This window comes from Ixodes scapularis, unplaced genomic scaffold (assembly GCF_016920785.2).
Source record: "Ixodes scapularis isolate PalLabHiFi unplaced genomic scaffold, ASM1692078v2 PGA_scaffold8__174_contigs__length_109621045, whole genome shotgun sequence".
NCBI lineage: Eukaryota > Metazoa > Arthropoda > Arachnida > Ixodida > Ixodidae > Ixodes > Ixodes scapularis.
The window spans coordinates 468,290-1,045,005 of record NW_024609883.1 but is presented as its reverse complement, the minus strand read 5'-3'; the positions used below and the strand labels follow the sequence as shown (position 1 = coordinate 1,045,005).

The window sequence follows — 576,716 nt, the reverse complement described above, 5'->3', positions numbered from 1 at the left end:
ACTGTCGCAACGAAGCGACGTGAACGGGTGGGTTGGGTCGGTGAGCACGCGCCTCAGAGACACACGGGCGACGAAATGTTGCTACAGCTTGCATTTCGCGTAACGAGTGACGATGAAACGTGAGTGTCGACGAAACGTGTCTACAAAACCTCTCTCAACGAAAAGGTGTTCATGAAACGCGTTTTTACAAAACGCCGCAGACTGTCGCAACGAAGCGACGTGAACGGTTGGGTTGGGTCGGTGAGCACGCGCCTCAGAGACACACGCGCGACGAAATGTCGCTACAGCTTGCATTTCGCGTAACGAGTGACGATGAAACCCGAGTGTCGACGAAACGTGTCTACAAAACCTCTCTCAACGAAAAGGTGTTCATGAAACGCGTTTTTACAAAACGCCGCAGACTGTCACCACGAAGCGACGTGAACGGGTGGGTTGGGTCGGTGAGCACGCGCCTCAGAGACACACGCGCGACGAAATGTCGCTACAGCTTGCATTTCGCGTAACGAGTGACGATGAAACCTGAGTGTCGACGAAACGTGTCTACAAAACCTCTCTCAACGAAAAGGTGTTCATGAAACGCGTTTTTACAAAACGCCGCAGACTGTCACCACGAAGCGACGTGAACGGGTGGGTTGGGTCGGTGAGCACGCGCCTCAGAGACACACGCGCGACGAAATGTCGCTACAGCTTGCATTTCGCGTAACGAGTGACGATGAAACCTGAGTGTCGACGAAACGTGTCTACAAAACCTCTCTCAACGAAAAGGTGTTCATGAAACGCGTTTTTACAAAACGCCGCAGACTGTCACCACGAAGCGACGTGAACGGGTGGGTTGGGTCGGTGAGCACGCGCCTCAGACACACATGGGCGACGAAATGCCGCTACAGCTTGCATTTCGCGTAACGAGTGGCGATGAAACGTGAGTGTCGACGAAACGTGTCTACAAAACCTCTCTCAACGAAAAGGTGTTCATGAAACGCGTTTTTACAAAACGCCGCAGACTGTCGCAACGAAGCGACGTGAACGGGTGGGTTGGGTCGGTGAGCACGCGCCTCAGAGACACACGCGCGACGAAATGTCGCTACAGCTTGCATTTCGCGTAACGAGTGACGATGAAACCTGAGTGTCGACGAAACGTGTCTACAAAACCTCTCTCAACGAAAAGGTGTTCATGAAACGCGTTTTTACAAAACGCCGCAGACTGTCGCAACGAAGCGACGTGAACGGGTGGGTTGGGTCGGTGAGCACGCGCCTCAGAGACACACGCGCGACGAAATGTCGCTACAGCTTGCATTTCGCGTAACGAGTGACGATGAAACCTGAGTGTCGACGAAACGTGTCTACAAAACCTCTCTCAACGAAAAGGTGTTCATGAAACGCGTTTTTACAAAACGCCGCAGACTGTCACCACGAAGCGACGTGAACGGGTGGGTTGGGTCGGTGAGCACGCGCCTCAGAGACACACGCGCGACGAAATGTCGCTACAGCTTGCATTTCGCGTAACGAGTGACGATGAAACCTGAGTGTCGACGAAACGTGTCTACAAAACCTCTCTCAACGAAAAGGTGTTCATGAAACGCGTTTTTACAAAACGCCGCAGACTGTCGCAACGAAGCGACGTGAACGGGTGGGTTGGGTCGGTGAGCACGCGCCTCAGAGACACACGCGCGACGAAATGACGCTTCAGCTTGCATTTCGCGTAACGAGTGGCGATGAAACCTGAGTGTCGACGAAACGTGTCTACAAAACCTCTCTCAACGAAAAGGTGTTCATGAAACGCGTTTTTACAAAACGCCGCAGACTGTCACCACGAAGCGACGTGAACGGGTGGGTTGGGTCGGTGAGCACGCGCCTCAGAGACACACGCGCGACGAAATGTCGCTACAGCTTGCATTTCGCGTAACGAGTGACGATGAAACCTGAGTGTCGACGAAACGTGTCTACAAAACCTCTCTCAACGAAAAGGTGTTCATGAAACGCGTTTTTACAAAACGCCGCAGACTGTCGCAACGAAGCGACGTGAACGGGTGGGTTGGGTCGGTGAGCACGCGCCTCAGAGACACACGCGCGACGAAATGTCGCTACAGCTTGCATTTCGCGTAACGAGTGACGATGAAACCTGAGTGTCGACGAAACGTGTCTACAAAACCTCTCTCAACGAAAAGGTGTTCATGAAACGCGTTTTTACAAAACGCCGCAGACTGTCGCAACGAAGCGACGTGAACGGGTGGGTTGGGTCGGTGAGCACGCGCCTCAGAGACACACGCGCGACGAAATGTCGCTACAGCTTGCATTTCGCGTAACGAGTGACGATGAAACCTGAGTGTCGACGAAACGTGTCTACAAAACCTCTCTCAACGAAAAGGTGTTCATGAAACGCGTTTTTACAAAACGCCGCAGACTGTCACCACGAAGCGACGTGAACGGGTGGGTTGGGTCGGTGAGCACGCGCCTCAGACACACATGGGCGACGAAATGCCGCTACAGCTTGCATTTCGCGTAACGAGTGGCGATGAAACGTGAGTGTCGACGAAACGTGTCTACAAAACCTCTCTCAACGAAAAGGTGTTCATGAAACGCGTTTTTACAAAACGCCGCAGACTGTCGCAACGAAGCGACGTGAACGGGTGGGTTGGGTCGGTGAGCACGCGCCTCAGAGACACACGCGCGACGAAATGTCGCTACAGCTTGCATTTCGCGTAACGAGTGACGATGAAACCTGAGTGTCGACGAAACGTGTCTACAAAACCTCTCTCAACGAAAAGGTGTTCATGAAACGCGTTTTTACAAAACGCCGCAGACTGTCGCAACGAAGCGACGTGAACGGGTGGGTTGGGTCGGTGAGCACGCGCCTCAGAGACACACGCGCGACGAAATGTCGCTACAGCTTGCATTTCGCGTAACGAGTGACGATGAAACCTGAGTGTCGACGAAACGTGTCTACAAAACCTCTCTCAACGAAAAGGTGTTCATGAAACGCGTTTTTACAAAACGCCGCAGACTGTCACCACGAAGCGACGTGAACGGGTGGGTTGGGTCGGTGAGCACGCGCCTCAGAGACACACGCGCGACGAAATGTCGCTACAGCTTGCATTTCGCGTAACGAGTGACGATGAAACCTGAGTGTCGACGAAACGTGTCTACAAAACCTCTCTCAACGAAAAGGTGTTCATGAAACGCGTTTTTACAAAACGCCGCAGACTGTCGCAACGAAGCGACGTGAACGGGTGGGTTGGGTCGGTGAGCACGCGCCTCAGAGACACACGCGCGACGAAATGACGCTTCAGCTTGCATTTCGCGTAACGAGTGGCGATGAAACCTGAGTGTCGACGAAACGTGTCTACAAAACCTCTCTCAACGAAAAGGTGTTCATGAAACGCGTTTTTACAAAACGCCGCAGACTGTCACCACGAAGCGACGTGAACGGGTGGGTTGGGTCGGTGAGCACGCGCCTCAGAGACACACGCGCGACGAAATGTCGCTACAGCTTGCATTTCGCGTAACGAGTGACGATGAAACCTGAGTGTCGACGAAACGTGTCTACAAAACCTCTCTCAACGAAAAGGTGTTCATGAAACGCGTTTTTACAAAACGCCGCAGACTGTCGCAACGAAGCGACGTGAACGGGTGGGTTGGGTCGGTGAGCACGCGCCTCAGAGACACACGCGCGACGAAATGTCGCTACAGCTTGCATTTCGCGTAACGAGTGACGATGAAACCTGAGTGTCGACGAAACGTGTCTACAAAACCTCTCTCAACGAAAAGGTGTTCATGAAACGCGTTTTTACAAAACGCCGCAGACTGTCGCAACGAAGCGACGTGAACGGGTGGGTTGGGTCGGTGAGCACGCGCCTCAGAGACACACGCGCGACGAAATGTCGCTACAGCTTGCATTTCGCGTAACGAGTGACGATGAAACCTGAGTGTCGACGAAACGTGTCTACAAAACCTCTCTCAACGAAAAGGTGTTCATGAAACGCGTTTTTACAAAACGCCGCAGACTGTCGCAACGAAGCGACGTGAACGGGTGGGTTGGGTCGGTGAGCACGCGCCTCAGACACACATGGGCGACGAAATGTCGCTACAGCTTGCATTTCGCGTAAGGAGTGGCGATGAAACGTGAGTGTCGACGAAACGTGTCTACAAAACCTCTCTCAACGAAAAGGTGTTCATGAAACGCGTTTTTACAAAACGCCGCAGACTGTCGCAACGAAGCGACGTGAACGGGTGGGTTGGGTCGGTGAGCACGCGCCTCAGAGACACACGCGCGACGAAATGACGCTTCAGCTTGCATTTCGCGTAACGAGTGACGATGAAACCTGAGTGTCGACGAAACGTGTCTACAAAACCTCTCTCAACGAAAAGGTGTTCATGAAACGCGTTTTTACAAAACGCCGCAGACTGTCGCAACGAAGCGACGTGAACGGGTGGGTTGGGTCGGTGAGCACGCGCCTCAGAGACACACGCGCGACGAAATGACGCTTCAGCTTGCATTTCGCGTAACGAGTGACGATGAAACCTGAGTGTCGACGAAACGTGTCTACAAAACCTCTCTCAACGAAAAGGTGTTCATGAAACGCGTTTTTACAAAACGCCGCAGACTGTCGCAACGAAGCGACGTGAACGGGTGGGTTGGGTCGGTGAGCACGCGCCTCAGACACACATGGGCGACGAAATGTCGCTACAGCTTGCATTTCGCGTAAGGAGTGGCGATGAAACGTGAGTGTCGACGAAACGTGTCTACAAAACCTCTCTCAACGAAAAGGTGTTCATGAAACGCGTTTTTACAAAACGCCGCAGACTGTCGCAACGAAGCGACGTGAACGGGTGGGTTGGGTCGGTGAGCACGCGCCTCAGAGACACACGCGCGACGAAATGACGCTTCAGCTTGCATTTCGCGTAACGAGTGACGATGAAACCTGAGTGTCGACGAAACGTGTCTACAAAACCTCTCTCAACGAAAAGGTGTTCATGAAACGCGTTTTTACAAAACGCCGCAGACTGTCGCAACGAAGCGACGTGAACGGGTGGGTTGGGTCGGTGAGCACGCGCCTCAGAGACACACGCGCGACGAAATGACGCTTCAGCTTGCATTTCGCGTAACGAGTGACGATGAAACCTGAGTGTCGACGAAACGTGTCTACAAAACCTCTCTCAACGAAAAGGTGTTCATGAAACGCGTTTTTACAAAACGCCGCAGACTGTCACCACGAAGCGACGTGAACGGGTGGGTTGGGTCGGTGAGCACGCGCCTCAGAGACACACGCGCGACGAAATGTCGCTACAGCTTGCATTTCGCGTAACGAGTGACGATGAAACCTGAGTGTCGACGAAACGTGTCTACAAAACCTCTCTCAACGAAAAGGTGTTCATGAAACGCGTTTTTACAAAACGCCGCAGACTGTCGCAACGAAGCGACGTGAACGGGTGGGTTGGGTCGGTGAGCACGCGCCTCAGACACACATGGGCGACGAAATGTCGCTACAGCTTGCATTTCGCGTAAGGAGTGGCGATGAAACGTGAGTGTCGACGAAACGTGTCTACAAAACCTCTCTCAACGAAAAGGTGTTCATGAAACGCGTTTTTACAAAACGCCGCAGACTGTCGCAACGAAGCGACGTGAACGGGTGGGTTGGGTCGGTGAGCACGCGCCTCAGACACACATGGGCGACGAAATGTCGCTACAGCTTGCATTTCGCGTAAGGAGTGGCGATGAAACGTGAGTGTCGACGAAACGTGTCTACAAAACCTCTCTCAACGAAAAGGTGTTCATGAAACGCGTTTTTACAAAACGCCGCAGACTGTCGCAACGAAGCGACGTGAACGGGTGGGTTGGGTCGGTGAGCACGCGCCTCAGACACACATGGGCGACGAAATGTCGCTACAGCTTGCATTTCGCGTAACGAGTGGCGATGAAACGTGAGTGTCGACGAAACGTGTCTACAAAACCTCTCTCAACGAAAAGGTGTTCATGAAACGCGTTTTTACAAAACGCCGCAGACTGACGCAAAGAAGCGACGTGAACGGGTGGGTTGGGTCGGTGAGCACGCGCCTCAGACACACATGGGCGACGAAATGTCGCTACAGCTTGCATTTCGCGTAACGAGTGACGATGAAACCTGAGTGTCGACGAAACGTGTCTACAAAACCTCTCTCAACGAAAAGGTGTTCATGAAACGCGTTTTTACAAAACGCCGCAGACTGTCGCAACGAAGCGACGTGAACGGGTGGGTTGGGTCGGTGAGCACGCGCCTCAGAGACACACGCGCGACGAAATGTCGCTACAGCTTGCATTTCGCGTAACGAGTGACGATGAAACCTGAGTGTCGACGAAACGTGTCTACAAAACCTCTCTCAACGAAAAGGTGTTCATGAAACGCGTTTTTACAAAACGCCGCAGACTGTCGCAACGAAGCGACGTGAACGGGTGGGTTGGGTCGGTGAGCACGCGCCTCAGAGACACACGCGTGACGAAATGTCGCTACAGCTTGCATTTCGCGTAACGAGTGACGATGAAACCTGAGTGTCGACGAAACGTGTCTACAAAACCTCTCTCAACGAAAAGGTGTTCATGAAACGCGTTTTTACAAAACGCCGCAGACTGTCGCAACGAAGCGACGTGAACGGGTGGGTTGGGTCGGTGAGCACGCGCCTCAGACACACATGGGCGACGAAATGTCGCTACAGCTTGCATTTCGCATAACGAGTGTCGATGAAACGTGAGTCTCGACGAAACGTGTCTACACAACCTCTCTCAACGAAAAGGTGTTCATGAAACGCGTTTTTACAAAACGCCGCAGACTGTCGCAACGAAGCGACGTGAACGGGTGGGTTGGGTCGGTGAGCACGCGCCTCAGAGACACACGGGCGACGAAATGTTGCTACAGCTTGCATTTCGCGTAACGAGTGACGATGAAACGTGAGTGTCGACGAAACGTGTCTACAAAACCTCTCTCAACGAAAAGGTGTTCATGAAACGCGTTTTTACAAAACGCCGCAGACTGTCGCAACGAAGCGACGTGAACGGTTGGGTTGGGTCGGTGAGCACGCGCCTCAGAGACACACGCGCGACGAAATGTCGCTACAGCTTGCATTTCGCGTAACGAGTGACGATGAAACCTGAGTGTCGACGAAACGTGTCTACAAAACCTCTCTCAACGAAAAGGTGTTCATGAAACGCGTTTTTACAAAACGCCGCAGACTGTCACCACGAAGCGACGTGAACGGGTGGGTTGGGTCGGTGAGCACGCGCCTCAGAGACACACGCGCGACGAAATGTCGCTACAGCTTGCATTTCGCGTAACGAGTGACGATGAAACCTGAGTGTCGACGAAACGTGTCTACAAAACCTCTCTCAACGAAAAGGTGTTCATGAAACGCGTTTTTACAAAACGCCGCAGACTGTCGCAACGAAGCGACGTGAACGGGTGGGTTGGGTCGGTGAGCACGCGCCTCAGACACACATGGGCGACGAAATGTCGCTACAGCTTGCATTTCGCGTAAGGAGTGGCGATGAAACGTGAGTGTCGACGAAACGTGTCTACAAAACCTCTCTCAACGAAAAGGTGTTCATGAAACGCGTTTTTACAAAACGCCGCAGACTGTCGCAACGAAGCGACGTGAACGGGTGGGTTGGGTCGGTGAGCACGCGCCTCAGACACACATGGGCGACGAAATGTCGCTACAGCTTGCATTTCGCGTAACGAGTGGCGATGAAACGTGAGTGTCGACGAAACGTGTCTACAAAACCTCTCTCAACGAAAAGGTGTTCATGAAACGCGTTTTTACAAAACGCCGCAGACTGTCGCAACGAAGCGACGTGAACGGGTGGGTTGGGTCGGTGAGCACGCGCCTCAGACACACATGGGCGACGAAATGTCGCTACAGCTTGCATTTCGCGTAACGAGTGACGATGAAACCTGAGTGTCGACGAAACGTGTCTACAAAACCTCTCTCAACGAAAAGGTGTTCATGAAACGCGTTTTTACAAAACGCCGCAGACTGTCGCAACGAAGCGACGTGAACGGGTGGGTTGGGTCGGTGAGCACGCGCCTCAGAGACACACGCGCGACGAAATGTCGCTACAGCTTGCATTTCGCGTAACGAGTGACGATGAAACCTGAGTGTCGACGAAACGTGTCTACAAAACCTCTCTCAACGAAAAGGTGTTCATGAAACGCGTTTTTACAAAACGCCGCAGACTGTCGCAACGAAGCGACGTGAACGGGTGGGTTGGGTCGGTGAGCACGCGCCTCAGAGACACACGCGTGACGAAATGTCGCTACAGCTTGCATTTCGCGTAACGAGTGACGATGAAACCTGAGTGTCGACGAAACGTGTCTACAAAACCTCTCTCAACGAAAAGGTGTTCATGAAACGCGTTTTTACAAAACGCCGCAGACTGTCGCAACGAAGCGACGTGAACGGGTGGGTTGGGTCGGTGAGCACGCGCCTCAGACACACATGGGCGACGAAATGTCGCTACAGCTTGCATTTCGCGTAACGAGTGGCGATGAAACGTGAGTGTCGACGAAACGTGTCTACAAAACCTCTCTCAACGAAAAGGTGTTCATGAAACGCGTTTTTACAAAACGCCGCAGACTGTCGCAACGAAGCGACGTGAACGGGTGGGTTGGGTCGGTGAGCACGCGCCTCAGACACACATGGGCGACGAAATGTCGCTACAGCTTGCATTTCGCGTAACGAGTGACGATGAAACCTGAGTGTCGACGAAACGTGTCTACAAAACCTCTCTCAACGAAAAGGTGTTCATGAAACGCGTTTTTACAAAACGCCGCAGACTGTCACCACGAAGCGACGTGAACGGGTGGGTTGGGTCGGTGAGCACGCGCCTCAGAGACACACGCGCGACGAAATGTCGCTACAGCTTGCATTTCGCGTAACGAGTGACGATGAAACCTGAGTGTCGACGAAACGTGTCTACAAAACCTCTCTCAACGAAAAGGTGTTCATGAAACGCGTTTTTACAAAACGCCGCAGACTGTCACCACGAAGCGACGTGAACGGGTGGGTTGGGTCGGTGAGCACGCGCCTCAGAGACACACGCGCGACGAAATGTCGCTACAGCTTGCATTTCGCGTAACGAGTGACGATGAAACCTGAGTGTCGACGAAACGTGTCTACAAAACCTCTCTCAACGAAAAGGTGTTCATGAAACGCGTTTTTACAAAACGCCGCAGACTGTCGCAACGAAGCGACGTGAACGGGTGGGTTGGGTCGGTGAGCACGCGCCTCAGACACACATGGGCGACGAAATGTCGCTACAGCTTGCATTTCGCGTAACGAGTGGCGATGAAACGTGAGTGTCGACGAAACGTGTCTACAAAACCTCTCTCAACGAAAAGGTGTTCATGAAACGCGTTTTTACAAAACGCCGCAGACTGTCGCAACGAAGCGACGTGAACGGGTGGGTTGGGTCGGTGAGCACGCGCCTCAGACACACATGGGCGACGAAATGTCGCTACAGCTTGCATTTCGCGTAACGAGTGACGATGAAACGTGAGTGTCGACGAAACGTGTCTACAAAACCTCTCTCAACGAAAAGGTGTTCATGAAACGCGTTTTTACAAAACGCCGCAGACTGTCGCAACGAAGCGACGTGAACGGGTGGGTTGGGTCGGTGAGCACGCGCCTCAGAGACACACGCGCGACGAAATGACGCTACAGCTTGCATTTCGCGTAACGAGTGACGATGAAACCTGAGTGTCGACGAAACGTGTCTACAAAACCTCTCTCAACGAAAAGGTGTTCATGAAACGCGTTTTTACAAAACGCCGCAGACTGTCACCACGAAGCGACGTGAACGGGTGGGTTGGGTCGGTGAGCACGCGCCTCAGAGACACACGCGCGACGAAATGTCGCTACAGCTTGCATTTCGCGTAACGAGTGACGATGAAACCTGAGTGTCGACGAAACGTGTCTACAAAACCTCTCTCAACGAAAAGGTGTTCATGAAACGCGTTTTTACAAAACGCCGCAGACTGTCACCACGAAGCGACGTGAACGGGTGGGTTGGGTCGGTGAGCACGCGCCTCAGAGACACACGCGCGACGAAATGTCGCTACAGCTTGCATTTCGCGTAACGAGTGACGATGAAACCTGAGTGTCGACGAAACGTGTCTACAAAACCTCTCTCAACGAAAAGGTGTTCATGAAACGCGTTTTTACAAAACGCCGCAGACTGTCACCACGAAGCGACGCGAACGGGTGGGTTGGGTCGGTGAGCACGCGCCTCAGAGACACACGCGCGACGAAATGTCGCTACAGCTTGCATTTCGCATAACGAGGGTCGATGAAACGTGAGTGCCGACGAAACCTGTCTACAAAACCTCTCTCAACGAAAAGGCGTTCATGAAACGCGTTTTTACAAAACGCCGCAGACTGTCGCCACGAAGCGATGTGAACGGGTGGGTTGGGTCGGTGGGCACGCGCCTCAGAGACACACGCGCGACGAAATGTCGCTACAGCTTGCATTTCGCATAACGAGTGCCGATGAAACGTGATTTTCGACGAAACGTGTCTACAAAACCTCTATCAACGAAAAGGTGTCCATGAAACACGTTTTAACAAAACGCCGCAGACTGTCGCCACGAAGCGCCGTGAACGGGTGGGTTGGATCGGTGAGCACGCGCCTCAGAGACACACGTGCGACGAAATGTCGCTACAGCTTGCATTTCGCATAACGAGGGTCGATGAAACGTGATTTTCGACGAAACGTGTATACAAAACCTCTCTCAACGAAAAGGTGTTCATGAAACACGTTTTAACAAAACGCCGCAGACTGTCGCCACGAAGCGCCGTGAACGGGTGTGTTGGATCGGTGAGCACGCGCCTCAGAGACACACGTGCGACGAAATGTCGCTACAGCTTGCATTTCGCATAACGAGTGCCGATGAAACGTGATTTTCGACGAAACGTGTCTACAAAACCTCTATCAACGAAAAGGTGTTCATGAAACACGTTTTAACAAAACGCCGCAGGCTGTCGCCACGAAGCGCCGTGAACGGGTGGGTTGGATCGGTGAGCACGCGCCTCAGAGACACACGTGCGACGAAATGTCGCTACAGCTTGCATTTCGCATAACGAGTGCCGATGAAACGTGATTTTCGACGAAACGTGTCTACAAAACCTCTATCAACGAAAAGGTGTTCATGAAACACGTTTTAACAAAACGCCGCAGACTGTCGCCACGAAGCGCCGTGAACGGGTGGGTTGGATCGGTGAGCACGCGCCTCAGAGACACACGTGCGACGAAATGTCGCTACAGCTTGCATTTCGCATAACGAGGGTCGATGAAACGTGATTTTCGACGAAACGTGTATACAAAACCTCTCTCAACGACAAGGTGTTCATGAAACACGTTTTAACAAAACGCCGCAGACTGTCGCCACGAAGCGCCGTGAACGGGTGGGTTGGATCGGTGAGCACGCGCCTCAGAGACACACGTGCGACGAAATGTCGCTACAGCTTGCATTTCGCATAACGAGGGTCGATGAAACGTGATTTTCGACGAAACGTGTCTACAAAACCTCTATCAACGAAAAGGTGTTCATGAAACACGTTTTAACAAAACGCCGCAGACTGTCGCCACGAAGCGCCGTGAACGGGTGGGTTGGATCGGTGAGCACGCGCCTCAGAGACACACGTGCGACGAAATGTCGCTACAGCTTGCATTTCGCATAACGAGTGCCGATGAAACGTGATTTTCGACGAAACGTGTCTACAAAACCTCTATCAACGAAAAGGTGTTCATGAAACACGTTTTAACAAAACGCCGCAGACTGTCGCCACGAAGCGCCGTGAACGGGTGGGTTGGATCGGTGAGCACGCGCCTCAGAGACACACGTGCGACGAAATGTCGCTACAGCTTGTATTTCGCATAACGAGGGTCGATGAAACGTGATTTTCGACGAAACGTGTATACAAAACCTCTCTCAACGAAAAGGTGTTCATGAAACACGTTTTAACAAAACGCCGCAGACTGTCGCCACGAAGCGCCGTGAACGGGTGGGTTGGATCGGTGAGCACGCGCCTCAGAGACACACGTGCGACGAAATGACGCTACAGCTTGCATTTCGCATAACGAGTGCCGATGAAACGTGATTTTCGACGAAACGTGTCTACAAAACCTTTATCAACGAAAAGGTGTTCATGAAACACGTTTTAACAAAACGCCGCAGACTGTCGCCACGAAGCGCCGTGAACGGGTGGGTTGGATCGGTGAGCACGCGCCTCAGAGACACACGTGCGACGAAATGTCGCTACAGCTTGCATTTCGCATAACCAGGGTCGATGAAACGTGATTTTCGACGAAACGTGTATACAAAACCTCTCTCAACGAAAAGGTGTTCATGAAACACGTTTTAACAAAACGCCGCAGACTGTCGCCACGAAGCGCCGTGAACGGGTGGGTTGGATCGGTGAGCACGCGCCTCAGAGACACACGTGCGACGAAATGTCGCTACAGCTTGCATTTCGCATAACGAGTGCCGATGAAACGTGATTTTCGACGAAACGTGTCTACAAAACCTCTATCAACGAAAAGGTGTTCATGAAACACGTTTTAACAAAACGCCGCAGACTGTCGCCACGAAGCGCCGTGAACGGGTGGGTTGGATCGGTGAGCACGCGCCTCAGAGACTCACGTGCGACGAAATGTCGCTACAGCTTGCATTTCGCATAACGAGTGCCGATGAAACGTGATTTTCGACGAAACGTGTCTACAAAACCTCTATCAACGAAAAGGTGTTCATGAAACACGTTTTAACAAAACGCCGCAGACTGTCGCCACGAAGCGCCGTGAACGGGTGGGTTGGATCGGTGAGCACGCGCCTCAGAGACACACGTGCGACGAAATGTCGCTACAGCTTGCATTTCGCATAACGAGTGCCGATGAAACGTGATTTTCGACGAAACGTGTCTACAAAACCTCTATCAACGAAAAGGTGTTCATGAAACACGTTTTAACAAAACGCCGCAGACTGTCGCCACGAAGCGCCGTGAACGGGTGGGTTGGATCGGTGAGCACGCGCCTCAGAGACACACGTGCGACGAAATGTCGCTACAGCTTGCATTTCGCATAACGAGGGTCGATGAAACGTGATTTTCGACGAAACGTGTATACAAAACCTCTCTCAACGAAAAGGTGTTTATGAAACACGTTTTAACAAAACGCCGCAGACTGTCGCCACGAAGCGCCGTGAACGGGTGGGTTGGATCGGTGAGCACGCGCCTCAGAGACACACGTGCGACGAAATGTCGCTACAGCTTGCATTTCGCATAACGAGTGCCGATGAAACGTGATTTTCGACCAAACGTGTCTACAAAACCTCTATCAACGAAAAGGTGTTCATGAAACACGTTTTAACAAAACGCCGCAGACTGTCGCCACGAAGCGCCGTGAACGGGTGGGTTGGATCGGTGAGCACGCGCCTCAGAGACACACGTGCGACGAAATGTTGCTACAGCTTGCATTTCGCATAACGAGGGTCGATGAAACGTGAGTTTCGACGAAACGTGTATACAAAACCTCTCTCAACGAAAAGGTGTTCATGAAACGCGTTTTTACAAAACGCCGCAGACTGTCGCCACGAAGCGACGTGAACGGGTGGTTTGGATCGGTGAGCACGCGCCTCAGAGACACACGCGCGGCGAAATGCCGCTACAGCTTGCATTTCGCAATACGAGTGTCGATGAAACGTGAGTTTCGACGAAACGTGTCTACAAAACCTCTATGAACGAAAAGGTGTTCATGAAACACGTTTTAACAAAACGCCGCAGACTGTCGCAACGAAGCGACGTGATGAGGAAATTAGCGCAAATACAAGGAAGGAAGAACGTTGGGTCAGGAAAGAGCGCTACTTACAACTGGCTTTAATTATAAGGTGAAAAAAGAAAAAAGAAAAAGAAAACAAACCCGGAGAGGGGAACAAAGTACTGACAAAAAAGAAGTGATACAGAGAGCGAAAATAATTAAGGTGAAAATACAAATTAAAATAATAAAATAATAAAATAGAATAAAATAAAATAAAGGCAGATCTGCAGAATCGCATCGGCAAATGCGCAGGCAGCAGCACTAGCAGCACACACACGAGAAACCGGCAAACCCTTTGCGAGCATGAAGAGGCGAACTGTTGCCGGTGACCATCCCGCAGATCTATTGGTCACACATGAGTCACTTGCAGTAGCCGCACACACACACACACGGGACACCGGCAAATTCTTCCAGCATGAAGTGGCGACACTGTTGCCGGTACCCTCTTTCCTGTCCCAACGTTCTTCCTTCCTTGTATTTGCGCTAATTTCCTCATTATGTTTAGCCAACTAGCCCACCAGATGATTTTAATGAAGCGACGTGAACGGGTGGGTTGGGTCGGTGAGCACGCGCCTCAGAGACACACGCGCGACGAAATGTCGCTACAGCCTGCATTTCGCATAACGAGTGTCGATGAAACGTGAGTGTCGACGAAACGTGTATACAAAACCTCTCTCAACGAAAGGTGTTCATGAAACGCGTTTTTACAAAACGCCGCAGACTGTCGCCACGAAGCGACGTGAACGGGTGGTTTGGATCGGTGAGCACGCGCCTCAGAGACACACGTGCGACGAAATGTCGCTACAGCTTGCATTTCGCATAACGAGTGTCGATGAAACGTGAGTGTCGACGAAACGTGTATACAAAACCTCTCTCAACGAAAGGTGTTCATGAAACGCGTTTTTACAAAACGCCGCAGACTGTCGCCACGAAGCGACGTGAACGGGTGGGTTGGGTCGGTGAGCACGCGCCTCAAAGACACACGCGCGACGAAATGTCGCTAGAGATTGCATTTCGAGTAACGAGTGACGATGAAGCGTGAGTGCCGACTAAGCGTGTCGACAAAACCTCTATCAACAAAAAGGTGTTCATGAAACGCGTTTTTAGAAAACGCCGCAGACTGTCGCCACGAAGCGACGTGAACGGGTGGGTTGGGTCGGTGAGCACGCGCGTCAGAGACACACGCGCGACGAAATGTCGCTACAGCTTGCATTTCGCGTAACGAGTGACGATGAAACGTGAGTGTCGACGAAACGTGTCAACAAAAACTCTCTCAACGAAAAGGTGTTCATGAAACGCGTTTTTAGAAAACGCCGCAGACTGTCGCCACGAAGCGACGTGAACGGGTGGGTTGGGTCGGTGAGCACGCGCCTCAGAGACACACGCGCGACGAAATGTCGCTACAGCTTGCATTTCGCGTAACGAGTGACGATGAAACGTGAGTGTCGACGAAACGTGTCTACAAAAACTCTCTCAACGAAAAGGTGTTCATGAAACGCGTTTTTAGAAAACGCCGCAGACTGTCGCCACGAAGCGACGTGAACGGGTGGGTTGGGTCGGTGAGCACGCGCCTCAGAGACACACGCGCGACGAAATGTCGCTACAGCTTGCATTTCGCGTAACGAGTGACGATGAAACGTGAGTGCCGACGAAACGTGTCTACAAAACCTCTCTTAACGAAAAGGTGTTCATGAAACGCGTTTTTACAAAACGCCGCAGACTGTCGCCACGAAGCGACGTGAACGGGTGGGTTGGGTCGGTGAGCACGCGCCTCAGAGACACACGCGCGACGAAATGTCGCTACCGCTTGCATTTCGCGTAACGAGTGACGATGAAACGTGAGTGCCGACGAAACGTGTCTACAAAACCTCTCTCAACGAAAAGGTGTTCATGAAACGAGTTTTTACAAAACGCCGCAGACTGTCGCCACGAAGCGATGTGAACGGGTGGGTTGGGTCGGTGAGCACGCGCCTCAGAGACACACGCGCGACGAAATGTCGCTACAGCTTGCATTTCGCGTAACGAGTGACGATGAAACGTGAGTGCCGACGAAACGTGTCTACAAAACCTCTCTCAACGAAAAGGTGTTCATGAAACGAGTTTTTACAAAACGCCGCAGACTGTCGCCACGAAGCGACGTGAACGGGTGGGTTGGGTCGGTGAGCACGCGCCTCACAGACACACGCGCGACGAAATGTCGCTACAGCTTGCATTTCGCGTAACGAGTGACGATGAAACGTGAGTGCCGACGAAACGTGTCTACAAAACCTCTCTCAACGAAAAGGTGTTCATGAAACGAGTTTTTACAAAACGCCGCAGACTGTCGCCACGAAGCGATGTGAAGGGGTGGGTTGGGTCGGTGAGCACGCGCCTCAGAGACACACGGGCGACGAAATGTCGCTACAGCTTGCATTTCGCGTAACGAGTGACGATGAAACGTGAGTGTCGACGAAACGTGTCTACAAAACCACTATCAACGAAAAGGTGTTCATGAAACGAGTTTTTACAAAACGCCGCAGACTGTCGCCAGGAAGCGAAGTGAACGGGTGGTTTTTAAATCAGTATTCTACCTGTAGTGATCACATGATTGTAGACAGCTAATTGCAGGCGACTGTCAATAGATTTCGGGGAAATTATTCTCCCGGCTACTAGGAACTAGACACTGCCTAATTCTAGACGTAATCCGTAACGTAACGGTCAATTGCTGCAGAGGATTCGGTTGCAGCGCACTAGCGATGAAAATACCGGACTTGGAACATGTAATCCGAGTTATATGTCGTCACGGGCAGTGCAGAACAACCACACGAACGCAAACGCGAAAAGAAATGGGACTGTGAAGATTTAACACGATGTGGCAGAAGTAACTTGCCAAACCGAACACTAAACGCATCGCATGATTTCCTTGGGCTTTTTTTGAAGAAATGGCTTGTCGCCGATGTACGTAGGACTTTTCAAACACTGGAAGCCTTGGTACACTCGAATACGTTGTCACGGATGAAATCTCCGGCAGCCTCGCTGGTCGCAGCACAGCACACAAGCAACTAGGCCAGGAATCAGACATTCCCAGATCGGAAAGAGCTACTACGTCATCGTGCCATTACCCGTGACCAGACAGTGGACTGAAGGGAGAAACAAAAATGATTGCGTCTCCACGTGGTGAATGATGTTGATTGGGGCGAAGCTCTGGTGGTGCTTGTCTGTGTAGACGCTGAGCCGCAGCATGCCGAGCCTTTCGTTCGTTTTCATCCCTGTCAGAAAGAGAATGTGTGGTATGGAACGTGGTTATATACGCATTTGAGCATTTGACTGCAGCGCCCTTTCGTCTATAAACGTTGAGCCAATGCATGCAAAGTTTAACACTATTATATACGCATTTGACCGCAGCGCCCTCTCCTGTATAGACGTTGAGCGGATATATGGAACGTTGCATCCATGAAATCCCCAGCTCTTGAGTTACTACCACATCTTAAAGCCCCCTACTCGTCCCGCAGTCGTGGCCGAGTAGTTCAGGCGATGGACTAGAAATCCATTGGGGTCGCCCTGCACAGGTTCGAATCCTGTCGACTGCGCAAACATTTCTTTTTTTTTCATATTTGTTTTGTCCTACACGAGCAGCTAACGAGCACAATCACGAGCACGAACTCCAGCAAGATCGATGTGAGCAAGGACGCCGGACGGACAAGGCTAGACCCTAAAAAGCCTCCAGTTTATTGGTCCGGCGACTGTGCAGCTTCTTCCACACTTGCAGCCTAGGGAGAGAAAGAAAAGAGAGGAGTATACTAAAATAGCAGCTCCTGCAAGGCCAAAAGAAGCTGCCCTCGCAAAGGCTTATCTTCAGGGACAACTCAACAATTAACACAACGAGAGGATTTGTCCCTTATATCCTCTTGAAAGTTTGACCCCAAGTTAATAGTGCAGGGCAGTCGTTCTCAGCCAATGATGCTTCGCGGATCCCTTGTTGATAGACGGTGATGATGGAGGAACTGCAGTAATGTTTGGAGGTGGGCTAGTCGGTGATGCATTGTAAACATAGAAATAAAACAGCGTAAACGAACACAAGGACATTGACGGAGGACCCCGTTCGTGGTGAGGTGAAGGAAAATGTATAGGTTAACTATGATAATGATTTAATAATTGGAAATAACTAAACGATAGTGTGAAGTAGACTGCTCTGATTGACATACGCACTCAAAAACTCACTCGGAAATTGAAAAGTTTCTGCTCAATCTGAAAAAGTACTGCCGGGCTTGGCGAATGAGGCAGGGCTTCGCGGACCCCCATTGGAGAACCACTGGGGGATGCTACCCGTGTCCTTGTCCTTCAGCCAGGTGCCGTGCTCTGCCTTATCTCTAGCTTCGAAACTGTAGTCACGTGATCTAACCCGGAGGCCCGATTGTCCTAAAACAAGCATAGCGTAAACTCTACTGTCAATACCGAGTGAACAGAACAGCTCCATACTTCCTAAGAAACTGCCCAACCCGAGATTGACCCCCAAGGGGGAATCCAAGTACAAGCTGATCGGGGCGCGTGGCTAGCGTAGGGGTGCACTGATACACATAGAGGTTTTTAAGGGAAAGAAGGATGCTCAATTCCGGTGCACAAGTACACTGGCTGGGCAACGGAGGGTGCATCTTTGAGGAGAAGGGTGCATGTGCGCCTGATACACCCGACTACACCCGTTTTTTCTTAGGGTGTGTGCACTTCGCATGTCGTATATTCCTGTTTCCCGACGACCGTTTTGGGGACAGCCACGCTAGTCTGGCCTGTCGCGTCCCACCAACAGCACTTCGTTCAGTGTCAAATATTTTTACCTTACAATAAGCAGAAATAAACGCTACGGCACGTATGGGTCGGCTCTGTCGCATCGCTACCCTTCTTGCCACCTTTCGCACCACTGCAGGAGCCATTTTTGTGTTGTGCGAACGTCTTGGACGCGTACTTTTTCATTCCAAAGGTTCCCAGGAGATATGCCCTTTCAGGAATTACCTAAAAATCTAAAAAAAAACACGGAAGGCCAGCTATGTTTATAAGAGCTAGAAGTATATGCTGCCGACTACATCCGCAAACGACGGGGAAACTGAGAATCGAGACTGTCCTTTCATGACGTTGTGGTGCGTCTCGCGCGAGCAGCCAATGGTGTGTTGCAGCGGCGATTAGCTCCGATCTATTTTTTTGTGACGTTTAATATCTATTTTGGGTCAGACGGTCGTGGTATTCGGACTTAAGAGGCACAAACACGTCAAAATCAACCAACACTCATTTGCTTTCGAATAGCTCTACCGTTTCTTTTATGAACCACAAGAAGGCCTCTGAAAAAACGGCGCCGTGTCGCCGGTGAACCGAGCAAACCAATGGTTGCACGTGCGTCCGTACAGGGGGAGTGCCATGATCGAAAAATAGCGACGCGTCGCTTGCACCAAATAGCAGACGATAGGAGTGCCTGCGGCATGATCAAAAGATGAAGGTAAGTATCCGGCGCCTGACCCTGCGTCGTCATCTAGCAGACAATATAATCAGGAAACGGAAGCCGCTAAAAGGGTAAGAGACGAGGCGCGCGGCAGTCGGTCACCTCATGCAGCTCATCCTGTAATCTGCAACGCTTATGGCGCCAGTGGGAAAGGAAAGGTTAGAGAGCAGCTGTCTTCGGAGCCCCGCGACTGCATGAGTGACTCGGACAGGCTTCCTCTCAGACGACTCCTTCGGCGCCGAGGTCGCGCGATCCCGGAAGCCATGCGTTTCGAGAGCGCCATCTTATCCGGCTTTTCTGCCGCGTCCCTGAGGACATTGGCAGCGAAGCTTTGGCTTGACTCTATTCCGCGTTTACAACCACCTGGTGGAAATCATTTGTACATGCAAGCAGCGTAGAACTGGCCACAACACATCCTGACTTTGGTGTCAGATATTCGGTGGGAACAAAGGCCCTTTTTATATTCGTTGAGATTTCGAGATACGCAGAGATTCACGATTTCACTTTTGTGATCCGCTTTTCGGCATTCTCCTCGGTTAATACAACCAGGTGATTATCTGCGGAGCGAGGGCAAGAGGTTCAATCTTGCCACAACCTCCAGTTCTTAAGCTGTCAGTAACTAGAATAAAATTAAATAGCGAAACAAAACAAACATTTCCATTGTCGCTTTCGTGTAGAGATTTTAAAAACGGACTTGAGTCTGAAAGAAATCCCGATTGTCGTAGACGAAACAAGTCATTCCCCGCCCACAGCAGCAACACGACTCGTGCGGGTGGGAGGCGTTTACACAAACCTGCAGCGAGAAACGAGAGGCTCGAATTCTAATCCAACGCGGAGTAAGTAGAAGAGAATTATAGCGGGAGGCCAAACACGCAAACTTCTGCCGATGTAGTTTGAACTGTCAAATTTTAGTCCCTGAAGCTTACAGAAGACCCGTGACGAAAACACGACCTTTCGTAAGGCGCTGTAAGAATTATTTAGGAAAATTACGATGCAAAACACGCTTACAGTGATTACAAAAAAAAAAAAAAAATCGTCCGAAGTACGAAGTTTTGAACTTATATTTTTGACAACTAGTAATAAAATGTTATCTGCGTAGTATGCAGCAACCGATAAGAATAATAGATTTAAATGACGTGTCGTTTTTATAGCCTCAAAGGTTTATTTGTATCGTGGTTTGGAGGATTTACACTTCTTTCTCTGACGGCGTGATTTTTATAAACAATTTCAAACTCTTTTAATCCACACATTTTAAATAATTTAATTTCTCCGAAGTCTACATTTTATAAAGTAAGCCTAGAGAAAGCATTAAAACGCTTAGCGCACCTTTGTTCAAGTCTCGGTCAGAACGATTCTGTGTTCTATCGTCATAGCATAAATTAAGTATCCGAAAGAAGAAATGAAAGCGTAAACATTTTGGCACTTCATAATACTTCAGTCAAGAGAAAATAACTACACCCCCTCCGTTGAGGAAAAGTCAATCGCCGAAGTAGTAAAAGCGTAGGCCAAGAAACTGATAAGGGGAGTTAAAATGAAGGAAAGCAAAGATCTGAAACAAATAGTCTGCTTTCATAGACCGCGGCATAGTCCAGAAGAGGATAGGAAAAGGGGAGGACTAGGACGAAAAGAGAGATTCGAAGAGCTTTACCGCTTTGCAATTTAGGATCGTCAAACGTCGATATTCCATCGCAGCTCGGGAACTGCTCAAGACAACAGCTCGAGGATGAGCTACAGGAGATCTACTTCTCCTAAAATGGGGGTACCAGGACAAATGTTACAGTCACATCACATGGGAGAACACGGGACAGATTAAGGCAACGCGCTGCAGAATGAGCAGAATATACGAGCTGTAACGTTTTACGAATGATTCGATATTTGCCGGTCAAAAAAGGGATTCTGATATGCTTAGAAGTATCACAAACATTTGAAGGTCAAAGAATTCAAATTCAGACAGAGAAGGCACGTTTCCTGCGAAATATGTGCAATAAGAAGGCTGTGGTTTTTTTTAAACACAGTCACGCATTAGCGCCTGAGTGCGTTGCCTTTATTGCGTACAACACAATAAGAGTTTGGTTGAAAACCATTGTATGGCAGAAAAAAAAAGTGTAACTTTGCTATTGGCGCATCCGGCTTACGATTGGCAAGTGACATTCTGTGTAAACATGGCAACGCCAGTCGAAAACGTAGCTATACTTCGTTTCAGCTTCGGTCCAGACGCAGCCAAAGCTACAAGCGCGAGCTCCGGGCTTTCAGCATCCCTGCCCAGCACGCGCGCTCGTGTAGTGCAAGCACTGTTCTGGGCCACATGCTCGCACCTGTAGCATCGGCTGCGTCTGGACCGAAGCTGGAACGAAGTATACGATGGTGCTTCGTCATGACTGGTTTTGCGACTTGCACCATACCTCGAGGTGCGCTCTGCTATGCACGATTGCGAACATGGCGTCTGGCCGCCGCCACGTTCCTGCTCACGTGAGCAAGCACTTGCAACTTCAAGCCTACCGAAGCTACGTTCACTCGCACGCTGCACGTGCTTGCACGTAGGGGGAACCAGTCGGGATGCCATGGTTGCAAACATCTATTAGCGGCGAGATCTTTCGGTGGCGCCGTCGTTCAGTTACCTTTCGTGACGTCATTACCTTGTGAACAACAAGTTCGATGGTGTTTGTAATGGGCACGGTGGGAGTCTGAAATCAAAGCGCTGTCAAGGCAACACTGCCAACACTTTCAAAATTTAAGTTCTTATATCCCTCTTATTTCCGTCGATGAGAAATCCTTTGCTGACGTCAGAGTCAGCATTCGGGCAATTGTGGTGGGCCCACCACAGCGACGCTTTCGATCGTTTACGTCGCCAGTAGAGGGTATTCACTGGACCCCGTATTTTAAGGCGATGTTTAGAGCGCATGCTCAGAACGAGCTCCCATTAATAGGCTGCTAAGACCCGCAATCTCGATAGTGCGGAATGCACGCTGGAAAAGCACTGCGGAAGCTCGTTTGTCAGCACGCGGCATCAGTTGACGAGCAAAGAGCTATGGCCGCCAGTGAATATTCCTTGTATAGGGCGACTCGAGTTATCGAGAGTGTCGCTGTTATCGGCCTTCCATGATTGGACGAATGCGGACTGTGGCGTCAGTAAAGGATTCCAAATTGACGAAAATAACAGGAATGGAAGAACTTGAATTTCGTCGGTGTTGGCAGTGTTGGTTTCAGAGCGCAATGATTTCAAGTTTCTACCATGCTCGTTACAAACACCATCGAACTTGTTGCTTCCAAGGTAAGGACGTTACCAGACAGATGCACAAGAGGGCGCCACCAAAACAGTTTGCCGGGTATAGTCACTTATAAGGGGAAAATCCTTCGAGTGTTCATCAGGCGCTCTTTGTCCTTCGCGATGCTTTGGCTGCGCGTGCACGCTCTACGCTTAAGACACGCATCCTTGAAGTTAGGGAACGTGCGCTGGAGCTAGAACAAGAGAAACTCTGCAGCCGTTGCAATAATGTCAGAAAGATTGGAATGTCGCGATTATCGGGTACTCTGAAACAAATATGGTTCCCAAAAAGGGCAAACTGGTGATCGACTACGGATAAAATGCACATTCGCGTGCCGTGTTCCCCGCCTGCACTTGTTTACCTTCCTTTTGCAGTCAGACTAGGCAGCTTGTCCCCACTGGAAAGGCACGCATAAATATTTTGTATGCTATGCACTATGCTACACAGGCAAAAGGCCGTAACCAGATACTGGCCCTGCAGACGACCGCAACCACGTCGTGAGTCGCTTCTTTAACAATGGGCCTTTTCGTATCGGAGGCGCGGGTGGAAGGTGGAGGGTAGTTGCCTCGAAATGCTTCGCGCATACTCTAGCTTCATTTCTTCGCGTGTTAGCACTTCAGCCTTGAGAATTTTCGGAGGGATTATTTTCGAATTTTGGTCGCTTTTTGCCTCTGCGGTGTTACATTATAGCCGAGGCAAAGCGAGTTTAGATTTCGAAAGGAGACGTAAAAATTGAGAAAAAGTGTATTTTAATGCTATTTAAGCGGGTGCAGTCAATATGCCAGTTTTAGAAGAAAGCGGAGAGTTTCACTTGTTTTTATCTTTTGCATGCCAGTGCGGAAATTAGCGAGATGTATCGTGCATTTGTTGTGGCCTAATGAGGTACGTCATGATTCTGCTCGCACGATTCATCGTGTTCCCTCTGCCTAGCTCAAACTTCGAGAAGAATGTGAGCAACAGCTGGTAAATAACGTAGTGCTGAGTGTCAAGCACCCGAGGCCAGCAAACAGACTGCGCACGATGTTCGGCTGGAGTGAAAACGTGTTCCAATGAAACTCGTTCCGCGTTCGGCTGAGTGCTAAGTAAGGCCGCACCACACGACACACTCAGTCACGGTGAACCGGTCTCACAGCGAATGATGGAGCTCAGAATATATTTGAACCAAGAAATACGCAGGGACGAAGCACCACTTGTTCTCTACTCATCCTCCCGGCCCACATCGCAATGTACGATAAACTTTGCCGTTCGCTGGGATCTTGGTATTCTTCGCCATGGTTGCTTGTCTCCGTCAACTTTAGGAAAGTGAATCGATAAGCATTTTTAGAGTGTATGAAAGAAAGGCCAGCTCGTATAAAGTGCTGACTTCCCCGATCAAAACCACGTTCTGGAAGCGGGTTTCGATGAAGCGGGCGAATTTCGTTTAGCTTCGTCAGGCTTGCGAGTGGATGTATCTTAGTAAAATGGGGCGCTGTTTGAACATCCGTTTAAAGGAGCACCATAGGATATTGAAGAGGTTCGCGCACTCTCATCTCGCGATGCATTTTCCCGACTGTAAGTGCGAGCCAAGATTGAGTGACACCGAAGTTTTGTTCAAACACAGGGACCAAGTGTCTAGAAAAACACTAGAGGCATACGAAATAAAATTTAAAAAAAGGCGGGAGCCTCCTGTGTCAGCCAACCGCCTCTGAAACTGCTGGATAGCTAGGTGGCGTTTTTGGATTTGGGCTCGCATCGCATCACTTTTTATCGCGTTTAGCACGTGTCGTCACGCTGCTATAAATTGCCTAGTGATACGCAGATGGGGTGTGTACTACAAAAGATGAATTGTCGTTTTGAAATGTTTTCCTATTAAAATATTATAGTTTATATTCAGCTGTTGTCTCTTGCGTTTCTTCTGCGTCCTCGTTTGTTTTTCGCGCTGTTTTCTACGACGTGAACTACGTGACTGGAGACGCGTGTAGGAGAAAATGGTGAGTGCTCCTCTGAATCGCCGACAGGCTCGCTGTCGCAGAATGGAGTAATCTGTCACTGCCAATGAAGTTGTACCGTGTGTGGGAGCGGATAAGGAATGCTATACTGCGGCGGGAACATTCAGCCTGCTCTCGCAGAGAAGCCGGGGTCAGATGACGAGACAAGGGACTCGCTTTGTGCGCGTCTCTGTTGCGCTCCAAGTGGAATTTCTGGGCCGGCACACAATGCGTGCGCCTAGGCGGGCTGGCCCGCAGCGCCGTGCGCTCGAATGAACCCTCCGACACAAAGCCCTGAAGTCCTCGACACGCTCGATTTTACATCGGAGACCCCAGAGCTGCTGATTTACGTTCGAGTGCTGCTTCCCGTAAGCTTGGCCGTTCATCGTCATTTGTATGCAGTGGTCTGACGATGTGCTAGCTTAGGCATCCTTCGGAAGAGGACGTGAAAGTTCTTTGGAACGCGGTCGGCGCTGGAGCAGTGCACGTCTCGCTACACCTGGTTGTGGCTGTGGAGGTCGCAATTTTACGTGCAAAGGAAGCTTCATCGTGCGTTTTCAATAAGAGGATATTCGCTCCATTCACGCTGGAAGAAGGAAAAAAAACAACAACTTTACTTTTAATGCTTCATGACATGATTGTTCCAGCAGGGCGGGACTGAATTTTGTGCACTCCTTATTATCTTTGAGCCAGTAGTTATTGCACTATGTATTTCATGAATAAAATTGTATATTAAAATATTCACCGTACTCGATGACAGGTTTAGAATGCAGTACACGCTGCGCTTACATTAAACGCCTCCGACCTTAAGAAACTATCGAGTCTTCTGGTCTGCGACATTCATACGAGAAGAAAAGGAGCGCGCTCACCAATAATTTAGCAAAAAGACTACCTGGCTCCAAGGTTTGATTGAACAAAATTTGGTTAATATATTGGACGAAAATCACTCTTCCGTTACGCCTTCCTGCATTGTTGCACTATTTAATCGTGTTCACCTGCCTTACCACGCGTTCCCTCCCGATGACAACGCACATGAAGGGCGCAGCGGTTTACGAATTAGCAGCATTAATGAATTTCCTAACTAAGTAGCAGATGCCGTCATGTGAGACACTTTTGTGATGGCGGTGACACCCGTACTCGTCATGCGCAGCATACGTCTTTGATGTTGCTGATCGGAGTACTTTTCAAACTGCCTTACATAAACCTACCTCGAAGAGGAGCATTGCCACACCAGGAACTTGCGCGAAATGGAGGAGAAGCGAGCAATGCGGGACTAAGCTTGGCTGCTTCACTAATCTTAGCCGGTGGAGTTACCGCACACATCGACCACTTTCACCGCAAGATTCTCACGTCGCGTCACAAAAAATACCGTTAACAATCACAGATGCAAATACATCTTTATCCTGGTTAAGGCGAGTGTGTTGGGATTATGAATACTTAAAATAGAAAGAATGAAAACACGGAGGACTCTCGCAGACAGCCACATTCTTTCATTTAGGAACGACGAATGTAGTTCCATTCGTCGTTGCTATTTCAAAGATGGTGGTTGTTTGTGAAAGTCCTGCGCGTTTTGATTCTTGATCTTTTAAGTACTACAACTTTGCGTCCCAAAACCGGGTCAATAAAAACAGAAACAAAAATGCTAAAAACAGCGTTGCAAATTGCCTTGTTGCTGGGAGCAAGCGGACATGTTGATGTGTTTCTAATTGATTCACAGCTTAACAATTATTTCTGGTTTTTTTTTTAATTTTTATTTTAGGAACTAAGTTCTTAAGTACTGACAAAATATTTTAGCAAACACAGTTTCACTGATTCTCCGTGGGACCTCTGTTGAGTGGCCAACTAAAATGTTAATATGCAGATTTGAATTTATCACAGATTATCAATATATATACGTATACATTGTACCGGATTTTATACCAAATAATTTAGTCTTGTAGCAGAGATAATTTTCCAAAACTACAACACCATTCTAAGCTTTAGCATAGTTCTGGTTTTAGAATAAAGAATACATTCGTATAACTTTTTTCTTTCAGTTACGACTTTTGTAGTGGAAGTATCTTTCATAGTGAAAAGTCTTCGTTCTCTCTCAGAGCCTCGAAACCACATGAACACGCTAAATAGGTTCTTCAATAATAGGAGCTAGAGGTGATTTCTAGAGTATTTTTTGCCGTGAATTTGAATATCAGGTCCTTTCTCCCCGAAGATGCAACTAACCGCGCGCAAACACGAATACCTTGTGACCAGTGGTTACGTCATACGGAGCCCTTTCGGCCGTCAAGCGCGTGTCGTTCGTGCACACAGCGCGTGCAATGGCAAGCTTGCCCGATTCACTCCCTCGCGCTGACACCAGTCGGGTCGTCTTTTGCTGACCTTTCTCGAAAACAGCAAGAGTGCGCGCACATAGCTTTGATAGGTGCTGAAAAGAGCGGGGATTCCGAAAGACCGGCATAAGGCGTCAGGCTCCGGGAAGGAGGGGCTTCAACGGGACTTTAAACATTATTTTCTGCAGCATACGCGCAACGATTTAGAAAATAACCTCGATATTTGCGATGCACAACCAAATATCTATATTTTTTTTCTTTTTTAAGTGCAGAATCGCTTCAGTTTCTCTTTACGTCAAACGACCCCAAACTGGACATGTGTCACCGAAACTTTTTTTTTTACGATATAAACGTTTTCTCTTATATGACCGGTTAATTCTCAACATGTTTTGTCTTAGATACTTTAATTTGAATTTCCATAGCATGTCATTTATTTTTTATTTATTTATTTAATTGCCTCTAAAGACACACAGGGGATATTAGATAGCAGGGGTACATGGAATGTCATCATAGTCGTACAATGTTGTAATTGTATAAAAATATAAAACCAAATATTATAACGCTAACAGAGCTCGATAACGCGTAACATGGTGCATGGCCACGCGTAGCGGCATGTAATAATGTTTAAGTTATTAAAACTAATATTGAAGAAACGTACAGGTGATACCAAAAACAGGGTACAGAGAAAACCTCATACAAAAGACCTATTCAGCTAGGATGAAATTAACAAGTGGAAATATAAAAGCACCAAACGTACACGTGCTACTTCCAAAAGGAAAACAAACTAGATGTCATGATAAAGAGCCACGTAACAATGAGACACACGGGTCATGGTTTGTCGTCTGCGATTTTGCAGGTCATGACGAGGAAAGATACGGGGGGGGGGGGGGCGGATCGATGTCATTTTTGGGAAATTCAGTTGATGAGGGAAAGAGCTTATGGCAATACGATAGCCTAGCAAGATATCTTCTCTGCTGAAGTGTGTGTAAGCAAATTGAGGCTTTAAGTTGTGTGACGCCTACAGGTGTGTATTGTTTGAGTATAAATCGAGTTGCCTTGTTTTGAAGAGATTCTAGCCTGTCATCTAATCAATTTTGATGCGGGTTTCGAATTATAGATGCATACTCGATCATCGGCCTAATCAGGGCAGTTTATGTTAGTAGTTTAGCTTTTCTTGGTGCCATGTACTAGAAATGTCTTCTCATAAATCCTAAACGTCGACTTGCTCTTTTAAGAATCTAGTAGATATGATTATTTTATGAAAGTTTAGCTGGCTTAGTTGGTGGAAGTTGAACATGGCATAGGTGTAAGAGCTCGCAACAACGATGGTAGAGGAGCTACCAAAGAACCGCTGTAGCAAAAAGCCTGCCAAACCATTTGTGTCTTGTCAATCAAGTGTTGTATATAGGATACCCCACTCTCGTGGCAAGGTCTATATTGGACAAACCTGTAGATGCTTAAACGACTGGCTCAGGGAGAATGACTATTCCCTGAGAGCTACGGTCGGCGACCATTTATCGGTGCTCTGCTAGGCTTGCAAGTGCAAACCTGCCTTCGATGAGACCGCTTTCTAAAAAGAGCTGTTCAACAGTTTCAGTGCTTTCCGTAAATAACTTGGGAGTTGGCGTCTCGACCTTTCTGAAGAACAAAAAATTGCTTCTGCCTGCATGTCCTAGTTTTTACTTTAAAAAAAATGACAAAGATTGAGTTTTTCGGCACCTCTCAACTCCTTCAGCATGTTCCGAGTCACTTGCGCTGTGACGTCGATGGGGGTCGCGCGGGGTTCCGTTGAAGCTCTCTCTGGGGCCATCAGTGAGCAGCAAAAACTCACGTGTCCGCGATCACGTGCTCACGTGTTTTCGCAGTGCGATCAATAGAGCGGAAGGAGGAAAGTGCCAACCAACCGGGTCCTTTTTCTGCCCCCGTCCCCCTCTGGCTTACGACGGCTGTTCGCAGTAGCAAGTAGAGCTCACGGTTTTCTTGACCTCGGATATGTGGCGCCATTAAAACATCGTATATTAAAATTTTGGTCGATGATGCCAGGTTTTTGACGCATTTATATTTATGCTGGAACGACAATATTTATGAAAAAAATTACTTTTTTTCGAGCAGGTATTTGAACAACTTGCTATCTTTTTACAAATCCCCTTTGGACATTACGCCACGTAGTTCGGATGGCCTCCGCTCGCGGCTGCAGGTCGGGAAATAACCTAATTTTCGGCTCGCTATTACGCGGCAGAACCGCAACATTTCGATGCAAGTGGGTGTGTTTGCTGTTCTTTGTGACAAGATTAACAATGCCAAAAGTAGAAAATGCAAATTCTTTCAACGTTAAAATCGTTGCACAGCTCCTTTAAGAAAGCTCCAGGATAAAGTGACGAAGGAAGTAATAGAGGCCTTCTACATTGTTAACTCGGGAGCGCAATGTGTGAGCAAGCCATCGGTGGCGCTATCGGTACAAAAACATTTTTTTTTTACTATGAATAGGGAATAGCGATGTGCTGATAAATGAAGACCTGCATGACGAGAGAGTTTGGGTGGCGTATGTGTGGCTGAGCGTGCCTTTTATGTTTTCCTGGTTTCTGTTTTCACTAATAAACACTTAGTTGCCAGTCAGTCCTCGTCCTGTGTTGTGTGTTCTTTTTCTTGGTGTTCGTTCTTACGCGCTGTTAGACGTATACCACGTTCAGCTTCCACAGATATATTTATTAATTTGTGTGTGATTGTGAACTATTGCTTTTTATGCTTCTCTTCCAAAAAATACCAGTGCTGAACAGTCGTGTCTGCTAAAGAAAGGCACGAAATTTTAGACAAATAACAACGATAAATCAGACACATCATTATCTTGATTTCTCGTCCCAAGATTGAGGAAAGTACAGGCGTCTGCTTCCACGTTGATCACTTGGACTTGTTCTACGCACAGCATTCAACAAGCTACCTCGATTACAAAATGGTTTCGATAGAAAACTTTTTCCTACGTGGAACACATGCTTACTTTAAGGGGTTTAATTTCGCTCATTTTGAGAGCGAAAGTTGGCACAGAATGAGCTAATATATCGCTCCGTTTTACACGGGCACTATTCCAGGTCTGGCAGAAAAGTAAGGAATATCTAATTTTTACCATGAATTTTAATAATATCTTTTTTTTTTTTAAATCCAGGCAATATCCTTTCATGTAGTTCCCTTGCGCAGCTAGACAACGACCGAGCTGCTGGTTCCATTGTTCGTAGCAGTGCTGGAAGGCTGGAAGTCAATGGCTGGAATGCCTTTCAACTCGTCGGTCAGGCTCTCTTGAATACCTTTCAAAGCACAAAAATGGCGCCCTTTATGTGATATTTGAGCCGGGACAATAAAAAGAAGTTACAAGGACTGAGATCCATCGAATTAGGGGGAAGGGTGGTTCGTAAATCACACGAATGCCTTTTTCTGATAGAACTTAATCGATGGAGATTGCCGCGTGACACGAGGCGTTGTCGCGGTGCAGCATCGAGATCTGTACAGTGCCTGTTGGCCCAGGTACCAGCCTCTTCCTAAGCCTTTTAAATACTTTAACATAAAAAAGTTTGATTCCCACTTTGCCCTGGAGTCACGAATTCATTGTAGACAAGGCGACTGTCAAAAAAAAGAAGAAAAATGAGTGTCGATTTTATTTTCCATTCGATAACACAACGTCGCTCAAACTTTTGCCTGCCCATTCTCGTAACGCACCTGACACACGCAACTAGAGACGCTCTCGAAACTTGCGTAGCAACTGTACCAAGTTGAAAGTTATATTACGGAAGAGCTAGGTTAACCTGACTTCCAACTGATGGGGAAAGCATTAACATTGTCGGTTAGTGCATAGTGTTGCCAGTCTCATGAGTAACCTGGTAGGGTGTGCCGACCAAGCAGTGTCCATCGTCACTGACCTCGTCGTCTCTGCGCCTTTGCTGAGGCCATGTATGGAAATCAGGCGCACCGAACACGTCAGGAACACAGAGAGAATAAAACACTAGGCACTAAATGACAATGCTCATGCTTTGTCGCATACGGGAAACATCCTAGCATCGCAAATGTTTTTCGACACTCGGTGTTTCTAGACGCCAATGTTCGCGGAGTCTTTCATCGCATAGATCCAAGGAATACTTCAGCGTAATTTGAAGTATACCCGTCTTGGACAGAAATAGGCTGAATATTATCCGCAATAGCCGTAAATAAAAATCTCACAGTTTGTATGAGGTACCACGAATAAATTAACGAATAAATAAAGCAATTTTGTTACAAAATATTACTTTAATTACTCGTAACTTTCTTTTAAAAAGTATGAACAAAATATAAGAATTCGAGCACTATGAGCAGGCCAATGAGCCGCATAAAGATGGCAAGTTCAACAAATAGAGAGCACCGTGAAGAGAAAAATAACCGAAAAGGAAACACGATTTATGTTTGCTTGTACAACTGGACACGAGAACCATAGACAAACGTGCGATGAGCATGCAAACATCCGAACAACAAAGATCAAAAAGAGAACGCCGGGTAGGCGTCGTCACGTTCACCTCCCGGTGGAGGTACACGCTGCTACTGAGCATGCGCACCGCTAGCTTTGTCTGCAGATTTCCAGAGGTCATTTCCTGCCGCCGTAAGCTAGCGGAATGGCGGGTGTGGTTGCAGCTTTCGCTGCCTTGTCAGCTTCCCTGTAAGCGGAGTGGACCTACCTTCTTTCTCTTCAGTACAATATTTTGTTCTACAAGGACTAGCATAATGCGCGCCGATGAAAAATGGAAAGTTGTGTTGCAGAATATTTTTGAAAACATCAAACTTGATTTTGTAGTTTTCTTGATAAATGTGCGGGCTAGCGTGAAAGTAACTTTTAACGCAACGAGTAAAGTAATCCGTTAATTTTCAGCGAAAGTGATTTCTAACGGTAATGTATTACATTTGAGGATCAGTAATTCCTAATTTTATTTCATCACATTTCTCAAGTAACGGCCACAAAATGCCTTGGGCAAGCTGAACGAAGATTCCACGAAACAACACAATTCTCCCATCTAGAGAGCGGTGTGACTAACGGGGCTCTTGTGAGTGGTGTAATACTTGTTCAGCTGGACCATCGTAAACAATAGACCCTAATTCAGTTCAAGTCCGTGGTATTGTAAATATACTGTCAGAACTTGAACTTTACGGCCTCGGTTTCCGAACGCAATCACTACAACCTACGCCCGTACTTTTGAGGCGCCTCAAACAACTCGGAATTCGCAAATAATCCCAGTGGTGGCGTCACCGGTAGAGACCGTAAGAAGGCACCCCGGAACATCTGGTCGCTAATGGAATGTAAAGCATTAAAGCATTGAGCGCGTCAAATTCGAGTTCGAAGGGGCTCTTGACCAGTATGAGCATTTCACTGCCGCGTTCACATGATGCAAGGAGACGTCCCAGCTTGTACTGCGGTCTCCCGGCTGCGCCCCACGGCGACCGACTGTCCCCGGGAGACGCGTCTGATCGCGGTCGAGAGGCTCCCGACCGTGTGCACTCGATCGAAAGCGGAAGGGCTGCGTTCGCAGTCGGGCGTGTCAAGCCTGCTCGAGCCGAGGCACAGGGGTCTTCCGTGCCCATCCGGGTCACGAGGGCACACACACGCAGGAGAAAACACATCGGGTCCTTGGCTAACAGACACACTTTGAAAACCCTGGAGTACAGAGAAACGCCCCTTTCAAGCTCCCTAGCTTGGGAGCGGCACATTTTACGATAAAGACACGGTCTTAGAGCTTCCCACATTGAAAGATAACCTAAAACTCTTCGAGTGTTCTTATGTCACAATATTAAGACTACTTAAGCCTCAAAAGTCTCACCTCCTGCTGCAGTTCAACTTTAATGAGCCAGGTGACTTCTATTTTTTATAAATAGGTTGCTTCAAGTCACCAGGCTCGATCTAAAATGGACCTTAAAAATCGACGCCTGCGCGTAGCAATCTAACTTTTCGTCAAAGGTGTATTTCACAGGTCGGTTTTTTCTTGTAAAATTATAAAGCGTAGTTTTTTTTTCCTGTAGAAAATAAGGCAGTGAAACTTCCCAGGGTCTACGGCGGGCAGCGACGGAGACGACAGGGGTCCAGTAGCAGGGTGTGTTCGGCGATCGTATTGATAGATGGCGCTACCTCCTTATTAGGACGGATGTCCACTACCGTTGTTTATTAAAATGAACATAATCTTTTTGCAATGTACCTTCGGTTAAAAAATAAATGCGAACAACTAAAGCAAAACTTAAGAAAAAACGCGTCTGCATAACGGCGACGCTTTTGCTGCCAACGGATTTCGTCTGCGTGTAGTCTGCTTTCTTTCGCTTGTAGGCTGCACCTTCGCACGCTGCTCCCGACGCCATCTATGTGTACGAAAGCCAAACAGACCCCGCTACTGAACCCCTGTCGTCTGCGTCGCTGCCCGCCGTAGACCCCGGCAAGTTTCTTGGCCTTATTTCTTACCGAAAGAAAACTACGCTTTCTAATTTTACAAGAAAAAAACCGACCTATGAAATAGGCCTTTGACGAAAAGTTTAGATTGCTACGTGCAGGCGTCGATTTTTACGGTCGATTTTAGATCGAGCCTGGTGGCTTGGACCACCCTATATATGAGAAAGGTGGCGACAGCTGCTCCCCTGCCTTTTGGCGCCCACACTTTTCTCTTTATTTTGTGGTTTTTACCGCTCAAGGGTCGACTGTAGCGCCGCCTGGTTCGCTGCGAGAGAGCGGGCGTCAATCTTCAAGGAATGTCTTCGCCTTTTCGTATAGAGGCTTTATTTTCATTGACTCCAGCGCGCCCCCTTCAGGTCGTGAATGGTGCGAAGTGTGTGCGTGGAACATCGGCCGGATTCTGATCAACACAGAGGAGACGAACGATGATCCAACTTTGCCATGGATTCGTCTCATCCTGTCGAAGCAATAAAATGCTTAGATGGGCCAGTTGGTACATCGTGGGAAAATAAGCGCCAAAAAAACACGGACAAAGAGTAGATTGACAACGACACAGGGCGCTCTGTCGAAGCACCCGAATTGTTCTCAGACGTCAACTCAATGTCGTTCAAAAGGCGAATGGTACTGCTGCTGTGTTTTAACGAAAACATTCTGCCCGGCACCTTCCTCAACGTATCTGTGCACCTCGCGTATTTATCTCTCTTTCTGAAACGACAAAGCTCGCACGTGCTGGCTTACGGGGACAGCACGCTGCGTTCTGGATTCGTAAACAACAGAACGCTACTTATGTCCCCAACTGCGGACCACTCGCGTGTGTTTTCCGTGGAATCTTTTCGTTGTCGAAAAGAGTCGACGGCGGGCTCGCCATCGAGAACTCTAGGGAGGTTAGAGTGCATGCGAGACGGTGGAAGTTTGTCTGCCCTGCCCCAGTCTCTGAGTAATGTGACCATGCATGGTCAATTGAGGACTGGGGTCAGTTGTCGGTATTTGTCTGCATTCATCTCAGATGCGTGGAGTATTTCAGTGGTAAACTTTTGTCCTCAAGAACTACTGCGTAAACGACAGCTTCCACTTAGTCGAACCTGTTGGACTGCCCGTTACACTCCGTTTCACCTTGAGTTGAGAGCCGACGTTGCGAGCTCATCGAACGAATCAGACAAAGCCAAAAGCGGATCATTATAATTTTAGTCATGTTTCTGTACTTGTTATGTTGTCCTTGAACCAATCAAAGAAGAAAGGGCTTAGCGACTTGTGATTTTTACGCTGCACGATTGGTCCCATCAGCCGGTAGCCTTGGTTGCGTCAGGATTTTCGCTAAAACAAAGTATTCCATGTCGAACGTCCCTGACATTGCGGTCGACCCTTTCCAATTTCTAAAAAAAAATTTCATGGCCTTTGCCGCAACGTCAATAGCCATGCTCTAAAATAGTTTCGTCGAAAAAAATTTTTTTTTTTTATGACGTGAGCTCGGTTTTAACTCTTAAAAACAGCGTGAAACTAGGCATCACTCAAAAACTCATGAAAAATCAGCTCCAAGCGGAGCACCTTTTGTACCGGCGTGGGTTTCTGGAAAATTTGGCCTAGAACGTTCCGCGCGTTGAACATTCTTAAGTCGGTGAGACAAAAAAGTTCTCGAACTTGCGAGAATGACAGTAGAAATAATAAATAGAAGACGCGTCGCTCCTAGGAATCGAACCCTGGCTCTTCGCGTGGGAGGCGAGGACGATAACCGTCAGGCCACGGCCGCGCTGCCTCCTTGGCCAGCTGCGCGTGCGGCAGGATTCGCTGCGAGAACTAAGCGAGGGTGCGCCACTGCGCAGCGCGTGAATCCCACGTGACACCTGGAATGTGAGAATGTTTTCTTTTTTTTTTTTACGTCGCCCGCGCCATAGCGTTACGGAGTGATCGCTCGGTGTCGCACGCGGCGCAGTGGTTCCTTAATGTTCTGTCAACGGTGGCACAACATGCCAGGCCGAAAAAGGCACAGTTTTCATCCATATCCGAGAGAAAAAGGACTGGAAAAATAGAGATGAGGTTAAAAGGGGGAAAATAAGTGTGTTCTCGAGGTACTTGGCGCGTACGTTTTCGACGAATTACGTTATATTTTGTAATATGCTTTGCTTTTCTTTGCTAGTGTACCTGTTTCGTCCTCCGTGCAGATTTTACTGATGATGTGATAAAGTGCAAATGGTTAGGAAAAGAAAAAAGGGGACAGGACACAGCTCTGTCCTGTCCGCTCGTTCTCTTCCTAATTATTTGCGCTTTTTCACATTAGTTTAACCAACTAGCCAGGCTTGTACAAGATACTCACCAAAAGTATTTAAGCTAAGTTACTGAGTACCACGAAAAATAGTGACCGAGTAGAGTACTAAATACTCAAATTTGTAAAGTAATTGAGTAAAGTACAAAATACTTCAAAAGGTCACTCGTTACTTTCAAGATACTCTCAAGTTACAATTTTCACTGCAATTCATTGTCAAGCAGAACCAAAGTCAGAAAGGAATTCACGTTTTTTTTTTGTTTTGTTTTTTTTACGTTGTAGGGACGTGGAGATCCGAAGTTTGACTTTCCAGGAATTTGCAGGGGCTTTCAGAATGGAAAACTCGAAATGCTGCTACGCTCGCAACATTCGTTCTAACACCGTCGCTCATTGCTGTTTTATTTTTTTTATTTTTTATTTTTTTCTGAGGGGGGGGGGGAGGGGGGGGAGGGGGTGCTGAGTGCAGGTGCACTTGAGCCCGAGCGGGGGCCCTGGCCCCCGGAGCATCGAGTTGCGCTTGCTACACTCGCTCGAGTCACGGTAATCCAAATGTTTCCTTCAGTTGAAGCGTTCATTGTAGGCGCGGCGCTCGGCTCGCGAGGTCACCTATTGTCTTGATTATTGTCTTTTTTCGAGCCTATCATCTTGATTATATCTGCCTCGTGTGATGTGCTGTTGAGCTCGGCTTGGGGAATACCTGTGCCATCAAACAGCGCCAACCAACCAATTGTGGAGCAGACCGTCCCCGAAAAAAGTGCGTCTATAGACCTTTCCATCGCTTATCACCAGGGTGAAGAATGCAGAGTCACTGAGCTGTGGACGCCGGCGCATCATCTTATATACCGCATAGCAGAGCAACTGCGCATGCTCAGAAGGCGTTCCACAGCGCAGCAAACAAAGATGGCAGCGCGCAGGCGATTGGTGCAAATGTTTGTTAACGTAAGGTGCTAATAACCAGGGTGTTCTTAAAAATGCTGTTCAAGTTTTAGTGACTGTTGTATCTTATACAATAAGCACAAAAGTTCTTGATTTGTTACACTGAATACCTGGATCATCTTGTATTTTTCCTTTTACGCATTCAATGTCGTATTTGTAAAACAAGAAATAGCAAATTAATCAGTTGAAACGCGCTCACGGAGAGGTACAGAATGGAGGCGCACTCAAATAAGCAAAATGCATCAAATACAACTATTTTTCCCCTGTGGGGACCACCGTAGGGACGTTTGCACACCCGGGTAGAGTCAAAGAGGGACTTTTTGGCGCGGACGTAGGGGCTTTTCGGTTCGGCCATCCGACAACACTGCCGTGGTGGGCGCCGCGGCCCGGCGGTCATTCGTGCTACCCAAAGCAATGCTGCGTGCGCCGCGAGCGATGGGCCGCCGGATTGGAGCCGTGTAGTCGCGTCTTACGAGTCTCGTGTGCGAGGGGAGCCTTGTGAAACGAACGAGCGGTGTATGCGACTGCGTACGGATGCAAAGGCATTTCTGAAGCTGGAGGGCTTTCTTTTATATGCTTTCACTCCATAACATAGAAAAATAAACTCCGGTTTACTGTGGACCGTTACCAGACACTTGTAGAACCCACCCTCTCCGACACAAGTGCGCTCCCTCTGGCTTGTAGCCTTGCACACATCTTATGCTTTCACCCGCATGCCCTTCTGCTTCGGAATTCTCTTAGGCTTCGCTACGAACAAATCGTAAGAAAATGTGCTTTGACGGTTTGCCCTGTTAGAAGACGCGACGCGCCTCCGCTCGGCTCGAGGCTGCGACACTTGCTTCTCCGTGTCACCTCTTTCAGCAGAAGCACTGTCTTACCTGGCACAAATTGTATCGGAAATAGCAGGGCGCTATCCAAAATGTCTGGAGTTCAATATTTTCCAAGCTTCCCGCCTCGTCAAACGTGAAAACCGCGCAAAAAATACAACAAAGGACAAGTGAAACAAGCGCACGGACAAAGCGCTGACTGTCAACTAAAATTTAATTTCAGGCGAACCAGAAAAAAAAGCACAGTAAATAACCAATAAAGACACAAAAAATTATACAACCCAACCGACAGGATTTCTACAACGTCATCACCCTTACACGTGCCTGCCATTCTCCATGATAAAAAGGACCTCATCATCCCCCAAGTGCACCGACGGTGCGCTCACACATTCCCCTTTCCCTTTAGATAAAATGAAAAATTTCTCTTCAATCTCTCTGGCGGTCTTACTTTTATTACGCGCCAAGATCGTCAAGCCATGAAAACAGGTACGCAGTCGCACCTACTGCAATGTACCGCTAAGTGGCCAGCGGGGGAGGAACGGAGAGAGAGGGAATGCTCCCTCGCCCTCAAGCTCACGCACCCCGTTTGTCCAATGTACACCCTACCACATGTGAACGGGATCTGATACACAACCCCTAGTGCGCATTGTACAAAAGGAGTGCGGTGGTCGACATCACATTGCAAGTCACTGTTCCTCCCTCGGTTGACAGCAGTGCACAGTCGTGACAGCCTCTGGGGTGCTGAAAGCACCCCAGAAGCAGTCACGACTGTGCACCCGCACCACAGAAGCTGTCACTTGGACAAACGGGGTGCGTGAACTTGAGGGCAAGCGAGCATTCCCTCTCTCTCCGTTCCTCCCCCGCTGGCCACTTAGCGGTATACATTGCAGTAGGTGCGACTGCGTACCTGTATTTCATGACTTGACGATCTTGGCGCGTAATAAAAGTAAGAGCGCCAGGGAGATTGAAGAGAAATTTTTCATTTTATCTAAAGAGGAAGGGAAATGTGTGAGCGCACCGTCGGTGCACTTGGGGGATGATGAGGTCCTTTTTATCGGGGAGAATGGCAGGCACGTGTGAGGGTGATGACGTGGTAGAAATCCTGTCGGTTGGGTTGTACAATTTTGTGTGTCTTTATTGGTTCTTTCCTATGCTCTCTGTTTATTTTTCTGGTTCGCCTGAAAATTAAATTTTAGTTGACAGTCAGCGCTTTTTCCGTGCACTCCTTTCACTTGTCTTTTGTTCAATTTTTCGCGCTGTTTTCACGTTTGACGATGTTCAACCAACTAGCCCAACTTACCGCCTTGTTGATCTTCCCGCCTCTGAAGAAAATAAAAAAAAAAAATAGAAAGTAACTTAAAAGTAATACTAAAATGAGTACAAGTTACTTGAAAAAAATATTTAAGAGTACCAAATACTGACGTTCGAAAGTATTTGCAAGATACCAAGTTACTCACAAAAGTATTTAAGATACAGTAACTTGAGCAGAGTATTTAAGTTACGTACAAGTCTGCAACCTAGCCGGCCAGTTCATTTCATCATAGATTTTACTGGCGGGAGTCGGCGCCAACGATGATCTGATAATCAGCCTTTGCGTTTACCTTTCATCTGATTTCTTTTCTCCGTGCAATCTATCGCGCTGCGAAGTTGAAAAAATAAGCCGTTTTTTAGCAGTCCAAAATGAAAGGAGGATTTTCTCTCTGTTTTACAAATCGGGTCCCGAAGACCCCATGTTCGAGCGAGTCTTGCCCTTCTCGTGATACTGTAGCTGCGGCGCGGTGTTGTGATCGAGAAGAAAAAAGAAAAAGCATATACTATATCCGGAAATTGTGCGGGATATATTAGACTTTCGCTTACATGTAGACGCTTTTGGAAGTACTTTCGTTCGTGCACTAAAACGTGTGATGCTAATCGTTTATGCTCGATATCACGATTATTATTTCCTCGAGATGTCTTATCGACAGTAGAGAAAAATGCCTTGTAACGTTCTAAATGCTGGTCTTGATCGTGGGGTTTGTTGTGTGTTATTGACACTAATTCTAACTGGACCAGAAAGGTGCTGTCTACACTCGGGGATCATATATGTATATAAAAAACCTCGCCTCTCCTCCCGTGTTAATTATATTGTCATTACGGTTATCACATAACGTTCATATAAGTCCAATATCACACATGACTGTCATTGAAGCGCTAGTTGTTGATTAAATGATTTTCAGATTAATTGCACGATCTTAACGAAATTACTCTGTGATGAACATTAATTGAAACAACGATTTCAACAAGAAGCTTGTCTGTTTCGTTTTTTTTAATTTTTATTGCGTTTTTTTTTTCGCTTAATGCGTTTAAATTCGTCCTATAAAGTGGGTGCTCTTGATAAGGCCATTGTTTTTTTTACATTAACTGGGCGAAGAATTATAGCCATTCACACTTCATATCCCGGGCGCATTCACCTCACTATAATTACTAAAATTGTGACTATTGTGTTGTTGATGATTTTAATAGACATGGCGAAGTCCAGGATGTGTTGCGAAGCAGACGGATGCAGGACTGCCATTGTTATTTGAGAGACGCAAGAATTGGGTGTAAGGCGAAGTGAGTTTATCTCAACCGAAGAAAATAAACTACAATGGTGCCATCGGTTGTTCTCCTACGAAAAGGAATGAGGAATTTAGCTGACCCTTTTAAGGAAATTCGTGTATCGCTACGTTGCGGAGCCGGTGCTCAAGCACGTAACTCAGGAACACTTTAGAGAACGTCGTTTATGGTGGCTTCGGGCAGCCTGCGGCGTGCGCATGCGATCGCGAGAGCCCCCCGAGTCAGTGGGTCACGATCACCGGGTCGCGGCACTACACAGCAGAAACCACCGTCAAACCAGGTTCCTACTTCTGCCCCAGTCTCGGGTTAAATGCATCATTGTAGTGTTTCACCAGCTCGCCTGCTCATTGACTGACTGTCCAGGAAGTTTAAAAGAAAAGATATGAAAAATTTGAACATGACTGACCTAAATATTTACATCTTCACTGTGCCTTGGCGAAAAATATAAGGACACCACAGCTGGCAAAATTGAAGCCTGGGATGGAGACCTGCCCGACGCAGAAACAGATCCTTGACGACAAAAGCAAAAAAAAAAAAGAAGTCTCATAAAAAGAAAGGAAAAGAAAAACCCTAAATGATACAATTGAGACAGGGGGCTGAACGAAGTCCCATTCAGCTCTTAGAAGTGGCGTCGGCGTCAGGGTAGTTCTTGGTTTGGGCCGTCTAGAATCCCTCCTCTAGAACAGGACTGAGTAGCGCTTTCTCTGCGACAGTATACTCGAGGCGACAAGGGAGACTCAGAGCTCCAAAACAAATTTGCGGCGGATTTCGTAAACCGGTAGCACGTGTATCCAAATATTGCGGCATGTGTCCTCTCTAAACTTCCGCAGCGTTGCTTTGCGTTCTTCCAGAAGTTCAATCATAGGACGAAACCTCATTGGGGGTTTATTCTGAAAGGGGGCCTTTCGTTGAAGCTGTGGAGCTAAAAGGAACCGCCGGCGCCGCGTGAAGATTTCTCGATGGGATACTGGCGTCCAAAGAACGAAAGGATCTACAACCGCAGACAATTAGTGGACTTGATTATCCCTTCCAACAGGTTTTTATTCCCAGTACTGTGCGCGCCTGAGGAGCAGCGAATCTTGGGCTGCTAGAATGATGGGAGCATACTGTGTGTGTGGAAATGCAACATCAAACATGAGAGCAAAGTCCGTTATTTATTTCTTAGGTTCCTCGTGCAGTTGGCATGTAGCACCACCTTTTTACGTCTATTCTATCATTCTTAAAGCTGAAAACATAAACACTCCTGCTTCGAATGGAGTTCAAGTTCCTATTGTTATATTACTGCTTCGCTGACTCGCGTGCCGCCTTATTTTTGTTTATAATAGGCTTGTATGCATTTATTCTCCAAAATATTAAAAAAAAAATATTTTGAACGATAGAACTAAATGGTTCGTGGTCGAAAAATGTCTAAAAACGTGGATTCATACGTGTTCAATAATTATTAAAGTGGCTCGTGGATAGAATCGCCGTATTTTCTACGCTTCTGGGCTGCGTTCTAAATACGCGAGTAAAGTTTCGAAATAATAATCTTTATCTTGGGGTACCCAGAAATAACCACATTGGTCTTCTTATTGGTGCACCAATAGGTGAAATAAAATTAAAAAAAAAGTGAAATAAAAATAAGTGAAATAAAATTTAAAAAAAACGGTCGCAAATTAATTATTTTAGAGAAAGGGAAGATCCGGATGGTTCGATAGAGTTAAAGAAAAAAAGGTCGGCGACCGAGCGCGCCCCATTTCAGAGGAGAATAAATCCAATAAATGGAGGAAAAGCTCGCCCCGTAGTGCCCGAGGCTCCTGGACTCAGTACCAGCCTGTTCCTTTTCATCGCTATGATCATTGCGCCGGCACGCGTTCGTCTGTAACTATTACGTGATGCACGTCAAAGACCCAGACCAGCAGTTGCAGTAGACTGGTAGCATTTCTCGTGTAGGAGCGTCACCCTGTGTACTCTATACCTCAAACGCATGGCGGCGTCTAAACGCAAATCTCGCATTTTCATTATTTCGAAGTAAGAAGGGGGGAGCCTTTGTGGTGTTTCGCATATCTCGTAGCTTGGTTGTTGCGCGTTGATTTTGAATCAAGGCTGCTCGACGTAGTCTTGGTTTGTATCTGAAAGGAGTGTAGACCGAGCATCTCTGAGGAACGTGCGCGATGCTGCTTGGAACGACGAAGCTCCATGAGTCACGCGGTTGTTTTGGAGCGGACGGAAGAGGACAGCGCTGCGCTCGTCCGTGGGAGATAACGGGTCCAACACTGACGACGCCAGATGACCTTGCGTCCTGGGTGGTGCCGCCGAGGTCAGCACGAGTCGTGCCAAAGGCCGTTCGACCACTGCGTGTAGCGCACGCTGGCATACCGGCCTGTTGGGAAGACGCCCAACTCGCTGCCAGGTTGCTAGCGAGCAAGCTTTCGACAGCTTGTACCGCTTGTCGAGCTTTCGAAAGAATTCCACTGCCCCTTACGAACGCCTTCGTGACCATAAGGAGTCACAAGCGTGTTCCAAACTTGTCCGTCACATTCAAAGCAAGTGAGTCATCCAGCGCTAAGGAGATGCGTTTAAAAGAACGGAAATGTTTTTTTAAAAAATTGGAATTTCTTGTTGCAGCGTGTTTTATCATCTTTAAATTTGTGTATTTTATTTCAAAAAATAAGCGGCCGAATGTGACCGCGAAATTAGTCAAGTTAACGTTTGAAGACATCCTGTCGACCCAGAAAAGCATAAGCGGGAGCCATGTTCTCGTGCGCGGTTCTTCAAATCGTGACTTCGCCTGCCATCGCAACTATTTTAGGATGTGGGTCTCGTCATCTCCTTTCTACCTCAGTATTTTGTAGCTTCAAACTTGAACAAAAAAGGGGCAGGATTTGGTTTTTTGCAGCCAAGGCGTGCTGCATCTATGGTAATATTTCAACCCGTTTTTTACTCTTGTTGCAATTTTCAGGCATCTTCACAGTTTGGACCGAAAAAAATTTCTTTTATATTTTTCCATGACAACCAACTACGGCATGCATAAGCTTCAGGGTACGTGGAATGCAATTGTCTAGCTTTAGTTGCAATGCATATTTTTATATATTAGAAAACCTAAACCCCATAGCCCTTTTAAAAAGACGTTCTAGCGATTTTTAAGTATTTAGAAACAAAAGAGTGATTGTGCACATTATTTTCGTCGTTTATTGAACTGAGTGGTTTAAAACGAGAAAATTCGCCTATTCTGCTGGGCTCCCTTAAGTGTATAGAATTGCAGATGATCCACCTGCACACAAAAACATCTTTTTTTTTTTTTACCTTCATCGCATTTAGTACATCTAAACGATGTATAGAAAAATCGACAACAAGTTTAGGAATATAATATCGAGGACCGTAAACTGTGAAAATGTAATTCAGTTATCGCAAATATAAAATAATGCCTGGAACGCGGCATCTAAAGCGCTTTCGATGCGAATACTCTGGCAACATTGATACCAACGACTCTCTTCATAGCAAAACCCAAACCGCGGCCGCGCAAAAAGCGCGCTGCTTCAGGGCATGAAACGCTAATCGCGCTAAGAAACACAGAACAAGACGGTGATTCCGAGGACGTCAGCAAATCTGAGTCCTAATGACGTTGCTGTGAAACACTGAAACGTGTTTAGCGATCCAGGGGAGATTCCGTAGTAGCAAAAAATGCCGATGCCGCCGTGTGTATAATTGTGGCGGAAAATCGCTCATGGGAAACGATTGAAATAGGCTAGGCAAAGTGCCAGATTTGCCTACACTGGTGTTTCCAATAGGCATCCTGTGTTTACTTCTCGGCGTTGCCGGTCTCGATACAGGCGGCCGGTGTGTCGGTGTACTTCACGTAATTGGAGTGCTTAAGTTACCCGAAAAACCCGAAAGGGTCAGTCATGGGGCCCTGGTAGATTTTCCCCTTTAAAGTTTTCAACCAGCCGCACCAAATCTTAAACGTTTGGTTGTTTTTCGAGCTACCCAAACTTAACATACTTTCGGAATATTCAGACCCTACTCCTCCCTGCATGATATTATAACTAAATAAAAAAATACCTTTTGAAGAAATGTCAAGAATAATATAAGTCAAAACCAACATTTAGGTTTTCCCGTGTTGTATCAATTGAGGGTGTCAGAAGTTGCAATGACACATGGTGTATGACTTGAGCATTGATCAGGCACTCTAAAAACAGATCATTTTGCGTTTTATTTGTTTTTTTTCCGGCATGAGCTACACCAGCATTCATTTTACATAATTAAACTACTTCAAAGCTTAGGGAGGAGGTTGTGCTGCCCCCATATTACATTTGATGTCACGTGTTTAGAGTGACAAGTAGAGCCTCTTAGCCTCTCAGAACAAAAATGCCCTGACTTGGTGAAAAAAAAAAAAAGATATCTAAATTGCGTTACTAGTTCGGATGTCTCATAGTACGTTGATCCAACTCTTAGTAAAATCAGTGACTGCCAATAATTTAGCCGGATTCTCTGGATTTTTTCTAAATCCAGAAAACTATATCTATGCGTGAATATTTAAAACGTCATCGTTGTATCTGATATTCAATACACTTTCGTGCAATGAACAAATTCCCAAGAACCTGCATGCATTTTCTTTTTATAGTTTTCAAGATGGATCACGGAAACATTTACTCCGGGGGTATAGATTAGAAAAAAAGCTTAAGGTAATGGAAGCTATCAAAAGTTGAAAACACAGCAATACAAAATAACTTGTCTTGTTCGTCTTCCTAGAAGGACGACGATGCTTCCATAAGTGACCCTTCTATGATCAGGCTAGTGTGAAGTATTCAAGGTGAAATTCGGCGAAGGTCGTGAACTTAAACTTTGTGAGAGCAAATTTGCGTCGAGGACTACGTATAAAAAGCTTCCAATACAAAGCTTGCCTAGGTCCGGTGCCCCTGTACATAGGTGACACGATACAATAAGAAAATAAGCTATTATTACAAAAATAAAAGAAGTGCACTTTGTTTTTTAGATGAACATTGAATCTTAATGGTGGTTAAAGTGGAAGTTGATAAGCAGTTTGGGCAAGTTATGAACACGAATTGTTGCTGTTAAAATATCATTATTGGGTATAATAAAGGAAAGAGAGAAACAGGGACGCTATCGCTGCTCTCCTTGTCAGCTGTAGGCTCAGGCCCTCGCTGTGTAACGCGGCCTCCCTTCGTTCCGTCGTCGGGTTCGTGAACAGCACTAGTCCGGGGATCTTCTGACAGTCCCACACGAGGTAATACGCAGAGGCCAGTTCGCACCCGCAGTGCTTGCGTGCGCGAGACGGGTGGGACGGCGGGTACCACGCGTTGAATCTGTCCGGCGTAGGCAGTACGACCGTCTGCAGTCTTCGTATCAGGTGGTTTTCACTCGAGAAATTCTTCTGCGGCAGAGGGAACCTCCACCTGGCTGGCTATTTGAATGGCGTTCAATCGTTCTTACTGTGATGCCTCGTCGTCAACGCCGTCGCCGCGGGAGGGGGGGGGGGGGCCGGCTGGGAAGGAAACCTCGGGTCGTGGCGTGAGCCGCCTCCTTTCTCCTCTGTCCCGCGTGGCCCGGCGTTGTTCACATGACATGCAGCAACTCTAGTGGGTGCTTTCAAGTCAGTTCTGTCGCTATGGGTTCGATGAGCCCGCCGCAAAAATTTGGGCACGCTGCTTGCAAGTCTGGAAGCCCGGTCGCCCTCGGGCTGCTAGCGATAGCCAGAGCTATGGCAACCTCCTCCGCGCGGGCCGCCAACTCCATCCTTTTCAGCGACGTTACGCTGATCACCTTCTCGCCGTCCGATGACACCAGGGCCACTGCGCTGATTTCGTCCTCTCCCCGGGCCGCGTCCACGTATACGGTACCGCTTTTGGAATCTCAGGTGCGCCCCGGGGCCTCGGATCTTGCCCTTCTCCTGCTCCCGTCTCCCTCCGAATGCATGTGTTTCGGTCTGACATAGCTCCTAACTCTGACTTCTCGAGGGAGATGCTCGGATGGAGGCTCATAACAGCCTCCCGCTTCCCCAGCAGCCACCTGCCGTTGACTGTTTGGTCCACCCGTTTGAGCTGCGCGGCCAACTCTGCGTCTCCCTGTTCCGCCAAAGTGTGTACACGAAAACTCCCTGAGCCGCTCGGTGTGTGCACTCTCGGGTACGCGGAGTGGCCACTTGAAGGCCTTCTTGATCACGGCTTCCCGAGTTCGGTCTTCGTGAGGCGGAAGTACCCTCCCCCCACGTACGGAATTAATGGATTCAAGTGCATAATTAGTACGGAAATGGGGAACGAGCCAGCATTCCTGGCGTCAGATTCCCCTTTCGTCAAGTCTAAAAGACGAGACGAAAGAGACAATCATAAGTACAAACATAATAAACCGTAGTCATAGACACTGCCAACTTTAATGATATGGTGTCTAGAAGACAATGGTTCTGTATGAGTGTCGTGCACAACTGTTTTGAAGAAACACGGTACTTGTTTTTTTTAAGTCATTAGCTTGCTATATTATTTTTAGTTGTAGACCAAAAAAAGGGTGATATATTTGACCCTTAATATTTGTAGGCGAAGTAGAAGTGCAATGGGACCGATGATGCCAACAATGTTTGCCAGTTTATAACTAAGTATTCTACATTATATTCTATTGCATTTTATCCGAAAAAACATATGGCACCTAGACTTTCGTGCTGGTTTCTTATTCAAATCTGGCTGCTACCAATGTTTATTGTACATTTTTTTTACACTATGCTTATTTACGGTTTTAAATACAAACGTTTTCACTTGGCAAATGTTATTTTCAGATAACTTTTCCTTTCTATAAAATTAATTTGTTCGAGAGCATTTGCGTTAGCTCTACGTTTATTAATATGTGTCGCAGATAGAAAGATACTAGTGTCCTCAGTACACATGATAACACGTGATTCTTGGTTAGTGTTGACGATATCATTAGTATAAACATTAAATACCAGGGGGCCAAGTGTGCTGCCTTGAGGTGCACAAGACGTCAAGAATAGAAAATAAGAGGCACAGTCATTCAAAGAGACATCGTGCTTGCGGTGTTCTGGATACGAATGAATAAGTGATAATGAAGTTCCCCGCACACCATAACATGCGAATATATCAAGGAGCGTAGTGTGCTTAACACTGTCGAATGCTTTACTGAAGTAAATGAGAAGTCCTAGCTTCAACTGTCTCTCTTCTATATTAGGTAATATAACTTACGTTTTGCAATAACAGAGTACCCTTGGTTGACTTTGCATTGCGAAATCCAAATAAAAGGCAGTACTGAATGCCTTATAAAAAAAAAAGAAAATGTGAACGTCGTAAAATGAATTTGTCTAGTCCAGTTGAAAACATGGTCAAGATAGAAATAACTTGTAAATGCATTTCTATCGCCTCCGTTGTACAAAACAGAGAAGTTCGCAAGTTTAAACTTATTTGGAAATATGCCACAATTGGCAAAGCTAAGTTAGGCTTATATAGTCAGAATGGGGATATACAATCCCATGTGAATTTAACGGTTGTTTTTTACCGTATTTTCCGGACTATACTCCGCACCCGGTGTGTAGACCGCAGGGGGAAATTTGGGGTCAAAAATAAAAGATTTCGCTTAGATAGTCCGCACCCAGTGCATAGCCCGCACCTGGTGCATAGTCCGCACCTGGTGCTTAGTCGACACGAAAATCTTCTCATAGACGGCACACGTTTACAAATGTCTGCTTTTTAGCTCAAAATAAAGCCTATAATGTGCATAAATCATCATTAACATACACTTTCGTGCACAAAATTCGTCACGTCTCGTCATAATAAACAATCTTGAAAACATAATTCCTGTATAGTCCGCACGCGTAGAAAGTCCGCACGCGTAGATAGTCCGCACGCGTAGATAGTCCGCACAGCCAGAAATTTCAACTTTTAAACATGTATAGTCCGCGGACTTAGCCCGGAAAATACGGTACATGCAATCTAGGTCTCGTTTTTTTGCTAGTATTAAATTCTACAAATAGACTATATCTTCCGGTATCATCCGTAAATGCAAGAAAAACAGTTTTATCTTCCCGATTCAAGGGAGACGAGGTAGCACACCAACCGTGGGCGCTGGAAAACAAGTTAATGAAAAAGCGCTTAATGTGACAATGTGATAATATTTATTGGCAACTCAGATAGACCGAAGCTCCATACCAAAGTCCTGCAGCATAAAAGAAAAAAAAAGCGTAAGTGAGTATTGTCGCTTTCCGGCAGAAGCCACGAAGGAACGACCAGCACGAAGTTCTCTGCAGAGCCAAAAAGCCCTCCTTTATTATTTTTCAATCCTTTCATATCTGTCTGCTGAGACAGCATGACGCACTGTATGCTGGCGCGTAGCGAACGATATAAGATTACGCTGCATCTCTTTTTTTTTCACAATAGCAAAACAGAACTTCCAATCAGAACTCCAGATTGTACAAAAGAAAACGAAATAAGAAAGCAAGAAGCGCTTACACAATCTTGTGCGCAACAAAGACGAGGACAAAAGCAGAGGACACAACAAGGCGCAACTTTCAACTGAATTTTATTGAAAACGTGTTCCGGTATATATAGTCTCAACCATCGTTACAATGACAACAAAAAGACAAAAGTAAAGGAAAAAACACCATGACAGAGCATAGCTGGGAAACAACACTATCTCGTTCTCAGAAAAAACAATTCCCTCTCCGATAATGCAATCGACGGCATAGCAACGCACGTGTCTCCTAAATAATCAATGTGCTCGGCTTCTATGATTTCGCGTGTTACCGCTGACTTGCATTTCCCAATTTTTACGCATTCATCCAACAGTGGGGTATGTCCTGCAATGCAAGTCAAGTCAAGAAAGCCACCGTTCTTTTTTTGCACGTTGTTATTGTGCTCGCGAAGCCGATCATTTAGGCAGCGCCCCGTCTGCCTAAATGATCGCATATGTCCCATATTTTTTTTACCTACTCATCAATACCCAATCTTTTAGGTTTCCTAATTGTTCACCCATACCGCGTGATGACGACGGGAGAGTAATAGGACTCTCTTGGCGTTACAGGTGCGGAAACCAAAGCACTTGACTGAACCGTGTTCGATACCATCTCGTCCCCCCCTCTATTCATGCTGGCTGGGAAATCGTAGCTTCCTCCGGTTTCTTGTTGTCGCGGCAGAAACCGCAAACTCGTCCTGTTCCGCACTAGGGTTACCCCGGATGATGTTTGTACCTCGTGGGATCTCTGCCTCCTCCTGGAGCCGCGACCTTCGCATTCGCCTTCATGTCCGTCACCCATACCCGATCGCCGATGTGAAGAGTTCGCAACGCTTTCGCTCCGTGTCGCTTGTTAAACCCTTGACGCTGCTTATCTCTTGCGCTGTAGTCTCTTCGGATCAACTCCGCTTGACTCAGGTTTGTTGGATGCAGTTGTTTTCGGGTACCATGGGCAGTCTCGTTCGAAGCCTTCGACCCATTAGTATCTCAGCGGGACCCTTCTCAGTTATACCAGGAGTCGACCTGTAAGCCAACAACGCAAGGTTAGTGTCAGACGACATTTGTATCAATCTTTTGACTGTTTGGATCATTCGTTCTGCCTCTCCATTGGCCTGTGGGTATCGTGGGCTTGTTGTTCGGTGGCAAAAGCCGTACGTTTCCGCAAACCTCCCGAACTCCGACGACACACACTGCGGTCCGTTATCGGAACTTACCGTTGCCGTGATTCCATGACGCGCAAAAAATACGCTTCAAATGCTCGATCACCGCTGCTGTCGTAGTTGATGAAAGAGCTGAAACCTCGGGATATCTGGAGAGATAATCCACCACCACCAAGAAGTCCGCCCCTTTGATCTGACAAAGATCGGTTCCCAGCTTCTGCCACGGAAAGTCTGGGGTAGATGAAGGCATCATTAGCTCCGAGCTTTGGTTACTGAATTGAGTACAGCTGCAACGGAAAAAGAGTAGCACAAGATGACCGGAGCGGCAAAACCGCGACACGCGGCGCTATTGATCCCGAGCTCGCCGATAGTGAGAGTGCAAGTCATGTTGCATTTTTCAATGTGGGGGTGGCCGGCGGAAAGTTGAGGGATAAGATAGCTTTTAAAATGCAGGCTTTAAAATAAGCTGCTTTCTGCCGGCCGCCCCCGCGTTGAGACATGGAACGTGACTGTCACTCTCGCTATCGGCGTACTCGGGAACAAGAGCGCCGCATGTCGCGATTTTGCCGCTCCGGTCATCGGTCGCTTGTGCTACTCTTTTTCCGTTGCAGCTGTACATACTTCAGAGTTACGCACCGTAATGAAAATTTGCTTGCTCAAGCTTGGCCATCAAACGCACTCTCGAGCACGTGCCCGGTATCTGTTGACGCCTTGGTGGCCTTCGTGCAACCGAGACAACACTTCCGACCGTAGTTTTTGTGGCACAATTATCCGGCTACCGTTTAGCAAAAATCCATTCGCTTCCGTTATCAAAGCTCTGTCCTGCCAGTATGGTTGAAGAAACCAAAGCAGTGCCGAGTTTCTCGGCCAGCCCTGTCGACATAGGCGTGTTAAAGAATCACAAACCTCGCCCATCCTTTGATACTCTTTTACTTTTCTCAAGAAGTTCTCTCCTCCCTCTAGGCCCATCAAGCAACCTTGCGTATAGCTTGAGACTGCCGCCACTGAAAGAACGCTGTTTCTATCTGTCTCGGCGAGCGGGGCACGGGACAAAGTATCTGCAGTGGCAATCGGCTTGCCAGGAACGTATACGACATTAAACCTGTACCGCAAGAGTCTCAATCGAAACCTTTGTGTCCGAGGTGGTAAAATGTCAACCGGCGTTTGCCCCAGCAGCGCCACGAGAAGTTTATGATCGGTCTCGAATACTGCGTCAAGCCCTCTTAGGTATTCGTCAAACCGTTCTGCTGCCCACGTTAAGGCCAGTCTCTTTTTCAATTTGCGCATAGCGCGTTTCTGCAGGCGTCAGTGACCGAGAAGCAAACGCCACCGGCCGGCGTTCACCAGTTGTTTGTTCTTGTAGAAGGACAACTCCGAGACCAAAAGATGAAGCGTCTGCCGAGACTATTGCCCGTGAGCTTGAGTTGTACAATCGGCACGGAATGAAACCCGAACGCCGGAACGCGTGGCCATCGAGACAGGCTGCTCCACCTGGTGGGCCCCTGAGTACTCATGAAAATGCGCCCGGAATTCGAGGGTGCGGGTCCTGCTAAAATGTGCTCGACCTTCGCGCGGCGCGTCTGGGACTTCCGCGTTTCGCCGGTGGCGCGCTGTGAGCGCCATCACTCAGGGTGTTTTCGTGTCGCCGCACTGTCGCCCCATGTCGCCCGTTCGACACTGGGCTCTTTGCGATAGGTCCTGCCCAGACAGGGTGGTGAATTTATTCCGCTCCGGAATGGATACGCCTGGCATATCGGTGGTTACCGAAGAGAGCGTCAACAAGCAATTCCTCGCTTTTTAAGAATCGACTGATAACCTCGCACGAAAACATGCGCATTGCTCATAAAAACCGAGGCATCGGCGTCAGTCTGTTGAAGTATTTTTTTTTTATAAAGAGTATGGTTATGCGAACAAACGAATTTTATTTCGAGTTTATGACGTTTCACTATTTCTCAGAAACCGCGCGTGGCACGATGTTCCGGTGACACGTCATCAAGCACTACGGGTCTTCCTTGCACGAAATGTTTCACCTTTCATTTCGCCCTTGCGATACACAAAGCGATAATGAGTGGCAGCTCTGAAGAGATATCGCTGGGAAATCAATACACAAAGCGAGTGACAGTGCTTTTTGTATCGGATGTGACGGCGCTTACAGCGCACCACCGGCGAAACGCGGAACTCCTAGACGCGCCGCGCGAGGGTCGAGCTCACCTTCGTAGGACCCGCACCCTCGCACCCCGGTGCATTTTCATTAGTTCTCAGGGGCCCTCTAGGTGGAGCAGCCTGTATCAACGGCCACGCATTCCGGCGTTCGGGTTTCATTCCGTGCCGATTGTACTTGGCCATGCATTTAGCGGAGCAGACAATATCTTTAACGCTAGCCAGCGCTATTTCTTGCGCCGGGCCCCATGTCCACACCGTGTTTTTCTGGAGTAACTCCCGTAGCGGAGCTGTTTTTGCTGACAGGTGGGGTAGAAAGCGACTTAAGAGATTGGCCATTCCGAGAAATCTTCTGACTTCAGATACATTGGTCGGAGACTTTAAATCTTTGATGGCTCTAACTTTATTTGCGTCGGGTTTTATGCCTTCTCCGCTTATGCTGTAGCCCGAAAACGTGACTTCTCTGACGTTGAACACAGACTTCTCTTTGTTCAGCGTAACATTGGACTCCACGAGCCTGTCCAAAACTTTCCTTAGTTTTTCATCGTGTTCCGCCTGATCCTTTCCGTACACCAAAATGTCGTCCATTAGATTGGCCACACTAGGAAGGCCTTCTGAAATTTCCGACATCTGTTTTTGAAAATATTCTGGAGCTGACGGTATTCCAAAGGCAAGCCTTGTGAAACAGTGTCTTCCAAATGGCGTGATAAACGTTGTCAGTTCTTGGATTGCTTCCGATAGCTTAATCTGGTGAAAACCCTAGTTTGCATTCAGCTTTGAAAAAAGCTGATGCGTCGCCAAGCAGGCCGATCTTTTGTTCGACTGTTCGCAGAACATACCGTTCCCGACGGACAATTTTAGTTAATTGCGTCATATCCACGCAAATACAAACCGCGCCTGACGGTTTTAGGACTGGCACGATTCCTGCGCACCAGTCTGTAAGTCCTTCCACCTTACGTATTACGCCTAGCTCTTCCATTTTGGCTATTTCGCTTTTTACAGCTTTCATCATAGGAATGGGAACCCTTCGTGCTGCATTAACAGCGAAAGGTGCGGCGTGCGGGGTGAACTGGATGGTGTATTCCCCTTGAAGCGTACCTAAGCTGTTAAACAGCTGCGGGTACAAAATGTCATAGCGCTTGTTTTTGCCGATGCTATCTAGAAATCTAATGACCCCCAAGGACATAATTGCCGGTAGGCTTAGCAACACTTCACGCAAAGGGCTCATGACATACACTGTTTGACAAGGTACCTTATCTTTCCATTGTGTTTCCGTCGTATCTTTTGCCAAGACCGTCAATCTTTTCTCTTTTACACCCACCGAAATTTCTTCGACTCGATCCAGCTTAAGCGGGATGCCTGGAAACGTACATGGGACAACAGACTCTTCGGCACCCGAGTCTACTTTCGCAAAGACGGGAACACCGTTAACGGTTATCTGCACATACCGTGCTTTCGCGGCCGATGTATCTGCGGGTTGTTTACACAGGTATACAGGTTTTTCTTTAAGGGCAACCCCTCGTACCTTTTGCGGTTTACCCCGCTCGGGTTCTGCAAACCTTGCTGAAATGGCCTCGGTTGCTGCAGCTGAAGCACTTGGCCGCTCTCGCTGGACAGGCTGACCGTGGGTGCTGGTTCCCTCCACAGGACGAACAGGACCCCTCCTGATTAGACGCCAGTTTTTCGCTTCCTTGACGCCACGGTGTTCCACTGTAGCGTCTTACTGCATCGACGTTCACGTCCTCGGATGTTACAGGCGATTCCTTTGGACGCAGTTCTCGTTGCTGCTGTCGTACCGTCTTTTTCAACCTTGCTTTCGTCAACGCAGAAGCAAGCGCAAGCTACGAGTCCGTCTGAAGCGTTTCCGGCAGCTTTCCGTCCCGCATGCCGACGGCCAGTCGATCACGCAGCATTCATCGTTTGAAATCCCCAAAATCACAGCGATCTGCTAGGGTGTGAAGAGCTGTCACGTACTGGTCGAAGGTCTAGTCTGGATTCTGCACACGCCGATGAAAGCAGGCACTCTCGTAGACGACGTTTCTTTCTTTCATGAAGTGCTCATTAAACGTCTTTTTGACATTCTCGTTGTATTTCGAGTCTTCCTCGCTCAGGCAGAAAGTTACAAACTTTTGCCGTCAATGCCTTCCTAGGGTATAGAGGAGGGTTCTGACCTGAGCCTCGCTGCTTCTTTCGTTGAGACCGCTTGCGAACCGCTAGTCTTCGAACTCTTGAATCCACACTGGCCATTCTGACGCTTTGTCAAAGTCTAGTTTAGGTGGTGGTTGCAGTCCCAGTCCCCCTTGTGCTGGCACCGGTGTCCCCATGGCTTGCTCTTCGAGCATATTCCTAGTCAGACGGACCCCACTCCTAACAGCATGTCGCGTTTCGGCAGAAGCCACGAAGGCGCGACCAACACAAAGTTCTGTACAGAGCCAAAAGGCCCTCGTTTATGCTTTTCAATCCTTTTATATCTGCCTGCCCAGGCAGCATGACGCAGCGATACGCTGGCGCGTAGCCAGCGATATAAGATATCGCTTCAAGGATGCTATGGTGGCTTTACAAAGTTAAGAAAAGAGGACACTATGGTTAGGATGGGGCTTGTGAGTGGGGTTGAGGTGATAACGTCGTAGGGTTTTTGTTATGAATTATATATACATATAAAATGGTGCTATAGCTGTATTTGTGAGATTATTTCAGCAAACAAAAGATATATAAATATTTTTAAGGATCTTTAGATGCCATTGTGGCTCCGCATCCATTTCCGGCCTCCATCGAGTACGGAAGTGTAATGACAAGCTCCGTCGGAGCACCAACAATAGCCATGATCGACGAAGGTATCCTTGTTTCTGCTGTATCGACTGAACACAAGACAATTGTGCCTACACTGAAGGGTGGGTACATTGTGACAAATTCCGTTTTCTTTTTACACTGCGATGTACGAAAGCGCCATCATCCTATTCAAGCTTTCAGGCAAGAGCTCGAACAACTGCAGGTCCGTACAGAATTGGCGTCAGCGGCCGTAAACCAATGGAATCACGTTTGGATGCTGCGGTTCCACTCACTGGCCACGAAATTTCGTGTGTTGGCATCCAGCAAACTACAAGTGAAAGGGGCATTGACTCGTGTTTGACCCTGCCAACGGGGATGTCAAGTTCAAGCAACACAGGGATCGTACAACTTCCAAAACTCCCAGGTGCCTAGGGAGCTCGAGCGCTTTGGCATATTTTAGACATTTGCGGAAATCACTTTCGTAAAAAAGGCTTCGCAGCAGCCGAGACAAACACGGGGAGTGTTCAAATTTCACTCAAGGATGGCACCACCGTTGTCGATATCTCGCTCGAGGTTCGCATAGAAGGATGCGAGGTCGTGGTCCTGGTGCCATATAGGGCCCCTTTGTTTATTTATTTATTTAATTTCATACTCTCGTGGCCCGGAGGCCCTACAGAAAGGAGCGGATGGAATGAATAAAATTGTTGGCAAACTTCTTGAAATAGGTGGCGCAATGGAAGGACGAGATGGAGGCAGGTGGTCCAATCGTTAGATGTTCTTGGAGTAAAATAGTCAAAATAGATATTCGTGTGACATGTAGATGTGCCAACCTTACACTGGTGATCGTTCCGAGGTGACACATATGATAAACGAAAAAGCATCAATAGGGAGTGGCGCGTCACGAAATGCACGGAATGCAATCGATATGGGCAGGAAGGTGCAGACTGTTTCCGGTGCAATGCACCTATTGTTCAATGCCCGAAAAACTACGTAGCCAGCTACCAACAGATGTACATTATAAAAACAATGACAGAAGGGGCCGAAACACTGCTCCCAACAGCCAATAAACCAAGTGGTGACACCCTCCTAGCGCAACTGAACAACAAAGTGGTGAGGCTGAACCTAATTATCCATAAAAAAAGCACGACTGGAGAGGGACAGTGAGGCACAACATGTCAAGCTCTCACCTCTTACAGCGGAAGAGATGGGTGAAGCGGCGGCGAACAATGCTTTAGACTAGCAGGCTCTAAGCCGTGAGCCCAGTGAGATCTTATACAATCTTGTGCGCAACAAAGACGAGAACAAAAGCAGAAAAGAGGACACAACAAGGCGCAACTCTGAACTGAATTTTATTGAAAACGTGTTCCGGTATATATAGTCTCAACCATCGTTACAATGACAACAAAAAGACAAAAGTAAAGAAAAAACACCATGACAGAGCATAGCTGGGAAACAACACTATCTCGTTCTCAGAGAAAACAATTCCCTCTCCGATAATGCAATCGACGGCATAGTAACACACGTGTCTCCTAAATAATCAATGTGCTCGGCTTCTATGATTTCGCGTGTTACCGCTGACTGGCATTTCCCAATTTTTACGCATTCATCCAACAGTGGGGTATAACCACATGTCCTGCAATGCAAGTCAAGAAAGCCACCGTTCTTTTTTTGCACGTTGTTAATTGTGCTCACGAAGCCGATCATTTAGGCAGCGCCCCGTCTGCCCGACGTAGTGCCTGCCACAGGACAACGGAATGCGATAAACCACGCCATCTGTACAGTCGACAAATTTCGTTCTGTGCTTCTTTTCACATCCGTGTTGGGCACGCACGCCAGGCTTTGATAGTTTGCACCGGTCCATGAGCTTATTGGGCGCAGAAAACACTACCTTTACATTTGATCGCATTGCTACTTTCTTTAAAATCTGCCGGAACACGTTTTCCATAAAATTCCGTTGAAAGTTCCGCCTTCTTGTGTCCTCTTCTCTGCTTTTGTCCTCGTCTTTGTTGCGCACAACATTGTATAAGATGTCAAACCAACTCGCCCAAACAACCACTCTCCCAGTGGGATGAAAGGCGTGGACACTGAAACCACACAAACCGGGAAACAAATGGACCAAGTACCGCACCAGGCCTCGCTTGGTACAATAGGTGGGACAGGTTGCTGTGGCACATCGTGGGATCGAAGAAAAGCCGCGTCATAGCCAAAATTTCGAATCCCTGTTGATGACCGTAAATTCAAACGCTCACTGTTTGTGGCAATCATGGGACGATGTCTATCTAGCTGATGATGGTTTAGCAGAGTGGGGTCTTTTATTGTGCGTGTGATTGGAAGAAAAAAAAAACTTAACGGAAACCACGTTTAAACTTATCGAACCTATCTGATGCGCTACTTCAATCTGAGAGTTTTGAATAGAAAAATACAATATTAACTACCAAGTCTACTAAATGGCACAAAGAAGGATAGACAATTTAGCCGTTCAGGAAGAGTAAATGATTTTTGAAAAAAGCCATCAGTGATGTTCTGAATAATGTTTCATAGCCATTCCGTACCTTGTTTTTTTGCGTTTTGTTTTTATTGTTCGATTTATATAGATGCGGAATTATGCCACTCCTCTCTGTAATGCCTTCGGGCGCTGAGAGTATAATAAATAAAATGAAATGAAATGAAATTATAAAACCATCCCGCAGGCTTGAATACCTCCTTCGAGCAGATAAAAAGTATACGTCACCCATGCCGTTGGCATGTCAGTGGGATTTTCGCTTGTTTCTTGCAAAAATATTGATCGCTTTCATCTGAATATTATCGCGGATGACAAATGGTGTCTTAATATTTGTGATTTTACAATACAAAATTATTTGTAGAGGGTACCCTGTGTTTACCCACCAAACCGGGTTAATGAACGACAAGCCTTTTTTTGTACTCATACATTCTGTAGGATTCTGGAAAACAGGGTTTGCTTAATTTTGCATGAACTAGATTTTCGCGAATGTTTTGCGGTCTTCTTAAGCTACTTTTGGCGCGTCAGTCCTTGCTCAACCAGGTGCCAAAATTCTTTTTAATTCTGCTAGACTTCTTACTAACTTTCCAGGATCGTACTTAATTCTTTTTTTTTTATTTCAGTCTGTTCAGACAATACATTTTGTCGTCAGTACCAAAGCAAAAGACCAGAAGGTCTGACGAGGCCTTGGTACCGCTACATAAATGAAATATTAAAAAGACAATGACACTCGTCGAAAGCAGAGCACACTAAAACAAGAAGCGCTCTTAAATAAGATGCAATGAATAATAAAATATACATATCAATGACATTTCGATAGTACACATTTTTTGATACTATAAAACTACACTATTATACCATAACACAAAAAAGCCTACAAAAGAAAAAAACAACGGCAAGAACAACTCCTTTATAAACGCACTGTGTTTTAATTAATGCCAAAAAAGAAACAAAAAATGTGCATACTTATTTATAAAAAAAACTTTACAAATTTAATTACTTTTCTCTGTAGGTTATTCTCTAAAAAAGACTTAAAAGGAAAAAAATAACGTCCTTTTTTTTGGTAGACTTATTAAAAAAAGAGTTCGCTGTGCCTAGCGTTATGTCAGGACAGACCGCTGAAACGCGTTACGCTAACCCACCACCACCTCTCTTTCTCGCCCGTGAAGGCTGAAAAGCAATAACATTTCTTCTAGAAGCTGTTCTTGTGGATGTCGTATTGGCGTCTGCGCCGAATTATTATTAGTTGCACAAATGCCTTTTAGTAAGAGATAGAGCCCATGAATTTCGAAACGGTGTTTTCCCGTTGACAGACTCCAGAGTAGGAGATTGGACACTTGGAACCTTAATAAGAGGTGAGGTGGTCACCGGTCGAATGATTATCTTCAATGTGCAGGCTATATAAGGCTCTGGAGCAGTTAACGGAATTGTGATTCTGGTGTTGACTGCTTCAGGGTGTTTTGTGTTTGCGTTCTTTTCTAATGTGTATTTGTGGTATGTGTATGCACCACGGGACACTCTTTCTTAACAAAATCCTAAATATATATATTATAAAGCAAAAAATTCGAGTGTCTTTTTTTTAACGTTGATCTGCGGTTCTGACAAAAAGAGTTCAACAAAATTTATGTAAGGAGGAATTTAAAAAAAGAAAATATAAGCGGCCAATTTTAACTACGAGTCAAGTAAGTTGTCAAAATAAACTCTAAAAACCTCAAAAATGTTTTTGTTTAATTCAATACGATTCCAGAACATTATTTTCAGAAATTAAAAAAAAATACGACTTCGGATTTTTGTAAGGGAAGAAAGATTGCTTTCATTTTTGTAAGAGTGTTGCAGCAACTGCTGATGTTTTCTTCAAATTGATATGTTGTTATATGTAAGTGTAAGGTTTACAACACTTGTCGATCTATTTTTTGTAGCCTCCTTGGAGAGTACGGCTTTTCGGTATGTTTCGCGGGCCTTTTTATTGCATAATTAACTAAATCGGCACCATAGTCACGATTTTTAAACGCCTCTTTTAGTTTGTCTGCATTCTTATCTAAATCGTTATCGTTCAAGCAGATTCGGTGGCATCAAAGGGCTTGACTGTGGAGATCGTTGTCACCCCCAGACGCCCTTGGTTTGCACCGAGCTTCCCCGCAGGGGTCGCCGCGTCTTGGTTTTAGCAGGCAATCTTTCGTGTTTTTATTACGCTTCTTTTAATGCGACGCGAGTTTATGTAAGACGGAATTTTCCAGTGCTTTCCCACCTTTGGTATTCAAAACTAAATGTTTTTTTTTTCCCCAGATCGTCGTGCATACTGAATTTGTGCGTGCCGTAATGGCCCATCGTTGTGCGGAGACGGTCGGCCTAGGCGCTGCACCGTATTCTCGTGACTGTCGCGGAGCGCCAGCTGTCGACAGCACATGGAACTAGCCAATGCCGTTGTCCGGCGATTACCGGGTCTCGGCGGCGCCGGTATCGTCAGTCGTCAAGACATTCAAAATAACACAGCTCGTGAATTTTTTTTGTTTTTTTTGTTCCGGTACGTTTTAGCAACTTAGATGCACAACACTGGATCATTTATAGCGCGTATCTCTAACGGAATAGCTCGCTACCGAACCGAGAGTGGTCGCGCATCCACCTCTAAAAATACGGTAAACCCAGGAGAACCGTAAGTATTTCTTTCCCGCTGTCATGGGAGCCGGAAGTGGCGCGGGCACCCTGTATAAAAACTCTGTGATACGCATAATTATACTTTGTGACGTGCCAGGGGTTGCATTTTTTATCCTGCCTTTTAGAAAGGCAAACGGAAAGTCATAATAAACGCCTTAGGCTAAGAAAATGAAATTCCATTTTATCCAATAAAAAAATATAGGTATAGAAAAGGATTGCAATGTGCCAGACTGTATTTGCTTAGCAAGGTAAGGTGCCTCGAATAAATATTAGCACGCAATAATATTGTCAGTTAAGTAAAAATAAACATCTGGGGGAAAACTCAGGTAGGAACAATCTGATTGGCACTGGGCTGTAGAGATCCTCTTCGTATATTGGTTTTCCTGCCCAGCATACAAAATACATCCCCACTAAAAAAGACCAGAATACTAAATCGGGACTTCAGTCTGGAACCTAAAATCAGTAAGCATGATACTAGCGTGAAAATGAAGTTAACTATGAGCGACTTCACGAAGCAAATTTCAAAAGATATATCGGGTTTTTCTAAAGCCATAACTTTATGGGCGACACTTGACAGAGAGTTTGCCTTCGTCGCTTATTGTGCCGCGTGAGCGAAAAAAGAAATCTTTCTTCTCTTCATTTCTTTTAACGCCTTAGACTGTAGTGCAGAAAAAGGAAAATCTTGTGGTCGAAGGACTCAGAAAGGAATGTCTCAACTGCCACCAGCTCGCCTCCACACTTACAATCTGTTCACTTTCCTCTCTCCGCACTTTCCGCGAGGAAAGTCAAGTCGGGACTCCGTCCGGCGTGCCGCGCGAAGCGAGGCAGGCGAAGAGGGCAGCCCCTGGCGCCGCACCCAGAACTGCACAACGAAGGCATCGTGTCGTCTGCTTGAAAGACTTCTTTACAAACATTATTCGCCTTCCTGGAAATTCCGCTGTAGCAGTGGCCAGTTGCAACGCGTACTTTTGGATGGTGTTAGAAACTTCCACCACGTTTACCAACTTCGCGTATGACTGGTGGCAGATGCGCGTCGCGAACCACGACGGCTATGCGGATTAACCACGTCGCACCTCCGCTATCAGATACGTGAAGACACCATTCCTCGCTCATTGAGTGAGCGTGCTACAAGTATCGTTTTTGTTTCTTCGCACGCTGTGGGCGAAAAATTCCATTTTTGTTTTTGTGTTCGTACTTACACAAGCATAAGATACGATACTTTGATGCGCCTGACGATCTATACCTCGAAAGTGACGGTCTCAAAACTCGGCATAATTTGTAGCTCTCAATTTGCAGAGCAGTCCCTCATCGTTCTGCTTCCGTTAAGATATTTCCTATCCGTCGGCAGTCATTCCAGTCGTCGTTCTTGGCGATTCCATGTGTTCGAGTCTGCCAAGTTTAAAACCAAACAGATAACATTGTGAGCATATTCGGCTCTGGCGCGGCTGTCATCAAGGTTTGTGGCGGGAACCGGCCACAGAACAGGCGACACAATTCTCTGTCATTAACACGATTCTGTTGTCTCTATTAGTCGATGAGCGGATTGAAAAATACTGCGTCATTTAATACTGAGATGGAGGACGCGCTTAAGAGTGTTTCTCAACGCAAGGCAATTATTTCTTCTCCCGCTGCAAGAAGTTACAAAGCGACAGTAGCTTCCAGGCGAACCTTTGCTTGGTGCCCAGGCGCGATATTCTGTTCCGTTAAGATATTTCTTAGGCGATGATAAACGAATTAATGAATGCCTATGGCTGAATCCCTGAAATTTGCGTGACGTAAGCAGCTCTTCGCAGCCGAGTCTGCAGACCTTCCCTAAAGGAATGGCCAACTTAAGAATAAGCGAATATTTACGCTTTCTCGAAATTTTGCCACCAGCCAGATAACCTGCGCTTGGCCACTTCCACGTTCCCAGAGTGTATCTTCCCTCGCCGTTATTAAACCCCCTGCTTTTGCTAAGTCTGTTTCGCCTTCCGTAACTAAGTGCAGGTTGAAACTCCATACCAATGGAGCTTCGACTATTCAGACGACGCCGGCGTACTCCGGGAAGAAAATCGGTGCGCGGACACTTTTGGAATTCAGACTCGGCTGAATGCGAGCCGCTCACGGGGCAGTGTGCGGCATTGAGGTTATGTAGGAAAAGCACGGACGACGTGATACAGCAATCGCTTTCGCCCGCTTTGTTGACGGGGTTCCTGTGACCCCGCCGGGGAGCTTTACTTAACGTGCCCATTATCTCACTTAGGTTCGAGGCCGAACGCCATCGAGAAAGTGCCGAGAACGTGGCCTCTAGAGCTCGAGGAACGCGGCAAAAGCGGGACACCCGCGAAGCTTCTGAACATGGGAGCGTTTTCTCGTGTGTGCTATCGCCTTCTTACCTTCGCCTCGGCGTGACTCTGGCGTGTACGCAGAGTCACGCCAGATATAAAAGACCCAATGTTAGCGCGTGGGCGAGGCGGGGAGGAAGTGGCCGAGTGGGCTAACGCGTCTCAGCTCGGAGCGTGGAGCGAAAGCTAGCGCTGGGAACCTCCTGGGTTCGATTTTCCACCGCCCTCGCCAGTTTCGATCTGGATGAGTTTCGTACCGGCACGCGTTCGTGTGATCACTACTGCGTGATGCACGTTAAAAACCCCAGGTTAGCGGTTCTACCGCACTAGCTAAATTTCTCATCTACAGCTAAGAGACCGATTACCCGTTCAGGCGCATCTCCCATCAAGGCTGTATAAACATACAAAGCAAACCATTTTTTTTTTTTTTTTTTTGCGTGTGCGAGACGGTGGCGGGGGCGGTTCCATTCTGCCTTGAGGGGAGCACACTCACTCACTCGGAGCCCAATCGAGCACGAACATACTCAAGTTGTTAGTTTCGGATTAGCGGAAAAGCGCGCTTCATCGACGCCACGAGTACATATGTGGTCACGTAGGCTCGAAGTAAGCACAGTCATCTCCGCTTTTTTAACGATTGTTTCGGGAGGAAAATGTCAGAACAGACATTGCCACATGCATATATCTTAAAGTTATACCTGATTCCTACGCTCTAAGAAAAAAAGGGTCTATAGTTCTTTGTTAAGGGAGGAACGACGTTGTCACCCATGTTCCTTTAGAACGGGCAAAGTCTTTGTCCATTTTTTTTTTCATTATTATTTTCTATCTCAGGGTTTTCAGGATGTTGATTCATGATACAATGTAACATTGTTTTTTCTGCGCCCTGCAAACTGGCTAAGATTTGTCCGATGATGACTAGAAAAAAGAAAGTTCTGTGCTCCAAGAAGCATGCAAGCCAATATACTGACTGTGTTACTAACGTCGTTTATGAAATACCGCTTAGTTGCGGGAAAGTTTATATAGGACAAACAGGACGCTGTTTCAATGAGAGGGCAAGAGAGCACAAACTATCTGTACGCAAATATTCGGGGGTCATCTGTCGGAGCATTGCAAGCGTTGTTGTTGCGAGACGATTTTGGAGTCAACAATGTTCTTGAAAAAAAGCGAAAGAAAAAACAGAGCGGGAGATTATAGAGGCTTTCTTTATTAAAAAGAAGAATGACAAGTGCATCAGTGCGCCATCTGTTAGCCTACTAGATAAAGAAGTGACATATCTCGACTGGGTGTTTGTAAGGTGTTTTATTGGCTGTTGGCGTTGTTTGAAATGAAAACGGTGGATGGGTTGCCTATAAAAGCGATGAACGGTCTTGCAATAAAATCAGTTGAGAGTAGCGCCTTGTCCCTATGGTTTGTGTTATTTTCTATTGTCCCTGTCTGTTTGCGCTTTTAAACCTTATACCTACCATGGACCAACTAGCCCAAACCAAAGTTTTAATGACCAGCTCGCCTGCACTCTATAACTGCTTGGAAATGTTGCTCCTAAGAGCAGGGGAGCAAAGTTTCTTCCTCATCTGCAGCTCTTAAGGTAGCCCCGGATTGAGTGAATCGAGCTCAAAAAGGCTTAACGAGGACGCTACGAATCTATTGTCCGTCTCTACACAGAACGCTGCCGCGATTCAACCGGAAGTCATGGCTTTCTAACGGGCAAATATCTGGGGCAACTGGCGGCCCCCCAGTGCCGGCAGCCGAAGCGTGCCTGCAAGCAGCTATCGCGAGAAAAGCAACCAGCCACTTTGCAGCCACCTAAACAAGCTCTCGGGTCCAGAAAAACAGGAAATAAAAGCGTAACACGAGCTTTTCATGAAATGCACTCATATGCCGAAACACTCCGGAAGAAGAGGGAACGAGGGCGCACGGCGGCTTGGGAACGCCCAGCTCTGGTTGGAATGATTCGTGGGGAGAGCTAAGGCTGCCTTTGTCTGCACTTGTGGAAGGCGTTGGAACGCGAGAGCGAGACACCGTCGTGTCGCGTTCTGTCGCGTCCCAGAAGTGCAGTCGAAACAGAGGCCGCTTATGCCTCCACTGCACTGGTCGAACAGGCGCCTGGCATTAAGAAGGGGCAAAACAGAAATATATCAAAATACAAAATACTTTGACAATCATAAATACGAGTACGCGATGTTGAAAGAGGTATTTAAATACCAAGTGCAAAGGCAATCGAAGGTATTTCTTCATTTCCAATTACTTTTGCAAATACATTGAATTCCCATTGTTTTCCCGAGCACGTCCCCAGCCTGACTTGCCAAGTTCAAATATGTTTTCCCCCCTTGTTTGCACCTAAGAATTGCTATTGTCAGGCGCACAATGTAAATTCGCACATATGTCGAGGGAAGTGACGTACATGGGCAAAATAAGCACCGTTAGCAGCGGCCCGGATAAAAACAATAATTAACCAAACCTAAAAAAATAAAAATACAATGATTCCCCGGCGGTTTGTCTTTTTCACTTTTGCCGCACTGTAATTACTGATGCGTATTTAAAGCAAATTATAATACAGCGCATAGCAAAATATGAAACATATCGAATTCAGCAAACTAACGGAAAGGAGAGTCGTTATATACTTTGCAGTTATCCGGTTGCGAATGGGGCTCAAAATCTAACCTATAATGCAACTATATACATTTAAAAGATAAAACCTAAATCTTTTAAAATAATACAGCAGCACGAATGAAAGGACGGGGAGCGTGAGCTACCCGTTGGGCTTCTTACGTATGCAGAGCTTTGCCTTATCTTTTGTTTCGAACGAAATTAAAGAGTTAAATTGAACTGAATGTACGAAATTCGAGTGACAATATGTTCGAGCTGGTTCATGCCATAAATGGAACAGCGCGCAAAACAACGATGACGGGAGGGAAGAGTTACAAGCCGTTACATAGAAGGAGTGCTATTTTATTTCGTTGACTTTTGTTTTTCACTGCTCGCCCTGTGTTCTTCTTCTCTCCCATTTTCGTTGTTTTGCGCGCTGTTTCATTTGTTGTTTACAGATGCACAGTGCTCCTCGAACGTAACGCCGCCACGGCATTTCCCGTTTTTGACAGTCCCTACGGCGGCCGATTGAACTCTCTGAAAAGTGTTGAATTCCCGATTTCTATCCCATCCTGAGAGAGTATCCCGAAAGTTTTGGTGACATATTTAACAGTAAGCAGCCGACGTGAGCTCAATGTGTGGGAACCCAGTGGCGGCGCCAAGTTTCGGGGCATTTTAGATTTTGCGTACTACAACATATGATAGCATAAGCTCTCGAACGGATCACTCTCAGCGAGTGCATAAACATAGAGGACATACAAGCGTCAATTCGATCTCACGCCCGACTCATCTGTTTCTTTATTGGACATAATGTACAGCATAAAAATGCAATGTTAATATCCACACAAGCCTCCCGAGCAGCACGTTGGCTAACTAAAAGTCATTCATCTTTTTAAGCGACTCACACAAGTGAACCCAATACGGCGCAGTGTCGGGAGGCCTGCAGTAAACGAGCCGGATCTATCGCATCAATAAAATGAATATGTGCCGGTTTAATGTACAGGTCTGCGTAACGCAGTTCCATTCAGCTTGTCTATGAGCTAAAGGCCAAGAACCATAGATAAATCAAAGGAGACCATGTTCGCCTCCTCGGCTGAAAGCAGGGTCCATATCACAAGAGCGAATGACATTTTAGCGAACGGCGACATTTGAGCGAATGCTCGTTTTAGCGAATAACGGGGGCGCGCGTTAACCCATCCGTCGCGCTGCGCTTTACGCCGCTTCGCGGCGACAGTCTGCGGCAACTCATTACAAAAATATGAACTCACTTGGCCCACCCGAAAACGCCGCTTCGCGGCGTCCGACTATTCGCTAAAGTGTCGTTCGATGAAACGTGGGCGTTCGCTAAAACGTCATTCGATCAAGTGAGTGCCTCCCCTGAAAGCAAAGGTTTCGTGATTATGTCCAAGTTTTTCTTTCACCGTGTTCTGTAGTTAACCACAAAAAAGACCGCGTCCCAAAAATAATTTAAAATGTGCTCGATTGTGTGTGGCGTTTTACACAGGAGACAATCGTCGAGGGAAAAATATTATATTTTCCTACAACCATTGTTTGGAGAGGTACACAATATCACTTTGTGATTAAAAGACAAATAACAACAAAAAGTGGGAAAAACCATTTTTTTTTTTTTTTTGACGCGATACAGCACATTTTTTTCCGGAAAAGACTGTTCGCGACGCCGGTGCAAGGGAAAATAATTTCAACTAAATCCCGTGACACCTTCTTTCGGTTTTCACGCTGCCCAGGTATTTCATAAAAAAATCGTGCTTGTAAAAATAAAGCAGCATTCTTCGCTTCTTTCAAAAACCAAACCAGACTAAGAGGTTCACTGCAATCACTGGTAGCTAAGAAGGCGTGTAGGGTGTTCGCCAGACATATTTGAATAACAGTGCGCAGAAATGGCTGGTTCTGATCGCGAAGAATGCCTAACAAGGAAATGTTGGAGTCCCAGTCCACCGGACTCCACGCGTCGGAAGACGTTCTCTCTTTGCATCCTCTCCCCCAGCTGAGTTTCCAGATAAAAGTAACAAAAACTATATGAAACGTTTAAATGCTTATACCTTGACACGCCGGAGCCTGCAGGATGTACACATTGCTTCGCAGCGAGGAAGATGTTGCACAGCGTGGCATGGGTGAAAATAGAGAAATAACGTATAGCCCACGTAGTTGCCTCTAAATGTTAATTTCCCCAAAACTTCGATTCAATACGGTGTTCTCTTCTTGTAACGTTGTAACGGCACCCCGAGATAAGTGTTCCGAGTGCCTCTCCAGCGGATGCTTCCAAAAGACAGGTCTCCTTTTGCATCCATCGGCTGGACAAGCACCCCGAATCCTCGACGTGCCGTCACAACATTACGGGAATAGCGCACCACATTGGACCAAATGTTTTGAGAAATTTAGATCAAAAGCAAATACGTAGGCTAATAGTGATTTAAACGTTTCCACCCGAGCCACGGTGTGAAACCCCCCAATCACTAACTTCGAAGTCTGCGCTTCCGCCTTTTATACTTGTCTTATGAAAGGGCTTCTTGATGAGCACCTTAGCAATACCGTATTTACTCGCAGAATAAACGCACTTTTTTCCCGAAAAATCGATGCAAAGTTGGGGGGGGGGGGGGGGCGTTCATTACGCGAAGTAAAATTTTTGCGTCCGTATTTACTCGCATAATGAACGAACATTTTATCGTGAAAAATCGAAGTAACTTCTTCTCTCTTTGGGCGCGGCGCCTGATCCGGTAACCAAACTAAGCTGTGCAAAGAAAAAAAATCTCTTTTTTGCTTTTAGTTCCCTGGGTTCTTTTTTTTTTTTGCCGCCTTTCGCAAGTTGTTTTGTTTGCTTAGGCGCTGCTTAGGCGAGGGCTCTCCGCTTATCTTTCGTATCTCCTTGCGCGCGGCGCGCGACGCACGACCCCCGTAGCCAAACTGCGCTGTGCAAAAAAAAAAAAAAAGAAGAAAAAGCTCCTTTTTTTTCTTTTGTTTTTTTCTGAGTTCCGTGGGTTGTTTTTGTTGTTGTTTTTTCTTTTGCCGCTTTTCGCGAGCTGTTACGTTTGCTTAGAGGGCGCGCGGCGCGCGACCCTCCGTAACCAAAGTTGGCTATGCAAAAAAATAAAAAAATAAAAAAAGAGCTCCTCTTTGTTTTTGTTTTCTCTTTGTTCCGTGTTTTTTTTTTTGCCGCCTTTCGCAAGCTGTTTCGTTCGCTTAGAGCGCTTCTCTTTGTTACCTCCTTGCGCGCGGCAGCGTGCGAACCCAAAAGTCCAGACTGCGCTGTGCAAAAAGAAAAAAAAAGCTCCTCTCCATGTTTTTTTTCTTGCTTCCGTTGGATCTTTTCGAATTTTTTAACGCCTTTTGTAAGGCGTTTTGTTCGCCCACGCCGCCCATGCATTCGCGACCTCGCTGCACCAGGATAGAAAAGTGCGTTCATTTCGCGCGCGTGGGGGGAGGGGGTAAAAATTTTGACGTCCGAGTTGGGGGGGGGGGGGGGGGGCGTTTATTACGCGAGTGAAAAAAAGTCGAAATTTTGAGAGCCGACTTGGGGGGTGCTGTTATTACGAGAGTGCGTTCATTGTGCGAGTAAATACGGTAACTAATAATCCCAGTATGCAGATTTTTGCAGTAAAGTCATTCATTCCAAGGCAATTTGAACGGCCAGGGGGATGAGTCTTTTAGTAAAGAGTTAACACTTATGCGGTAACTACCAGTGAAAGCCGATAAAACACGCCACTCCAATGCGGTTCTCAGAAGCACCATTGGCTTCCCAACAAAGCACGTCGTGCAATGGCGCGAAGAACACCACATGTTTTGTTTCCCGCAGTCCCCGTACAGCTCCAATGATCGTCATGAATTGACCTCCGTTAATGGGGTATCCACACGAGGGAAAAATCCGCTCCTTTCATCCGCGGAACACGCATCACGTGAGACATACGTCATCCCTTTTTGACGCCTCGCGGCGCCGTTCTCCCGTTCCCCTCCGTGGCGGAGGCGCGGAGGCTTCGTGCAGTAAGTAAGAAAGCTCCGCAGGTGCACGGGGCGGAGCCGGGGACGGAGTTTCCCGGGTTGTTGACGTCAGGACATCCGTCCGCGGAGTTCTCCTTCGTGTGGATACCCCTTAAGAAGCACTCACTCAGCTTGAGACGATGCTTTACGGGCAGAGGAATCCCTTTTCGAACATCATGATTGCAGTAAAAGCCGCAACTAGCGGCATGTGTTGAGTACGGCTAGCTACGCTTTGGTGAGCTTGAAAATTCCTAGCCATCACCCGAGCGCGCAAATTAGAGGACAGTTTCTTCTGCAACCATTTTATATGTAAACAGTAATTTAAAGGATCGCATCGTTGTTAGATTTTGCCTACCAACACCCCTTCCCGACTCCTTAATGCTAAAATTTCAAACTGAAAATATACGTACTTTCTATCAATCTGAAGCTTAATCAGTCCTGCTATGAAAGCTCAATCGCCCCCGGAGACGGAAAAACATGACATCGCAAACGAGTCACATTGGCCACTGTAACATATGAGGTTCAGATCTGCGTTCCAACATATATCTATCCGCATCCGCAGGTCGATTGCTTGCACCGTAATGAGTCAAGCTGTATTAAACTATTTACTGTAAGACAGTGTGTCACCCTGAGGCAGTTTACGTCTTCTCATCTTGTTGATACGGCTCTGATACGCGAAACAAACCCCACATCAGCGACAATTCATGTTCGTTCCCAGAGCAGAACACTGCAAGACAGTCATTTATTTATTTATTTATTTACACATACTGCAACCTCTGTGAAGTCATTGCAGGAGTGGAAAATACAGAAAGAAATTAACATTCAAACAATACACCATGCCCTTGAAGATAACAGAAACGAAAACGATGACGTCATGCCTCACTGAATAGGCAGAACCGCGCTAATAAAATCACCATAGGGAAGATTTCCCCATCAAGATTATTCCAAATTATGTGGAAAAAACAAATATTTAAAGCAGTTACTACGAGACTGAAAAGAAACATTATTTATTGAATGAGATCGTCTGGTGCGTGAGCAAGTAGAGAATGAAATATATTTACATCGCTTTATTCCACAGTCCCCATTGAAAATTCTGTGCAACTGTTTAATTCTATCAACTGTTGGCCTTCTAGACAAAGACCCCAGAGACGAAACAGCCGAGGAGGGCGAGAAACTACGGTCATACTCATTCAAAATAAACCTTATAGCCTCGGCCTGGATAGATTCAATGAGATTAATGTCTTTCTTAAAATAAGGATCCCCAACAACTGATACATACTCCAAGAGGGGCCTAACAAGGGTCTTATAAGCACAGAGTTTAACTTCTTTAGCATAGCATTTAAGAGTACGTTTAAAATAACCTAATTTTTTAAGGGCGCGAGAACAAATAAAATTGACGTGATTGTCCCATTTCAGGTTGGGTGTGAAGAAAACACCTAAATATTTCAACTCCGAAACTTCATTGAAAATGACATCAGCGGTGCCATAGCTAAAAACTAAAGGGGTCCTATTATTCTTAAATCTCATAAACACAGTCTTATCAAAGGTAATATCCATTTGCCATTTCTCGCTCCAATTAAAAAAAACGGATAAAGGGTTTGTTAAGTAACGGTTGATCATTAGGAGACGAAATGTCATTGTACAGAATGCAGTCATCTGCATAAAGACGAATTTTAACGATGGTCACGCGAAAATGCGATGGTCACGCGAAAATGCAAAACCACGTTGATCGTTAGTTGGCAATCGGCATCGAGAAATAGAGAAAAAACGCAGCGGAGACGACACCTAGGCAGCTTGCAGCAAAACCTCCCTGTCTAGAGTGCAGTTTCCGCGGTGTCCGTAACGTCAGGACGTCTTTGTTCAGTGGGGTTACGGCCAAGCGGCCATCTTAGCCGAGTGTTCGTAGCGCTGGTGGCACAGCTCCGAAACTTCGCTGTTTCTAACGGGGTCGTTTTCTCGTTTTAGAGAATTAGCGGTAAAAACGTCAATGCAAACGAGATGATACGCGTGTTTGGACAGGGGGAGAGAGTTACTGGTGGCCTTCGCTGCCACTGATGCTCAGTTAGCTCAACAACGTTTAATAAACAACGCGCGAAAACAATGCCCGAAAAAAAAAAACCGAAAAAAGATAAGGCGGAAGAGCGAAACCTTTTCTCGTCTGCCCGTAGGACAATTAAGTCACGTTTCTCCCTTTTTGATTTTGTACGCTTGGGGGTGCGACAGTAGATTGGAGCAAAACGGACAGTTCATATCTTTAATTAAAAAAAAAAAAAAAAAAACTTTCTTTAGAGAAGGTGAACAAGAGGGACAAAGGATAAACACAAATTTCCAAAAAGAGCTAGGTGACTGGTGCGCAACCCAAACTAAAATCTGCCTGGTCCTGCTATCCAGCCAGGGACCTGTCCATTTCCAGTGGAGCCTCTACCAACTGAGCTAACCAGGAGTTAGACGTCAGTAGAGCAACCCGGTTTTATCAGCTGCCACCAGTCTAACACCAACAAGGGTGAAAGGCCTGCATTTTAGGATTATGGTGATAATGTTCCATTGTTCACTCCACATCCATAGGATCGATCTCCACTGCGCATATGATATGTGTATTCTGCATGTTCCCATCGGTTAATCATGTTCTACTGGTCAAATATTATTTTGCCTTTACAAGTGTATTAGATTCTATTAGGATCGTCCTGTGCCTCAACTGAGCAACCCCATTCTCCTCAGTGACTTTTTCAACCATGCACTACTAACTATGTAACTTGTATTTTTCCTTATAACGACCCTACTAATGTTTCCAATAGACACTGGTAATATTTCAAAATAAATAAATAAACAAATAAATAAATAAATGCAATAATGCAAAGGTGCAAGTGAGCTGGACAAGAATGACGATAATAATTCCTGAACAAGAAGAGCGAGGACAGCAAAGGACAAGCACAAATCTCCAAGCACAAATAGATAAGTGGTGCGCGACCGAAAAAAAATTCGGTCGCGCTCCACTCACTTGGTCGGATAGGGAGAGCTGTGTTTGTCCTTCGACCCCCTTGTTCCTTTTCTCCATTAATTGCTATCGTCATTCTTGTCTAGGTCACTTGCACATTTGCGTTAATTGCATTATCATGCAACCTTTTTCCACCCTTTTACTTAGAGTGCAGTCATACGTAAAAATAATTATTTTCACGTATGACTGCATACATAGCACGCACCACAAATTCTGCGCTCCCTGGTTTAACGAAATTATCGATCTGAGTTTATTTTGGTTCTTTCTATGGATAAAAAAAAAGTATCTGCAAAGCTACCAGCAATGAGGTAAAGAAGCAAAGCGAGGTAGACGGAACAAAAAAAGTAGTTTTTTTTTTCTTAGTGAAGGCCACAACGGCTTTTGCGGAAAGCAGCCCCTAAGACCTGAACTGCTACGACAAGAACCGCGGAAGTAAGCGGCGCAAGGCGCCGTTCCCATCGTTTTCTTTTATTTTTTTTTATTTTTAAACTTGGTTTTATTCGGAAGTAGAGAGAATGCCAAACTTTATTGTCTAAAAGGAAGCGGGAGATTTCGAGTTGCGTAGATTTGGCGGAAGTAGCGTCAGGAAGCCTCGGCGCATTCCGGAAGTCAAGACGTGTGGCTGCCGCTAAAATGAAGTTGCGTAAGATGGTTCGTCAAGCGGCGAGTAGACCGAGCTTCGGGCTCCTCGTGAACCATATGGCCGGCAGCAACGCTAACGGGAGGAAACGGATGGGCATATTGATAGACAATGAGTGACGGCACTATACTGCGTTCTTGTGCAACTCCAAAACATTGCCAGATGGAATGCTTTTTCTTTTTCACGAAGTACAAAGACCACAAATTATTCGCATATATAAGGTGCAATTGATGGGCAGAGACCCTCATAGTTGACGTCGCAAAGAGCGCTGTAGCAGAGAGCACTGCACACTTTGGCCTTGCTACTCTTCTGTCAAAGACATATACCAAAGTTTTATCCTCTACATAAAATATAAATGAAGAAGACGTTCTGATACAGGTAAGAATTCGTATCATCTGTTGCTATCAATACATCGAGCAGTAAAGTAGGTTTAGTGCGATTCCTTGAAAAATATTTTAAGAACCGGAAGATTTAAATCAAGGTCCTGCCGTTGCCAAAAATTAAAATTTACCCGGCATACATTAAAGAAAAAAAAGAAACAGTGATTTTTTTTAGCGTACAAGTCGCTGAGACTTATATCGAGGCTTACCATCACCTACCGAGGCCCGAACATTGTTGTTTAATTTCAGACGCGAGCAAAACGGAAAGCCTTAATTGAAAAAGCTCGTAAGAACCGAATTTGTACCTCTGACCTATGCCCCTCAGGCCGGTCTCCGGTCTGCGTAAATGACCATCCATTCCCGGTAGTCAAGGAACTGCTCGGTTGGATTATCGCTCGAAAGAATAAAAAAAAACACTTAAAATTCACTTGGTCGAGAAACGGCAAAGTCTTCGCCAGGAAAACAGACATCGCGTGTACAGCGTATTACTCACACTGAGAACTTAGATAAGATTGAACAGATGATGACTCAAACATCCTCTTGGACGCACTGAACAAATATGACTGATAACCCGCTACCACCATCTAACGTAAGTGATCTCTATCGACCTAAGAAAAAGGAGACATATATTTTAAATTTGAATACTGCCGCGCGCCAAGTAGGCAGCATTGCGTCCAGCATGGTCGTTACCTTCCGACCATGTACCAGCTGGAAAGGGGTGAATCCAGTGGTCTCCTGAACCGCCGTATTGTAGGCAAACGTGACGTAGGGCAACACCTCGTCCCACGTCTTGTGCTCTACGTCGACGTACATAGAGATCATATCGGCGATTGTCTTGTTGAGTCGCTCGGTCAGCCCGTTGGTCTGCGGGTGGTATGCAGTGGTTCGACGATGGCCGGTGCCACTGAGACGAAGAATCTCTTGCGTCAGCTGGGCCATGAACGAAGATCCGCGATCTGTAATCAGAACTTCGGGAGCGCCGTGCCGGAGGACGATGGACTCGATGAAAAACTTGGCGACTTCCACAGCAGTCCCTGAAGGAAGAGCTTTCGTTTCGGCGTACCGCGTGAGATAATCTGTGGCGACGATGATCCAGCGGTTCCCCGACGTCGAAGGCGGAAAAGGACCAAGTAGATCCATTCCGATCTGCTGGAAGGGTGTAGTTGGAGGAGAAATGGGCTGCAGAAGTCCGGCCGGCCTCGTCGGTTGTTTCTTGCGTCGCTGGCACTCGTGGCATGATCGTGTGTATAGGTGGACGGTCTTGGGGAGCTTCGGCCAGTAATACTTTTCACGAATACGGGCCAGTGTCCGGCTGTAACCAAGGTGTCCGGATGTCGGGTCGTCGTGGCAGGCTTGGAAGATCTCTTCTCGAAGGTCACCAGGGATTACCAGCAACCACGGTGTGTTGTTGTCGCCGAAGTTCTCTTTGTAGAGTACACCTTGTCGGATGGCGAAGGTCGGCAGTACTCGTGAGAAGACACGTGGCACGGTACTCCTGCCCCCTTCCAGGTGCTCGATTAATGCGCGCAGCTCAGGATCGTCCCGTTGACGTCGTGCCATATCGTCGGTGTTCACTGCTCCTAGGAAGCACTCGTCGTCATTGTCGTCGCTGCAGCCGGAAGGGGTTTCGACGGGGGCTTTGGACAGGCAGTCGGCGTCGCTGTGCTTGCGGCCTGACTTATAGACCACTGTCATGTTGAACTCTTGTAGTCGAAGACTCCATCGAGCGAGGCGTCCTGACGGGTCCTTCAGGTTCGCAAGCCAGCAGAGCGAGTGGTGGTCCGTGACTACACGGAACGGGCTCCCGTACAAGTACGGACGAAACTTCGTTATTGCCCAGACGACCGCAAGGCATTCTTTCTCAGTCGTGGAGTAATTTTTCTCCGCCTTGGACAATGTCCGACTTGCGTAGGCGATGACTCGCTCGATGCCTTCTTGCACTTGGACTAGTACTGCGCCCAGTCCCGCGTTACTTGCGTCCGTGTGAATTTCTGTTTCCGCATCCTGGTCGAAATGTCCAAGCACAGGAGGAGTCTGGAGTCGTTGTTTCAGTTCGTCGAATGCCTGCTGTTGCTCCTCGGCCCATTCGAACTTCTCGGCGTCCTTCGTGAGATTCGTAAGTGGTGCGGAAATCCTTGCGTAATCCCGAACGAAGCGTCGATAATAGGCACAAAGTCCAAGGAATCTTCGCACGGCCTTCTTATCTGTCGGCGCTGGAAATGCCGCGACGGCGCGAGTCTTCTCGGGGTCTGGGCGGACGCCTTCGTTACTAACCACGTGGCCAAGGAACTTCAGTTCGTCATAGGCGAACCGGCACTTTGACGGCTTGAGTGTGAGTCCGGCGGTCTGAATGGCTTGAAGAACAGCTCGGAGTCGTCTCAAGTGCTCGTCGAAGTCAGCTGAAAATACTACGACGTCGTCAAGGTAGACGAGACAACTCTGCCACTTCAGCCCTGCCAGTACGGTGTCCATGACACGCTGGAAAGTTGCTGGCGCCGTGCATAGTCCGAAGTGGTGCGCGAAGAAGTCCAGCGGGCAATTCAACCGGAGGCTCCTGCCAGCGTAGCACCACCCGAAGAGCCCGCCCTGACCTACGCCGCAGTGGCCCGACGGCCACCGCCTCCTCCTCCAGCCTATGTTGCGCCGCCCCGACGTCGTTCTCCTGCGCTGCAGCACGACCGCCGCCGCGACGACCAGGTTCAGTACGCCGGCCAAGAGCCCCGCGCACCTCGGAAGACCGACGTGTGGCGAACACCCGACCGACGTCCTTTGTGTTTCCACTGCGGGGAAGCGAACCACACCTACCGCCAATGCCCATACCGGCGACTCGGACTGCGGGGGTTCCACCCAAATGACCCACGCCCCCGTTACGGTGAACGCCCTCGGGAGATCGACGAGTACCTTCGACGACCTCAGTCCCCCGAGCCTGCCTCCCGCCGAGAGTTCCGGTCGCCATCGCCACGACGTCCGGCTTCGCCGATGCACCGACCCCGACGTGAAAGCCAATCACCCCTCGCTCCTCGCCGGGGAAACTAGGCGCGGCAATACACAGTCCGCTGGCAACAAAAACGATGACTTCCGGGCATTTCTTTTTTTTTTTTTTTCTTTTTTGGCTTTCTTTTGACGTTGTGATGCTCTCTGAGACGACGTATCAGCGGGACAATTAAGTTACTAAAATGCCTGGTTACTATACCCGGCACGTGAGTTGCACTGCGAAGAAAGGGCGTGTATATTCTTGTTGATAAAGACTACTTTTTATTTAGACATATTTCGGGATTTCACCAAAATAAAATACGATTTGAAAACTGTCACTTGCGATTGAAATGTGTTTGCTGTACCGCCCGCCCGCAGGATTAGTGTCTACCTTCATGCGTTTCTGGAAGAGTGCTTGTGTTGGGTAAATGGATAACAGCCTCAACCTGAGCTTTGGTGGCGATATCAATATGAACCTGTTAGACCCAACATCACAGTGGGAACTGATAAGACTATTAAAATCAAATTTTTGCATTAAAACCATCACTATACCTACCCGAATTCAGAATCGTTCTGCAGCGCTGCTTGACGTTTTCATTACAATCAAAGATGCTCGAAAACTGCTCTTTGGTGTTACAGGTGCTGGCATCAGTGACCAAGTGTTCATCTTTCTAACAACGTATTAGGATGCAATCACACAATCATGTAAACAAATGCACTCTGTTGAAAATCAAGACATCAATGCATTTCCGCTTACGTTAGAAACAATTTACAACGTCCTCTCTCAAGACAGCTGGCAGATAGTATATGGCAAAGCTCATCCCTCCGAAGCCTAGGACATATTTTTGTCTTCATATAAATCAGCTCATATAAAGTGCTTTCATTGCAAAACAAAGAAATAAAAAGGCGAAATAAGCTTGGATAACAAATAAGTTTTTAAAATTTTTAAAACAAAAAAAAATGCTTTCTTCAAACGATTCTTAGACACAAGAAGCTAAGGTGATCTTCATGAATTTAAAGTGTTTGGAAATAATGTAACCAGTTTCCTTCGACACGCTAAAAGGACCTATCTTCGAGACATTTTCAACGCTGAGATAGTAAAACAATAAGACGTTATTTGGCAAAGACAAAATACAGTACTTGTTCGTTGGCAGCAGCATACCCAATGTGTCCAAGAGCTTATACTAAATGGTCTGCCAACATAAGCAACGCAACAAGATGACTTTTTGAATGACCTTTTTAATTGTGTAACTGTCGAACAGCACACATAAGTTACACAGTCTTGAATATATAAAATAGAGAAACCTTGAAAGCGCGTTTCTAGTCCCTTCTAATGCTGAATAAATTAATCATATATTTATATCCTTCCGAAACAGTAAATGTTGTGATGCCGATAACCCACAAATTTGCCCAGTTAAACACGTCTTGGATAGAATTTGTCCTCCTCTCGAGCATGTGTTTAATATTTCGCTTATACTTGGCGTATATCCCAAACGTATGCAGTCAGCTAAAGTCAGCATTTTATTTAAAAGAGGTGACAAAAATAACTTACCGAACTACAAACTGATATTAGTTCGTCCAGTTTTCTCAGAGTGCCTAAAGAAATCAATGATCGAATGACTTCATTTTGTGAAGAGCATAGCGGAATAACGGAGTCCCAGTTCGACTTTAGGAAGGGTCGCTCAAAGGAGGCAGAACTTCTGGCGTAAAAATAATTTATTATCTATGGGATTGAACAAAAATTACTAACACTAGGAGTCTTTGTAGACTCTTCAAAGACATTCGAAAGAATGACACAGACAGCGCTCTGTCTGTGTCCTTCTTTACCCTGTCCGTCGTTTTTTGCGCTGTTTTAACCTTCTAAGCATGTCTTACCAACTCGCCCCGGCTTCAACTTTAGCAGCATTCGAAAGAATAAACGATGATCGACGCCCTCATAAATAAACGATGAATCTATGGTTTTCGCGAGATGCTTATCTTTTTTTGAGATTTACCAAAAGGAATTATCAGCCTCACGGCCAGAGAGTTGCAATAAAGAATAAAATGTCAGCTATCAAGCCAATTAATTCTGGGGTACCCGCAAGTAGCATAATTAGACAGTTATTTAACATTTATAATAACCACATAATAAACCAGGAAAATAATACCCAATTTCTTATTCACGCTTACGAAACTACCTTATTTTCTAATTCTAACAATGCTAACCAAAATTAGATCATGCGGATAATGTGGTAAGTAAAGTAGAAAAATGGAGCGTTTTCAATTCCCAAACCACCAACATATTAAAAAAAAAGGTAGCGACTTTCAGGCCTAAAATCAGAAAGTAAATATAGAAACAACCTTATGATTGGAACCTCTTGTGCCTTCAGCAAAAAGCTAAGAGTTTTTTTTTTTTTTTTCTGAAAAACACTCAGTTTGCAATAAGCATACTGAGATGGTTGCAAATATACTTGTCCGCGTTGTAGTTGTTCTTACAAGTCGATCTTGTTTCTGCCAACTAATACAAAATTGCTTTTTTACAACTTACTTTTTTTTCGAACCTCAACTACTGACACTTAGTTTGGGGGAACACAAGCATGTCCAACGTTTCTAAACTATTCTTACTACAGAAAAAGACCGTTCGCGCTATATCTGTTTCAGCCTGCGATGCTAATACAGAACCACTTTTCAACAGTCTTATTATCTCCGCTCTTCAGTTGTTATGCAATGACTCACTGCTCAAGAGATAGTAGGTAAGAAAAAAACAAAATAATATTTTTTTTAACACGTATCAAAATTAATAAGAAACAAAAGCAGCTCCAACACACGCCACAATGAAATATGAAACATGCCTTTTGCCCACAAACTACGGAATTCACTCGCTTTTCTTCACGTCTCCTTTTTATTCAATTCATATATTGATTAGGCAGCAAACATATTTTCGTTCGTTACTCCATTCATCTTAGAAGATCCTGTTTTTTTACGTGTATTATTAGTTCAATGTATTTTAGCTGCTGTATAAATTGTGAATTTTTCTTCATTTGACATTGATTAGCACAGCGGTTGCTGATCTGAAGGGGGCACAGACATAGTCAAGCCGCACTCCAGCGTATTAGGGACGGAGCTCCTTAGGGCCTGGCCTTGTCGGTCCGGCGTCTGTGCTCACATCGATTTCTATCCTATCCGTCTTCTTTAAAAAAAAAATGTTTGCGCAGTCGACAGGATTTGAACCTGTGCGGGGAGACCCCAATGGCATTTCTAGGCTATCGCCTTAACCACTCGGCCACGACTGCGGGACGAGTAGGGGGCTCTGAGGTGTGGTAGTAACTCAAGAGCTGGGGATGTCATGGATGAAACGTTGCATGTAGCCGCTCAACGTCTATACAGGAGAGGGTGCTGAGGTCAAATGCGTATATAAGCGCGTTAAACTTTGCATGCATTGGCTCAACGTTTATAGACGAGATGGCGCTGCGGTCAAATGTTTGAATGCGTATAAAACCACGTTCCATACCACACATTTCATACCAACGCAACCCGGAACTCAGCACTACCTACGAGCAATAAAACAAAATCTGCACCATCAGCACTACCTATGAACAAAATCAGTATCATCAGCAACAGCAGAGCTTCGCCCCATTCAACATCATTCCCCACGTGGAGATGCGGTCATTATTTTTTTTTTGTTTGCGCTCCCCACATTATCATTGCACCATGTGGTGTCGAATAAATTTGGTTTTATTCGATTGGATCGAAAAATTTAATAATCTAGTTTACGTACTAGCCCATGAAGTTATATGCGCAGTTTAGGACTCACCTGTTCTTAGGAAATTTCAGTAGATTATTTACTCATCCAGTAATGCTACCCGATTATCTGCCGGCAGCTTCGCACCTACATGGCACAGTTATCCGACATTTTTATCGGTGCGCAAAAAACGATCTGCAACCACACCCTAAGGAATCCATGGAAAAGCAGAAAGACCTGCTCCTCTGTTTTCCTACTGTGGATGTGTCGGCGATTTCCGACGGGAGTACCGGGTGTCTGTCAGTCCCCCTTAACGCACGGATAACGTCAGCGCTCCTTGTTTTCCGCAGCCCTTTTTTCTTTCTTGACCGGCACAGGCTCTTGTTTCTCTCAATAGGAGTCGGAAATAAACTACGGCGGTCGGTGGCTTCTATGACGTTTTCTCTGCAACGTGTTAAGTTATGGCGTCTTATCTTCGTTTTGGTAGCGCCGTGTCTACGCGTATTTTGTAAATAAGCGAGCGTTCCTGCGACCAGAGTGATGATCCCGTGCTGTACAGAGCGCGACACTGTTAGCGCGAACAAGCGATCGCTGGTTTTTCGAGTGTTTCTCTTTGAAACCAAAGGATGTCATCCAAGTTATTATTGGTATGGAAAGAGCTCATTAAGTTCTATAATGTAAGCGATAACATTTCGTGCTCGCTAATACTATTTAGGAATAAAATGCGAAAATGCGCCGACGTCGTGTTCGCGCTAACAGTGTCGCGATGTGTACGTGCCTGAATGCGCAATAATATGTTGCGTGTTTATTAATGACACGGAGCAGAAATTCGGTATCATGATGAACTAACTACCTAGCGATATTTAGATGCTATTTTTTGAAGTAAAAAGCAGCCAATATTAGTAGAAGTAAAAACAAAATATGTCGTCGGTTGCTTACACAGCAGGAGTCTAGTTTGCCAAAAAATGGCGAAATTGTTCCCTAGCGTAGATGAGGAATTTATCCAGTGCAGCACCTCTGCTAGCCCGGGGTTTTTAACCTGCCCCACGTAGTACTATCGCAATTGTAACTCGAGGCTCGGGGAGAAATAAAGGATACAAAAATGGGGAAATAGACGAAAACAATCGGCGGCACCTGGAAGCAAGCAAGACACTTTTCACAGCTTGGCAATCCAACTTTTTCTCTCTGGCCTTACTTGGTGCCAGAGTGCTCTTCTTTCGAGGTTCTCTGGGTTTTCTTTGACATAGTTTACGAAGTGCGAGAATTGGGCCCAAGATGCCACGGATGAACTGAAGAACCAGCATCGAAGCCTACGATAATCCCGGGAGTAAGGGAACAAACCTTCAAACGCAGCTAGGTGACTGGTGCGCGACCGAAAAAATCCGCCTGCTCCTGGTCTCGAACCAGGGACCTCCCTATTTCCAGTGAAGCGCTCTACCAACTGAGCTAACCGGGAGTTAGACGTCAGTAGGGCAAACTAGTCGCGCACCAGTCCCATAGCTGTGTTTGGAGATTTGTGCTTGTCCTTTGTCCTCCTCGTTCCTCTTCTCCACGGAGATTTATCGTCATTCTTGTCCAGCTCGCTCGCACCTTCGAATTAAATGCCTTTTCATTGAAGCCTGAGTTCGGCACTTCTTTGGCGACCTCTGGAGAAATTCGGCTGTACTTGGTTTCTTCCGGCTTTTAAAAGACATAAATTTTTACACGAGGCAAAAAAAAAAAAAGAAACAGAAACGAGCATCGATTCAAGAATGTATGCTACATTGCGGTTAAATCTCGGTTAAATGGTGGTTGATATCGCAACTGGTCATTTAGTGGGGATCCGACGGTGTTTAAAATAAAGTGAAGTGAAAGCAAAATGATCGTTCAGATGGTGATCCTATTTTCATTTTACGAGACACCATTGTTTTCTTCCCGTGTAGAACGCTTTAGCAGTCTACGTGAGTGCCATGAAAGCCGATTATTAAGAAGTTTATTTTCCATTTCGATACATCAATGGAGACAAGTAGGGAAAAAAGCTGCGAGAACAGCTGGACGCATCCCCTTCCTCCCTTCTACTGGAATATACAGAGGTGAAAACAAAGCAACAGCGAACAACACTGAGAAAACCGACATAACAAAGTAAAATACAAAAATCAAACAGGTCTCATAAATCGATTCATTTGTTTTCGCCCCACATTAGTTCAGTTCGTAATTCCTGACTTGCGATAAAAATAATATCAATATTATTTTTTATTAGGGTGTTCAACGTAGTAGTAATGTGTATTTGAGTGATTGCATTGAATAGTTTCCATAACACAGTGTCACAGTCCAATGTTCCGCCGACCGAGCTGGGTAGGAAGCCGCATGTACTTTTAGCTCTGCAAGGTTCACTAAACTACCCCATTTCTTTTATTTTCTAACTTAAAACTGATCACGATTCTATACTTGTAGATGTTGTAAAAAGAAAGTATACTCTTTTTTAGTATCCGACTTTGGGTGCTAGAGTCGTAAAATCATTCTCAATGAGACGCACATGTTTTCTATTTATATTTTTCCGATAGGAGTTTTTTTAATTTGTGCTGGTGGTTGCGCCCTAAACTAGATCACAATAATTAAGGCGAGATAGAAATAAAGTCTGGTATAAAACAAGCTCAACATTTCTTGAACGATTACGAGAGGCTAGTCAAATGTGCTTTAACAATTGAGTGTGTAAATCCTTTACATAATTTTCCCAATGTAAGTACTGGTAGAAAATTACATTTAAACTCTTAAGATTGTCTACAATATCTATATAGTTTGCATTTAGGACAAAAATCTTAGTTGTAGAAACATTGCTGTTTCTAGGCCGAAATATGACTGCCTTCGTCTTACTCGCGTTAATGTTTAGCGCGTTATCCAAGGACAATGTTTGCAACACTGCTAGGGTCACGTTTGCTCAGCTGATCAGCTCGTGGCCAGTCTCGCCAGAAAAGAAAAGGCTTGTGTCCTCAGCCTATATCACGAATTCAGTCAGTGGATTTATGTTCACAACATCGTTAATTTTATATTTTCAGGATTAACGGCCCTAAGATGCTTCCTTGTGGTACACCGGATAGAATTGTCTTTGTTGAAGACGCGAAACCGTTCAGATGAACAAACTGTTTACGATGACCTAAATATGATTTAAACAACACAAATGGCTTTACCTCGAATTTCGTAAATATAAAGCTCTTTCTAGCAGTTTAATAATTTATAATAAGGTTAAAATATATAATATAACTGAACCGTATAAGATTAACCTTATAAGGTTAAATTATTCTGTAAGACATTTTCCTTTTAATATTCCCCGTGTAGGTTTTTGTGAGGTGGAAGCATCAAGATTGAAATGAAACTGCGTTACGCCTTTGGTGGCATAGTACAAACATGTGTTCTTTTTGCACATTTTAGACATCAAGCATGTAGATCAACATGAGCGATTAATCGATTGATTAGTTGACTGAATGGTAGCCAGATTAATCGGGTTAAATGTTTAATGGACGTCGAGCACTGCCGACGATACTGAGAAAAAAAAACAAAAAAAAAACAGGGAGGATCAAGAGCTATACTTTGGTGCGTGGAACATGTGTAACATGTTCTTAAATACCTAAACATTTGCTTTTTTAAATACACTTTGATAACTCTCATCAACCTTTTTTTTAAAATATGATATTTCATTCCGAAGCTGTTTTAAAACACTGTTCTTGAATTAGCAAGTTGGGTAACGTCACGAATATATTCCTAGTGCAAGAAACAATTACCGGTTATATTTAAAGAACGCCACTATTGATTAAACGTTCTCAGAAACAGCTGGGGACCGATCTTGATTGTACTTAAGCATATGTCTGGCGTTTGTTAAGTGGTTCATGGAGTTGGAAACAGCCGCAAATGTAGCACATTAAAGATTCAAAATCCGTCCAATTGTACGCATAGTGGCATGATCATGTAAGAAATTGTATACTATGACCCTCGTTATTATGTGAATAGATGCTACTTGTGATCTACCGGAGCACGCAAAAACAAAAACTAGGAGTGCGATAACTTAACGTAAAAAATAGGTGAAAAAAAAAGAAGGAAAGAGGGTGCAAAAGCGAGCACTTCACTGACCAGCAAGTAGTTCACTGGCAGGCTAATTGCAATGCCCTCTCGGGGAAGTTTTCCCAAGCCAGTCGATTGCCGAACCCCAAGAGTAGCTCTCATTAGAATAGAGCTTCTTTTAAATTGGGGCCCAAGTACACTTCCAGCTTCCTGGGATGAAGCGCTGCGTGCGTAGTCTTGTAAGGTAGCTGACAACAATAAGGGCGGACTGCCTCGACACACGAGGCTTCTCCGATAATACACAGAGAGCAATGCATGCCTAAAACTAGCGAGGCTCTTCCAAGTCTCACGCGGCCATTCTTAAGGCCGCGACCCAGCGTGTTTCGGGGCCAGTCAGACGAAAGGGACGTGTGCAAACAGGGGCCGACACTGTCCACGGCCTCTATTGCGGAAGACGGGTCTTACGGCCGCCGAGGAGTTCCGCTGGTCGCTCCGCCGACCGGCTCTATTTCGGGCTTGGAAGCGCGCTCAACGTCCTCCCGACTTTCATGCGACTCTTCCTGCATAGGTCAAGAGGCACTCTCACCCGTTCTCTATTCGCGAGTCTTGTCGCCGGTCGTTACACTGTCCGAGTCTTACCATATCTGGCTCTCTGATGATATGCGCAGAGACGCTGTGCCGTGTTTAACGCTCTCTCATTCGGTTCAACATAAACGTTTACGTCCTCAGTAATACCGCCCTAGATAAAAAAAAAACAAAAAACATGCAAATAACTGGCGCGTTCTGAGTTCAACCACGATGGAATTCTATTGCAATGATTTTCAGCAATTTTAAAACAGGAAATACAGTCCAAGTCGTTTGTATAATTTTCAGATATTAAATACAAGGGACACGAGAAAGAGCGCTAAATGACAACTGGCGTCTAATACTCTCAAAAGAGAAGGACAAGACGAATGTTCCTGATGTTATGAAAACACGAGAGGAAAAGAAGAGAAATCCCTGAAAAGTTGTTATGCGTACCGAGGTCACTTAGTTTTAGGTAACGCATTATCAAAAATAAACAAAGAATAATAGAAATATACTCTTTGAAAACATATATTTACATATTTTTGAAGTCGTCGCCAGGGGGAAACATTTCAACACATATAAGGAATAGCAAGCTCTCCGCAATGTTTAGCGGCACAAGAACCCTTAAATGCTTCAGGGCTAAGAGGACTCGCGAGCTGTACCAGGCACAAATCATTTTGGCCTGTGGCCTGTGTCAGCGCTCCGTCAGATGCCACGATAGACAAATAACTTTATTACCTCACGCCTCGTTGAACTCTGACCTGCTATGACTCCTAGTTCATACTCTTCCAAACCTCATATTTGTTCAATTGCGTCAGCAAATCTGTTTTACGTGCTTTCGTGGCTTTCCTTTTTAATATTTCGTTTTCCCTTTTTTATTTTTGGTAAGGATTTCTTAAAACTAAGTACCCTTAATACTTATAACATATGCTTTTGAGGGGTTTATCTTTTTTTTCTCTTTTGTTTTTTGATAACATCCGTATACTTTCCTTACCTTCTTTTTCGGGAATATTAAACGTCATCTGACAGTTACCGCCCTTTCCTGTCTCCCTCATATTTTCTGCCTCGTCTTTTTGCGCTTTAATATTTCAATGTGTACTACCAACCTGCTCGTCAGAGGATCTTAAAACTGAAATTATGGTGGTCTAGAAGTGTGATGATCGCGCTTGCGAAAGTCACTCAGTGATTTAGCGGGGCCGATAGCCATCGATAAGTGGATAGCGGCGCCATCTATCACTTCAGGGAATAGAAAGTGAAAGAAGTACATCCAGAGGCTTCACAAGCCCAACATAGCTTCACTTTAGCCTGTCTGCCTTGCACAGAGTTCAATGTTCTGTGCCCAATTTCGTTATGGCTAACAAGGAAATATTCACTGAGCGACACTTCATGATTTCGATCACCGGCGAAGACATGATCTACTTCTTTAGTGTTCCCACAGCGGTGCAGTGCATTTGTGGCGCTGCTGCGGGCCTATCGATGCTAACGCTGCGTGCGGAACAGCCTTGCTGGTGGTAGCTAATCATGTCGTATTACACCTGAGACTGCGGTGGAAGAAATCGGAAGAACTTTCAGTAGAAGAAACAGACACAGAGAACGTCTTCCGCCACAGTCTCAGGTGTAATACGACATGATTAGCTACCACCAGCTCGCCTGCACACTCACCTTGACACGTTCCTTCTGTTCCTTCTACTGAAAGTTCTTCCGATTTCTTTCGCCGCAGTCTCAGGTGGAACAGCCTTGTTATTTTCTCCCGCTGAACGAAGCGAGCGATTGTCACGCCGGACCTTCTAGCCCATCATAACTGAGACCCCACGGCGGCCATTTTGTTGAAGCTTAGAAGGTGGTCCCTAGAGCCACTAAATGAGGTACGCTTAGAGTTTCGGCAGTCTGTTTCCCGATATTGTTGTGGGCGCCGCCATCTTGGTGCCTGGAAGAGCAGACACTACTGCCGTTCGTCATGATTCAAAGGTGCAACATCCTCAGCATTAGATTCGGTCTTAGGAAGCTCATTGCTTTGCTCTGTCGCGAACTGTTGAAAGATTTGTGCAGGACGGAAAAGAGTTTCCTGCGATTTCAAATAAGGCTTCAGGTAACTGGCAACCTCGTTTTTAAGCCACAAGATGGGTAAGTGTCGCTACTCTAAGGCGCAGCTTATCTAGAGGCTCTAGTAGTCCCCTGCGTTCACCGCGCGTTCTCGCGAGCCTCAAGTAGCGCCACCGCTGCCCAGTCTGGTCCGCTAGACCAGCCAGCTTATCTATAGGAGGATTCCAGGCTGGGCGGCCATTATTCTCCGATACGGGCTTCTGATCCGCGGTCCAGTAATTTCTACATGGGTTTGTACAAAACATTAGTTTATCAGAAAAACATTTTGCGACTTGACTCCCTAAGTTTTTGTGACTTAAAAAAAAAGAACTAATATTTCGGCGGAAACGTTCAGCAGGCCGTGTCTTTCAAGACGTCTATTTAAACATATCTCCTATAAAGGTAGCGACGAGTCGCGATTTATTTGTCTGATCGGTGCGATAACTATTAAAAAAAAAGCGACTGTATGTTACAGAATATTGTTTTAATAAACAAACTTTTCAGGCTCAAACTAGCTGGTGATAATTGAATGTAATGTAAGAAAAAACAATTTCGATGTTCGAGATCCCGGAGATCAAATGAAGACGGTTTAAGTGTGTTCGCTCAAATACAAAACAGTCTCAACTTCTCTTTAAAAGCCATTGAAAACCCCAAGATCGATATTTCTTTTCTACCGTCTCAATCGCTAATGTCTACGGGACTTGGGGTTTCAAATCGAAGCAGACAGCAACCAGCCTACTTTTCCACTCTTCTTGTGTATTCCTAGGGGAAAACGTATGTGATATTTTTCTCTTCGCCAGGGAATAATAGAAATCAGCGTAGTTCCTTTACTCCTAACGGGTTCTATGTAGCTTTATTCACATAAGAAATGTATAATTGATTTAGTCCATGAGGTATTTTTTATTACTGAGCGATGTGTTTGGTTAGCAAAAAAGGAGGCCCAGGTGTATGTTGTACCGCATGATACATCAATGGAAGCCATCATTTTAACCAAAACGAACCATAAAAGACTCTAAATTACTGATTTATGTAGAATATTTATGCACAGGCTTTTACTAATTCAGTACGAGTTCTTCGTTCCATAAATACCTGCTTCGTTCTTGTTGTCTGTCTTGATTTTTCTAAATTGCCTTATATTAGCATCCTTTTGGTGTTTCTTCAAACAGATTCGCTCAGTGTGATTCCTAGCATTGACAATATGCGTAAATACGTGCCCTAGATTAGCAGTTTGCAAGATCAACACGTATTATACACGTGCATTGGGCTATTTTAGCGCAGTCTTTGACGTTATGAAGTCTAAAAAAAAACTCTAACTGACGCATATGTTTGTACATCCGATTGTTACACGCTTCAAGCTGTTTAGTATGTCACAACACTAAGCTATATTTGGTCTTACAATGGAGCGCGAAAAGAAAACACATTTGATTTTGTCCATTAGAATGTATTACCGGAAGTCAAATTTAGACTGGCTGGTCTCTGCTTCAAAATGCAACAGCACACTAGCGCCACCTGAACCTTTAGAGTTTATTGTTAATTATGGCTCTGCTAACTGCTAATCAGGCCTCTCAGCAGGTGATAATCAGTGGCGGAGAGGCCTAGACTTTAAGGCCTCTCTGCCACTGATTTCTTCTGTAGTAGGCTGAATCGGGAGCCCGTCGGTGTCGCCACTGGCGGCCATTGCTTGACACCAGGCAATACACACAAGTCTATGGGAGAAACGCACAAAAGTAAGAATATTGAAGCATGTACGTGGTGCTCGGAGGCGAGCATTTTATGGTGTGCTTCTATCCTTATGTCGGGTTTTTGGAGATCGAATCGCTCTTTGTCAATTGTTCGAACGCCGATTAAAAGCAAATCAAACGTACCGGAGCACCTACGTATGAGCCTGCAAGCTTGCTCTCGTAGTGGAGTAAACAAGGGAACTCGCCGTCGATGAGACCGTCCTCGAGGAAACCCAGACGTTGATGAATGACAAAGAAGTTCCACCTCGACAACGACTTTCCGGGAGTGAGCGAATTACGCGTAGCAAAGCCTTTGAGCTTGTCGTCTGCTAAACCCAACTCAACAAAACCGCCAACGACTCCGCGGTAACTCTAGGTGACTTTCAACATTGTAAAACCCGAGTGTTGTCCCCTTTTTTCTTCTCCTCTTGTCCTACGTCTCGGGTTTTACAATTTTGAAAGTCCACCAGTTCGCTTGCATCTTCTCTGTAATTTCTAGGTAACTCGCGCCTCACCGAGCTTCGCTACATTTTTCGCTTAGCGGAGTCACTCTCGATCGACCAAAAATTATTCATTAACAAGAACTGCGAGGGCTGCCAGCTTTAATGTTTGTACGCAAGTTATTTGATGGGCTTACTGAAAAGCAGCCAAAAAGTTTCAGTGCCGACACAACCTTAGAAACGAGAGAAATGGCACTTTTTCTCGTTCTTCCCATAGAGCCGCATGCATCGGCTGGTGTCAATCAATGGCCGCCGGTGGCGACACTCAGCCCCCAGCTGCCGAGGCCGCGGTCCGCGATCCAGCCTACTACAATAGAGATCAGTGCTGTCCGCTCTCTCTACGACGCCATGCTGTGGACCCTGAATAGTGCCACTGTATATGGCAGCTTTGCTGAGAGAATGGCGCTACGCTTGTCCCTGCGCCGCCTCTCACAGCGATTGATCACACGCGGTACCATAGGAACGAGCTGAGCAGGCTCGGTTCACATAGCAACCGAGTGACTACTCGTGACACGACCTCGCAAGAGCCGTGATGTCACCGGTAAGATGGCAGCAACGTTATTAGATTAGCTCAGTTACGGAACTGCTCATAGACGCCGCATGTACGAACAGTACCCCTCCTCACTCACCGCGACTCGCCCAGCGTCGCTCGACGCGCCGCCAAACGGCTGCTTTGGTAAATGAATCGGAAGACGTAGGTTTCAACCGTTTCAACGTTACTAGAAACGTAAAAACCACAGGAAAAAAATTCTTTTTGTAGTAACTTTTATTGGAGTTTCGTACAAAATGAAGGGCGCGTGATGTTTTCTAAAATCTTTAGTTTGATAGGTTTTGCGGCACAATAATATATTGTTCATACAACCATGCCTCAGCGGTAATTTCAGGTAGCGCGTCCCGACCAGGGTGTAAGATAGACAGGTGGGGAAACGAGAGCCAAATGAGCGACCGGATTAAGTCCCCCTCGGTTTTCTCTTTTTCTGTGGCGCCATCTATGTGGAGCACCGCGAACTCTCACTCCGGGTGGGCGATCGGTGGCGACCGGCTAAACTGACGGAGATGGTTTCTCGGGGATTTTCAATGGAGGACTGTCGTGCTCTTGGTTTATTTTGCGCACTTTCCCAAAAAGTTCCATGCAAATCCGATTTCGATTTTTTTTTCTTCTCGCCGCAGCGCCATCTGTCGCAAATCGGCGGTACCCGCAAGCAGACGAGTACACAATCCGGTCACGGCGCTGCAGTAGGCTTCTATAGGCCGTTTCCCCACCTGTCTATCTTACACCCTGGTCACGACCTAGGCTCTTCTTAACCTTGGGGGGTTAATTCGCGGCGCTTCCGTTGGGGAGACGGGGTGGCATCCCTGTAACCCTTTCCACTGTATCTGTTTCGGCTCCGAAATGGCCGATTGAAGCCAAAATAGATGTTAGGTGCGGTTCCTCGAGTGACCGCTGCGGGGTAAATGGCGGCGTTGTGATCGCCATTTGGCGCTTCAGCTGGGCTTTCGGAACGCATAGTTATGAAACAAAAATAGAGATGGCGCTTCGAACGACGCTTGGCGGATTAAAGTGAGTGAGGGGGGGTACCCCCCTCCGCGGGAGTTCCACAACTGAGGTGATCTAATATCGTTGGATGGCAGCACCCAGAGCTGGTGGATGGGAGTTTGTTCGGTGCACGGAGTCGTGATGTGCCGCAGCTCGCCGACGACCAACGACAGCCTAGATGGTATCAGCGATAGTTTGAATAGCACAGACTGGACTGAGGTCTTGAACAGAGCTGATGCGAATCAAGCTCATGAGATATTTCTTCGAATTTTCAAAGATGTTTATGATAAACACTTCCCTCATTTAAGCACTTCAAGAAAGCCCGAAAACCATGGTTAACATCACAATTAATTGCAAAGATTTAAATAAAAAGCCAAATATACCGATCTTTTATCAAAAGTAAAGACCCGGAGAAACTTAATATTTTAAAGGCATACAGAAATACTTCGAACAAAGAATTCAAGAAAGGAAAAATCATCTACAATCAAAATTTGTTTAATACGGTATCCCAGCGGGCATTGATGTCATTTGGAGAAAGCTGAACACTGTTTTGAATTGCAACGTAACTCAAAGTAGCATCGAATCAATGATCCATAATGAGGTTGAACTCACTCATCGTTCTCTTGCTAATGTGTTCAATGATTTTTTTTATCAATTTAGGAGGGAATCCAAACATGGCCGATGCTTGTTCTTATGTGAATCGAAACGTGGTTGAAACGATCTATTTAAACTCGGTAACTGAAGGAGAGGTGGCCTCAGTATCCGGTACCGTCAACATTAGTCATAGCTGCGACGCCGATGGTATATAGATACGTCCAGCTCTGCGCGTTCCAGACGTTATCGGTCGCTATCTGGCATATCTACTTTATCTTTGTTTCAAAACCGCCACATTTGCCCCAAAAATGCAGATAGCTAAGGTCATGAGAAAGGGGATAGAAATGATGTAAACAACTACAGGAATGTGTCACTTCTCCCAGTCTTCTCGAAAGGTTTAGAACAAATAATACATAATCGTCTTACTCTTTTCATGGAAAAGCATAAGATCATTACGAAATCCCAGTTCTGGTTTAGAAAGAAACTTTCTACGGAACTAGCTACACTGGAACAGAAAGAATATATCTTACGCGGCATAGAAGATAGGAATGTAGTACTAGGCATCTACGCAGACTTTACAAAAGCATTTCATTATATTACCCACGAGTTACTCATTCGAAAGCTTGAGATTTATGGTAGTAGAGGACATGCTGCCCTCCTCATTAAGTCATACTGAGAGAGTCGCCAACAGTTCATGGATATTAGCCGTCACTTGTCCGATACGAAGTAAATTAAATCTTCAGTACCACAAGGCAGTATACTGGGGCCACTACTGTTTAATATATACATCAATGATATCGTTGACATGGCAAAAAAACGTGAAGTTTATCATTTACGTTGATGATACCAGCGTATTTTTTCAGCTAAAAATTGCAATGAAATTTTTTGTGTTACTTATAAAACCATAAAAAGTCTAGCGACCTGGGCAAGTTCGAATAATCTTGTCATATATAAGAAAAAAAAAGGCGACCTTTGGCAGCTACAGAAATAGAAATATCATCCTGACAAGCGACGTTTTCTTAGACCCCTTTCCAATCGAAATAGTAAATACAATTAAAATTTTGGGGGTAATTTTCTCAAAGCACATGTCTTGGACCGAACGTGCTGACTATTTAATTTCTAAACTTGCCAAAATAACTGGTATGTTGCATTCACATCGTCATATTCTTCCTATTAGAGTTAAGCTGATTGTATATAACTCATCTTTTTATCTCACCTAAACTACTGTCATCTAGTCTGGGTTACCACCACAAAAACTAGTGTGCAAAAACAATTTTTACTGCAGAAAAGAGTGCTAAGAATCATATGCAACGTGCCATATAATTTTCGCACAACGAAACTTTTCTTGGGCTGGGTGTTCTGAATGTATTTGAGTGCTATAATTTTAGACTGTGTGTAAAATATAAACAGGAATATCGAGATATAAACAGATTTTTGATACGCTTAGCATCTCTCAGAAACAAACCTATAACATATTGCACTCGCCATTCCGATTTCTGGGTAGTAGATGAATCTCGTACTGACTATGGTTTACAGATGATTAAAAAAACACTGCCGACGTTTCTGAACAAAATGAACCGGTCTCATTTAGAAATAGAACCCCGTAGCATATATGATATTAGAAAATATTTTCTATCAAAGTAATTATGTGATTACACTGATCCCCACGTAGGTGTTTCTTCTTTGCTCTTCGTGTTTATTGTTTTTTTACTTTATATAATTTCTTGCTTATGCTTTTGCAACCGCTGTGAACTTGTGAAGGGGCTGAGGACAAGTCAAGCTCCTTGGACAACTTTTTTCCTCAGCTCCCACCATATTTATATGGTAAATAAAGCTATTATTATTATTTCCGGCTTCTTCGTGCTCTCTGACGTAGGTATAACGTAAAGATCTGAAAGAATTATACTTTATAGTTTATACCCTTTCTGTGCAAGATCGCTCGGGATATCAGCACCTGTGCAACAAAATCAGTCATATCGCGGTAGCGGTGCTAGGATTCCCGAATGTGTTCGGAAATCGATAAGATTTTTAGCTTGCAATTTTCGCATACTCTTGTCATTGTTTCAACGATGGAGTGTCTGAGAATCGATGCGAAATCTATGCGTCGCATGTGGGGCCTCGGGGAAGTTGTTTTAGCCCCAGATAACTGCATAATCACAGAAACTTTTAGCGAGGAAGCTCCTGCGATGTTTACGTTTTGTACTATACCTTGTCTCATCCTACGATGGACTAAAGGCCAATGCCACGGGCTGCCATGTCCAATCACGTTCCACTCTATACAATGACGCGCTTAACATAGATTAGGGGTGGACGAAAAATGCTCGAATTCAAAAGCGCCGCATCAGTTCTATAGCTTCGACGCTGCAAAGAGCCTATATATCGTGGCTTTCTTTGCGATGTAAAACTGTTGAGTCACTCAGTGCTCTTCGATTCGAACCACTGTCCACCCGTCCTCTTAACAGTGATCCGAGACGCGGGCACCGATACGTGCATCGAAACGAAATACCGCACAATTTCTAAATGGCTCGTGATTGGATCTGGCGGTCCGTAGCTTTTGCCTTTAGTCCATCGTAGCGTGAGACGAAGTTATAATCAACGATTTTACGATATAGATTTTAGAAAACAATTTTGCACTTTTTGAGCTTCCTTTGAAAATTTGAAGTTTTGAGGATCGAAACGATAGGTATATACGTTGCGTGCAGGGCCTAGGTGAAGTTGTTTGAGGCGTGGGTTAACGAATAGTCACAGCAAATTTTAGCGAGGAAGCTCCTTCGATTTTAACCCTCTACACTAATAATCGACAATTTTACGAATTGGCAGTTCTGAAGATTTTGATGTAACATACGTGCGTTGGAATCGCTTGCATTTGATCGCAGTGTTTTTTGGTTTCTTTTTTTCAAGTGACAAGCTGGCGTTTGCTCAAGCAAGAAGTATGAAATGTCCTGATGTATAACAAGGCATAAATACGCACTATTAAACTTCGATGCTGAGAGGTGTGTTCGTCTTTGTAATTAACAAGTTGCAGACATAATTATTTCTTACGAGTGTAATGTTTACTTTCTGTAGCTGGGCTCCTTTTGTGATCCTTAATGTCAATGTGCTACGATGTTATTATCATGTGTACATGGTCCTAAATATCCTCTTTGGAATGCCTACAAAGGCCAAAATGACGCTAGCCGACCCCAACTCACGCATTGGACACGGGAACTGCGTCCCTCGGAGGTGTGCGCTCGTCAAAAATTATTTCATCGACGAATATTTGAATTCGAGTTCGTGGCCAATGAGTGCCTTGACAGAAGTTATCACTACTTGCGAATACCAAGCATCTATGGCGTGTTTAAATAGCACGGTGGAAGCTTAGGGTTAATGCACCGGTGCCGTAGCATAGCACGACCGCGTGATTTCACAGTTCGATTTCGAGTTGCGGATTACAGCTAAGGGAGAAGTTAAAAAATCATTTCATGGCCACTTTTACGCGGATATGTGTGGTGCACCAGATAAAAATATAGACCTTTTGAATGCCGGTAAACTTCCGGACGACCACTTGGCTTGTCGGCAAGAGCACGTCATATCTGGCGTCCCTTTCTTTTGATGGCGTTAACAATCCTCTGGAGACCACCATGCTGCCCTTCGTGGTTCAACCCCGTCGGCTGTTCATCGCCCAAACGAAAACGAGACCGTCGTCGACGTCGCTCCTCGCCAGTCTGTAAGAAAGTCTCAGCTTGAAGGGATGATTGGGACTTGAAGAAACATAATAATAATGATAACAGTTTATTTCCATTACACCTAATGGTGGAGCCAAAAAAAAAAGCCGCGCTACGCGGCTTGACGAGTTCTCATGATGCTAAGCATACATTCGCTTACTATGGGGCAGTCGAGCAGCAGTCATGTCCCGAGGCAATCGTCCTGTCGTGCCGGCGTAATTGAATTTTGTTCCATCGGAGCGAAGTCCGAATGTACAAGGACGGTACGTAGGTTCCACGACGCGGCCGCCAGCCCGGCGGCGCGGAAAACCACTCGCCTTGTCCGTGCACATACGATAACTAGTAGCTGTCGTCACCCGACAGTCCCCGGCCTGCAAATCGCTTCACTTCCCAGAAGAAACAGGCACCGTTCCTCCAAAGGCCCGTGCCGTACCGCTAGGTTAACGCCTCCTGTACTAAGATGCCTGTCATGTGGCTCGCTCTCCCATTACAGCCGGTCTGCGATCGTTTTGTAGCCAAACGCCACGAGGTGGCGCTCGCCTCCGACACCATTTTTGTTTTTGGCTAGGCACGAGCCTGGTTCTGAAGAACCCGATTGAAAGAGAACATCTACAACAACATCATCATCATCACCAACCTCTCGCGCTGGGCGCTCGGCCGTCTCGGCGCAACTGGCGCGGCCGGCCGCTCGCAACTGAGCGCTAATTTTAGTTAGTTTAATATGAATTTTAGTTTTAGTGTTTGGCTTACGGTTTAGCATTCTATTGAAGAGAAAGGCCAAATTATTCTATATGGTCCTAGTCTATAATACCAAAGGAAGACGAAGACGAACGTGTAAATATACCAAAGAGTTGTAGTCAACGCTGCGTAAGTGTGTCTTTCTTTTCTGTGCGTGGACTTGAGTAACTGTTTTGCGGATGCGCCGTTCCCCATGTACAGCGCAACGTCACTTATCCACTTATAGCCTATCCGCTGCAGAGGGAAGCCGATGCAACCGGCACTCTTTCCGCTTCTGATGCACGGGATGACACCGCCCTATTCGATTAGAACAATTATTAGCACACCTTTACTGGTATCACAATAGCAGATGTCAAAGTTCCCGTGCTATCGCGGCCGCGAGCGATAGTGTTAAAGCCGATAGTGTAAAAAAGACCTCGGTGTTTCAAAAGTAGCGCAAGGTGCGTCGGTTCATGAGGCACGTGCAACGTGCAGCCCTCGGGAAGATCATGGCGGAACAGCGCAGCACTGAGCTAGATTTCAGGCGCCATGAATTTCCCAGAAGTCGCGCGCGGCACTTGCCTGGAGCATTTCCACAACACTGAATGGCGCCACTTTTCCCAGGATAGAGGGGCTTTATGGCAAATTCCACAGGTCGTTTTGGAGCGCGCCGGGATCGACTTTTCTGGAGCAAGCCTATTTCACCGGGCGATCGGAATCGAGACGGACGTGTTCAACTGGTCGTTTTGGGATTAGCTCCCGCTCCAGATCTCAATCTGGATCCGAGAAAAGTCGCTCCCCCGATTTCGGCGGATTGAACCTGAAGCCAGCGGGGCCAGCCCTCGGCGTACACACCTGACTTCCTTTCTCGTGGGGCATCTCGCCCGATCTCGCCTCGGAAGAATTGGTAATGGCCGCTTGCTTACCTTTTGGCTCGACAGCCGGTTCGTTTTCCAGGAAGGAGAAGAGAAGGTTTTGGCCGCGCTACGGGCATTCCGGCAATCTTTGCTAGACGGTCCTGAGCCATCCCTGCCGCTCGTGCGTCGAACACGTGTTAGCACCGCGATTGCGAAAACGTCTTCGAAATGACCGCAGCGGCCGCGGAAAGGGGATTCCCGGGCAGTTGAATGACGGGAAGGCATCCGCCGATCCCGGAGCAGTGGTCATGTTCAAGTGGGGATCCATCGGCGGCGCGACCCCGTTCGGATCGTGTGCTCCATTCTTGATCTGGTCAACTCCAAAACGCCCCTGGAATTTGCCATTAGACGCCTTTCGAAATTGTGCCCTCAGTTGGCAGCTATGGAATGCCAGCATCATAGGATTATTACAATGAACACAAGAGGCTCAGGTGGCTCTAGTGTGCTGCTGCATTTTGAAGCAGACAGCAAGCAGTCTAAATTTGACTTCCGGTTCCTATGGGAAAACTCATGTGCGTTTTCTCTTCGCGCTCGATTATAAGAGCACATATCGCTTATGGCGAACTCCACTGGTCGTTTTGGAGCGCATCGGGAATGACTTTTCCGGAGCGAGCCTATTTCACTTGGCGATCGGAATCGAGACCGACGTGTTTCACAGGTCGTTTTGGATTAGCTCCAGCTCCAGATCTCGATCTGGACCGGTGAAAAGTCGCTCCGACGATTTCGGGGGATTCAACCGAAAGCCAGCTGGGCCAGCCCTTGGCACACACACGTGACTTCCTTTCTCGTGGGGCATCTCGCCTGATCTCGCCCATCTCGCCTCAAAAGAAGAAGCAGCACGTCGCGGGCTGGGCTCCTAGATTGTCTCGACATCAGAGGAATTCGTAATGGCCGCTTGCTTACTCCTTGGCTCGACAGCCGGTTCGTTTTCGAGGAAGGAGAAGAGAAGGTATTTGCCGCGCTACGGGCATTCGGGCTATCTTTGCTATAGAAGCGCCTGAGCCATTCCTGCTGCTCGTGCGTCGTACACGTGTTATTGTCTCGATCGCGAAAACGTCTTCGAAACGACCGCGGCGGCCGCGGAACGGGGATTTCCGGGCAGTGGAATGACGGGAAGGCATCCGCCGATCCCGGAGCAGTGGTCATGTTTCCATGGTGATCCGTAGGCGGCGCGACCCGTTCGGATCGTGTGCTCCTGTCCGCATCTGGCTAACTGATCCCGGCGCGCTCCAAAACACCCACCGGAATTCGCCATTAGTGTTGTGACAGAATAAAATTTTTTTGGAACTTTTTACAATCGGATGCTTAAAAACATGTCACAGAGGTTTTCTTTAGAATTCATGCGGTCGAACATTGCTCTAAATTAGCCCAATACACGTGCGTAAAGCCTGGTTCAGACAGTTGCGTTTGACTGCGCTTGTCTGCGTTGCGGCTGCGAGGAACCAGGACATTCCTGATGCTTATATCGCGTGCCAAGATGATTCCATGAGTTGCATTCCACGCTTCATACAAAGCACAGATGTGCCGGTGCCTCGCTTTCGGTTCTCGCCGCAACGCAGTCAAACGCACTCAAACGCAAGTGTCTGAACCGGCCTCAATACGTGTTTACGTTGCCGACTGCTCTTATAGGGTACGTATTTACGTATACAGTCAATGCTGTGAATAACACAGAGTGAATCAGCTTGACAAATCCCCAATAGGATGCTAATATATGCCAAATCAAACAATCTAAACAGAAGACAAGAACGAAGCATGCAGTTATGGAACGAAGAACACGTACTGTGTTAGTAGCAAACTGCATGAATAATCAAAATAAAGCGGTAACCGAGTAATTTTTTTTCTTCTTTTTGCTTGAATTGATAACTTGTATTGAGATATTATTCTGCACAACATAGACCTGGGCCTCAATTTTTGCTAACTTAAACATCGATCAGTAATTGAAAAAAAAAATAACTAAAAAAATTACACTTTTCTAATGTAAATAAAGCTACATAGAACCCATTACAAGTAAAGAAACTACGCTGATTTCTATTATTCCCTGGAGGAGAGAAAAATATATACGTTTTCCCCTAGGAATACACAATATGACTTGTACGAAGAACATTGTCGAAGAATTATCTGATAATCCCTTAATACTCTAAATCTTGCCTTTCTCAGCACGCGGTTGTTTTACTGAGACAACACTCTAGAGCAGTCGTGGCTCATTTTGCTTGATGCTACCTCAGAGCTTCCGCTGTTGCCAGCCAAATCGCCTTGTGTTTTGCGGGTGCAATCTGAGCAGTTCGGCTCTGATTAAATATTAATTACTTCTGCAGTGGAGAATTAAAAATTCGGATATATTGCGGAATATATTCCTAATGGAAATGACGGTTAAGTTAGTTCTTTTCTGAAGCACAACATTTTACCGGGCAATCCCTTCACAGGGATTGTGCGGTGGTATCCGGACGTTACCAAGATTTTGCGCTGGACTCGTACACGCAGGGCAGTCACTCCCCTGCAGTGACTGCCCAGCGTCCTACATTGGTGAAACTGGACGGAGGAGAGAGGCCAGACTCAAAGAACACCAACGTAACGTCACGTACGCATCCCGCGCGACGCGACTGAAGACTGAACTGGTGGACCATTTGTAGACAATGGGGCATCATTTTGACTTTCCGGCCGTGGCGACCTTGGCGAGGGAGGACCTGTGGGGGCCCCGAAAGCTCCTAGAGAATCGTGGTTTGTTCGCTGGGACACATCTGTGCGTGACAAAAACCGCGGCCCTCTCCACGAAGCTTATACGGAGATTCCTGATAAATAGCGTTGACTTGAGGTTGAACCTTGTATTTGGTTTGCAACTACTTAAGATGCCTCCCGCATGTGAGGCGAAACGTGTAATGAAATTGTTTTTTCTGTTGTGTAGAGTCGGTGCTCTTCTCTTAATTACTCGTAGAGATAGCCTAAGCATGGTCATATGTAATATTTATTAGATTGAAGCCGGCCACAATATTCGTTAAATCAATTATGAACATTACTGCGAAACTTCAAGCCAAACTTCGCAAGTATGCGTGGCTGGTCGTATCGTGGCGTCACATGAGGCAAAGCATTGTCGGAGTCGGGGGCGTTGACTTATTCACGGTTTTGACCAACATGGTTTAATGGTGATACCAAGGTCATCGCTGAAAAGTAGAGGTTCCCTCAATACCGTAAATCTTGACTTTCTTAGAACGAAATTATTTTACACACTAAACATTTTCACGCCCTATTGGTGTAAATGGCATGGGTCACAACTCACCCCCTTATTGGTGTACAAAAACGCCCTAGAAAAATGGTGTTATTTCTCACACCCTCAAAAACCGGTGTAATCCCTTACACCCTACACAGAAAGGAGTGATTCTGCTCTACACCTATTTATTAGGGTGTGATGGCAGCAGTACACCCTACCAAAAACGTGTACTGCAGCTAGAGGAGCATGGTGGGTAAACCCCGAGACTAGTGACAAAAAAATTGGGAAAACACAATACTGCCTCAAAATGCCTTGAGACGTGTTGTGTTGTCCCGATTTTTTGTCCTAGTCTTGGGTTTTTTTCACCATGATCCTTCACCAGCTCGCCTGCGCAGTAACTCTCACTTCATTCAGCTACAAGAAGTTATACTAAATGTGTAACACAGCACTTCATCAAAAAGTATTTACGGAGAAATGATTGCTAACAAATTGAAACATGTGGAACACTTTATTTTTTGAATCCAGAAAAAACGTGCATGGACCTCATCTTCTTCTTTCGCGAATTCGCGAGAAACCCATGTCAAACCTCAAATGCTGGCATTTGTGACCTAGTGTTAAGTTTTTGTGACAAAGCTACAAAATTCTTAGAGGCTTAAAATAAATGCACTCAAACTTTAAATAAGGCTTTCCTTCGCCTAAACCTACTTTAAAGCTTTCTAGCTCTGCTGACGTAGGCAAAACTCGACAGGCTGGCAGAGACGGAACGACCGGGAGTTGATTGAGGCGTAAACAGTAAAATGGTCTATTGAGACGGAAGCAGGACTACTACCAGAAGCATGCTTGCAGAGTACTTACAAATAAAACACCGATCTCATGTAATCCGTGATAGTTGCATAATCCGGTTCGGGCACCACAGAAAAATTCGCAAACACAACGTCCAGGATGAAGGCGGTTGCTCACATTCAACGGAACTCTCGCCGTCGCCGATGAGCAGCTCTCTGTCGTGATAGATGCACAATCCGACTAGGGCAGCACAAAACTACGCAAACACAATGTCGAGGATGAAGGCGGTCGATCACAATCAGCGGAAGTCTCACGAGCGCCGACGAGCAGTTAGTTCTTTGTTGAAACGCGTCCAACAAACACAGCACAATAATTCTATGGACTCCGACGAAATTCACAAATATTACCAAAAAATTAGTATGAACGTATTCCGGCCGTTCAAGACGAAAAACCACGGCTGCGACTGCAACGCACGAAAAACAGAAGAACACTGACGCCTGACGGAAGCTTTTTAGAAACCGGACCTACGTGGCCCCTACACTCACCGTAATTTGGAATACGGCAAAGACTTCGGCCCCAGTGAGCCCATCAGCGCGTCGGAGCGAGTCACGTGACATATTATAGTCCAAGCGTCCCTGTCCCACGGAGAACGGTCACGTGTTACACACCAACCCTCTGATTTGCTAGAAGCGGCCTTCGCACTCGCTCACAGCCACACGAAGACACAAAAGAAGGTGTGGAGGCTTATCAGAAGACGAGGTCAAAGAGGGGTGGACAAAGCAGCTAATCTCCCTCTGCGGCTTTGTATAAGCCACCTGGGCTGCCCAAGGAGGGTCGCAAAATGGGACACGTCAGGACTTGCTTCACGCAGTGGCGTGCGTGCTCTGATGCCGACCGCGAAATCACGAAATAAATAACACAAAACAAATTCGAACGCATGAAACAAGAGATGCAATTTCACCCGTACGAAAAAAGAAAAAAAAAAGGAAAAAAAAGCGTCGGGAGGCTAGATATTTTGGTGTCAACTAAGGATCGCGTACTATAGCCGGGGTGTCATAAATTCGGCACTTTCGATTGTCTTGCGGAATTGTTTCGTTAGAACTACACACAAAAATAAAATCTCAGTGAAGGTGCTATAAGTAGTGCGAGGGCCAGTCAGGTGAGTTTGTAATACACGAAATGAGGGCGCCACGGCCCATAGTTTGTTCAGTGGTTCAGCGCAGGAGGTCTTTCTCTGGTTAAAAGTAAGCAGATTCCGTTTTGCTTCATCTTGTTTTTCTTTTCTTTTTTAACGTCGGATTTTAGGCGGTTAAGAAATAGACATACCTCGCCGGCATAGGCCATTCATGCGGGAATCTTGACGCTCAACCAAAAACGGCATCGCCTACAGTATGTCAGGATGGCGTCGCCGCGACCCATCCTTTTTTTCACAGATATTGGCTGGACCAAAATGGTAACGGCGCAATTTTTCATATTTGATCCTATATCGGCGCAATGCTGTGTGCTGTTTGGGTTGTATATTGACACGTCTTCGTTCATCTTTTGCGAGTGGAGATGTTTTGTTTTTAAGTCGAAGTTGAACTGATGAAACTGACGCACACGCGACACGTAATTTTCGGCTCCTCTCGGACGAAGAGTTCGATCGGAGTTGCAAAAACTATACTCCATCACTTCCTAACCATACGCGACTTCGTGTAGCGATTAATTATACTGGATGTTTATACCGCCGTACATCAGCAACAGTTTCAGCAAAGCAATAAGCATTAACGGATATGAAATCATGGGTGTATTAGACTGGCATCACCATAACGCCCCTTTCACACCGTGTTAATACAGGGCGTATAATTCGCCCATACACCCTTTTTACACGATTTCAGACGCCATCGCAATAAGCGAGGTCGTAAAAAGGGTGTGGAAGGGATGAAAAACATCAGCACACCCTTTTTACACCCACCGATATTCAAATATCGTGTAAATGAAGTGTAAGAAGGGTGTTTTTCCTAACTTACACCCTTTTTACACGATTATGGGTGTTATAATGTTTAGTGTGTACTGAAACAGCAGTCAATAGCTGATGTGGCTCTCCTCGCCTGATGTCATATCGCAGCTTACGCGGTTGCCAACAAAAACGCTGCGTGTTTTCCCGGAGCAGTTTGAACAGTTAGGCTTTGTTTTAAAATGGTTTACTTGTGCGGCGGAGGAGAAAAATTGGGATATTCTGCGGATGACATCCTAAAAGCAATAACAATATAATCACATTCCTTTCTGAAAGACAAACGTTTTCCGGACAATCTTTTCAAGCTCGTTTACTCTGACCATTGGAATCACAAACACGTTGAATTAAATATAAATTGATACTACTGTCGCAGAAGGCGGCGATAAAAGCCTTCCGGACGGAATTTTCTACGTCATATATTTCCACTCTATTGTGCTCTTTATGTGACTATTTCGAGCTCTAAGCTGGTATGGACTCTGCCTATATTATATTGTAACGCTTCGCTTTTATTTGTCAGAGGCTGTCTAAAGATGGACGATTCTTGAATATGAATACATTTGCTCTATCCATACATTTATTGCGATTGCGGATCACAAAAATATAGATGACTACGGAATAACACCGTAGGACACCTACAAGCGCAATTGTCATACTAAACAATATATACTATTCTAGTATTGTAATACGTATATTGGCGACGTAAGCGATCGATATCGTCGCTGTTGCCAGACTGCCACAATTGGCCAAATGCTGATTTTCACGTCATCGAAGGATTTCTAATTGATATAAATAAGACTAATGTAAGGAATTCAATATTGACGGTCTTTGCAGCATTCCTTGTAGAGCTCAATTATTTCCAGCTTCCACCATGCTAATTACCCACACCATCGAACTTGATGTTCGCAAGGTAATGACGTAACAAGAGAGAGCCATTGGAGGGCGCCATTAAAACATATTGCAGCCAATAACGCACACAACAGCGCACACCAGGGTACATAAGAATAAAAAAAACAAAAACGGCGCCGTGTTCTTTTTGGCTTGTCTTGTGTGCGCATGTTCTCACCGTTTTAGACATTTTCAACCAATATGGCACAAGAATTAACGTATTTTAGCAGGCATTAAAAAAAAAGTAACATGAATCTAGCGTTATCTGCGCAAATTCATGGTGACCGCTATGGAGGCCCTGCGATTAGACTGGACAATCAGGCTCAAAAGCGAAAAACAAACGAATACTTGAAGGGATAAAACGTCGAGGACGGAAACAGGACTTCAAGTCCTGTTTCCGTCTTCGACGTTTGATCCTTTCAAGTATTCCTCTCTATTCACCAACGCGCTCGTTTTCAATTCTCAGGAAGAAGAAACCGTCAAACTTGATTCTGACGATTTCTCTCTAGCAGCGCCGAGGGATGTCTGCTTCCTCCTGAGGAGCCTTATTCACTTTCGCTCTTGTGCGCCTGTGCGCACGCAGGTGTAATGGGGTGTCATTATAGTTCGGCGTCAGTCAACGTGTCCGTCCCAAGTGCAATCCAGCGTTCCTCTCTGGGTAAGAAAGAGAGGCCGGTTACGACGGAGTCTCAATCGCTTTGTCCACCGGTGCACAGCGACGAGGACGTCGTCCCATCGGCGAGCGCTCTAGGAGCTGCAACGGGAGGGAAAAAGCGCCCGCAGCAGCGCGAGCCGAGCCCGACTGGCTTACAGCTCCTTTCGCTGTCTCGCTTATCGGAAACGACATCGTCGACGACCAGCCGAGCACGCAGCCGCATCCAGTCCTTGTTCCTGCTGGCCGCTGGTGCGAGATCGGCCGAAGGAATTATTCATGCCGCGTCGCGCGCCGGGACGCCACTGGAATCGAAGCGGCGCCGGTCGCTTCCATTTCAGCTCCATCATGTCTGCACGATCGAGTGAAACGCTGTGACGGTCGCTTCCAGCCAACCATCCGGGCACACGGCCATGCCCTGGGTGTCTTATGTGGCGGTGCCCATAAGACACCCGTATCGTACACATATTAGAACCCGTCGAAACTCGAGGATTTACCCTTGATCGGGATATCTAGGTTAGAAATAATAATGGAGTTGTGTGTATGTTTAGTTTAACGGAATGTTGGTCAGCCCCAGTGAACGCCTGGTTTCTCCGTTGTAGATGATAGATAAAGCCAGTGCAGCTGCACTGCTAGCCTGGGTACTTTGACGTGCACCACGCAGTAGTGATACAGGACCGCACGTCGGTACGACGCTCATCCGGATTGAAATGGGGAGAGGAATTCTGCAGCGCGAGCTTTTGTTCCAAGTGTCCGAGATGCGGTGGGCTTACACACTCAGGCACAGACGAATCAAATGACTCTGTCAGCTATTAGCAGGAGCGCGTGACTTGAAACAGAGACATATTTGCGCGAGAGCGGGTGGAGAAGAAACCCTAGATCAGGCAACGCGCTCGTGCCAATACCACTCACATCGTTGTTAGATATCTCAAATGGAGTATAGACCGCCCCAAAATCTAAAATTGATTGTGTGTATGCTTAAACAGCCTAGAACTTTGTCTGCCTCTACGGGCGACGAGTCTCCCAGCTGTAGATGAGCAATTTAGCCAGTGCAGTGCAACCGCTAGCCTGGGTACTTTGACGTGCACCACGCAGTAGTGATACTGGACCGCACGTCGGTACGACGCTCATCCGGATTGAAATGGGGAGAGGAATTCTGCAGCGCGAGCTCTTGTTCCAAGTGTTCGAGATGCGGTGGGCTTACACACTCAGCCACAGACGAATCAAATGACTCTGTCAGCTATTAGCAGGAGCGCGTGACTTGAAACAGAGACATATTTGCGCGAGAGCGGGTGGAGAAGAAACCCTAGATCAGGCAACGCGCTCCTGCCAATACCACTCACATCGTTGTGAGATATCTCAAACGGAGTATAGACCGCCCCAAAATCTAAAATTGGGTTGTGTGTATGCTTAAACAGCCAAGAACTTGGTCTGCCTCTACGGGCGACGAGTCTCCCAGCTGTAGATGAGCAACTTAGCCGGTGCAGTGCAACCGCTAGCCTGGGTACTTTGACGTGCACCACGCAGTAGTGATACAGGACCGCACGCCGGTACGATGCTCATCCAGATCGAAACGGGCAGGGGTGGGGATTGATCCCGGGATCCTGGGTTCTGCAGCGCGACCTTTCGCTCCACGTGCTCCGGGCTGGTGCGCGCTAGACCACTCGGCCACCGATGCCCCCTTCCAATATGTACAAGTCCTCAACCCAGCGTGCGATCTTCTGAGCGCGGCACGAGCGCGTTCGTTGCTTCGGAAAGCGATCAAATTACGCGCCATATGCGCTGACACAAAAACTGGAACCGGCCAGGAGCCATTTTTTTAAAAGGTCTATTGTCCGGAAGGCTTAAAATGAGGCTAGGACGCGGACCTAAATACTCCCAAGGAAAGAAATTGTAATTTTCATCGAATGACACAAAGCGATTGGTGATTCAGATCGCGATCCGGAGCTTCCTCAAATGGAGCGCGCTGACTTTCCGGTCAGATAATATCACTCGATGGAAATCATATTCACTTTGCCGTGCGTTGGAAGTAGTTGCGTTTGCATCAACCCCGTAGCACACGGACTGAAAGCTCGCGCCGAACACGTCCGGAAGCTAAATCACAAGCTTCGTCGTTTTTTTTTTTTTTTTGTTGGCAGCCTTGAAATTATATTTATACACCTTTTCCAGAAGGGCGCAGCCATCTTGGATGTCGTCACATTTGGTATGCAATAAAACATCGTTTTGATCTCTCCACTTCATTGGAAGGTTTTTTTGTCTAGTTCCGAATACTGCCACCTCAATGGGCTTTATTGCGGGAGTGAGGAAAACGAACACGTTTAAGTACAAAATAATTATATAAGCGGAACAAGATACAGACAAAATCACCCTAGAATTGGCAGATGTAAAAGGACTGTCGTATATTAATGAATAGTAATTGTGGGAATCGATGAAACAAACGCATCATGGAGGAACATACGAATTGACCCGTCGATTTTATTCAAAAGTATTATTGTGCGAGGGAATTTTTTTTTTAAACAGTTGATGTGCGGCTGAAATGGAATAATGTTGAAGGATGTGAATGTTTTGTGCGTGTGCTAAGGGAGAAATAAGTTTACATAGTAAGTTTAATGCCAAATCCTCGTTTTAGCCGCACAATAGTACGCCTGAAGAAAAGGAAATCTAGCCGATGACATGGAGGTTGACGGCGACAAATTTCGATCATACCTTCTAAAAATAACGCGGGCGACTTTAGCGTTGATAGAAATAGGCAGATTAATATCTCCTTTTTAATAAGGACACCAGACTACGTAACGGTTAAGAGTTGAGCTTGTTGGTACATACTTGTAGTTATATCAGCTTGAACTTTAGATTGTGTTCTAGATATTTCTAAAGTTCAAGCTGATATAACTACCAGACTACGGATGCGTACTCTTAGATAGGCCTAATAAAGGTTTCATAAGCTAGTAACTTAACTTGTTTCGTCGAAAATTTTTGCGTTCGTTTATCATATCCCAATATTTTAAGGGAACAAGAAGAGGTACAATTAACGTGCTTGTCCCACTTAAGGTTAGGTGTATATATATTTCCCTGATATTCGAACTCCTGAACTTCGTTTGAAATTACCTCCTTGGACCTGTAGCGAAAGATTAAAGGTGATATTTTTATTGATAAACATTAAACACAGTCTTTTAAAAGTTGATATCCATTTGCCACCTCTTGCTCGAGCTAAAACAGAGCATGAAAGACTCGTTAAGCGACTCCTGATCATTTACAGTATCAATATCGTAATAGAGGACACTATCGTAATAGAGGACACTTTGTTGTTTCTGAATCAAACGTTCCAGAAGCACTGTGGGATCTTTTTCAGTTGTCTGGGTACAATTCTTTTTGGTTCTCTCGGCAGTATTCCACTGGAGGGGGGCTCGTAGTTTACGTAAAAAGGGAATGGCTCGTTTCGAGACAGGAAGTGGCTTTCAATTACGTAGAATGTATTTTTTTAAAAATTGAGAACTCCTGTCACTCCCTTTCTCTCTTTGCCTGTTATAGGCCCCCGTCCAAGAGCGTCAGGCAATTTTTTCAGGAACTCTCAGAGATCCTAGCCGCGAGTTACAGTCAGGGGTTACTTTTCATCGTAGGGGATATCAACATAGATTTGCTGAAAAATGACAAGTCTGAGGTTTTTGACTACCTTAATACACTTGCTAGTGCGGGTATTGAAAGTACTATTAGTTCACCAACGAGGGAGGAATTTATGGCTGGAAGGCTGGTATCTTCGTGTATCGACCATATTCTGGTTAGGACTCTAGACACAACTGTGAGGTCGGCAGTAATTCTGCAAAAGCTGGCTGACCACTTTTTTGTTGGATGCCAAATGGTTTGGCAGCGCACGTCGGGATGTACCAACATCAGTCAACAAACTTTAGAAATTTTCGATAGACAAACTATGGACTCACTGGCGTCGTCTTATGATTGGAGCTCGTTTCTCAAAACAGTGTCGTATTCTGATGTTTACCATAAATTTGTTGCTCTCCACGACTCTTTCAAGTCAAAGGCACGGCGAAACATTGTAGTGAAAAAACGTAAGCCAGATTGCGTTTGGTTAAGCGCAGATATTTTGTCTGCAATCGCGAAGAAAGATAAGTTATGGGCGCGTTGTAGACGATCACCTGCAAATGTTCAACTGCGTGGAGTCTTTCGTGCAACCAGAAACAAGGTTAATGCCCTTGTTCGCTCTGCTAAAAGGATCTACTTCCAAAAAGAATTTTCGAAAAATCGTTTTAATATCGCGAGAACCTGGTCCCTTGCAAACGGTCTTCGAGGGTGCCTCCGTCAGCGCTCCCTTGATTACGTCATAGTTAAGAACTTTGGTGCAGATACTAAGGGGACGGTGGAAAAATTTAACACCTTTTTTGCTGCGTCATCCAAGCAAACACTCAGTGGGAGCATGCCGGAATTAACCTTGAAGGGTCAGAATTGTGCGTCCGCTTTTCTCTATGAGATTGATGAAGAGGGTTTGCGTTCTGCCGTGTTCAGTATGAAGTGGACCAGATCACCAGGCGCTGACGGAATTACCGTTGGGTTTCTACAAAGGAACTTTGATTCGTTAAAACATGTGCTGCTTTATATGCTCAACGGTTTCATTCAAACAGGTTCGATTCCCGAAGCGTTGAAATTGGCTATTGTTAGACCGATTTTCAAGGGGGGTCAATCAAAAGCAATAGAAAACTACCGCCCCATATCCATTTTGCCTGTTCTAGAACTCTTGTTGGAAAAGCATCTGTTTGTGGCAGACATGTACAAATTACTCAAAAAAGGTAGTTAAGTTAAGTTACTGAGTATCGACGCCAAAAGTAGTTGGAGTAGAGTAGAAATTACGCATTTGTAATAGTAATTGAGTAAACTACTAACTACTGCGAAAAAGTAGCGAGTTACTTTTAAGTTACTTTTGAAGTTACTTTTTATATTTTTGTGGCAGTAAAAGGAACAGCAGTTTTGATCAGTGAAAAACCCTGCGAGACTGAAATAAATGCAGTCCTTTTATGACTTCCAAAATAGTTTATTCGCTCGCAAAAGCAATTGTCTTTTAAAGTTATTATCGGAGGGTTTTCCCTTTTTCCTTCTAATGACGTCCTCAGTCAAGCTAAACAGACGTTCAACCGTGGCGCTGGATGCAAAGGCAGCGTTCAATTTCAGAAGCAGGCTGTGCAGGCTTGGGTAAGCGAGTGTCGGCTTATTTGGTGTCCATGAGGAAACATGTGAGGCTTGCCTCGGCTAGAGGGTCCTTTATAACAAACTCTCCTCCTCCTTCCTTTTTTTTTATTCGGCAAGTTGAGACTCTTATGACTGGGCCTTCTTTATTCTCACGACGTTCGGAGAGTTGGCCGAGCAAGTGCACCTGACCGTCAAGAGATCAAGTCTCGCGCCACGACGATGGGATCATCCGAATGACTACGTGGCTGAGTTTACATGAATGCGATCGTAGCGAATCGAATCGAGATTAACCGCCTATGATTGGGTAGACGAGGAAGGGAAAGGAGGATCGCGGGCGCGTGACTGGTCACATCTCGATTCGATGCGCCATGGTCGCATCCATGGAAACGTAGCCCGTGTCTCGTTGCAATGTTAATGCTACGCCACTGAGAAAAAAAAATGCTTTTCGCCGCTGACGTTAGGTTCAACAAAAGGATCTCCCAAGGGGTGACAAGTACAACCTTTTCAACAAAAAGGAGGTCTCCCTGGCGTGGAAGGTCGGAAGGACGTGAAGGATTACGTGAACAAGCGGGAAGCGGGAACCTGCTCCCATGAACGGATTATCCGTGTCTGCGTTTGTGCGCGGGGAAGTCCGGCTTCGGAAGGGAGCATGCGCTAACGGCGAGGCGACCATGAGAACAGGCGCCCAGCTGCGAGGTCATTCTAGTGGCGCCCACCGTGGAGCCTACCACTTGAGTCAGAACTCACTAAAGGCACCCAACATGAAAACAACAACCCTCGGAGTGTCCCCGTCTTTCACGGTTGCAGCTGGAGGCGCAGCGCCTGCGTGGACTACCGGATTAGGTCAATACCCGACCAAGATTTGTTAAGCATCTCTGCCGGCGTTCGTGCACGTCGGTGTTATGTTTTGGCTGCTCGTCACCACCTTGGCCCCAGGATGCCTGTGATGCAGTTTCTACAGCTGCCGAGAATAAGTGCGTGGGAACGGAATGTGTGGGGGCCCCTGTTCGGGAATACCACTTAATCTGCCAGCGTCTTATTTATTTCTGCGCTCAAACTTTTGTTATGAGAAAAATAGGTTTGGACTTCAAAAGTAGTTAGTAATTTGAGTAGAAGTTACCTGAAAAACGTAGTTAAATTAAACTACTAATTACCCAAATAAAGTTGTAACTGAAAGTTACCAAGTTACTCGGAAAAGTAGTTAAACTACAGTAGTTTGGGTAGAGTAGTTGAACTACGTCCAAGTCTGGTTTGTGGTAATGAATAGTTTTCTGGACCACCACCCCATAATGTCAGCCTCGCAGTACGGTTTCGTGCCTGGAAAGGGCACGCAATTGTTACTAGATGACGTCGCCGATTTTTTGAACTCCGCGTTTGATTACAATATGTTTTCCTGTGCGCTGTTCCTAGACGTTGCAAAAGCCTTCGACACCGTCAACCATGATATATTGTTGCGTAAATTGTTTAAGATCGGGTTTCGCGGGCCTTTTTTTGCAATTCTGGCAAATAAATTATCAAATCGATCACAACAAGTTCAAGTGGGCAATGAAACGAGCTCCGTTTATTATCTACGAGCGGGGGTTCCTCAAGGCTCTGTGTTATCCCCGCTGCTGTTTAATATTTATGTCAACGACCTTATCTCTGTCATTTCGGGTTGTACATGTTATCAATATGCCGACGACACTCTGCTGATTTCCAGACATGTGAATTTCGACAGTGCATGTAGTAATTTGCAAACTAATGCCAGTAGAGTGGTGGACTGGTACGCCTCCAATCTTTTAAAAGTCAATCCAGTCAAAACTCAGTTAGTCTGTTTCCGCAATCCGCTAAAACATGGTTTCATAGAGAAGCCTTTCTACTTACGCGGGGTCGACGGCGTATCTGGCAGTGGTGTTCCTGTTCGATGGGTAGGCAGCACAAAGTACATGGGTATTATTTTTAAAAGCGACATGTCCTGGAACAAGCAGTTAGCCTACATATGTCGTGTCTTACGGAACGTAGCTTGTTTGTTATACAATGTTCCTTTCCACGTTAGAAAAATCCTCGTCCATGCCCTGGCGTACAGTGTGGTAAGGTACGGTGTGACAGTGTTCGCGCACAGTGCAGGGTTCTGGCACGAGAAGGTAAACAGTGTTTTGAAGTGTCTTTTAAAAAATGTCGCGTACAATTCAAGGTATTCAAACAGCACGAATCTCTTCGCCGATCTAGAGATGCCAAATTGTTTTTTCTCTGTACCAACAAACAGTAGTTCTTCGGTATTTTTGGACAGACAGCTACAAGATCCCACATGTGTCGTCTCGTATTCTTAGACAGTCGATTAGATTTGAGAAACCTCGCTGTTTCACGAGATACGGAATGAAAACGCGAGACTACTACGTTCCCGACACCTTCAATCGGCTACCCGATTGTGTATTTTGCTTAGATTCCAAGACGAAAGTTAAGACATGGCTCCGCGCTTATATGTCGGACGCAGTGTAAACGGTCTTAAATTTACGTTTTCTTTTTACTTTTTGTTTTTTTTTGCTTTGTTCTTTTTTTTTCTCTTTTTTTTGGGGGGGGGGGGAGGGGGATAACCAGGCAGGCTTTAGATCAGCCTTTAGTGCAGCTGAGTTGAGTTGGCGTGTGTGTGTCTGTTTAGTACCTTTTGTTGATTATATTTCCAGCTCTTTTGTGTTCGCTCGCACTTGGTGACTTGCAGGGCCCCGTCGCACAAGCCATCATAGGCTTTGACGGGCCCGTAAAAATATTTGTACCTCAGCGTTGACAATAAAATTATTATTATTATTATTATTATTATCATCGGCACAAAGACGAATTTTAGAGGGGGGGGGGGGGGATGCAACAATTTTAAGGTTAAAGGAATTTGCATCTCGTAATTTTTACGTTGTTTATCGTGTCCCGGAGGATAGAGAAAACATTTCCTTCCTTCAAAAATGGCGCGATTCTGCTGCATAATCGCAGAGCAAAAGTCGAGTTTTTCTTCCACCTGCAGCCGCAAGTTACAGCCGAAGGAACTACGGCGAAAAGATAACGTGATCTCGGTCGGCTCTAAGCTGCAGCATTAACGCCCGCTAGTGTCAGCAGAAAGAGGGAGAGGAAGCGTCCTCCGAGGGAGCACACGGTAAGCTACACGGCACTCCAAATGACGTCACTAGAAGTGCGACCAGGTGTGACCCTGAAGACTGGAGTGAGTTGAAGGGTGCCCGAAATGCCATTTTTTTTTACACAACAACTAGCACATGCAGGCAAAATCTGTTCTCTGTTCCTTATTTTAGAAGGATCAGAGGGTAACTTCCACAAATGTTTGACCGAAGTGCGGAAATGATTGCACCCCCCTCCCCTTTAACGGTTACGCTCTCTACAACATCATTAATATAGACAAGAAATAAAAGAGGCCCTAAATCAGATCGCCGTGCAACTCCTGAACTAACCATGGCGCCGGAAGAGGTAACTCTCCCAACAGAAACAAACTCTCTTCAGTCCTTTGAATGGGGCTCCTTATCGAGACTGCTCGCGACAAGCAGGGTCTATTCAAATGAGCATAATCTTTTTCTAATGCACCTTTGGTTTAGAAATTTATGCAAACAATAAAATGAAAACTAAAAAAGATATTTAAAACAATACGCGGTTCCATAACGACGGCGCTCTTACTACCGACGGATTTCTTCTGCGCGTGGTCTGCTTTCTTCCGCTAATCGGCTACACCTTCCGACATTGCTCCCGACGCCACCTATCAATACGTGCGCATAACGCGCCCCGCTACTCGACTTGGTCGTCTGACCCTGGCAAGTTTCTCGGTCATATGTTTTCCGAATAAGGAGCTCCGCTTTGAATTTTTTTTTAAATTCAGCCGACCAGTGCAATACAGCTTTGACGAAAAGTTCAGATTACTTTGTGCAGGGGCCGATTTTTAGAGCCCAATTTAGATAGAGCGCGTTTATTTGGAGCACTCTATATATTTCTTGTTTGCATTATTAGTTCGTGATTTATGCTAAACATGCCAAGTTATAGTGGACGTTTTCTCAGAAGTGTTCGCCACATCTATCGACTCATATGAGAGTGATCATGGTGGTTGTACTAGTAATCTTCCGTGCATAACAACCATTCACGCTCAAACACTCCCCCAACACAAAACACGTCCCCGACAAACTCCTAGTAATATAAAAACGTCAACCCTGCCCTAAGTCTCAATACATGCTGCATAAAAAAGAACACCCCTTTGCATCTCGTGCACAGGAGTGTATATTTTTTTTTTTCATTTCCTCTCATCTGGCAAACAATATTTAGGACAAGCTGGAACATGTGTAAATGACCACTTAAGAGAGCGCAGCAATAGCATGAAAAAAGGCGAATTCTGGTCATCTAGGCATGCATTGCCGGGCTTGCGGGTACTCAAGAGACCTAGAAAACTGCACCATTATCAGCAGTTATCAGCAAGAACTCTCAACAGCTCACGCGAGAAATTCTTGAGGCTGAAAACATTGAGGAGCTGTTCAAAACATATGTTAGCAACCCTTTTTTATTGTTATGAAATATCTATTTAAGCTCTCAACAAAGATAAATTAACGAAGTGCGGTTGACGTGCAAAGCTATCGAAGACGACGAAAAAAAACTGAGGTGATTGTCGGCGCTGAGTGAGTGATTCATCTTACTTGTGTGCGTGTTTGAGTAGAAATACTTCCAGTGTGCTGTAGATAGCGACAAGATTGAGGAGCCAACGAACCGAATCTTCCATCTTAAGATGCTAATGATATTCTTTAAGGCTGCGGTCCCACGGCAGCCATCTTGAACAAGGCGTTAGTTCAACCAATAGATGGCGACACGCACCCGTGGGGTGGCCGAAACATTGGTTCACAGTGGCTCGAGCACCATCACGTTCCCCTCGTGGCCTTGCTCGCGCCGCTGCCAGCTGTGCTCAGCTAGCTCAAGTAGCGTAGCCCAGCAAACGGATGTATGCGAGAATGTCAGGCTGGGTATAAATTGTTCTCTGATATAGGGAGATGCGGTTCGGCGGGTGTAACGGGCTTTCGCATTAAATCTTACCAAGAAGGAATCAAATGTTGATTGACGTGTCAATATTCTATCAATAAATATTTCCTCTGCAGGAATGCACGCTCAGTAGACTCAATCTTCCAAGACGCCAGTGGAAGCGGACGTCAACTAAACTGCTTCGGGATTTACGGTACTTACCTCACCATTTTAATGACGACTAAAATAACGTCACGAAGCACGTTTCACGGGGTCCGGAAGATGTTGTAAAGGTTGTTACGATATAGTTCCCAGAAACTTTCTGGAAAGACTCGAAGTCTTCGTTGAGTCCAACGCCATCATGAACAGTAACTGAAAACGATCCACTATTCCGTCGGTAGGTGGCGAAACGTATCCGCATCTGCGGAGTCATGGTCGATGCGTACTCTAAGTGGCTGGAAGTTTACACGGTGCCTGCCACGACGTCCAAACACGTCATTGACGTTCTACGGTCTCTTTTACCCACTTTTGCCCTACCGAAAATACTTTTCTCTAATAACGCGCCAAATCTTGCTTCAAATAAAATAAACAAGTTTTTGAAGAAAAAAAAAAAACGGCACCAGGCATCACATTAGTGCACCATACCATATCCTGCAACTAACGGGCAAGCAGAACAGATCGTGTGCGAAACGAAAAAAAGCCCTTTTGAAGTTTACGGAAGAAGCAGTTCAGTGAAGAATCGCCAGGTTCTTGTTCCAGCAGCACGCCACGGTCTCATATTACACGGTAAAAACACCCACCGAAGCAATATTCGGCGGACGAAGAGCCACACCCCTTGATCTGATGATCCTACGAACGAAGATCGAGAGACTCCCGGATCGGGAGTAATGGCAGTTTATTCGGTCGGACAACTCGTCTACGTGAGGAATTTCAGCGGCAGTCGGGCATTCCATGTAAAACTTGAGTAGAAAAGGCTCTATATTAGTTGACCAGAAGGTGTCATCCCTCTGAATACGTTGGATATCAATGCCCTTCAGTGTAAATATAACTAAAGCACAAAACTCTCTTTGTGTATTGTGTAACTGCCTTTGTATTTGGTAGTAGAAGCTATGGTGGTGATTTGGACCTTTCACACCAGGCTCCTTTTTCTTATTTTTCGCCTCATACTCCTTTGCGGTTTAAGTATGCTTCAAGAATCTTTTGGAACGGGGACACTTTACGTCAACGAGGCCATTTGTTTCAAGTAGTCAATCAGGGAATGCTGCTAGAAATCCGTCCCTCATATTAACGAATAAGCCGCGCTTCTGCACAGTGCAGTTTTCCTGTCCCACGTACAGTTGTAAAGCAGCATCCTCATTGATTCTACCATATTCTGTTACGGGTGAAGAAAGTCTTTGGGTACACGATACTTGAAACAAGTCAGGCACTGAACGTTATGTTTCGACATCCACTAATGTCGTCGTCCTTATATAGAGCCTCATCATTTAATCATTACCTCGTCACCTCATATTGCTCTTCATCAACAGTAAGTACAATAGGCTACCGCCAAATTAAAATCCAAGAATTGAAAAATTGAGTCGTACAGTCCTTCAACAAACTTATTATTTATATAATGTTATTACGTTACATTACCTCGAGACGATCGACGACCATCGTCGATCTTCAAATACTTATACCTGTATATAAATTAGACGTACAAGGGGGGGGGGGGGGGGGGGGTCGGTGGCCGAGTGCATGATCTAGCGCACACATGCTCGGACCACTGCAGAACCCTCCCCGCCCCTGCCCGTTTCGATCTGGAAGAGCATCGTACCAGCGTGCGGTCGTGTATCCCTACTGCGTGGTGCACGTCAAAGACCCCAGGTTTTCGGTTGCACGGCACTGGCTAAATTGCTCATATGCAGCTGAGACACTAACGCCCAATGAGGCGGACTAACTTCCGGCTGTATAAACATACACACAACAATTTGCAATTAGACGCATAAACACAAAGAACACAGCGTGCCGCCTCTTTTCTTTGGATGCCTTTTTTAAACCAGCGAAAGCTCGCGCGTTCTCTCTTTTGAGATGGTTAGAACGGTCGCACATAAACCCGCGTTTCTCCTACCCAGCCGCTTCCTCCTCTCATTATGTGTAGTTGGTTATAACTAAATAAGCTATAATAATGGCGTATTGTTCATATTTATTTTCAGTTTCAGTCAGGGAAAAGGAGTTTCGCGGGAACTAGAGCCAATAAATGAGCTGCGTTTAGAGTATCAGCACTCTCTTCCCCGACAGTGTTGTGAAGGCCGCCATTATGGGTCTTGTGCAGAGCAAACGCAACGGCCGATCGTCATGATTCAAAAGTGCGACTTCCTCAGCATTAGATCCGGTGTCAGGAAGCTGATGCAATATTGCTTTGCTCTGTCGCGGACTGTTTAAACATTTGTGGAGGACGGAAAAGCGTTTTTGTGATTTTAGATAAAGCTTCAGATAACAGGCAACCATGATTTTAAGTCACAATATGCCCAAGTGTCGTTACTCTGAAACGTAGCTTATTTAATGACACTATTCATGCCCTTGTTCAAGGAGCTTGTAATACATGAAGGCGCCATGACGTAAGCCCCGTGGGTTCCACAAACCACTACCTTTTGACGCCTGCTTCTTCCTCATTGTTCCCGCTAGTGCCACTAAATTAGCTACGCTTCAGAGTAGCGACACTTGGCCATATTGTGACTTAAAATCACGGTTGCCAGTTATCTGAAGCTTTATCTAAAATCACAGAAAACGCTTTTGCGTCCTCCACAAATATTTAAACACTCCGCGACAGAGCAAAGCAATATTGCATCAGCTTCCTGACACCGGATCTAATACTGAGGAAGTCGCACTTTGAATCATGACGATCGGCAGTTGCGTTTGCTCTGCACAAGACCCAAAATGGCTGCGCCCAAAACAATGTTGGGGAACGGAGTTCTGATACTCTAAGCGCAGCTCATTTAGTGACTCTAGGCATGAAGTGAACTCGGGTGTATTCTTTTCCTCTTCGTCTTTATTGTTTATTGATTTCAATCATATCGAATAATGAACACATTATATCACGCTACGCTTGTCTAATTATTTGTTTTAGATTTATGAACCTGACCCAGTACGTAAACCATTCATTTATCGATAGTAAATCTTGCAATATATTTTTTAAATGTGAAGGTAAAAAGACACGGAGATTGATGATGATACAGACGCCAACGCCGCCCTCGGAAATTTTTTGAACATTAGAAATCAGCAGTTTGTCTGCCATCCGCCAGGTAGCGCAACAAAACACCCAAACAGTTTTTAATTGTTTTTAAAATTAGCTAAGCTCTACACCTATTAAAAAACCAAAGCAAGATCATTGTGAACATTTAGTACATCGGAATGTGTATCTATTCCAAACAATAAATATTATTAGATGCCAGTAAATCTGTTTGATGTCTAAAAAAGATATGCGTCAAAAACAGGTAAGTTTGAAGGGCTCCTGGAGCGTTATGACTTTGAAAGTGAAAAAAAGCCATCGTCCACCTCTTGGGCAACCACTGTAGCTCTAAATGTTATAAAAGATTTTATCATAGTTTAATTATTTCCTAAGTGGCATTTGAAGTACCATGACTCGAAGCACAAAAAAGTGCTACGTTTGATATAAAATATCTAAACAAAAAAATTTTACACAACATTAAATTTTTTTTTGCGTATTACCAATTATAAGCACTACATCTGTAGCTAATTTCAGTGTCCTAACGGTTGTCATTAAAAACATATTTGTGCTGAAATATGTCAATTTTAGGACAATATTTGGAGGGATGAAAAAAACAAAGTACTGCAAACACCAAAAAAGTGTATCGTCACATTCTGCTCCGACATCATCTTAACAAAACTGCTATATTGGAACCGTGTTATCTTTAATGGATCGTTCGTAAAACATGAACTAGCGGAGCAAGTGAGGGTCCGCGCCATCATATTCGCAACGCTACAAATGCGCATGAGCAGTATAAACCAATACACACATAATATCAAATGAAAGAGGATTGCATTGCCTTTCGAATGACATCAATCCTACAAAACAGGATTTAAAAGGAGATGAGTAATGACCTGCCAAAAAGTACCTAAATTGCCAGATTCAGTGGGACCGTGGCCTTAAAGGGGTCATGAAACGATTTTCCTGCTTCTGCGTCCTTAGCTTTAATCCTCAACTCAAATGCGAATTCTGAAATCACGTGGTCGTAAAATTCCTTCGGCACCGGTGCGATGACTCCTACCTTCCACCGTGCTTTTTATGCACACCATAGAACTTGTCATTCCCCAGTGACGATAAGATCCGTCAGGGCACTCATTGGCTACGAACGCGAATCCAAATATTCGTCGACGGATTGATTGTTGACGAGCGCATACTTCCGAGTAACGCAGTTCTTGTGTCCAATGCTTGAGCTGGGCTCTGCTAACGTCAGTTTGGCGCCGGTGACGCGCTTTTGGAACCGCGGGTGTATTATAGTGAAAAGGCGGAGAGCTTTCGAAGGCAAGAAGGTGCAAAATAGTCCGCTCTGTTTTCAAATGTTCGTACCGAAAAGCTGGCATTTGACTTTCTCGCCTCTTTCTTTTGGCCAACTAAACGATATGCGATTAGTAAAGTCAAAATTTAAAATCATCCATCCCAACCCGAAATTCGTTTCATGGCTCCTTTAAGGAGGAACATTACCCAGCTATTATGCCTGTATTGTTTCAAAAAAAGGGGAACAAACTAACGGCGTGTAGCAAAGAAGACGCTCGTCCGCCTCCGGCTCCACATTTTTACAATCTGCCGACACCCCGAGCAACACCTCCATCGCGGGCAGCACGACCGAAAATTGCCGACAACTGCCTCTGCTGCCACTACGCATGCGCGTTGGCAACCCCGGAAAATGCCCCATGCCTCGAACGTTCCAAGCGCAGCTGAAGCTTATGCAAGCCTCCTTTCGAATTTGCTCTAGTTTCACAAGCTTGATATAACTTGCACGAGCATTGTCGAACAGAAAAAAATATAGAAGGCATCTCTAACACGGCGGAATTTGACGGAATATAGTATCAAATAATGGGACGGCGAGGCCAAATGAGTCACAACGTCGAACCCTTCGGACACTGCTTATTACGATGTGTAGAAAGGATATACAAGAACGGGGAAAGTTTAGTCGTAGTCTCCTTTTTTTGCCTTTCGGAGCTTCTTCTACGCATCATTACAAAGCAAGAGGCCTGAAGGGACCAATTTGTACGCTGCGCACAGAAGACAAGAACGACAAGAGCGTGCGGGGGGACCAGCGAGGAGCTCGAGAGACGGAACAATCGGCTGGACACAATAACCGCTCCTTCACACTGGAAGCGTATCCGCGTTCGCAAAGCGGCTGCGAACGCGGTTGTATAAAGAACCAGTACAATTTCACGCGCATCTGATGATGTCAGTTGCGCGTGAAATTGTACTGGACCTTTATACCCGTTGGTCGTGCTTTATACAACCGCGTTCTCAACCGCTTTGCGAAGGCGGATCCGCTTCCAGTTTAATGCGCCATAAGCTCTCTGTGATCGCAGCTGCCGTTCATGGATTCCGCACATCTAGTGTAAATATTGTAAAATATTGTAGATAGAATATTAAAGAGTTACGTACCTACAAATTGGTGACCTCGACGATTTCCCAAGATGGCCTTCCAGTCGACATCTTCAGTTGCGCCGCCAGTCACAACGCCTCCGCCAACCATCACCATTACGGTTACTTATGCTGCCGTCACAACTACAAGTTGCCTTCCTCTCTCTGGGTACTCTAATCAAGTATCCACTCTGCCTTCTATCCTGTACGATTGGTTTGAACGCTCTCATACATTCTTATTTCAAAGCCTTCCACATCCCAAAGAGTTTAAGAAATAATTTGTTTCACAAGTCCAGCGACGCCTCAGGATGGCGCATTTACGCAATCCGAATACGCTTCTAGCGAGCTAAAAGGATTGGTCGGCTGGGAAGTCACTGCGAAGCACTTGGGAGTTTCTTCCATTTAATTATAAGGGGGGGTGAGAGACGCGAGTGTCCTCAAACTCTGCACAGCATACAGTGAACCTAACCCCAAAACAATAAAACTACATATAAAGGAGGGCGGCAAGCCTCTTTGGGATCTTCGTAGAATGGCAACCTCGGAAAACCAAACAAATTCTATTGAAATTTGACGCATGTGCGGTCAACACCGCAGAGAATTATTATTCTGCCCTTCCATTCACGTTATAATTAAAGATCCTGTAAGCTCTGCGGACTGTTGTAATGTTAATATTTTGAAGACGGTCTTGAAGCCACTTGTGTTTACACACGCCTCAGAGAGTCCGGATTTTTATACTTCGTTTCATTCTATCTGCGAGCGAAGCCAAAGCTAGAAGCGCGAGACCAGCGCTTTTTGCGTTTCTGCCCAGCTCGCGCGCTCGAGCAAAGCCTGAAGGCACGGAGGTTTCGTGCTGGCGCTTCCAGCTTTGCCTTCGCTCGCACATAAGGTGAAGCGAAGTATAGTGTTGACACAGCGTGATCATTGTGCCCTAGATTAATCGAGGAAGAAGTTAACAAAGCTTACTCGAGACCCAGGCCAATAGAGTTTTAGAATAGGGCGCCCCAACGGCTTGGGGTCCGCCTAAGAAAATGGGGGGACCCTGACGCAACGCGTGGTTTGCGTCCACGGCTAATAGAATGGGGGTTTCGCAACGCAGCGCAGGGCGCTTTCGTTTCCCGCTTGCAGCGCCAATGAGGCTGACGAGTTTAATAATCAAAAAAGGAAAATATATGAAAAAATTAAAACATGTGCGCTTTGCAAGTACTTTTTATTTACAAATAGTGGTTAAGGTAAATCCCAACCAAGCCGGCTTAAACAAGATACGATCTAAACATCAATATAAAAGTTGTCGTCAGTATTCAGCCAAAACAATCCAATCCGTAGCGTTTTAATTAGCCGCTCGTTTTCGGATTTTTTGGTCGCTTGTGTGCACTTTGATCGCATGTCGCTGAAATCAAGGCCTACAACTATGTCGTAACTGAGACGAACGCGAGCGAGCATACTCTGCAAGCGGCTGCTCGCAGAGTATGCTACAGAGCGTAGCTGGAGCGACTCTGAAGTTTTGAAATACTTGTTTTCATGCTGCGGGTATCCTGCCACGAACGAAATCCACACGGAGCCACGGAGTAGCAATACGTTGCCATGCCAACGGTTACCGCGTCTCTTTAGGCGTAGGAACGGGCAGAATCAGAGACAATATTTAATATGGGGCGAGCCCACCGCTCGTTTTTTGTGACTTGAGCGAGACAGAGCAAAGCGAAAGGCGGTTGCATCATTCATTGGCAATGAAATTGGTTAATACTGTAGCAACCATGGTGAGTTTGCTCCGAAGCGAGCGGAAAAGGCACCGCTATATATGTTTGCCGACGCAACCCGGCCCCTAGCAATGGGGGACCCGACGCTATTTCTCGCATTCTGCGTTGGAGCCGAGCGCCAACCCAAAACCCCAAACGCAGTTTGGGTTCTGCGCATGCGCAGTGGTGAGGCCCTATTTCTTTGGGGCCCCCCAAGATTTGGGGGCCCCTATAGACGCTTTGCACACGCGCCAGATTACAGCCGCCATAGCTGACCTTCTCTTGCCTTACCGATATGCCGATCCACTGAAGCAGGCGCTGACGGGCCTACACAAACGCCAAGGCTACGGAGAAGGACACAGTGCAAACTAAAATGGCAATAACCTGTCTTGCTGTGGTAATCATGAAGTGAAGGGAATAAGATGAAACAAAAACGGAAGGTCAGTTATGGCGGCGCCCATGCACAGCTGCTGCAAAGCGTCTATACTAAAACTTTCTAATAACCCTAGTGCCCGGCGCCTTCGGTTCGGTCGGAGAGTGTCACGTGATGCGCCGCTCGCGCGTTTCTGGCCGCCGGTGCCACCGGCAAAGGCTCGCCGGCGATTGACCACGTGATTCCGTCATTGGATTTGTGACTGGCTCGTGCCCCGCGCCGGCCTCTCTCCCCTGCCGGTCGCACGGGACGCCGGGCAAATCAAATGTGGGTCGCCTAGATCGGCGGCGAACAGCCCGTGGCCCGAGCCCGAGGGCCCGAGCTGCGCGGGCAGCCGGGAGCAACCAGTTGGTTCGGGAAAAATTCTGCGCCATCTATGAGAAAAAGGCTGAAAATAAATCCCGCGCGAATCCCCCTCAATGTTTCCTGAAAATCCGACGCAGCTTTTACTAATCTCATGTGCTGTGAAACGCCACTTATGCAGAACTCTGCTGTCTGAGCGTCCTCCGAGTACCCATGCCGTGCGTTCAGCTTGCCTGACTAGGGCCCAGGCGAGTGAGTCGCAGGAGTGGGCAAAATGGCTTCAATTCAGACAGATACGCCGACATAAGAAGAGCAATATACGGGCGCGTGATATTTTTTTATACAGGTTGTCTCTTTTTTTTTTTAGTCTTTACAGATTTCTATTGCAAAAAGCCGTGAAAGCTGCCCTAATGCTTCCTTTGATGGGGAGTTATACGGCCAGGGGGCGTAACATAGGGGGATAATCATTGCGATAAGTCGGCTAATACACCCTTTCCGAAATACAGTGCCATCTGGGCCCGTTTTCTCGAACGCGAACCGTGGTTTAAAGTTAACTTTTTTCCCTAGGAGGGGGAATTCCAGGTCACGTGACTGGGAGAGCAGGGGCGCCGAGGGAGGAGCAGTACCTAGAAGCAAAATGGCCGCGGCGTCACTTCCCTAGTAAAAAAAATCATTTGTATGAGAAATTTCTTGTGTCCAATAAACACATATGAATCATACAATATATATAAGAACATACAAGAACATATAAGAACCGTATAAGAATTATATGAGAACTATATAAGAATTATATAAGATATATAAGAACCCCATAAGAAACTTATAAGAAAGCTCCTACTAGTTTCTCATATGGTGCTTGTGTGTTCTCATATATCTTATATAGTTCTTATATAGTTCTTATATGGTTCTTATACGGTTCTTATACGGTTCTTATACGTTCTTATATGTTCTTATACATCTTGTATGATTCGTATGTGTTTATTGGACACAAGAAATTTCTCATACAAATAAGAATTTTCAGTAGGGTTAATGAGGGCTAATAGTTCTGCTTGGTTCTGCTAAACATTCATTTCGATCTGGCTGTTATATTAATGACTCACCATCAACCTATTAGCACGTCAAGCAAAGCGATAGTTCAGAGGGACTACTAAACTAACCGACGGCAGCAGTCCGCGAACGCGTCACTCTTCAGCAGTCCGGGGTCCAAGACATATGACGGTACATAAGCCTTGCAAGTGTTTTTATGGTGAGTAAAAAAATATGTTTTGCGAACGAGTGTTGGTACACATTTATACTAAGACGTTTAATTTTTTACACTATGCACGCTAACTCGTGAGCAGCGATTACTTTGCGGAGAAAGGGGGTTATCCTCAATAAAGTCTTCGTTCCGGGTGAACAGCTGAAACATTGTACTGTTTTTTTGTTTTTTTTTGTTCACAGTAGGCCGACAGTATGCCGACAGCATGGAGGTTTCTACATATCCCCGGTGGCCAACAATTCAACCGTGACGAGAAGCTTAGCTTCTCGTCACCGGTGAATCGGTTGGGCAAACGGAAGAGAGGGCAAGCAGTTGAGATCAGCAGGAATCGCAGAAACGCGCGTCGCAAGGAACGAAAACGAGACTACAGCACCAGCGTTGCCAGACTGGAAGAAACACGGGAAAGTTATGCGTTGTTTATGGCGAAACATATTGAAGGAAACGTTTCTTACATTTTCGAATATTCGTCGTCAAACTCTGGCATAGTAGCTAAAATTTCTTCGTACCATCGGAAGCAAATGAATTGGTCTTCAAGTACAATATTACTATATTTTGACTTAAAATACCATATTAGATCGATGACAACCAGCGGAAAAAGAGGATAAACAAAATGACAGGCTTGTTTCACCGATAGATGGCGCATCTTATTGCCCAATCAAAAATAATTATTGTTGTTCTATGTCCAGCTGTTTATTACACTACCTAGGTACTTTTCCCTTCCTAGGCACCGTGGTTTACCAAAATGGGTTTAACATCGCTTCGAGAAAACCGGCCCTGGTGGCCGAAAAGGCCATTTAACTGTTGTTGTACTAATTGCGACAATGAACATGTAGCCTGCAGTATCTTATCGGGCAAGGTCACTTTCGCAAGTCCATGGCAAACGAGAAGGTGCCCTTCGCTGTTCTTTTTGCATCTCTGTCGATGGCCACAAAGATACAACCAGTAAGAAGGAAAGAGCAGCCCGCACAGAAGCCTCGATAAACTTCTATACATCAAGGGGCTTTCAAGTGGATTCTGGGTTAATGACAGATTGATTGGGCCCGAGTTATAGAAATGAACGTTTACGCAGCTCTTGCATTGAATTCTCACTTCACATCGTGGTAACGTCTCGAATGTACCGGCGTCGAATCATCGACGCAGAGGCATTTTTAATTTCTTCCTTCATCAGTAAACAGAAGGCCGCCATTAGTAAGACCTATATGCCATTTTTCGGGCGATGATAGCGATCAAAGTGGCCTGACTGAATTTCAGAAAGTGTTTATTAACTAAAATTCGAGATTTAAGCTATTTTTTAATTATTGGCGATAAAGATATGGTTAAAATTATAAACTTGCTGAGCGTATTTGAACAAGGATAAACATATAGAGAAAAATTTGCGGCACGGGGCTCATTGGTGCCAAAACGTTGGTCTCTTGGCATTTCACCGCCAGCCTTCTTCGTGTTGCACAAACATGAGCGTTTCCACGTGTTCGAAATATTTTGGAAAAATATAACTGATGTAGTTATTCCCCATGATGGTCAAAATGTATCTAATTGGATCCGTTCGTATTTTTATTTATTAAAAGGTAATGAACGAAATATAGTCGGTTATTCGACTTCGTATGACGTTTACCCCCCTATATTATGTCAAAGTGGCCGCATGACTCGCCTACACAAGTTGAATTAGTAAAGCTTTCGCTCCTTTTATAAAACATATCTGTGAAGTCCACGAAAACAGTATCTAAGGTACGCCAACGTGTGCAAAATTAAGAAACTAACCGAGACGATTGACACTAAAGTTCCGTCTGACGACGCGTAGCAAAGAAACAGCCGGGTTAAGACAAACCAAAATTTTGAATGAACATAAATGTCCACTTGAGTAAACACCCTTCCAACAACTAAAGAGAATGCAGGGAAGAGGTGTCTGCGTATCATTTACTTGCTTTAGAGAGTTTTCGATAGATATTTCCCCTCCCCACCGATACCTTCGATAACGATATCCAAAAATAGAGAGTTTTAGTAGATCGTACCGTTACCTCCGATAGCCCCGATAACGATACTATGCATACGCAAGGGAGGCGGTGGCGGAGTATCGGGCATCGTTATCGGACTCATGGGAACGATCTACGATTCCTTTCCGATAACACCGACAGCTGCGTTGGTGTTCCCTCTGCGATCTGAACAAGAACGGCATGGATGTCTCAAAATATGCTAATTAAACGCAAGCCTCACGCCAGTCGGCTCCAAACCTGTTCCGGCTGCGAAGGTCTCTGCCGCTGGATCCGGACAGGAGCTTTTCCGAACCGAAACGCCTTGTTTTTGATCGTAGACATTTTTACTTCGACACCTCTCAGAAGGAACCTCCTCGGGAAGCTGCATGGGCGTCCTTCGCGAAAACACCCGGCGACGTCATCAATCGCATCATTGCTCTCAGTCACCCCAGCCGCAGCTGATGAATTGATAAGAAAACAAAAACTTTATCTCTCGAGCAGAATTCGAACCATCGATATGGTGACTGCTCCTTACGAAAATTTCTCACATAAAATTGAGTTACGCACGAAATAAGAAAAATAAGCAACATAATACAGTATTTGCCAATCGTCAACAGTGACCGGGAAGATTTATTAACGTGCCAGGCATATTTTCTTTCCTTCAATTTTTTTTGGCTTTGGTTCCTGAGGCAAATTAGTTAAGAACCATTTGAAATGTTAGGCTACTGCTATTAGCAAACAAAAAGCTGCTTGAAAAAAAAGGCTGACGTTTTACATTTAGATATTTTCTTGCGGTACGCCATTTTTTGAATGTATTGAAGGACAACATTGCTTCGAATAAAAAGGTGTTTGACGAAACTGATTGTACTTATGCATTTAATCTTTATAACTTTAGAAGGTAAATGTAACCATATCTTAATATGTGTACATTGCATCTAAGCCTGTCAGAAAAAAAAGAAAGAGAAAAAAAAATTGTGGCAAACCGTTATTCAAGGATCGTTAACTATATCCTATTTGACACATATCACATTCCTCGTAGAGGGCCCATGTCCACGGTTTCCCCATAGTGTTACTTTGTATTTGAAAGACCTGAACTTTATATTTTTCCTCGAACTGACTGGTCGGTAGATTTGAAAATGTTTCGGACGACTCAAGGTTTTCCCAATTTCAATTGAACCAATGCTTCAAAGCGCCCGAGATAAGCCCACTTTGAGATAATTTATTTTCCGAAAGGAATCATTTTTTAGTATTTGGCAGAGCATCAGAGGAAAGACTATGGACCTGAATATTATAGTTTTTGAGCAACTGAAAATCGCTTGCTTTGAGAAAGTTGCCGAATGAGTGCAGGGTAGTCAAGTATCAAAAGGTGTGCGAATGTGTAATAACGACCGAATCCTACCCAATTTCAGACCTTTTTTCCTCAAAAACGACTGAATTTGAAGTACATGCCATAGTAGCAGGACGTGCTCGAGGAGATATATACATACGCATCTTTGACTTATTAACTTTTCCCGGTCCATTGTTTTATATTTACCCTAATTTACCTATACATCACAAGTAGGGCGCGCAGACACAGCAGCTGTGGGATGATATAAATAAAAGATCTAATTTTATGACGAAAAAGGTGACACGCAAAAAAAAAAAATAGAGCTCAGTACCATAAAAAAAACGTATTATTTCCAAGAACAATCAAGGCTAGACACAAGAACGCTAGATGAAAGGAGAATGCACTTAAAGATGACGCAATAAAAGTCAAACTTAAACGCAAGAACTTAAAAAAAGTAATTGTTGAATCCAAGTAAATTAAAGAATACAAAATACAATATGAAAATAAGAAATTGGCCCGACGTCCGTCGACATTTCAAGAGTGGCACTGTCTTCTTCATGACGGGGATTTATTTTTTTAATTTGTTATTCTATTTTCATTTGACAATTTATGTTTTTAACTTATGGCATTGAACTTTGACTTTTATTCCGTCATTTCAAAGTTCACTCTCCACGCATCTAGCGTTCTTGTGTCTAGTCTTGATTGGTTTTCTAAACTAATGCTTTTCTTTTTCGCACTTTAGTCTTTTTTTTTGTGTGTGAATTTTCGCCATTAAGGGACTCCTGAAAAGTAAGACGCGAATGTTTCGGTAGTCAGCTATTTTCCACTTGTTTGCTCTGTGGGCATTTGGGGTGCTTGTAGGAGAGGTGGATCGGCTTCGCCGTCACGCTGAGGTGAAAGAGCGAATGAACATTCCGTGATATCATTGACTTAGCGCGCACAGTTATAAAGAAATCTCTCGCTGCCAATATTGCCAACCAGGATGTGAAAGAAAAAAGAAACAGCTATTTTATTTTCAGGGGATTTTAATTTAGATTTTTGTTTTATCATCCCAGTGTCTATATATTCATGTATATATATTTGAGGGTTATATGTTGAAGAACAGCGATAACTGCTACAAATTTGACGTGAAAAGAACAGAGCCGCGCGGGCTCTTTCTCGTCTTCTGCGACAATGTCTGTCGTTGTTGTCTTCATAACAAAATATATATATAGATATATATTGTGGTGAAGGTTTGAAAATGCTTCCATTGGTATATAGGCAAAAGGAGGGTGCGCACAGCAGCCGTAGGATTATAGAAATAAAAATCTTAATGGCAAAAGACGTCGTACATAAAAATGGAGTTAAGTGCCAAATAAAACAGAAAAACGTCGTATTAGTTGAAAAGAATAATCAACGCTAGGCGCAAGAACGCTAGTTACGTGGGGAAAAGAACTTGAAAAAGGGCGGAATAAAAGTCAAAGTTAAACAGAAGAACTCACAAAACATAATGGTTAAATGGAAAAAAAGAACAAAGAATTCAGAATAATAAATAAATGAAAATGAGAAAGGGGCCTGACGTCAGTCCGTCAGGTTCTTTCTTATTTTTTTATTATTATATTATATATATATATTGTGAGGGAGCTCTATGAAAGCACCCCCTTCATCTTCATTATGATCATCCTCATTATGCCCGTTGGAGTGTAGCTCGAGTGCACCCGAGCGGACAGTGGGAGGCCCAGAGTTCAAATCCAAGCACGGACGCCCGGGCTCGAAGCGATCAGAGAAAGAGAAGAATTGAGAATGGCAGTGATGATGATCGTAATGAAGGGCTGTTGTCCTTTGGCGTTCTCATCATATATATATAGATATATATATACGGATGCAGTAGGGTAAGTATAAAACAATGGACCGGGAAACGTTCACAAGTCAAAGAAGCGTACTGTCGGAGTTACTAATGCGAAGTTATTGTGTGTGTGTGTGTTTACATATTACCGGGATGTGCTGGAGGGCTGTATATTTAAATTTTGATCTTACTTGGAAAGTGTATTGTCCTTCACATATATAAAAAAACGAATGCGTAAAACTAATTACATCATCCCCTTTTTGAAACGATGCTTCTCGGTATGCGTCTCTTTTCTAGTATTCGCCAGGATGAACTCCATTGAAAATATTACCAATCGCGTTTTTGTACCACAAGCTTTGCGCCTGTTGCTTTAATGGCGACTTTAATGCTCCAATTGTTTTCGGCTATGCTGAGAAAGTTCGTAATTTGAGCCATATATTTACTTACATTTGGAAACAAAAGATTAGCAAAACATTATAGTTGATTTCAAGGTTAACCTCTATAATATCATTGAATTGACCCTATAATATTGTTCAAGTAGCCGCAACAGTATTTGTTTCTGTCTCTATAAATCACCCGTATATTCTGCATTAGTGTAGCTTGCACGGTTAAACAAGATATATAAATAGTAAAAACACACCCGGTATAAAAGAAAGGGATACAATATATAAAAGAAATCAATATATTGTATCCCTTGCGGAGTACGTAGTGTAAATGTATCACAAACGATATCTCCTTATAATGCACAAGACAGACAGTGGATATAATATCAGCGCGTAGAAAAGAATGCGTCTGAAATACATGGGCCGACAGCTTATTTATGAATTCAACCACTGACAATTGGTTACGTTTATGTTCCAGAGCTAGACGCATCCACGGACAAGTTACGCTTGGAGGTACCCAACCCGACCCAACCATATCGCCCGACAATTCAACCGCAGGAACTATAGAAGTGCTCGCGATTACGTGTTCGAACTTGTTTAGAGGTTCCAGTGTACATTGTTTGATTGCAATATCGCCATGACCTCGTAAGGGAGATGATGAAGTTATGTTAAAGGAGCAAGACACTCAATATGTGGATATTGTTTTTGTTTCTCATGTTATTATTCTTTTCACGCGGAACGCACTTCCCATAGACGGGAATTTTCACACTGAGTGTGCCAAGTGAAAGGGGCCACCTAGGAACGAAGAAGTCAACTAGGCGCGCCTGTGTCCAATTTCTGGTCATGGTTCGTTTCCGCAGTCAGCGCACTCTATGGCGTTCAAAATGAACTATTTATAGTTAGTATTGCTAGCTTCGTTCGACCTATAATCAACGCAAAGACGATGGAAATAAGCACCTTCCTGACTTGAAGCAATCCTAGCGGCGGAATAGCGCGCAGATCGTCTTGGGTACCATTTGGCCACCAGTTTCATGTTTTAGGTGGAAAACCTAACTTAACGACATTCAGTCCCGTCCAAAATTAGTGGTGCCCTTTTTTGAGTATGCTACTTTTCTGAAAATCCTAATGATGCAGTTGTTGGTTCCAGATAGGGATCAAATGCTGGGGCACGTTTCATTCGGGCTCCCGATGTGCCTGAGTTTGTGCACCCGTAAACACAGGGGCACAGTGGCATATGGAAGACGCATCCTGTTCTCCCTTTTTTCAGAGATAGCTTTATGAGTGACACCTCGCAGAGATTAATCGTCGTCACTCATCGTCGCCGAATGCACGAAAAATGAAAAAAAAAAAAAACGCTTCTCGTCTCCCCTCTTTTCGCGAGGAAAGACTCCGTCAGCTGTGCCACGCGAAGCGAGCGAAAACGAGGGAAGACGAGAGCATGGCGTCGCGCCGAGAATTGCGCCACGAAGGGCAAATCGTCGCGTTGTCTGCTCGAAGGACTTTACCACATTATTCGCATTATTCTAAATCCTATTTTGGCAGTGTTGCTACGCGTAATGTCGGATGATTTTTCGAAACTTGCACCGCGCTTCCCCGCTTCGCGGATCCCCGGTTGCAGTGGTCAGTGGCATCCGCGACGCGAACCACGACGGCTACGAGAATGAGCCATGTCGCAGCTCCGCCCTCAGGTAGGTGACGGCACCATTCCTGGCTCATTGAGCGAGGGTGCTGCACCTATAGCTTCCGTTCCTTCGCACATTGGGGGCGAAACATTGGATGTTTCATTATCCCCGAAAGGAACGGGTCATGATCGCAGAAAGGTAAAGGACGCGGTAGTCCTACTCCTCGCTAAACCTAGGAAGGCCCTTACGGCCGCTGGGTGTCCGTGTTGCAACCAGGGAAGTAACGAGCACTGACTGTATTTGCGTGAAATGCTCAGACGCACGACGTCGTCAAACGGCGATCTTAACCGAAACCGAGGTGCTTCACTGCATGGTTAAACCAGGTCGCCTGACACTATGGTCGCAGTATTGCTTGCAAGGATTTGGCAAGTGCTATATTCAGTAACTAACACTAAAACGGCCAGAAATTACCTTCTTACACCGCGTCAGATGCATACGCTTAAGCAAACGGACCTTTGCTTATCACATAGAACAAAGCCCTCACACACAATTAGAAAAAAGGGTCAGTATAGTCCTCCCTAAAGGTAGGAACGCTCTTGACACATATGTTCCTTCAGAAAGAGAGAAACTTTCTTCCCTAAAGCAGGGGAGCAAAAGTTCCTCCGTCACCTGCATCTCATCATGGCGGCCACGAATCGAGCAAATCGAGCTCAATAAGGCTTAACGAGAACACTAAGTCTTTTGTACGGAGCGGGAAGAGCAGCAAATAAAAACGTAACACGAGATTTCCTCGAACTGTATTTATTTCCGAAGCCTCCTTCTCCCTGCAGGTAAAGAAACTTACGTTTAGAAAACATGCAGTCACTCAGTCTTCTCATCGTCAGCATCGCGATGTTAAACGGAGACAACTGGCACCCAGTTCGCGCACTTTGTCTTACCTTTGCTATTCCTCGAGCCACAATTCCTTCGTCAGCCGTTGCGTCAACAGCACATCACTTAGGAGTGGAAAACCATTCGCCCGCAAAACCAAAAGCCGCTCTCAAAAAAAGCAAACCTGAAGCAGTCGCTGTCTCATTTCAGCACGGTAGCACGAAATCATGGCGTAGCCGCGTAGCTTAAAAGGAGGTTAAATCGCTTGCCACCAGGTAGCAGGGTCATGCAGAGTAATCGCAAGTAGCTAGGCTAGGTGGCGCTAGGTACCGCCCAATTAATGTTCTACAAAAATATTTCTATTTTCTCACGCCACCTTCCTCATCGGGATCCTGGGAACCCCTATTATACACACATGTAGTCACATTACGCATACTACAAGCATCAGCTGAAGATACATTTAGCGCATACACATGCATCGCACATACAAACATCTATACAACAGCACACTAACACAATCACTGCTTCCGAGGAAAAAAAATTGGTTTGCTCTGTATGTTTATACAGCCTCTATTACGCTACGATGGGTAACCGGTCTCTTAGCTGTAGATGAGAAAATTAGCCAGCGCAATACAACCTGGGATTTTTAACGTGCATCACGCAGCAGTGTTTACGCGAACACGTGCCGGTACGACACTCATCCAGGTCGAAACGGGCGGGGACGGTGGGGAATCGAACCCAGGAGGTTCCCAGCGTAAGCATTAGCTCCTCGCTACGAGCTGAGACGTGCTAGCCCACTGGGCCACTTACACCCCACTGCTTCCGAGGTCTGCGTTTCCGTCTTTTATACTGGTCGTTTTGAACGTACGGAATTTCTCGGTGACTCCATAAACAATAAAAAAAAATATTCCCAGCATGTTGATCTTTTTCCAGCAATGTCATACCTCTGAAAGTATTTTGATGGCTCAGGGAATGAATCTCTTATTAAAACGAAAACGCTCGATCATGCCATAATTTTTTGAAAGACAATAAATCGAGCCACTCCAATGCGGTTCCAAGCCATTAGTTTGTTTCCCCGCACGGCACTTCGTAGCCAGTATTTCTGTTGTAGAGTTTGTTTTTCTATTTCTGTTGTTCGCGCAAGACTGCAATTGCCGTCTTGAATTAATCTCTGTAGAGCGAATATTCACTCAGCTGGGAGCGATGCTTCACGGGCAGAGAAATCGCGTTTCGATCAACTTGAATGCAATCAAAGCTGCAACTTGCGGCAGGCGTTAAGTGTACGGAGCTACGCCGCGGCGAGCTCGAAAACGTCTATCGCTCATCCCAGCGCGCCACTTGGAGGGCAGTTTCTCCAGTAACCGTAGTATATTTAAACAACAAAATAAAGGGTAGCTTTTTTTTTCGATTTTACCTGTTCTTTTTTTTTATGCTAAAATTCTACTGTAAATATACGTAGTTTCCGTCATAATTTCGTAGTGTTAGTCTTTTCTCCAGAGCGCAAGCGCCCTCGGGGACCGATAGTCACATTGGCCACTGTACGATAGGAGCTTACCGTCCAGACCAGCGTTCCAACATGACTATCCGCACGTCGATCGATTGCACCTAATCCCTCAAGTGGTCGTACTGCTCATTCACACTGGAAGTGGATCTGCGTTCGCAAAGCGGTCGCACTCGATGACATCAAGTGCGCGTGCAATTGTACTGGATCTTTATACAACCGCGTTCGCTACCGCTTTGCGAACGCGGATCCGCGTCTAGTGTGAACGAGTGGTTAAACTATTTAATGTAAAGCGGAATGTCAACCTGCGACACCCCGCCCCCTCCGATCACGGCCTGACCGACAGTTTGCGTCATCTCATCCTGTCGTTACACCACTGATACGTGAACACACGGTCACATTGGCGATAATTCCAGTCTTCTGTTCCCTACGCACAACACTGCCATCACGATGTTGCTGTTATGTTGCTGACACGCACAAATACAGCACCACGTTGAACACCGCTTAGCACTCGGCACGGAAAAACAGTACCGAACTCAGCACGGAAAGCACCCAGGCAGCCGGCAGGAAAACCTGCCTGCCTTGGACACAGTTCCTGCGATTTCCATAACGTCGAAAACGTCGACACAGTTCCGCGTGGTTTCACTACTGTAGTTCTACGGAAACCCTTTCTAGCCTCTGTAGTAGTTCCGCGTGGGTCCCGCAAACCGGAGACGGATATCTTACCCAGTATATGTAGCGTTCTGGCACTGCTTCGGAACTTGGCTGTTTCTAGTGGTTTCGTTTGCTCGTTTGATAAAATTAGTGGTAAAAACGTCAATGCAAACGAAATATTCTGCACGTTTGGACTGGAAGACGGAATTACAAGCGGCCTTCGGCCGCCTGTAATTCTGTCAACGACATTTATTGAACAACGTGCGCGACGTGCTCGAAAAACGAAACCGAAAGAAGATGAGTCGAGAGGGCAAAAGCTTTCTCCCGCCTGCCGGGAGAAGGAGGAATAACGTCTCGTTCCTCTCTTCTTCCGTTGCCCGCTTAGGGGCGCGTCAGTAAAAGGGAGGAAGACGCGCCGTTGCTACCTTTTTCCTCCATTTTTTTTAGAGTGGAGTTGGTCATTTCTTCGAGCTCTGCCCGCCTCAGAGAGTTCTTTCGCAGCATCCAATTTTCGTGTGACCCTCTCTCGAAGCATACACTTTAGTGTGCGCACTCACATCCCAATATTTCGTGACTCTCAAGATGAAAAAGAACGTGGATTTCCCTGAACATCCGTTAATCCGTATGTACATCTCCTGTGAGTCTGGCGCGGCCGAAACATACTGGCGTCTCTGATCTTGCCGATCGAGGTTCGTGATGATAACACAAAGCCAGTATAAAGTGGGCAAGACAGAACCGTTTTCAGTAAGAACCTGCCCCCAAAAATATATCAGAGACAAAATACGAATCATAGTTAATGCCGCTGTTATTAATGTGACCTAGTTCCGCACTTCTATCGAATACACGTAGCAAGCATGTCTGCTCTGTGTTTATTGAATGCAGCTCAATAAGCAGATCGCTCAGAAGTGATCACACCTCGAGACAGATACATTTTATTGTATAGGGCTATACATCGGTACGCAATAGAAAAATAATTGCGATAAAAAAAGTACGAGCAGAGAGGTCGCCACGAGACATGAATGCTGTCTAAATTCTTTCTTACAAAACGAAAACTGTATCCTGATAACGCCATCCAAAAACATGCGCACAGGGAGTAAACCCCGATAACAGCTTGGTTGATAATGTTTGGTGGGAACAATATAAGACAATCGAAACAAATATATTCCGCCCATCTGTGTGCTCGCGCTGTCCGAAAATGTACCCGTATCGGTCATTCGTGAGCCGTGGGAAGCAGAGCTTGGATTCGGGCTCCCCGCTCTGGCCCACATCGTGAAATCTTTGGCGGGCCTGGTACGATATGCGAAAGGCTGATAATGCGCGATAAGGACATCAGCCGCGTGGGAGCAAAAACGTTCTGAGCAAACAAATGTTTGCCCGGCCTCGTCGTGCAGCGAGGTGCACTCGGTGATCGGTCGATGGCAACGATGCTCCAAGGTGTCTTCTGTTCCTCGTTCCGGTGGCAGGAGTTCATCGAAGGACTCCCGAAGAAAGGTCGCGAGTAAGCAGTGCGTCGTTAACGAGCCTAACGATGCAGACAATAGCTTCAAACTGCGGGGGTACAGATGGACTTATGCGGATGTCGTCTGCTTCTAGCACAGGAGTGGCGGTGACGTCAGAACGACGCCGTGCTCTGATTGGCTTTATTTAAAAGGATAGGGGGTATGCGTCAAAGCGGCTGGAGGTGTACCCTCTTTTTCTGCAATCCACCAATACGATTGGACATTTCTAGCAACCAAGATGGAGGCTAGAAAGAGTGGACGAACACAAGACGTCTCAAACAGAGCTACAAAAGTCTCAAACACAGCTACAAAGACAGCTACAAAGGACACTTGTTCGATGGCCGTCATCTCCAGACCGCGCTCCAATCGCGCACGGCCTGAAGATTGGCTACAACTCACACCCGACTACAAAAAATAGTCATAAGGTTCACAGGAAACACAAAGACCACGTTTTCAGTGCAAATCCACATTGGCCGGGGTCACTTCCAACCACCGACAAAACCTCCTAACACGCTTCCAAAAAAAAAAAAACGTTTCGCTACAGTTTATACATGACAACAAGAGATGGTGTAGGGTTCACATGAAACGAAAATTCCACGCCGTCATAACTTATAACATCGCATAGCGGAAAGCGAAACATTTTTTTTTTTTGGAAGCGTGTTAGGGAGGTTTCGTTCGGTGGTTGGAAGTGACCCCGGCCATTGTGTATTTGCACTGAGAACGTGGTCTTTGTGTTTATAGTGAACCTTATGCCAACCTTCTGAACGTGCCCGATTTAGGGCGGTCTGGAGATGACGGGTATAGAAGAAGTGTTTTTTGTAGCTGTGTTTGTAGCTGTGTTTTAGACTTTTGTAGCTGTGTTTGAGACGTCCTGTACCCTCTTTGTAGCCTCCGTCTTGGGTTTTAGAAATGTTTAACTTTAAGCAGCTCGCCTGGCTTACTGCCTTATCTTCAGCCGAAAAGAGCTGGGCCTTCGGACATCATCGCAACCCCTGCAAAGAAGCAGATCAACTTGCGTTCCGCATTTGTTTATGTAACGAATAGAGTATGTCGTATAAATCGCTAATTCTAATTCACGTGTTGCGAGACTGCGCGACTGTTAATGCCTTCGGCGGCTGAAAACTGCATTGCGTATCACTGGCGATATTCATCGCGTGTTTTTGAACCTGCTTTCACGGTTTTATCTATAAACCACCAAGCGCTGTGAATATGTTATCTTCTCGAGGAACATGGGGAGTGAATCTCCCGTCACAGTGTCTTTTCTAGCCGGTAGGTGTCGTCGATTTCGCTGTAGTCGCCAATAGCCCCGAGCTTCGAAGTTTCAGCGAGTAACGTAACCACCCGTAAGTCCAAACACAAAATAAATCTCCCTTTCACGAATGGTGGTGCCTTCGCGTTTATCCCGATGTAGGCATTGATTGCGGTGATTAGTTTTTAATTTTTACGGTACAAAACTGTTACGTATATAGAGCCTATAAAACACGTGACGAGAGACGATCGAGCTATATCTTTAGCTCCAATTTGTTTTTAAAGGTGTGCGAATGTACATACCCAAAAGCATCACGACCTTATATATGAGCACTAAACACCTTATTAACAAAACATTTCGCTCGAAAAAATTATGTATTGGCAGGTGCTGACTTAACTGTGAAATACGCCTAGTTAATGAGGCTCGCGACCGAAATTTGTCAAGTGAAGAATACTGTTCGTAATAAAAGTGTTCTCGCGTGTTCAGTGTACATGAGTAGGCTTATGTATGAGTACCGTCACGGTCAATGTTATTAAATAAAAATTGACGCGAGCCATTTTATTCCATAAATTGTGATGGTTGGGTCCCTGCTCGAAGCTTCGTGAATTCTGCACGAAGCTCTCAAGATGCCACTCTAAGTTGGACCGAAGCCGACGCTTCGATGCCATAGAGGCAATGATGCTGCGCAAGTGCTCCTCTTTATCGAGTTACGCAAATAAAGACCTGGGAGTGGCTCCTAGCAAACGCAGAAAGACTTTGGTCGCTCTTTGGTTCGGAAAATCGGATCAGAGAGCATAGTGAAAGAAGTGTACGGCAACATAAGCGAGTTTTACCCAAAAGCCATAAGCGAGTTTTACCTACCCAAAAGCTGCGCGCACGCAAAAAAAGGGCGTTGTCACGACAGCCCACGCCGCCTTTTGGGTTGGCACGTAGCGACGACGCTCTTCCGTTGCGCACGAGAAGCCTTTGGGTACGCTATTCGAAAAGTCGTTATTGACCCTTGCCCCTCGTATGGACGCGTTCTTGCTTCCTGCAGGGCCGTTGTACCCTGTCACCAATGTCTCGGTTGCGAGGCCTTCAAACAGGGCCTTTTATAAGCTGCTAAAATAAGCATTGTTAGTTATAACTCACAATGTTCACGGACAGGGAACGGATTGCTGGAGCATCGTACCGGCGTGCGATTGTGTATCACTGCTGTGCAGTGCACGTTAACGTTCCCTGTCTAGCGGTTGTACTTCACTGGCTAAATTGCTCATCTAAAGCGAGTGACTCGTCGGAACCTTGAAATGAGTGACCAGCCACACGCTGTCCAAATGTCCACACAACCCCCAATTATTTTAACGGACTGCTTGGTTCCTTTTTTCTTCCTCCTTGTTCGGCAAAAGTACTCACGTTAAGACAACTTAGCGAACTTTTGTTATTCTCGGGTGCTGTTATGGCGAGTACCAGCGCTTTGCTGCCGCATATTATTCCCCCGATCTACGAGGTTTGAATGTATGAGCCACAAAATAAGTTAAGCAAACTCGCCAAACTGCCGCAAACATAATATCGCATAAATATCGACACTTAGAAGAGTACATTTTGTGAGAAGCGGCCAAGCGTGTTCTTTCCTTTCAAAAGAAATGATACTATATATTAAAGTAGAATATGTGCGTATCGTAAAAAAAAACAAAAAAAAAAACAAAAACAGCTTTTTACCAGAGGTGAACGAGAACAGACAGGTTCTTACTGCCTTCGTTTCTGTTTGTGCAAATATTGTTTTTATATGTGTATACTGAAGCATTCAGAAAGTCTCGGTCTGTTCAGTTTGGGTTGATTTTGTTCGTAATATCAAGGCCACTCTCAAAATGTCTCTAGTCAAAGAGAACCTTAGAAGATTAGGGCTTCTTTTGCGCCTCCTTTTGCTCGGGATTTGTTTTTCTTCTCGCTCCAATCTCATTGCCTATGGAGTGCTGCCACGATGTTCGGCACCCGCCACAGCCTGGATTCCAGGTGTCAAAGAGGAACGCAATTGCGGATCCAAAGCCTTTCGCCACCAACTGCTCTTTGGCGGAGAATGCACCAAATTTTACTCTCACACTAGCGGGGAAGCAGCCTTGAAGACTGCCGGGTCTATGGCGGGACATGCATTTTGATTTGCGTTTGCGAAATTTAGATTTATGACCAGCTGACAGCTTCATGAACCTTAGGAAATTGTTTGTGCCAGAGAAATTTGTGTGAATGCTTTAGTTCTATAATGAGAGCGCAGTTGATAAACGGTATTGTTCAAGCAGACGACACGACGAACAAGGACGCGAGCGCTTTCGAGAAATTCGGGAGATGCAAGCTTCTGCGCTGAATCCGTCGCACCCGTCCTGTCGCCTGGAAGAGCGACGTTCGCTTTTTCCAAATAATAGGGACTGTAAGCAAATCATTACCGTGTTCCGCGTACCGCACCATCGCAGCCTTTGAAGCATGCTGTCGCCTGTCGTCTTAAAGCATAAAATGCTTTGTAAAGCAACCCCCACCCCCTTGAAAAAATAAATATATATATATATATAATGCCAGTTCCTCCGTCCATCGTGTATTTTTTTGTTTTTTTATGCCGCCTCGTTTAGCGGGGAAATTACTTTCCCGTGAGCCACACACGAATTTAGCTTCCCCGCTAAATATAGCAGGAAATTTTACGTGACGTCACGTGCCGTCACGGGACCTACAGATTAATACAGTTTTGAAGCCAAATTTATCGAAACGATTAATGTCACATGAACTATACACCCATTCAATGTCCCCGCTAAATATGACGAAAAAAATTGAGTTCTGATGAGCTAAAGTCCGTCGATAATCGCTTTGCTAAGTAACAAAAGCAACTGATCTGCCGATCAGATTTCCATTGGTCCGTGCCCGCGTTCCGTTTCTGGTAAGGAAGAACACGGAGGATTTGACTCGACCTCCGCCTCGAGTGACCCTTTTGTACCTCGGAGTATGAAAACCTACCCGCGCCCAGCGTTTTGCTATTTGGATCGTCGGGTGACATGACACGCCGCAATAACTCGGAAGGTTCAGAACACAGCCCTGGTTTGCGAGTTCGGAAGAACATGGCGGACAGGGGCGCGATAGCAGACGGCAGAAGCAAAGGGAGGTGGGCCGCGGGGAAGTGGTCGCTACTTCAGGTATCGTTATCTACGGACGTTATCATGATAAATGCACCAATGCAGTTTCCCCGCGAATTTTCTCGGAAAAGCTGATGTCACCTGACCTATACGCCAATTCAGTTTCCGTGCTAAATTTGGGGGGAAAATTGATGTCACATGACCTGCACACCAATTGAGTTACCCGTTAAATGTGACGGGAAAAGTGATGTCACGTGACCTATACACCCATTCAATTTTCCGCTAAATTTGGCGGGAAAATCGATGTCACGTAATATTTACACCAATTCAGTTTGCCCGCTAAATTTGGCGGCTAACTTGATGTCACGTAACCAATACGCCAATTCAGTTTCCCTGTTAAATTTGGGGGGAAAATTGATGTCACCTGACCTGTACACCATTTCAGTTACCCGTTAAATGTGACGGGAAAAGTGATGTCACGTGACCTATACACCCATTCAATTTTCCGCTAAATTTGGCGGGAAAATCGATGTCACGTAATATTTACACCAATTCAGTTTGCCCGCTAAATTTGGTGGCTAACTTGATGTCACGTGACCAATACGCCAATTCAGTTTCCCGGTTAAATTTGGGGGGAAAATTGATGTCACGTGACCTGTACACCACTTCAGTTACCCGTTAAATGTGACGGGAAAAGTGATGTCACGTGACCTATACACCCATTCAATTTTCCGCTAAATTTGGCGGGAAAATCGATGTCGCGTAATATACACACCAATTCAGTTTGCCCGCTAAATTTGGCGGCTAACTTGATGTCACGTAACCAATACGCCAATTCAGTTTCCCTGTTAAATTTGGGGGAAAATTGATGTCACCTGACCTGTACACCATTTCAGTTACCCGTTAAATGTGACGGGAAAAGTGATGTCACGTGACCTATACACCCATTCAATTTTCCGCTAAATTTGGCGGGAAAATCGATGTCGCGTAATATATACACCAATTCAGTTTGCCCGCTAAATTTGGCGGCTAACTTGATGTCACGTAACCAATACGCCAATTCAGTTTCCCTGTTAAATTTGGGGGGAAAATTGATGTCACCTGACCTGTACACCATTTCAGTTACCCGTTAAATGTGACGGGAAAAGTGATGTCACGTGACCTATACACCCATTCAATTTTCCGCTAAATTTGGCGGGAAAATCGATGTCGCGTAATATATACACCAATTCAGTTTGCCCGCTAAATTTGGCGGCTAACTTGATGTCACGTAACCAATACGCCAATTCAGTTTCCCTGTTAAATTTGGGGGGAAAATTGATGTCACCTGACCTGTACACCATTTCAGTTACCCGTTAAATGTGACGGGAAAAGTGATGTCACGTGACCTATACACCCATTCAATTTTCCGCTAAATTTGGCGGGAAAATTGATGTCGCGTAATATATACACCAATTCAGTTTGCCCGCTAAATTTGGCGGCTAACTTGATGTCACGTAACCAATACGCCAATTCAGTTTCCCTGTTAAATTTGGGGGGAAAATTGATGTCACCTGACCTGTACACCATTTCAGTTACCCGTTAAATGTGACGGGAAAAGTGATGTCACGTGACCTATACACCCATTCAATTTTCCGCTAAATTTGGCGGGAAAATCGATGTCGCGTAATATATACACCAATTCAGTTTGCCCGCTAAATTTGGCGGCTAACTTGATGTCACGTAACCAATACGCCAATTCAGTTTCCCTGTTAAATTTGGGGGGAAAATTGATGTCACCTGACCTGTACACCATTTCAGTTACCCGTTAAATGTGACGGGAAAAGTGATGTCACGTGACCTATACACCCATTCAATTTTCCGCTAAATTTGGCGGGAAAATCGATGTCACGTAATATTTACACCAATTCAGTTTGCCCGCTAAATTTGGTGGCTAACTTGATGTCACGTGACCAATACGCCAATTCAGTTTCCCTGTTAAATTTGTCGGAAATTAATGTCACGTAAACTGACGTCCCGTGAACTATACACCGATACAGTTTCCCCTCTAAAATTAGCGGTAAAATTGAAAATTCAAAGTCCTATATTGCACTTTATGCATGTTCATACTTTGAAGGTAAAAGGTGGTTTTCTTTCCCTCAGTTCATAGAGGATTGTAGGATGTTTGTGGATCATAAAGATTCTTCATACTCACAATAAGTAATCCCTGAAAAATACAGGTCGAAGGTTCTATGGCTCAAGGGAGAGCTTAAAGGGCCCCCGAAAAGAAAAAAAAAGCTGTTGTTTTCCCTAAACATTCTGGTGGCACGCGCGTTTTGAAAAAAAAATATATATATATTTTACGCAAAAAAAAAAAGAAATTATTTCAGATCAATATTGACGGCGCTAAACGCGATTTTCTCGGCCGTCACTCCCTTTCCATTTTTCTTTTTCTCTCGGCTATTCGGGGGCATAAAGGAGAAACGGATCGGCTTCGCCTTCACGTTGACGTGGAAAGAGCGAATGATCATTCCGGGACGTCATGCACTATCCGTGCATAATTTCTAAGAAATCTCTCGCCATGAATATTGCTCTAAAATATATTATTTTTACGTAAAATTTCTTTCTTCACACGCCCGTCTCAACCAGATTGATTTTAATGGAACCTTCTTCAAACCTTTTCAAACATTCTTCGAACCTTCGTATGCAAACCTTCTTCAAATTGAACGCAACTACACTAGGACACAAGGGGATTCTAACTCCTTAATAGTTCTCGTATTTCTTTCTGATTTTCTTGCAAATGAAGCATATGATTGCCATGTTGTAGAAGGTACGTCGGGTGATCGGCTCGCAGTTTACGATTTCGCGAGCCATTTGCATCCCACACCACCTCCTTGAAACATAAGTTACGTTTATAACTTTTCAAACGAGGATGACGTGCCCATTATCGACGATCTTGAAATCTATCTAGATTTATTTTCGACTCTATGCCAGGGGATCCGAAAATGAATATAGTTCAACTCTGCGAATTGTTTTCTGACAAAGTAAAGCAGTGTTTAAAGAGGTTTGTTCCGCTCATAGCAAAAAAAGCGAGACAGCGCAACCCTCGGATTAATCGAGACGTACTGCGCCTTCAGAAAAATATTAGACGGCTCAAAAAAAAAGAAAAGGAAATGGTCTGGCTTGTCAGAGTTGCGTGATACAACTTGTCAAATGATAAGGAACGCAAAAGACACGTTCTAAAACGTAACGCTACACAATTTTTTGAAAACTGATCCGTCGAGATTTTGGAGATTCATTGCTCTAGTTAAGAAGTCCATTCAATCACTCGTTGTTTCTGATATTTCAACGACTATTTTACGTCCGTGTTCTCAGTTGATTATGCATATCACCAGAAGTATCAGCGAGCCTATAAATGATATTATCTTATCTCGTGAGGGAATTTCCGAATTTTTCTTAATTTTAGTGCGAAGGATTCCCCTGGTGCGCGCAACATTCCAAACGCTTTTTTGATATGCTGAATGGTGCTCCCCTTATTTACTTTTGCTGTTTAACAAATCTTTTTCTAATTCAAGTGTTCCCTCGAGTTGGGAATGTGGAAGGGTTGTTTCATAAGTCGGAAACGGAGAGATCTGCCTCGAACTTCCGCCCTATTTCATTGTTAAGCCCCTGCTCCGAACTCTTGGAGCCTATTATCTGTAAACACATTGCGGATCTCCTTGAGACTTTTTTTAAGCCGAATCAGCACGGTTGCCCGGCGGGGATTATCAACAACAACGCAACTTGTTGAGACCATTCATTACTTTTCGCGATCACTTAATGATAGACATCAGGGCCCGTTTGCTCGAAGCACTAACCGCGGCTAAAGTTAGCCGCAGTACCTAGGAGGGGGATTTTGACATCACGTGACTAGCTCGGTAGGGATGCGGGGAAACGAGGCGTTGCCCCAGTGAGTGAGCGCCGCTCGCTTTGGAACTAATATGTCGTTGTGGTTGCAATATCGGGCGCGTTAGTCAGCAACGAATGGTGCAGGAGGCTTTCGCTTTGCCTTACCTCACTTAAACCGCAAAGCATGGGGAATGACATCGCTGCATTTTTTAGATAATGTTTCGATTCTGGGCATTTCTAAGCCTAAATGAACGCGATAATTGTCTGCATGACAACGTCTTTGGAAAGCGGATTGTTGACAGCACACAAAAGCAGACAGCGTCCCGACAGACGTTTCTCTAAATTATCCAAGCATCGCGAGGAGAACGCTGGAAGTGTAATTCTACGGTCCACGCGCGCTGGCCTTCCTCTTATAAAAGATTTGAAGTAAAAAATCATAATAAGGCTTTAACGAACGCGCGTGCAAGGCAAAATTTGTCTTATACTTTTTGCTTTAGAATGGTTACTACTGCTGACGCCAGCACGTGCGACGCGTGCAACTAAAGTCGTAGCATGTACCTCGGTGCCAGGATAATTTAGAGAAAAGGTCTGTTGGGACGCCGTCTGCTTTTGTGTGCTATCAACAATCCGCTTTCCAAAGACGTTGCTATGCCGACAATTATCGCGTTAATTTAGGCTTAGGAGTGCCCACAATCGAAACACTATCTGAAAAATGCGGCGATTTCATTGCCCATGCTTTGCGGTTTAAGTGACGTAAAGCAAAGCGAAAGCGTCCTGGACCATTCGTTGCTGACTAACGCGCCCGATATTGCAACCATAACGACATATTAGTTCCAAAGCGAGCGGAGCTCGCTCACTGGGGCACCGCCATGTTTCCCCGCATCCCTACCGAGCCAGTCATGTGATCTCGAAATCCCCCTCCTAGGTACTGCGGCTAACTTTAGCCGCGGTTAGTGCTTCGAGCAAACGGGCCCAGGTGGCCGTTATATTTTTAGACTTCGCAAAAGCGTTCGACAAAGTTCCTCACCGTAAGCTTCCAGCTAAACTATCTTCAATTTTTTCTAAATGAAAAGTTAATGTTATGGCTTGGAGAACACCTTAGCAACAGACGTCAATATGTTGATGTAAAGGGCTGCAAGTCATCCCAGTCCGATGTATAATCGGGAATTCCCCAATGATCGTTCCTTTGCTTTTTTCCATTTCTATCAACGACATTGCGTATAATATACCTGTGACTAGACGCCTTTTTGCTGATGATATAATCATATACACCGAAGTAAGGACGATCGCGGATCAAGAACAACTCAGTGGTGGTTTAAATAAAGTGGTGCGAGGAGTGGGAAATGTCCTTAAACTTCAATAAATGTGCATATATGCATATAACGCGGAAAAAAACAACTTCCCTTTTTAACTACAATGTGCGCGATCACCCCCTTTCACTTATTACGTCCTATAAATACCTTGGAGTCATTATCCCGAACGATCTACGATGGAACTCCCATATCACGCATCTCGCACGCCTTGCATCAAACTCTGCTACTTAAGAAGGAACCTGAAATCTGCATCATCCGCCGTTAAATTAGCAGCGTATAAAACATTTGTTAGATCAGTTCTTGAGTACGCTGATGTAGCATGGGACCCATATGCAGCATCTAACATTAATTCAATTGAAGAAGTGCAAAAAAAAGTTTGCGCTTTATTTACAATAAGTACTCTCGTACTGACTCCGTAACAGAACTATATGCAATCTCTGGCCTTCAGCCCTTGGAAATCCGTCGCATACTTAACAGGCTAAAATGTTTGTATATATTATCCCATGACCGCTTTAATCTAGAGACGAATAGCTACATTTGCCGCCGCCCTCCTCCACACAACCACTCTAGGACGCGGAACGTTATGGCCCTTGTTGAACATACTTGTAGAGTAGACACGTTTAATTTTTCTTTGTTTCCAAGGACAATGCATAACTGGAATTCTGTGCCTAATTATGTTATTACACAAACCGAATATGCCTTATTTGTACGAGAGCTTTATCGTCATTTTTCTTGAATTTTTCCGCTTTGTACTCCGTGGACTCTGCCGTGCAAACCTGATATGTATTGTGATGCTAAATTTCATTTTCTATGTAGACCTGTACGTGTTGACATTTTGAATGTTGTAATATGCATAGTGCTGACCCTGTAAATGTTTAAGTTGATTTTTCTCTCCAATCGGGGATGTAGTATCAATAAATAAATAAACAAAAATCATTTCATTTTTATTTTTAAGAGCCCTTTAAGAGAAGATGTTCCGCGCCTTGCAGGGTTAGTCTCGCACTAGCGCTCTCTACTGCTGTTTCCCCGACATCGACGCCTGCGACGATAGTTGTCTCTCCTTTGTTCTGGCACAAGTTCGCCTTAATACACGAGCAGTTATTAAGGAGAAAGCCTTGCTCGTCCGATTGAGTGAAAAAAGCGGCCATGTATAGCCATAGAAAGACGACTGAGCGGCACGCGCCTCTCAATCTTATGTGCTCAAGGACGAGCTGTCCTTGGCGTCTTCCTTGCGGTCGTCCTAGAGGTTGTCCTAGGCCTCTGGAACGACCTTACTTGTCCCATTAGGCGAAAAAGCGGCGTCGTTGTGCCCGAAAGCCTGCCATAGAACTACGCCCTCAAGCAGGCGCCGCTCACGCTCACGTTCACGCCCAAGTGAGGGAGCGTGATGCCACCGCCAGAGCGCCTTGCGCGAAAAGTGCGCCTTGGGCTTCATCTGCGCTCGTTCTGTACTCCCTGTGATGGACTCTGAGGCGACCACGTCTACATCTACGCCCTCGACATCGATAGTAGTGTCTACATCTAAGGCGGCTTCCGAAGGCAAGCGTGGCCGCCCAACCTCTAAACATCGCCCTCAACATCGCCCTCAACGTCGTCCCGGACGTCGTTCTCAAGGCGTCGTTCTCGACATCGTCCTAAGAAGTCGTCCTTAAGGTGGTCCTAGAGGTCGTCCTCCATCTCGTCCTTCCATTCTAAACCGGAGACACGACAAAATAAAAAAAAAAAACGGACAAAACAACAAGTCTCAATTTGTTGAGACTTGTTGTTTTGTTCGTTTTATTTTTTTAATTTTTTTTTTAGTGTCTCGGGTTTACGATGGAAGTTATTCATCAGCTCGCCTGTGCTTTTACCCTTTCTACCTCGTTCTGGACGTCGTTTTCTAGGATGCCATCCTCGACGTCGTCATCGACGTCGTCCTATAAGTCGTCCTAACCTTTAGTACGTGTAGAAACAGTAGTCGAAAATTTCTCCCATTGGATTATACTGTTTTATCCTTCCTACACGCAAGCAGTCGTGAGTGTCCTCCGGTAACTATTTTTTCGTTATCCACTGTCTCCTCGCCGGTCATTCGTGACAATATCTGGCAGCCTCTCGTTTAAGAGTTGTATGGGTAGAGCGCTCTATAAATCTGGCGTCCGGTTGGTGAGGAAGCTCAGAGCTAGCGTGCGATTGAGGAAGGTGAAAATTTCCACTACCACCTGTTATAGTTTGGCGATCCTTATGCGAAAGCTTCCGGCTTGAACTTCTTTGTATTTTAACCTTAAGTATCCGCTTCCAGTGGCCAGTGGCGTACGAGCGCCAATCAAATATGTATTCCTGCAGCGCACGACTTCCTTGGCTTGTCACTGTTGACGTTTACGAGTTCGGAAACCAGAGATTGCTAAGCGTGACCTAAAGGCTTCCTTCGGGACTTGTCCCGCTCAAGTCCTCCCGACCCCGTACATTCGGAGGCGTGACTCCTCCCCCCAAGAGACACCTCGGCCCGCGCGGTGGCGCCGCGCATGCTCGCCAAGAATCGCAGCGTGGTGAGTCGCCCTTTTCCGTGCGTGCACCTGCAGCCCCCTCTCCTCGAAGAGGGGGCTTTCTCGGCAATGGCGGAGGGCGGCTAACAGTAAACGAAACAACTATTTAATGAAAACACACACCTTGATCCTTCAAAATTGGACGTTTGAGTGATTTATACAGCGTAAGGTTGGTCTGCCAGTAGGGGCGACACTGGTTTACACTGTAGATGAGCAATTTAGCCAGTGCGGTACAACCGCTAGCCTAGGGTCTTTAACGTGCACCACGCAGTAGTGATACACGACCGCACGCCGGTACGATGCTCATCCAGATCGAAACGGGCAGGGGTGGGGCTCGAACCCAGGATCCCTGGGTTCTGCAGCGCGAGCTTTCGCTCCACGCGCGTCGAGCTGGGTGTGCGCTTCAGCCCACTCGGCCACCGATCCCCCCACCTTGATCCTTACAACTTAAAACGGTCAGTCGTAACGCGTTGACGACAGCGGGGGGTTAAAGTCATAACCCCGCCAACCACCAAGCAGCTTCGCTTTTGCTGGAACAACTGTCATCACGTCTTACGTCAATTGCTTACAGTTCCCGTGTTGCATCGCGCTTTACGATGGCTGATCTTCGAGCGCTCTCTCGATTCGGTCCTTGGGAACAAAAATTATAGCCATCCGTTCAAAATACAAGCCTGCGACTCTCCCTAGCAGATAAATTAAATCAAGTTTAACTAATTTTTGAACGTGGGAGGAATATCTTAAGTATTGATTCGGTGTCTCTTTAAGAGGGGTGTTGAACACTTTTGTTACTCTCGCCACCGGTAAAATTAAAGCAGACGGGCGCTAATTTTTATTAAAAAAACGTTGCAGATGTGTTCATTCCATTAAATGCGCTTAAATGCGGCAGCTTTACAGGAGCATCGTTAGTCAAAACAATAAGGAAAGGAGATGGTACAGTTATGAAATGGCTGTAATATGCCGTACATACGTCAGGAACGGTGTCTATGACGACCTCTACGACGACGCGTAGAACCACCTTAAGGGCGACGTATAAAACGACGTCGAGGACGACGTTCTAGGGGACGTCGTCGAAAATGACGACGTCGAAAACAAGATCTAAGACGGCGACTAGGACTTTCTCTAGGACGACATCGAGGAAGACGTCAAGGACATCGGGTCGCGTCTGCTTACGCCACCGGCGCTTACGCGAACGGAGCTTACGCAACCGGCGCTTGCGAGCTTACCTGATCGGAGGTTACGCGACCGGAGGTTACGCTTCAGCCACTAGCGCTTCAGCCACGGGCGTCATGTGACATTGATTACGCGACCTTAAGCCTGGCTGGGCGTATAAAGCTACCGCTTTAAATTGTGAAACAAACCGAAGATTAGGGCACCACCCATCTCAGCCTGTCTTCTGAGTCAGGTGCGGAGGGATCTGACTGGAAATACAACTTTGTGTCTTCGGTGCCCCGAGACCTGCGAAATTATCGATTTTCAAGTCCCGGCTTCAATAGAGGGCAGCACCCGCCTAGCATCGTGAAAGGTTACGATTAATAAATACAAAATACCTCGACGGAAACATTTCCGAAAGATGCCGCCACGAAAACTTCGTACCGTTACTCCAATGACGGCTGCTGTATGTTGGCAAAATGTTTTCAAGCATGGCACGGTTTTTAACGCTACCCCCCACAGACACACACAATTTTGTCCACCCGGCCACCCGTGCATTTCCTGCTAGATTTAGCGGGGAAATTGATTTTACGTGAGCAACAAACGAATTTAGTTTCCCCGCTAAATTTAACGGGAAATTTGATCTCACGCCGCGCGACGTCACGCGACGCCAGTGACGTCACGCGAAGTGACGTCATTGGGCATACAGACCGATCCATTTTCTTAGGTAAATTTAGCGGACACACTCACGTCCCATGACCTATACACCAATTCAATCTCCTCGCTAAATTTGGCGGGAAAATTGATGTCACGCAACCTGACGTCAAGTCAACTGTATACCAACATAGTTTCCCTGCCAAATGTAGCGGTAAAATTTAATATTCGAAGTGTATAATGCATTTTATGCATACCAAAGCTTTAAAAATAAAGGTCTGCGATTTTTTCTTTTTTTTACGATTACAAAACGGAGTTGCAGTTTTTCGGACAAAGGTAGAATGCTTTCTCTCACGTGAGCCAATAAAATATAGAAAAAATACGAGTGTCGACAACGTTAAAATTGTTACACTGCACGTTCAATCGGTCATAATAAACCTTTCTGCGGAGTAAGCCGGGTATTGCAAGGTTTGCGATTATATTTTATTTTAGGTTTAACATCTTAACCTATTTTGCTACGACCAAAGCTATGCATGCGGCAACATGCCTTGCAAAAGACTGTGAACGCGTATCTTTACGATCTGCTTTCCTTGTGTGATTGCATCGGCAAATAAATAAGTCGGAATTTGGACACCTGTTTTTCTTTTTTGTTTTGTTTGTTTGTTTTTGTGTTTCAGACAAATTTCATACTGGTTATCCTCCAGGCTGGAAAAATGTTTTATATATATATATATATATTTTTTTTCATACCCATACTAATGATGGGCATTGCCAGCGTGGTGCGCTTTGCAGGGAGAGATTTATGAAAGTAGACTCGAGCAACGCTGCACACAATTCAAAATCTCAAGCTTGGAAATAAAAAAAAAAATGTCATAAAATTGTGATCATCCCTGCATCGGGGATGTGTAGTGACATCGTAATATTTGGAAAAAAAGAAATCTTTTACGACAGAAAGTGACCAAGAGCGAAGAGGTTAGGTCCTTTTAGAGAGCTTTCCTATGCGGGCGCCGACATCGACATCGTGCATAAGGCAAAACTCTGTTTTGCTCTCGCCACACAAGGGGGAAAAGCTAACTTTTAATATCGACTCTCTAGCATACTTGTTTTGTTTTTTCCTATATTTTATTCTGTCCCGCATACTGGATTCGTTAGGTACGTGACGAGAGAGGTGGGTAAACGAAAAAAGTCTATCGTCGAATGCATTATTTAATTCTCGCGTCTGCCTAAAAAAACAAAAAAAAAACATACGAACCCTAGGTGTTTCTGGCCGGGCTCTCGGCCAGAGACACCGAGGGCAGACATTTTTCTGCCTCGATACTTTCGTATGGAATGAATGATATCTTGGACACTCTCAGAGTGCTGTCATAAAAAACTGAAAGGGAGACATGGTGTGAATTACGGCACCCTCGTAACCGGCGTCACCAGCGACGGTCCCATGCGGCCGAACGCGCATTCTTTCGACGAGCACATTGCTCAAAGGGAAGTCCTATTTGGAGGCGCATCGAGTCTCGCGAGCATCGCTAGCGGCAGCAGAGGAGCCGTGCATACCAAACTCGCGGTACCCGACCGAGGGAGACCGGACAGCCTTGGGCGATGCTCTAGATTGCCGCGTCGGCGATGCGTCGCCGAGGGCAGCGCAAGGGCGCCATGCCGGACCAGCCGCCGCCAACAGAATCCACTGAGCCACTCGGACGAGGCGCAGTCAAACGGGATCACGGGAAGGCGAAAAGTCGGGCTCCAATGCAGACTGCCTGTTGACTTTTCCAAGTGGCAGCTTTTCAGAGTTACTACGATTCGGCGAAAAATTATTTTGTCTTAGTCATACGAATTATGTAGGGAAGCACAGACTGGGCCGTGTGTCTGCGCAAGCCTTGTTTACTCGTAATATTTTCTTAGCTCGAGAGTCACGTAATATTTCGCTAAGCGTAGCGCACTTACGTTCCGTTAATACAGTTGAATGAGCGGGAAGCGTTTTCTCGATAAATGTTTATATAACAAACTGAAGAATAAATGAGAGTTGGATTATAAACCGATTTATTTTCGATCTCATAGTAGCAGGACGTTTTGTACTTTTTGCAAACGCAAAAGTTTAACACTTTTGTGCTTTTTTGCTATCTTTTTAAACATATTTTGTTGATAGCCCTAAACATATTCGGGCTAGAAGGGAGGTCCCTAGATTCGTGCTTGTGTGCAGATGAAGGGCGGCAGATAGGAACAGACGGCGCTTGTCGCTTCATCATGGGGTTCAGGCTGTCCTAATCAATATTTTGGGTTTCGGTGATTCTGCCGAAGGAATTCTTAGACAGGGATACACTAACGCAAAATAACAGGTAACCGAATAGACCCAATTTAAATGAGTTCAGGCCGCTCGAACAGAAGGCCGCAGTGCGAAATTTATTTCCACCGTCGCCTACAGGACACAAATTGAGCACGTATGTTGCGGGCGGATGGGCTTCATGGACGAGAGAAACAGCTGCGTCCAATATGGGTACTAGATAACAGAAAGTATAAAACAGAGAGAGGACGAAACACAGACGAGAGAGGACAAACACAGACGAGAGAGGACAAACACAGACGAGTACAAAGAATGTACTCGTCTGTGTTTCGTCCTCTCTCTGTTTTATACTTTCTGTTATCTAGTACATCGTACCAACACGCTCGTTAGGAATATAATATCCAATATGGGCATCGCGCTGGTCTGATCTTTGCGTCCACTCCTGGCCTTGTTACTCGGGAGGTTTTACCTAACGCAGACTACTTCGAAAACGAAAGGTTTCATGACATCCACAAAAAGAGTTACCTCAAATCTAGCCTCATGGCGCAATCGTAAACGTTCTCGAGAGCTGTCGGATTTTAATGTCACGTCCTTGTTTAAAACTAAGTAGACCCTCGTAACGACCGAAGGCGATTGCATAAGGCGGACGAGCGCGATTTTTTTGTTTGTATCTCCATATTACCTTTGTGATGGATTTCTAGTTCCTCGCGTGTCAGACGCTCGAAGAGATGTATGAGCCGGCGGCCCCCTTCGCGTCTTCGATGGTGCCCTCACACGAGAGCATCGCGGTTCGGCCGGCGTGGCCGCCAAGGATTTCTTGAGCAACGTTGAACTTGCCTCAACCGTACGAGGAATAATCTCCCTTTTAGTCGCTCAGCGTACTCTTCCTGAACAAATCTGCGACGGTGTTCGTGCGTTTGTGCACTGGCCTTTACAGTCGCACGGTTGTACTGTGTTTGTCTCAGAGTGCTTCCAATGAGACGCGGGTACTGCCTAGGTCAATCATTCTCATGTTTACTAAATTTGTTCGCAGCACAAACGTATTCAGCGTTTCCCCTCCCCCAGGTCACGTGACCCTCCCCCCCCTGAGGTCACGTGACCCCTCCCCCCCTGAGGACACGTGACCCCCTCCCTTCCCCCGTAGTCAGGTGACCCCCCGCTGGACGAGATTGAAGAATGAGGGGAGGAGGAGGAGAAGGACGAGGGATTTACCCTCCCCTCAGCACCCTTCCCTCCTCCTCCTCAAGAGCTGCGCTCTAATTCGGCGTTACAGGCAGTTGTAAAATGCTTTTTTTTTTCGATGACAACCGCTTCGCTTATTGAGGTGGTGAACCGTACACTGTAGAAGCTAAATTCAAAATAGACGCACATTTATACTTCCCCTTGAAACTAAAGTATGGATATAGTAGTATTAAAATAAAATGTGAGGTGACCAGTGTCAGTTGAAGTAACTCGACCTTGGGAAAGTAGCGCCAAGGTTTAGACAGCCGGCATTTTGGTCCTTATGACGAGCTGTTTTATCTCAACCTCGCCAATCGAGCTGAGTCGATTTAAAAGCAGAGGCCGTTTCATTGAAGCATTTTTTTTTAACACACCAACATCCTGCTTTCTGTTAACTCGAATACTCTATCGACGTACCAGTAAGGTTCTTTTTGAGTGGGGAGAGGCGCCAGACGTCGAAAGTCGCCCTCCCTATTGCAACTGGTGACTTCGATGGCGAAGAAGGGAAAACGACGACGACTGGAGGAAATAACTTGCCGTAGTAAAAAATCCTTTTCTATGAGAACTTTCTTTTGACCAAAAACCACATATGAATAATACAATATATATAAGAACATATGAAAAGCTTATATGAAACTTCTCACAAGTTCCTTATATGTTCTTATATATCTTATAATTATTATATAGTTCTTAGATGGTTCTTATATGGTTCTTATATATCTTGTATGATTCATATGCGTTTATTCGACACACAAATTTATCATTCAAATGAGATTTTTTAATAGGGCATCTACATTTGTTACCAGTCGGCCGAACGACAATTGTCCACGACCGTCAACAGGACCTCTCCCACCCGTCTCCAGGGCTCTTCCCAACGGGCCGCAGAGTCTACCTGAAGGGGCGCGTTCGCGCTTGCCTTCTCGCCGGACCCAGCAGCAAGCCACCCTCCAGAAACCTCCCTCTCTCTTAGCGAGGGGCCTCTCGGAAACTACAGATGCCAATTCAAAGAAACATCTCACAAAACAAAAGACACACCGATCCTTACAGCACCTGTATTTTTCTACTGATCTACAGCACCGTGACTTAGTTTGTAATCTTTTTACACTTGCTTTTTCTCTCGGTGTCCACAAAACAGGAGCACAGATGTGCACTGTGACAGTGCACATCTGTGCTCCTGTTTTTGGGCACCGGCGCTTAGCGGCACTACATACTAATTTTTGTGCCATGAAATATCCACGGAGCAAGATATAATTCCCAGATATTAATACAGAAATGTCAGGTTGATATGTTGATTGTAAATAGCGTGCCAAATTTAAGGCGCCCAGATTGGGATGAACGTTTTTCGTCCAATGATACCTCGCCGCATTAGGCATGGCTGGTTTAGGCGTGCCTAATGCGGTTCCAGGTTTTTAAGTGACCAAGGTGGCACTTCCATTGGCAAGATATATATTTTTTTACTAATAGCTCATCGAGGTCATTGATGTTTGTATGTTAGTAACTGTATGTGTCCTGCAAGCAGTCGGGCAGACAGTAGCGCTCTCTCCCTGGTGATTTTAATAACAGTAATTCAGGTCCAATTTCCGGAAGTAGGCCTGAAACTGAGAAATAAAAAAACGCGTTCCTTTTGCATAAAGCAAATCATTTTGTTGATCTCAGCGAAAATATATGTACGACAGAAGGTGTATTTATAACTTTGGCAAAGTAGAAATGAGCGATAGCACTCTTTACGGGAAACAAGGCTCAAATACTGGCATTTAATAAAGCGTATGTCTATAATATTGGAGCAACGTGCTCAAGAAATGTTCCGCATGTAAATGCAAACAAAAAATAAAAGATTGTGCCAACACACGTATATCGGTGATCTGAAGTGAGAGTAGTAAGATATATTACGCAGATTTTTGCCATTGAGCTGGCAGGTTGAGAAAAACACCTGCCATTCTTTGTACCTAGAGGGCTGTTATAATCCATCGCAGAAACAAAAGTGACATTGAGAAGAGCGGGAGCAAGAGGTTTCTGGGGATAAACGAATCCAAGAGAATCTAGCGGAAACGCTTTCTTGAAGCACTCTCAGTTTCTCGAAATATGCTCGAGCCCACCAGAAAACAAAGTGTATCAAAACAGTTTTGCACCAGTGAGCGAAGCGTCAAAACCAACAGTCGATGCAAACAAATGTGGTGAACGTACAGCCCGAGCCGTTCAACCTTTCGCTCTCCTCGTAAAGGGGTATTCACACGAGGGAGAAATCCCGGGGATTTCTCCCCGGCACGCGCGCATCACGAGATGAAAACGCGAGGCTTTTGCACATCGCAAAGCCTGACGTTTTCGTCGTTGGATGCCCGTGCCGGGGAGAAATCCCCGGGATTTCTCCCTCGTGTGAATACCCCTTAAAGCTCTCTGTCTGTTTTACATTCTCGTGGCTTGAAGGGAGCCGAAGAAAACAAAAAAAGAAGACCAGGCGTGACAAGAGCCATTGTTCACCGTGTACACACTGTGGTAGATCAAGCGTCTGTGCGTATAAGACTAGCGCACATATTTACCTCGCCAGAAAGCTTTGTTCGCCCTCGTTTGCTCGTCGTCGCAATCTGGCTCTGTCCAAGGATCCCACGCTTCACCATTGTTCGCTGACTTCACGGGCGAGCGTCGGACCGCTCTGCCGGCGCTTCTCGCTGACGGATGGCTCTTTGTGGCGCAACAAACATCGGCGGCAAAGACGCGCGTGCCTCGCGCGCACGCATCGAGGCCGCCTTTGACCTTGCCGAGCTGTCTGTCAGCCGGAGGACGCGATCCAGGATATACGCTATCAGAAACAACAGCGGGGATTTACACCATCTCTAATCTTGGCAAAGAAAGCATCTTTCCTGAATCGCTAAGCTCTTGAAGCACAAAGTTGGGGCCGTAGTTTCGGGGGGAGCGTGCTGATTGGACTCTCGCGAAAATGACGTCGCACGCGACGAGGTGTCGATCCCCCAAACTTACTCAGTGCTCAGATTCCAGCGAAATTGTGAAACACAATGTCTCAGCGAGCTTCATTAGAGCGCCCGTGATCAACACCGTGGGGCCAGCCGATTGAACGGTGAAAGCAATTGTAAAGGCACCAAGTCCGCGAGTCACAAACCAGCTACAAAGTTTCTTGGGCCTGCTAATTGCTACAGAACATGATTACCAAATTTGTCAAAAGTCCCGGAGCCGTTACATTGATACTGTAAACAAGAGCCCGCTCTAAGTAGTCAGAAGGTCGAGAAGGCGCGCTCAAATGAAGCAAGGAGCTGGTGTCTTCTGCTGGTTTCCTTGTATATTAGGACCCCTAGAAGCACCTCGTGTTGAGCTGCGACGCGTCATCATATGGAATTGGAGCTGTACTGGCGCACAGGAATTCCATGCGCAAAGAGAAGCCCATTGCGTTCGCATCGCGTCGTTTGATGCCACCAGAACGGGAATATAGCTCCTAGACATAGAGGCTCTTGCACTCATGTTCGGAATAACAAAATTTCACCAATACCTTCGAGGTAGACATTTTGAGGCAGTCACTGACCACAAGCAACTGCTGGAACTTTTAGGAGTTAACGAAACTGAGCATCTACGAGAGTTAAGAAGCCACTGTCGCGCTATGAGCTATAGCGAACCAGGGTTGAAGGTGTCTTATGTATCAGGGTGTGGGGAATCATGGGAATAAAGACGACGACGACGGGCTCGAGCAGTCCGTGCCATGTGCACATCACTTGGCGTTCGGTTTCTTAATTATGATATTTCTTGAAAATGTCACAGGCACTTTGGCATATAGCTCAAAATAAATCGTTTCTCATAAAACTACTGACGAGTTAAGAATGATTTGCACTTCTTTACGTATTTGTTTATCTTTTGAGCTTTTGCACACGCGCGTCACCGGTGAATTTTTCAAAAAAAAAAAAAAACAGCCGCCAACTAAAGGAGGAACATAAAAACGTAGGACCATAGCCTCCTCTATACGGAGAAAGCCTGGCGCGTCGCGAGAAAAGGCGGCCGCCGTAAATGGGAAAGGAGGGGCGGAGAAACGGGAGCGGAGAGAACCTTGCCTGCTAGCGCCACAAAAGAGCGAGCGGCCAAACGCAGAAACAATGAAAGGGTAAAAGCACAGGCGAGCTGGTGAAGAACTTCCATCGTAAACCGGAGACACGGAAAAATAAAAAAACGGACAAAACAACAACAAGTTGTTGTTTTGTCCGTTTTTTTTATTTTTCCGTGTCTCCGGTTTACGATGGCAGAAACAATCTTTTTTTTTTCTCTCTCTCTCTTTTCTTGTCGCTATCGTGGAGAGGAGAAACTCAACGTCCACCCTTTCCCGTTTCTCCCTGCGCCCGTTCGAACCGCCGCGCCCGTTTCTCCCGGAGTACGAAAACGACGGTGACGAAAACACAAAAACAAGCGTGGTTCGGGGAGCGGCCGCTCATGACCCAAGCGCTCGCTGTCTAGGTCTGCCCTTTCTGCTCTGCGCTACCGTATTGGTCACCGTTCGGCGCGCTCCTCCTCTCCTTTTTCCTGCGGCCGCGCGCCCTATAGCTCCGTCGTCGATGTGCCAGGCTTTCTCCGTATAGAGGAGGCTATGGTAGGACCCTCAAGCACATCCGGGTACTATGTCAAATTGCTCAAAATAACTGTTTTTTAGACATACCGGTTTCGAACTAAAAAAAGATCGTTCTTTTTTTTTTTTTTTTAATTTGCGCACACGCATTGAAACCGAAATATTTTTTAAATGGACCGAGTTTGGGGCTCGTGACGAAATACAAAATTTGGGGCCCTCGACTGCAAGTTGCATTTATGGCGGATCCTCGGAAATTACCCATCGTTCAGAAAATTTTTTTTGAAGCGGTCATGGTTTGGCTGTCTTTAGGCATTCGCTTGTCATATGAAATTTAGGCACCGCGCCACGTCTGGGCTCATTTTAAAGAAACGAAGCTCTTAACTGTCGACGAAATATGAAAGGCAAACCCGGTGGCTACAAGCCAGTTTTTGTTGAAAAACAGCGCGACTGAGACGAGGACAAAAAGTCGAAGAGAGTACAAGACAGGCACTGTCTATCAACTGGTCTGTTAATAGAACATAAGGAAGAAAGACAATGAAATGAAAAACAAGGAGTCAAATGGATGCGCGCTTGCTGGGCGCCTCGTGGACTATGTCACCTCTTTCTTTTTTCATCTGGTTGTAGAACTTATTTTTTTCTTTCTTTCCTCAGGAGCTCTCCTTACTATAAATCCGGAAAGTTCACCTTTGTGGGGGGATCGGTGGCCGAGTGGTCTAGCGCACACCAGCTCGGAGCACGTGGAGCGAAAGCTTGCGCTGCAGATCCCGGGGATCCTGGGCTCAATCCCCACCCCTGCCCGTTTCGATCTGGATAAGCATCGTACCGGCGTGCGGTCGTGTATCACTACTGCGTGGTGCACGTTAAAGACCCCAGGCTAGCAGTTGTACTGCACTGGTTAAATTGCTTATCTACAGTGGGTAACAATGTCGCCATGTTCTGGCAGACTAAACTCCTGCTGTATAAACAACTAACGACTAATTTGTTTTTCACCTTGGCAGGGGCCAGAGTGACACAAGGTTGGCTCACACACCAACTGTTATTCTTCGTGATGTTGTACGCTTCAACCATCTCTCGACATGTTTGGTCGCGGTGTTAATGAACTTGTGGCAATCGTTCAAGAGTGCATTTTGAAGTATAACGACGAAACCAAGTTCAGAACGCGGAATCACTGTTGAATATTCCCTTGAACTATTGTCTTAGTATTTAAAATCTACTTTTATTGTGTGGTGGGGAAAAGTGTTCGTTACAAAGTCAGGTTCTTGTATAGGGTCCAGAGTAGGCGCCTGTACTAAGCGATATTGCCGCGCGCGTAGCTGGCCTAGCATGGAAGGAGAGCGCGATGACCCAACGGTTATCGCGCTCTCCTTCCACGCAGAAAGCCAGGGTTCGATTCCTTGCCGCGGGTACGCATATTTGTTGACCGTAATGTGATGTTCTGGTGAATTCGGGAACAGTGCTTCTAATTCGAGGTTGGAATGCTCTACACAGGAAAACTTCTACGCTGATTGTTCCAGAAGCCCACTTGTGTATAAAAGGGGCTCCGCGTGGCACGCTGGAGTCAGTTGCGCCCCTGCGTACGATCCTGTTGTTACGCCGTCATCGACGCCCGCGAGGCTCTGTTGCTATCTTCTGTTTCCTTCTGTTTTGGGCACAAGTTCTCCCCAATAAACGTTTAATTTCTTCAGTGATTATCGCCTCATCAATTGTCATTCGTGACATTAGTTTCCTCGGAAAGGTAGGGAGAGCTTTAGTTCAAAAATTGGAAAATCACACCATTTAGATTTTTAGGTATGTTGATGATTTCTTGGTCTTTGTGAAAGAGTCCGATTTCGGAAAAAAAAAAACAAAAAAACACTACATTACGCACTAAAGGCACTCCCTCAGCTTGGTCAAGGCCTTAGGTTCACTTATGAGGCACTAAAAAAGGGTAAAATTCAGTTTTCAGATCTCTTTGTTGAATTTAAAGAACATATTTGCTGGTTATACCATCCTAGAGCATCAAAGATTTTGATAAAGTACCAGTCAGCACATTCGGAGCTCCTAAAAAGTGGCATAGTGTATTCCTGTTTGATATCCGCTTCAACAAAAGCGTGCGTTCGCACACTTCCCAGATTCCAAAGAGTACGGATTCAGTATACCTAGACCATATTATTTCATCAGCATGCGATATTTTAATAAAAATCGTAAAGTTTATTTCCAATATCATGTTGGAAGAACCAGTTAGAAAAGAAAAAAAAAAAGGTTTCAGTTACTGCCTATCTTCACCGGATTTCACACGGACTAGTCATGTCCAAATACGAGGTGATGTCGTTTTCTCAGCCAAAAAAACAAACTAAGTAGATTATGTTCCGCTGTACGTCTACGCAGATATGGAGACACAAAATTAGAATATAACATAATTAGGGTAAAGCATGGGAAAAAGTTTGTGCCATGCATAAAAGGCGTGGTTTACCATATTCCTTTCTCTTGAGGGCGCTCTTATATCGGACAGACCGGCCGGTGCTTAAGCAACCGCCTCAGGGAGCACCACAGTTCCTTGAAAGGGAGAGCGTATTCCCATCCAGCGGTACATTGTCGAGATTGCCGGTGCGAACCACGCTTAGATTCCACTACCAAACATGTCGAGAGATGGTTGAAGCATATTACATCACGAAGAACAAAAGTTCGTGTGTGAGTTATACTTCGGTTAAAGCCCCTCTATCCTGGGAAAAGTGGTGCCATTCATTGTTGTGGAAATGCTGAAGACGAGTGCCGCGCGCCACTTCTGGGAAGAACATGGCGCCTAAAGTCTAAGTGAAAAGACAGTGAGTGTGCAGGCGAGCTAGTGATAGCTAATCCTGTCATATAACACCTGAGACTGTGGTGGAAGAAGTTGGAAACGTTTTAGTAGGCGGAACAGACGCAAAAAGGGACGTCTGAAACTCAGCCTACCTGGTTTATTTCTCAACCCTCCTACATATACTTGCATATACCCACGAAGCCCTTCCCAACCGCACTATACGCTGAAACCTCCTTTGTTGAAAACAGTTCCAAATGAAGAGAACATACATGACGCACGAAGAGATTAAACACACGCACCGGCAAAGGAGGCACTTATCTGTAGGACACCTCGGGACATGGCCGTGACCTTGATTAAATTGTCGACTACAGCACACATAAAACAAGAACACTGCAGGGCATCAGAGTGACCTTCAAAGAAAATTGACGAGCTATTCTATACCGTAGCACCAAAACCACACGTACCCTAAAAAAATGAGATAACAACCACTTTGCGGAAACACATTGTGGACATCGCACGTCTAGTTTCGGTTTCGCCACACATTTAGTTTCGGTTTCGCCTCCGGCGTCTGGCAACTGGAGCCTGCTGAGGTATGCCGCCGGAGGGCGCAGGCGTTTGATAGCATCCTCGATCATCCGCACCGGTGCGCACAGGGGCACTGAGGTGCGCCCCTTTATCTTCGATCAAGTGCACCGGTGCGCACCGGACGTCCTCGATCAACGAAGCGCACCCTCCCGGTGCGGCTTTTCGTTGCCCCAACGTGCACCAAGAAAATCGGCGGTGCGCCGGGGGGCAGTCCCATCAGGCATTGCGGCCAGGAGCGGGAATCGAGAAGATGGCGGGAGTAGCAGACGCGCAGACTATCGAGATGGCGATCTTGCAAAAACGAACACGTCTCGCAGCTGCACCAGATGATTTCCTCGGGTCTTCTGACGGGGAGACGGCGAGCTTCTCACCATCGCCGCGATTATTGGCGATTGCTGCGGTGGCAAAGAGCGCCCGAAAAGCACGAACTTCGTGGAAAGCGGCGCGAGGCGTTTCGATGGCAGCGAGGTACGGCTATTATCTGGTGTTTCGTTTTCTTGAACTAATAATGATGGCCAACATATACATGTGGAATCGTCACCCGCGTCACCCGCTTCGCGACCCCATCGACAATCACGTCCACGATGTTTATTTCTGTGGGACCGTCAAATCCGCGAGTAAAAAAATAAAAGAAATTGACAGCAGACGGGCACCGTGCGCTGACCTACGCAAAATAAACGAACAAAACGCGAAGTGACGCAAGGTGGAGCTCGCCGCGGTGCACCGCCGCGGCGCAGTTTGTCCTCGATGTTGCACCGACATCGCGCTGCAAGACCGAGGAGCGCTGTGCACTGTGCTAGTTTCAGGGCGATTCCGGTGCGAGTTGATCGAAGATGCTATGAGTAAACAGTTTCGAGTTACACTTTCGGGATCGGAGAGACACGCCCGCACCGGGGCCAACGCGCTCATGTATTGCTGTACCTTGTGTAGTCAAGTATAATAAATAGTTTTATGTACCGGACATCTCCACTACATAATTGGTGACCCGGAGTTCCGGACAGCACACCTCGGTCACACGACCCCAAGCAACCACCGGTGAGCAAACATGACTTCCACCAACGGTTCCGCGGCTGACACGGCCGCCCAGGCACCGCTTTCCCCCACCGTCTCCACCGTCGCTCTCAAACTTCCGTGCTTCTGGCCGGCGGACCCAGCCCTCTGGTTAGCGCAAGTTGAAGCCCAATTTGCGACGAGACGTATAACCTCCCAACAAACGAAATTCCACCACGTAATCGCAGCCCTCAACCCAACGGAAGCGGCGGAGTTGCGCGACATCATACTCTCTCCCCCGGCCGACCAGCCATTCGACCGGCTGAAACTCGAGCTCGTCCGCCGCACCACCCTCTCCGAGCAGAAGCGCCTGCAACAGCTCCTGACTGCGGAGGACCTGGGGGACCGAAAACCGTCCCAGTTACTCCGCGGAATGCGCCAGCTGCTCGGGGAGAAAGCTTCGACGGTCGACGACTCGCTCCTTCGGCAGTTGTTTTTGCAGCGCCTACCAGCTAATGTGTGCATGGTGTTGGCGGCTGCCGGAGACATGACGCTTGAAGATCTCGCTGCCCTGGCGGATAGGGTAGTGGAAGTTGCGTCACCCAGCATCTCTGTCATCGACAGCTCGATTCAAACGCTTCCAGCCTCAAACGAAGTAATGAACCTGGTTTCCTTCACGGAATTCAGAGCCCTGCGCGACGAGGTCCAGCGCATCGCGCAGTCACTTGCAACCCTGAAAAAACCACGGCCGAGACGCCCTCGCTCCTTTTCTCGCCCTCGTGGGTCGTCGCGCGCGCCTGAGAGTACTGGAGTTTGCTGGTACCACCACCGCTTTGGCGACAACGCCACCAAGTGCGTCCTGCCCTGCGCTCAACAGGGAAACACCCGGGCCACGCACTGAAAGCGGCCGGTGCCCCTGGCCTCCCGGCGCGCCGCTTTTCTCCATCTTCTGCCTGCCCAACTAGCCAAAATGAGCAGAGGGGAGACCCTTCAATGAACAGTTCTCATAATAAGAGAATTAATTTGAAGTGTGAACATTTGGTGCCATCCTAAACGCAAATTCAACCTGGAAAATTGTCTCACATATCAGGAGTGCCTTCTCAACCACGCCTATTTTATGTTGTGGACAAAGTATCCAAGACCCGCTTTCTGGTGGACACAGGTGCAGAGGTCAGTGCAATCCCATCTTCTCGTGTCGATCGTCTGAGGCGCCCAAGCTACAACTTGCAAGCTGTGAATGCTACAAAAATTGCAACGTACGGCCAGCGCTCTCAGACGATGGACATCGGTCTACGCCGAACTTTTCGCTGGGTTTTCTTAATTGCCGACGTCAGTCACGCTGTCCTCGGAGCTGATTTCCCCCGCCACTTCGGTCTCCTCGTTGACTTGCGCAACACCCGGCTACGAGATGCCACAACGCTCCTGTTCGTGCACGGTATCGCGGAGGCCACGGGAACGGTGACTTCAACACTACTTCGACCGCAAGTCAAGTCAGACTTTGAGGATTTGCTGCGTGAGTTTTCTTCCCTGACGTCTCCAGTAACCACAACTCGCCCCATAAAGCACAACATCACGCACCACATCATCACGTCCGGGTCACAATTATGTAGTGGAGATGTCCGGTACATAAAACTATTTATTATACTTGACTACACAAGGTACAGCAATACATGAGCGCGTTGGCCCCGGTGCGGGCGTGTGCATGAACGGGACCACCCGTTCATGCACGCCCTCGCCGACTACCACATGAGCGACTGAACGTGGCTCGGCGAGAGTTCGAGCACATGCTTGAACTCGGAATCGTGCGACCGTCCTTCAGCCCATGGTCGTCCCCACTGCATATGGTCCCCAAGTCCACTCCTGGAGATTGGCGTCCTTGCGGTGACTACCGCTCCCTCAACCAAGTGACCCAACCAGACCGCTAGCCTGTGCCCCACCTGCACGACTTCGTAGCCACGCTTCACGGAGCAACGGTGTTCTCTAAGGTGGACTTTGTCAAAGCCTACCACCAAATACCAGTAGAAGAAGCTGACATCGCAAAAACGGCCATCACTACGCCGTTTGGGTTGTTTGAGTACACCCGGATGCCCTTCGAACTTCGGAACGCGTCGCAGACTTTCCAGAGGTTTATCGACGAGATAACACGAGGCCTGGATTTCTGCTACGCGTATGTCGATGACATTCTCGTCGCCAGCACTTCTGCCGAAGAACATGCAAAACATCTGCGACAACTTTTCGCTCGCTTCGAAGAATATGGTGTACTCATCAACCCAGACAAATGTCAGTTTGGTGCTAGTGAAATTAATTTTCTGGGACATCGCATCAACTCCGACGGTCTTCGCCCGCTCGGCGATAAGGTGCAAGCAATTCGGGATTACCCTCAGCCACTTAACAAACGAAAACTTCGGCAATTTCTGGGATTGATTAACTTCCACCGAAGATTCCTCCCAGGTTGCGCACGCACACTGCAGCCTCTGAACAATCTCCTGTCATCCCCAGGACCGAACACCGCTCCGTTGGAGTGGACGGACCAGGCCCAGGCCTCGTTCGTGCAGATCAAGGAAGACCTGGCGGCAGCTGCGCTCCTCGTCCACCCTCAACCAGATGCAGCTACACGCCTCATGGTGGACGCATCTGATGGCGGCGTTGGCGCGGTGTTACAGCAGCTTGTTGGTGAGACTTGGCAGCCTCTGGCATTTTTCTCCAAGTCCCTGTCATCTGCGGAAACTCGCTACAGCACCTACGGACGCGAGCTGCTGGCTGTCTACATGGCAGTCAAGTACTTCCGCCACTTCTTAGAGGGACGGTCATTTCACATCATGACAGATCACAAGCCCCTGATCCACGCCTTCACCACCAAAACGGATGGGCTCTCCCCAAGAGAAGTTCGACATCTGGCGTTCATATCGGAGTTCTGCACCGACATCCGCCATGTAAAGGGAACGGAAAACACCGCAGCTGACACTCTTTGCACATGGTTGAAAAAACCCCGAGACTGCGGGTAAACGACACAACACTAAAAAGTCTCTAGAGAGACTTTTTAGTAGAGACTTTTTAGTAGAGACTTTTTAGTAGAGACTTTTTAGTAGAGACTTTTTAGTGTTGTGTCGTTTACCCGCAGTCTCGGGGTTTTTTCAACCATGTGCAATGTACACCAGCTCGTTTGCGCCCTTACTTTTTGTTCATGTCACTCTTTCACGCGCCAACCTGAACAGCCTTACGTCCGCTACTCCCATTGATTTTGACAAGATGGCAACGCTTCAGAAAGAAGATGAAGAGCTCAGAGATCTACGTGCTTCTTCAGCCACGCTAATTTTTCAAGACGTGCCCCTACCGACATGCACTCAGCTCCTCACATGCGACGTTTCCACGGGCACCGCGCGCCCGTTCGTGCCGAAGTCCTCTCGACGCTCAGTGTTCGACTCTCTACATAACCTCTCCCATCCCGGAATCCGCTCCACACAAGCATTGGTGAAAGCCCGATATGTGTGGCCGGGCATGAACACGGACATTCGAGATTGGGCTCGCACATGCACCCAGTGTCAACGCTCTAAAGTGCTGCGTCACACTGTTTCTCCGTTCTCTCCATTCCTGCTGCCCGATGCCCGGTTCAGTGAGGTTCACATTGACATTGTGGGACCTGTGCCACCCTCACAAGACTGTTCCTAGATACTCACTTGTGTGGATCGCTTCACCCGCTGGCCGGAGGCTATCCCCCTGCGAGACATGTCCGCGGAAACCGTCGCCAAGGCGTTTCTGCAGACGTGGATTGCGCGCTTCGGTACACCTTCTAAGGTCACAACCGACCGTGGTCGCCAGTTCGAATCTGCCCTCTTCAGAGAGTTCCTAACGCTCTTGGGAACACATCGGATTCGCACCACCGCCTATCACCCCGCAGCTAACGGCCTGGTGGAGCGGATGCACCGGCACCTGAAGGCATCAATCACCGCTTACGGCGAGCCCTCACGCTGGACCGAAGTGCTGCCACTCGTCCTCCTGGGCATGCGCACAACACTCAAGAGTGACCTGCAGTGCACCAGCGCTGAGTTGCTCTACGGCACTACCCTGCGGCTCCCCGGCCAATTCGTTGCAGCCAACATAGACGAGCAGCTTCCAGATCCCCTCCAGTACGTGTCACGCTTACGGACAATCATGGACAGCCTCCGTCCGACACCAACCCGTGCTAAACAGAGTCCTACCGTGTACCTGTTTAAGGAACTTGACACTTGTACCCATATATTCCTGCGCCGCGATGCTGTGAGAAAACCCCTCCAGCCGCCGTACGACGGCCCGTTTAAAGTCATTCGTCGTGGTACGAAACACTACACAATCGAAGTGCGCGGACGATCAGAAGTGGTTTCGGTGGATCGATTAAAACCGGCTCACCTCGAGCATTCAATAACCACTCCAACTAGTGCGCCGGCGAGAAATTCTGCAGACTCTCCGACGACGCGTGGTGGACGAAGGGTTCGTCAACCCGTACGATTTGTGCCGTAACGATTTGTGGATGTATTATTTTAATTTTTCAACATTTCTGGAAGGGGGAGTAGTGTGGACATCGCACGTCTAGTTTCGGTTTCGCCACACGTTTAGTTTCGGTTTCGCCTCCGGCGTCTGGCAACTGGAGCCTGCTGAGGTATGCCGCCGGAGGGCGCGGGCGTTTGAGTAAACAGTTTCGAGTTACACTTTCGGGATCGGAGAGACACGCCCGCACCGGGGCCAACGCGCTCATGTATTGCTGTACCTTGTGTAGTCAAGTATAATAAATAGTTTTATGTACCGGACATCTCCACTACAACATCTTGGTGACTTCTTGGGGACAATATGCAGTTAATGCTCGTTCACACTCTTGCAACGGAGTACGACTGAGAGAGACAAGACCGGTTTTCAATCCTCTTGCGACTTCTTAGGACCGGGCGCGCTACTGCGGAGCTGGTCTAAAGAGATCGCAAGAGGCTTAAAAACCGGTCTGGTCTCTCTCGGTCGTACTCGGTTGCAAGAGTGTGAACGAGCCTTTAGGGTCCGTCGCCGCGGTTCGGAGGTCGCCAAGATGGGTTTCCCCAAAGTTAATCTTCTCTCAAGTTCTCTCAATTGCTTCTACTAAACGATTCCAATTTCTTTCACCACAATCTCAGGCGTTATATGACATGATCTGTAATCTAGTTTAGTGCTGCCCTGTGCCGCCATGATTTTCCCAAGGGCCCACGTTTCACGTGCCTCGTGCATCGACGCACCTTGCGATACTTTTAAAGCGTGAAGGGGCTTGACCTAGAGTGCCTTCATACACACGCGCGCTTTTGCTTGAGTGGTGACCACGGTGGAAGAAATACATTGAGGTGGTGACTCTGGCCGCTCTTCCCGCGTGGAGAGAGCGACCAGATCGTGTTGGGAACTAGCCTCGAACAAGGAGTATACTCTGTTTCACCTTATGATGTACCACAGAAAAGGCTACAAGCGCGAGCTCTTTCTTCTGGGGCACATCCCGGTGGCAAAAGCTCTCGTGACTTAAGAGCAGCTGCCAACGCTATGAGCTCGCGCTTCTAGCCTTCGTTGCGGTACAACATAGGGTGAGATGAAGTGTAGTTGTTCCGTTCCGCCGCAGAGGGCGCTGTGGTGTGAGCACCGTGGGCACCACGAGCACCACGGCGGCAACGGTGTCGGGGGCGTAGTATGCTTGCCTTTTTCGCGGTGTGGTGGTGGTGTGAGGCCAATGACTGGCGTCATGTTTTGCTTTGGTGCTGTGTCGATCAAAGGTGCCACCCACTGATCTCCACTAGAGGGGGCTGGATGGCGCATTGAGCAACCAGGTATGAAGCCACCGGAAGTGAGCGGCATGTCCCCGAAATGAGCGCTTGGCAGGCTTTGTAAACCTTCCGAGTGCTGGTTCGAAAAGCGTCGAGGGCGCTGGATTTTCGCGTGTTCTTTCAAGAGAGCCTGCCTGTTGCGCAGTAAGAGCGCATGCGGACCCGAGAAGTATCGTGGGAAGCCATTCAATGTAAACATTTTGAAATTCTAGTTGATCAAGTTGAGAATATGTCCCGAGTTCAAATGCCTCATTCTCGAGATTGAATCCAGAACGGGAGTATTAAAACCCAATCAAAGGCGCAAAAAAGCATGATCCAAAATATCGACTGAATGCACTAGGAAGCCCAGCGGACGCCCGACTTCCGGGACAAGCATCGAACTTCCGGTGGCTTCATTTGCGCCAGGCTCGGAGATCAGCTAGGCGCCATCCAGCCCCCTATAGTAGAGATCAGTGGTGCCACCATCATGCACGAAGGTGAGCCTTAACCCGAAGAAGTTACGCTATAAGGATGGGAAAGACGTGCTTCGTTCCCAACTGCAATTTGGGGTACTCGAACTGCGCAGAGCGAGTGTCCTTTTTTAAAGCTCCATCAAATGACGGTCGCTTGGAGCAGTGGCGTCGTGCAATCCCGAGGGCCGATCGCAAGTTACTACCTAGTCTCCTCATCTCGTTGACCAAGTGAAGACCGAGCTTGACAGTCTAATTTCTGTCGAAGACTCGGAATGCGAAGATGTTTGGACAGAAAAGGCTCATGAAACCAAGGCTGTGGACTGAATGCTATATTTTGTAACTGAGATTTTGAGCGTGAAAATAAAAAAAAGAAAGTTACACGCTGCCCTGCATGTTGATCCGCTTTTAGCATCGACAAGAACACTTGTACTGAAGCAGCACTCACAAACGTGAAGAACAGAGGAGGCCTTACACACCCCAACAAGAAGCTTTTCCAGCTACTGAAGAAAGCGGAACAGTTCTTCGTGTAAAATAAAAGCCACAAGACTGTCTACTGGGATACAATCGACAGTGTTCTTGACACATGCACAATAACGTTTCTATCCGCTGAACACAAAGACGAAGCAATCGCCCAGTTGCTCCACTACTACTTTAGCATGCTAATGCGACAACACTGCAAGCACATTACGTTGAGCAGGAACAAACAAGCTCAAGAGATAAAGAAATCAGCAAAGCAGCGCTCGTCTTAGTTTAAGGGCTTGGGCGAGAAACACAGGATGAAGGAGATAGCGTTCTTTGGTAGCATGCAGTGTATTCAGCTTTTATGTACTTTTTAAAGCAAAAATATTTGTCAGGTATCTTTTTACCTGTAAGACGGGGTGACACCATATTGTGCGAGTATAGATGAAAAGTCATATATGTCTTATAACCGCTACTATTGTTCGACTTTCAGTCACTGGGTCATCATGTCAGTCAGTATGTCATCATACTGTGTCATCGTTTCAGTCACTATGTCATCATAAATAGGAATTTTTTCTGCCCATAAGGTTTGTACCTTCCACAGTACAAGTTGACATTGTATGTATAAACCATTTGTAATGCTAACACCGTTATGGGCATGTAAAGAATTATTTAGACCCCACTATGTAACATTATTGGAATTCTCTTTTCAATAAGGCATTAGCCAGGGTGGAAAAATCAACCTACCTTATATAAAGCCACGCAATGTGTGTAAACAATTTACGGAACTGTTACCAAACATGATGTTTGACAAAACATGCGAGCACGACCCAGGTGTTTACTTTCAATCAGTGGTTCTCAAATGGGGGTCTGCGGACCTTTTGGGGTCCGCGAAAGCATCCTAAGGGTCCGCGAAGACCTGCCTCCCGGCAATAAAAGTTGTCTTTCTTAAAGATTGAGAATAGACGTTTTCTCCATCATCTCCGCCGATCTACAAGGGTCCGCGAAACATCAGTGGTTGAGAACCACTGCTCTAAATTATTGAAGGCCCACTAGGTTATGCGGGAAAGTTTAATATTTATACGAGTATTTTTGTCACGTTGAGTCATCGTCGGAATGTTCTCGTTTAAAAAAACAGGAAGCACACGGAGGAAAAAGCAATCAGTGCCAGTGCCGCCAACATAAATCCATCATTTTACTACACAGTACAGCAGGACAGAGTAAAGAATGCATAATTTCCTTCAAAAACCCTTTATACAAGCTTTCCTAAGCCCCTTTATACTTGAGCATCATCTATCCCCGCGCGAGTGAAGTGTGGCCGCCGCGCGAGACAGAGAGTCATCACCTAAATGTATTTCTTCCACTGTGGTGGTGACATCTCAAACATTTTTTCGCCCAATCGTTTCGTTATGCATATTGAAGTGCGCGCGATCCGTTGTAATTCAGCTCGAGCGCGTAGCTTTCGCTAATGCATAGACGCCATTTTACCGCCCAAGCGCACCGAGTACGTGAGAGCGTCACGCTCTGGCATATTCAGGGCAACAATGGATGTCTCGATCCACCCTAAGACAGACATGTAGGCACCCTAGTTTTACCTTTGGTGACTCTGGCCCGCAGCGAAGTGAACTTTCTTGATTTATGGTGAGGAGAGCTCCTGAGGAAAGAAAGAAGAAAACAAGTTCTACAACCAGATGAAAAAAGAAAGAGGTGACATAGTCCACGAGGCGCCCAGCAAGCGCGCAAACATTTGACTCCATGCTTTTCATTTCATTGTCTTTCCTCCTTATGTACTATTAACAAACCAGTTGATAGACAGCGCTTGTCTTGTACTCTCTTCGTCTTTTTGTCCTCGTCTCAGTCGCGCAGTTTTTCAGCACGAACTCTTACCCAATTGCCCAGTTAACCATCCTTATCAAGCCAGGTCTAGTGCAGAACCTTGGGCTTCGTTTCTTTTAGAAGACTGACATATAATCGCGCTTTAATATACGCTCTTCTCGCGAGTCTCCTTTTTTTTTTCTTTCTTTTTTTGTTGGCTCGTTGAGCGCAGGGTGAGGGGGTAATTACTCTAACCCAAATATATAGTACGTGACTAAATATTACTTTTGATACGTTTATATTAAGGGGACAAGAATAATCCTCCTTCTAATAACACGTTTATCACCGCACTACTTCCATTCCTTACATCTAAAATTGCTGTGCTATTATATCAATCAATCAATCAATCAATCAATCGTTTTATTTATGGCCTTTAAGCCAACGGAGACCCTAGACAAAAAGCTGCCAGTGGCAGCTTGACGAGGTCTGGGGCCCGTCTAAAATTTGTCAGCAGGACATCCATTCAGAACACAAAAGGATATTACATGCAAAAATACGCTGAGTAATCACTTCATGCATTCAACTTCTAACAGCATTATACAAAAAGAAAAAAAATATTCGCAGAACTTGAGACAGATTGAAAACATATACAGCTACATATAGAAGAAAATTACGCAAAACAACACAAGGCGCACAAAAACGCATAACTTCTAACAGCACTGTACAAAATGCAAAACTTATACAAAAGTATGGGTATGCTCAAGAAATTTCACGGAACAATTCACAAGAAATGCATAAGTAATAATTTCCTTCCCATTTGATATATATCAGTATTATTATTAAGAAGATGATTAAGTAATAAAGGTAGACGATATGTAATTGACTGCTAAGTATAGTTAGTACGAGCTTGTGGTACTATGCATTTTTCGAAAAGACGGGTGTTGAAACTATGAGGATGATCCGAGAGCTCCGACATCTTGCATAAAAGCGAAGCATGCTCAGGAGATGAAAAACGAAAGCTGTGCAGTAATCTATAGTCATATATCTTATCAAGATTAATTATTTTATATTTGGGAAACAAAGGTTTGGTGTGAGCGAGATAGTGCTCATTGGCAATATGACGAAGCATCTTTTTTTGAAGCAAAGTAAGTTTTTCTATGTTTGTTTGTGTAGTTGTCCCCCAAACAAGATGGCAATAATTAATGTAAGACTGAAATAGTGAATAGTAGATTTGTGATTTCACGTTAACTGGGAAAATGATTTATAGATAGCTTAAATATTTTTGAGATTTTTAAAATAAATTTATACTCGCGTAATACAAAACGGCTGTTTTTGACAGCTCGTTTATTGGTGTCCCTAACAGTTTATTAGAAATGATCGTTTATGACTAATTCACGACGAACCCACCTATTGAAAAAAAATTTGTATCAGGAACGCGAAAAAATAATTCTGAGAAAAAATAAAATGGAACCAGCAGACTATGAATTCTTTTGGTTTACTGCATTCGAATGCGAAATCCTGGATGTCGTGTTTATAAATCGTGTAGTTTAAACTTCGCTCCTGTGCAGAGTTGTGCGTGAGGCGCTTCGGAAATATATTTGTCTACGGATTTTATACACATCCCTTAGACACCACCGAATTCGCCATAATATTGGGAGGATTATATTTAATATTGCACTTTATAACAGCTTTTTTATACCCAATAATAAATTTTACACTTCTGTTAACTTATATGCTATGCGTAGGGGGAATACATCAAAATGTGTTTCGAATAAGGAACCAGTAGTTTACACGTGACAGGCTTGAAATTTTACCACAACATTAGCGGGATATAGAAAATAAAGTAATAGCACGGCAAATAGTTCAAATCGTAAGATTCAGATATTTTTGACATATTCGTAGATAAATTGCATATAGCTCTCGCTAAGATATGAGGATTGGTTGTGATATCTAACGCACCTGAGACGGGCCGAGAGTACGTCGGTGCAAACTTACAATTCTCTGCGGCGCAGTTTGCAAAGTGGGACCACCGCTAAGGCTTCGAGGATTTTCCAGGATGGTATTGGAGAACGTGCAGCATCGCGTGAACGTATCTTTGGAAACTTTTACTAGTCTCTCTGCGAACTCGGCCAAGTACCAAGGAAAATGCTCTGAAAGGTGGAAGTTGCTCAGCACGCCGTACGCTTATCAATAGAAACGGAGATAAATAATAGGAACGAACATGTCATCTGTTTTAAGCTCTTGTTTTACTGCTGCCTGCTGCTGGAGACGCCTGCACGTGGGACGCCTTGAGGCCATATAAGAACCTGTTCAGTCTTATTATTCATGCGCCCCTCGTCGCGCTCTTTCAAGATAATTGGAGTGCGCATAATGCGTAGAGCTGATTCGCACACGCGCACTGATGATTTTTACTACCCGATGCACCATTTTCAGAGCTCAGTGCCGCATAGTGGCAATAATAATAAAAAAAAACTCCAATAGTTTTGCTCTAATTGCTGTGACGAGGGAATGATATCGCTTAAAACAAGCACCCTCGACATCGTGAATCGAGAGAGACGTAAATGGATAAAATTGTCAGAATAATCAATTCAACCAACCAAATTTGATGTTGGCGTTTCTACAGAGTAAGTTTGGTCTTGGTCTGCCTTTAAGGTCCGGCGACACTCGCGTAGATGATAAAGTTAGCCGGTGTAGGAGCACCGCCTGTCTGAGGTCTTTAAAGGGACCATGAAGGCAGCTTCGAAGTTTTATTCGACGATTGAAATGGATGTCAGTCACGTCTCAGGTACTGTTGACCAAGTTCTAGCCCGAACAGAAGTTTGGGTGCCGCACCAATCGAGCAAACAGGCGCGGTAATAATAGCGCGGGGAACGATGCCTGAGACCCCACCGAGGCGGCGGCAGAAAGGTGAACTAAAGTGCGCCGATGCGTGACGACAACGGGCTCCTCGTTTGGCGATTGGTTCCAATGATGGGCGCGCTCTTGGTTTCGATTTCCGTGGTGAGATGTGATGAAAAAAGTTTATTTGAACGTTGGATAATATTTTGAAGTTGTAGTTGGGAATTAATAGGTTTCATACCGTGTATAAAAGCGTAATCTGAAGCGATCCCTCCGTTTGTCACTGGTTGAACGCATCCCGCACTGCTAACTCGAGCGCGTAACAAGCATCGAGTGACCATGGACAAAAAAAAAAAAAAAGAAAAAGAGGTTCGAGCGCCGGGGGCGGCGGACTTTTGGCTTTGGTTTCGTGCGTCGTCTCGTGTTCGCTTTGCGAACTGGTGTCTCACCAATCATGCCGCGTTTATGTGCAACAGCAGGTTGCGCGAAAGGTTGGCTAAAGACGTGCGGTCGATCGGGCGACATTAGTTTGCGTAAACTGCGGACCGACGGAGCAATGCGCAGCATTGCTGCATCGGTCGCCAATCCAGAGTTCTGCGTCCTTAGCAGCATCTCCCGTTCAGTCGGCGTGAGGTCGCTGAACGGGAGATCAAACTCGTTTGCGAGCGCGGCGTTGTCGTCCATTTCTTTCAGCTTTTCTTCACAGACCTCCGTGCACTAGAGCGAACCACGGGAACCACACTGAGTGTGCACTAAATCCTACCGATGCCGACAGTGCTCCCTGACGTCACTTCTCTTTCCAGAGGCGAAAAAGGGAAGAAATCTGAATGTTTGTTTCGGTTTCGCAAATTTATTTGCAGGTACAGAAATAAGAGTCACATCCTTCTAGGAAAAATTGTGTGACATGCCAAGACCCCAATGCTTGCGGAAACACCTTTTTTGAAAAAAAAAAAAAATTAAATTGCCTTCATGGTCCCTTTAACAAGAGAGACGCAGAAGTGATCCATGATCACACGCCTATACGATGCTCACCCAGATTGAAACTGGCACAGGTGAGGATTAATAAACCCAGGCTTTGTCGGTTCTGCAGCACGACCTTTCGCTGTGCGTACTTGGAGCTGCCGAGCCCTTCTTTTTAATAGATTCCGTCTTTTGCTGTATGCCAGAGGTGGCCAAGCTGCGGCTTTTCGCGTGTTAAAGTGCGGCTCGCGGCTCCGTCCCATACTCCCCCCCCCCCTTCCCCACACACACACAAACACACACACACATTCTCCTCCGTTTCCCGCCCGGTCACACAAGCAAAGGGGAAATGGAACGCGTTTTAAATCGAAAGACAGGTTGTTTTCGGTAGTCCTGTGCCACTGCTATCTTACGTGCAGTTGAACTGCTTTTCACTCGAATAGATTGAAAGTAGTTCGAGTTTCGTTTATCGCTCTGGATAGAAGTTTGCCCCCCCCCTCCCCCCCCCCTCTCCCCCCCCCCCCCCCCTCCAACCTGCGGCTACTGGAAGTTTCCTGGTTTCGTTTGCGGCTCTCTGACCGGGTCAGTGTGGCCATCCCTGCTCTATGCTTTTGCTCACTTATCCTGGCGTGGATGAGACCACGTGGTATTATCGGCTCTGGTTGGATGAAGCAAAGTGCTCATGCTTCCGTGTCTAGTCACGATATTCGTTCTCCCCAGTTCTCTGTTCGGCTTAAAGTGCAGCCAAGTCACGATGGGCGACTAGGGGAGGTGTGACAATCGCTGCTTCGTGCAGCGGGAGAAAACGGCAAGGGAGCACGCTGCATTATCATCGATATGGCCGCAGCACTTCCACAGCGCAACTTAGCTGCATTGTTGACACTAAAGAAGAAGAAACTTCATACACCGTTGTTAGTAATCGTCAAGGGACGTATCATAACTTTTTTCTCGAAATGCAGCTCGCTTACTACTGATATTTTTCTAAGCATTTGTCCGCGCCAAGTATAACCCGCTCCCACGTTCGGAATTTTCAGAGTTCTTTTAAGACGCCAAACATCGTGGCCTTTTTGACTCCTGCCCTCAGATACAAACACACAGTGGTGTAACCTGGGACCACGGTGGAACAAACAATTAGGTGGTGACTCTCTGTCCGACCCGACGGCCGCAATATGTTCGGGCACCGAGCGCGCTTCACTCGCACGGGGATGGTGCCCAAGTATGGGGTCCCTGAGAAACCGTGTTTTTTCCACCACTGCTCCAAGCAAGCGTCATTCTATGGACAATAGAACAAGGGCACTCGCTCTGCGCATTTCCGGTACCCCGAATTGCAGTTGGGAACGAAGCACGTCTTTTCCATTCTCAAAGCATGGCTTTTTCTTCGGGTTAAGGCTCAACTTTGTGCACGATGGTGACACCTGTGATTGACACAGCACCAAAGCAAAACATGAGGCCAGCTACTGGCCACACACCACCGCCACACACACCACAACGCGAAAAAGGCGACCACGCTTCGCCGCCGACACCGTGGCCGCGGAGGAGGGACCACATACCCGAACGCCTTCCGCGGCGGCGCGGAACTAACTACTCCTGGTTCGAGGCTAGCTCCGAACACGATCTGTTGACTCGCTCCCTGCGGGAAGAGCGGCGAGTGGCATCACGAAAATGTGTTTCTTCCGCCGTGGCTGGGACGCGACAATGTTTTTGACGCTAATTGTTCGCCATAAGGGAATTTCGCACGGCATATTGAGCTCGACGCCATGAGGACAGGTTGCAGCGACAGTGCCCTTCTGAAGCCGCTCGATGTAGTACTTCTTATTTCACCTTTCCCGTTGTACAGCCTGGCGCTGATATCCGCTTATCGACGTTATCGATGGATCTCCGCCCAGCTATAACCCAGCAGAGCTCGGCATACTGAATCACACATCCCGCTTTTTGGCCACCATAGCCAAGTCCACAGGCTTCGGATCGTAAATTTGAACAAACGTCTCTAGCGTAAACGTTCGTTCTGCTTTAAACAAAACGCACAGTTGAGGGTTTTGCTGGTCTTGAGCGAGCCGTCGGAAATATGGCCTGGCTTAGCCTCAGGGTAAGCCAACGTCTCTAATAAAGGCTAAAGTTGAATGGACTTTGTTGCATCGTAAGTGTGAGCGCATTTACGGCTGCGCAAAACAGCCCCATTCTCTTGCTTTACGAAGCTTACGTGTGCTCACGCCGAGATACGACCGCACATCACAGACACATCAGTACCGGTGACCGTATTACACTTGCCAAGCCGGCACATTGATACTTTAGACCCATGTTGTAAAAAAACTACCTTCAAACTCCGGTCTCAAAACATGCTTTTCTTGCAAGGCTCGTCAAATTATGAGGCGCTGGAGAAATGCAGCATTTTGCGTTAAGTCTTTATTTCGAACTCTTTTTGTTCGCCTTCCGCCCATTAAAAAGCATGCGGAAAGGGCCTTCGAACGCACCTGGTGTCGCTGCGCCGCAGCGTTCTTTCGCAACATAAAGTTCGTCTGCTTTCGCCGCCGTCACCATGGCAACGAACGCCGAATGAATGGAAGCACGCACGGTACCGCCGTGTGAAGCCAGCAACAGCTGTCTCCATTTTCTGAACGTCGTCTCCTAGCCAATGCCTGACGCGGTGTGTCAGATCGGCCGGCTTCGCCGGTGCGCCGCTGGCAAAGACGACAAAGCTGAGACACGCCGGCGGCGATTGAGCAAGCAACACCACGACGGGACGACTGCAACGGGGACATTTATTTGGATTAAAGGCGCGTAATAAGCAAGAGCAATGCATGACGCCATGAAAGACACTCTTGAAGCGATTAAATTGCTTCAGGGCTCCTGCTCCTGGGTTCTCGTGCGTGCCCAGAGTGCGAAGCTGCGATGACGCTGCAAGTCCGCGCTAGATCTGCGCATGGCTACTCGTGGAGAGGCTGTGCGTGGATGACACGTGAGGTGCCCAAGACGAAGCCGGTCAAGGTTCAGTGCCGGGGTGAGGTCTCGGTACGGAGCGGTGCCTTTTTCGAGGGATCGCACCTGACGCTTCCACAACTCATGAAAATCATCTACCTTTGGTGCGAGAACCTACCGTGCGCCGTCATTCAGCGGGAGACTGATGCCGGAAGTAAGACAATTACTGATTGGACGAGCCTTTGTCGGGAGGGTGAGGTAAATGCCGTCCTTACGCATTCAGAGATGATTGGCGTTCAAGGCGTGACTGTAGTACTACACGAGAGTATGCTCGGGTTGCGAAACTACCATCGCGGGTATTTAAGGCCTGGCCAGTGGGTTTTAGGCGGTGTGGAGCGCGGCAGCGGGCTCTTCTTTCTTGTTATCGTGGAGACCCGTGACGCTAAAACCCTGCAAGGGCTAATAGCCAAGTGGGTCCGCACTGGAACAATAATCATCACTGACTGTTGGGCTGGCTATCGCAAGCTTGCAGATGACGCTCGCTTCACGCACCTCACCGTCAACCCCAAGCTGCACTTTGTCTACCCGAACACTGGTGCGCACACCAATACGGTGGACGGCACCTGGGCCCACGTCAAAAACTCTCTTCCATCTGGACGGCGCGAGAACCACCATTTCACTGGTCACCTTGCAAAGTTTTTGTTTTGGAAAAGGGAGAAGGCAAGCGGAAACACTGATAGATTCCAGTCGTTCGTCCCCGCGGCCGCCAAAATCTAGAGCTCCGACGCAGGCAGGGACCTTCCCTATAGAGCGGAGGACAAGGTTCTGACGGCCCCGGTGACGTCGAGTGATCCTCTGCGCTGAGCCCGTCGCCCACCTGCGAGCATCAAAACGACTTATGCGCCAACCGCTTGTCAAGGGCTTGTTACGTCATTTATAGGTTCTGGTAACGGTCTAAACGGCCCTTTTCAGGGCCCCCATTTTTTGCAAACGAAGCTGCTTTCTGATTGCGGCACCCCGTGTCTTTGTAAAACGTTCACAGGAAAGGTCCAGCAAAGTTATGGGGTCCCCAACATGGATATCACGCGTTATGGTTCAAATAAAAATTTCTCTTGCTTATTTTGCGCCTTTGATCGAAATAAATGCCCACGTTGCAGGCGTCCCGTCGTGCTGATGCTTGCTCAATCGCCGTCGGCGTGTCTCAGCTTCGTCGTCTTTGCCAGCGGCGCAGCGGCGAAGGCGGCCGATCTGACACACCGCGTTCGGCTTTGGCTAGCAGACGGCGTTCGTAAAATGGCGTGAGCTGTTGCCGGCTTCACGCGGTGGTACCGTGCGTGCTTCGATTCATTCGGCGTTCGTTGCCGTGGTGATGGCGATGAAAGCAGACAAACTTTATGTTGCGGAAGAACGCTGCGGCGCAGCGATACCAGGTACGTTCTAAGGCCCTCCCCGCCTGCATTTCAATGGGCAGAAGGTGAACAAAAAGAGTTTGAAATAAGGACTTAACGCAGAATGCTGCATTTCTCCAGCGCCTCATGATTTGACGAGCCTTAGACGCAAAACATGTTTGTTTTATTTGGCCATTCCACGCCCTGTTTCTTTTATCCGTAACATGGGTCTAAAGTATCAAACTGTCGCCAAGCCTTTACCACGTTGCAATTCCTCGAATGAAACACACTTATGCCCGTGAGCTGCAGTCGTATTTTGATGTAAGCGTACGTAAGTCTTGTAACGTAAAGGCAGGTTCACACAGCCCCTTTATGTTACGTTACGTTATGAAAGCTTACGTCTGCTTGCGCTTTGAGTCACGAGGGCATCTGTACTTCATGAAAAGCGTATCTGCCTGACACGCGATGTTTGAGACACGCATGTTTCGGTGACGAAACGTAAGAAGACTTACGAAGGCGGCTCTGTGAACCCTCTTTTATGCACGCTCTGGTCGCTTGTATTACGCGCACTGTACTTCTGAATTTATTTTGGATGGTTAGTTTGGCAGCCGATGACGGCGTTTGATTGAATAGAGCGTGTCTCTAGCCTGATGCAGACAGCCGCCCATGGAATACATGGCATCACCAGGCTCTTAATAAGTAATCGCATTAAAAATGTCCGTTCCTGCGACCAGCTCTCCAGCGGTGTTACACCTACTAATATAGAGTCTTAAAATAAAAGGTAAGAATATATTCTGTACTGAACGATTTCCTGCTGCATGTAAAACCGTGTGTTTTCTGGTTCACCTATTCTGAAAAATACAAAGAAAAACCTGAAGGGAACTTAATGCTCTTCATCTGACCATGCGTACTTCTTTATGGGGACCTCTCAGCGCTGGTGGTTGAATGATACGTCTCAGAAAGACATTGTACCCCCAAACCCCAGCAAGACCTTTTCAATAAGTACGGTGCTTGGGACGATGCCCCCTAATATTTTAAATGGGTGATAGTTTTACGAATGACAATTCTTAAGGAGAGGAAAACTGAAGCCAACTTAACGTCTAATGGGGCGAACTTGTGGACAAAAGTAAATAAAAAAAAATGTTACCGTCGATGACTGACTTCGGCTCGCCACGCGCAGCCCCTTATGTGCACGTGTGGGCTTCTGGAAAAATCGGCGTAGAAGGTGCGGCGCGTAGAACATTCCAGCATCGAATAAGCAGCAGGGATCTCGAATTTACCAGAAGTCAACATTTACAGAAATAAGAAAAAGGCTCGTCTGCTCCCACGCATCGAACCTCGAGCCCTTTTTGCGTAGGAGCCGAGGATGATAACCATTAAACCACGAGCGTGCTTGGTCGGCGCGACGCGCGTGGCTTTTTCTCCAGTTTAGTTCTGACGACAAATGAAGAGGTTCGTATCTGAACCTTGGATATGCAATGCAGACTATGTAGGTATGTTAAAGGGGCCCTGCAACAACGTTTTGACTGGTTTTTAATTGCCACCGATCCTGAGCGCACTTAATGCTTAGCTTAAGTGCGCTTAAGTGCTTAATGCTGAGCGCACTTAGTAGCTTAATAGAACGTTTTCTTTTCTCAAATTCTGCTTTATTTTAAAACGTTATAGGCAAATTAGAATTACAAAAACAAACAAAAATAAACTCCTTCATGACGTCGTAGGTCCTCGCTTGAGTGGCCGTGAACTAGAGGAGGGATAGAGAGCTCATCGAGTGCTCACGGCTACCGCACTCTGTGTCGACGGCTCAGGGGGCGCTACTAAAGCACGTGTTGGATAAGCTGTATGAAGCGGGCGGCAATGGCGGCTCGCATTGCATTTGCTGCGCGATTAAACACTAATTCGGCATAATACTTGATTGGCCACAAACGACAGCAAACACGGGGTAAATATCAGTTCAGAAAGGGAGCTACTTCGCGCTGCCATACCGTACAATGGCAAAATCGCCAGCCAAGCCCGCGCCAAAAGCCTTCGGAACGCTCGGAACCGTTCTGATCCTCGAGCCGGTATACGACCGCATCGCCGCCGCGTACATCCAGGACCTTTCTACGCTCGCCGTTCGTCGGCCCCTCTCCCCTTTAGCCCTTTCTAGTATGCGCTGTTTTTTCCGCCGCCTGGTGGCGTCTATGTTGACGGGTCATTTCTGGTTTCCGTACTTTATAAGCTGCATTTGTTTCTTTTTTGATCTAAAACACTGAACAAAAACTACATTCATACATAATTAAAGCGTTTCGCGACGCGTATATTTTGTATCTCGACTAAAAAAAAAGATTTTAGCGGTTCTGACCAGTAGTAAGACCAGGACCAAAGACGTCACGTTTAGCGCGCTTTCGGCAACGCGGGTCGCCCTCGTAGGTGGAGGAGGTTTCCGCGTCGTCCGGTCAAAACATGACGCACTGATAATTAGTTACTCTCTTCGTGCCCCCTGGCTTTCCCGAACCCCAAGAGGCGTGGAAACTGCAAAAAAAAGTGGGCGCCTAAATATGATTGCAGGGCCTCTTTAAGGGTAAAAGCGCGAGCGATTTCACGATTTATCTTCCGAGATTAATCTGCAACAATCAGCAGAAGAGGAACACAAAGACATTTAGGTGTAGCGATGATGTTTCCTCCGAGGAATCCTTAAGAAATTAACTCTCTAAGCTGTCTAAAGATTCACGCTGACTTCATAAAATAACTGAGAAAGAAGAGCAGGTGATAGCCTGCGGAGAAGGCATAGCGCCGAGCTCTGAGTGCTGTGATTGCCAGGTAGACTCAACGCGTGGTATATTTCGTGCTTGTTCGAGCGCATTCAAATGCGTTCGCACAATAAGTAGATACAACTCTCGTTCCTGTCTACCCACTATTCGTTCCAATTAGAGCTCTTATCCTCTTCTTCAATTTTTTTCACTATATAATAGAATAACAATATACCCTAAGATCAAATTAGTGCTGTAGGCGTTGCCGAAAAAAGTAACGAAGTACGTTACTCGTGGCTTAGAAATAAATGTAAGGCGTTACCCCCCCCCCCCCCCCCCCTCCTACGTTATTTCAAAATAAAAGAAACGCGTTACCGCTACTGTTCAAAATTAACGCACCTTACTTTTCCGTTACTTCTTTTCATTATGAATTAGCACGTTTTTCTCTTTGATGTTACTGCTATGCATAAGCCTAATATTTCAAGGAACACTATGTTCATCCACAAACTGAACATAATGATTTAAAATATTTTGTATGTATTCGCCCGAATACTTAAGACAAAAAAAGAAACACGCAAAGCTAAACCATTCACGTGGCTTGGCGCTTAAAACACGACAAAAATTGGAAGTGTAGCTTTTGCCGAGTTTTGGGAAGAAGTAACGAGTAACCTAACTCCGTTCCCCGTCGCTTGGAATCAGTAACGCAAGTACGTTACCAGTTACGGTTTTGAAAAATAAGTAACGAGTACCGTTACACGTTACCGAAAAAAAATGTAACGCTTTAATGATAACGCCGTTACTTGTCACGCGTTACCGCCAAAACGAAGCCAAATGTGTCGGGTGTCAGCCAGCCTCGTACAGATATGCATGACGCTTTTGTACATGAGGAGATACACCGCATAGAACTGACTTTCTAGGTAATAAACACATTTCTATTCCCTACATCTCCCGGCTTCTAGAGCAGTCATTTCCAGCAATTAAGATGTTTTCAGCGCGCAGGTTTATTCTTAGTTTACCAATGCTAACTGGTGGGAACGTTTCATCGTAACTTAAACTTATGCAGGCAGCTTATTTTGGTAAATTGGGAAAGCGAGGCTTCTTGAAAAGACAAGTGACGGTCTCTTACCATAGTGAACCAAAAATCACGACTAAAAAGCTCCAATTAGATAAATCAGGTTTACACTATTTAGATCGAGTTATTTTAATTTATATCAGATTTATTTCATTTCAACCAGATTCATTTCATTTAAATCAGTGTAACTAGAATACCCATCACGAGTAGATTAATTTTAAACTTAGCAGATTTATTGGTCAATCCATTCGCTCGCTTAAAAACAAATCGGGCAAATCGCGAAATCTAAAAGTAAGAAAGTATTGGTACAATCCCTGCCATACTCGAACAAAAGCAAATTCATCTCTTAGATCAGGGGAAAAAGCTTTCGCCTTAAGATTTGCTCGAAATAGAACGGTACTTTTCTTGTTCTAAACTTTTTTTGTGTGTTCCGGCATTTTTTTTTTTATTAGGGTCTTACGCAAGTGACGAGCGAAGAGGCACTTTATTACTCTGATTAGCTCAGAAGGGCACCGCTTGGCGCTTATGTTAAGATAGATAGAAATTTTTGCTCGATGACATCTTTACTTTAAATAGAGATTCGCATAGAACGCATCTGATTTAAACGATTAATAAATAAAGAGTAATTTGGGATAATTTTTTCTACGGAATATTTTAGCTAAATTATTTTGTAAAGGCGGCGTGATCTGAATTGCGGTTTAAATTTCCTCGATTTTTATTTTTCACCCTGCTTTTACCTATTGTGCACCCGGATTAGCATGTTCAGAAGATGTATTTTGCTATCTCTTCAATGTAAGTTCACCCCGTGACAGCCAAATAAATTCAGCACCTCAGTAAAGCTTGTGTACTGAAACAAGACAAATATATATATATATATATATATTTGATCCGCAAAAAAAAAAGAAAAAAAAAAACAGAACAGAAAAAAAGAGAGTTTTAAAGAGAGGTTGAGTTTGATGTGCACTTTCGCCGACGTTTGTTGTAGTTATATTCCTAACGAGCGCGTTGGTAAGATGTCCTAGATAACAGAAAGTATAAAAAAGAGAGAGGACGAAATGGGTACTCGTCTGTGTTTCGTCCTCTCTCTGTTTTATGGTTTCTGTTATGTAGTTTATTTTAGGTTGACTGCTATAGACATTTCAAGATTTGTGTATTTTAAGCGGCATCCCTTCTGTGCCGCTTTGCGGGTTGATCCAAGAAACTGCAGATGAAGAAGCTCTTAAAAAGTGCCTATGGGAACTCACAGTTTTAGACATGCTGCTAGTGAGCGTTTCCTTATTACTCTGCCCCCAATGAGACTGCGCAGTTACCCGTGAAAATGCCTAGGCAACAATTGCAAAGCAAACACCATGAACATAAAATACGTCTCTGAAGCTGCCATGAGCTACATTAATATTTTAAAATGCATTCCAAGTTTAATCACAGACAGAAGAATGCCGTACTTTACCTCATGTAGCATGTATTGGCTATCCTCCAAATAAGAAGCGACGGGTCTTTTTCTGTCTGCTTCACGAGTCGTCCATCTGGCGCTTGTCTCAACAAGCTGCGCGAACAGTCGAAATTTTCACGTGCGTAAAATTCATTCTCAACGTTGCGTCGCTCGCGTCGCTCATCGGGCGCGCCGTAAGAAAGCGAAACACCGTTGACCGCCTGTTGTGACGTCGCGCGGGCGATGGAGGGGAGGCGTCCCCTCGTATCCGACGCATGGCGCGGGGGGGGGGGGGGGTCCTCGCTCGCGAAAGGCGCCGGGGTCGTGAGGCCTTGACCGTCGACCACAGAAGGGGCGACCACCGAAGCCCTTGGCGCGGTCGCAAACATTTGCCGGCGGCGGATTTTCGCGATACTTCGCCCTGATACAAGCCTCAGGGGTCTTTCTCTTCGGCAGGGCAAGCTGGCATTCTGCGGTCAGCGGGAGTACAGAGTCGATCGGAGAACGCTGGTCCCTCGCCGGTAGGAGGACCCTCCACGCCTGTCATCGGGCCACCAGCGCCAGCGATGAGGTAAGACCTCGTCTCCCCTGGCGCCCGTTCACTGCCTGCGCTCATGGGCATTCCTTCTGTGTCCCCGGCAACCTTCCTCTTGACTTCCTTAGGGCTACTAAGTGTTCAAATAAACGCAGCGCCATAGTGCAAAGGCTAGTAACGAAAAAACAGAGGCCTTTCTTACTCTTTTCCTAAATGTATAACTAAGTAACCAACCAGTTCATTTCCGGCAACTAAAGAAGCTATGCTTTAGAATGACGACACTTGAACCAGCTTTTTACTCTTAAAATCACCATTATCAGTTATGTTCAACCGAATCTGAAATCCCAAGAAACGTATTCATGTGCTCCAGAAATGTTGATGTAGTCTGCGACAGAGGAAAGGAATATCGGCCGAGCTTCCTCGCATCGCATTTAAAGCTCTAGAAGCCGCATCCTCAAATCGTAACTATCGCCAATTGTAGCCGCTCTGTACTAGTCAACAAAAACTACTAGAGGGAATGAAATGCCAAATTTATGAGCCTAGCTTATTTGGTCAGCCTAACTTTGCTGCTCTAGACCCATTCACACATTGATTAATGCCAAAGAATGTTTAAGGATACGATGGTCATCATCGACGCAGCCGCTGTATGAAAGGTTACCGGACACGCCTGTAAGTGTCGTACGTGTGTCGTTTCTCGTCCTCTTTTGTTCGCGCCCTTTAACCTTTTACACGAAAGCAACCTTTTTGTATAAGCAGCATCCCGATTCGGGCTAACTTCATCACGTATGGGAACAGCCGCCTTCGGTCACGGGTTCTATACAAACTTTCTCTGGGTCTGCAGAGGCATTTGTAAGCCGCCAAACAGTTTTAATTTGTACCTGTCCTATAACTTTCCGAGTAATACAGGGTATTTAAGTGACCACACCGGAGTAGTTTAACAAAATATTTGCCTCTGAACGGATTAGACCCCGCCATCAAAGGGCCGCGTCTTAAGTATGTTGTAAACGTAATAAGGAGTAGCTTTCTCCCGAATCATTATTTCTTCTGTAAATTGAAATGAAGAAACAAAATCCTCACCTGTTACTAGAATGTTGAATTCCAAACCCATGGCGATATCACCGGCTGCACAGTTCCTTTCGCTATATGCAGCAGCACCGATGCGTGCCATACTTACGTTAATAATGCCAATATTTTTTGTACATTTTGGCAGACAACACACATGCCTATTAAATGCTGAAACCTTTTTGGAACATGTAATCTTCCCCTATCACAGTCTCAGGTATTACATTATGATTCATTATCAGCCGCTCGCCTGAACACTCACTGTTATTGCTTAGAAATGTCGCCGACCATGAGCGGTTGCCAATGACAAGTTAATTCATTCTATCTTAAGATTTATTTAAGCATAATATCTGAGCATGGGATTCATCACTTTGGCATGTCTGATGCGAGGTGTCAAAATATTGACAAACCTTAGGAGAATAGGACAGAATCTCGAACCAAATCACGTTTGCCAAAAGAAAAGAAGTAAATAGTGTTTCGTTTGATTAGGTCATGTTTAGAAGTCCACTTTAAAATGTCTCGGACTAAATAAACGCCCCGACAGCTGATTAAGACATGCTACACGCTTTCTGGTTGTTTACGCAGAGAGCAGCCGTAACTCTCAAGATGAATTAAGTCTCCCTGTGTATTTGGAATAGAAAATTTCTTTAATTTAACTTTATATATAAGATTTGAATTTTTCGAAGCAGGCACATCGCATTTGGACTATTAGTTATATGGGATGTTGAAATACACTACACTTTATTATTTTGTTAAATTTCGTTTTTGAGACATGGGAGGGGTTTACTCAGGAGGACCCCATGGACGGATGAGAAATTGTAGTTCTTTTTACATCTTATGAATCTTATTTTACATGCATTATATTGACATATCTGGGCGACAATTCGGCTTGGGATTTGGATTCTGCATCTGTTATGTGCCAATTCGTTGTCGATTAAAATCTCCTTTTGACAGGACGTTCAACGCTCATTCTAGATCTCAAGATATAACATAGATTTGCTTCTAGCGCGCAAACGCGTTACATGTAATGGCGTTACAGGTAACGTGTTACTGTTTTCTGTAGCGTAGAAACGCACTCGTTACGTTTTCAAAACAGTAAGTGATAACATGTTTATGTTACTTATGTCGCTTAACGTCTACGTGATTTATATTGAGTGACATTGTGAGTGGTTGAGTTACTTACTTTGAGACACAAGAAGCAGATATGCTTTGGAATGAATTCGAAACGACATGTTAAGACGTGTATTTCATAATTTATTTCACTAAGAACTAAATGTATTATAAAGAAAAACCCTTGGATAGCGCCAGAAATCACCCACGTGAAGATCTGTGTAAATAAGCTTCGTTGAACGACAAAAAAAACAACAAGAAATCCTCTAAATAAGAACAAATTGGCGTTGCTCAACCGCGATTTTGTGGAAAAAAATCAAATCGGCTAAATGCAATTTTTTTTAATATCACTGTTTAATTGTTTATAGAATCTTGACCCCACAAATTCTTTAATTTCGTAACCCCCCCCCCCCCCCCAAAAAAAAAAAAAAAAAATATATATAGCAGTGTGTCGAACCGAAAAAAATACGGGTTCGGTTACGGTTCAGGTTCAGGTAAACTTATTTTGTTCCGGTTCAGTTCCGGTTCGATTAATTCGATCCGCGAACCGGTTCGCGAACCGGTTCGGGGCGCTGAACCGGTTCGCGAACCGGTTCGGAAATTATAAATGACAAATTGCAACATCAAAATAATTTACAAATAAAACATCTGAAATCAGCACATACGAAACGGGATACATTGTAGTGTAAGGCTCGGGGATTTCTACCAGGAATGGTTTCTTTATGTGCACTCAAAGGTTACCTCACCGACGTTTACGCATTCGGACTTCATCTAATTGGGTCCGACGCAGTAGCTGTAAAATCCGCGACCTCCTTACAAACCCACTGACAAGTAGAACTCGCTAACTATCCCGCCACCTCGGCGTGTAAGCAATTGAAGGAACAGTGGGGAGAAAATACAGCTTTCTTTATTTGAACTAGCCTTCGGTAACTCAAATTAGACCCTTAAAGAAGTTTTCATTAAACAAGATACGGAATATGAAAAACACTTCACCGAACGCAACGCCAGAAGGACGTAATAGGATAAATATTAAAATAGAAGAGTTCGCTGTCTCACAAATATGTTAGCTTCTAAGTGCCTATACGAAACCGGATGCATTATTATCAAACTCCACAGCCTTTTCTTTCCTCATTCCGATGGAAGCAAGCTTCAAGAACTTGCGCGTTCTAGAAACGTGTTATGAAATGAGCACACAGCAGCATTTAGGATTTACGAGATAGTAGGAAAATGAAATCCCGTAACGCGATTTTCTTTTTTTGCACAGCCTTCCAATTCTCTTTCTTCCGTGCAAGCCGCGACCAGCGCAATACTGGTTCCTATGTCCAGATTCATGGATGCAGCGTTTGTCAAGATTCATGGATGCAGCGTTTATATTCCTAAGACTGAGTGGAGAAGAAAAATATGTAAGCGAGGTGTGTGTCAGTTGACGGCACTTAAAAAACAAATGGCATTGATAGCACATTCATTGTCAACAGCGCGTGGCCGAACCGTTTTGACATGAGCCGGTAACCGTTATTTTTTTCCCGGTTAAGTTCCGGTTGGGGTTCGACACCCTGATATATATATATATATATATTTTTTTTTATATGTATGTATATATATATATATAATCTAGACGCTCTCTTAGGCGACAAAGCAAATCTTGCAAAAGTGTTCAGTGAATATTTTCTTTCGTTCCTTAGAACATGTAATGGTAATGTACCCTCATTCGCCCCCCCCTTTCTTAGTCTTCGCTTTGAATAAAGTTCTGTGGTTATTGAACAGGGTGTTTTATCATTTCCGCTCAACTTGAACAGAAAAAAGTGCTGGGCCGAACGATATAAAAAAATACTTGTTTTTAAAGATTTGCCCAAAAGGTAACAAGATGTGTTGTTATAATATTTACACTCTCGCTTAGCAAAGTACTAATTCCAAAAGACTAACTTAGCTAGAGTCATCCATATTCATAAATTCGGAAACAAAAACGAATTCGCGAACTCTAGGCTCATCTGACGTACTTCAACGTGCTGTAAATTGCTCGAACACAATGCTTTGAAGCATGTCTGGTCTTATATCAAGAATAACCACATACTGTAATGCCCTCTGGGCGATTTAGGTACTGCATAAATAAATTACTTCATATCACCCATATCACCATGGTTTTAGACGTAAGCTCTGAACAGTGACGTAACCTATTGAAAATATTTACGATGTTTCCACTGTCATAAACAATAGATGACAGGTTGAGGCCATATTCAACGGTCTGTCAAAAGCCTTTGACAATTGTTGTCTCGCCCGAAACTATATTTTAAGCTAGACTCTATACTAGGAGCAGGAAAACTTATCGAGTGAATTGAAGACTACCTTTCAGATCACTACCATCACGTAAAACGTAATGCACACTCATCATTCAAAGGCAAAGTTTCATCGGGAGTCCCGCGGGATCATTACTGGCACCTTTTTCGTTCTTTATATACATAAGTGACTTGGCCAAAAATGCCAACCTAAATTTCCACTCTTTGCTGATGATTGCATGCTTTACTCGCAAATATTATAGCCAAACAACCAGATTAACCAAAATAATGCGCTTCAACATATCAAAAATTGCTGCCATCATCGGCAGATGGAAATACTTTCGAATAAGACTCTAGTCATGACCCTTACCAATAAAAGACGCCAATACTTATTTCCTTGCCAGATAGGCAACAACCTCTACGAATGCAGATACGTCGGCCTCCAGATAGGTCGAAATTTGCGTTGGGTCTAATAGATTGACTCTCCAACTAATAAAGTTTTATATAAACTGAGTTTCCTTAAGCGAGTTTTCAAATAGGATCTCCTGCCACTGCACTACTAGCCTACAGAACTTCAGTACGTCCTACGCTTGAGTACGCCAATGTCTTCTGGTTACCTCACTCAGTCTCCGGCATCAATAAGGTAGAAAGAGTTCAAAAAAGGGCAGCGAGGTTTTTTTGCAATAAATATAGTCGGCACGTCTCTAGCTCTGAACTTTGCAGGCCAACTTAATCTCTTCTTTCTAGAAAAAAAAATGGCTATACTTAAATTTCTATACGAATTAGCAAACGATAATTTTAAGCTACAAAATAAAATTATCTAATCCTCACAAGCAAACGATTAACACGGTACAACCATGACAAACTGTATTAGGAAGACGTCGCTCATAATAACTGCTTTAAATCTCTTTTTCCCCCTAAGTAACGAATGGAACCGCCTGCCTCAAAATTATGTTGATTCCACTTCTATTGAAATCTTTCTGGACTACTAGATGACCACATTTCTCTATGAACTAATATTTTATGCTGTTTTTCAAAGTTCCATGTATATATGGTACTGAAGTTATTTACTAAGTTTTCATTCTTGACTTACATATTTGCATTGAACATTGCCGTGCGAATTGTGTGTTGAATATTGTTTTGGCTTCTGATATTTTAAACTGTATCACCCTACAACAACCCCAAATGAGGTTGGTAGTTTTGAAAATTAAGAAAAATAAATAAAAATAAACATTTCTCGTTACATTTTTACGAGGCTTAAAAAATTACTCTTAAAATGTCCTCGGTCAACAGGCTCCAAGTAATGAATTCTCGTACTTTTTCCACACAGAAGTGGCAATTTGGGCGGTCTTTGTTACTTTAAATTTAAGAAAAAGTACAACGTAGACTCTAACCAATTTCTTCAATGTGCCCGACGTTTCGAAGCCAGCTCGGCTCCTTGTTCACGGGTGACTGTATATGGGCCCAAAGGTAGCAACCTGTCGTCGTTTTCTTCTCTTCTCTCTTAGCTTTGTTTTCTTCTTCTGTTTCTGTGTGTGGCGCATTTTAGTCCGTGTATATAGCTGCTTGGAAGCGTTCCGGTGGATCGGTTCAGGTTGTTGCTTGTATTTTGTATGTGCCAAGATTCTATTAAGAGCCGCTTCCTCCAGTTTCTTTCTGTGTCAAGGATGGAGCTGCTGTCAAAGCCAATGGCGTGGCCGGTCTTCTGAGCATGTTCCGCCAGCGCGCTGCCTTGGATGTCATTCTTCTTAACGTCATACTTATGTCTACGCAGACGTTCGGGAAAGTTCTTTGTTTCCCCCACATAAGAGGCGTCGCATTCGGCACAAGGAATTTGGTAAATCAGGCCTTGAGCTTTTTCTTTTGGTGGACGATCCTTTGGAAGAGGAAGAAAATGGCCCAGAGTTGAGACAGGTTTATGCGTAACTGCAATGCCGTACGGTCTCAAAACGCGGGCTAGGACCTCGCTCGTGCCATGGAGGTACGGGACGCACATGCGGCTGGAGGTGTTTTTGTTCTTGGATGTAGGAGGGTGACGAAGTTGTTTGTATATTTTGTTGACAAATCTCGTGGGGTAGTTGTTTTTCCGAAGGTCTCGCTTTATAATATCGACTTCCATCTTAAGTGACTTCTTTGTTGAGCAGACCGTGAGGGCGCGTCGAAAGAGCGCCGACACTACAGAGGATTTGTGAGTTGTAGGGTGGTCTGAGGAGAAGTTTAGGTAGCGACCGGTGTGCGTTGCTTTCCTGTGTACTTGGAAGGATAAATGGTTCCCTGTTTTTTCCACTGCCACATCCAGAAATGGAAGGCACCCGTTAGACTCATGTTCAACCGTGAATTGAATGTCTGGATGGATGGAATTGAAATGTTTGTGAAGGCGGTCGACTTCGCTGGACTTGGCAACACAGAAGCAATCATCCACGTAACGCAGAAACAGAGTCGGTGTGGGAGAAAATGTGCTTAAGGCTTTTTGCTCGATGGCTTCCATTGTGAGGTTGGCTACAGTGACGGACACCGCGGCACCCATGGCTGTGCCACTACTTTGCTTGTAGTAGCGACCAGCGAAAGAAAAGTAGGTGTTTGTCAGGCACAGCTCTAGTAGCCGACATATCTCATTCACCGAGAGGTGTGTTCTTTCAGGTAGAGTCGTGTCGGCCTTGAGTGCCGTTCTGACAACAGACACCGCGAGTCGAATGGGAATACTCGTGAAGAGAGATACCACGTCGAATGAAACAAGGCACTCGTCGTCGTTCAATTGCAGGTCCGAAGCGAGTTCGATGAAGTGGGCAGTGTTCTCGACATGTGTGCTGGTCTTCCCCATGAGTGGAAGAAACAGACGATGGAGATAGTTTGACAGCGCTCGTAATGGCGACTTTGTAAAGTCAACTATGGGACGAAGCGGAATGCCACACTTGTGTATTTTTGGTAAGCCGTAGAACGCAGGAGTCGATCCGTTTCGGCAGATAAGACTAAGGTAGAGAGCCCGAAACTCCGGATATTTGTTGAAGACGGCGTAAAGCGCTTTGTTTAAGGTTCCTTGAATTTTTGATGTCGGGTCTTTCGGTAGCATAATGTACGCTTTGGTGTTCAGAAGTGCGTGCACCTTCTCCTCATAGTCTGTGCGGTCCATCACTACTGTGGCATTCCCTTTGTCAGCAGGAAGAATTACGATGCTGTTGTCTTCCTTTAGCTTCCTGAGGGCGGACCTTTCTTCTGTGCTATAGTTCAAATGTCTCCTCTGGTTTACCTTTGAAAGTACGCCGATGGCTTTCAAGCGAGCTTCTTCGCGGATGCAAGGGTCTAGTTTGTGTAAACCCTCCTCAACGGAAGCTGCCATAAGTGCGAGAGGGGGATGAACAGTAGTGAAGTTAAACTTCTTTCCTTTCGCCAAAACTAGTGTCTCGGTTGGGGAGAGTACCTTCGAAGAGACGTTTTTGACGAAATCCTTGTTCAAAGTTTGGGGGGTGTTGGGCCGACCTTGAAGAGAGACAAGCTTCTTCTCGTGTTCCAGTCCTTTCCTCAAGGTGGCCGAGGAAGCAGCAGACTTAGCAATATCATTGATGGCCGGAAAAACCTCGGGCACACGGTGTTCAAGTTGCCTCCGTAAAAAGAAGAGATCAAGGTGTTTCCTTCGAAGCGTTTCGCGGCATTCTTGTGTTCTGGCGTCTAGTAGACGACGCTCGGCTTGGTCGATGATACGATGACCCCCAGCCGAATGAACTAACCTCTTCAGGCGTAGGCTCTTCGGTATCAGGTGAAGATCCTTACAAGTCTTGTTGAATGTGAGGTGAGTCTTGAAAACGGAAACGGAGCTTGTCAAGTGTACATATCGTTTTGCAAGTTGGACTACATTAGGGCCGTAGTCAGCGCATAATGACTTAAATGTAAACATTTTGGCGGAACTCCGCCTGGTTAGGTAAGTAATAAGAAAAAGTAGAACGTAGACTCTAACCAATTTCTTCAATGTGCCCGACGTTTCGAAGCCAGCTCGGCTCCTTGTTCACGGGTGACTGTATATGGGCCCAAAGGTAGCAACCTGTCGTCGTTTTCTTCTCTTCTCTCTTAGCTTTGTTTTCTTCTTCTGTTTCTGTGTGTGGCGCATTTTAGTCCGTGTATATAGCTGCTTGGAAGCGTTCCGGTGGATCGGTTCAGGTTGTTGCTTGTATTTTGTATGTGCCAAGATTCTATTAAGAGCCGCTTCCTCCAGTTTCTTTCTGTGTCAAGGATGGAGCTGCTGTCAAAGCCAATGGCGTGGCCGGTCTTCTGAGCATGTTCCGCCAGCGCGCTGCCTTGGATGTAATTCTTCTTTACGTCATACTTATGTCTACGCAGACGTTCGGGAAAGTTTTTGTTTCCCCCACATAAGAGGCGTCGCATTCGGCACAAGGAATTTGGTAAATCAGGCCTTGAGCTTTTTCTTTTGGTGGACGATCCTTTGGAAGAGGAAGAAAATGGCCCAGAGTTGAGACAGGTTTATGCGTAACTGCAATGCCGTACGGTCTCAAAACGCGGGCTAGGACCTCGCTCGTGCCATGGAGGTACGGGACGCACATGCGGCTGGAGGTGTTTTTGTTCTTGGATGTAGGAGGGTGACGAAGTTGTTTGTATATTTTGTTGACAAATCTCGTGGGGTAGTTGTTTTTCCGAAGGTCTCGCTTTATAATATCGACTTCCATCTTAAGTGACTTCTTTGTTGAGCAGACCGTGAGGGCGCGTCGAAAGAGCGCCGACACTACAGAGGATTTGTGAGTTGTAGGGTGGTCTGACGAGAAGTTTAGGTAGCGACCGGTGTGCGTTGCTTTCCTGTGTACTTGGAAGGATAAATGGTTCCCTGTTTTTTCCACTGCCACATCCAGAAATGGAAGGCACCCGTTAGACTCATGTTCAACCGTGAATTGAATGTCTGGATCGTCCAAAGTGGTGGACGATCCAAAGGACGATCCTTTGGTGGACGATCCAAAGGATCGTCCACCAAAAGAAAAAGCTCAAGGCCTGATTTACCAAATTCCTTGTGCCGAATGCGACGCCTCTTATGTGGGGGAAACAAAGAACTTTCCCGAACGTCTGCGTAGACATAAGTATGACGTAAAGAAGAATGACATCCAAGGCAGCGCGCTGGCGGAACATGCTCAGAAGACCGGCCACGCCATTGGCTTTGACAGCAGCTCCATCCTTGACACAGAAAGAAACTGGAGGAAGCGGCTCTTAATAGAATCTTGGCACATACAAAATACAAGCAACAACCTGAACCGATCCACCGGAACGCTTCCAAGCAGCTATATACACGGACTAAAATGCGCCACACACAGAAACAGAAGAAGAAAACAAAGCTAAGAGAGAAGAGAAGAAAACGACGACAGGTTGCTACCTTTGGGCCCATATACAGTCACCCGTGAACAAGGAGCCGAGCTGGCTTCGAAACGTCGGGCACATTGAAGAAATTGGTTAGAGTCTATGTTCTACTTTTTCTTATTACTTACCTAACCAGGCGGAGTTCCGCCAAAATGTTTACATTTAAGTCATTATGCGCTGACTACGGCCCTAATGTAGTCCAACTTGCAAAACGATATGTACACTTGACAAGCTCCGTTTCCGTTTTCAAGACTCACCTCACATTCAACAAGACTTGTAAGGATCTTCACCTGATACCGAAGAGCCTACGCCTGAAGAGGTTAGTTCATTCGGCTGAGGGTCATCGTATCATCGACCAAGCCGAGCGTCGTCTACTAGACGCCAGAACACAAGAATGCCGCGAAACACTTCGAAGGAAACACCTTGATCTCTTCTTTTTACGGAGGCAACTTGAACACCATGTGCCCGAGGTTTTTCCGGCCATCAATGATTTTGCTAAGTCTGCTGCTTCCTCGGCCACCTTGAGGAAAGGACTGGAACACGAGAAGAAGCTTGTCTCTCTTCAAGGTCGGCCCAACACCCCCCAAACTTTGAACAAGGATTTCGTCAAAAACGTCTCTTCGAAGGTACTCTCCCCAACCGAGACACTAGTTTTGGCGAAAGGAAAGAAGTTTAACTTCACTACTGTTCATCCCCCTCTCGCACTTATGGCAGCTTCCGTTGAGGAGGGTTTACACAAACTAGACCCTTGCATCCGCGAAGAAGCTCGCTTGAAAGCCATCGGCGTACTTTCAAAGGTAAACCAGAGGAGACATTTGAACTATAGCACAGAAGAAAGGTCCGCCCTCAGGAAGCTAAAGGAAGACAACAGCATCGTAATTCTTCCTGCTGACAAAGGGAATGCCACAGTGGTGATGGACCGCACAGACTATGAGGAGAAGGTGCACGCACTTCTGAACACCAAAGCGTACATTATGCTACCGAAAGACCCGACATCAAAAATTCAAGGAACCTTAAACAAAGCGCTTTACGCCGTCTTCAACAAATATCCGGAGTTTCGGGCTCTCTACCTTAGTCTTATCTGCCGAAACGGATCGACTCCTGCGTTCTACGGCTTATCAAAAATACACAAGTGTGGCATTCCGCTTCGTCCCATAGTTGACTTTACAACGTCGCCATTACGAGCGCTGTCAAACTATCTCCATCGTCTGTTTCTTCCACTCATGGGGAAGACCAGCACACATGTCGAGAACACTGCCCACTTCATCGAACTCGCTTCGGACCTGCAATTGAACGACGACGAGTGCCTTGTTTCATTCGACGTGGTATCTCTCTTCACGAGTATTCCCATTCGACTCGCGGTGTCTGTTGTCAGAACGGCACTCAAGGCCGACACGACTCTACCTGAAAGAACACACCTCTCGGTGAATGAGATATGTCGGCTACTAGAGCTGTGCCTGACAAACACCTACTTTTCTTTCGCTGGTCGCTACTACAAGCAAAGTAGTGGCACAGCCATGGGTGCCGCGGTGTCCGTCACTGTAGCCAACCTCACAATGGAAGCCATCGAGCAAAAAGCCTTAAGCACATTTTCTCCCACACCGACTCTGTTTCTGCGTTACGTGGATGATTGCTTCTGTGTTGCCAAGTCCAGCGAAGTCGACCGCCTTCACAAACATTTCAATTCCATCCATCCAGACATTCAATTCACGGTTGAACATGAGTCTAACGGGTGCCTTCCATTTCTGGATGTGGCAGTGGAAAAAACAGGGAACCATTTATCCTTCCAAGTACACAGGAAAGCAACGCACACCGGTCGCTACCTAAACTTCTCGTCAGGCCACCCTACAACTCACAAATCCTCTGTAGTGTCGGCGCTCTTTCGACCCGCCCTCACGGTCTGGTCAACAAAGAAGTCACTTAAGATGGAAGTCGATATTATAAAGCGAGACCTTCGGAAAAACAACTACCCCACGAGATTTGTCAACAAAATATACAAACAACTTCGTCACCCTCCTACATCCAAGAACAAAAACACCTCCAGCCGCATGTGCGTCCCGTACCTCCATGGCACGAGCGAGGTCCTAGCCCGCGTTTTGAGACCGTACGGCATTGCAGTTACGCATAAACCTGTCTCAACTCTGGGCCATTTTCTTCCTCTTCCAAAGGATCGTCCACCAAAAGAAAAAGCTCAAGGCCTGATTTACCAAATTCCTTGTGCCGAATGCGACGCCTCTTATGTGGGGGAAACAAAGAACTTTCCCGAACGTCTGCGTAGACATAAGTATGACGTAAAGAAGAATGACATCCAAGGCAGCGCGCTGGCGGAACATGCTCAGAAGACCGGCCACGCCATTGGCTTTGACAGCAGCTCCATCCTTGACACAGAAAGAAACTGGAGGAAGCGGCTCTTAATAGAATCTTGGCACATACAAAATACAAGCAACAACCTGAACCGATCCACCGGAACGCTTCCAAGCAGCTATATACACGGACTAAAATGCGCCACACACAGAAACAGAAGAAGAAAACAAAGCTAAGAGAGAAGAGAAGAAAACGACGACAGGTTGCTACCTTTGGGCCCATATACAGTCACCCGTGAACAAGGAGCCGAGCTGGCTTCGAAACGTCGGGCACATTGAAGAAATTGGTTAGAGTCTACGTTGTACTTTTTCTTATTACTTACCTAACCAGGCGGAGTTCCACCAAAATGTTTACATTTACTTTAAATTTCTCAACACAAGTTCGCCACATTAAACACTCATTTTATCTTTATTAATAAAGTTTATGTTTTTATTTGTGACAATATTTGTTCCAAGCTGTGTTGTAAAACAGTTTTTGTTCTTACAAAAGATTGCAGCAGAGGGAATATTTTTATGATCGTAATTCCAGGGTCCCACTGCTCATCAGCATACAAAAGACAGTCTGGCAGACATCAGTCAGGGCAATATCCGTGGTTCGAATACCGCTTACCAAGCTTCTCCTTGAACTCATTGCCATGCGACATTAGAAGCACGGATCTCGCGGTGACTCGCTTTTGATTCATGAATCATGGTCACGTAAGGAAGCGCAAAAAAAAAAAAAAAAACACACGCACACACGCACACAAGAAGACAAATAGCCCTTTCTACTTTCTTTTCCCTGTTTTTTTTTTTTTTGGCGCTTACCAGCGTAATGATTTCCCATGAGTTTCACCACTGTTTTCCAGACACAAACCCTTCAACGTTAGCAGAACCGCTTGGTCCCTGTCAAAACAGTGCAATGTTAATTCAAAAAATAAAACTTAACGCGAAAGTAGTGTGTGTTACTTTTTATCGGTAACGCTAACGCTAACGCGTTCCTTTTATTTTGTGGTAACGTAAGTCTGTGAAACGGGTTTTTTTCTTCGGAAGTCATTAGTAGCGTATTTTATCGCTTTTTTCTTGTAGCGCCTAAAACACTGTATTAGAGCTCGAAAAAGCGAAACAAATATTGCCTTTTTTTTCGTCATCGGATAGATGTAATTAAATATAGCAACAAAACCTCGCAACCTGATAGATTGAATCTAATGTAATCAACGAAACCTACTCATCGTTTTATTGGTGCAAGTCTTGGAATTATGGCGTTTGTTGATGCCGCAAAGAAAACAATATAACCGTAGCAATAATTTGTATTCGCAGTTTAGAGTTCGTGAACTGAGCGACACAGCGTTAGAGTGTAGTTAGAGGTACGTCTTGACATATTTACTTCGACCAGGCATTGACTTGCACCCGATTTTATTGTCCGACTCCGTCTCCAGCGTGAGTTATTTCTTTTTAAGTAAAATATGAAAGCTAGAGGACCACTTTTTATACTAGCTATGCCCTGCCCAGTACAGCTCCCAAGAGTCTCGGCAATACCCTCCTTACCCATTTGTTAAAAAAAATTCCTTCCATTGCTCGTCTATGTCTTCACTTCAAACATAATTTTAATTTAAATACAAGAGCTGTCGCATTCAGTGAAAGGTAGAATAATTCATGTTAATTTATGCGAGCATGTCGCTTACAGTCTAGCCGTCTTACTTCCCTTCTTGCTCCAGTTTGGAGAACAAAATACATTTCCCTGTGACGGTGTGTATGCGTTATGAATGAAAACCAAGAATGCAATTATTAAAGTACAACTGCGATCAAAGAGTGAACTAAGACAATTCAACGAAATTACCTTATTTAACGCTTTGATTTCCATGGCCTAAATTAGAAAGAAAAAACAAACGAAAACACAACGCCACAATTCCTAAGCAAAAACAATTGGCAGCGACCTTTACACTCAAGTTCGCGTAGTGTATGAAATGCATTATAGGGAACCGGTGAGGAAATGGGTTAGTTGAGATTAGAAGTAATTCCACGGTTTAAAATTATTGTAAAACAATATTGTGTAGGTTGAACTTGATGTTAAACCTGAGACAGGGGCAGGAAAACGAAAAACGCGAAGGAAGACTGAATAAAAAGGCAACGTCTCAAATCATAATTTAATTACCTTAAGCCGAGGTTATACTGATTATAGGGTGTATTCACTGGACGCCATATTTGAGGGAGATGTTGAGAGCGCATGCTCAAGACGAGCTTACTATAACAGGCTGCTAAGAGAGACAATCTTGCTGTTGTGTAATGCACATTGCGAAAGAACTGTGGAAGCTCGCCGTCAGCACCTTATAAATCATGCAAGAGGCAGTCTGCATACATAATGCAAAGCGAGGCACCGCGAATCCCGTGCTTCGAATGTCGCAGGGCGATGAGTTCAAGGAGAAACCTGGTACTCGGCATTCGAACCAAGGATATTTTCGTGACTGCTGTGTGCATACTGTCGTTGGTATGCTGATTAGCAGTGTGACCCCGCAATTACGATCATAAAAATATCCCCTCTGCTGCAATATTTAGTGAAAACAAAAACTTTTCCTGCAACATATGCGAGCTTGGCCTAAATATTTTCACAAATAAAAGCATAAACTTCAATAATAAAGACAAAATGAGTGTTTAGTGCGGCGGACTTGTGCCGAGAAACGTAAGGTAACAAAGCCCGCCCATACTTTCACTGCGACGGACTCATTGAAGCAGCCATGCGAAGCTCTTTTTGTAAGCGCGCGGGTATCTAGAAGTTTCCAATTTTTAAGAAACAAGATTCTCGAGTAACCTGCAACATTTGAGTCATGCAAACAAAAGAAAGATAAAAAGAAGAATATCTGGTTGGGACCAAACACCAGCCAGTGGCGTGGGAATCAAGTACGTTGCTGACTCAACTATTCGCACGCGGCATTACTCCCGTCTGGAAAAAACGCCTTGTCCCGGTGCAACGAAAAACTAAATTGGCAACTCGAAAAAAAACGTAAACGAAAAGAAGATTTAGAGAGTCACCTAAAACACAGATCTTGAAATTTCTATCGAGCATAGTTCAGGTCCAGTCGGACGACGTGAATCACCTTCGGGTCGCAGAGGGCGGCGTGAAAATGTTCATGTTCCGTCGGGCAACAAGTTGCAGCTTAGGTCCCTCAGGTAGCCAATAACCTTGAGGCGGAAGATCCACTTTAACAATTCCTCGCTGCGACGATAAAGTGGTTTCCAAATCCACTCTTGGTAGCCGGGCTGGCACTGGGCGTCGTGGCGACAAAAATTGTACCGGCCATCGTCAAGAAGTTGTGCGGCCTAAATCAAAATAAAGCCAAACTGTCGAAAAAAAAAAAAATTGGAACAGAGTAGGTGGCCCCGGAAACACTTTGCTTGCAAAACGCTCTAGCCAGAAAAAGCGTTTCCTTGGGGCCCGACGCTCGCGCCATTCCGGAAGACACTGCACCAAGCAAGAATAATTTGTGTTTCTCAAATGCTGGCTTGCACCGAGGTATAACCTTCTGCAGCGGCCATTTTTAATCACCGCATTTGATTTTGTCAGAAAGAATAAATCAAAGTGACCACCCGCATATAGACCGGCACGCGGAGCGGCCCTGTTTACCAACACGGCCCGAAGGCCGCGCATGCGCGGAAGCTATGTGGGCAAAAGTGGCGCGGCTCTCCGTGTTTTTTCCATTGCGTTGTATGACGTGCGCACGTTGTTGGCGTTGTATGGACGCTTCCGGTTTTATTTGTGCGTCGTATTTCCTGAAAACGTATGTCGTATGCTATGCCCGACTGTTTGAGCTCGCTACCCGAGCCTGAACGGCAGCGGTATCGAAACAAACTGTGCGTGGACGGCGTTGCCTTCGAGGATCCGTGCGCCGCAAACAAGGCCTGCTGGACATCCGACGTGAAATTGCTGCCAAAGAAGTTGACGGCTCACGTCGTCGTTTATTTAGATTTTTTCGCCAAGCCAGTTCATGGCCGACACGGTGCAGGCGTACAAGTCTCTCGAGGCCTGTGGTTACTTCGAGTCGGATTCCGCACTGCAGGTGGGATCAGCTGACCGTTGATCTGCCAAAGTGTATTTATTAATTGATTAAATACACACAGCGTCTTCGAGTGAAGGTATGCTATTTTTCTACCCTCATGACCACAAGGCATGGCAAGCAGTAACGCTTTGTCCGTTCTGCAGTCTTGGCGGTAACACGTTACAAGTATCGGCGTTACCAGGAACGCGTTATTTCTTTCAGTAACGTAATAACCTACTCGTTAATTTTTGGACACAGAAACGGGTAACGTATTTACTTGACTATTTCAAGTGATGCAGTTACGTTACTCGTTACAACTTCCCAAGTCTTAAAGAAATACACTTCAATTTTTTTCCGTGTTTTTAGGCGTCAAGCCATGTTAATCTCTGAGTTTTCTTCGTTTTTCTTTGCGTTTTTTCTCGTGAGTATTTAGGTGAAGCCGTAAAGAGATAAAGTAATTATGTTCACTTTCCGCATGAACATAATGTTTCTTGATATATGAGCTTAAGCATACCTGTATCGTCAAAACAGTAAAACGTGTCAAATCATGATTGAAAAAGTAACGCAGAAGTAACGTGCGTTACTTTTTATCGGTAGCGGTATCGCGCTTTTTTATTTTTAAATAAGGTAGCTCGGTAACGCGTACATTTATTTGCAAGTAACGAGTGACGTATTTTGTTACTTTTTTTCACTAACGCCTACAACACTGCCGTACTGTCGCCGATCCCGTTCTGCTTAGTAGCACGGGCGTACCGAGCCTCCCACGAGCGCTTGGCCGGTGCTTTGTGCGTGAACACCATGGGAGCAAAATCCGGGTGAACTCGACAAGACGACGGTTTCCCTGCACATAAGCAAGCCTCGGCACGGAAATTGAAATGGAAGGCGCGCTTGCCTTCAAAAAATTGCCTGCCGCACAAACGGTCGTTTGCGCGAGGCGACCATTCTTTTCGATCCACGGATATTATCCATCTTCCGCACCTTTCAGAGTCTGCCGGGAACTTGTGGAAACTCACTCCGATAGTGTTTCTGTACCTTTCGGTGCAAATAACGGCCACACAGCTTCGCGGCATGCTAAAATGCTATGACGCCCATGCAAAACGTGCACCCTTTTGCCCACACCCCTCGGCACCGGCGCGACCGCAGCGCCACCGCAGCTCCATGACGTCAAGCCCGCGTGTCGGTCTATAGTGCGATAACGTCATGATCATTATAGGTTAAAGAGTTAATTTTTCTGGTGGGATGCTAGTGAAATGTTAGTAACACCAGCAAGGTAGATGTCCAAATAATAAAGTTGTGAAGTATACACAGCGGTCTCCCGATGGTATACGGCATTATAATAAAATGTTAAACAGCATGACAGATAAAGCTCTGAGTTGTAAAGCGAGGGCCTAAAAAAGGAAGGTAACACCGAATATAACATACCGTCACGAAGCAATGTTTCGCAAAGTTTTATGTTCGCGAAAACTGATGCCTAAATGTGATTTGTCAGACTGGAAATCTTCGTCTGTCCTTCGAGATATTTATCTGTAATTAGGAGTTTCAACATAAGTTCCGCAAGATTTTCGATGCATCTTTAATCACCCTATTGGTATGAAACTTGCGGAATATCGAATTTTCATCACACGCTGGAGGTTGGAGTTAAAGCAAGTAGGCAGGGCGAGCTGGTTTCTGTGTCAGTCCGTCCCTTCTTTGGGGTGTTGTATAGTTTCTGGCCTGGGTGGAACCCCAAAAAAAGGGTTCCTCCCCTCAAAAGGGATTAGAGGGGATTATTTCCCTGGACTGCCGCCCCTGGAAAGGGATAAGCATGGATTATGCTCGGACCACTTCTTTGCATAAACCCGAGGCAATCGTCGCGCTCTGATAGGACGTTCGACGCGGAGCTTTGTTTGACGCTCTCCGATTATGTTAGAGAGAAAGGGAAGTGCATGCGTGGATATAGTCGGTTACAAGTCAAGAAGGTAGGAGAAGCTCCTCCCACAAGTGTGATGCGCCCGTTTCAAATCTCTCCGCAGTCGAAAGAAGAGTTCACTGGAAAGGCTCCTTGTTCTGCTTCAATGGATTCCCACTTGTCTCCGATCCCACTTTTTAAGAAAGCGACCTTTGTATTCATCGGAGAGGAAACCGAGCCCCTGAAAGCAGCCTTTGTATCCATCGGAGGGGGAAGCTAATCCCCGAAAGTCGTATTTGTTTCCGTCGGTGGGGGAAAACTCTCATCTCCCTCCCGTGGCTTCCACAATGCTAAGTCAAAGTCGAAAGATAAAGAAAATATGTACAGAAAGGCAAGACCCTCCTCGCGCGCTGGCCGCGACGTCACGGAAACGGTGGGACGCTATTGGATGCGGAGGTGGCGGAGGGATATCTGATTTCCTTTGAGGGGCATTTGCCGCTACCTTCTTAAAGGGGTCATGAAACGCTTTTCCAACTTTTTCCTGTTTAGCTTTCCTCCTCAACTCATAAATCGCGCATTCCACCAAACAGTTAAAGAAGACGAAAAGGGGAGTCCCCTCTTGCTCGCACTCTCGTTAGTGTAATCCCGGACACATCCATTCTCCCCCTAGAAGATTAGCCCGTCGCTCAAAATTCAGACAAAAGTTGCTTTCCCCACCCCGTTCATTCCGAAGCTGACAGTGCTGTTGAAGCTACGTGCTCGTTGGGCCAGCCACACTTGCCACGTGAGCGTGGCAAATGTGGCTGCAGAGAATGAAGTCAGGTGATGAAAGAGAGGTGGCTGATTGGTCCGGCAAGCGCGTAGCTTCCACCACAATATCAGCCTAGGGGTGAAGGGAATAAGTGAGGTCCGGTTGCGTGTGACGTCAGTTTGGACCCGTTGACGCGCTTTTGGGACCGCGGATGTATCACAGTGAAAAGGCAGAGAGATTGCGAAGGGGAGGAGGTACGAAATAGTCCGCTCTGATTTAAAATTTTCGCACTGAAAGTCAGGCTTTTGACTTTCTACCTTCTTTTTTTTGGTCCACTAAACGATGTGTTATTAGTAAAATCCCAATCTAAAATGATTTATCCCAACCCAAAAATCGTTTCATGGGCCCTTTAACCTGTAACTGACTATAGACTGAGTGACAGGGGGCAACGGGGGCTTCAAGAAAGCCGGGTGGCTTTCTTGAAGTTTCTCGAAATGCGGCTTGTCTTGTTTTGGATCGGGAGAAACACTTCGCTACTTCGAGCAGCGAGCGGCCGCTAAATTAACCGCTGATGCGTCGTCATACCGACTCCGTGGAATTTGGCTTGTCTTGGATCGGCAGAAACACTTTGCTACTTCGAGCAGCGAGCGGCCGCGAAATTAACCGCTGATGCTGAGTGGTTTTCGTGACGACTCGTCCATGTCCCTTCAATCTGCAAAATGCGGTTTGTTTGCTTCGCTTTTCTACGAACGTACCGATATTGTGAAGCAAGTTGCGTTTCTCGGGCATTGCGTAATCAGGATAAATCGTGTTCTTTTCAATACGCGTCGAGTACGTTGCACCGACTCCCTCGTGAACCGCGCGCCCGAAAACCACGAGAGGCAAGGTAAGCGAACGCCTCGGACCCCAGAACCGCGCGAGACGGCAAAGCCCGCCGAGGAGCCTCTTTGCCCTCCTACTTCTGCATGTTTTCTCGTACTATGTCGACTTTGCGGAGTAAGCAAAACAAGGGGAAAATAAAAAAATAAAAGTGAAGGGCAACCACACGCGCGTCTCTTCGTTTTATTATTTGTGTCCCCGTCTCGGATTAATAATGAGTCGTTCTCCGTCTATACTCCGTTTCACCTTATGTTGTACCGCAGAGAAGGCCAGAAGCGCGAGCTCATAGCGTTGGCAGCTGCCCTTGTTGCACGAGAACTTGTACCGTCGAGATGTGCCCTAGAGCAAGGAGCTCGCGCTTGTAGCCTTTCCTGCGGTACAACACTAGGTGAAACAGAGTATAGCCTGCGTTTTTGCCACGAGTTTGTGACGTGTAAGCAACGCAACTCTTCACTCTGCTTTTATTTATTTATTTTTTTCCGCAGCGGACTTTTTCAATTTTTATTTGTGCCTGGTTCTGCTACTCTTCTGCTCTCGCCTCCCCTCCCCTCCATAAAAGAAAGGCCCACACAATAACGTGTTCGAGTAGCCTGAAGCAAGTCACTCTCCTATTCTTCACCTTTGAAATATTTTAGGCTGTACAACAGTAATGTGTGCACACTGAAAAGTAACTTCTTGCTGCAATGTTTGTCGTTGAATATTGGATGACCAGCACAAATATTACTTACCGATGAGTGCCCAGGACAGCTTAAGAGACACCAGTGCACCCTTCAATGGTTCAAACCACTGCTTCATGCACCACACAGGTGACTGTGGCATAGTGACAAGCACAACCAGGGTGCTTGCTGTTTAATGTCAGAAACACTTTGGAAAATGCAGTTACCACATGACCCTGAAGTCCTAGAGAATCTTAAACCTTGGTGCCATGCAAAATAACTAAGCTCAAGAAACCGTCAAGGAAGAGTCACAACAGGTGCAACCCACAGGTTCTCGTGACTCCACATACCGGGCCGGGCAACTGTAAATCAGCGAGCAGGTGTCGTAGAGTAGCTGCCACTGCAAGCGGTGCACTGTCTCATAAAAAGAAACGGTTGCTGGAGAAAGCTCCCATGAATGCAAAGTCTGTGGTGAGCATGGAGTAGTGATGGTGATCCTGAAGCAAAAAGGATTCAAGCCAAGCCTGTTCCTGTGTTCCATGACGTATGGCATCCTCTCCTTACCAGAATTCCTGGCTGTTATTTTCCTTCCTTACGTGCGCGTGCCCCCATCAGCAGCAATAGTAATAATTGCACGTTGCGTCGACAGGACGTGCTGATTTGGAGGGGCCTGGTGGCAGAGTGTGTTAGCCCACTGCATCTCGCAGTCTGTGGAGCGAAAACTTGCACTGATCGCCCCTGCCCGTTTTGACCTGGATGAGCACTGCACCTACACATGGGCGTGTATTACTACTATATGAATCATTTTAAAGACTTTGGGCTATCGGTTGTACCGCACTAGTCAAATTTCTCACATAGAGGGTGACAAAGTGTCACCATGCGCTGCCAGACCGACCTTCCTTCTTCTCGACAAATAATGTCCAATTTTTTTTGTTCCTGCTAATTTGGCAGTCGAGTAAAAGAGAAAAAAAAGAACTACTCTTGTGTGTGATGGGAAACGTATAAACCTCTCCATATACCAGGTTTACCTACAGCCACCTGAAAACATTGCACCTCTTCAAGTGTGAAAGAGGGTAGGCCTGCACGCAATCCACTACACTCTGTTTCACATTAATTTGCGAAACTGTAGAAACTGCGGCGTCTGTGCAAGCCGGAGGAGTCTGCTGTGAAATTAGCACACTTGGGAAGAACATACCCCATGTACCCATTAGATGGTTTTAAAAAGGCATTCATACTTTCAGTCGGCTTGAAAACTCTAGCAAAAGTCCGCGTAACACCACAAAAGGTGTTCGCTTGTTGCTTTGAAAGCGCGCTCTGACGTCGGCATTCGAGAACATCGTCAGTAAGTGAAGTTCGTTTTGCAAGGAACATGTGACTCAGCCTTGTCAAAGAGCCCTGCTTTGATCAAATGTTTTACTTCCCGCATGTCCGGAAAGCGTCAGCGTCGCCTCCGGGGAAGCTGCCGGCAATCTATTGAGGAGCGAGAGCGGAACGACGGATATCGTTGAAAATAAGAGGCTGCGTATTACCCTGCGTCTAATCTTATCTTCTTTTCTGTTTGTTCACTGCGATTCCTAGTCACGAGGATTTTAAGGAAATACAAAGAGCAAAACAAAACTGCATTTGTCCACATTCGTTTATTTTTTGGATTCTCAAACTAATGGTGAATTCCACTCGTAGATCTGGAGTGCTTTCCAAAATCCGCGAGGGAGGCGAAATTCCGCTCTGTGGGCCCCGCATCGGAACGACGAGGGGAAGATGAACTCGCCTTTTTAGAGGGACTCCTTCCCCCCCCCCCCCCCCCCTGCTCTCCCCTCGGCCGTTCAAAATGGCCGCTGCTTGAAATTAACAAGCCCACCAACGCCTCAGCTGACTGATCTTTCCGATGACCAGTGACAACTGTCACTGCTTAGCTGCAGAAATAACACACAACACAGGCCGGACGAAATTATACATACCACGGAGCCCATGTCACAAATAACGAGGAAGACGTCCGCATTCGGCACCGTCGCATACCTTTCGGCGGCCTCGAAGCGGCAAGGCGTGCACAGCGATTGCCGTCGGTGGAGCCACCGCCGAGGGAGGGGAAACGACGTAGCGTGCTCTGTCAACTTGTTGTAGATCTCTGAAATCCTGTAGATCTAGTTCGGCGGAGTTGGAGGCGCTCAAATGAGCGGGAGCTGCCAGGGATCTATGAGCGGAAGATGACCAAGTCGAGCCAGATCTGCAAGCGGAATATGTGCGCTCAAAATGGAGCACTTTGGGAGCGCGTGAGAACTGTGAGGGGAGTTCACCATAAGCAAAGTGATGAAGCCTAGATTCCAACATGGTCTCTTACGGGCGTGCCTGTCATACTGCCTGCAACTAATCTGTTTCTTCCAGGAAGGGTAGCGAGCCATCACCGAGGTGCTTTGTTGTTTTGTTTGGTTGCGTGCCTTCCTTGTATTCCTGTGGAAGGTGCTGTACTTGAAAGTGCTCCTCCGGTGTGCTTGTGCTGGGGTTTCCACTACTGTTGCAAGGAGAGTTAGAATGTTGTTGGAGGTCTGCGTGGGAGTGGTGACATGTCCAAGACAGTGAGCTGTGGCTGCGAGTCGACGGACATCCACGACCACCTGATCTCCAGTCTTTAAGACCAGTTTCGTTACATGTGAGTCATCAAAGGTGTACAGATCTTCGAGTGCGTACAATTATCCACCACTGAAAGCCGTGAGCACCAAAAGGATGATCATCATCTCGTAGAGGAGCCAGACTTTTGTTGCTTGCGAAATCCAGTCAGACTGGTGTGTTGGTTTGCTAATGCAAAAAAACTGCCATGTAGGTTTCATGGATGTTTCGTCAGGGTAAAGTTAACCTGCCTGCAGTGAGTTGTACAGCCGGGTGCAAAAGTCCCCAGGATGCGCGAGCTGCGACTGAAACGCATTGCTCTGCCATCTGCCGGCGGGTCGCCTGGTTTTGAGATCACACAAAGGCGCATGCGCGTTCTACTGTGCCTGCAAAACGTGTGTTTTCCCGCTATTTTGTGGCAGGGCGCCTAACTCGGAATTGGGCGCGTGGTACTGCCTCGGAGATGGCGCTTGCGGCTGACGAGCGTCTGCTACACATTCCGAAACTGGAGATACCGCCTGCGACATTGCGCCGCATTTCGCCATGTCAGCTCACCTTGCTTTATAACCAGTCGAGTTTATCGCCCAGTTGAGCTGCCGTGACTTCTTGCTTTATAGGTGCCGTGTCAGTAAGCGCTATCTCCGAGCCCCCACCACGCGCCCGATTCCGAGTTAGGCGCCGCGCCGCAGACGAGCGGGAAAACACACATGTTTGCAGGCACAGTACAGTAGGACGCGCATGCGCTTTTGTGTAATCTCGAAACCAGTTAACCAGCCGGCAGATGGCACAGCAATGCGTTTCAGTCACAGCTCACCCGTCCTGGGGACTCTTGTCCCCGACTGTACAAGCACTAAGAAGAGCCATTCGATTTCTCTGACGAGCGATGCTCTGTAGTGATGAAAACAATCCAACCAGTCGTGTGTGCAGCACAAAATTGTGTACATGACGACACGCCACCAAAACCGGATTGACTGGCCGTCATCTTGTAAACATCAAGCCTAGCTGGCCTGCGGGATGTCGACCATTCTGCTCTCAGTATCGGCTCCTGGACCCACCCTTATGCGAGGTAGTTGGGCATATCTAAACGTTTGTATCCTTTCGATTGCTTGTGCGTAGCAAAACTGGTCTTTAAAGGGGCCACGAAACATTTTTCGGACTTCGGCCAAATAACTCCGGCAGTTGTTCTGCTCCTCAGCTGTACACCGCCTTCGGATCGCTCGATTTATGATGTGCCATGAGGGCACATTGGGGAAACCGGAGAAAACCGACTTGGGCGTCGAAGGTCAGGCTCGTCAGTCGCCGGCCAACAGCAAAATGGGAAGCGGGGAGGGAACACTTTCATTGACTTCGGGTAGATGGCACCACTCAATATAATACAGCAGCTGTCACCTGCCGCTCGGAAGCTAGCGAACCGCCTCAAAAGTCATGTTGATGTTGCCGGGCAATGAGCGAGCACTCTGCGTGGCGTCTCAAATGTTGCCCTTGCGTGCAGACACAAAAATAATGCGATATCCACAATGCAACGCTTGTGAATTTCATGTGAACTCATCCTTTCGGAGGTTCATAAACCTGTCCCGTGTCACTGTAGGTAAGCAGGCAGGCCTCCAGCACCCGCTCGTCACCTTCCGTTGTGCTTTGGCTGCACAGGCTCTAGGCCCCATCATGCTCCAAGCTTACGAGATTCCAAAGCATTCTTGAAGGCAATAAGCTTGTGCCGTAGATGGGACAACTGCAAGGCCATGCTGCCGTTCGGGTGCTATTACTAACTATAGCGAACACAGCAAGCGACTATGGCCCATGTGTCTGCTACAGCAATAAATATGGAGCTTAGGAGTGCTGTCACTTGCACCGCTTTGGCTATCTAATTGTATCATTGTCTAGCATTGGTTGTATTAGCTGTGCAAAGTAGGTCGATGGAGCTGTCGGCACAGCTTGTACGATTGAAGCCAAAGCAAGCAGCTGCAACTATTATTTTTGTGGTGACACCTGTCAATGGCTATACATCATTCAACTTGGGGCTTTCAGGGTGGCGCCATGTTGTCCGATTGCCGTGCTGTCTATGTGCATCTGGGCAATTTCACGGAATTCGGCAGGCCGAACGAAGGACAGGGCACGAGCCAAGTGTGGGCATTTCACCATTTTCAGCTGTACCCCGTGGTGGGCTGTACTAAACATCTAGCGGCCCCCTCCTTACTGCTTCTGTGATGCTGTTCGTTTGCGCAGCGCATGAATGGCTGTTTTAGGCTCGGTATGTTGTCTGCTGCTCCTTTCATGCGTTAATCACCTAGCTTAGGTATTCCATTATTACGTCCAGAGAAATTTCACCTACTGGCGGCACTGCCTCCGGCTACTACGTCTATTGCACGAGAGGCTAATATGGTTCCGATTTCATACTTTGCAAAACTCATAGTTGGTTCCCTCGATCCTTGACGCAAATGCACGATTGTTCTTACATACGAACCTAGAGACAGCTTAAGATTTATCGCGCTTTCAATTGTGCTGATACCAGCCATAGATGTCGACTATACTCGGTCTCGCAGGGTGTGCGCAGCAAAGACGAAGGCGAGGGCACGGGGGCATAGGACTGCAGTGAGCTTTGTTTGCATGAGCACTTGCGCAAGAATGGCACGTTTGAAAGCAATGTGCTCGTGCCTTTGCACCTGCTGCAGACAACTTGTGGGATGGAGCATAGGCAATGAGACCACCAGATAAACGCCAATCTAGAGCAGTGCCGCTCCATGGAAGTTTGGCGCGTCCACCTAAACGCAACTGCGAAGCCGTGGCTGTCATGGCCGGTCCTGGGGCGTCTCAGAGGGCCAAGTAGTGACGTGCTGGCATCGCCAAGTGGCAAAGCCAATAATCGCGCCAGCCTGGAAGTAGCGTGGTCTGTGGTCTGTGGGATACGAAGCAAGCGACGTAACAAATGAACTCTTCTCCGACTGCAACTTGTCGAGCGCCTGCCAGGGTGGGTTGTTTGGAGCAAAAAATATGGCCATCCACTCGAATTACAAATGTGCGATTGTTATTTACGGATGTAATTGATCACATCCAACTTACTTCTGAACGTACCAAGCGTTCTGTCCCATGTGCCACATCAAAAAGGCAGGTATGTGACTTATATGTCCCCCCGCCCTCTCTTCTGTATACACAAACTCGGCTCTGTTACGTCACACCGCGGTGGTGGCGTGTGGGGAGCACTTTCGGTCTGGGGCTGTGGGCGAAAGTACCCCATGTGAGACGTGTATTCCTGCATTGTTTTGAAAGGAACCGGACAAAAACCTGCTCTCTCGTCAGAACTCTGCGACTGGGCCTGTACCAAAAGAGTCGAGAAAGCTTTGAAGGTCAGTATTCTTGTGCTCGGTTCGTCCGAGAACGTGGATATGTGCCGTTGAGAGGGAAAACCAGGCGCCGCCGGACCACGATTGCTTGGGCGGGAAGCACTCTGGGTCGAGTTTACGGATACTTGTGGTCATCAGATTTATTTGATGAACATGAACGCCAGAAAACCGTCAAGTTGTGCGAATCACCTGCGGACTACGCTGAGTGCGTCTTCAGGTTAAACGGCCGCCTGATCGTGCGCTCTGTTGTGTGCTCTTTCAAACGTTTCTGCTTGTCATCTCATCTTTTAGACGACACCGGCCCGTAGACCGAATGTTGGCCTGGTACTTGTGATAAGAAGTGCAGGCCCCAAGAGACTGAAGTTTGAAGGTTGTTAAGCAGGCTCGATATAAACAGTAGGTACAAGGAGATGTTGATCATTGTTACCAGTGGGCGTCACTAACTTGTTATGCCTGGTTCACTTGGTCTGAGTGTGCTTGCGATTTTCATTATTTACGTCGACCATTTCAGTTATGGTTCCTGCTTTTGCAGCCCCAGCGACGTTGCAACTGAAAATTGCGAGCAAAATCTTATCATGCGAATCAGGCTTAAGCATGCATTCTGCGGCGTCCGCGCGGAATGAATCGCTGCATGTCGCATTATTCACGCAAAGTTTTGCGGTGTAACGAGCCCCGGTAATTTCGTTGAGGCCGCTCAAGTAGTCAGACATTGCCAGGAAGACGTAGAATCAACGATTCGAACGCGAAAAAGGGCAGGGGGACTCACACCGACGCCAACAACATCGCATTTCAATGGTTTGTTTATGGGCGACGGCAAGCTACTTGCCCACATTCCATCGTGCATGCGCGGCGCCCCGGTTTGTTTGTAAACATGAGTTGGTGTATAACACTGCCACAAATATCAACAATAATGTAAGAACCCTTGGTTTTTTTTTGTGGAAGGCTTAGCAAGCACCGGGTTTCAGGCGGCAGATTTGTTTTTCGTCGACGAAATGCCTTAAATATGCATAATCATTGCTTGTTGGCAAGTGCTTTATTTTTTTATGCTTTTTTTTAAGACTCCGCTGTTAGGGGGTTCAATGAGTTCCGATCCAAATTGGTGTAAAGCTTTTTTTGTTTTGTTGCCAGAGCAGAAAAAAATGGGTTGTGTGTGTGTTTATACAGCCTAGAACTTGGTCTGCCTCACAGGGGCGACGAGTCTCCTAGCTGTAGATGAGAAATTTAGCCAGTGCGGTACAGCCGCTAGCCTGGGGTCTTTAACGTGCATCACGCAGTAGTGACACACGACCGCACGCCGGTACGATGCTCATCCAGATCGAAACGGGCAGGGGTGGGGCTCGAACCCAGGATCCCTGGGCTCTGCAGCGCGAGCTTTCGCTCCACGTGCTCCGAGCTGGTGTGCGCTAGACCACTCGGCCACCGATCCCCCCTTGCCAGAGCAGACTGACTATGCACATTGTTTATGTGCTTGTTTTCAGTTTTCTGTTTCCTTTGCACAGGAGATGGTTGCACAATTGTGCTCCGTTAATCTCTTCATCAAGTATGGCATGGCATCCTAACCCCCACTTCTAAATTTGCGCCTGAAATAGCTTAAATGTGAGATTTGGAACCATGTTGCATGCTAACGAATCATTTGTACAGCTCGTTTCTTGACGCAGACGACGCACCGAGGAAAAGTCCCGTCTGAGTGCTCTGGTTCATGGGTGCGTCTTCTCTCCGAGTGGAATGATCTGTGCTGTGTTTCTCTATAACTTGGCAAAAGGCAACGGCTACAACATTTCCTCACCATCGCGGCAGACTGTTCCATCTGCGCCAAAAAGTACTGCTACCGTGGCTTTGTTTTGATTTTTTTTTGAACTGTTATTAAAAGCAAAGCATTAACTTTTACAATGTTTTCAGTCATATCGGCATTCGCTGCCCTGCTCTTCCATCCGCCATGGCAACAACGGCAAAGGAGGCTGCTGTGGTGTATTTGCTGCCACAGTGTGAATGTGCATGCTCTCGTTCTTGCCTTCTGCCCGTTTGTGTATCACAAGCATTCACAAACAGTTCGATGCATTACTGTACAAGGTCATAGGCATGTTTTCTTTTGTACGTGTTTCAGTTAAAAAAAAAAGTAGCATTGTGTTGAGGATGTTTAGACAGCGAAAGGTCGGCCTGCCTCGAATGGTGCCAAGCTTGCCGCTGTAGATGAGGAATTTAGCCAGCGCAGTATGACCGAAAGCCTGGGATCTTTAACGTACATCATGTAGTAGTGATTACACAAACGCCTACTGGTATGATCCTCGTCCAGATCAAAATGAGCAAGTGCTGGGATTTAGCCCACGATCCCAGGTTCTGCAGCGCAAGCTTTCGCTCCACATGCCCGGAGCTGAGACGTGCTAGCCGACTCGGGCCACCGTTCCGCCATGTGTTTTAGTTGTGTTCAGCACTATTGTGAATTTGAAGTTATTTTCCTAGTAGTTCAAGCAGGGGAAATTGAAACTTCTATGGTACAAACCAACATTTTTGCTAGAGTTTTCAAGCCGACAGAAAGTATGAATGCCTTTTTAAAACCATCTAATGGGTACATGGGGTATGTTCTTCCCAAGTGTGCTAATTTCACACCAGACTCCTCCGGCTTGCACTGACGCCGCAGTTTCTACAGTTTCGCAAATTAATGTGAAACAGAGTGTAGTGGATTGCGTGCATGCCTACCCTCTTTCACACTTGAAGAGGTGCAATGTTTTCAGGTGGCTGTAGGTAAACCTGGTATATGGAGAGGTTTATACGTTTCCCATCACACACAACAGTAGTTCTTTTTTTTTCTCTTTTACTCGACTGCCAAATTAGCAGGAACAAAGAAAATTGGACATTATTTGTCGAGAAGAAGGAAGGTCGGTCTGGCAGCGCATGGTGACACTTTGTCACGCTCTATGTGAAAAATTTGACTAGTGCGGTACAACCGATAGCCCAAAGTCTTTAAAATGATTCATATAGTAGTAATACACGCCCATGTGTAGGTGCAGTGCTCTTCCAGGTCAAAACGGGCAGGGGCGATCAGTGCAAGTTTTCGCTCCACAGACTGCGAGCTGCAGTGGGCTAACACACTCTGCCACCAGGCCCCTCCAAATCAGCACGTCCTGTCGAAGCAACGTGCAATTATTACTATTGCTGCTGATGGGGGCACGCGCATGTAAGGAAGGAAAATAACAGCCAGGAATTCTGGTAAGGAGAAGATGCCATACGTCATGGAACACAGGAACAGGCTTGGCTTGAATCCTTTTTGCTTCAGGATCACCATCACTACTCCAAGCTCACCACAGACTTTGCATTCATGGGAGCTTTCTCCAGCAACCGTTTCTTTTTATGAGACAGTGCACCGCTTGCAGTGGCAGCTACTCTACGACACCTGCTCGCTGATTTACAGCTGCCCGGCCCGGCATGTGGAGTCACGAGAACCTGTGGGTTGCACCTGTTGTGACTCTTCCTTGACGGTTTCTTTAGCTTAGTTATTTTGCATGGCACCAAGGTTTAAGATTCTCTAGGACTTCAGGGTCATGTGGTAACTGAATTTTCCAAAGTGTTTCTGACATTAAACAGCAAGCACCCTGGTTGTGCTTGTCACTATGCCACAGTCACCTGTGTGGTGCATGAAGCAGTGGTTTGAACCATTGAAGGGTGCACTGGTGTCTCTTAAGCTGTCCTGGGCACTCATCGGTAAGTAATATTTGTGCTGGTCATCCAATATTCAGCGACAAACATTGCAGCAAGAAGTTATTTTTCAGTGTGCACACATTACTGTTGTACAGCCTAAAATATTTCAACGGTGAAGAATAGGAGAGTGACTTGCTTCAGGCTACTCGAACACGTTATTGTGTGGGCCTTTCTTTTATGGAGGGGAGGGGAGGCGAGAGCAGAAGAGTAGCAGAACCAGGCACGAATAAAAATTGAAAAAATCCGCAGCGGAAAAAAATAAATAAATAAAAGCAGTGTGAAGAGTTGCGTTCCTTACACGTCACAAACTCGTGGCAAAAACGCAGGCGATACTCTGTTTCACCTATTGTTGTACCGCAGGAAAGGCTACAAGCGCGAGCTCCTTGCTCTAGGGCACATCTCGACGGTACAAGTTCTCGTGCAACAAGGGCAGCTGCCAACGCTATGAGCTCGCGCTTCTGGCCTTCTCTGTGGTACAACATAAGGTGAAACGGAGTATAGACGGAGAACGACTCATCCGAGACGGGGACACAAATAATAAAACGAAGAGACGCGCGTGTGGTTGCCCTTCACTTTTATTTTTTTATTTTCCCCTTGTTTTTCTTACTCCGCAAAGTTGACATAGTACGAGAAAACACGCAGAGGTAGGAGGGCAAAGAGGCTCCTCGGCGGGCTTTGCCGTCTCGCGCGGTTCTGGGGTCCGAGGCGGTCGCTTACCTTGCCTCTCGTGGTTTTCGGGCGCGCGGTTCACGAGGGAGTCGGTGCAACGTACTCGACGCGTATTGAAAAGAACACGATTTATCCTGATTACACAATGCCCGAGAAACGCACCTTGCTTCACAATATCGGTACGTTCGTAGAAAAGCGAAGCAAACAAACCGCCTTTTGCAGATTGAAGGGACATGGACGAGTCGTCACGAAAACCACTCAGCATCAGCGGTTAATTTCGCGGCCGCTCGCTGCTCGAAGTAGCAAAGTGTTTCTGCCGATCCAAGACAAGCCAAATTCCACGGAGTCGGTATGACGACGCATCAGCGGTTAATTTAGCGGCCGCTTGCTGCTCGAAGTAGCGAAGTGTTTCTACCGATCCAAAACAAGACAAGCCGCATTTCGAGAAACTTCAAGAAAGCCACCCGGCTTTCTTGAAGCCCCCGTTGCCCCCCGTCACTCAGTCTATCCACGCATGCACTTCCCTTTCTCTCTAATATAATCGGAGAGCGTCAAACAACGCTCCGCGTCGAACGTCCTATCAGAGCGCGACGATTGCCTCGGGTTTATGCAAAGAAGTGGTCCGAGCATAATCCATGCTTATTCCTTTCCAGGGGCGGCAGTCCAGGGAAATAATCCCCTCTAATCCCTTTTGAGGGGAGGGGCCCTTTTTTTGGGGTTCCACCCAGGCCAGAAACTATACAACACCCCTTTTTTGTTCCGTCGCTCCAAGGTTAGGATGTATATGGTGGTTGGAGTCCGTTTGCGGTGTTACTAACTTGGTCATAGCAAAATACGAACCTAAAAAAATTAGTATTACAATATGGCGTCAGATTGTGTCTAGTAAATGAGAGTTCACTTTTGTGCTTGCGAGATTCCGAAGTGACAACTCTTACGGAACTTCTCTGTTAACACTTCTTACAATCTTAATGCTGACGCATTAAGTACGATCTTTTTCTATTTGAATAGAGGGTGGCAGACAAAATGATACTGATACTTTATTGAGGTAAATTGTTGCCAATTACTTAGTGAAATTTTATCTTTATATTGTGCTTAAATATCAGGCATGTTCAACTGCACTTTACACTGCTTAACTGAACCTTGTAGTTTTACTCAGGTATGCTCGTGCTGACTATACAGGACTTTTGTTTCTCAATATCGTTGATTATGACGAGACGAGACCGATTTTCTGAATGAAAGACTATGTTAATGATGATTTGTGTATACTATGGGTTTTTTGTGAGCTGACAGAGTAGGCATGTTTCAAGATGTACCGTCTATGAGAAGACTTTCGTGCTGACCGTAAGCACCAGGTGTGGACTATGCACCGAGAGCGGACTATGTACGGGCAGCGGACTATTGAAGTAAAATCTTTTATTTTTAACCCCAAATTTGCACCTGCGGACTATACACCGTGTCCGGGCTATAGTCCGGAAAATACGGTATCTTAATAATAAAGAAAAGAGACGTGGTGTGTCAAACGGCGTGAGATAGTTCGTGGGCAATGGTAAATACGTTAAAAATCAATAGCAATAAAACAAAGACCGTTCTATTTCGCCCTAAATTTTCTCTCTGTCACATACAGGGTGAAACAAGGAGACGCCACGCTCTTTGAATCGACCGGAAAATTCGGTTTCTTAACCTATCGCGATACGACTTTGTGCAGCGTTGCCCACAGGTGGTGCATTTTTTATTTTTGTAAAATTTGCGAAGAGCGAACTTACCTGAGGAAAAAGTAAAGAAAGAAAGCGGCTTAGCTCCTATGGAAACGCAGCGGCGCCACCGGTCTGCAGACAACACGGCGCCGTTTCGCACCGGAGACGAGAATTGGCGCAAGCGGTCGCGACGCCAACTGCCGCCCACGAACGAGCAGACGACGCCGAGAGCCGGCCCTTTTGCAGACAAGGAACTGCAGTTCCTTGCTGTTACCGCGCATGTCTCTTTTGTTTCTGCGACTGTCGCCGCCTGCGGAACGTGCGCCGCTTTTGAGTCGAAAAGATCGTCTACTAAAAAGGCCTGCTCTCGGCGCCGTGTGCTCGTTCGTTGGCGGCGTTTGTTGTGCCATCTCTTGTCTCCCGTGCGAAACGGCACCGTGTTGTTTGCAGACCGGTGGCGTCGCTGCGTTTCCAAAGGAGCTAAGTCTTTTTCTTTCTTTACTTTTTCGTCAGGTAAGTTCGCTCTTTGCAAATTTTGCAAAAAAAAAAAAAAAAATGCACCAGCGGTGGGCAACGTTACACAAAGTCGTAGCGCTATAGGTTAAGAAACCAAATTTTGCGGTCGATTCAAAGAGCATGGCGTTTCCTTGTTTCACCCTGTAGTTATACCACTTAAGCTAAATAGATCGACCATACAAGTTGTTCCAACGGTAAAAATACTAGGGGTGTTTTTTAACCATTACATGAGTTGGAACGAACACGTAGAGCATGTTATGTCTAAATTATCAAAAATAACAGGTATTATTTATAAACATCGTTTTTGTTTACCAGAAACGGTCAAGGTTATATTATATAACACATTGTTTGCTTCACATTCAAAGTACTGCCAGCTTGTATGGGGCAATACGACAAAATTAAACCTAGACAGATTATACATCGCACAAAAAAAAGATCTTACGTTTAGTAGCCAATGTACCATACATGCCGATATTTTATTCTCAAAATTTAAGGTAACACGTGTTTTTGACTTATATACACAGACATTAATCCAGGAATATAAAAATATTATTTAACACAAAAACAAAAAATTCCTTCACTTAGCTTTGCTGGATAAAAACTCTTCGTTTTATCCTAGCCGTAGTCAAGAGCACTGGAGAGTGCCGCATCCCAAAGCCAATTACGGATTTCAAAAGCTCCAGTATACTTTACCATCTACTATTAATGAACTAATTAAAAACAATATTCACACAAAAGATATGTCAAATAACCGAATTACACAATTGTATTTTAGCAACAAATAATATCTTAAAAGTTCTGTACTGTTCGTCATATCAAAAGCTGTATAATGTTCTGTATGCATTTTTTTCTTGTTTTTCGCAAGTGCCGACTAATCTACCCAGGTCTGAATGGGAGGCAGGGACCTGTCAAGCTACGCAATGTAGCTTCTTTTCCTGCCTCCTTCTCCAAACTGGAGTCGATAAATTTGAATTGAATTGAATGGAAATTGAGCTCAAGATACCATGATATGCCATCGGGAGTACACAGGGGTTAGTGTTGGGTCCGTGACTCTTTTTAATATTAATGCGAAAGCATAAACTGCCCCATGGAGCGAAGCCGGCGTTGTCTGTAGCCGTTGCCTGTAATTGCGAAAAATGGCGCCTAAACTCCACGGCACCTAAATTCCCATTGGCTGAGCGAAACGAGAGCAGCACTTCGACACGGAAAGAGTCGTGAAGCCAGCGGGGTTCGCCTGGCCTGCGCAGTGGCGGAGCGTGATATCACTGCCGGGCCACCGTGTGCAAAAGGGAAGACGTCGCGAGATGCTCGTAGGAATGCTCTCGCATTCCTACACGTAAGCAGTTTTAAGTTTCTTTATACACAAATGATATCACATATCCAATCTCTTCTTTTGTCAGGTTGAATGTTGATGATTGCCTACTATGCTGAACCATTTGTTCTGACCGGGACTGTCTTGACTGCAACCTCCCGAAAATGGAGAATCGGTGTACTCTTTAGGGACTCGCTTTTAGTGTAAAAATTGTTCATTATGCTTTTTCCAAGCACGCTTCTCTTCTCGATTTTTTGTTAACAACGAGATGGCTCCTGAGAAGTCTAAAGTTAAATATTTCAGCGTATTGTTTTGCAGTACCTGTTCTAGCGACTCCAAAACACGTGATCCAAATCGTCAGTAAGGCGAACATGACGTAAACTTTCATACAAATAAATTTAAAGCAAGCATCTAGCAGCCTAGGAGACGCTGCTTATTTTACATATGTTTGGCCAGTCTTGGAGTATGCGTCTGTTTTCTGGGACCCACTACCGAAGCATCAAAGTAGAAAAATAGGACAGAGATTTTGTTTCGAAAATGAAAGGCGGTTGAACTCTCTTCATTTGCGTCAAATGTGGCACGAATAAAGGGCGGTTGGGAAACATCGAAACTGGGAAAATAAATTTTACGCTTACATTTTTTTAAATGAATATATATTTTGGCCAGACTGGTATAAATGCTACCTTATATCTTTCTCGTCTCACCTATGCATCCCTTACGTTTAATCACCTGTTTAAATTAAAACGTTACTTGTTTAACTACAACTCATTTAAGAACTCAATTTTTTTTTTCGGAGAATAAGCGATTCGCACTCGTTACCTCCGACATTGTGAACACTACGAACGAGTATCTATTCTTCGAAACATTATCTCTAGTTTCTTGATCCTTTGGTTATTTGATACCGTTCTTTTTTGCGTCTTTTTTGAGTATGCACATATTTGCATGTATTCGCTGTTTTGATTTATTTTCCTAATGCTGTTTACTGCAGTGCTGTTATTTTTAATTTTCCCCCTGCTATAATACCGGGAACGCGACCGAACAGCACACGACAAAACAGCGCGCGACAAAACAGCACGGTCATAACAGCACGCGTCAAAACAGCACAGCGTCAAAACAGCACGGCGACAAAACAGCACGCGTCAAAATAGCACGCGACAAAACAGCACAGCGTCAAAACGGCACAGCGACAGAAGAGCACATGCCAAAAGAGCACGCATGCAGCAACTTCGAGCGCGCTCTTCACTTCTCTCTGCGCGAATAATTTCGAACCTCCTTGACAATTTCATTTACTGTCGCTAGGTTATAAAAATAAATATTGCTTATTTGAGTGCTTACCAAACTCCGCAACCCTAACTGCAATATAGCATCTAATTTGGCTCTCATGAAAGTGGTGACAATTTGTTCTCTTCGACAAGGAAGAGCACACTGAAAGTCAATTATCGTGCGGCGATTTTACGGATTACACTATATAGGGCAGTATTTGCTTTGCCTTTTCAGGACAAAAATTATATATTTTGGTTTTGAAAAAGCGGCGACCAGTTGGCCTCTTCCACAAGTTGCTCTTTGACGAATTGACCTATTCAACAAATTGGCCATCGACGAGTCGGCTTTCGACTAAAGCCACCTCGTCGAATGCCTGCTTCCCGCATCTTTAGTATCTACATCACCATTTGATTCTTTTAGAAGTGCATTAACCAGCCATTTTTGTCAGCAGGCACCCTGACTGCTTTGTCTCTTGTTAATTTTTTTTGGTACATATTTTCATTTCTGTATTATGGTTTGTTACTTGCCCCTCCCCTCTGTAATGCCCTCGGGCCCCTTGAGGGTACTGAAATAAATAAATAAATAAATTGGCCTAGACCCTTCACTCCTTTTCAGTGCCTTCTTTCACACATGCATTTCTTAACTCCATACGATATATGTGGGATTCATCGTTTTCGGCTGAAACCGAATTAAACCGGTCAACGTACGGCGAATTGATTTTTCCGAATTTGGTTTTTACTGAAAAGCGAGGGCGTTTGGAGGGGGGGGGGGGGGGGGGTGACTCATTACTAACCGTATGATCACCTCCTTTCGTAGTTCGCATCTTGTTTTCGAGATCAGTTCAACTTTCAAAAAAAAAAAAAAAAACTCCAGGGGCGCAGGTATCTTCAGGACGAAAGCTGCGTTTTTGCACCTTGTTTGCGTGCAGCATTTTTTGTTCAAATAAGAGAGCTTTATTATGAACTGAACATTGAAGATCATGGGCGTCCCTGAATGCCGAACATGTTTTAACAGCTCTAGCTTCCGTCTACTAAAGGAGGGCATAAATACGATTGTTTTATTGTCGTTTCTGTGGTCGGCGCGAACTGATCACCTCTCGCAGCCGTGAAATTGGGGGGAAAAAACGCACTGAGTACAATGCTTGCGAATTTCTGGATTTTGACATTTTCCTCTCCGACCAAACTGGTATAGTGAAGATCATGTTCGTCCTGTGTACAAATGCGAGCACACGACGATAATGGTAGATAACAATAGGGCCTCAGTGCGTCTTGCAGAGCAGGTCCCGTCGGCTGCCACAGATTGCAACAAATAAGAAAACCAGTACATGGTTTACTTACTATAAACTCTTTTAAAAACTACTACATTTTCGTCAGTATACTGGTTTTCGTCACTAAACTGAAAAGAACCGAGAAGTTTGTGAGTCTACAAATACACATCGTAATAAACCGAAATCTTGTTTTGAAAAAAAGTACGCCGAATTTCAAAATAATAAAAACCGAAAAGGCCAGACTCTAACTATATTGTCAATATCCTGTTTTGACGCTGTATACTGTTTTGTCACTGTGCTGTTCTGGCACCGTGCTGTTTTGACGCGTGCTATTTTGACGCGTGCTATTTTGTCGCCGTGCTGTTTTGACGCTGCGCTGTTTTGACGCGTGCTGTTTTGACCGTGCTGTTTTGTCGCGTGCTGTTTTGTCGTGTGCTGTTCTGTCATGTGCTATTCTGCCTATAATACCACTACCGCTGCCATAACGCCGCTAATGGTATCTGAAAATAAATAAATAAATAAAAGTTACCTTCCGATCGCAGCTGATATGTCGTTTTAGATCGTCTTTCTCTCCAGATCAAGTTGAAAGATGGAGAGGGTACTGGGGGGTGGTTACTGTTGAGAGAAAAAAATACTCGTACTCAAATGTATTTTGTTTCTCTGTCTTAAGCCTACAAAACTAGTTAGACGATTTGTCGGTTTGCGCTTATGTGTCTTTTCATTTTGCTTACGTAAAATACCACTTAGACGTGAAAATGGTCTATGGTCCATGGTCACTGAGTCTTTTTTTGGATTCATAATGAAACAGAAATTGTTCATCCTTTCTTGCCTGCCGTGTAGTTAGTCGATTCACAGAGTGTCAGAACAATGTTTAGGGCCATCTAGTCCCCGTGCGACTACTTGGTAGAACGAATTGTGATCCACAAATACTCTACCACATTTTCATTCACAGTGTGTGTTCCACACTCATCCCTAATCCCGTAATATGAAGAGTGATTACGCCACCGCTGTTTCGCTCGAATAAAGAGAAAATAATCTTCCAGCAGCTAAGATTATAAATTGTTCCACTTTTTATTAAGCTACCCACTGCCGTATCTACCCTTGCACTAGTATTTGATCTTGTGGCACTTCCAGTATACATTTTGAAAGTATGCCTCTATGGTTGAGGTTCACGTGATACCTTTAGGTCAGTAGGCCTTTATCTAATGTTAATATATCAAGCTAATTGTTTTAGGTTGTAATTGTATTTGGATATAGCTTAGCAGAAATTTGTCGAAGAGTTGAAGTACGCTCGTGGCGAAAAGCTTACGGTTCAGTGGAGCCGGAAACACAAATTTGGGAAAACAGTCTCCCCATATATTAGAAGTTTTCATTCCATTTAATTTATGTCGTGTGGACCGAGGATAGTCTTGTGTATGTATTGCGTGAGGGAGGATTTGAACAAAGCAAAAGAAATCACAAACACCGGTACTAAGCAAAATCGTAAATAGCAGAGCAACACATCGGCTAAATTGCGGAGGCGTGAACATAGCATTGGCAGCAATCAAAAATGCACACGTTACCTTCTCAATTTAGCATCAGTAAAATAAGTGTTACATTTCTTCTTAAAAAAAAACAAAAAAAAACTACGGATCCTGTTGACAATTAAAACTCTTCAAACGTCATGGCAATGCTATAGGCGCCTAAATTGGATGTTGTTTATTTTATTCGTTCATTATAGTAGCATTGTGCTTCCTCGTTGACTTAGAAACGGTATGTTTAATATTTTAATTTGATTACTTATGAAGAACGAATCCAATCGTCTTTGTTTTTGCAACAACCTGCAAATTTCGCAGGAATTCACGCATTATGGTAAACTCCCATGATTCAGCTCCATACCGAGCTATAATTTCTCTAGTTTTGTATACCTTTAAAACAGCTAAGTCTATGGTACCGTTGTCTTCAGAAAACACATCAATGTGTAAATTGAAAGTACTGCTGCCTGTCACTAGGAACGTGTGTGAATTTAAAGTTTTGTTCTTACCTCTCCTGTTGCACAATGTAGCGGTGGTATTTGATTAATGTGTTCACTATAGATTGCCAATCTCGTTCATAAACGTTCGTCTTATATAAAACCTTCGGCATACGGAAACCTATATTTCTATTTGTCCGGAGTGAAGATATCAGGAGAAATGAACAAATGTGCAAAAAATCTCTTTACGCATAGCCGCATTTGAAAGGAGTAAATATTCAAAAAACATAAAACGCTCGAAGATAAAAAAACAACAAAAAAAAAACAGTAGACATCATAGTAACGCGTAACTTTCCGCACTGCACCCATCAGAATAGCTAGGCCCCAGTGCTTCTTATGTTTAGAAAGGGTGATCTCGGCAATTATTCCAGTCACAGATATAACCCTCCTTTTCACACGCCTGTCCAAGGTGTGCTTTCGTTAAACATTCGCGGCATGAAGATAAAAGCATGTTCAACATATTGATATCTAGCCCTAAAACAGAACGTTTGGGACGGTTTACTTGGACTGTCTTCAGTATCATTACTAAAGTTTTTTTTATTCGACTAGCTCATGCACACACAGGCAGGTACACAACACAAAACAATTATGTACCTCCTAACAGCAAAGACTATCAGGATTATTTTCAACATCAGAACACTTCACGATCTCAGGTAACATGAAGACACTTTCTATTTGATGTATCCACCAATCGATTGGTTATAACTGCTGATCCTTTTTTTCTGAACATAAAAGGTGACAAATTCTAGCAGTTTTCGGCTTGATATATCTGTTTTCAGGCAAAGGGGCACTGGAAGAGAAATCGGCGCAAAAAGTAAGGAAATGACAAGTAGAAGACGCTCCCAACCAGGGCGCTTACTGTCAACGTGCTTTTTTCACAACAAAAGTCGATAGCCAGGGCAGCTTGTGCGTGTTTTTGCACCTGTCCTTCTGTCTTTTTTGGCTTGTTTTATTTATTCTGATTAAGAACCCACTTGGCCAACAACACAGCTTATTATAGATTGAGAGTAGGTATCTCGCAATGCGGTGGTCCCTTCCATCTTTGACCGACCGTGTCCTCCCAGGCTATGCTCGGTGCTGGCAGTGTGGCTGCTAGTAGCCGTCTCCGGGGTGTGGGGCCAACCGCGGAGGAACCAGGACTCCCCCCCACAGCAACGGCGGTTGCTGCGGCCGTCATGGCGACCGCGAATCTCCTTCCCCTTGGACCCCACGTCGCCGACTGTGCCCGTCGTGTCCTCAGAGGTAATCGACCAGGCGGCCAGGGAGGCGCACCGCGTCATCGTCAAGCAGAAGGCTTTCGAGAAGGCCAATGCAGCCAGAGGTGAGTGCAGCCCTCCTTCATACAATGTCGCAGTCCTGGATTTCAGAAGTTCAGGCAAATACACGCGTTGAGTCTGTAAAGACGCGAGTGTTAATCGAACTGTGAACCACACTGTGTCTCGTGTTCACGCCTTGTAAGTGACCGAGGAAATTCAGCTCTATGGCCTTGCTATCTAGGAGGTAGCAAGGCTATCTGGGAGGACTCTGGAAGCAATATTTCTTATTTAAAAAAAAAAAAAACTCGCTGCATGACGCCTACTGAGCGAGACGCTGGCACTGATTCTTGTTTTGCCCAAAGGGTAGATTGAGCGTATATGTTTGTAGTAACTGTAATTTTGGTAAGAGTGAGCTCACCGGAGCTAATTTCACAGGCGGCCCCATAAAAGGAAAATGTGTCGCAACCCACGAACGTGCATTGGAATTGTGGAATTCCCTCCAGTGCGCTTTATGCGGCGTTCCGTAAATCTGACGGATATTCAGGGCGGCATACTGCTGCTCTTTTTTTTCGCAGCACGTACTAAAAAAATATGTCCCATTTATAGTCTGCCAAGAATAACAATCTGATTCAGTAGATTGCAGGTTTTGCGTGCAGAACCTCGAATCACTCTCAAGAAAAAAATTGTTATTGCCATATGATTTTTGTAAAATTGGTTTGAGCATGTGCTGCAAACAACGTGCGCAAGATGGCATCCCGGGAATACCTCCCGTACTTTCTATCGGCCATTGGTCATAGCTTTCAATGAGAGCAATTCTATCAAAGCAAGTGGAGGATATTTGTGGCCCCGCAATATGTGCACTTGTTTCGTTGAGAGAGTTCTCGTTCAAGGTGCATTCCCCCGTCGCTTTCATGGTGACCGATTTGCCTCAAGACGAGTTACCCAAGTATTTAAATACTTTTGGGGAGATTCGCAATGTTCGAGTTTCGTCGTAACTGTTTCCGGAAACGGAAAGTTTCTACTGGAAACATTAAAATGTGGTACGGTGTGCAGAGCTTTCCTGTGTGGGCAACATAAAAGTCGATTCCGACAGATTAAATTAAGTTTTTGGTGTGAAATTAACAATGATGTTGCTTACACAAGCAGCACGTATGTTGGCCAAGCAACGGCCAATGGCTGGGGATGGTCATGTGCCCAGTGGCCAAAGAGTGGCCATTCATTGGCCAATGCTTGGCCAATGGCTAATGGCCTGTGACCATTGGCCACTGGCCAGATGAAGGCCAGTCATCGGCCAATCTCTGGCCACTCTATGGCCCCTGGCCAAAGGGCCATTGCAAGCCATTGGCGAATGCTTGGTCAACCCTGTGCTGCGTGGGTTACTCTTGCAAGAGAGGAACTTGTTTATTTTTGAAATGAAGGTAGCCTTGGTAGCTTTAAAAAAGGGCACATTTCTAGAGACGTTGCACTTAACGTAGCTTCCGCAACGATGCAGGAAAATTTTGCGATAATGTACTGAACGCTTAAATCTAGGCAACAGTCCAGGCAAATCCTAACAATCTAGACAACCCACGCAATACGCTGCTCACAAACTCACTTGCAGCTCAGACTTTGACAACATATTCCTATCGAGGAAAACATTTGTATCAACTTTTTAAACGTGAGCCAAAAAAGGGAAAGACGTTTACACTCCCCTGTAACACCGAATTAGAGCGCAGCTCTTGAGGAGGAGGAGAGGTTACAAAGTGGACGGTATGCCTCTCTCCCTCATCCATACCCACCCCTCCTCCTCTACTGCTCCCCTCTCATTTAGGGGAAGATTTTCCCCTAAATTTAGTGCGAATCTTTTGCTGCTAAATTTAACGGTGCATTTTTTCAACTAAACTTAGCGGAAAACTTTTCCGCTAAATTTAGCGCTGAAAATTTCCACTAAATTAAGCGGGGAATTTTTTACCGATAAATTTAGCGGGGAAATTGTTTCCGCTAGATTTAGCGGGGAGAACTGTCCGCTAAATTTAGCAAGGAAATTTACCCATAATGCACCGCGCGGTTTCGCCAACGCTGACGACGACGGCGACGCCGACGGAGACGCTGACGCCACTGAAGTCGGAAACGGGCGCCTAAGAGCTGCGCTCTAAAAAAAAAAATCGGACAACGAGTAGTCAATTATTACCTCCATTTTGTTTACAATTGTGAGATCATTTGCGTTTTGCACTGGCATGGATTTAGAAGCTGGCCTTATCCCTAGGACCCTCGTTGACAGCAGGCGCTTTTTACGGCAAAAACCGGAGGCCGGATTAGACTCTGCGTTCGGTGTCATCCTGTCTAGGATGACACCGGTTCCAGCCTCACTCGTGTGAAATTTATGACAAGTTTTTTTTTATGTAAAAGAAGTCGACTCTACGACCTGGTTGTATAGAAGGAGTGACATTAAAGAAAGGTAGAATTTGCAGTGCGCACCCTTATTGTCTTATCAGGCTGCCTTTTTAACTTCGAGCCTAAATGATGGCCTCCGGTCCCAAAAGGGCGGATTCGCATGCTCGCCGAAATGCCCGCCATCTGACAGAGGCGTCTTGCAAATATGCCGGAACCAAGCTCAGAGTTGCGCGTCCAATGTCGCAATGTCGTCTAAATGAATCGTCAGTTTGTAGCTGTGGCGTACGAGGTGCACTTTTGTTGGCGTGGCTCGTAAAGCCTCGAACTTTGATTTATTTTTCATTGTTTCGGATTCTTTGCCCCGTGAACCGCAGGACTCAAGGCCTCCCCGGTTCCCGTGTGCCCGGCGTCCTCCAGACACATGTCCACCCGCGTGGCCAAGGACAAGGCAATCGCTATGGACGAGATGGCGCACCTCTTCGAGGAGACCACACGCATCCTCTCGCACAAGTGAGCCACCCACGTGAAGATAACGACGCTTATCACTCGACTTGTTTCACTGCCACCTCTAAGATAGGGAGCCTTTCTTCCTCTGACATACATCGTCTCCTTGGGAGCCAGGTAGCGGCGCTACCTGCCTCGTGCGTGCTCAGCCGCACGCATCTCTCATGGCGTCTTACATGGGGCTTGCGCTCGGCGACGCATCCACAGATTCCATTCGTATTCTTGCCAAGCTTGGGATGAGTGAGGCTAACACAAACCTGGCTTCCAGGTTGGTCTAGACGTAGCTGTCGCGGGCATCAGGCGTTATTAAAAACGCGGTGTCAATCTTCTCGTTGGTATAATCATGTTTCTACCCTGAACGGCAAAGGATCAGCTTAACTGTGTGCACAGAAGGCTTGTGCACAGAATTTGCTGTACGGAAGCGGATGTTATTCCACCGCTTCCAGTTTGCTTTGTCTTGTACGTTGAAGAACTTGCCATTTTGGTGAGGTCTTTGGACAAAGCCTTGTAGCGCGCTCACCACCACGCCGCTCACACAGTTTTCTGGCTGGCTGTCTTCCGATATTCTAGACAGTCCCTTCCGAAAACAAAAAAGAAGCAAGAAAACCAAACTGTTTTCGTGCTATGAGTCCACGTTGAGAATGCAGGCGTGCGTGGAACATTTTTAAGAGGCGTGCACGCTTTTGTTTCTTGCCGTGCACAGCACAAGTCTTTTTTTTTTTTGTGTGTAGACAGCCAGCCCTTCAACTTCTGGATGTTTGCCATAGCGTAAATCAACTGGGAGTGAATAAAAATGAACAAAATATATTTAAGATGTAGGTATGATTGACCCATTTATTTTCTCTTGCGTGGATTAAAAAAAATTAGTGTTTCTCGATGCCACCGGCCCAGGGGGACATTGCGTAAACGATGGTGCGGTTAGAAAACCGCTGACGTGACATGTAGGTTCGTGGTCTCAAAGTTTGCGTTTTTTCGCTACTGAACAAGGTAATAAAAATAGCAGATAACGTTATTTTCGTCCCAAGTTTTAAGGTTGTGTCGCAAATGGACATTTTTGAATTTGCTGTGTTCTCTGTAGAGCGCAGCTAATTTTAATTGCGGGAAGAGTTGCGAGGACTCGCCGGGCTGCACCTATGCAGTTTTGAATCCAGCTTACATCCCATCCTGTACATGATGAAGGTGGAGAATTAAACAACATTATTATAAATGCCGTGCATCGCAATGGCTCCAGGGTTATATTAAAAAATAATCCTCCCTTTCAAAAGCAACCAATATTGAATCCCTCTTCGCAATGTCACTGACATTCTACAATACCTAGGGCAGTCGAGCGCCACCCCTGCACTCCTGATTTAAGACCACCATGAGACAACCCCTGTCTTGTTTTCCCTTCTTGTTTCCCCTGTTTCAGGGTTGTCTTCAATCAGGATCGTAAACCAGCTCGCACGCGCCTTGTCAATCACTTCAGCCACTACAGTCCTGCACGAACGAACAGGTGTCTACACCTATGCAAAATAGAGAGAGCCGATTTTTGCGACATGTGAGAACGGACGCCGCCTGCGGTATTGAAATGAAAATGCTTCCCCGGCGGAGACAGCATCTTTGAATCAGGAAAATCTTAAGCCAAATACACTAACCGCGTAAACAAGCCAGCGCCACTTTGTATGTTGTTAAAATAAAAAAAAAAAATAAAAAATACTTTCACCCCGAATGACTTGTTCGGCAAAGAAAGGTAATTTCGAGGAAATACCTGAATTGTACACAAATGGGTCCGCCAATAGACTGGTCTATCGTGGGTACCGCCATTTTGAACACAGTACCATCATCAAGAGGGCGTCAAGTTAGACAGCCATGCTGAATCGCAGAGCTGGGCACGATACTTTCGAAAAGTATTTTTGAGGCCGATACGCAATATCCACGAAAATTTCATTTCCAGTACTGATTAAAGATACCGAACCAATCCTATCGAAAATTGCACTTCAACCCTGATTTGTTAGGAACCCTCTCAATGCTTTAAAACCTTGAGCCCATCAAACACCTCAGCTTTTCAGACACCTTCAGCCCTTCAAAACCCTTCAGCTCATCAAATTCCCTTAGACCCTGCAGCCTTTGAGACCCATCAGCCTTCAACTTTGGGTTCCTTCTCAACAGAAAATCTCACAGCCACCAGTTTCTGACTAAGTTTGTATTTTAACTGACTGAAAGCATAAAGGGGGAACTTTTGGCAAGCCTCAGAACGGCGTGCCAACGTTTAACTAGGGGACTAGCTTCTTTAGGTCTCAAGATGAATAAATACAGGTTATCTTCACGAAAATAGCCAAAAAGTCCCCCTCCGATTCTCCCAACTCACCTCTCATCCTCGCGAGCGAGGACTGGGCGTCCTTGGGCGTCCCTAGCCCAGCCTGTGAAACACAAACGCAAAACACAAACACAGCACTGGCGCGGCGTTAACGAAAACCACGACAGGATAAGAACGGGAGAACGCCTCTTCAATTACCAACCCTCGTTGCGGTCGCTTGATATGAAATGGCTAAGCAGCTTCCCCAAGACATATATCCTGAAAGGTCACATGATCTCTCCCACAGACCCGTTAAAACAATGTTGTTTGATGCTGTCGTTTCACGGAAAGGCTTGGGACAGACCCACAGGCCTGTGAAAAACTATGATGGGTCCCCCAACCACTTCGTGTAAGAGACCCATCATATGATGGGTCTCCTACATTAGAACCATGATGGTCTTTCACACCAGAGAAAAACTATGATGGGTTTCCTACACCAGAGACGACGAAGAAGATTCGCCCAGCCCATAATCACCCGTGAACAAGGAACCGAGCTGGACCCGAAACGTATGGTGTTTTGTTTTTATTCAAACTTGGCTACAGTTTAAATTTTTTCGGTCGGTCTCCTACACCGATTAGAAACTCTTAATGGGTATGTCAGGCCCACTAGGACACATCGACTGAACTTTCAGCTTCTAAAGCATTTTTGAAGGATATATAAAACCTTTAAGAAATCCTGGTGGGCCCCACTCAAGCAGCGCAGCACACCGGGTTGGGACCGGGTCGGTATCGTCCTGCCGGTACGTTCGCTTCAGACAGCGACCGGCAACGCCCCAAGGGGCGGAAGTGTCCGGTCCCAATTGCCAGAATTTGGTCAGTACCACGAACTCACCGGACTCCCGGTACAGGGCTGCCTGTGTCATGCCCTGGCATCGACACTGGTGTTTCGTCGAGTTCTCGGGGACCCCGGAAAGTCCCCCGGGACGCCAATCAGTTCCTGGAACCGGCCGGATGCAGGCATTTGACCGGCAAGTTTCGCCCCGCGGGGCATTGACCTGGTATGCCGAGACCGGTGGCTCGGGAAGTTTCCGGCAGAGGCCAGTTTCTCACTTGAGTTATGTGAACGCGTACCCAGCTATGAAGCAGTTGTGACGCCTCTATAAGTCTTCATAAGAAATAGAAACGGGACATACAAAATTGTTGACTTGAGGTAGTTTAATGTGAATCACTGGGGAGGCTACTGCTCGGTACATCAGCAGGTTGGAATCTAAGGAAGCGGAGATTCTATCAGTCTCTTCACCCACCAGACTCAGACAGGAAACTACTTAGCTTCGGAACCAGATCGAAAATGCACTTTAAAGGGGAGTCCTTAATTATAGTTGCTTCAAAGAGAATCGTCGGTTGACACAAATCACTTGAATAACCGGGTAAATCAATATCTTGGATACCAGTTGCCCACAAGGCACTTGTCTCCTATTGCGCAGAAGACACTAAGAACAAGTTATTCTTAAATTTCCTAACAGAGGGTCCTATTCAACAGTGCAAAAGAGCCGAGCCCCAATGGAGTGTAAGAGTTTTGGCTTGGCGGACAGGTTAAAGAAGAAGTTGTGTGTAAGCAGATGGGCATTTTATCAGAAAAAGCAAGAAGCCCAAAACAGTGTTAGACCTGAGATATGTCATCAGCCCGTGTAATATCAAGACTTTTCTGACTTATGCCTATATGAAATCCTTTGCATGAACCTTTTCTAAGAAGTGTTCAGAGCATCCGAAGGTTATCCTCACGTAGCGGCAAAAGCTATAATTACAACCAGTGCAAGAGCTGTGATTACCTCTCCTGCCCCCTCTTCCACTCATCTGTTCCTGCTTCATTCACATAATTTCTCATTCTGCTGAGAACAAAGCATAAAATCAAAAATTAGGGCTGAAATGATTACACCTATGTCAGCGGCGTTCAATGTTAGCGAAGCAAAAATAGTATGAAATAAATATATAAAAATAATGACAGCCTGAAACCTATTACTGAAAGCACTTTTGATGTGGTGGATGAGCAACCCCTAATATTCAATACTTACAATGTAGCGCAAATGCAACACAGGAAGGAGACAAAAATTGGAAAGAACACTGCCCACAAGTAGGTAAATGCATTATCGTGCTACTCATAAATACACTCACAAACGTTACTCACAAATACAGTAATTTCCCAATTGTGAGTAGCGTTCTTTCCTATCTCTGTCTCCTTCCTGTGTTGTCTTGGCGCTGAATTGTAAGTATGAAAAACCAATTAGCCCAACAGCTCATTTTAATACCCTAATATTTAAGCTGCTTAATGCATCATCGTATCATTCTTTCAGCCTGGGGTCGAATATACTTCAGAACTGAATACTTTTCTTTGATTACTCCACTTTTTTACTTGTATGACAGATTCAGAGTACAATATCATCAGTTAAGTTAAATGCTACTGTGTTTTAAGGACGGTAATCAATTCATCACTTGCAGCCGATCGATCCCAACATCTTCGATGTTTTATATTGCCGCAATGTTGCAACTTCATGAGTAAAACATTGAAGCCTTCAAAAGAAAGTGTTTGAGTCCTTTATGAACGTTTTGCACCCTTATTTTAAATCTTTAGCACCATTTAATATCGCACTGCAATGAGGACCTACCCCACTGACTGTTTATTTTTCTCGCATTGACTGATTGTTTGTAGACATGCTATCGATCTGTTTCGCTGGCAAGTGTACTTGCTGTCTCTCCCATGCCAACAAACAAACCATTAATGTTTAAAAAATCGGGTAGTACAGGGCGCCTTTCGTTGCTCGGTGAGCTGCCCATGGACCGCAGAGGTGAATAGACTTTGATAGGTTGTGTTTATAAAAAATAAGATCTGTTACTTTTTTTCATTTTAAAAACAAATGATAGGCATCGGGAGATTATGCCCTCAATCAATCCACGTTTCATCACGAGAATGGCCCTAGTGAGACAAAATGACCGTCATCGATTTGTCAGGAGGAAACGGGGCACAAACGAAAACTTGTCATTTGAAAACACACTTTGAATATGTTATTTAACTCCAAGCATGTCGCAAAATAAAGGTAATAAAATAATAACTTTTGAGTTCCTTGGTGTGTGGAGCTCGTAAATTCGTACACCAAAAAATAGCGAAGCCATGTGTTAGACGGCTTGCTGTGAAGCAGCATTTATATGAACGCATGCAACACTCGCTGTCATGTTTTGTGAAAAAGGTAATTATCTTAAATTGATTTTTGACCTGGAAACTCACACAATAAACAGAGCATATCAATACCGGCTTGCACCAAGATGCAGCTTCTGTAACACAAGAGCTGCCCATACACTCTAAAATTTACAATGAGATGACAAAACAAAAACCGGTCATGAAATTCTGAAATTGAAATTAGAATTTGTGTAGCAAATGTAAAAAAAAGAAGGCATCTGAGGAAATCTGCTTCAGTTTAACAAGGAGCGCCACAGCTTCGTGGAATGCCGGCTTGTATCTTAATATTCCCTTCTTTTGCTACCAGAAGTCCCTGAGATCCACATCCTTTTTTATGAGATTCAAAATGTTACTAGTTTGTTTCACTGAGACGAAACAGCTGCAGATCCTTGACAGCTCAACATTTTTAGCGTGTCAAGACCAAAAAACAAAACAAAAAAACAAACAAACACATGCATTGAAAAACATATTAAATGATTTATGTTCATTCAGCTTGAAGGGCCTCAGAAAAACGTGCACAGGGAAGACAAGACAGCACAGAGCGCGACTTACAACTGAAAGTTCTACTTAACGCACACAATTAAATATGTATTATAAATATATCGCTTTTACGTTTGCGCCAACAATTATATATTTTGATCAGACCCAGTCTCAACATATCGCGCGTTGTCGCCGTGCACTGGAGGTGCCTCCGTGATATGCTTAAATACCAGTAATAGGTATCTAAAAGAAGAAAGAAGGGCAAAACCGATATTTCAAAGAAGCGTTTCTTGTCAGTCCACTGTCCACTGTAGCAGAAGATTTCGAAACTGTCGTTTCCCCTGCCGGTCGACTGTCGATGTTTCGGATGTTTGAGCGCATCTCCCTTCCTTGGCTGCTTAGACTTTAATCTAACCTCGATATAACGCATTCCTTGACACTGACTGCGAACGGGGTCTATACACGACGCCAGGGAACGCTGTGTAGAGTAGATCCCGCAATAGTTCCCATTGGGAAATCGAGACCAGTCGGGGTGTGGAAAGGCGCATTTCTGCGATTTTAACATGCCGCTCTTGCCGTATGCATCCCGCAAACTCGACAACGCGCGGCTTGATTACGGAAGTTTGTTTAATCCTTTCTTTCACTCGTGCCGTTTTTTTTTGTTTTTTTTTGTTTTTTTTGTTTTGACAATTAGCGTGCCGCGGTGAACGCCGATGAAACGATCGACAGTCGATCGATTGCAACAGAGGGACACGGTGCGCTTACCATGGCTCTCACTGACGCAGGTGGATGCCATGAATGCACAGCACTCTATATTTCCGCTTTCCAGCCTACAGCGCGCGATGTCGGGCCTCCTTTTCTCCTCGACCACCACCGCATCTCCCAATCTACTTCATTCCTCCGCTGCAGGAGTGGGGACGGTCCGACGCGGGAGACAAGGGAAATCCGGTTTGACGCGGGTCCAAAGCCGACAGAGCGATGAAAGCTGCGAGCTCGATAAACTAGGCGTGCGTCGATATTCAGACATGTGCCAGGCTCCCTCCGAAATCCAAGCAGACAAGGAGAGGAAAACGCGATAGAAATCCGAGACGGAAGTTTGGCGGTATCGTAGGCTTTTGAGATAATCAAAGTGCAAGGGCGTTTGGCCGCATAAGCGCAGAAATATGACGCTTTTGGCGCAGCGCGACTGGCCCCATCAGCGTGTTGCATCGGCAGCGCGCACGGACTTAGAAATGAAGTACAGCTGCAGCGGAAAAACAATAACAGAAATGACCGCCGACCGGAGCTTCAAAATCGCGACACGCGGTGTTATTGTTTCCCGAGCCGGATGATAGCGAGAGCTCCAGTCATGTTCCCTCTCTCAACGCAGGGGTGATGGGCAGAAAGCAGCCAATTCTAAAGACCGCGTCTCGAAAACTATGTTATCCCTCAGTTTTCCGTCGGGCACCCCCGCGTCGGGACATGGAGCATGACTGACACAGTCGCTATCGGCGCGGTCAGGAACAATAACGCCGCGTCTGGCGATTTTTCCGCTCCTGTCCTTGGTCACTTGTACTAATCTTTTTCTGCTCCAGCTGTATAAGTTTACAGGTTGTTGCGTTCATGGATGCAGCTCCGCGGACGCAGTATTGCGATTGGTTTTGCGCTCGTCTTTGTACATGGGAGAAGAAGAAAAATATAATTAGCGCCACGTATTTTCGGTCACTTGCTTCTTTTCGAACATACCATAGTGAAGCTGTAACCAAGCATGGTTAGAGCACGAATCGGGGAAGTTTGTGGACATGCACAAAAACTTCCCCGATTCGTGGCGTTAACTGCGACGACGGTGCGCTGGTACGGGTCAAAGGAATAAAACAAATTCACGGTCATCAAAACGACTCGACGTATATGGGAGACGCATTCGCAAAGTGTAGCAGCTCGTGAACTTTGAAGATATAAACCCTTTAATTATTATATAACTGCTATTAGACTATTCTAAATTAGTGTAAGAATGAAATGGCTTTAGTAGGCTAAAGAGATAAAAAAGTTGATTACGTTTTCGAATAATTCGGAGAGATGTCGAACATGCCAGTTAACTGTTACTCCTGTTGATTCTTCATTTGACCGGTGGCTACACAACAAAGCGATGTCGTTTAATTGTCGGAAGTTTTATGGCTGGACTTGCTATGAATGCAGTAAGAAAACAATGTCGGTCAGAAGCCGAGACCTTCACGGCGAGACTGGCCAGAAATGGCAGCGAGGAAGCGATGTCGGCCCGTAGCCGGTACTTCCCCGGTGAGACTGGCCTCTAATTTTGCCGAGAAAAAAACATCGGCCAGCAGGGTCCTAGTCAGTTGGTCGAACGACGTTTTAGCGAAAACCCACGTTTCATCGAAAGACCCTTTAGCGAATGGTCGGCCGACTCGCAGCGGCGTTTACGGCTGGGTCATCTGCGTCGTCATTTTTGTAATGAGCCACCGCAGACTGTCGCCGTGAAGCGGCATTAGCACAGGCGGAAGGGGGGGCTAGCCACTCATTCGCTAAAACGTCGATCCACTCCAAAAAATACTTTTCGTTAAAACGGCATTCGCTCATGTGATATGAACGCCGTTCCGTAGCCGGAACTTCACGTCGAAGCTGGCCAACAAATACAGCAAGAAACTTATGCCAGCCAGTAGCCGGAACTTTCACGGCAAGACTGGACAGCCAGACCAGCAAAGCCACGATCCCGGCCGGGACTGGTTGCTCACTAGCACCACTGGCCGGGCTCCGCCATCCAGTTCCCAGTACTGACTGACGTAGGCCCAGTACTGGCCGGCATGTGCTCCTAGCTGGGAATCGACGGTTTTTCAAGAGGGGAAATTGATTTCCGATACAGGTGTTCGATACTCTGTCCATGATACATCACTGAAATCGCCGTTATTTATAAAGCTAATAATATGATTAGCTAAGTTATGAAATTTTCCGTTGTTTATGAAATATTAAGTGTATTCGATATATCGGACTGTTCTTGAAAGGGCTTAAACAAATATGGCGACACGAATTTCTTTAGGCTCCATTGTCGGCGCAATTGATTGCGTCATGACTTTAGCATTGAACCGAAGTCACGGTGACGTTTAAATTGAGACTTCTATAAGCAGCGTAGCAATATATTTGAACTAATCTTTCCGTAGACGTCTCGAAGGCATTCGAGAGAATAAATCAGAAAACCCTAAGGAAAAAACGTGACATTTATGGTTTCCGGTGGATATCTTTAAACATATTAAAAAGTTGTCTTGAGTTTCGCTGCCACAAGGTTTTCATAAGTAATAAAATGAAAGCTAGTAAACTAATTGGTTCTGGGGCACGCCAAGGCAGCATGTTGGACCGTTGCTGTTTAGCATTTATATTAACGACATAACAAAACTGGATAAAATTACGCAATTTTATCCAGCGGTAGATATACATTTCCATTTGCGAGGTCGCAAATGGAAATGTATATCTACCACGAGGCAAGCGAGAGAAATGGCCCCTAAGTGAGGTCCATTCTCAATTCTCAATTTCTTCTTCTTCGGTATGCTAGTTTCGTGTTTCAATGATTGGAAGCCGAACCCGACTGCACATACCTCTCCTAAGCTAGTATTTTGCTCCCAGCTGTCTTCAGCGATATTATCTCAGGCGGAAGTTTATTCGAGATGGCTCTTTAGATGTGATCCTAAGGAAACAAGCGAAATCCGAAGCCGATCATGAGATAAACGAAAACCGGCTGCAAATCACCGCCATGAATGCTCTCTCACGTTCCGCTCCTTGTCTCTTCCAAAGAAAGCGATCTTGGTTCGTTCTATGCTCAAATCGAGCAGCTCAAAAGACGCCCCAATATGATGCCTAAAGAGGACCCATGTCATGTGTAGGGCTGGAGTGGGATTTGCAACACGTTCCCGACAAGTGCCCACTTGGGCTGCCTAAACCTAATAAGTAAACCACTCTTTAGGGTAACCAAACGACAGCCATTTTGTTGCAACACGCAGTCATTCGCAATTGCGTTAGGCTTCGCCTGAAATCGTAGAAAATAATCTTCCGTCCTCCGTAGATATTAAAACAGTCCCCGACTGAGCGAATTAACATCGCATAAACTTTCAGGCTCTGTATCTAAAGCTCATAAAGTTGCATTTTCTAACCGGAACTTTGGCCGTCTTACCCACTCTGCAGTCAATATGGCGACGACAAATTGACAAATAGTTAATGGAGTGTCGATTCTGTAAGCGTTGCTTGTTTCCTAGCTCTAGGGCAGCTCCGCTGAGGTTATGTTGCAAGGCAATGGTCGGCAACCTTTTGGCGCAGCGGGCCGAGTCGCCGCGAAGCCAAAGCGGAACGGGCCGGACGCCAAGCAGCGGGGGAAATAATAAAAAATACCACTTGCACAAGCTCACATTGCGGTAAATAAATAAAAAAATGAGCACTCTCTTTATTTCACGACACATGACATGAGATACGACATTTCCACGAAAAACTAGCGACTCCTCTCAGTGAGACTTCTGGTGTTGAACTGCGCTCTGCAGCTCAGCAGTTCAACACCAGAAGTGTTGAACTGCAGAGCGCAGTTCAACACTTCAGGTGTCCAACACTTTTGTGACTCGCAGCTACTAACTGCGAGTCGCAAAACACTGAGGAGGTTCTCGTCAGCCATTCGTGAGCGCAAGTCGGATTTTATGCCCTTCATTTTGAAAAAGTCTGCTCACAGACATATGTGCTCCCGAACACTGTTATCTTGGTGGCTGCGGGTTTCTTAAGATTTATGAACGTAGAATCCGCAAGGCCATCATAAAATATAACAAGGTCGTTTGCTGCAAATGCGCCTTTTAAATAATTATTTGTTTGCAGATCGGCCAGCTGTATGTGGTAACACTCTCGAACCTGGCTAAGATCTGCATTAAATGGATTTTGAAATAAACAAATGTCGCTCGGAATGCTTTGTAAAGTTCGCAAGCCTAGCTTGAAACTCAATTTTCGATTCGCGCGAGATTTCGCAGAGTCTTTCCGTGGGACGTGGTGTTGCTGTCTCGCCTGCAAAACTATTGCTGCAAGGAAAATGATTAAAATTAGACTCTCTAGCTTGGTTTTAGAAGAGACTGAGCTTCATCTCGAAAGCTCTCACGTCTACGAGCATCCCGGACACGAGTTTCCTCTTCAATTGTATTTGAAACGTCAGCCAGGAGTGCCAACACCCACACCCAATCAAGATTAGCAAGGTTTCCCTTTCCCACGAAGAAACACAGCGATCTCGTCACGAAGCTCAAAGAAACGTCGCAAAACTCTTCCTCTGCTGATCCATCCAACTTCTCTGTGTGTACAGAACATCCCCCTACTCAGCCTCCATTTCCGACAAGAACTGTTCAGATCGACGATGGTTCAGGCCGTGACTGCGAATAAAAATGATGGTATGTACGACTGCCTTCATCACGGACTCCAAGAGCATCACTTTGGACCACAGTGATTGCTGGTGGATAATACAATGAAGATGAATAGGAGCAAAACGTTTAGGCGTGTCATTTCTGAGTTGATGCGTCCGACGACACCTAGGTGCTCTAAAAAGCCCTTCAGGCTTTTTAGAGCACCTAGCTCCTTCCTCACTTCAAGCCTGGTGTCAATTCCCAGCGCAAAGATAAACAACTGAGCAGTATCAAAAACGCCATCGCTTTTGTCAAGCGCCAAAAAGAAGCACCGGAAAGCTCGGGCTCTATCCTTCGAAGCACTCAATGACTGCTCACTCAAGTCTTCGATTCTCCTTGTGACAGTACGGGCCGACAGACTATAAGCTCCTTGAATACATTCTTCTTATCCGGGAAAGATCGTCAGCCACTGTCAACAAACACATTTTAACATGTAAAAGGCCATCCATTCTCTGCGATCTACTTGGAGATTGAGTAGCTGGCCTGAACCAGAGCCATTTTCTCCTGGGCGTTTTTCTTGAAGACGTCTTGGTGCATGCCCAGGCTCTTCAAACTTTCGATCCTCGCGGCTCTGGCTCCTGACATTAGAAAGTCGTACTTGTCGCGATGGTGAGACTGGTAGTATTGACGCAAGTTGTATTCTTCAAGTGCTCGCTTCTTTACAGTCGAGGCATAACGCTTTATCCTTATGTTGAACAATTAAACAATAATTTGTCCACTGATCATTCAATGTCCGGCATTACAAATCTATTTTTCGCTTCTTGCCGCGTTTACACAGTTACATGTTGCAGACGAACAGTGAAAAAAAAGATAACCTGTTGCAAAGGCGAATTCTAGAAAACAAATTTATGTGAGTAACACGTTAATGTTGAAATTCACCTTTCAAGTTGTCGATAGAGCCCTTCAGACGACCGGACTGCCCGAACAGACGCCAAGGAGTGACTGTTCTATTGAGTCCAACCAAAGTGCGCACCATTTTGCCGTCAGTGGCTTTGTTCTGATTGGTCGTTTAGCAAGTATCCAATCAAAACAAGTTTCGCAAGAGACGGTTATAAAGAGCATTCTAATTCCAGCAGTTTCACGCCTAGACCAGTCAAGTTCGTATTGCATCCGACCTTTGTGTTAGGATGCCCATGATGTTGTCATCTACACAAGTGTAAAAACATCGGACTATGGCCAACGGGCTATTCTTTGTCTTGTTTAACTTCAGTGAAGGTCAAAAGAGGTGTACAAAGAGAGAAAGAAAGCGTGGGGGGAGGCAGACAAGGGGAAACGAATGATTCAACTTTATCTTTTTCTTTTCTTCTTTAGCTGACCGCGTTGCTGGGGGGGGGGGGGGGGGGGGCCCAGGGGGCTGGGGGCCGCATGATACTGCCTCGCGGGCCGCTGGTTGCCAACCACTGGTGTAAGGGAATATGTGATGCAGGCGAGAGCGGTTTCTCGGGCCAAATCTAATTGGCGGAGCATAATCTGAGTGTGGAAAGAGACCCTCCCTGAAGTTTAGGCCCATACAAGATGCTAACAAGAAAAGGGCGTCTTTTTTGCCCGACATGTGCGAAGAAGTAAAAGCGACAGTTGTAGCACGCTGGCGCAATGCGGATAAATTGATGCTTTGCCTTCGGCCTCTCGTTGGCGGCCAGTGCGGACGCGACGCCAGCCGCGAGACGTGGAAGCCAGCCGTTTCCTCCGCGCTCACACCTGCGACTGGGTATGGCTTTGGCGCTGCGACGCCATTAGAAAGAGTCTCCAGGATGGATGACGCAAGTGGAGGCGCAGGTTTTTGGTATTGTAGAGCGGTGAATGCAGGCATAATGTTGATGTCAAGCGAAGAGCAGAGAGGGGGACATATGCAGATAGAGGAGGCGAATTTCTTAGGAAAAGGGGTGCACGACGATGAGTTACTGTAGAACATAATTAAGGTATCAATTTGCGTTCGATAATCAGACGGTATAGCGATATCAAACGCGGTGGGAGTTTCTTAAAGCCTCCAACATGAAGCGTAGCAACTAGAAGCTGCCATGGTGGATAATCATATAGCACGAAAAATTTATAAAAATGTATTTTTGAAATTATCGTTAGCAGAAGGCAGGGGAAGACGTCCCACTTACGCGTCTTCATTGTCGCGCCGATTTTAGCGGTCGTCGGGCTCTTCTCTCTTCCCTCTTCGCGCGGCGTGCGCAGTTGGAACACACAACTTTTCTGTCTGCGCGCCATGAAGGCAACGAATAAAGGCTGGTTCACACTGCACCGTTTCCTTACGCTTGCTTGTGTTACATTTAAGTCCCCCAAAACATTCGTGTCTTGAAAATCCCATTCCAGGATAAATCTTGGAGCTGGTAGCCGCGCATTATATTGTCACGAATGGCACTTGATGAGGTGACGTAACTAAAGGAGCTGAACGTTTCAAGGGGCGAACTTGTGCCCCCCCCCCCCCCCCCAAAAAAAAAAAATAAAAAAAAAAAAGAGGAGGAGGTTAGCGTCGCAGGCGTCGATCTCGGTGATAAGCAGTATTTGAGCGCTGGGGCGAAACTGCCTCCGGCTCGCCACGGAGATCCTTACGTAGACGCGTGGGCTTCTGGAACAATCGGCGTAGACGGTTTGGCGCGTAGAGCATTCTAATCTCCAATATCAATCAATCAATCAATTTTATTTACATCATCATCAAATAATGATGTGGGCTGCAGAGGCAAAAAGTCAAAACAGTTTTGACTTGTCAAGGCCTCTGCAGCCTTACAAGGCTGCAGCAAAAGGGTTTTTGAATTTACCAGAACGTGATATTACAGAAACAACAAAATGGTGCATCCGCGGCCAGGCATCGAACTTCGGCTTTTCGCGTGGGAGGCAAGCGCAAACCTTTAGGCCACGGGCACGCTAACTACTTGGCCGGCTGCGCGCGGCATCACTCGCCCCCCTAAAAAGTGAATCGCCCTAATGCGAATTAAAAGGAAACAAATCAAATAAAAGAACAGCACACTAAAAAGTTTTTTTGGAGCACATAAGGTCCGCAGGCCTACCAAGCGTAGAATCTCTTGTGTCGAACACGGTGAACTACCTCGGGTCGCGGTCGGCGTCATGATGACGCGTGCGTTCCGTCGGGCACCACTTCCTAGTTGTGATCTTCGAAGCGTCGAAGGACAATATAGGTTCAAAATAGCGCTTTAAAAGTCTCTCGCTAGGGCCACCACGTCGTATCGGTGTCCACACCCACACAGGCTCTCCGGGCTGGAAGTGAACGTCCAGACGACGAAGGCTGTAGCTGTCTTGTTATTTGCAAAAAAAAAAAAAGTTTTTATTTGACAATGTTAATTTTATACAGTCGCGTGTCAACCAAAGAATACAAATATAGGCGCGGTCGCGTCATTAGTGTGATAGCGGCGCGGCCGCATCACGACACTACTTCTTCCCTTTTCACAACAACGTACGTTCTTACAGTCAGCTAGATTACACTAACAATTAATCATTGATTCCGAGCCTTTTCGGAGTTTTGAATAGACGACTGAAGCGAGACTGCCGTTGTTGAGGAGGCGGGGTCGCATTGGCGGGAACCGGCCTCTGGCGTTGGGGACTCTGGACAGGCGTCACAACTTACTCTAAAGAGTAATTTGGTGTCATGGGAAGTGGATTTCATAATGAAGCCGACGTAAGACTTCCGTCTTTACCTCGCTGTGATGGCTTGTCAGGAACCCGGGGCTCTGAAACTTTCTGGCTGGCTGTTTCCCCTGGTACCGCAACCAGTTGGCGTCGGTTTCTGAGCAGAAGGTTGTCGTCCTTCTTGACTCAGTAGGACCTTGGGGTCGAGGATACCTGGACCACTTTCGCCTCGGAGCTTGCTTCCGGAAACTGGACCCGCTGACCTGCAGAAAGGCTAGGCAGAGACCTCGCTGAATGACGCTTATCGAAGTCCGCTTTTTGTTTTCCCCCCTTTCTTTCATCACGCAGTCTCCAGCCTGCGTGGTTCATGGTTCTAGGTTCGAGCAAACTTAGGTGGCGAAAGTCTCTCCTGCGTAGATGTCTCCTTGTTAACAGCTCAGCAGGACTGTAATCGGACGGACCAGGTGTGCTTCGATAGTTCATTAGGGCGAGATAAAGATCGTCGGCCTTCCTTAGTAAGGTGTTGAGTGTCCTTACCGAGCCCTCTGCTTCTCCGTTGGGCTGAGGTTATCGAGGACAGCTCGTTGCGTGGTGGAAGCCATACGCTCTCGAGAACCCCTCGAAGGCTGAACAGAACTGCGACTCTTTGTCGGACCTGACGATCCCTGGTATTCCGCGCCTTGCTAAGAAGCTTTTTGAGGCGCTCGATGACTCGAGCCGAAGTTGTGTCTTCACCCAGCAGAGCCAGTTCGGGGTATCTGCATTAGTAGTCAACAAAGACCAGGTATAGAGAGCCTTTTAGTTCAAATAAGTCAACGCTCACTTCTCGCCATGAAAGTTCGGGTGTGGTCGTCGGAAGAATGGGCCCGTGGAATTACACTCTGACTTCGGAGCACTTTGGCCTATTCGCGACGAGTTCCCCCAGTGCGGCGCTAACTTCTGGCCACCAGATAGGCTCCCTTTCCTTGGCGCGGCAACGGACGATTCCCAGACGCCCCTCGTGGACTCGCGCTAGCATCTCTTTTCGAAGGCTTCTTAGGATGATCAGCATGACGCCGTTCAGCAAGACTTCATCACAGACCGTTAAGGTGCCCCTCAGTGACCAATAAGGTTTGAGAAGAGAAGGGAGCTTATCTTTGGGAAGCCACGTTGACTGGCATACGTTGAACAGGACTGCGCACTCCGTATCCGCCTTCTGCTCCAGCCGCAGCTTTTCCAGCGGACACTCGGTCGCTGTGAGTGCTTTTACAAACCCCACGACGAGCGACGAAACTTCAGCGCCTTCGTGGTGAATAAGGTGTCCATCGTAGCGATACGTTTCTCTGGAACATGCGTCATGTTAATGGAATGCCGCATGAGTCGCATTCGAAAGCGTTGAACTCTCGTGGCAATGAGTCTATCTGATCACGGCCCAGGAAAGGAAGCAATGGCTTGCGATCGGTCTCGAAAAGAAATGTTAGTCCTCTCAGGTACTCGTCGAAGCGCACCCCCACCTTTTTCGTGCGAGAGCTTCTATTTCTATATGAGAGTACCGCACCTCGGGTTTCGTCAATGCCCGTGAAGCGTAGGCTACTGCCCCTTACTCTCACGAAGGTTGGTCTTGCATCATGACTGTGCCGATTCCGTACGAAGAAGCGTATGCCGATACGGTAGTCGGGTATTCCGTATTGTACCTCGCTAAGCAGGTATCAGAGCTGATGGCTTCTTTGAGCTTCTTGAATGATTCTTCCTGGGGTTTGTCCCAGACGAACTCTTTGTTCTTCAGTAGAAGTTGACGTAAAGGTTCCTACATCGTGCACGCTTCCTTGCTTGCCTTGCTACGTGGTTGAACATCCCCGGGAAGCCTCTAACTTCATACGTAGTCTTCGGCTGGGGCAGGTTCGTGATGGCTCGCGCCTTCTGTGGGTCCGGGTAGATTCCTTTTAGAGCGCAGCTCTTAGGGGCCCGTTCCCGGCTTGAGCGGCGTCGGCGTCGCCGTCGGCGCAACCAAGGTCACCCCAAGGTCACGCGACCCCCAAGGTCATCCCAAGGTCACGTGGCCCCCAAGGTCACCCCAAGGTCACGTGACCCCCAGAGGTCACGGGCCCCCCAGGGTCACGTGACCCCCAAGGTCACGTGACACCCAAAGTCACGTGACCCCCAAGTCACGTGACCCCCCAGGTTACGTGACCACCCCCAGGGTCACGTGACCCCCCTTGCCGAGGTCACGTGACCTCCCCGATGACGTCATCGTCACTGATAACGTCACCGGCATCCACATCGTCATCGTCATCATCACTGATGACGTCATCAGTGACGTCACTGATCACCTCACCGGCATCCGCATCGTCATCGTCATCATCACTGATGACGTCATCAGTTACGTCACTGATGACGTCACCGGTATCCGCATCGTCATCACGGATTACGTCATCAGTGACGTCACTGATGACGTCACCGGCATCTGCATCGTCATCGTCATCATCGCTGATGACGTCATTGGAGTCCGCATCGTCATCGTCACTGATGACGTCATCAGTGACGTCACTGACGACCTCACCGGCATCCGCATCGTCATCGTCATCATCGCTGATGACGTCATCGGAGTCCGCATCGTCATCGTCACTGATGACGTCATCAGTGACGTCACTGATGACCTCACCGGCATCCGCATCGTCATCATCACGGATGACGTCATCAGTGACGTCACTGATGACATCATCGGCATCGTCACGTGACCCCCAAGGTCACGTGACCCCCCCCCCCCCAGGTCACTTCACCCCCCAGTACCCTTCCCTTCTCCTCCTCAAGAGCTGCGCTCTAATTCGGTGTTACAGGGAGTTGTAAACGGCTTTCACTTTTTTTAATCTAAGGTTATGCCCAAGATTCAAATCGTTGAGGCTGCAAACTTTCACTTGTAAGGCTCAGCGTAAATCCGGCTGCCTGGAGCCTCTTGAGAACTGCTGCCAAGCGACGATCGTGCTCCTTCTTGTCTAAGAGTAGACCAGGATCTCGTCCATGTAGGTTTCTACGCCTTCCATCGCGTCGAAACTTTGAGAGGATTTTTTTTTTGGAATATGTCTGGGGCTGGGGTAATTCCGAACGGGAGCCTCTTGTAGCAGTTGCAACCATAACGTGTAATAAAATTTCGTCAGCCCTTGGCATTTATCGAACAGGCGCACTTGGTAGAATCCGAAGTTTGCGTCCAGGTTCGAGTACAGCTTAGCGGTTTCCAGGCAGCAAATTACATGATCGACCGTTGGTAGAACGAGTAGCTTTCGTCGCGAAGACTTGTTCAGATGCGTCAAGTCCACGGATATTCTGACTGCCCCTAAAGGTTTTTGGACAGGTACTATCGGAACGCACAACGTCGTGGGAGTGCTCACTTTGCGTATGATGCCCTCCGCTTCCAGGATGTCTAGTTTCTTCTTTAAAGCTTGCCTCACTAGAATAAGTACCTTACGCGTCGTTGCCGCTGCTACTGGGACAGCGTCAGGTACCAACCGGATTGTTTATTCACCCGAGATTTAGCCGATGCCGGAAAACAGCTTCGGGTACTTTGCGACGTAGTCGACTTCTGCAACGGCAACTTCATCCATGAATCGGAAGATACCAACTGCGTGAATTGATGGGGAGCTCCATGAGCGGTATTTGGAGATTCTAAACGCCATAAGTTGCCCCTTCGCATGGCGTCCCTTTCCAACTGATTTCTGCTTGGAACTTTCCTCGCGTCATATGGGATTCGTTGTTTGGGCCACGAAGATTTTTTGCTTTGATAAGCTACTTGGGTCGACCGGGAAACGATTCGCTGAAGACGTTTACTTCCACGCCAGTGTCAACTTTTGCTCGCAAGCCGCACCCATTTATCTGCAGATTGACAGTGTGGGCGGATGACTTTGCAATATCACGGTCGACTTTCCTAAGGAACTTATCTTCGTCTGACGCTTCCACGGCGATTCCGTCTTGCTTGGTGGCAATTAGTTTCTTGTTGCGACAGACTTTTTCAAAATGTCCAATGTTACAGCAGAACGAGCACTTTTCGCGAAGAGCTGGACAGCCGCTCCTTTGATAAGCGGAATACCCACAGTGCCCGCAAAGTTTTTGGCCTGAGCTTTGCTTGTCGTTCGCACTTGCGAGGGGCTCTTTCTGGTTTTTTTTCTATAGGACAGCGTTGACGTTAACTCCCGCGTGCTCCGGACCTTTGCGATCTACTTGCTGCCTCTTAACCGTTTCGCCGGTTCTTTCCTTGGAAAGCGCGGTAGCCAAGGTCAAATCCCGGTTCATCTGCCGAGTCTCGGAGAGACGTTGGTCTAAGAGCCCTAGGACAAAGCGGTCGCGAATAAGTCGGTCCTTTATCGTTCCGACTTCATACCTCTCAGCTTGCTTGTGCATGGCAGTCATGAACTGGTCTACTGTCTCTCTGTGCTCTTGTTTTTGTCTATTACACTAAGCGCTCTCCTAGACGATGTTTTTCGTGTGAACGAAATAACCTTAAAGCTTTGACTTCACTAGTACCTAGTTCTTGAAATCAACGTTTTTTAAGTCGAGTGACCTGAAAATGTCTCGAGGCTTCCTTCCAATAGTGTAAGGAAGCGTCCTTACTTCGGTTTCCTCGTCTTTTCGTTGAGGCCGGTGGCGAAGCTGAAGTTCTAGATTTCTTCGAGCTACGCCGGCCAGTCACCCACGTTGTCAAAGTCGAAGGGTTGCGGCGGCTGGAGCGATGCCATGGCGCCGTTGGTCTCGATGCGTCCCATCTCCTGGGTGCAGTGCTATCCTCTGTCGGGGCTAAGCCACACCACTCCTAGAAGTATATCTTGTTAGTGGAAAAAAAAGCCCATTTTTATTCAACAAGCGTTCCTAATACACAGTTGCGTGTCTACCAAAAAACGAATACAAACAAATGTGTTTGGGTTATCGGAGTGAGAGCGGCGCGGCCGCATCATGACACTACAGTAGCTGCCGGCGCCGACACGTTGCTGGTCTCAGATACGGACTCGGGCGAGCTGGCGGACTTCTCCTCATTGCCAACCACCTGGCCACCGTCACTTAAGTCGTCGCTAGCTCAAAAGGTAGCAGGGCGTCAAGCATCGTGGTCAGCTTGCGACCATGCACCAATTGGAATGGTGTAACCCCATTGGCCTCTTGACCCGCTGTGTTGTCGGCGAACGACACATATAAGGCAGAACCTGGTCTCACGTCTTGTGTTCTACGTCGACGGACATCGACACCATATCGGCGATGGTCTTGTTTAGCCATCCCGTTAGCATATTAGTTTTAGGATGGTACATTGTGGTTCGACGGTGGTTGCTCTGACTGAGGCAAAGAATGTCTTGTATCGGGTGTGCCATTAACGATGACCTGCGATTTGCAATCAGAACATCGGAAGCGCCGTGCCGCAGGACGATGGACTCAATAAAAAACTTGGCGACCTCCACAGAAATCCCTAATGGAATTGCTTGCGCTTTGACGTGTCGCGAGATATAGTCTGTGGAGATGATTATCCAGCGGTTTATGGACGTTCACGGCGAGAAAGGGCTAACTATATCCATTCCGATCTGATAAAACGGTGTGGACGAGGGAGCAATCGGATACAGAAGTCCTGACGGCTTCGTCAGCGGTTTCTTGCGTCGCTTACACTCATGGCATGATCGACTGTAGAGGTGAACGGTATTCGGTAGCCTCGGCCAGTAGTACTTTTCCCGACTCCTGGAAAGCCTCCTGCTGTAGCAAAGGTGTCCAGCCGTTGGGTCGTCATGGCAGGCTTGGAAGATTTTTTTTCGAAGGCTGAACGGAATAGCCAACAGCCATGCTGTGCTGTTGTTGGCGAAGTTCTTTTTTACTCCACCCCTTGCCGCATGGAGCAGAAAGGTAGGATCCACAAAAAAACGCGGGGAACCGTACTCGCTTGCTCTTTAACGCGCTCGATCAGTGCTCGCAGTTGACGGTCGTCTTGTTGGAGTGCTGCCATGTCCGCTGCCATCCAGAGATACAAAATAACACTCATCGTCACCGTCTTTGATGCAAGCGGAGCCGGCCTCGACTGGGGCCCTTGGCATGCAGTCGGCGTCATTGGGCTTCCGGCGTGACTTGTACACCGCGGTCATGTCGAACTCCTGCAATCGTAGGCTCCACCGGGCGAGGCGTCCGGAGGGGTCCTTCAGGTAGGCAAGCCAACAGAGCGAGTGGTGATACGTGACCACGCGAAAAGGACTGCCATACAAATATGAGCAGAAGTTTGCCCAGAGAACAGCAAGGCACTCCTTTTCAGTCGTTGAGCAGTTCCTCTCCGCTTATACAGCGTCCGACTCGCATATGCGATGACTCGCTATGCCTCGTCCTCTCTTTGGACTAGCACCACGCCAAGTCCGGTGTTCATGTCGTTTGTGTGAATCTCTGTTTCAGCGAACTGGTCGAAATGGCCAGGAATCGGGGGCTTCTGGAGTCTTCCTTTTAACTAATTGATTGAACGCCGTTGTTCTTCTGTCCACTCAGACTTACGGCGTCTTCTGTGAGGTGCGTCAGAGGTGCGGACAGCTTGTCGAAGTCACCAACTAACCGACTCTGGTAGGCACAGAGTCCGAGAAATGTCCTCACGGCATTCTTTTGAGACGACGGCGTAAATGCAGCTACGGCGCGGGTCTTCTCGGGGTCAGGAAGAACACCCTTGTTGTTCACTACGTGGTCAAGAAACTTTAGTTCGCCATAAGTGAACATACACTTTATTGGCTTTACTGACAGGCAGTGCGGTCTTGATGGCTTGAAGCACGGCTCCTAGTCGTCTCACGCATTCGTCGAAATCCCGTCAGAATACCACGACATGGCCGAGGTAGACGAGGATGCTCTACCTTCTTGGACCTGCCAGCATAGTGTTCATGACACGCTGGAAGGTGGCTGGTGCTGTACAAATTCCGAACGGCATCACTTTGAACTCGTATAGTCCGTCAATAGTAACTAAGGCAGTTTCTTTGGGGTCGCGTTTGTCGACTTCAACCTGCCAGTAGCCACTATTCAGGTTTATCAACGAAAAATACCGGGAGTGGCGCAGTCGGTCTAACGTATCGTCGATGCGGGGAGCGAATATACGTCCGTCTTAGTCACAGCGTTCAGTCGGCAATAGTCCACGCAGAACCCCAGGGTTCCGTCCTTCTTTACATGGACGACGGGAGACGCCCACGGACTTTTTGAGTGTGGAATGATGTCGTCGTTGAGCATTTCCTGGACTTTATATTGAATCAGCCTCCTTTCATTTAAGGACACTTGATACGGCGACTGATTGACAGGGAGCGCGTCGTCGTCGGCAAGAATGCCATGTATAGTTATTGGTGTTTTTCGAACTTTCGATGGCGTTGCAAAACAGTCATTGTAGTCAATGAGAAGATCAATAAGTTGCTTCAGAGCTGGGAGCTCGGGGTCTTTGTAGAGCTGCGGCGGCGACGTGCTTTTCTGCTGTGACGAAGAGATTTCCTCACAAATTGCGGTAAAGAGGGCAGGCGCCTCGAGCTCCTCGACGTTGCCCACGGTGATACTCGTCGTTAGGTGCTGCGGTTCCTCTCGAAAGTTTTTCACGAGAACAGTTGTACGTCCTTCTCGGAAATCCATTACGCCTCGTGCGACGCCAATTTTTTTGACAAGGAGCAGTTGGGCGCTGCTTTCCAGAAGAGCTGCACCGTGCATGGCTGCAACGGTTATGACGGTTACGAAAACACTGGACTGCGGCGGCAGGTTCTCATAGTCGACAATAACTCGGATCGTGGTTGACTTCGTGCTGTCTCCACTGGCGAAAGAAGAGGCTTTTGCAGCGTCAACCGTTCGCCCCGAGGTCGATGACGGCGCCGTACTCGCAGAGAAAGTCTATTCCGAGGAAAACTTCCCTCTACAGCCTTGCAGAACGGCGACCTTCCCGGGGCACGTCTCATCATAGATATCGACACGAGCAGTGCATCTACCGACTGGTGTAGTGAGGTGTACTCCGACGGTTCGTATTTCCTGTCCATCCCACAGCGTGGTGACTTTTCGAAGGCGTCGAGAGCCTCCGACTCAAGACTGCGGAGTATGCTCCGGTGTTCACGAGGGCCGATGCGTCATGGCCGTCGATAACAACGTTTAGGTTGTTGAGCACCATTGCAGGCGCGTCGTTGCGATGCGTGGCGTTTAGATAGTTGGAGCGCTCCGGTGTTCTTGGAGGCTCTTTAATACGGTCGTCTTCGACAACGTTACCTCCAGACGTTGCCGCACTTAGTTTTCCCGGCGAGATAGGAGGGAGAGTTTGTCTTGGCGAGAGCGGCGGAAGGGCGAGAGCGCACTTCTGGAGTCGGCGCCGGAGACAGGAGTCGTGAAAGGTATTCCTCGATGTCCCTTGTTCGCTCTCCAAGGCGCGGTTGGGGGTCGCTTGGCGCGAAACCTCATAGGCCCATTTTTTTTCGGTACGGGCACCTCCGGTAGACGTGATAGGCATCGCCGCAGTGATAACACAGCGGTCGTCGATTGGTCGTGCGCAACACACCCGTCTTCCTAGGCGCCAGTTGTTCAGTGCGGACGAGCAAGGGCTGCCCTTCTTGACGTCGGCAAGTCTCCGGCTCTAGTAGGTCACGTTGAGGGGGGGTGGAATACTGCAGGACAGCTGGCACCGGTCTCCGAGCTACAACGGCGTAGGTAAGAGATGGCTCCTCGGGTGCTGCGACTGTGGCAGGACCCTCCGGTTGGAATGCAAACTTAACTTTCTCTCGGACCACTTCGGCTATCGACAGCGGACCAGTCTTACGGGAAATAGGCAGGAGCTTCATGATTTCATTCCTGGTTGTTGCAGCTGGATGGAGATAGGGCAGCGAATCTGGGAGGTCTATGGTAGTGGGATAGTTGGAGACCCGTGCTTGAAGGGCACGTTCGATGTTTGTGACCTCAGTGATGAGACTTCGGCAGTGGTAGGCGGGCCCCGCACAAGGCCTCTGATTATGTTTTCTCTCACTCCCCGCATCAAGACCTGCAGATGTTTTCTTCAGGAGCGTTTCGGTCGGCGCGGTTCATGAGGCGAACAACGTCTTCAACGAAGGTTGTGCCGCTCTCGTTCGGCCCCTGGCTCTTTGCTTGGGGAAGGTCTTCGACCCGCTGACGTCGCTGCTGGCTGGCGAAGGTGCGTCGAAGCTCGGCCTGGAAGTCTTCCCACGACGAAATTGACGCTTCGTGGTTTTCAAACCAGGTGCGTGCAGTGCCTTCCAGAGCGAAGTAGACATTCCGTGGGCTCTGCTCAGGCCCCCATCCGTTGAACCGGGCGACGCGCTCACACTGGATCAACCAGTCGTCCATCTCTTCATGAAGATAGCCACTGACATTCGCCGGCGTCCTTGGCGAGGCGTGAAAGTAGACAGTGGACGTCGGTGGCGTTTCATATTGCTTGAACATTGTGTTCATCAAACGGCGTCTCCTTCTTCCTCGGCTGCTCTAATAGTTGACCGAACTCCGGATACTGTCCCTGGTTGTGGCGGCTTAGTCGGGTCTCGGGTTCGCGAACGGGGATTAGTTTTCCGGGATTAGAAGAAGATCCGGCCGCCACAACCAAAATGTTACGAATGGCAATTCATGAGGCGACGAAGTAATTGAAGGAACTGAACCTTTAATTGGGCGAACTTGTGCCCAACATCAAAAGAGGAGAATGTTAGCGTCGTAGGCGCGATGTCGGTGAAACAGCAGGATCGAGCGCTGGGGCGAAACAGCCTCCTCATCGCAACGCGGAGCCCCGTACTTAGACGCTTGGGCTTCTGGAACAATCGGCGTAGAGGTTTCGGCGCGTTGAATGTCTTAATCTCGAATAAGCTTCAGGGCACTCGAATGTACCAGAACGCGACATTACAGAAAAAGACAAAAAAAAATGTACCCGCGGCCAGGCATCGAACCTCGGCTGATCGCGTGGTAGGCAAGCACGATAACCGCTAGGCAACGTGCGCGCTGCCTACTTGGCCAGCTGCGCGCGCGGCAATACGAAGCGGAGATGTCCCGGTGACTTGTGGCCTAGGCATGCTTAAGCTTTTGTAACGTGACGTAAGCAAACAGGGCTCTGTAAACCAGCCTAAGTGTTTTTGCATCACCGCTGCAACGACAGACGGCGCTGACACCAAAATCCTTGCAAAGTGTCACCTGCGAAGCTATCACTTTTAAAAGTGCAGATTCGGTATTTTATTGCAGTGCGTGGAGGACTCATTCAACCGCAGATGGGAACACTGCCCATTATATTAACACGCAACCGTTAATATAGCTGGCACCTAACTGTTTGCGGTTTTGCAATTCTGCTCACACCAAGTCTGTATCAGTGTTCGTCCGGAACCCTCACTAATTTGGGTCCAGCTGTACACTGACGCAGCGCTTGTGCCTGCCCCAAATATAGTGTCATATTTTTTAACCGTGATGGTCTCAGGTATGAGTCCTACAAAAAATCCAGCATTATTTACTAAAACGCTTTAAAAATATCACCTTTTATCTGTGCTACGCTTGTTGCGCTTCAACCCTTGCTCGAGTAGATGCAAGTTACTCTCGTTGGTGACATCAGGTAATCAAATACAGAAGGGCGCTTTTCTTTTTACCTGTTCAGAGCGCTTTCTGGATTTTGCCGTTAACAAGTATCCCTCAGCACGGCATGACTATTCCATCTTATTCCGTTCCGGTATATCTCGTTCCCTTAGTTGCTCTGCGGCAGAACCTCCGGCCATGAAATCCCATCTAGCTGGTCGATGCTTCGCATTCTTGATTCCTTTGTCACGGTAGTGCATCAGAGGAGCACATTTTTAGAGCGCAGCTCTTAGGGGCCCGTTTCCAGCCTGAGCGGCGTCGCCGTTGGCGTCGCCGTCGGCGTCGGCGTAACCACGCCCTCCTCTCCTCCTCCTCCCCCTCCTCCTCCTCGTACTCCCCCTCCTTCTCCTCCTCCCCTCATTGTGTAGTATGGTCCGGGCGGGTTACGTGACCTCGGGGGGAGGGGGTCACATGACCCGTTTCCAGCCTGTGCGGCGTCGGCGTCGGCCTGTGCGGCCCCTCCCCCTCCTCCTCCTCTCCTTCTCCTCCCCCTCCTCCTCCCCTCTTCCCCTCATTATCTAGTGTGGTCCGAGGGGGTCACGTGACCTCGGTGGGGGGGGTCACATGACCCGTTTCCAGCTTGTGCGGCGTCGGCGTAACCGCGCCCCTCCCCCTCCTCCTCCTCCCCCTCCTCCTCCTCTCCCTCCTTCTCCTCCTCCTCTCCCTCCTTCTCCTCCTCCCCTTATTGTCTAGTATGGTCCGGGGGTCACGTGACCTCGGGGGGAGGGGGTCACGACCTTGGGGGCGAGGAGGAGGAGGGGGAGGCGGAGGGGGAGGAGGAGGGGGAGACGGAGGCGAGGGGAGGGGAGGAGCTTGAAGGACGATAAGGCGGTGAAGGAGAGAGAGGGGGTGGAGGAGGAGGACGGGAGGACTAGCAGGCATGATCACGAGGGAGGAGGAGGAATATACCCTCCCCTCAGTACCCTTCCCTCCTCCTCCTCAAGAGCTGCGCTCCAATTCGGCGTTACAGGAAGTTGTAAACGGCTTTCACTTTTTTTCATAGATCAATTTTTTTTTGTATGATCTGTTTAGTTCATAAATCTTTCGATCTCGTTTTTTGTTTGAGATGAGAGACTGCTCGTGACAGGAAACCGCGCAGCGCTGACTTCGAAACCTTTGAATGGGCTGTAAGGAAGCAAACCTCAGTGGCGGCATCCGTGTACGCGTGGGACACTGGCGGCTGTTCACCCAAGTTTGAAGCCCCCTCTGCCTCTGTGTACCGTGTAAAGGACCGAAGTGCGTCAAGTCGGAAAGGAAAGCGGTCGCTGCGACGCCCATTCGTGACGCGCCTGAAAAGGCCAATCAGGGGCCCCGAATCAACCCCAAGGTTTTACTTTGTGAGGAAACAACCATACGTGGCGTGTTAGGGAAATAACAGAGAAATAAATAGAATTGACAACTTAGCGTGGTTAATCTGGCAGACTGCGTGTATATTCTTGACGAACAAAACGTATGTTCACGGAACCAGCCAGTGTAATATACTCACCAAACCATACGGTACCCTTTAAAATAATAAATTTTATAATGTGCCTGTCGTGTTTAATCTTGTCAACTATTTCCTCTTTTTAAAAGCTTGGGAATGTTTTAATGCATGAAACAAGAGACGTTCATATTGTATTAAAATTAAACTTTGTAATTGTACGTCGCCCGAAAGCTTTTATTTTTTTCTAATTTGTTAGGGGTTGTGCAATGGTGTTTCTAATTAAATAAAGTGTCACTTTCATTTCAATAATGATACAATTATCACATATCGTAGATTTTTATTCCACCGTACGCGAAGCCCTTGGTACTCTAGAAGTTTACATAGTGTACTAAGAGTATACTTTTAGTAGGGCAGACTTTTGAGAGTGTACTTTCAGTGTACAAATAGCGCCCTTCTGGACTGCACAGAAATTACACTTGTAAATTAAAAAAAAAAACGGTTACACGTCCCTGGGCATACCTTGCTTGTATTGAGACTATTATCCAGTTTAAAAACAAAAAAGCTGTCTGAGTATACTTAGAGTACACGCTCGAAAGTATTATATACATAAATTCAAATGCACAACAATATCAGTTTAACTATTTAAAATGTACGAAATCTGTATGAATAAACTCCGGTAAGGTACTTGAACCTTATTGACGGTGCATGCCACGTCGATAAAATATGATTCCGTCATTTGCGTCGTCTTGTTTGTCAGCTGGAAAAGGGAATAAACTAAGTATGTAGAACTCAGGTAATCACCTAAGTGATTTTAATAGTTCTTTAAAATTGCAGCAAGTAGCTGTGCAATATTTTCAATTTAGCACGCACAATTTGTTTCTTAACATGCACTGACGACACAAGCTTAATGTTTGTTTACGGTGTTTTCTAATTTGAGGTAAATGGGGTAGGTGAGGTAAATACAAAAAGTAGGTGCGCCAGCAAATCGCAAAGCAATGCTAAATAAACATATGTACACCACTTGCTGTTGTAATAGATAGGTCTTCCAAATCAAACTGATCAAGAAGGTTCATACAATTCTGGGCAGTATTCCATTGATTAGAAAGCTCTAATTCTTTCTGTGACGGTTTTATCTGAAATAACAATATTCAGGGTCAGCAGTACAAAATGCGTCGTATAAAGTCAAACGAAACGCAAGGAAAGAAAGGTGGAAAGGTAGCTCATAAAATAACAGTATCCGAGCACACTTGTTCAGATCAGCAGAGAGAAAATATCTCATTTGCACTCTACGTTGCCAAAATACTTACCACATACAATACTGAAGAGTAGGTACAGGCATGAGTGAGTCAAAGCGGCTAATGACGTTCTATTTTAGTCATAGAGCTCCAACAATCATGATCCTTAAAGGAGGACCCCACTCTGCCAAAAGGAAGAGCCAACTTATTTTGTCCTTATACGCGCAACCTGCCAGGAATATTCCATTAAGGGACCTTGCTTCGCAGTTTTAGATAATAATAGTGTGAAGGTCGAGTACACACTGAAAAATCAGTGGATACTTGACCTTCGCGCTATTTATTTCTCAAATGCTTAAACAACTAGAAAACCTGAATATTTTACTGATGCGATAATCTTTTGAAATAGCAAGAATTCGGGTCACTGACACGCAAAAGACCCTGCGGAAATATGAGGTCCATGGGAGAAAAACGATTCCACGTAATTAAACAAAAATAAGCCACAATAAAATATCGTCGCTCAAGCCTTCACACTGTATTGATGTCAGGCCGGCAGCAATGTATGCAGAGGAGAAATCGGTATGACCCAGGTCCATCTGCACGAATATTCGAAGCATTTTCACTTCGAAGCCCAAGGCTGCCTGAGCTGCAACGCAATTTATGTACCTCGAGCTATACTTCATTCAGAAGCGGGGCTTACGCAGAAAAAAAGATCTGCCTCCAGGAATCCTGCATGTCACCTAAATCTGCGGCTAAATCACTCCCGTCACGGAAAAATAAATAGCTTCATGTTTCCTGAAGGCCCACGAAAGCCTCGCAGACTGACAGGAGGGGGAACCAGTTCCGGGTCATCATAAGTTCTAGATAAATAGTTATTTCCGTGAACCTTGGATTGTTCATAATCAGTGATAGTTTCTATTCGTTTTACAGCGAAGCTGTTGATGGCTAGGGTTCCGTAGATTTTTTGTGTGCGTCCACAAAAACTTATTTTTTTCCGCTGAATTTAGCGGAAAATTTTCCAACCAAATCTTGCGGAAATATTCCCCGCTAAACTCAGCGGTAAACATTTTCGGCTAAATTTAGCCAGAAAATCAGCGGAAAAGAGGACGGAAGCGCATCGCCCTCTCTTTGTCGTCGTCGTTCCAAGCCGCTTCCGTGCCTAGTGTTTTTTTCCTTCCGCCGGGTGGCGTTCCCGTCGCGAGTGTCTAGTCTCCGACGGCTCCTGGGGGTGCCGATGGTCGTCGGCATATGTGTGCGTACCTTCCGTTACGGTGACCACCGTCCAAGACAATCAATGTGCCTTCGTTCGAAAGTCAGCTCCACTGGGCATCCACCTTCGCAGAGCGGTTCATGATTCCTTTTTCCATTTTCATGAAAGCCCATTTGAGATTGCATTTTGTAGCTTAGCCAAACAGTGATGCCTCATTAATATAAACACCGTGTTCCTCGCCAAACAGTGCGTTATGGCAGGCGTCCATAATAGCGAGACAAAAGGGGGTGTTCCGAAAACAGCGGAACCCAGCCAATATCTGCGCTCTAACGCCCTGGTCATTCACGAAATTTCCTTCGTGTGCATCCCTTTCAGGATGAAGATGTTCTGGGAGGATGAGTTCCACGGCCTGGCACGCACAGACCTTTCGGGCTCCCGTCTGCAGCTGGTGAAGGAGCAGTGCCACAGGCTGAGCAACGGTATCTGCCGGCCGGGACCATTCCGCGAGATGGACGGCTCGTGCAACAACCTCGACCACTCGGACTGGGGAGTCGCCTTCAGCTGTATGCGCAGGCTGCTGCCGCCCAGATATGCCGACGGTGAGCGCCGAGCCGACATCGCGCCGTACGGATAATCGACGTCGCCCACCGAAAGACCGCGCGGGGAACGCAGTCAAGTCGATTAGCGACGCAAAGCTCGCGTCTAGTTCGTGTCTCATATTGACCTCCGCTAGGTGACTAAGATGATCGTGGGTTCCAGCTGTGATCGAAAAAAAAGAGGCCATATCTACACGTGGTGAATGATGTTGATTGGGGCGAAGCTCTGGTGGTGCTGATGATACTGATTTTATTGTTAATAGATAATGCTGATGGTGCTGATTTTTTTTATTGCTCATAGGTAGTGCTGAGTTCCAGGTTACGTTTCGACTTCATTATTACTGCTTTATGGTCGGTGAAATGCAGAGCCAGAGGTACTTCTAGCGGATCAGCTTGCATCCGCTAGAAGTCGTGGCAACGCATCTCCACCGCTTAAGTCAATTGTCCATGTCAGAAAGAGAATGTGTGGTATGGACGCAGATGAGCATTTGACCGCAGCGCCCTCTCGTCTATAAACGTTGAGCCAATGCATGCAAAGTTTAACGCGATCATATACGCTTTTGACCGCAGCGCCCTCTCCTGTATAGACGTTGAGCGGCTGTATGTAATGTTGGCGTGTAACGTAGTGGTTAAGACGTCTGCCTTGTAAGGAAGCCGTCCTGAGTTCAAACCCCCGTGCGGTGGTACGTTTTCTTTTTTCCACTTTTTGAAAGTGGGCTGATCCCGGAGGCAGAGCAATCGATGTGAGTACGGACGCCGGACGGATGGACATGGCTAGACCCTAAGGAGCTTCGCCCCTAAAATGACTCCTAATTTCGGGACGGTGGTTGTCAGTGCAAAAGTCGCAGTTATGAGAGAGTCGAATAAATGGACCTAAGAGGAGTCGCACGCTATGCGCAGTCAACGGTTAAGTTCAGTAAGAAAAGACTCGATGTTGGCGACGGGTCCTTGGAAGCTTGGTTGGTACCTCCACAAGACTTGAGGCGCTCGTTCGGTGCAAAACTCGGCTGCCGGAACCACCGGTGTTGAGATGTTCATTTCACCTAGGCGCATTCGGTCTCATCTGAGAAGCGTGCTTGTGTGCTCGATTAAAACTGCCTTGCCTTGACCGCTCACAGGATGGCCATAATCACAAATACCCACCTCTCGAGATGATTGTTAGGCTTTTATAACCTCATACTAGAAAGCAAAACATGCTTTAACCTTAAAACAACGCTTTTTAAATGTACGTATACTGCTTTTCTAGGGAATGCTTGATCGTCTTCCTTTCGAAACAAATAAAGCTCACCACTTGGAAAAATTTTTTCTACCGTTTATAAAATACTCCAGGCAGACTCTGAGCAAATTTTTGTTTTTTAAACTGAGAAATGCTAGACAAATAATCATACTCATCAAGTATAGAATTTTCAATCCAAGGAAAGAAACATTGAACACTGTCAGAGGTATTAAAGTTCCCCACTAACCACACTGCGTTCAAATAAAATTCTTTCTTCGAACATTCGGAATCCTAACATATCGATCATAATAATTAACATATGACAAACAAATATCCAGGTCTCAAATCTCCGCTGCAAACGCATGTGCACTAAAAAAATACCGGATATTTTTTGTTTCCTCACCTGTTCATTCCTGACATCTTGGTGGAGGTTCTGGGCATCACATGTCCCTGCAGCGTACCCCTCCGAGGGCCCGCAGTGGAAGTTCCACACCAAGCCCACGAAGGCCCAACGAAGATATGTTGAAGTCGCCGCAACCAAGGGCTACCCCCGGAATTTGACGTCCTACCTGCCAAAGTAGAGCAGTCAGCTACCCGGACGACGAACAGCCACTCGCTGCAGACCAAGATCGTTCTACCCGTCGTCTACCTGCCCGCAACCCAACGAACACCGACGACCTTCCGTGGCCAGGCCCACGGTGATGTGGAAAACTGGCTTCAACACAATGAACACGTAGCCCGCCATAATGGATGGACCACGGAGCAGCGCCTTCAAAACCTCCACTCCTCCTTGGAGGGCACTGCGAGGATATGTTTCGAAAACCACGAGGCTTCACTTACGTCGTGGGACACCTGTATCGCCGGCCTGAAGGATACATTCACGAATCAGCACCGTAGACAGCGGGCCGAAGACCTTCGTACAAGAACTCAAAAACCATGCGGAAGTAGTCCATGGGCCTCTCAAGTAGTGCTGGTTAAAAAGAAGGACGGACCGCTTAGGTTCTGCATGGAATACGGGCAGCTGAACACGGTAAATAAAAACCACGTCTATCAAATACCCCGCATCGATGACACGCTAGACCGGCTGCGTCATTCTCGATACTTTTCACCAATGGACCAGAAGAGCGCCTACAGCCAGATCGAAGTCGGCAAAGGGGACCGAGAGAAGACAGCTTTCGTCACGCCGGATGGAATGTACGAGTTTAAGGTAATGCCCTTTGGACTATGCACGGCGCCAACAACTTTCCAGCATGTCATGGACACCGTACTGGAAGGATTGAAGTGGCAGAGCTGTCTGTCTACCTTGACGACCTCGTAGTTTTTTCAAGTGACTTCGCAGAACATTTGAAATGACTCCGAGCTGTTCTCCAACCCCACGGACCGCCAGACTCACTCTCGAGTCGTCAAAATGCCCGTTCGCCTAAGAAGAACTGAGTTACTTAGGCCACGTGGTTAGTAATGAAGGCGTCCGCCCAGACCCCTAGAAAACTCGCGCCGTCGTGGCATTTCCGGCGCCGACAGACAAGAAGGCCTTTCGAAGGTTTCTTGGACTTTGTGCCCACTATTGACGCTTCGTTCGGGATTTCACAAGGATTTCCGCACCGCTCACAAAACTCACGAAGGACACCGAAAAGTTCCAATGGGCCGAGGAGCGGCATCACGCATTCGACGAGTTGAAGTTACGACTGCAGACTCTTCCTGTTCTTGGACACTTCGATAGAGATGCGGAAACCGAGATTCATACGGACGCAGGTAACGCAGCACTTGGCGCGGTACTGGTTCAAGTGCAAGAAGGCAACGAGCGAGTTGTCGCCTACGCACGTCGGACAATGTCCAAAGCGGAGATAAACTTACTCCATGACTGAAAAGGAGTATCTTGCGGTCGTCTGGGCAATAACGAAGTTTCGCTCGTACTTCTACGGGAGCTCTTTCCGGGTTGTTACGGACCGCCACTCGCTCTGTTGGCTTCGGTACCTGATGGACCCTTCAGGACGTCTCGCTCGATGGAGTGAGTCTCCGACTGCAGGAGTTCAACATGGCTGTGGTCTATAAGTGAGGCCGCAAGCACAGCGACGCCGATTGCTTGCCCAGAGCCCTTTTCGAGACATCTCCCGGTAGCGGCGACGACGATGGCGACGAGTGATTCCTAGGCACTGTGAACACCGGCGACATGGCACGACGTCAACGAGAGAATCCTGAGTTGCGCGCGCTAATCGAGCACCTCGATGTACGAGGGGGTACTATTTCCCGTATCTTCTCGGGAGCCCTGCTGTCCATCGTCATTCGACAAGGTGTAGTTTACAGGGAGAGCTTCGGAGACATCAGCGCGCCGTGCCTGCTGGTAATTCCTGCCGACTTTAAGGAGGAGACCTTTCAAGCCTGCCACGACGACCGAACGGCTGGGCGCCTTGGCTACAGCAGGACGCTGTCCAGGATTCGGGAAAAATACTAGTGGCCAAGGCTACCATAGACGGTTCACCTCTACACTCGATCATGCCACGTGTGTCAGCGACGCAAGAAACCATCGCCGAAGCCTTCAGGACTTCTGCCTCCGATGGCTTCTGCGTCCACGCCGTTCTAGCAGATCAGAATTGATTTACTTAACCCTTTTCCGCCATCTGAATCGGGAAACCGCTGGATAATCATCGCCACAGATTATCTCATGCGGTGCGCCAAAACGAAAGCCCTTCTTTCAGGGACTGTTGTTGAACTCGCCAAGTTTTTCATTGAGTCTATTGTCCTCCGGCACGGCGCTCCGAAGTCCTCAATACAGACTGTGTACCGTCATTTATGGCTCAGCTGACGCAAGAATTTCTTCGTCTCAGTAGCACCAGCCACCGTCGAATCGACTAACGAAACGACTAAACAGAACTATCGCCGACATTATCTCCAGGTATATCGACGTAGAACACACGTCGTGGGACGACGTGATACCCAACGTCACGTTTACTTACAACACGGCGGTGCAAGAGACCACAGGAGTAAGACCGTTTCAGCTGGTGCATGGCAGAAAAGTAACGACCATACTCGACGCAATGCTGCCGCACGAACCAGCTGACGATGGAAGTCACGACGACCATGTTGCAGCTCAATAAGCTGAAGAGGTTCGCCAGCTCGTCCGACTCTGGATTCAAGGTTAAAAACATGTGAACGCCACCCGGTACAACCTTCGTCGGATCGACGTTCGCTTCAAGCCCGGAGGCCTTGTGTGGGTCTCAATATTTGGTCCCAATAAATGCCCAATTGCAGTCGTCTCGCTGCGCTCTCGCTTGCTCAATCACCGTCGGCTTGTCTCAGCTTCGTCCTCTTTGGCTGCGTCGCACCGGCAAACGCGGCCTATCTGACACACCACTTTCGGCTTTGGCTAAAAGACGGCGTTTGTACAATGGCGTCAGCTGTTGCTGGTTTCATGCGGCGGTACCGTGCGGTCTGCCAGTCATTTGGTGTTCGTTGCCAGGATGACGGCGATGAAAGCAGTCGTGCTTTATGTGGCGGATGAACGCTGCGCCGCAGAGATACCTGGTGTGTTCTGAGGCCCTTCCCGCATGCTTTTCAACAGGCGGAACGCGAACAAAAGAGTTCGAAATAAGGACTTAACGCAGAAAGCTGCTTTCTCCAGCGCCCCAGAATTTGACGAGCCTTGCACGAAAAGCTTGTTTTGAAACCAAATTTTAAAAAATAATTTTTCTTTTTTCGCATTAACATGTGTGCCTCCGAATGGTTACCGTGTTTGGCTGTCGCGCGGAGGATCTGGGTTGGATTCCAGGCAGCGAAATGTTCTTTTAATTATTCTTTCTACTTGGCGTTCTCGCATATTCGAGAACTTTCTGGTCTGATCGAGGTAGGAATGTTCTACGCGCCGAACGTTCTAGGCCAAATGTTCCAGAGACCCAAACGGCTACAAGAGTTGCTCCGCGTGGCAGGCCGGGGTCAGTGTCGCCCCAGCTCGCGATCCTGCTGTTACGCCGACTTCGACGCCCGCGACGCTCTGTCGTTATCTTTTTTTTTTTCCTTTTCATTCTGGGCACATGTTCGGTCCTTTAAACGTTTCAGTTTCCTCAGTTTTTTTTTTTTTTTGTTTCCTCACCTGTTCATTCGTGGCAACATAGCTCGGTAAAAGCATACAGAGAACACATACACAGCATGGAGGAAGGTCTTCTCAATTTACAACACTCGTTGGTGCCCCCCAATATGAAATGCGAAGCAAATTCCCCGCCGAATATATCCTGAAATGACAAGTGATCTCTCCCACAGACGCGTTAAAACAAATTTGATAAGTGCTGTGATTTCACGGATATGATTGCGACACACCTCACAGCCTTCAGAAAACTATAACGGTTAACGTAGCAGCTTGGGCAAGTTGGTTGCTCATTTTACACACACTGTAAGGCACTATAGCAAACAACACTCACTCCTTACACACGAGAAATAAAGCAAAATTCAAACAAACCGCGCTGACTAACAACTCGTTTTTAATATACTTTGTCTTCTACGTCATGCACTACCGAATTTCTCGAATCACGCGCACCGATCTCCTAGACGCCTACAATTCTTTTCTCTTTGTCAGTGAGGTGTAAATATGGTGTACTAATTCAGTTTTTTTATTTCCCTGCGATATGTTCAGCTTCGATAATTTCTCTGCTTAATTTGTTCCTACCTAAAATTGTACAGGATAGCAGGTGAACATCAGGCCCACAATCACGGCAGTGTATGCCTAGATGGCCAGAGTTACCTCTGGTGCTGTTGTTTTTATGTTCACGGAGCCTATCCTTAAGGCATCGTCCAGTCTGCCCTATGTGCACTTTCCCGCACGAAAAGGGAAATGAGTACATTACTTCCACGGCGCAATCAACGAAGCTGTTCTGATGTTGTTTGGTACAGCTTACTTTTCGGTGAGAATTAGGCGAGTCGACTTGTTTACACAAGTTGCCAAGCTTATTGGGAGCAGTGAGAACGACATTGATATTGAACTTGCAAGCGATTTTCTTGATGCCAAGGGAGAACCTGTGGAAGTAGGGAAGAACAACAGGTCTCGTGGTTCTATTTCTGGCTTTTGGTGTGGCAGATGTTTTCTTATTTTTTGTTTTCAAGATGCTCTCTGCGATCGATGTTAATAACGAGATGGGATATCCGGCGGATGTCAATCTTGAAATTTGCGCATCAAAGTTCTCGCAGGATATTTGAAGAGACTTGTTTAGACATATTTTACGATTCTTCGTTTTACCAGCTTAGAATGTGCCGAATTGAACGGAAGAATTGGGTTTTTACCCCTTGGCTCATATTTCCAGCATATATAAGTGTGTTGGAAATTGAGCCTGAGATCTAGGAATCGGATTGGTCTTTCTTCCAGAAGCTCATGAGTAATTTCCAATGGTTTCAGGCAGTTTTTAAAAGTTGATAGAACGCCGGCTACAGTGGTTGGAAAGTTGATGTTCTCGGCGTCAAGAAAGATAAAAAGATCGTCAACGTACCGAAATACTCTAGCAACTCTGGGGTAGTCAAGCCAATTGTTCTATAGTCTGTCTTGGTGGGCGAGATAGAGATCACTTAGCACTGGAGCTATACGCGACCCAATGCAAACGCCGTTCTTCTGTAGATAAGTTTTCTTTCTAGGTAATAAAGGTAGAGTCTAGATAAACCGAGAGTAGATGTAGAAAATTATCTTCGGAAATACCCGCCGAATTTCGGAAGGCTAGGCCACCAAAAGAATCAATATTCTCTTCTACACATCGCAAAAGGCCGTCCTGGAGCAGTTCGTAGTATAGGTCTTTTCTGTCAATAGAAAAAACTTCTAGGTGATTATGACTCTGCTGCGCCAAAAATTGGATGACCTCGCTGGGGCTCCTAATCAAGAAAGGGTCGTCAATTGTTGGAAGACTTAGTTTGTTTTTTTTTAGAAAAAGGGCGAGTGATGTTTTCCAAGTTCGCTTTTTGGATACAATAACTCTGAAGGGGTAACCGGGTTTTTGGGTTTTGGCACTGAAAAATACACTGAGGCTTAGCAACTTGTTGCGATCGATGTGGGTGCAAAGATCTTTCAGTTCATACGACTGGCACAATTGCCTAGCATTTTTTTTTTGGCCTTACTCAGGGAGACATCTTTATGACATTGAAAAATATTGGAAAGAATCGAGTCAGTTTTCCATTGTCATGAAGATGTCTCCCTGAGTAAGGCCAAAAAATATGCTAGGCAATTGTGCCAGTCGTATGAACTGAAAAATCTTTTGCACCCACATCGATCGCAACAAGTTGCTAAGCCTCAGTGTATATTTCAGTGCCAAAACCCATAAACTCGGTTACCCCTTCAAAATTATTGTATCCGAAAAGGGAACATGGAAAACATCACTCGCCCTTTTTCTAAAAAAAAGACAAAAAACTAAGTCTTCTAACAATTGACGACCCTTTCTTCATTAGGAGTTCCAACAAGGTCATCCAATTCCTGGCACAGCAGAGATATAATCACCTAGAAGCTTTTTCTATCGACATAAAAGACCTATACTAAGAACTGCCCCAGGACGGCCTTTTGCAATTTGTAGAAGAGAGTATTGATTCTTTTGGTGGCATGGCCTTCCAAAATTCATTGGGTATTTCCGAGGACAATGTTTTACATCTACTCTCGGTTTATCTACACTCGAGCTTTATTACCTGGAAAGAAAAAAACTTATCTACAGAAGAAAGGCGTTCGCATTGGGTCGTGTATAGCTCCAGTGCTAAGTGATCTCTATCTCGCCCACCAAGACAGACTATTGAACAATTGGCTTGACTACCCCAGAGTTGCTAGAGTATTTTGTTACGTTGACGATCTTTTTATCTCTCTTGACGCCGAGAACAGCAATTTTCCAACCACTGTAGCCGGCGTTCTATCAACTTTTAAAAACTGCCAGAAACCATTGGAAATTACTCATGAGCTTCCAGAAGAAAGATCAATCCGATTCCTAGATCTCAGGCTCAACTTCCAACACATTCATATATGCTGGAAATATGAGCCAAGGGGTAAAAACCCAATTCTTCCGTTCAAATCGGCACATTCTAAGCTGGTAAAATGAGGAGTCGTTAAATTATGTCTAAACAACTCTCTTCAAAAATGCTGCGAGCACTCCAATTCAGTAAGCTTTGATGCGCAAATTTCAAGATTGACATCCGCCGGATATTCCATTCCGTTATTAACATCGATCGCAGAGAGCATCTTGAAAACAAAAAATCGGGGGAACATCTGCCACACCAAGAGCCAGAGATAGATCCACGAGACCTGTCGTTCTTTCCTACTTCCACAGGTTCTCCCACAGCATCCAGAAAATCGCTCTCAAGTTCAACATCAACGTCGTCCTCTCTGCACCTAATAAGCTTGCCAACATGTGGAAACAAGTCAACTCGCCTAGTTCTCACCGAACAGTAAGCTGTACTAAAAAACACCAGAACAGCTTGGTTGAGCTCCGCCGAGGAAGTGGTGTACTCATTTCCCCTTTCTTGCGAAAAAGTGTACATAGGGCAGACTGGACGATGCCAGTAATAGGCTCCGTGAGCATAAAAACAACAGCACCAGAGCTAACTCTAGCCATCTAGGCATACTCTACCGTGATTGCGGGTGCGACGTTCCCCTGCCATCCTGTACAATTTTAGGTACCCAGGTAGCACGGAAGAGGAAGGCCCAACTTGGGAAAGGTCTGGCAAACATAAGGGCCCAACTTTGGCGCAGTTAGGTTTTTGCACAATGGCACTCATCAGTGCCAAAGTACGGTGCCTAACTATAGCCTTAGTTGGGCGATCCTAGGGCATGCCAAACTTTGGCTCTTCTCTGGTACACCAGAGGAGTGCCAAAGTTGGTGCCATACTTGAGCCATAACTGCCATAGTAAATCCTAATCTGGGAATTCGGGGCATGCTAAGGTTTGACGTTTCTCTGGTCCGCCAGAGGAGCGCCAAAGTTGGTGCCATACTTCAGCCATAACTGCCAGAGCAACACTTTATTTGGGTATTTTAGACATGCCAAAGTTTGGCTTTTCTCTGGTCCTCCACCGGAGTGCCAAAGTAAATTAAGATTTACTGCCGCAGTAAATCTTAATTTGGCGATTCGGGGCATGCCGAAGTGTGGCTCTTCTCTGGCTACCCACTGAAGTGCCAAATAGGTGCCAAAAGTGGCAAAGAAAGCCAAGAGGCCTGCCTAAGTTTGGGATATCTCTGGTGTGTCACAGAAGTGCTCTTTCACGCGCCCCAGAAAAGAATTAAATTAAATAAGCGTTGGAAACATGACGGTCAGATGCCATCACCTCCGTTCCCAAGCAGCACGGCAATACTTTGCAGTATCGTGACAATACGGGCCGAAACTCGGTTCCAATATCACTCGAACGTCCAGTTTGCACCGCCGTTTGGTATCCGGCAAGCACTGCCGTACAGCCGTTTTGCCCCGGCCTAGCGTTCGCGCAATATTGTCCGAATACTCTACGATGCGTCTGCTCCGTATTGGCCGAACGTCGTGCAAGTATGTCTACGTTGCATATAATTTGTCGCATATCCAATCACATATACGGACAAACAAAATTTTATCGATCGCTCCCAGAAGTTTATTAAACCATTATCATTGCACACAGTGTAGTCTGGACCTATTTACAAAGGTCACACTTCTCTGTCAAACGAAAAGCAAATTATAAAACAGAATTAACACTGTCCTCATGCCAAGCAAAACTCATCAAACAAAAAACTGTGGAGATTGGGAGGAAAGCAGGACTACTATCAGAAGCATGCTTGCACTGTACTTACTAATAAAAGAGCGATATCATGTAGTCCTTGATAGATGCATAATCCAAATCAGGCACCCCACAAACACACTCGAGAAAGTAGATTGCGAACATTCCACTGACGTCTCGTCGCCGGCGAAGAGCAGTTTTTGTCGAAGCGTGTCCAACAAACACATCACAAAAATTCCACGAACTCCGGTGAAAAAAATGCCTGTTACCAAAAAATTGGAATGGACGTATTCCGGCCGTTTACGACGAAAAAACACGACCGCGTCTGCAAGGCACGAAAGCAACGGAACACTGAAGAGCGCATTTCGAAAACCGGACCTACTTGACCCGCCGCGTGACAGGGAGAGTCACGTGACAACTTTTTGTCCAAACGTTTTTGTCCTACGCGTCCTACATAGAGAGGTCACGCGTTTCACTCCACCCTTTTGATTTGCTTCAAGCGGGTGTCGCTTTCGCTGACGGCCACACGAAGACAAAAAAGTAGGTGGGTAGGATTTGCAAAAGTCGAGGTCGAAGGGGCATCAACAACGCAGCTAAGCTCCCTCTGCATTTTCGACGCTTTAGAGTAAACCAAAACGAAAACAAAACGTAAACAACTTATAAAGAAACAAAAAAAAAAAAAACTCTGCTGCACAGCTAGAGCTACAGGGGAGAGAGTGTATCCCGACCTGTACAACAGTAGGGAAATAACGGACGGGGAAATCCCAGTCCCTCTCTGGAATGAAATGGAACGGAATGAAAGGAAAGGCCACTTCTGCCGGTGACCTTGTCGCCTTGCCTAGTCTGTCAGCGTTCGGCTACCATTGTGGGCCTCAGAAAACTAATCTCCTTTCTTTAAAGCGAAATGGAAAAGGTGCTAATGTTTTGCGGGCTTGTCGCCATCCGATAGGCCTCAATTATTTCTCTCCCGACTCGCTCGCAGTGGCATCGCGTGGCTTTAGTGCCGGTGAAAATAAGAGCGCAGCCGGGACATTTTCTCCAATGAATGACGATCGGGTGCTGAGAAGCAGTTCTTTCGGCGTCCATTTGTACCTGACCCCGCAGGACAGGGCGGTCGCGTACACTTACTCCGCCTCCTCTCCTTCCCCCGAGAATTCACTTTCCCGTACTCCCACGGAGCGGGCGGGCTTTGAGCTTGAAGCCAAAAATAAATGTTGTTGAAGTTGAAAGATTGTCCTGTCGGTATCGTCCCTTATGTGTCTCCACTTTCTAAATGTTTAAGAAGTACCAACACGCTAAAATAGTACAAGTTCCGGAATTCCATTTTAATTCCCCAAGTGTGATGCGGGAGCGGCGCCACGGAGTCCCGGTCGTTTCCGCTCTTTCTTATCGCTAGGATTTGAGAGTGCTCAATCACAATACAAGACACGCTCAGAGCCACGCTCGCTTTTGCAATGTGCCACCTAATAATAATATCTGTTGAGGAGACGTGCGCACATCAGTCTCGCGCAGCGTTAGCTCGATGGCAGCACTTTTTGTAAAGGCGCATTCACACCGGGGATGTAAGCAGTGGCGCGGTGCGACTAAATCGCATCGCAAAAAAAAAAACAATAATAATTAGATGGTCACTCTGGCGTGCGCGATGAGTGAGTCCAACGTCTTCGTTGACAAGTCGCTTCTCAAATACTCTCGCTCCGAACGCCGTTGATTGGCTCAGCCTCTCCGCGACTAGATCGCATCGCAAAAAGTCGGGTCAGCAAAATAAGATAAAGTGGCCAGCCAACTAAAACTTGATTTCTATTTAATTAAGATGAAGACCACCCGCGTACATCAAATACCTGATCAGCCGAAGTCCAAGGCAGTATGCCTAGTTCGGGCACTTGTTTGGCGACTTTGGCCCGTAGCTGCCAGATGACAGCCGAACTATCGGAAAGCGATGCCTAACTTTGGCACTTGTTTGGCCACTTGGGCCCAAAGATGCCAGATGTCAACCGAACTACAAGGTAGTAAGCCTAACTCTGGCACATCTGTGGCGATTTTGGCCCGAAGGTGCCAGATGACAGCCGAACTATCAAAAAGTAAAGCCTAAGTTTGGCATTCGTTTGGCGAATTAGGGCCAAAATACCCAGACTTTTTCCAAGGGAGGTGAGGTTGGCTCTACTTTGGCTTCTTCGGGCTTTTCAATGCCCTAAACTCCCAGACAAAAGCCAAGTTTTGGCCCAGAACTCGGTTCTACCTGGGTACGAATAGTAACCAATTAACTGGAGAAATTATCGAAGCTGAACATATCGCCAGGAATTATAAAAAAACTGTTTTAGTGCACCATCTTTACTCTTGACAGACAAAGAGAAAGAAATGGTAGGCGTGCAGGAGATCGGTGCGCGTTATTCGGGAAATCCGGTAGTGCAAGAGGTAGAAGAAGACAAAGTATGTATAAAAACGAGTTGTTAGTCAGCGCGGTTTGTTTGCATTTTGCTTTATTTTTTTGTGTAAGTAGTGAGTGTTATTTGCTATAGTGCATTGTAGTGTGTGTAAAATATGACGGTTATTTTACACCCTTCAGGAAATCTGAAAGGGTACGTGAGGCCAATTTTAAAACTTTGACGAAGATCTCAAACCCCTCAAACAGGTTTAGGTGTACGTCAGACATTTCAAAAATGCTGGCGGGCCCCGCTGAGCGATTTTAAATAGAAGCGCGGTTGCGCACAGTGGAAACCGCTGTGCAAACACAGTGAACGTAAGATCCCTTCAGGATGGGAAAAGGTAGCTCGAAAACGCAAGGAACGTCGCGGAGCCTGTACGTTTCCACTTGGTCGCCTGCTTGCGAAAACTCCAGGCCCGTTAGTTGCGCTACTCTGGGCGTGCGCCGCCGTTCCCATTAAGTTTCGGAAGAGTCTTCAGTATTGGCGAATCTCTATGGTATTTCGTGTAACGGCTCGCAAGCTCTGACAATGACTTGCTCATTTGGTGAACGTCTGATCGTTGTCGCATTCAGCCTAGACAGGAATAAATTTGAGCTAGTTAATGATGCCATTACATTCAATACTCGTTTGCTAAACTCCTGAGCAATTTAACAGATCTGCCTAATGCGCTGAGAAGCTGCGGGAGAGGCCGTCAGAATGCCGAGCTCTAGTTGGTGCAATTATTGGAAAGACAAAAACTAGCGTTTGTCTGCACGGCATTCGTCGAACGGATTAGAACGTGGAACGTCGGCGTCCAGAGTTTGGCTCTCGCATTCGAACGCGTTCGACACGGTGGTGACAAAGACAGCTCGGTGTGGGTGTAATCCTTCGAACCAAAGCTCGGCCTTTTGACGTCCCCGTGCGCCCTTGACTCCTCTCTCTACGTTTATTGACGTATTATAAATCGAACGTTGGATGAAAAGTTTTCCAGCGGGAGAGGCCGTCAGAATGCCGAGCTCTGGTTGGTAAAATTAATGGAAAGACAAAAACTAGCGTTTGTCTGCACGGCATTCGTCGAACGGATTAGAACGTGGAACGTCGGCGTCCAGAGTTTGGCTCTCGCATTCGAACGCGTTCGACACGGCGGTGACAAGTACAGCTCGGTGTGGGTGTTATCCTTCGAACCAAAGCTCGGCCTTTTGACGTCCCCGTGCGCCCTTGACTCCTCTCTCTACGTTTATTGACGTATTATAAATCGAACGTTGGATGAAAAGTTTTCCAGCAGGAGAGGCCGTCAGAATGCCGAGCTCTGGTTGGTAAAATTAATGGAAAGACAAAAACTAGCTTTTGTCTGCACGGCATTCGTCGAACGGATTAGAACGTGGAACGTCGGCGTCCAGAGCTTGGCTCTCGCATTCGAACGCGTTCGACACGGTGGTGACAAAGACAGCTCGGTGTGGGTGTAATCCTTCGGACCAAAGCTCGGCCTTTTGACGTCCCCGTGCGCCCTTGACTCCTCCCTCTACGTTTATTGACGTATTATAAATCGAACGTTGGATGAAAAGTTTTCCAGCAGGAGAGGCCGTCAGAATGCCGAGCTCTGGTTGGTACAATTAATGGAAAGACAAAAACTAGCTTTTGTCTGCACGGCATTCGTCGAACGGATTAGAACGTGGAACGTCGGCGTCCAGAGTTTGGCTCTCGCATTCGAACGCGTTCGACACGGTGGTGACAAAGACAGCTCGGTGTGGGTGTAATCCTTCGAACCAAAGCTCGGCCTTTTGACGTCCCCGTGCGCCCTTGACTACTCTCTCTACGTTTATTGACGTATTATAAATCGAACGTTGGATGAAAAGTTTTCCAGCAGGAGAGGCCGTCAGAATGCCGAGCTCTGGTTGGTACAATTATTGGAAAGACAAAAACTAGCGTTTGTCTGCACGGCATTCGTCGAACGGATTAGAACGTGGAACGTCGGCGTCCAGAGTTTGGCTCTCGCATTCGAACGCGTTCGACACGGTGGTGACAAAGACAGCTCGGTGTGGGTGTAATCCTTCGAACCAAAGCTCGGCCTTTTGACGTCCCCGTGCGCCCTTGACTACTCTCTCTACGTTTATTGACGTATTATAAATCGAACGTTGGATGAAAAGTTTTCCAGCAGGAGAGGCCGTCAGAATGCCGAGCTCTGGTTGGTACAATTATTGGAAAGACAAAAACTAGCGTTTGTCTGCACGGCATTCGTCGAACGGATTAGAACGTGGAACGTCGGCGTCCAGAGTTTGGCTCTCGCATTCGAACGCGTTCGACACGGTGGTGACAAAGACAGCTCGGTGTGGGTGTAATCCTTCGAACCAAAGCTCGGCCTTTTGACGTCCCCGTGCGCCCTTGACTACTCTCTCTACGTTTATTGACGTATTATAAATCGAACGTTGGATGAAAAGTTTTCCAGCAGGAGAGGCCGTCAGAATGCCGAGCTCTGGTTGGTACAATTATTGGAAAGACAAAAACTAGCGTTTGTCTGCACGGCATTCGTCGAACGGATTAGAACGTGGAACGTCGGCGTCCAGAGTTTGGCTCTCGCATTCGAACGCGTTCGACACGGTGGTGACAAAGACAGCTCGGTGTGGGTGTAATCCTTCGAACCAAAGCTCGGCCTTTTGACGTCCCCGTGCGCCCTTGACTCCTCTCTCTACGTTTATTGACGTATTATAAATCGAACGTTGGATGAAAAGTTTTCCAGCGGGAGAGGCCGTCAGAATGCCGAGCTCTGGTTGGTAAAATTAATGGAAAGACAAAAACTAGCTTTTGTCTGCACGGCATTCGTCGAACGGATTAGAACGTGGAACGTCGGCGTCCAGAGTTTGGCTCTCGCATTCGAACGCGTTCGACACGGTGGTGACAAAGACAGCTCGGTGTGGGTGTAATCCTTCGAACCAAAGCTCGGCCTTTTGACGTCCCCGTGCGCCCTTGACTCCTCTCTCTACGTTTATTGACGTATTATAAATCGAACGTTGGATGAAAAGTTTTCCAGCGGGAGAGGCCGTCAGAATGCCGAGCTCTGGTTGGTAAAATTAATGGAAAGACAAAAACTAGCGTTTGTCTGCACGGCATTCGTCGAACGGATTAGAACGTGGAACGTCGGCGTCCAGAGTTTGGCTCTCGCATTCGAACGCGTTCGACACGGTGGTGACAAGGACAGCTCGGTGTGGGTGTAATCCTTCGAACCAAAGCTCGGCCTTTTGACGTCCCCGTGCGCCCTTGACTCCTCTCTCTACGTTTATTGACGTATTATAAATCGAACGTTGGATGAAAAGTTTTCCAGCGGGAGAGGCCGTCTGAATGCCGAGCTCTGGTTGGTAAAATTAATGGAAAGACAAAAACTAGCGTTTGTCTGCACGGCATTCGTCGAACGGATTAGAACGTGGAACGTCGGCGTCCAGAGTTTGGCTCTCGCATTCGAACGCGTTCGACACGGTGGTGACAAAGACAGCTCGGTGTGGGTGTAATCCTTCGAACCAAAGCTCGGCCTTTTGACGTCCCCGTGCGCCCTTGACTCCTCTCTCTACGTTTATTGACGTATTATAAATCGAACGTTGGATGAAAAGTTTTCCAGCGGGAGAGGCCGTCAGAATGCCGAGCTCTGGTTGGTAAAATTAATGGAAAGACAAAAACTAGCTTTTGTCTGCACGGCATTCGTCGAACGGATTAGAACGTGGAACGTCGGCGTCCAGAGCTTGGCTCTCGCATTCGAACGCGTTCGACACGGTGGTGACAAAGACAGCTCGGTGTGGGTGTAATCCTTCGAACCAAAGCTCGGCCTTTTGACGTCCCCGTGCGCCCTTGACTCCTCTCTCTACGTTTATTGACGTATTATAAATCGAACGTTGGATGAAAAGTTTTCCAACGGGAGAGGCCGTCAGAATGCCGAGCTCTGGTTGGTAAAATTAATGGAAAGACAAAAACTAGCGTTTGTCTGCACGGCATTCGTCGAACGGATTAGAACGTGGAACGTCGGCGTCCAGAGTTTGGCTCTCGCATTCGAACGCGTTCGACACGGTGGTGACAAGGACAGCTCGGTGTGGGTGTAATCCTTCGAACCAAAGCTCGGCCTTTTGACGTCCCCGTGCGCCCTTGACTCCTCTCTCTACGTTTATTGACGTATTATAAATCGAACGTTGGATGAAAAGTTTTCCAGCAGGAGAGGCCGTCAGAATGCCGAGCTCTGGTTGGTAAAATTAATGGAAAGACAAAAACTAGCGTTTGTCTGCACGGCATTCGTCGAACGGATTAGAACGTGGAACGTCGGCGTCCAGAGTTTGGCTCTCGCATTCGAACGCGTTCGACACGGTGGTGACAAAGACAGCTCGGTGTGGGTGTAATCCTTCGAACCAAAGCTCGGCCTTTTGACGTCCCCGTGCGCCCTTGACTCCTCTCTCTACGTTTATTGACGTATTATAAATCGAACGTTGGATGAAAAGTTTTCCAGCAGGAGAGGCCGTCAGAATGCCGAGCTCTGGTTGGTAAAATTAATGGAAAGACAAAAACTAGCGTTTGTCTGCACGGCATTCGTCGAACGGATTAGAACGTGGAACGTCGGCGTCCAGAGTTTGGCTCTCGCATTCGAACGCGTTCGACACGGTGGTGACAAGGACAGCTCGGTGTGGGTGTAATCCTTCGAACCAAAGCTCGGCCTTTTGACGTCCCGGTGCGCCCTTGACTCCTCTCTCTACGTTTATTGACGTATTATAAATCGAACGTTGGATGAAAAGTTTTCCAGCGGGAGAGGCCGTCAGAATGCCGAGCTCTGGTTGGTAAAATTAATGGAAAGACAAAAACTAGCGTTTGTCTGCACGGCATTCGTCGAACGGATTAGAACGTGGAACGTCGGCGTCCAGAGTTTGGCTCTCGCATTCGAACGCGTTCGACACGGCGGTGACAAGTACAGCTCGGTGTGGGTGTTATCCTTCGAACCAAAGCTCGGCCTTTTGACGTCCCCGTGCGCCCTTGACTCCTCTCTCTACGTTTATTGACGTATTATAAATCGAACGCTGGATGAAAAGTTTTCCAGCAGGAGAGGCCGTCAGAATGCCGAGCTCTGGTTGGTACAATTAATGGAAAGACAAAAACTAGCTTTTGTCTGCACGGCATTCGTCGAACGGATTAGAACGTGGAACGTCGGCGTCCAGAGCTTGGCTCTCGCATTCGAACGCGTTCGACACGGTGGTGACAAAGACAGCTCGGTGTGGGTGTAATCCTTCGAACCAAAGCTCGGCCTTTTGACGTCCCCGTGCGCCCTTGACTCCTCTCTCTACGTTTATTGACGTATTATAAATCGAACGTTGGATGAAAAGTTTTCCAGCAGGAGAGGCCGTCAGAATGCCGAGCTCTGGTTGGTACAATTAATGGAAAGACAAAAACTAGCTTTTGTCTGCACGGCATTCGTCGAACGGATTAGAACGTGGAACGTCGGCGTCCAGACTTTGGCTCTCGCATTCGAACGCGTTCGACACGGTGGTGACAAAGACAGCTCGGTGTGGGTGTAATCCTTCGAACCAAAGCTCGGCCTTTTGACGTCCCCGTGCGCCCTTGACTACTCTCTCTACGTTTATTGACGTATTATAAATCGAACGTTGGATGAAAAGTTTTCCAGCAGGAGAGGCCGTCAGAATGCCGAGCTCTGGTTGGTACAATTAATGGAAAGACAAAAACTAGCTTTTGTCTGCACGGCATTCGTCGAACGGATTAGAACGTGGAACGTCGGCGTCCAGAGTTTGGCTCTCGCATTCGAACGCGTTCGACACGGTGGTGACAAAGACAGCTCGGTGTGGGTGTAATCCTTCGAACCAAAGCTCGGCCTTTTGACGTCCCCGTGCGCCCTTGACTACTCTCTCTACGTTTATTGACGTATTATAAATCGAACGTTGGATGAAAAGTTTTCCAGCAGGAGAGGCCGTCAGAATGCCGAGCTCTGGTTGGTACAATTAATGGAAAGACAAAAACTAGCTTTTGTCTGCACGGCATTCGTCGAACGGATTAGAACGTGGAACGTCGGCGTCCAGAGTTTGGCTCTCGCATTCGAACGCGTTCGACACGGTGGTGACAAAGACAGCTCGGTGTGGGTGTAATCCTTCGAACCAAAGCTCGGCCTTTTGACGTCCCCGTGCGCCCTTGACTACTCTCTCTACGTTTATTGACGTATTATAAATCGAACGTTGGATGAAAAGTTTTCCAGCAGGAGAGGCCGTCAGAATGCCGAGCTCTGGTTGGTAAAATTAATGGAAAGACAAAAACTAGCGTTTGTCTGCACGGCATTCGTCGAACGGATTAGAACGTGGAACGTCGGCGTCCAGAGTTTGGCTCTCGCGTTCGAACGCGTTCGACACGGTGGTGACAAGGACAGCTCGGTGTGGGTGTAATCCTTCGAACCAAAGCTCGGCCTTTTGACGTCCCCGTGCGCCCTTGACTCCTCTCTCTACGTTTATTGACGTATTATAAATCGAACGTTGGATGAAAAGTTTTCCAGCGGGAGAGGCCGTCAGAATGCCGAGCTCTGGTTGGTAAAATTAATGGAAAGACAAAAACTAGCTTTTGTCTGCACGGCATTCGTCGAACGGATTAGAACGTGGAACGTCGGCGTCCAGAGTTTGGCTCTCGCATTCGAACGCGTTCGACACGGTGGTGACAAAGACAGCTCGGTGTGGGTGTAATCCTTCGAACCAAAGCTCGGCCTTTTGACGTCCCCGTGCGCCCTTGACTCCTCTCTCTACGTTTATTGACGTATTATAAATCGAACGTTGGATGAAAAGTTTTCCAGCGGGAGAGGCCGTCAGAATGCCGAGCTCTGGTTGGTAAAATTAATGGAAAGACAAAAACTAGCGTTTGTCTGCACGGCATTCGTCGAACGGATTAGAACGTGGAACGTCGGCGTCCAGAGTTTGGCTCTCGCGTTCGAACGCGTTCGACACGGTGGTGACAAGGACAGCTCGGTGTGGGTGTAATCCTTCGAACCAAAGCTCGGCCTTTTGACGTCCCCGTGCGCCCTTGACTCCTCTCTCTACGTTTATTGACGTATTATAAATCGAACGTTGGATGAAAAGTTTTCCAGCGGGAGAGGCCGTCAGAATGCCGAGCTCTGGTTGGTAAAATTAATGGAAAGACAAAAACTAGCGTTTGTCTGCACGGCATTCGTCGAACGGATTAGAACGTGGAACGTCGGCGTCCAGAGTTTGGCTCTCGCGTTCGAACGCGTTCGACACGGTGGTGACAAGGACAGCTCGGTGTGGGTGTAATCCTTCGAACCAAAGCTCGGCCTTTTGACGTCCCCGTGCGCCCTTGACTCCTCTCTCTACGTTTATTGACGTATTATAAATCGAACGTTGGATGAAAAGTTTTCCAGCGGGAGAGGCCGTCAGAATGCCGAGCTCTGGTTGGTAAAATTAATGGAAAGACAAAAACTAGCGTTTGTCTGCACGGCATTCGTCGAACGGATTAGAACGTGGAACGTCGGCGTCCAGAGTTTGGCTCTCGCGTTCGAACGCGTTCGACACGGTGGTGACAAGGACAGCTCGGTGTGGGTGTAATCCTTCGAACCAAAGCTCGGCCTTTTGACGTCCCCGTGCGCCCTTGACTCCTCTCTCTACGTTTATTGACGTATTATAAATCGAACGTTGGATGAAAAGTTTTCCAGCGGGAGAGGCCGTCAGAATGCCGAGCTCTGGTTGGTAAAATTAATGGAAAGACAAAAACTAGCTTTTGTCTGCACGGCATTCGTCGAACGGATTAGAACGTGGAACGTCGGCGTCCAGAGCTTGGCTCTCGCATTCGAACGCGTTCGACACGGTGGTGACAAAGACAGCTCGGTGTGGGTGTAATCCTTCGAACCAAAGCTCGGCCTTTTGACGTCCCCGTGCGCCCTTGACTCCTCTCTCTACGTTTATTGACGTATTATAAATCGAACGTTGGATGAAAAGTTTTCCAACGGGAGAGGCCGTCAGAATGCCGAGCTCTGGTTGGTAAAATTAATGGAAAGACAAAAACTAGCGTTTGTCTGCACGGCATTCGTCGAACGGATTAGAACGTGGAACGTCGGCGTCCAGAGTTTGGCTCTCGCATTCGAACGCGTTCGACACGGTGGTGACAAGGACAGCTCGGTGTGGGTGTAATCCTTCGAACCAAAGCTCGGCCTTTTGACGTCCCCGTGCGCCCTTGACTCCTCTCTCTACGTTTATTGACGTATTATAAATCGAACGTTGGATGAAAAGTTTTCCAGCAGGAGAGGCCGTCAGAATGCCGAGCTCTGGTTGGTAAAATTAATGGAAAGACAAAAACTAGCGTTTGTCTGCACGGCATTCGTCGAACGGATTAGAACGTGGAACGTCGGCGTCCAGAGTTTGGCTCTCGCATTCGAACGCGTTCGACACGGTGGTGACAAAGACAGCTCGGTGTGGGTGTAATCCTTCGAACCAAAGCTCGGCCTTTTGACGTCCCCGTGCGCCCTTGACTCCTCTCTCTACGTTTATTGACGTATTATAAATCGAACGTTGGATGAAAAGTTTTCCAGCAGGAGAGGCCGTCAGAATGCCGAGCTCTGGTTGGTACAATTAATGGAAAGACAAAAACTAGCTTTTGTCTGCACGGCATTCGTCGAACGGATTAGAACGTGGAACGTCGGCGTCCAGAGCTTGGCTCTCGCATTCGAACGCGTTCGACACGGTGGTGACAAAGACAGCTCGGTGTGGGTGTAATCCTTCGAACCAAAGCTCGGCCTTTTGACGTCCCCGTGCGCCCTTGACTCCTCTCTCTACGTTTATTGACGTATTATAAATCGAACGTTGGATGAAAAGTTTTCCAACGGGAGAGGCCGTCAGAATGCCGAGCTCTGGTTGGTACAATTAATGGAAAGACAAAAACTAGCGTTTGTCTGCACGGCATTCGTCGAACGGATTAGAACGTGGAACGGCGGCGTCCAGAGTTTGGCTCTCGCATTCGAACGCGTTCGACACGGTGGTGACAAGGACAGCTCGGTGTGGGTGTAATCCTTCGAACCAAAGCTCGGCCTCTTGACGTCTCCGTGCGCCCTTGACTCCTCTCTCTACGTTTATTGACGTATTATAAATCGAACGTTGGATGAAAAGTTTTCCAACGGGAGAGGCCGTCAGAATGCCGAGCTCTGGTTGGTACAATTAATGGAAAGACAAAAACTAGCTTTTGTCTGCACGGCATTCGTCGAACGGATTAGAACGTGGAACGTCGGCGTCCAGAGTTTGGCTCTCGCATTCGAACGCGTTCGACACGGTGGTGTCAAGGACAGCTCGGTGTGGGTGTAATCCTTCGAACCAAAGCTCGGCCTTTTGACGTCCCCGTGCGCCCTTGACTCCTCTCTCTACGTTTATTGACGTATTATAAATCGAACGTTGGATGAAAAGTTTTCCAGCAGGAGAGGCCGTCAGAATGCCGAGCTCTGGTTGGTACAATTAATGGAAAGACAAAAACTAGCTTTTGTCTGCACGGCATTCGTCGAACGGATTAGAACGTGGAACGTCGGCGTCCAGAGCTTGGCTCTCGCATTCGAACGCGTTCGACACGGTGGTGACAAAGACAGCTCGGTGTGGGTGTAATCCTTCGAACCAAAGCTCGGCCTTTTGACGTCCCCGTGCGCCCTTGACTCCTCTCTCTACGTTTATTGACGTATTATAAATCGAACGTTGGATGAAAAGTTTTCCAGCAGGAGAGGCCGTCAGAATGCCGAGCTCTGGTTGGTACAAGTAATGGAAAGACAAAAACTAGCTTTTGTCTGCACGGCATTCGTCGAACGGATTAGAACGTGGAACGTCGGCGTCCAGAGTTTGGCTCTCGCATTCGAACACGTTCGACACGGTGGTGACAAAGACAGCTCGGTGTGGGTGTAATCCTTCGAACCAAAGCTCGGCCTTTTGACGTCCCCGTGTGCCCTTGACTCCTCTCTCTACGTTTATTGACGTATTATAAATCGAACGTTGGATGAAAAGTTTTCCAACGGGAGAGGCCGTCAGAATGCCGAGCTCTGGTTGGTACAATTAATGGAAAGACAAAAACTAGCGTTTGTCTGCACGGCATTCGTCGAACGGATTAGAACGTGGAACGGCGGCGTCCAGAGTTTGGCTCTCGCATTCGAACGCGTTCGACACGGTGGTGACAAAGACAGCTCGGTGTGGGTGTAATCCTTCGAACCAAAGCTCGGCCTTTTGACGTCCCCGTGCGCCCTTGACTCCTCTCTCTACGTTTATTGACGTATTATAAATCGAACGTTGGATGAAAAGTTTTCCAACGGGAGAGGCCGTCAGAATGCCGAGCTCTGGTTGGTACAATTAATGGAAAGACAAAAACTAGCTTTTGTCTGCACGGCATTCGTCGAACGGGTTAGAACGTGGAACGTCGGCGTCCAGAGCTTGGCTCTCGCATTCGAACGCGTTCGACACGGTGGTGACAAAGACAGCTCGGTGTGGGTGTAATCCTTCGAACCAAAGCTCGGCCTTTTGACGTCCCCGTGCGCCCTTGACTCCTCTCTCTACGTTTATTGACGTATTATAAATCGAACGTTGGATGAAAAGTTTTCCAACGGGAGAGGCCGTCAGAATGCCGAGCTCTGGTTGGTACAATTAATGGAACGACAAAAACTAGCGTTTGTCTGCACGGCATTCGTCGAACGGATTAGAACGTGGAACGGCGGCGTCGAGAGTTTGGCTCTCGCATTCGAACACGTTCGACACGGTGGTGACAAAGACAGCTCGGTGTGGGTGTAATCCTTCGAACCAAAGCTCGGCCTTTTGACGTCCCCGTGCGCCCTTGACTCCTCTCTCTACGTTTATTGACGTATTATAAATCGAACGTTGGATGAAAAGTTTTCCAACGGGAGAGGCCGTCAGAATGCCGAGCTCTGGTTGGTACAATTAATGGAAAGACAAAAACTAGCGTTTGTCTGCACGGCATTCGTCGAACGGATTAGAACGTGGAACGTCGGCGTCCAGAGTTTGGCTCTCGCATTCGAACGCGTTCGACACGGTGGTGACAAAGACAGCTCGGTGTGGGTGTAATCCTTCGAACCAAAGCTCGGCCTTTTGACGTCCCCGTGCGCCCTTGACTCCTCTCTCTACGTTTATTGACGTATTATAAATCGAACGTTGGATGAAAAGTTTTCCAGCAGGAGAGGCCGTCAGAATGCCGAGCTCTGGTTGGTAAAATTAATGGAAAGACAAAAACTAGCTTTTGTCTGCACGGCATTCGTCGAACGGATTAGAACGTGGAACGTCGGCGTCCAGAGTTTGGCTCTCGCATTCGAACGCGTTCGACACGGTGGTGACAAGGACAGCTCGGTGTGGGTGTAATCCTTCGAACCAAAGCTCGGCCTTTTGACGTCCCCGTGCGCCCTTGACTCCTCTCTCTACGTTTATTGACGTATTATAAATCGAACGTTGGATGAAAAGTTTTCCAGCAGGAGAGGCCGTCAGAATGCCGAGCTCTGGTTGGTAAAATTAATGGAAAGACAAAAACTAGCGTTTGTCTGCACGGCATTCGTCGAACGGATTAGAACGTGGAACGTCGGCGTCCAGAGTTTGGCTCTCGCATTCGAACGCGTTCGACACGGTGGTGACAAAGACAGCTCGGTGTGGGTGTAATCCTTCGAACCAAAGCTCGGCCTTTTGACGTCCCCGTGCGCCCTTGACTCCTCTCTCTACGTTTATTGACGTATTATAAATCGAACGTTGGATGAAAAGTTTTCCAGCAGGAGAGGCCGTCAGAATGCCGAGCTCTGGTTGGTAAAATTAATGGAAAGACAAAAACTAGCGTTTGTCTGCACGGCATTCGTCGAACGGATTAGAACGTGGAACGTCGGCGTCCAGAGTTTGGCTCTCGCATTCGAACGCGTTCGACACGGTGGTGACAAGGACAGCTCGGTGTGGGTGTAATCCTTCGAACCAAAGCTCGGCCTTTTGACGTCCCCGTGCGCCCTTGACTCCTCTCTCTACGTTTATTGACGTATTATAAATCGAACGTTGGATGAAAAGTTTTCCAGCAGGAGAGGCCGTCAGAATGCCGAGCTCTGGTTGGTAAAATTAATGGAAAGACAAAAACTAGCTTTTGTCTGCACGGCATTCGTCGAACGGATTAGAACGTGGAACGTCGGCGTCCAGAGCTTGGCTCTCGCATTCGAACGCGTTCGACACGGTGGTGACAAAGACAGCTCGGTGTGGGTGTAATCCTTCGAACCAAAGCTCGGCCTTTTGACGTCCCCGTGCGCCCTTGACTCCTCTCTCTACGTTTATTGACGTATTATAAATCGAACGTTGGATGAAAAGTTTTCCAGCGGGAGAGGCCGTCAGAATGCCGAGCTCTGGTTGGTAAAATTAATGGAAAGACAAAAACTAGCTTTTGTCTGCACGGCATTCGTCGAACGGATTAGAACGTGGAACGTCGGCGTCCAGAGTTTGGCTCTCGCATTCGAACGCGTTCGACACGGTGGTGACAAAGACAGCTCGGTGTGGGTGTAATCCTTCGAACCAAAGCTCGGCCTTTTGACGTCCCCGTGCGCCCTTGACTCCTCTCTCTACGTTTATTGACGTATTATAAATCGAACGTTGGATGAAAAGTTTTCCAGCAGGAGAGGCCGTCAGAATGCCGAGCTCTGGTTGGTAAAATTAATGGAAAGACAAAAACTAGCGTTTGTCTGCACGGCATTCGTCGAACGGATTAGAACGTGGAACGTCGGCGTCCAGAGTTTGGCTCTCGCATTCGAACGCGTTCGACACGGTGGTGACAAGGACAGCTCGGTGTGGGTGTAATCCTTCGAACCAAAGCTCGGCCTTTTGACGTCCCCGTGCGCCCTTGACTCCTCTCTCTACGTTTATTGACGTATTATAAATCGAACGTTGGATGAAAATTTTTCCAGCAGGAGAGGCCGTCAGAATGCCGAGCTCTGGTTGGTAAAATTAATGGAAAGACAAAAACTAGCGTTTGTCTGCACGGCATTCGTCGAACGGATTAGAACGTGGAACGTCGGCGTCCAGAGTTTGGCTCTCGCATTCGAACGCGTTCGACACGGTGGTGACAAAGACAGCTCGGTGTGGGTGTAATCCTTCGAACCAAAGCTCGGCCTTTTGACGTCCCCGTGCGCCCTTGACTCCTCTCTCTACGTTTATTGACGTATTATAAATCGAACGTTGGATGAAAAGTTTTCCAGCAGGAGAGGCCGTCAGAATGCCGAGCTCTGGTTGGTAAAATTAATGGAAAGACAAAAACTAGCGTTTGTCTGCACGGCATTCGTCGAACGGATTAGAACGTGGAACGGCGGCGTCCAGAGTTTGGCTCTCGCATTCGAACGCGTTCGACACGGTGGTGACAAAGACAGCTCGGTGTGGGTGTAATCCTTCGAACCAAAGCTCGGCCTTTTGACGTCCCCGTGCGCCCTTGACTCCTCTCTCTACGTTTATTGACGTATTATAAATCGAACGTTGGATGAAAAGTTTTCCAACGGGAGAGGCCGTCAGAATGCCGAGCTCTGGTTGGTACAATTAATGGAAAGACAAAAACTAGCGTTTGTCTGCACGGCATTCGTCGAACGGATTAGAACGTGGAACGGCGGCGTCCAGAGTTTGGCTCTCGCATTCGAACGCGTTCGACACGGTGGTGACAAGGACAGCTCGGTGTGGGTGTAATCCTTCGAACCAAAGCTCGGCCTCTTGACGTCTCCGTGCGCCCTTGACTCCTCTCTCTACGTTTATTGACGTATTATAAATCGAACGTTGGATGAAAAGTTTTCCAACGGGAGAGGCCGTCAGAATGCCGAGCTCTGGTTGGTACAATTAATGGAAAGACAAAAACTAGCTTTTGTCTGCACGGCATTCGTCGAACGGATTAGAACGTGGAACGTCGGCGTCCAGAGTTTGGCTCTCGCATTCGAACGCGTTCGACACGGTGGTGTCAAGGACAGCTCGGTGTGGGTGTAATCCTTCGAACCAAAGCTCGGCCTTTTGACGTCCCCGTGCGCCCTTGACTCCTCTCTCTACGTTTATTGACGTATTATAAATCGAACGTTGGATGAAAAGTTTTCCAGCAGGAGAGGCCGTCAGAATGCCGAGCTCTGGTTGGTACAATTAATGGAAAGACAAAAACTAGCTTTTGTCTGCACGGCATTCGTCGAACGGATTAGAACGTGGAACGTCGGCGTCCAGAGCTTGGCTCTCGCATTCGAACGCGTTCGACACGGTGGTGACAAAGACAGCTCGGTGTGGGTGTAATCCTTCGAACCAAAGCTCGGCCTTTTGACGTCCCCGTGCGCCCTTGACTCCTCTCTCTACGTTTATTGACGTATTATAAATCGAACGTTGGATGAAAAGTTTTCCAGCAGGAGAGGCCGTCAGAATGCCGAGCTCTGGTTGGTACAAGTAATGGAAAGACAAAAACTAGCTTTTGTCTGCACGGCATTCGTCGAACGGATTAGAACGTGGAACGTCGGCGTCCAGAGTTTGGCTCTCGCATTCGAACACGTTCGACACGGTGGTGACAAAGACAGCTCGGTGTGGGTGTAATCCTTCGAACCAAAGCTCGGCCTTTTGACGTCCCCGTGCGCCCTTGACTCCTCTCTCTACGTTTATTGACGTATTATAAATCGAACGTTGGATGAAAAGTTTTCCAACGGGAGAGGCCGTCAGAATGCCGAGCTCTGGTTGGTACAATTAATGGAAAGACAAAAACTAGCGTTTGTCTGCACGGCATTCGTCGAACGGATTAGAACGTGGAACGGCGGCGTCCAGAGTTTGGCTCTCGCATTCGAACGCGTTCGACACGGTGGTGACAAAGACAGCTCGGTGTGGGTGTAATCCTTCGAACCAAAGCTCGGCCTTTTGACGTCCCCGTGCGCTTTTGACTCCTCTCTCTACGTTTATTGACGTATTATAAATCGAACGTTGGATGAAAAGTTTTCCAACGGGAGAGGCCGTCAGAATGCCGAGCTCTGGTTGGTACAAGTAATGGAACGACAAAAACTAGCGTTTGTCTGCACGGCATTCGTCGAACGGATTAGAACGTGGAACGGCGGCGTCCAGAGTTTGGCTCTCGCATTCGAACACGTTCGACACGGTGGTGACAAAGACAGCTCGGTGTGGGTGTAATCCTTCGAACCAAAGCTCGGCCTTTTGACGTCCCCGTGCGCCCTTGACTCCTCTCTCTACGTTTATTGACGTATTATAAATCGAACGTTGGATGAAAAGTTTTCCAACGGGAGAGGCCGTCAGAATGCCGAGCTCTGGTTGGTACAATTAATGGAACGACAAAAACTAGCGTTTGTCTGCACGGCATTCGTCGAACGGATTAGAACGTGGAACGGCGGCGTCCAGAGTTTGGCTCTCGCATTCGAACACGTTCGACACGGTGGTGACAAAGACAGCTCGGTGTGGGTGTAATCCTTCGAACCAAAGCTCGGCCTTTTGACGTCCCCGTGCGCCCTTGACTCCTCTCTCTACGTTTATTGACGTATTATAAATCGAACGTTGGATGAAAAGTTTTCCAACGGGAGAGGCCGTCAGAATGCCGAGCTCTGGTTGGTACAATTAATGGAACGACAAAAACTAGCGTTTGTCTGCACGGCATTCGTCGAACGGATTAGAACGTGGAACGGCGGCGTCCAGAGTTTGGCTCTCGCATTCGAACACGTTCGACACGGTGGTGACAAAGACAGCTCGGTGTGGGTGTAATCCTTCGAACCAAAGCTCGGCCTTTTGACGTCCCCGTGCGCCCTTGACTCCTCTCTCTACGTTTATTGACGTATTATAAATCGAACGTTGGATGAAAAGTTTTCCAACGGGAGAGGCCGTCAGAATGCCGAGCTCTGGTTGGTACAATTAATGGAACGACAAAAACTAGCGTTTGTCTGCACGGCATTCGTCGAACGGATTAGAACGTGGAACGTCGGCGTCCAGAGTTTGGCTCTCGCATTCGAACACGTTCGACACGGTGGTGACAAAGACAGCTCGGTGTGGGTGTAATCCTTCGAACCAAAGCTCGGCCTTTTGACGTCCCCGTGCGCCCTTGACTCCTCTCTCTACGTTTATTGACGTATTATAAATCGAACGTTGGATGAAAAGTTTTCCAGCAGGAGAGGCCGTCAGAATGCCGAGCTCTGGTTGGTACAATTAATGGAACGACAAAAACTAGCGTTTGTCTGCACGGCATTCGTCGAACGGATTAGAACGTGGAACGGCGGCGTCCAGAGTTTGGCTCTCGCATTCGAACGCGTTCGACACGGTGGTGACAAAGACAGCTCGGTGTGGGTGTAATCCTTCGAACCAAAGCTCGGCCTTTTGACGTCCCCGTGCGCCCTTGACTCCTCTCTCTACGTTTATTGACGTATTATAAATCGAACGTTGGATGAAAAGTTTTCCAACGGGAGAGGCCGTCAGAATGCCGAGCTCTGGTTGGTACAATTAATGGAACGACAAAAACTAGCGTTTGTCTGCACGGCATTCGTCGAACGGATTAGAACGTGGAACGGCGGCGTCCAGAGTTTGGCTCTCGCATTCGAACACGTTCGACACGGTGGTGACAAAGACAGCTCGGTGTGGGTGTAATCCTTCGAACCAAAGCTCGGCCTTTTGACGTCCCCGTGCGCCCTTGACTCCTCTCTCTACGTTTATTGACGTATTATAAATCGAACGTTGGATGAAAAGTTTTCCAACGGGAGAGGCCGTCAGAATGCCGAGCTCTGGTTGGTACAATTAATGGAACGACAAAAACTAGCGTTTGTCTGCACGGCATTCGTCGAACGGATTAGAACGTGGAACGTCGGCGTCCAGAGTTTGGCTCTCGCATTCGAACACGTTCGACACGGTGGTGACAAAGACAGCTCGGTGTGGGTGTAATCCTTCGAACCAAAGCTCGGCCTTTTGACGTCCCCGTGCGCCCTTGACTCCTCTCTCTACGTTTATTGACGTATTATAAATCGAACGTTGGATGAAAAGTTTTCCAGCAGGAGAGGCCGTCAGAATGCCGAGCTCTGGTTGGTACAATTAATGGAACGACAAAAACTAGCGTTTGTCTGCACGGCATTCGTCGAACGGATTAGAACGTGGAACGGCGGCGTCCAGAGTTTGGCTCTCGCATTCGAACGCGTTCGACACGGTGGTGACAAAGACAGCTCGGTGTGGGTGTAATCCTTCGAACCAAAGCTCGGCCTTTTGACGTCCCCGTGCGCCCTTGACTCCTCTCTCTACGTTTATTGACGTATTATAAATCGAACGTTGGATGAAAAGTTTTCCAACGGGAGAGGCCGTCAGAATGCCGAGCTCTGGTTGGTACAATTAATGGAACGACAAAAACTAGCGTTTGTCTGCACGGCATTCGTCGAACGGATTAGAACGTGGAACGGCGGCGTCCAGAGTTTGGCTCTCGCATTCGAACACGTTCGACACGGTGGTGACAAAGACAGCTCGGTGTGGGTGTAATCCTTCGAACCAAAGCTCGGCCTTTTGACGTCCCCGTGCGCCCTTGACTCCTCTCTCTACGTTTATTGACGTATTATAAATCGAACGTTGGATGAAAAGTTTTCCAACGGGAGAGGCCGTCAGAATGCCGAGCTCTGGTTGGTACAAGTAATGGAACGACAAAAACTAGCGTTTGTCTGCACGGCATTCGTCGAACGGATTAGAACGTGGAACGGCGGCGTCCAGAGTTTGGCTCTCGCATTCGAACGCGTTCGACACGGTGGTGACAAAGACAGCTCGGTGTGGGTGTAATCCTTCGAACCAAAGCTCGGCCTTTTGACGTCCCCGTGCGCCCTTGACTCCTCTCTCTACGTTTATTGACGTATTATAAATCGAACGTTGGATGAAAAGTTTTCCAACGGGAGAGGCCGTCAGAATGCCGAGCTCTGGTTGGTACAAGTAATGGAACGACAAAAACTAGCGTTTGTCTGCACGGCATTCGTCGAACGGATTAGAACGTGGAACGGCGGCGTCCAGAGTTTGGCTCTCGCATTCGAACGCGTTCGACACGGTGGTGACAAAGACAGCTCGGTGTGGGTGTAATCCTTCGAACCAAAGCTCGGCCTTTTGACGTCCCCGTGCGCCCTTGACTCCTCTCTCTACGTTTATTGACGTATTATAAATCGAACGTTGGATGAAAAGTTTTCCAACGGGAGAGGCCGTCAGAATGCCGAGCTCTGGTTGGTACAGTTAATGGAAAGACAAAAACTAGCGTTTGTCTGCACGGCATTCGTCGAACGGATTAGAACGTGGAACGGCGGCGTCGAGAGTTTGGCTCTCGCATTCGAACACGTTCGACACGGTGGTGACAAAGACAGCTCGGTGTGGGTGTAATCCTTCGAACCAAAGCTCGGCCTTTTGACGTCCCCGTGCGCCCTTGACTCCTCTCTCTACGTTTATTGACGTATTATAAATCGAACGTTGGATGAAAAGTTTTCCAACGGGAGAGGCCGTCAGAATGCCGAGCTCTGGTTGGTACAATTAATGGAAAGACAAAAACTAGCGTTTGTCTGCACGGCATTCGTCGAACGGATTAGAACGTGGAACGTCGGCGTCCAGAGTTTGGCTCTCGCATTCGAACGCGTTCGACACGGTGATGACAAAGACAGCTCGGTGTGGGTGTAATCCTTCGAACCAAAGCTCGGCCTTTTGACGTCCCCGTGCGCCCTTGACTCCTCTCTCTACGTTTATTGACGTATTATAAATCGAACGTTGGATGAAAAGTTTTCCAGCAGGAGAGGCCGTCAGAATGCCGAGCTCTGGTTGGTACAATTAATGGAAAGACAAAAACTAGCTTTTGTCTGCACGGCATTCGTCGAACGGATTAGAACGTGGAACGTCGGCGTCCAGAGCTTGGCTCTCGCATTCGAACGCGTTCGACACGGTGGTGACAAGTACAGCTCGGTGCGGGTGTAATCCTTCGAACCAAAGCTCGGCCTTTTGACGTCCCCGTGCGCCCTTGACTCCTCTCTCTACGTTTATTGACGTATTATAAATCGAACGTTGGATGAAAAGTTTTCCAGCAGGAGAGGCCGTCAGAATGCCGAGCTCTGGTTGGTACAATTAATGGAAAGACAAAAACTAGCTTTTGTCTGCACGGCATTCGTCGAACGGATTAGAACGTGGAACGTCGGCGTCCAGAGCTTGGCTCTCGCATTCGAACGCGTTCGACACGGTGGTGACAAAGACAGCTCGGTGTGGGTGTAATCCTTCGAACCAAAGCTCGGCCTTTTGACGTCCCCGTGCGCCCTTGACTCCTCTCTCTACGTTTATTGACGTATTATAAATCGAACGTTGGATGAAAAGTTTTCCAGCAGGAGAGGCCGTCAGAATGCCGAGCTCTGGTTGGTACAATTAATGGAAAGACAAAAACTAGCTTTTGTCTGCACGGCATTCGTCGAACGGATTAGAACGTGGAACGTCGGCGTCCAGAGCTTGGCTCTCGCATTCGAACGCGTTCGACACGGTGGTGACAAAGACAGCTCGGTGTGGGTGTAATCCTTCGAACCAAAGCTCGGCCTTTTGACGTCCCCGTGCGCCCTTGACTCCTCTCTCTACGTTTATTGACGTATTATAAATCGAACGTTGGATGAAAAGTTTTCCAGCAGGAGAGGCCGTCAGAATGCCGAGCTCTGGTTGGTAAAATTAATGGAAAGACAAAAACTAGCGTTTGTCTGCACGGCATTCGTCGAACGGATTAGAACGTGGAACGTCGGCGTCCAGAGTTTGGCTCTCGCATTCGAACGCGTTCGACACGGTGGTGACAAGGACAGCTCGGTGTGGGTGTAATCCTTCGAACCAAAGCTCGGCCTTTTGACGTCCCCGTGCGCCCTTGACTCCTCTCTCTACGTTTATTGACGTATTATAAATCGAACGTTGGATGAAAAGTTTTCCAGCAGGAGAGGCCGTCAGAATGCCGAGCTCTGGTTGGTAAAATTAATGGAAAGACAAAAACTAGCGTTTGTCTGCACGGCATTCGTCGAACGGATTAGAACGTGGAACGTCGGCGTCCAGAGTTTGGCTCTCGCATTCGAACGCGTTCGACACGGTGGTGACAAAGACAGCTCGGTGTGGGTGTAATCCTTCGAACCAAAGCTCGGCCTTTTGACGTCCCCGTGCGCCCTTGACTCCTCTCTCTACGTTTATTGACGTATTATAAATCGAACGTTGGATGAAAAGTTTTCCAGCAGGAGAGGCCGTCAGAATGCCGAGCTCTGGTTGGTAAAATTAATGGAAAGACAAAAACTAGCGTTTGTCTGCACGGCATTCGTCGAACGGATTAGAACGTGGAACGTCGGCGTCCAGAGTTTGGCTCTCGCATTCGAACGCGTTCGACACGGTGGTGACAAGGACTGCTCGGTGTGGGTGTAATCCTTCGAACCAAAGCTCGGCCTTTTGACGTCCCCGTGCGCCCTTGACTCCTCTCTCTACGTTTATTGACGTATTATAAATCGAACGTTGGATGAAAAGTTTTCCAGCAGGAGAGGCCGTCAGAATGCCGAGCTCTGGTTGGTAAAATTAATGGAAAGACAAAAACTAGCGTTTGTCTGCACGGCATTCGTCGAACGGATTAGAACGTGGAACGTCGGCGTCCAGAGTTTGGCTCTCGCATTCGAACGCGTTCGACACGGTGGTGACAAAGACAGCTCGGTGTGGGTGTAATCCTTCGAACCAAAGCTCGGCCTTTTGACGTCCCCGTGCGCCCTTGACTCCTCTCTCTACGTTTATTGACGTATTATAAATCGAACGTTGGATGAAAAGTTTTCCAGCAGGAGAGGCCGTCAGAATGCCGAGCTCTGGTTGGTAAAATTAATGGAAAGACAAAAACTAGCGTTTGTCTGCACGGCATTCGTCGAACGGATTAGAACGTGGAACGTCGGCGTCCAGAGTTTGGCTCTCGCATTCGAACGCGTTCGACACGGTGGTGACAAGGACAGCTCGGTGTGGGTGTAATCCTTCGAACCAAAGCTCGGCCTTTTGACGTCCCCGTGCGCCCTTGACTCCTCTCTCTACGTTTATTGACGTATTATAAATCGAACGTTGGATGAAAAGTTTTCCAGCAGGAGAGGCCGTCAGAATGCCGAGCTCTGGTTGGTAAAATTAATGGAAAGACAAAAACTAGCGTTTGTCTGCACGGCATTCGTCGAACGGATTAGAACGTGGAACGTCGGCGTCCAGAGTTTGGCTCTCGCATTCGAACGCGTTCGACACGGTGGTGACAAAGACAGCTCGGTGTGGGTGTAATCCTTCGAACCAAAGCTCGGCCTTTTGACGTCCCCGTGCGCCCTTGACTCCTCTCTCTACGTTTATTGACGTATTATAAATCGAACGTTGGATGAAAAGTTTTCCAGCAGGAGAGGCCGTCAGAATGCCGAGCTCTGGTTGGTAAAATTAATGGAAAGACAAAAACTAGCTTTTGTCTGCACGGCATTCGTCGAACGGATTAGAACGTGGAACGTCGGCGTCCAGAGTTTGGCTCTCGCATTCGAACGCGTTCGACACGGTGGTGACAAGGACTGCTCGGTGTGGGTGTAATCCTTCGAACCAAAGCTCGGCCTTTTGACGTCCCCGTACGCCCTTGACTCCTCTCTCTACGTTTATTGACGTATTATAAATCGAACGTTGGATGAAAAGTTTTCCAGCAGGAGAGGCCGTCAGAATGCCGAGCTCTGGTTGGTACAATTAATGGAAAGACAACAACTAGCGTTTGTCTGCACGGCATTCGTCGAACGGATTAGAACGTGGAACGTCGGCGTCCAGAGTTTGGCTCTCGCATTCGAACGCGTTCGACACGGTGGTGACAAAGACAGCTCGGTGTGGGTGTAATCCTTCGAACCAAAGCTCGGCCTTTTGACGTCCCCGTGCGCCCTTGACTCCTCTCTCTACGTTTATTGACGTATTATAAATCGAACGTTGGATGAAAAGTTTTCCAGCAGGAGAGGCCGTCAGAATGCCGAGCTCTGGTTGGTAAAATTAATGGAAAGACAAAAACTAGCGTTTGTCTGCACGGCATTCGTCGAACGGATTAGAACGTGGAACGTCGGCGTCCAGAGTTTGGCTCTCGCATTCGAACGCGTTCGACACGGTGGTGACAAAGACAGCTCGGTGTGGGTGTAATCCTTCGAACCAAAGCTCGGCCTTTTGACGTCCCCGTGCGCCCTTGACTCCTCTCTCTACGTTTATTGACGTATTATAAATCGAACGTTGGATGAAAAGTTTTCCAGCAGGAGAGGCCGTCAGAATGCCGAGCTCTGGTTGGTAAAATTAATGGAAAGACAAAAACTAGCGTTTGTCTGCACGGCATCCGTCGAACGGATTAGAACGTGGAACGTCGGCGTCCAGAGTTTGGCTCTCGCATTCGAACGCGTTCGACACGGTGGTGACAAAGACAGCTCGGTGTGGGTGTAATCCTTCGAACCAAAGCTCGGCCTTTTGACGTCCCCGTGCGCCCTTGACTCCTCTCTCTACGTTTATTGACGTATTATAAATCGAACGTTGGATGAAAAGTTTTCCAGCAGGAGAGGCCGTCAGAATGCCGAGCTCTGGTTGGTAAATATAATGGAAAGACAAAAACTAGCGTTTGTCTGCACGGCATTCGTCGAACGGATTAGAACGTGGAACGTCGGCGTCCAGAGTTTGGCTCTCGCATTCGAACGCGTTCGACACGGTGGTGACAAGGACAGCTCGGTGTGGGTGTAATCCTTCGAACTAAAGCTCGGCCTTTTGACGTCCCCGTGCGCCCTTGACTCCTCTCTCTACGTTTATTGACGTATTATAAATCGAACGTTGGATGAAAAGTTTTCCAGCAGGAGAGGCCGTCAGAATGCCGAGCTCTGGTTGGTAAAATTAATGGAAAGACAAAAACTAGCGTTTGTCTGCACGGCATTCGTCGAACGGATTAGAACGTGGAACGTCGGCGTCCAGAGTTTGGCTCTCGCATTCGAACGCGTTCGACACGGTGGTGACAAAGACAGCTCGGTGTGGGTGTAATCCTTCGAACCAAAGCTCGGCCTTTTGACGTCCCCGTGCGCCCTTGACTCCTCTCTCTACGTTTATTGACGTATTATAAATCGAACGTTGGATGAAAAGTTTTCCAGCAGGAGAGGCCGTCAGAATGCCGAGCTCTGGTTGGTACAATTAATGGAAAGACAAAAACTAGCTTTTGTCTGCACGGCATTCGTCGAACGGATTAGAACGTGGAACGTCGGCGTCCAGAGCTTGGCTCTCGCATTCGAACGCGTTCGACACGGTGGTGACAAAGACAGCTCGGTGTGGGTGTAATCCTTCGAACCAAAGCTCGGCCTTTTGACGTCCCCGTGCGCCCTTGACTCCTCTCTCTACGTTTATTGACGTATTATAAATCGAACGTTGGATGAAAAGTTTTCCAGCAGGAGAGGCCGTCAGAATGCCGAGCTCTGGTTGGTACAATTAATGGAAAGACAAAAACTAGCTTTTGTCTGCACGGCATTCGTCGAACGGGTTAGAACGTGGAACGTCGGCGTCCAGAGTTTGGCTCTCGCATTCGAACGCGTTCGACACGGTGGTGACAAGGACAGCTCGGTGTGGGTGTAATCCTTCGAACTAAAGCTCGGCCTTTTGACGTCCCCGTGCGCCCTTGACTCCTCTCTCTACGTTTATTGACGTATTATAAATCGAACGTTGGATGAAAAGTTTTCCAGCAGGAGAGGCCGTCAGAATGCCGAGCTCTGGTTGGTAAATATAATGGAAAGACAAAAACTAGCGTTTGTCTGCACGGCATTCGTCGAACGGATTAGAACGTGGAACGTCGGCGTCCAGAGTTTGGCTCTCGCATTCGAACGCGTTCGACACGGTGGTGACAAGGACAGCTCGGTGTGGGTGTAATCCTTCGAACTAAAGCTCGGCCTTTTGACGTCCCCGTGCGCCCTTGACTCCTCTCTCTACGTTTATTGACGTATTATAAATCGAACGTTGGATGAAAAGTTTTCCAGCAGGAGAGGCCGTCAGAATGCCGAGCTCTGGTTGGTAAAATTAATGGAAAGACAAAAACTAGCGTTTGTCTGCACGGCATTCGTCGAACGGATTAGAACGTGGAACGTCGGCGTCCAGAGTTTGGCTCTCGCATTCGAACGCGTTCGACACGGTGGTGACAAAGACAGCTCGGTGTGGGTGTAATCCTTCGAACCAAAGCTCGGCCTTTTGACGTCCCCGTGCGCCCTTGACTCCTCTCTCTACGTTTATTGACGTATTATAAATCGAACGTTGGATGAAAAGTTTTCCAGCAGGAGAGGCCGTCAGAATGCCGAGCTCTGGTTGGTACAATTAATGGAAAGACAAAAACTAGCTTTTGTCTGCACGGCATTCGTCGAACGGATTAGAACGTGGAACGTCGGCGTCCAGAGCTTGGCTCTCGCATTCGAACGCGTTCGACACGGTGGTGACAAAGACAGCTCGGTGTGGGTGTAATCCTTCGAACCAAAGCTCGGCCTTTTGACGTCCCCGTGCGCCCTTGACTCCTCTCTCTACGTTTATTGACGTATTATAAATCGAACGTTGGATGAAAAGTTTTCCAGCAGGAGAGGCCGTCAGAATGCCGAGCTCTGGTTGGTACAATTAATGGAAAGACAAAAACTAGCTTTTGTCTGCACGGCATTCGTCGAACGGGTTAGAACGTGGAACGTCGGCGTCCAGAGTTTGGCTCTCGCATTCGAACGCGTTCGACACGGTGGTGACAAGGACAGCTCGGTGTGAGTGTATGCCTTCGAACCAAAGCTCGGCCTTTTGACGTCCCCGTGCGCCCTTGACTCCTCTCTCTACGTTTATTGACGTATTATAAATCGAACGTTGAATGAAAATCTTTCCAGCGGGAGAGGCCGTCATTATGCCGAGCTCTGGTTGGTACAATTAATGGAAAGACAAAAACTAGCGTTTGTCTGCACGGCATTCGTCGAACGGATTAGAACGTGGAACGGCGGCGTCCAGAGTTTGGCTCTCGCATTCGAACGCGTTCGGCACGGTGGTGACAAGGACCGCTCGGTGTGGGTGTAATCCTTCGAACCAAAGCTCGGCCTTTTGACGTCACCGTGCGCCCTTGACTCCTCTCTCTACGTTTATTGACGTATTATAAATCGAACGTTGGATGAAAAGTTTTCCAGCGGGAGAGGCCGTCAGAATGCCGAGCTCTGGTTGGTACAATTAATGGAAAGACAAAAACTAGCGTTTGTCTGCACGGCATTCGTCGAACGGATTAGAACGTGGAACGTCGGCGTCTAGAGTTTGGCTCTCGCATTCGAACGCGTTCGACACGGTGGTGACAAGGACCGCTCGGTGTGGGTGTAATCCTTCGAACCAAAGCTCGGCCTTTTGACGTCACCGTGCGCCCTTGACTCCTCTCTCTACGTTTATTGACGTATTATAAATCGAACGTTGGATGAAAAGTTTTCCAGCAGGAGAGGCCGTCAGAATGCCGAGCTCTGGTTGGTACAATTAATGGAAAGACAAAAACTAGCGTTTGTCTGCACGGCATTCGTCGAACGGATTAGAACGTGGAACGTCGGCGTCTAGAGTTTGGCTCTCGCATTCGAACGCGTTCGACACGGTGGTGACAAGGACCGCTCGGTGTGGGTGTAATCCTTCGAACCAAAGCTCGGCCTTTTGACGTCACCGTGCGCCCTTGACTCCTCTCTCTACGTTTATTGACGTATTATAAATCGAACGTTGGATGAAAAGTTTTCCAGCGGGAGAGGCCGTCAGAATGCCGAGCTCTGGTTGGTACAATTAATGGAAAGACAGAAACTAGCGTTTGTCTGCACGGCATTCGTCGAACGGATTAGAACGTGGAACGGCGGCGTCCAGAGTTTGGCTCTCGCATTCGAACGCGTTCGACACGGTGGTGACAAGGACCGCTCGGTGTGGGTGTAATCCTTCGAACCAAAGCTCGGCCTTTTGACGTCACCGTGCGCCCTTGACTCCTCTCTCTACGTTTATTGACGTATTATAAATCGAACGTTGGATGAAAAGTTTTCCAGCGGGAGAGGCCGTCAGAATGCCGAGCTCTGGTTGGTACAATTAATGGAAAGACAAAAACTAGCGTTTGTCTGCACGGCATTCGTCGAACGGATTAGAACGTGGAACGTCGGCGTCCAGAGTTTGGCTCTCGCATTCGAACGCGTTCGACACGGTGGTGACAAGGACCGCTCGGTGTGGGTGTAATCCTTCGAACCAAAGCTCGGCCTTTTGACGTCACCGTGCGCCCTTGACTCCTCTCTCTACGTTTATTGACGTATTATAAATCGAACGTTGATTGAAAATCTTTCCAGCGGGAGAGGCCGTCATTATGCCGAGCTCTGGTTGGTACAATTAATGGAAAGACAAAAACTAGCGTTTGTCTGCACGGCATTCGTCGAACGGATTAGAACGTGGAACGTCGGCGTCCAGAGTTTGGCTCTCGCATTCGAACGCGTTCGACACGGTGGTGACAAGGACAGCTCGGTGTGGGTGTAATCCTTCGAACCAAAGCTCGGCCTTTTGACGTCCCCGTGCGCCCTTGACTCCTCTCTCTACGTTTATTGACGTATTATAAATCGAACGTTGGATGAAAAGTTTTCCAGCAGGAGAGGCCGTCAGAATGCCGAGCTCTGGTTGGTAAAATTAATGGAAAGACAAAAACTAGCGTTTGTCTGCACGGCATTCGTCGAACGGATTAGAACGTGGAACGTCGGCGTCCAGAGTTTGGCTCTCGCATTCGAACGCGTTCGACACGGTGGTGACAAGGACAGCTCGGTGTGGGTGTAATCCTTCGAACCAAAGCTCGGCCTTTTGACGTCCCCGTGCGCCCTTGACTCCTCTCTCTACGTTTATTGACGTATTATAAATCGAACGTTGGATGAAAAGTTTTCCAGCAGGAGAGGCCGTCAGAATGCCGAGCTCTGGTTGGTAAAATTAATGGAAAGACAAAAACTAGCGTTTGTCTGCACGGCATTCGTCGAACGGATTAGAACGTGGAACGTCGGCGTTCAGAGTTTGGCTCTCGCATTCGAACGCGTTCGACACGGTGGTGACAAAGACAGCTCGGTGTGGGTGTAATCCTTCGAACCAAAGCTCGGCCTTTTGACGTCCCCGTGCGCCCTTGACTCCTCTCTCTACGTTTATTGACGTATTATAAATCGAACGTTGGATGAAAAGTTTTCCAGCAGGAGAGGCCGTCAGAATGCCGAGCTCTGGTTGGTACAATTAATGGAAAGACAAAAACTAGCTTTTGTCTGCACGGCATTCGTCGAACGGATTAGAACGTGGAACGTCGGCGTCCAGAGCTTGGCTCTCGCATTCGAACGCGTTCGACACGGTGGTGACAAAGACAGCTCGGTGTGGGTGTAATCCTTCGAACCAAAGCTCGGCCTTTTGACGTCCCCGTGCGCCCTTGACTCCTCTCTCTACGTTTATTGACGTATTATAAATCGAACGTTGGATGAAAAGTTTTCCAGCAGGAGAGGCCGTCAGAATGCCGAGCTCTGGTTGGTAAAATTAATGGAAAGACAAAAACTAGCTTTTGTCTGCACGGCATTCGTCGAACGGATTAGAACGTGGAACGTCGGCGTCCAGAGCTTGGCTCTCGCATTCGAACGCGTTCGACACGGTGGTGACAAAGACAGCTCGGTGTGGGTGTAATCCTTCGAACCAAAGCTCGGCCTTTTGACGTCCCCGTGCGCCCTTGACTCCTCTCTCTACGTTTATTGACGTATTATAAATCGAACGTTGGATGAAAAGTTTTCCAGCAGGAGAGGCCGTCAGAATGCCGAGCTCTGGTTGGTACAATTAATGGAAAGACAAAAACTAGCTTTTGTCTGCACGGCATTCGTCGAACGGATTAGAACGTGGAACGTCGGCGTCCAGAGCTTGGCTCTCGCATTCGAACGCGTTCGACACGGTGGTGACAAAGACAGCTCGGTGTGGGTGTAATCCTTCGAACCAAAGCTCGGCCTTTTGACGTCCCCGTGCGCCCTTGACTCCTCTCTCTACGTTTATTGACGTATTATAAATCGAACGTTGGATGAAAAGTTTTCCAGCAGGAGAGGCCGTCAGAATGCCGAGCTCTGGTTGGTACAATTAATGGAAAGACAAAAACTAGCTTTTGTCTGCACGGCATTCGTCGAACGGGTTAGAACGTGGAACGTCGGCGTCCAGAGTTTGGCTCTCGCATTCGAACGCGTTCGACACGGTGGTGACAAGGACAGCTCGGTGTGAGTGTATGCCTTCGAACCAAAGCTCGGCCTTTTGACGTCCCCGTGCGCCCTTGACTCCTCTCTCTACGTTTATTGACGTATTATAAATCGAACGTTGAATGAAAATCTTTCCAGCGGGAGAGGCCGTCATTATGCCGAGCTCTGGTTGGTACAATTAATGGAAAGACAAAAACTAGCGTTTGTCTGCACGGCATTCGTCGAACGGATTAGAACGTGGAACGGCGGCGTCCAGAGTTTGGCTCTCGCATTCGAACGCGTTCGGCACGGTGGTGACAAGGACCGCTCGGTGTGGGTGTAATCCTTCGAACCAAAGCTCGGCCTTTTGACGTCACCGTGCGCCCTTGACTCCTCTCTCTACGTTTATTGACGTATTATAAATCGAACGTTGGATGAAAAGTTTTCCAGCGGGAGAGGCCGTCAGAATGCCGAGCTCTGGTTGGTACAATTAATGGAAAGACAAAAACTAGCGTTTGTCTGCACGGCATTCGTCGAACGGATTAGAACGTGGAACGTCGGCGTCCAGAGTTTGGCTCTCGCATTCGAACGCGTTCGACACGGTGGTGACAAGGACCGCTCGGTGTGGGTGTAATCCTTCGAACCAAAGCTCGGCCTTTTGACGTCACCGTGCGCCCTTGACTCCTCTCTCTACGTTTATTGACGTATTATAAATCGAACGTTGAATGAAAATCTTTCCAGCGGGAGAGGCCGTCAGAATGCCGAGCTCTGGTTGGTACAATTAATGGAAAGACAAAAACTAGCGTTTGTCTGCACGGCATTCGTCGAACGGATTAGAACGTGGAACGTCGGCGTCCAGAGTTTGGCTCTCGCATTCGAACGCGTTCGACACGGTGGTGACAAGGACCGCTCGGTGTGGGTGTAATCCTTCGAACCAAAGCTCGGCCTTTTGACGTCCCCGTGCGCCCTTGACTCCTCTCTCTACGTTTATTGACGTATTATAAATCGAACGTTGAATGAAAATCTTTCCAGCGGGAGAGGCCGTCAGAATGCCGAGCTCTGGTTGGTACAATTAATGGAAAGACAAAAACTAGCGTTTGTCTGCACGGCATTCGTCGAACGGATTAGAACGTGGAACGTCGGCGTCCAGAGTTTGGCTCTCGCATTCGAACGCGTTCGACACGGTGGTGACAAGGACCGCTCGGTGTGGGTGTAATCCTTCGAACCAAAGCTCGGCCTTTTGACGTCACCGTGCGCCCTTGACTCCTCTCTCTACGTTTATTGACGTATTATAAATCGAACGTTGGATGAAAAGTTTTCCAGCGGGAGAGGCCGTCAGAATGCCGAGCTCTGGTTGGTACAATTAATGGAAAGACAGAAACTAGCGTTTGTCTGCACGGCATTCGTCGAACGGATTAGAACGTGGAACGGCGGCGTCCAGAGTTTGGCTCTCGCATTCGAACGCGTTCGACACGGTGGTGACAAGGACCGCTCGGTGTGGGTGTAATCCTTCGAACCAAAGCTCGGCCTTTTGACGTCACCGTGCGCCCTTGACTCCTCTCTCTACGTTTATTGACGTATTATAAATCGAACGTTGAATGAAAATCTTTCCAGCGGGAGAGGCCGTCAGAATGCCGAGCTCTGGTTGGTACAATTAATGGAAAGACAAAAACTAGCGTTTGTCTGCACGGCATTCGTCGAACGGATTAGAACGTGGAACGTCGGCGTCCAGAGTTTGGCTCTCGCATTCGAACGCGTTCGACACGGTGGTGACAAGGACCGCTCGGTGTGGGTGTAATCCTTCGAACCAAAGCTCGGCCTTTTGACGTCACCGTGCGCCCTTGACTCCTCTCTCTACGTTTATTGACGTATTATAAATCGAACGTTGGATGAAAAGTTTTCCAGCGGGAGAGGCCGTCAGAATGCCGAGCTCTGGTTGGTACAATTAATGGAAAGACAGAAACTAGCGTTTGTCTGCACGGCATTCGTCGAACGGATTAGAACGTGGAACGGCGGCGTCCAGAGTTTGGCTCTCGCATTCGAACGCGTTCGACACGGTGGTGACAAGGACCGCTCGGTGTGGGTGTAATCCTTCGAACCAAAGCTCGGCCTTTTGACGTCACCGTGCGCCCTTGACTCCTCTCTCTACGTTTATTGACGTATTATAAATCGAACGTTGAATGAAAATCTTTCCAGCGGGAGAGGCCGTCAGAATGCCGAGCTCTGGTTGGTACAATTAATGGAAAGACAAAAACTAGCGTTTGTCTGCACGGCATTCGTCGAACGGATTAGAACGTGGAACGTCGGCGTCCAGAGTTTGGCTCTCGCATTCGAACGCGTTCGACACGGTGGTGACAAGGACCGCTCGGTGTGGGTGTAATCCTTCGAACCAAAGCTCGGCCTTTTGACGTCACCGTGCGCCCTTGACTCCTCTCTCTACGTTTATTGACGTATTATAAATCGAACGTTGGATGAAAAGTTTTCCAGCGGGAGAGGCCGTCAGAATGCCGAGCTCTGGTTGGTACAATTAATGGAAAGACAGAAACTAGCGTTTGTCTGCACGGCATTCGTCGAACGGATTAGAACGTGGAACGGCGGCGTCCAGAGTTTGGCTCTCGCATTCGAACGCGTTCGACACGGTGGTGACAAGGACCGCTCGGTGTGGGTGTAATCCTTCGAACCAAAGCTCGGCCTTTTGACGTCACCGTGCGCCCTTGACTCCTCTCTCTACGTTTATTGACGAATTATAAATCGAACGTTGGATGAAAAGTTTTCCAGCGGGAGAGGCCGTCAGAATGCCGAGCTCTGGTTGGTACAATTAATGGAAAGACAAAAACTAGCGTTTGTCTGCACGGCATTCGTCGAACGGATTAGAACGTGGAACGTCGGCGTCCAGAGTTTGGCTCTCGCATTCGAACGCGTTCGACACGGTGGTGACAAGGACCGCTCGGTGTGGGTGTAATCCTTCGAACCAAAGCTCGGCCTTTTGACGTCACCGTGCGCCCTTGACTCCTCTCTCTACGTTTATTGACGTATTATAAATCGAACGTTGATTGAAAATCTTTCCAGCGGGAGAGGCCGTCATTATGCCGAGCTCTGGTTGGTACAATTAATGGAAAGACAAAAACTAGCGTTTGTCTGCACGGCATTCGTCGAACGGATTAGAACGTGGAACGGCGGCGTCCAGAGTTTGGCTCTCGCATTCGAACGCGTTCGACACGGTGGTGACAAGGACAGCTCGGTGTGGGTGTAATCCTTCGAACCAAAGCTCGGCCTTTTGACGTCCCCGTGCGCCCTTGACTCCTCTCTCTACGTTTATTGACGTATTATAAATCGAACGTTGGATGAAAAGTTTTCCAGCGGGAGAGGCCGTCAGAATGCCGAGCTCTGGTTGGTACAATTAATGGAAAGACAAAAACTAGCGTTTGTCTGCACGGCATTCGTCGAACGGATTAGAACGTGGAACGTCGGCGTCCAGAGTTTGGCTCTCGCATTCGAACGCGTTCGAAACGGTGGTGACAAGGACAGCTCGGTGTGGGTGTAATCCTTCGAACCAAAGCTCGGCCTTTTGACGTCCCCGTGCGCCCTTGACTCCTCTCTCTACGTTTATTGACGTATTATAAATCGAACGTTGGATGAAAAGTTTTCCAGCGGGAGAGGCCGTCAGAATGCCGAGCTCTGGTTGGTACAATTAATGGAAAGACAAAAACTAGCGTTTGTCTGCACGGCATTCGTCGAACGGATTAGAACGTGGAACGTCGGCGTCCAGAGTTTGGCTCTCGCATTCGAACGCGTTCGACACGGTGGTGACAAGGACAGCTCGGTGTGGGTGTAATCCTTCGAACCAAAGCTCGGCCTTTTGACGTCCCCGTGCGCCCTTGACTCCTCTCTTTACGTTTATTGACGTATTATAAATCGAACGTTGGATGAAAAGTTTTCCAGCGGGAGAGGCCGTCAGAATGCCGAGCTCTGGTTGGTACAATTAATGGAAAGACAAAAACTAGCGTTTGTCTGCACGGCATTCGTCGAACGGATTAGAACGTGGAACGTCGGCGTCCAGAGTTTGGCTCTCGCATTCGAACGCGTTCGACACGGTGGTGACAAGGACAGCTCGGTGTGGGTGTAATCCTTCGAACCAAAGCTCGGCCTTTTGACGTCCCCGTGCGCCCTTGACTCCTCTCTCTACGTTTATTGACGTATTATAAATCGAACGTTGGATGAAAAGTTTTCCAGCGGGAGAGGCCGTCAGAATGCCGAGCTCTGGTTGGTACAATTAATGGAAAGACAAAAACTAGCGTTTGTCTGCACGGCATTCGTCGAACGGATTAGAACGTGGAACGTCGGCGTCCAGAGTTTGGTTCTCGCATTCGAACGCGTTCGACACGGTGGTGACAAGGACAGCTCGGTGTGGGTGTAATCCTTCGAACCAAAGCTCGGCCTTTTGACGTCCCCGTGCGCCCTTGACTCCTCTCTCTACGTTTATTGACGTATTATAAATCGAACGTTGGATGAAAAGTTTTCCAGCGGGAGAGGCCGTCAGAATGCCGAGCTCTGGTTGGTACAATTAATGGAAAGACAAAAACTAGCGTTTGTCTGCACGGCATTCGTCGAACGGATTAGAACGTGGAACGTCGGCGTCCAGAGTTTGGCTCTCGCATTCGAACGCGTTCGACACGGTGGTGACAAGGACAGCTCGGTGTGGGTGTAATCCTTCGAACCAAAGCTCGGCCTTTTGACGTCCCCGTGCGCCCTTGACTCCTCTCTCTACGTTTATTGACGTATTATAAATCGAACGTTGGATGAAAAGTTTTCCAGCGGGAGAGGCCGTCAGAATGCCGAGCTCTGGTTGGTACAATTAACGGAAAGACAAAGACTAGCGTTTGTCTGCACGGCATTCGTCGAACGGATTAGAACGTGGAACGTCGGCGTCCAGAGTTTGGTTCTCGCATTCGAACGCGTTTGACACGGTGGTGACAAAGACAGCTCGGTGTGGGTGTAATCCTTCGAACCAAAGCTCGGCCTTTTGACGTCTCCGTGCGCCCTTGACTCCTCTCTCTACGTTTATTGACGTATTATAAATCGAACGTTGGATGAAAAGTTTTCCAGCGGGAGAGGCCGTCAGAATACCGAGCTCTGGTTGGTACAATTAATGGAAAGACAAAAACTAGCGTTTGTCTGCACGGCATTCGTCGAACGGATTAGAACGTGGAACGTCGGCGTCCAGAGTTTGGCTCTCGCATTCGAACGCGTTCGACACGGTGGTGACAAGGACAGCTCGGTGTGGGTGTCATCCTTCGAACCAAAGCTCGGCCTTTTGACGTCCCCGTGCGCCCTTGACTCCTCTCTCTACGTTTATTGACGTATTATAAATCGAACGTTGGATGAAAAGTTTTCCAGCGGGAGAGGCCGTCAGAATGCCGAGCTCTGGTTGGTACAATTAACGGAAAGACAAAGACTAGCGTTTGTCTGCACGGCATTCGTCGAACGGATTAGAACGTGGAACGTCGGCGTCCAGAGTTTGGTTCTCGCATTCGAACGCGTTTGACACGGTGGTGACAAAGACAGCTCGGTGTGGGTGTAATCCTTCGAACCAAAGCTCGGCCTTTTGACGTCTCCGTGCGCCCTTGACTCCTCTCTCTACGTTTATTGACGTATTATAAATCGAACGTTGGATGAAAAGTTTTCCAGCGGGAGAGGCCGTCAGAATGCCGAGCTCTGGTTGGTACAATTAATGGAAAGACAAAAACTAGCGTTTGTCTGCACGGCATTCGTCGAACGGATTAGAACGTGGAACGTCGGCGTCCAGAGTTTGGCTCTCGCATTCGAACGCGTTCGACACGGTGGTGACAAGGACAGCTCGGTGTGGGTGTAATCCTTCGAACCAAAGCTCGGCCTTTTGACGTCCCCGTGCGCCCTTGACTCCTCTCTCTACGTTTATTGACGTATTATAAATCGAACGTTGGATGAAAAGTTTTCCAGCAGGAGAGGCCGTCAGAATGCCGAGCTCTGGTTGGTACAATTAATGGAAAGACAAAAACTAGCTTTTGTCTGCACGGCATTCGTCGAACGGATTAGAACGTGGAACGTCGGCGTCCAGAGTTTGGCTCTCGCATTCGAACGCGTTTGACACGGTGGTGACAAAGACAGCTCGGTGTGGGTGTAATCCTTCGAACCAAAGCTCGGCCTTTTGACGTCTCCGTGCGCCCTTGACTCCTCTCTCTACGTTTATTGACGTATTATAAATCGAACGTTGGATGAAAAGTTTTCCAGCGGGAGAGGCCGTCAGAATGCCGAGCTCTGGTTGGTACAATTAACGGAAAGACAAAAACTAGCGTTTGTCTGCACGGCATTCGTCGAACGGAATAGAACGTGGAACGTCGGCGTCCAGAGTTTGGCTCTCGCATTCGAACGCGTTCGACACGGTGGTAACAAGGACAGCTCGGTGTGGGTGTAATCCTTCGAACCAAAGCTCGGCCTTTTGACGTCCCCGTGCGCCCTTGACTCCTCTCTCTACGTTTATTGACGTATTATAAATCGAACGTTGGATGAAAAGTTTTCCAGCGGGAGAGGCCGTCAGAATGCCGAGCTCTGGTTGGTACAATTAACGGAAAGACAAAAACTAGCGTTTGTCTGCACGGCATTCGTCGAACGGATTAGAACGTGGAACGTCGGCGTCCAGAGCTTGGCTCTCGCATTCGAATGCGTTCGACACGGTGGTGACAAGGACAGCTCGGTGTGGGTGTAATCCTTCGAACCAAAGCTCGGCCTTTTGACGTCCCCGTGCGCCCTTGACTCCTCTCTCTACGTTTATTGACGTATTATAAATCGAACGTTGGATGAAAAGTTTTCCAGCGGGAGAGGCCGTCAGAATGCCGAGCTCTGGTTGGTACAATTAACGGAAAGACAAAAACTAGCGTTTGTCTGCACGGCATTCGTCGAACGGATTAGAACGTGGAACGTCGGCGTCCAGAGTTTGGCTCTCGCATTCGAACGCGTTCGACACGGTGGTAACAAGGACAGCTCGGTGTGGGTGTAATCCTTCGAACCAAAGCTCGGCCTTTTGACGTCCCCGTGCGCCCTTGACTCCTCTCTCTACGTTTATTGACGTATTATAAATCGAACGTTGGATGAAAAGTTTTCCAGCGGGAGAGGCCGTCAGAATGCCGAGCTCTGGTTGGTACAATTAACGGAAAGACAAAAACTAGCGTTTGTCTGCACGGCATTCGTCGAACGGATTAGAACGTGGAACGTCGGCGTCCAGAGCTTGGCTCTCGCATTCGAACGCGTTCGACACGGTGGTGACAAGGACAGCTCGGTGTGGGTGTAATCCTTCGAACCAAAGCTCGGCCTTTTGACGTCTCCGTGCGCCCTTGACTCCTCTCTCTACGTTTATTGACGTATTATAAATCGAACGTTGGATGAAAAGTTTTCCAGCGGGAGAGGCCGTCAGAATGCCGAGCTCTGGTTGGTACAATTAACGGAAAGACAAAAACTAGCGTTTGTCTGCACGGCATTCGTCGAACGGATTAGAACGTGGAACGTCGGCGTCCAGAGTTTGGTTCTCGCATTCGAACGCGTTTGACACGGTGGTGACAAAGACAGCTCGGTGTGGGTGTAATCCTTCGAACCAAAGCTCGGCCTTTTGACGTCTCCGTGCGCCCTTGACTCCTCTCTCTACGTTTATTGACGTATTATAAATCGAACGTTGGATGAAAAGTTTTCCAGCGGGAGAGGCCGTCAGAATGCCGAGCTCTGGTTGGTACAATTAACGGAAAGACAAAAACTAGCGTTTGTCTGCACGGCATTCGTCGAACGGATTAGAACGTGGAACGTCGGCGTCCAGAGTTTGGCTCTCGCATTCGAACGCGTTCGACACGGTGGTAACAAGGACAGCTCGGTGTGGGTGTAATCCTTCGAACCAAAGCTCGGCCTTTTGACGTCCCCGTGCGCCCTTGACTCCTCTCTCTACGTTTATTGACGTATTATAAATCGAACGTTGGATGAAAAGTTTTCCAGCGGGAGAGGCCGTCAGAATGCCGAGCTCTGGTTGGTACAATTAACGGAAAGACAAAAACTAGCGTTTGTCTGCACGGCATTCGTCGAACGGATTAGAACGTGGAACGTCGGCGTCCAGAGTTTGGTTCTCGCATTCGAACGCGTTTGACACGGTGGTGACAAAGACAGCTCGGTGTGGGTGTAATCCTTCGAACCAAAGCTCGGCCTTTTGACGTCTCCGTGCGCCCTTGACTCCTCTCTCTACGTTTATTGACGTATTATAAATCGAACGTTGGATGAAAAGTTTTCCAGCGGGAGAGGCCGTCAGAATGCCGAGCTCTGGTTGGTACAATTAACGGAAAGACAAAAACTAGCGTTTGTCTGCACGGCATTCGTCGAACGGATTAGAACTTGGAACGTCGGCGTCCAGAGTTTGGCTCTCGCATTCGAACGCGTTCGACACGGTGGTAACAAGGACAGCTCGGTGTGGGTGTAATCCTTCGAACCAAAGCTCGGCCTTTTGACGTCCCCGTGCGCCCTTGACTCCTCTCTCTACGTTTATTGACGTATTATAAATCGAACGTTGGATGAAAAGTTTTCCAGCGGGAGAGGCCGTCAGAATGCCGAGCTCTGGTTGGTACAATTAACGGAAAGACAAAAACTAGCGTTTGTCTGCACGGCATTCGTCGAACGGATTAGAACGTGGAACGTCGGCGTCCAGAGTTTGGCTCTCGCATTCGAACGCGTTCGACACGGTGGTAACAAGGACAGCTCGGTGTGGGTGTAATCCTTCGAACCAAAGCTCGGCCTTTTGACGTCCCCGTGCGCCCTTGACTCCTCTCTCTACGTTTATTGACGTATTATAAATCGAACGTTGGATGAAAAGTTTTCCAGCGGGAGAGGCCGTCAGAATGCCGAGCTCTGGTTGGTACAATTAACGGAAAGACAAAAACTAGCGTTTGTCTGCACGGCATTCGTCGAACGGATTAGAACGTGGAACGTCGGCGTCCAGAGCTTGGCTCTCGCATTCGAACGCGTTCGACACGGTGGTGACAAGGACAGCTCGGTGTGGGTGTAATCCTTCGAACCAAAGCTCGGCCTTTTGACGTCCCCGTGCGCCCTTGACTCCTCTCTCTACGTTTATTGACGTATTATAAATCGAACGTTGGATGAAAAGTTTTCCAGCGGGAGAGGCCGTCAGAATGCCGAGCTCTGGTTGGTACAATTAATGGAAAGACAAAAACTAGCGTTTGTCTGCACGGCATTCGTCGAACGGATTAGAACGTGGAACGTCGGCGTCCAGAGTTTGGCTCTCGCATTCGAACGCGTTCGACACGGTGGTGACAAGGACCGCTCGGTGTGGGTGTAATCCTTCGAACCAAAGCTCGGCCTTTTGACGTCCCCGTGCGCCCTTGACTCCTCTCTCTACGTTTATTGACGTATTATAAATCGAACGTTGGATGAAAAGTTTTCCAGCGGGAGAGGCCGTCAGAATGCCGAGCTCTGGTTGGTACAATTAATGGAAAGACAAAAACTAGCGTTTGTCTGCACGGCATTCGTCGAACGGATTAGAACGTGGAACGTCGGCGTCCAGAGTTTGGTTCTCGCATTCGAACGCGTTTGACACGGTGGTGACAAAGACAGCTCGGTGTGGGTGTAATCCTTCGAACCAAAGCTCGGCCTTTTGACGTCTCCGTGCGCCCTTGACTCCTCTCTCTACGTTTATTGACGTATTATAAATCGAACGTCGGATGAAAAGTTTTCCAGCGGGAGAGGCCGTCAGAATGCCGAGCTCTGGTTGGTACAATTAATGGAAAGACAAAAACTAGCGTTTGTCTGCACGGCATTCGTCGAACGGATTAGAACGTGGAACGTCGGCGTCCAGAGCTTGGCTCTCGCATTCGAACGCGTTCGACACGGTGGTGACAAGGACAGCTCGGTGTGGGTGTAATCCTTCGAACCAAAGCTCGGCCTTTTGACGTCCCCGTGCGCCCTTGACTCCTCTCTCTACGTTTATTGACGTATTATAAATCGAACGTCGGATGAAAAGTTTTCCAGCGGGAGAGGCCGTCAGAATGCCGAGCTCTGGTTGGTACAATTAATGGAAAGACAAAAACTAGCGTTTGTCTGCACGGCATTCGTCGAACGGATTAGAACGTGGAACGTCGGCGTCCAGAGCTTGGCTCTCGCATTCGAACGCGTTCGACACGGTGGTGACAAGGACAGCTCGGTGTGGGTGTAATCCTTCGAACCAAAGCTCGGCCTTTTGACGTCCCCGTGCGCCCTTGACTCCTCTCTCTACGTTTATTGACGTATTATAAATCGAACGTCGGATGAAAAGTTTTCCAGCGGGAGAGGCCGTCAGAATGCCGAGCTCTGGTTGGTACAATTAATGGAAAGACAAAAACTAGCGTTTGTCTGCACGGCATTCGTCGAACGGATTAGAACGTGGAACGTCGGCGTCCAGAGCTTGGCTCTCGCATTCGAACGCGTTCGACACGGTGGTGACAAGGACAGCTCGGTGTGGGTGTAATCCTTCGAACCAAAGCTCGGCCTTTTGACGTCTCCGTGCGCCCTTGACTCCTCTCTCTACGTTTATTGACGTATTATAAATCGAACGTCGGATGAAAAGTTTTCCAGCGGGAGAGGCCGTCAGAATGCCGAGCTCTGGTTGGTACAATTAATGGAAAGACAAAGACTAGCGTTTGTCTGCACGGCATTCGTCGAACGGATTAGAACGTGGAACGTCGGCGTCCAGAGCTTGGCTCTCGCATTCGAACGCGTTCGACACGGTGGTGACAAGGACAGCTCGGTGTGGGTGTAATCCTTCGAACCAAAGCTCGGCCTTTTGACGTCCCCGTGCGCCCTTGACTCCTCTCTCTACGTTTATTGACGTATTATAAATCGAACGTTGGATGAAAAGTTTTCCAGCGGGAGAGGCCGTCAGAATGCCGAGCTCTGGTTGGTACAATTAATGGAAAGACAAAAACTAGCGTTTGTCTGCACGGCATTCGTCGAACGGATTAGAACGTGGAACGTCGGCGTCCAGAGTTTGGCTCTCGCATTCGAACGCGTTCGACACGGTGGTGACAAGGACAGCTCGGTGTGGGTGTAATCCTTCGAACCAAAGCTCGGCCTTTTGACGTCCCCGTGCGCCCTTGACTCCTCTCTCTACGTTTATTGACGTATTATAAATCGAACGTTGGATGAAAAGTTTTCCAGCAGGAGAGGCCGTCAGAATGCCGAGCTCTGGTTGGTACAATTAATGGAAAGACAAAAACTAGCGTTTGTCTGCACGGCATTCGTCGAACGGATTAGAACGTGGAACGTCGGCGTCCAGAGCTTGGCTCTCGCATTCGAACGCGTTCGACACGGTGGTGACAAGGACAGCTCGGTGTGGGTGTAATCCTTCGAACCAAAGCTCGGCCTTTTGACGTCCCCGTGCGCCCTTGACTCCTCTCTCTACGTTTATTGACGTATTATAAATCGAACGTTGGATGAAAAGTTTTCCAGCAGGAGAGGCCGTCAGAATGCCGAGCTCTGGTTGGTACAATTAATGGAAAGACAAAAACTAGCGTTTGTCTGCACGGCATTCGTCGAACGGATTAGAACGTGGAACGTCGGCGTCCAGAGTTTGGCTCTCGCATTCGAACGCGTTCGACACGGTGGTGACAAGGACCGCTCGGTGTGGGTGTAATCCTTCGAACCAAAGCTCGGCCTTTTGACGTCCCCGTGCGCCCTTGACTCCTCTCTCTACGTTTATTGACGTATTATAAATCGAACGTTGGATGAAAAGTTTTCCAGCGGGAGAGGCCGTCAGAATGCCGAGCTCTGGTTGGTACAATTAATGGAAAGACAAAGACTAGCGTTTGTCTGCACGGCATTCGTCGAACGGATTAGAACGTGGAACGGCGGCGTCCAGAGTTTGGCTCTCGCATTCGAACGCGTTCGACACGGTGGTGACAAGGACAGCTCGGTGTGGGTGTAATCCTTCGAACCAAAGCTCGGCCTTTTGACGTCCCCGTGCGCCCTTGACTCCTCTCTCTACGTTTATTGACGTATTATATATCGAACGTTGAATGAAAATCTTTCCAGCGGGAGAGGCCGTCATAATGCCGAGCTCTGGTTGGTACAATTAATGGAAAGACAAAGACTAGCGTTTGTCTGCACGGCATTCGTCGAACGGATTAGAACGTGGAACGGCGGCGTCCAGAGTTTGGCTCTCGCATTCGAACGCGTTCGACACGGTGGTGACAAGGACAGCTCGGTGTGGGTGTAATCCTTCGAACCAAAGCTCGGCCTTTTGACGTCCCCGTGCGCCCTTGACTCCTCTCTCTACGTTTATTGACGTATTATAAATCGAACGTTGAATGAAAATCTTTCCAGCGGGAGAGGCCGTCATAATGCCGAGCTCTGGTTGGTACAATTAACGGAAAGACAAAAACTAGCGTTTGTCTGCACGGCATTCGTCGAACGGATTAGAACGTGGAACGTCGGCGTCCAGAGTTTGGCTCTCGCATTCGAACGCGTTCGACACGGTGGTGTCAAGGACAGCTCGGTGTGGGTGTAATCCTTCGAACCAAAGCTCGGCCTTTTGACGTCCCCGTGCGCCCTTGACTCCTCTCTCTACGTTTATTGACGTATTATAAATCGAACGTTGAATGAAAATCTTTCCAGCGGGAGAGGCCGTCAGAATGCCGAGCTCTGGTTGGTACAATTAATGGAAAGACAAAGACTAGCGTTTGTCTGCACGGCATTCGTCGAACGGATTAGAACGTGGAACGTCGGCGTCCAGAGTTTGGCTCTCGCATTCGAACGCGTTCGACACGGTGGTGACAAGGACAGCTCGGTGTGGGTGTAATCCTTCGAACCAAAGCTCGGCCTTTTGACGTCCCCGTGCGCCCTTGACTCCTCTCTCTACGTTTATTGACGTATTATAAATCGAACGTTGAATGAAAATCTTTCCAGCGGGAGAGGCCGTCATAATGCCGAGCTCTGGTTGGTACAATTAATGGAAAGACAAAGACTAGCGTTTGTCTGCACGGCATTCGTCGAACGGATTAGAACGTGGAACGGCGGCGTCCAGAGTTTGGCTCTCGCATTCGAACGCGTTCGACACGGTGGTGACAAGGACAGCTCGGTGTGGGTGTAATCCTTCGAACCAAAGCTCGGCCTTTTGACGTCCCCGTGCGCCCTTGACTCCTCTCTCTACGTTTATTGACGTATTATAAATCGAACGTTGGATGAAAAGTTTTCCAGCGGGAGAGGCCGTCAGAATGCCGAGCTCTGGTTGGTACAATTAATGGAAAGACAAAGACTAGCGTTTGTCTGCACGGCATTCGTCGAACGGATTAGAACGTGGAACGTCGGCGTCCAGAGTTTGGCTCTCGCATTCGAACGCGTTCGACACGGTGGTGACAAAGACAGCTCGGTGTGGGTGTAATCCTTCGAACCAAAGCTCGGCCTTTTGACGTCCCCGTGCGCCCTTGACTCCTCTCTCTACGTTTATTGACGTATTATAAATCGAACGTTGAATGAAAATCTTTCCAGCGGGAGAGGCCGTCAGAATGCCGAGCTCTGGTTGGTACAATTAACGGAAAGACAAAAACTAGCGTTTGTCTGCACGGCATTCGTCGAACGGATTAGAACGTGGAACGTCGGCGTCCAGAGTTTGGCTCTCGCATTCGAACGCGTTCGACACGGTGGTGACAAGGACAGCTCGGTGTGGGTGTAATCCTTCGAACCAAAGCTCGGCCTTTTGACGTCCCCGTGCGCCCTTGACTCCTCTCTCTACGTTTATTGACGTATTATAAATCGAACGTTGAATGAAAATCTTTCCAGCGGGAGAGGCCGTCATAATGCCGAGCTCTGGTTGGTACAATTAACGGAAAGACAAAAACTAGCGTTTGTCTGCACGGCATTCGTCGAACGGATTAGAACGTGGAACGTCGGCGTCCAGAGTTTGGCTCTCGCATTCGAACGCGTTCGACACGGTGGTGTCAAGGACAGCTCGGTGTGGGTGTAATCCTTCGAACCAAAGCTCGGCCTTTTGACGTCCCCGTGCGCCCTTGACTCCTCTCTCTACGTTTATTGACGTATTATAAATCGAACGTTGAATGAAAATCTTTCCAGCGGGAGAGGCCGTCAGAATGCCGAGCTCTGGTTGGTACAATTAATGGAAAGACAAAGACTAGCGTTTGTCTGCACGGCATTCGTCAAACGGATTAGAACGTGGAACGTCGGCGTCCAGAGTTTGGCTCTCGCATTCGAACGCGTTCGACACGGTGGTGACAAAGACAGCTCGGTGTGGGTGTAATCCTTCGAACCAAAGCTCGGCCTTTTGACGTCCCCGTGCGCCCTTGACTCCTCTCTCTACGTTTATTGACGTATTATAAATCGAACGTTGAATGAAAATCTTTCCAGCGGGAGAGGCCGTCAGAATGCCGAGCTCTGGTTGGTACAATTAATGGAAAGACAAAAACTAGCGTTTGTCTGCACGGCATTCGTCGAACGGATTAGAACGTGGAACGTCGGCGTCCAGAGTTTGGCTCTCGCATTCGAACGCGTTCGACACGGTGGTGACAAGGACAGCTCGGTGTGGGTGTAATCCTTCGAACCAAAGCTCGGCCTTTTGACGTCCCCGTGCGCCCTTGACTCCTCTCTCTACGTTTATTGACGTATTATAAATCGAACGTTGAATGAAAATCTTTCCAGCGGGAGAGGCCGTCATAATGCCGAGCTCTGGTTGGTACAATTAATGGAAAGACAAAGACTAGCGTTTGTCTGCACGGCATTCGTCGAACGGATTAGAACGTGGAACGGCGGCGTCCAGAGTTTGGCTCTCGCATTCGAACGCGTTCGACACGGTGGTGACAAAGACAGCTCGGTGTGGGTGTAATCCTTCGAACCAAAGCTCGGCCTTTTGACGTCCCCGTGCGCCCTTGACTCCTCTCTCTACGTTTATTGACGTATTATAAATCGAACGTTGAATGAAAATCTTTCCAGCGGGAGAGGCCGTCATAATGCCGAGCTCTGGTTGGTACAATTAATGGAAAGACAAAGAGTAGCGTTTGTCTGCACGGCATTCGTCTAACGGATTAGAACGTGGAACGGCGGCGTCCAGAGTTTGGCTCTCGCATTCGAACGCGTTCGACACGGTGGTGACAAAGACAGCTCGGTGTGGGTGTAATCCTTCGAACCAAAGCTCGGCCTTTTGACGTCCCCGTGCGCCCTTGACTCCTCTCTCTACGTTTATTGACGTATTATAAATCGAACGTTGAATGAAAATCTTTCCAGCGGGAGAGGCCGTCATAATGCCGAGCTCTGGTTGGTACAATTAATGGAAAGACAAAGACTAGCGTTTGTCTGCACGGCATTCGTCGAACGGATTAGAACGTGGAACGGCGGCGTCCAGAGTTTGGCTCTCGCATTCGAACGCGTTCGACACGGTGGTGACAAAGACAGCTCGGTGTGGGTGTAATCCTTCGAACCAAAGCTCGGCCTTTTGACGTCCCCGTGCGCCCTTGACTCCTCTCTCTACGTTTATTGACGTATTATAAATCGAACGTTGAATGAAAATCTTTCCAGCGGGAGAGGCCGTCATAATGCCGAGCTCTGGTTGGTACAATTAATGGAAAGACAAAGACTAGCGTTTGTCTGCACGGCATTCGTCGAACGGATTAGAACGTGGAACGGCGGCGTCCAGAGTTTGGCTCTCGCATTCGAACGCGTTCGACACGGTGGTGACAAAGACAGCTCGGTGTGGGTGTAATCCTTCGAACCAAAGCTCGGCCTTTTGACGTCCCCGTGCGCCCTTGACTCCTCTCTCTACGTTTATTGACGTATTATAAATCGAACGTTGAATGAAAATCTTTCCAGCGGGAGAGGCCGTCATAATGCCGAGCTCTGGTTGGTACAATTAATGGAAAGACAAAGAGTAGCGTTTGTCTGCACGGCATTCGTCTAACGGATTAGAACGTGGAACGGCGGCGTCCAGAGTTTGGCTCTCGCATTCGAACGCGTTCGACACGGTGGTGACAAAGACAGCTCGGTGTGGGTGTAATCCTTCGAACCAAAGCTCGGCCTTTTGACGTCCCCGTGCGCCCTTGACTCCTCTCTCTACGTTTATTGACGTATTATAAATCGAACGTTGAATGAAAATCTTTCCAGCGGGAGAGGCCGTCATAATGCCGAGCTCTGGTTGGTACAATTAATGGAAAGACAAAGACTAGCGTTTGTCTGCACGGCATTCGTCGAACGGATTAGAACGTGGAACGGCGGCGTCCAGAGTTTGGCTCTCGCATTCGAACGCGTTCGACACGGTGGTGACAAAGACAGCTCGGTGTGGGTGTAATCCTTCGAACCAAAGCTCGGCCTTTTGACGTCCCCGTGCGCCCTTGACTCCTCTCTCTACGTTTATTGACGTATTATAAATCGAACGTTGAATGAAAATCTTTCCAGCGGGAGAGGCCGTCATAATGCCGAGCTCTGGTTGGTACAATTAATGGAAAGACAAAGACTAGCGTTTGTCTGCACGGCATTCGTCGAACGGATTAGAACGTGGAACGGCGGCGTCCAGAGTTTGGCTCTCGCATTCGAACGCGTTCGACACGGTGGTGACAAAGACAGCTCGGTGTGGGTGTAATCCTTCGAACCAAAGCTCGGCCTTTTGACGTCCCCGTGCGCCCTTGACTCCTCTCTCTACGTTTATTGACGTATTATAAATCGAACGTTGAATGAAAATCTTTCCAGCGGGAGAGGCCGTCATAATGCCGAGCTCTGGTTGGTACAATTAATGGAAAGACAAAGAGTAGCGTTTGTCTGCACGGCATTCGTCTAACGGATTAGAACGTGGAACGGCGGCGTCCAGAGTTTGGCTCTCGCATTCGAACGCGTTCGACACGGTGGTGACAAGGACAGCTCGGTGTGGGTGTAATCCTTCGAACCAAAGCTCGGCCTTTTGACGTCCCCGTGCGCCCTTGACTCCTCTCTCTACGTTTATTGGCGTATTATAAAGCGAACGTTGGACAAAAATGTTTCCACATCCCAGTTTTTGATAGTGCCTGAGTTGAGTCAAAAGACTGAGAACCACTTCCCCATAAACATTTTCATGTGAGCCACGAACCGCAACACGGTAATTAACATACCCATAAAATCAAGCTCGGGTAACGATTTCTGAAAAACAATATTTGCTGGGCTTTATTACTTCATTCGCCATGCTACATCTGGGTCGGCTTGCTAGAACAGTGCCTTAGCTGCGTGTGGGGGAATTTAAGCACCGTAAAGGCTGGGGCGCGCGAACGTCTTGATACGCAGTTTGAGTCCCGCTAAACTCGTGCGCTGGCTTTGAGAGTGCTTTTTTCAAACAGTCTCAGCTGAAATGATATTCCTATCGATCCGGCCCTGGCGTTCCGAATCAACGCTTACCCCCAATTATAAAAGTGATTATATGGCCCGTAAAAAAATTGAGCTTACTTAGGCGATGGCTCAACAATGTTCCGAGCGAAGTCACGCTCCTGGCCTACAGAACCGTCGTTTTATTTGCCCTCGAATACGTTTATACTGTATGAGAGCCACACCAGAAGGGTCGCATTGCGAAATTAGAAAGAATTAAGTCGTTATCAGCTGGAATTCTTTACAGAAAATACCGTGGACGAGACTCCGTGTCAGCTAGACTAAACCTAGCAGGCCTTCAGCCTCTCCACGTGCGCAGGAAGATGAACAGAGGAATATTTTGTCGCGATTTTTATTGTCATAAAGTAGACTCTAAACCATCTGGTATTCAAAACTCCCCAAAACCCCGATCACAACAAAGCACTCACAATCTGTCACACTTCTTTTTGCGTGAACTAATACACATAGGGATTCTCTTTTTTTACCTATGGAACCAATGATTAGAATAGATTACCGCCTACGGCTTTTCAAATGAAGACACGTTTCTGAGGTGTATTTCCTTTCCAAATGGTTCCCTCGTTCATGGTTACCTACTTTGTAAATGCGCAGTGTATCGAAGCTTTATTTTGACGGTTTTGCGCGTGGTGCATGCAATGCCACTGCATACGATTTTTTTTTTAATTTTAAGTTGAAAGGTATTTTGCCACGTTTGCAATTGTTACGCCTTAGCTTATACTGATCCGTGTTTTATTTTTGTTTTAATTTTCATTTTTATAAGGATGGAAAAAAAGTGTCTTTGCTTTCTTGATTATGCACCCCTCCTGCTTGCATCTCCCCGGGATCGCAGTCTCGTTAAATAAATTAATAATACGAGGGGTACGATTTTTCTTGGTTTATGGCTCACCTCCAAACTCTGCGGGAAAGTGAGCAGGCAAGCTTTGCTCTGCACCGCGATGAATCGGAGTGAATGCATTGAATGGCGCAGGCGTGTCGGCCCCTCGCATCTCGGAGACCGGCGGCGAGCTGCCCAATCCCCGACTGGTGTCGACCACGGTGCACGTGGACTTCGATCGTCCCTCCCGCGAGACGAGCCACATGCTCATGCAGTGGGGGCAGTTCCTGGACCACGACTTTGCCCTGGCGCCCATCTCCAGCATACCGGGAGAGATCATTGACCTCGGAAGTGAGTGCGTCTTGGGATTCCTCTTGGCGCGGCCCTTCTTGGCTTTCTAGAAAACCCTCGCTCTCTATACAATTTATTTCCCGTCTAGAAATTATAGGTCAAGCGACACTGTTAGCTGGAACGAGTAATCACCGGTTTTCTTATTTTTTTCCGTTTGAAACTAAGAAAACTACTAGTGTTGTAGAACAACGAGACGGTGTTTTAAAAAGCGCGAACGACTAAGAAGAGCAGGAGGGGACAGGACAGCATCCCGCTCTGTCCTGTCCCCTTCTTCTCTTCTTAGTCCTTTGCACTTTTTAAACCACCGTTTAGTTGGTCTACCACACTAGCCCCCAATGAATTTTGATAGTGTGGTAGAAAGTGATTATTTGGGGAAGTATACTTCATTTCACGCGTCGTTCGAGTGGGACCGAAAGCTAGTCGGAGCAGAAAGAAAAACGCACAGGCTAAAAACACGATGTCACGACGCATTCGTGGCGCTCGATTGAATGAGGGGGCGTCAACACACGCGTAGAAATACAAGCGAATTTCTATAGCTTTCCGAGACACGTAAGGCGCATTCCCACCGGCGATGGAAGCAGTCGCGCGATGCGACCATATAACATCGCAAAAAAAGATCAGATGGTCACACCGGCGTGCGCGATGAGCGAGTCCAGCGCCTTCGTTGGCGAGTCGTTTCTCGAAAACTCTCGCTCCGAACGCCGTTGATTGCCTCAGCAGCTCAACGACCAGATCGCATCGCAAAAAAGGTCGGGTCGAGTAGCGACTGCTCAAATCGCGTCGCTTTTGGCCCGCGATGGTCGCTTTTGCGATGAAAGTTATCGCGCGATTGGATCGCATCGCCGGTGGGAACGCGCCTTTACTGGCCCCATTGGGTCGAGGTAACGTTACTAGAACCCCTCAGTCGGGAAACGGCCCTAGAGACTGCTCTGACAAAGTGGCACCGATCCGCACTCGGGAACCGAACGAAAGTCGATCGCAACGCCGCCAATTCTCCCGCAGCGGTAACTCGAGGAAATGCACATGACTTCTGTTTTGGCGTTAATCGGCCATTTTTGCACCGAAACAGATACGGCGGAAGGGGTTTGAGGGGTGCCAACCCTGTCTCCCAAGCGGACGCACCGAGAATTATTCCCAAATTTAGGATGCACCTAGGTCGGGACGCGCTACTGCACCACTGAGGCATGGTTGCATAAAAACAATATTAATGGTGCCGCTAAGCTTTGCAAACTAAAGATTTTAGAAAACATCAAGCGCCCTTCATTTTGTACTATGCTCCAATAAATGTTACTACAGAAATAGTTTTTACGTTGTTTTTTAACGCAACAACATGTTTTGTAAAACATCGAGGTGACCACAGTAAAGACAAAGGATAAAGAGTGGCGCTCTTTGTCGTATTTAGCTCGGTCTCGGTGGACGCCAGCGGCCCAGGTTTCAGCGGTGATTTTCCGAACTGAGGGTTTTAGTAACGTTGGCTTGAGGCTTTCGTAGCACTAGAGAGTTAAGCCTAAACGTTAAACTCTCGTGCCCGTCAGTAAAATAAAACGAAAAACTCCGATTGAGTTTTCGGTGAGAGTATCGCACAGTGGTGCTGAATAGAGTTTACGAGCTTACACGGCTGTGCTTTTCCTTTAAGTCGTACCAACGATCCGACGGAGCCAACCACGGCACTCGGCGCCTTTAGGCCTTTGTGAGAGCGGGCTAAGGCAGTCCATCACGGGCTGTTCATTCTGCCGGCGGAATAGTACAAAGACGACACTGACTCTATGGCTTTGCTCGACTCACTCCATTGGATGGACTTGGACTGATGCCAGTCATTGGTCCTTTCCCGTTCTAGTGTGCAGTGGAAACATTCCAAGACGCCTTTATGTACGCGCAGAAAAAAATGCAAACATCACTTTAAATCTATCTACCTGCTTGTTCTTGAGCTTCATATTGGACAAAGTCACGGGCATCGCGCCTCGTAAGAACAAGAAAAAAAAGTTAACGAGCACTCGGATTGCCTCAACTCGTCGTGGCAAAGTAAACACGCCGAAACTCTTATCGGCTTTGTTTCTCCGCTTTTATGTCCCTTTTATGTCACTCTATTTCTCGTTCTTCGTCTTAGAAAGACGGAAGTTGTTTTCTTATCCTCCCCTATGAGTGGAGCGTGACTCGACGTTTGGTCGCTGGATGTGACCAGAGGGGAGGGAAGATTTCAGATGGTCACATGTCACTGGTCTACAATTAGTGAGCAGACGAGCGCTGGGTATATGCTCGGCTGACACTCACGTTTCGTTTTTCTTTTAAATATCTTAACCGACAATAATTGCAGTCCTAGCCACTCTGAAACAGAAGAGCACATGGTTTGATCTTAAGTTTCTTTATACACAAGACAGTCGTCGGCAAACAAGCGCACCTCTTACACGAGGAGCTTTCCGCGGAGACGTCATTATTATAAATTAAAAACAAAAGCCGTCCCAGGACATCTCTTTGGGACTCCTGACGTCACATCAACATACCCCGACCAATTACCGTTCAAAATAAAACATTTACTATAATAACACATATTACTACATGTAGCATTATCTGCCTACATAAAATGGGCTCGGATATTTAACATGAGATTTGCGTTAATCATGGGTGATTTGAAACATATTTATTACACCCAATTTATGAATAGGTAGAAAATTAACAATTTGACAATTCTCCCGTAAGATACATGTAAACAGTGACTTTTTGTAAATTAAAGATTACAATTAAAGATTTTTGTAAATTAAATTAAGGATGCAGCGAATTAGGTTTATCACAGCATTTTAAGATTCGTAGAGATACCATTTTGACGATCTGCTTTGTTTGTTTTTTTGCCGCCATCTACCGGGTTTTTTGGACCGCGAAAGGAGCTTTCCCCAGTCACGTGCGATGATGAAGTAGAGAAATGGCAAAGGTCAAGCCTGTTTCAGAAATAAAGGCAAGATGTCTGATTAGAGGGCTGACATTTGCCACTGCTCTTCTTCATCGCGACGGATTCTCGCCTTGTGGCTGGGGGAAGCGCCTCTGGCTGTCCAACGACCCTGGTAGGCGGCAATTCTTTGGGGTGGCCAAGAACGAGAATCCTCGAACTAGTTCGTGCACGTCCTTCGTCCACCAACTGGTCATCTCCATTCCACAGGTTCCCCCAAAAGACGAAAATGAAGTAAGCCGAGGAATTCTTCTAGTTTCCTGTCCCAACAACAGTAAGGCAACAGAATTCCTCGGTAGGGAGGACTTTTAGCGAGGAAGAAACGTTATCTTCCTCTGACAACATAATAGCTCTATAACTTGAGAAACCGCTTAGATGACACAACCAGCCAGGTATTTCTACCGTTCCTCGGGAAAGCTACACCGAATCCCGGTTAGTGTTAGAAAGTTGCCAAAGAAAGATAATATTTCCTCCTTGCTGCGGTGTTACGGTAGTCTTTTGAAGATTCTTAATTGTTCTCGCGTTTAGTCCAACTGGTTCCACGAACGGAATGCGTGTTCTCCAAAGCTGTTGTTACAGTTTACGTCGGGCATTGAAAATAAGCATTTAAGAACGTCGATTTTTTCCTAGCGTCGAAAATTACTCTTTGGCTTTGGTCACCTTCTTTTGTTCATATAACATATCATCCAAACCTTTTATATACTGCGAAACATTGGGTGTAGTTGTCATTCTGTCTTTGAGTCTGTAGAAGTATACTTCCCTCACACTTTTATAATAAGTTTATAATCATGCTTCACTTTAGATAATCTATTCAAGTGAATGTTACCTTTTGTGGTCGTATACTTAAGGATTGCCCCTCTTATACTAATTATAATATGAATGCGTGAAGTTAACCAGCTTTGTTTCCCGTCTTTAAAGCCTGCCAGAATATATTCTTGAACATAATTATTCGTAAATTCGATCAGGAAATTTTTAAACACCAACCATTGTGCATGAAAGTTATAGTCCTCTGCGCGACTTTTAAAAGCACAGCAAATGCCTATGAGCTCTTAGGACATAGTTTAATGACCTTTCTCAGTGTAAAGAAGTTCCCTTGAAACGCATCCTATCGATCGGTTAATTTCAGATTTGATTCTGGCAAGAAAGTTGTCATGATTACTTATATCTGGTATACTATGAACGTAAGTTATGAGGTTGGGCGCACTGCTAAACTAATATATAAAATATGGTTATATGAAATTCCGTCCTTCACATATGGAGCAATCCAGAGGTATATTCGAAGTGTTTCGTTTCTCAATTAAAATAAATACTAACTTTCCATACAAAACTGCCACCAATATTTCGACCCCTGGAAAGTTACACTCTCCCGCGAGCAACATAGGCTGCCCAGAGCCCTCCGAAACTATATTACACAAAGTTTGCAACGCCTTGAAATCTAAATTTTTCGGCTAGTTGAACGTATCCATAGCGTAATAAGAATTATTCGATGAAGGAACTGACCACAAAATTGATTGAATGTCATCCTGATCCTGATCATAACTTTAGAGAGGAACGAAATAACAGTAACAGCTTCCGCTTGTGCGAAGCCTCTCCTTCCCATAATGAAACTCATTATATTAAGAACACCTCACTCTCGCAGAAAGACGGGTTTAAGAACGATTATGTTTCAAATGCACTATCAGCTTTACGGACGCAATGAAAGCCGCACATTCTTCAACTTTGTCTATTAAACTTCTACCATTTATCACAGCAGCAATTAGATTCCGACAAGCGTTTTTTCATTTTTCTTACAGGGGCGTCATTATTTTGACAGGGGAAAACTTGAGATTGTTTTTCTCCAATTTAAAAGCTTTTTGGGGAAAAAATGAAAGACGTTTACAAATCTGAGAAATCCTAAAGAAGGGGAGGGTACGGAGCGGAGGGTATGTCCTTGCTCATCCCTCCGTACCCTCTCCTCCTTCCGTCCTCCTTCCCTTTCCTTCTGCTCCTCCTCCTCCCCTTGCTTGCTTCTCCTCCTTCTCCCCTCCTCTTCTCCTCCTCTCCTTCTCCTTTTGTCCTCCTCCTTCTCTCTCCTCCTCCTCTTCTCTCCTCTCCCCTCCTCCTCCTCCAGCTAAATTTAGCTGGAAAATTGACGCCACGCGACTTCAAAACACCAATTTAATTTCCCCGCTAACTTTAGCAGGGAAAATGGCTTCACATGACCGTGCCACGTAACTTATAAACAAATTAGATTCCCCGTTAAATTTAGCATGGAATCGAATTGCTGTTAAGGTTACGTGAGCTGAATTCCCCGCAAAAGTAAGCGGGGAATTGATTTGTTGTTGAGGTCACGTGACGTCAATTTTCTCGCAAAATTTAGCACTGTCACGCCGACCCCGACGGCGACGTCGCGAAACACAAAATTGGGCGCCTAAGAACAGCATATCTTACCTGATTATTGCTGTCCGCTTTTCTTGACTTTGGCATATTCCCAGAGCCGCCTCCGCATATCTCGGGTCTCAGGTGAATGATCGTGATACACCCTGTGGGCCCACCCTTTGAACTCCTTAGAGTTTGGTATGACTACTTTTTTATACGATGTGAAGCTTATAATCATAGGCATTTTAGGCTTCTCATTGTACCCACGAGCACGCTCGGCTCTTTGCACCGCCTTTAGTTCGATCTCCAGATTCGTTTTACATAGAGCTTAAACCAAGTCTTCCTATTTGTACCTTAGTTCCAAATGCTTGGCGTCATCTATTCCATTAAAGACAAGATTTAGCCTACAGCTTCCGCTTTTCAGGTTAACGTGTGTTGTTTTTTTTTTTTACATCAGTAACTGGGTGTGCAAGTTTTCCTCTTGCCTTTGATTGTACAGACGCTCGAATATTTTGTTTTTATTTATACATATTGCCGGCTGCCAATCGGTAGCCAAGTTAGGAGAGGGCATACACAACATGCACATGATACCACCTAGTTACACGCATGTGAAATAGAAAACAAAGCATCTAGGAGTGCACATTTGAGAAATAATTAAAACTGGATCGGGGGCCTAGCTGGTTTATTGTGATCTAGAAGACAAAAATCACCCAAAAAACATGGAAGAACCGACATATACAAGACAGACTGCCGCTAACTTTCAGCTGATTTAATCGAGGCAAACCACCCAGCAAACAAGCATGAGCACTCTTCCCCATCATGCCAATCACACGTGATAAAACCAGCCCCAAAACACAAACAATAGATGACAATGATCTAAACATGCGTATGAATTCAACGTGACTTCACAAACCCTTGTAGAAAAGAAACTTCCTTGTTATTTATTAAAATCGAAGGCGTACTGATGCAGTTGTTCCCTGACAACTTTATAAAATGCTGAAGCGAATTCCTTAGCGGGAGAGGCATAGGTAGTGTTGGCGGGAAGATTGTATTATTCCCTAATGGTGCGCACCAAAAACTAAACGTTTAAGCATTCAGTTCCGTTTTAAAGCACCAGAATTGTGTTGGAATTCTTATGTCGCGTTTAACGAGATTTGTTGAATTGCATAACCTGCATATAAAATGTGGTCGATTATTTTAAATTATATGGCTGTTAGTGATAAAGGACTATGATTACAAACATATTTTATAACCCTATTATGAATAGGCACAGCATAAAAAAAAATTGCCAATCGTCTGTTAGGGTAGCTGCGGTTACAAAAGTAATAGACGTTTACGAACCACTGTAACGCGAAATTAGAGCGCAGCTCTTGAGGACGAGAAGGGAAGGGTACGGAAGGGAGGGCATTCTCTCCTCCTCCTCCGTACCCATAAAAAATGGTCTATGATCGTCTATGGAAAATTATATGGCAGGCTGTCACACGCTATGGCCCTCTATAATCGGTTATAGGAATCCATAAATACAGCTACAGCCAGCTAAAGAAAAAAGCTACGGCTCTGTGTCCAGAGACAATGAACCAATAAATTTACTTTACCCGCCTGTAGAAAATTCTCTGGCCGCCAGTCTAAATACTGAAAACCCAACAATTCTTTTATCTGCCCATAAAAAATCCTGTGGCCCCGAGACTAAAGACCGCGATTTAATGAATTGTCTTTACCCGTCTATAAAAACTTTATGGCCCCAAGTCCAAAGACTAAGAACCATTAAATTTTCTTTACACGCCTATAGAAAATCACTACCGGCATTTTCTTTTTATAGCAAAAACGCTCCAGGTTAGAAAATTAAAGCAATGCTAAATTTCTGTAATAGCGGTGGCAAAGCATGACCCAAGATATGTTTGTTCGAAAAATCAATTGAAATGGGTGTGCAACAATCAAAATTAATTATTACCTTCGTGGTGAAAATACATTACACTGGCACCAAACTCTGCAATGAAGCAATAGCTTGATTGAAATCTTCAGCACCAATGTACTGCATTTCGTCACTGCATTGTCAACATACTTCATCAAAGTTATTAAAAATATAATTATTAAATTTTAGTCAATTAGCCTAATGATCTACATTTGCTTTTTCCAGGGTGCTGAATTAAGAGATGGTGGCTACTGCAAGAGACAAATCAAATAATGTATTAAATACGAGAAATATTTGCTCCGCCTCTCCGTGTTTATGCGACAAAATGACGGCAGTCACCGGCCAAGTCGGATTCAAAAATAAGACTGCCATATATAGAGATAGTGCGAACTTATTGTACGTAGAGAGGTGCGGGGGTTCCGGTGTCGCTGCGTTCTTGTTGTCGTGTGGCGAGTGTCCTACTTGTGTTGTGTGTGTTCAGTGATGTATATGTATCTACCATGTAGCGTTTTAAAGTCGGGCAACTTGAAAAACATTTTTTAGAGTGTCCGGGATAAAGCGAGCCATAGGAAACCCATACACCCTTCTTTAGACCATATAAATGACTAGAGACACCAAAGGAAAAGCCCACAGGCAGCTATAGCATATTGAGAGCCAGCCATTAGAAAAGCGAAAGAGAGATACGGCTGGACAGTGATATTGCCATAGACAAAGCTAAAAAGGCCTAAAAGGTGACCATAAGAAATGCTAAAGAGAGCCATAGGAAATTATTTAGCTAATTGGGCCAAATAGCTAAAGCCGACCATACAAAGAATTTTCTATAGCCAACCAAGGGACACTTTTGTATGGGTACCATCTCATCCTCCCCTTCTCCGCTCATCCTGCTCCTCTTCTCATCCTCCTCCTCCGTAGCCTTTCCTCCTCCTCTATACCCTGCCTTCCCTCCCACAGTTTCCCCGCTAAAGTTTGCTGAAAAATCGACGTCACGTGACCTCAACACCGATTCATTTTCCCCTCTATATTTAGTGGGGTGGTTTCATTTGAGATGGAACACGCTTGTCGGGGTTGGTCTTTTGATTTTTTTTAAATATATGTAATTGCCCCATTTCTGAAAAACAAAAAACAGCTTTTCAGAATTTTTTTTTAAAAATATTTCGCTTCGCAAACTATTATTAAGTGTAGCGGGATGAAAATCTTTTTTTTTTTTGTTTTTACTCCGTGATTTTTTTACCCAGTTCTGTACGTTGGTATGAATACCGGAAGCATATAAAACTCACACTAAGTTTGTGTGCTCTTGCATGTTATTTTGACTATTTTTTTAGTTCAAAGGAAAATTCGTTTGTATTTTTGTTTATTGAAGTAAAAATGCCATACATCTTTGACAATCCGGTGACATCTTCAGAGCCTTGTAACTCATGAGTTATTATATTTGTCACCTATTAAATGCTATGCGGGTGTAACCCTATACATGAGCTATCGACGGGAAAAAGTGTAGTTTTTTTTACTGCATTTTTTATTTAAATTTGAAATATCGTCGAAAGTGAAATTAACCGATATTTTGAACCCACTTTATCGAAAACGGCCTTTTATTATTTCGTTCAATTTTTTTATTGTTGCTGCCGATCATATGAACTTTCAATTGGCTTGATGCGATCTCCCCTTTTTTTTGTTGTTGTATCTTCTTTAGAAGTGTTCGAAATCGCTCCCACGTTCTCACAACGGCCAAAGGCAGTTTCCACAGGTCGGCTTCGCTGCAAAGACTATACTGCTTATTTGTGTGTTCGAAGGCAGCGGGTAAATTCATTTCGATTGAGAACACTCGTGCTTGGCTACATGTTTTTTTTTTCTTAATTTTTAATGATGGAAACTGACACTCCTTAGTCTGATAGTTAGTGGTGCAGCGGATGTTCCGTTATCCGATGACTAAAGCCAGGGCACAAAGCGCGGAGAAAACGGAACGAGCTCTTCTTTTAGCCAGACCGGGGTCATATATCTGTTTGTGCTATACACAGCTTGAAGGCCCGCACAGCACGCCCGGCCCTTCGCGCTATAGGCCCATCTCCTTTACACCCAGGAAGCATCCGGCAGGGGCGCCAATCCATGACTTTCAACGGTTACAATAAAAACAACAATCCATGGTGTGTTTTGTCGCGTGCGATCAAAGAACCATGTAATTGCGCGTTCTTTATTGTCATCGTGTACATCAAAAATATGTAATATCAGATGTAGCTGTTTAAAAAGGAAAAGCAGTTTGCAGAACAAACGCGAGGAAAACGTACTGAGTTTACATGAAGCGAAGACAATCTTTTACAGAACACAAACACCAATTAGCGATAAATAGTCAGTTTTATTAATTAACTCTAATATATTTAGGATGCACTCGTAAAACAATATGTTGTTGTGCTTTAAGTAGTCCAGTTCACGAGCAACGCAATATTGGAACTTTTTGAGAACGGAGACGACCGAGCGCGGGGTCCAGCTGAACTTTGTACCGCAGCAGTCGGATGCGGCCGAGAGGTTCAACAGCGTGGTCAGTCGAGACGGACAGAACGAAAACTGGAGCCAAAGCGAGCGAGCGGTGAACCCGAGACGGTGACCCTCCTGTTTGAACGAGTCTGTGCAGTTAAAAAGAAAAGTGTTGGGTTTTGTTCAAGACTCATCGATATCTCTGGTGCCAAGAAGCAACGCTTCCCACATGCACAGAAGGCAGCGAAAGCAGTCACTTAATGTCTCTCTAGACTTTTAGTTTCTCCACTTTGTCGCACCGAACCTAATGCAATGATTGTACAGCCTTCGGGAATGTGGAAAATCGATTTGACGATTTTGCTTTTGGGGGCTGCGGTAGATTTGCTTTGCCTACGCCCACATTGCTTTGGTCTGGGAATAAATAACAGTTTGTTCTGTTTTCACCTTCAAAATAAAGCGCGTCCGGCCAAGGCGGACTTGCCACCACTGCACAAACAGCATCGGCGAATGTGTCTTTCATATTGCAGGATACTGTAAATCTCTTGCTAATGTCACCTTAGGTTCCTGGCCCGGCTCGCGAACTGTGCACCACACATGTGAGGAGCGTAATCCTATGTGAGCACCTACTGAGGCCCATTCTTCTTTTTTGTGCTTGCTGACTATATATCGATTTATTTCTCCAGTAAGTCGAAAAGCTAAACGCTTCTTGTCATTGTTTTAATTTTTTTTTAACGAATTTCTTTGACGTCCGCATCAAGGAGCCGTCCTGCGAACGAAAATTGTGTACTGTGGCGAGGTGCTTCAAGCCTTACAACCTGTGTATAACACAGACAGATATATGACCCCGGTCTGGCTACATTAAGAGCTCGTTCCGTTCTCTCCGCCGTTTGTGCCCTGGCTTTAGACATCGGATAATGGAACATACGCTGCACCGCTAACTATCAGACTGAGGATTGTCAGTTGCCATCATTAAAAGAATTAATAAAATACAATATGTAGCCAAGCACGAGTGCTCTCAATCGAAATGAATTTACCCGCTGCATTTGAACACACAAATAGGCACTATATTCTTTGCAGCGAAGCCGACCTGCGGAAACGGCGTTCGGCCGTTCTGGGAACGTGGGAGCGATTTCGATCACTTCTAAAAAAGATACAAAAAAAATATAAAAAAATGGGGGGACATCGCATCTAGCCAGTTGAAAGTTCATATTATCGGCAGCAATAGTAAAAGAACTGAGCGAAATAATAAATGGCCTTTTTAGATGAAGTGGGTTCAAAATATCGGTTGATTTCATTTTCGACGATATTTCAAATATTTGTATAAAAAATTGAGTGAAAATAAAAAAAAAAAACTTATGCCCGTCGATAGCCGACGTATGTGGCTACACCCGCATAGTATTTAATAAGTGACAAATATAATAACTCATGAGCTACAAGGCTCTGAAGATGTCACCGGATTGTGAAAGAGACGATGTTTGGCATTTTTTACCTTGATAAATACAAATACGAAAGTATATTCCTCTGAACTAAAAAATAGTCGAAATAACATACAGGAGTACAAATAAACTCAGTTTTGTATGCTCCCCGTATTCATACTAGCGTACATAACTGGGTAGGGAAATCACGGAGTAAAACAGATTTTCATCTTGCTCCACTCAATAATTCTTGTGAACCGAAATATTTTTTTTTTTCAAATTTTGAAAAGCGGTTTTGTTCTTTCCGGAAATGGGCAAATTACATATATTAAAAAAAAAATCGAAAGAACCACCCCGACAAGTGTGTTCGATTTCAAATGAAACCACCCAGTGGATAATTGAATTATTCTTGAGTTCACGTGACATCTATTTTCCCGCTTTAATCTAGCGGAGAAATCGAAGTTGTCTGCTGTATGTAGCGAAGAAACTTAATTTCCCCGGTAAATTTAGCGGGAAATTGAATTGGTGTCGATCTCACGCGACGTCAATTTTCCCGCTAATTTTAGCGCGGTTACGCCGGCGCTGCGATACACGGAAATGGGGTCCTAAAGGCCCGTTCACACTCTTGCGACCGATTACGACTGAGAGAGACGATATCTCTTAAAACTTCTTAAATATTTTCAGAATGAGGGAACACACAGGCATTGTGGCGCCATCTATGCGGTGACCCTGGAACTGAATTTCACAAGAGTGAAGGTTTTGCGGGATTTCCGAGGTCAAATGTGCGTAATACCCATAGAAAGGCTCGTTTATAACATTGACAAAAGTTTTTCGAGCCAAGAAAAAAAGGATAATGCGCGAGAAATAAAAAAAAAATATGCCGGACCGCCGAGTTTACACTGCTTCCTAATAGATGGCGTTAGTGTGTTCTCTGGTTTAAGAAGTTTTAAGGAACCCAGGTTTAAGAGGTCGCAAGAGTGTGAACGGGCCTTAAGAGCTGCGCTTTTAGAGCATCCTGTTTACATCATTCACCATAGGTTCTTGATTGACAAATGCAGTATGGGTAGCCTCTAATTTGCTCAAGATCGTTGCCGGCTCAATTTGTAGACCTATGAGCATTGAAATTTCTTTACTCAGTACGAGGATTTACCTCTACATAAACGAAAAGTAAGATGAAAAAAATTATAAAGTAGAAATCCCGGTTCGCCAAAAGGTGGAAGTATTTGCGAGACATTCAGAGCAGATTTCTTTGCGGTAATGGGCAGTAGCACTTGTCGTGAAACGAGCTGGCAACAAACACAATAGTTTACGATCGGAATACAATCCTGCGTAGGTGACAGTGGGGTCAGCCGCATGTCGGCGAGTGATCGGGCTTCAAGTCCCGCTATGCTCAAGTTCTCCGCTCTTATGTAGGCTTGGTTAAGGTCACGTGGTCCTCGGTGCTCAAACAAGACTGGTGGGTCAATGGGCGCCTCATCCGGACGATGGCCCAAGTTGGCGATAACTGGCAACTGGCTCTTGTTGTTTCTTGTCGGAACGCGACATTCTAATCCTGTTGTTGAAGAAGGTTTCAACGATAGCGGGAAGGCTGTATGCTCGCCATTCACGCCAGGGGAGATCACAGATCCGATTGCATTAAGGACCTGTGCAATTAATAGTGGTGCCAGTCACATGTCGGCACAGATTTCGGCTCCAATTCGCTTCTAAACGGACACACCATGACTGACGAAAGACGTGAAGCACTTGAAACTCAACAACTTTGTTTTCTCATAGAAGAGATAAGATTTTTTTAATTTCATCTAGAGCTATATGTTTTCAGTGGAAGCAAACGACAAAATAGTGTATATACATCCATCTAGTATTGTCTTAATGATAAAGATGAAAGAGCGTGTTGGTGAAAATACAGGAGTCAAAGTGTTTTTATTCTTTCTTCGACTCCTGTGTCTTAATGATGATTGTTTTATTTAGAAAAGGCGAGGAAAAATCCTGGCAAAACATTTTATGTAAACGATTGCCATAAATGTTAAGCGTAGCGCACGAATAGTTCTCAAGGCATGGAACTAATTATGAAATAAATAATTGTCAAAATCTGCCTAGACTATTGTCTGTAAACGATGTCAACATAAACTTGAGATGATCATTGCTGCTCTCTCGGAAGAACGAATCCGAAAAGCCCGACTTTCTTCCCAAGAGGCGATTCAGAAATACTGTTCTGATCATTTGCCCCGTCACCCTTTTGTGTCTGCATGTATAAACATAAACGTATGCGTTCATACAATACCGCCTAGAAGACAAGACAATATCTCCCTAAGCCTTAATCACTATAGACACTGAAATCTACGCGGGGCTAATTATTTGGTGCCACCGTGATGCATTCTTCGGCCTTGCTATCGGGTGCAATTTCATGATATGCAGAGCAATGGTTAGATGATGGGGACCGTCACGGCTTTTTTAAGCTGTCAGCGGCCGCAGTAGATCCAGGCAGGGTCGTCGAGCTAGCGTCATCGTTGCCGTCAAGGCGTCTTGCAGCGCCCCACAAAAGACAAGCGCGACGCCTGACGTACTCGGCGGCCAGTTTGCGGCGAACTCTTGTGAAGCATCGGCGTGTTTGCCGCTTGGGGCGGGTCGGGAATCCACTGAGTATGACGTCATGCGGAGGCCTTGTCTTCGAGGTTGTATCAGTGTTGATGTGCCTAACGTTGCCTCCACCGTGTAGAAGTAACGCTAATCAAGAGCTTTCACGACGTGTTTTGATCGTAGATCCGAATGATGTGATCGACTGCTGCTCCCCGGAGACGCGCAGCTCTCCGCGCTGCTTCTCGTTCGACATTCCGCCGACGGACCACTTCTTCGGCAAGTACGGCGAGCATTGCATGAACTTCCCTCGCTCGGCCAGGTGCCCGCTCTGCAGCCTCGGTGAGTGGACGGCCAACATGCTTTGCCAACTACTTGCACAACCACCAAAATCAAGTTTTCCGATTGTTTGACTGTTGCGTTCGTATCCCTGTAAGGTGTGTCCTAAGGCCTTCGGCCGTTGTTGTTTTTAGTTATCAATAGCGACTTGCCGTCGCAGGTGCAGACACAAAAACATCACTGGACACCCATGACTTAAAATTGTTTGTAAGTAATGTGCATGACTGTCTTTTATTACAGAACAACGTGTGTTCTATTGAGCAGTGGTGCTTAACAAATAGGGAAGACTCGAAGGAAGACATACTTACAGGGACAGGGGACAACAGAGACTCTCCTCTGTCCTCTGACCCTGTAAGCGAATAAGCTTTCGTGTCTTCTGCATTTCATCTCCGACGCTCCACATACTTAACAAAACTACTGCAACTTAATCGAAAAAAAAACTGCGGTCATGTCAATCACCAATAAACAGGAGAGCAGTGTTCAACTATAACCTCTCTTGAGATCGGATACGGCGCGCATCTCTTGTACAGGACCTTTGTGTCTAATGGGACTCCAGACTACATTTTCACCAACATGTGTTACACATAGCCAAAAAGGCATTGCGTAGTTTTGCCTCGATATCGCGGCAATAAAAAAAAAAGGAAAAATGTCCACGCCTTCGCTACGCTTGCTCTCTTTATTGCTCTCTTGCCTGGCTACGTTTAGGGTTTCTATCTGTAATATGAGGCTCTGTTTCTCTGACCTGTAACAGTGTAATCGAAAAGGTTCAGCGGAAGTTTATTTCTATCATATAAGATAGAAACATTGGTTATCGCCGTTTTTATAGCTTAGTTCTATCTTGGCCGATTATTCAGTCTCTTCACGATTGGAGGCTTGCGCGTGATATCACATTTTATTAAAAGTTGTGCAGAATGTCCTTTACAGTGATGATGTGTTCTTATCGCTGTGCTTCCGTGTTTCATATGGGAACACCTGTAAATGTCATCACACGTTTTATACACATATTCAATCAAACAGTTCAATGACACGGTTACATTACACATACAATTCCATGTTTTCGCATGGTAACATTTTCAATTGGCTTTTTATATCGATGTGCACTCGCCAACGAGAGTGTTGTTACATGAGACATGTTATATTAACTCTATTGTGTCCCTGGGAACTAGTATATTGTGTGCGGTTTTTGCTATTCAAGCCACCATGTAGATGACAACGTGTACTGTCCAGTAGGCCTCACGGCTGTTGACAGGCACTGAATAAACTATAGATCCATCTATCCACCTCTTGTAACGCTTTGTTTCAGCATTCTACTTACACACTCTACTTCTGAATAAATTTAAACTTCTACTGATTGTCCTGATAAAAACCAGGGTACATGAAACTGTCGTGTGTGTTGTGCAACCACGCAAAGCTCCCCATAACCAAGTGCAACAATATATAACGCACGCGCAATTCACGAAAAATGGATGCAGTGCTCCCCGGACTTGTCAGGATGTCCAATACAAAAAGTTTACTACAAGCTACTTTATATTAGCTATGCGCCCGTACAGGGTGGTTGAAAAACCCTGGTGTCTGAAAGGTCATAATTCTGGAGCTTCTTGTTAACGTCTGATTGTCAGTTCAAAGCTTATTCACCACCGCACATTTACCTGTAAGCGGCGTATCAATTGACGTAGGAAGCTCTATTATCAAGGAGAAGAAAATACGGACACTTCAAGGACTCCCAGAATATGAAATTCCAGGCATCGGCGTGCCAACGGTGCAGATTATCTTTGATATTTTGCACATTAGGTGTGGTAGCAGATTCACCACCTCCCGGCACTACACGTATTATGGAGTTAAAGTCTTTCCTAATGGAACAACTGAGGCATCATGCGGCGTTGTCCTTCATTGCATGCTAGGTCAATTTTTATATGTTATTCCAGAGTCGGGTTGACTGTTTAATTCGGCGCAGGCCATATTTAGAGTCCAGAGTTGTTTATACTTCTGTGATTGACCCAGTTCCCAGAGGCCTATATCGAACGTTGAATTACATTTGCATAGCTTATGAACAGCAAAACTGGATTGGAGGAAAACTCTGGCTATTAATTTTTTCCAAGGAGGGGGTGGAACATTCGTTAAACAAATGCTGAACGGCGAATTTCGCGGTCGCAAAAGGAGAGCATTGTACGTCAAGGCTGCACTCCTCATTGAGGGGGACAGGCTGAGTGTCATTAAACCGACGTAGATAAAACGCATTGTTGTTCTTGACTTCTTTAGGGTGACATTTGCTTAATAGCAAGGCTGGAGCGTTGAAGTTCTGGAGTCAAATGGCAGAGGCCATTTGAACGGTAGTCGAATCCGTTAGAGCAGTGCAGCTCGGAGAAAGTAGAGAGCAATCTCGCTCTGCAGTAGCAGCGACCCTAAGTTCAATCCTCACCCCTGCCCGTTTCAATCTGAATGAGTTTCGCATCAGCTTGGTTGTGGATCACTACTGCATATTGTACTATTTCAAAAAGCTTTACTCCTGCTTAACACAGCAAACAAATAACAAAACACAGACGTCTTGCCATTTATACGGGTGGAGTCTTCGCTATACATTGGCCATTGCGAAGGGGGGGGGGGGGGGCGAACCAGACTATCACTCTAAAATATCCCTGTACACGTCCGGCACGAGCCCGCGGTTGATATTGCAGGCCGTGTATGCATGGCATCAGTGTTGCGGAATGGGCACCCCCATTCCATTCCAATTCCATTCCGGGGAATTAGAGTTTTCGATAATTCCATTCCTTTCAACTCCTAGGAATGGGGACACGGGGCCCGTTCCCACTCCTGGAATGGCTGAGTCGCTCCATTCCATTCCTCCAATTCCTAAACGTTAAGAGTGTCGCTTGACAGCTGCATTACGTTGCAGGGTGGGCAGAAATATACAGAAATGTATTTGGAAATACTAATATTGCGATAAATGAAAATAGTTGCTAAGATACTGATACTCAAGTCTCAAATATATCTATAAAAATGTATCGTGATACGTATCGGAAATACCATTTATAAAGAGGCAAAAAGTCTTCGGAAATACAAATACAAGAATACACTTTAGGGAGTGCAGAAATATAAATACTGATAATACAATACATTTTTCAAATTTCTTTGAGACGCCAACTGAGATGAGGCTTTAAGTTTATGTGGAAGTTTTTTTTCTTTTTTTTTCTTTTTCGTCCCGAAATTACTTTTCCGTAGGCTTGGCACTTTGCCTTGAAGGTAGTGGTTCCGGACGAAGAGTCCTAAATGGATTTAAAGAACGTTCCATCAAGGATTGACCGCGGTCCCTTCCCTGACATCCTGTCTGACTGACCAGTGATGCGAAAAGACTTCGACCTCTAAAATCAATTCCATCAAAACATCACCACTTCCCTGTCCAATAAGGGCGCCCCTGTCAGCACTGATCACATGACGTCACGGTGGGACGAACTAGTATTCTTGAATCTGTAGGTGTTGCCTTGAACATGAAACTTTACCCACGCTGCTGTATCAAAGGACAATACATACTTTCGTTGTAGCTGACCTCGTTGAAGACCATGCAGGCAGTTGCATTTGGAATTTTCGAGAAAAGTGTACCACCTGAAGCATCCTGAAGCACATGTATTATCTTCTGTTACGGTTGAAAAATCGATATGGTGGCATTCCTGTTGTGACGGTCTTTCCTGCCGACTCTCCGCCTCCAACGCATTAATGGCAGTCTTCAAGTTTCGCCTAGCATCATTCAAATAGAGACCTCGTAGATTGCGACCTGAGATGGCCGGCACAGGTGCGAGCTCTTCGAGAGACAGCGCGCTCGAGACGATTGGAAAGTGCACGAAGTCTGGGTCCGCACAGCGAGGCCACGTCTGGCCCCCTTCCTGGGTATCGGATCACCAGAGCAGCAGGTCACGTTCACGTCGGCTGATGGCGTACCAGCCGTGCAATATTACAGGCGCAGACGCATTCGGATATGTGTTGAACTTCACTGGTGAAAGGCGCCACCGCCGCCTCCCCCCCCCCTCCCCTCCCCCTCTGTTCTTTGCTTTGACGCTTGTTTTTTGTATTGCATTTTTTTCTTTTGCGCATAAGTCTGCTAGGGATTTACGCGGGTTCGCAGTTTCCTGCTCATTTTATTTCTGAACAACCGACTCCCTGACTGGCTCGGTATAGCTGAACGTAAAAAATAGATAAATAAATAAATAAAAAATATATAAAGAACCTGGCCCATTCCATTCCCATTCCATTCCGGGCAAAAGGCATCTAATTCCATTCCCATTCCATTCCCCTGAACGTTGCCGCAATTCCATTCCCATTCCATTCCGGGGTTGTGAAAATGCAGAATGATTCCGGAATAATTCCAACTCCGGAGTGGCAACTCCGCAACACTGCATGGCATATACATCACGACTTAACGAACTTAGGAGGCCCCCATCTCTGCTCACATGGCAAGGTCCCCGCATTGTTCAAAACAAAAGAATGGCCCGTTGTCCAGCAGTGGACAACAAGGACCGATTCGCCCCCGTGGCGTGTGTCTAGTTGGCCACGTCTGTTCTCAATGACGGGTGCTTCGTTGTCTCCCAGTCTCTCCAATGGAAGTGGCGCTGCTATCGCCAGAGCTCACTCTGTATACAACCCCACTTTGGGAACTCGGATGGGTGAGGTGTTTTGGCTTAGCGAACGTAATACGCAAAGTGTAAAACAGTTATACAGTTAAAGTGCCCAGCAGATGTAAAGCTCTTCTAATTGAGTCTGATACACCCTTGACGCACAAAATGGCGGCACAGATTTGTGTCTTCCCCCCCCCCCCCCCCGTCGGTTTTACCACTCTGGATGCGCTTCCGGATGTCCTCTAGGAGGGCATTTGGGTAATTGCGGTTTTCCAGGACGCTCATAACCTCTGCCGATTCCTGCTATCGCAGGTGATCATTTCACGAAAGTTGGTCACATTGAGACGAAACTTAAGGGACGGTTAACCGTCGCTTTTGAGAGTGAAACGCGATAGTGTTATCGGGCCCCTTTCGCTTTGCCTTCTCATTCGCCGTGCAAGCGTGCGTTGCGTGACTTAGTCAGCAGTGTGTGAGGCTCGGAACCGATGGGTCGTGGATACGAATGCCGCCTAACGTCTTCAAGATTTTCTTTAAGGCAAATTAATTACCTCATAGAGTGAAATCCCTTCAGACGTGCGGCCACCTTTAATTCGAATTACATGTTATATTTTAGCCACTTTCATTCCACGCGTGACGTTATGTTTGCGCCATGAGTTGTTTCAAATTCCCAGTCGAGATCATGTGGCTGTGGCGTCATTACACTATCGACCAATCAAGATTTTCGAAGTCACGCCTCCGGCTCCGTCTTTACTGCGTTACGAGCTCAGCGTTATTGCGTTAAAAGATTGCCACTACGCCCCACTTTTGCTCTGTCGGATGATAGGAGTGGAAGCCTAAATATTTACCACAGTTACAGGGCACGCTCTTCTGTTCATGACCCCATTTCTGGCCTGGCAGGACAGCACATCGAGAAAAGCAAAAGCACTCTCTTTCTCAGTTTCACACGTGAACTGGATGACAGGTGAACACTGTTGAGGGCGAGGTTGAAGACGTGGAGGTCCATCTTTTTCAAAATAAAAAAAAGTGCCGTCTTCATAGTGGCAGTACATTTTCAAGGGGAAAAAACGCAAGCTAAACACCAATGTTTCTGCATGTTCCATGACCAAGTTAGCCACAGTTAGAGAAACTGGGCTTCCCATAGGACAGCCCTGAATATGGCGATAAACTGCTTTCGAAAAAGTTATGTATAGATAGATAGATAGATAGATAGTTTATTTAGTGCCGGTCAACAGCCGTCAGGCCTACAGGACAGTACACTTTGTCATGTTTCGCACAGTGGCGTTAACAATAAAAAGGGTATTACATAGGACAGTGTGGTTGCCGAGGAGCACAATAGAAATCAGTCTGACGCGTCATCAAATTCTAGTTAGTTAAAAATAAAAGTGGTTGCCAAGGGCACACTAAGATAAAGTCAAGTGAATATGTCATCTTGTAAAAACATTGAATCGTATGTATCTTGTAACCGAGTCATTGGACACTTTGAATGAATATCTGCATAAAATGTGTGAATACATTTACACGCCTTCCCAGATGAGACACGGAAGCACAATGATGACAACAACTCGTCGCAATCAAGAGTGCCATGCACAACTTTTCTCAAAAAGTTCATATCATGTGCAAGCCTCCTGTCCTGAAGAGACTGGAGGCCTATGTCTGCTAATACCGAGCTATAGCTGTAAAAACGCCGACGACCAATGTGCCTATCGTATACAATACGAATAAATTTCCGCTGTACCTCTTCGATTACATTGCTGTAGCCGAGAGAGAGTTCCATATTACGGATGCGAACTCTAAACGCGGCCGGACAAGTGAACAACATAAAGAAAGAACACAATGAGGGCTTCTAAATTTTCTAGTTATCCGTGACACCGCACCAAGACATCGCAGGCCTTGATTAACAATCTGTGACACATGTTGATGAAAAAACAACCTGGAGTCCACTTGAACACCAAGATCCCGTACAAGAGATACACGCTTTATGTGCCCTCCGGAAAGGTTGTACCTGAACGCTATGCTCTCGTGTTTCCTGCTGGTTGACATGACTGAAGTCTTCTTGAGATTAAGTTGTAGTCTATTTGTTATGCACCACTGCTCAATTGAACATACGTCGTTTTGTAACAACAGACAATCCTGTACATTCTCTACCCTCCTGAACAGCTTCAAGTCATCTGCGTACAATAATGCTTTGGAGTGCAGCACCTGCGACGGCAAGTCGTTGATGAACACTAAAAATAACAACGGCCCAAGGTTAGAGCCCTGGGGCACACCAGATAATAATAAAAACGGCCCGGACAAACAATCTGAGAAACTGACATGATTCTGGCGGTTTCCCAGGTAGCTGGAAAACCATGAACAGTAAGTCTGCTTCAAAAATACACCATCTTCCCGAGGGGAACCATGGGGTGACGCTGAGCATCGCGGATCGTTATTAACGATGATATTAACGGTCTTAGTAACGTTGTTAGTAACGTTGTTAACTTGCGTGTTATTACGTTGTTAACATGTGTTCGTTACCACACATCGCGTGAACGTTGTTGGAAACTCCGCGATGCTCCGCATCACCCCATGGTTCCCCTCGGGAAGATGGTGTAATTTTTTTAATTGCGTTTACGAAGGTGAAACGGTTAACGAAGGTCTTTATTGAGCAGCGTCTAGTACTTGAGGTGTGCACTTTGCTTTGATGAGGATGGCTTTGTGGTCGCTGAAGTGAACCGTGAGGGGATCTTGGTGCAGTGGGTGGATCTTGAAATTGGTGAAGACGTGATCAATGCCGTGAATGGTAGTTGGCGGTTGTTTGCGGTTGTCGTATGATACGTGTTGCAGCGAGTGGTGTGATGACATGTAACCAACGCAAGTCAACAGCGGTGAACTGAACGCGTGCAGAGCGCTACCGCTGCTTATATTCACACTTGAAGGAGAGGAGACTAGAGGAGGAGAGCTGCGCATGCGTGCGCGGTGTGAGTAGAAGCGAACGCACGCGAAGGGCACGCAGCTGGTAGAAAGGAAGAGCGGAGAGAGTAACGCGCAGCTGTTGGAGAGAGGCAAGGAGGAGAGTTGCGCATGCGTAGTGTGAGTGCGGACTACGACGCCGACGCCGCGGGACATAGACCCGAGCAAGAGATGCTCCGCATCTAAAAAATCGCAACAATATTCCAATATTCCCAACAAGCAAAAACGTGCGACTCCCCAGTGTGCAATCCTCGTTCAAATGGTTGTCTACAACTTCAATAACCACGCCAATACCCAAATTTGTAAATAACCAGACCATAATAAAAAACGCCATTACATCGTCATGTGCTAACTGCCGTGCACGGGGCAACAAATTCCTGTGAGTGTATAACCCACAGCGACTTCCCATTCGTAAGCGGCGTGAACAGTTCCAAAAAGACTTGCACAAGTTGTACGCTTGGGATCCGGCGAACGAAATGATAGGGCGCAGAGTGCAGTCTTCTTTTCGAATCTTAGGTAACCCATAGATCCAAGGGGCGCACCCGCCCGACGAATAAAGCTGGCGATAAAACGCCTGATCGAGACGTCCTTTTGTCTTTAACGACCGCCAAAGCCCGACAAGTTGCCTTTCGGACGTCGCCCTGGGATTACATCTCTAAGCGACAAAATTCAAAAGGTATTTTAAAATTGTCTGCATCTTTGCATCATAATCTTTCCGGTATAACAAAACAGTGCCTTCAAATTTATCAGCGAATGTGATCACGATGTATCTGTTCATTTTCAGATCACTCAACTCCGCGCGTTCACAAGAACTCATGTTTGTACGAGTGTTCCTAGCGTTGGACAGGACTCTGACTATGCGGTTTCGTGCCAAAGTGACATCAGGCATATCTCTAATCTGAAGCAACCTCTCTTCAACCTTCGCAGTAATATCCCATATCGGAACTCTTCTGAAAGCTACAGCAAAATTCAGGCCCTTCCATAATAAGCTCAAGTGGTCTTAAGACAGTTTCTTGGATGAGAAATTGTGCACAGCTCGCACATCGTTGATACGCAGCAAGCGATCATCAAGCAAACGGGACTGTTTTTGAGTGTAGAAGCTGGTGCGCTTGTTGCTTTCTAGATCTTCACCTTGGTTGGTTAAGTCGGAGTAAAAATCTTTGAATTGTTATTTCTCCCGGCTTTTGGAATACATTTGCATGCACGATATACGTTAAAGACCCATGCTAGCAGCCATGCTGCAGTGCAAAATGTCTCAAATACAAGGTAATTGTGTCGCTACACCTCCAAAAGAGATCGCCTTTACGCTGTCTGAACACAAACGTTTAATTTGCTTTTCTTTTCTAGGACTCATTCTCAGTAGTTTAACGTGGGTGTTAGTTGAATAGAAATTTTATTTTACCATTTAAGAGTCCTCACCTTTCATCTACAGCCTCCCGAGCATTCACTGATTCGCGTGGTACAAGGGCAGTTCACGAGTCAAATGCCATTTATTGCCTGCTGTCTTTTAATGTCAAGACAGTAACTACTCAAAAACTAAAGGCGGGGTTGCTTGGATGCTAACATTTACTGGCTGGGGTTCAAAAGTTGGACAACCCAAATGTTGTGGCCATTCCAAATTCTTCAGATATTCAGCGACATGTGCTTATCAAAATTTATCCTAATGCATTCTTAAGTGTTATTATCTAATTTGTGTCTATGTGCAGGTCCCCGGCAGCAGATCGACTCCCTTACTTCATTCGTGGATGGCTCGCAAGTCTACGGGAGCTCTTTGGAGGATAGCCTCAAGCTACGAACACTTCAGGGAGATGGTCAGTGTCTCCGCTGCAGCCCATACTTGTGGGGTTACAAATATTTATTCTACTAGATTAGATATGCCATCAAAAGAAACAAAAATAAGGCTTTAATAGCTGAAGATACGTCAAACCTGGAACTCGCATTCAAGAGTAAAAATTATAAATGTTGCCTTTGCAAGCCTTAAATGGGAGTGTCCTACTGAAGGGATATAAAACACAGTTCTTTGGTGTGAGTACTCTTCGATGACGGTAAGAAATAATCAATCATGTTAAGACTATATTAAAAAGGAATCTGCATTTGAGTGCACTTTACGCAGAAAAGGTTACACTCGAGTGTAACGGAAATCTGTACACGCGGATCGAGGCTGTGTAGAGTATACGCACCACACATCATGCAACGCATGCAAACAGAGGGGTTATTTGGTCACGATTCAACGTAGGTAATTAATTGTAAGAAACGACATTTCCCACGCGGCTCGGCAGGATTTGAATACCGGACCGTGCGATCTGAACCACAATGCGAAGGCACGCGCCACCATCTGCGGACACGCCCCAAGCCTCTCCGAAGCGCTTTGCATACATTCGTCTAAAGAGAGTTTTCTCTGAGTGATATCTGAGCGATACACACAGAGGGTTTCTGTAGATGCGTTAAATTCCTTCACTTGTCGTCACAAGGAGAGGAAAGGTCACGACACACGGTCAGGGAAGAGTTGACTTCCGAATGTTCAACTATCCACGCGATCTTACGACACCATGGGACAGAGGCACCAAAAAATAGTTGACAGGGCCTATGACGCGATAACTACAAGCTGCCGCATATAGATGAGAAGCGGGCGAGAGACACGGGATATAATAATGTTGTCTGCACGTTCATACGGCCGGCAGTTGGTCAGCCTCATTGGGCGTATGGTACCTTAGCTGTAGATGAGAAAGCTATCCGGTGCAATACAACTCCTCGGGGAGGTTTCCTGACCGCGGCACGGCTGTCGAGATCTCGTCGCCTTGACAAAAAATAAGTGCGATTACACCATAAGGAAAAGCGCGAAGAGATTCAATATAGCGGTGAAAAGAACGGCCTCCGTGTGCTTTAGGAGCTGCCAGTAATGCCTCCACCGTTAAAGGTCGTAGTCGATTAACATGAAAGAAAAGTGAATGGACCCATTGCAGTTATTAACGCCATTTTTATAGCTGTCTTAGGAGCGCGGATTTCTTCAGCGTGAGTGGCCTATCGGTTACCATGTTCAAAGCGCCGAAACTTCACAAAAACAAGAAGGCAGGTGTCGAAAACAGGGCGCCCTGTGTTTGTCCCCATTCGTATTGTCCTTGAGTAGTTTTGGCGCTTGGAACGGTGATAATGGATCGACTAGACCAAACTGGAATTTTAATGCTGCCTTTCGGTTATGCACGCTGTCTCCTATGCTCCTGACCCGGAAATGTCCTGTTGAAATCGCGACAAAACATTCTTTTCAATTATATATATATTGTTTCGTACCGCATTTTTGATTTGCGACAGTTGTCACGATAATATTAGGAACAGGGATGCCACGACTGTGGGAAGTGATAAAGCAGCTGACCGACCAAGTCAAACGTGTGGTAACTTGTAAATAAAAACAAAAGTAAATATTACTTTCGTGTAGTGTAATGAAATTACTTTCTTCCTCACTAATATCTCCTGCTTCATTTGTTTTAAATTAATAATACACAAAGCCACGTCTTGAGAAATGCCTAGTTCAGGTCATCGCAGCAGAATGATAATAGATTGCAGAAAATGAACGAGGCGTCAACATCACTATCTACCACTACCACGCGCACACGTAAGTTATTAGGGGAAGCACAGATTTAAAGAACCACTCCTTCCCTCTTCGTTCAGAGTATCAGTACGACTACACGTGTCAATCTTCACACATTGCCGTTAAATACATGGTGCAGTCTGTCCGTATGGGGAGGAGTGGTTCCCTAGATATATTGGAAGATAGATGCTTTCCGACATTTGCAAGCTGAAATGACGTGCCAGGTCTCTGCCGCAATTCGGAACTAGTATGGGTCTTATATCAGCAACGGCTCTCGCCTACCCAGTTAAGCGAATCCGAAACTAACTGTGCACAAAGAGCTGGTCAAAAATTGAGTCCGCCGAAACCGGTGGGATTGATGATCTAATCGTTTAATTCGTGGCACTGGGCACGCGAAGGTCGCGGGTTCGATCCTCGCTCCTTGCCGAATTTTTGGCCAGCTCTCTTTCTCTTTACCTTTCTCTAGCTTCAATGCAATAAATTCAATTATTACCTTCTGACATGAACTCAGTTTTGGAGGCTTTTAGACACCATAGGAAAGGATTAACTTTCACCATGAACTGCCTGAGCAGGGTAGTTTCCAGTTTTTAGGTTTGAGTTTTAAGGTTCTAGAAGGACACACGTGTTGGATGTACGCACCGCGGTCCCAAAAGGAACTCTTGCGCTGTCTAAGGAGGTATCGCTATTTTATGCCTAAGTCGGCTCTTAGAACGTCGTGCTCACACCGGATATAGACGAGCTTTAAGAACCAGGTGACAAGACAATTGTCAGCGGGCTACCCTGAGAAGGTGGCGACGAATGTGGCAGAAGGCATTCTTCAAAAAGCAAAAGTCCAACCACGACGGCAAAGGCGAAAACGGCGTGGTGCAAATTGAGACCTGAGGTGGTACTGTATGCGCACAGCATGTCGCACAACCTCAAGAAGGTGGCGAACCGCTCGGGAGTGCCGCTCGTGTTCTCAGCACCGAGAAAACGCGGCCAACTCTGCTCTCGCATTACCTGTGGCAGCGGTAAGAAGCGAGGCTGCTCCACCAAACATGCCATGTCATATGTTGATTGTGTCATGGCGCTGGTTTATGAAATCCCCCTTAGGTGTGGTAAGTCCTACGTCGGACAGACGGGCAGATGTGCGAACGACCGACTAAGGGAGCACGCGAGAAATTTAAAGAGGAATAATGGGGCCCATTTGCCTGAACAGTGCAGCATATCTGGGTTTTTCTGAGACAGCGATTCTGGGCAAAGGCAAGGGCCAAAAATGCGCGAGTTATTGGAGGCGTATTTTATCAGAAAAAAGGGTACACAATGCGTAAGTGACACATCTATTGCACTCTATAACGCCGAGATTAGATTGTTTAACAAGTTTTTGTAAATGGAAGATGAAGCGTATATCGAATGGCTAAGCGCATGCGAGGACGTGATGAAGATGGCGATGTATGTTTTCCTTTCTTTCTGCACTTTTAAGATATAGTTGTGAGTGGCGCCTGTATCTCCGTTTTCTCTCCTCTGTCCGTTCTTTTTTGCGCCTTACACCATGATTTCTCACCCTCTCCTATATATATATATATATATATATATATATATATACATATATATGCGTGTGTGTGTGTGTGTATATTTATGAATATATGTAGTGAGCAGTTTCATACGAACGTATGGAACGCCGAGAGTTTCTTGAAAAGCGCCTTGAAATAATTGACCCCGTAACTGACTACGTTACAACATGGAGTCTGGGTCCGTACAAACCGTTGCTAGGGACTAGTGCACAGAGACTCCACATGAGGCTAAATGTTTTCTTAAAAGTAATTAAATACTTTTTCGTAAGCAACCTTGAGATATAATTATGAAAATGTTCGCGTCGCCTCAGTGTCGCATTGCAATGATGAAAGCCATTTCTGAAGTATTACACTCCGCTTTGCGTTGGTGGCAGGCGACACGAGAGATTTGCTGGCCTCTGTTGCAGCGGGTAATTTCACTGAATTGCTTCGGTACACGATCGTCAAAAACCAGTGCATCACCATAATAATAATAATTTAATAATAATTTTTATTTTTGCATCCGTATGGGTTACAGACGCCGGAGCCACGGACAAAAAGTCAACAAATGTTGACTTGACGGGGTCCGGGCCCCGTGCACTTGGCAGACAGCTATGGCGATACAAAAATAACTGCAGAGATTACAGCAATACGTAAAATACATATATAAAAGAGACCTAGGTTTCACAGGTTAACGAAAACAGCTCTATACAAAAAGTAAGTACAATGACTTAGGGTTTATATTGTAGATGTCCACGTCATCTACGCAATATTTGTTTAGCAATGAGGGTAGATTATGTTTTAAAGACTGGTAACTGTAGTTCGTGCGAAACGGAAACACTTTCCATTCCTCGGAGTAGCGGGTGCAGATGGTGGGTATGTTTTTGATTAATCCCGATGTCTGTTTCAGAAAATTAATAGATTCAGGGGAAGAAAAAAGAAATGATCGAGTCAAAAGGTACTCATAAAAACGATGTATATTTATAATTTTGTATTGTGAAAATAGAGCCTCTGTGTGGGCTAAGAAATGAACGTTTCCAACAAAGCGCAAAACTTTTTTTTGTAGTAATAATATTCTGTTCAGATTTGTCCTTGTGGTCGTGCCCCAAACGAGATGGCAATAGGATATTTGGGATTTAAATAATGCATGATATATTTGTAGTTTTATTTTTTCGGGGAGAATGGCTCGACAACGTGCAAGCACACCTACAATTTTGCATAATTTGCTGACGACCTGGTTTATGTGTTTATCCCACTGTAAGTTATCTGAAAATATAATACCTAATGTTTTATGTTCTTTCACTAATTCAATCGGCGTGGATTGAAAATGGAGAGTTTCATTTATATTTACCTGTTTATTGGACGGTTTAAATAAAATTGCCTTTGTTTTTGTATCATTAATATATAGGCCATTTATTCGCGACCACAAAAAAAATCTAGACAAAATTAAATTTCCTTTGGTTATTAGGTTATCCGCATCCGCGTCACTGAGGAACAGACTGGTGTCGTCGGCATACAAGACAAATTTGACATTTTCGGAAATATTCACAAGATCATTGATATAAATATTAAAGAGCAACGGACCCAAAATGCTACCTTGTGGCACGCCATACTTAATCTGCAACAGTGATGAGAAGTGACCATCGATGATTACAGATTGCCTACGTTCATATAAGTAAGAATACAGAAGTGAAAGTGATGGACCGCGTATACCATACCTACTTAGTTTGTCAATGAGTATGCCATGATTGAGACAGTCGAAGGCTTTACTAAAATCAATGAAGATGCCAAGTGTCAAGAGTTTGCTTTCTATATTTTGTAATATGATTTCTTTTTGCAAAAGAAGCGCAGATTCGGTAGATCTTCCTTTTCTAAAGCCAAACTGAGATTCTGTGATTACAGAGTGTTTGCACAAAAAACTATTCAGACGACAAAAAATGATTTTTTCGAGTCTCTTTGAAAAAACAGGCAGAACAGATATGGGTCTATAATTTGACAGAACATTCTTATCTCCACCCTTATATATCACGGACACTTTTGCAAGCTTCATTTTTTGCGGGAATCTTCCGCACGATAAACACAGATTAAAAATATGTACAAGGCATGGTGTAATTATATCAAGAACAAATTTAATTGGTTTTATTTGAAGGTCGTCAATATCACACGTTTTGCTGTTTTTTAGGCCCATAAATACCCGAAACACTTCATGTTCGCTTGTTGGATCAAGAAACAGGGTTTCACTAACCCTTTGATAAATGCCTTCTACTGCATCCTCGCAGTATGAACTCGAGGCCAGGTTGACAAAATGAGAGTTAAAACATTCAGCAAGCGAGGTTCCAGACAGCAATTTTCCATTTACCTGGAGCTCTCCTAAAAAATTATGTTGTCTGCCGGGTTGGAGAATTTCATTTATTGATTTCCAGACGACATCTGGACGTTTTTTTGCACATTCACTGAATAAAGCTTTGTAGTAATCATGTTTGGCCTTCTTGAGTTCCGACGTCAGAGCATTGCGATACTTTTTGAATACTATCAATTTACTCGGGTCCCTTGTAGTAACGAAATTTTTGTACAAACGGTTCTTATGCGTGATTTTTTTAAGATGAAGAGGCGTTACCCAAGGCTTTCGAATTTTCTTTGATGCAGAAGTTGTTTTGTAAGGAAACCATCTGTTATAAACCTTTTTTAAAATGCTAAGGAACTTATCGTAGGAGTCATCTATGTTTGCTTGTAACGTAACTGGCGTCCAATCTATGCTTGCAATCTCGTTTCTAAACGACAGTAAGCTTTGATCAGATATGTACTGGAAAGAAAAAACATTTCTTTTTACTTTAGCCTTTGTGTTCGAATCACGGAAAGATATAAAAATTGGAGTATGATCACTAATGTCGCTACAAATAGTGCCAGCACTATTTACTTGTGTAGTTTCGTTTGTAACAAAAAGGTCGATCACACTTTTTGACGAATCAGTGGTTCTAGTGGGCGACGTGATTACGTTTAAAAAACCGTAAGAAGTAATAATGTTATTTAGTTGCTGTGACAGACTCGAGTTTTCTTGCATGTTCACATTAAAATCACCTCCTATGATAACCGATAAGTTATTTGCAGACGCAAATTCCAAATAAGTGTCTAAAAAAGAAAAAAATTTGCCGAAATCTGTTGAAGGCGGACGATAAACAACAGAAAAGAGTTTATTTTCACACTTCAAACTCAAAATTTCATAGTTCTCCGTGATTTCCGTAAACGAAAGCAGCTTTTCACACTGAAACTCCCGGTTTACCATGATTGAAACACCACCCCCTCTGCGTTCACTTCTATTAAGAGAAAAATTATTATAGCCTGGTAAGATTAGCATATCCTGGTCAGACTGACACCAAGTTTCAGAAAACATTATAACGTCAAAAGTAACTTTACACATCTCAAAAAGAGTGACAATGTCATCAACTTTGTTTTTTACGGAGCGGGTATTTAGATGAAAAACAGCGATATCCTTTGTACCACAACAACTTGCAATATCAGTTGGTAGAACTAATTCGTGATAGTTCATAAGGAAAAAAAAAAAGTACTAGTTTTAGAAATCAACTAACATATTTTAGCAAGGTCATCCTCATGAGTGATAGTAACAACGGGAGCGTCATCAGATTTTCGTGCCAGGATTTTGCAGTTCCGAACCCAGACATATCGCCATTGGCACTCTCGCTTTTTAGCCTGGGTCATTCCCAGTAGCCGTTTAAGAGGGGGGCATAAGTGTTCATTCACAAACACAGGCGCGGCTGTATCAAAGCCAAGATCTGTAGTAGTGATTCGTTTTTTCTTTGCCTTTTCAAGAATCAGGTCACGCGTGTGCCTGTGTTGAAACTGCACGATCAAGTTACTCTTTCCAGGGTCTCTGGTTGGCACTCGGTGAAATATGTCTATGTCTGAAACTGCAATGTTCTCGCCCACCAGTTCGCCGATAGTACTGATTAGATTCATAACGTCCTCGTTTTCAACTCGTGGAATCCCCTTTATTTCCAGGTTTCGATTACGGGAGTACTGCTCGCATTGAATGAGTCTCAGTTCAGTTTCACGAGCGGTCTTGAGCATGACGTCATACTTTTCTTGAAGACCGACAGTTTTTTTTTCCAAAGCGGAGTTTGCTTCCTCGGCTGCTTTCAACTTTGCTTTCATGTCTTCATAATCCTTGTTTATGAAGTCCATGCTAGCCTTTATGCCCTGAAGTTCCGACTGAACGGTACGAAATTCCGTCCTGAAATCGCGTTCAAACGTTTCTCGAAACAGTTTGTGTTCTTTTTTTAGATCATCTTTAAGTTCAGCAAGCAATTTAGTTATGTCCTTGGTCATGGCGAAAAGAATGCTCAAAAATAAAAATTCGCACAACAAAAGCAGGGTGACAGTGAAGGTAGAGGGCTCAACAATAAAAATTCGGACAACAAAAAGGGCTTGGCAGCAGCGACGACAGTAATACACAGTGGATAAAAAGTGTAAGCAACGATAACCAACCTGCAATGGTAGCGCAGATTTTTAGAAGCGATGTTCAGTCAGCCGCCGCCACTGCCAAAGTGCCGAAAGAACGTGTAGCGCCTCCTCCTTTGTAGCTAGGTGTCGCTAGGGTGACAGTCCAACTGGCCAGTAGCAGTTTCCCACGCTCCGTCGAAGATGACTTGCACGTAGTTGTTTACGCGCTGGCTTTGCTTGTGGTTGATCGCACTCGATGAAGATGCTTGAGGACCGCGTGTTCCAGCTGCGTGTGGTATCAGGGGCAGCCTGCAATGGTAGCGCAGATTTTTAGAAGCGATGTTCAGTCAGCCGCCGCCACTGCCAAAGTGCCGAAAGAACGTGTAGCGCCTCCTCCTTTGTAGCTAGGTGTCGCTAGGGTGACAGTCCAACTGGCCAGTAGCAGTTTCCCACGCTCCGTCGAAGATGACTTGCACGTAGTTGTTTACGCGCTGGCTTTGCTTGTGGTTGATCGCACTCGATGAAGATGCTTGAGGACCGCGTGTTCCAGCTGCGTGTGGTATCAGGGGCAGCCTGCAATGGTAGCGCAGATTTTTAGAAGCGATGTTCAGTCAGCCGCCGCCACTGCCAAAGTTATAGCTATAGAGGCCTCCGCAACGTGCGTTTTTTTTTCTGTGAAGAACCCAGCTTAGTTCAGAGGGGTGAAAATGCCGCAAAAGCAAACCACGTCATGCAGATCAGTTACGACGACGACCTGAAGTGCATTACCGGTGTAGTGCAGGCCAGCATGAGAAACAAATCGCACGCCGTCGAGGTAAGTCGTTTAGTATTAATATTATTGAGGTTGTTAGGTTATTAAACAATTGCATGTCTATCTCGATTTTGCAGTATTTTGTTTTATTTTTAGAGCGCAGGTCTTGGGCGCCCGTCTCCGGCTTGAGCGGCGTCGCCGTCGCCGTCGGCGTAACCAAGGTCATCCCAAGGTCACGTGACCCCCAAAATCACCCCAAGGTCACGTGACCCCTCCAGGTCACGTGACCCCAAGGTGAACCCCACGTGACCCCCCGAGGTCACGTGACCCCCCGAGGTCACGTGACCCCTCCCAAGGTCACCCCAAGGTCACGTGACCCCCCAAGGTGACCCCCACGTGACACCCCAAGGTCACATGACCCCCCAAGGTCACGTGACCCCCAGGTCACGCCTCCCCGAGGTCACGTGATCCCCCCCTCCTTGAAGTCACTGACAACCCCCCCCCCCCCGAGGTCACGTGACCCCCCCGAGCATATTGAAGAACGAGGTTAAGGAGGAGGAGAAGGAGGCGGGGTCAACCCTCCCCTCAGTACCCTTCACTCCTCCTCCTCAAGAGCTGCGCTCCAATTCGGCGTTACAGGGGGTTGTAAACGACTTTCACTTTTTTCCCCTTGGTATACACCAAATATTGTGGATGTGCTCTTTTGGTGAACATCTCCGTCGAGCCCGCGATGCGAGTGCAATCTGTAAAATGCATCGTCATTTTAATAACCATGGACTAGAGGGCCCTTTTTAGTGTCGTTGATTTAATTGTAGAAGACCCATCTTATAATAGTGTTGTAGAAGACCCCTCTTGTAATCATTGATTTAAGTCGTACCCGCGATGCTACTTCAATGTAAAAGTCAGGCTAGTTATAAGAAATTTAGACAATTTAAAAGACCCAACTATTAGTTGTTTTCATCTATTGAATTAAGAAGAAATAACATATGAATAGTATTCAAAAAATTTAATTGGGATATATATATATATATATATATATATATATATATATATATATATATATATGGTTGATTTGGCGTTTTTTTTACATCATGGCCACTGTCCGCCAGTGCTACATGTAATCACCATACATTTTTTGTCCAGTTTTTCGCGCTTTGGGGTCTTGCGGAATGCTGAAGAAACTGCAAGAATCTTTCTCCACGCGATGGTTACAACTAGGTTCGTAGCACCCTCCCATAGCGCGAGTCCGCAAACAAAATTTGGGATCTCAACCGATCGCCTGAAGTTCTCTTCTCAGGGGTGCAATGTGATATTTTAGCAAACGATTATCTCGATCGACGCTCGGACTTTCGATAAACCATATTTTGCATCGCATCGCATTATGAGTTCTTATAAATGTCTGAAACTCATTATATTTCAAACCAATGCAATATCAGAATATTGTCGTTATTCACACCATTCAAACGACGGCGCCGGCTTGGCCGGCAGGCGTGTGGCAGACGGCGTGCTTCTTGGATTCGCTGTCTGTCGAAAGATTTTGACATTCAAGCTTTCTATATCTGTGATTTTTTTTTTTAAGTTTATATCATACTCCTTATTTTTGAACGGTCGGGTTTTCGTTGCGAAACGTAGCCACATGTATCTTTCCATAACAACGACCCCAGCAATGGCTTGTTTGGGCCCATGACTTCACACTTACGGAATCAATTATTTGATTTACTTTTAACTGCTCCTATGGAAACAACACACCGATAATATGCGTAAAGGGTGTGAGAAATTTGTTCACCTTGGTAAAATTAGCGCAAAGACAAGGGAGGAAGAACGTAGAGATAGGATAGAGCGCAATTTTAATACAGTGAGAAAGTTGTTATACATGCGTAGACAATTAAATGTGCGAATGAGAAACAAACGACTAAGTTGCGCTTTAAGGAAGTGTTTTATTTTTGTATAGATCAACCTCTGAGGTATTTTTTTTTTTTTTGCGAATAAGTATATGAAACACCCTTTCATTGCTAAAAAACTCATTTCCGCCTTGGATACTAACGATTACGGCTATCAGACTTTTCTTCCATTTTCGTTTTTTTAACAGTTTTGAATTCTAGCCTTTCCATTTGTCTGGCTGAACTCTTTATTCATTTATTTGAAATATTGTGGACCTGTCGGTCTGCACAGGAGGTAAGAAAGCAACACACAGAAAATAAGGAACTCAATCATGCACTCACCGTGTGAAGCGAACGCACGTAGGTTGCAGCTACCTAGTACCTACGCATGCTCAAAATATACATTTCCTCGCGCGAGACTTAACTAAACAATTCATTCAGCTGTGCTTCAAATAAATCAGGACTACCACAATTGACAACTCGCTCTGGCAGGCTGTTCCCCTCAATAATAGTCCGACAAAAGAAAGAGATTTTAAAGAGATCACCTTCGTACTGGTAGGGTGCACTTGCTTTAGTTATGCTCGTTCTTTTGGAGTGTGATGTTGAAGGTAAAATGTACACTTCAGTATTAATCTTTGTCAAGCCATTAGCCACAGCGTATAATTCTTTTAATATACACACTTTCCTTTTTTTCTCTAAACAATCAAGCCGCGCTTCATTTCTCAGTGCCATAACTGACTCGGTGTGCCTATACTCAGAAAAGAAAAACCGAAGTGCCAGATTCTGTATCCCTTCAGTTTGCGCAACCTGCTGCTTCCTGCATGGGTCCCATACGCACCCCGAGTTTTCCACAGTTGGACGTACATAACAGTTATACGCGGCTATTCGAACATGACATTTTGCATGTCTAAGATGCCTTCTAAGAAAGCCTAACTTCTGATGAGCCTTGGCGCATATGTAATCCAAGTGACTATTCCAGCGCAGGGCATTAGCTAAAATAATTCCTAAATACATAAATTCTTCTACTTTATTAAGTTCAATGCCGCCTATAGAGTAGCGGAAGTCAAAGACCTTTTTTTTTATTTGTGATACTGCAAGAGACAGTTTTATCAAAATTAATTATTATACCCCATTACCACGCGAAGATTTCTTCCGGGGACCGGTTGAGAATTTCCTGGTCCTGAACTGTAGCCACTTTTGAAAAGACCATGTACACTAATCTGCAAACAATTGAACTTGAACCGAGAGCGGGAAATTTGTCGCTATATCATTTATTTAAATTAAGAATAACAGAGGCCCTAACACCAAATACGATATAGCTTCGCCAATACTGGAAACTCCTCCGAAAACCCATAGGAGCGGCGGCGAACGTGACAGTGGCGCCTCTAGCGGACTCGGAGTCTACGGAAACAGTCGACGCAATGGAAAAGTATAGGCTCCGCGACGTCCTCGAGCTTTACGAGCCCCGTTTCGTCACCTTAACAGCAGAAACAATTTATTACGGTCAGTCCGCCTGCAAAGCGGAATCCACTGATCGCAACTGCAACGACAATCGAATAACAACGCGCGCATAAACGAAGATAGAGCAGTTTATTTAGCGGTCTCAACCGCCTCTCGGGGAATCACACACGTTTGAAACGCGTCTGGGAAGCGGAAAAAAGGCGTTTAGCTACTCGAACTACGTCGTAATCATTAAAACATGCAAAAACGACATGTTAATATTACCAGAGCAAGCGCACGAGCTGCTGGAGCATAAAAACAAAACAAAAAGTAAGGATAAAAATGACCGTGCTAACACTTACCGAACTTTGCAGAAAAAATGGTGTCGCCATTCCCGACGCAAATAAAAAGAAACGGGAAAGAGAAGCGAACAACGGCGAATAAAACAAAGAAGCTAGCAAAAAACTATTTCAACGACGACGATCGTTGCGGCGCTCATAGAAAAAAAGAAAGAAAAATGGAAAGCAGCAAATGAGTAGCTGGTGGTCGCCACCGGTGTGTGTTGAGTTCACTACAAACAAAGCGGAAGCAACAGACGAAACTAGTAAAAAAAGAAGAAAGCGTCCCTTTTTTTTTTCAGCTGCTTGTTGTACGTTTGTTTATTTGCTTTCGCGGCGTAGGTATGACCTAAAAACAAAGCAGGGGAAATAAATAACGTAGTGCAGATCACACTGCCCGGTAAAAAACAGTCGCGGAAATGTTTTGGTCGCAGGCAGCAATCTTCTATATGTGCTAGCAGTGAGTAACCTTTTTTTGCTTTCGAATTTCTTTTTCCAGTGACTTTGGCGGGTTGTTCGTTCGGTCGCTTGACGAAGCAGTTTAAAAGTACATTCAAGTACCTGTTGACTTAGGTGTCCGTAGGTTGACGTAGGAAGCAGAAGAAAGATTTTTCACCACATCGCACAAACTTGTTCTTGCAATGGTAGGCAGCACATAGCAAGCTTTCCATCTCTAAGTGTGCTCTGGTGTATGCTCGAATGCAGCCGGTTGATCAACAAACGATGACCCGTAGCAGACGTGCCGGCCGGAGCACACAAATAAAATTCGAATAAAAATGGATAACGAGCTTACACTTCTAAATATATCTAATAAATATCAAAAAGCACGTATGACGATTTTGGATTAGAAACTCAATCGAAGGCGAAAATAGGAGGTTATCGCAGACGACAGTGGAAGAAAACTACAACAACAACAGCAAAGTTGCAGACGGCCCTCAAAATGCCCGGTCCTAGCGTAGCAGACGAACCGGGGGCAGTAAGCGCCGAAGCGAAGGAAAGGGAGTAAAAACTAAGCCAAACAAAGCAAGGATACGCGATGGTTTACACGTCGGGCAAAAAAAAAAAAAAAAGAGCAAAAAGAAAACAAAAAAAATATACACAGCAACATATAAGCAGGAGGAAGAAAGAGCGCGGCAGAGTGGCGTCGCCTGAAAAATATAAAAGAAAGAAGACTCAAAAATGGAAAGAGTGGAGACGGTTCAACGGGTGTCGGACTTTATCGTAGAAGTAAACAAGCAGCGAAGCAGAAGATGTTGGTCGTCCCCGCGCTAACAATCGGAATTTGTGCACTGTAAATAACTTGACTGAAATCACCTTTTTTCGCGGGGCTACGACGCTCTCCCCTTCTTTCTTTGCAAGCGCGAGAAGTCTGCTTTTTTCGTAACTCCGCTCTTGTTAATCTATAATCGCGTCAGATTTGCATATGCACAACGACTTCTTTCGGAGCATACTGACATCGCCGTAACGTACGTGGTTCGAAATTGACTTCTGCTTCTTCATCCGCAGACGATCTTAACGGGATTAGCCAGCTCGCCTGTTCGACGAAACGGTTATAAGCAAGACATTCATGAGAAATGGGAACTGCAACAACAAAACGAATTGACTGATAAGAACCATAAAGTTGAAACGAAGCCATGTTCTGAAATGTTTGTACATTGCCCTTTTTCACGAAACAGCGCGAAGGCATACATTCGTGTTTTGCTTGGCTTAGATAAGTTGTGACAGAATGTTTTCTTCGGGAGAACTCCGCAATTGCACCCAGAAAGCTGTAACATCTTTCCCACGCGAAGAGAATGTCCTTCACTCATGAGCTGGCACCCATTTTTTAACTTTCAAAGCAGGGAATGTCCGTGACAATTTTTTTTTCGTTGGTCACCTCGCACGGAGATAGGCAAAACCAATGCATTTTGGAGAATTTGTCTGCTAGCGGAGTCTCCGAGCTCGCCAGGGGCGCTGCAATCACTTTTCGCCCGTTTTCCGCGGGAGTTGCCAGTATTGGCTTCCACGGTATTTGCTAACACTGATCCCTGGGGTACTCTTGAGTAAACTGCTAACGGAGGAGAGCAAACTTTATGACTGCTAACATACTGCATTCTTCCTACTAAATAAGAACGTATTCAAGATATCAAAATCTGATTTAACCCCAATAAGTTTAATTTTTGTACTAATTCGTCATGAAGTACCCGGTCAAAGGCTTTAGAGTAATCCATAAATATTACTTCAACCTTGCTTCGTTCGTTTATTGCTGATGCAAACTCATGTGTGCACTCTATTATTTGGTGACTGTCGAAATTGTCGAGTTGGTGACTGACGAAACCCGTGCTGGTGACCATACAGTAAGTTATTTTCCTCTACGTATTTATTTATATGTTTTCAAACTATGTGTTCTAAAGGTTTGCAGCATGTCGTTGTTAAGGCTATGGGGCGATAATTGTGAATGTCGATCTTGTTTCCGGGCTTGTAAATGGGCACAATTTTCCCACTGAGCCAATCTTCTGGTAGCCTGCCCTGAAGAAGGGACGCTTGAAAAATTAAATATAAATACTGCGACACCCTCTCTAAATATCTTCTCAGAAATGCATTGAGGATATTGTCTGGTCCGGATGCTTTGTTATCGTTTATATTCAAGAGTAAATTAAAAAAATACCACTCTCTCACAGAATACTCTCGGACATTTGTGAGTTGTTGGGTACGACGACAGGGTCTACCGGTGGGTCACGTGACACCGTAAAGACAGACTGAAGCATTTGTTGAATTCGTTCGCAATCGAAGAAGGAGAAGAGGCAGCTTCATTATTGATTAACACTTGCGCAATTTCTTCCCTCGGAGTCGAAAAGATACGCCAAAAGGTCTGTGGGGATTCCCTCAAAAACCGTGAGAGCACATTACCACAGTAGCTTTCCTTTGCTTGCGTCACAAGATCCCTTAACTGTCGTCCCGAATTCGCTATCCCAGTGGTGTTTCTACCTTTGTTTTTTCTTCGGCGTTTTATCTTTCTTTTTAGTTGCAAAATTTCCCTAGTTATCCAAGAATGCCTCCTTTGTTCTCTCACCTTTCTTGAAGGAACAAACCGACATGTAGTGAGATACAATATTTTTAAACTTTCTCCACAGCTCATTGACATCAGGTAGATGACTGAAATGATCAAAATGCTCTTCTAAGTAGTCAAGAACAGACACATCATCCGCGTTTTGGAAATCGTGAACTATATTTTCGGGACATGTGTTTTGGGACGTTTTTTTCGAGAGTTGCGATTAAAACACCAACCACTTATGATCTGACACTCCTTATACACTATCAATCTCGTCCATTTCAACCATACTGCTAACAAAACATGTCTAAGGTTGCTTGACCAGTATTTGTTTCTCGGGTCGGACCGTTTACTAACTATTTTAGGTTAAAGCAAAAAGCAATTTCATGAAGCTCTGGGGACAGTACCTCACTTTTACCCACCTGGCTAGTTGTCCAATTAATGCCGGGCAGGTTAAAGTCCCCTGTCAAAATAATTTTAGCTTTGTCAGTTAGCTGAAGGGCCATGCATTCTAAAAAAACAAAAAATGGAGGAAAAGGTAGCAACGGCGCGTCTTCCTCTCTTCTACTGAAGTGCCCCCAAGCGGACACGAGAAGAAGGGAGGAACGAGACGTTTTTCCTCCTTCTCCAGGCAGTCGGGAGAAAGCTTTCGCCCTCCCGACTCATCTCCTTTCGGTTTCGTTTTTCGAGCAGGTCGCGCACGTTGTTCAATAAATGTTCCGACGGAATTACAGGCGGCCTTGGGCCGCCTGTAATTTTGTATTTTAGTCCAAACGTGCAGAACATTTCGGCTGCATTGACGTTTTTACCACTAATTTTATCAAACGAGCAAACGAAGCCGCTAGAAACAGCCAAGTTCCGGAGCTGTGCCAGCAGCGCTACATATACTAGGTAAGATGGCCATCTCCGGTTTGCGGGACCCACGCGGAACTACTCCAGCGGCTAGAAATGGTTTCCGTAGAACTAGAGTAGCGGAACCACGCGGAACTGTGTCGACGTTTCCGACGTTATGGAAATCGCAGGAACTGTGTCCAAGGCAGGCAGGTTTTCCTGCCGGCTGCCTGGGTGCCTTCCGTGCTGGGTTCGGTACTGTTTTCCCGTGCCGAGTGCCAACCGGCGTTCAACGTGGTTTTGTATTTCTGCGTGTCAGCAACATAGCAGCAACATCGTGATGGCAGTGTTGTGGGTTGTGAACAGAAGACTGGAATCACCGCCGACTTGACCGTGTATTTGCGTATCAGTGGTGTAACAACACAATGAGATGACGTAAACTGTCGGGCATTGATGCCGCTGGTCGGGAAGTGATCGGAGGGGGCAAGGTGTCGCAGGTTGACATTCCGCTTTACATTAAAGACTTTCAGACCATTGTAGCGATTAGGTGCAATCGATCGACGTGCGGATAGTCATGTTAGAACGCTGGTCTGAACGGGAAGCTCCTATCGTACAGTGGCCAATGTTACTGTCGGTCCCCGAGAGCGATTGCGCTCTGGGGAAAAGACCGAACAGTACGAAGTTATGACGGAAAGTACTTATATTTACAGTGGAATTTTAGCATAAAAAAACAGGTAAAGTCCAAACAAAAAAAAAAGCTATCCTTTATTTTGCTGTTTATGCCGCCTCGGTAGCTTCGAGGCGAGAGCGCCGGCCTACGGATCCCCATGAGGCGGGTTCGAATTCCGGCCAAGGTGCCCGCAATTTGACGGAGGCTTATGGCGGAGAAGGCGCCGCGTAATCGAGCTTTCGATTGCACGTCAAAAGATCCCCAGGTGGTCGAAATCGATCCTCAGTCCTCCGCTGGGGCGTGCAGGATAACCCGTCGTTGGTTTGGCAGGCAAAACCACCAAATGTGACTTTTTTTTTTTGCTGTTTAAATATACTACGGTTCCTGGAGAAACTACCTTCCAAATGGCGCGCAGGGATGTGCGCGCCACGGCGTAGCTCCCTGCACTTAACACCTGCCGCAAGTCGCGGCTTTAACTGCATTCAAATTGATCGAAAAGCGATTTCTCTGCCCGTGAACCATCACTTCCAGCTGAGTGAATATCCGCTCTACAGAGGTTAATTCAAGACGACAATTGCAGCCGTGGGCGAACAGCACAAATAGGAAAACCAAAACTACAATAGAAATACTGACTACGAAGTGCCGTGCGGGTAAACAAACTCATGGCTTGGAACCGCATCGGAGCGGCTCGATTTATTGGATTTCAAAAAATTACGGCATGATCGAGCGTTTTCCTTTTAGTCAGAGATTCATCCCCTGAGCCATCAGAATACTCTCATATGTATGATATTGCTGGAAAAAATCAACATGCTGGGAATTTTATTTATTGCTTAGGAAGTCACCGAGAAATTCCGTACGTTCAAAACGACCAGTATAAAAGATGGAAACGCAGGGCTCGGGGGCAGTGGTCGGGTTAGGTGCTCTTGTATTGGCGTTTGTATGTGCGAGGCATGTGTATGCGCTCATTGTATGTTCAGCTGATGCTTGTAGTAAGCGCAATGTGTCTAAATGTCTGTATAATAGAGGTTCCCGAAGATCCCGAAGAGCAATGGTAGCGTGAGAAAATAAATTTTTTTTTTTTTTAGTACTTGAATTGGCGTTATTTTGTGCCACCTAGCCTAGCTACTTGCGATTACTCTGTTTGGCCCTGCCATCTGGTGGTAAGCGATTTAACCTCCCTTTACGGTACGCTGCTACGCCCATAATTTCGTGTTACCGTGCTGAAGTGAGCCAAGAGGTTGCTTCGGATTTGCTTTTTTGAGAGCGAATTTTCGTTTCGCGGGTGAATGGTTAGCCACTCCTCCATGATTTGCTGTTGACGCAGGGGTAGACGAAGGAATTGTGGTTCCAGGAATGGCTAAGGTAAGACATAAAGAGCGCGACTGGGTGCCGGTTGTCTCCGTTTAATATCGCTGTGCTGACGATGAGAAAACTGAGTGATTGGATGCTTTCGAAACGTAAGTTTCTTTACCTGCAGTGGGAAGACGGCTCCGGAAATAAATACAGTTCGCGGAAAGTTTGTGTTACGTTTTTATTTTCTGCTCCTCTCGCTCCGTACAATAGACTTAGTGTTCTCGTTAAGTCTTATTGAGCTCGATTTGCTCGATTCGTGGGCGCCATAATGAGATGCAGGCGACAGAGGAACGTTTGCTCCCCTGATTTAGGGACGAAAGGTTCTCCCTTTCTAAAGGAACATGTGTCAAGAGGTCCGTCCCTTTAGGGAAGACTATACTGACCGCATTTTCTAAGAATGTGTATTCGTATAAATCTTCAGAAAACTTTGACGCGGTATATGGAGGCCTATAAACCGCGCCTATAATAAATGTATTTCCGCGGGTTGTTACTTTACACCATAATATCTCACCGCTGATAAGGCAATTTATTCGAACCAGATCTACCGTGTCTTTCAAGATGATAGCCACACCGCCGCCTCTTGATCCTCTGTCTTTCCGAATCATTTTGTATAGAGGTAGGGAAAGTTCATTGTCCCCAATACCATCGTGCAGCCATGTCTCCGTAATAACAATAATCTGAGGGTCATGAAACAACAAGATCATTTCGAGTACGTTTACTTTATTTACTGTACTTCTAGCATTGAAGCTCAATACCTTAAATAATTTTAGCGGGTGCTTACTAACTGATTTGTGGCGTCACTTATTGTTAGGGTGAGCTTGCTGTTTGTTTGCTTTACACATCTGCCCATTGATGTCGTCCCACAAAAAAATATTGTCGCCAATCTTTATCTTGGCATGAATTGGGAAAAAGTTTTTTCTGTTATCAGGATGCCGCTTGCTGCATTCCCACAACTTCTTGCGCCTTTGAAGTGTCATCCAGAGGTAGTCGTGTTTCATTGTTATCTTACTCCATTTCACAAGTCTGCGTATTTTTAGAAGACTATCTTTTTCTGCGGAATCCTTCTCTGCTCTCTGGCTTCCTTGTCAACTGTGGCTCCTCTGTCGTTTCCACTTTCGCTTCACATTTCGCAACTGATCACCTGATCTCTTCCTGCTGTTTCTTGACCGATTTCCCCACCGCACCACTGATATATCCACAGTGTGTGTATTTCTTGACTTGTTTTCTTCCCAAGCCTAATATCTTTTCTTCGCCCTGTTACTGTACTCCTCATTGTTTTCAAAGATTTGTTTTTTCGGTTGTCCAACTGCTATAATTACCCCAATCTTTGCTTCCCCTAATAAGTTACGTGTGCACGTGGTAGCGGTACATAGTGATATAGACGCCTCGTTCATTTTCTGCAATCTATGATCATTCTGCTACGATGACCTGACCTAGGCATTTCCGAGGACGCGGCTTTGTGTATTAATAATTAAAAACAAACGAATCATAAGATTTTTGCGGGAAAGACATTACTTCTTTTACACTTTACGGAAGTAATATTTTCTTTTTTTTAAGAATTTAGAAGTTAGCACACGTTTGGCTTGGTCGCTTCACTGCCTTATCGCTTTCTACAGTCGTGGCATCTCTGTTTCTAATATTACCTTGACAACTGTAACAATTCAAAAACGCAGTACGAATATATATATATATATATATATATATATATATATATATATAAAAGAAACGTGTTGTTGCCGAGACAGCGTGCATAACATATAGGCGGCATTAAGATTGCAATCTGGTCTAATTGATAGGATGGATGCTTGGGTGAGTTGGTGAACCGTACTCTACGGCGACAGCGCAGAGGAACAACCAAACACCACATACTGAGAAAGAAAACCGCAGGCGCTCAACTTACAACTCTTCTGTGTCCGTATACGCAGCGCCTGTGCTTGTCATTCTGAGTATCTGGTGTTTGATTGTTTCTCTGCGCTGTTACCGAAGAATATGGTCTAGTTTGTTCAATGTGACGTTCAAACAGCCCAAGCTACACGAGGACCATAAGAAAGGGGACAAAAAAATTGAAAGCGGTTTACGACTCCCTGTAACGCCGAATTAGAGCGCAGCTCTTGGGGAGGTTTAAGGAAGGGTACTGAGGGAGGGTCACGTGACCTCGGGGGGGGGGGGGGGAAGGTTGGAACCCGGGGTGCACCCGAGGTCCTCCCGAAGGAACCCAAGGTCCTACCGAGGTCCTCGGGGAGGGGGGGGGGGGGGAAGGCCACGGTCACGCAAACGCTGACGGCGACGCCGCTCAAGCCGGAAACGGGCCGGGCGCCTAAGACCTGCGCTCTAAAACAGGGCGCTCTGGTTTCGTCACCATTTTTACTCTCATAATAAGGTTTAAGTGTTTCCTATAACTTTAATGCACTAAATTCATTAATCACCTTCTCGCATCTTCGTTCAGAATATATAGGCAAAAGTAAGATGCGCAGACAGAGCGACCGCGGGATGATAAAAATAGAATTTAGTGGACTCGACCCCCCCCCCCCCCCCCCCCCCCGTGCTTTCCTTTCCCTACAAGCCCCTTCGAACTTTCTCGTCGAGAACACCCTCCCCTGGATATTTTCATAAAACTAACCTACTACGCCATGTGGGCTCCCGTCCTGAAGAAGGGAGTGCCACTGCCGAAACGTCGACGGACGTCAGGTCTGTTTCTTATTTTCATTTTTTATACTTAATTATTTATTCTGTTTTACATTTAACAATTTATTTTTGTAAGTTCTTGTGTTTTGACTTTAACTGTTATTCCGTCCTTTTCCAAGTTTTTTTTTTCCTGCGTATCTAGAGTTTTTGTGCCTAGTCTTGATTATTCTGGTCAACTAATACAACTTTTTTTTCGGCACTTCACCCTTTCTTGTGTGTGTGTCTTTTTTCGCCATTAAATAAGATTTTTATTTTTATCATCCTACGGCTGCTGTGTCTACGCGCCTTAATTTTGCCTATATACCAATGGAAGCATTTGTAAACCTCCGTTACTTTCTATATATTGTCGCGGGTGGTGACTAAAAACAATAGATAAACAGGAAGAAATAAACGTTTAATGTGGCGAACTTGTGCCAAAGATAAAAGAGTACAAAAGATTGTAACAGAGCGTAGCGGGCGTCGAAGTCGGCGAAACCGCAGGATCGAGCGCTGGGGCGAGACTGGCACGACAAGGTCGCGAGCGGCGTCTTATCTAGAGTAAGTCGCTATCTCGAAGATTCGGCGGAGAAGGTTCGAGCGTAGCGCGCTCGGGGCGAGAATGAACACGCACTTTCTAGAACAACATAAGCGGGGATAAACGATAGAAGTTATGTCCGGAGCAAGAATAAACGAGAAAGTTCTAGAAGTCCATGACCCCTGCGCGCGGCATTACTCCCCCCTTTAAAAGTGCATCGCCCCGATGCAACACAAAACAAAACAAAGCACATAAAAAGAACGGCAAACTAAAGAGTCATTTGAAACACAAAAGATCCACAGTCCTATCGACCGTAGTACGGCTTCAGGCGCACGACGTGGACGACCTCAGGTCGTGGTGGGCGGCGTGACGATGTTCGTGTTCCGTCGGGCATCACCTCGTGGTTCAGCTCGCCGAGGCGACTAAGTACCTTGTATGGTCCAAAGTACCGTTTCAGCAGTTTCTCACTGAGGCCGCGGCGGCGGATGGGCGTCCACACCCACACCCTGTCTCCGGGCTGGAAGTGGACGTCCCTGCGACGAAGGTTGTAGCGGCCCGCGTCGATGCGCTGCTGGTCTTGAATCAGGAGTCGGGCGAGCTGGCGGACTTCTTCGGCCCGTTGAGCAACCACCTGGGCGTCGTCGCTCTCAGTGTCAGTTGGCTCATGGGGCAGCATCGCGTCAAATATGGTCGTTACTTTCCCATTATGTACCAGCTGGAAGGCTATGAATCCAGTGGTCTCTTGAACCGCCGTATCGTAGTCGAACGTGACGTAGGGCAGCACCTCGTCCCACGTCTTGTGCTCTACGTCGACGTACATAGAGATCATATCGGCGATTGTCTTGTTGAGTCGCTCCGTCAGCCCGTTGGTCTGCGGGTGGTACGCAGTTGTACGACGGTGGCTGGTGTGACTGAGTCGGAGGATTTCTTGGGTCAGCTGTGCGATGAACGATGATCCGCGATCTGTAATCAGAACTTCTGGCGCGCCGTGCCGGAGGACGATGGACTCAATGAAACACTTAGCAACTTCCACAGCAGTCCCCGAAGGAAGAGCTTTCGCTTCGGCGTACCGCGTGAGATAATCTGTGGCGACGATGATCCAGCGGTTCCCCGACGTCGAAGGCGGAAAAGGACCAAGTAGATCCATTCCGATCTGCTGGAAGGGCGCAGTTGGAGGAGAAAATGGCTGCAGGAGTCCGGCCGGCCTCGTCGGAGGTTTCTTGCGTCGCTGGCACTCGTGGCATGATCGCGTGTGTAGGTGGACGGTCTCGGGGAGCTTGGGCCAGTAATACTTTTCACGAATACGGGCCAGTGTCCGGGTGTATCCAAGGTGTCCAGACGTCGGGTCGTCGTGGCAGGCTTGGAAGATCTCCTCTCGAAGGTCCCTCGGGATTACCAGCAGCCACGGCGAGTTACTGTCCCCAAAGTTCTCTTTGCAGAGCACACCTTGTCGAGTGGCGAAGGTCGGCAGGGTTCGTGAGAAAACACGGGGCACGGTACTCCCGCGCCCTTCCAGGTGCTGAATTAATGCGCGTAGCTCAGGATCGTTTCGTTGACGTCGTGCCAGGTCGTCGTTGGTCACTGCTCCTAGGAAGCACTCGTCGTCATTGTCGTCGCTGCTGCCGGAAGGTGTTTCGACAGGGGCCCTGGACAAGCAGTCGGCTTTCGCTCTGCTTGCGGCCTGACTTGTAGACTACAGTCATGTTGAACTCCTGTAGTCGGAGACTCCATCGAGCGAGGCGTCCTGAAGGGTCCTTGAGGTTCGCAAGCCAGGAGAGCGAGTGGTGGTCTGTAACTACGCGGAACGGGCTCCCGTACAAGTACGGGCGGAACTTCGTGATTGCCCAGACGACCGCAAGACACTCCTTTTCAGTCGTGGAGTAATTTCTCTCCGATTTGGACAGCGTCCGACTTGCGTAGGCTATGACTCGCTCGGTGCCTTCTTGCACTTGAACCAGTACCGCTTCAAGTCCTGCATTACTAGCGTCCGTGTGAATCTCGGTTTCATCTTCCTGATCAAAGTGTCCTAGGACAGGAGGAGTCTGGAGTCTTCGCTTCAGCTCGTCGAATGCCTGCTGCTGCTCCTCGGCCCATTCAAACTTCTGGGCGTCCTTCGTGAGGTTTGTGAGCGGTGCGGAAATCCTTGCGAAATCCCGAACGAAGCGTCGATAGTAGGCACAAAGTCCGAGAAATCTTCGCACGGCCTTCTTGTCTTTCGGCGCTGGAAATGCCGCGACGGCGCGAGTCTTTTCGGGGTCTGGGCGGACGCCTTCGTTACTAACCACGTGGCCTAGAAACTTCAGTTCGTCATAGGCGAACCGACACTTTGACGGCTTTAGGGTGATTCCGACGCTCCATATGGCTTGGAGAACTGCTTGGAGTCGTCGCAAGTGCTTGTCGAAGTCGCTGGAAAACACGACGACGTCGTCGAGGTAGACGAGACAGCTCTGCCACTTCAGCCCTGCCAGCACTGTGTCCATGACACGCTGGAAAGTTGCTGGCGCCGTGCACAGTCCGAAGGGCATCACTTTGAACTCGTACAGTCCATCCGGCGTGACGAACGTTGTCTTTTCTCGGTCCCGTTCGTCGACTTCGATCTGCCAGTTACCGCTCTTCAGGTCCACCGAGGAGAAATATCGAGAGTGGCGCAGCCGGTCAAGGGTGTCGGTAGACATCTTTCTTCGTCACCGCGTTCAGCTGCCGGTAGTCCACGCAGAACCTTAGCGTTCCGTCCTTCTTCTTAACCAGCACGACTGGCGAGGCCCACGGACTATTTAAAGGTTGTATTATGTCGTCTCTCAGCATCTCTTGAACTTGCTCTTGGATTACCTCCCTTTCTTTAACGGAGACACGGTACGGCGATCGATGCACAGGGCGTGCGTCGTCCTCGGTAACGATGCGGTGCTTCGCAACGGCGGTTTGGCGTACCTTTGACGACGTCGCAAAGCAGTCGCGGTATTCGGCGACGAGGTTAAGCAGCTGCCGTCGTTTCGGGCCCGGAAGCTTAGAGTCAATGTCGAGCTGCGCTGGCAACGCACTGTCTGGCTGAGGCGGCGAGGATTCGTCAGTAATCGCGGTGATTTCGTTGGGGTTCCGGAGTTCCTCGACGTGGCCCACGCCTGCACCTTTCGTGAGGTGTTGCGTTTCGTTTCGGAAGTTCGTCACGAGGGCCACAGTCCGCCCAACCTGAAGTTCAGTTACACCCCTTGCGACGCCTATTTCTCTTCTCAGGGGCAATTGGAGGCTTCCCTCGAGAAGAACTTCGCCGCAGGAAGCTGTATCGGCCACAACGGGTACGACAACACTTGATCGTGGAGGCGGGTTCACGTGGTCGGCGGCGACTCGGACGGCGGGTGACGCTCTTTGGGGTTTCTTTGAAGGCGCAACAGGCTTCCGCAGCGTCAATCTGTTCTCACCCAGGTCGATGACAGCGCCGTATTCGCACAGAAAGCCCATGCCGAGAATGACATCTCTGGAACAGTTTTGTAGAACGACGAATTTCACAGGGCACGTTTCGCCGTGAATTTCGACGCGAGCAGTGCTACTTCCCACAGCCGTGATAAGGTGTCCTCCGGCGGTTCAAATTTGTGGTCCTTTCCAGGGCGTCGTAACTTTTCGCAGGCGGCGAGAGAGCCTCCCACTCATGACTGAGTAGTCTGCTCCGGTGTCCACGAGTGCCGAAGCGTCGTAGCCGTCGATAACAACATTTAGGTTGTTGGACACCGTTGCAGTGGCTTCGTTGCGATGCGTGGCGTCGGGGGAGTGGGAGCGCTCCGGCGTTTTTGGAGGCTCTTTACTCTGGTCGTCTTCGGCAACTCCACCTCCAGGCGTTGCCGCACTTAGCTTTCCCGACGAGATAGGGGGGATAGACAACCTGCAGTGCTGTTTGGTTTGGCGCCATCTAGCGACTGAAACAAGAAATATTGGGTACCCTGGGAGTGGCGGCTACATTGTTCAAACGTGACCTTTTACTCTGGTGGCGCCGCTTAGCCTAGTGTCTGAAGCAAGAAATACTGGGTATCCCAGGAAGCCGTGTCGCGTAACGCGCCAGTAGAGCGGAAGCTACGGCCCTGGTGGGCCAATGGGAACGTGACTGCCTATCACGGGAGCGCGCCTCAACTCCGGAGGAGTATCAGGCTTTTCGCTGCCTCATGGTCCAATATGTGTGCGTTGCGCTCGTATATGTCGCGCATTTCAAAGCCTTCGGCACGAAATGTGGGGCTTATCGTTTACCCTTTGCCAAGTTACAACGAGACAGGGTATGACCGTGCGCTCTCACCCTACTGGCGCCGCCTGGCCGTTGCCGGTTGGCTATAGGCTGTCCCGACGAGAGCGGCGGAAGGGCGAGAGCGCACGTCGTGGCGAAGGCGAATGGGAACCTCGGGGTCGAGTCGGCACCGGGGACAGGGGTCGTCGGAGGTATTCTTCAATGTCACGAGGGCGTTCACCGTACCTTGGGCGTGGGTCGTTTGGCGCAAACCCTCGTAGGCCCATTTGACGATAGGGGCACCTTCGACAGACGTGGTCGGCCTCACCGCAGTGGTAGCACAGCGGTCGCCTGTCGGCCGTCCGCCACACGCCGGTCTTCCTCGTCGAAGGTTGCTCCGGACGGATGTACTGGGCCTGTCCTTCCTGACGTCGAAGATACTGTGGCATCGGAGGGTCTCGTTGGGGTGGTGCCGTTGTCTGGCGGTTAGCTTGCGGCAGTCGTCGGGCCATGGCGGCGTAGCTCAGCGTTGGTTCCTCTGGCGTCGTCGTGTTGGTGGAAATTTCAGGCTGGACGGCTCGGTGAAGCTCCTCTCGGACAACCTCGGCGAATCTTAGAGAGGACGGGCTATCTGCAGCGGGGAGCATCTTGCGGAGCTCTTCCCGGACGACTTCACGGATGATGTCGTGTATGCCGGGGAGGCCAGGGCTGATGTCGTGGCCCAATGCAGAAGAAGCAGCGATGCTCGAGTGCCGACGGTAATGGCTGGCTCTTGCGAGGAGGGCACGTTCCATGCTCGTAGCTTCCTTGACGAAATCTTCGACGGTGGCTGGAGGGTTGCGGACAAGACCACCGAAAATGTCATCCTTTACGCTTCGCATCAGGATCTGCAGCTTCTTTTCGTCCGTGGCTTGAGGGTCGGCGCGAGCGACCAGGCGCAGAACATCCTCAACAAAACTGGTGATCGTCTCGTTTGCGCCCTGGGTCCTCATTCGAAGAAGGTCCTCGGCCCTCTCCCGTCGATATTGGTTGGTGAATGTCCGTCTTAGCGCATCCTTGCAGGCAGTCCACGAGGTCAGGGAAGTTTCGCGATTTTCGAACCAGTGCCGGGCCGTTCGTTCGAGCGCGAAGTAAAGATTCTGCAGGCGCTGTTCGTCCGTCCATTGGTTGTGCTGGGCCACTCGCTCGTATTGTTGTAGCCAGTCCTCGACGTCTTCGTGGGCGTCCCCGTGGAAAGGCGTCGGGGTCCGGGCTGCGACGGGCAGGTAGATGAAGGCAGGAGCGGCCGGGGTCTGCGACTGGTTGGCCATCGTCGTCTTCTTTGGCCTGGGCTTGTCCGGCAGCAGACCAAATTCAGGGGACTGACCTCTGGTACGGCGGCTTCTTCGGGCCTCGGCGTCTTCGGCGAAGGGTAGCCTTCCGGGGCTGAGCACGTCGCTTGGCCGGGATGTCTTTGGAGGGGTGCGATTGACGGGCATAGAATGGAATACCCCGCACCTCCACCAATATGTCACGGGTGGTGACTAAAACAATAGATAAACAGGAAGAAATAAACGTTTAATGTGGGGAACTTGTGCCAAAAATAAAAGAGTACAAAAGATAATAACAGAGCGTCGCGGGCGTCGAAGTCGGCGAAACCGCAGGATCGAGTGCTGGGACGAGACTGACTCGACAAGGTCGCGAGCGGCGTCTTATCTAGAGTAAGTCACTATCTCGAAGATTCGGCGGAGAAGGTTCGAGCGTAGCGCGCTGGGGCGAGAATGAACACGCACTTTCTAGAACAACATAAGCGGGGATAAACGATAGAAGTTATGTCCGGAGCAAGAATAAACGAGAAAGTTCTAGAAGTCCGTGACCCCTGCGTGCGGCAATATCTGTCATGACTCCATTCAAAGCGAAAGATAACCAGCGTGTATTATCGTTAAACCACGGACGGTCTCTTTGTTATTCCCCAAAGGCGTCTATAAAAATGAAAGGCGTTTACGAATCTCTGTAATGCGAAGTGAGAGCGCAGCTCCTGAGGATCAGGTGGGGAGGGTATACCACTCCTCCTCCTCCGCACCTTCTCCTCCATCCCCTCCTTTCCCTTCCTCCTCCAATTCAGTTTCTCCGCTAAATTTACCGGGCAAATTGACATAGATGACTGGGTGTCATGTAACCTATGACCAAATTCGGTTTCTCCAATAGATTTAGCGGGAAAATTGACGTTATGTGTTATCAACGCCACTTCACCAACCCGGGAAATCTAGCGGAGAAACTGAATTTGTCCGCTAGATCTAGAGCGGAAATTCAGTTTCTCCTCTTGATTTAGTGGACAAATTCAGTTTCTCCACTAGATTTAGCGGAAAACTTGACGTCACGGGACTTCAACACCAATTAAATTCCCCGCTACATGGTCCCAACAGCAATTCAATCCCCTGCTAGATGTAGGAGGGTATTGAATTGGTGTTGTGGTCATAGCGGGACATTGGATTGGTGTTGGAGTCACATGACGTCGAAACACAAAATATGGACGCCGAAGAGCTGCGCTCTAAATTGACATTATAACCTATAATGTGTCGATGTTCATTCTTTGTCGTATTCTTTTACTACGACTTTTTTTACAGGGCAAGCATTATTAGCTGCTCCTAAACTAGGCGGAGACCGTTTTTCTTCACTGCTACATTGATCCTCTTAGCGCTTTATCTCAGCGCAAAATCGCACTTATTTGATGGTGGAGACGAGACCTCGGGAGCCATTCGGGTGCCGCGTTATCTCTACGTATGTAAATTTCTCTGTTATAACGTACGACTAAAAACATCAAAGTCGTCAGAGCTGGTGTGAGCGAAAGTAACATAATCCCGGGAAAGTAGCTCCACTGCTCTTCCCTGCCTGCTAGTCGAACAAAAATGAATACTGTCATACAGACGACCAAAACATCACAAGGTGATTGACTAATCGGTCTCCGTTGCTCTGACAATCGCCATTTCGGCCCATTCAAGCATTCCAAGCTTCGAGAGGTTTATTCTTATCCAGTCGCACCAAGATCACTATGAAGCATTATCGTACTGAAGGCGTTCCTCGCCAATGTCAGTGTCCTTGGCAGTGCATATGCGATCAACTTGTCAATCGTGCCCATCTCCACGGACCTCTTACAATTATATTGTTTTTCTTGCGTATTCCTTCTCGCTCCCAGGCTCTTTCCTTCTGGTGGTAGTGTCCTCCGTCAGCAACTGCCCGTAACCAGGCAGCACCCCGTATATATGAGAGATGCCACCTGCCGGCGATCCTCCTCGCTCGCAGGGCTATGTGTGGTAGATGCCAGAAGGACCGTTGGCGGGGTTGCGTTCAGTGGACAGCCACTGAACCCAGGCGTTCTGTATTGAAAATAAAAGTGTACATTTGTGGGCCTTGAGAAAAGACAAGCTGCGGCTGTGGCCGCGAGCGATGTAATGGACAACTGCTTGATTGTCGCAACGAAAGAAGGTCGGCGGCGGGGGGGGGGGGGGGGGGGGACAAAATGATAGCAATGTGGACCACACCAAGGTTTTTGTCGGTGAACGGCTGTTGGTATGGGGGAGATAACCGTAATGTTGCTTCCTTCGAGACAAACTCCGAGGCTGGTAGGTAGAGCTGGCAGCGGCGAACACCTCGTGGCTCACCGGAACAATGTTCCAGAGAACGCTCACTGCGAGACAATATACATTCCTTACAAAGAAAGAGCCATTATGGGTCCTGAGGAGACCGGTAGCCGCAGAGTGATGCAGAGGGCGGATGGTGTGGAAGTGTGCCGCAAAAAGGGAAGGTAAAACTTCCAAACACTGGCCAAGCACTGGTAGACCTGAATCGTCTGGGGGGGGGGGGGGGGTGATAGGAGGAGGAGGGAGGGTGTGGAAGGGCGGTGCAATGTGCCTCGAGAGAAAGCGAGAGGTAACGACAACGCTGGAGGGTGTGACCAATGAATGGTCTGGTGACGGGACTTCAGAGAAAAGCCGACTAACTTAATTGTCACCGACGGTTGGAACAGGAAGTCGGAGTGGTTGATGTGGACTCCACACAGGCAAGGTGGTTGCAAAACCTCCTTGTCTGAAGAGATTGTATGGAGATCGCGGTGCGCAAAAAGAAAAAAAAATGTCAAAATGAAACCAACACCAGAGGCCGCGTGCGCGGGTCTCTCGAGCAAGAGTACTAGCGAAACTTCGCATAAAGAAGGGGGCAGGCCAGATGCGGAAGGGCAATACCGTGTAGCTATAGTAGCGGCCATCAAGGCGAAAGGTTGTGAGATGTCTGGTAGCAGGGACGAGACCGGAATGATAAAAAAGCACCCTTCAAGTCGAGTTTCGTAGATGAAGTACGTTTAAGAAGGGACGTATGTGTAATTGTGTCGGCAAAGAATGGAGGAAGGTGAGGCCTCAAGTGACTGCAGTCAAGAGCGAACCTGAAGATTGTCGACGACTTTGCTACGAACTGCACTGGATTGAGAAAAAGTCCGTTCTTTTTCTTTTCAATATTCTCAGCTTAATGCATGGAAGCAACCGCGTCGCAAAGAAGCAGGAGCTGGGTGTCGGGTGAAGGGGGGGGGGGGGGATGCGACGACCATTGAAGTCTGAGGCAGTGGTAGCAAAAATGTTGAGGGCGGATGAATCGAAGGGCGTATTATATCCAAGAGTTGTTTGAACCCGTGTGCAGTCAATGACTGGGGGCTGAACACTGGGTCTCATCGCATGGTGAGGAGGGCCGGCAGGGAAAGCAACCGGGTGGCGGCTGTCGTCCGTCCTCTTCGTTGTCCTGGTCGGCCGGCTGGTCGACGGACGGGCTGGTGGCGCTGGAGTCACTCAATAATTCGCCGGGCGGTCAACAAAAAGCTGCCCTCACCCTCGTCAGAGTCACCCGACGCCCAACTGCCTGAGGAAGGCTGGGACGGGAGCCGAAATGATGGAGTGGACACCAAATCCGACAGTCAATCGTCTGAACCTGTGCCCCACGACCGTCGCAAGGAAGAGGACGGTAATCCGTCCAGTGGGTCCACGGCCATGGAAGGCTCGGAGTGGGCACCAGGGGACCCGGAAGACGGTGGAAGGAAGAGGAGGCCAGCCTCAAGCATGGCTGCGCCAGGACGTCTTCCGGACGAAGCATGTCCTGGCGCGGGGCAGGCGTCGGCATTCCATCGACGATGGTGACAACAGTCCTAGTTTCTACGAGGAGGAGGTTCACGGAGATCGGAATGCCGCCATCGGCGTCGATAGTTTATATTAAACGGACACAGTTGGTGGGTAGCTGGAAGGCAGCCTAGGGTCCTCTTTAACTTAGGGGTTTCAACATGTTTAGGGGTTAAAAGCACTAAAAAACGACGGACGAGTAAAAGAGACACACTCCACAGAGCGCCTTTACAACAGGTTTAATTTTTAGAAAAACACACCCACCCCGAAACCGACAAGAGTGACATCCCATTCGCTCTCTATCGCCAACATCACATTTTCTGCTTTCACACTGTGCGTGATCGTAAGTACGATATCTCCGTTTTATACAGGGTCAATGATGGGGCGCTAACACGAGTACCCTCGTCACAATCTGAAATATAAAAACGCTTCCGCTATCTGCCTTGTCTTCTTATACTTGTTTCGTGCCATGATAATGGTGTTGTCAAAATAAGGTTTACATTCACACTTATAACAATGCAGTGCTAGGTTACGAGGGGGGGGCTGACCTCAATGATAGAGCACGTTCTCAGCCTTTCGTTCAGGTATATTCTCGACTGTCCCACGTACACCCTCCCGCAAGACAGAAAGATTTTGTAGACATTCCCCACTTTGCAGCCCACGTACTTTATCGCGTGGTTTATTTGACAGATATTTACCCGTGTTTCTCCCCGTTCCAAGAAGATACCGTCATGCTACGAAGATACCACCATGCGGGATGGAACAAAAAAGGTTTTCAACGTCCAATGATACCGCATCACAGGCATCAGGGCTAAAATTCTCCAGAAACTCCACCGCGCTTTCTGAATTAATCACCATGAAAGGATCGTTCTACTAAAGTTTTGGTAGCTGAGGCTGCAAGTACGATGACATCTCGTTCCGCCACGACCCCCTCTGTGTCACATCAGCCCTCAACTGCATGCCCGCTTAATGCCCCTTTCCTGTGAAAAACCCTCAGGTGAAGATCCTTGGCCCCTATGATCGACGCTTTTATAATCTCTAGGCTCCAGCCCTGGCAAAGCTCAAGAGCCCTCTTTTTTTTTTCGAGAAGGAAGCCTTCTTTGCTTCCTAAAAATTCCTCTCTACTGCACTATGCAATTAAGTCAAAAGCCACAATTAGAAACGAGGACAAGCCCGCTCTCTTTGTCCGCTAACAATGGTTTCAGATGTTCGTTCAAACAAAAGGACACAACCTTCCCCACGTTGGGTCCTTTGGAGGATAAGCCCCTTTCTCGTCGGGAAAGAGTATCAACCGCATTTAAAATGCACCTATCTTTGTTGGCTTGATAAATTCTGTCCCCCACATCCCTCACCAGTGTCCCGAGTTCTTGAGGCTTGGAGATCGCTTTGCTGGCATACTTGTATCCTTTCTCAAAACTCTTCACTATCTCAACCGGTGCCTTCCCTACTGAAAAAAACCATTCGAGATTCAAACGGGTGGCAAACGGGTCGCCCGTTTGAATCAAACCTGTCGATCCGTTTGGATCAAACGTGATTATGGGATACGGGTACCCGTTTGGAAACGGTACCCGTTCGAAACGGTACCCATTTGATACAGGTGCCCGTTTGATACGGGTGCCGTATGGTACGAGTACCCGTTCGACATGGCACGTGACCACACGTTTGAACGTGCCCTTCGAAATGGCAAATTATGCGCTAGCCCTAAATGGGTATCGTCTGGGAGGTGCGTTATCTTAAACATATTTAAGACGTCCCGAAACTCATAAACGTATTTATAACATGGAGAAAACACGTAGAACAAATGCACTCGCGTAGGTGCTTGTAAGTGGACAGGAAAACCGACGCAAAAGATTGTTTTCAATTCTCCTCGAAGTTTATTACCTCTTCTGTAGACAAGTACAAACGTGCAAGCGATCTGTAAACACTATACAGGTAGACTTTCGGGGAAATTATTCTCCTGGCTGCCGCGCGAATGGGCGCTGCATAATTCTTTAGATAATTTAGAAGAGTACGCGTAGAAGAACGGTCAATCGTTGCCAACACGTAGGTTGCAGTGCACTTACCATAACAATAGCGGACTTGAAAGAGGTAATCCGTGATATTTGTCGACACGGTCAAAGCAGGACAACCACACAAACACAAACGAGAGGGAACGGCTCCTTGGAAGTTTCAACACGATGCGGCGCACAAGCTGTCATTTGCCGAACCCAACCAAACCGCGAGAATTTGCGACTTCTTTGAAGAATCGCTCGTTGCCGACATACACGTGGGTCTTTTCGAACACTGATAGCTTTGGTGCACATCCAATACGTTGTCGAGAGGCGTCCCAATAAGACCGCAGGGTGAGGCGACAGATTGAAGCAGGTAGGACGAGCGAACTTCGAGCAGCAACTGACAACAAGCAGACAAAGAAAAAAGCGGCTGCAAGGCGCGCCCTTCCGGATCTCGATGCTTATCAGCGTGTAGCTCGCGCGCTGCTGTGGGTCACGTGACAGGGGTGACAAGAGAGGAGGGAGGGGGCGAGGTCAAGGCGCTGGGACCACCGGGACAGCCCCTCTCCTTCTCCCCAGGCATTCCAGGGAGATGCGTTTTTGTAGTCCCGAAGAACAAACGCGCGCGCGCGCGCGCGCTCGAACTTTGGAAATGGCCGCGGGGCTGCCAGAAGGCTGAAGCTCGGCTTGCGCCCGAGCGAAGAAAGAACTCGGCGCAAGCTCGTAGTTTGAGTGCTGCAACGGCGGGCGTGCTCTCGCAATGCTCGATGTTCTTGCAGCCGCGTGTACGCGTGCTACCTTCGCTGTGTCTTGAATTAAAGTGAAACGGAGTCTAGACGTACATTCTTTCACGCGGTCGCGTCTTCTGCGAGAGAGATTCGAGCTGAATAAGTAAATTGAGGCAACAAAGATGAACAAAGTATTAAAGTTCTGTCAAAAATATCGGCTCACCAACGTCGCGCGTTTACGTAAAAAAAAAAAAAAAAAAGGTGTTAGTTTTAGTTGCAGTATAATCGAAAATCAGCGCAATTGAAATATAAATATAATTACTTGCATTACGCGGACGATCTGAAATCGATGAACCGGCGCTCCCAGCCTTCCGGAAAACAATGGCTGCCACGGCTGAAACGCTAGGCGTGCCCACGCCGCCGATCTGTACGTTCAATATCAAACGGGCTCCGGAGAGCCGTTTGATTAAACCGGTGCAGTTTGCAACATGGTCGCCGGTTTGAGCAAACGTGCGACAACTTTGCCCAAACGAGTCGCCCATTTGCCCAGACGAGCGACCCGTTTGCCAAATAGGTGACCGTTATGGCTCATACGGGGACCCCTTTGAGCCATACGGGCGACCCCTTTGACAAACTGGTGACCAGTATGGTTAAACGGTTACCGGTATGGACCCGTTTATTTTCATATGGGCGCCAAATGGTTTTTTTCAGTAGGGTTAGCATTCATTACCAATCAAAATCATCTCACACACAGACCCCTCTTTTTCTTCACGTGTCTCGGTAGCAATACCAGTAACCGTTGCCATAAACACTACATATTCCTTTCGGTTTGCAGTTTACACTCTCTGAACTTCCATTTCGTCAGTCTCCCATCATTTTAAACCACGTGGCAAAATGCCTTAAATACGTCTTGCTTGCCTCCAGGTTTTTACAAGTAGACTCTTGGTGATTCTTTTCGCATTTCACGTCGATGGCGGTACTTGGAAAAAGTTCAAGACATCCGTTGGATAGCACTCGTGCCTTACGGCGTAGGGACAGTGTCTTTCTTGCCTTGACTTCCGTTGTAGCAGCGATGGCGTTGATGAAGTAGATGTCTTGTCGATAACACGGTGGACAGAAAACAGCCACATCTAAACGAAAGGAATTGTAGAAGGGTTTGAGTATGGGCTAGTTGGTTGATCACGGTTAGGGATTAAAAGTGCTAAACCACGACGGGCGAGTAGAAGAGGCTCACACCACAGAGCACATGGCGCTTTGTGGTATGTGTCTCGTCTAGTCGTTCGTCGTTTTACCCGTTTTAAACCCCCAAACATCCTCTTTAATCTTTCTTTGAAAATTTTGACCGTTGGACTTTGGTGGCGGCCCGGACGGTGCTGGTTGCAGGCTTAAAGCGCTTGGGGCTAACACTGCAGGTGCAGAATCCGGCTGTCATCGGGATGCTGGGGGCCGTGATGGAGGGTAGCAGAAGGTTCGGCATACCCCTCTAGGGCTGCGCCCCAACCTGTCAGGGCGACATGGTAGAGGAATCCTACACAGTCGAAGATGCGAAGCTTTGCCCTGGAGGAGAGTCAGCGGCAGCGACAATCTTATGTTTCAAGAAGTGCTCGAGAAGTTGGAGCTCCGTTACGCAAGCGCCCAGAAGTTGGAGCTTCAAAAACAGGAAAATAATTTTTCAATGCATACAAGAACCTACACCGTAAGTGGTGTTGGTACGAAGATGTACTATTGTTTCACTGGTGTGGGGATAGAAAAACCTGTGTATACAGGAAACATCCCTATATAAAGCTACGCGTCACCAGCGAATTTAGATGGGCTCTGTTCGACATGCAAGACGCGTCAAATACGCCGATGCACGAGGCGCGGGCCTCGTGCAGGTCTTATTGAAATAATGGGGACACACCTTTGTCGCGAAAATAGTGACGCAGTACTCAGTCGAAGCACGTCTATTTCTCGCTCGCAAAACAACGGATGGTACTTTGAGAAAATGAGACACATAAATTTTATCAAGGGGCTTGAGCTAAACTTATGCCCCTTGAGTATACTTGAGCCACTACAAGGAGCTCCTCGCAATTGAAGATAACTAATAGCTCAAGGAACTACACACACCCTCGGATTAGCCATGGAAACTGATCACTAAAGCAAACTCATGGCACGCACTACTGAACAAATTTAAAGTTCTCATTTCTATGTTGATCATTCTGATGAACCCGAGGGGATTGGTTCGTGTTTGCAACTCATTCCAAAGCACCCACAGCTTCTCGCAACCAAAGAAACCGAATCGTAATGGACGTGGTAGTCCGATTTCGAGAGTGGATTGTGCTGAATGAAGCGTTTGTTAGTTGTTTTTCCGTCTTTTCAAACACTCATGACCCTAAATGAGTACTTAGGATCACTTAACAATATATTCAATAGCTGTAGATCCTGAAGGTAATTCTAAGATAATTGATTTTCTTAACGCTTACTCATCGGCAGGGATTGATGGAATCAGTACAAAATTTCTCAAAAAACACCTTGATATTTTCCTCAATTTCGCTCCCAGCCATTTTTACTCAATCTATTCAAAGTGGTGTTTCACCTCATGACTGGAAGGTCGCCACGGCGGCTACTGCTCACAGTTCAGGTGTCAGACATAGTCCTTGTAACCTTCGTCCCATTTCACTCATTGGCATTCAATGCAAGATTCTTGCACGTATAATTTATTTTAAGTTATTTAACTTCCTAGATTCGTACTATTTCTTTGCCCCTTTCAGCATGGTTTCCGCAAGTCTTTTTGTGCGAAGCACAACTAGCATCATTTACAAATGATATTCACCTCATCCTTGATCGGCGGTCGAATATAGATTGCAGCAGTGTTGTAAGTTGGGCGAGATTGCATCTTTAAGACATCAAAGGCGTTTTAGAAAGTGTCTTACACATTGCTTTTTATAAAACTCGGTAAATCAATCATTGAAAACAATGTTCTTCCCTGAATACATTGTTTTCATACTAAACGCCATCAACTGGTGACTATAAATGATTTTAGTCTAGTTTCTGTCACTTCAGATTTGTCGCGGGGTTCAGTGTTGATCCCTTCACTCTTTCTTATCTGCATCAAAGGTAGAGCATCTACAGTATCCTCAGAAATCTCACTTTTTGCGGATAAGTGCGTAGTATATCGAGAAGTAATTACCCATTCATTTAATCTAATCTAACTTCAGACTGTCATAAACACCGTATCTCTTTGGTGTGATACATTGTCCACAGAACTGAACGCTAACAAATGCAAATCTATGCGCATATCCCGAACTTCACAAATGAAACCAGATTATAATATTCAAGGTGTTGCGCTCCAATTGGTTTTGGGTTACAAGTACCTTGGTGTTTATATCGCGTTCGACCTTACAGCAATGTGGCATGTCGTTTAAGCTACTAAGAACGGAAGTTGCATGCTATGCTATTTTAAGAGATATTTAGTAGGGATGTGCGAATAGTGAATTTTCAGTTCGAAGCGTATATGAAGCGAGTAATTAATTTCAACGTATAGTTTCGAATCGAAGCGAATAATTTCGAAGCGAAGCGATTATTTTGCATCTGCCAATTTAAGAGTGAGAAAATTTACAAAACAGAACTTGAATAATTTGCACATCGATATGGCTTAGCTGGCCGTGTCGTCTTCAACATGTTTTCTAGGCTACCGGAAAAACAGTCGGGAACAAATTCAAGGGAGCAAACTTTCCCCCAAGTTTATTGACGCCTGTGCATCACGTCGTGAGCTTTACTCTATATTGCTGTGGATAAAGACCAACTGCTCCACGTGCTCTGGGAGGAGGAGCTCCCTCCTGCTTGTGACAACGTTCCCCGAAGTTGAGAAGAGCCTTTTGCTCGATACCTGCGTCGCCGGGATCGAGAGGTAAAGCTGGGCAACCTTTGCCAGGAGGGGGTACTTGTCCTACCCCGAATTCCTCCACCAGAGGTAAGGGTTCTTCGATCGGGGCCTTACAGGTGAGTAAAGGTACTCCTCTACCTCTTCTGGTGGTCGTTGGGAGCAGACGCTCGAGGTGCTGGTGGATGCCAGGGCACCAAAAACGTCCCACACATCACTGCTGGCACTGGCAGGTGGTGCAGTTGTGCCTTGGGTCTGGTCAGAGTTCTCCTCCGGGGGAAGGGTCTTCTCTACAGCTGCACATAGATGGTTCTTTGCCCATTGCTTTTCACTTGGAACACTGCAGCACACCGCCTTGAACCGGGGGTCGAGCAGAGTGCTCAGCGTATGAGCACTTTGGAATTTAATGTCCACAAATCGGGAATTGATGTATGGAAGCAAGTTCCCTGCGAAGACTGACTACTCTCCACCGCTGTGTGACTGTTGAGTCAGCAGGACCTCCATACAGTGCACTAGTGGCACCACTTGTGAGAGAGCGGGGTGCTTCTCAGAGCACAACTCTCGTGTCGCCTCCTCAACGCACTTGAGGACTGGCGTCACTGATGCCATGAAGCGCCACTCGCTTGAGGTCAGGTTTTTGAAAGTGTCCCGTTCAGACAAGTCCAAGGAAATAGTTGGACGCAGCTTGAGGAGACGGGGCATCATGTCGTACTCGCTGTTCCACCGTGTGACAACACCTTGGATGACCTCAAGGGGTTCCAATCCCATAGAAATTTGAATTCCTTTCAAGCGGCTTCTTGCTACGGAGCTTCGCTTGTAGTGCCCTACAACTGCTCGGGCTTTGGCACAGAGCTCGTCGAAGTCCGGCGTTTCCATCTTGGCGTTCTCTATACACAGCTGTAGTGTGTGCGCGAAACATTGCAGACTGGTCCATGTCGTTCGCGATACCGCACTCAGAAAGTTCCTCGCGTTGTCAGTAACCATAAAGACTGGAATGTCTTGTGGCAGTCCCCATTCTGTAGCCAGATCAAGCAGGAGGCTCTTCAGGTTTTCAGACGTGTGGCACTCGGGCATATGCCTGCACACCAGGTTGTAGTTGCGGGGCTGGAAGTGTGCATCAAGTAAGTGGCACGTCATCGAAACATAACTGTCCCCCGTCCTCGACGTCTACCCGTCTGTCGTGAGGGCGTAGCATGGGGATCCATCCTCGAAATGGTCGCACAACTCGCGTTTGATGCGCTCTTTCTCTTTGGCACAAAGCTCTGGCACCACACCTTGGGAGAAGGTTGTCCTCGAAGGAACCTGGTACTCTGGCACGGCAGCGTACGCCAGAAACCCCGGCTCCTCAACGATCGAGTACGAGTGCAGGCCTGTGGCAAGGAACAGCGCCGCTTTCTTTGTCAGCGTTTTCGCTCGCTGGCTGTCTTTCTTCAGCTTTGGCTTGAACGGTACGGGAGTCGCAACCCCGCTGTCAGACTTTTTAGCTTCTGTTTTCTTCGCACTTTCAGAAGCACGCATCTGCTCAAACTCTTTAAATGGTCCGGGATGGCGCTTCAGGTGATCTACCAGAGTCGTGGTACCCGTCGGCGTCTTGACGCACATCTTGCACGTGTGACATTTAGCACTGTTGGGTCCTCGATAATAAAACTCCCAGATCGCGCTGCGGCAGATCGCCCATTGAGTTTGGTGGCTTGGGTCGTCCATGACTTTTCCGTGAACGCACGGACAAGCTGCATTCACAGCTCGCTTAAAGCGAAAGTGACAGAAGTAGCGAACGGTAGCGAACGCGAGAGGAACAATAAAAGCAGAACCAAGGAGGACAAGGAAATGGTGGCTGGTATCGCTGGCACGGTGGCTACTAGAGTACGCGGCAGCTATTTGGGATCCTGGTCAGTTTACTAATTGCTTCAGTTTAAATCACACAAAATGGATCGGTTCGCTTCACTTATTCATCTTATCATCGAACATCATGTGCTTGCTTGACGAAAGGCAATTTTTCTCTTCGGGATTTATCAATTTGCAGAAAAATTGATCCTCTATGCTCATTCCACAAAGTATATTACGCAAATGTTACAATGCGTGAAAGGCTCATTGTGGTTCAAACTTATGACTCCTCGCAGCTTGATCATCAACATAAAGTTGTAATTCCAAACACTAATACCAACGCCCTATATCATTCGCTTATTTCACACACATCACTAGATTGGAACCACCTTCCAGCAAAAATCGCTTTAATTACTGACAGTGTTCTTTTTGAGAAGACATTAGGTGATGTGTTGACCTGGGTTTGTTTCGGTTCAATGAATTTCCCATATGTGTATTCGCTGCTAACCTTTGTTTTCCCTCTCCGCCGCTGCAACGTTCATGCCTCGGGGGCAAATAAAGAACTGCAATTAAATAAGTTAACTACTTCACGCACTACACTTCCCGTTGTCTTAAAAACGACAAGCTTGAACATTGTGGGGTACGGTGCATATCTGCTCCCCCGCAAGTGCATCTTGATCAAGGGTCCGACGTCTTGCAGGGGGCGCAGTGTTTAGTATGATTTGGACTCAATGAATACCATGGCAGAGCAGATTCGTTGGTTTGAATCTTAGTTTATTTTATTTAGTGATTCAATTATTCATGTCGACCTTTTCTTGCTCTTACAAAATAAGTGCTCATTTTGAATTACATATAACTCCCTAAAGCTCCGTGTCAATATTTTCTAAAATTAGTATTCTTCTTCTGAAGTAAAAAAATAAACAAAAAATCCTGAAAATAATTTTTATTTTTAGAACAAATACTACGATGCTCGGAACCCTCTACGCCCGGCGTAGCTGTCAGTGGCTACAAAATACCCAAACTAAGGAAGAAACAGCTGAAAACAGAACGAAACACCTTAATTTCAAAAGCGCAAAAGACAAGGAGAGAACACAGAAAAAACAGGACAAGCGCTTACTAACAACTGATTGTTTAATGCATGATGAGAAGAAGACGAAAATGAGAGGTGAAATACTGAATTAAAATGCCAAGTGCATTCGCACGAAAAATGTTAAAAAAATATTTGATAAAAAATTAACAAAATTAAATGGAAAAAAATAGACGGATGGGAAGATAAAAAAAGAAAAGCAGCCAGATTAAGAAAAAAGGTTGAGCTACCCTATCTCTTTCCCGTACAGTGAAATTTATGGTGTGCTAACACACGTGTCTCCTTTTTCTATTATAGTTTCTGACTCAATAATTTTTCTGGCTCTCTGGCTCCGAAAGCATTTGAGTACTTTCGTCTTATTGAATAGAGGAGTGCATTTACAGTCTTTGACATGTATGGCCAAGTGTCGTGACGGTGACACATGCAGAGAAAGCTCATGCTCTCGTAATCGTACATTTACGCAGCGCCCAGATTGACCCACGTACACTCTCCCACACGTGCACGGAATTTCGTATACGATGTTGACGCTGCAGTCGATATATTTATGTGCGTGATGGACTAAGCGTTGCTCTTGTCTGACATTCTGGGAGTTAATTTAGGGACACAATTTCTTTTAAGCTTATCAGGAGCTGATGTTACAACCTCTATGTTATATGCATACGAGCTGTATGTCAGAGAGCCAGATAAATTTTTGCGGCAAAAACTAGAATAGGAAAAGGAGACACCTGCGTTAGAGCACCATCAATTTCACTGTCCGAGAAGGAGATGGGGTAACTCAACCTTTTTCTTAATCTGACTGCTTTTCTTTCTTTTTATTTTTCTATCCGTCTCTTTTTTTCATTTAATTTTGTTAATGATTATGAAATAATTTTTCAACAATTTTTTGCGAATGCAATCGGCAGTTTTATTTAGTATTTCTCCTCTCATTTTCGTCTTTCTCTTATCAAGCATTCTGTGTTCTGTCCTTGTCCTTTGCGCTTTTGTAATTGCGATGTGTAACCAACTAGCCCAACAGTTAATTTTTAGAAAGAAACAGCTGACATCAAAGCCTTTGCTACAATCACCCGATCAATACGACGGTTCAGGTTGATTCGCTACCCGCTGCCTCTTCTTGGTTTCAGCATCTCAATGTTTTCAGGGCTTAAAGGGCCTCTGACACGGCAAAAAAATTTTTTTTTCATGGTAGGCGTTGAAATGGCATGTCAGGACATTACAAAAAAAATGTTTTAGTATAGAGGTGCGTAGTTTTGTTTATAAAAATAGAAAAACGAGGCCCAGTTCAAAGTTCCCGCCAGTGCTCTGTGACGTAACAGTGTACCGCAAGGTGTCGGGGCGGTCAGAAGGTTGGCATCGCCGGAAGTCACGTGAGTTGTATCCTTCCTCGGGCTTACCGCGAGCGAGTGTAATATTTTTTAAATATTTTTGTTATTCTCCGCACCTCCACGAGCGATCCAAGCAGACAAGGTTTCTTTTTTCTGCTTTCCATCGCTTAATGTAGCTGTAAAGGTAGAAGACGAGTCAGTGAATTGACGTGACCAACTACAATGCCTAGAAGGTGCTGTGTGAGGGACTGTCCCGGTATTTCAGCAACTGAAGAAAAGATCACACTGCATGCATTTCCAAGAGACGGCAGGCATCTTCAGCCTGGGGTGTATACGATTATTCGACGACCTCGATGTCCGAACCTTCAGCAATGCGATTGGGCGTGTCAAACGCTAGCAATCCTAATTTCGGCGAGCGTTCTGATTTTTTTTTTTTTTCAAAACTTGATAGCTTGTTTTGTGCTTAGTATAGCTCTGTATCATCGGACTGACGGCATACACTCGTACACTCGCTTGTACTCGCAACGCTTTTATCATTGACCTGCATCACGTCGATCCACTGACTCTTTGTCCTCAACTTTTACAGCACGCAAACTAACCAGCGCTGCAGCAACAAAGAGCTAGTGGAACGGAAACTTCGTTTTCTACAATCGCTCGTACAAAGAGCGAAGAAAAAAAAGTCTTAGGCACGGTCGCGGAGAGCACGAGGAGCGAAACTCACGTGACTTCCTGCGAACCCACCTGTAGTGACGTAGGTCGATGCCTCCCTTCTGACCGCCCCGACACCTTGCGGTACACTGTTACGTCACATTGCACTGCCGGAAACTTTGAATTGGGCCTCGTATTTCTATTTTTTGTTTAAAAAAAAACTACGCAACTCTATAGTGAAACAATTTTTTGTAATGTCCTGACATGCCACTTCAAAACCTAGCATGAAAAAAAAAAACATTTTTTTGGCGTGTCAGAGGCCCTTTAACTTTGCCAGGAAAGAAAGAGCGCTGATATTAATTTACTAGACTGAATAATAACAGCAGGTATGGGATATTAAAAAAAATAACTATGAATTTATAATTGGAATGTCCTAGCTAAGCTAATATTTCATAGACTTATTAGTGTATTCTAATTAACTGCTTCGGTAAGTATCGCTTTGCGCCCTCTAATTAAGTACCATCGCTATTTGTGTTGTGTGTATGTTCATACAAGCGAAAACTAGTCAACCTAAATTGGCGTCTGCTCTCTCAGCTATAGGTGATCAAGAATAATCGCCATTACGACCCAAAATGGTTGAGGCGTGCCAGAGAGGCCAGAGGGCCATACCAGTTGGCCTAGTATACCAATATAAAAAGGAGACGAAAATCACAATGACAAATATGTAAGGCTATTTACCAGTTCACTGCAATGCTTGCTGAGAACGAGCAGCAGTGCGGTCCGGCGACTAAATTTCAAAAAATCGATGTGCGGCTGAACGACTATGCACAAAAATGCTGCACGGCTGGGCGACGTATCGTCCTTATGGCAACTGGGTCACTAGGGCATGAGTCTCTTATGGAGCGTGGAAGGGGAATCTCTCGCTGGACTCACATGATTAAAATCGGCGAACAACTTTAGGAAACTGTTGAAGAAAACAGAAGACAGAAAAGACGCCGACAGACACGTGGCGTGACGTGTTGAAGAAAACAGAAGACAGGAAGGACAGCGCATTTCCTCTCTTCTCATTTCTTCAACAATTTCCTAAGGTTGTTCGCTGATTTTAATCATGTGTAACCGGTACAAACTAGCCGAGCTCACCACCCTTCAACACCGCTGGACTGTGCGTTGAAGGGATGATTGCACAGGGTGCCTGCAAGATTAAGAAACAGGTTGTCATTCCGTGTCCGACGAATTTGGGGGACCAAGGGATGAAAGGCACCGACACAATTAAGTGTGTTGCTGCGTCATGTCGCAAGGGAGGTGGGCTGCGAGCGACCTGCGCGGAGTAGATCTGGAGTTGCCCTATGTCTGTAGGAACGAGTGAGGCGATGCACTCTGCAGGACACTGCGTAAGCTGTGCACTTATAGACACTGCAATCTTTAAGATGAGTTTCCTGGTGAGGGAACAAGTTTGGAGTGCAGCACTCAAGCTGTGATCGCACGAGCGCAGTCTGTAACATACGCAAAGCGTCTGCTCTGGCGCGAGGTGAGCCCCGTTATGAGAGTGCCATCATATGATGGGCACAACCTATGAGCGAAATTAAACGCGCATCAAACTTTTGCCGTTGGTGCACTCTAACTCCCAGGATGTTCGCTTGAGATACCTGTTTTAGTGACTGGCTAATTTCAACCGTTTTGCTTCCGACGTCTGCTATGATCAGCATGATGGTGGGCTTTGACAAATCAAGAGGCAGCCCATTCTGGGCCGACCGTGTATTAATTGTATCGATATATTCTTAGAGTTGGACATGGGAACCTGCTGCTTGAACCGGATTTATAAGTCTCAGGTCGTTGGCATAAAGTATTGGTTCACGCTTGAGATTAGTGGTGACATCATGAATGAACAATTGTAACAGCACTGGTTCTACGACAGAGCCGTGGGGATTCCACTTGCGACCAACCTGAGAGAGGAGCACGGCACAAACGCTAGCCTGGAGTCTTTAACTTGCAGAACGCAGTAGTGAAAAACAACCGCACGCCGGCACGATGATTATACAGATTATACGTGCACAGGTTGGGATTGAATCTAGTATCCCTGGGCTTTGTAGTGCGAGCTTTCGCTCCACGCGCACCTAGCTCCTGTGCGCTAACATTCAGCCACAGATCCCGCTCCCGTCCATTGCTGTAGATAATGTTTACTAGAAGAAAACGTTTTATTGATTAAAAATTCTCTCTTTTAGTTATTCTCATGCAGTAAGTTGGTCAAGTTTTGGCTTATAAAAATTTACAATAAAGTAAAAACACTTTTTGCTCCTAGGTAATTTTGAGAGTCGCCGATTTTGACCTCCCTAATATTTTTTTTCCATACATTTTTTACAGACACCCAGAAACTTGTAAAGTTTTTGATACTAAAACTAGTTGTGTAGATTAAATAACTTATGTTCCAGGCCGTCTCAAGTTCGACGTGGGTAGGCGGGGCGACATGATACTGCCGGCGAGCTTCCATCCGCACGAGGACCAGTGCAGCCGCCCCGAGCATGGCGACCTCTGCTTCCGGGCGGGCGATGAGCGCGTCAACGAGCAGCCGGGCCTGACGGCCATGCACACGCTCTGGCTCAGGCAACACAACTTCGTCGCCGGAAAGCTAGCAGGCCTCAACCCGCACTGGGACGACGAGCGCATCTTCCAGGAGGCAAGGTGAGACGACTTGTAATCACCAAGAACTCCGAGAATGAGTTCAGAGAGCGCAAACATAAAGTCTCAAATGTTTGATTTGACAAAATCACGTTTTTATGCTCCAGTTTGACCAGGTCGTTGGGCTCCCACTTCTTAAGACGACTTGTTTCGTTCGAAATGCGACTCTCGTTGAACGATTTGACGAATGTGGATACTTACAAAAATAAACATCCCTCGTCTGTAAACTTTCCTGTTTGCGGTCGTATCGACCGCAAACAGCTTATACTTGAAAGTAAATGTCAAACACTGAAGAGAAAGCTAGCTGCGGCGTGTTATTGGAATATATTTTAAAACTGTACAGGTCAATGCTGAGAACACAATATAATCTAATATGGCAATAACCTGGCCTGCAGTTGTAATAATGAACTGAAGTGCACGTAATAAACGGAAACACAAACTGAAGGTCGGTTATAACGGCATTTATAAACTGCCACTGGCGGTTACCAAAGAAGGACTGCCTTCCTAGATTCGAGTGACCTGTTCCTCTGTCGCTGAGAACATTGGCATTTTATGCTCTGACTGCTTGGATAAACTTTCACAGATACACATTGTTAGTATAAACAGCGTTATGCACAATCGGATTTAAAATAAGATGACAAAAGCTAATCTTCCGCATCGCGAGATTCAGCGCAAAAATGTATTACAAATTCTTCACAGAATGTTTAACGACCTTCTACAGATAATAGAGTAATTACTTAACTCTTGATGTGGGTACTCGAAACCAGGGCTGCGCAGACATACTTGAAAAAGTATTCGGGAATATAAATACTGAGATACACGTGTTCTAAGGCCCAAAACAGAGATACTGAGATATATTTGGGTTTTGTACAACGAAATATCCTTAAGATATTTCTGCGAAAGCAGCAGAAAAAAAAAATTCCGGGAGATAGTTAGCGATACATATAGACATACATTTGTTCCCGAACGGTGCTACGTGGAGGGCGTGTAGTTCGTGTCGAAGGCGAATGGTAATTTTTGCGTGTGCTCCTCTTTTCGCGCTATTTCATGCGCCACCCCTTACCTCACACTATTCATTTATCATTAATGCCGCTAAAAAGATAGCACCCCCCTTGAACCGCATAGGTACAGAACGGTAAAGACTGCGTACCATTCTTGACGAAAAGGCGTCCGCCCGAAATAAATCCTGCGTTCCCGTGAGGACGTCACTCAAACTTTCATCCTATATGCTTCTCAATCCCCCATAGTGTGAGGGGATTAGACAATAGGGTCGTACTTGTTCTTCGCCAAACTCCTATACAGCGTTCGCTCTGCTAAATTGGAAAGAGCTGAGGGCTTTATGAAAGGAGCTCATTTTTGTTTTGCAAGCAACCTTCTTTAAACCCAGCGTGCTACTTGCAGCTGAAGTTTATTCTCAGAAAGCACACATATATATAAACCGTGAAATCGCGACATGTACTACAGAAATGCGACATCACCCAATCAGTGTTCGTCTGTCCGCTATCTACTTTACGAAAGATCTAAAACAAAAGCCCCCTCAGAGCCAAACAGGGCCATAGACGGAGCGCTGACACATGTCCCTTCAACGCACTCAAATATGAAAAAAGCTTCGGATATCTCCCTTGTCATTTTGTTTCGGTTTCGGGCCAAGACAATGGTGTTGTCAAACTTCGGGACACACCCACATCTGTCACAGTGCACAGCCAGTACAGTAGTACGTGTCGCGATTTCACGGTGTTTATGTATGTGTGTTGTCTTAGAATAAACTTCAGTTGCAAGTAGCGCTCTGTGTTGTTCGTTTCTTTTAGCGCTTTTACCCTCAGAAACATGGATCACCAACTAGCCCAGGTCCATACCCTTCTTTAAACCATAGGTTTCTTTTTTAATGTTGGCGATTGAGACGGATCATTTTACAAGGCGGGTGCATATTCTAAATTCTGAAGCAACTTGCTCCAAGCAGATGTTTTTATTTTTTTAAATATATCTTAAAAAGTGCAACAAATGTAACAAGATACGTAAGTCTGGCAAATTATTGCAATACAAGCGATACATTGTAAATGTATCTCGATACAGAGATACCGATAGAGCAAAATATATTTTATACACTCTCGCGATGCATTTCTATCACGATATTGCGGAGCCCTGCTTGCATCAAACCCGGTAGCACCCTTTATCAAGCTCGCTGCTTTATTAACAGTTTCAAATAATATTTATTTTCATTACTTTTCAGCGACTACAACTCTCTTCCAGAAAATGCTGGCTCATTCGACTCGTTTAAATTGTTATCTTAATATGAATTGAAATGAAATGAAATCGTTATTTCCAGAAATTTACTCTGGCGGGCCTCCAGACAAAAAGCTGCCATATGGTAACTTGACTGGCTCTGGGGCCCTAAACCAAAACAAGCATAACAATCTGGCAGAAAAGTGGAATGCACTGAAAAGCCTCGTTATACAGCATGTAGAGTTTATCTTAACAACTAGGCGTGTACTTCAGTAACAACAAAAAGAGTAAACATATGAGAGAGCGCGAACTTTCGGCAGCAGGCATATTATGCGAAAGTGAGAAAAATAAAAATAAAAATGTCGTACAGAGACATCCGCGTTAGATAAAACACATATACAATGTAGTTCTAGTCAGAGAGTATACAACTATGTTTTCTAGATGGTACCTGTTGAGTAGAGAAGATAACATGTGGCGAAGGAATGGTAAAGCATGATTCGTGCGGAAATGAGGAACATACCATATCTCAAAGCAGCGCATGCTGATGGAAATTTCCTTTTTTTTTAAGTCCGAGGTGCGCCAAAGAAATTCAATAAATTCTTTTGTTCCACAAAGGAACCTATACAAAAGACGGTGCACGTGCATATTTGTAATGGCAATAATCCTAAATTTTTCAAACAGCGATTTAGTGTGATATAGAAAGTGTACATCAGCGATGATACGTAGGATCTTCCTTTGGATTAACTGTATTTTGTTCAAATTCGAAGTTGTGTTTGTTCCCCACACGAGGTGACAATAATTTATATGACAGCGGAAAAGGGCACAATAACTCATGAGTTTAATGTTAAAAGGTAATATTGAGTGGCATCTTCCAGCAACGCCAATGACTCTGCACAACCTGCTGGCCAAATTATTAATATGGCGATCCCACTCAAATGTTCAGAGAAAATTACGCCCACCGTTTTGTGGTGCTAAACTATGTCGATTACTGTACCACTTAAAGTAAGGGATTTAGTGAAGGAGACGTGCTCATTTTATGACCGAAATATGAGTGCCTTGGTTTTGTTTACATTGATTGTAGGGCAATTCACCTCAGACCATCTGGCGAATTGCGGGAGAATATTGTTCCCCTTAATAATTAAGCTTTCTGCGTCTACGACCGACACAAAAAGGCTGGTGTCGTCGGCATATATTACAGGCTGCGCAAGAGTAATAACCTTTACCACGTCGTTCATAAAAATGTTAAAGAGCCGAGGGCCCAGTATGCTACCCTAAGGCGCGAAGCAGCCTACGGCTTCAAGGGAAGTTCGTCCGTCGATGCTGACACGCTGCTGGCGATTGAAGATATAGGAATCCAAGAGTGAGAGTGCTGGACCACGTAAACCATAATACTTTAATTTATCAAAGAGTATTTGATGATTGAGGCAGTCAAACGCGTTACTAAAGTCAATAAAAATACCTAGTGTTAAAAACTGGTTTTGAATGTTATTTAGAACTATTTCTTTCTGGAATAAGAGCGCTGACTTTGTCGACCTTTTTCTAAATCGAAATTACGCGTCAGAATTACTATTTCATGTCGATGAAGAAAACATCCTACGCGACGTTTGACAAGCGTTTCTAGTTCCTTAGAAGAAAATCGGCAGTATGGACATTGGTCTATAGTTGGTCATTAGCTTCATATCACCTCCTTTGTGAATTACGGTAACTTTGACAAGTTTCATATTTGCGGGGAACTCACCGCAAGCCAAGCTGCGGTTAAATATATGTGCGAGGTACGGTGGAATAATGTTGTAGTGTTCCAAGAGGCAGACAAGAAGGAAGACGACGATAGGCCAGGATATAAAGAAGAGGAGGATGAAGAGGTCGAGAGAATAAAAACGCCAGTTTTGATCTCGACGCGTATTACGAACCGTTACACTTGGCGCAGTCGACAGGATTATATGAAAAATGTGGATTTACTCACTTTTGTAGATTGGCGAAGAAGGACAGCCAATACTGGAGGGCTAACTGCTGGACGGCGAGGAAACCGTTTCGATGGCCCTGGAAGCTAACAGCATGGAACTTATCTTCGTCATCGCTGGGAAAGCGAAATTGCCGCCGAAAGAGCTTCTTCTAAGACGGACGGTAAAACTAGACATCAGAGTGCAGGAATTCCAGGGGTGGTTTCAGAAGCCGACCACTACTTCTGGTCAAGTGACTTCGGCCGGTGGAGACATGGCATCGGTTGTTGCTCAGCTGCTACTGATGCTAGTATCTCAAATGGAACAGCAGAGGCAGTTCAGGACCACCATGTTGGAAACTATGAGAGTGCAAGAATGTAGGCGTGCTTCTACGTGGCTGGACTTCTACGAATACGTGTGTGAGAAAAACCGCGGGACAGAAAACAGCGAGCGGATTAAGAATTTAAGGCTCTTTCTCGCACTGAATGCGAAAACGTGGTACGAGCTTTGTGTGGCTGAGCACACCAATGATTCGTGAAATATGTAGAAGGAAAGCTTCACGACATCTTTTGACAAAAATGCGGTTGAACGGTGGAATGAGGCAATATTTTATAAACGTCGAATAGGCAGCCTACTAGATTAATTTTATGAGAAGCGGAGACTTCTACAGCTCGCCGGCTCTAATTTACCCGAAACATCGCTCGTCCCACTGGTCATCCACGGGATGAGCGAAGATGCACAAAGACAAGTGCAAGAGCAGTCTTCAAAGACCACCGAGGACCTTCTGTATTAACTGAAAGGTGTGTTCGTGGACCACTCCATTCCCCATGGGCAACAACGACCACTAACAATCCCCAGAAGCGCGATCGTCGACACCCAAAGCGGAAAAAAACTTCCAGTAAACCAGGCAAGTGACAAGTTTTGGATGAACAGAAAACTTAATTCAGCCAGCCACGAAGCAAGTGCAAATGCACGCGTGTGTCACCACATAGTGGAAGGGACACAAAGCGCGTGCTACGATTCATGCCACGCGTCGTGAACAGCGGTGCTAACGACCAGCCGAAAAACTAATAAAAGAGGGAGCACAATCTCTCCCGATGACGAAGAAAGGGACTGTATACTTGGTTAAATACATCCTTTATGCCCCTGTTATCGTCAGTGGGAGACACTTGGATGCTTTAGTTGACACTGGAGCATCCATCATTCTTGTGAACAAGAATATTGTGGACCCAGAAAAGATACGAAGTGAGCAGCCCATCGAAGTTTAGAGCTCTGATGACAGTGCTAAGCTGATGCAAATCTGAACGACGTTGGAAGTCTGGTTTAAGGGAAGGAAATTCTCGGTCGAGGCACTCGTCGCAGAAGACGTCTAGTTCGTGTTCATTTTATCACGACACGGTATGAAGCACTTCCAAATGGGCATATCCTGGAAGGACGAAGCAACGCTGGGCCAGGATGCGGATAGCCCACCTGCTACTCCAGTTCAAATGCTTGGAACTGTGAACAGGTCCGAGGACGTACCAACATCATTCCCAGAGTTGATATGTGTCGAATGATATCCACAAGCAACCTCAATTACTGAGGTTCCATTCAAACTACGCGACACTCCTGTAGTGTGAAAAAAAAGCCTACAGCATGTCGCACGTAAGGAAATTATGGCTTAAGCGGGAGCTGCAGGGAATGCTAGATGCCGGGATCATCGGACCCTCGACGTCCATGTTCGCATCCCTTATCACTATATTACCGAAAGAACATGGCACGTTTCGACTCTGCACAGATTATCGCCAAATTAATTCCCAGACCGATCTTCTCCCTTTCTCTATGCCACGCGTCGATGACATCATCAGCGAGACAGGAGAGTACTCGTGCTTCTCCAGGATCGATCTCTGCAAAGGCTATTGTGAGGACCCTCTACAAGAAAACACCAAGCGCTCTACTGCCTTTGTAACACCATTCAACGCGTACGAATATAACCCGCTACCATTGGGTAGAACTCTGGAGCCTGGTTTCAGAAGATGATAAATGTAATACTCTAGAAATTTTCTGGTAATTTCTGCAAAGCTAATGTCGTCGACATTATCGTCTATTCCCGAACAAAAAAAAAAAGTGCACATGGACCACTTGTCTCGTGTGCTCGAAGCACTGAGTACTGCCACGTTAAAATTCAGAACCAAGGAAAGCGAATTATTCCAAGGAACAGTACTTTTCCTGAGACGAGTTTTTGACAGTAAAACGAAAAGCACGAAGGAAGAATCTGTGCAACAAATATCAAAGCTGACCGAGCCCTATGACCTACACTCTTTACATGTTTTTCTAGGCCTGGCCGGACATTTTCAAGCATTCATAAAAGATTATGCTACAAAGACAAGGTGCCTAAGCGCCTTGACTCAGAAAGACACTCCGTTTGTCTGGGCTGAAGAGTGCGAGAGTGTGTACGACTACCTCGTTAAGGTCTTCTCTTCTGACCCGGTCTTGGTACTCCCCGACTTCAAAATACTATTCGAACTCTGCGCTGTCGCTTCAGGCAATGGCACAGGAGCTGTCCTTTATCAGGGACACGCAACAGAGCCTCCTAACCGGCAGTTGAAAGTCGTTGGCTTTGAACTGCCGGTTGAAAGCCGACGACTCGTACACATTTTCGAAAAGTCAAGAAAACTGCGCCGCGGCAGAAAAAGAAACCCTAGCTGTGGTAATGGCTTTGAGACATTTTCGAAGTTACCTCGAAAGTCGGCAGTTCAAGCTTTTCAGAGACAGCCAAGCTCTTACTTACGTCTTGAGTTTAACCCAACCGAAGGGACGAATGGCCAGATGGCTGACTGAGATACAACAATTACCATTTGAATTTGCTCACCAACTCGGGGAGAAGCTTCCCGACGCTGATGCCCTCTCCAGACTTCTTGTTCCAAGGGATACACTCAATGGGAGCCTGAACCATGCCCGCATTTGGAAATTACAAGATGGGAAATTCCATGTGCAAGAGTCCATGATTCCCAGGGTTTTACAACTCTATCTCGCGGTCCTGAATCAGGAGGACATGACGGATTTTGGAGGACTTACTGGAAGTTGACAAGGAGATTCACATGGAAGAACATAAAACCTAATGTCGCCAACTATGTGCGTACGTGCCACGTGTGCCTAATTCATAAGGCCAAATACCGACCTCGGTGAGAAGAAATGGTTACCCCTCAATACTCTGATGTTCTCTTTGAGAGTATTAATCTCGATTTTGCAGATATCAAAAAGAAGGAAGAAGGAGTGAAGGCACACGTCATCGTTGAATGCACGCGCATCGTAGCTGCAAGAGCTGTCAGAGAAGACACTAACTCTGTCATTTCACTGATGGAACGAGAAGTTTTCGAGAACTCGAAAGGCATTGTTTCAGACAATGGACCGACCTTTCGCAGCAAGAAGTTCGAAAGACGGGCGCAGGAAAGAGGAATCATACTTCGATTTCCAGCTCCTTATCACCCGGAAGGCAACGCGTTAGCTGAACGCGTTGCCTTCCGCGCAACATAAAACAATTCGTAAAAATGGACCGCGAGCTGACAGGTGGATTGAAATGCGCACTTGAGGCAGCCATTGCGCACCGCAATCATTCCCACACCGCTGGATTGGGATGTAGTCCACATTTCGCAGCGCGCGGAGAGTGCGCATGGCTACCTGCCGATCAGCTCCTGGGGCTAACCGACAAAATCACGCTACAAGAAAAACCACCTCCACAGCAGCAGGTAAAATTTCGACCGTCAATGAAAAGAAATTACGACACACGGCACCTCAGTGCAGTCCAAGAGATTCAGCCCGACGACATGATTTTAGTACAAAAACGCCTACAAGGCTCCAAGGCTGTCTTTTCCGGTCCTTACATGGTTACCAAGACGTGCAGTCAAGAAAGCATCCTCAAGACGTTGTACTACACGGGACCCAACAACACCAGCGAAATGGCACATATTAGGAATATAGTTTCATATCACCCCAGGAGGGTTGAGGACAAAAGCCGCAGCGTGTGTAGTGAAGAGGCAGACAAGGCGGAAGACGACGATAGACCAGGATATAGAAAAGAGGGGGATGAAGAGGTGGAGAAAAAAATGCCAGTTTTGATCTTGACGCGTATGACGAACCGTTACATATATGACTGACAACCTTGACTGGTTTCAATCGAAAGTCCCTAATATCACGACTGTTACTGTTTTTGAGTCGCATGAATAATTTGTAGGCATCAAATTTATTTGTTCGATTGAGAAAAAGGGACGAACTTGGGCTCTGTGTGATATATTTGACAGCATCTTCATTATAAGTACTTGAAACAAGATTTACCAAGCATGTATTGAAACATTCTAACAATGAGACACCGGATAGCATTTGGTCATTGATCAGTAGCTCCACCATTTTATCGTTACGTGGGACGCGCTGGAGAACCTCGTTTATAGATTTCCATATCACAGCAGGAGAATTGTTCGAGTTATATCTGGAAAGGCTCGCATGATACTAAGCTTTCGCTTGTTTTAGTATAACGTTTACTTTATTTCGATGTTTTTTGAATGATGCTTAATTGTCTGGGTGTCTCGAGGGAATAAACGTTTTGAACAAGGTACTCTTTTCTCTGCTCCTTTTGATGTGATCAAGTGTGATCCAAGGTTTTCGTGATTTTCTCGATCGAGATTTTACTTTATACGGAAAGCATTCGTCATGGCACTTCATGAACAAGTCATGAAATGTATTGTAGTATCATTTACGTTCGATTGTAATGTCACAGATGTCCAGTGGAGAGCACATATCTGGTTTCCAAAATGCAGCAAACCATGTTCTGTTAATGGGTGGAAAGACAAAAACAAAAAACGTTTGATCTCGCTCTTGATTTCAAATCACAGCGATGAAAGGCGAGGAAAATAGGAATAGGGTCGCCGATGCTGCAACTGATTGTACTAGCTGCAGTAAGCCCATGTTTGTAATGAAGAGATCCAGTACGCTTTCCCTTTCAAGAGTAGTTCTAGTTGGTGACAAAATCGCATTCGCATATCCGAAAAAGCTCCGAACATTGCTCAATTCGGTCCTAGCATGGGAAGGTTCTATCATATTAATATTGAAGTCGCCAACGAGAACAACAAAAAACAAATATTTCTAAATGCAAATTCCAAATAACTCGCCAAGAAGAATAGAAACCCTGGAACATTGGCCGACAGCGGACGATACACGACAGAGAAAAGCCGACTGCCACTAGTTAAGGTTAAAATTTCGTAGTCTTCATCAAACTCAGTCAGGCAGTCCAGTATTTCGTAAGTTTCACGTTGCTCTGCATAAATGGCGGCACCGCCACCCCTCCGACAGATTCGATTTAGGCAAAAATGTTGGTATCCGGGTACATTTAACACGGGCTGGTAATCTTCGTACCACGTCTCTGAGAACATTAGAACATCAAAAGCAACATCGCAGTAATTTAGAAGTGTGCAAACATCGTCCTACTTGTTTCGGAGGGAACGCTCATTAAGATGAAAAACAGTAACTTCTTTTGGATCTGTGTGCTCGTCAACGCCTGATGAAAAAATTAATTCATGGTATTTCGTTTTACTGCAGATAGACTCAATTTTGGACAATTGATGCATTTTCGGAGGCATCTAGGTAACTTGAAATTTAATATTCTTGTATTAATTTGTATCACGGTGACAGATTAAGCTTGAAAACGTAACGTCCTCTTCTTATTTAGTCGTTTTTATTTTGAATTTGATTTTAGTTTGCGCCACGTTTTTGGCTATTGTCTGGGCAACCTATCCGAAACAAATTGTGTTATTAGATTTAATTGCGTTTTTTTTGTTTAATATGTGTTGCTTTTGTTTTTGTATATATTTTAAGATTAGGGGGGGGGCCTCTATTAAAAAAAACACGTCACCCCTGAAGTGTTGGGGAACCTCTCTCTGGTTCAAACCTCTTCAGCCCATCAAATCCCTCAGCCGTACAAACCCTTTTAGCCCATCAGACTTTCAAACACCTTCAGCCCGTCAGACCCTTCAGCCTTTCAGACTCCCTCAGTTCTTCAACTTTCTTTAGTCTCCCTAATGGCTGTGAACCATAGACCAAAGCCACAGTTTAAAGCTATATTGGATATGTATTTCTGACATTGAGGCTTACAAACATATTATGACTCAAAAAGAAAAGAGACGACGTTTGCTCAAACCCGGACTCAAGCAGCAGTAGACAAAATTGATCAGACCAAAAGGAACAAACGTGCTTGTTGTCGTCACAAAATATCTTTCAATATACTCACAATGATGCCAGGTGAATTCCTGAGTTTAACGGCAAGTGAACTAATAAAACCGAGCAGTTGCACTACACGAACACATAAACACTGTCAATAGCACGTTTACCGAAAACAACGAACGCGCAAAAAACGTCCGCCGTCTTTGAGAAATCCCGAGCAAAGTCACGGCATCATTTCTGGCGTCTTTTTCGCTCGTTGGATGCTTCGGAAACCGGACGTGCGAAGAGGTGCAAGAAACAAAAAATTGAAATACCTCCTTGGTTCGCACTCCGAGCTGTTTTAAAAGATAGGTCCTGTGCCGTATATTTGGAGGTGGGCTAGTCAGTGGTGCAGAGTAAACTTATAGTTAAAACAGCGCAGAAAACACAAGGACAAGTAAAATGAGGGACACAGACACAGCCCTGACTCACGAATTACTAGCCCAGTCGGCAACCGATCCCTCCTTTGATGAGCATCCTACCGGCGTGCGGCCATGTATCACTACTGCGTCGTGCACGTAAAAGACCCCAGGCTAGCGATTGTACTGCACTGGCTGAATTGCTCATCTACAGCGAGCAGAGTGTCGAACCGATATTTTTATCGGTTCGGTTCGGGTTCGGGTTCACGGCTTTCGGTTCAGTTCCGGTTCAGTTCGAACCGGTTCGAACCGGTTTGAACCGCTAAATTGATAGTATATTTCCCGCGTTGTTCTGTCAATATGCATTATTTAGGCCGTGAAACTAACTGCTGTAAACGATCTGATTTTTGCGAGGACTTATTTTTGAGAATTTCGCGAATCGCCTACAATCCGCGAAAAATGGGTCCCCGAAGAATTCCGGTAAAATGTAAACAGATTGAAATTTATATTGAGATTCCACCGCGTCGAGAAAATTACAACCCGCGAATTATTCCGAAACTTCAGCTTTGACCTAGATCGCGAAATATTGAGCCCACGAAAGATAAGTCGTTTACAGTATATATATTTTTTTTTATATAGTTTGTTCAATCCAGTATTATTTTCAGGTAGAAAAATTATAAAATCCTGTTATTTATACCTACACAACAAGAAAGGAAAATCTACATTAACATACAAAACGTCGTGTTTATACGACTCAACATCCCTTCGTTTGCCAGAGTCACATACATTGTACCTGAATCGAAATGTTTTCGCGAAGTGAAGTAGGTTGCCTGAAATACCCGTGATTGGTACAACTTTGTATCGCAGTAATAGATGCTGATTCGTGGTTTTGCCCTTGAACTAAGGAATTCATTACAGTGAATAAAATCATGAAATGGGCAGTTCGTCGCCATATACACCATAAAATGTGTTTTATGGAATACGTTTCACAATATATATATGATGACGAGACGACTGAACTCAAGGCAATATAATTTTCAAGATGTCACAAAAGTCACGGGACAAGTCCTTCCAGTCTATATTTTATAGAAACACTAAGCGACAATCGCAATGCTTGTTTTTCTAACTAGCATTGTTTGCTCTCAGCAGCATGATGCGGGCGACGAATCATGCGAAAAGGAGTGGCTGAAATTGTTCACTTTAACCTATGAGCACCTTCGTACTGAGATCGAATCTGACCTAAAACAGTGCTTACCCATGTGAACATATTCTTATATTGGACAAACTGGCATAGCTTGGTTCTCGAGGTTTGCTCTTGACAAAATGTCGGTCAATTTAATTTGCAAATAAGCGTCACCCTCGTTAATTGATGATTTTTGTTAAATAGAACAAAGTGGGATTTTATGCTCTACTCAATTCGGAAGCTACTTAATTGGACACTTTCGGAGAGTTTAAGTGTGCAATCGTCATAGTTCCACCATTCGTTCCAGTAAAAAAAGGCGATAATAAAAACTCATATAAAAAGCGATAATAAACTTCTATATATTTGAGAAGTTATATATGCGTGAGGAACACATATAGTTATTTAAATTAGCTTCAAAATAAAAAAAACATTATTTAAAGCTTTTCCAAATCACCTATAACGTGTCTATTGAGGATAAAAGCGCCGGAAAAGATTTGCAGAACATCTTTCAGATAATTTAAAGGTGCATTTACTTATATATCTTTGAGGTGACGATCTTCTATTTATGCTGCCAAATCTTCAGACAGGAATTAAGTATATTTTTATTATCATCGATAAATTGGACTTTATGAAGTTCACATAACCGCCTGAGACCGACACGGAAGGACGATACTCGAAAATACACCAGCTGTTGAGTCTTCGGTAACGTGCTTTTGTTAGCTGTTTTGCAGTGTAAAATACTGGGTTGCAGAGTATGCCAAAAAACACTGTGGTCACATGATATATCGGAAGGCAAATACACGAAATGTGCAGAAATAAGGAGATGACAAGCAATTTTTTCTAAATAATCCCTTACACAACGCTTTACTGCAAAAAGAAATGCATAGAAATGCATAAAATGATATTCCTAATTAAACATAGATTCCGCGCAGGGCAAACGAAGATTTTTAGAATCCTAATATAAATCACTTTTGGGCATCAGCTTGCCTCAGCTCGAAACGTCGCGAGATACTACCTCGGAAGGCTAATGTTATCTTAGGTTTTACGTGCACTTGTTTTGGGACCTTACTTCACGACTCTGTTCTTTATAAGTCATGTGCTCCAACATCTCATTAGGCTGCCGTATATCATCGTGAGACTGCAATAAATACTACACAACTTTACACCTTAGACGTCTACTGCTAGTGTTGCGAACTTGCACTTCACCAGAAAGCTGAAGTATTTAACATGGTTTGCACGCGAAGTAATCTCACTAGATACTGGTTGTCATTGCGAGTTGCTCTTGCTGAGAAAATCAAATTCGATGGGGCAAAATGCACGCTGCAAAAGTTTTGCGCTCAGTGCAAGCTATGTATTTGAGAGGCACACATTTTTCTTGTAGGTGCGTCGTCGTTAGGCACGGCGCGAGTATCTGGCACGGCGAAAACGTGCTTTCTGGCAAGAGTGTTTTTACAAATAAAAGTTGTACCAACTACCCATCTGTCACTATCGTTTCCAAACCACGCTTTCTAGTCTGCGCCGAAAATGCGGGGCAGAGGAATCTTTACGACACAGTATGCTTTAAAACTACCCCCTCCCCACTCCCTTTCTTTTTTTAGTTGCTCCTCAAGATACTTTTTATTCCTCAGGGATTCCCTACTCCGTATTGAGTGGTGTTCACTCGACAATTATATTTGTGTCACTTGTTAACAGTAATTCTTCCTTGCTTTTACTTTGCACCAAACTGTGAAGGTTAAACAGAATACAGGGCCGTCGAAACTTGGAGAACTTGAGAACGACACTCATGTGAGACTTAGAGCGGCTGCGAACGTTCGGCTATTCCCGTGAGGCCACTACGATCTTTCTTTTGAGGTATCCTTCCCGTACACACTAATAGTTCCATGTAACGTCGGACTAATACGTCACATTTACACCCTTTAACACTTCTATTCTCGGTACAACTTTCTGAGGCAGTTCAGCAATAACGAAAACACGTTTGGGAGCCTTAATGGTGCGCATACATGTAAAATGGGTCGTGCAGCATTTTTTTTTTTTACCTTAAGTTCAATAAATACCGCAAAGTTGTAATCCCTGACGTTGATAACTTGCAAAAGCATCCATTAGTTTGCCCCTCCGCGAAATGGCAGACAGTCGAAAGAAAGAAATAAAACAGCTTTCCCCTCCTCAACTCGCAATTAGAACTATCAGCCACGTGATCTGATCCTAATATTTGCACCGTCAATGTTTATCATAGTCATACGCACGGTTGGCAAAGGTGAGAGCATGGGCTAATCTTCAGGTATAGTCTTAGTTCGGCTATAGTGGGGCCCGAGCCCTACTAAAGCGACAAACAGAAACAAACGACAGCGGATAGCCTTAAACCAGAGAATTTCGCGATTTGACAGGCTGTGGAGAATAAAGAAGGCTATGCTCAAACACGAGTATCCTGCGCACGATGGTACCATTTGCAGGCTTGTAAACACTCGTGCAAACTTCGCGAGCACCGAACAACTCAAAGCCGTATAAAGGTACCATCGCGAACATGCTGCATGTGTCTGAGGCTTGTCGCTTTCGTTTGTTTCTGTTTCTAGCTCTTGTGGGACTCGGGCCAATCATAATTTTTGAGTTGAACACGAGCCGTTACCCGAATGTTTGGCGATACTGGTTGTCATGAACCAGAGCATTTGACTCGGGATCATGACAATCGAGTACATCATGGTGTCACGTGACTCTCAGTGCGAAGTTGTGATGTCATGTGACGTCACGGAATCAACAACGTTAATAGATCTAGCGACGTTCTCAATTTGAATCGACTTAACGCGGTGAGTCACGTGACATCACGGGGTCACGTGATGTGACATTACTTGACAGCATGTCTTGACATCATGACGTCACGTGACGATGTGGCACATGGCTAATCATAGTGCCAATAAGAAAGCGCCGCAAAAAAACAGGATTTATTATACATTGCAATTCTGTATGTGACGATTTGATCAATACGTAGAGGAATACACGTGCCAATTTTTATTCCCAAATAATAAATTTGTAATACTAACAAAAAAAATGCCGTGAACCGTTTTGAACCGGTTACCGTTATATTTTTTTCCGGTTCAGTTCCGGTTCAGTTCCAAGATGGCGGCGAAGATTTCGGTTCGGTTCAGTTCCGGTTCGGCTAAAAATAACGGTTCTGTTCCGGTTTTCGGTTCGGTTCGGTTCCGGTTCGACACCCTGACAGCGAGTGACTCTTCGCAACTTTAAAATGGCGGTGCATAAATATCCACACAACTCCAATTATTATTATTCACGCCTTACTCTTTTTTTCGTCCTCCTAAACACACCAACACAAGAACCCTACTGAAAAAACCCGTATAAAAATTCATACTGGTTCACCCGTATATCTCATACGGTGTTATGGGATACGGGTCTCCCGTATGATACTGGGAACCCGTACCTGTACAGGTTGACCCATTCAGATACAGGAACCCGTTCAGATACGGGGCCCGTACCTGTACGGGTTGACCCGTTTAGGTAAGGGAAACCGTGCCTGTACGGGTCGACCCGTTTAGATATAGGAACCCGTACCTTACAGGTTGACCCATTTAGATATAGGAACCAATATTTATGCATGTTCATCTGTTCAGATAGAGAAACCTATATCTTTAAAGGTTTACCCGTTCTGACGCAGTAATAGGAATCAACATGGTGTCCAACATTGCAAACGGATGGATGGATCTTTGCAAGTTTAACAATTCGCATGCATTTGTCATGCAAAGAATGAGCATGAGCCAGGTCATTTCAGGTTATACGTGTATTTAGTGAACGCAAATTGGCATCTGCAGAACACCAACAAGAAGCTTAACCTCTAAGCAAGCTAAGAAGTCAAACTTCTAGTTAATATCCTGCAGTAGGATATTAACAAATTTGCATACTGCAGTAGATTCACCCGAGCTGTCCTCTTCCCTGGAGAGGCCTCTCGAGGATGCCTCCATAGGTACTCGTTGAAGGCATCTGCAGGGGAAAAGAATACAACAATAAGTCATGTATATCTACAGTTTCCTGAAAAATTTAATACTTTACTTCCTGCAATTAGAAGTAAGCAATTTTCGCTACAATTTATGCTTTGTTGATATCTTGTGATACCATGTAGACCCCAAGAGTAACTTCTTACGATTACGCAGTCTGCTTAAAACAGCAGGCATGCATGATTCGGCCCGAAAGTTTTGAACCAGTTCAGACCGAGTTCAGAGGAGTGCAGAAGCAGTGCGCAAGTCGGGCTGCGGCTGCGTGAACTTAAGCTGCAGCGTTACAAACGACCCTGTAATTGGTTTCCGAAAGACCGAAACGTTTCCATCTGCTACTGCATGAACGCTGAACTGACTTCGGCCAGCGCAAGATTCTGTGGAACTGAGGCTGAGCTCGTGCAGCACTGAAATAAATCGAACAGGCCAGTTCAGCGTTCAAGCAACTTCCGGTTGAATCTAATGAGTCAGTTCTTACACTATTTGAACTAGATCGGCCAGTTCAAGCAAATCGAAAAGACCTAGTGTGACTTTCCACAACTATGCACTTAAAGTTTGCTTGCAACAGTGTGTTCCTTGCATTTCAGTGTTTATGAAAATTATAGACCTTGGAGCAGGGGACAAAAAGGAACGGAAAGACACGAAGCTCCAGAGCTTCGTGTCTGTCTGTCCCTTTTTTTCCCCACGTTCCCGGGTAACGACGTCTATCCTTAACCAGCTCGCCTGCCTGTTAACTTAAGTAAAAGTATGTTCTATAAATCTAAATATGTATTTTCAATTATGAACATGGGCCTCTGATTGCCTACAACCTCTAACTTATTTCATGCCCAACAATGTCACCATGGGAACAAGTAAAAGGAACACTGAACACAGTTTTAGTGCGAAAGAAAGATTTTGACCTGCAATTGTTGTTCTGGGCATGTATATAAATTGACAACGCAGATTTGATATCAAGAACCATTTAACTAATTTAATACCCGTGTTACGACCCTTCAATGGTCTATTCATAGGAGATAGTTCCCTGGTAAGAAAACTGAGCACTAGAAAGGAGGAACACCCACGATGAGAAGGCGGTTCAGAAAAAGTGGGCAGTACTCAAAGGACAGAGCCAAACATAGTTCGGTTGTAGCAGTTCTAGTGAACAAACAGACTCACTTTCACAACTTTGCTAGTGCCAGCTTTTCGTTCAAAAGAAAAAATAAGTACCTCAGCAGAAGGTCCTGCAAGCAGGCCACTGATATCATGGACCTCCCCCAAAACTTGCAGGGATTAGCAGATATTTGCAATGCGGAGCATGTTACTCTAAGACCTCCTCAGTGTAAATACATCAGAAAGCACCAAGGGACCTAGATGACCGTGACAAGGTCACTTTACTTTTTTTCATATATTAAAACCAAAGAGGGAGATAGGGCTTCTTCATTTCGGTTTTGCGCTCAGAGCTTCACGTTCCTAAAGCTCGAACTAGTCGAACCGTGACCTTTCAACAGCCTATAACACTGAAAGTTCTGAAAGCCTTGGAATATTTTATCACATTAATTTTGTCGTAGCAGGTTGCAACTTCAGAAGCCATAAGGTTTGAGTGACTCACCAAGTATGAGACATCTGTGAGAAGTGGGCACTTACTGCTGCCAATTTGACTGGAGTCAGGGCCCTCTCGGCGACAGCGCCCTTGAAGCGCCGGCATAGCACCCCAGTCACACTCCGCCCATGCAGGTTCTCCCTGCCAAAGATCAACTTCGTGGCCTATTTAACGAACATGGAGTCTGCCCGGGCTCCCCTCACGTAGAACAGTTTGTCCTTTTCCACCAAGACACCATGGCAAAGGTGAACCTAGAAATAGAAATGCTCTAGAGGAAATGCAGCCAGCCATTGGTCCCGATCTCATTGATCTTTCGGAAACTTGTGCAGACGTCTGCCGCACAATGCCACTTTTTCCGGACGCAGGACATGCAAGGCAGCTCTTCACGCAACATCTTGGGGGTATTCTTTTCAAAGCCAATCACAGAAATTCACCACGGGCACTCACTACTCGTCTCTAACTTCTCAATGTAAAGAACACCTCATCTTCAAGTAGAGAACAGAGAGTGGGACAAACATAACTGCAAAAGAATCGCATAGCAAACAGTTCCAGCCACGCATGTCGTCTGCTATGCACACAAAAAAAACACGGAGGGGAAAACAAAAAAGCTCACGGTCGGGTGTAGCCACGTGACTTCCGCCCACTCACTCTCTCCTCTCCACTTCTCCGACCTCCGTGCGCGGGTTTCAGTTTCGGTTCTGAACAGTTGCGTTTTTTGGCTTTAATAAAAATATATGACTGTTGCAAAATATTAATTTGGTAGTCTTTCGACACCATTAAAAATCAGCTGGCAAAAAATGAAAACTTTTATTGGGGGGTGAAGGTGTCCGTTTAATTGAGTTCAGAGTAAAGAGAGAAAGCGAAAGAAGGGTACCAATTATAACACAATTTTAAATGGGCTACTTGGTACATGATTTATGAAAAAGCTCGAAATAAAACAAGGACACTAGATAGAAAACGTTTCAGAAAAGTGCCAATTAATTGGGAAGAAATATCTTATCAATGCCCGGCCCTGCTCTTTACATTCATCAGCATTTTGAAGCAGCCCGATGGTTCAATTTAAGGAAGCATATAAATAACCTCATTCAAGGAGCTGTGGAAACAATAAAATTTAGTCACTTGCCCAATATCTGGAATGAATATTCCATGAAATTCTGAACTTACCTCGCCATCAGCGTCTGCGAGCACTGGCACACACTCGGGAAATGCCTCCGGCGGGCCTGCTACAAGATCCGCTGCTGGAACAGCAGCATCAGCGGCCGGTACAGGTCGAGCGTGATCCACACCAGCTCGCACTACGTGAACTGAAGCAGGAGCGCCAGCTGCAGGAACCACTGCTGGGAAAGCTGGAGGAGCTGACCCAACACCGCCAGACGGGACATTGTCCACTGCAACATAATAAAACACTCTTTAGAAACAAGACACAGTTCAGGAGTCAACCGATTTTTCGGACGCCAAAAATTCAGACAAGCTTGATTATTCGGACTTCAGAACGTTCCTGGTTCGTTGATGGCTTGAGGGCTCCATAGTACTTCATGCAACAGAAGACTACCGGCAGTGAGCTTATTTGTTTTTCCGTAACACACCGGGACTGGAAAAGTAGCGCGAGCAGGACACAAAACAAAGGGATGAGAAACAAAACCAAAGAAGAAAAAGAGGAAGAAAAGAAATGCGCTCAAGTTCGCCGGCAGTGGGCGGCAGAGAGGTTGTTTAGTTTACAAAAAAAAATACCGGTGAATAGCTAATGTATATTCATGCCAAGCATTTCCAACGGTTTGCGAGATATAAGCTCAATCTTTCTGACGAAATCCAATGCTGTAGCAAATCGTCTGCTCACCTTTTAACCAGTTGCACAGTTGCGTCGCTAGGCACAATCTGCCGCCCGATTAAAGTTCAGCCTTGTTGGTGCTGTGGTCATGCCTATGACCAGCTTCCTCACTCGCTCCTCCTCAACAAAAAGAACTCCCTTCTCCCCAATGACGAAAGGATGTGTGCTGGCCGGGCTCATCAGAAACCGCATATTTAAAATGTTTTGACTGACTGAACAAACTTTCACTTCAAACCTCATCTATGCGCACAGACCATGGTGTCTTGGTATGACATAATTGTTTGACATACTGCAGAACAAGAAAAATATTTCTTCAATCAAAGCAAAAGTGCTGCCAAGCAAAACGGGCTCATCGCCATCAGCAACAAGAAACAAACTCTCAAAGCTCCATTTGCACCCTAAGAGAAGAAAAGAGAATTATAGACACCTCTTAAACTCATTGATACATTGAGGCACCCCTGTAGTATATGCTTACTTCTGTTTGCGACCAAAAAAAAAAATTAAAATTACTTTTGATCCCTTAGAGAAAGTGTGAGCACATAATGTGTAGTGTGTAAGGTAAGCAACTGAAAGTGCCTCCACGCTTACCTAGTAGTGCCAGCAGCTGCTTCTTGATAGCGTCCTCTCTATCTGGGGCTCCTGCTCCAGGTTCAGCACCCTTTGCTTTGCCGACCTCAGCTTTTCAACCAGTCGGGCATGCTCCCCAAGCGACACAGCGGACGTCCTGTCCTCTGTCTTTTTTTTTTCTTGTACTTGCCACCCACTGCAGGGGATGGCGACATCAAAATCTGGAAAAGAAAAAGGTCCAGGTGTTGTAATATTTATTTAATATAAACTCCAACACATAATTGGGACACACATAGTTCACATTAAATTGCTCCCCCCCCCCTTTATTTTTTGGGTGCAGGTTTCAGCCCTATATCTGTGATTGCCCCCTCCCTGAAGAAATGCTTCCAGACGCCCCTGACAAGATATCCGGTATTCACTGTCAGTACAGGAAATAATTGGTATATCGTCCTTTACATACTCTAGAGTGTAAAGGACGATACCTGTTGTCAGAAAACACTGTGTACGTAAACGAAATAGTATGATAAAATATTGTGTTAAAAGGTACTTCTAAGTTAGTTAGAAAGTAAAATATGATAATACTACTTTGCACCCAGTGTACTTTTTATGAGGAACGTAAACTCTCAGTTGCTTTGTACTTGCAATTCAGTGCTTTTAAATACGATAGCATCTATAAGCAAAGCATATGCGCTTTAGGCGTCTGTTGGTCCGAGGATTTGTAACTGCTTTTGAAAACAGCATGTGCCGGCACATTATAATTCAGAAAAGAAAAACATGCCGCCGGCACTGCGCCTCAAACCCACAACTGTTGGAGTCTAAGCCGGGCATCGTATCCGCTTCACTACGAGCATACATGGGTAAGCATTTGCGAAAGAGCTACTGGTTGCAGGCAAGATCTGCGTTGATGCACGTGCCAGTGACTCAACGCCGTTGTTGCCATAGCAATGTGCGCCGCATCTGGTCGCAGTCGCACATAGCCACATCTGAGGAGAGCTCTGTGAACCAGACTTGAGTATCATCTTTCGTTGTCGGTATGCGAAAGCAGGTCTCACCATAGGAACATTACGCAAGCGTGCTGAGCCACAGTGAAAGCAAAGTGCCTAGGGTACTTCGGAACAACATAAAACATGTTTGTTGAAAGCTGGAGAGGCAAGTAGCAACAAGAGGACCATCGAAGCGGATGAAAAGATTAAAGAGAGGAAACTTCGGTTGCAACGCAAGCAGGACGCCAAACAAATGAGGACGTCTTGCGATAGTGGAGAAGAGATGTAACTTCGTGTACAGCGAGAATTTGACTTGACTTAGAGCAGGTGAGCACATCTCGTAAGACTGAAGAGTGTCGAATTCAGATTTAATGCGGTCGAGAAACGAGCAGGAGAGTGTCGCTTGAAATTGAAGAGGGACAACTGCAGCTACAGCACAGTCGAGACCAGGAGTGGCCAAGCTGCGGCACTTTGTGTGTTAAAGTGCGGCTTGTGGTCCACTTTCATAGAGCGTTCTACCCACCGGATCTGTGTACCAGAATAGCAAGCAATTTAAAAAGTGTCTGTACAAATAGTCCTGACCAGCCATAATGAATGGACACAATTACTCATAAAGCAAACAAAATGCAAGATATACTTTAGCCTAACCGTTCAATCTTACCCACAATTACTGCCCACTGGTAACGGGAGTGAAGTATGCTGCTGATTTGAAAAAGGGAAACAAAAGACGAACCCCCTCTTTCTGAACAGAGTCGAAGATGAGGTAAGAAAAACAGCCTAAAGGCACACATAAACCTCGAACCTTGAGTTCAATACCATAGGGATGGCCACGTGCTTCTTTTTCAAAGCAGCAACCAGCTCAGCTCGTGTCTCTGTAAAACAAAACATGCACACTGAATTGCATCTCAAAGTCGTCGTGTTCGTCTCACTTTCCCTTCTTGTATCGGGGTTTATAAATATGACCATTCACCAGCCAGCCTGCGCTATAACCCTTGCTTCAAAAATTATTTTTTTTCGATATTTTTACACATTAAATGCACCACCTAGTCGAACTTATGTGGTAAATTTGTCAAGCTTACAAAGCCGATTTGTTGCGATTTATTTTGAGTGTCGTGGCTACCGTCTGGAGCGCCCTGTAGTTAAACAACGTAAAACCCTTTGCTCTTGCCGCTCAGTTCTTCACAAATCGGGCGCAAGGACCGAATCGGGCGCAAGGACATATTCGTGCCCACCATATTTCGCGAATTTTAACGCCGGAACGGGGGCCCACGAAATTTCCGCTTTCCACGTGTCCTTAAAGGGACCATGAAATGACCTTTTTACTTTTTCCAGATAACTTTTACATTAAACCGTCAATGTTCACTGAATGCCGAACAGGCATCCGTTTTCGTCTCGGTTTATTAACTTCTACACAAAAAATTAATGAAATATCGACTTTTTCTTGACCGCAAAACAAGCCGTGACGTACGCTATTTCCGGAACCGGAACTTCTCTCGGCAGTAGGAGATGGGAGCATTAGCGGCGACGAGTTGGGGGGCGCCGGTAGGTTTTACTGCGCCGATGTCACCGATGTATTTCCTGAATCGGCGCCTCTCATCGCCGCATCGCAGCTGAGCGAAATTCAACGAGATATGTTGCGCTACAGCGACAGCATGGGACTAGTCCCATACACCGGAATGCCTGTTGGGAAGTGCAGCGAGTCTTCCGGTGAAGACTCCAGAAGTCAACCCAACTGTCATTGTTGGCAAAAGGCGGCCAGTGTCAGTCGTTTGCAAAGCGACGTAGATGGAAACAAATTGCCGCGGGGTTTTTCGCGGTCTCGGAGATGCCGGAGCGAGCCGACGTTAAAAAAGATACGTTTGAACTACGACTGTCAGCAAGAGCCACGTAAATACCTGTTAACACTCGGAGCGGACGCGCGAGTTTGATGGAAGTGCTGTATTCGCGCTGTTGGTAAGCGCTTCGGGACCGATCTTTTACGATTGCAACTCGATACTGACGCGACACTCGGCAAAGAGAGGTTGGACCGGTATTGCACGTATACCTCTCACGAACTGTTACAGCTCGACAGTGACGTGCAGTCTGTCAGGATAAAAATGGCATACCAATAACAAAGTGTACATACCGTGTTACGAAGGTAATCCATACAGCGTTTATTTCAGCTCTATATCACACAAAACAAGAAGAGAGAATCGACGAGGGTCCCTTTTCGACGAGTGTTCGTCAACACTGCCTCGGAAAACAAGGGGAAGAGATTGACCTCACCTCTTAACGTAAAATTGAGGTCAGCGATCAAACTATTATACGGGAAGGGTCCACAAGGGTACCCCACAAGGGTAGCGCGGGCATATTCCATTCAGCACGCCAGCCGGTCGCAGGCAGGCAGACGGTCTTGCGACGAAGCAACGCTGCGCCGAGTCGGAGTGCCTGCTAGGCCTATATTCTGAGAGCTTCGTCGGAGCGCGATTCGCGGCTGTTGTCGCTCTTCTCGGGTGTTTGTGGATCCAGCGTTCTTGCTCGTCGTGGTCTGTTTTAAGTACATTTTTTTCTTGCTGCTTGAAGTCGGCACGCGCGAGATGAACACGCAGAAAAATAAACGTTCAGTCAGTCAGAGTTTTGAGAGGCAGGAAACCAAAGGAAATAACCGTTCTGGAGTCGGCCCTGCCAGGCCTGCCCTACTGCGCACGCGCAGTAGTTGCTTTGTTTACCACACGATAGATGGCGCTTGGCTCTCAGCATTATCAAATTTGGCAATTTTCGCCACACATCTCTAATTATGCTACAAAATGTGGGTCTGAATATTATTTAACAAAACTTTTAGGAAACATTCGCCGGCTATTTATTGTTTACGATCGCGGTGCTGGTGAGGTAGGCTCTTACCCAATAGGCGACGTGGATTCGGCTGACGTGCTCCATTTCTGCGGATGCATCGTAGTGAAAAGGCAGAGCTTTCGAAGGAAAGAAGTCGCAAAAGAGTCCAGTTTTCTTTTAAAAGTTCTATAGCAAATAATTTTTTTTGGCTCCCTAGTTTTGTGTTTTTGTGTTTCTTTTCACACCTTTTACGACGTGCGGTGGATGAAATTAGATTTTAAAATCATTTCATGGTCCCTTTAAATTTCGCTAATTTTTGGACGCGTGGAATTTTCAAAAAATCGGGGGCTGGCGAACATTAGGGAGTGTTCGTAGACCGCGTTTCCCCCTCCGCAACGAAGATGCGCTTGCCCGCCGATAGTCTTGACTGTAGAGTTCCGGGTATATAGCGAGTTCCGGAGGGCGTTGCGGGACAGCCAAAACGATCTACGAAAACTCCCTATTAACGGTTCGCAGTATACGTTGTGCTTCGAGCCCCTGATGCGTAGACAACAACTTACCATTCCCCGGCGCACGCTCCAACAGCCTCCCAGTAGACGCTTTTCGGCACGTCGGGGTCGAAGTCGCCAACGCTCGCCGGTTTGAACTTCTTGATACGGTTCACCACACTGACTATTGCCTTCGCGCCATCAATATAAATCACGTACGCTTAGTACATATCGACACCGATACACACCGATCGAGATAGCCCTAACGTCAATCCGGCTTTGGTTCCCAGCACTGGCTGGCACTGGCCGGCTGGCCTGCGGCGCTGGTATGTAAGTATTGGATTGGATTAACTAAATATTCAGCCTTAGTTTATATTAATGCTATTATTACTCAAAATAGTTTTAGAACATTTAAAAGCATAGAAACTTACCATGTTAAGTTTATTTATTGTTAAGAAAAACATTGTTTGTCCGTCGTTGGTTGTTTTTCTGCACTCTGGCTTGCAGCTACAAAATCCAATCCAATCCGACGTCAATGAACCGAAACCGAAACTACCGCGGTACAGGGCTCAAAGCTATGAAGAAAACTCTCGTTTATCTCGGCCTCGCTTCCCATGGATTTGGTTTTCTCATTTTATGACTTTAAATATGCATGTCATAAAATGGTTGAGTTTGATAGCTGAAACTGTTAAACTGAAATGACCTAATATGTAATTTTCTGATTAAAATTCTTTATTGAAAAAAATATCACAGTTTAGTTTCGCGGTGAGCGCGTTCCCGTCGAGGTCTGATAATTTCTGGTCGCGTTAAATAGACCGATCTCACCGGCCAGTTTGACTACGCCACCGCTGCCGCAATCCAGCGAGGGAACTTTAGTCTTTGGGCACGTGCGACAACCTCGCTGGAGCTCTTCGCGTGCAGAGCACGAGAAGGCACGAGCCCTTGCGTGCACGGCCGTCTGCCTCCTGTGAACTAAAGTTATGGCGGCTTTACGCATGCGCCCAACGCTTAGTGAGATCGGTCTATTGTGTATACCGGTAGAGCCTGTACAAGGTTACCGACCGCCGTTACCGGTCGCTCCGATACGTGGTTGCTGTTAGCCGCGCATCGATTACTGGCCACCGGTACGTTATTACGGCCCACCAGTGTGGCGTACCGGCTTCGCCTGTACGTGTTCACTCGCCGCCTGTACATGATATGGGCAACCGATACGGCGTATCGGCTTCGCCGGTACGTGGTTACCGGTTACCGGTGTGGCCTACCGGCCGTTCCCGTACGTGTTTACCGGCCGCCTGTACATGGTATGGGCAGCCGGTACGGCGTATCGGCTTCGCCAGTACGTGGTTACAGGTCTCCGGTACAGAGCTACCGGTTACCGATATGAGAATACAGGACTCCGGTGTGAACCGGTATAGGCCGGTATACATTTGTACAGGTTTTTTCAGTAGGGAAGGCCAGGAAAGGAAACAGAAGAATGCCACATGTCGGTCATCCTCACTCTCATGTGCCACTCGAAATATCTTCTAACAGAAAGTGCATTAAAAACATATAAAAATGAATTAAAAGTGGAAAAATATATAACCACCCATTGTTTCACCTCAGGTGCGAGCAGAGCCAAAAGAACAGTGGTACAAGAACCCACAGCGCATTGGGGCTCGCTCTGTAGTTTTGGCTTCGCTCAGACCTGAGGTGGAAGAATGTAGAGTCTTTTTTAGTTGTTTTTTTTATTTCTCGGTGCTGTATTGGTAATAGTATTGAAAAAGATATGTGCGGGCCGGTCAGAAGACCAACGCCGAGTCGGATCTGGTCCGCGGGACGGGGTTTAGAGGCACCTGCTTTAAAAGCAGATGCCCTTCATCAGCCATTTGTTTGCGTAAAGTACTCTTTCGAATTACCTGAATTTTTATTTATAATCAGTGACAAATAATGACCCTCCTTCGGAAATCTTAAAGCAATTCGTTATAAGGCAAAATCCTGCCACCTGAGCTTCTAAAGCTCATGTAGTGTAACTTACGAACAGCAAAGATTGGTAATTCCTGCCGCAGGGTACACAAACGCGGCGACAACAAGATCGTCATGAAATGGAGTCCTGCTATTCTGCATGTTGTTTAAATAACGGATCTAGGTACATTGTAACGACGTTAGTGAAACCGTGCTTGACCTCTTGACGTCCCTTGCGCAGGCGCATCGTAATCGGCCAGATGCAGATGATCACGTACGACGAGTTCCTGCCCCTGGTTGTAGGCAAGTCCTTCCATCGGGAGTTCGGTTTGGAGGTCCTGCCGTACGGCTACACGACGTACAACAAACAGATCGACCCGTCTATCCTGAACGAGTTCGCGGGAGCGGCCTATCGCTTCGGCCACACCATCCTCAACGGGGACTTCATGCAGATCGACTCCCGGGGGCGCATCTCCCGCGTCAAGCTGCAAGACAACTTTTTCAAGCCGTTCGAGTTCCGTGACGGTATGATGGAGCGTATCGTGCGCGGTCTGGCCAAGCAGACCTCGCAGACCTTCGACAACTTCATCACCAACGACGTGACCAACCACCTGTACCGGCTCACGAATGAGTCGTTCGGGCTGGACCTTATCTCGCTGAACATTCAGCGAGGCAGGGACCACGGCATTCGGGGATACACCGACTACCTCAAGGGCTGCTTCGGCCTCAGGGTCACAAAGTTCGAGGACCTGGACAGCGCCATGCCCAGGCCCGTCAGGGAGCGGCTCCAGAGGCTGTACACGTGAGTCAACTGCCGCTTTTGTGGGGCCGCGCACTTGATAAAAACAATAAGCTTAAAGAATACTCTTGATATATTTTTCTTAACAAATAAGTAGCGCATGTATTACGATATTCAGTACTAAAAGTACACTTCTTGTGGCCTTTTAGAGCACTTGTATTGTACGTGTGTGGCCCCTGTAATGATTCAGTCTGGCGAGTAATATGTACGTACTGATCGTTTACAAATTTGAGCTTAATTATATTTTATTAAGCTAAAATACTCGCGTCACTAGGAAAAGATTTAGATGCGCCAAACAGAAAGATAGAGACAACAGACAAGTATGGCGCCGCCACAAAGCCCTTTTCTACAGAAACTGGTCTTTGAACGGCATCCTTAGAAGAGCGCCGAACATGAAGTGTTCCATGATGGCAAGCGAGTGCGGGAAACCAAGAAATTGGCTGGAGGAGTGCGCGCGGCAGACTCGAAGGGGAGGACGGAAGGGAAATACCTATTTCATCTCATTTCATTTCATTTATTGTTGCTCAAAGACATCCTTTCGGACGTATTGCATAAGCGAGGATTTGGCTAAAAATCATACAGAGCACAATACATATAAAACTTTGGGTTCAAAAACTATCAAACCCGAGGATTCTGGGGAAGAAAAAAATGCAAAAGCATAATACATACAAAACTTGGTGTTCAGAAGCAATAAAAAAAGAAAGAACAACATCAGAGTGACCCTTGATCGGCTCAAGTAATGTGCAGAATGCCAAGAACATTCAAACCGAAAACAGATTATCATTTTGGAAACCTAATTCAACAATAATTCGCTAAATTTGTTTTTAAACAACAACTCGTCACGTTCAGCTGCCACAGAGTCTGGGAGTGCGTTCCAATTTGAAATACACAAAACTAGCGGAGATGAGAGGAATAGACTAGTGCGTGATGCAAAAGGTTACACTTTCTGGGTGTTATCACATCGGACCGATATATGGGTTGGAGACCTACAGAAAGTTTGTCTGACAGTAGAGTCACTGTAATAAATTTGATGAAAAAATCACAGGCGTAAAATTTTCCTTCTTATCTCCGAACATGACAGACCCAGATTTTGTTTTAAACTCGTGGCACTGGTTTGATAAGAGTAATTTCCAGAAATAAAACGGGCGGCTTTACTTTGCAAGGCCTCAAGATTTTTAACAAGATAATTTTGGTGCGGGCTCCAGATTATATTTGCATATTCTAGTTTCGGTAAAATTATAGTTTTATTGGCAAGCAGGCGTGTCTCTTGGGGTGCCTGGTACAGCGTACTCCTCAGAAAACCGAGTTTTCTAGATGCGCTTAATAAGATGTGATTAATGTGCTCGTTCAAGTTAAGCTGGATGTGAAATGAACACCCAGATATTTATACGACGTGGCAACTTCTAGTTCGAGAGAAAGAAGGCTTTACTGGGTCAATATCACATTAGTTTTATTGGTAACTCTCATTAGCCGGCATTTTTTTATGTTAATGTTAATCTGCCATTTTAAGCACCAATTACTAATTTTATCAAGGTCAATTTGCAGAGCACAGCTGTCATTTGGACTACTTATTTTTCGATATAAAACACAATCGTCTGCAAACAACCTGATTGTTCATGATAAGGTAGATGGAAGATCATCGATATAAATTAAAAACAAGAGGGGACCAATTACGCTACCCTGAGGAGCGCCTGATGTCACGGGAAGTTTTTAGGAAAGGGTATCGTTTAACTTTACTGATTGGGTTCTACCACGCAAAAACGCTGCAATCCATTCCACGATAGATGGGTCTATTTGAAGATGGGACAATTTTAAAAGTAGGCGACAATGGGGAACTGAATCAAATGATTTTGCAAAGTCGATGAAGATGTTATAGTTGAGTATTGCATGAGTGATTTTGTCTAAAGCCGTGTTGATTTGAAAAAAAAGGAAGTCATTGCCGTCGAGGTCGGACATAATAGCTGGACATAATAGTTGAGGTGGGACATAATAATAGAGGTGGGCATAATAGCATAATACCTATGACTTCAGAGCCTAGTAAAGGCGGATTGTTGGGTGTGTTATACCACTGTTGTGCTGTGTTTTGTAACGAACGCTTGCCTCAATGACCTAGAGTGTTGATGAATAAATCAAATGAATAAATAAAAATCATCTAAAGCAAAATATCACGGAGATAACGCCCGCTGCTGAGCAGTGCGTCCGTGCCGTACCGTGCTCCACTTTTCGATGGCCCGGAATCACAGTTTTGGGAGGTGACGTGGATTTTTTCTCACCGATCGCCCTATAACAAAGGCAAGTATCGCGAAACCTCCGATACTGAGTGAGCTTTTGTCACAATTTTTTTTGCTCGTTCGCCAATCGTAGCTACGTGCGGAGCTATGCCTACAGCAGGCCCAGCGCAAGCGTGCTCGGCAGGTCCATGTACACCTCCGGCTTGCACCGACCTCCCCGACAAATCACCACTTACCCAAGCCTATCAGTTCACCCTCGCCGCAAGCCGCCTGCTCCGCTGAGCGTCACCATCTGGTGATGAGAGCTTTAGCTCGGTGAAAACAATCGTACAAACCACACGCAAGAAAGGACCCCACCCGTTGGCGGGAAAGACACCCCAGTGAATGCAGAACCCTACGAGCTACCTGGAATTTTCCGACGACTAAGTCCCCATAGAAATGGACAACGCTGCCAACGATCAGTGCGTCACAACCGCAAACCACGACCATACAGAACCTACAGCTGTGTCGGCGCACGGCGGTTACCCGATCATGAACGGGGACGACACGCATGGAGAGAAAGCGCCCTGCAATCACAAACGCACTGCACAACTGGGCCGACGTCCTGGCACAAGGACACTGTTTGCATCGAAAACTAACATCGAAAACTAACATCCAGATATTCAACAACCATGATGACCGCCCCAAGTGTGTAATCGTCTTTCGATCTCGAAGCTGCTGCGATTTCACTAGCATACCAGCTCTCTCAGTTCAACGGGCTTTCTACTCAGCACACTTTCCTTTCTTTCGTAGGTTGAAGGCGCAAAAAGCCATATTAATTACAGTACGAAACGCAACTCAAGCCAGCAAACTTCTGTCCGTGCACTGCCCACAGCACCGGACAGCATAGTAGAAATCTTCGCCCCAAATGTTTGAACACTAGTGGCAGCCGAGGAGTGGCGCGCAGAATCTGCCCAGGTGAACGGCCCAAAACGCTCCTCCAGGCGCAGCAGACCCAAACCATTGCTCACGCCCGGCGGTTTGGCAAAAATGACCTGAGACTGGTCAGAACTTACACAAAATTAGCGCAAAGGATGAAAACGGAAAGAGTAGATACTACAGAGCGCTACTTACAACTGACGTTTTTTGAGAGGATAGAGGAAGAGAAAGATAAAAATAGACTAACATTATAGAAAGAGAAGAAAGAGTATGCAAGAGAAGGAAAGCAAGAAAACAATATTAGAAACATTCTAAAAAAAGTAAAAAAATTCGAAAAAGAAGATTTTTGGAGAAATAAAGAAGCTTATGAAGAATAGCGCAGGTACTGAAGTTTCATCGTTCACAAGTTTACCGACGGAGCGCTAATACACGCATCCCCTCTGGTTTCTGTGACCTGGGCTCCATCTATTCCTCGTGTTCTTTTGTCCAGACTTTGTCGCAGAATCATTGTTCGAGGAAGCAACGGGTGGCACCCAGAGTCCCTCACGTGTTCTGCTAGATGTCCGGATGGTGCAAATTTAAGAGAGAGGAAATTTCTTTTTTTAGCCTAATGTTGATGCACGTCCTGACTGGCCCACATATAACGTCCCACAAGACATCGGAATCTCGTAGACGACACCTATGCAGCAGTTGATATATTGATAGACTTGCCTAACGCCGCATTCGTCGTGCCGGTCTTCGGTGGAATTTATCTGGGGACAGAGCCTCCTTAGCTTATGTGGCGATGCTGGCGAGTTTTTTATGCATGTTGAAAGTAGTGAAAGCGCACAATAAAGACGAATAGCGCCCAGATCGCAACGCAGGTCCCTAGAGAGATACGAGCGACAACTCACAAAGTTTCTATAGAAGTATTCCCACCCCTTCTTGCCACTTTTATTCATTTCGGGGACTATGATATGAATGACGACCAGAACAGCTTCACTCCATCCACTATACTCCGTTTCATCTTCAGTCCGAGCGCAGCGGAAGCTAGGAGCCATCCCAGACAATCCATCGTTGAGAGAGTGTAATGTCACCTTAAGCTCCCTGTGTCGCTCTGTCCTACCGGCAGGTCACGCGATTTTCTCCCGGCGCTGGATAGGCTGGGATGGCTCGTGGCGTCCACCGCGCTCGGACTGAAGGTGAAGCGGTGTTTAGTAGGGTTAGGAGCCGCAACCGCTCCCAGCACCCATCACGTCAGCTCAGTCGCAGGTCTAGCAGGAAGAATTAAAACGTCTCCAGAAATAGCACTCGTAGGAGGCACGGAGCACGTGGTCGCTCGCCCTCCGCTCGTCATGGACGAAAACCGGACGCCCTCACACCGACCACTTAGCCCAAGCCACCATGAACAGGCTCAATACCGGGCATTGTGAGGGGCGAGCTCCGCTCTATGACGGAAGCGTACAAAAGAGAGGACGAAGCTCGAAAGCAACTTGACTCGCCACCCGCCGCCCGCCACCCGTCGTTCGAAGCACCCTCTGGAGGCTAGATGGCACTTCGAAGGACAAGTGGCGGGCCTGAAGGAGAGAGTGGAGGTAGCTCCCTCTGTGGGAGTTCCAATGCCTGGAGCCGGAGGTAAAAGTGTGGAAGCTGTGTGACGTCACGCACGTGGCGCTGACGTCACAACGACCACAGCAATGGCGGTTCTAGACCAGTGTTCGGAAGTGCTCTTTTTAGCCTCGACCGCAAGGAGGAAAAGCGAACAATAATCTCGAACCCAGACGCTCACGGGGAGGGGGGAGGGGGGCTGCGTCGGCCTGCACCGGCATTTTATGGGCCTCGAGTCGCGATGAAGCGACTCGAGGCCCATAAAATGAAAATCTGCTCGCTGCTCGACAAATAATTCCGCACTTCCGAGCTGCGTAGAGCCGAACTTCAACGGCGCTTACGAAGGCCGCGGCTGAGGCTCAATGGCGGAAACCAGCGGGAGTTATGCACCAGTCCGAAAAGCGTGAGCAGCACCAAAACCAACAGCTCTCATCAATCCCACACCCAGCACTCCCGCACGAGGTCGGCTTGCCACAACCTGCGCCAACTGCACCCCCAGCACAACCGGAAAAGAGCGTTCTTTCAACGACTACGACCCTCTGGTCCGAAACAACATCGCCTGCATTAACATATGTCACCCCCAGACCAGCCGACAACCCTCCTCACATAATTCATCGGGCCTTGAAGAACCATCCGTCGCTTGAAGATATCACCAAACGAAAAACGATAACCAATAATAGAAAAACAAATCTTTAACAAGCAAGATCAGTTTTCTTCGAGTCATTTCAAACTAAAGTGAAAAAAATATATAAGGAACCTGGAAATACATAAAAATGAATAAGAAAGGTAACGCATTTATTTCTGCTCTCTTGAAATGGGACGATATAGTTACTGATGCTGGTGACAAAGCTGAATGTTTTAACACTTACTTTAGTCCTGTGCTTTCCCTATATGTTATAAATAACAACACCGCAGACGGCCTCGCTCCGGTGGATGTATCGGGTATCTAAGATACTTCATTTAATGCTCCCGGGATAGAAGCTTTATTGGAGGGGTAAATGTTTCAAAGGCTGCTGGCCCTGACTGCATACCGACTGCTTTACTGAAATCCGCTGCACGATCAATGTTCCAATATTTAAAATACTTTTTACTAAGTCACTGAATTAGTGCTCGCTCTCTCAAGATTGGAAGATACCGTCTGTTGTCCCAGTTTATAAATCGGGGCTTCGCAGCAACAATTACCGTCCCATTTCATAAACTTCTGTTTGGTTCTTGAACACGTCCTGTACACACCTATTTCCAAACACATGCCCATATTCATCCTCTGTTTTACCAGAAACAGCATGTTTTTCGATAGGGGTTGTCCTGCGTCACACTATTGGCGGAATATCGTCACGATATAGCCCAAGTGCTGGATAGCGGTTAAACCATTCGACCGTATTTTCTTGAATTTCAAGAAAACATTTTTGATGTAATACCTCAGGCGTTATTGGTTGAAAAAATGTGTTGTTATAATATGAAGCGTTGTGTTATCTTCTGGGTTTTCAAATACCTACGCGAAAGATGTCACTACGTGGTAATATATGGCACGAAATCGAATATTACTGATGTAATATCCGGGGTTCCTCAAGGGTCGGTTTTGGAACCTTTACTCTTCTTACTTTATGTCCATAATATCTCAGAGTCCATTAGATCACGCATGCGAATGTCTGCAGAAGATTGCATATTGTCTAGAAGAGTCAATTTAGAATTTATAGTCTTTGAAAAAGCCCTAAATGGAATACAAATGTGGTGTGAAAAATAGCGGATGAATCTGAATTTGGATAAAACAGTATCCAGAACATTTCCGGAAGAAAAAGAGTGAGCGAATTCTTTTATGAAATAAACAATATTAATCTAAAAGTTGTTTCAGGGCTAAAGTATTCAGGCATTATTTTTTTTTTACATTTTCGTCACATTCGAGTCGACATGTCGATTAAACTGTGGCAAAGGCTTCAAAATATTTGGGTTTTCTTCACAGAAATACGCGTAACCTTCGTCAAGCAACCCGGAAGTTGTATAAAAAATTGTGTTATCTATTATGGACTATGCCTGCAGTGTGTGTAACCCGCCGAATATCACTGATACAAATAAATTAGAGAAGGTGCATAACTTTGCGGCACGCTATGTATTGGGAAGGTCGGTAAAAGATAGACATTTTAATGTGTCACGTGCAAAACAGACTCGACAGTGGTGTACACTCGAATACCGTAGAGCAAATCTTTGCTTGAAGTTTTTGCATAGTATATATCATTCCCAAACCGGAATCCCACGTGACACATAACTGTTATCACCACATTATCGATTTGCCCGAGTGGATCACGTTCATAAGGTTCGTAAGTACAGATGTACGACTGCAGCTTTTAAGTAGTGCTTTTTTACCGAAAACAATTTGCCAATGGAACCAGTTACCTTCAGCCGTAGTATCAATTTTGTCAAACGATGCCTTTTTATTCAGCCTTGAAATCGGTCAAGTTGCTAAAAAAAAAGTTATGCCGTGTGTCGCGGTTTCGAAATCTGCTTCGATGTGCATAAACTGTCCTGTCGTTGTTTGTTGATCTAGAGCGATTCTGTTTGGTGGCGAAGTTGTGATTTGCTTGCATGCGTATAAAAGTACTCTTGCCGTCATTTAATCCAAATGTACTTCACAAGAAGCCTGGTTGTGTGCATTCAAGTAATTTTGGCGTATATACTCCCACCCTCCCCCCCTGCTATGCGAAAGGCGCTGCGGGTGTTGCATAAATAAATAAAAATAAATGAAACAGAAACAGGAAACGGTACGTTAGCAGCAGCAAATTCTGCTACAGGAGCAACAACGGGAGCAGCTTGTACGGTAGCGAATTAAACTACTGAAGCATATCCTTCCTCCGGCCCTCACTTGACGTTTGGAGGGGCTTTCTGTCCCTCAACATACGATTCAGGCTATATCACCCAAGAAGGTTTCTAAGCTTATTAGCTCCTCATTCAAGTTCAAAACCCTGCAGTAGAACTACCGCAGCTTGCGGCATCGGAATAGTAAACGTTTTACCCGTCTTTATGCACCCCAGTACGCCTTCGACTTTTTTTTTTTTGCTGCCGGAAGTTTTGAAGAAGAAAACGTTTCGAATTGCAAGGCTTCCACTACCCTAACATCGAGCACAAACTTCCTAAGAGGAAGAGGAGTTGCACGGCCATTGTCAATCCTTGATAAACAACAACACGTGCGCAGGCCAGGTTTTATGTCCACAGCAGCATCGCCCAAGTGGAACTGAATACTCGAGCTTAGTGTACATACACCAAAATAGTCACCGCGGTCCGCATCGCTGTCGACTAGGGGATCGCAGACTCCTCGTCATCTGAGCCTATTGTCGCCCCCGCACGAACACAAGGAAGCTTTGCGATATCGCAAGGTCCATGCGAGGCTTATATTCTACAGAATACACACATTTTTAGGCGATTTTAACACTCTTTACGATCCCTGGAGCTCACAGACACACCCGTGCATCATGCGACGATTGATTGAACAGATGTCGCAAGAGTTGACGATGGCCACAAGCCCAAACGGTAGGCACAAGCGCCCGCCGGAAAAAAAACAAACAGCATACTCGACCTTACACTTGTCCCCCACTGCGCTCCTCATCGACGGCACAATTCTAGACGACGCATGGGACACTTCCCCATCGTGGTCGAACTTCACAAGGGCATGAAACAGCTACCAAAACGATTATATGAGACCCTCGTCCGCTAGATTAGAAATGACCTTACGAACACTCACCGCACCGGTATGTCTAAACTGCTCACAGCGGCTAACGCCAATGCTACAAATACGCGCATGGTAAATAAGACACCCAAACCTGTGACACATATCTTCTTTTTCTATGGAACCGCTGAACAGCAGCCCTCATGATGTGACGCCACTTTCAGCGCAAATGGTATCTTAACAGGGTCAACCGACTCACGGACGAGCAAGCAAGTACTGCAATCTGGCTAGAGCACCGGATCGCTTACTGCGAGTCGTTTGTACAGCCTACCCACCTAAAGGCCCATACGCACATTCGCGTTTGAGCGCGGTGCGTTCAGTAGCGGCAAGCGGACGCGTTGCGTTGCGAAGACCGCTTGCGCCAAGCTTGTACGCACAGTTGCGTTGACACGCAGTCAACCGCAGTCAAGTGAAAATAACAACGCGCTATCGTCGCTAGTGGCTCACCAAAAGTAAGCGAAATCCAAGGCAACATGGCGGCGCACGGCGACGGCGTCGGTGTTCGATCTTGGGACAATATCGCCGGCTTCCCCGACGTTTTGTCAAGCTTGAACCATCGCAGCCTTGGAAAATACAGTCCTTGCCGCTCCCCAAAACGAAAAAGCAAGCACTGCGACTTGCGAACCGGATACGTCTCGCCGAGTCGGCCGTGTGGGGCGAGCGAACACGTCACCCGCTCTCCTCTTTCGGCTTCTGATTGGTCGAACGCACCCGAACGCACCGCAACGCTTCGGAAAGTTGAGCGAGTCTCTACTCGCTTGCGTCGCGCTACCGAGCGTTGCGGGAAGGCGCGCGTCGCTCTGCAAGCGACCGCGCCTGGCCGCAAGGACTCCGCAACCCACTCAAACGCGTTCAAACGCGAATGTGCGTAGGGTCCTTAAGTACTGTCTGGCATACTTTCATGTAGATGTACGGCAAACGCAATAAATGCAGCACTGTCTTGCGCATGGCCCTAATTTCTGACGTCACCATAAACAAAGCGCATCCTGTACCAACTTAGCAAAGTTTGTTTTCCACAACATGATGCCACCTCATACAGTGTAATCTACAACACTACCCATCACAGCCTAGAAGACACGAAGAGGCAAACAGCGCACAGTAAACGGGGACTAAAGAAAGTGTAAACAGGACAAGCGCTGCGTTGCAGCGCTTGTCCTGTTTGCTCTCCTTTTAGTCCCAGTTTACTGTGCGCTGTTTGCCTCTTCGTCAGTAGGAACCAACTAACCCACATCGCCACCCTTATTCTAACAGGCACTCAATATGAAGTTGAAGCACTTGCTCCGAATGGGAACTCAATACGGCAGTATCTCAGTGCTGACTTGGAAGTGTGCCCGGCCCCGATGAGGTCAACCGCTAAAAATAAAGAATATTAGGTGCAGAAGTGAAATGTTTAAGAACTCATATTTCCCAAAATCAATTAGTGATTAGAACAGTCTTCCGCAGCACGTGGTCGCTGTGACTTCGGATGCTATGATTTCCACCTCATTATTATACATTCTTTAATAGTTGTGTGCTGTGTTTTGTTTTGTACTGTTATGTTTCTGATTTTGTGTAACAGTTTTTGTAACAGCCTTATTGCACTTCTTTCAATCAATAGTCTTACTTTTTACGAACACGTTTGATACAATGTGACGTATGATCGTTTTACTTTCCTGTACCATGTATTCCCCACAATATTGCCCCTGTGGCGATGTAGTTACTGTGTGAATGAATAAATATATAAACACGCTGCGCAATGCACCCCGCGAAGCCCCCGAGGCCATGTTCCAATAACTTAATGAAAGATTTCACACGGGTCAGTTGCCCGATGAATGAATAACGTTATGGGTTACACCCATAACCAAAGCGAAGAACCTTCGCCCTATCTCGCTTACACTCGGGAAGTGATGACACGTATGGTTCACACCCGCATACAGTGGTGCGCCGCGCACCGCAAGATATTTCATCCTACCCAGACAGGTTTCCCACAAATGTCGGTACCCATGACAGCCTTGCTATGATTTTCAAAATTGAATGAGACTGCCTATTCAGCACGACCAAACTCCGAGAACTTATCCCAGTCGACATTCGAAAAGCATTTAACAGCATGCCCCTCGGTCATAGCGGCCATGAAAGACCATGGTCTTGACCACAATCAGTTCGACTTGGTGTGATCGCTTGGCAGGCTGTACAAGGGCAAGTTCGGCAACGATGCCGGAGTTCTGAGTAGTACCACCTCAAAGATTACCATCGGTCTCCCGCAAGGCGCTCTGCGCTCCCCGTCGATTTTTGACATCTATGAGGAAACAGCCCGAACACATGCACGCAGAAAAGGACATACACAGAGCTGACTACCAACTATTTAATACTTCTTCCTCCACTTCTTTTTAGTCCATTCGAGCATTCCACGATTTGGAGATGAGATGCACTTTTTAGAATTAAAAAAAAGTATTATAAGGAATACATATATATAAATAATAGACGAAATAAGAAATAAGAAAAATATACAACATAAACAAAAATTCATATTTTAATATTTCAAAAAATCTGCCAGTGCCCAAGCAAATCCCATACATTTCCACTTTCGAGTCACTGACATCAGTATCCCGTGGATGTTTTGAGAACTTCCCGTGGCAGTACTCGCGAGTCACTGGCCGGAAGCCGCAACACACCGCAGATATTCTTTTTCTTTGTTGTGAAGCGTCATGGACGGACTACTGACCTACTGACACATTCTTCGCCGCTCTCTTCAATAGCAAGCGCCTCAGGCGTCTCCCGCGCGTGTGGATTTTTGTTTTTTTGCGAGAACGCTCACGCTGGTAAAGGCTGGTTTACACTCGCATGTTCTACAATGGGCTGACAGCTGGCCTACTGATGTGCACTTCACTGCCGCTGCATGTTCTCTTGTTCTGTCATTGATACACCGGCCCATTTTTTGCCGATGGTAACACTTTCCGCAAAATAAAGGAATGCTGTAAACAACACCTATTTCACTCTGGGCATATCGTGTCCTGTGAGCAATGTTGCGTGCCTTTTTCTGTTTTTTTTTTTTTTTTTCTACTTACTCGGTGGCGCATTGAGTACGCCTTGTTCGCGGCAGAGGATGCACGCCGATGTTTTGGCGCCTTGCAATTTTTTTTTTAATTTGTGAGTAATGCTATGAATGTATGAGATTACCATTAATCTGTTTTGAGTTTTGTCTGCCTCAGTTTTGCCTTTGCTTATTGATGACATGCGTTTGAGTCTTTAGCACAAATTTTCACACACGCCTACCAGGAGATTGTCAGCCTATCCGGATTTTTTTAGACTGAAATTTTGTGCGAAATTGTGCAAATCTGTGAAAATTTGTGCAAATTTGTTTGCAGCATATTTTTATTTTGCGGAAAGTGCTATATTGGCCAACCGGGCCGGTGTATCAATGACAGAAAAAGTAAACATGCAGTGGCAGTGAAGTGCACATCAGTAGGCCACCTGTCAGCCCATTGTAGAACATGCGAGTGTAAACCAGCCTTTACCAGCGTGAGCGTTCTCGCAAAAAACAAAAATCCACACGCGCGGGAGACGCCTGAGGCACTTGCTATTGAAGAGAGCGGCGAAGGATGTGTCAGTAGGTCAGTAGTCCGTCCATGACGCTTCACAACAAAGAAAAAGAATATCTGCGGTGTGTTGCGGCTTCCGGCCAGTGACTCGCGAGTACTGTCACGGGAAGAAGTTCTCAAAACATTTACGGGATACTGATGTCAGTGACTCGAAAGTGGAAATGTATGCGATTGGCTTTGGTATTGGCATATCTTTTGAAATTGTGAGATATTAATTTTCGTTTATGTGGTATATTTTTCTTATTTTTCTTTCGTCTATCATTTATTTTTATATATATTTCTTTATATGTACCCTTATTATGCTTTGTTGTTTAAAAAAATCTTAAAAGTGAATCTGATCTCCAAATTGTGGAATGCTCGAACGAACTAAGAAGAAGACGAGGTGGAGGAAGATGCATTAAATACTTTACAGTCAGCTCTGTGTACGTCCTGCCTTGTCTGTGTGGAAGTGTTTAATGTTCAAGCTGTTTTCTTATAGACATGTACTAACTAGCTCAGCTAAAACCGGTAATTTTGGATATCGTACTGGCACTCCTCCTTTCGCAACTCTACGAGTTGCATACGCGACTGTGTGTGCAGACGATAGTATTATCTGGGAATACGACAACCCCCCCCCCCCCCCCCCCTTGAACTTCAATGGGGAATCCTTCCACAAGATTGAGCAACCATTCAAGATAATCTCCACAAGGTCGGCATCCAGCCATCTCATGAAAAAACGAAGCTTCCGTTCTCGGTAGAACGGCCGTGAACTGAAAATGCAGCTTACTTTCCATGGGCAAGTCGTGGACAGGAAGGACAGCATAAAAATCCTAGATGTGTATGGTCACCGCTCCATTTTCGTCACGGACTGGCTTGCGTCACTTTCCAAGACATATAATCAAGACCTCAACTTCATCCGCCGTATCTCCCACTGGCTCGGTGGTGCCTGCGAACGCACAGTCAAGCTACGTTTAAACTCTTTACTGGTCTTAAAGGTAGCCTACAAAGCCCGGTTCTACAGCCTCACCCGCGTGCACCAGCGCAAACTAGAGTCGGTATACAACGATGCTAGGCACCCAATACTTGACCTTTCTCGCTTCAGGCCAAGCGAAGAGCTGCAGAAGTGCCTACACCTCGCTGAATTCACAACCACACAAAAGACCAAATGAATATGCACCTTGCTCGCTTAGAGCACAACCCTTAGGGCCGGGCTATTGCCCTCTACCTTGGTGTCAGGCTAAAAAACAAGAGCGAACTTCGTCCGTCGAAGCCACCTGGTACCTAACTGGCCTTGCCTAGCATGCCTGCCCTTCACAACTCAATCTGAACCCAAAATGGCACACGGCACAAAGCGATCAGTACGAAAGCCAACCCTGTGCTGTTGCTCTCTTTTTTCGAGACCCAATGAATGCAGTCGCCAACAACGGCGCGTTCCTAAACCACACCGGCGTGACCGCTGCAGCCGCAATTTTTTCTTTCCATGACGCCGACCCTCGAATCTACTCTGCGGTCTACTGTGCACCCTCCTCGCCTAACCTCGCTGAGACCCATCACGAAGGACATACCAAGATAGATGCGTCACCTCTCCTATGCACGCTACTTCTCTACACGTAGTAAAAAAAGCACAATGCGCGCTCCCAAGGACCACCACCACACCTCTAGCGTCACCATCGTGGACATCTTCGTGACAACACTGCGCCTAATCCGGAACCACTCCAACAAAACGTGCATCCACTGGGTCCCTGGGCATGCGGATATCCTGGGCAACGTGGTCTCACGAAGTTCCGATGCAAGAGTTGAATGAGCCTCAACCTCCCTCATTATCTCTGTCTTCAACCTCCCCTTCTGCGTCCCATTGCACAGATGAAGTCTACGACCCGCTCGGAGGCCGCCTCTTTCTCAAAAGAGACTGGGTGCCCGAGCAGTTCTCCATCCCGGATAGCGTCTTAAAAACAAACCAATGGTTAAATTCCGCCGTATACTTACCGGGGTTGCCATCGCTCGATACGCCCTACGACGCTTCGAGTACTCAAGAAACTAATGCTTCGATTCATACTACATTACGCGTGATTCCCGTTGTATGGACCCAGACTGGATCTCCGTGATTCACCACTTAATCTGGGGATGCGACGCGCTGACCGCATTGGTCAAGCTGCATTAAACGCCCTAGCCGACGACAAAATGCTCCCGACCTACTCAGACTGGATTAACCCGGACGGTGACTCAAAGCGCCGGACGGCGATTCTTACCTCGCTCCCTAACTTTCTGTCGAAGGGCAGGGTGGGGTCCTCGACCTAATCCTAATTGTCACAAAATAAAACACTGCACAAAATACAGAAATAGCGCCGAAGATGGCGGGAACTTCTCTCCGAGTCGCCTGGGTTTGGTGCAGTCCCCTCTTTCGCAACAGATGATTAAATCTCATATATGACGTCACGGCTCTCAGCAGCTTTCTTTGGGGGTCTACGGTGCTACTTCATTTAAATCAAAAAGTGCATCGTGATAAGGTATTTTTGGTCTGAGTATATGCTATTGCGTATGGCTCATTCTTCGACTGAGCTCTGAGGAACGAATCAACCAAGCTTAGAGTTTCCGAAATGAAAGAGAGATATCTCTATCTTTCTTCTCTAGAGGCATTAGCTACCACAATTTGGTCTCTACTAGGCCTTACTTTCAAGTCTAATCGCCGCCGACGCTTGAATCGCCGAGTCAATCAAGCAGTGCCAAAAGCTTCACGGCGCTCATCATATTTGAGCTTTTGCTATCAACGGAGTAAACCCTGCAGGCACAGTGAATGCATGGCGATTCTGCGCTTTTCCTGAGTGTCTAGCCGATGGTGGAAAATCCAGAATGATGACTATGTATTGCCTCCATCGGAACGTAGCGTCCGTTGCTGTCGGACTTGTGTCATTCATTTATTTATACATCACAATGCATAAACAAGATTCAGATAAAACACTCCTATAATATAAAAGCCCCGTGTAAACAAACATAATACAAAAAATGTGGATACCATCTTGCGTCCAAAAAGGAAGCTCAGATATCAATTTTGATGGTGCATTCTGCATGCACTCCTGAATGTCCCTGTTACGGGACTCATAAAAAAACAGAGGCAGAAAGATAGTCAATTCGGTCAGGATGACCTTACTGTTTTACTGTTCGGCTTCATCTTCATCTCGTTCGCAAAGATTCGCGCTCTCGAGCCCGCTCGTCTTCTTCATCTTCCATTTGCAACATCCTCCAGAGCCTTAGACTTGCCTTCGCGAATCTCCAGCAAGTGGAGCTTCTGCAGTGGTCTCTTGACGAGTGCGCCATTTTGCTGCTTCAGGAGACGCGCGAACAATTCCATCGGCTCCGGGATACGTCTCGACAATCCTCGCAAGTTCCCGAATTGGCTTGGAAGTTCGGAGCTTTTCCACTATTACTACATCTACGTCATCCACCTCTAGGTTGCAAGTGTTTCTGACGGGGTACTAATGAGCAGATCTTATCTCCAGCAGGTACTCAGACCACTAGCGTTTCCAAAAATGATCCACAAGTCTTTTCCTATATTGGAACTTGCGAACCGTTTTTTTTGGTGCCTCACAGATCCCAGAACCTCGCTGGAATCGCTGGTATCTGGCCGAACTGCCAAACTTTGTCAAACTAAAAAATGAGCAAGAGTGATGACTGATGTTCCCCCTGCACCACCATGAAGGTAGGTCAATGGCCTTCAGTTTAGGATTGCTTCGACCTCGGTGAAAGTCGTCATCAATGCTTCGAAGCACAGGCTGTTTCTTCCCAGCACTTTCGTAAGTGCTGTCTTAACAGATCGGATGAGCCTTTCCCACCATCCACCCCACCATGGAGCGCCTTCTACGATAAACTTTAGGTTAAGTCTGCGTTCTAATTTGAACAACTTAAACGCTTCTTTCTCTAATGCACGACATATATGCTGAAGGTCTTTTGATGCTTTTTTAAAGGATAGCGCATTATCTGAATATATGTCCCGCGGTATGCCTCTCCTTGATATGAAGCGCCGAAATTCAAGCAAGAATGCTGTCGCTGAGAGACTCTTTGAAAGTTCGAGGGGGACTGCTCGGGTAGCAGCAACGTAAAGAGTACGGCGTATGCTTTGTCGCAACTATCTAATCCTTTTTTCGCATACAATGGCCCAGCGAAGTCGATCCCCGTTACCTCAAAAGGCTTTGTCTCTTTAATGCTGTCTGTCGGTAGTTGAGCTTGCTCTACTACTGTGGGTTTCGCGTTGAAGTGTGCACCTAGAAGACAAACTTTTACTACAATCTTGGTCAGTTGATCGGGCACGTATAATCCAATACCGCTCTCGCAGATCACTCATCGTGCTTGCTACTCCACCGTACAGAGCTTTACAACGACCGTCCATCACGACCAACCTCACAAAGCTATGTTCATTAGGGAGTATGACTGGATGCTGCACATCGAGATTTTCGGTAGACCTTTGGGGTCGTCCTCCTAATCGAAGGATTTTGTTATCATGAAAAAAAAAAAAAAAAGCGACGGAGTTGAGCGAGTGTTGGATTCCCCTCTATTGTGCCATTTGTTCTTAACACAATGCCAGTCTCAAAGCTTTCCTTTTGTACTTGCTTAACCCAATACCGCTCTGCGGTGTCCAATTCCGCTGCACTTAGCCCGCCTCGGAACTTGTCATTTTTTTGTTTGCGTTGTTAGTGAACCTAATGACCCAGGCAGTTATCCGGAGAACCTTTAAGCAATTACTATAAGCTCCGGCATCGAACAATGTTGGCACCACTCGATTTTTCTCCAAGAATACCTGTGTCTCTTGTTGAACTTTCGGATGTGGCGTGTTTTCTAACGGAGCTGCGTTTCCAGGACATTTTGAAGGCTCTTGGCACAACCAGTTGGGTCCTTGCCACCAAATGACACTGTCTCGAAGCTCATGAATAGTCAATCCTCTTGTCAAGATGTCATCCGGATCGTCTTGACCGGCGCAGTGTCTCCAATTGTCCGGTGACGCCACTGCTAGGATTTCCGTTACCCTGTTACAGGGAGAGCAGGGCCGGCTTCCATTTCGCCGGCCCTGCTCTCCCTCAACTGAGGGCAACTGTGGAATCCGTCCACATGATATAGTTCAGGTCCACGCCATAACAGGAGTATTTTATAGATTGTAATAGCCTGGATCGCATATTAGCTCCCATATCAAGCCTAGGCAGTGTTAAAGGTTTTAACAATGCGACCCTGGTCTTCGCGACAACCAACATGGTGGCTACATCCCCTTGGAAATCCTCAGTTCTCAAGTATGTGCACGAGCCGTAGGCTTTCATACTTGCATCTACAAAGACGTGCAATTGCATTTTTCTTGCTCCTGCCAGAACACCACGCCTTATGTATCTCGCTACTTTCAAAGAGTCTAGCTACACAAGATCCGTCGTCCAGGCGTTCCATTCGTTGACCAACTCTGGGGACAGTACTTCATCCCAGCTCATCCCAATTAGCCATAGGTTTTGGAAGAGCAACTTGACCATTAGGACGAATTGTGCGATCAGTCCGATTGGATTGAATACACTTGAAGGTGCCTTGAGAATGAACCGCTTGTTGAACAAGTTTGCAGTGAGGAAATCCAGAAGGAGACACTACGTTGTACATGAAACACTCGTCTTGATTGCCCCAGATCATTCCAAGTAGTTTGGTGATTTGGGAAGGTGTGAGACTCTTTCCTTCTGGTATAATTTCAGGTTCATCATTCTCGAATTGCAGCTGTAATTTTTAGCTTAGCTGTCCAAGTCCCAGGAATTTGTACGGATACAGTGTCGGCTCCATTCAGCAATTTCAAATTCTAAAGGGGAAGTCTAGCAAAGTTTGCATGGCTTGATTGTAAAAATATTTTATGGTGACGATTAAGTGTAGGGAAAATATAAATGAGGCGGTTTTAGCAGTATCAGCTTCAGTGAAGGGCTATTATATTAAATGTTGAGAAGGGCCGTAAGTCGCGGTACTTACCTTCCCGTAGAAAGCAGAAGTACCTCGGCCTTCGCCTTCAACCGCGAGACGCTCTGATGTTGAGAACAATTTATGGGAATGAATGTAGCTGCTTTATTTGGAATTGATTCAATTTGACTAATAAACTGTTTTCTGAAGGGTTCCAAACACTAAAAACGTAGACTAATTGGAACCGTACATATGATGTGTAAGCGAAGAAACGTACGTCCGGTGGCGCCTGGTATAAATTTCGTCCAATGAAGCGTAATGAGTGACTTACCTCGCTAGTGATATATTGATCATAATCGCTCCAGTTCAACTTTTCATTGGAAGTGAATCCGAGGTACTTGTAATTTGATTTTTTTTTTCAAGTTTTTGGTTCATATTTTGTAATCGAACGTGACAGTATTTTTTTTTACTAAAGGTTATGAGTTTTATTTAGGATCTTGATGGTCATTTGCCAGCAATCACACCACATAACTGGGTTCCAATTCAAAATTATTTAATATCAAACCTAGGATGAATTCAAAACAAAACCACCTGGTTCATCCTAAATGACCATTCTCCAGAAAGTACGGCCTCCACCTTAAAATTAAGACTTGGTCTCGCTTCATTAGCCACGCGACGCAAAATTAACCGCATGTGTTCCTTCCATCAAGTTTACCATAGTTATTCACAGTTCAGAAATATTTAAAGTAAAAAATCCCATTATATTTCTTCCCGATACGACAACACATATGAACTCCATAATAACTCATTCATATTTTCTCCGTTAATATTGTGTATTGCAGAAGGGAATCACTTGCCAGATCATGCTGCATCCAACTTAGATATTTCAGCATTTCAAGAAATGTGCGTGCTTTTGTTCATTGAGTAGGGAAGGTCTGATTATGCGTATATATATTTTTTTGTGTGTGGTTGAACGAGATCGGGTTGTGTTAGTGTTGTTACCTTCTTTTTATATTGTATTCCAATTTATTGCCACCCCCTCATGGAATGGGTCCTCAAAAGACTTCCTTGAGGTAAATGAATGAAATGAAATGAATGTGCAGTTTACCCTGTAGGCTGTCCGTCAAACTTTTATTGGATTAGAGATCACGAAATTGTACAAGAAAAGTCTTACTACTGAGTAAATAATAGTGAGAATGTCCCAGGTCTACACAATTAATAACAAAGGGCCCAAAACTATTCTTCAGGGAACTCCTGATTTTACGTAAAAAGTGTTGAACATGCGGTGTTGGCAGGAGAGTGCCTGTATTTTATTGGTTAAAAGTAGTTGATTCCAGTTAGTTAGAAAACTCAATTTGCAAACACTCAAGTGGTTTAGTAGACGTTTGTGTGGTACCCTTTCAGACGCTTTGAAGTAGCCAAGAGAGGTAGCGTGAGTTTGAACACGTGAATGCATGTTTTGTGAAGATTACCATTTAAAAGAAAAAAAAAACTGAGTTGCACAAGATCATTTTTTTTTTCTAAAGTCACATTGATTGATAAAAACGAAGTTATTTTTATTAGAACGTTCTTTAGTTGAGTACGCATAACTTCTTCGAAACTTTTTCAGAGAACACTGGTGGTATAAATGGGTCCGCAATTACAAAGTTAGGACGTACTACCAGATCTCTGAACGGGGAAATAATGGCGAGTTTCCAATATCGCGGTAAATGCCTTGGTCTTAAGAATTTTGACTTAAGGTGCTACAGAGCTGGACAAGAGTGAAGATAAAAATCCCTGGAGAAGGGGAATAAGGAGGACAAAGGACGAACACACATTCCCAATCAAATCTAAGTGACTGGTGCGCTACCGAAAAATGCACCTGGTCCCGGTATCGAACTAGGGACCTCTGCATTTCCAGTGGAGCGCTCTACCAACTGAGCTAACCAGAATTTAGACATCACTAGAGCAAACTGGTTTTATCAGCTGTCACCAGTCTAACACCAACAATGGTGAACGGCCGGCAGTTTAAAGTTATGATGATAACGCAATTAATTCAAAGGTGCAAGCGAGCTGGACAAGAATGCCAATAATAATCCCTGGAGAAGGGGAACAACGGAGACAAAGGGCAAACAGAAATCTCTAAACACAGCTAGATGATGGTGCGCGACCCAAAGAATCGTCTAATCTTGAGACAACAAACTGAGCAGGATAGCCATCGCGGTGAACAAGCGCACAAAAAACAAGCCGTCAACCCCACAACAATGCACGCCGGATTAAGTACGGCATGAACTTCGTGCCGTGCACAAAGGGGGCAGTCTGCGATATACCGTTCTCCTCCGGACACACGTATATGGAAAAATCGGTGAGGTGCTTAAGGATCTGACTTGGCGATTATCACTGTTCGTTAAAAGGTGCCGCATGCAACCATTTAGCAATACATCGTCGTGACTTCGGCTGCTAACCAAGGATCCGACACAATGGTCGTGTATAAACACAAAGATCAGTTGTGAAAGGAGATAGCTGAGGCCTAACATATTGCAACAAAAGAAAACAGCGTGCGTGAGTGACTCTTATGTGAGCCTCGGGGACAGTGAGGTAACCTTTTTGGACTTGCGATAACTTTTCATCCGAACAAAGAAGAAAGAAGATTCGACCACACATTGAAAGAAAAGGAGTGCCTATGCCGTGTGAACAAGATTTTGTTTTGTTCGTACTCAGTGCCTTGTCCTGTGGCCTTCTATTCTCTGTGTTCTTCTATTTTCGCACTGTTCTTCATCATACATATAAACCTCATTGCAAACCACATTTTTAGGGTTCAGGTATAAATTATTGATACGGTGCCTTTCCATCGCGAGGACAGTGATGAGACAAGTTTAAGATCATCAAAGAACGAAGCAGCAGAACAAAGAACTTTTAGTTGGTTGTAATGTAGAAGGGACAGTTGAAGAGAAATACAGCCTGTACGTAATTGCCTCTAAGAAAATCCACATATTTCCGCGTCTTTGTTTGAACCTGCCAGCATCTACCTTTAATAAGAACAACCCAAAAACGTCACGCAAATTATTATTTTTATGTGCAGAGACCGTTTGCCCGCTGCATCAATGAGGCTTTGCACCGATTCCGAAGATGATCTTATTTAGCTTTAGGGGATAGAATACAAATATATAAAGGGCAACTCCGGCCGAAACTCAAAATGAAATAATACACTGGTATCCCTGTAGCGACACAAAATACGACCCCAGTCAAAATGTTGCGCCCGGGGGACGCCGCATTCTCAACTAATGCCAATAAAAAAAAAAAAAAAAAAAAAGCGACCCGCCGCGAGTTGCTGCTCCTTAGCGGACGGCCAGCGGGTTGAGGATCGCTAAAGCAACATTGGGCCGTGACGTTAGTATCGTTCTCTTTTTATCCTCCGGTCCGGGCGTTGCGCGGAGTGCGCTTTTTTGAGCCGCTACCACCGCTGTTTCGACTTGTGATTGGCGTGTTTAACCGTTGCTTTTATCTGTGGCCCCTGTAGCTTCGGTATAGCCTTTTGTTTATTTGCCTGTGAGGACTCCAAGACTCGCTTTAGCGAGCAACTCGGTGCGCCCAAGACTGCCCAGTTGTTCCTCGAAAGAGGCCGAGTACAACTTGTAGAGCTGTGGACTGCTCAAACAACCCGCTGCGCAACCCGGAGGTGCTTTTTCACAAGTTTCCCACGGGCAGGAAATTGGAGAAGGTGTGGCTGAACGCTGCTCGACGAGTAAACATTGGACTTCGGCTTTTACGCGCCCAAGGGAAAAAGAACGAAAAAAAAGAGGATACAGCAAAGAGCGCTTGCTCCAACTGGGTGTTTAGTGCACTTACAGAGGAACACAAAAACGAAATAGGATGCGTGAAGGCAGAAAGAGGAGGAAAATTAATTTTATAAATTACAGATGCATTAAAGAAATTAAAAATTTGATCTAACTTCACCCCTTTACACTAGCAACGAAAATTGCGAGACAGAGAGGGAGATGACAAAAAATGAAAGCCGTTTACAACTCTCTGTAACGCCAAATTAGAGCGCAGCTCTTGAGGAGGAGAAGGGAAGGGCACTGAGGGTCACGTGTTCTCAAAGGGTGGGGGGAAGGGGGGTCACGTGACTTGGGGAGGGGTCACGTGACCTCGGGGGGGGGGGGGGGGGTCACGTGACCCGGGAAATATTTCCGCTAGATTTAGCGGGGAAAGTTTTCCACTAAATTTAGATGGGACTTTTTTCCGCCACATTTAGCGGTGTAATTTTTCCGCTAGATTTAGTGGGGGAATTTTTCCGCTAGATTTGGCGGGGACATTTTTCTGATAGACTTAGCGGGGAAGTTTTTTCGCTAGATTTAGCGGGGAAATTTTTCCGCTAGATTTAGCGGGAATATTGACCCATAATGCACCGCGCGGTTACGCCGATGGCGATGCCGCCCAAGCCGGAAACGGGCGCCTAAGAGCTGCGCTCTAAAACAGACGTGTGCATCCTAGCCCACGTGTGTTCGGGCGCCGCGGCCTACGCCGGAGAGCCTCAAAGCTTCGTGTCTGGGACTGACACGCAGCGCGGAAGCGAGAGAACCCCCAGTACTGTACGTCACCGGCAACACGGCGTACAGCAACGCCGCTCCATCCACAATACCCCAATGACAATTTAGGCCTAGCGACGAGTACGGAAGACCGCACGACCGGCGAAGACCGCACGACCGGCACCGAACGAGTTCACTCGTTTTTAAGTCGTTAGCTTTTGGGTATACAAACGACGAATACGCCATAACGCACGCAAGGCGGGGGCCGCCGAGTACGGCACCGAACGAGGTCACGGGTTTTCCAGTTGCTAGCTTTTGGGTATACGCACAAACTCTTGCTACATATGGTGGATAATTACCGCGTATACAGAAGTAAAACGAAATCAGCTTACCTCCTATCTTTAGACGGCTAGTGCAGCAGAGGTAGATGCGGCTCAGCCTGCGTACTCGTTGAACGAGAACGATCCTGAAGTCACGTTTACATAGCGGCTGATTTGCACTGTTTCCGGGGCCTCAAGCGGCAAGTTTCGGTTATATTTGCCGCGCCCCAAACAAAACTTTGAGCGTCGAAATCTTTAAAACTACGCACAATAACCAGAAAATATTACACCTTGAAATTCAGGGACGCTGACTGCGCTAAAAACAGCATAATCCCAAAATCGAAAGTCTGGACCGGAGTTGCCCTTTAAGGACGGAAGCATTAATCTATAAACAATAAAGTATGTTCTAATAGCTCTAAAAAAAAAAGAACGGTCATCTACATGTCTATATCAAACCCAAAATGCTGTGTTGGCCATTGCTCGTCTTTTGCTTAATTTAGAATACCAGGTGATTTTTATTAAAATACGACGACCAACCAATCCCTAAATCAGGGGCCCAACGTTTCGAAGCCGGTTCTACTTCTTCTTCAGGGGCGACTATGGAGGAAAGGAGCCGCAATCTTCCTATTCCTCTATGACGGAGGCGAATGTGCATGATCCCATCTTCTTCCTCTTTGATCGTTTTTTGAACACAACAGGTGGAGTCCGTTCACATACACAGATGGCAGTGCACCAAGAGACCTATTAATGTTTGTTGGCGTGGTATGAATGTGCCAAGATTCAAGGAAGAGCCTCCGGCGAGGATTAGTTTCAATGTCCAGGATACGTGTGTTTAGAAAGTCAATGCGGTGGTCATTTTTTTCACAGTGTTCAGCAACCGCGCTGCGCTCTTGATTGAAGTTGCGCACATCAGCCTTGTGTTGACAAATCCGTTCATGATAGTTCTTTGTTTCCCCGATGTACGAGGACGGGCACTCCGCGCAGGGAATCTCGTACACCACACCTTGCGCTTTCTCTTTAGGGGGCCGATCTTTTGGTCGTGGCATAAAGCGTCCAAGGGTTGAAATTGGCTTGTGGGCCATCTGAATGCCCTCCTTTGCTAGCACCCGTGCCAGCGCTTCACTTGTTCCCTTGATGTATGGGACGCTGATGCGCGTGGTTGGCCGGCGTTTCGTATCAATCTGCGACTGGTGGTGTTGTCGGCTGCGGTTTTGACGACGGGCAATGCGGTGTATGAAGCTGCCTGTGTATCCGTTCTTCTTGAGGTACGAGATTCCCTGCGCGGAGTGCCCGTCCTCGTACATCGGGGAAACAAAGAACTATCATGAACGAATTTGTCAACACAAGGCTGATGTGCGCAACTTCAATCAAGAGCGCAGCGCGGTTGCTGAACACTGTGAAAAAAATGACCACCGCATTGACTTTCTAAACACACGTATCCTGGACATTGAAACTAATCCTCGCCGGAGGCTGTTCCTTGAATCTTGGCACATTCATACCACGCCAACAAACATTAATAGGTCTCTTGGTGCACTGCCATCTGTGTATGTGAACGGACTCCACCAGTTGTGTTCAAAAAACGATCAAAGAGGAAGAAGATGGGATCATGCACATTCGCCTCCGTCATAGAGGAATAGGAAGATTGCGGCTCCTTTCCTCCATAGTCGCCCCTGAAGAAGAAGCCGAACCGGCTTCGAAACGTTGGGCCCCTGATTTAGGGATTGGTTGGTCGTCGTATTTTAATAATCATTTCCCCAACGAGACAGACTTCTGTCAAATGTTTACTTTTAAGTCAGGTGATTTTTGTTTAAATTCGAGCAAATTTATTACAAACAATACTTAAAAGTTGCCCTAATACGGTTTGTGCAGGTCAGTTATGCGACAGGGGGACATTATGTGAGTGGCTCACCTTTGTGATAAGCCAGTTAAATATTTAAAATTTGTTAATGCAATTTTTATTATTAAAAATGGACATATGGTCCCGATCAGAAACTTAAAGAGCGTTATCGAAAACCACTAAATCAACATTTTTTTAGAATGACCGGAAGCTTGTGGGAAACTCGGGGGCGCGCAAAATTTACCACTCGCAAAGCAGGCGAAAAGCTAGCAGTGACGGAACGCGAATGATTTGATAATTCTAGCGTTCCAACCACTGCTACCTTTGCGCCTGCTTCACGAGTGGTGACTTTGGCGCGCCCCCGAGTTTCCCACCCGCTTCAAGTCGTTCTAAAAAGAGCTGATATGGCGGTTTTCGATGACGCCCTCTAAGTTTCTTATTAAAACCATATGTCTGCTTTCACTAATTAAAAAAGTTATCTAACAAATTTGAGTTACTTATCCGACTTATCACAAAGATCAGCCAACCACATAATGTCCCCTTGGCCGTATAACTCACCTGCGCAAACCGTATTAGTGCATCTTTTACGGAATTTCCGTAATAAATCTGGTCGAATTAAAAAAAAACCGCTATATCTAGTACGAAAAGCCTATATTACTGAAATTAGGGTTCATCAGCGCATGCATAATAATGATTGATCATAGTAATAATAAAAAAAGAACTCTGAGACAAGGGACAAAAGAGGTGACTTAGGTTGTCTTCTCTTTTTTCTCCCTAGTCTGAAGGTCGTTGTTTTTTTCCCGCGTCTATATTACATTGCTAATTCGTCTTTTGAAGACACTTTTGAATGTTAAGTTTTATTGACGAATTAATTACTAGATATAGCGGAACGTTTTCATCAAAGTCCAGGCATGCAGTTTTACTCAAGAGGTCGGTTTTCATTCAGTCATATTAGGGTCGCTCAAAAGAAAATACATACACGTAACTTGATTTCTATACTGTCCATTTTTGTCTCAATATACGTTGTTTATCGAGAACATAAGCTTTGTTCAATTAAGCTATGTTTTTAACATTTGCGAATGCCATGCTTTCAAGCTAGCTTGGTATTCCTTGTCTTTCCATTGTCTCCACAAGCCAAAGCGGTGTCGGTATTGCTGGTCGTGGAGGCAATGTTTCACTAATGGTTAGGAAAAAACTTGCAGCTCAATGCTAGAAGAATTCTGATGCGGGAATGAAATATTTTGAAGCGTTATCTTTGCTTGCGGATTGCAACATATCCTCTCTCTTTCGTAGACCGCCGGGTGGATGTACAACATTTTTTTTCCGAGACACATATCTCAGTTGCTAATGAGAACAAGTATAAAATTATGCTGGGGGAGATTTTAACATAAATATGTGTTGGATATCCTGATAAAAAGACGAATGGATCTCCTGTATAATGTCGGTGGTTGTAATATTGTCATTACGTCCCGCACGGGAATCACCTCTGATTCTTCAACATTGCTTGATCCACTTATCAGAAGTCTATTTATTTATCCAGGAGCAGCCATCTTCGATGGTTGCTGTTGGTGCAGGAAGGCGGTTCCACTCTCCACATTTGCGTGGTAAAAATGACTGAAATAAGCCATTAGTTCTGGAGAATGGATCTCCGACCTTATCAAAATGATCTACTCGAGATTAAATGCATTGAGACGGAAAATATGTTTGTCCCAAAGGTAGCTTGAGAAAAAGACAGAGTCTTAACTTTTTGCGGCGAGATGCTAGATATGATAAATCAATATTAAATTATGTGGTCCTTATGCTGGCTGTTTCATTGTAAAAGAGTACAAAAAAAAACGGAGATATTTGAAACCATTTCTACTGCGTAAATTAAGTTTTCTCTTTTAATTAACGATCCCAAACTTATTTTACACATTCAAGGATGAGGCGAGTTAGTGTTTTTTACAGTGTTAGTTTGAGAGACTAGGATGAATGATAAACGTTGGGTTGCTAATATGCAACATTCTCTTAGCGTTTTTAATTACATATGCAGTGTGAACGTTCCAAGACAGATTGGTATAAATATAAAGACCAACATCGTTATAAAGAAAAAAACATAAACATTGACATTGATTGATTGATAACACATTGCGGCGTCAAATGGCTGGTTGTCAATATAGTGAAGTGAGAATCCTTGAGTTATTCCGGGAAAAAGGAAATATTTATATTTGTTAATATTCACATCAATAAAACAAGTTTCACACAATAAAAATATAGGGTCAACATCAGATTGAAGATTTGTTAAGTGATCCTTTCAAATAATTTCCCTTAAAACTACGCTGTCGTTTGTGAACATGTGGATTCGAGGGGAGACGCCATAAGGTATATCGTTAATATAGATAAGAAAAAGTAGAGGACCAAGCACGGAACCTCGCGGTACACCGGAGCGAAAGCAGGTTATCTCAGAGTTTAGATTGTTAGCCGAAAAAACCTCTGAAGGATGAACCTAAAGATATTAAAGCCATGCTAAAAGTTTAGAGTCGAGGTTAAGTTGTAATATGTTAAGTAATAATTTGTGACATGCAGTATGGAACGCCTTTGGAATATCTAAAAAAATGCAATCGGCTAAAAAAGAGTGCTCGAGAATAACAGTTAGCTTATGCGTGAAGGATACCTGTTGTGTTTCGCATGAATAGGATTTTTGAAAGCCGTGTTCTGAAAATGTGGAAAACAAATCAGACTCACGAAAATTAGCCAAGTTCAAAAAAGTAATGTGCTCTAAGGTTTCCACATGCGATGCTGCTAAGAGAAGTAGGTCGAGAATTACATGGGGAATGCTTGTTACCTGATTTATGAAGTGAAATCACCTTCCCGACCTTCCGCTCAGCAGGAAGACAATTATTGTGGAGTGAACTAAAGTGGCGAAGCGGGCTAGTTGGTTCATGATATAAAATTTAAAAGCGCTAACAAAGACGAGGGCGAAAAGGAAGGCGAACAGGACGAGCGCTTACTCTCAACTGAACATTTATTTAAAGACAGCTAAAGCAAACAACCTCCGGCAAAAATACACTGAATGGCTTAGTGGCGTCACTCATCATCGTCAATAAAATCACTTTCTTTTTGAAGCTGAAAAATTGACGGCTGGCTCACGCAGCCTTCGGTGCCCTCCTTCTTTATAGCATGCGCTTCAAGCACTTCCCTTGCAGCTTTTTCACGAGCCCTCCACACGATCGTGGTATTTTGAAAGTTGGGCTGGCACAGACAGTCTCTGCAATGAAGAGCCAAGTGTCCTCCAGGTGTTGAGCGCAAAGCCAATTTTGGGCGCAGTGTAAGTTGGCCCAATCATGGCCACGGATTCAGGAAAACAGAACGACGCGCGCTTATGCAGCGTCAATCATGCTAAAAGATTTGTAGATTGTAACGTGGGCCTGGTGTACAGAATACCGCTGAGATGCGGTAGGGTGTATATCGGCCAAACAGGACGGTGCGTAAATGAGAGGATGCGCGAGCATGACCTGGCTTTGCGCTCAACACCTGGAGGACACTTGCCTCTTCATTGCAGAGACTGTCTGTGCCAGCCCAACTTTCAAAATACCACGATCGTGGGGAGGGCTTGTGAAAAAAACTGCAAGAGAAGTGCTTGAAGCGCATGCTATCAAGAAGGAGGGCACTGAAGGCTGCGTTAGCAAGCCGTCAATTTTTCTGCACCAAAAAGAGAGTGATTTTATTGACACGTGGTAATGAGTGACGCCACTGAGTGATTCAGTGTATTTTTGTCGGAGGTTGTTTGCTTTAGTTGTTTTTAAATAAATGTTTAGTTGAGAGTAAGCGCTCGTCCTGTTCGCCTTCCTTTTTTGTCCTCGTCTTTGTTAGCGCTTTTATATTTTATAACATTGTGAAGTGTATGTTGGAAAATCTTTGACAGTATAAAATAAAAATAACAATTAATAATTAGCAAAATCTCGGGGTTAATTAAATCGTAGTTAGGAGCGGGAGATGGCTTAAGAGTTCTAATCACTGTTTTCACACCAGTGGGCTCAATTAATTTCGAAGGCATGAAATATAGTCCCGTTGGTGAGGAGGTGGTAGCGAAACAGTTTCGGTTGCGGAAAAGTTACGCTTAACAAATGAAAGACGTTTACAAATCTCTGTAACGCGAGAGTAGAGTGCTGCTCTTGAAGAAAAGGAGGAATGCCCCCCTGCTGCTCCGTACCCTCTCCTCCTTCTCTCTTCCTCCTGTCTACCCCTCGTCCCCTCCTCCTCCGGAGGTCGTCCTCCTTTCCTCCTCCTCCCCTCCATCCTTCTCTCCTCCTCCGTAGGTGATGTCAATTTAAAGCAGTGTCGTACAGTTTATATCGAGTAGATTCTGTGCTAGCACCCTAAGTTGATGTAATTCTACATTGAGATGGACTTCTGGCGGAGTCTTGCACTAACGGCTTAAACCACCACCGGAGCATAACAGCGTTCTAGGGTACTTTTCTTACGAACCAAATGCGGCGCCATACGAGATTGCGCACTCTGCCGCCAGACTACATACACTCACATCGCGCGCGGAAAGCATGACGCCATTAAACGTCTGAGTTTCCCGTGAAGGCATAATGGAACGAAATGTCACGGGAATGGGGAACTGTGTCCACCATATTTAGAGAAAACCTTTCCCGCTAATTTAGTGATGGACATTCTAGACTACTTCTAGCATAAATATTTCCCTGGTCAATTTTGAGAGCCACTCCCACCTAATTAAGCAAATAATGGCTCCCGCTAAATTTGGCGAAGAATTTTTTCAGCCACAAAAGCCACGCAGCACCTAGGGGATCCGCTGCAAACCCTCGCCCATAGCGTCCTTCGCCGTAGAAGAGTTGGCAACATCCTTGACGGATGTTCATAGCAGCATGTTCATCCGTACAAAATCCCTGTCCACAGTAGTGTGTTTTCTTCTGACGCAGGCATGTGAACGACATTGACCTTTTTACGGGTGGTGTGTCGGAGTACTCTCTCCCCGGCGGCGTTGTGGGACCCACCTTCGGCTGCATCCTGGGCATCCAGTTCTGGAGACTCAAATACGGGGATCGCTACTACTTCGAGCACGGCGGCCAAGCCGGCTCCTTCACCCCAGGTGATGCAGCCTCGGCAGCCGCCGGGTCGTATGTGGACCTGCTCGGCTGTCTGGTCAACTATTTTAATTTTAAATGAAATTTATTTCGCCCATACATGCGATCATACGACGGGAGTCAAAATGCCACCATACATTAGATTCCTCAGGTCCACCCCCGTTTTCTCGTCAATGCAGGAAGAACAATAAGATAGCTTTATGATAACAAAATATATATTTTGAAAACGGAGACAAAAAGCCCGCAAACCTCCCAAGTTTAAAAAATACTCGTCTTTTTACAATTTCTAAACATCTAGTCGTGACCAATAAGTTAGGTAGCACACTGTTGATTTAAAGTGGCGTTGGAGTTTTAAGCTGCGAGATTTTTTCCTATGAAATTACGCAGAAAGGATGTGGAGCTTTATTAACATAGCAATGGCGCAGTGCCTTATGTGTTAGGGTATTTCATACACAAATATAAGAGTAAAAACAGAAATTTAAATTATATAAAATATAAATATTAAAGACAAGAAGAACATCTACGCCAACCACACACTTAAGTGAGCAAAAGGAATGTTTATTTCCGCGCACACAAAAATCACTCACTCACCAGGATCTAGGTTTAAATAACAACGGAGGATGGCCTTAGAGACAGGAGTCCGGCCTCTGGCTATGACAACCACGCTCGTGTCTTCTCTTTACCAAGCTTTGTTTCTCTCACAAGAGAAGGGGCTATTATCGCCACTCCTCATGTTTATAATTTTAATAGTTCTGGTCTCATAAATCTTATTTCACGCCTTGTCAAAGCAAGCGACAAAGATGCTACTTTTTTCGTTTTTTTTTTTTATTAGGACTGTGTCGATGATTTTACGCCCAAATTGCTGATGATGTGTTCCCAGAACCGTTCGGTTACCAAACTCAGGCGTGCACCCGACGCACTCCTTCGCAAGAACAGCGAAGGAATAAGTTGTGTGATCAGTTTTTGATGTTGTTTTAGTTTTGGTAATTTTTTTTGCCGACAATTGGGCTCTAATCTACTCATAGCTATAGATGAGAATTTTAATAATATATCCGGTTGAGCATGCACATATCATATTGATGTGTAAGAATTAATAATCAATAAGGACGGAACGGGGAGGGCTCATATTTTTCCTAAAGGCAGCTTGTCGTTCGCTCTCTTTTATTTTTGGTATTGCCATTCTCTACTTGCGTTATGCTAGATTAGAATCTTTACAAATCTAGGAAAACTTACCAAGCTATATCTAGATTATTACCCCATACTTCTGATGGTCCTATGCGGTCGTACACTTGAGTCCCTTTGGAAAAGAACCTGCAGAAAATGGTATTTACGCCAGCTACAGAGAGCACGTTTGTGTCACAAGCGTACCTGCAGAAGAAATGTTTCCCCTCGGATGTAGATTTGGCTGCAGGGAGGTTTTATGAGACCTCGAAGCTAGTGAACACTAACAACATGACTTATTGCAGCCCAGCTGACAGAACTGAGAAGGACAACCCTTTCGAAAATCATATGCGACAACAGCATCGGTCACCAATCAGCACAGAGATACGTCTTCAGGACCATCTCGGACAGGTGAGTGTGACGTTCAATGTACGGAATGTAAGCGTGACAATAGTGGACACCAAAAATGCTTAATGGAGTGCGATTGATTCGCATGCACTCGTTGGTAGTATAATTAATATTACCTACAACAAGAGTGACAATGACAAGATGCGTATGACCATGCAGCACCATTCTCAGTCAATTTAGGGCGACTGAATAGAACGTTTTCAAGCCTGAGGACCATCTAGGAGTTGCTGCGTAAATTCTCTGGGTCCGTGAGTGGCGAGACACCTAACATGAATTGAAATGGAGGGCAGCGTTCGGAATGAGCTCGGCTCAGCCAGTAACGAAAACGAGTGCTGCGTTTGCCGAGGGTACAATCACAACTCGATGTCGCTCGATGGGCTGTTCAAAAGGGTCTATTATTGCACCCCCCTAATACTCAGGAATTCAAGGAAGGGAGTCCACAAAATAGGTATTTGTCCAACCATGCCAATGTTTTCTCTTCGCTTGTGCACTCTCATAGTCAGGTTCGCACATGCGCGTTTGAGAAAGCTCGAGTTAATTGAGCTCCTTCTCAGCCACTTAAGACGAGAGAACATACTCGCACACTCGGGCCATCCATTATTTTGCCTTGGATTTCGTTCTAAATATGAATTTTTAGTATTAGACGTAGAATATGTAGAATCAATATTCTATATATTTGTAGATTTTTCGCGGGTTATTATTACCGTGGCTTCCAATATATTTAGAATCTTATAATATACTCGTGCCTATGCATAGTCCGTTGATTTCTCCTCACAAATTATACACAACCTTCATTCTATATTTGGTGACATGTTAATAACTCAGTGAGAAATGTCCCTGAGGGGGATTCATATCACTCCGACTGTCAATCACATCAAGTCGTTTCAGTCACGTCATCGACGTTCCAGCCTGGCTGATCCCATTGTACGACCAAACGTTCAAATATGGCGATGTCTACCTAGCAACAAAGCTCAAAAGACGCCGGTTTTAAGCTGCTATTTTCAGTCCTTTCTTATGGTCTGTACCTACCCAAGTTTATTTTAAAAAGTTGAGACTCTATCTGCTATAGCTTCTGGTACTTTGCGTTGACGTATGAACCAGTGCAGCGACGGTATAGCCAACAAAATGTTTGACGTGCGCCGCTGAGACAATGCACCAGAAGTAGTAACCTCTTCAGTGGATTTCTGTAACTGATCCCACCGCAATTTGCAGATTGAGGAAGGCGGTGCCTAAAAACTAAAATTTGTGGTGGTATAACTTTTCTTCGAACTAGTTTCCGTGGGAATACATGAAATGTTTGTGGGCATCACTGCCTACGGCTGCGTGCGAGTAGTATGACCACGATGACACGAAGCCGTACCCGGTGACTGCGGCGCTACGTTTCTCAAACGTGAAGGCGTTTGGGGTAACAGCCGTGTAATTCGACTTGGTGCTTCAGAAATTACCGCGACGCTGTGTAACTACTTCTGAAACGTTAGACAGGGTGTTCCCGATGTGGTTAAGGATGCCCAGCATACGCCAAGCGCCCGCGACGCCGCCAGACGAAGACACGATTTGGATTGCCGAGACCTTCTCAGCATATAAACGAATGCGCCTTAATGCTGATAACGACGCCAAAGAACTTGAAGTTCCTGATGTCTAGTGACCACTTGTCTTCGGTTGAGGGTGACGCCTGCCTTTAACAAGCGATGAAGGAATTTTCGTTGACGAAAGTCATGTTCTAAACCTGCCCTAATGAAAAGCAAAATGTCGAATATAATGTTGACAACCTGCGACTAGCTTCCAAGGATACGCGACATTTGATTTTCAAAGTATTCCGGTGCAGGCGTGATCCCAACCGGCACCTGACGAAATCAGCACCGGACAAACGCGGTTATAATGCTGGTACAGTTGTGGAACCCGAACAACAGCCTAACCCGGTAAAATGTGGATGTAGAGTGGAACTTATCGAAAATGGCTCCTCCAGGACCTGAATCATAGTTTCACGGTAGGTAGCACAAAACATTTCCGGATAACCGCCTAGCCGAGGCGGTTCAGGCTCACACAGTGCCTGTAGTTGTCCCGAGACCGCAGTGACGGCGATCAAGCGAGTTCATGAGTCTGTGGAGCTTTCAATAAGATAAGTCACACTCTTCACTCGAAACTTGTCTAGCTCCATCTTGACTTCATCACAGAGAAGAAGTGGAAGGCACAAGGTTACGCACAATAAGAGTGTCGCGTCTGGTTTACGTTGAACCGTGCGCACTTCAGGGAGCGTTCCAAGCGCTAAGAGTAAGCACTGGCTTTCCCTTTAGTGCTTGCCGTATAACTGAGGGTTTCGTTAGACATAAAAAAATCTCAAGGTGGTTGACATTCATACTGAGTCCCTCGCTAAGTTATGTCATATGTGATGGTTTAAGACTTTTAAACTTGACTTTGCAACTACCGTATTTTCCGCCAAAACAAAGTACGCAGGATCAAAATTTGCTTTAAAAACAAAGCTTCTTACGTTGTTTACGCCTGCTGCCTAATCGGAACAAAGAAAGTTTGTCGTTTGTTCATTGAGAAATACCTGCTTTTTTAGCTGATAAATAAAATTGAATGATGCATAAATCCTTAATAATAAAGACTTTCATTTAGAAAATACCGCCCTGTCTTGTTGTATTGCACGATCTGGAAAAGCAAATATTTCTTCAGTCTGCACTTGTAGATAGTCCGCGACATGTAAAATTTTTAGGCATGTATTGTAAGGAAAGTACGGTAGTGAGCATTCAGCAACGTTCCTCTTTGGTGATGATATCAGGATTTCTCGAGGAGTTCGACGTCGGACAAATCGCTTTTCCAAGAGGTGTCGTAATCATCCAGCCTGATGATGATAGAGTCCATGTGGACACTGGAAGCGCTGCCTTTCTTGAATTCTCCTTCCACCTCAACGACGTCTCACTCCACTGTTCCAGTTGTTCGTTGTGACCTTCGCAGCTTCTTCACTGTGTAGTTTCTTGACGTCCGCGAGTTTGAACGTATCATCCCACACAGCAACATTATTCTTTATTTGAGCCATGGTGATTTCAATGGTGTTGATATCACAGTTGTCGGTATGAGTTTTACCACAGTCCAGCCAGCGCTATCGGGATCAGCGTCAACACGGTACCTCACGAAACGTTGTTTTATTAATAAAACATTACCAAGGAGTCGTTTCTTCGACATCTTTGTAGCACCATTGAAGTGCTTTGGGCGATAGCCGCTTCTAAATTACTTCCTTACGGGAAACAGTCTTCGGCACCGCTTGCTCTCTCCGGGACTGGTAAGGAGCGTTGTACATAACGTGCACACACCCCTTGGGCATCTTCTCCAGGGCTACTGCAAACCAGCTCACAAAGCAGTTGCCGTCTTTTTTTTTTGTTGTTGTTTTATGATAATCCCCTCTTGTTGCCCACGAGTCATCCCGGCCACCATGAAAGAAGCCTTTCTTGCTGCCGATGTGGGTCACGATCAGGCGTTGGCCCTTCCCCGATGACTCTCTCAGACACGTCGTGAGTCCTCACATGGAGGCGTCGTGGCACGAAGTGACGGTTATGTGAACCATCAACCTTGATGTTGCGTACCCTGACCTTACAATGTCTGGTCCAGATAGGAACTCTTCCGATTTTCTTCTCTCTGTACCAAACTCGTACCTCTGCGGCCGCGCGAGGACGCCTTCTCGTTTGATCGAACAATAGTCTTTCTCCCTCTTCTTACGCCGGGAAACAATTTATCGGAGATGATGAGGCACCTAACAGGGCTCCAGTGAGGGAAGACTATCACTTGCGCGACATTCGGTTCCTATATTCGCGACCGCGGGAATATCGTTTCTCCGGAAGCATCGGTGTACGCACAACCTCAAAGCACACAACGCAAACGTGCCATGAATGATGCTGCTCCGCTTCTTATCATCACTTGCTGGACGATTCCAAGAAGATGTCGCCTAGCTTTCGTTGTTTGACTTCACCTCTTTCCCAATGTTGATTGCGGTCCGATCGCTGGCACAGAGCAGATCGCCGACATCCTTGCACGCGTCCTTCACAAATGGCTTTATGTGCCCACTCCGCAACTCAACACAAGCATTCTGATTCAGCAGCTGTTTTAGTTGCCGAGGATACGACCGGGCATTTTGTTCTTCTGGAAGGACTTGTGCCTTGGTATAGACGAATAGCCCTCATCGGGCTCGCACGACAAGGAACAATCGCATTCTGATGTTAACTCGTTGAGATATTTGACAGAAGGCGGAGATGCAAAACTGGCGTGCTGACTTGTAAAAACCCGAGAAGCGGAGATTTGCTGTGTTGACAAATTTATGACCATTGGTTTATGAAGACTATTAAACTAAAATAGATAATATCTTTTTATCTGAGAAAACTATACTACTCACATTTATTTTCACCAAACGGAATGTTTAATTTTGTTGTTGCCCTTGTTGCCCTATGCAAGGTATGCAATGATTTTTAATAGACGATACTTTTTTTCCTTAATACGAAACTCCTTTCAATGAACCTTCAACCTTATAGCCGTTTAAAGCTTCAGATGAAATTTTTAATGGCTTAACATTAAATTTTTGGGAAAGGATAGCGGCGTTTCTGGGAGACTATGTTCTGGACAGCGGAAGGGCCAAATAAGGCTCAGCGGGGCGGGATTATATTGATTTTTTGGCCTGTTACCGAGAATAGTTATACGCAAATCCGATCCTTCCCGATGCATGGCACCCGTTTGGAGTGTTTCCTCTCCTCGTAAGCGGTACGAGGGAATGCAACGGGCTCTAGCGCACCCAAACGCTATTGTGTGAGACAGCGTTACGAGTGGTGTATGCCTGTCCAGAAACACGCGCACAATTTAAGCTACCTTGAGTTATACCCAATTCGCATGGCAGCGTAAAGGCACCTTTGGCACAAGTACCTGTAGTAGAGGGAGCTGGAGATCGTGATCGACCGGCGCATAAAGGTCCCTTTCCCTACGGGAGGTCCTGTGCTAAACGGAACTCGCCAAGCTTTCTTTACAGCTACAGGGAGTAGCCTCGGGCCCACGAACTCAAAATAATATCGCAGATAGATAAATATATTTTGTTGAATGCATTATAACAAATTGAATACATATAAATAGCAAATTATCAAATCATTGTGAACAGAAATGTGATGGAATAATACATTGACAAAGAATGCATACTCCAGCTAGCGAGTAGCAGCGGCGGCACGCGGAAAACTCTGTTTCCTACGAACCCGAACGCGATGGAATACTGCGAACACTTTTTCGAGGTAGGCGAATCGTCCAACTCTCCCGCCCAGGACTTCAGTGAGAACTTTGCGAAATAATGGAGCTGCTAAACAGAAAAAGGTCACCCGCCTCACAATGGAAACTCGTAAACGCAGATGATTTAGGTCCAGTACGGCCAGAGGGTTCGGACATTTTAAAGCAAGACTGATTTAGGTGTGACCCTATACTAAGAAAAAAATAAAGTGCCGCAAAAGCGAATACACATAACATTTAGTTTGTAAATGTGATATTTCACACACAATAATCAAAAAGTGTGCGTCAACCCGATTTCGATGAATAATTGTTTATCACGTGCTCCTCTCACGGTTTAGCAGGAATGCAATCGACATCAACTTACAGTGCTTCGTTTATTTATCGTGTGATCAAGAACTCTGTTTCCTAAGGGTAAATTCAGCTGAGGGACCTACGTTAAAGGTACCTTTACGGTGCCGTGTGAATGGGGTATTAGACTGCAGTATCATTTGTTTTAATTCATCGAGCAATATTGACGGTAGGCTTAGGCAGGAAGCTTACGCGTGGATGCGAGTGTTCGCCAAAAGGTGACGCAGCAGTCGTTTCCGGTATGAGCTTTGACACCGAGAGCTCACGCAGCCCCCAGGTCCAATACATAAGAAGTAGAGGACCCGGATCGTATGAACACGTGTTCGTTCTACTGAAAAAGGTAAACTGTGCACAAATAACTCTTGGCTGACATCAATCTTCGAAGCCTGACTGACCAGGACTGTTCACTCGCCGGTGCAGCAATCCAGAGGTTCCATGCTCCAGCTTGCCTGTGATGAACATGGATGCCTGGATCGAGATCCCAGTCCGTTCGTAGTCCCCAGCCAGCGAGAGAGTTGTTCTCCGGACCTTCTGGCCTTCCCGTAGGGGTCTCCGGCACGACCACTGAGGGCCGCCGTGGCTCCGAGCGAGAGCAGCAACGCGCCCCGCGGCCCAAGCGGCGCGCCCGGCACCGCGTGCCAAACAGGGCCGAGCCCAATAAAGACTGCCGTTCTTCCTCTCCCCGTCTCTCTCCCTCGGCGATTCTTGTCATATTGTACGACGGGACTCCTGAAATCGAACAATTCCCGATGGCTTCTTCGGTTCTTTAACAGATAATGTGTTACTTATATCCTATGGCTGGTACCTCACCAATTCCCGTTTCCAGCAAGTCCTGATTGGACCGGTGCGAGCCGCACCCTGACGCAGGCCTCCTCACTGAGGGGACACGTCTGACAGCGGAACGTCATTTCCTGTTACTCCGGCGGCTCCCTTCACGTGACCGAACATGGATCGACGTGAGAAATACGCTATAGTCCTAGCAGGCGCTTAAAGGGGTACGGAAACCAAATTCTGGAGCTCATTTCTTTGTTTCAACACGACGCAGGTAGCAGCACAACCACAGAAACATAAATATTGCGCTACAAAACGCAAGAAAACATATTATAAAGTGAATTAAACGATAATCAAAAACCACCTGGTAGTTGGTTATGAAGCTTCAATGGAATGTCGTGATGACAACATGCCTCTGAAAGCAGCGCCGCAGCGGTATGTCCGCTCACTGGTATAGATTGCCTAGGCCTGAACGCAATACCGAGGCGTCTTGGTGGAAAGAGCCAAAACGAAGTGAGCCACCTTGGTTTCAGCTCTCGCGCGACGTGCAAACGCGTGCTTCGGTTGTTCTCAGGTTTGGTGCGCGTGCTGGCCCCGCGATCTCTACAGCCCTTGGGTACTTCGACAAAGCGAGATTGTAACGCGTTGACGCCTCCAAGTGGCAAAACTCGTCACTACGGTACGCTTGGTCGTCCGAGGCATGATGACGTCAAGACGTCTGCCGGATCTCCCGAGATGCATCGCGCTCCTCCATGGCTGATTTTGAAGCGATAGCCAAAATCGCGGCATTTAGAGCATAAAATATAGCCATCTGCTCAAAATACGACCGTGCGATTATTCATTACAGGCTTAGCTGATCATATTGAACTCATTTCTTGATGTTTTCTCTATATTTCAAGTTTCGATTCCGTATCCCTTTAAGACTGTTGGCTTCACAGTAAAGGCTGTGGTATGTGGTTAGGGGGCTTCAAACGTAAGCTTGGTGTATGTGGTGATAAGCCATTTTTTGAAGTTGACAACGAACACGTTTACTTTGTCTTTGATGTTCCGCACCTTCCCAAAACAACCAAGAGCAATCTCCAAGCCCACAAATTTTGCATTGGAAATGAGGTCATTGAGTGGTCTTTGATTGTTGAACTTTATTGTTCTATCCATGAGATGAGCTGGCGATTGGCTCCGAAGCTTACTGAGAGATATTTTTTCAAGAACCTTTCTGTAACATGGAAGAAAATTGTGCCCCACAGGTACTGAGTGCCAGAGCTGGCCAAATTACTCATATTTTGTAATTAAATTACATTACTAATTACTTTTCTGAAAATTGCTGAAATGTAATTAAATTACATTACAAATTACCACAGCCAGAAAGTAATTAATTACCATTACAAATTACTTTTAAAAGTAATGACATTACTTTCGCATTACTTTTGTATACTTTTAAATATAAAGGAGCTATTGATAACTTCCTTTTACAGATAACTTTATTTACATTATTTACACAGTTCATGGCACACAGCTAGAACTCTCTGTTGCATGTTTACCGATGGACAGAGGAACGCACGGGACTGATCCGTTTCCCACCCCAACCCGGACAACTATTTTTGGAGATGACTGAGGACCCTACGCGGATTATCTCTGGGAGGGGGGAGAACAATTGTCATTGTTCGCAAAATCGCGTCAAGGGCCGTTCCACCAGGGGCCTTAGTTCGACCTACTTCCCCTCCTTCGTTTCCCGAGAATGTCGAGCAGAAAAGCTCGAATGGAAGGCACTTACCGGCCCTATTTCTCACAGTGGAAGATAACACAGAGAGGGTACGCAGTATGCATCAGAAAAAGTAAGCGGAAACTTTCAAGACGGGCCAGAAAACGTCGAATGCAAAAGCGCAAAACATAGGTAGAGAATCGCGCTGAGCGGGTTTTCACAGTTCAAGAGAGTGGCAGAAAATGTCTAGCTGATAGCGGGCGCGAGAGTCGCACCAGCCGCATTAGCATCAGCAACATAGCGGTGGCCAAAGAGCGTTTTTTGGAAAGGTGTAGAGGAAAAAGAAAAAGTAAAATAAAAAGAAAAGCGCTCTTGTGTATTGTGGACACAAAAAATATGCCTGGTGCGAAAAAGTAATTAGGTAATTTAATTACAATTACCGTCGCTGTAGTAATTCATTACATTACTAAATTACCTGCTACAAAAAGTAATGAATTACATTACTAATTAATGGAACAAGTAATTAAATTACTGTAATTTCATTACAGTAATTGCATTACTGCCAGCTCTGCTGAGTGCCTCACTCTTTCTTGCAATCATATCCCTTGTTTATGCCAAGGAACTTCCTGAGGCAGCCATGGCTACAGCCTATTTCTGTGATAGGATGTGCATACTTTTTGATTCTCTAAATAGCTGAAAAATTCAAGAAGACAGGGCAGAATTTGCGTCATGCCATTCTGAAGGGAGAATATGAAATATTTTATTTTCTCCACCAGTAACTCGTATGGATTTCAGCATGGCAGTTCCAAAGTAGGAGGCAGCCGTAAGCTATCATTGGGTGGCAAGTTACTATAAAAAGTGTCCTCATGCTCTGGGATGAGCTTTCAAGCAGCCATGACTTTAAGTTCTTACTTACACGACGCCTGCAGCAAGACACACTTGAGAACGTTTTTGGAGCTATATACAGCAAATGCTGGGCTGCAACACAAACCCAAATGTGCATCAGTTCACCTCAGGACTAACACCTCTGGATAAAGAAACTGTTCAAACTGTCGGACAATGAAAACGTAGAGGATTACAAGGCTGACCGCCTAAAGGAGTTGCAAATATCTTCGCACCATGAAAGTTTAATTTCAGACATTGTGGAATGTCTTCCAATTGATAACTTCCCGCCACTAGAGGATATTTCTGAGCTGGCATCAGGCATCAGGTTTAACATAATTGATGACTCGTCCACTTTTTTATTACGTTTGCGGCTATTTGATCAAGCTTTTGCTTGAACAGACAACTTATAGCTGTGGCTGTTCTCAGCTGCTATCGGATGAGTCTAATAACTTGACCAGGCCTCACCAGTACTGTCTTGTTCCTAAAGCATACCACGTGTCTGGAAAATTCTTTGGGAACTTAGTAGCACCATCACAGGCTGCCTTTCATTTCATTCAGCAACTAGGAAATCACTTTCTTTCCATAATAAGGAGTGTGACACATGTTCGAGGAGTGTGTGCCGCCTTGTATAGCACACTTTGAGGTCTGGGTGGTTTTAGCCTTTGCCCAGAGGAGTAGCACAAATGGTTTTTAAACTTGTTTTGCAGAATACGCTTGTGTTGACATGTTTGATTTCTTAACCGGAATTTGGACAAAGTTCGGTTGCACTCTTCAGTGGCTAGTAAGAACGAGACAGGTTTAACTGTTAATAGTGTATTAACAGAGGCGGTTGCCAAACCAAAAACAAAAAGCGCTTATTAAGTGGGCGGTGCAGCTTGCTCTCCAAATATTTGTTTCCCCTGTTTCCAGCGAATGTGTATCACGGCTCCCTAACAAAAATATTTGTCCACTTTCTACAAAATTTCGATAGAAAATAGTGTATAGAGGCTAAAAATATTTGAAACAAAATATATCCACTTTTGTGTCCACTGTCCATTGTTTTTAGCCGCTTTTTTCTGAAGCTATATTTCTTTTCTGAACAATTTCGGGGAATGTTTAGGGAGGTTGAATCTTGTCAGATTTCGAATACAATTCTCATTGTTTGGTAATGGCTCGCCCGCAGTGAGTTTGAGGCTATGCAAATTGGTGTTTTTTTATATTTGCCGGAAATCGGGAATTTGTACTATCCGGCATGTGCTTCGCACTGTTATAATACTCTTATGACTGGTAATGATAGCGATGTCTTATTTATTTTTGGACTTACTTCCCGTACCCGAGTCGGCGTGAAAGTGAATGCATCATACAGCATGTTCTCCGTGGAAAGCTGTTGTTAACTTGGTTCCGCTAAGGATCTATTACGAAGTGTACGATATGCCGAAGTCCTTCATATTCATTTATTTTTGTGAGTATCGATCTCTTTCGTTTAAAACATACAGAGCTTCTGAAGTAAATCATGTATACATGAATGTGGTCCAATAAAATGTGTTCGAACCACTTACTGTTGTTGACCCCAAAATGCTCCACCAGCCAGGATTCAATGCGGCAATTGTGTAACTTCAATGCTTTACAATAGAAAAAGTACAAGACATATATATACTTCTGCTTTGTGAAGTAAGTTGAAATATTGTTTGACACATTTTGCACGGACTCTATCGTAAAAAATAAAGCAAAAGTGAGTCAATATTAAAAAAAAAAAAAAAAAAAAAAAAACTGCGGCTTCGGGAGTCAAGGAGCTAGAGGCGAGCGAGGCGGGGAGGAAAGAGAGAGAGAAGGGTACCGGAGAAGCAGAGCAGAAACGCCCAAACCGAAACCGAAACTAACTTGACCGGAAACGGAATCAGATTATACTTAATACCGCCCGCTAGGAGCGCTACCTGTCACTGGTCTATCTGGGCCGCTGGGGCCTATGGGAGTTTCCGCTCTTTACCTTGTGTATATTACTCTATGGCTCCCCCTCCTGCCTGCCAGTTCTCTCCGCGTGGTGGCGCGAGCGTAGATAAACATGGCGGCGCCCTGGAATTGGCGCGGACACTGGTCTATAGGCTCCGTGCGGACGTGTTTCAAAAAGACTGGTGGCGCCATCCGGTGGGCAAGAGAACTATTGGTACGTTCCCGTCGTTCTGCTCTCGCACGGCGCGGGCTTCGTCTTTGGTTTCGTTATGGCGTCCGCAGCATCGCGGCCGAAGGAACGTACGTCGACGCATTGCTGCGTGTACGACTGTCATAACAGCTACATCAACACAGCCGGGAAGCTCCCTGCCGTGAAGTTTTATCGATTTCCTGGCAAGCCGTACGAGGCGGACCGCCGGCGCAAATGGATCGCAGCGGTGCGGCGCGCAACGTAAGACAGTTTTGTTTTTCGCGCCAACTTTCTTCGTCTTTGCTAGCTTTTTGTGCGGAAGATTTGTTTCTAGCTCGTGCAGCAAGTCACTGTTATGTGCACAGGGCAGACGGAAACTCGTGGGAACCCCCGAATCGGCAAACTAGAATCTGCAGCGCCCACTTCGTTGGGAACCAGAAGAGCTCCATCGCTCACCACCCTGCCTACATTCCCACGATTTTTCCCTCGTCATACAAGGCAAGAAACAACGTGACGACGGAGACTAAACTACAGAGATATTAACGGTTAGTAACTGGCACCTGGTGCGATAACCTTTTCGTTTCTTTTATTCGCGAAATGCATCGAAGGTCGTGGAGGACGTGAAGAGCTTACGTTTTGTTTCTTGCCTCCCGAAGATAGCGATGGAATTTTATCGGCTGGACTTAATTAGCTGCAAGTTTCAAACTTGCCCAACTTGAGCCCAGGCAAAAAGAAATTTTTTTTAGCTTTGTTTGTAAGGTCTAATATCACATCCCGAAACACAGTGTTTTTATTTCTTCTCGAGCTGGCAAAAAAAGAGCAGGACACAATCGGGTAGCCCTTCAACACCTGCATCCTCAAGTACGGAAGATGCCGGGCCCTCGACCACTGTAGCCGATCACTCAACCAGTGAGGACGACCAGGCCACCAGTGTTGAACCACCACTGCAAGAGGGAGATTCTATGCATGCTGTGAATGCGGTGAGCCAGTTTGTCCGATATGTTTTTCTGGACTTCCGACTTTCACAAATTAATATTGTTCTACGATTGCCCTGTCACATGAAGCAGACGAGTTATTCGGACAATACCGAAAAGTTTTTTGTGGTAGTGCCATCAAACTATATTGATAAAACTATATTGCCTTATGGATCTAATCACTCCCGAACTGCTGTGCACACGCAAGGTGACCTGTTCCCTCCCAACTTGCCAGAAACATTGTTTTGTTGAATGTTGTCTGAATTACAAGATTGCTTTGTAGATAGGAAACTACCAGCAAGTGACATATGCATTCCATGCAAACAGAGTGGTTGCACTATTCGTTTTGTTTCTGATTATGTAGGAGTTTTTCTAATTAGTTAGAGCAGATTGTCTGCGAAACAGTGGAAACAGTAGACCACTGATACATGCATATGGTGTTTTCACAGTTCACACAGACAGAACGAGTTGACGAAGTTGGACCCTGCAACCTCTTCTTGTCCGTGACATCAGATGGGGATGCTTCCATTCAGGTCACCCATGCTATCATGACAAGCGTCGCCCTCGAAGCAGCTACAGAATGCGCATCAACAGCTGTGGGGCCTGACCGACGGAGCTGCATCTTTGCTGGTTATGACTCTTTAGTAGGAAAGTCTGGTGCTCTTGAGGAGCTCTGCTCAGTGAGCACGGGTGTCTTTGCTTTGTTGCTCCATTTACTCAGTTCTATTGCTGTGAGAGAGAATGACATCTCCATTGAAAACAAACTGCTCATATTTCTTTTAAAACTGAAGCTCGAGATTTCATTTACGAGCCTTGGGGTGCTGTTCGGTGTGCACAGGACAACAGCAAGCCGCATCTTTTTTTCTTTTTTTTTTTGTTTTAAAGGACCTGGTCAGTGCCACAAGCTCCTGGATCCCAAATCCGTCCTCTTCCTCGGTGCACACTACCCAAAGTGCCGCTACATAATTGACTGCACCGAGGTGAGGACGGAGACTCCAGCGACTTTAGAACAGCAGCGGGCACTGTTCTCAAATTACAAGGGCTGTCACACATTGAAGTTTCTCATAGCCATTCTCCCCAACGGAACCGTTTCATTTGTCTCACAGGCGTATGGGGGCCGGAGCTCGGACACCTACATAACCATTGACTCGGGGTTCTTAGAGCGTATAGAACCAGGAGATGTAGTACTTGCAGATAAAGGGTTCCCGGGGATCAAAGCACCAGTTGAGAGCAAGCATGGAGTCATGGTGTTTCCCCCCTTCTCAAAAGGCCAGTTGCAGTTTACGTCTGCTGAAATGGAGGAATTCACGTTGAGAGAGCTATTCAAAGGATAAATATTTTCAATGTTCTGGACAACAGAGTCCCCACTGAACTTATTTCTAGCATGACCGACATTGTGCGCATCTGCTGTGTACTGGTGAATCTTCAGCCACCAATCCTTACGAAATAATTCAACAGAACAGAACCTCATTACATTCTTAGGCAACCGGGACCTAGGATTTGTGACTTCAGGGTGAAAAAGGGTACTCAGTTATTTTTCTTTGTGATGGTTTTGAATATGTATATGGCATCTATCGCATATCTTTGTGCTAACGGTTTAATGTCGAAGTCTGCCAGGAATTTCTTTTTCAGTGCAGTCCTCTTTAAATGCTAAAGTGGAGATGGTGGTGCATGTTGGGCTGTAGGGCTACTTCTGTGACTTGTTTCTTTTGCTTACATTTATGTTTCACATCCCTTTAATTATGTCATTTGTTCGTCTTGTAATGTTGAGTACTATAATAAAAATGTATACTTCGCAGGAGCGTTGATGAATGAGAGTAGATATGCAGCCATTGAGAACATGTATTTATTAACAGCTGATTTTCAACCGCTATTTACATGAGGTTATAGGCCATATGGAAAAATAGGCATCACATTGTACATTTATACAAAGAGAATATTAACATCTTGGCCTGGAAGCAAAGGTACTGAGAAAACAGCATGCCATCTGGCACTGTGAGTTAGTGAATAAATAAATAAATAAACCAAAGACATACCTCGACGACACCATGGATGCTGCAACCTGTCCTGGCAACATACAATACAAGCAACATTTGCCACTAGGAAATAAGGTATGTAAGCGCAACTGAATGACTTAGGCGACCCCTGCGCCTTGACCGGGCCACAACACGTGGACGATAAATAGAATTGACAGAATTTACAATTGAGAAATACAATCAGTAATTTAACAGGTGAAAAACGATGCTGCTTGAAAGAGCTTATTGACCATCGTTTATTGACGAGCTTCTTTGCGCAGATATAATGAACCAATCCAGTGACCGAAGATATCTATTCTCCCAATACCACTAGTAACGAAATGAATGCAGACTAGTCCCATTCACAGCTCCTTTAAATGGAGCGGCGTCGCGCCCCGCGTGCCCTGCGTACGTGCGCTCGTCCTCGCTCGACCGTTCGGGACCTCACGAAGGAGCAGCGTCGCGTCTTGTCCACGCCGCGCTGCCAGTGCCGTACTCGGCGACCGTCCTCGCTGTGCCGCGTGCGTGCGATCGTCCGTACTCGTCGCTAGGCCTAAATCTTCATCGGGGGCTCCGTGGATAGAGCGGTGTTGAGCGTGCGCCGCGCTGCCAGTGACATACCCGGGGGCCGTCGCCGTGCGTGCCCTTCTCCGTCCGTACTCGTCTTTAGGCCTCTTGCTTTCGCGCTGGGAGTTAGTCCCAGACACGAAGCTTTGGGGCTCTCCGGCGCGGGACGCGGCGCCCGAACACGTGTGTGCTGGGCTCTATATGTTTGTTTTTTCGTGTTCTTTTTTTTTTCCTCAGGCGCGTGAAAAACGAATTAATAAGCTACGACACTCTAATTTACCACTTAAGTTCCTCTAGGTGGTGGATATATTTTGTGAAAATATCAAAGAAAAGGCTTGCTGCAATCAAAAAATAAAAAAAATAATGGGCGCACATGTTTTTGTCGAAGCTAGAAAACGTCCTTGTAGGCCACTTGAACATTTGATAGACGAAAAAAGAGAATGATAGTAAAGTATTCGCCGAAAGCGAAGTGAGAAGAACCCTTTCTTTCCCTTAAACAATCCCCCCCCCCCCCCCCCCCGACGAATCTCGGAGAAAAGCTCACCGGAGAAAAACTCACAGTAGAAAAATTACACCATCTTCCCGAGGGGAACCATGGGGTGATGCGGAGCATCGCGGATCGTTATTAGCGGTGTTATTAACGGTGTTAGTAACGTTGTTGAACTTGACAGTCCCGAAGCTCAGGTTCTGTTGCTCGACGTTCACGAACCAACGCGGCTTCCCGTTCTCGAAGGTCGGGTTCCGCCGCTCGCTTCGTACGTATACGTTGAACTTCACGGTCCCGAACTTCAGGTTCTGCTGCTCGACGTTCTCGAACCACCGCTGCTTCACGTTGTCGTAGTTCAGCATCCGCCGCTCGACGTTGACGAATGGACGCCGCTTCTCGTTGCCGTAGTTCAGGGTCTGCCGCTCGCTTCAAGCGTTTGCGCTCAGCGTCGCGTGCCCTTCGCTGCGCAGCTTTGTCTTCAGTGGACGTAGCGTTACTGTTAGTTTGTGGGGTGGTGCTGACGCTTGCTTGCGCCAACCCACTAACTGACGGGACTGTTTCTTCCATCACACTTCATCGGAAGAACGGAGTGAAGTGGAGTCAACAGCGGTGAACTGAACGCGCGCAGCGCGCTACCGCTGCTAATATTCACACTTGAAGGAGAGGAGACTAGAGGAGGAGAGTTGCGCATGCGCGCGCGGTGTGAGTACAAGCGAACGCACGCGAAGTGCACGCAGCTGGTAGAGAGAGAGAGCGGAGAGAGTAACGCGCAGCTGTTGGAGAGAGGGAAGGAGGGGAGTTGCGCATGCGTAGTGTGAGTGCGGACTACGACGCCGCGGGACATAGACCCGAGCAAGAGATGCTCCGCATCTAAAAACTCACCGCAAAAGTGGCAGATGTGGAGAAAAGATCACTGGTCCTGGGGCATAGGCCGAGGAAAGCTCACCATTTTTTTTTTTAATATTTCCATAGCGAAGCTTTTGGATTCTCCGTCGCATACAGCAATTTATTATACCACTATAATGAGTCAGGTTAATAACTTGAAACTTTCTCTTGTTTTTGCAGTATTTTTGGAACCGATTATGGGGTACATTACTCCCAACCATGCGTTACAGGCCAATATTTTCTGCAGATTATTTAGTAGGCTATAAAAGCCTATCTGACAATTCTATGAACTTGGAGTGTAGGAAAAAGTCTACAGGGCTATGCAGTAAGTTTTTTTTTTCGATTTTTACAGGACCCTGTGAAATTATGTTTAATAATCTCGAAGACCGAATTAAACCACGTGGGAATGCATGCGCAAATCAGACCCGGGACTTTTCAACGCGATCGAATTATTCGAGGTCGCATTAGCAAAAACTTACTGTAACGCCCGCCTAGGACAAGACAAAAGCGGAACTGTCAACAGTGCGACGCCTAAAACTCCCTTGGAAGCTATTGTAAGCATTGAATACAGAGGAGAGCGGTGATTAAAATAGGAAGATTTCTTTCTTCCACGCACATGCCCGCTTTCTAGCCGTTCGTGCTTGTTTCTCCACGCGTTGCTTTTGTGTGATAGTGCCACTACGGGCACCCTCGATGACCTACATAGTTGCACACGGGGGTCGAAGCCTCAGATCTGTGCCGACGTTTCACTAGGAGGCCTGCTTCCACCTTCCACGCTAAATTCAGAAGCAGAGTTCACGCCTTTTGTTGCCTTCTTTCTCGTGACTGATTTCAGATATTCCTTTGTCTTAAGGTGCAACCCCACCGTGCATGACGTTTTCATGCTTTTTTTGACGGCTTATGACTTTCTTTCTATGTATCTTACATTTATAAAGTTAATGTCAAATTAAAGAGCTGTTTTTCAATGATACTTTAATGTCTCGATATTACGATTATTTTTAGTAATTAGTTAATTATTTAGCTTTTAATAGACCACAGTTTCTAATATTGAAACTTTTATTTCTCGAGTTACAACGTCCCATTGTCCATGATATTTTACATGAGCGTTCGGTTGGATGTAATAAAGTAAAAAAGTAAGTAACGAACTGTGCAAATAATGCATATTTTAAAATAAAAATAAAGTTTAAAATTGTTACTTTTTCATGGCGCTGTAAAAACGGAATCACGTCAACTAATCGAAATAGCGAGATATTAAATTATGAAGCATCCTTCGATATTACAATTTCCAGAACTTTAATATTGATATATCACACGTTAATAATGTTATAAGACCTGAAACTTTTCCCATTCAGTTACGGCAAATTGTAGTTTCTTATTATAAAGCACAGATGGCGACAAGTGTTCAAGAAGAGCTTGATGTGTATTTTCCGTCGTGTGTCGCATGGAACGCTACGGGAAAGACAGAAAAAGCACCAGATGTCAGGGTGTCAGATGCCTGAATGCTCGCAGTGAGCGAGCCAGTGATGTCAGAACAACAAGCGCGAGACTGCGGGTGCACCACAGCTCCTTTTCGCGCGTTCTACTGTGCGTCGGTTCACATGCCGGTCGCGATCCAAATGAAATGGGCGCCATGAAATGCATTCTGCCATTTCAGATTCCGCCATGTATGCGAAAACATTTTAATGTTTTTATCACTTGCAAAAATCATGTTCGCAATCAAACTATGCTTGTCAGAATGGTTCGACAATATTTTGTTTTAAAATCCACCTCGGTGGCTCTTAAGTAGCAATGATATTAAAACAAAACACAAAACATTAAATCATCTCGGTGTCTCTGAGCTAACGCGCTGGCCCATGAATCCATATTTGTCGGATTTAAATATCGGCCGAGGTGCCCACAATCTGACGGAGGCCAATCTGAGATTTCGGTTGCACGTCAAAAGATCTCAAATTAGTCAAAATAAACCCGCATTTTTTTTTTCTTTTTTTTTTTTAGGGCGCGTTAAGTAATTTTTGTTGATTTGGCTTCTGAGATACTTAGTTCAGAGCGCAGAAAACGCTACGGGCTGATGAAGCCACTGAAGCATCGCCAAGAGCGCGAAGTTAAGCTGTTCGTTCTCTTTCTGTGCCTATACGGTCGGGCTAAACTAAAGCGACTAAATAAGCTACGCTTCATACACATCTTGGTGCTTAAAATGATGGTTGTCAGTTATCTGAAACTTTATCTGAAATCACGGAAAACGCTTTTCCGTCCTCCACAAATGTTTAAACAGTTCGAGAAAAAGTAAAGCAATATTACGTGAGCTACCTGACACCGAATGCTGAAAAAGTCGCACTTTTGAATCATGACGATCAGCCGTTGCGTTTGATTTCTTACTAACCAGCAAGATGGCGGCGCCCACGACAATATCGGGAGGACAAATGCCGATACTCTAATGGTATATTCGGCTGGTCGTATTTCGGCCTCTTGGAGCGCTCTGAAAAGCCGGTGTGCATTCGGCTGGTCGATGCCAGGCGCTCCAAGTATATTCGCCTGGTTCTTTCGGAGCGCTCTCGAAGCTCCGACTCTCGCCGGCCTTCGAATCGGAGCGGTTTGAGGCGCTCTGACTTGGAAGTGGGAGCGCGCGAGAGATCTGGCTGCCGACCGGTCACGTGACTCCAGCCATTCCGATATTTTGCTTTTGTGTCGGAAGCGGACGGCGAGAACGCAGCTACTCCGGAAAAAGAGGGCTGCGAAAAACAGCCGTCAGTCTCGACGCCGTCACCGTTGTGTTGTGCTCCCCGAATTGAGGTGAAATGTGGTTGGAACGAAGACGTTTAATGTTAGCGGTGGCACCGCCAGTGCTGCTGGCGAAGCTAGCAGACAGCGACAACACCAGCAGCTCGGACTACGACGACGAGGACCGTGTTTGCGAAGCGAAGTTTGCCGAGTTGTTTGATGCACCTTGTACCTAACGTTGTCTTGTACCAAAGTTGCCTTGTACCAAAGTTGTCTTGTACGGTGCCCAAGGTCAAGGCCTATGTTTTTATAGTGCGAACCTACTCGGACAAAGCGGTAAGAACAAAAGTACGAGAGTTTTCAAGCTGTAATGTTGTCTTTTTTTATAGTTTCGCAGGAACTTCCGCTTGGCACGGCTGGCTTGCGATGACCTTATCAGCGTCCGCGTTGACGGTTGCCATTTTTCAAGGATTTACGGATGGATGGATCACTGAATACTGCTCAACCCTTTGAGTCCAAAGAGCAAAAGTTCCGCTAGAGGGCGGCTCGCGCCGTCCTCTAGTGGCGCACGCCACCCTCTATCCGCTCGGCTTGCCGCTCTGAAAAGTTGAAGAGCGTTCACTGGGCGCGCCTAGAGCACTATATAGCTCCTTCGGAGCAGAGTAGCGCAATCTAGAACGCCGTCTCTCGGCGACTAGCGGCGAACGCCCGGGGGTTCCAACTGCGGTCAGAAATGCATGGAGAACGTGAGAAAATCGTCGTTTCTTCAGTTTTGTGGGGATGTGCGGAATGGAAATCATTTTTGACATAATAATGAAACATTTTAGAATAATATGCGATAAGTTTTGTGCCATACAAGGACGTAACTTTTTTTAAAAAATTGCCTGAGCGGCATCATGCAGCAGACGACACGGCGACGTCACACCATTCACGTGACCCGCTCCGGCCAACCCGAAATGCACATCTCCGCTGCGAGCAAAAATCGTCTGCTTCAAACGCCATTGCCTTGGAAATTGCCTTCTCAAAATTTGCACACGCATGCGATATTATTAAAACTTTGATAAAGTGTTTAGTGCTTTACTAACTTCCCGACAGACTATTTTTGAAAAGTGTGAACTCGCCGTTTATTTTTTAATCAGCCGTGTTATGTCGATCTCCATGTATTCTCCCATAGGGCGGGCCGCCTCCTGGAACCCTGTGTACCACGTGACTCGCGCCGAGCCGCTCTGTCGGCCATGTTGTCGGCAAAACACGGGGTTCAAAGGATTGCGCTACTCTGCTCCGTAGGAGCTATATAGTGCTCTAGGCGCGCCGATTCTCTAGCTCCGATGCGGAGGCGCTCCGGGATCTGGTAGCTACGACTCGGATGATTGGAGTGCTCGAAAGTGACCAGGCGAATATACCATAAGCGTAGCTCATTTGGTTTACCTCACAGGCTAAACCAGCTAAACCAAGTGCGGTGGGGGATCGTTGACCCAGTGTGTTGTGGCACCGCAAATCAGAGCACGTGGAGAAATGCTCGAGCGCGAGCTCCTTTCAGGGCACGGAGCTTTTCTTTCTTTCTTTCTTTATTGGTTTCCATTTCATACAGAATGTAGGAGGCCGAGGAAAAAAGCTACAAACGCAGCTTGTGGGGCCCTCGGCCCCCTTTAAATGATGGCAGCATTGGACTCACAAAACACTCCCACAGAGTAACAAAACACTTCCTGGTCAATCAGATTCACTCATTCGATACAGCTCCACACATTAGTATACAGTTGCAATTTAACATGATTAGGTCGGGTAAGGAACACAAAACAATTCTAGGAAATAGCTCGTTTTCATCTCAGGCAGTTCCAGGGGCGGATCCAGACCTCCATTTTAGGGGGGGCGGTTCCTCAGTGTAAAACGGCGGGGGGGGGGGGGGGGGGGAGTGTTTATATTTTTTGTGGAGTTATCGTTTCTACTAAACTCTGATAACATAATATAGATCTTGAGAGCTTTTGTATCGGTTTACCTGTCGGGGATGAACTCTTTGAATTAAATTCTTTCGGATGACCCCGCTAGAGGTAAGTATCTAGAAAATGGTGGTGGCACTATCCTTTCTGAACACCATAACGCAAGGAATTTTGTAGCTCATAGGAAACTGGATTACTCCATTCGCGTGGCAGCGCGCTAGAAATAGAAAAAGAAGTTTATCTACTGGGGATGAATGTTTGGTTCTATAGCGGCTGTGACAATGGCAGATAGTGTAACTTGATAGCTCAGATATTCCCGGCGGGGCTACAACTTTTGGGCTCCTTTTGCTTGAATATTTATATATTCTCGTTACACGCACACAGCATGCATGGAGAGCCAAGCTTTGCGAACTATATGGAGGAAGCTCATGCAGCTAATGACAATGCGAAAAACGTTTTAATCTAAAACTCGGCTATTCTTTGAGATTAAGCTTGGCATAGTAGTTGAAACCTTATATTAAGTGCCAAAATGCAGAACCTGGTTTTAAAACATACTTTTCATTGTCGCCGGTTGCTTCAATGGAGCGAGTACGTTGCAAACAAGCGACACAAATGGCCCGGCGGCTTCGACGCTGCTCGCGGCGTCAAAACACTGTTGACGCAGTGAGCGAAACGAACGCTGCCAGGCAAGTTCGTCGGTTGTTCGCCGTATATTTGGAATGTCCAGTGCGCAGCACATGCGGCATTGCCAACCCAAACTCGTTTTTTCAGGTGTTCTGGATGCAACTCGAGAGAACGAAAGCGAATAATTGTTGAATATTTTTGAAAGCATGTTGCAGTTCGGCAACTATAACTTTTAAACTTAGACTGGACCTTAAACCAGCAATGGATCCTTCCAAATTATATTCAATTGCACTTCGTCCGGATATTTTCAGTATGAAAGGAACAGTTACTTGTTTCTGGGTAGTTAGCTCATTCGTCAGGGTCGAGAGGACAGGTGCAGATATATGATGGGGCAGAGCGGTTGTCCGGTCGGCGAATCTCAACTGGGCTAAAGGCCGATCACGAGTGCAGCATGGATGTTTGGGAGTCGGTGTTCACTCGAACGGGCACAGGCACTGTTTATTTAATTTATGTATAGTCGCATCTTTGAAAGGGCTCGTTTTCCCCAATTCCCTAGGTAGGGAATTCAAAGACGCACTTGCAAACCAGCAAGCCCCGCATCTGTTCCGTTCGACACACACATATTGGCTCCTGCAAAGCCGCGCGAAAGCCCTGCCGTCAATCCGGAGTGCCTGCTTTGTTTGGAAGTGTGCCTGCAGTCGAGGACCCTGATATTTGGTGCGCTTCCCCACTGTCTCTCCACTTCGAAACTCCTGGCGCCGTCCCTGTCGGGAAGACGTACCGTGACCTTCACGGAGATAAACCCCACTTGGGAAGCGCCCAGCAGGCGCGTCCACCCACCGCAATTTTAATCTTTTATCCCTCTCGTCGATTGCTTACGTTTTTCCTTCGAGCTGACGAAGAACCCCGGGGGAGGGGGGGGGGAGGTTGCCTGGCGAGGCGTTTGGGGGGGGCGATCGCCCCCACCGCCCCCCCCCCCCCCCCTTGGATCCGCCACTGGGCAGTTCTAAGGGCACCGGTATCAGAAAATGAACATAAAAGATATCTCAGTTCAGAAGGGGTTATAGAGGATATATCGGTGCCAGCCTCCTCAAATGAATTTAGTAGTCGAGGCAAAGTATTCTTAATCATTTGGTCACCATAATTTGTCCGAGAACGAGGAACTATCCATGGTTCGGGAGTTCGTGTTTTATGCGAAGGTTGCCTTTTTTCTAAGTTTCCTATTTCTAAGAGTGTAGAGGTATTTTTCCTAATGATATAATAAAAATCTCGCATAAGCCTCCTTCGGTATATGTCATGAACTTTTGGAATGTTATATTTCTTGAAAAGGTAGTCAGTATGTTTTGCAGCTCACGCTGCAAAACCTGTAGGGACTAAAGCCTGGTTCAGACAGTTGCGTTTGACTGCGTTTGACTGCGTTGCGGCAGCGAGAAACCAGGACATCCCTGCTACTTATATCGCGTGCCAAGATGATTCCTTGAATTGGATTCCACGCTTCATACGAAGCACAGATGTGCCGGTGACTCGCTTTCGGTTCTCGACGCAACGCAGTCAAACGCACTCAAACGCAAGTGTTTGAACCGGCCTTAAATCCCCTCGATGCCGTTTGCGCAGGTCTTTTATGTAACCTTGAACGTGCCAGTGCACGAGGCCCATCTCTCGAGCGGCCCTTGGAGGCAAATGGCGGCGCAGCACTAAAATGACTGGCCCTTGAAAGAGAATGGCGGTGGAGCACCCACTCGTGGCACGTGTCTTGCGCGTTTCCACAACAATGGTTGGCGGAACTAGTAAAAAACGCTTTTACCAAGGGGCTTTAGCCGGGGCCTCATGGGTTCAGTCGCCCATCTGCATCCTACCGTCGTGCGATCGTGTACCACATATGCTGCGTAATGCACGTTAAAGACACCGAGTTAACAGTTGTACAGCACTTTTTATAATCTTCAACGGGCAACAATGTCGCCCTACGAAACTCCTGCTCTCTAAAAAACTAACGACTAATTCTGAATGCTCCGCTACATTGCACTTTAATGTGTGTTCGCGTGTTCGCGTTTTTTTTTTTTCTACATTTTTGATTATGCGGTTCTTACTTATGAAACAGACTATAGTTGTCGGACTACTGGAAAATATTATATAACTAAGAAAATGGCACGTGAACGCAAGAGACAAAAAAAAAATAGCAACGACAAGAACAACAAAAACATACACATAGGCGCACTTAATAAAAATGATTGAAATAACAGAATTGATTATAAATGTGCTTTCAAAGGTTTCAGCGCACCAAAAAGGCTATAAAAGCAAGCTCGATGCATTGGATGGTGCGCTTGTTCACTGGAAGTGTAATTCAGGGCAGAATGCTCGCAATTTTATGTTCCGCTTCGCTCACACAATGAAATCAAATACTCTACTGGTAATGTATTTAGTGAAACAAAGCTACCTTCAGCGTATGTGCAAGGCCCTCAGTTTTCGCGTGATTACACGGGCGCTTGTTTATCATTACGGTTTTCGTTTCCCACTGCGATTCATTTCGTGCTTTTTTGTGTGCTACATGCATTAGATACCAAGGTAACCAAGGAGCATTCTATTTCGCGGATTGTAAAAAAAGAACTTGACACGGGTGCCACAATCAATACAAAATATTTTATAAGCTTCACTTGTGACCGCTGGCCTGAGTAAACGTTGTTTGTCAAAAACAATTGCGATTGTATAAAATCAGGTGGGAAAAACTCGTTCTAAGCACACGACCGTTAGCATGCAGTGAATACTCATAATCGGCGCCGAGATGATTGGTAGCTGTAAGCGGGTGGAGTTTTTCTGTCAACACTGAGTTAGAATGTTGCCTTCTCTCTGTTTTAAGCAAACAGGAGACAACTTACACCAAATCTTAGGGTAATAAAGTACTATATGAACATTCAAACATTACTGCCTGAGCAGTATATGCGTGCAAACTTTAGCTTTTGATGCACGCTTAACTTTCGATACGCTCAACGCTAGCGTAAAATGTAGCGCTGTTTCAGTCTTAATCAGCGTACCATGTGCGTGCTTACACTGCATTTTATGCAACGTCATACTCTACCCGTTTGCATCTTTTTTTATTTATGCACACCACTACTTGCGCGCATAACTCACCAAATTAAGACTGGTACAGGATGGCACAAAAAAATGTACAAAGCTTTTTTTTTTTACAGTAAAAATAAACTACGCATCGCCTAACGCTCATTCCCCGCCCATGGGTAGCGCCAGGTCACAAACAGGTTCAAAAGTTTCATCCCGAGCGTACACCTTATCCAACAGTTAAAAGTGATTTTCTGAAAATTTCAATAGGAAAATGGAGCCCGTTTTTGCCCGTTTTCGGTTTCGGGTGCCCATAGAGTCCCATGTATTCGAAAACTACGTCGGCCGTTCTTTTCCCATTGAACTTTTCAGAAAATCACTTATAACTTTTGGATAAGGTATCGGATCGGGCTAAAACTTTGACATCTGGTTGTGACCTCTAGCGCTACCTCTGGCCGTAGAATAAGTGTTTGGCGAGGCCTAGTTTATTCTTGCGGCAAAAAAAAAAAAAAAAAATCCTGTAATTTTTTGGGGGACAGACTGTACATTGCTTAAACTATGTGCAAAAGCTATCCACAGACCAAGACTCTTTGCCTGGCCAGTCATGCATTTATCACTGGATTCGTATTAAAATTAACTATTATAATTTATTGCTGTGAGTGAATTATTAACCTCTGCATTTTTTTTTTTTTATTATGACTCCCGCACCGCTCCTGCTTTCGGTTTACCAAACTCAACATCTAAACCTGAGTGTCATTTTTTGTGTTTTCCAGCCTCGTGGTTTTGGTCAAACTAAACACCCAGCTACCTAAATGAGACACCTGACCGCCCAAAAAATAGCTAGTTTGTTTTGATATTTTAGGTAGTTAATTTCTCAAGCTAGAATTTTGGAAACCCATGTCTATCACGTCATCACGTTTTCCTGGAAACCAAATACATGCATGACAAAAGGGCCGGCCCGTCTTGTTGCCGCCCGCAGAGCCGAGAAAGCAACGCTCGGTCACGGACTTCTAGAAGATTCGCGTTCTTTCTTGCACCAGACTTAACTTTCGCCCTGATTTCTTGTTCTCGAAAGTGCCAGTTCATCCTCGCCCCGAGCACGTGACGCTCGAACTTTCTTTGCCGAACTTTCGAGATAGTGATGCACTGTAGATAAGCAGCTGCACGCGACATTGTCCAGTCAGTCTCGCTCTCGCTCTCTGTTACGCTGCCGAATCGCCGCCTGGTTTCTGCTGCCGGCCTCGACGCTCCTTCTTTACTTTTTTTTGTTTGGCACAAGTTCGCCGATAAAACCTTTACTTTTCAGTTCACTGTTCGTCCTCTTGTCACCTTCATTCGTGACAATATAAATCCGATCACATTGAAGTCAGAGGTCGGCATTTTAGGTCGCCCTCACTCACCCTCACCCTCACAGCCACACTCACCTAAGCCCCTCACTCACCCTCACCCTCACAGCTACACTCACCATGAGCCCCTCACTCACCCTCACCCTCACAGTCACACTCACCTTCAGCCCTTCACTCACCCTCACTGAACCTCGCGGCCCTCACGCACTCACCGCCCTCACGGCCGTCACGGCCCTCACGGCCCTCACGGCCCTCACGCCCCTCACCGCCCTCACGAAACTCACCGCCCTCACGCCACTCACCGCCCTCACGGCCCTCACGGCCCTCACCACCCTCACGGCCCTCACGCACTCATAGCCCTCACGCCACTCACCGCCCTCACGGCCCTCACGCCACTCACCGCCCTCACGCCACTCACCGCCCATTAAGAATACTAATGCACCTTTCTGAAACAGTTTATTTCCAAAAAACGATCGATTTCAAACCAGAACCAAGTCTTTCGGTGTCATCATCACCGGCACGAGGTATCACGTGAAAATGTTGCGTCCCTGATTGGATGCAGCCGCTTCAAACGTATTCGAATTGCTCCGAGTTGCTTGCTTATTTCGAGCCGGACCCGATCTCAGCAATTCGTGTCGATCTAGGGAAAGCTAGAGAACAACCCGTCATTAACACCAAAATTGCTGAAAAAGATGCTCGATCTGAAGGGGGCCTCACGCACTCACCGCCCTCACGCACTCATGGCCCTCACACCACCTCATGCACTCGCCGCCCTCACGGCCCTCACGGCCCTCACGCCTCTCATGCCACTCACTGCTCTCACGCACTCATGGCCCTCACACCCCTCACGCACTCACCGCCCTCACACCACTCACACGCTCATGGCCCTCACGCCACTCACCGCCCTCACGCCCCTCACGGCCCTCACCGCCCGCATGGCCCTCACGGCCCTCACGGCCCTCATGGCCCTCATGGCCCTCACCGCCCTCACGGCCCTCACCGCCCTCACGGCCCTCACCGCCCTCACGGCCCTCACCGCCCTCACAGCCCTCACGGCCCTCACCGCCCTCACAGCCCTCACGGCCCTCACGGCCCTCACGGCCCTCACTCACCCTCACACTCATGAAATTTCCTGGTTCAGAAACTCACTCACCCTCACCTCACCTGTGAGGATGAGGGTGAGTGAGGGTGAGTGAGGGCCCTCATGAGTGAGGTTTGCCGAGGTATGATTGAGGTATGTGTAATTGGCCTCTGAAGTATCCAATAGCGGAGCACGGGCAATTTTATATTTTTCGACGCTTCGGTGGTTTTGTTATGCACGTGTCTCGCCATTTGGCTCAGGACGATTTTTGCGTTTTGTTCTGCCCACATTTGCTAGAGACGTGAGCTCGGAGCGTAGGTAATTGGTCCCCTTGCACGAGAACTGGCGCAGCCGTGCGCGTTCCAAAGAAAGCTCGTGCAGAGAAGAACAAGCCAGGGACCAGGGATGTCAAATTCAGGGCATAGAAATGTACCCCACTGTATCGAAGCGCCACCACGCACGATTTCTCGCACTGATGTACAGCCTCAACGGAAAAAGAGTAGCACAAGTGACCGATGACCGGAGCGGCAAAATCGCGACACGCGGCGCTCTTGTTCCCAAGCGTGCCGATAGCGAGAGTGCCAGTCACGCTGCATGTCTCACCGCGGGGGTGGCCGGCAGAAAAGTGACAGATAAGATAGCTGTTAAAATGAGGGCTTTAGGATGGGCTGCTTTCTGCCGGCCGCCCCCCCGTTGAGACATGGAACGTGACTGGCACTCTCGCTATCGGCGCGCCCGGGAACAATAGCGCCGCGTGTCGCGATTTTGCCGCTCCGGTCGTCGGTCACTTGTGCTACTCTTTTTCCGTTGCAGCTGTACATGCCTGGAAGGCGATCTCACCGCCATCTATTGGTTCAGAATCACACCAACCAAGGGTGGGGTTGGACCTTAAAGGCCGACGACCAGACTCGAGATTCTGCAAGGCAGAAGACCCTCCTCTCCACGCCTTCGGGCGAGGGATGCGAAGGATGGAAAGAAGGAACCAAGAGGGGCGGGTGTGGGTGGAAAGGGTAGGAGGGAGAGGAGGAAGCGGGCGAAAAGTGGAAAGCGCGAACTGGTCGTCGGTCTTTAAGCCCTTTCTTCTTTCTGCGTAGCAGACGACATGCGAGACAGCGTAGCGGGAACTGTTCGCCGTGCGATTCTTTTGCAGTTATGTTTGTTCCGCTCGCTGTTCTGTACTTCAAAATGAGTTGTTTTGTACATTCAGGGGTTGGAGGTGAGTAGTGAGTGCCCGTGGTGAATTTCCGTGATCGGCTTCGAAAAAAATACACCCAAGATGTTGCGTGAAGAGCTGGCTCACATGTCCTGCGTCCGAAAAAAAGTGGCATTGTGCGACAGAGTTTCCGAAAGATCAACGGGATCGGGACCAATGGCTGGCTGCAATTCCTGTAGAACATTTACGGGCACCTCGGAAAGTGGACGCTACCTGATTTATACGCCTTGCATTTTGTGGAAAGTGATTACATTGAGTTCGCAGGTGTCAAAAAGGAAATCCAATACCATTTAGTTCAGCGACGTTTCGTCCACAACATTCTTTTGTTATTGTTTTGTTTGTTTCTTCAGTGATAATTGTAAAAGAAAGAAAAGTAAACATCGCAAAATGTCTGAAGAAAAAAATAAAATAAAAGTACGGTTTCACTGGGGCACTCTGCCGCTCCTCGTACTCTCGCTGCTCCTCGGGAGTCATAACTATGCCATACTCTGTTTCACCTTCCGTTTAAAGGGGCGGTGCAACAGTTTGCGGACTTTGGCTAATAAATTGCGGGAATCGATCCCGGCCACATAAAAACAAAGGACCGAAAACTATTCTTTCCTGCTTGCCCTAGTTTTCATTAAAAAAAATAAAAGAAATTGGTATCTCTGGCACCCCTCAACTCAACATTGAAGCGGCACCAGCTTCGCCTGTGACGTCATTCGGAGTGGCGTTGGTTTCCGGTTGGGTTCTTCTGGCTTCCGTTTCCCCAGCGCTCGCCACGCTCGCCGCCAAGGAGGATGGAAGGGTAGGAAAGGGCATGACGTCGGCCGCGTAGCCTCCACAAGCCATGCTCCCTTGACGCCTCGCCTCTTTCTCATTTTCCTCCTTACTCTCCTCACTTACCATGCCGACCTGACCACATCCCGTGACCGTAGCTAGCCTTCGTCTTGCTATGGGGTACTAGAATACACCACAGTCTAGACTTCGATCTCATAGAACCTACCGGACGGGGCACGTGCAAGCCTGCAAGGAGTCCTTCTACAATCAACCATCCATCTCACACGTGACATGTCACGCGCACCAATCACCAGAGAGGTCTGCGGTCACGCTGGGCACAAAATCGTTTAAACTTTTTATGACTAGGCTTCACCAATATTGCAACGTGCCCCCTCCTAGTACTTCTAACCTCCTTGCTCGCCGCTCTCCCGCCGATTCCCGACCAACATGGCGGCATGGGCGGACGGCCTGAGCGGCGTCGAGCGCAAGATGCTTGCGACGTGGCGGGCAGTCGAAGTCGAAGTCGAGGTCGAGACACCAGGAACAATAACGATACCAAGATACTACGGACCACGACCAACGCACTACGTCGAGCGAGGGAAAGACAAAACGTCCGGGTTGCTCGTGTAGCCGCCGTAGGCGCCTCGGGCGTCGACGGATGACGGCGACGGCAAGTTTTGTTGACTTTCGGTAGATGGCGCCACAAATAATTCATACCCTTTTAGAGGCAATATTAGGTTTTTTAAAGCGTTTCTGCATGCTTAAAGAACAAGATTTTTTAAACTTAGCCTTAAATCAAGCTTACAATTGCCTAACACTATCACTTACAAAAAACACTCCGAATGACGTCAAACCACAGGTTCCATTTGCGGCCACCATGTGGCCGCAGGTTGGGAAAAAAAGTGTTTTTTATTTTGCGATTACGCAGCGAAATAGAGGTATTTTGGGGTATGGTGGCACTTTTTCTCTTACTTATGCCGAAGTAAACAATATAAAAAATACAAGCTGCACATTCGTTCAGTGTTAAAATCATTGCACCGCCCCTTTAAGCACAGCGGTCGAACCCGGTCCTGCCGCGTGAAAAGCGGACGTCTTTCCACTGAGCTACTGGGGGAACTCCGCCCTCAGTAATAATACAGCCGGTAAACGGTAAACTGGAAAGTTTGCTGCCGATTTTCCTCCAGCAAAAGCACTCCAGGGTCGAAGTCGAAGCACCACGCATTGGCGACATTCGCACCTTGTAAAGAAATCGTACGCGTACATATTCAACTCGAAGTACACACTTCGTGCGGTGCTTGACGTTTGCGCGAGCGATGACTTCAGCCACGAGAAGGGATCGATCGACGGCTCGGCGACGTCTTCGTGCAAATCGGCTTGGTGGTCGGGCGTGTCGTACTGGATGAATACCAATTCTTTTGATCAGTCCCAAACTTCTCTTTTAAAGGCAGACAGAATTCGCCGGTGCCGCGAACGACAGTTCTGAAGTAGAGGTCCCACGCCCGTCGTCCGCTGAGATCGCCGTCCCTGCTTGGGAGCCCCATGACCAGGGTGTAAGATATGCAGGAGGGGAAACGAGAGCCAAATGAGCGACCAAATTGTGTCCCTCTCGGTTCTCTTTTTCTGTGGCGCCATCTATGTGGAGCACCGCGAACTCTCACTACGGATGGGCGAACGATGGCGACCGGCTAAACTGACGGAGAAGGTTTCTCGTGGATTTTTAATGGAGGATTGTCGTGTTCTCGGTTTATTTTCCGCACTCCCCATAAAGTTCCATGAAAATTCGATTCTAATTTTTTTCTTCTCGCCGCAGCGCCATCTGTCGCAAATCGGGGGCACCCGCAAGCAGACAAGTACACAATTCGGTCACGGCGCTGCGGTAGACTTCTATGGGCCGTTTTCCCACCTGTCTCTCTTAAACCCTGCCCACGACACGCGAAACCACAGCGCGAAACGACGCACGCACATAATGCTTCCGGTTCTCTGTGGAACTTTTTTTTTTCAATCAACGTATTAGCAGCTTTTTAGAAGCCACAAAAAATTGTTTTCATATTTTTTTTTTCTATTTTTAATATTGAGTGTGTGCCTTCAGTGACCAACAACTTTGATTAAATTTGGTGGTCGCGTCGAAACCCTCGGCCCGTTACCACGGAAAAGAGAGGGAGCGAGACTCGAACCGGCCAGTTCTTGCATAGAGTTATAACAATAAACGCTAGAGGCTCAGCTGGCGCTTGTATGCTGTTGCATTTTGAAGCAGACAGCAAGCAGTCAGAAATTGACTTCCGGTAATGCGTTTCTATGGGAAAAAGCGAGTGCATTTTCTCTCTGCGCTTGATTATAAAAGGAAATATCACAAATAATTTGTACGTACTAGGCACATTGGAATATTTTTTAGTCACGCAGATGAAATAATCGGTCAGTTACGCGCATTTTTATTTGAAATTCGCGGCATTAAAGGGACCATGAAATGATTTTAAAATCGAGTTTCATCCACCGCACGTCGTAAAAGGTGTGAAAAGAAACACAAAAACACAAAAATAGGGAGCCAAAAAAATTATTTGCTATAGAACTTTTAAACGAAAACTGGACTCTTTTGCGCCTTCCTTCCTTCGCCTGTTCACTACGATGCATCTGCGGAAATGGAGCACGTCGGCCAAATCCAGGTCGCCTATTGGGTAAGAGCCTCCCTCACCAGCACCGCGATCGTAAACAATAAATAGCCGGCGAATGTTTCCTAAAAGTTTTGTTAAATAATATTCAGATCCACATTTTGTAGCATAATTAGAGATGTGTGGCGAAAATTGCCAAATTTGATAATGCTGAGAGTCAGGCGCCATCTATCGTGTGGTAAACGAAGCAACTACTGCGCGTGCGCAGTAGGGCAGGGCCGACAGTTACTTGGGTGGCGGCCAGCGACGAACGTTTATTTTCTTTGTTTTCCTTCCTCTCAAAACTCTGACTGACTGAACCTTTATTTTTCTACGTGTTTTTCCCGCGCGTGCCGACTTCAAGCAGCAAGAAAACAGTACTTAAAACAGACCACGACGAACAAGAACGCTGGATCCACCGACTCCGACGAAGCGTATAGGCCTAGCAGGCATTCCGACTCGGCGCTGCGTTGATTCGTCGCAAGACCGTCTGCCTACGATCGGCTGGCGTGCTAAATGGAATATGCCCGCGCGACCCTTGTGGACCCTTTCCGTATTATAGTTTGATCACTGACCTCAGTTCTAGATTAAGAGGTGAGGTCAATCTCTTCCCCTTGTTTTCCGAGGCAGTGTTGACGAACACTCGTCGAAAAGGGACTCTCGTCGATTCTATCTTCTTGTTTTGTGTGATATAGAGCTGAAATAAACGCCGTATGGATTACCTTCGTAACACGGTATGTACACTTTGTTATTGGTATGCCATTTTTATTCTGACAGACTGCACGTCACTGTCGAGCTATAACAGTTCGTGGGAGGTATACCGTATTTACTCACAGAATGAACGCACTTTTTTTTCCGAAAAATCGACGCAAAGTTGGGGGGTGCGTTCATTATGCGAAGTAAAAGTTTTGTGTCTGTATTTACTCGCATAATGAACGGACCTTTTATCCTGAAAAATCGAACTTCTTATCTTTTTGCGCGCGGCGCCCGACCCGTAACCTAAGCTGTGCAAAAAAGAAATCCTCTTTGTTTTCTTTTTCTCTTAGTTCCTTGGGTTTTTTTTTTTTTTTGTCCGCCTTTCGCAAGCTGTTTTGTTTGCTTAGGCGAGGGCTCTCCGCTTATCTTTATCTTCTTGCTCGCGGCGCGCGACGCACGACCCCCGTAACCAAACTGCGCTGTGGAAAAAAGAAGAAAAAAAACCTTTTTTTTATTTTTTCTCAGTTCCGTGTTTTTTTTTTTTTTTTTTTTTTTTTCTTTTTGCCGTTTTTCGCAATCTGTTTCGTTTGCTTATGGTACGTTTACACTTGCGGATCCGCCAGCGGATCCGCCCAGCTTTTGCCGCTGGGGCGAAACGCTGGGCGGAAAACGCGGCGGCGAGCCGTTTAGGTCCGGGATCTATTTCTGCCGCCGAACGAGGCGTTTCGCTGACCGGATGTGACATTCTTGCGCAGCGCGAAGCTGCCTACGTCATGAGTACGCGTTCTTCCGGGAGCAGCAACGCCCGGGAGAGAGAGAGCCGAGGCGGGAACTCTCGCGCCTTCTCGTCATATTTGACGAGACGTTACGGGAACCGCTGCCGCAGCCGGCGCTGCCGCCACTGCTCGAAGGAAATATATGTAAACACAACCAGCTCGTCGCCGCCGCCGCCGGGAGCGGATCCGCTCCCGCGGCAGCGGATTTCTTTTCAGGTGTAAACGTACCATTAGAGGGCTTCTCCGCTCCTCTTTCTTACCTCATTGCGCGCGGCGCGCGACCCCCCGTAACCAAACCGCGCTGTGCCAAAAAAAAGGAAACGTTCCTCTGGTTTTGTTTTCTCTTAGTTCCGTGTTTTCTTTTTGCCGCCTTTCGCAAGTTGTTTTGTTCGCTTAGAGCGCTTCTCCGCTTGTCTTTCTTACCTCCTGTCGCGCGGCGGCGCACGAACCCAAATCCAAACGGCGCTGTGGAAAAAAAAAAAAAAAAGCTCCTCTCCATGTTTTTCTTTTTTGCTTCCGTTGGATCTTTGCGAATTTTTTTAACGCCTTTTGCAAGGCGTTTTGTTCGCCCACGCTGCCCATGCATTCGCGACCTCGCTGCACCAGGATAAAAAAGTGCGTTCATTTCGCGCGCGTGGGGGGGGGGGGGGGGGGTTCAAAATTTTGACGTCCGAGTTGGGGGTGTGTTTATTACGCGAGTGAAAAAAAAAGTCGAAATTTTGAGAGCCGACTTGGGGGGTGCGTTCATTACGCGAGTGCGTTCATTGTGCGAGTAAATACGGTACGTACAACCCCCGTCCAACCTTTCTTTGCCGAGTGTCGCGGCAGTATCGAGTTGCAATCGTAAAAGAACGGTCCCGAAGCGCTTACTAACAGCGCGAATACAAGACTTCCATCAAGCACGCGCGTCCGCTCCGAGTGTAAACAGGTACTTACGTGGCTCTTGCTGACACTCGTAGTTCAAACGTATCTTTTTTAACGTCGGCTCGCTCCTGCATCTCCGAGGCCGCGAAAAACGCCATCTACGTCGCTTTGCAAACGACTGACACGGGCCGGCCCTTCTGCCAACAATGACGGTGTGGTTGACTTCTGGAGTCTTCACCGGAAGTCACTGGAGTCTTCACCGCTGCACTTCCACTTCTTTACTGAAAGAGGGCGAGAGAAAAAAGGGGAAAGGGCTACCGGCGCTTTCCTCCTTTCTGATTGTGTAGAAAGAGTGAAAGTCCCGGATGAGAGGCTTGGCCGGTGTTGGGTGTCTGCTGTGCCCCAACTTCGTTCGCGCTTTCTTTTCTGTTTTGAACTCGCAAACTTAATTAGAGTAATGGGCTTCGCCGGCAACAGTTTCCCGGTCATCGGGACACCATTGCTCGGTCATAGGGTGCACGAATAACGACAGAAAGCCAGAAAGCGTCGAATACTGTCCGAGGACCTATGTAGCTTGCAATGAATCCGGCAGGGCGAGAGTGGCTGCAATGTCTTTAAGCTCCATCGCTTTCCACATGACCCCGGTCTTGGCGGCAGTGGATTGCGTTCGTAAACCGAAAAGACATTTCCTCAACACCATCTTCTCGACTGTGCTCGGAACAGCTTGTGAATGGAGCGCGCACCGAACGCTGTACCGCCGATGAACATGGGGTACGCTCGCAAGGTGCGTGCCAGTTTTCTCGTGATAATTGCTGTTTCAGCTTGTAAATTTTTGTAACTGAATTTATCTTAATATTGATAATTTGCAGTGGTGACTGACTCGATTTCATCATTTACAACACTTAGTTGAAGGCTTATTTCCGCCGCTGGTCAGGCTAGAAATTGTTGAAAAGGTAGTTCTATCGGTTTTCCTGAATAGCGATCCCCTGTGCGATACCAGAGAGCCGACAAAAGCGCTCCTTGGAGTGCCGCTGGTAGGTTGTTTGGGTTGTTTCCGTTCATTGGGCGCTTTGAAGCGCTGGATGGTCGCTCCAGGGTACGACTCGTGTGTTGCGATCTGCGTCTTCGAGCCCAGTATGTACGTTTCTTTGTTCGAGTCATGGCATCCGCCAGTGCGGCAAAGGGGGAACAGCGGCAGCGAACGTGTCAGTGATAGAAATTGGAGGTTACTACTCAAAATATTGCATCAAATAGTAAAATAATTCGTGGCTGCTTTGACGCTTTCTGCGGTTCGATATAAGCACATCTAGAACGTCTTCGTCGTTCATCCACAATGAAATATGAGAACACGGACACGCAAGATAAAAGCAGCGCAGCAAAACGATATCTAGCAGCTCCGGGTGTTTACAAAAGTTAATTGAGGTTCCCGTTTCGTGTATCGCTTGTTCATTACTAAAAACGGCTGCGTTGAAATGGGCCTATTGCAAGCAAAAGTTTATCAATGGTTCATCATTTCCAGTCACGCGGAAAGCGGTGGAGCTTCAAAACATTGCAGCCGCACGTGCCTTGCCGAATTCCATGCAAGCTACGAGGTCCTTGGGCGGTATTCGACGCTTTCTGTCGTTATTCGTGCACTCTATGACCGAGCAATGGTGTCCCGATGACCGGGGGACTGTTGCCATCAAAGCCCGTGGCTCTAATTAAGTTTGCGAGTTCAAAACAGAAAAGAAAGTGCGAAAGAAGTTGGGGCACAGCAGACACCCAACACCGGCCAAGCCTCTCATCCGGGACTTTCACTCTTCCTACACAATCAGAAAGGGGGAAAGCGCCGGTAGCCCTTTCCCCTTTTCTCTCTCGCTCTCAAAATGGCGCTACCCACTTCCGTCCGAGCGCAGCCAAAGGCTGAGGGACGGTTCGCAACTTCGAGAAGAGCATTCCTACGCACCACAAAGTAGTTCACAAAAATAATTTATTTTAAAATAATTGTTTTTGGCGTAAAAACTGCACAATGTTCCAGATGTGTACTGCTGAAAATGATTTGCAACTAAAGGAATCAAATCTCTGAAATTTATGTTTCTATTAATATATGTAAATGCATGTGGTTTGGGGAAAACATGTATATCCGCTGGCAACACGGCTGCAGCGCCCGGTTTTTCTGTGATTTCGTTCCCGTAATCGCCGAATCATGTGCTTCGCTGCTTTCCTCATCGATGGTCGAATCGCTTCAAAACGCCCTTCGCAAAGGCGCGTTTGGGCGTCAGGCGCGAGAAGTCGTGCTGAATGTCTACTTTCAAATTCGGCAGGAGGCTCCGGCCGCGTTGTACCGCGAATGCGTTGTAAACAAGCAAAGCGTCCGGGCCACAACAATTCGGATACGCGGCGAAATCAGGGCACCCCTTTACCTGCCGATCACATGGAACGCCGAGAAGCTGGTGGAAAGGACTGCGCCTCGAGCCCTGGTATATCCAGACAATACAAGGAAACGTCAACGGCCGGGTCATCGGGGACCTTGCAACATGTACTCACAACTTGAAACTATGCCGAACAGGTGGAAAGCTCGGACACAGTCACAGGGGATGTCAGTAAGTAGGCTGGCCGCTGGCATCTAAGTTTCAGAACGTGAAAGGTCACTTTTTAAACCGTCGCAGACGATACAGTTGGTACACCCGTAGCAGACGAAATACTCGGCGAGAGCGGGCGGCGCGGCGCGGCCGACCGGCGGCGCAGCGGAGTGATACAAAAGTGCAGGCGAGATCGCGTGACCTATTGCCGGCGTGTGATTGGCTCCGGCCACACGTAGCTTTGGCTGCGCTCGGACGGAAGCTGAAACGAAGTATTGGGGAGGAGGACAGACCGTGACGCCCCAAGCGGTTAACCTAACAACTACACGGATGGGGACAACAAATACAATGACGCAGCGTTCGGCCGACATAACCGAACGCGGCGTCAGCGTTCGGCTGGAGTTCGTGTTCTCCGGCGAGGGGGAGGAGGGGCTGTTTTGTTTCCACTACGGCCTGCATGAACAATGCAGCATGCACGATTCCAGCTCAGCACAAAAGCCGAAGTGGGTCAAGCTCGCATTCTCAGAAGATAGATCCGCTTCGTCGATTGTTAGTATTTTTTTTATTAAACTGCACCCCGCTCTCTATTGCAGAAGATGGCATGGCCATGCCCATAAGGCCTGTCGGCATGTGCACAGGCCTTGTGTTGAGTAAACACAGAGCGTGGGGAAAACAAACGGGTCAGAGCGCCCCCTATAGTTCGATCTCCTGGTGGATAGAGGGCGCTGACACACTCGGCGCCATCAGGTTGCTTCACTTTGGTTGGTTTCGGTTTCAACGTGAACGCGGCTGTGTTGCTGTTTTACGTTGTTTTTGCTTAATTATGTGATTCGATTAGTTTCCTTGTAGCACACAACAAATGAAACAATGGTATTGAGTCACCTTGAGGACTACGAGATGTATCTTAGCCTAACTTGTGGGCTTTTTGTTTACCCACTCCTTTGATGTAGCTGATTATGGTCGATTGCGAAACGCCTGACTGGTGTACAGGGGAAATTACCATCGTATACAGCCGTACCCGATGACACCAGTTTCCAGAAAAACAATATAATGAAGAGACTAACATGTGAATGTAAATAAACATATCGACAGCTTGATCAACAATGTGCTGGATCGGCCAGAACAGATGAACTCGCGAGTTTACTACTCACTGTTCGGTTTCGTGGGCACCCAACATTCAGTGAACTTCGCAGAATAAAACCTTTCGTGTAATGACGCAGATAAATGGTATAAAGGAGTAGTATCGTCTCGGCATATTTTTTTTTCTTAATTCAGTACTCGAGCATGCTTTGACATGCTGAGTAGGAAGTTTCTTAAATTGTGAACCCTGCTAAAGTACTCATAAGCAACATTTCGCGATATTGGCCTTAGAAAGTAAATTATTTTTATATGAACATTTGCTTACTCAAGATATAAGTGACAGGCCCGTCAAATTAAATCTGGCATTTGTCTTCCGTTAAAGTGGCCAAATAAAATTAAAGGGCTCAGGAAGAGAAATGCCTCGGATAGTTTGGCTGAATTCTAGCGCTAGGCACCACTTTACGAACCTGTGTGAACAAATATTAATTTTTTTGAACAGATTCGCTCTCTGAATTTAGGCGTCGCCATCCACCAAAAGTAAACCTCTATGCACCATCGACAATCCTGGACTAAAAAAATGGTTATGCAAACGGCTCTTTTTTTTTTTTTGCGTAAAATATTGCGAATTTTAGATACGCACAAAAACTAAAACCGCGTACGCAAAAAAAAAAAAAAAAAAAAAAACGTCGTTGTTATTGAGCATGCGCCGAACCCAAACCGCGTTTTGGATTTGGACAGTTTGAAATTCCTTTCGATGTAATTATGTTAACTGAAACTTGGTATTCTGATGAAGGGGACGTTTTTCATTTGCCATCCTACAATGCCTATTGTTTAAATCGCACCGCTAGTCGTGGTGGAGGTGTGTGTGCACTAATAAAAGAAGGCATGGACTGTGAATTGTTACCATGTTTTTGCTCTATCTCTAGTGATTATGAAATCCTGTCTTTGCTGACAAATAATACGCTTGTTTCTGTAGTTTATCGTCCACCTGATGGCAACATTCCGAATTTTCTTACCTTCTTTGACACTCTGCGGGGATTCTGTAGCGACAATAAGCTAACTGTGATAATTGGAGGTGATTTTAACATTAACATGCTACTTAACACCACACCTAAAAATGATTTCGATTTTCTGCTTGCTACGTATGACTGTGTTAATGTGATAACCAAACCAACTAGAATCACGGAAAACACGGACACCCTTATTGATCTCTTTATCACAAATGTTGATAATACTTGTGTGATTAGCGGAATTTTGAATTATCATTTAAGTGACCATTTGCCAACTTTCTTTTGCATAGCAGGCAAGCGATGCCATAAAAATAAAAAAAAGTCCATCAGTCGTTTTCAAGATATCACGCCTGATAACCTTGAAACGTTTCGTGAATGTATTATAAATGAAAATTGGTCTGACGTTGTTAATGAAACAAACCCTGATTTAGCATACAATCTTTTTCTGGACAGGTTCAAAAACTGTATGCAAGCACTTTTCCGTATAAGACATTTAAAACATCCAAAAGAATTCGTAAGCCCTGGATTACCCCAGAGCTCTTATCAAAAATTAATATAAAAAATCGATTGTTCGAACAATTTAATAAAACAAGAGATCAGACGGATCTAAACAATTTCAAATTATACAGAAATAGGCTAACAAAGGAACTTCAAAAGGCGAAGGCGAATTACTATCATAGGAACTTGGACTCGTCGAGTGGACGTGTTGATGTTCTATGGAAAAGGATTAATTCAATCCTGCAATGTGACAGGTCTCATGTTGATGTTGAAAAGCTCTGTGTGAATGGTACAGAACTTACAGGTATTGCTTTAGTTAATGCGATTAATGATCATTTTGTAAACTTAGCTACAAACGCATATAGTAATGAAGCCTGTTCATACATTGAAAAAAGGAATGAGAGTTCTGTTTTTCTAGATCCCGTTATTAATACCGAGGTGTTTTCAGTGTTTATGAATTTAAAGAACACTACGAGTAGAGATGTTGATGATATCCAGGTTAAGCCAGTAAAATATGTTCTAGACATTATAACGCCCTATGTAACACATATTTTCAACTTGTGCATATCGACAGGAATATTTCCTGTCCGTATGCAAGTAGCCAAGGTTTCCGTTCTGCACAAGAAGGGAGATAGAAATGATATTAATAACTATAGGCCTGTGTCAATACTGCCAGTCTTTTCAAAGGGACTTGAAAAAGTTATTCATATCCGCTTGTCGAATTTTTTTGATAAACACAAGCTAATTACAAGATCCCAGTTTGGATTCAGAAAGCATAAATCAACTGAACTTGCCTTACTTGAACAGAAAGAATTTATTTTGGGAAATCTAGAGAAACGAAAACTAGTACTTGGTATTTACGTTGACTTTACAAAGGCTTTTGATTTTCTAAACCATGAACTATTATTGAAAAAGCTGGAATATTATGGAATTCGCGGACAAGCTTTAACTCTTCTTCAATCCTATCTTGGAAACCGCAAACAATACGTTTGTTGTAATACTTTCGTTTCCACAGTTAAATCGGTAATATCGGGCGTACCTCAAGGCAGTATTTTGGGACCTTTTCTTTTTAACGCTTATGTCAATGATATTGTGAACATTGACCAGACAACTAAATTTGTTATATATGCTGACGATGCGACGCTTTTTTTTACTGCTGATAAGGCAGACCAACTTATATCTATGGCCAACACAGTACTAGATAAATTAGGACAATGGACCGATAAAAACGCTTTAAAAATAAATACCAATAAAACAAAAGCTATGATATTTAGGCCGAAAAATAAAGTTATTTCTCCATTAGAACACATTTATATAAACTCAGTAAATATTGAATTGGTTGAGTCATTCAAAACGCTTGGCGTTGTGTTTTCACAAAACATGTCATGGGACCATCATATTGAGTATTTAAAAAATAAATTAGCAAAAGTTGTAGGTCTGGTATATCGGAATCGATATATATTTCCGAGGTCGGTTAAATTATTACTGTATAAGTCTCTATTTTTTGCTCATTTAAGTTACTGCCACCTAGTTTGGGGTACTACCACGGCAACAAATCTTAAGATAATACATTTACTTCAAAAACGAATGTTACGTATAATTGCCAATGTGCCATTCTGCTCGCATACAGAAAATCTGTTCAGAATTTATAATATTTTAAGTATCCACAACATGTATAATTATAGGCTTTCTACAAAGTATAAACATGAATTGTGCAGTAACAGTACTTATGTAATTGAACTGTCTGGTTTAAACCAACGCGTCCCCAATTATCAATTTCGAAAACCTGATTACTGGAATGTACCTACTTGCCGATTGAACCTAGGAAAAGAAATGTTGTGCTATAAATTATCTAAACTGCTTAATTGTTTTATTCACAGTGATGTTGACGTAGGCACTATAAGCATGAAAGAATTGCGTGCGTTGATGTACCATTTTGTTGTAGACGACTAATGTTTTTGGTGTGTGTGTTTTTGGCGTGTGTTCTTAACGTGTTTTTTTTTTCCTTGTTTCTCTTTTGCCTTGTCACTGCTGCAGAATGTAGTTCGGGGGTCGAGAGCTCGTCAAGCCGTTTCGTGCGGCTTTTTTTCTCGGCCTCCACCATTGTAAATGGAAAATAAAATATATATTATTATAAATAGGAAGGGCGTTATTTCTTTGTGCAAGCTATTCTAAAACTCTCTACCGTTAAGTGTCTGTGGCCGTTTCTTACGCGGAAAGTCCCAACTTTTGTGTTAAAATAAATTGAGTGGATGACACGGGTTATCTAAATATAATCAATAAATCACTTAAATGACTGTCGAAATGGAAGCGAGCACGGTATACAATTTCTTAAACTTCATAAGTAAACCGACCAACCGAATATTCATGTCGCAAAAAAGATTGAGAACCTCATCAACATGTAGGTGTGATATTATGAACAAACAATTCGCCTGATGTTGACGTACCATTACTTCTAGCCTCAGATAAAATACAAGTTAAACATTCGTTGTCCATCTCCTCCGCGAGTTTCCTTACATAATCAAAAGCAACTGTTTTCGGTATATTATGAATACAAAGAACGATACTTTCAGGAAATAACAATAATCTCCTTGCGCTGACTATTCTTGACGCCTTCCGATCCTAAATGCGCGATATAAATATACGCGCTTCTTACTGGAAATGTTCCGTTACTATTACTAAACAAACCACAGCTAACATAAGAACCTTTAAAATCTCGTGATGCTTTAGTCGTCGAGTAGACATATCGAACTACAGTCTCCGAAGCAAGGCCAGAAAGCGCGGTGAAACGCAACGAAAAACACGGATACAACGCATCCGCCAAGGTGCGGAGGGGAGAGCGGAGGAGCAAGTTGAAGCAACCTAATGGCTGCCGCGTCACGTGATTCCAAGATGGCAGCGCCCATGCGGAGGAGGATGAAAAGGTCTTCATGCTGTCGCTGTAGCGCAACATATCTCATTGAATTTCGCTCAGCTGCGATGCGGCGATGAGAGGCGCCGATTCAGGAAATACGTCGGTGACATCAGCGCAGTAAAACCTACCGGCGCACCCCAACTCGTTGCCGCTAACACTCCCATCCTCCTACTGCCGAGAGAACTTCCGGTTCCGGAAACGGCCTACGTCACGGCTTCTTTTGCGGTCAGTTGGAGAGAATGAAAAAGTCGATATTTCAATAATTTTTTGTGTAGAAGTTAATAAACCGAGACGAAAACGGATGCCTGTTCGGCATTCAGTGAACATTGACGGTTTAATGTAAAAGTTATCTGGAAAAAGTAAAAAGGTCATTTCATGGTCCCTTTAAAAACGGTGTTAAAACCGCTTCGTACGTGTACTTATGTGCACTGTCGGACACTGTTAGCGCGAACACGGCGTCGACGCTTTCCAGCAAACGAAAGACATCTGGAAAACCAGAAGAGACGGCAAGAACTACGCAGTAACATTGGGTAAGTAACTCCTTGCGCTTGCAGACGATCAAAATAAATTGAAAGTCACGTAATATAGTCCGATTTGCAATAAATAAGTACTGCTTTATTCTTTCCGCTCATGAATATGTGCGAAGATTCTTGTTCTGTGTTCAAATTATCACCCGCACGCTCCAAATCGTTGAACATTGGGGGAAGCCAGAGGACAGGTGCGCGATAAAAATTGCCCAACATAGGAAATAATAAGAAAACACACCTTTCGTAGTCCACGTACTTTATTCTTTACGTTTCGAACTTTTTTTTTTTTCTTTTTTTAATTACTCCTAAAGATGCACAACGGGGTCATTTTCATATAGTGAGAGGACCGGCATATTAGCAATTTATAAGCACCAACCGAATGCTGGCGAACTTTGAACACACTCTACATTCCTTTCGATCGTTATTTTGCTTAGAATCGTCGCTCGTTTCTACATACCTGCCATGGAACAGAGGTTTGGGCCTGAAATATAGCTATGTTTAGCATCGTTCAGAGGTAAACAAAAATGCTGTAACTAAAGCAATTACGCTTTGACAATATTAATAAAGGTACATGCTACCCGCTACAACCAAAAAAACAAAAGTTATTCATGTTATTTTCCGGCGACGACACAAAATTCACGCGCGTTTTCCCATATGAATACACAGGAAGACTGGAAAAGTAGACTGCGTGCTGTCTGCTTCAATTTGCATCCGGAAGTCCCATAGACACTAGCGCCAGCTGAGTTTCTAGCCTTTATTGTAATGACTCTGAGTTCTTGATCGGCGGTTTTCGGGCGGAAAGAAACCTAATTTCGAGCCGCAAATTGTGTTCTGGGTAGTCGGGCTCTCATATGTCATGTACAACTAAAAACCTCGGCGAGCATAAATACCCTGTCAGTGTACCTTTAACCCTTTGTTGCATACCTCAAAAGCGTCCTTGGAAATCATAAAATTTTGCGGTTTTGCAGCTATCGGTATTGAGTAGAGACCCAGGTTTTTTTGTTTTGTTTTTTCTTAGCTTTCAAAAATGTAGTTTATTAAAGGGGCCCTGCAATGACTTTTTTACTAATTTTTAATTTGCACCGAACCTGAGGGCACTGAACGTAGCAACTTAGTGAAACTTTTCTTTTCTCGAAATTCCCTTTATTTTAAAAGTTATAGGCAAATTAAAATTACAAAAACAAGCAAAAAATAACCTCCCTCATGATGTCCTTGGTTGCTTGAGAGTGGCCGTGAACTAGAGAAGTAGTGAGCTCATCGAGCGCTCACGGCTGCCGCACTCCGTGTCGACGGCGCGAGAGGGCGCCATTAAAGCGTGTTCTGTAGAGTTCCTGTATAGCTACCTAGGGTAGCAGAGTTGCGCATTCAGCCTCGGCGCGTGGCCGTAGCGCCGGCTTTCCCGCACGAGCTGGATGCTTTGCTCCTCACGTGACTAAATTTGGCGAAAAGCGGCGCCGCGCGCGCCGCCGCGCATGGAAAACAGGAGAGGAGGAAAAGGAGGCGGAAAGCAGGGAAACATACGCCGGGGCAAGAGAAACATCGGCGGAGCGACCGTAAAGGTGGCTTTCTTGCACGCCAACGGATGCTTTGCTCCTCACGTGATGGATCTCGGCGAATAGCGGCGTGGCGGCGCAGGGAAAACAAATGCGCAACTCTGGCTCCCGTAGGGAGCCCATACAGGAACTCTAGTGTTCTGGACAGGCTGTATGCAGCGGGCAGCCAGAGCGGCTTCATTGCATTTGCTGCGCGATTAAACACTAATTCGGCATGACACTTCATTGGCCACAAACGACAGCAAACACGGTGTAAAGATCAGTTCAGAATGGGAGCTACTTTGCGCTGCCTTACCGCGAAACGGCCAAACCACAAGACAAAACTTCTCGCCGAAGGCCTTCGGAACGCTCGGAGCCGGTCGGATCCAGTGTTGCGGAATGGGCACCCCCATTCCATTCCAATTCCATTCCGGGGAATTAGAGTTTTCGATAATTCCATTCCTTTCAACTCCTAGGAATGGGGACACTGGACCCATTCCCACTCCTGGAATGGCTGAATCGTTCCATTCCATTCCTCCAATTTCTAAACGTTAAAAGTGTCACTTGACAGCTCTATTACGTTGCAGGGTTGGGCAGAAATATTCAGAAATGTATTTGGAAATACAAATACTGGGATAGATGAAAATAGTTGCTAAGATACTGATACTCAAGTCTCAAATATATCTATAAAAATGTATCGTGATACATATCGGAAATACATTTTAAAAAGAGGCAAAAAGTCTTTGGATATACAAATACAAGAATACATTTTAGGGAGGGCAGAAATATAAATGCTGATAATACATTTTTCAAATTTGACGCCAACTGAGATGAGGCTTTAAGTTTGAAGTGGAAGTTTATTTTTTTTTTTGGTCCCGAAATTACTTTTTCGCAGGCTTGGCACTTCGCCTTGAAGGTAGTGGTTCCGGGCGAAGAGTCCTCAATGGGTAACGTTCCATCAAGGATTGACCGCGGTCCCTTTCCTGGCATCCTGTCCGACTGACCTGTGATGCGAAAAGACTTCGACCTCTAAAATAAATTCCATCAAAACATCACCACTCCCCTGTCGAATAAGGGCGCCCCTGTCAGCACTGATCACATGACGTCACGGTGGGATGAACTAGTATTCTTGAATCCGTAGGTGTTGCCTTGAACATGAAACTTTACCCACTCTGCTGTATGAAAGGACAATACATACTTCCGTTGTAACTGACCTCGTTGAAAACCGTGCAGGCAGTTGCATTTGGAATTTTCGAGAAAAGTGGACCACCTGAAGCAACCTGAAGCACATGTATCATCTTCCGTTACGGTTGAAAAATCGGCACATTGATACTTTAGACCCATGTTGCAGTAAAAAAAAACTATCTCCCAACTCCGGTCTAAAAACATGCTTTTCGTGCAAGGCTCGTCAAATTATGAGGCGCTGGAGAAATGCAGCCTTCTGCGTTAAGTCCCTATTTCGAACTCTTTTTGTTCGCCTTCCGCCCATTGAAAAGCATGCGGGAAGGGCTTCAGAACGCACCTGGTATCGCTGCGCCGCAGCGTTCTTCCGCATCAAAAAGTTCGTCTGCTTTCCTCGCCGTCACCATGGCAACGAACACCGAATGAATAGAAGCACGCACGGTACCGTCGCGTGAAGCTAGCAACAGCTGACGCCATTTTACGAACGCCGTCTACTAGCCAAAGCCGAACGCGGTGTGTCAGATCAACCGCCTCCGCCGGTGCGCCGCTAGCAAAGACGACGAAGCTGTGACACGCCGACGGCGATCGAGCACGCAACAACACCGCGGGACGACTACAACGGCGGCATTTATTCGGATCAAAGGCCGGCTTCGCCGGTGCGCCGCTAGCAAAGACGACGAAGCTGAGGCACGCCGACGGCGAATGGGCGAGCAACAGCACCGCGGGACAACTGCAACTGCGGCATTTATTTTGATCACAGGCGCGAAATAAGCAAGAACAATTTTTTTATTTGAATCATAACACCCGATATCCAAGTTGGGGACCACATACCTTTGCTGGGTCTTTCCTGTGAACTTTTTACAGAGACACGGGGTGCCGCATTAAAAACACAGCTCCGTTTGCAAAATATGGGGGCCCTGAAAAGGACCGTTTAGACCGCTGCCAGAACCTATAACTGACGTAACGAGCACTTGACGAGCGGTTGGCGCACAAGTCGTCTTTATGCATGCAGGCGGGTGACGGGCTCAGCGCAGCGGATCCCTCGAAGTCACCGGGGCCGTCAGAATTCTCGCCCTGTCTGCGTCGGGGCTCTAGATTTTGGCGGCCGCGGCGACGAACGACTGGAATCTATCAGTGTTTCCGCGCGCCTTGTCTCTCCTCCAAAACATGAACTTTGCAAGGTGACCAGTGAAATGGTGGCTCTCGCGCCGTCCAGATGGAAGAGAGTTTTTGACGTGGGCCCAGGTGCAATCCACCGTATTGGTGTGCGCACCAGTGTTCGCGTCGACAAAGTTAAGCTTGTGGTTGACGGTGAGGTGCGTGAAGCGAGCGTCATCTGCAAGCTTGCGATAGCCAGCCCAACAATCAGTGATTATTCTTGTTTCAGGGCGGACCCACTCGGCTATTAGCCCTTGCAAGGATTTAGCGTCACGGGTCTCCACGGGAACAAGAAAGCAGCACCCGCTGCAACGCGCCACACCGCCGAAAACCCACTGGCCAGGCCTTAAATACCCGCGATGGTATTTGTGCCGACCGAACATACTCTCGTCTGGTTCTACAGTCACGCCGTCGCCACCAATCATGTCTGAATGCTTAAAGACGGCATTTACCACAACCTCCCGACTAAGGCTCACCCAATCAGTTATTGTCTTACTTGCGATATCAGCCTCCCGCTGAATGACGGCGCACGGTAGGTTCTGGCATCCGGAGATTTTCATGAGTTGGAGAAGCGTCAGGTGCGTGCGATCCTTCGAAAAGGGAATCGCTCTGTATCGAGACTTCGCCCCGGCACTGAACTTTGACCGACTTCCTCTTGGGCACCTCACAAATCATCCACACACCGCCCCCCCCCCCCCCCCCCCCCCCCTCCCGTGTAGCCATCCGCAGATCTAGCGCGGACTTGCAGCTTGTCATCGCAGCTTCGCACTCTGGACACGCACGAAAAGCCAGGAGCAGGCCAACGCGCTAAAGCAAATTAATTGCTTCAAGAGGGTCTTTCATGGCGCCAAGAAGACGGCACAAGTTGAACGCCATGGCACTGCGATGCTCGCCTCTGGAAGAACAAAGCGCCGAGGGGGAACTGCGCGCTTCTTTGCATTTATTATATTTATTTCATCCGCCATTTTATACCTCGTGACACAATTCTAACAAACTCATTGGTTGATCGGTCGGACCACACCATCGCGTGACAAAAAAAAAAAAAAAAAAAAAAAACGCCAAAGGTATGTCCACGGACGGCATCGTCACAGAGAAGGGAGCAGTCGAACCCAACAACAAAATGAAGTAACAAAGTGAATAAAAAAAAAATAAGAAGGGAGCCGTTGGAGTTTCGGACGGCGTCTTCTTTGACGAAAGGAGCTGCTCTGGCTGCTCGGAATATTCCTTTTTGTTCTTTTTCTTACTCTACAGGGTGCCACGACCCTCATTTGAAGCTGATTTGTTAAATTAATAACAAACAACGCGTTGGAACGGAGGAGGTAGAGAGTCTTGGCGTCAGAATTTGACGTGGTAAAAAAGAAAATAACGAATGCACAATACATACCGTATGCCAAGACCGTTATACTCCGCACTTGGCGAGGCCTTATGACGCAGCCGACGACCGTTAGGCTATTTTTTTTTTTCTTTTGATTTTTTATCGTGACGGCTACTCCAATGTGCCTCGGAGTCTCCAGCGGAGATCCGGCATGCAGGTTTTAGTAATTATTATTGTCGTTTGAAGGGCACTCTTTCTATGCTGCTTCGTTCCTGACGCCATAAAAATATTCTTTCTGTTCAGATTATAGGCGCGAAAAGTCCACACTGACTGGGGCCTGAGTAACAACTCTGCATTACTCAGGCTCTAGTCCGTGTGGATTTTTCCCGCCTACACTCTAAAAAGAAAGAATGCCATAAACACACATCAAACGCGCACGCACTCAAATTTGGTTCAGAAGTCCAGTGTCCCCGACGTGTTTTTGTATCGCTTTCAAAACGATACACTGATACCGCCAAGTGTTCCCCGCCCTGGAATTTGGTGACATTAAATAGTCTACTTTTTGTATCCCTTACTCCGTCCCTGTCTTGCGGCGCATTTTCTCAAAAGTGGTCTATGGTTCAGCAGTTGCAGCGTTGTTGTCGTGTCTTCTCGTTGGGTGTTGTATTTCACACATGCACACAAAAGAAGCTAATAATGAAGCTAAATAATCGTACTTATCAATTATTGGACTAATTTTATTGGACTAATTGTATCCACAAACCAATCTGACCAGGAACTAAACTTTTTTTTATTTTTGTTTATACGTGGTGCAAAGTAATCCCGCCCCATATTTTTGTGGCGTCAGAAACGATGCAGCATACGAAGAGTGCCCTTCAAACGACAATAATAATAATTATTAAAAACTGCCGGATCTCCGCTGGAGACTCCGAGGCACAGTGGAGTAGTCGTCACGATAAAAAATTAAAAGAAACAAAATAAATAGCCTTACGGTCGTCGGCTGCGTCATAAGGCCTCGCCAAGTGCGGAGCATAACGGTCTTGGCATACGGTATGTATTGTGCATTCGTTATTTTCTTTTCTTTTCTACCACGTCAAATTCTGACGCCAAGACTCTCTACCTCCTCCGTTCCAACGCGTTGTTTGTTATTAATTTAACAAATCAGCTTCAAATGAGGGTCGTGGCACCCTGCAGAGTAAGAAAAAGAACAAAAAGGAATATTCCGAGCAGCCAGAGCAGCACGGCTGCTCTGGCCGCTCTGGCCAGCGCAGCTCCTCTCATCATAGAAGACGCCGTCCGAAACTCCAACGGCTCCCTTCTTATTTTTTTTTTTTATTCACTTTGTTATTTCATTTTGTTGTTGGGTTCGACTGTTCCCTTCTCTGTGACGATGCCGTCCGTGGACATACGTTTGGCGTTTTTTTTTTTTTTTTTTTTTTTTTGTCACACGATGGTGTGGCCCGACCGTTCAACCAATGAGTTTGTTAGAATTGTGTCACGAGGTATAAAATGGCGGATGAAATAAATATAATAAATGCAAAGAAGCGCGCAGTTCCCCCTCGGCGCTTCGTTCTTCCAGAGGCGAGCATCGCAGTGCCATGGCGTTCAACTTGTGCCGTCTTCTTGGCGCCATGAAAGATCCTCTTGAAGCAATTAATTTGCTTTAGCGCGTTGGCCTGCTCCTGGCTTTTCGTGCGTGTCCGGAGTGCGAAGCTGCGATGACAAGCTGCAAGTCCGCGCTAGATCGGCGAATGGCTACACGGGGGGGGGGGGGGGGGGGGGGGTGCGGTGCGGTGTGTGGATGATTCGTGAGGTGCCCAAGAGGAAGTCGGTCAAAGTTCAGTGCCGGGGCGAAGTCTCGATACGGAGCGATTCCCTTTTCGAAGGATCGCACGCACCTGACGCTTCTCCAACTCATGAAAATCATCCTCCGGATGCCAGAACCTACCGTGCGCCGTCATTCAGCGGGAGGCTGATATCGCAAGTAAGAGAATAACTGATTGGGCGAGCCTTTGTCGGGAGGTTGTGGTAAATGCCGTCTTTAAGCATTCAGACATGATTGGTGGCGACGGCGTGACTGTAGAACCAGACGAGAGTATGTTCGGTCGGCACAAGTACCATCGCGGGTATTTAAGGCCTGGCCAGGTGGTTTTCGGCGGTGTGGCGTGTTGCAGCGGGTGCTGCTTTCTTGTTCCCGTGGGGACCCGTGACGCTAAATCCCTGCAAGGGCTAATAGCCGAGTGGGTCCGCCCTGAAACAAGAATAATCACTGATTGTTGGGCTGGCTATCGCAAGCTTGCAGATGACGCTCGCTTCACGCACCTCACCGTCAACCATAAGCTTAACTTTGTCGACGCGAACACTGGTGCGCACACAAATACGGTGGATTGCACCTGGGCCCACGTCAAAAACTCTCTTCCATCTGGATGGCGCGAGAGCCACCATTTCACTGGTCACCTTGCGAAGTTCATGTTTTGGAGGAGAGACAAGGCGCGCGGAAACACTGATAGATTCCAGTCGTTCGTCGCCGCGGCCGCCAAAATCTAGAGCCCCGACGCAGACAGGGCGAGAATTCTGACGGCCCCGGTGACTTCGAGGGATCCGCTGCGCTGAGCCCGTCACCCGCCTGCATGCATAAAGACGACTTATGCGCCAACCGCTCGTCAAGTGCTCGTTATGTCAGTTATAGGTTCTGGTAGCGGTCTAAACGGTCCTTTTCAGGGCCCCCATATTTTGCAAACGGAGCTGTGTTTTTAATGCGGCACCCCGTGTCTCTGTAAAAAGTTCACAGGAAAGACCCAGCGAAGGTATGTGGTCCCCAACTTGGATATCGGGTGTTATGATTCAAATAAAAATTGTTCTTGCTTATTTCGCGCCTGTGATCAAAATAAATGCCGCAGTTGCAGTCGTCCCGCGGTGCTGTTGCTCGCCCATTCGCCGTCGGCGTGCCTCAGCTTCGTCGTCTTTGCTAGCGGCGCACCGGCGAAGCCGGCCTTTTATCCGAATAAATGCCGCCGTTGTAGTCGTCCCGCGGTGTTGTTGCTTGCTCGATCGCCGTCGGCGTGTCACAGCTTCGTCGTCTTTGCTAGCGGCGCACCGGCGGAGGCGGTTGATCTGACACACCGCGTTCGGCTTTGGCTAGTAGACGGCGTTCGTAAAATGGCGTCAGCTGTTGCTAGCTTCACGCGACGGTACCGTGCGTGCTTCTATTCATTCGGTGTTCGTTGCCATGGTGACGGCGAGGAAAGCAGACATGGAGAGCAGACGAACTTTTTGATGCGGAAGAACGCTGCGCCGCAGCGATACCAGGTGCGTTCTGAAGCCCTTCCCGCATGCTTTTCAATGGGCGGAAGGCGAACAAAAAGAGTTCGAAATAGGGACTTAACGCAGAAGGCTACATTTCTCCAGCGCCTCATAATTTGACGAGCCATGCACGAAAAGCATGTTTTTAGACCGGAGTTTGGAGATAGTTTTTTTTACTGCAACATGGGTCTAAAGTATCAATGTGCCAGAATTTCTATGGGATATGGCCGGATCAGAGGCAGCTAGCTCTGCTCAAGAGGTAGCATTCATGTCGGACTGCTCGGTTAAATGCCAAAGACCTGCCTTCCTCACTGCATCCCTGCCCCCCTCAGCATGGTGTCTTGGCCTCGGTTGAGGCGTCGCGATGCATGCACTCCAAAGTCAGATCGGAACCGATTAACAAAATTTTATTAAGCGACCTCATAGCAGTCCGCATAACCTGGCTCCAGAGCCGAGTATAGAGAGAGTTTGGTCAATGGGAGGTGCGGGCAGATCCAGGGCGTGCACCAGAAGCAGAAAGAGGGCTTGACATGCTCTCTTGGCCAACCAGAAGCCGAAAAGAATCCCCTAGCGGTGGTAGCGGGAAACAGTTTCAATCATAGGTATATGGTTTCAATAAGCGCGCAAGAGTTCAATGTAGTCACCCTTCAGGGTTGAAAATAGGGTGCATGTGATGTTTCGATTGATCATGCAGAAAGCTGTAATGAATGTGCCGCTAAAACTCTGTTTTGTTCAGAGAGTGTGACCGCTCAGTTGGCAGATTCTCGGCCCTTGGCGCCCGGCGTACAGATTATGTCGACCCTAAGGTCGACATAACCCACCTACCAACACTCAACCCTAAGGAACTGTTGTATTTCGATTTCAGTTTCGATATTTTAGCAAGCCGTTCTGTAAGCCAAAGAAAGGCAAGCGAATCCAAGAGGAATCCATTTCGGCACATCGAATAAAAACGGTCATCAGGGGACCTATGTTGGACTTTCGAGAAACTAGAAACAGAAGTGACGTACCGGCAGGAGGAGCGTAACCAAGCAACGGCGCGCACCGCGAAACCGCCTTCTTTGACGCCGTGACGACATTGCAAGATTGGCGTCTGTCACTCACTTGAGAGGCGTCAAGAGCCAACCCCCGCAGAGCGGAAGTAGCTACGCTGTCCACCTGCCGTACCTACGCTTTCTCGGCGGTACCTATCTGGAACCTAGTCCCTACGCAAGCGTCCGTTTCTCTGGCAACCGGAGGAGCATTTTCTGCTCTTAGTCAAGTGATGGCAGCCAATCCCTTGCGGCGGCGACCTTCACATCGGCTCTATTTGAAAGAAACTTGTCAAACTAAAAAAATACACGTGTTCTATTGAAATAAACAACTGATTTTGTAGCGGTTCTAGAAAATATTAGATAGAGTAAACTCGCATAAAAGGCTAGAACAACATGCGGGACGCGGATGAGCGCCTAGTTCAAATTACTGGCGCTAATGACTGCTCAAGAAACAGGAGGATGTGGCCTCTCTGGTACGCGGCGCAACTAAGCTGAGCCCGGCGCTGTCCAGAGACGACAAAGTTCGTCTCTGGAACGAGCTAACCTCCCGGCTCAACTTCCTCGGGCCTCCAAGGAAGGAGCCGGAAGGTTGGAAACGCTACTGGGCCATGCGGGTGTCGAAGGCGCGGGCGCGGGTTACGGAGCTGGCGAAACAGGCGAGGTAATTTGCGTAGTTTACCAAGCTATTGAATTACTTCCTCTACCCGTAGGCAAACAGGGGGCGGAGGCGCCCGGGTGCGCTCGCTGGCGTCATCAGCTCACGTATTTTGGCGCTGGTGGGCGAGGACTCGGCCCTGGGCGCTCCGGGTTTTCTTTATTTGAAACTAAGAGGTCTGCACTCTAGCCACAACTTGCCACCCGCCTGAAACTGGCCTCCGGGTTTGCCATTTTTCTTTTATCGAAATAAAGTGGAGATTTGGGCCAGTTCGTTCATTGCAAACAGAAAAAGTGCCGAAAAAAACACAGGGACGCAGCCGAAGAAAAACATGACAAGGTGCACTCTCAACTGAAGTTAAATTTTCAATAAACTTCAGTTAAGAGTGCATTTTGTTCTGTTTCCTTTGTCTGTGTCCCTGTGTTTTTCGTTTGTTTGTTTTCTTATATCATTGTTGATCTCAACATTCCTCTACTATGGAATCTGTCATGCTTCCATGTGTGACAAAACACACACGAAATGGCAGTGTGCTGAATTAAGTGAAGTGTAGTGTGAAATAATGTCTGTGATATATCCTGGATAATGACAAAGAATTTATATGGTGTTTAATAGTCCATGCTCAATTTTAAAGAAAGTATTGCAACCTGTGCTTTCAAACATGTTTATTTTTCATGTTACGGCATTGTTGTAAAAAAAAAAAAAAAGCACTTTCAAAGACACTGCTTGTTGTCCTCTTTATACATTCAAACTGACACAAATCCAATATGCGATTATCGAGTAATACGCCTGGCCCTGTGGTAACCATAATAGATTGTAAAATGGAACAGGGCAATGGAAGTGTAGGGAAAATGAATCGATGTCCAAACCCGATACGAACAATATATTGCAGTAAAAGAAGCAAAACGGGTCTCACCAGTAGCCTCATTGAGTTATACGTTTCCTGCAAGGGCGAGCCAGATGCCCTGTTGGCTAGCTACATAACCCACAAAACATTCTGTTATTGTTCCAGGCATTTTATGCACCCTGCTTGCAAATTAAAAAAAGCTCTATCAACATCACCGTGATGCACCAAATAGCATTTCGGAGGCGGTACTACATGTCCGTAAAGGTAACACGGTGGTTGTGCGACGAACTGTGCAAGGCATTGGAGTTGACACTGTGGAGCTTATGGACGGCCTTGACTGTGGAGCAACACGTGAGGCACATACTGCCACGGGGGGCTTCTCTGGTGGCGAGGGCGTCAGTCGAGGTGAGGACGACGAGGGGTGCGCTGTCGCCGGTGGCGTCCCTGGTGTGCGGGAGTGCCACCGTGGCGAGGACGATGAGGGGCTCCCTGTCGCCGATGGTGTCCCTGATGGGCGGGACCTCCATTGTGGCGACGGACTCCTTGGCACTGGTAGTGTCCCTGGTGGGCGCGACTGCCATCGTGGCTTGCGTGGGGCTCCGGGGAGGCACGGCTGTGGCGGGTTCGGAACTGGGCAACAAGGCGCTGCCTCAGAGCCCTCCCCCTGTCCGAGAGGCTGACCCGAGGGTGGGCAGGAGCTAGCCTCTTGTCATCCGCCACTGACCCCTCCGAGCTCGGCCCAGACTCCAACCCTGGCTCGTGAGGGTCCGGTTCTGCCTCCCTCGATGAAAGGCACATATTGTGGAGCACTGCACAAGACGATATAATGACGGTGGCTGTTGTTGGATGATAATACAGAGTCCGGTGTCTTTGCAGACACTGGAATCTGCTTTTCAACAGCCCAATGCAGCGCTCCACAATGGACCTTATCGAAGAATGTGCCTTATTAAACCGGCCGCAAGCGGTGGAGATCGCGTGGAATTCAGGGACAGGGGTGATGAGCCAAGGTTCCAAAGCGTAGCCGCTGTCACCTGCAGAGTCGGAGAAGGAAATGTATGATATTAATGTTTTTTTTTTTAAAAAGAATACTTCAACGACAGTTGAAATATACCCATCGTGTTCAGAAATAGGCTGAATATGATCCACAGTACCCGTAAATGACAATTGCACATTTGTATTTTGAGCCTGATGGCTGTATTTTTCGTTATAAACAGCCCACAGTGGCAAGCGCTCGGAGAGCAGCCAGCTGAGAGCACGTCACATCCAGTGCAATTGTGATGTAGTTTATCTCGGGATGAGCAAAGCTGCGGCGAGGCAGACGTCGTCAGGATGCCCTAGCTGTTCCAGCAACCAAAGCGGTCGAAGCACGCCAGCAATCGGGCCACCGCAGCTAACCCCAAAGCTGCTTTTGTGTGAATTTTGAGTGACGGTTAATCTTCTATCATCTTGGGACACACAAAAGAGAGTCCCGTCGAGTGTGGAATTCCTCCCTCCCCTTTTCTCTTCTGCTGGCCGTAGAGCTGTCGGGATGGCGTCAGGTTCAAAGCATGTATAGTTCTAGGTAAGACAGTTATCATCCCTACCTGTCAAGGTTTCTAGACGGGCATTACAGCTTTAGCGGCATCTAGAAAATGCTCTTTGCTAATTGCCTAATTTATTTAAATGCCTTTTAGTGCCTTTTTTAACAAGATATTGATGAGTTCGATGTGATACTGCTCTTTTGAACACGTATAGACCAAAAAATAAGCACCGAAATTCCGTTGTAGTATCCCTTTAAAATTGCTCACAACTACACAGGTAAAACTGCTGTTTGCAACCTCTCCCCCCTGTAGTTGACAGCTGCGTCGGAGTGTTTCCAAGGAGACATGTCACAGGTATGGCCAGAGCGCATGCCAGTTATCCATGTTCGGAACAATATGTGTGATATTGTAGCTTATAAGTGGTGCAGAGCCATCATGTACAGAACCAACAAATGGAGTATGCTTACCGAGCACGAGCCTGCCATCGTCTATCAGCCGGCCTTGCTCGAAGTTGCTCCGAAGCCACGAGTAGCACCACGCGAAGGAGTTGTGCACCGACCCAGGATACCGTGGGTCGATGCTCATCACCCGGCAGTCGGCGTTACACACCTGCAATAGTGAGACATAAGTAGACATTAATTCAACTGAATCCACAAACAGTTGATCGCACTCATTGTCATGGGGCCCTGTCAAACACTATTTACGTGTTGAACAACACACCACCATAAATTATGTGGTTTACAAACTTAAAATATTAAGACAGCGCAAAAAAAACGACGGAATATTGGATGAAGGAGGACACAGACAGAGCGCTGCCTGTGTTACAAATATTAAAATTATATGATAAATAGCCACTACCTTTGATCCACGTAATAGTTTAGGCAAATTTGTTTTTTTCTTCAAAGGAGAGTTTACACTTTATCATGCAGGACAGGGACTAATGCTTAAAAGCCTAACACGACATGAAAACAAACAGAGATCGAAAGCTTTTCAGCTAACAAACCCTCCCTTCTTTCGTCGAACAAACGCTTGTGCGGAGGATAAACGAGTACTAACAATTCATAACTCTCTAAAATGGCATATCCACACCGTATTAGCGTTACGCTCTTTTTCAAACCCATTCAGAACGGGCATTGACCTATAACTAAAAGCGCGAGCTAGCTGCTTTGAATAAAGCCCCGGCGGCTGCACGAGCGCTCGTGCAGCGAGTGCTCCAGTCAAGCCGTTCGCGCTTGCAGTCTTCTTAGTTAGTTCATGCTAAGGTGAGACGTAGTATATATGTGATCATACGTACCTCCATCGCGTTCAGAGCGTAGAATTGTTTGCGGCACCAATACGCCGCCTTCGTGACGGTGGGGTCTTTCTGTGACGGACCGACGATGGCGATCATCGTCCCGTCGACGCAACCGATGACGCCGGGTATCCTGCCGAGCCGTTGGAAGCCCCTCTCGACGTCGTCGCTCTTGCCGGTTGTATGGGAAAAGTCGATCCAGCCGCGCCGGATCCCCAGAGGCTGCACAGTAGCGAGGGACACAGCCCGCACCACAGTGGAATCATAACCAGTGGTCCCACTCAAGGCCACTTCCGGTAATCGCGCATGCACAGCGCTCCTCAAGCCGGATGGCGACAACTGAAGTTGTAAAACAAAAACAAACAAAAAAAAGAGGGTCAAAAAGAATCGCAATTGACTAAGTTGAGTGCATTAATGTTAATATTTTTAGAAAACATAGTAAGCTAGGTAATAATAATAAACCAACACGGAAAGAAAAAATCGAGCACTTACCGTTAGCTTCAAAAAGTTCATTGCCCTAACCGAAGCCATGTTTTTAAACGTCGCCGGTCGCGTTGTCGGCGTTGTCGGTGTTGCTGTTCTGCGGATTTCTCTTTCCTAGGACATTTCCCTTTCGGTTGGATCCTCGCTTGGCGTTTTAATGTCACGTGAGTTACCGAATCACGCATTGAATGTGTTCTAAATGGGCCTGCTCAGGCAAGAAGCCAAAAAGCCGGGGACTCGCTTCGCCGTTCGAGATTCTGGGATTCCGCTTCAAGTTCGTTGCTGGTGAGTGCAAACATTTTAAAGTCCTCGTGCTGTCCTTCGCGTCAGGCCATGGCACGATCGTCTTTTCTCCCACGCAGTGTATGTGACTCGGTTAATTTCTTAGTCGTTGTACGTCGGACGTGACTTGTAAAACGGTCAAACGCAATGAATTGCTTGTTCACGCGCAACCTCCACGCATCGAAGCTTGCACACCACTTTATTGGAAAAATATAAATATCGTGGCAAATGACGCGGATCCGGACCGAACCTGGGATTTGCTAATCTGTTAAATCATAAAAGAGAAGTTGGCATCATTGCATAAAATATTGGAAAAAAAAATAAATAAAACACGCAACATTATAAAAAGTGAATTTACCAGTTATATATTTGCAAACAGGCTAAGCAAGTTACATGGGCACATTGAACATAATTCTGAATTAACTAGTCAGATGGCTGTCCCTTGAAGGGAATTAACAGAAGGCACCTCTAAAAAAGTGTTGCTCAAACATGCCAATTTCCTGGACTCAGACCTGTCTTCTCTCTCTCCTCAGGATACCCTGTGGGTATGACAGCATCTGGCACCTGTCGTCCAGCATGGGTCGAGACCCCTCCTCCCCCCGTCAAGCTCCAGACATTATTTATCTCCGCTTGGCACGTCATGCAGTAAGACCCACAGTACTTATCTAATTTAGAAATATAAGCAGGGACAGATCCAAGGGGGGGCGACGGAGGCAGCCGCCCCCCCCCCCGCCCCCCTCCCAAACAAAGTCGACCCCCCCCCTCCCCCCTTCTCGGAGGGCAATTTGACATGGCTGGACCCCCCGGTGCACACGAAAGAAGGGGAGAATAGCATCCTTACAAATTCCCCCCCCCCCCCCCCCCCCAAACGGAGTTCTGGATCTGCCCCTGAGTATAAGGTGTGTCTCACTTCGTCCATTCACTGTATGCTGTTACTTTCTTGTTCCAGTACGATGGTTCCCCGGAGAATCACAGAGAATACCACGAGGGTGACAAACTGTGGAGGCAAGCTGCGAGGGCCGGACACCAGAGACAAGGACCATCAGTAACCAGGGGGATGAAGTGAGAAGACTCAAGAGGCAGCTCATCATCTGGGCCACAAGAAGAAAATCGGAGACCGTACGCTGGGAAATTTGTCGACCTCATCCTTGGGTGGCATGAACATTTTCTGGTCATATTCGTACGTGAGGTGAACTGTTTCTGGAACTAGGTTGACTCATCCTTCTGCAGCTTACAGGGCACTACCAAAGCTACGGCACCAACGAGACAACGGGAACATTTGGCTGAGGGACGGGACAACATATTGTGGGACTATACTCCTCCTACGGAGAGCTCTCACAATACTTGCTTCGTTGCTCTGATTAGCTCCAAAGGGCGGCAGTGTTTTTTTTTTTTTTTTAAATTAGGCTGAAACAGATTATAGCTGTAATAGGGCCACCGAAATTGACATTGCGGCATAACATTCCTCATGAGGGTTCTGGCATCTATTCTATGATCTCTTATGCAATTATGAATGTCGCAGCCACAATTGGTCACTTGACAATAATCTGCAACTCGTCATATGACAAACTGCGTAAATGGTTGGGTAAGTGCAGTAAAGGTAGTTCTGCATATCTGGGAAAAAACAGTGGCTGGGAGGGCTCTAGCTCTTCCTCATCACAATCTGTCTTAGGGAGGGCTGTCTCGAAAACCCCTTTCAAGTCATTAGTCTGAAAGCGAGTTTCTGGGATACCACTGACGCATAGTAGTTTACGGCATCTATGAGACACTTGAGAAGAAAAACCTTGTGGAGTTGCATGCTGCGAACCAGGTTGCAAACTGTGAGGATGACTTAGATCAAGTCCTGTTTTGTACGAGTGGTCTCAGCATTTGGCATGCAAGCTGTGGAGCAGTTCTGGTAATTGTAACTTCAAGCTCCTGAATATTGGAGCTATTCCCATCAGCACGACAACCACAGCTGGTTTTCGTGCCAGTAGACCTCGTTCTGAAGTCACCGGAAGAAAACAACAGTAATTAGTTGCTGCCATCATGTTGTGTTAGCTAGTGGTCAAGAACAAGATTTTTTCTCTTGAGCTTGGACGAAGTGTTCTTCAATTAGTTTTCTCAAAGCCCCTTTGACACACAATGGCACACATAACCTAGCTCAGAGGACACCCTACCTGTTAGTAGTGTTTCCAGTTTGTGCTAAATCACGAAAAGAGCCCTTGAGAATAAGGTAGTGTGAAAAAGGAAATTTTTAATTCCTCATGCCGGAGATTCCCATCTGTTGGAGTTTGGATAGGAACAAGCTGTGGTCTGCGCTGTTCAAAGCCTTTCTGAAGTCTAACTGGACGATCTCGCACGGAATTCGGTTGTCGAGGCTGGTGCTGAGTGCATGAGTGGAAGCTGCAAGGGCCGATTCGCAGCTCCTGCCGGGCGGAAACCATATTGGCAGGGGCTCCATTGTTTGGTTTAGCCAAACAATGGAGAGACAGTACCCAGCACTAGTTCCGGCACATATAACTTTATCTAAACTCAGCTTGAGTTTGCGACACAGACAACTGCTACGACGTTCCCCGTCTGAAGGCTTGCGATGGCTAAACCGCCCTTTTTAGAGCGCAGCTCTTAGGGGCCCGTTTCCGGCTTGAGCGGCGTCGGCGTCGGCGTAACCGCGCGGTGCATCATGGGAAATGTCCCATAATGCACCGCGCGAGCCCCCCACCGGGGTCACGTGACCTCGTGGGGGCACGTGACCCCCCGAGGTCACGTGACCCCGGTGCATCATGGGAAATGTCCCATAATGCACCGCGCGAGCCCCCCACCGGGGTCACGTGACCTCGTGGGGGGCACGTGACCCCCCGAGGTCACGTGACCCCCCGAAGTCACGTGACTCCCCTGAGGCACGTGACCCCCTCCTCGAGGTCACGTGACCCCCCGAGGTCACGTGACCCCCGCCGATGTCGCGTGACCCCCCGATGACGTCATCCTCACTGATGACGTCACCGGCATCCACATCGTCATCGTCATCATCACTGATGACGTCACCGGCATCCACATCGTCATCGTCATCATCACTGATGACGTCACCGGCATCCACATCGTCATCGTCATCATCACTGATGACGTCACCGGCATCCACATCGTCATCGTCATCATCACTGATGACGTCACCGGTATCCGCATCGTCATCGTCATCATCACTGATGACGTCACCGGCATCCACATCGTCATCATCACTGATGACGTCACCGGCATCCACATCATCATCGTCATCATCACTGATGACGTCACCGGCATCCACATCGTCATCGTCATCATAACTGATGACGTCACCGGCATCCACATCGTCATCATCACTGATGACGTCACCGGCATCCGCATCGTCATCGTCATCATCACTGATGACGTCACCGGCATCCACATCGTCATCGTCATCATCACTGATGACGTCACCGGCATCCACATCGTCATCATCATTGATGACGTCACCGGCATCCACATCGTCATCGTCATCATCACTGATGACGTTACCGACATCCGCATCGTCATCGTCATCATCACTGATGACATCATCAGTGACGTCACTGATGTCGTCACCGGCATCCGCATCGTCATCATCACTCATCACTCGCTGATGACGTCATCATCACTGATGACGTCATCAGCGACGTCACTGATGACGTCACCGACATTCGCATCGTCATCGTCATCATCACTGGTGAAGTCATCAGTGACGTCACTAATGACGTCATCGGTACCCGCATCGTCATCGTCAGTGATGACGTCATCAGTGACGTCAGTGATGACATCATCGGCACTGGGGGTCACGTGACCCCCAAGGTCACGTGACCCCCCACTGGTTAGTTTAACCCCCCCCCCCCCAGTGCCCTTCCCTCCTCCTCCTCAAGAGCTGCGCTCTAATTCGGTGTTACAGGGAGTTGTAAGCGGCTTTCATTTTTTGCTGTCCCTCTTCTTTGTCCTCTTTTCTTCCCCTGGTGCCGCCTCGGTGGCTCCGAGGCGAGAGCGTCGGCCTACGGATCCCCATGTGGCGGGTTCGAATCCCGGCCGAGGTGCCCGCAATATGACGGAGGCTTATTGCGGAGAAGACGCCGTGTAACCGAGCTTTCGGTTGCACGTCAAAAGATCCCCAGGTGGTCGAAATTAATCCTCAGTCCTCCGCTGGGGCGTGCCAGATGCCCGCCGTTGGTTTGGCACGTAAAACCCCCAAATTTGACTTTGACTTCGTCTTCCCCTGGCCGCGAGGCGAGGATTCTTTGTAATCTGGCGCGAACACCACGGTGGGACACACACACACACACACGTGCTCGCACGCACAGCACCGAATGAGTCGGTAATACACTCCGTCACAGGTGGATGTTAGACTTGAGGGGGCACCGTGTCCCTTTTTGAGAGGCGTTACTGACTCAACTTTCCAGGATTTAGGAACGGAGCTGTGAGAGAGAAAATCGTTGAAGAGGCGAGTGAGGACGGGGGAGATACGGCCAGCACAGAATTTATGCAATGCAGGGTGGAAGCTGTCTGGTCCAGGGCGTTGAGAGGAGTTGACACAGGCGAGGGCTTCGTAGGTTTCACTTTGAAGAATGACTATGGAAGAGAGCGTGATTGCTGGTGTGGCCTTGATTGGCTGAGTTGCGGGTTGGGTGGGACAAAGGTTAGGTGCGGTAGGGTCAAGTAATGCTACAGCCTGAGAAAAGTGGTAAGAGAAGAGCTCTGCTATGTCGTCAAGATTAGAATAGGGCCTGCCGTGATGTGTGAAGACCGGCGCGTGGAACATTTTTTTTATAGTGAAAACATGCCCAAGAGTTTGGGCTGGCAGGTTGCTTTTGCTCTTAGTTGGTAGGTAATCGTTATGGGAGATATGGATGAGATGCTTGACTTCGGTACGTGCCTGGTGGGATTGGTTAAGATTAGTGGGATTTAGAGGCACTTTTCTGAATAGTCGGTGTTTACGTCTGATTAAGACTGCAATCTCCTTTGTCATCCATGGAAGGCTGCCGAGCCTCCTGTTGATCCTTAAGGCCTGTTTACACTCTTGCGACCGAGTACGACTGAGAGAGACGAGATCTCTTAAAACTTCTTAAATGTTTTTAGAATGAGGGAACACACTGGCATTGTGGCGCCATCTATGCGGTGACCCTGGAACTGCATTTCACAAGAGCGAAGGTTTTGCGGGATTTCCGAAGTCAAATGTGCGTAATACCCATAGAAAGGCTCGTTTATAACATTGACAAAAGTTTTCCGAGCCAAGAAAGAAAGGATAATGCGCGAGAAATAAAAAAAATAAAAAAATCGGACCGCCGAGTTTACATTACTTCCCAACAGATGGCGCCAGTGTGTTTTCTGGTTTAAGAAGTTTTAAGGAACCCAGGTTTAAGAGGTCGCAAGACTGTGAACAAGCCTTTAGGGTGAACACTTTTGTGCTGAATTGTTGATATGTTGAGCGAGAGGTTGTCGGCCTCGTCAGCCGATGGGTGATCAAACACGATGAACCAGGGAGCGAGGTGGATGACCTAATTGAGATGAGGGAAATCGGTGTTTTAGAACTGCTGGAATTTCTTGGCTTGATGACCTCGCTTAGGGCAATGAATATTGGTGAGGAGAGCACTGCAATCACTGCCTGGTAGGCTGGATTTCACTGTGCAGCGGTAGGATAAGGTGGGATTATTGGTGCGGATGAGGTCGAGGAATGTAGCGTTGCTGTTTTGAGAAATGTAGAATGAGGTGTCATGAAGTTAGGTGAGGCCAGCAGTTTCCAATACGTCTTACAGCATGTCATCAAGTGGATCAGATGAACAGTGCAGAGAACTTGCTGGGGTCGACGCGCTGTAGGCTCTTTTCGAGGAGGGCGTACGATTGTTCACGGAGGGAGGGTGGGCGGGCAGTAGGTAGACACCAGAAGAAGCTTTCCATGTTTACAAAATACCTCGACAAAGATGGCTTCTAGATCCGGAGGGGTGAGGTGGTCAAAACGTTGGCAGGGCAGGTGTTATGGCATAGCGAGGACGGACTCCTTCGCCCCAAGGAGGGACAGTCTTGCTGGAATAAAGAGAATTGTGCGAGATTGATTAATTCCCTATTAATTACCCACCGAAGACAGGCGTCCAGCCATGTCTCGCACACAGCGAATATTGTATTCGGGAAAGATTACTTCAGCGCTTTAAAGTCAGGAAGGTTGTTTTTTAGGAAGCAAACGTTGGAAAACCAAACCGGATTGGAGTCTGTAGACTCCGATCGCGCACTTTTCACACGACAACTATGCCAAACGCGGAGTTGTCATGCGAACGGTGAACGCTGCCGATGTCGCGCGCCGGAGGCGGGTCGGAGAACTAGTTGGTAGAGTTGGCGATGATGGTGGGGTACACAGGGGCTCCGTGCTGCTTAGGGGATGGAAAGAGGTCATCAGCCAGGGGTGCGAGCTGGCACGCCGCACAGAGCCACTCGGTTGATAATGAGGAGAGGCGTCTATACAAAGCGAGAGATACATCTTCACATTTCTGGTGGAACCACAAATCATAAACGTCGCATTGGAGAGTGGCGGCATTGTCGACAGACAGGAAACAGCAGGGGCAGGTGGGACGTGAGCCGGAGTTTGAAGGTACACCCGTGAGCGATATGAAGGTGAACAGCCCTCTTCTTGTTCTTGACGCTCCTGCAAGTTTTGGAACAAGCACTGTTCCAGAAGAGGGCTAGAACGCAAAGTTTAGACCCCAAGCCACATACTATTTGAGACGTTGAGAGTTAATATAGCTTTAGAGAGCCGTGAAATGGGCAAGAATCCAGGTAAGGTGTTCACTTTCATATTGCCGGCGGGTGTGCTTCACCAGTGATCAGCAATAACGAGATTAGGTGAGGTTCTTGGCGAGGGCGATGAGTGAAGAATGCTCAGCCAGGAGGTTGCTTCATGGACGACAATGTTCAATGGTGACGCTGCAGTCAGAAAGTGGCATTCTAGGTGCTTACGGTTTGTCGATGATAGGTGATATTTTTGTTGAAGGGCCAGTGGCCCCGTTAGGCAGATCAGGTGACAGAGAGTTGTAAAGGCGCGCTGTCATTGAACCTAACAGCTAAACATTGTGCTGAAGAAATTGACTGGCTAAATCCAACATATCTCATAGAAAACTGACTAGGGCGGCAATGTTCGGCATATGTCTTGTTTCTCCTAAGAAGTAAGGGAAGTGATGGAAGTGACGATATCGCGTCTGATTGGTCAGAGGCTCAAATGACGAAAGAGGGAACTTTCATAATTTGAGCCTCTAACCAATCAGACGCAATATCTTCACTTCCATCACTTCCGTTTCTTTTTAGGAGAAACGAAACATTTGTCGTCGAACATACCCCCCAGGTGTGTTGAACATTCATCTTGGGGGGAAAGGACGGGCAGGTCAAATGCACTTCCAGGCACAGCTTTATTTACCACATTAGCCTGCAGTTACTGTTACAGCAACTGGTTTGTAATCGCACTCGTTATGTAAAACTGTCGCGTCTGTGCAGTTTTTTCTTTTGCATGGTTTATGAATAGCTCTTTTGAAATACCTTTACCGCGACTTTACCTCTGCCTTTTTAGACTATGTTTGTTGGTCCTAGATTTATCGTTTTTTATGCACATAGCTTGAAGGCTAACATTCAACTTGTTTGTACTACCGTGTATGTTCGATAATACCCGTCAGCAACCGCATCATTGCATGTGCTCTTTGTAACGTTTTCTTATGAATTGTACTATGTAGAGCGAAAATAAACATTTGCCTGCTTGAAATAACTCTTGTGTGAATAAATTACCTGTGATTGTCGTCCAGTGGTGCGCACGTCACAATAAAGCGAAAGCGCAACGCAAGCGGACGCGAGAACCGGGTACACAAAATGCCATGGGGGCCGCCATCTTGAAAACCAAAACAACAAAAACGAAGCATAAAATGTGGTTAGTTACCCCATCCGTGGTGAGAGGGCGCTTTTACGAGTTTAAATAATTGTTTGAGGAACTTTCGCTCTTTTTTAATTATTAGGTTATCAATATAATTTATAGTGTGTGAGTAATATTTAATGAGTTTAGTTCTAAAATGTACTTTTATTCACACAAGGCCCTCGATCACGTGGTTTGCGATTACCACAGGCTTATTCTACAGTGGGCAAACTGTGTATGATAAACTGTGGCCCGCACAACAATGCCGACTGTAGCCTGATTCCTCGCTATGTGCTCATCGCTCGCCACCATGCTCTGAAAGCTCCCCGCACAGTTTGCTCCCCGTGGCTAAAAGCGAAGTGCGCACAACACTTGCTGTTCCACAGACATCACCGTCCACGAACCTCGCAGCCTCAACTCTGGCTCCTCGCGCAGTTCGTCGCACAATCAACGGACCACACTCTTGGTGAGACGGTACTGCCTCCGAAAAGCTTCCTCCGGTAGTTCAAAGGCATCGCGGTCTCGCGGTGCTGCCGGTGGAGCCTTTCCGGAGGGAAAAAAAAAGTTGAACAATAGAAAGACTGTCGCTCTGCCTCCGAGACGCCGTGTTTCCAATTTCGCTACCGCGAAGAGACCATCGACAGACTCGTTCCCTTTTCAGACGAAACACCGAGGAAACGATACGTCAAAGTGTTGTCACTTCCGGTGGGGGCGGTTCGCCGTCTCCGCCCACATTTTCATAGGGAACTTTCGTCATTCGAGCCTCAACCAATCAGAGGCGATGTCGTCACTTCCGTTTCTTTTAGGAGAAACGAAACATTTGTCCAACATAGGTCCCCAGTTTACATAACCGGCTTCTTCTTTCTGGTCAAACCACCAGACACAACGAATTGGCGATGAGCGATGCGTCCAACATGACAAGGTAACCCCATGCCTCCTCATCGAATCACCAAACGAGCAAGGAAGGTCAGTTCACCGGCTCCCGACGCTCAGAAAATTTCAAGTAGCGTGGGCTCAAAAGCAAAATGGCGTTTGCTCCGTCTTTGCCGGTTTTCCCGACCTTCAATGTCAGCTCGTCTCCAGCAACGCTCGGAGATCGGTGGCGATGTTGGATCGACAGATTCGAGAATCTTTTGAAGGCGCTCAAGGTCAAGGATGCAAAGCAAAAGAAGGCTCTGCTGCTCCATTACATCGGTGAGGAAGGCTACGACGTGTAAGCGTCAGTCGCACCGTTGACGGCAACCCCACCCAGCGTAACCACGGCAGTTACCACTACAGGACAGACCGGTCAAAGCGAAGCGGGAAGCACTTCTGGATCACCAGATGACTACAAAAACAAAACAGCTGCTCCACGACCACTTCACGCCGAGGGTTAACCGAGACTACGAAGTCTTCAACTTCCGAAAAACGACCCAACAAGATGGTGAGACCCTCGATGCCTTCTACACGCACCTCCGTGCGATGGCAAGGTACTGTTCTTTTGCGGACACTGACGCAGAGATAAAATCGCACATCGTGCTCCGTACTTCATCCACGAAACTACGATGTTTCGCGCTCCAGATCGACGAGACGCTCGAGAAGATTTTAACACAAGGACGGATGTACGAGGTCACCTCGCGGTAGTTGAAAGAAATGGAGACATCTGCGACCGACCAGGTGAATCACTTGAACCGCAAGGAGAAGTCTTGGAAGCAGAGATCCACCCACACGTCAAAGCAGCAACAAAGTACAACTGAAAGTGTTTCAATTAACTGTGGTGGACTGTGGCCCCACGAGCAAGGAAAGTTCTGTCCAGCAAGGAACAAAACTTGTAAAGCATGCAAAAAGCGAGGACACTTCGCAGACGTATGCCAAGGACAAGGAGGACCCAACACGGCTCACAGGCTGGTTGAGCACAGTTCGAACTCCGATTCGGACGACCAAGCTTTCACGCTACAGCACAACAACTCAAAGGCTCCAAAAGTTAAGTTGACCATCGGTGACCGTGGCATTGACTTTATTGTAGACACAGGAGCTTCGGTAAACGTCATCAGTCATGATACGTACAGCAAGATCCCAGGCAAACCGACCCTGTGTGGCCCAGTACCAAAAGTGTTTGCATACGGATCAAGAACAGAACTTCCTTTATTGGGCAAGTTTTCTGCTGAACTCTGCTACAAGGACACCAAGTTGCGGGATACCATATTGGTGACAAGGATGCCAAGTGAGTCATTGTCGTGCTTCAAGTCAGCCGAAGCTCTGGGACTTGTCTCAATTGTGTACAAGGTTTCTCCCTCGCAGAGCATTTAATTAAGAGACGTACCCCGAGCTATTCAGAGGACTAGGAAAGCTCAAAGGAATTGAAATGAAACTGCACATTGATCAATCAATACCACCAGTGGCACAGAAGCTACGACCCATCCCGTTCAACATACGTGAGCTGGTCACAAGAGATACGGCGACTGGAAGAGCTTGATGTGATCGAGAAAGCCTCGGGCCCCAGTACATGGGTCTCTCCCATCGTTGTTGTGCCAAAGCCACATGCACCGGACACTGTTCGGATGTGCGTAGACATGCACCGAGCAAACCAAGCCATTACAGAGAGTGGCATGCATCCCCAACGCTGGATGATCCAGTCACAAGTCTCAACCCAGCTGAAAATTCCCATTAAATCCAATTGGAATTCCAACTGGTTTTAACTGGAACCAATTGGTTTTAGCGGGTTCCAGCTGGAACCGCTCTGGCCAATGGGTCTCACCAATTGGAATTATTTTTCCAGTTGGAACCTGAATGGGTTCCCAATGATTCCCATTGGTTCCCGTTGGTTCCCATTGGCAGTGACCAATTGGTTGTCCAAAAAACCAATTGGTACCAATAAGTCACCAATTGGTACCAATAAGAAAATTCCAATTGGAACTTAATGGGAATTTTCAGCTGGGAATGGCGTGTGCATCGAGTTTGTCTTGTAACGAAACTGGTTTATTCAGGTTGCCAGACTGCTCTTTACAGCTGGCTGAAACAGGACATTAAAGGAGGACCAGCAGAAATATTCTTCCGCCTGGCGGAAAGTCCTCCTCGCCCTCTTTCTTCTTGTATTGTAGCACGGCAAGGCGAGGAGAAAGGTCTCCTTTTGCGCCGGCTTCTTCTGAGAGGATAAGCCGAGAAAATCCCCATTCTGAGCGACGGGCGATCGGTGCGGCAGCAGCGACCTCGTGACTTAGAGGTAGCTTCAGCTCCTATCGCGTAATCTGCCCCATTTTTTGGCGCTCACCAAGCCTAGCCCCTCGGGTGTAGGTTTTACGGAGCTGCAAGGCTGCGCCCGCGCAGTCACCGAATTTACGCTGTCGAAGGTCTTTAGTTTAGCCCGTGGCAAAGTAAACGCATACTTGAGAGCTGCGATGCATCCCCGCACCCATTGAAGGAACGTTTGATAGATATTTTCGGTTGATCAAGGAGCTCAAAACACATGCGCGAGAAGTGGTGACTTGAATATGTAAGGATGACTCACATCTTCACAAAACGTTCCATCTTGAAAAAAACGGCTTATCACGCTCAAACCTGCCTCAAATTGGGATCGATGGAGAAGAGAACGATGTACCAGGCGCGGGCATCTTCTAGAAGGTCTCTGTTTTCTAGCAGCGAGCACAAACATTGTGTGCGTAACTTACACTATATGATGGCCAACGAATGTATGTGACATTTATATTTACGCATCCCAGCAACCACATTAGGTGAGAAGGCAGCTATGGTGTGTGTCGATACTAAAAAGTTCTAGTGGATCGACTTTAGCTCTTGGATAACCGCACCCTACAACAATTTATAACCTATAACCTTTCTGTGAGCATTCTTGATCGAGTGCGGCTATCGAAGCGTCTGATGTTATAGTTGAACGTTGCTTAAATCGGCGCTATAGCACGTGCTGCCACTTTAAAGTTTCTGAGGCATTAAAAATAAAAAATCAACTGTAGCCTTTTTTTAACATAATACGCGTTTGTAATTTGTCTGTGCAAACACATTTTAGTTAGCACGGACAAAATATTGCCGGTCTTTCTGATTTTGTTTTTTAGAAATAAATGATATTTAGAAAACTGTCAATGCAACTATCCAACCTAAGTGGCAGAGCTCAGTGCTAGACAATACATGTTGTATTGTCTATAGTAATTAAATTAAATAGTAATAAAAAGCGCCGATGTCACGTTCGGGCTAAAAGTGCCACGTAATGCACGCGTACCGCTACAAGTGCGTCCGGACATTTCACCGAACGCCGTTTCATCGAATGCCGTTTCATCGAATGCCGTTTCATCGAAGCCGTTTCATCGAACGCCGTTTCATAGAAGCCGTTTCATCGAACGCCTTTTCATCGAACAATGTTACAGTCTGTAATACTTTGGAATTTACTTTAATTTTTATACACAACTTCATCTCATTCTCTCTTTTTTTTTTCTTTTGTTTCTGCTTTTATATCACTGGGTGCAGTGGCGAGATAAGTTCCATCGTGAACATATCCTGCTTCGAGAAGAAAGCCTCCCTGAAACAATGACCCCTCTCCATGTCACATGAAACAATTAAAAATGAGGCAAAAACAGAAAGCACAGACGCTTAAAAGTGTTTTAAGTGTCTGTCCTTTATTTGCAGCGTCGTGGTTTCAGCCATATATGTACAGGAGTAAGGCTTTTCAGTAAGTCGCATACCCAATTGTTTTTATTTCTTTTTATGCCAGTTGCTTTTAGTTTTAGTAATTTGACACCACCTTCAAAACAATTTCTCAAGTGACTACCTTTGTCTTAACAAATGCAAGGTGAAACATCTATAAAGCACTGTTATGCCCCAAAACTCGGTACAGAGCCATGGGCATAACTGAGAAATTCGATGAAACGGCCCTTGGCGATTCGATAAAACGGCGTTCGATGAAACGGCGTTCGATGAAGTGTCCGTTCATTCGGTGAAACGGCTTTCGATGAAATGGCGAAAAAGTGAGGTTCAGGCTTGGTCGGAGATTGCTACGGTTACACACGTACGCTTTTTCAGTTCTATCTCGCATAAATAAGCTTCTTGCTCAAATAAACAGGGGCATCTGACTTTTCGCTCATCTTGGCCTTTTGCGCGACTGTTAACAAGTTCTAAAACAGACAAAGCAAAAGTGATTTAATTAGCTCAGGATTATAGGTTGAGCGAAATATTTACAAAGTTCAAAGTTCCCTGAGTCGTCTTTTGTATTCAATTCCCCCTCCCCTCACCACCACTTCCTTCCTCTAAATAAACAACGTAGATTATTTTATGGACCACCAGTAATAGAGCGTACTCACAAAACGTCTATTTGGCGTAAGAAAGCGTAAGAAAGGCCTTGTTTAAATGTTCGAGCAATGAACTTGTTTTCTTACTGTGCGTGACACAGCTAGCACGAAACACAATATTGACATTTTTACGCAAGGGCCATGCAGAATTTAGCGTATAAGAACAAATTGATGCCTCGTAAGTTGGTGCCCAACGGAAGCACTCTTTACCGAATTGCTTGTTTAAAAATAACAACTTTTCAAACATAAAAATAAAACAAAATAACACCACTTTTTTGGGGGCCACTAAATTTACTGATTTACTATGTTAGCGTTGATTGTGCAGCGGTATGCGTACATTACGCGACATTGTTAGCGCAAACACGACATCGCGCTTTTTGCTATTTTCCCCAGCAATGTATCGACTCGCACTAAAATCTACCGCTTAGGTTGGATACTCGCATTAACAGTTTCCTAAACATCGTTCTCTTCTAACAAAAGAAAAGTGGGAAACACCGGTGATAGTTTGTGCTAACTGCGTAGCGTAGGGTACCCAAAAGTTTTTTTACAATGTTAAATGCAATTCTGTGTCACGTTAAAAAAAAATTGTCTGCTTTTGGCTTAGTTTCTTTGAGACACCGCAAATACTTCGAAGTGGCGGTACAAGCAACGTTGAACCATAACACGACACGCTAGACTCGTCAAAAAGGGTTTTAATATTGTCTTTTCGCTCCATAGCCGCACTCGATGAAGAATGTAAACAGCGAGTCTAGCTTACATTTCGTTGTGGGGTACGGACCGTATACGGTTATCTAAGTGGCTAAAAGCACTAAAAGCGACCCACTAAAACTTTCTAAAATTGACATCCACCCTTGATGCCCTCTCACCTCAGGTGCTTGTTGGGAATGTGTAAATATGAATTTCATACATTTTGCTGGCCATCATGTTCTGCGAGTTAGGCACACAACAGGGCATTTTAGTAAATCGTTTTCAAAGGCCCGCTGCCACTTCAGGCGCGCGCTTCAGAGAATGCATCGAAGTGGCAGCGCGAGCTCCCGCTAAATATAGCGTGGCCTGAAAACATAGTCTGCTAAAGTTCTTCAATAATTTGTGCTCGCTCCTAGAAAACACCGGCGGCTAGAGAAAACTTCGGCGCGCACTTTATTGGATGAAATTTGGTGACGTCACGACCAATAGGAGCACGGAAACAGACGCGGTCTCCTCAACGCCCGGAGAAACATCGGAAACATCGTGCCTGACGAACCGTCGTAGGAACGAAAGGTGAGTGGTTTGAGTTTTCCTGTGATGTGATCTCTATGTGTGTTCGTTCCACGCGTCCGAGCTGTTTCTTCGTTTCAGATCTATTTGGCGCCGCTGCCTACATTGTTTGAGCCTGCGTTCACGATTAAAACAACCATCGCAGAAAGCAAAAGCCCGCCGAAGAACGGCTGACTTGCGAGCTAAACCTAATTCAACAAAACCATTTGATCCGACAGAATAATGTGCTTGATCTTACATTTCATCTCAACAAAGAACTGCGCTGTCTATCTTCGTCCCTACATGTTTTATTCTTTCGTGTTTTTCAAACCTTTACCAACCCGCGTCCAATCGAATGCCCCGATCACAACAAATAGTTGGTCGTGCTCCGATGGCCCTTATCATCAGCCGGTAAGGTTTCTATATTTTGACCCAAGTAACGTTATATTCTCAAACTGTGAAATTCTATCACCACCTCTAGTTTCACATTCTGGTGCACCGTGCACTTGCAGCTGCCTGCACCCCTGCGAGGTTTCCTGCGATCGTACCGTGTATATACGTATATTATGGATTTCTCGCCGCACGCGAGTGCTCTCGAAGGCGTGCTATACACTCTGTAACATAGGTTGTGTGCAGAAAAGGCACAGGCCCGAGCACAAAAGCGCCCTTTTTGCACGAGCAGCCGTGCAAAAAGAACATTCTGCGGAGCTACGCCCTCGCACCCGTGCCTCTGCTGCACACAACTTATTAATAACCGAGCCGTTCTCGTTTTTGTTTTGCATATTACTGTGAAAGAAGTGTCATTGTTGTTTTCTTCTCAAACAAAACTCACACGCTAGACGAAAGCAAACAGATAGGAGTCTGCACATTCACACCCTTTTCTCCCTTGTGCGACAGGTTATAGCTGGTCGCGATTCAACACCGTTTCTCTTGAAGCTGATGGGCACCACAGGGCGTGAAAGAGGTGACTTGCAGCTTTGCCAAGGCAGCAGCAAGACACTACAAGCCTTCGCATTAACTGGCTAGCCAGTGCCGCTCTCTTCTGAACAGCACTGCGTGTCATGCAGAGGGTTTGTGCAAGCTCGCTGGGTGGCGACGTTAGCCACGGTAAGTGCATCCTATGCAGCTTTCTTTTAGGGATATATGTGGCTTGCAGGCCATGTCGTGCATGTGCCACCCGAGGGACAGCAGTGCCAGTGGCAAGGCTGTGCTGATGGTAATCACCACTGCACTGTTTTCATTCAATAACTACTGAAAAGGAACCAAGTACTTCCGAGAGATTCTCGGTTGTGCTTTGATGAACTCCAGCTCGCTTACGGACTTGATGTCTGTGTTAACAATGCAACGGGACTTCTTTTTAGTTGGGGCGTTGTTTCTGCTGCGGATGACTAGCGTTGCAGTAGAGAAATATGCAAAATAGTGTAATGCTTGCATTAGTTACCTAAATTAGTGGCGGAAATAACTGAACTACATTTCCACCGACTGCATTTCTCAGAGGAATAGTCTGGACTAGATAGCTTGCTGCACTATGTCCTTCCTCCTTAGCCTGTACAACTCGGCGTCTTTTCCTGATTGTCTTTGCCTAGGCACTCGGTTGAAATAGTGAAAGCTGTCTGCATCGCACATAACTGCCAAGAAAGCCAGTGTGGACGTTGCTGGGGTAGCCCCCAATATGGCTTCTCTAGCTCGACACAAGTAATGTTCCTACCAATCAAAGATTGAAATATACTTGTGCTTTTTATTGCTGTGACGTCACGCAGGCACATAGCCAGGATTTTGTTTTGGGGGCGGCAGCGGCGGGGCGGGCCGGGCCGGGCTCCATGAAGCCCCTCTAGTTACGTGCTTGCGTCACGGGATGACAGGCTCACGGTTCGAGCGGCTGTGTAGAAATGAACTATGCCGAGCATTTGTTTCGTGCTGCTGGGTGGGATTTGGGGCGACCTTCCAAAGCATTCTTTTGACACCATGAAACTGTTTGTGATCAGTTGTGAACAAAGTCTACAGCCCTAAGAGTGAACCTTTGCCTTCCCATGACGTCTCAATTTCAATGTTGCCAGTAGAGCTTTTCACTTTGAAAAGCACAATGATGACCAAAATTGTAAATTCTGTAACTTTGCGAAAAAAAGCTATTTCGGCCAGATATTTCGGTTACTATTTCAGCGATGTTTGTTGATGTGTTTAGCAAGTTTTTAGGCAAATCAGAGACAATGAAGAAAATGCCGGAGTACCTCTTTAAAACATGCGAGTGCACGCAGTACACAATGGAGAAGTTGCTTGCCTATCATTCTCTTAGAAGTGTGAGTTGAGCCCCTTCGAGGCAGTTTACTGCCGCAGCGTGCACTTTAATCCACCCGAGAAGAGAAAACGAGATGAATGACGAGTAGGATATCTTTGTTTCAAGGCTTCTTGAGACAGGAAAGGCTAGGGAACCAGTATTGTTGCTTCTTACTACCCGGTACGAGACTCAAACCCGACATTAAAGGAAGTCTAAAGGCCTCTTCATGTGCCCTCTTTCTGCTTCTTTGTGCCTTGAGTTTTAGCTGTGTCTACAATTCACGCTCGCCTGCATGCCTACTCTTTTGGTCTCTTTTTTGTTCACTGTGTTGCTGAAGTTTTCTGTCGTTGCTGTCCCAGAAATGCTTTGTGGATGCACAGAAATACAAGGTGCTCGACGCCTGCGGCTCATTGGTATTGCTTTTCCCGGCACCACGGCATGGAAGGAGGTGGCCTCTCTCCCTTCCAAGCAGCTGCGATATACTACAAGCACTGGGTTACAACTGCAGCTAGCCCATGGGTACCGTTCTGCATCCTGCACTGCATGTAGTTCCGAGAGCCATGTGAAAAGGCAGGTGTGACCTTTTTAGGCACTGTCACTTTGTTTTGTGCATTTTCTGCCGCTTTTTCGGGGCAACTTCTTTTTAAGATTCAAATATTAGAAAACGGACTCAAGTGAGAGAGGGGGTTTTCTGAGAAGACTGGCTTCTTTGCTAAACCATTGGGACTGGTATTATATCTATAGAGTTCATGTACACCTTACGTTATGTACTTTTTCTTTAGTTTTATTTTACTTGGTACTTATACTTCGATGTTACACGACCGCCACTAAAAATAAAGAAAAAACAAAAAAAATGTTGACTTGTCGGTTTTTTTGTTTTGTTTTTTTGCAATATGTTGGAAGAGTTAATGATGTGGTCGGTCATTCATGTTATTTTTCCTACATGCACGTCCAGCCTATGTTTACATAAAGCCCCAATTGCCCCTTAGCAACGAAAATAATCTGTGCGACAGACTAGGCGGCAGCATTGTGGACGGAGACTGGCCTGATTATATCTGCCATGTTTAGAAACTACATTTGATGTCAGGTTATGAATTCAGTGGCAAATTCCCCCCTAAAGAATCTACATCACTCTGCCAGCCAATCGCTGCCGTCGGTTGTCGTGACGTCACGTCCAGCAAAGAAATTGCAAACTAGTATTTTTTTTTTAATGGCAGGCCTCTGCTGTTGATGCGACATAGCACGTCAACACTCAAGCAATTCTTCCGCTCTTGACCTCTCCGGATTGACCTTGCGAAGTCGTGACGGTGTCTGCTTTTGTTTGCGGTATTTCCCATGTGTCGACGTGAGAAGGCAGCGGTTGTATCGCCAAGGAAGTAGCAACCAATCTGTGCATTCGCTCCAGTGGCACAGTGTTACAAACAGGGCTCTTTCACCAAAGGCAAAGTCTAACGACTGGCCCTACAGTTGCCAGCATCGTGCAGCCGTGAATGCGTAACTTTTCCGAACGCTTTTATGCTTTCGTCTGTGTACAGTGACAAAATGACTCGCTCAATGCGAAATGCCGTACAGCAAACTACAGTAGAGTCTCATTAATTCAAACTCCAGGAAGTCACAGATTTTAGGTTGAATTATCAGAAATTCATCTAAATATGATACTAGACAGCATTATGATTTGTTACATGGATAGCTACTCATACAAAGCAGATTTTTGCCAGTTTCCTCTACATAGGCCTAATTATAAGCAAGTACAGGCATAACACATTAGTGAAAGAGCTGTGACATTAAGTTTATTCATCCGGCAAAAAATTTGTCGATTGTGGACTGTTTAGTCAGCACATACGATCTCAAAATAAAATTTTCAATACCAGCCAACGCAAGTAGCTCTTTACGGGACTCTTCCTTTGCAGACAGAAACTTCCGGAGCTGAGCGATGTGCTCAAAGCTATGGCTGTGACAGTTGGTAGCAAGTCATCCCTTTCTTCATCGTCATCTTCACTCTCACTGCTGCACTGTGCTGGCATTACTTCCTGTGCTATATCCTCTAATGAGTCATCACGACAAACACACACATCATCGTCAAGACTAGCATATTCCGCCTGCTCGGCATTCACATTATGCGCTTCAAGGCCAGAAAGCATGATGCCAGTGAGCTGGTCCTCATCCTCGATGTCGTCTTGGTCATCATTGCTAGTCTTGAAGCACATAATGTGAACGCTGTTTTCCGCTAATGTGTGCCCGCTTGAGCCCCGTTGAGTGTGCTTCTTTATGAGCACCGGTGCACTGCGGAGAAAGAACACTCGTGAAAGCACGCTCCGCAGGTATTGCTTCTCTGCGGTGCACTGGTGCTCGGAGAGAAGCATACTCAACAGGGCCGCAAGTACAAAAGTATGAATTAAAGGAGCCATGAAACGCTTTTCCAACTTTTTCCTGTTTAGCTTTCCTCTTCAACTCATAAATCGAGCATTCTACCAAACAGTTCAAGAAGTTGGAGACGGGGCAGTCCCCTCTTGCTCGGACTCTCGTTTGAGTACCGGGACACAGCCATTGTCCCCCTAGAAGATTAGCCCGTCACTCAAAATTCAGACAAAAGTTGCTTTCCCCACCTCAATCACCCCGAAGCTGACAGTGCTGCAGAAGCTACGTGCTCGTTGGGCCAGCCACATTTTTGCCACATGATCACGCTCTCTCGCGCATACCCACGCGCAGAGAATGAAGTCAGGTGATGAAAGGGAAGAGGCTGATTGGTCCGGCAAGCACATAGCTTCCATCACAATGTCAGCTTAGGGGTGAAGGGATTAAGTGAGGTCCGGTGCCGTATGACGTAAGTTTGGACCTGGTGACGCGCTGGGGGGGGGGGGGGGGCTTTGCAACGTGCTACGGGGACCGCGGATGTATCGCAGTGAAAAGGCAGAGAGCTTATGAAGGGAAAGAGTTACGAAATAGTCCCTTGTGTTTTCGAATTTTCGTACCGAAAGTCAGGCTTTTGACTTTCTACCTTTTTCTTTTGGCCCACTGAACGATGTGTATTAGTAAAATCCCAATATAAATTGATTTATTCCAGCCAAAATTTGTTTCATAGGCCCTTTAAGCGAAAACGCCGTTTGAATTAAGCGGCTTATAAATACATTAAAAACATAGCGGGACAACCAAAATTTTCAAGTCTGTTTGAATTAACCGGAAGTACAAAATATCAGTTTGAATTATCACAAACCTATTGTATCAATTACTTTCTGCAGCAACTTTGCGCTTAAAATTGGAATAAGGTGATTTTTAGGCTAAATTCATTTTTCTGGACTGCTCGATTATTCTGAGTTTTGCGCTATCCCCATCGAGTCCGATATATTGGTCGGTGACTATCAAACTTAAACACAATGGTTACACACCACAGGTCCCGAGGACCATGACATCAATGAGCTGGCTTTCACCTTGTCCAAGGCAGCAGCGGAACACTATGGGTGGGACCCTGGGTCGATGCACCGGCCGGCTCATGGATGCCGTCCTGTACCCTGCACGGCACTGCGTGTGGCTTAACTGGCCAAGCAGAGGGTCATCGCATGACTTTTATGAGGCGTCGCTAGCCATTGTAAGTATATATTTTGGACACTCATGTCTGGTGATGTACTTTGGTACTCTACAACAGAACACATTTGGTGGCAGTTCAGTTTTGCCAATTAGGCCATTTTGAAACGAAACACATTTAGTAGTGGTTCGGTTTAGGTTTCCTGGCTTGGCAATCTTGCAGCAGTGTCTAGACACGGCACAAACCTTTTTTTACTTCACCGTCAGCGCTAGTGTAATCTCTCCAATGCTGTCAAAGCGACTTCTGCACGCGAACAAGATGCAAGACGAAGCCACATGCTCGTGCCCAGTATACAACTACATGTATACATGGGCACTCGTGCCCATGCGTACCTACTTGCAATGTGGAGCGAGTTCGTTTTGGCCGACACTCCATGCGTTGATATTTGCGTAGGATATATTTTTTTTTTGTTATAAATGGCAGGTCTTAACTCTTGATGCCACGGAGCACGTTGCCACTTGAAGCAATAGACCCTTTGCAAAACTCCCAAAAGGCTGCGCGCACCACGCAATGAATAATGGGAGCCCTCGGTACGCTCCTCCCGCTACCACATGATTACATGGCATACGCGAGCAGGTGCAGGTTACCACGGCAACAACTTTTGAACAGCTGAGTCGGGCGAGCGACAAGCCAACGGCTGCCCCTTTCTCATTTCTCTCCTTTGTACCAACGCTTCGTCGAAACCTGCCACAGTTGCGGCGCTCCATCACTCAATTTTTGCGGACTATATTACATTATGAACAGCACAAGGAAACCCCGGACAAATCGAAGAAACTCTTCAACGGGGCTGTGATGCGGTCGAAGTCTACACCTCCACAATAGGACTCACCTTATCTCCCTCCAAAACTCAACTGCTGGTCACATCCTCCAAGAGAGGACCTGACCCCGACCGAAAACTCATCAAAATCAAGCTAGAGGACAAGGGAATTCAACAAGTTGATCAAATCAAAATTCTAGGAGTAGTATTCCAATTCAACGGTAAACCAGAAGGATCACTCAACCGCCTTCACGCCCAAATCAATCAGATTGCTCACCTGATACAACGGACCACAAATCACAGAACCGGACTCAAAGAGCATAATCGACTCCATATCATCGACGCCTTCGTCATATCTTGTCTCCTATACACACTATTGTACCTCACGACAACATGTACCCAAATCAGAAAGCTCGAAGCCAGTCTCCGTAAACTGTATCGACTCGCCTTGGGAGTGCCGCGCTACACGTCCAGCGAACGCCTTTTCAACACGGGAACTTTCAACACCATTACAGAGCGCATACAAATGCACAAAGACTGGTAGATATTACGACTCTACCTCAAACCAAGGGCAAACGATATTGCAGACACTAGATATCAGCACGGACTCACTTCCCCCAGTCCCCATACCTCCCCCTCCGTGGAAAAGCGCCAACCCAAATGTTACAGTGGAACCACTTCCGAAAAACATGAACCCCCACAACAACCCTGAGACACGAAAACTCCGCGCCAAAGCCCACAAAAAGCGAATACGCTACCTACATGAGACGGATCACGATATGTATTTTGCTGATGCCAGTCACCAGGTCACGCATGGCAAAATAGCTTTCGTTAAAGGGCAACTCCGCTCAATTTTGAAAAATGTAGGCTTACATGTGATTCCATTTCACAAAGCACTACTAAACAGCTCTACGTCTTCGGATTCGCGAAATGTGGAATATTATTTGTGTATTCCTAATTTAAACAACAGCTAATACCGAAACTTCGGTTGCGTCGGGCAACATTGGTCTCACGTCGTCAGAGTCATGGCCACGTCACGTCGAATCACGTGGTCTTGTGACGTTTGGGGGGCGAGGGACAGGACACGCGTTGCGGGCAGGTTGCTTTGCATTGCGTGGACGGTGATGGCCCGGAGGAGAGGGGGAACGGGAGAAGACGAAAGAGAAGGGGAGCGGAGAAACAGACCGATGAGCACGCAGGACAACGCAAACTAGCGCATCCACGTTACGATAATCACATGGATGCCGTTCAGCCAACAGCGGGAGGAGAAACTCATGACGTCATCGTTCAGTTTCGCTCTGAGAAGTAAAAACAAACAAAACGTGAGAATGACGTATGCATGCCTCTGACGTAGTGGTTCAACGTTAGCCGCTCCATCTCCGTAACATTGACTGCGCTGATGATTGCGCCTCCCGCCGCATGCTAGAGTTGGCAGATTTCGGCCACTTGGCTCACTTGAAGGTTTGCTGGCCAGTTTAATAAACATAGAGATGGAATTAGATTGTAATATTTGACATGGGGTCTTCCTATATGACACTGAAGAGGGCTACATAGTTTTCTAAATATTGAAAATGAAGCGGAGTTGCCCTTTAACACATGCACTAATACACATTACTCCAAAACCTTCACAGAACCCCCAACGATCGACGATTTGGAAGAATACGAAACTACACCGACAACACCTTACACTTAAAACGGATAACCTAGTCTGTGAAATACATGTCCGCTACCCGGACAAAAAGTTCCGCCTCGTATGGACGCCTGGCCACCAAGGCGTGGAGGGTAATGAGACAGCCCATCGTCTCACCCTCGAAAACTCCCCGGGTCCCGTCTCGTCATGGCCAGCTATCTACTCGGTAGGCGCAACAAGGAACGCTCGCAGAGCCCTGCGGAAGTCGAGGTTAACAGAACAACATGAAGAGCGGACCATTTACCCTCACCCTCCAAAGACCATGTCTAGGCAACAATCCTCCCTCGTCAGGCAAGCCCAGACCAACTCTCTTCCATCGCACTACATCTTCCACCACATCTACAAACGACCAGACTCCCCCACCTGCCCAAAATGCGGAGAATACCCTTCCATCCCTCATACTTACTGGTCTTGTAACCCACCCACCCTTCCCCCAACCCTCTCACACATCATTTCTTGGGAGGAATGGCTGCCTCTACCCATGGGCACCGACATACCCACCGCACTAGAAGCACTAATTAGGGAGGCTCAAGTGAGGGTGGGTGCAACTGCTAGATCGGCGATCACGGGACATGGACGCCATTTAATTGCTAAATTTTGCTGGGAGTCTATGGGGCAAAGGGTCGTTTTCTTTTCTAACTCGGGTCACAAAAGCCCATTAAGGTGCTTGAATAATTTACACAAGGTACAAATGATTACTTTTTCATAGCCACCAGTTTTGTTGCGATAGGTTAAGTATTTTTTTAACGCGAAAAATGGTAAATTCCGCCATCTTGGGCGTTGCTGCTTGTCTGGCAACTTTGCTTTCTTCGCTCGACGTTTGCAATTCTCGGAGCGAGAAGGAAGCGAGAGAGGCTGTGCCAAGGCGCTCGTTGCTTGCAATGGGAGGCGAGAGGAGGAAAGGCGCATGGAGCAACAGAGTTGCAACAGGGCGGGCGCCTGCTCTCGTGCAGGCAACACTGGCGCATATCCTTTCTCGAATCCTCTCCCTCAGGCGCCGCCATTAAACTGCAAACGCTCTCCAGGTTTTGAGTTGCGCCCACCCTCACTACAGCCTCCCTAGCACTAATTAATCACTCCAGTCCCCTTGCGGAATCCATCCGCGAGACGTGCGCCGGACGGACCGTCCGGACCAGGACGTAGGCCCTTACACAAAGTAAAGTTTTGCTTGCTTGCTTGCGGTGCAAAATAAGTGGATTCGGTGACACTTCAGTTACGACGAATAACGTATTCAAATAAGCTCACCTGTCGCGATGCCTTTACGCTGTTACAGATACAGCACGCCGCCAATGACAAACGACTTGGCGGATGGGCGGGATGGCTGCAACGGCTGCTGGCGGTAGCTGCCGGGACACATGGGCAGTCGCAAAGGTGCAACGAGAAAGCGCGTGATCTGTACCGAGGGTTCCTGAAATTCTCTGCCGTCGTGGCGTTATACGTTTTGCAAGGGGTCTATTCTTCCGCTCTTGGCCTCTCCGGTTTTACCTTGCAAAGTCGTGACAATGTCTGCTTTATTTGTTTGCGTTATTTCCCATGTGCCGAAATATTTTTTAAACTGACGTTCGCTCAAGTGAGAGTTTACTGTATACTCGACTACTGTGCGTTGCCCCACAGTTGTAAGTGTAGAGAGTTTGGCCATTCGTTGGGAAGTATACACCTTTCCAAAAAACACTCGACCCCAGGGGCAACAAACAGTTTCCGAGCCCAGTCACTGAGTTTGAGGCTAGACTCTCACCGGCGTCCCTCCTAACCCTAACCGAGGGGACTATGAGTTCAACAGGCGCAGCCTGCGTAGGCGCAGTTTCAAACGCTGCTGGCGGCTAAATTTTCGTATTTTCCCGCTATATTTTGTGTTTCATGGCACATGTATGTTCCCGAGGATATTGAGAAAGCATTGTGCCACATTTGAAAAACAAAAAAAGCAAAAAAAAAGCTGTAAACTATTTTTGTTGGGACAGCGCGCGACAGAACGAATGAGGCTGGAATGTTTAGTTCTAGTTATTTGTTTTTTTCTTAGGATAAGCTTTGACGGCGCCGCGGGATTCGCCGCATGTGAAACGACCAAAGCGCTTTGCTGTCAAAAATAAATTGCAACAGAAGAGGGCCGAAAGGCATGCATTTTTGACGCTCACAAATAACGTGTTTACCGATGGACAGGACACGGACATACAATTGAGGAAGTGTAAACATCCGAACAATATATCGCACGTACCACATGATGCAGCGTTATCCGAAACGAATTTATTTGAGAAAGATCTCAAATAACACAGTCACAGTCGACGACACTCACATCTTGACGATCTGACGGAATCCGAGATGACTTCGCTTTGGGGCACGTTTTGGGGAGAGCTTCCTTCTTTCACAACCGCACCCAGGCAAAGAAACCAACGCGACTGACCCGTTTCTCACCCCAACCCGGACAACTATTTTCGGAGATGACTGAGGATTCTACGCGGATTATCTCTGGGAGGGGGGAGAACAATGTTCGCAAAATCGCGTCGAGGGTCGTTCGACGTCCTTCACCTCCTTCGTTTCCCGTGAATGTCGAGCAGAAAAGCTTGAATGGCAGGCACTTACCAGCCTTCTTTCTCACAATGGAAGATAACACAAAAAGGGTACGCAGCACGCATAAAAAAAAATTAAGAAACTTTCAAAAGGGGCGAGAAAACGTCGAATGAAAAACCGCAAAAACGTAGGTAGAGAACCGCGCTGAGCGGGTCTTCACAGTCCCAGAGAGTGGCAGAAAATTTCTAGCTGATAGAGGGCGCGAGAGTCGCACCAGTCGCATCAGCATCAGCAACATGGCGGCGGCCTAGGAGCGTTTTTTGGAAAGGTGTATAGGAGACAAATGAGGAGGCGCCATTGGCCGAAAGCGGACTGGGCGTGTTCCAGGGCTTCTTCAGAAATTTGAATGTGACCAATCAGAAGCCGGAAATAATACCCTGGCGGTGGTCGCGAGAAACAAACCTGATAACTGCATTGGAGTAACTCTCAATGGCTGAAAATATGGTACACGTGATGTTTTAATCACGTTATTCCAAAAAGATGGTGGAAGAGTGCGACTAGCGGAACGATCGACATAATCCTTACGCCAGGCACCCAGGGCTGGGAATCTGCCGTCCGAGCGGTCGCACTCTGTCCGCACAAAACAGAGTTTCACGGCGTATTCGTCTCTTACATCTTTCTGCATGATCATGATCAAAACAACACGTGCACCCTATTTTCAACCACGAAGAGTTACTACACTTCACTCTTACGCGCTTATTAAAACCATATACGAACATAGACTTTTGATCAGAACTGTTCGCCGCTACCATCACTAGGGGATTCTTTTCGGCTTCTGGTCGGTCAAGAGAGCATGCCAAGCCTTCTTTCCGACTCTGCCGCACGCCCCGACTCTGCCAGCGCCTCCCATTGACCAAACTCTCTACATATACGGCTCTGCGTTGCCCTACATGTTCGGATAACATACTGTTTCTGTTCACCTGGTAGGCACTTTCATTCTCTACATACACCGTAGGTTGAAAATGCCCTGAATCATAGATCAAGCCTTGCAAGATGGAACTTCTCTTTAGGCCCAGTGCCTGGATCAAGTCTTGTCCCCCATCCCCTTAGGTCTTTCTGTCATATAAATTGTTGATATTTCTTAAGACAGTGCGCATCGCCTGCCGACCACATCTTACAGTCTAATCTTGTTAGTATGAACCCGAGGGGGACCAAAACATTGTACGAGTTTAAATTACCGGAAGTTTCCTTTCTAGAAACATATAGGATGGGACCTGCATGTTAGCTTGAATTATTTGCGAGTTTGAATTAAGAGGGCTTGAACTAATGAGATTCCACTGTACAAAGAGTGTGGTTAATCCAAGGTTCAGATTACTCTGAAATATGTCGGGTGATTACTCAAAGGTTAAGATACAAAAAGTTTGGTAGAAAGGAAATGAATCTCCTCAGTTTTTAATTTTTCTCGCCACTTTAACTGCTAGGCACGCTATGTCTGAAGTTTTTCAGAAGATCATGGCATCGGTCTTCGCCCATTTACACTTGGAAAGAAATGCTACCGGCAATAAGGGCTGCGAAGTTTTCTTTGTGTCTGAAGTTATGTACGCTAGTGTGTATCACTTGTTTCTCTTGTGCTACCTTTGCGCAAGCTTGCCGGCGTGCTTGCCCGGCAAGTGAGGAAGAGCTAAACTCAACTGGACGTGGTGTGCTATCTTTTACACAAACTCGATATTCCTATAGACCTTTTCATCTCGGCAGTTACCTGACTGGTGGACATGGGGCATTGAAACACATGGTGCCATAGAATGGCTTTAGTCTGGTTGGTTTTTGGTTTCAGCGGGCTCGCGGCTGTGTTGTGTGCGATAAGAGACAAACCCGCCAATCGAAGTCTTGTCTTCTAGTATATAATTTGTGAAATTAAATTGTGCAAGAGAATTGGGCCTCCAGCAAGCTTGGCTCAGTCAAATGCCAGGTACCCCTTCATGGATTTGTGTAGACAGATGTTATTTCTTTGAACATGTACTATTGATAGTTTTGCACCACTAGAGTGAACACAGATGCCGCACCGCCGCTCACCTCCCTTCCTCCTCTCCGCCCAAACTCCCGTCTTCATCATCACTGAAAGTTGAACCAAGTTGGGATGGTAAGTGCTTGGGCTAGTTGGTGTCCCATTTGAAAAAATAAAGTGAGAAAAAGAAGAGAGCGACGCAAACTACTAGTGTCGCAAGACTATCGATAGTAAACCGTTGACAGTACTATCGATAGGTTTACGATAGTCGACTATCGATAGTACTTTCCATAGCTTTTCGACAGTCGACTATTGATAGTAGTGTCTAGTTTTTCGATATTCGACTATCGATCGTTTTTTTGCTATCGTGTCAGATTTCTGGCTACTTTCGCTACTATTGATAGTTTTGCATCACTAACAGGTACGCTCTTTTAGAGGCGTCGAGGGTAAATCCGGCATCGACATCGCTGCACCCGAGCGATTTCCATGATGATGGTCTCTTTTCAGCGTCGTGCATTATGTGCCTCGGGCACTTTTGCCAGGCACTCTAGTTTTCTTCCACACGTTTTTCACCCCGGGAGGCAACCCTGTGTGTCTAAATAAATTATTTGTAGTTTATTTAAATTCATAAATAGATCAAAGTTTCTACTACAATCATGATTCCCCCATATAATCAAAAATAACTTTTGGATTCGTTGTGAAGGCAGAGCACGATGCTTTCAAGAAGCAGTGACTATTTGCATTGTCTATATTTGCAGTCTTCTTTAAGATCGTAAATGTGTAAATATACCTTGTGCTTCTTATTGCACAACTAACACTTAAGCAAATTTCCAGTGTCATAAATAATTGGCCTCTCAACCCTTGTCCGACTTGGGGACCTCTCCATACTCTGTGCGCCAGTGCTAACGCCGATTCCTTTCACCGACGGTGCATATATAAAATAATGTGCAGAAGTTGCACGCATAATGATGGCATGCAGTTAGGTAGTAAATATAAGTATCAGACAACACTTCACAAAGCAAGACAAAATAAAAAAATTGGGGCTCCTATTCACACTCTAAAGACGGTTAGTTGGCCAGCGAAGCTGTGGTATCACCTGCAACGATTGCCCACTGCACTATACCAAAACGTTTTTTGTAAAGACCCTTTTCTTTGCAAATGCCACCAGGCTGTGCTCCAGTTTGACGTCCCAGCAAACTTCCGATTCACAGAAAGAATGAACAAAACCCACCTTGACACAGCTGCCTGAAATGTCGATGAAATGTTTAACCACCAATTCTTCAGGTGAACGCCAAAAAAACAAACTAAGAAATGGGGGATGCTGTAAACGACTTATTTTTTGCGGACTCAATATTTCGCAATTCACGTTAAAGCTGAAGTTTTGGAATAATTCGCGGGTTCTAATTTTCGCGATGCGGTGGAATCTCAATATCGATTCCAATGTATCTACGTTTTACCAGAATCGTTCGCGTGACATATTTTTTACGAAATGTAGGCGGTTTGCAAAATTTAAGTCCTTTACAGTACGTTAATAAGTTTCGAATATTTTGTAAACAAACTTTCCTCCTCCAAGACATTAAATTGTACAGCCGAATGCCCTCATTAAATCTCCAACCTTGTTGTCCGTGTAGCATTTATCCTAACATGGGTGACATAAGCAAGCTCGACAGACTTGCAAAGACTGTGTGATCAGAAGTCGCTTGGGACGCAAGCAGCAATTCATGTTCGTAAACAGCGAAAGTGCCTATGTGAAAGACTGTATGGTGCCGTTACCACGGCAACTTATGAAACCGCAATTTTTACCGAGACGCATGCGGGGAGCACTATGTGTTTCGCATTGTGCACGCCTAATCTATCACGTGGTTCCGATACTTGTGGTTTTCTTATTGAAAACTACAAGTGTCAAAACTACTTGATAGAAGACAAGGAGCGCACAATGCTTTTCTGTCCACTACTGTTCTGTTGACAGACACAAAAGAAAACTTGCCAACGAGTCAGATACAGCTTCGCTGTAAAATTGCGGTAAAACTCAACGAAAAAACGAATGCAACGTGTTCGCGAAGGGGAGAGAGGAGCGACGATTTGAAGCCACCTTATGGCGGCTATGTGACGTGATTTTAAGATGACAGCACCCACGTGACGGGGTGAAAAAAATATAGAATTTTAGAAATAAATTGAAGGGATGCCATAAAACCACTTGCAGGGGGGATTGAATAGCTTGGGAGCCCAAGCTACTGTTGCATTGGTAGGAGACTACACTTGGAAGATGGAGTGGCGGTAGCTGGCTTCAATCGCTGTGTTGGCATGTGCATCTGTTGACATTTGGTGACCATAGCAAGCAGAATTTATTGTCCAGGAGGAGACTGGTGTGGCGAGATCAGGTGCATGCTTGCGCTCTTTTGCAGTGCTTTTCAATAAGGCCGCAGGACATGAACATAGAGTAGAGTTCTCAATAAGGACAATGTGGATGACTGATATTTTCTAGCACATAATATTTTGACAAGCCTTGTATGAAAAACATTTTTTTTTCTTTCCTGAAACATGGTGCTGAAGTATCAAACTGCCTCTGATGTTGTGAATGAAAAAAGATGCCACCAGAACATCTCTGTGCTAATAGTCGCCGACAAGATGAGAAACACAGAGCATCTTTTAGCGCCCAGTCTCCAGCAAGCACTTGTCGCCTTTTCTCATGCTCTGTCTGCGTGTGCGTTCTGGAGGCTCGCAAGATGCCAAAGCATTGCCGAATGTAGGAGGCTCCTCCCTGCAATTCTTGTTGTCCTACATTTAGTCGTCCAGGTCAGTACAAAAACATACAAGTCTATTCAACACCCGAACACGATTTGGGCGATATGTTAGATATAGTCCTTAACGGAATGAGAACGTCTGGGCGTGTCTTACAAATGCCCGGGCTTGAAGCTTTGCCAAAAGTAGGAAGCTTCTCCCTACCGTCCTCATCTTGCGAGTTGCTAGAGTTATTAAACCATTTTAAATGTGGCAATGCTACACCATACAAAACGGTTTTTACAAAAGCAATTTCTGGTTGATCTTATCAAAAGCTTGCTATAAATCGAAATAAATATCGACTTGCTTCCAAGAAAAAAGAAATGGCACCATGTATTCAAGTGTGCAGAAACTAATTTCTAAATCTGGGGATATGCATGCTTCAATGATGGGGCAAACAAAATCAGTGCTGTTCCTAACAATAAAAGAAGATAAATCTGGACCCAAAAACAGCCTAGCTTTAATTTCTTTATTGCTTTCAACATTTCGGTGTCAACTTCCTTGATTGCTGAAATGTTAGTCAATATTACTGAAAAAAAAAAGATGTGCTTTTATTGACCAACGTGTGAACGTTGTAAAAACATTTTTAGCAAACAGCAGATCTCCAACAATATCTGGACCCGCTTGGCAATGGTAGAAATGTGTGTACATATGTTCTTGGATCTAGGTCAGTTGACAAGCTTCGGAAAACGCCCGACGCCTTTTTGCGGCGCATCCGCTCAATGGCACCTGCTACACGATCGGCCCGTCATATGGACAGATCCGGTGAAACGTTGGATGCACATTACCTGCGGCGGAAAGTGACTTTATTACAATAACACAATACCTTACAATAAACATGAGGTCTTCACAATACTTAATGCAAAAAGAGCGTCGTTCAAAAAATGTTCTCTGTTGACCATGGAGGCATTGGCGCTGTGGCGCTAGGAATGTTTATCTACCTATACCTGCTTGCGTGCCAGCAACAAAGAACAGTTTTCGAACGCTGCTTTTCTGTGGAGCTTGTCAACTGATAGATCTAAGAATGTTGGCATGTAGGGCCTGAGTGGAGGCACCTATTTTCTCAAGCAACAGTTTAGAAACCCCCATTTTATTGAATCCTTTCAAAAAGACACACAGTTTAGAGAAAATGGCAACAAACTTGCTTTTTGCAAATTCAGGAAAACGCAATTCACCGAACTCAACTGCTTGCTCAGCGTTGGCCGACGGTAAAGCCGAGCCAGTCAGCGAATCGCTCGCTTGGGCGGCCAGCACATTCAGAGTATGATAGACATATTTTGTGCATGTCACAACCCTGCCGTTTTTGCAATTACATTCTGCCTGGTTTACAGCCTAAGAGAGAAGAGCGAATGCTCGAAGCATAGGCAAACACGCCTCAGTGAATCGCGCTAGCATTTAGGGGCTTCCAGATTTGCTTATGCCAATTGAATAGATTCACTAAATGGCCATCCTTTTTCAAAAACTGATGTTGCAGTAAACTGAGCTTCGATAAAATGTGCCCGTTCTCGAGAACATGCTTCTATGGAATGGTGTTTGGTCAACTGTCGTAGACCTCTGCACGAGTGAAACTGAGCAGTAGGTGCAGCACATTCTGTAAGCATAAAATAAAGGCACACAGCCAAACAAAGCACCTCAGTGATGCCTAGCAGACCACCAAACAAATAAATATTTAACACGGGGTACTATTCTGTTTCATATCTCCAACATTAACGTCCCGCTTCGGCTCGTCACTATACTTCGTTTCAGCTTCGGTTTAGACGCAGCCAAAGCTACAAGCGCGAGCTCCGGGCTTTCAGCATCCCTGCCAAGCACGCGCGCTCGTGCAGTGCAAGCACTGTTCTGGGCCACATGCTCGCGCTTGTAGCATCGGCTGTGTCTGGACCGAAGCTGAAACGAAGTATAGATTGTTGACAGCTGCCCCGCAAGGATGCTTTCCGGACATGCGGAAACATCTCAACACAAGCGCTATCCACCCCTGCTTAACCACATGTTCTTTACGAACATAACTCGGCTTCCTAGCAATATTTTAGAACGCCATAAGTTAAAGAATATTTTAAAAACAGTAAAAGCCTATCTTGCAATTGCGCAACATAAACAGAACAGTGCAGGTAGAGCTGCATGGGCACTTTCTACTTGTCCGGATTCATACAAAATATGATTGCCGTTAGCAAACTTTTAGGTAATGAAAACAGGAAAATGAACAAGAGTGTGTGATGGGTTTGGAAGGGAAAGAAACGTGGACAAAAGGCAAACAAGCAATTTAGAACAGACGAGACGACCCACCGAGCTAATGCTCTGTACGAACAATCTCAACCTTAAATACTACTTTCTGTACAAATACAAGATACCCACGATATTACGAGATAAATAGCCACCAAAATTAACGTACCGATTGGGCAGTGCTGTTCGTAAATCAAGTAAATCGCCGAAGTCGCAAACGTTCACGAAACAAAACGGCCATCTTGGAAAAATAAAAATAGTGATGGTGATTGCGATGTGTGTTCTGTAAAAGCTCCGAGGACACATGTAGTCAATGTTTTTTCTTTAAATTTATGTATGGCACCTGCAAACGCAACATACTTCACCTAGCAAAACTTCATTAAAATCATGGTGACAAAATAGTCTAAAGTTTAGGCATTTAGACGTGTTGAAATACACTTGGCAATGTCTATGTGGAGTGCAAGTTCGTCAGTTTTTTTTGCAGGGGTTGTGGTGATGTCAGAATGCAGAGCTCTGATTGAAGGATAGTGGGTAGACCTGAAGGCAGCTAGCATTGTGTACCCACCATCCTTCAATCAGAGCTTGGCATTTCGACGTCACTACAACCCCTGCAAAAAAAAAAGCAGAACGTGCACTCCACATAAACCTTTTCTCAGTAATTAAATGCATACAGAACAGACCTGGGAACCCTTCTTGCCGATAGCCTTTCCTTGAAAGTGTGAATGGTCAAAAGTCAATGTCATGATAAGCTGAAATACTTCGGACATAGCATGCTAAGGTGGCAAGAAAAATTAAACGGGGATAACTATCTTCTTTTCATCAAACTTTTCGGAGCTTCATCTTTTGTATAATTACTGTCGTATAAAGAAGACAAAGTCTGGCGGCATACGAGATGGTGAGCTGGCTGGGCCACGCATGAGGGTCCGAGATGCGCATGACTGGCAGATACGCTTAAGGTTCGATAAAGGACTCACGGGTATTGGTTTGCGGCCCCAGGCTTTGACCTTTCTCTCGCCTCGGAACACGACATGGTGGCACCAGTGGGATACTGAACAATCCTCCATCGTTTCTCGGGACCTGAGAAGCCGCACCAAACTCTGCAGTTCGACCGAACGGCCAGCAAAGAAGATTCGAGCCGCTGCTACATCTACGCCATGACTAGCAACGCAGACGGTTCGGGGGCTTCAATCTCCCAGGCCAGCGGAGGACCTTCCTTCTTCAACCCCTTTGCGGTCGAGCTACCGGAGAAGCTGGATTTCAGGAATCCGAGCGACTGGAAGCGATGGATCATTCAGTGGGACCGCTACCGGATCATCTCGGGGCTTCATCTCTGTGACGCTTAGACTCGGGTGAAAACCTTCATCTAAGCCAGTGGTCGGCAACCTTTTGGCGAAGCGGGCCAAGTCGCCGCGACGCCTAGGCGGAACGGGCCGGACGGCAAGCAGCGCGGGGGGGGGGGGGGGGGAGTTAAAATAAGAAAAAAGCACTTGCACAGACTTACATTGACATACATAAATCGAAAATGAACAGTTTCTTTATTTCACGACAAACAAGATGAGATACGACATTTCCACGAAAGCCGAGACTCCTCTCAGTGAGACTTTTGGTGTTGAACTGCGCTCGCCAAACTACGAACATCCACATTCAAGCTGCTAACTGCGAGTCGCAAAACATTGTGGAGGTTCTCGTGAGCGGATGTTGAATTTTATGCACTTCATTCGTGAAAAAGTCTGCTCGCAGACGGGCAGCGAATTAGTCAACTTTATTTTTTTTTTCTTTCTTTAGCTGACTGCGTAGGGGGGATTACCGGGAGGCTGAGGGCCATATGATACTACCTCGCGGGCCGGATCCGGCCCGCGTGCCGCTGGTTGCCGACCACTGATCTAAGCGATGGGCAGAGGATGTCCTTTCTTCGCTCGAGATGACACAAAAGGAGCTGAACGACTACGACATAGTCAAAACTAAGTTCGACACGCACTTCATTCCGCGGGTGGACGTCACCTTTGAGAGAGCGAAGTTCAATTCTAGAAAGCAAGAGCTGGACGAGCCTGTGGAGGTCTTTATCACGGCATTGCACAGATTGGCGGATACCTGTGACTACGGCCCTTTACGGGACGAGCTCATATAGGACCGCATTGTCGTCGGACTCCTGGACAGGAAACTAAGCGAGAAACTCCAGCTCGATGCTAAGCTTACACTGCAGAGCGCTACTACGGCAGCTTGATCATCAGACGGTAAAGCGCCAACAGACTGAGCTACGCAGCACAAAGACAGACGGCGACGTTCTTGAAGAACTCAGAAGACAGCCGAAAACAAAAAGCGAGAACAAGGACTTTCGACGTCCGAACATGTTGCCTCTCCAAGCCCTGTCTAATAATTCGCCATGGATGTGCCGATGGTGTGGCAGTTCACGGAAACACGCCAAGTCTCAATGTGCCGCAAAAGACAAGAGGCCTGCAAAAAGCTAGGCCACTTTGAGAGCGTCTGTTTTTCCAAACACACTCGAGAAAATTTCAGTATACAAGAGCGCAGACAAGGACTGAATGAAGTCTTCCTCGGCGAGTTGGTACACTCAAGCAACGGGCAATGTACCAGGGGAAGCCTGGTACATTACAGCCAAAGTAAACAACTAAGACATCACATTCAAGGTGGACACGGGGGCGGACGTCACCGCTATCCCTCCCAATATGTGCGACGCGACAACGGTTGCAACTTTGCAGACAACAGGGACGGATCTTTATGGAGCAGGCCACACTCCGCTGAACACGCTAGGCAAGTTCACGGCGACGGTAACCTGGAATGGGCGCACTACTAGAGAAATCATCTATGTGTCCGACCAGCTAAAACACCCACTGCTGGGGCGGCCTGCAATTGAAGCCCTTCAGGTGCTACCTAGCTTGAACGAAGTCAAAGCCGAAAGCAAGCCGGAGTATGACCACCTCCGTAAAAAGTACCCCTTGCTTTTCCAAGGACTGAGGAAAATGATTGTGGAGTACAAGATCGCGCTTCACCCTGACGCGAGACCATTCACAATCACATACCCGAGACGGGTACCTCTACCTCTGCTACCCAGCACTCAACAGGAATTGCAACGGATGCAAGACATGGACGTTATTGAAAGAGTCGACCATGCCACAGCATGGTGCGCACCCATGGTGGTGGCTAAAAAGCAAGACAGTTCTCTTCGTATCTGCGTGGACTATACACAGCTAAACCCGCAACTGGTGCCGGAGCGGATCATCATGCCAACCGTAGAGGAGAGCTTGGCAAGACTCGCCGGAGCGACGGTATTCAGCAAACTAGATGCCAATGCCGACTACTGGCAAGCACCACTAGCCCCAGAGTCAAAGGAACTGACGACTTTTATCACACCAGTGGGACGGTTTCAATTCAAAAGACTCCCGTTTGGCATTGCGACAGCGCCCGAAGCCTTTCAGCGGGAGATGCTAAGGATCCTAGAGGGAATCCCAGGACAAGTATGTCATATGGATGACATCTTAGTTTTCAGTCGTGACAAAAGGGAACACAACAAAAATCTTGAGTTGGTACTCCGCCGCCTCCACGACTCCGGAGTGACCCTGAACACCTCAAAGTGCGAGTTCTCCAGAAAGAGCATCACGTTTCTGGGCCACCTTCTGGACAGCAGGGGCATTGCGGCACACCCCAAGAAAACGGAAGCGATTGTCCAGATGTCGGCACCTGGAAGCTTGGCAGACCTGCGATCATTCTTGGGGATGGTCAACCACCTTGGGAAATTTCTTCCCGACGTAGCCGAGAAAACTAAGCCACTTCGAGATCTGCTACACGAGGATGCTAGCTGGCTCTGGAGCGAGCCTCAGGAAGAAGCATTCCTTAACATCAAAGATCTCCTATGCAAGACTCCTGTGCTCACACTCTATAAACTGGATGCACAACTTAAATTGTCTGTGGATGCGTCTTCGTTTGCACCGGGGGCGGTTCTGCTCCAAGAGGAAAACGGCAAAAGACGCCCAGTGGTATACGCATCGAGAGCCACGACACAAATGAAGCAGAGATACGCCTAAGTTGAAAAGGAGGCTTTGGCCATCGTATGGGCCTGTGAACATTTCTGGACCTACTTGGTAGGAAAGGGATTCCACATCGAAACAGACCACAAGCCTCTGGTGCCACTGTTCACAACGAAACGTCTTGACGAAATGACACCAAGGCTACAGCGTCTGAGGATGCGCATCTTTGAGTATGACTTTACGATATCCCACGTACCGGGCAAAGAGATGTTCACCGCGGATGTCTTCTCCAGGAAACCCCTACCGACCACACGCCAGTCTACAGACTCAAGGCACACCGTGAAGATCAGTGAAACGTTGGTTCACGAGTATGAAATGCTAACAGTGGAGCTCCTTCCAGCCTCTACCTCATTTTTGTCCAGACTGAAGGCACAGCTTTCCAAAGACCCAACCACATCAAGGGTTATGGAATACTGCGAAAAACAATGGCCGGCAAGGAACAAACTTCCTCCGAACTTAAGCAAATTCGAGAGTCTCGCCGCAGACCTTTCGGTTGTGCAGGGTTTACTAATGCGTAATGACCGGCTGGTGATCCCGCCTAGTCTGTAAGGAGAAGTCTTGGAGCGATTGCACAGCGGCCATCAGGGTGTTGTCCGATGCCGGGCAAGAGCCAGAGACTCCGTCTGGTGGCCTGGCTTAAGCACAAAAATACATGACTATGTGAGTCGCCATCCTACCTGTCAGCAATATAGACGACCACATACAGAACCCCTTCTTCAGACTCCACTACCCGATCGTCCCTGGCAGGAAATTGGAACGGACCTTTTCCAGTTCAGGGGGAAGAAGTATATAGTCATCGTCGACTACTACTCGAAGTTCTTCAAATTTGAAGAAATACCTCGAACAACCACAGAGGACATTATCAAGGTTTTCAGCCAGAACTTCGCCAGACACAGTTGCCCAGAAGTCATCCGCTCCGACAACGGTCCCCAGTTTGGCTCAACCAAGTTCCGGTGATTCGCCAGAGAGTGAGGAGTCGAACTGGTTACTTCAAGCCCGTATTATCCCCAGAGTAATGGAGAAGTGGAGAGAGCGGTGCAGACTGCGAAGAAAACCTCGAATTCAGCACAAGCTCTTCTGGCCCACCGAACCATCCCTGGGCCCAAAGGGTTTTCCCCTGCCAAACTTTTGATGGGGCAGAAGTTACGCTCCACTCTTCTAACGGCGCCCCGTACCTCTCTGGCAACACTCCAGGAGGTATCGGCAATGATACAGGAAACGGAAGACAAGAGAGGCGTCTAACTATAATAGGCACCACCGTACAAGAAATGGCAGGGAGCTACACCCACACGCAGCAGTGTGAATTCACGCGGGAGCGGCCGGACCACCTTGGTCTTACCTTGTAGAAACCGACCAAGGAACGATACGACGCACACGGCACCATCTTCAGCCCGCGATTCCCGACAGCGACAGCCAGCCGGCCGGTTAACGGGAGAACGATCCTGTAAGGTTGGGTGACGCCGCGGAGTGTTTCGTTTTGTTCATTTTGTTAGCGGCCGCCCGTCCGCAGCTGGAGCGCCTCGGGGCGAGCCGTGTTGGTCGCCCCTCCGGGGTGGTCACTGGGTGCGGGGAGTGTTTTCTTTTGTTTGTATTTGCGGAGGCGTCTGCCACTTGGCGAATCCTCCGCGGCCGGTCGGGTTTCGACCGAGGGGTCCGCTGCGATTCCGAGAAGACGGCGACCACCACCGATGTTAGGGGGCTCTCCCCTCGGGTTCGTTAGGAGCCTGCGCGCCTTGGTGCGATGAAGGTTGGGCAGCCCCCGGGTGGTCGCTGTGCGCGAGAAGTGTCATCTTTTTGTTTGTTTACGAAGGCGGCTGCTGCCGGGCGCAGCCCCGTGGCCGATCGGGTTTCGACTAAGGGGCTCCCTGTGGCGCCACGAGGACGTGGACGACGACCACTGTCGGAGTTACGGGGCTGTCACCTCGGGTCCGTTGGAAACTTGACGAATGGGCCTGTTTGCGCCCTGTCGGACATTGGACGGGTGGCAGCACGTGACTCCGAGGGGTTTCAAACCTATTGGCCGATCCCTTCCCGAGGGCGAGGAAGACCGAGGTTTTAAAAGCTCGTGTCGGGGCGGGAAGGGGCGAATTTTTGCCTGCTTGGGAACGACTGTAAAGAAGTTCGACGGAGATGCAAACTTCCCCTAGTTGTACATAAAACTGTACAGAGTTTGTAATGTAAATAAATGTCTTGAACTCGTAACCACCAAAAGCCTCCATCGTCCACCAAACTACCAAGCCGGCAGCCAAGAAAAACAACGACGAAACTTTACTGATCCTCAAGCAACCATAACACGAAGTGGGAGAATTTCACGACCACCGTAACGCTATGGACAATGAGGCTGAAAGGGGGAGGCGTCGTATAAAGAAGACGAAGTCTGGCGGCATGTGCAGTGATGTGATTGGCCTAAGCCGTTTTGGAGCAACTTTTGGAGCAGTCAAAACGGTGTTTTGGAGCAGCAAATGTGGCCTTTGGAGCAGGTAAAACAGTGTTTTGGAGCAGCTTTTGGAGCAGCCAGAACAGTGTTTCGGAGCAGCAAATGTGGTTTTTGGAGCAAATATTCTTAAAAAAATAAAAATATTTGTTTTAAGTGCTGGACGAACAAAAGGCACTTCACTCGCCGCAATAAACAAATTATGGTCAAGTTCAACCACCTCGGTGTCTTTCAACATGTAACTGAAATGCCAATAACATGACACATTTTGCAATGCTTCAGTTAAATTATATATATGTACCGTTATTGATAAATAAGAACCAAACTGCACATATTAAAATTTGTTTGAAAATGACCAGCTTATTAGTAAATAAGCTGGTCTATTAGTAAATAAGCTAGTAGGTTGACTACCGTAGTTATATAATATAATAAATGGAAGCAGTCTCCGACTGGTGAAACACGTAACTACTGCAGTGCAATGCGAAATTGTACACAAGACAAAGGTGCTTTCCTTTTTGCTTTTCGAAACTTTCTAGTACAAGGATGCTGCAAGCCTCGCTTTGCCTTTGACTAGTAATGAAGTCCCACTTTCAATGTCTCCAAAGAGACATTGTGACATCCCACAAGTAAACAGTGCTGTGGCCGTTGCCGAGCGATTCCGAAAAACCGCTTGCCACCGTTTAATTTGTTCCCGACGCGCCAGATTTTCGTGAAAAGTAAGCAAACAAAACAATGGGTTGCAAGTGTCCCGGCTGGTGCCTCTTTCGTGCAGTCATGTTCGCATGCACATGAGGGCAACTTCGGCCGGCTTGCATTTGCACGTGCTTCCTCGCGCGAGCGGAGATGGCTGTTCGATCGAAACAGACACCACGCCAATCCGCTCCGTCTGGTTCCCAAAATTGTATGCAAAATGTAATTGTCCAGCATACGACAAAAAACAGTCCAGCAGCAAGTGCTTGCCAGGCCCGCAGGCGAGGTACAAGCTAAACACACAGAGAAAAAGAACCTGAGCGAGTCAGGTCAAAGCAATACATCGCGAGTCAGGGTCAAAAATGTACTTGGAGCGCTTTGTACAACGACTGAAGCGTCAACACACGCCCGCTTCTATCGTTGAAATTGTTTTTAAAAAGACGCGAGACGAGACCACGGTGTAGGCGAGACACATGAACGACGAGAGCGTGGAACGAGAGGTGGCGGGAAAAACTATGCAAGACCGGATGGACGATTGATACAGGGTACTTTTTGTTGGGCGGCCGCTTGCGCTACCTAGCTCATGCATGCTCAGTTATGGTACTCAGTTTAGTTTCGGTTTTGAAAGACGACCAAAATTGATCTTTTGGCGCAGGCTTGGCGCAGTTTACCCATATTTTGGCAAAATGTAGCAGGATGTAGCAGGGTTCACCCCTTGGCGCAGTTTGGCGCAATTGGCGCAGCAATCACATCACTGCATGTGAGACGGTGAGCTGGCTGGGCCACGCGTCAGGGTCCGAGATGCGCGTGACTGGCAGATACGCTTAAGGTTCGATAAAGGACTCACGGGTATTGGTTTGCGGCTGCGGGCTTTGACCTTCCTCTAGCCTTGGAACACGACAATTACCTTCTCGCATGTTTCACAGTAATCTGTGGCATGGATTTACCACACTCTTTTTGTGACGTGTACCAGTATGCGTGCACTGTCATGAGAAAAAAATACAATTAATTTAATTACGACAGGGAGCCACGAGAGGGGAAGATGGCAAGTCCCGATCCACCAAAAAGGACAGTGCATAAGAGTGAAGTCTTGCAAGGCTTGGTCCATGATTCAGGACGGTTTGAAACCTATGATGAATGAAGAGAACAAAGGAGTCCATCAGGTCAACAGGAGCAATGTCTGACCTAAACATGCAGGGCAATGAAGAGCAGGGGCGAATTTATAGGTCAGGCTGGGTGGGGTGGAGAGGGGAGAAGGGGGAGTTTGCAAGGAGATACTTATTTCACGGGCAAAATGCAGCCCAGATGTATTCTGTTGACCTAATATTTGTTATGTCACCAAAAACTAATAATTTCTTCCTAAGAAAAGCTGGGGTATGTTGATTTTTCATTAAGAAAAAGTTAACCTGAAAAAAAAAAAACTCCCCCTCTTAAAAAAAAAAAAAAAATCTGCTAATGATGCAGAGCATGAGTATGCACCAAAACACTGAGGGAGAGGGGGAGACGAGAATGTGTGTGGACGTCAGAACACAGAACTCTGGTTGGAATGACTAGTGGGTAGACCTAAAGGTAGTATACGGCTAGCAGTTCAAGAGGAGAAAAAGAAAGAATTCCCCTCTTGCTCACAGTGCTTGGACCCTTATTTTTGTACCCGCACATCACCATTCTTCCCTTGGAAAATTAGCCCCTTGATGCTCTTCGCTCAACATTCGGACGAAATTTGCCAATCCCCCCCCACCCCGGCCTGTGGCTTCTACAGTACTACGCACAAATATCCTCCGTGCACCCCTAAACTGACAGTGCAGTGGAAACTATGTGCTCCTTGGGCCAGTCGCGCTTGAGAATCTTTTGCCACATGATCACGCTCCCTCGCTTATAGCCACATTCGCAGAATGGGGTCAGGTGATGGACAGGGGGCGGGTGAGGTTTGTCAACTAACCTCCCAACTTTTCACCCCCGCACGGATTGCGACAGATCTCGCGGTAGCTGACGTTTGTTCTAAACCTATCTTTATCCGCTGATGTAATTCAACGTCTGTCTGGCCACAAAATGACTAAAAACTTGCAAATGAAGCACAGGTTGTCGATTGCTAGCTTCACAGAATGAATAGCACAGCTCGCGTCCGATTTTGTTGCCCGTGGGGCGTGCTTTCTTTTTTTAGAGCGCAGCTCTTAGGCGCCCGTTTTCGGCTTGAGCGGCGTCGGCGTCGCCGTAACGGCGCGGTGCATTATGGGTAAATTTCCGTGCTATATTTAGCGGAAAAATTTCCCCGCTAAATCAAGTGGGAAAATTTCCCCACTAAATTTAGCAGACAAATTTCCCCGCTAAATTTAGCGGAAAAATTTCCCCGCTAAATCTAGCGGAAAATTTTCCCCGCTAAATCTAGCAAAAAATTTTTCCCGCTAGCGCAAAAATTTCTCCGCTAAATCTAGCGGAAAATTTTCCCCGCTAAATCTAGCAGAAAATTTTTCCCGCTAAATTTAGCGGAAAATTTTCCCCGCTAAATCTAGCAGAAAATTTTCCCCGCTAAATTTAGCGGAAATTTTCCCCGCTAAATCTAGCGGAAAATTTTCCCCGCTAAATCCAGCGGGAAATTTTCCCCGCTAGATTTAGCGGAAAATTTTCCCCACTAAATCTAGTGGAAAATTCCCCGCTAAATTTAGCGGAAATTTTCCCCGCTAAATCTAGCGGAAAGTTTTCCCCGCTAAATCTAGCGGAAAAATTTCTCCGCCCCCCCCCCTCGAGGTCACGTGACTTCCCCCCCCCCAGTACCCTTCCCTCCTCCTCCTCAAGAGCTGCGCTCTAATTCGGCGTTACAGGGAGTTGTAAACGGATTTCACTTTTTTTAGGTTCTGCCGTCTCTTATGGCGGAAAAACCCCAGTTGTCTGCTCTCGTTCCTTTCGTGAGTGCTGCATGACGGGAGTGCTTTGTGGTGCACACTTGACTCTCAAGGTGCAGCGAGTGCACGGACGCGTGGAGCGGCAACGCCGAAATGAACTCGTGAAGTACACTGGGCACAAGCATGTGGCTTCGTCTTGCATCTTGTTCGCGTGCAGAAGTTGCTTCGACAGTATTGCAGAAATTACACTATCCCTGACAATGAAGTACAAAAAGGTTTGTGCCGAGTCTAGACACTGCTGCAAGATTGCCAAGCCAGGAAACCTAAACCGAGCCACTACTAAATGTGTTCCGTTTCAAAATGGCCTAATTGGCAAGACTGAACTGCCACCAAATGTGTTCTGTTGTAAAGTACCAAAGTACATCACCAGACATGAGTGTCCAAAATATATACTTACAATGGCTAGCAACGCCTCATAAAAGTCATGCGATGACCCTCTGCTTGGCCAGTTAAGCCACACGCAGTGCCGTGCAGGGTACAGGACGGCATCCATGAGCCGGCCGGTGCATCGACCCAGGGTCCCACCCATAGTGTTCCGCTGCTGCCTTGGACAAGGTGAAAGCCAGCTCATTGATGTCATGGTCCTCGGGACCTGTGGTGTGTAACCATTGTGTTTAAGTTTGATAGTCACCGACCAATATATCGGACTCAATGGGGATAGCGCAAAACTCAGAATAATCGAGCAGTCCGAAAAAATGAATTTAGCCTAAAAATCACTTTATTGCGATTTTAAGCACAAAGTTGCTACAGAGTGTGATTGAAACAATAGGCTCACAATAATTGAAGCTTGGATATTTTGCACTTCCGGATAATTCAAACAGATTTGAAAACTTTGGTTGTCCCGCTATGTTTTTAATGTATTTATAAGCCGCTTAAGAGGGGGCGTACCTCAGAGCCCCATAGAGAATACATGAGGTTTTTCACCAAATTAAAAAACTTCTCACATAATAACGGCTGCGCGGATCTTCTTGAAAATTTCGGCTTTAAAGACATTGAGTCATTATCGAGACACTAAGCGCAACAAATGTTTCATCATAAATTTAATTATATTCTTTAAAAAATCATGAAAATGGTCAAAATCGGCTAATTCGGCACTCTTGCGTTCGGAGCGAATTTACAAAATTATATAAATTTAAACATAAGAAGTATTGCGCTTAATGTCTTCTAAATTTATTACGGAATCGAATAATATTCAAATTATTCATGTAAGTCGATTTGTTCCGTAACTACAGCAAATATAAAGAACCAAGGTGTCGGTGCTTGTTTTCGTCGTTTTTAAGGTACCTCTCTCTCCCGTGCGGTGGCGCTCGCTGTCCACGAAATGCGAAAAGAGAATGGGAAAAGGCGGAACGAAGAGTCCCTAGTGGCACGTCGACAGGCACAGATGGTATCCCTATCAAGCTGGTGAAGAATTTGGGTCCTAAATCTAAGGCAAAACTAAGGGAGGTAGTGAGTACCATGATAACAAAAGGAAATATTCCAGATGAATGGAGGCTTAGTAGGATGAGTATGATATATAAGGGAAAGGGAGATAAGTCTGATATTAGGAATTATCGTCCTATAACCGTGACACCGGTTATTTACAGGTTGGTAATGCAGATTATAAAGAACAGACTGGAGGAATGGGTAGATTGCGAGGGCATACTGGGCGAGTTACAGAACGGGTTTCGAAAACAAAGAAGGTTGGAGGACAACTTATTTTCTCTAACACAGTGTATAGAAATAGCGCAAAAAGAAAACAGACAGCTCTGGCTGGCATTTCTGGATATCAAGGGTGCCTATGACAATGTGAACCAAAGAAACCTGTGGGACATAATGGAGAACTTAAACCTAGATGAAGGACTAACAGCACTATTAAGGAACATTTACAAAGATAACAAGGTGATTATAACATGGTAAGGAAAGGCGACAGGGAAAATAGAGATAAGACGAGGCCTTAGGCAGGGGTGCCCGTTATCGCCTTTGCTGTTTATGTTGTATCTGAGAGGATTGGAGGATAGACTAGAGAAGAGTGGGCTTGGGTTCAACCTTTCTTACAGTAAGCTAGGCCAAAAAATTCAGCAATCCTTACCGGGATTGATGTATGCGGACGATATTGTACTAATGGCTAACAACAGGACAGAGTTGCAGGAATTAATGAGCATCTGTGGTAGGGAAGGAGAGGAATTAGGTTTAGAATTCAGTAGCGAAAAATCGGCAGTCATGATTTTTAACGAGGATGAAGTTGAGAGGCTGAAGATACAGAATATTACAGTTGAGAGAGCTAGTAAATACAAGTATCTAGGAGTATGGATATGTGATGGTGCAGAATATCTCAGAGACCATGAAAAGTATATAATAGATAAGGGCAACAGAAATGCAGCTGTAATGAAAAATAGAGCACTTTGGAATTACAACAGGTATGAGGTGGTGAGGGAGATTTGGAAAGGGGTCATGGTGCCTGGCTTAACTTTTGGAAACGCAGTGCTATCCATGAAATCCGAAGTGCATGCGAAACTAGAAATAAAACAGCGCGGAGTAGGTATACTGGCTTTGGGGGCGCATTGCAAAACGCCAAACCAGGGAGTACAAGGAGACATGGGATGGGCATCATTTGAGAGCAGGGAAGCGGTGAGCAAGGTAGAATTTGAGGATAGGTTGAGGCTAATGGATGGGGAGCAATGGGCACGAAAGGTTTTCAGCTATTTATACATGAGGAGTGTAGACACAAAGTGGAGACAGCGCACTAGGAAATTAAGAAAAAGGTTTTTGGGCTATAGCGAAGATACGGAAGAGCAAGTCTCAGTTAAGAAGAAAGTTAAGGCCACAGAAAGAGATCGGTGGCTAGAGGGAATGCAGACAAAGACTGCTCTGGAAAGCTATAGATTAAACAAAAGAGTTATTGCCAAAGAAAGCATTTATGACAATTCTAGGGGAAGCTCATTGCTGTTTGAGGCAAGAACGGGTGTTCTGCGAACCAGAACATACAGAGTGAAGTACCAGGAAATTGATACAGTGTGCACTGCTTGTGGAGAGGAGGACGAGACGGCTGAGCACTTGATACTCTACTGTAAAGGGCTTCACCCTATGCCTACCGAAGACAACATAGATTTAATAAAGTCATTGGGTTTTAGAGACAGCGAAGGGAGAGTGGATTTCAAGACTGTAGAGATTACCAAGCAAAGATTAAGTGAATGGTGGCAGAAATCGAGAGAAAACTAGGTATTTTCTTAATCACTGATGGCAAGGGGGTTTCTTTGCACTGCGGAGTGAATATAGATTTCACATTTAAATATTCTAAGCTTAAATGGTAAAACAAAATGGCTAGGTGGCGTAAGCTACCGCCCGATCCAAAGGGCTCAGCCGTATTCATCCATCCATCCATGCGAAATCGTCCGTTCGGAGATCGGCCGGATCGGCACTGTGCGAGGTGTTCTTCCGCGGCCGTATTCCGCGCCCGTATCCTGTTTCATTCTGCACGCCGAGGCGTCAGTGTGCGTGTCTTGCTTTCCTGGTTCTCGCTGGGTAGGTCTCCGTGTTTTCGCAAGTGGGAAATTCACCTTGGAGCTATGGGTCGAAGACAACCGTCCTGTGGCAAGCGGACCGCGAGGTGTTCCACAACCTCGCGGTCCGTCAACGCGTTGTGCTTGTTTCTACTTTTTTTTTCTTTTAAAAACTGGCTTTTTTTTTTTTGACGCAAAGTTTTATTTTATCGTTATCCTTCACACAAACGTCCTTCGGCCTTGGGGTCGTGGAAATCGGGGATGAAGCGTGCACAGAGTAGATCGTTGTTTTCCTCCTTTTTATTTTTCACGGACGTCCTGTGACCTCCGTACGGTTCGTGGTCACCGCAATCTAACGCGGGGAAAAACGGGTCGCCTGCTCTGTAGTCAGGGTATTCCTAGGGGAGGGTGATAACTCGCTGTTCTTCTGGAAATTCACATATCACCCAAAAAGGTGACATGGGTAATGATTACGGTATGTTTTTTCCGGTGTTTATTTTTGAGCGAAAATCGGTGCATGTTTTTCGGTGCTTATTTTTTAATCACCAGTGTATTATGGGTTGAACGTCTTGTGATGACGCTAAAAAGCGTTGATAACCAAAGAAAAATGCGATTGGACAAGAACATTTCAAATTTCCAATTCTATTCACATATTTCATACGCTCTTCTCGTGGGAGCATCTATCCTGACGAAAAATGCCTAAGTCATTGAGCTGTGAACGCATACTCAGTGTACAATCTTTCGGCCTAGAGAGGTATTGCGCACGCTCGAACGCGCTTCACAGCCCAGTAGACGAAGTTGGTGGCACCCAGAAGGCGAGTTTTTGAATGGTCTGTAGTAGGCAAGAGAAACAAATAACAATCAACGCATATCAGCTCTTCAAGAAGAGGCGCGTTTCTAAGGTCAATGGTTCCGGACGGCACTAATGTTGTTGGCGTTGTCGTAAGATGACGTCAGTTCATACGAACTGACGTCATCTTACGTGATCACGTGACACAAACACGTCATCTTACATGATCTCGTTACACGAAATGACGTCATCTTACGTGATCACGCTGCACGAAATGGCGCCATCTTACGTGACCACGTAACACGTCATCTTGTAAATCAACCTCTCCCCACAGCAGCGCGCTCCGCGCTTTCCGGGCCCGTGCAGTGCTGTAGTCGAGATCAAGCTCCCTATGGCAAGCGAAAGCTTCTGAAGTCTCACATTGAGAATACTCGCAAGCGACCGTCTGTGGAAGCTTCGCACGTTGAAGTTTTTGTTGAGATCGAGCCATCGTGTTCTATTAACTATAGTTGAAGTTATCGTTCAATAAAGCCCTAAAAGTATGAATGTAGTTGGTGTAGACATCAAGATCTATTCAAAAATGCGGTTTGACGTCGTTTAATTAACGTGTATATACAAGTGTAAAAAAAATGAGTTATTTGTGCATAGATGTTTAAAAAAGTGTTTATTATTCGACATAGGACTTTGGGAGAAGGATGTGTTCAGATTTTTCTTCATGAGCGCAAATATACCTGACGCAATAAATAGTGACGATTTCATCGTCCCAGTGGTTAGCAGGTGATTTCTTGCTCGAAACAATGATGCCATTTCATAAACCAAGTTCTGTGACATATGCTTTTCCAATGTGTGGTCACTATTTTGTAAACCTTTCAGTCCAAACGAGTATACTTCTGTTTGTTTTTGTTGGCTTAGGAGGGGGTCACAGAGCCTATCTTTTTGTCTTCCTCTAGGACAGACGTACAGAGTTATACCGCAACACGCATCTGTGGAGCACACACAGCTATCGCTCTCCTGTTGGCGGTACAGTAGCAGACGACACAACGCAGCTCCGTAGTCTATCGAGGGCACGGCTAGCCGCGGCCCGTAGCGCGACCGTTCAGACTAGGGAAATGGTTTTGAAGAACCGAGAAATGGTATCTTGTATACAATAATCACATGTCGTTAGTATATTCTACTTGCTAAGCCAAATAAATATTTGCAGCTTGTGAGAATATGTTTGCGTGACGATTTACCGTTCACACTCCTGATGGATGTTAGCGAATCCTTCATGTTCGTGGCTCGCAGTTATCGGTACCCCCTCGGAGTGACTTCACCATATATATTTTTTCTTGCTTGCAGGACATCATAAAAATCACAAACACGCGAGAAAAAAAAATCTTATGAGTACGCGTGATTTTGAGCTTCGCAGCTCTAAAGATGCCCGGTAAATGTCGTCCAGCTTGGGAAGAAACTAATCCTTTTTGTTGGAGTTTGACTATCGTATGCTGACAGCTCGTTTCCGGTCTGTTTTGTCCATACTCCGTTTCACCGTAATTTGGCAACCCTCAGTCAGAGCTGCTGTGAGGGAATCACAGTCGCGGAGCAAAGCACGTGACAGCTACTTTTAGGAGCAGTACTATGGCGCCTGCAGCGCGTCTCCGACTGGTGTGTTTAGCGTCTTATGCTGGCCATACATCAAAAGTGGTCCCGAAGTGCAACAAATGACGTCACAGAAGACGGAGTGTCACGCTGCTGCATCTCGCGATCCTAGCAGTTGATCGTAGAAATGCTGGCGAAAACCCCGAGGGAACACGAGTGTCGCTGTCGTCATGGCGTCCCAACGAAAAGCAATTATACAATTTCGACGTTTTTGTAATTCGGTAATTTAAATTACTGTATACAATTTTTAAGAAAATAAGGACATCATAACCAAATAGGAACTTCCGTGCTAAAACATGCAGTGCGAAGTGAAGACAACTACTATCTTTTTTTTTTTCTTGAGATGTCCACAAAAAAAAAAGGCTATGCAACATCGATCCTACCGTTTTTTTTTTTTTTTTCGTACATTATGTGATGTCCTCTAACACGAAAGTACCGACGTAAAACCGCTGTAGAGACGATATAAAAACAAAAATTTAAGTGAATCGAGCTTTGTAGTGGAACGGAAATAAATAAATAATTAACGACTTTTTACGGTAAACACTTCACCTCTAAGTAGAACTTCAAGAAAGTGACGGTTACGCGCTTTCATGCCCATTTCAACAAAGTTGGGAGAACGATGTATTGCATCTTGTGAATAGACATGTGGAGCAGCATGTTTATGTTAGAGGCCTTGTGTGTAATCGCTGCGCAGTACCTGCCAAAAGAAGATATTATTTGGGCACAGTCTCAACCGTTTCCGTCTGTGTGTGCTACGAATACAGCAACTCTTTTCGTAGAAGTGATGAGGAAATGGCGTGCCCTTGATGATACGATTGTGATTATGAAATAAAATTTTTAATCAGCCAATAATTGCGACCTGTCCGGTGGCCTGGAAAGTTAATTCTAATATTTACACGTTTTGTGGAGTTCATCGAGCGAATAAGAATGTTCCAACAATGAGCTAAACCTACACGAGTTCCCGAATCCAACACGGCGCTTTTGAATTTTAGCGCCGTAGATAGTTCTGCGAATATTCGTCTAACAGTTTTGCAACGTTGGAAAGCATCGGAATGATTCAGATTCCAGAATCACTGCGGAGTTGATACTCGGGAAGATAAGACGGGCTCTTGGGAGAAACGGACCGTGGCATTTGAGACAGGGGCACAACCGGGGGACAAACGTGCTACAATCCCATACCCTTCCAAGGTCATTGCTTGGGCGACCGCGCGCGCGCCCAAGAAACCTTTCTTTTCTTCTTTTTAGGGGTGGTGGGGGGAGGGGAGGGGGAGTGGTGTAGGCGCTGATTGTCTTCCTCCTTTGTGGCTTTTGACAGACGCACAACGAGACTGGCAGAACAAGCGCATGATTCATTTCTTTCGATGGAGGCGTTCTGTCTGTGTATGCGAACATGACTTTTTCCCTTTTAGTAGTTAGTTGTTCTTGCCTTGACTCGGGTCCCAGTGGGTGCGTTGTCGTTGTATGCCCACTATTTTTTTTTTTTTTAGTTTATGGTATTTTTTGCGCTGATGGGGTATCAAGATAGACAAAAATAAAAAAAAAAAAATAAAATAGCGCCTCGACAAAAAAAAAAAAAAGTTGTTGCGATCAGGAACGTTTTCAAAGCGATTTTAGGAGCGTGCAGTGTTACCACAGGTGCAGGATTGAGAGCGTAACCCACGCACTTTGTGGGCACCCTGGCGGCTCTCAAGCCAAGTTGCCCGACTGCGAGGCTCAAGCCGAACTTTTCCCGCGTGGCGGCGACGTCACGCCAGCCACGCGCACATCGGATGCGCCGCCTTGATAAGGCAGATCAGAGGCGGCGCACGGGGAGTCGCTGCCTGGACTCAGGCGCCGCTGGTAACCATGTTAATCGTCTCGTCCATGTCCCATTAAATGTAGTTTCTTGTTGTTGAAACCGTTGGCTCCGTGTTATTCCTCCGGGTCGGGTATGCAGCAAGGCAAACCGACCACAATGGCACCCAACCGTGGTATGCTACCCACTCGCAGGAATTTCACGGGGCTTGGTTTCTTCTTTCGGTAAGCCTTTTTCACATTCCCCGTTGTTCTCGCCCCGAAAAAAGACGGAACAGCCAGACTCTGTGTGGATTACAGGCGGCTTAACGATGTGTCCGTACGAGACAGCTACCCTTTCCCCAGCATTTCCTCCGTGATGTACGCGCTCGGTAACGCGACCGTGTTTACAACGCTGGATTGCAGTCGCGGGTTCCTTCAGATCGAGATTCACCCATCAGACGTTCCAAAAACGGCTTTCATCTGCCACAGAGGGTTGTTCGAGTTCACCCGACTGCCGTTTGGCTTGTCTAACTCTCCAGCCAGTTTTCAGCGCCTGATGGATGTTGTACTTGGAAACTCGAAGTACGAATTTGCCATGGCATACATGGATGACGTGGTTGTTTTCTCGAGAACTATTGAAGAGCATGTCGAGCACCTACGCATTGTACTTGAGCGAATGCGTAATGCTGGGCTCACGATTCATCCCGGAAAGGTTCAGTTAGCCGCGCCCAAGATTAACCTCCTTGGATTCGTTGTGGATAACGGCACGCTCCGCCCCAACGAAGATAAGTTGCGCGCGCTAACGGAATACCCAAACCCACATGACATAAAGAGCCTACAAAGATACCTCGGAATGATTGCGTTCTACCGGGATTTCATTCCACACTGTTCCGAGATATCGCAACCGCTTAATCACCTTCTAAAAAAAGGCGTCAAGTGGTGTTGGTCCAAACAACAACAATGCGCATTCGCAGCCCCTTCAAAAGCCGTGACTGACAACGCTTGTTTACAGCTCCCAGACTTGAACAAGCCGTTCGTTCTGCAGACAGATGCAAGTGACTGTGGCCTGGGTGCTGTCTTGCTGCAGGAGTATGGCGGTGTGCTTCGGCCAGTTGCTTTCACGAGCCACACGCTAACTCCAGCCGAGCGCAACTACAGTGTCGCAGAACGTGAATGTCTCGCCATTATTCATGCTTTGAAACGCTTCGATATGTACCTAGATGGCGCAACGTTCCAGATTCAATCTGATCACTTAGCGCTATCATGGCTAAGGGGACTTAAGAATCCAGCTGGACGTCTTGCTCGTTGGGCGCTTACGCTACAACAGTACGACTACTCCATAGTGTACCGCCCGGGGTCAACCAACAAAGTTGCTGATGCGCTCTCTCGTGCTCCACTTCCCGAGGAACACTCGCAGGATACCCATGGCTTGGTGACCGTCGCGGCCACGACACGAGGATCCCCAGATTCACGGTGGGGTACATTGGTGAGCCGCGAGGAGCTTCGCAAGGCGCAGCTGGATGACGGGCTCTGTCAACGCGTGTCCGCTTGGTTGGCAGCAAGAGGTCCAGTCGACCGCCCAAGTGACGAGGAGTTCGACTCCTACTTGATGAGCGACGACGGCCTCCTGCTACGCTACGAAGCTTGAGGGGGGGGAAGTGTGGGCACCCTGGCGGCTCCCAAGCCAAGTTGCCCGACTGCGAGGCTCAAGCCGAACTTTTCCCGCGTGGCGGCGACGTCACGCCAGCCACGCGCACATCGGATGCGCCGCCTTGATAAGGCAGATCAGAGGCGGCGCACGGGGAGTCGCTGCCTGGACTCAGGCGCCGCTGGTAACCATGTTAATCGTCTCGTCCATGTCCCATTAAATGTAGTTTCTTGTTGTTGAAACCGTTGGCTCCGTGTTATTCCTCCGGGTCGGGTATGCAGCAAGGCAAACCGACCACAACTTGAAGAGAAGGGGAAGCTCTCGTTTTATTGGAACTCTCTTTTATGGGTTCCCACGTCGCGATTGTCCTTCAAAATCAACTGTCATTTATTTCTTGCTCGTGGCTTCCAAGTACTGGAAGCCACGACTCGAGCCACAATAGTTTTGCGAAATCAAGGTTTCGCTGAAATGGATAACTCTCACGTACAGTTCGACGCGCAATACCCTTGCCGCATTGACTCGCGAGAGATGCCCCCAACACGGCTGAGTATGGCGGTGCTTCAGACCTAACATCTAAATTTTGTTGCCTTACCTGTTACTATTTCGCGCCCATTTTGAGCCATATCAAAATGAAAGCGCGTGATGAAATAAAAATGACATTCGTTTTCCGCTCGATGGAAATTTCACGCCTGCTCGCTGTTTTTGCTGGTACCTTGAGCGTTTCGCAGCGATGCGGAGAGTTAAAGAAAAAAAAACATGTACGATGGCATCCTTTGCACACTCATTACTTCTATAACACTGAGCCACCTCGTATCCTTTTGTTTTTCTTTCATGGTACTAATTTCTTTCTGCGCATTACGGCTGTTACGACGCTAAGTCTGTCTGCCCTTCGAATTTGAACTTAGGCTCAGATCAGGGACGAACCAGTTTAAATCAGGAAAATATAATTAATACTGTAGCAAAGTAAATCTATCATATCGATCGGAAATACGATTTGGCACATTCCATTTGGACACATATTGTGCACAGCGAATGCAATAGCGAGTCAGCGTGCAAAACGCCGCCACACTGAGCTACCATAACATCTCAGCGATTTTTGCATAGCACCGAGCACGGAAAAGAGAAAACAGTTATTCATTCACATAAACGAAGCAAATTTATTTAAAGCCCGGACACTCCGTACGTCCAATCTAGCTAAGGTTATCAATAGACTCGACCATGTCATTTGTCGAAACAGATAAAAGACGTTGGCAAAAATGATTAGACTGAATAAGTGAATCTAACGCACGTATTTTGCCAACCGACAGTCGCGCGCCTTCAATACCCTTTCCGATTGTCATTGCGCACCTTGGACACACTTTGGGGAGCAATGCATATTTACATCGCCGCCCGAGGTCTCCATTGAACGCGTCGTGCTGACCCAAATAAAATGCTAACCTGACTCTCAATCGCTCACCGCAAAGGACGATTTCGAACAGGCGGTACTGTAGGTCACTTGAGATAGAAAAAAAAGAAAAACCAGCTATAGAAACGAGCGTCGTAAAAAAGGGGACCGGAATTTTTATTCCTACCTCCGAACAGAAACGAGCGCCACCCACTGCATCACACAGCGTAGAGGCCGGACTCGGCCACCGCGCGTACATACCAAGCGCGCGCGAGGGAGGGAGAAACTTCCTCCGCCGGGAGAACACGGCACATTTCGGGATCTATTTCACGCAGCGGATAACGCGGGCCTTTCCACACCTCGATACTGGCGCCATCTAGAAGTTGCGCGTTCAACCACGTTTCGAGCCGCGCGCCATCTGGTGGCTGAAACGGACGAATAAATAGAGGTACCGCGCCCTCTTAATCCGAATGGCGTTTACGCTAAATTCATATCTTTTTTTGTTCTCGCGGCCCCGTTGAGTGCGCTTCTTTCCGAGCACCGGTGCACCGCAGAGAAGCAATACCTGCAAAGCGTGCTTTCACGAATGTTCTTTCTCCGCAGTGCACCGGTGCTCATAAAGAAGCACACTCAACGGGGCTCAAGCGGGCACACATTAGCGGAAAACAGCGTTCACATTATGTGCTTCAAGACTAGCAATGATGACCAAGACGACATCGAGGATGAGGACCAGCTCACTGGCATCATGCTTTCTGGCCTTGAAGCGCATAATGTGAACGCCGAGCAGGCGGAATATGCTAGTCTTGACGATGATGTGTGTGTTTGTCGTGATGACTCATTAGAGGACATAGCACAGGAAGTAATGCCAGCACAGTGCAGCAGTGAGAGTGAAGATGACGATGAAGAAAGGGATGACTTGCTACCAACTGTCACAGTCATACCTTTGAGCACATCGCTCAGCTCCGGAAGTTTCTGTCTGCAAAGGAAGAGTCCCGTAAAGAGCTACTTGCGTTGGCTGGTATTGAAAATTTTATTTTGAGATCGTATGTGCTGACTAAACAGTCCACAATCGACAAATTTTTTGCCGGATGAATAAACTTAATGTCACAGCTCTTTCACTAATGTGTTATGCCTGTACTTGCTTATAATTAAACCTATGTAGAGGAAACTGGCAAAAATCTGCTTTGTATGAGTAGCTATCCATGTAACAAATCATAATGCCGTCTAGTATCATATTTAGATGAATTTCTGATAATTCAACCTAAAATCCGTGACTTCCTGGGGTTTGAATTAATGAGACTCTACTGTAGTTTGCTGTACGGCATTTCGCATTCAGCGAGTCATTTTGTCACTGTACACAGACGAAAGCATAAAAGCGTTCGGACAAGTTATGCATTCACGGCTGCACGATGCTGGTAACTGTAGGGCCAGTCGTTAGACTTTGCCCTTGGTGAAAGAGTCCTGTTTGTAACACTGTGCCGCTGTAGCAAATGCACAGATTGATTGCTACTTCCTTGGCGATACAACCGCTGCCTTCTCACGTCGACACATGGGAAATACCGCAAACAAAAGCAGACACCGTCATGACTTCGCAAGGTCAAACCGGAGAGGTCAAGAGCGGAAGAATTGCTTGAGTGTTGACGTGCTATGTCGCATCAACAGCAGAGGCCTGCCATTAAAAAAAAATACTAGTTTGCTGTTTCTTTGCTGGACGTGACGTCACGACAACTGACGGCAGCGATTGGCTGGCAGAGTGATGTAGATTCTTTAGGGGGGAATTTGCCACTGAATTCATAACCTGACATCAAATGTAGTTTCTAAACATGGCAGATATAATCAGGCCAGTTTCCGTCCACAATGCTGCCGAAAAAGCGGCAGAAAATGCACAAAACAAAGTGACAGTGCCTAAAAAGGTCACACCTGCCTTTTCACATGGCTCTCGGAACTACATGCAGTGCAGGATGCAGAACGGTACCCATGGGCTAGCTGCAGTTGTAACCCAGTGCTTGTAGTATATCGCAGCTGCTTCGAAGGGAGAGAGGCCACCTCCTTCCATGCCGTGGTACCGGGAAAAGCAATACCAATGAGCCGCAGGCGTCGAGCACCTTGTATTTCTGTGCATCCACAAAGCATTTCTGGGACAGCAACGACAGAAAACTTCAGCAACACAGTGAACAAAAAAGAGACCAAAAGAGTAGGCATGCAGGCGAGCGTGAATTGTAGACACAGCTAAAACTCAAGGCACAAAGAAGCAGAAAGAGGGCATATGAAGAGGCCTTTAGACTTCCTTTAATGTCGGGTTTGAGTCTCGTACTGGGTAGTAAGAAGCAACAATACTGGTTCCCTAGCCTTTCCTGTCTCAAGAAGCCTTGAAACAAAGATATCCTACTCGTCATTCATCTCGTTTTCTCTTCTCGGGTGGATTAAAGTGCACGCTGCGGCAGTAAACTGCCTCGAAGGGGCTCAACTCACACTTCTAAGAGAATGATAGGCAAGCAACTTCTCCATTGTGTACTGCGTGCACTCGCATGTTTTAAAGAGGTACTCCGGCATTTTCTTCATTGTCTCTGATTTGCCTAAAAACTTGCTAAACACATCAACAAACATCGCTGAAATAGTAACCGAAATATCTGGCCGAAATAGCTTTTTTTCGCAAAGTTACAGAATTTACAATTTTGGTCATCATTGTGCTTTTCAAAGTGAAAAGCTCTACTGGCAACATTGAAATTGAGACGTCATGGGAAGGCAAAGGTTCACTCTTAGGGCTGTAGACTTTGTTCACAACTGATCACAAACAGTTTCATGGTGTCAAAAGAATGCTTTGGAAGGTCGCCCCAAATCCCACCCAGCAGCACGAAACAAATGCTCGGCATAGTTCATTTCTACACAGCCGCTCGAACCGTGAGCCTGTCATCCCGTGACGCAAGCACGTAACTAGAGGGGCTTCATGGAGCCCGGCCCGGCCCGCCCCGCCGCTGCCGCCCCCAAAACAAAATCCTGGCTATGTGCCTGCGTGACGTCACAGCAATGAAAAGCAGAAGTATATTTCAATGTTTGATTGGTAGGAACATTACTTGTGTCGAGCTAGAGAAGCCATATTGGGGGCTACCCCAGCAACGTCCACACTGGCTTTCTTGGCAGTTATGTGCGATGCAGACAGCTTTCACTATTTCAACCGAGTGCCTAGGCAAAGACAATCAGGAAAAGACGCCGAGTTGTACAGGCTAAGGAGGAAGGACATAGTGCAGCAAGCTATCTAGTCCAGACTATTCCTCTGAGAAATGCAGTCGGTGGAAATGTAGTTCAGTTATTTCCGCCACTAATTTAGGTAACTAATGCAAGCATTACACTATTTTGCATATTTCTCTACTGCAACGCTAGTCATCCGCAGCAGAAACAACGCCCCAACTAAAAAGAAGTCCCGTTGCATTGTTAACACAGACATCAAGTCCGTAAGCGAGCTGGAGTTCATCAAAGCACAACCGAGAATCTCTCGGAAGTACTTGGTTCCTTTTCAGTAGTTATTGAATGAAAACAGTGCAGTGGTGATTACCATCAGCACAGCCTTGCCACTGGCACTGCTGTCCCTCGGGTGGCACATGCACGACATGGCCTGCAAGCCACATATATCCCTAAAAGAAAGCTGCATAGGATGCACTTACCGTGGCTAGCGTCGCCACCCAGCGAGCTTGCACAAACCCTCTGCATGACACGCAGTGCTGTTCAGAAGAGAGCGGCACTGGCTAGCCAGTTAATGCGAAGGCTTGTAGTGTCTTGCTGCTGCCTTGGCAAAGCTGCAAGTCACCTCTTTCACGCCCTGTGGTGCCCATCAGCTTCAAGAGAAACGGTGTTGAATCGCGACCAGCTATAACCTGTCGCACAAGGGAGAAAAGGGTGTGAACGTGCAGACTCCTATCTGTTTGCTTTCGTCTAGCGTGTGAGTTTTGTTTGAGGAGAAAACAACAATGACACTTCTTTCACAGTAATATGCAAAACAAAAACGAGAACGGCTCGGTTATTAATAAGTTGTGTGCAGCAGAGGCACGGGTGCGAGGGCGTAGCTCCGCAGAATGTTCTTTTTGCACGGCTGCTCGTGCAAAAAGGGCGCTTTTGTGCTCGGGCCTGTGCCTTTTCTGCACACAACCTATGTTACAGAGTGTATAGCACGCCTTCGAGAGCACTCGCGTGCGGCGAGAAATCCATAATATACGTATATACACGGTACGATCGCAGGAAACCTCGCAGGGGTGCAGGCAGCTGCAAGTGCACGGTGCACCAGAATGTGAAACTAGAGGTGGTGATAGAATTTCACAGTTTGAGAATATAACGTTACTTGGGTCAAAATATAGAAACCTTACCGGCTGATGATAAGGGCCATCGGAGCACGACCAACTATTTGTTGTGATCGGGGCATTCGATTGGACGCGGGTTGGTAAAGATTTGAAAAACACGAAAGAATAAAACATGTAGGGACGAAGATAGACAGCGCAGTTCTTTGTTGAGATGAAATGTAAGATGAAGCACATTATTCTGTCGGATCAAATGGTTTTGTTGAATTAGGTTTAGCTCGCAAGTCAGCCGTTCTTCGGCGGGCTTCTGCTTTCTGCGATGGTTGTTTTAATCGTGAACGCAGGCTCAAACAATGTAGGCAGCGGCGCCAAATAGAATCGAAACGAAGAAACAGCTCGGACGCGTGGAACGAATACACATAGAGATCACATCACAGGAAAACTCAAACCACTCACCTTTCGTTCGACGACGGTTCGTCAGGCACGATGTTTCCGATGTTTCTCCGGGCGTTGAGGAGACTGCGTCTGTTTCCGTGCTCCTATTGGTCGTGACGTCACCAAATTTCATGCAATAAAGTGCGCGCCGAAGTTCTCTCTAGTCGCCGGTTAGAAAACAGAGACCTTATAGAAGATGCCCGCGCTTGGTACATCGTTTTCTTTTCCATCGATCCCAATTTGAGGCAGGTTTTTGAGCGTGATAAACCGTTTTTTCTTGAAGATGCAATGTTTTGAGAAGATGTGAGTCATCCTTACATATTCAAGTCACCACTTCTCGCGCATGTGTTTTGAGCTCCTTGATCAACCGAAAATATCTATGAAACGTTCCTTCAATGGGTGCGGGGATGCATCGCAGCTCTCAAGTATGCGTTTACTTTGCCACGGGCTAAACCAAAGACCTTCGAAAGCGGCAATTCTGTGACTGCGCGGGCGCAGCCTTGCAGCTCCGTAAAACCGACACCCGAGGAGCTAGGCTTGGTGAGCGCCAAAAAATGGGGCAGATTACGCGATAGGAGCTGAAGCTACCTCTAACTCACGAGGTCGCTGCTGCCGCACCCATCGCCCGTCGCTCAGAATGGGGATTTTCTCGGCTTATCCTCTCAGAAGAAGCCGGCGCAAAAGGGGACCTTTCCCCTCTCCTCGCCGTGCTACAATACAAGAAGAAAGAGGGCGAGGAGGACTTTCCGCCAGGCGGAAGAATATTTCTGCTGGTCCTCCTTTAACATCAGATCTCATACATCTTCCTTTCTAACAAAGGACAAACTTGAAACACAACTTGACTAACATGTTTGGTTGAAGTGTTCATCACAAGTAAGCTTCACTTTCTAAACAAGGAACAAACTTGGAATACTACAACTTGATTAACATGCCTGGTTGAAGTGTTCATCATAAGTAAGCTTTACTTTCTTCTTCCTTGGTCTTGATGACACTCTAGTGGGAGGTTGCACAGACACCGGCACTGGATAGTCTCCGCGTAAGGGTTCTCACCTATCTGTTCAGCCCAGCACACCACCACCTGCGCCCTTGGAAGTGCAAATAAAATTATTATTATTATTATTATTATTCATCCATTATTTCACTTTCGCGGTCACGAGTTTCCTGGTGCTGCACCTTGTCCTCGTTAGTCACTTGTGGAACGTCCATGTCCTCAGAGTCGGAGATGGGTTCAAATGCTTCCTTGCTTACAAGTAAATGCTGTCTGTTCCGTGTGTACACAGCACCATTCTCAGCTTGCACCACATAGGATCTTGGCGCCACTTTCTCTTTGACTTGTGCTTTGACTCTCCACTTTCCGTCATCTCTCAGACGCACCGTCTGTCCAGTGCCCAGTGTCTCCAAATGCCTGCCAGCATTGACATTTTGTTTGTGTTTTTTCACTTTCTGTCCATGTGCTGATGAGAAGTCAGGCAGTCGAGACCTCAATCGTCGCCCCATGCATAACTCGTAAGGTGACCATCCATTCTCGAGTGGTGTGCATCTGTAGTTTAGCAACCCTAGCCAAAAATCTTCTTTGGCATACCGAGTTTTCTTTAAAATCCTTTTCACAACTTGAACCCCTTTTCCTGCGAGTCCATTCGCTCTTGGAAATCTTGGGCTCGAGGTGATATGTTCGAACTCATATTTTCTTGCAAATGCTGCAAATTCTCTGCTCGCAAATTGTGGACCATTGTCGGTGCAGTCTTCTTTGGGGATTCCGTGTCTGGCAAAAACACTTGCCATATGGTCGATCGCTGCAGCAGCACTAGTATCTGTTAGCTGCACCACTTCAGGGTAATTGGAGTAGGCGTCATATACCACAAGGTATGACAGTCCTGCATGCTGGCACAGATCAGCTCCAACCCTCTCCCACGCTTTACTGGGTACTTCTCTCATGATGAGTGGTTCAGCAGGTTGCTGGTATGCAAATGTTTGACAAGCTGCACACTTTGATATATATGACTCAATGTCAGCATTCATTCTTGGCCAGAATACTAAAGCTCTAGCACGAGCCTTGCATTTGCTCATGCCTAAGTGTCCTTCATGCAGTCTTGCCAGCGTGTCTGCACGACAAGCTTTCGGAACTACTACTCTTGAGCCCTTTAACAGGACACCGTTGACCAGGGTCAACTCTGATGTGTATCCCTTGAGGTCTCACTGTTGTTCTTGACCCCGGTGGATCCGTGCGATAACTCCTTGTAGTTCGTCATCACTCTCTGTGGCCTCTTGCAGTTTCTGAAGTGTCGCTTGACTCAGTGTTGTGGACAATATGCCGACAACATGTACTTCAACGTCATCCAGTTGTACCTCTTTCTTTTTGGCCTCTTTTACTGGTGCGCGAGACAATGTGTCGGCTAGCACCAAGTTCTTTCCAGGCAGATAGCACAGGTCAAACTCATACTTCATTAGACGAATAAAAAATCGCTGCAGACGAGGTGGCATATCTCCAATGCTTTTCTTTGCTATGGAGATCAATGGTCGGTTTCGAGTGTGAACTTGCGACCATAAATGAAGTCATGGAACTTCTCACACGCAAATGTGATGGCGAGCGACTCTTTTTCAATTTGTGCATATCGCACCTCACAGTCGGTCATCACTCGTGACGCATATGCTACTGGACGCCACTCTGTATCATTGAGCTGTACGAGTGCTGCTCCCAGTCCATACTGGGATGCATCAGCTGTCACTTTTGTCTCCTTTTCAGGATCAAAAAATGCTAACACTGGCTTGTTAGTCAGTGTTCTTTTCAGTCTATCCCATTCTGCTTCGTGAGCCTCAGTCCACTCAAATATCACATCATCCTTGATGAGGCTTCTGAGAAGATTTGTTCTTTGCGACAAGTGTGGCAAATACTTGCCTACATAGTTGATGACTCCCAACATCCGCCGTACTTCCTTCTTGCTTTGAGGAGTAGACATCTGAAGCACTGATGCAACTAGTGATGGATCCGGCTCCACTCCATTTTAGTGATCCGGTCACCCAGGTAGCTGACCTCTTGGACCGCAAATTGACACTTTTCCTTATTGAAGGTCATTCCAGCTCTTTGGGCTGCTTTGAGTGCAATTCCCATAGCCTTTTGTCGTGCTCCTCCTTGGATCGACCCCATACGAGTACATCGTCAACGTACACTCTTACTCCTTCAAGTCCATCAAAAACTTCAGTCATGATCTGTTGGAAGACTTCCGGTGACGATGAGATGCCAAATGGTAGTCTCAGAAATCGGTAGCGTCCAAATGGCGTACCAAACGTGCACACTCGAGAGGCCGTCTCATCTAGTGGTATTTGGTGATACCCACTATTGGCATCCAGCCTTGAGAAGAATTTGGCGTTTGCCAGTTCAGCTTCGATGTCTTCACGACATGGCATTTGGTAGTGCTGCCGTTTGATGGATTCATTCACTTGCCTTGGATCCATGCAGATTCTCAGAGCACCTCCTTTCTTCTTGACTATCACAATTGGGCTTACCCAATCAGTAGGTTCACTGACACAGGTGATGACTCCAGCCTCTTCCATTCTCTGGAGCTCTTTGTTGAGTGGTTCTATAAGAGCTTGTGGCACTCTTCTCGTCGGCTGTACCACTGGCTCTGTCTTACACTCCCGTCCAACGCATCCCAGTCCTTTAAACAACTTAGGAAACTTCTGTTCCACCCTTCTTAGGCCATAGTTTCTTTCACCGTGTGCACTCGCTGGACCAGGAGTTCACTCGCTGCTGCCCATTATGGCCTGGCGTCCTTTTTTCACGATGAAGAACTCAATGTTTGCGCTCTTTCCTTTGAGTTTCACTTCCAACAGTGCTTTCCCTTGGTGTGCAATCACACCATCGATGTAGCTTTTTAGGACTGACATGCTTGGCTTCAGGCTCGCCGTCTTGTGTAGCTTCCGGAACAGTGAACTTGGCAAAAGATTTGCCTGGGACCCTGTGTCAACTTTTACTTCCACTTCCTTGTTAACCATGAGGGCCTTGACCAGCCACTCGTTACCTTTTTTAGCCTTGCATGTGCTGACTTGAAGAACGGCGAAGTCGCTGTCATCCTGTTCTTTTACTTCATCTACCGAAGACTTCGTTTTGCAACGCAAGGTGAAGTGGTTCATCCTGTGACACTTGTTGCACTTTTTGTTGTATGCCGGACACTTCCGTGGGTCGTGCTTCCAGTCGCACTTCGGACAATTTTTTCCCGTCGGTTAGACTTTCCGCTCATGCATGTCCGCTCTCTTTATGTCTACTGTGTCGACACGTCGGGGACCGCTGAGAGTTTCATTTTGTGTGCCTGAAGAACCTCATACGCCTTTTCGAGCTGTATGGCCTTTTCCAATGTCAGATCTTCTTCGCGCAACAAACGCTCGCGCAGTTTTTTTGTCTGTTACCCCACATACGATTTGATCTCATACCACGGAGTCTGACAAAGCCGAGAAGTTGCACGATTTCACTTTTAGTTGTAGCTCTCGCACAAACTGTTCAAACGGCTCACCACTTTCTTGTTTTCGTGAACGAAACACGTATTGTTCGTAGGTTTCATTTTTCCAGGGCATACAGTACTCTTCAAACTTCTTCAGTACTGTCTGGTAGTCCTGTTTTTCTTCAGGTACGAAGGTAAAGGTGTTGTCGACTTTGATGGCATCGGGTCCCGCCACATGAAGCAAAATGGCTGCCCTTTGTTCATCGGTTTGCTTGGTGGTCTCCGTCGCCCGTAGGTACAGTTCCACACGTTGTTTGAACCGTTGCCAGTTCTCCGCTACGTTTCCTGTCAAGTTCAAGCCCTCGGGTGGGTTGAGCACGTCCATAATTCGGCTTTCTTCTTAGTTCACCGCCCTTTTTTGCGGGATAGCCACTTCTGACACCATGCATCGAGTTTGTCTTGTAACGAAACTGGTTTATTCAGGTTGCCAGACTGCTCTTTACAGCTGGCTGAAACTGGACATTAACATCAGATCTGATACAGTGTGTCTGTGTTCTCGAAACTAGACCTCAACGACGGATACCACCAGCTAGTATTGCACGAGGACTCGAGACACATCACAACGTTTGCTACCCACATCGGACTTACCGATACATGCGTTTGAACTTTGGAATTGGTGCTGCTGCAGAGCTGTTCCAGAACACAGTCCGACAAGTGCTCGCTGGAATCCCAGGAGTCATTAACATCAGCGACGACATCTTAGTATATGGCAACCCAGGCGAAAATCAGTCCACTTCCAGCTGGATTATGGAACTGGAAATGAGGCAGTCCAGCTGGACCCAGCTGGAATCCAGCTGGACTGCCTCATTTCCAGTTCCATAATCCAGCTGGAAGTGGACTGATTTTCGCGTGGGAAAACAGACCAAGAACATAATGACTCGCTGGAAGCTGTGCTACAACTCCTCAGGGATTGTGGACTCACACTCAACCCGAAGAAGTGCTCTTTCTCCCAATGGGAATTGACATTCTTTGGGCAAATCTTCTCAGCGAAAGGAATGCAACCTGACCCGGCAAAAGTCCAAGCGTTTCTTGACATGGCCCCACCAAACAGTCCAGCAGAAGTGAGGAGACTTCTGGGCTTGATCACCTACTCGGGAAGGTTCATATCCCCAACCTGGCAAACCTCACCGCACCTCTTCGCAACCTCACAAGGAAAGACGTTGACTGGCAGTGGACCATAGAGCATCAGGCAGCGTGGCAGCCACAAGACTCGACATACTGCCAGCTGCGACAAGCCATTCAAGCCAAGGGTACAGAGAGACATCTCCTGTGGAGTGCTACCACACTCAAACCCTACAGACACCTTGAGATGGAGCTTGCCGTGACGCCTGAAGGCATCATTCTTCGAGGCACAAGGATCGTGCTGCCAGCAGGTATTCAGCAACGTGCTGTTCAGCTTGCGCACAAAGGCCACATGGGCATCGTAAAGACCAAGCAACTCCTCTGCACCTCGGTGTGGTTTCCCAGGATGGATATATTGGTCGAACAAGCTGTGCAAAACTGTATTCCATGCCAGGCATCTACACCCACATCACATCATGATCCTGCGGAGCCAACGCCTCTCCCTCATGGGCCATGGGAAAACCTGTGTATCGACTTCGCAGGACTGTTTCAGAATGGAAAGTACCTGCATGCTCATTCTTATCGACGAGTACTCGCGCTTCCCATTGGTGGGACAAGTAGCCTCGACAAACGCGACCTCAACTCTGCAATTCCTGAGACGAACATTCGCTGAAATGGGCATCCCTAAACAAGTCAAGAGCGACAATGGGCCACCTTTCAACTCAAGCGAGTTCAAGGAGTTTGCAGCTGAACTGGGATTTACACATCACAGGGTGATACCACTCTGGCCCGAAGCCATTGGTGAGGCAGAGCACTTTGTTTAAACCTTAACCAAGGCCATCAAGGCTCTTGTCCAGGGAAGAGATGGGACGCAGGGCATGGACGACTTCTTGATGTGCTACACGAGCAACCCCAAATGACACAACTAAGAGATCTCTGTATGAACTTCTCTTTGGCAGACAGATGCAGACAATACTACCACGACCCCCAGACAACGGAGTGAATGAGGACTTCAATGTGCGTCAAGATGACGAAGCCGCAAAAAGGAAATCTAAGCACTACACTGACGAGCGACGGCACACTCGACAACACTCATTGAAACAAGGGGATACAGTATTGTGCAAACAAAAGAAGCAGCACAAGCTAACGCCATACTTCGACCCAGACCCCTACGTGGTGACAAAGGTTCAAGGATCGAAGATCACGGCAAGACGACGAGAAAGAGACATAACTCGAAATGCAAGTTTCTTTAAGAAGATAAACGCTGACCTAAAGTGGCACGAGAAAGAGGACAATGAAGATGACGATCTCCATCCTCCAGCTGAAGACGCCACAGAGCAAGCCGGACAAAACATCGGAACGGCTGGACAAGACAACTGTCAGCAGACATCCTGTCGATACCCTGCCAGAGCTTCAAGAGGGCTCAAGCCCCCACACTACCGGAACTGACAGTGAACTGTTGAAAGTGTTTGAACATCATTTGTATTTCATTTTTACCTTCTTTTTTTCACACCACACTTTTTGCTTCAGTCATTAAGGTAGGGGGGAATGTTGTATATCGATTTCAGTTTCAATATTTTAGCAAGCCGTTCTGTAAGCCAAAGAATATCAAGCGAATCCAAGAGGAATTCATTTCGGCACCACGAATAAAAACGGTCATCAGTTTACATAACCGGCTTCCTCTTTCTGGTTCAAACCACCAGACACAACAGGAACCTTTGGACTAAGTTCAACAAGTGTGCCCCTTATGCAACACGCAGGGACATGTGTGGATAAACATTCCTATAGCACATGCGCTGCCTATAGGCACGGAGTACAGCTCCGAAAAGGAAATACAGGAAAGAACTGCAGTGGGTAAGTTAGAACAAAGGAGCTGTCTCGCCAAATGACCCAACATCTGGAATGGTGGTTGATCATGAATTAACCAGAGGAACAAACGGATTCCGGTCAACTCCTCTCAGATAGACTTTTCTATTTATAATTTCACAGAGGAGGGCACGAATCCCCTCTTACGGTTCCGCCACAAGGCGCCCGTACGCGTGACGCCACAGACGAAAACGGAAAACATTGAAAAGGGATAAAAATACGACATCCGCCAAGGCCCAATCCGGCGAAACGCATACCCAAAAGGAGAGCTCCATGAACTAAAACGAAGAAGCTGCCGGGGCCCAGTCCGGCGCCCTAACTCCAAGACAAAGAGGACAATGCAGCGCCGGCTGCCAAGCCTAACAGGCGTAAACTGCAACAAATTCCAAATTCAAAGAGAAAAAAAAAACTCGTTTGCCAAAACTGTAGTAATTTGAAAAAGAAAAAAACCCACCAAATAAAGTAGAGGAGGAGCAGAGCCCACGTGGGCCTGCGAAAGTAAAGAGGTTCTCACATGCCGACAAGGCAATGGCCAGCAGATCCGAGGGCAGGAACAAGCCACGGAAGGAAGGCACGTCCAATACAAGTGACACTCCGAGCCGCACTGATTCACTAACGGTCTATCAGCATGGGGCTGCGCACCCTGGGCCGGTTTGCTCATCTTGCGGCTGCGGTCGCGGCTGCGGCCAGGAGGGATTTTTATGTCACGTGACCAGCTCCATGGGGACAAAGAAGTACCTAGCGTCCCTGCCTTATGGCGGAGTGATCAGCATCGCTTCAAGCACAAAAGCCTAATTTCGCTCGCAGAAACTGATTGCAGGGACTTTCATCTGGAATCTAATTGACCGCCCCTTTATACTGTAGGAGCGGCAGGTAAAGTTACAGCCAGGGAGGGTAAATAGGAGCCAAAATAAAGAAGAAACAACAGGAGATAAAAGCGGTAGCAGTATATTTATCTACCTTCGCCGGCGCCGGTGCCTCGCCCCTGCTGCTATGGTCGAGAGGTTTAAGCGCCGGTACTTGTCGTCGCGGCGTGAAAGTTCCGGGTTCAAATCGCGCTAGGGACTTCTTTTTTTTTCTTTTTTTTTGTATTTTGTGAGCGTCTTACTTTTTAGCTGTGATCCTTTTTAGGATATCATCCACTTGCACTACTGCGCCTTACACGGTATTTTCTGTTAGTCCCACCTGTTCAATCGAAACATCGGGAAGAAAAAAAAAAGATGAACGCAAGTTAACGCGCTAATACAATCATTTCATTCCATTTGTTGATCCAAAGTCATTTTAGGAGTTTGCATTAGAGTGAGGGACCTAAAATGACTTTGGATCATAAATGGAATTAATTATAATGAATTTCATTTGTTGTTCCAAAGTCATTTTAGGTGTTTGCATTAGAGAGAGGGTTTGCGATGCCGACGCCTGATTCATTTTTGCATTCAGTCGTGATCGTCCGCTAATCAAACTAAAATTCAACAAGTAATGTGATAATATTACAAAACGATTGCCACAACAAAATGTAAAGAGTATATATATACTTTTTATCACATTCCATGCAAGTAAAAGTATGATCGCTTTTATTTCGGTTTTACTACTTTCTCAGACGTTTGACTTGCTGCCTTGCCTGTAGGATTTCGCTCAATCAGTGTAGCCACAGTTGCTAGTCTTTTTTTCTTTCTTTTTGCTTGTTTTTTTTTTTAATTGTCACAACTGCAGTTTTTATTAGTCCTAAATAGGCGTCTCTTGTTATTGAAAGGAATCGTAGCAAGAGCGTTGTATATTTAAAAACACATAAAACTAGTTGCCGGGGAAAGGATGCTTGTTTCGGCTCGGTTAGTGTGAAGCCATAGCGATGCTGTTATCTTGGTTTCCTTTTAATGAACATTATGAAATGATTTTATTAGCACGTTAACTTGTGTTGATCCTTTTTTTTTTTCTTCCCGATGTTTCGATTGAACAGGTGGGACTAACAGAAAATACCGTGTAAGGCGCAGTAGTGCAAGTGGATGATATCCTAAAAAGGATCACAGCTAAAAAGTAAGACGCTCACAAAATACAAAAAAAAAGAAAAAAAAAGAAGACCCTAGCGCGATTTGAACCCGGAACTTTCACGCCGCGACGACAAGTACCGGCGCTTAAACCTCTCGACCATAGCAGCAGGGGCGAGGCGCCGGCGCCGGCGGATAAATATGCTGCTACCGCTTTTATCTCGTGTGGTTTTTTCTTTATTTTGGCTCCTATTTACCCTCCCTGACTGTAACTTTACCTGCCGCTCCTACAGTATAACGGGGCGGTCAACTGGACTCCAGTTGAAAGTCCCTGCAATCAGTTCCTGCGAGCGACATTAGGCTTTTGTGCTTGAAGCGATGCGGATCTCTCCGCCATTAGGCAGGGACGCTAGGTACTTCCTTGTCCCCATGGAGCTGGTCACGTGACGTAAAAATCCCTCTTGGCCGCGGCCGCAGCCGCAGCCGGAAGATGAGCAAACCGGCCCTGGGGGTGGCCAGCCTGAAAGCACGGGCGCCAGTGGTAGTTGGTGGTGCGATCTATGTAGTGTAGAGCAATTGTACTAGTGGTGGTTGGTGATGCCATCTAGGTGGTGCAGAACTTTAACAAAAAAAAAACTGAAACACTACCACCTTCCTTTCCTTAAAAAAAATAAACCTATACTCTTTCCCTCCTTAAAGGGGCCCTGCAACAACTTTTTGACTGGTTTTTAATTTGCACCGAACCTGAGTGCACTGAACGTAGTAACTTAAAACGTTTCTTTTCTCAAATTTCGCTTTATTTTAGAAGTTATAGGCAAATTAGAATTACAAAAACCATAAAAAAATAACCTCCTTCATGATGTCGTAGGTCCTGGCTTGAGTGGCCGTGAACTAGAGGAGGGGTAGTGAGCTTATGGAGCGCTCACGGTTGCCGCACTCCGTGTCGACGGCTCGAGAGGGCGCCACTAAAGCAAGTGTTGGATAGGCTGTATGAAGCGGGCGGCCAGGGCGGCTCGCACTGCATTTGCTGCGCGATTAAAGATTAATTCGGCATAGCACTTCATTGGCCACAAATGACAGCAAACACAGAATAAAGATCAGTTCAAAACAGGTGCCATTTTGCGCTGCCATACCGCCAAATGGACAAATCGCCAGCCAAGCCCGCACCGAAAGCTTTCGGAATGCTCGGAACCGGTCGGATCCTCGAGCCGGTATACAACTGCAGCGCCGCCCTAACATCCAGGACATTTCTACGCTGGCCGTTCGTCGGAGCCTCATCCCACTAGCCCAGGGACGGCCAAGCTGACCCTGCCTAAGAGCTGCCAACAACACCACGAAACTTCCAAGAGCCACAGGAGGGGGGGGGGGGGGGTGCAAACTTTTGTCCAGAACAATAAATGAAACTTAAACTTCTTTCAATCTATCCGAGTCAAAAGCAGTTCATTTGTACGTAAGGTAGCACAAACCGACCAAATTGCAACCTGCCTTTCGATTTAAAACGCGTTCCATTTCACTTTTTGGGGAAGTTTTCGTGTGACCGGGAGGGTGGCCGTGGGGGGGGGGGGGGGGGGGGGGGAGCGCAGAGGAGGGAATTGCGAGCCGCACTTTAACACGCGAGGAGCCGCACCTTGGCCACCCATGCACTAGCCCTTTCTAGTATGCGCCGTTTTTTCTGCTGCTTGGTGGCGGGTTTGTCGACGGGTCTTTTCTTTTTTCCGTACTTTATGAACTGCCTTTTTTCCTTTTCTGATCTAAAATACTGAACAAAAACTACTGTAATACATAATAGAAACGGTTCACGGCACTTATTTTTTGTATCTCAAAAGAAAAAGCTTTTAGCGGGTCTGACCAGTAGTAAGCCCAGGACCAAAGACGTCACATTTTGCACGCTTTCGGTACTGTGGGTCGCCCTCGTCGGTGGAAGGAGGTTTCCGCGTCGTCCGGTTAAAATATTACTCACCGATATTTAGTTACTCTCTCCGTGCCCGCTGGCTTGCCCGAACCCCAAGAGACGTGGAAACCGCAAAAAAGGTAGACGCTTAAATGTGATTCCAGGGCCCCTTTAAAAAGAAAAATTCTAACCTTAGAACAAAATAGAAAATGCAAAAATTAATACAGACTACAACACTCGTGACAATATCTCCTAAGTAACAATAAATGCAGTTGTAATACACATACCACCTCGTAAGCCGAAAGCCTTAGGGGCAGAAGAAAACAAACGTTGAGAAAAAAAAAAAAAGACACATTGGGCAAAACACTGTGCGAGTCGCCAGTTACACAACTTTCACTGCCCCATGTTTTGAGAAAAAGAAACCAAACACTTCAAAGTATGATATGGGGAGAATAAAAAAACAGTCCATTGGCATGCGGAAGCACTGAAAAAAACAAACAAGGCATGTCATCTTGAATTGTCTTTGCAGTTACCACCAAAAAAAAACGACGGTTCTGGGTAGAGGAGTCCAGTAGTTCATGTCACATCAAAATTCTATGTCCTGTATATCACCAACACTTCAGCTGTAGTACTATAAATTTACAAAATAGTCTTTAAGATCCGGCAGCCACCGAGACCGCTGCGGACGACCCTCTTGCCGCCGAGTAGAGGTGTCTGGACTCTGGGTCTCTGGGGACTCCGGTCCGGGGGTAGACACGCTGTGTGATGACACTTCCACAGGTAACAGGACTGGCACTGTCAAAGGAGGTGCTGGACGTTGAACCTTCAGTCGCCGTGTCACTGTAGCTGGATGACCAGCTGCCATCCGCTGATGTCCCAGGGGACAGCTTCTGCTCGGGTGCCAGAGCACACCTGCTCGAGCACAGGTTCCTCTATCTCAGGAGGACCCTTAGGGAAGGGACCACCAGCTGCAGGAGGAACCTCAAGGAGAGGAACTGAGGCCATAGGCTGCACGCTGACCCTCGGGATCCGGATGCGTGGTGTCCGGGCTGGCAGGACCATAAACAGGTGGCTCCGGAACAGAGCCGGCGGGACTGCAGGTGGGGCAGCATCTGCAGTGGAAGGAGGGGGCACCAGGGGATCCTCCCGGAACCTGGATGCTCTGGTGAATGATGGTTGAAGCGTTGTGTGGGTTAACTTTGAGGCATGCCGGGTGGATCCGTCGTCCAGTCGGTACGTGGCTGGACCCAACGTCCCTCTATACTGAAAGGTAGCGAGATCTCCTCCTCCTCGCCATCTTTTTTATCGTGCCCTCCATCCGCCTTTTTTTTTTTGTCCAAAATTGTACTGCGCTTAGCCGCGCTAGGCACTGGCCTCTGCTGTCATGTGCGGAGAAAAAAACTAACGTGCAAGCAAGTATAAAGGTTTCTTGATTTGCAAATTATATGCGCGTCCAAGCTACGCCATACTGTAGTGTATTTTAAGTGTTGTTTAGAACATATCAGCAGACGGGGACGCGTTGAAGTTATGCACGCACTATGTGGGCCGGAGGTGCTGCCAAATGCCATTGCGTTTGTCCCGATTCTTTGGTAACACAATCATCGATAATACTCCTATCTTCTGAAGACAAAATATTTTTATTTTGGTCATGACTTTGTTAGGCCGCAATGTTCCCAACGATGAAATAATTTAATCTTTGGCGTGTGTCCATCAACGCTTCTCTTGACTGTTTTTTTTTTCTTTGCTCGGGCCTTGCTGACTGAGGACAGACCTAATTTTATGTATCCCCAAAATAAGAAAATGTTCACTTGTGTGAAAACTAGCGCAGTACTACCGTATTTACACGATTGTAGGTCGACTCGATTGTAAGTCGACCCCCTCACATCGCACATAAACAAAAAAAAAAAAATTTTTTTTTATATGCGCATTTTATTGCAAACACGTGTGAACGGCAAATTATCTGTTTCGAAAGCCGTGCCTCCAACACGCAATCGATGCCTTCTGGCGTGCTTTGGCTGCGCATGCACGTGCGAGGTGCGTAGGAACTAGGAAGTTCACGCTGGAGGCGGGACAACTGAAGCTGCTCACTGTCGTTCTCACTCCATCCGCGACTAGACTACGACTCGTCCGCACAGGTGATGTCAGTCCCGTCGTCATCACTACTGTACTCCGCGACAAACTTTTCTTGGCAATGCAGCGGAAAGTACAGGCCTGCGTCCCCTCTCCAATTTTGAGTTTGCGCGGGCTCTCCTCCTCTCCCCGGAAATGGGGAGAGAAGGAGAGCCTGCGTACACTCAAAATGGGAGAGAGAACGCGGGCCTGTACCTTCCACTGCATTGCCAAGAAAAGTTGTCGCGGAGTATAGTGATGGGACGAATCTTTATCTGAATCGAAATTCGGAGCCGAATCTGAAGATTCGGAAAGATTCAGAAAAGTAGCCGAATCTCGAGCGATTCGGAAAAGTTCGGAAAGATTCGGAGCGTTGTCATGGCTGCCAAATCACGTTGATGTGTTTTTCAACTTTTCGTGATATTAAATTCACCAAATTCTATAAAGTGCACAAAACAATATTGTAATATAATATCACAGTAATAAATAGAATGTTCCGCTTTGTTTATATTATTTCGGATGTTTATCGAGAACGGTAGCCAGACATCGCAGAAAAGTTGGTTTCGGTTCCGGATTACGACCCAAATAGGCATGCTTGGTGCACGTGGAAATACAAGCGCATGTTTTCATCGCCGCAAGAGATTGATGCCGTACGTGCTGTTCGGTACAGACACATTTCGTGCCCATATATATATTTACTGTCATAGTAGCACACACCACACAAGTGATTTGATTTGATTATCTCCAACGATTTGATTTGATTATCTCCGAGTGTCCACTGAGGTATTGCTATCGGAACACGGGAAACAATCTGAAACTCCTGGTGAATGATATCCGGTTTAGTTAGTGTTTGTTTCTGAACAACGAAGTTGCGTTGGACACCCCCGTGTTTTGTTACATTTTCATGAAATAAAGCTCACGTATACAAAACTTGCTGCCAAGGACGAAGAAACGACAGTGCAACGTTTTTTTTTTTTTTTTTTTTTTTTTACAGGTGTTGGTATGCGGTCGAAGTTGTGACGAGCAACATTCATCTCGCTCTCGCACCTTACGGGTACGGGCATACGCAGCTCTAGAGAAGGAGACGAATCATTTCCTTGCCTGGATATATATTTATTGTGCGTTGCGCCACATTACGTGTAATACACAGCGTTTCGCTACATTTTACCGATCACCGCGAAACCGCAAAGCAAGACCGTGCATTGGTTAGGCCTACGTCAACCACACCGATCAGCTCAGCTGGACCTAAGCACGTGCCAGGGTTTAGAACGACAGTGCAGTACATACCATATGTTGAAATAAACAAGACGAAATTTGGTTATATGCAGTAACAGTACCTAAGAAAAGCACAACTGACCGCATTCGCGAGGTTTACGACAAGGTTCACGCTGCCGCCTGCAACCAGCGACGAATCTCCGAATCTGCCGAATATTCGTCGCGGGAAGTTCGGAAATTTCCGAATCTGTCCGTGACAAGTAGGTAGCGCCCCCCTCCGGTTCGCCCGTCTGTGGCCGCCAGGCTCGGCGGGCAACATAGGTCACCGCGCCCAATGAACGCCGTTGAGCGTACGCCGCTCCGGTCAGTCATCGTCCACCCTCACAACCAGGCTGCGTGTCGTCTCTTCTCGGCGGGTGCTTCGGGCCCCTTCGTCCACGTTCTAGAAGGATCGTGACACTGTCCGAATCCAAACCTCTGGTGATTCGTCCCATCACTAATCACTACTACGTTCTCGAAGCACGTCGTCGGCGTCGTCCAATGAAATCTCGCACTTCGCAAATGACAGGATCAATCGCATCTTCCGCGCTTGCTCAGCGATCGCGTCGGACGTCACGGGTAGGGACCGATTGTGCGCGTTTGCGGCGTACGTTGCAAGCCTGACTTCCAACTCCAGAAGGCATCCCCACCTATCCAGAATGTGGCCTGCGGAAGCTTCTTCATTTGCCGTCACACTTTAAGATTCCACGCCACCGCAGACTCCACTGGAGCATCACCCACTCCGACAGGTCGAACTTGCGTCCAACAGCGCAGTTGTTGGTTGCTTCCGAGGGAAGAATGGCCATAAACGAGCACCGAAAACCTAAACTGCCCGGATCATGCGTTTCAATACAAATGAACATAGCGCACCAGCATGATCTCGTACTCGATCAAACGATGTGCGACCGTGAATTGTGCGAAAAACTGCGAAGCCACGGCGCTGCGGGGCGAGCCGTGAGGCTGTTCCAGCTACCTCCGGAGTGGCTCTTACGAGAAATGCCGTCACCCCCCGGGAGTCTGGCGCTCCGTGCTCTGTTCACCGCATTCGGATTAATTTGCGAATCGCTACCAATAATACTCGTTTGTGCAAATAAAAAATATTTAATTTGTAAAATGAGCGCACAAAACATTGTAATGCTAGGGGTACAGCCGGCTGAACTCGAAACAAGCCGAGGTGTCCATGATATCGCGATTGTTTCGTTTTTGCCGGCAATGGAATGCTTTGATTAAGATTTTCAAAAATTGAAAAAAGGGTCGGCCTACATTCGTGTAAATACGGTAACCTCATACAATGCGAGTGATCACCAACCATACTCGCGTCATTTCCAGTGGTATACACAAATATCTGCATCAGGATTTTCTTTCGCTTTTATTACATGGACATTACTAGATAGGTATCCCTGCAAGGTAGCTCGAAAATCCTGTAATTATTTTGGCATTTCCCTGCTGTTATTTTAAATAAAATAATGTAGCAGCCATGATGAAACACTGTTTGGAAGAAACATTCTAAAAGCCCTCACTGAATCTAGTTTCAATTAATAGGCCACTCTAACAAGCGAGTGCAAACTAGCCAGAATTCATTTGCAGAAACAATTTGCTCAGTGGAAAATCAATGAGGAATCTATATGAATTCCAACGTAGAAAGAAAACTTGCCAAGAGTTTCAAGGCAAGAGTGCTCTATGAAATTAAAGTTTATCGGTTTCAAATGAAGCGAGGGGAGACATAAAGACAAGAAAACAATTTTTCTTTTTCTTTCAAGAGGTGGTGAGAAAGATAATTTCCAATGAAGAGCTAGTGCAATACACAGATATACAATAATACCATAAAATACCGAGGAAGCGCCCATACCCGTACAAGCGCCTACTATTAACATTGGGAGTGTCTACATCCACGTGCGGGGATGTAGCCACGTCGGGAGGAGATAAGGCTCCATCCACGCAATACGTCACTTCCGGCGCACTTTGATCAACTTCCGGTCTAGCCTCCCATTGTTTTTCCATCTGTGCGGCGGCCATTGCACCTTGCGTTCCTGCCGTGCGCGGACTACTGTCTACTGTGCCATGCCTGGTCTTTCGCAAGCGGGTTTGACTTTCTCTGAAGCGTTTTTTTTTTTCCTGTTTTTCTTGGACAAGGAGTTTGGTTGTTTGAGTGTTAGCACGGTCGCGCTTCTGATCTGCCTCAAGTTTGGTTGCCGGGGATTCGACGGTGAAATACTTGTCCTAGTATTTTCCATCGAGTAACCAGGTGGCTATCGAAGTGCGGGTGTTTAGTGGCATTAGGATCGAGGCTTTGTTTTCCAAGGTGTCTGATGCCCTGCTCGATTTTGGCACAAACAACACCAGCGTTTGTGCCAGCGCGTACGTTGACAAGTATCGTCGACTGGCCGCTCAGATCTTGGAACGCAATCGACGATGCAGATCACCTTTTCTTCTGTCCTTCCGAGGCGGGAGAACAGGTTCTCTTCGATGGAGTGTCAGGGTAGTCAGAGTGCCGAGATCCAGGCGTTGAATGATCAGCACAGAGACGTAAACTGGCTCCTGCAGAAGTTCTGCCGCAAGAAGGGCTTCGTGTTCATCGGTGATCTCGTGGACGAGTGGCGTCTGTGCATCGGCTACTGTTTTATTTGTCATGGAATAAACTGTTTCTGGAATCTTTTACCCAGTTTTCTCGATTGAATGCTCTCGGTATGTTTGTTATAATTTGGGACTGATGCATGCTTTCCCTTTTCTCATAATCTTTGTGTGATTGCGAGCGTGCACGCAGGTCAGGAACGTAAGGAGCGGTGGGCACGTACTTGTCCCTTCGAACCAAGCCAACCACACACACGACGAAGCCTCTCCGCCTCGCCTCAGCAGCGATGCACACATGGGCGAAGGCCCCGGAGGCCGCACCGCCTGCACGGATGGCACGAACGCCGCCCACACATGTGTGACTCCTGGACAACATAACTACGCAAAGATATATATTGGTACTATTGTTATGACGCATGATATTTGCTATTAGTCTTTGAAAACAGTAAACAATTGATGAATTGTCTAAAAATTTGTAAGGTCACGTGACATTAACTTTAAAACAACAATGAAATGTAGCCTCTTTATTTTTACACCCTATATTTACTTATAAGAAAGCATAATATGTGCATAAAAACAAATGATCTTTTTATATTATAAGTCACGTGACCTTTTGCGTGGATGGAGCCTTATCTCCTCCCGACTTGGCTACGTCCCCGCGCGTGGATGTAGCCGCGGCCATTATCGAAATTCGAAAATTTGGGCAAGTACACATCACGTGGCCATATTCTCAGAAGTGCCGGCGTTCCCGGCAGCCGCCACGGCAAGCACCCTGACAAAGATTGCCGCGGCGGACCGGGCCTGGAGACCAATTCCCGTAGAATTGGGTCACCGAGGTCACTCCGGGCACTTTGTCCTTCATGTTACTGCAGCATTATGTGGTCCGCACAATCCAGGGGTAGCAACAACAGGACCAATAGGAGTGTAGATAACAGCCAGTTCGTCCCAACATTTTGTAAAATACATTTTCATAAATGCTTCGTGCTTCCCGATTGCCGTTGGTCACTCAGTTGGCAAGTAACCAGCACAGAATGCACTCCTGCACAGTCTCCAAAAAGATTGAAGTCGTCGACTGATATCGGGAGGCAATGTCAGCCACACCTCTCGTCATTTCAAGATCGACAGGAAGCAAATACATGAGTGGGACTCTAAATACGAAACCCTGAAGCAACTAAACTACAGCAAGCAGAAGATGAAGAGGAAATTCACGAATGGGGCGCCCGTCTTCAGTGAGGAGGTGGATGACACACTGTTTGAATACTTTCAAAGGGAGCAAGATGCCGGCCAGGCCGTCAGCAACCGGCTCCTGGCAGACGAGGCACTGAGGATAGCTGAGAGTCTCAATCTCGGCAACTGCGAAGCGTCAGCACAGTATATCAAGCGATAGAAGCAGCGATTTGCGGTGACTATACGTACGACTACCAACGACAGCCAGAAGGCCCCTGCCGACTGTGATGAAGCTGTCACTGCATTCCGCTCTACAATTGCTACTTTGCAAGCACGGCACGACTACACGCCGTTCAACATCTGCATGGACCACACCATGGTCAGAATGGACAACCCAGCAACCCGCACCAATAATGCTGCTGGTGAAAACAGCATCTGGATCGCCAACACCAGCTGCGCCCGTCGAGGCTTCACCGTCACACTGGCAGCTCGTGCGTCGGGGGCGAAACTTCCGGCACTTGTCGTACTCAAGGAACCCACAGGGAGGATCCCTGCCCGTGCGTTCATGGCGCTCCGCATACCAAGTAAGTTTGGCGCATTTCCTAACAAGTTCCGCTTCGTTTCGTTGACTGTGACGCGGTTCCTTCGAAAGATGAAAGCATGGCAAGAGCAACAAGTTTGTAAAATTTGACGCTTTTTTTTTTTTTTTTGTAGAGACGGCGTTGGAGATGGGGTATATAAAGCGTGTTCGAAATAAACTTTCCAGCCGAGTTTGAGACGTTGCCTCCTCTTTTACTACCTTCTGTTGTGTTCTCTTTCTGCCCCAGTCTCAGGTTTACAATCACGTTCACGTATTGGAACAAGTCGTTTAAGGACTCGCTTCGTACGTCATGAGCGGAGTTCATGCGGAAGGGAGGCAAGACACCAAAAGGGAACCTCCGGAAGCTTTCGAGGCAGGATGTCCTCAACTTCGTGTCAAAAGCCTGGGCAGCTGTGGCCAGTGTTGTCAACCGTAGGGTAATTACCTTACTTGTAGGGCATTTTAGGCATTTATGGTATATTGTAGGGCTGTAGGGCCGTCCGGCCATTTCCCCGCCAAAAGTAGGGTATTTTCAGACGTTGCTTCTTCAACGGCGAGCATAAAAAAAAAAAAAACAAGTTGCCGCGCAAGTTTTGCATAGCTTTACAACCCGTGTGCTGCCACACCACAACATCATGCAAAACGAAAGAATCCAAGTTGCAAGACGTGCTAACTGAGAGCACCACACACCAAGTTGGAGTATGTAGGCTCCCTAAGTTGAAGAGTATTGGAGAGCTAGAGCAAGTGGGAGAGGTGGGTGGAGGTGGAGTTGCGCTTAGGGAGTTTGGAGCCAGAAGAGGTATCTTCCCAGTGGAAATGGTCCCGCCAATTTTTTTCTGATGACTGGTCCATCCGGCGGTCCTTGTTACACCTGCGAAACACGTGGCACGCAGGCGGAACCATCCCGAGCCCATTAGGACGGGTCCATATCGCTTGAGCGAATGATGTTTTAGCGAACAGTGACATTTGAGCGAATCGACGCTGTAGCGAATAACGGGGGCCGCGCTGCGCTTACGCCGCTTCGCGGCGACAGTCTGCGGCGGCTCATTACAAAAACGTGAACCCATTTGGCCCACCCGAAAACGCCGCTTCGCGGCGTCAGACTATTGTGTCATTCGGTGAAACGTGGGCGTTCGCTAAAGCGTCATTTGATCAAGTGAGTCCATCCCGGGGACTGGAGGCGTTCACTTGAGCGAACGACGTTTTAGCGAACGAAGCTGAAACAATGACGTTTCATCGAATGACATTTTAGCGAATTCGGAGGAGCCGCCGGTTTCCTATCCTCCCATGGGGTAAAAGCCTGGTTTGTCGAAATAGTACCTTAGTTTGACGAATCCCTAGGCGGTACACCCAAAGAAGCTAATATACCGTTCGGATTAGCTTCCTTTTGTAATGAGCCGCCTTGTCTGGCGCCGCGAGTGCTGGTTCCGCGTAGCCCAGTTTTTAATTTCACGACAAATCGACTAAACATGTTGGTTGGGGATGTCTGTGCGCTCGCTACATCACTGTTGTGCTGATGCTACACAGCGCACATGCAAGATGCAAGCATGGTGTTCTAGAATAACGCAGGTATGCGCGTGAATGCATGCCCTGTCGCTTTGTACTGTATTAATATTACCCTGTATCATCATAATCCATGCAACAGTAATATTTAAACAAAGATTTGCCTCGTAGGGTAAAACGTAGGGTAATAAGAAACATTCGTAGGGTAATGTAGGGTTTTCCGGACGCTGTCGTCGGGTATTTTCGAAAAATAGGTTGGCAACACCGAGCCGTGCCCGAAGACATGATCGCCCAATCTTTCAAGGGGTGTGGCATCGGTAGCAAGGATGGCTACCTGCACAACGGACTCGCAGGCATCGGAGCACCAGCAGCCTGCTCCAATCCCGAAGGTGCCAGCGATGAGTGCGTAGACCTTGTCTTTCGCAGTGATTCCGAAGAGTCATTTGACAGATTTAGTGATAACAAGTGAATAATGACGTCTACAGTTACCGAC

At 46.6% G+C, this 576,716-nt stretch overlaps 1 protein-coding gene and 4 pseudogenes across 1 annotated transcript; 3 read left to right on the top strand and 2 right to left on the bottom strand.

Annotated features, from left to right (window-relative positions):
* Positions 1-53,220: 53,220 nt before the first annotated feature.
* Positions 53,221-53,725, bottom strand: LOC115328298 (annotated as a pseudogene).
* Positions 53,726-169,844: 116,119 nt separating this feature from the next.
* LOC115328295 lies at positions 169,845-175,159 on the bottom strand (annotated as a pseudogene).
* A 7,695-nt stretch (positions 175,160-182,854) lies between these two features.
* On the top strand, positions 182,855-447,391 carry LOC8038365 (peroxidase). The gene is made up of 12 exons (XM_029989515.3): positions 182,855-182,966; positions 222,709-222,965; positions 225,648-225,783; positions 255,543-255,766; positions 314,624-314,821; positions 328,674-328,829; positions 338,089-338,193; positions 382,688-382,937; positions 409,307-409,867; positions 439,373-439,542; positions 441,004-441,109; positions 447,131-447,391. The coding sequence occupies exons 1-12, from the start codon at positions 182,962-182,964 to the stop codon at positions 447,204-447,206; spliced, it is 2,244 nt and encodes a 747-aa protein (XP_029845375.1). The 5' UTR covers positions 182,855-182,961; the 3' UTR covers positions 447,207-447,391.
* A 4,872-nt stretch (positions 447,392-452,263) lies between these two features.
* On the top strand, positions 452,264-454,641 carry LOC115330212 (annotated as a pseudogene).
* Positions 454,642-573,617: 118,976 nt separating this feature from the next.
* Positions 573,618-574,831, top strand: LOC120839925 (annotated as a pseudogene).
* Positions 574,832-576,716: the final 1,885 nt, after the last annotated feature.

Bases quoted from the DNA above. Each gene is read 5' to 3' on its own strand.
- LOC8038365 (XM_029989515.3), top strand. The intron at 382,938-409,306 runs GTGAGACGACTT...TCCCTTGCGCAG, and splicing joins CGCATCTTCCAGGAGGCAAG to GCGCATCGTAATCGGCCAGA. The intron at 441,110-447,130 runs GTGAGTGTGACG...TCGCCGGTGCAG, and splicing joins TTCAGGACCATCTCGGACAG to CAATCCAGAGGTTCCATGCT.